General features: G+C 29.4%; 6 protein-coding genes, 2 long non-coding RNA genes and 1 other non-coding gene across 27 annotated transcripts in view; 4 read left to right on the top strand and 5 right to left on the bottom strand.

Annotated features, from left to right (window-relative positions):
• The first annotated feature begins 71,429 nt into the window (after positions 1-71,429).
• LOC107443665 (ectonucleoside triphosphate diphosphohydrolase 3) lies at positions 71,430-180,531 on the top strand. Of its 10 annotated transcripts, none has more exons than XM_016057620.4 (12): positions 71,430-71,589; positions 116,652-116,882; positions 138,613-138,740; positions 145,081-145,198; positions 154,101-154,239; positions 158,643-158,808; positions 162,455-162,670; positions 165,873-166,013; positions 171,058-171,207; positions 173,634-173,741; positions 176,322-176,450; positions 180,078-180,531. In XM_016057620.4, exons 2-12 carry the CDS (start codon positions 116,660-116,662, stop codon positions 180,273-180,275), a joined length of 1,716 nt encoding a protein of 571 aa, XP_015913106.3. In that variant the 5' UTR covers positions 71,430-71,589; positions 116,652-116,659; the 3' UTR covers positions 180,276-180,531. The 10 variants fall into 10 exon arrangements, with proteins under 10 accessions (XP_015913106.3, XP_071044343.2, XP_087012323.1 ...); XM_071188242.2 differs by lacking the exon at positions 71,430-71,589 and adding an exon at positions 71,778-71,802; XM_016057613.4 differs by lacking the exon at positions 71,430-71,589 and adding an exon at positions 71,823-71,991.
• A 1,186-nt stretch (positions 180,532-181,717) lies between these two features.
• Positions 181,718-205,883, bottom strand: LOC107443637 (uncharacterized). 5 transcript variants are annotated; one of them, XM_043045899.2, is made up of 7 exons: positions 205,698-205,822; positions 202,973-203,051; positions 199,904-200,054; positions 194,519-194,976; positions 192,657-192,758; positions 186,288-186,440; positions 181,718-181,850 (listed from the first exon to the last, which is right to left on the bottom strand). In XM_043045899.2, the coding sequence occupies exons 3-6, from the start codon at positions 200,044-200,046 to the stop codon at positions 186,292-186,294; spliced, it is 852 nt and encodes a 283-aa protein (XP_042901833.1). In that variant the 5' UTR covers positions 200,047-200,054; positions 202,973-203,051; positions 205,698-205,822; the 3' UTR covers positions 181,718-181,850; positions 186,288-186,291. The 5 variants fall into 5 exon arrangements, with proteins under 5 accessions (XP_042901833.1, XP_015913073.1, XP_015913065.1 ...); XM_016057587.4 differs by lacking the exon at positions 181,718-181,850 and having other exon boundaries at positions 186,031-186,440; positions 205,751-205,883; XM_016057579.4 differs by lacking the exon at positions 181,718-181,850 and having other exon boundaries at positions 186,031-186,440.
• Positions 205,884-205,951: 68 nt separating this feature from the next.
• LOC107443629 (uncharacterized) lies at positions 205,952-216,095 on the top strand. Its single transcript, XM_016057569.4, has 4 exons — positions 205,952-206,555; positions 208,127-208,261; positions 211,665-211,809; positions 213,650-216,095. The coding sequence occupies exons 1-4, from the start codon at positions 206,407-206,409 to the stop codon at positions 214,910-214,912; spliced, it is 1,692 nt and encodes a 563-aa protein (XP_015913055.1). The 5' UTR covers positions 205,952-206,406; the 3' UTR covers positions 214,913-216,095.
• Positions 216,096-227,405: 11,310 nt separating this feature from the next.
• Positions 227,406-230,006, top strand: LOC147800928 (uncharacterized). Its single transcript, XR_015430987.1, has 2 exons — positions 227,406-227,991; positions 229,866-230,006. It is a non-coding gene; the product is annotated as an uncharacterized LOC147800928 (long non-coding RNA).
• On the bottom strand, positions 228,927-229,974 carry LOC147800929 (uncharacterized). The gene is made up of 2 exons (XR_015430986.1): positions 229,836-229,974; positions 228,927-229,050 (listed from the first exon to the last, which is right to left on the bottom strand). It is a non-coding gene; the product is annotated as an uncharacterized LOC147800929 (long non-coding RNA).
• Positions 230,007-234,727: 4,721 nt separating the features above from the next.
• S2P (membrane-bound transcription factor site-2 protease) lies at positions 234,728-301,958 on the top strand. 4 transcript variants are annotated; one of them, XM_087156196.1, is made up of 11 exons: positions 254,009-254,590; positions 259,414-259,686; positions 265,921-266,024; positions 276,280-276,526; positions 276,651-276,813; positions 276,904-276,971; positions 281,718-281,910; positions 286,031-286,106; positions 286,548-286,609; positions 286,682-286,728; positions 298,848-301,958. In XM_087156196.1, exons 1-10 carry the CDS (start codon positions 254,501-254,503, stop codon positions 286,720-286,722), a joined length of 1,317 nt encoding a protein of 438 aa, XP_087012322.1. In that variant the 5' UTR covers positions 254,009-254,500; the 3' UTR covers positions 286,723-286,728; positions 298,848-301,958. The 4 variants fall into 4 exon arrangements, 3 of the variants coding, with proteins under 3 accessions (XP_087012321.1, XP_015910165.1, XP_087012322.1); XR_015430985.1 differs by lacking the exon at positions 286,031-286,106 and having other exon boundaries at positions 254,018-254,590; XM_087156195.1 differs by lacking the exons at positions 254,009-254,590; positions 286,548-286,609; positions 286,682-286,728; positions 298,848-301,958 and adding exons at positions 234,728-234,855; positions 286,976-287,318.
• On the bottom strand, positions 296,475-361,891 carry LOC107441411 (uncharacterized). Of its 2 annotated transcripts, none has more exons than XM_016054659.5 (5): positions 360,778-361,891; positions 310,672-310,919; positions 308,101-308,181; positions 303,854-304,419; positions 296,475-299,164 (listed from the first exon to the last, which is right to left on the bottom strand). In XM_016054659.5, the coding sequence occupies exons 1-5, from the start codon at positions 361,058-361,060 to the stop codon at positions 296,716-296,718; spliced, it is 3,627 nt and encodes a 1,208-aa protein (XP_015910145.1). In that variant the 5' UTR covers positions 361,061-361,891; the 3' UTR covers positions 296,475-296,715. The 2 variants fall into 2 exon arrangements, with proteins under 2 accessions (XP_015910145.1, XP_015910153.1); XM_016054667.5 differs by lacking the exon at positions 360,778-361,891 and adding an exon at positions 337,908-338,080.
• A 7,591-nt stretch (positions 361,892-369,482) lies between these two features.
• TRNAR-UCG (transfer RNA arginine (anticodon UCG)) lies at positions 369,483-369,555 on the bottom strand. Its single transcript has one exon. It is a non-coding gene; the product is annotated as a tRNA-Arg (tRNA).
• An 11,345-nt stretch (positions 369,556-380,900) lies between these two features.
• LOC107441389 (frizzled-4) overlaps positions 380,901-415,000 on the bottom strand; it is a 68,324-nt gene continuing 34,224 nt past the window's right edge. Inside the window, exons 1-3 of one of the 2 annotated variants that reach the window (XR_001583732.5) lie at positions 394,784-394,965; positions 385,308-385,358; positions 380,901-381,028 (exon numbers count right to left, since the gene is read on the bottom strand). The gene's annotated coding sequence lies outside the window, so the exon portion shown is untranslated. Of the gene's footprint in view, positions 381,029-385,307; positions 385,359-394,783; positions 394,966-415,000 lie in introns of those variants that run through there. The other variant, XM_071188457.2, reaches the window with a different exon arrangement.

The raw sequence follows: 415,000 nt of genomic DNA, 5'->3' as shown, positions 1-415,000 counted from the left end.
ATCACCTTTCAGGAGTCTAAACTGTCACAAAACTGAACATTTGAAAAATATAAAACTTATAAATAAATAGTTTAAAGAAACTGATTCAAAATCAAAAACACCTGATTTTATTGCTTTATAATTTTGAGGAAAAATCACAGAAGTTCTGAAAATCATCAAATGCTTTTTCGTTTCATCTGATTAAGTGACCCCTTTTTTTTCTACCTTTTTTCTGAAAGGTTTTGTGTTGTCGAACAAAAGGTTTTATTAAGTAAAGTTTGTAAAGTACGAGAAAATAAACTCAATGAATGAATCAAGAAAACGAAAATCAAAACTTTAACGGTAAATCCAAAATGGCAAGGGTAAATGCCTCTTAAGAGAGTAAAATAAAATTAATAAATGAAAACAAAATTTTGGTTCATGAGTCGAATTTTCAAGTACTAAGAGAAAATCATAATGGCTCGTGGGTTTGGTGTTAAATATGCTAATTAATCAGTACAGTACAGATTGTATTTTAAGTTAACAAATCGAACATAAAAACGTATTTTCTCTTCCAATGGATTCTTCTCCATCAAAATAAAGGCTAAAATCTAGAATGTATGGTCTAAACTATTTAGTTATATATTGGTCAGAAATCTCTACATTTTAAGGTCTTTTATGTTTATTTTACTTTGCGCGTAATTAGCTGCATCTCTGGAAGTTATTTCAAAAACTGTTTACAAACTCCTTTGCTTGTCCGTAAATAAAATAAACTGTTTTCGTTGTATTGTTTAGTAAGGAAACTGGTCAAAAATACCTACATTTTAAGGTCTATATGTATACTTAAAACACATATTTCCAGATTTTTAATAGCTTTTTTGTCACGTTTTTCTCTCTTTTTTTTCTTTCTAATGGCACCAAAATTAAGAAAATTAGCTTATAAATAAAACAGTTGTAGAGGTTAAAAAAATATGAGCCACTTTTTCTAGTTACGCCATTCTGTTAAATTGAGAAAATTTGAAAATAGCAATCTCATCGTGATTTGATCCTAAAAATTTGAAAAAAATTTATCGTTTATCATGTATTTTTTCACGAAAAGCTTCATAAAAATCTTAAGAGCAACAAGATTTGATTTATTTTGCCCATTTAAACTTGATTGAGTTCGTAAAACATTTCCTTTTGCCATTTAATTACCCATTTCTTTATACCCATTTTCTTTGGGTGTTTTGGAGCTTCTATTGTGTGACTTGAGGGGACTTCAAGAATTTGACCACTACGCCGTAAAAACTGTCGTGTATTACCGAATTTGGTGTAGAAAAACTCGAAAAATCTTTCAAGCACACTTTGAAAGCACCAAAAGGTGATAAAGTTTAGATGTTTTTTACTCCATTCATGGCAACAGGCCGAACGTTGAATGCTTCGTAAATTTTGAAATTAATGGTAAATCACGATTTTATTTGTGCTATAATCGATTACACCAGCTCCATATAATGAACTTAATTATCAAATTAATATTTGAACAATTCCTTTCAGTTTGTAAGCTTAGATATGGACCCAGTACCAACAAAATTACGAGACTCTAAGAGTCAACTTTTTGCTCAGTAATTTCAATCTACTGGTCAGATTAATTTAACAAACATCTAAACTGTTATAAAAGGCATGTATGTTTCTAGTTGTATAATAATTACTGAGGATATTTTACGTTAGTACTATGGTCGGTGTAAGCCTGATGCGGAATTCGAATCGATAAGCCATCGCTGGGATTCGAACCCGGTTCACGTCATTGGAGGGCGAACGCTCTATCCTCTGAGCCATCACGGCTCAAATCAATATCTTTGGAGGTACTGATCCAAGAGTTCCCTGGTCTTTTGGATCGGGTTCAAAATTACAAGGCTACGGAGGCTAAATTCAAATTTGGGTCGCTTGTTCAACGATGTTTATGAAATAAAATAAAAAAAGTACTGCAAGTTGGCGAGAGTTTGTCTAGAATGCTGCTATGCATTTACTGCAACAAAAATCTGCCGTTAAATCATTTATGTATGCTTTTGGATGTGCAATGAGGATGTTTAGATTTAAGTCAAAGTACACTGTATTAAAAATTTTAAAGCGTAGTCCGTCTTAATATTCTTTTTCATTACCAAACAGATTTTATTTTACAGTATCCTAAGTTAATGACTCTATCGTAAAAATAACTTATGTCTATCTTATAATTATAAACTGCAGTGTTACTGATTACCCAACTTTGTAGTGTAGAAGAATAACTTTGGTAGTGAAATCCCTAGGTGGCGTTTTACTACAGTACTTTCTTGTATATTAGTTGCTACCATTTTTGGTGTTGGGGTGCATTTTTCAGTGCAAAATCTAATAATTTTCAATTGATATCCGCCTTCAAGCTGAAACTTAATGTTTATAACTAAAAAAAGAGAAGAAATTGTTGTCTCTTAAAAAAATTTTGTTGAATACCTACAATTTATTTACAACACCAAATGTATAAAATTTTAGAATGATAAATTAGTATCTGTTATTACGAAAAAGCCAATGTCGTTGGGGCGACAAAAATTACAATTTTAAAATTATATACATATATAATGCTGTCAGCAAAAGGTTACTTTTAATCACAGGCCGATTAAAAAAAAATTTTTGTTTTCAATTTTACTTTCAAGCATTTCATTGAAATGGCAGAAGATATTAATATCAAAAATATTTCTACAAAAAGTTCGAAACATACTTTTGGTACCTTAACGTCACCAAATTGTGGACAGTAAATACGTATATATTTTAAAACAATGTATTTGAATAACAACTGTGACTTTGAAGGGGAAGAATAAGTCATCTTGTAATTTTAAAATTTTGTAGAAATACTGTTACAAGGAAATGGCTGCCGATTAACAAAATATGAGATTTCTTTTATAATTTTTATAATTTGTAGTTTTGTTTTGGCAAATGGGGGTGGCATTAAGAGATTGTGCATACTTTTGGTAGTTACCACCAAAAGATTTAAGGCCCACCCTGCTGTTACATTATTAGAGTAGAGGGGAATTTGACAGGAATACTGCATGACCCAGCGGTTATTTGAATATTTCCCCCACTTTTCAGATGCGTCCAGCACACTGCTATAGGCATTACAATAGAAGATATCTTGAAGCTTCTTTCCACCTGCTTACAAAACTGGTAATTCCCCATTCCTTTCAACCTGTAAGCTATACAAAAAAAAAAATTCGATCCCACGAAGCAACCTGCAAATCGGAGAATTGGCATTTTTCTATACAACAATAAAAAGTAGGACGAAAGTTGCCCAGATTGGTCAAACGATGAGCCATTGACCTATACTTTTACCACGTAGAAAAGGAAAAGATCCTGCTTTTATTTGAAGGCTACAGTCCAAAGATGCAGAAAAGATTTTGAAGCCCTTTCACATTTCGTTGTCTGTTTCGTTTCCGAAAGAACCACTTTGTATTTTAAAATTTTTATGTTTAATATTTAGTTACCACTTTATTCCATGATAATTAGCTATGACAGTAGACGTTACCATTTTATCCCATGATCATTAGTTAAAACAGTAGAAGTTACCACTTTATTCCATGATCATTAGTTAAGATGTAAAAGTTACCATTTTATTCCACAATCATTAGTTAAGACGTCGAAGTTACCAATTTATTCCATGATCATTAGTCAAGACGTCGAAGTTACCAATTTATTCCATGATCATTAGTTGAGACAGTAGAAGTTACCACTTTATTCCATGATAATTAGTTATGACAGTAGAAGTTACCACTTTATTCCATGATCATTAGTTGAGACAATAGAAGTCACCACTTTATTCCATGATCGTTAATTAAGACAGTAGGCGTTAACACCTTTATTCCATGATCATTAGTTAAGAGAGTAGAAGCTATCATTTTATTCCATGATCGATGGTTATTGCAGTAGAGCCTCATTAATCGGAACTCATTGAAACCGTTCCCTGTTTCGGATTACCGAAAATTCAGATTAACTAAAATTCCGATGATAATTCATGTAAGTTTTTATCGATACATAAGTTTTTATCGATACATAATTAAAAAGAAAGCTGTCTGTTACAATCGTGTTATATCGCGATACATCGGAATTTCGGCAATCTCTTATTTTTTTAATATAACAAAACTATAAATGCACTTAAACGTTTCTTGTGCTGTATATCGTTATAAAAATGACTGGAAATTGTGTTGATGGATCACTTTCCGGTGATCCGTAATTTTCACGATGTTTTATCGCGATTTGTATTCACATTAATTCTGAAATTAATGTTTGAATTATGCAACTTTCGATTTAATATCACACTACAAATCTTTCTTATTTCCCAATGAAGCTATGTCCTTCTTCCTGCAATTTTCAAAAGATTCATTTAAATATTTTTCGTTCTCGAAGATATTATTTCACATAGTCCTCACCTTAATTAAAATACAAATTTTGTCTTTCTCTTCCAGTATATTTCCTAGTTATGTAACAGATATTTTTTTATAACTATTGTGAAGTAATATTGATTCGAATTAGCCAAATTTGTTTAGTTCAATAGGAATTTATTGTATTTAGTAATTACTTCATACTGCGATCGTTAGTTACCATATGAAAAATATTCTGAAATACTTTGGTTTTTATTCAGAAGAGTACCATACCTCCTGATTAACCGAACTTTTCAATTAATCGGATTGCTCAAAGACCATGAGTTTTTCTCCACGTTGGCAAAAATCTTCTCTTAAAAGAATGAAAAAGTTGCTTATTTTGTTCCATTGTATTGTCCTTAGAAAGAAAATCTAAGGGGAAAAATTCATTTCACAATTTAAAAATTTGATCGGTGCTGAATTGTGTTTGATTCCTTCTATGTTAAATTATCTAATATCATTTTAAACCATTCAAAGTTCACACGTTTTTTTTTTTCTTCTATTTTTTGTTTTTTCAAAAAAAAAAAAAAATTTGGGTGACTCAGTAATTTAATTTTCTGCTCGCCATAAAATATATTACTAATATCTTATTAGTATATCTTCTACAAAATATTGCGCTACAAGAAATGCGTTGACCAGAATGATGCGTACAAGGATTTTTCTTCATTTTCTTTTTAATTTCAGTCATATTTTTCTATTCTTTTATTATAAAGGGTGTTTAAACAGACATTGAAACTTGATACTATACACATTACACGAATCATAAAAATCTGCAATGGGAAATAGCTCAAAAATGTTAAAATATTTCTCGGTATTTAAAAAATATGACATTTTCCTTCCGATTAAAGTCCTTTAAGCAAATATGTATACTTACGTGAATATTTTTTTTCTTCCTTTTTAACCTTTCATTCCCTTAAACTTTTTACCATATGTAAACTTATTACGAAATTCTGATTTTGCTAAAGGCTTTTTTCTAAAGGAGTTTAAATAATGTGGTTATTTACTGTATTGTATCTGACTAAAGAAGAGGGCATTGATCCTTCTCAACCCATACAGAAGACGGTTTATTGACAACAACCAGTCTAGTACACAATACAGGACACCACACCTTTAACAACAATGCATCAGGAGAAGAAGGTCAAGGACAAGCACCTTTTCGAAAGATCAGGTATTCAGAATTTAACTGTGTCATTTCATCTTTAAAAACTGTATTTTCTTCATAATTTCATTTAGTAATTTCAGATTTAAATTACGTTCATAATTTAATCATTTTTTTTAAAGAACGGTTCCAAAAGCAAATATGCTTCATCATTATTTAATAGAAACATTCTTTACCATATTATATTATTATTTACAAATATTCCTTTGGTGCTCTTTTTTAAAGATAATTCACTTGATATTAAAAATATTGGCTTGTCTCATCATTTTACATTAAAATGTTTTGAATTAATTTCAAAATTAAAGAGCTGTTAATTCTTTCGAGAAGTAAATGAATTATACATTTATGATTATCTCAATACATGGTTATCTCAAAAAGTGATGTTTTTAAAAATGTTCGAATCACTGGTAGATCTTCTAAGAAGCAGTTTGGTAAAACCTTCATCTTTTTGTTGATATGCTATGCTATTTAAGAAATTAAAAAATAAAATTATAATAAAAAAATAATTGAACAAAAGTTAGAAAAATTCGGAAGTGAAAAACGTTAATTTAACTGAGTAATAAGTGTGGCCGCAACTGGGAAAATTGCCAGTACACAAATTGTCTATCTACCAAATTATATTTATAAATTCCTAAAATGAAAGTTTTATTTACCTCAACACTTCATATTTGTTTTTTTGACCACCCAATATATATATATATATATATATATATATATATATATATATATATATATATATATATATATATATATATATATATATATTGATACAATATCAGAAAGCACTCTTTTTTGCGGATATAATCGTGTGGGCTGATGAAAAGATTTTTTTCTTATTTTGTGGTTTTTTTATAAAAAAAATATACAGTGGTGGCCAAAAGTGTGGACACTTTTTGAAGGTTTCATGTTTTTCAACTTTGTGTGCTTGTAGAATATATTAATTTTCACTTAAATGCAAACGTTTATATATCAAATTGAAGGTAATTTAATGTAAAATTTAATAATAAATACAGTATTACAATATCTGTATTACAAAAAAAGTTATGTAATTAATAGTAAGATCTATCTTAGATTTGCATTTTTTTAAAGTGATACTTACACAATCAATACTTAGTAGGATAACCCTTAATTTTTAAAACAGCTTCACAGCGTCTTTTCATCGAGTGAACGAGTGTTTGGAGTTCATCTTTCGTAATCACATGGTGCCAAGAATCAATTATAGTTTCACTTAGTTGTCTTTCATTGGATGGACGTTTTTTTCGTACAAGAATTTTCAAACGTCGCCACAAATTTTCAATTGGATTGAGATCAGGGCTGTTTCCCGGCCATGGTAATATATCTATGCCTTTATTTTGAAACCATGCTTTGCATACTTTTGCTGGGTGGCATGGAGCTGAATCCTGCTGAAAAATAAATGGTGTGTTGTTGGAGAAGAGATCCCTGATGAAAGATATCAATTTTGGTTTCAGGGCAGTTTCGATGTATTTTTTTGGCATTCAGGTTGCCATCAATCACTTGAATTCGGCCCACACCATCTGCTGATATACATGCCCAAATCATGACATTTGTTGGATTTTTAGTAGTTGCTTCAATGCAATCAGGATGAAGCGCTTCACCTACTCTACGTCTCACGTATTTTCTACCATCACTTCCAAAGAGCGATATTTTACTCTCATCACTCCAGATTACTTGCTTCCATTGATTTTCTGACCATTTAATGTGTTCTTTTGCCGACTTAACTCGTTTTTCGCGTTGCTTTTGATTTAAATATGGCTTTTTCCTTGGAATTCCAAATCCTGATAAGCTTCTTCTTATTGTTCTTGAACTTACTGCAATACCAGCTGCATTCATTTCACATCTAATGGCATCTGATGACATTTTTCTATCGGTAGTAGCACTTGTGCATTTTTTTCGGCCTGATTTGGCATCCTGAATGCCAAAAAATACATCGAAACTGTCCTGAAACCAAATTTGATACCTTCCATCAGGGATCTCTTCCCCAACAACGAGCCATTTATTTTTCAGCTGGATGTGTGCAAAGCATGCTTTCAAAATAAAGGTATAGATATATTACCATGGCCTGGAAACAGCCCTGATCTCAATCCAATTGAAAATTTGTGGCGACGTTTGAAAATTCTTGTACGTAAAAAACGTCCATCCAATAAAAGACAACTAAGTGAAGCTATAATTGATTCTTGGTACCATGTGATTACGAAAGAATGAACTCCAAACACTCGTTCACTCGATGAAAAGACGCTGTGAAGCTGTCTTAAAAATTAAGTGTTATCCTACTAAGCATTGATTGTGTAAGTATCACTTTAAAAAAATGCAAATCTAAGATAGATCTTACTATTAATTACATAACTTTTTTTGTAATACAGATATTGTAATACTGTATTTATTATTAAATTTTACATTAAATTACCTTCAATTTGATATATAAACGTTTGCATTTAAGTGAAAATTAATATATTCTGCAAGCACACAAAGTTGAAAAACATGAAACCTTCAAAAAGTGTCCACACTTTTGGCCACCACTGTATATTACATTTTTTAAATAATTTTAAACATAAATTAGCTATTGGCATGAAATATTTTTTTTGTTTTCTGTATAAGCTTTATAAAGCTAATTAATGAAAGTCAAGTCAAAGTCAAGCAAACGATATAAACACTTCGGAAAAATTTACATGACCTAGAAGCAAAACTAGCTGTGGCTACAGGCCTTGCAAAGAAAAAAATATAATAAAAAAATAAATATTAAAAAAATACAGACAAATGTTAGTTATAAAAAATCGAATCTTCTGAGTTAAGACCTTATCTTTCATCTTCATAAATTAAGTTTTCATCTTTTTCAATTAAGTTTCATTTAAGTACTTTCGTTTAGTAGTGCAACTAATTTATCATGCATTGTAGGCATTCTTGCCTTTTAAAACTTATGAAAACCACAAATTATAATCTGAAAATTATCTTAAAAAATTCCGGAAAAAAAGCTGAAGGTATTTGATCCACTCTTTAAACTTCATTATTTTTCAAATTATCTACAGATTTTATTTTTGACTGAAAATCTTCAGAATGGATTTAATAAGAATTCAGCAAAAATTGGACTTAGAAATTGTGTCAAATACCTTCAGATTTTCCTCAGATTTCCTTTTCTACGAAAAATCTTCAGAATTTTAAAGAGAATGTCAAATCTTAAAAATAATTATAAAATGCCTGCGAAGAATCTGTAGATTTTTTTTTAACAGAAAAAGTAAAATTTTTGAAACAGCTGAAGATTTTCCAAAGAAAATCTTAAGAAACGTAGTTTTACATAATATATTTTTTAGTGGGGAACCTATTAAATGCAACATTTGTATACATATATTTTGCACTGCAGATAAATTTTAGAATTTTTCTATTGTGTTGCAAATCAATTCAGAAATTCTGCAGAGGAAAATCGATGTTATAGAAGGGCAATAATAGGTGGAAAATGACACGATTTTCAAGTAGGCAAAAAGATAATTCTCTGTATCGTGTTGTAATCAAGTAACAAACTGTGAACAATTTTCTCTGAAAATGCTACTTTTGAAAAAGAATGACCTTTATTGCTCATCCATTCGAAAGATAAAATCTTAAAAGCACCTCGTAGTCCTTTAAAATGCTATATAGACACTGAATCATTTAAATACAATTTTTTTAAATAAAAACGAACAATCATTAATTAATACGCTTTATTAACTTCTTCAATGCAGGCGTTTTCCCAGGTCACTATGGCGATTTTTTATATTAAGCCTAATTTCATATAAATTCCGGATAAATATGCTTCTGAAATTCATAGTTTATTCTAATTAATAGCACCAGAATAAGCTGTAATAAAATGTTCACACTATTTAAAAAAAAAAATTTAAAAAAAGGCGTAAATCTAAACTAAAACCTACAAAGTACTATCTAGCAAACCTCAAACTGCAAATGACAGATCTACACCCTAAAGCCCATTTTTCCCACTCCGTCAAAATATTAACAAAAATCCAAAGTGCCGTAAATCACGTGCCTAATTCACTAATCCTCTAGAAAAAATCCGAAAACGGGCAGTTGTTTACTTGTGTCAATAAACCAAATCAAATAATTATAGTAAGAAAAATAATAAATGCTAGGAACCGTAAACGCATATTGAAGGCTAAACGCCCGTGAGAAATTATTCGAAATTAAAACGGATTTCAAACGCTATTTAATATCGCTTTAAACTTTGTGGAAATCTTTGTATCGCTAAAGTGGAAATCACGTGCGTGTCGTAATCGTCAACTGGAGTTGTAAATGCTTTTTTCATATATGATACTTTGAAAGAAGAATATAGGCAATTTCAAAATTTAGAATGGCGACTTGACATGTGCAGTCATTCGGGACTGCAAACGGTAAAGAATGTTGATCGGCATCGAAATATTTTAGATCAATTTTATTTTTATAGCATAGCTAGAGAAGAATCTTACGTAAGATTAGTCAATGATTAAGAAATATTTTTTAGATTTTGTGACAGTAAAATGGTCAATAAAGTGTTATCATATGGAATTTTCGACACGATTTTACGTCAACGAAAAACAGTAAAGGCACATTGATTTAGATGGAGGAAAAAGAAAAGAGATTGATAAGACATTTATGTCCTGTCGAAGTATATATATAAATTTCAAACTTGAAATGTAAAATTTTAAAACAAAATTAATAGCTAAAGTAATTTTTTTTAAAAAATTTTCATGATTATTCATGATAAAAATTGATCTAATGAAATCGAACTTGATATTGAGAATAATTTAATTGAAAGCTGAGGTTTTCAATCATTATTATTATTTTTTATATTTATTCCAAAAATCAGAGTAGAATTTCATCTACTAGGTAGGTGGATTTTTAGAAAAACGAGGGATTAACACTTCAGTTATTAATTTTAATAAAATTTTTAAACTTCTAAAAGATGTAGTCAAAAATTTGAAACTTTTGCGTCACTTATTTTGAGTTAGCTATTACTGAACATGAAAGTGTTTGTGTTGTTCCTCCCTAAATAATAAATTACAATAATAATTATTTATAACAGAAAATAAAGCCATAGAAGAAGTGAGGATAAATAAATAATGCAAAGAAAATATCAGTTGGAAAAAAAATAATTTTTCACTTATTTATTTATTTTATTTTTAATTTTATTTTTAAAGAACTTCATATACCCTGTATTACAGTTCCTTTTAACTTGATAGTCACATTAATTGTTTTACATTATTAAACTGTAAAATGTGGCCCCACCATGTATGGAAGTGTTACCTAAATTAGTGCCAGAACTATGTCCTCCAATGCACCTGCACAACATGTACAATACATTTGAATGAGGCCGCCAAAGGTTCTGAATTCCAAAAGCAGTGAATAGACTCTCTCAAGTAGACTCCCTTTTGTGTTCATGATTTGACTACCCGTTTTTGCTTTTTCGGCCACAACCCTTTCAAAAGAACCCCTCTTTTGTTCCCTTTTTAGCTACTTTTTACACATGTCACAAATATGTTAGCCAAGGCGTTCCGAATAAAAAAATCTCTCTCAGTGCTTTTGTTAATTAAATTTAAAATTTTCTTAAAAAATAATGTCATGGCCAGTGTTATCCAAAGAAAAATAGAGATTAATTTCTCTATTCTAAAAATGTTATTAAAATACCCCTAGTTTATGGAGGAATTATAATAACATTTTTACACAGAGTTTTAATACTGTCGGTAAAAGTTTTGAGATGCGCGAAGTATATAAATATAGTTTTATTTTAATAATTCTTAAGTGAGCCGCGATGGCTCAGGGGATAGAGCGTTCACCTTCCAATGAGGTGAACCGGGTTCGAATCCCAGCGATGCATCCGGCTTGCACCGACCACATTGCTGACGTGAAATATCTTTAGTGGTAGACGGATCATGGGTTAAAGTTCCTTTGTCGTCAGGCTAACCTTGGGAGGTTCTCGTGGTCTTCCTCGCCATGTAGCGCCAATGAAGGTTAGTTTCATCCAAAAGTCCTCCACGAGAGCAAATTTCTCCCAATACTTGATCCAGGAGTTCCCTTGTCTTATTGATCGGGCTCAGAATTGCAAAGCTACAGAGATGAACATTGTTAATAGTGACCCCAATTTCGGCCGGCTGTTCAACGACGGTTATAAAATAAAACAATTACTTACGTAGGTCTCATCAAATCATCTTTTCAAAAAAATCAGAAATTTTTGAGATTTTAAAAAAGATTTATGACGCCAGTCATTTCCCAGTTAAAATTTTTGTTCCCTTAGCCAATTTTTGATCATTCATACATTTAGAGTACTTCTGAACTGGTTTTTTTCCCCCTATGGATTTTACTAAGATGTGAAGCAATAAAATTATGCAGTTAGATAAATAAATACCGTGCGTTTTATTTAATATAAGGACATTTCTTGCAGTTTGAACTGATGAAATCTGATTTGGATGAACCTGAAAAATTGTTTGATTACACAAAGCAGAGATCCAAAATCTAATAGTGAAAAAAAAATGTATAACTGCTTTTCAAAAAGTGGTGATTGTTAAATGACTATATATATATACACCGACGAGCCATTACATTATGACCACCCTCCATCTATAACAATGGGCTCGCCCAGGTTTTCATGGTTTCTCGCCCAGGAACAATGTTTGCATGGGGCACATTAGGACCCATAATCCTCATAGAGCAATCCCTGACGTCTGTAAGCTACTTGAACATAGTTGCAAACCAGGTTCACCCATTCATGGCAACAGTTTTTCCTGCGGGGGATGGTGTTTACCAACAGGATAATGCACCATGTCATAAGGGTCGAATCGTCGAGGAACATTCCAGTGACTTTCAAGTCATGTCTTGGCCCCCAAATTCTCCTGACCTTAATCCAATAGAGCATTTGTGGTCCTACTTGGAAAACCAAATTCGTGCTGCCACGCTATCCCCTCGCAATGTGAGGGAATTGCGGGACCAGTTGGTGAGTGCTTGGTACCTGATACCTCAGACTACCTATCAGCACCTTGTGGAATCAATGCCATGGCGGGTGCTAGCAGTTTTGAGGGCTAAAGGTGGTCCTACATGTTATTAGCAGGGTGGTCATAATGTAATGGCTCTTCGGTGTATATATAATAAATACCTCGCATTTTTCAAAATTCTGACAGAAGAAGCATAATGCTGAATAAAGAAATATCTGGCGTCAGAGAAATGTTTAAAAGCACATATTTTCTTCGTCCGTCGATAGATAATATATATTTCGATTCTTAATATATATTTTTACAATCCTTATCAAAAATGAAGACATAATAGCAGACGCATAGGAGATAACAAAATTAAGATTTTAAAGAGGAAAAGTAAACAAGGACTGGGGCGAAGAAAGCAAAGTTTCTATTTTCAAAATACTATAATGCGGAAAAGATGCTGCATGTAAAAAATAAAAATTGATACAACATTTTTTAAAATAGGTTGAAATCTTCCACTCAAAATTTTTAAAAATTGGTAAAATTGTGCATTTTTCTTTCTCGAAAAAGTGAAATAAGTTATTATTTGAATAGTGTTTGAATTTCATATTTGCAAGATTATGAATATACGTATTTATTGAACCAGATTTTTCTTTGAAACCAAAAGGAGACATTACTGTTTTGTAGTTTATTCAGAGGTCTGGTTTTTGAAATTTGTGAGACAAAGTTTTTAATTATATGTAAATAATTAAAATTTTTACTATGCATTTGAAGTTTACAAAACCGTTTTTAAACGCTTTTTCATTTTTTCCCCAGAAAACGTGCTGTATAAAATCGCACTTCTTATAAAATTACCCAGAAGTTATCTGATGCCACTACGAAAAACCTTGAAAAAAACTAAGATGATATAAGTTTTGTAAACGTATTCAATGATATTATTCCACTTTTTAAAAACCATAGTATAGCGATTTTATGTACAATTTTAAATAGCTGTAAAAAATATTCCATCTTGTCATCAGAAACTATCAAATGATTTCAAAAAATTTTATATCAGTTTTTCGTCTTTCTTTTCTATATCAATTTACGTAAATATGGTATCTTTTCTGCACTATAGCATTTTGAAAATATAAATTTTATTTTTTCTGCTGACCCGATTGAATGTGTTTCTTATTAACTTTCCTTAATATGTTTATTTCTCTATAAAAGATAATAAATTAGTAACTCTTTCTACTTCACTATAATGTCTTAGAGATTTTCACTTTTTCAACTTGATTTACTCTCTATTTTCTTCGACGAAACAAGCTTTGTTGTTTTGTGCATCCACTAAACTCAATAGCGATCAGATTTTTGTTGCTGTTTTTTCTTGTTTAAATATTGCTTGACAATTCCTTTTGTGTATATCTTTTAATTTTGACAAGGATTATAAAAATACATAAAGTAAAGTACTTTTGCAACAGCCTGTTGTGACCCAAGGAGTCATTGAGGTTAAGGCTCGACATGACCTATGGCATGATTATGAAAATGTGGCCAGCATGTCGCACAGGCCGCATTTACATTCCAGGCAAGCTGATACCCGTCGATCAAGGGCTGAGTGGTCTTCAAGCCAGTGATCGAATCCCCATCCTTCACAATGAGAGTTTTGGAGCCGTGGTGGCTCAGCGAATAGCGGGTTCGAATCTCAGCGATGGCTGGTCGATACGAATTCCGCACCTGGATCGATCACACCAACTACAGTGTTGATGTAAAATATCCTCAGTGGTAGATGGATCATGGGTTAGAGTCCCCTTGCCGTTAGACTAACCATGGAGGTTTTCGTGGTTGTATTCTCTATGTAACGCAAATGCAGGTTAGTTCCGTCAAAAAGTCCTCCACGAAGGCGAATTTCTCCCATTAGGAGTTCCCTTGTCTTTTGGATTGGGTTCAAAGTTACAAGGCTACGGAGGTGAAAATGAGTTGTCTTAAACCCAAAAAATTGGGTCGGCTTTTCAATGACGGTTAAAAAATAATGTTTTAACCCCTGAGCCTTTGCGGCTCATAAAAATACATATTAAAGGGTGCTAATTGCTCTGTATTAACAAAAATAGATAGCAATAAAAAAATATATTGAAGCGCACCATTCAATACTTACAGAATGCAATTTCACTTTCTCATGAAAAGAAAAAAATAGATGGAAAAAAAACTAATAAAAATAAGTTAGAAAAGGAACTTAAAATGTAGAGCGGGAAGCAGAGCGCTTCCATTAGTAAATGTTAAAAACTTCTTAAGAAGGATTTTCTTATAAAGGCAACAGGTGGCATCAGGAGGCGACTATGTTCAATGAGTTTTAAACACGGTTTTAATTCAAATACCAATCGCTAAATTTTACTTGTTTAAGATACAATGACTGCAGGATTTCAATGTTGCGGAAGTAATGGAGACCTAATCTGGCTAATCTGGACAATTTTCTTGAGATCTAGCAAACGATAATAAATTATGCCAACTTTCTCATAATCCAAAAAGTAGGTAGCTGACTGAACAAATCTTGTTATACAAAACTCTAGCTTACGAAAAGGTTTATGAGAAAAACTGAAATGAATGGCTTCTTTTTGAAGCAATAATAAATAATTTTGATGTTTTTGACCAATTCAGAATTGCATACTGCACAACCCATGTTTTGAAATGAACTAATTACGACAGCTATATTTTCTTTAAATTAAAACAAATTTCCGAATTTTAGGTACCCTGAGGATATATATATATATATATATATATATATATATATATATATATATATATATATATATATATATATATATATATATATATATATATATATATATATATATATATATATATATATATATATATATATATATAATATATTCATATATATATAATATATTCATATATATATAATATATTCATATATATATATATATAATATATTCATATATATATATATATAATATATTCATACATATATATATTGGAATTACAACAATGAAATAAGCCTGAATAAATACAGGCACTGACATTTCCTTTTCTTTTTTTGAATTTTTATCTGATTTAATTGTAAAATCAATAATATGAGGAATATGTAATCAACTACTGGTAATTTCATTGCGAGTAGAATTAATATTTTTTTTCTTTAATTTTAAGACTTTTGATAAATTTGGGTTTAAAGTATGATCTTTATGTAATAATTAACATGTGTGACGACTTTTATTTGAAAAAAATTCTACGATATGATCTGCATCTTATACAAACTACAGTCATCTGCTTTACAGGTATACTTATTAGGTATACAGGTATACTTATTTACAGGTATACTTATAACTAATTACATTTTGAGTCAAAATACACACAAAAATACAAAAATGTCTATATATTCTGGGCACTGATGTTAAAAGTTCTGCCCAACTTCCTTTTTTTTTTCAGTTCATTTCAAAAGGATTTTTTTTACTTCTTTACTCTTGTCGGGCACGTGATCAGCTTTATGAAGTAATTTAACTCTACTATTAACGATGCTTTGCACACTTATACGTTTTTGTGTTACGTTTCACTTCTACTCAAAACTCTTGAAATAAATTAATTTACCACCTCGTATCGACTCGGTGTATGGGCCATTTTTTTTTTTTTTTTTTTTTTTTTTTTTGCAAATGTCTCAGTCTACCATAAAAAGTGATTAAGATTGGTGTTATCTCAACCTTGCTCCCTTATCAACCCATATCCAATTTACAGGTACTCTATTTGTAAAAGAACAATTTTTTGTTTCAGAAATTTCGAATACTTTCTATTCATACCCTGATTCACTTTCACTTATTTCGCACTATAATATTTTAAATAGTTAACCTTTTGACGCAGAATTTTTATTAAGTATAAATTTCATACCTTTCTCATTATTTTGTCTTAATTTGGGACAAAATAAGTGAAAAATATTATATTTAGCATTTTAATTATTTATGGTTATAAAATGCAATATGAAACTCCGGTATGTTTTTCTGCGTTAAGGATAAAATTTTTCCAACCACTTCTCACTTCCAAACAATTTTCAAATTTGCACTTATTTGCAATTATATTGAAGTAAACTGAAGAAACAATTATTCATCCTTGAAATTTCTTTAATTTACAAAATCAATTATTGATATATTTTTGAAACTACGTTTTAGATCTTGCGAACAGCCTGGTAATTTAAAGCAGTTTTGCTCTAGATTAAGTGAATAGAACGCTCTTACGCTGTTAAAGTTCATGTAAACGAGAAATACAGTGCTCCTGATTAAGAGCTTATTTATATTATTATTATTATTCAGAAAACGTTCTAATCTTTTTTTATCCGACAGTATATTAAGGTGCTTCGAAGTTAAAAAGCGGTAGCACAATCATTTCATTATTAACATTTATCTAATATAACCTATGTATATGTACCTGCCATAATAAAAAAAAATTGTCATCTAGAAAACTAACCTTTAGAAAACTAAATGAGTTCTAAAGAAATAAAATTGCCATTCTGTCCGCAACATATATTATATATATATATATATATATATATATATATATATATATATATATATATATATATATATATATATATATATATATATATATATATATATATATATATATATATATATTCATTGTAAGTTAATGAAGATTTGTCATTAAGTTTGATTTTTTTTTCCCCGCCTGTGTTGTCAGAAATAATGTGATTCAATCAAAATGCCCTAAATCCTTCTATATTTATTATGTCTGTTCAAGTCCATATAACAGGTCCCTTACTTCCGGTGATTCTCCCCACCTTCTTTTATAACAGGTTCGCGATAACTACAAAATAAAGAGTGAAACAGGGCTACCACCTGTCGCACAATCTTTCCCCAAAGCTGCCTACCCCTATTAAAAGAATAACCTCGTGACACTACCAGGTTGATCCCCTTTCAAAAGAGGGACAACAAAATATTTTACCTGTGAGGGGATCAAAACATTTTTATCTTCCGCATATTAGGGCTCCTATTTTGGAATATCATCATTTTCATTCTCAATTATTATCCAATTATTTGAAAGGGGGAAATTTTGTATTATTTAACGACCATGATTATTCAACGATACAGTGAAAGGCAAATTCTGTTCCAACTCCATTGGAAACATTGGAAAACCATCGAGTTTCAGATGTTTTTAAACAATATTTTCCAACATTTGAAGGAAAAAGGACCATCTGTAAGATCATTTACAATAGATATTTTTCATTCTTCATAAATAATTCATGAAATAATATATGGAATATTTTCGGTCAATTTGTTAACTCCATTAGTGTGATTTGTCGAAAGAAGTGTTTCCTGATATTTATGGAAGGTGTGATTTTAACACTCTCATTACAGCGATCCTTCCATTATAATAACCGATGCTCACAATTCCATAGACGTTATGTCCGTTTGAACGTCCGCACTGAGCCGTTTATTCCAATAGAACGACTGAAATTCTGTCATTTGATTTTGGAAAAAAAATTATTTTAATCATTATTGCCTTTGATGTTACCACACAATAAATGTAGAACACCGTGAATCTCATAAGAATGAAGGATTATTTTTTATCCTAATCATTCTTAATTTGTGTTTTTTTTTTCTTCCTTCAAAGGATATGATAGATGTATAGATTTTCTTGTTTGAAAATTGCATTCACTCCTTTTATGGAGTTTCCTTGTATAGTTGATGGTTGAGTTAAAATATAGGATCTTCAGAGTTATCTTAACGAAAGTCATTCATAGACCAGACCAGCACATCATTTTTAATACATTTTCACCTATGAAATTAAGAGTATTTTAATATGTATAAAAAAAACTTACGTTATTGCCAATTTTTCTGTTAATTACCGAATTCTAATTAATGGAAGCATTACCTCGTTAAATTTGGTCAAATAATCCTTTATACTAAGAGTTAGTATTTTATTTTATTTTAAAACAGTCGTTGAACAGCCGACCCAATTTTGGGTTATCTACCAATGTTCAACTCCGCAATGTTCAACTTGTAATTTTGAACCCAAGCCAGAAAACAATGGAACTCCTGGATCAAGTATTGGGAGAAATTTGCTTTCGTGGACTTTTTGATGGAACTAACCCGCATTTGCGTTACATGGAGATTAAAACCACGAAAACCTTCCAGGGTTAGCCTAACGGCAAGGGGATTCTAACCCATAATCTGTCTACCACTAAGGATATTTCACGTCAGCACAGTGGTCGGTGCAAGCCGGATGTGGAATTCATATTGACCAGCCTGGATGCGAACCTGGTCCACCTCATTGGAAGGCAAACGCTCTTTTCCCTGAGCCGTCGCGGCTCGCATAAGAATTATTTAAATTAAATAAATTTTTTTCATTTTTTACAAAAAATTTCATTCATTTTTGAAAAAAAAAAATTTTTTTTCTGCAAGGTTTTGGGGGTTTAAAATCCTCTCAAATTTTGCTAAAAATATTTGCTAAAATTTTTTTTTTAAATAGATGAACTACGGAATTGACCATTATTTGTATTTCCTCACTAACTATTAAGACTATTTTGAATCAGTGATCGGAAAGACTACATTATTTTTGTATAGTTTACTACAGCTACTTTGTTACAAATGTAGTTAACTGCAACTACTTTTTATGAATGTAGGGATTACAAACTACTTTGGAATTTAGTAACTACTTGACTCCTTTAAGGAGACTTAATTTACACCCATGTTCAAAATGGTTTTGAATAAGAAATTGACTAACATTAAATAAGGGTGTAATTAAGAAATATTTATTTACCTCGTTAATAAATATTTATACATACATGACCATATATATACATGACCATATATAACATATATATACATGAACCAGTTTGTTATTCCAAAACACTTGTTTCGAATTCGTTTATTGAGCCTTCAATATTTCCTGCCTTTTTCAACAGCGAATATTTAATTTAAGAAATGAGAAATTATCAAATACTTACAATTTTGTTAAGTGTTAAATGCTTTTTTATTTCCTCTAAGAAATTAGATATATCGAAAATACTCTCCTTTCCTTTGAAATACCATCAATGTTTCACGAGTGTGCCATCGCGTGTGACCAAAGGGGTTCATTAATTTTTCGTAATAGTTAGTTCAAATATTAGTTATACTGGATTTTAAATACACAATTTTTGTTAATGATCAGCTGCAGCCACAGGGTCATTTTCATTGCATCCATTGGCGAACCTGTGAAGATTTGCACCCATCAGATTCGAAAAATCAGTTCCGTTAAAATCGTGTTTCTTTTCTAAACTAACGTTATAAGTAGTTGTCAGAAATCGCTTTAAATTACTGTATTACTTTTTTATCTTCTTTTTTTGCACTACTCACTACAGTACTTTATTAAAAAAAAAAAAGAAGCACACAACTCAACTAACTTTAGAATTTGAAGTCATTCATAAATCTTCGCAATAAAGCTATTTTCTTATTCCGACAAAATCTACTTGTTCCAAACGTGAACAGCGAAGATATATATTTCTACCTGAATACATACCTACAAAATCAATATATGTATGGTGTACATTTGGCGTGGCCTTTAAATTGACCTTAAAGTTGCAAGAAACTTAAATTTTGCAGAACTTTCAGAGTCTTTAACTGCCTTTGCCAAAACCAGTTGAATAGACAAAATTTGCTGGAATGAAAAGCCTCAGGTAACAAAAACAAAATCAATTCACAAAGACAGCGGAAGTATCTCAAAAAAAAAAAAGGGGGACCCTCTCTCTTCCAGAATATACATATATATATATTATATATATATATATATATATATATATATATATATATATATATATATATATATATATATATATATATATATATATATATATATATATATATATATATATATATATATATATATATATATATATATATATATATATATATATATAACCTGGTTTGAATTGATTTAAAATTGAAATAAAATTATTAAAAAAAATACGTACCAGTAAATTTCTCACATCTCACGGTATTTTTTTTTATTTTGACCGTTTTTTAATTACATTAATCTGCGATATTTGAAACCAAATATTTTCCCATCGGTCAGCAATCGGGAGCTCTGCGAGTGTTCTTTTTTTATAAAATGGGAGGGGAATTAAGCCTCTCTCTCCCCCCCCCCCGGTTACGCGGTCCCTGTTAATTCACAGATCTAATATTGCGGGCTCAACTTTTACGTAATATGGCCCTAAGCTTTGAGTTTCGAACCTTTGTAATTGAATGTAGCTATGGGAATTGTTTTAAACCAAGTGATTTAGGCCCAAAATAAATGTCGAAGTCAAAATCCTCGTCTAAAGTGATTCTCTCTCTAGAATTTACAGAGGAGGCAAAACTTGCAATCTAGGCAAGTGATATGTTTTTGATTTATTTTTTTTTTGAAGTTGAAGCGAATGAAATCCAAAATCGATATATCTGTTAGAAGTTATTTAAGTTTTATTTAGAAAAAGAGCAAAAAATTCCGACTCATTCATATTTATATTTCTAACATTGCTATCCAGGCAAGTGAGGTATAAACCATCAATTTTTAAACCATCGATAGGTATATTTCAGTTCACTAACAGCTTAACAATTATCAAAGTTTTAAGTAGGTAAGTACAAAAAAGTACATAACTGTATTTTTTTTTTATTCTGTAAAATGTTTTGATCACTCTGTAAAACAAAATCACTTTAAAACTTTTTATACACCACTTTAACTTTGTAGGAATAAATTAAATACAGCGTCAAGAATGAAATTCATATTATATAGCTTCTATTTTTCCCTCGAAACGGCAATTCACGATTTTTTTTCTTAGTATGATCATTGCCGTGCAATATCTCTCCAAGTTATTATGTTTCCCGTTTCTTACAGCATTGTTTTTAAAATCGTGTTTGATCATTATTGTGCTTTATTGAAAATTATAACCCTCACCATTTTGGATTTTTTTTTTTAATCTTATTAATTACGTTTGTTTTCAGTCGATCACTGGTCTACTAGTGGTTACTTATTGGACTACGGGGTCAATGGTTGTGGGTTCGATTCCCACCGTAGGCATGGGTGTAACTTTCTCTCTCTCTGTTCAATGTCCTTTTTTTCTGTTTGATTTTATTTTTATTTTATAACCGTCGTTGAACAGCCGACCCAATTTCGGGTTTACGACTATTAATTTTCAACTCCGTAGCCTTGTAATTTTGAACCCATCCAGAAGACAAGGAAGCTCCCGGATCAGTGCCCCTAGAGGTATGATTTGTTATGGGAACATGATGAATTTTGTGACTCGACAGATTTAACGCGCATCAGTCACCATTTACTACACGAAGAGTCTTCGGCCAGCGGTGATCGAATCCACGACCTCTTGGACATGGGCCCAGTGCCTACCAACTAGGTTATCCTTGCCTTCTTCTGTGTGATTGTATGAATGTAACCCGCCTTATAAACAGATTTGTGGTTGTATGACGTGGCTTAGCCAAGGTCCCACACTGGGTAGCATAAGAGAGGAGAGTAGCAATTCTGGCATTTCTGGGAAAAATGGGAAATAGACCCAAGTGCCCGCCATTGAAAAGGAAAAGACTTTGTTTGCAGCAAACTTTTTCCTCTATTAGATAAGGCTAAAATTTAGTACTTTCTAAGGTAATTAAATCTATAAAATTATCTCTGTTTATTTCAATAGCTAATTTAATACTTATATTTAAAAAAATGCTTACATGACTGACTTCGGTGAAGCTCACGAATTTCTTACGCAAAAGCAAATATAGTTTCCTAAAAAACAGGCAATGACTTCCTTAAAAACATTGATAGTAAATTGTGTGAGAAAAAATACTATACACTTTATTTCTAATTTTGCACGACGACATTCGGATGACACGGTAGCGTATTTTTGATATTCTTTACTTAATTTCAATAAATAACTATTCAGTTTATTTGTTAAATAAAGATGATTTAAAGTGTATTCCGTCTACCCCCTTCACAACTAAACTGGTGGACTCTATTGGGTAGTATCTTTCGATACATACAAAATTCAAGACCGTCAGCCAATCAGAATTTGAGCTATAAAACTTGTGGTATTTTAGATTCGTTTCTAATTTTTCTGGAAAACTTTTATGAATATGGAGCTGCCATCAGCAGCTTTTGAAATATATCGTATACATTTATCTGTTTATAGATTTTTGATCTTTGTGCAATTCACATAATAAGAATTTTCCATCCAAATCAGTTTTCATAAGTTTTAATTGTAATAAAATGTGAAAACTAATAAATCTTAAAACTAATAAATGTGTAGTTTCAAATGTCTGACACGAATCGCATATTTTTATTGATTTATAGTTTTGAGTCCATATAAGTTCTAAAAATTATCCTCTCGTCTACTAAAACGATGTTTTGCTGTCGATTAATTCTATATATCATCGAAAGTGTGTGAAAAAAATATGAAGAAATCAAAAACATATCCTTATATCCGAGAAGCTTCGTCAAAGGACGTAAATATTGTACATTCAACGAGGTTTTTTTGTTTAATCATTTCAGATTAAAATACAGTTGTTTACTTAAGTGTGTATAAATAAAGTTGTTAATGATATTTCAATTGTGCACGAACAGTTCAGTTAACACTTTTGCAAAAAGTTTGTCAAAGAAAAAATTCTTTTACTGAGTAACTGTATCAACAAGACATTCTTTCTATCATTATATAATTACAGCACGTGACCAACCTTAGTAATGAAGACGAGCACCTGGCGGTAGCAGAGGGGCAGCTGCGATGATGAAATTAGGCTCGCACGCGAATCACAGTGGCACGCGACTCATTTTGATTGCGATTGTTGACCTTTCAAGGGTCTCTTCAAAATAGTAGATCCTTTTTCAAAAATTTGCAAAATTATAGTCGTATACAAATTTTACCTAATTTTTATGAAAAAAATACTTAAATTTAGAGCTTTTATGAACAACAATATTTGCTTCTCAATTATGTATTTAATGAAAAAAACAATAAAATGAGAAAAAGGGGTCAGAAATTCTTGTCAGGAAATTCGTGGCATATATATTTATTTATTTTAATTTCGGAAATTTAAATGATGATTCGAATCGCCTTACTCTTAACCTGACTAAATGCAAATTGACAAAATAAATTCTGTTTTCTCTCTGTAGAAAACTTATTGAAGGGTTCTATAGTAAGGGCACCAATCTATTATACTTACTGGCTAAAATTCTTTCAGTTATTTAAATGTAAAGAAGTTCCCTTTATCAATTATAATAATACAGATCGTCAGTGCATTATACCTCTTAAAAAATGTTTTTTTTAGAAAAAAGCTGTTACACTTACTAAATTTAAATTTTGATGAATTTTTCTAATTATCTTAAAAACTGATGGAAAAATAATAATATCGTCTTCAGGAAATTTGTCAAAATCTGTGAAATTACAACTCATAAGCTACTGAGTCAAATATCTAGATTCAAGATAGATTAGATAGACATACATATTAATTAAGATAGACATACATACAGTCCCTGGCCAAATTATTAGACACACTATAAGATTCTTTGTAAAATCTTAATAATCAGGTGATACTATACAGTTTTATTGTTTTTACGCGACTGAAACCGGTTTGCACTTGTTTACGTTTATCTATCAATTGGTAAAATTAAACGATATATAATATAAATTCAACGATTTTATAAATTAGATGATATATTACGTAAATATAGAATAAGTATTATATCAGATATTATATAAGTATATTATAATAATTTGACCAAATAATTAGACGCACTGTAGTGTTTTAATAATGGCATGTTTTTCACTCGCTTATACGCGATACATTTTTATTTAAACATACACGTAATGGGTTTTTATTGAAAAGATTTTTTATACACTTCCTATTTGTATTTATTTTTAACGTACTGCATTACAATGTTAACCAACTGATACACGAACGTAAGCAAGTGCAAACTGGTTTCAGCTGTGTAAAAACAATAAAGCTGTTTAGCATCACCTGATAATTAAGATTTTACGTAGAATCTTATAATTTGGAAAGAGACTGTAAATTTTGTTAGCACCATTGAGAAAACTAATCCTAATATAATTACTTGTTAGAGGTTAAGGTTGTAGTTAACTGTTATATATTATTGAAGACACTCCTTTGAAATACTTTTATAGCACTTTACAGATTGAAAATCCAAGTAATAGTTCAAACATTATAAGGGTGATCCGTTTTTTCTTGTCGATTGTACACGAAGCAAAGTTTGACAAATTTCAGTATTAAATGAAAATTTTAGTATGCTGAACCGTATCAGTAATCATAAAAATTTTCACAACCATAAAGGAAAATTCTCGAACTTCTTTTTTCCCGCTACCGCCGGTAACTCCCACAAACGTCAGTGGGACAATTTGAATCTAAAAGTTTCTTCCCACTGTATATTTTTAACTCTATTAGGGAATATGGTTAATTAATATAACGCTTTTAATATTTCTGAACTTTAAATATTTCTACGCTTTTTAATTAGATTTAAGTATAAATAAGTTTGCATAATGTAATTGTAGTTATTATAAAAGATTTTAAATTGACATGCATGATTACAAATGTTAGTCAAAATATTGAATTTTTTTAATGACTCTCTGTTGCCATATTTTTTGGGACAATAAAACTGGCTTTTGGTAAGTCATATGAGCTTAAAAAAAGTAGATATTTTCTATTATTAGCCGCCACATTTTATTTTAAAAAAACTTAGGTTCCAATGATTTCAGTTCGATATAAAGATATTTATTTATATGAATAATGTATTAGGCTTGACACAAGCGTTTAATTCAGGAAAGGAAATGTTAAGAATTACACAATAAGTTACCACTCGTTATTCTTTTTTTTTTAAAATAAAAAAGCTCCTATTGCTGAGCTATTTCTGGGTTAAATTATAAAATTGCTAGATATCATATATTAGATACCATTGTTAGATACCATAACATTTTTTCATAGACCAACTGAATATCAACTTACTAGGAGAATATAATAAAGAACTCTATGAGTAAAGTATGACACTCATATTTTAATATGGAACGTTTCAAATGGGACTCTGTTGTTGCTGACGTATATATATATATATATATATATATATATATATATATATATATATATATATATATATATATATATATATATATATATATATATATATATATATATATATATATATATATATATATATATATATATATATATATATATATATATATATATATATATAATCTTTAAACAAATATACGCTTACTTTGAAAATACTTTTAAAAAAGTGACTGTAATACTTTATATATATATATATAAAGTCTTTTAAACTATGGATGTAAGTAATTGAAAAAATTTTTCTCCTTTTTTATACAAGAAATAAATGAAATACTTTTTTGCTTTACATATGAAGTACTTTTTTAAATACTATTTGTTATTGAATAAGTGAATTGACAAGTGAAAAAAAATTACATTTTAAGGTAAAAATTTATTTTCTTTTGAATTCCATTTAAACTAAGTGGTTTATTTTCTTCAAGTACAATGGTTTTAAACAAAAATAAACAACAATGATTAGCTTTAGATGTAATTAAGCGCACAATTTACTATTTTAGCGACAAAACGTGTTACTGAAATTTTGGCTGCGGATTTGAAAAATTATAATTTTTACAACCATTTTTACTTTTTTACGCTAGAAGATACAATTGAATGCATTCATATGTTAGGTGTATACTTAGTAATTAAGCACACAATTTACTATTTTAAGCACAGAACGTGCTAGTGAAATTTTAGCTGTGGATTTGAAAAATTATAATTTTTATAACCACTTTTACTTTCTTGCACCGGAAGATACAACTGAATGAATACCGAAAATTCAATGAACCTCATTGAAAATGAATACCTGATCAGAAATATCGCAAAGATGTAACCTTTTCGAAACCTTTCGAACCTTTTCGATGTAAATCTTTTTTGAAAAGTACATAACTTCTTCCGTTATCAACCACTTTAGCTTTGAAAAGGCCCTCTGATCCAAGTATAAATATTTTTAATTTTGTAAATCTTATTTCTGCAAAATAAATGAAGCATATAATAACGAAACATATTTTTAGAACAAAGAAGGAACCATCTTTTTAAAGCGGAATGGCAAAAATAGGTTTTAAAAAAAACTCAAATCATGTAAAAAAATTTGTAAAAATCGAACTAATTGGTTTCCATTCCCTGTAAATATATGATTTATTCTGTAAAATTGATTATTACAACTAAATTTTTCTTTTCCTGAAAAAGTTTTAAATAAAATGATGCCAAATAATGATGTTGCGCATGTTCATTCTATGAAGCTCCTCCCCTTGAAGGTTCAATTGTCCGACCTACTGTACAAAAAGAGTATCTTTAAGGGCTTTTGTGTCCAGATGTCTCTCTTAAACGTGCGTAGAAACTTGATAAAAAGGGTAAGCATGGCAGGTGATTACTTCTAATAACGTTATTTTGTTGCGATTCATCATTTATTTAACCTTGTTTTCCAGTTTTTTGTAGGATGGGTTCTCTCAAAAATAAAATATTTAATTCTACAAGATAAAGGAATCCCTATACAGTAACCACTGCTAATAAAACCAGCCACATAAAAAAAAAAAATCAGGAATGGAATCATCATAATATCAGAACATACTGAAACTATCATTTTATAAACTCATAATCATCGTCTCGTATAATCAAATTTTACAGGAAATATATTAAAAATAATTAAACTTTTTCTTGTTTGAATAATTAGAATTTACATTTTCTTTTTCAAGTTTTAAAAGTACAGTAGAGTCCCGATTATCTGAGTTAATGTGGATCACGAGTAACTCGGATAACCGAATAACTCGGTTAAAGCGAAGAGTATAAAAAAATAAAGAAAAAGAGTAGGTATAAATGTAATATAGTTAACAAACACAAAATTTATACGAGTACACCACCTACAATTCATATTATAACTAAAAAGTTTACTTAAAAACACTTTACGAGCTTATTTTACTCAAAGTCTTAAATCGTTTTTCTTTTTCCATTACTTTTTTTTTTTTTTTTTTTTTTTTGCAGCAATGTTTCGCAGTTTTTTAGCGATAACAGGAAGGCTAGTAACGTCTCTTCTTGTTGTTCAATGTATTCACTAGCACTTTCGGTGGCTTTTAGTCCATCTGTATAAGAGATTTTTATATGCTTTGATTTTCATCGTCACTGTCTTCATCATCTTCGCTAGATTCATTTTCATTATTGACGATATTAACGATCATTTCGTCGGTAATCTCGTGTTGTCCATCAGCTTGTTTTCCCGAATGTTTGGAAGATAAAATTAAGAATTTTTTTCGGCGGTAGTTTTAAAAATAAAAAATAAACCAGAACAAAAAAGGAAATCCCTGAAATATTTGATAGCTCAGTTAAAGCGGACACTCGGATAATCGGGAATCTTCAAAACTTGAAAAAATGACGGACGCAAATTTCACTGTGCTCCCATCCGAATAAAAACAACAAAGTTACAGGATTACACTTTTTAGGAAGATTGAAGGGTGATTGTTAAAAAATTATGAAACAAGGAGTGTGAAAGAATCCTGATGAAAACTTTGTTTAAATGTTATGAACAGTTTTAGAGGATGCCTACCATCATTTATTGTCAATGATCATCACGCATTCAATAAGGTAAATCTATTTTCAATAGAAGCCAGTAAAACGCTTGATATTGAACTTTACTGCAAAGAAAAGGAACTATTGAAAGTTGCTAAAACTTATGTAAGCTTACAAGCATGTTGAATCTTTAATTTTAAATTTTACTAATTAAACAAATGTGCTAATAATTTAAAATCATTCTGTAAGTAAAAAAAAAAGCAGCTTATGTTTATTTAAATGACAAATGTAAAATTTATTAAAAATGAAATATAAATGTAGTCATGAATTTAGTAAATAGGTGCATTTGTGAAGTTAAAGTAGACGTTTTTTTTTCTTAGTATAGACATTCCTGTTTATAAAATCAGCCAATTTACAAAATCAAATGTTCTCAGGACAAACGTCGTGATTTTTTAATAGGCGGCAGGCACTGTGCATGTTTATAGTTATAAACATATAATTTGTTTTGTTATATAATCATTGATTTTAAAAACATTTTGCCAATGCAAAAACAAAAAGTGATCTCAGAAATAAAAAGAGTTGCAGGACAACGCAGACAAACGAATCATAAAACATCTCATCCGGACAAAAAAAATTCAATCACTATACTTCAGAATTTCATGCGGACAGAACATACTGGTGTGGAATCTCAAGAGAATAAATTATTGTTAGACGAAATCTCACCCGGACAAAAGAAGCTATGGATTCTTACAAGTCCGGAATATTATAGAACAGAATCTCACCCGGGCAAAAGAAGCTATGGAATCTTACGCGCGCACATTATTAGAGAATAGAATTTCACCCGGATAGAAGACTCTGGTATGGTATCTCATACGAACACATAGAACAGAATCTCACTCGCTCCGCTCTAGAATGGCTCGCGATCGTAGCGTGATACAAAATCTTATTCAGATAAAATGTCATGGCACAGAATCTCACACGGATCATGCGACAAAACCTCACGCAGATAAACCGATAAATGCACGTACAAAATCTTGTTTTTATTTATTTTAAAGGCTGCGAGTGAGCTGTATAGCGGGTAATTTGAATTCTGACAATTGGGAATTAGCTATGTATTTCATCTCTATATTCATGTGTAAAACTACAGAGATTTTCTAGTGGTTGAATGCAGTCGCTAGAGATTAGAAGGCCTTTCAAACAAAATAAACGGCACATTTAAGATTTGTAACCTTTGAAATGATTGTTTACGATTTTTATTCTCTGAGATCACACCCAAAATGAATACTTTGTCGCGAAAAGAGATTTTAAAAAATATTATTCTTGGCTACCTCCTTATCACTTGCCTACACCTTTTTTTTCAACACGTGGTGATATATCGAATAAGACTAAGTGCCAAACTTTTTGGCATCTTTATTGATCAACTCGTTCTCACAACCTTGGAAATATATGTTAGTTCATCTTTAAGGTGTTTTTTTCCCCTTTCTTAGAGTTATGTATTTCAAAAGAATGAGGAAAACAGCTAAAGTAATTTGCTGTTTACAGATAAAAAGACAGAAATACATTTTGGATAGTTTATTTTTACTTTGTATGTCGCTCATTTATGTAAATTTCATTTTTATACAACACACTGTGAGAAAGTTTTAAAATTAGGCAATAATTTTTATCAGAAATTAAATTTAAAATTTATTTTTTGGCACGAAAAATGCACTAATTTATTTTGTTTTTTGAGATTTTTTTCTTTTTTTAAAAACACACGCATATTCTAGTTTAATAAAAATTAGAAATAAATGATTTTTATCAGACTTTTTTCAGACGTAACATTTTCCATAACAATAGATGTACATAAAACAAACAACAAGTATACTAAAGACATAAAAATGTAAGTAGCAGTCAAAATTCTTAGGGAAAAAAAACCTTTTTAAACCAAGAAAAAAGAATTGAAATATATATTTTGCTACCACTGAAAAAATTTTGTGGTGAAAATTTTATAACTGTAGACTATGTATATAATAAATAATTTTTTAAACCACCAAAAAGTAACTATAGTTTATCATTTCACGCATTTGGTTTGATTTTCGTATTTGTGTTTTTAGTTTTGGTTACATTTGGTTTCAAAATAAGTTAATATTAATGAAAAATATAAGTTCCAGAGTTCTTCCTAGGAATAAAAAAGAGCTTCCTAACAGAAAAGGGTACTTTAAGTTTTAAAAGGGCACTCACTTATCAACGTTAAAACATATCAAAATGTGTAATATTACGTAATAACTCAATTTGATCCTCAACAATTTTAAATTACTATTTTATGTGTGTATTTCAAAAAGTAATTCTCAATCCTTCTCAAAATGAGAGAATAATTTGTAGTTTATAAAAAAATTATTAAAGGCATGCAAGAGGACAATCACGGTAGCCAAATTTTTTTTTTAGAAAAGTAATCTAAAAAAAATGATTAATTGATGAACAACTACGATTTTTTCTATTGTTTAAACTGATAATTCTGAAAAAACAAACTTTTAAAGGTGCATTTTTTTTTTAAAAAAAAAGGCTATTTATTTAAAAAATAATTTTAAAATCACTTGAAATTTACTAATACCTCCGAAAGGATATAAACTTAAAAAATTTAACGAGTTGAGAATAATCCTAACACAATAAATATTTGTAGTAATAAACAGAATTAAACCTATAAACATAGATAATTTTAATAGCGTGTAATTATTATTTAAACAGCTAATTATTCTTTTTAAATGGAATATGAACGAAAAGCAGTTTTTTTAAGGAATGGAAACTTATTTTTACGAAAAGGGGGCATCAAAAACCAGACAGGGTGGACTGCCCTTCTAAAAACGTTTAGGGAAAACAATGATAGTTCCAACTTTTCTATCTTCAGGGTTGCTACGATGTAAAAAAAAATGCCTTCTCGAAAATAATAAACAGAAGCAGAGCGTTTCCATTAAAATTAAAAAATAGTATATAAATTTTTGTGTTTCGAGTTTTTAAAAAGATCATACAAATATTGTTATGATGAAAATAGAGATTATTTATAGAGCTAATTTCTATAATGATAACAGCCCGGTAGATATTCCACTTGAGTATAATATTCTCTTCTAAATTTACTAGGTAGATACAAATAATTTAATTAATAAATTTATTAATTTAGCAAACAAGTCAAGATTTCTTCAAATTATTACTATTTTTTTAAAGTAGAAAAACAAATGTTTTTAAGCATTTTGTTTAAATTCAGAATCTCTTTAAAAGAACTGAGATAATAAGAATAATATGCTGAAAATTTTCATATCCAGTGATAAAAAAAAATCACTTAAATTCGATTTTACCAAACCGAACTCACTTCCACTTGAAAATATTCCTTCATCAAGAGAAGAAAGCTAGCAACTCTGCAGTTATCAAGACCATCACAACCACTAAACACTTACACTGGTTAACCCAGTATCTGCCGAACCTTACCTTTAAAACATTATCAATTAACACATTACATTTAACCCATTACACTAAACACTTTCACTGGTTAACCTAGTTTATATCGAGCCTTACCTTTAAAACATTATCAATTAACCCACTACATTTAACCCATTACACTAAACACTTTCACTGGTTAACCCAGTATATATCGAGCCTTACCTTTAAAACATTATCAATTGACCCATTACATTTAACCCATTACACTGAACACTTTCACTGGTTAACACAGTATATATCGTGCCTTACCTTTAAAACATTATCAATTAATCCGTTACATTTAATTAAAAAAAACACACACAAATTCACATTCAAATAAAGATATTTATATTACAGTCAGGCCCCTTTGTAGTGAACCGTCTGTGGACGCAGCAATGAGTCCACTATAAACGAAGTTGCACTATACACAAAATATTTGAAACATCTTTATTTAGTATATAGCAGAGGTATAGTTGGAAATAATGATTACAGTAGTACATAATTTGCTTTATAAATTACTACCTAAATATGTCTCTTTAAATCGAAGTTTCCTTACAGCGACTTTATTCCTATAACGAAATTTTCAATCGAATGCTAAAAAAAATATTCAAAATATTCTCCATATAATTAACTGTTTGTTGCCCAATAGCAAATTTTTTTAGAAGTTTATCTTTTCAATTTTCGCAATTTTTGGAATTTTTCAGGTCTTTTTTGTCATTTTTAAAAAAAGTTGCATTTTTAAGTTTCTGGGCTCCTTTATGTGCCAAATCAATCTCATTATTCATTCCAGCGAGATAACTCATTTCAAAAACTTCTTTGTAATGTGTATTACTTCATTTTTACGAACGTATGACAGAAACTAAAAATTTCTGCAAAAAATACATTTAACTATCAATTTTTAAATTAAACAACAGTTCGGACTGAACCACTAAAAAGATTCACTATAATCGAGTATTCACGGGTTTACTATAGCTAGGTTAAACTGTATTAATATATTACGATGAAAAATGCACTAATTTTTTAATAAAAATGCACTATTCTCATACAAATGAAAATAATTGAGTTCCTTAAATAAACTCAAAATAAATCGTGGTGAATGGATTTTGACTCGAAATGTTTTGCGGGGCAAATGATTCATTTATATTCTTTAACCCAGTAGATGCCAATATTCCCATTTAAGGTCATTTTTCCTACAATAGATTTCATTCAAACCTTTATTTTTCGAACTTAAACCATTTATGTCTTTCTATAGATAAGAAATAATTCGATTTTTTAAATGAATGCTGTTAGCTAATAAAGAAAATTCTTTATTCACAAATGTTTTTAATATAAAGTCTCTATACAATATCAAGAATTAAAAGAAAGATGAATATGTATAAACTTAGAGTTCAGTTCAACACGGATAATATTTTGTTTAAAAAAAAACATCAGGTGTTTTAAGCGGGATTCCCGGATGTGATTTACTCCCAACCACTGTTTAACGGTTAATTACTGTTATTACCATCGTGTTTCTCTGCGTACTGTATTGCGGTGTTAGTTCAGTGTTTTGTGAACATAAATAGGGCTATAATTTGCACCTTTACAACTATAATCCACACTTGTTTCAATAAAAAATTAACAACCATAATAACACTATTTTAGCTGCAGTACTTGGAAATCCACTTAAAACAACTGAACTATAAGAGTTACGATTTCAGTCAACAAAGTTTTTTTTCCTCCGTAAAAATAAATTTTCTTTCATCTATTGCTTAGCCTGAAAAAGTCAAATTTTTCAAGGTTAGTGAAAAATTATTAAATTCATTTGAGAATTCCTACGGTGTTTTATATATTCAAAAGCCATAAAAAGGGTTACTTTTCTTAATTTGAACTTTTTATCAGAATGAAATCGTTTTATTTCCAATTCAGATTACTAATAAAATTCCCAAATTCAGATAATGTCATCGCAAATCACAGCCAATTTAGAACTGCTGTTGCAAAAATATTTTGAGAAAAATACTTATATGCGAAAAATAAATATGTAGTTATGTAAAAAATACCTATACGAACATCTATGGATAGACTGGTTCAATATTTTCTAATGCTGGTTACCACTTAAAAATATCACAGTGATTTATTTTAAATGTATAGCATATATATAACTTCAAATATAGCATATATTTACATTATTAATACATTATGGTGAATGCCTATTTCTTATAACGTGGCATTTCAAGAAAAAAACTATTGAGTTCTTTATTTATATATTTTATAAAGGATTCTTTTCCCATCACTTTCAGCGATGTATTGGTAGATATTGTGCGGCAAATATACATAAGTTATTACTTGCAAGCTTACGTTAAGACACTTTTAGTTTCTGAATTATTTTTTTCTAAATTTCTCAATAAATACTAAGAGAGTTATTTTGAAACTTTAGAGGTGATTAGTTCGTGCGATTTTTCATGTTCAACAATAAAGTTTCAAACTTTCAGAGATTTCAGGGACCGACAATAAATTACTAATGAATTACAATAAATTACAAGTGTATTTGAACACCTTATGCCAGAAAATCACGCAATAAGCTTGTAACTTATAGTGATTACTTTGGTTGTTATTTGAATTGATTACAAAACATTTCATAAACCTAGCTTAAATATTTATGGAGATATAGACATTTTCAAAAAAAAAAAAAAAAAAAAAACTACTTTTTTTGTCTTATTTTTTTGCTATACCTAAAAAATATTCGATAAAATTAAACAAAATTTCTCGATCTATTGAAAGATAATTACAAAATTTTTATTTTTAAACTTGAAAAACAGAATTTTTTTTTTTATACTGCGCATGTGCGAAAAAATTCAAATAATCTTTTTTTTATAATTTTGTAATGAATCTTACTTTGAAGCTAATGAAAAAAAATCTGATTCGAATATTTTAAAATTTTAAGGAGTTTCAAGCAATTTTCTGAGTAGTTTTTGTACGTTTTAAAAGAAAGCTAAAAATGATAAGGGGTTTTCTACAAATTTCATTTTCTACTATTAAACAAGATTTATTAAAAATAACACCGTTTTATGGGATTTTCCCCCATAGAATAATGTTTTCTTTCACTTGTTTTCTTCCCTTATATGATCACAGTTTGGTGTCAGGACGATTATTGTAAGGTATTATCCTTTCTTATTAAATTTCGCATAATGAAATTTGTGGATGAAACAACAAAATGAACAAACAAAATGAAAACAAAAAACAAAATGAAATTCGTGGAAAACTTCTCATCATTTTAAAAAAGGGAAAATTGCATGAAACTCTCTAAATTTTTAAGATATTCAGAGCAGATTCACTTCAAAATTATGAAGGAAAAAAATTAACATTTTTCCGAGCATGCGCAGTATAAAACAACTTCTTTAAATAGTCATATCTTGCTCAACTGTTAACGATTTTTTTTTTCAAATTTTAAAATAGTAATTTTGCATTTAATTTTAAATTTCTACAAAAATGTCGTTTAGTTTTACTAAATATTTTCAACTAATATTAAAAATTAAATATTTTTAACTAATATTAAAAATTAAATATTTTTAACTAATATTAAAATTAAATATTTTTAACTAATTTAATTTCATTAAATTTTTAATATTTTTACCAAACAAGCATAAAACGAAAAAATTATTTTTTTTATAAAAATGTCCATATCTCCCTAATTAGTTAAATTAGATTTATGAAATTTTATGCAGTTATTGCAAATAACAACCAAAGTAATCGGTACAAGCTGCAATTTTATTTCTTTGCTTTCTGGCATAGGGTGTACAAAAGTACTTGTTTACTTTCGTTACTTATTGTCTGTCCCTGAAACCTATGAAAGTATTTAACTTTATTAAATATGAAAAATCGCATGAACTAATTAGTTACAAAATAACCTTCTAAGTACTTCTTGAGAAATTTAAAACAGCGTTAAAAACTAAAAGTTATTATAATAGAATACAGAGAGACAGTGTATATATTTATTTGATTCAAAAATATGTCATTAAATTTATTACATTAAGACATAAATTTTGCTACTATTGAAGTAAAAATACACCCACTCAGACATTATCTTTTAAACGATATATTTCAGGAAGGAAACAAACCAGTCTCTTATATAAGGAGTTCGTCTGCAAAAGCCGTTTTAAATAGAATAAAATGCTCGAAGAAATGTTTTAAAATGAATGTTTTAGTTTCATTAAGAGATATGCTTATTTTGAGCGCACTTTTTCCGAAAAAAATATACCCAACCTATTCGAATCTCTCATCCCCAAAATATTAGGAAAAGCTGGCTTTTATAGTGTAGCCGGTTCAAAGCTTTTGTTTTTCTAATATTAATTTACATTTTTCTTCGGAAAATTAAAATTAAAATTATTCCTTCGTTGAGACAAATTTATTATAAGATGAGGATTAAGTACCTTTTATTAATTTATGTATTAAGGATAGAAAAGTTTTGAATAGCAAGGTAAAAAAAATTTTATATTCGTTTTTTAAACAAAAATCAAAATTTTTCATGCCATTTGATTTCATGAGCATCGGTCAATAGCCACTCTTCAGAATTTTTCAAAAATTATGAATAATTTAATTTAACTTTTAAGCACTTTACGAATCAAACTGAAAAATAGATTTTAAAATATACTTACTATTCAAAAATTTTTTGATCATTGACAAATTAGCTAATAAAAATTATTCTATGTATTTGAATTCTTTATTTATTACAAATTTATCTTTTGATCAAGGATTTTCTGTGAAAGAATTATTTTAATTGAAGATAGATGATTGTTTCATTTAAAGAAAGGTCCGATTTAATTCTCATTGTTAGTATTTTTTTCCCAGTGAAATGAAAGGTTTTCCTGGTTTCTTACCTTTCAGTTACATTAAAAATTTTCTTGAAATAATTATAAATTAATATTTAAGAAAGATGGACTGGCGCGGCTCCACACTATATAATCTGAAATAGAACAAATATTAACAATAGGGCTGGGCGTGGTAAGAAATTTTACATCGTGATATATCGTCTGTTAGACATCGCGATAGAGCAATGTATCGCGATTTAACATATGCTCGAAAATTATCTATCAGAATTCTTTAAATGAATCAAAAACAAATAAAAGGAAGAATTCTATTCTATAACATCAATTGTATTGCTTAATTTTTTCAATTAAACTAATAAAGATGGATTGACTTAAGTCTGATGTCTTATCTGTAAAAACAAACGAAATCGATATTTAAATTTTTTTTAAAATTAAAAATGACTTAAGATTTATTGGTTCAATAATAATAATAAAACTGCAACAAAATACTTTACATAAGTACGTTAAAATTAAAAGGAAAAAGAAAAGAAACGAAAGTAAAAAGCAAACCAAAGAAATGTTCACTTAAGTAAAATATTTTTTAAACTATTTGTTGAAAAAGAACGTGCTTTTGAAACATCGTTAGGCCTTCTTTTATTTATTTATTTAAAATAATAACGTTGTATTGACTAATGGTCAAATTCTTTACTTAATCAATGTAAGTTTTTTACTTATTTATTTTTTTTCTTCTTGAAAATAAAATCGACTAAAGATTTATTGGTTTAGAAATGATACTGACTATCAAACAAATATGTATTGAGAGAATTTTAAGAAAAATAAAAATAATACTATAAGTAAAGTAAGTTAAATTATTAAAAAACGTCAAAACATTGCTTAACTTTTTATTTAATTAAAAAAATTTGTCGTTTAAACTAATAGCCAAATTTTCTTTTAAAAAATAACGCAAACTTTGTATTAATTTTTATCAAAAATGAGAACAAATTAAATAAATGCATGTATTGCTTTAATTTTTTATAATTAAAAACTACTGAAGATTTATTGGTTTAAAAATGATCAAATTCCATCAAATACTTATACTTACGTGCATTAAATAAACCTTTTAAAAAAACTAACATTTTATAACAAAGTATAAATTACTTAAATCCAAAATACCCCTTTTAAATTGTATCGCTTAAAAGGAGAAACAATAATTTAAAAAAATCAATGAAGAATCTTTTTCTTATTCATATTTTCTTTTTATTAATAGATAGAGTTCAGAACAAAAATTTAAGATAACAGTGATTGCACCGTGATCGCAAAGTAATAGTAGGTCTACTAAAAATAATTGACAAGAATCGTTAAATCCCGACAGACAAAAAAAAAAAAAAATTTAAAAAATAAAAAGAAGAAAGTGACGAAAAAATGCACAACGAAAACGATCGTTATGTAGCAAAAGTCCCGCTGAAAATAATCTTCAAGAAACGTAAAATCCCAAAACACAAAAATAGCGCATAAAGATACTTCGCCTTGCTTTCAAAGCTGATCCTCGCACGAAACCGGGAGTTCAGATTCAATTCTCTCTCTCGTCATTCAACATCACGTCTTCGTAACTAGATGCAATCAACATCTTCGCACCTAGATGAAATCAAAATCATCTTCGTCAGCGCGATGACAGCGTTAGCGTAGGCAAGAATCCTCCCTTGTTAAATTGTTTTATCCTTTTTTACAAATATAACATACATTATTCTACCTTTTAAAAAAGGAAGTGGGAAAATATTAGGAGTTGCTAGCCAATAAAAATGTGCTTAAAAAATCTAATTCTACTGAGTCATTATACAAAATAAAAAAACGCGCTATTTATTAGCCTAGTATAATAACAATATCTTCTCAATTTTTCAGTAAAATATTATTGATTATCAGTAAAAATAACAAACTATCATACTTCTTACATGTGAAAATTTTGGTAATTCCGGAACAGTTTCGTGTTCATGAATTTATTCAAGGTTCTTATTGTTAATAACGATTGGATGTTATTTAAACTTCTCTGTGCACGTAATATTTTGAAAACACAATCTATTCTTACTAATTTAACTTTAAGGAAATTTTTCTTATTATTAGAGTTTAGTGAAATGTAACAACAATAAGTAAGCTCTATGTAAATATTAAAAAGTAATACTAAGTAGTATAATAGAACATAGTGCTTTCATAATTGATTACTTAATACCGCACATTGCATTTAAATGCTGGGCTGCATAAGGCCTTAATATTACTGGGAATTTATAATAGAAGAATTCTAAGGAAATATCTTCTCGGCACAATAAGCATTTATATAAATTTAAAAAAAATCCTCAAATATTGTATATGAATATAGACAGACTGCAATGCGTTAAGGGTTAAAATTATTGTAATAGACAGTAGTCTAAATGTAAATGATGAGAAGTAAATAATAGTCGGTTACAAAGTTATCTGTACTCATTATGTTATTGTATTTCAGATAATGTGTTTTGTTACTGCAAGCGAGAATCCAGTTAAAATTAGATCCATTTAAAAACAGAACGCATTTTATTTTTAACCACTTACACTTTAATTGAACTGTTATAGGCCGAATGCACACTGTGACAGACTATTCTTTAATTAATTGATGCATGTAATTAATAAATAGTTATATTTAATTTTATTTCGTTTGCGCTTTATATTGTATATATTAAAAAAATTATACATTAATTTTCAACTCACCGCAGTCACGGCAGAATAACAATTGTCTAGTTCCAGCTTTATGATTATTAAAATAACAGACATTTTGTAATGGTGTCTCTTGAAATATATGTTTTCTTTTCATTATCTTCAGGATCCTATAAACTTCATAAGTAAAAATAATTTCATACAGTCTTACTTTGAGAATATTTCACAATTAGAACTTCAGAGACGGATTAAGATAGTCAGATGATGCATTATATAAGCTTATGTTTCTCCAGAGCAGAAATATCTTTTCTTTGTAGGAACCATTAACTAAACATTATCGCGTCATAAAATTTTCTATGAGAAAAAAAGATTTATATAGTTTTTAATACATAGTAACGGTAACAATAATACGAAAATAAATGAAAAAGATAAAATAAAAGTAAATATAGTGTTTCATTTCAAATTTTAGAAGTAATAAAGTTTTTAGTGAAAAAATAAATGTATGTTTCAAAAATAGTTGTGTGTTCGTTTAAAATATATTCGACGCATACATGTACAGATAAGTCAGTAGGCATACTATATCAATAATGCTAAAACTGACCTTTTTCGGTGTACGTTTCCCAGTAGAATACCGAAGTCAAGCATCACTGGCTGCGGCTAGTAATGGGTTGATCAGTCCGAGTAAGGACCAAGGGTGCGCGGTATCGGTCCTCGTTAAACTGTTCTAACGTAAAATGCTCGACTTCAAGCGTAGGTCATCGGGCTACCAAAGCAGGGGATCCACCTCCTTTGCAGATGATCAAAATTGCGATGGCATATCTTCGGATCATCCTCATGGATATTTCCAATACTGTCGCCAATAGCTCATTGCGCAGCTCTAGTGCGACGTAAAAACAATACCTACCTACTTTACGTTTAATGGAAAACACCACATTAAGGATTCAGTTCAAGACAAAGTTTAGAGGGAGGAGATGATGGTCGCGTCATCACTAACCCTGTCTCTTTCGTTGACTGCTTCCTCCAGCAGCTTCTTTTTTGCTGGGGGTGTTAAGAATATTCAAGACGATCTGCGTTGCGACTTTTGCAAAACTGCATGATTATGGTACTATTTCGAATACCCATGACATTCATCATGCTGGCAATCCCTATAAAACCGACGGTGAAGATTATAGTAGCCAAATATTTGCAATTTCGACTCTATCTTTAGAGTTAATAGATGTGTTTTCGAGAAAATGTCTGCAAATTCAGTGATTAGTTATTCTTCTGACTGTTCAGGCCAACATATCTTTCCAATAAATTGCCATTTGAGAGCCGTGATGGCTAAGGGAATAGAGCGTTCGCCTTCTAATGAGGTGAACTGGGTTCGAATCTCAGTGATGTCTGGCCGATACGAATTTCGCATCCGGCTTGCACCGACCACAGTGCTGACATAAAAATATCCTCAGTGGTAGACGGATCATGGTTTCCGGTCCCCTTGCCATCAGGGGGACTATGGGAGGTTTTCGTGGTCTTCCGCAAATGCGGGATAGTTCCATCAAAAAGTGCTCAATACTTGAACCAAGAGTTCCCTTGTCTTCTGAATCGGGTTCAAAATTACAAGGCTGTGGATTTGAACATTTGTAGTCGTAAACGAAATCAATTGGGTCGGCTGTTCAACGACGGTTATAAAAGAATTGTCATTTGACTGACCTTTATGCCTGATTGCCTCCTGTGAGCTCTCGACGATGGGCTGATCTGATAATCACTTTTTCAGCTATATCAAATAGTTTTCGGCAAAACAGTTTTGCTATCATAATATAGGGTATCAAATTGTGCAGTAAAAGAATCAATTTCCTGAAATTTCTAGACCATAAGACTCCCTTAAAAATTAATTTTAGATTTCATTGCGTTATAAATGAATGTGGGGAGAGTAGATATCGACAATATCAGCCTTCCTATGAAAAGGTTAACATGTCTTATATACTAGTGATATGGAATTATATTTTTGTAGTGGTAGATGCACTATAAATGTATGAAAACCGATTTGTGAAAGAAATGAAAGATTTACTTCATTAGAAACATAGATTTTTTAAACTTTCTAAGAATTAATTAATTCTAAAAAATTGAAATTGATATTATTCATAGATAATTTAACATTGTTCATTTGTCTGTGCTTATATGCTTAAAATTTTATTTTGTTTAATTTGACGAAAATTGATTTGGATAAAACTGAAGAATTCTCTTAACGTAAATGACGCAAAAACAAAGGTAATTTTTAAAAATCTAAAAAGAAATGATTGTATAATGCCAGATTTTCTTATTGAAAATGCTCAAAACTTCATTAGTATAATTTTATTACGTAAAACTCAGTTGAAAATACCGCGTACCATATTTCTCATATTCTGATAGGGAGATGTATTTGAATTGCGTTGCAAGATGAGTAGAAAATTAAATAGCAAAGATAAAAGACATATCACTTAGACAGTTGAGTGTTATGGGGAGATACCCTTTAGGGAGAATTCACCTACTTAAGTAATGCATAGAAAAAAGAGAGTATACCTAGCGTAAATCATGAAGTTTTAATGCTAATGTTTCAATTTTTTTTCCTTTCAAAATATCAAAATGCAAACAAATTATGGCAGGATTATTCAGGGCAAAGTAAGGCTGCAGTAATTTAATTGCCTTTTAAAAACATGTTTTCGGCATTTGAAACTTCATGGTTCACACTAGGCTTACCAGAACTCACTTTTTCTAAACTTTAAATTTTTATATACCAATGGTTCATTTTTGCAACTCCCTATAACTATTTGAAAACATATTTTCGGTATTTGTAACTTCATGGTTTACACTAGGCTTGCCTGAACTCACTTTTTCTAAACTTTAAATTTTTATATACCAATGGTTCATTTTTGCAACTCCCTATAACTATTTGAAAACATATTTTCGGTATTTGTAACTTCATGGTTTACACTAGGCTTGCCTGAACTCACTTTTTCTAAACTTTAAATTTTTATATACCAATGGTTCATTTTTGCAACTCCCTATAACTATTTGAAAACATATTTTCGGTATTTGTAACTTCATGGTTTACACTAGGCTTGCCTGAACTCACTTTTTCTAAACTTTAAATTTTTATATACCAATGGTTCATTTTTGCAACTCCCTATAACTATTTGAAAACATATTTTCGGTATTTGTAACTTCATGGTTTACACTAGGCTTGCCTGAACTCACTTTTTCTAAACTTTAAATTTTTAAATACCAATGGTTCATTTTTACGATTCCCTATAACTATTTGAAAACATGTTTGCGGTATTTGAAACTTCATGGTTTACACTAGGCTAACCAGAACTCACTTTTTCTAAACTATAAATTTTTAAATACCAATGGTTCATTTTTACGATTCCCTATAACTATTTGAAAACATGTTTTCGGTAATTGAAACTTCATGGTTTACACTAGGCTAACCAGAACTCACTTTTTCTAAACTATAAATTTTTAAATACCAATGGTTCATTTTTACGATTCCCTATAACCTTTTGGAAACATGTTTTCGGTATTTGAAACTTCATGGTTTACACTAGGCTTACACTAGGCCTCTAGGCTTACCTGAACTCACTTTTTTTTAAACTTTAAATTTTTAAATACCAAAGAAGGTGAAACACAATTGCCATGAAAGGTTTATCCCGAGGTCCTCTTAAGGAGCCGCAATGCTCTGGTACGTTTTGTATTGAAGGAGGCATAATAGATATTATCCAATGTGTGTCAAAGTGGGCTGTTATGAATGCAGAACCCTGAATTTTAAGTTGCGTCCTTCACCAAACATTTAACGGATAAAACTGCTTTCAAACTAAAGAATTCTTGAACTACCTTTTTTATGCTCTTTAAAATTATGCAACCACTTTTAGTGCATGGAATTCAAACACCTACTGACTGATATGATTCAATCTAAAGTAAAACAAATGCATTAGTTTCAACTTATGATTGTCATGAGCCCTGTTTACTTCTCACAGGACATAACTTTGGTAAAATGGAGGCGATAACGATTTCCTTTAAAAATCGATGCCATAAAATAAAAGCAAAAATATGTTCAAAATAGTTTATTTACGATTTTGAACTAATTTTTCGTTTTTAATAAAAAAAATTAAAAAAAACTGTCACGCTGCACTAAAATAAGTAAAGAACTAATCAAAAATGAAACATGTCGAAATTTAAAGTTTGAGAGGCAGTGTTGCAAAAAGTTGTTAATTGAATTATTTTGAATTTTCCCATTTTCTAATATTTTTCACCAAATCCAAATTATCTCCCTTAGTTAACAGGTCAAACTATGATGGGTTGAAAATCGCGACTAAGTTTTTAAAAAATTTAAATAAATGACAGGTCAATGACAAAGCAATTTTTTTTAAATGGATTATAATAAATATAAGAAATCAGAATATTTTGAATGTCTTTTTTTTTATAAATTCAGAGCATTTAAAATGTCATTTTTTTTAAACTTCAGAATATTTAGAATATCATTTTTTACCAAAAAAGGGGTTACCAAAAAAGATTTTTTATTTGTCTAAAATGTTGACGGTATACATATAATTGAAACAATTTTTTTTAATAAAATATTTCAAGCTTTTAGATGGTTCTATACAGTTTAACAGAATAATTTCACAATTAATACTTCCATTCAAGAGATACCTTAAAAATCAGTTACCGTCCTATTTTTAATTATCACATTTCGAACGCAATGATCGCAATGACGGATGTCCAAACCCAATCACTTCGGATAATTGAAGCCCTACTGCACATTTCTTGATTTTGCAATTTCTATTATCATGTATATTATAATGAAACTTAAATACAATAAATTATCATTGTATTAAGAAAAACTCGATTCCCAGAATTTTTTTTTCTTTGAAATAAAAAGAAGAAGAAAATAGATTAGAAACTGTCACTTCTACTATCCGATTATTGGTGCGGTGTTCGGTTCAAATTATTTTGGATAATTGCTTATCTCCTACTATAAATTTTTTTTTCAATTTTAAATAATCATTATGAAAGTAATTTTTCTTGTTTCTTTTATGTTAAATTTATTTAAAACGAAAACTCCTCACTCTTAGGGATATTTTAAAGCAACCTCTAATCTTTGACGCATCATGACTAAAACAAGGTTTCGCCCACTTAAGATAGTCATGTGAAAAAAACAAAACATTTTTTTTCTTCTTTTCTCTGACCTCGCGAAAAATAGATATTGTGCACATCTGCCTCGAAATGTTGGGGTGCACTATGGCAGGTCCCTGAGTTCACCCCTCCTTCACGTCACTTTAAAGAATCGTGATACTATGATGTAGCCACCTGCTCTGTTAAATGGTGTGGTTTTTGGTCATGCAAAGTGTAAAGCAGCTGCTTTTGTTCTCAAAAAATACCATAAGATACAGATCAATTACCGAAAAGCCTCCACATAAACTTAGTTTTAAAATTTACAGTCCCTGGCCAAATTATAAGACGCACTATAAGATTCTATGTAAAATCTTAATTATGAGGTGATACTATACAGCTTTATTGTTTTTAACCCACTGAAACCAGCTTGAACTTGTTTACGTTCGGGTAAAATGAGACGATATATAATATAAATTCGACGATTATATGTTATATAAATATAGAATATTTATTATATCAGGTATTATATTAGAATATTATTTTAATTAGACCAAATTTTTAGACGCACGGCAGTTTTTTAATAATTACATGTTTTGTACGAGTTTAAACGCAATATTTTTATGTTTAAACATACATGTAATGGTTTATTATTCTGGAGATTTTTAATATACTTCCTATTTGTAATTATTTTCAACGCATTAGATTACAATGTTAACCAACTGATACACGAACGTAAAGAAGTGTAAACCGGTTTCAGTAACGTAAAAAAAATAAAGCTGTTATTATCACCTGATAGCTAAGATTTTACATGGAATCTCATAGCACGTCTAATGATTTGGCCAGGGATTATATTTTTAAAACACATAAGGTTGAAGGAATAGTATGGAGGAACGAAACTTCAAACAATTTTACATCGATTTTTAGATACTTTTGATTATTTTTGTGCACCAAAAAGAATCCATTTCCTAAATGATGTCTTATAATCGGAGATAATTAATTTAAAGTAAAGAAAAAATGAGTTAATGCAAACCAATTTTTCCCCTTATTTGCATTTCGTTTAAAACTCTAGCCATTCTCTAAACTTTAAATTATAATATAGCATCCTCAATTCTTAAAACTTACAAGGCTAATTAATCTGAAAGATGCAAGATGAACTTTATTGAGAAACAATTTTGCATCTTGATTGTAAAAGGTCTGATGGAAAATAAAATTCTATATATGTCATCTTTATTTGATTTTCACGAATAAACTTACTTTATTTGGCAGATCCTTCGATGCATGTAAATTACAAGGTCTTTGCGCTTGCCTATAGCCTCAACTTACTTTTAGAAGTCTTGAACATTGATATCCCACACTCGCTATATACAGCGTATCAATATCCATACTGTAAAGAAATCAGCACATTTTTCTTTTCACGACTGTCCCCGTTTCTAGTGGTATTGATTGTTTAGAACTACGAAATGTCACTACTTTTATTGAAATTGAAGATATTATTTTCCTTGTCAATTCCTGTGTTCAACAAACTGCTTTTCAATTCAATGGCAATATCTATAAACAAATTGAGGGTTTAGCCATTGTCAACCCCCGTTCTTCCATTCTTTGTGACATATTCATGCATAATTTTGAGGAAAAAGTTTTTAAATTGTTCGAATTCTCATGGTGGAAAAAATATGTCAACGATACGTGTAGACAGTGATACTAATTTTCGCGATTTACTTTCTGTTGTCAACTCGGTTAATCTCAACATTCAATTTACTTTAGATGAGGAAATTAATTTTACTTTACCTTTTTTAGGTACTCTTGTAATTAAATACCCTGATCATTTTTCTGCCCCTGTCTATCGTAAGCATTTTGCTCATGTATTCTAATCACGCTAATTGTCAAAAAAAAAATTAAATTCTTTAAAAAATCAGCATTTTCTCTGACTCTTCTTCTTTAAACACCGAACATAACTTGCTCTGCTCGCTTGCTAATTGATCCGAATCCGTCAAATTAAAAGTTATACTTATTCAGAGAAGTACGTTTTGTGTCTGATTTCATAACTTAAAATATTGTCTTCAAAATTAGCACCCCCCCCCCCCCTCGAACCATTAAGATCGAGTCCCAGAACGTGTTGATCTACTTATTAGATCAAATATACTCCAAAAAAAGTCAAATTTTTTATTACTCTATATTTAGAAATACTTGCATTAATTTTTTTATAAACTACACTAATGAAACACGGTAAATAATTCAATAATTTTATGAAAGAAATTATTAAAGGTAGTACTTTTGTCAACGTGATAATTCATTACTTATTATCCATTTACTAGCTTTAGCTTATAGAAATAAAACATTAAGAATAGCTTATTGCTGTTTTTATTGCTGTTTTGGAAGCAATAATTTGAGCTTTCGGTTTTAAAATCGTTTGTTTTTTGCGATGAAATATCAATTAGATGTTTATTTTTTTTAATATTTTGCCCTATCGTATTGACAATCTCTCCATTCACTCCTTTACAAGTTATAAAATTAAAATAATTCGCAAATTATTATATGCATTCGAACTACAGATTACTTAACAAACCTAAAAGTGTCTGTTATATACTTAATATATACTTGAACGCAAAATGCGTCATATTCGATTGAAAATTTGTCAATATTTGTTTCTGAAAAAAGAACTTCGTTGTATAAATATAATATTATTCAAACTGTACGCAAATAGAATGAAGCATTTAATTTAAATTTAAAAAAAAAAATGCCAGTTTCTGAATTGTTCATTGTAAAATATTGCTTTGTAAAATATTGCTGTTTGATAATATTTTTGAATAAAATAAATCTTATCAAAATTGTTTGTGGCTATAATAGTTGTTCATAGTTCAAAATTTTTATCATGAATCTAAAAGAAAATGTAAGTACACACTTCTATTTTAAAAAGAGAAGGTAAAGACATTCAAATGAAGAACGGTTTATTTCCATAAAAGTTGATTCGGAGGAAAAAACGATTTTGCAGGCTGAAGGAAAAGGTTTTCCTCAGTGCAGAATATCTTTACAAAGTAATAACTCTCGGGGAGACCGGTTTTTCAAGTTAGTGATTCTTCAGAATTAGTCATCTTCAAAATGAAACGCATTGCGATTCAATAATCTTCAAATTTTTTCTTAAAATAGATAATATTAAAGTGAATTTAAAGTACTGTTGGGTAATTTAAACTATTGGTCTATTTACATTTAATAACTTTTTTTCTTGACACTGTGAGCGTTAGACGGTGTTAAAATGCTGCTTGGGAATTGTTTTTATTTATTATTATTTTTTTTTAATAAACAAATTTGTTTTTCAAAATCTTATTCCAGATTCCTCCGAAACTATTTAAACAGCTGTGAATCTAATGGTTGTGATCATTTGTGATTCTATCGAGATTCACATAGATAATTTTAAGTGATTATGGTCGCTAAAAGCAAGTCTTTCAAGTGACTGGTATACTTAGAGTAGTTTTAGTGAAACAAGTCACATAAAAGTATACATGTGACTTCAGTGAAACGCTGAAAAATAGACATACGAATAGAATGAGACAAGTAAAAAATACCCCAGTGAGACAAGTCGTGAAATGGCTCTTATGTGACTTTATAAGGGATCAAAGTTGCAACAACGTTTTTCAGTGAATTTATTCCCAGTCATGTATAGTAGTGACTATCAAGTCACAATAAGTGACTAAGAAGTCACAATACAGCGAGACTTTCATGTGATATCACACAAGTAACTTCAAAGTCACATTATGACTTTTTCAGGATAACTTAAAACGGTCACACCTGTGAGTGCGACAGTTTTTGACTTTATCGTGAGGTCACTGTGACAATCATGTGCTATCCGGGTTGTTACTTTACCGTTTTCGTCTCCCTTGTGTAATAAAATTGCTAATATCCTCATCCGTTTTGGTTTTAAAGTCATTTTTAAGTCTGTTAACAAAATTAAATTTAAGTCTCTTAAATATCTTATTAGTTTTGATAATCGCCTGGGAATTTACAACATTCCTTGTCAATTCGATCTTGGCTACATCGGACAAACTAGACACGCTTTGAAATTTAGAATTAAGGAACTCAATCGATGTGTCAGTTATCAAGAATTCGATAATGGATTAAAGGTTATCATCAATGGCAGCATATTGATTGTTAGAATTTTAGGCAAAAATTCAATTTCGATAACGCCAAAATTATTTCCACCTCAGTCACATCAGCTCATCTTGACACCCTGGAATCTTGTTTTATTCTTATGAATGCTGATTCCTTTGATAACGGCATTAGTTCCTCACCTCTCCATAGCGCGTGAAAATGCATTTTACCCTGATTTGCCCCTCTCAGCAACTGTGATTTTTCTTCATGTTCTTTCTCTCTCGGCTACTGTGGTTTTGTCAAGTTTTGAATCTCGGCTTTATTTTTGTATTTTTCGTTGGCAACTTTACGTTTTATATTTTAAGTCACTTTTGTCACTTTCAGCGCTTGAAACATGTCAAAGGTTATTTCCTATTTGTATATTTTTGAAGCGAATGAAGTTTTTAAACATGTATAGTCTTCACCCGTTTAAAATGAGAAAACAGGAATTCGAACAGTAATCTGATAAAACTATGGATTTGGGCAATCAGAATTTTCTCGAATGTAGTTCAGAATTATTCGCTTATATGCTTCTAGACTTTTGATAAATTTCTTCTTTTATGTAATTTAAGTTCAAACACTTTTTTTAGCATTCGTTCGCATGTTTCTTGACTTTTAAAAAATTTCTTTTATTTATGTAATTTACGTTAAGACTTTTCTTTTTAGCATCATACAAGTCCAATTTCATCAGTTCAAGCAAAGCGTACATTTTTTTTTTAAATTAGAAAACAGAAAAATATACAGCATTGAATCATCGATCTAAAATTACTGAGGGCATAAATTTCTCGCTTTAATTATTTAGAAAAAATTATATAGAAAATCTAAAATTATACTTCTCCTCTTCTAGCAAAACGAATCTTTCATTTATTTATTTTACATTTTTCAAAGGTCTCTTGAATGTTGAAGGATCATAAATTTTTTTTCTCAAGGAAACGAATAAAAAAATAAAAAATATAAGAATAAAAAGGTGGCTGTAAGCAAAACTGCATGTAGTTGATTAGTTACAACAAGTGAATTTTTGAGAAAGAAAGTAAAAATTGCTTTTGCAACAGAACTTCAGTTTTTAAATATCGTTACCACCCCCGCAAATAATTATCATACCTTTATATGTTTAAATGTATGTTTAGCTTAATTAAATAAAATTTTACTTAATATAATTTGGAAAAAAACTAAAAAATCGAGAATATAACAACAAAAATCTTCCGAGAAACCTGTGAGAATGAGCGAAATCAGAATTTTAGTCGTCAAATTATTTTGAATCTAAACATTAATCAATGAGTGTTATTAATGTTTGAGGTTAATGTAATTTTATGCCTTTATTTAATTTTTTTTAAATAAAAGTGGTTGAATAAATGATTGTATTCACCATTGAACAATGATTTTATCGTTTTTTTAAAAAATGAGTTTATGTGTAACAATATTTGCTTCTTTATTTTATCTCTCTTTATTGTCAATTAAATTAAATAGTACAAAAACATAAGGGATTTACTCTGCAAGAACTGGCAAAAACTAAAATGTTTAAATGGAACTAAACTGACCTTAATTGTGATAATTGCACTGGATAGATCTAATTCAATTTTAAATTTTATTGTGAATTCAATTTTATTGTGATTTACAAATTTGAGGCATTTTGGGTATCAAATTTAGTCCTACGGAGATCTCATCTTTAGATTCAAATATATATAAACAGATAATTTTGCACAAATGATGTTTTTACTACCACGTGTAAACTTTTTGGGACAACATGCCTCAAATATGACTTATGTGATCTTAACTTTAACAGACATCGTAACTTTTACATTTAACTTTAATATCTTAATTTAACACTTTTTGAAAATCTTCAAAAATAAGATTGGTTTTTCCCACATACTGAATCAAGAAAGCAACCTTAAAAAGTATCATCTACTCAGTAATCTTTGATGGAATAGATTTAGACAACAATAAGACAAAATAGATTTAGACAAAATAGATTAGCCAACAAAAATAGATTTTTGTAAATCTGTAAAAGTTACAGCAAAATATGTGGAGCGCGACACAGACATCTATAAACACACATGCTGTGACTTCAGTTGATTAATACATATAAAAACATTTTAGTGAAATACTATCATTTTAACTATTTTATTGGAATAATTTGTTTAAATTATGTCAGAAAAAGAATACTTTCAATATAAATAGCTGAACTTATTAAGTTGCAATAATTTTTAATGAAGGTTGTAAAAAGGGACAGTTTTGGAAGAAATAAATGTAGGTCCAAAGAAAAATGACGGCAGAATTTCTGCTGCTATTTTAAAAACATATGAGGTGTCACTTGTGGTTAGATGGACAAGAAGAGGGCTAGACTAGTATTTATAAGACTGTTGGAAAATGTTATGGACCTGGTATTATAGTTCGTTGCAAAATTTTTAAATGGATTATTGGTCACAAACGCCATTTACACTTCTTGTACCTGCTGTATCTCTAACTAGTACAAATTATCAACCGACTTACTTCAAATTTTGACTAAGAGCTTACAATAACTTCAGTTTCCGTTGCACGTAGGCAATTTTTATTTGGGTAGACTGGTTTTGAGTAATCTTCGATAATGTAGATTATTTTATGACATTTTTTGATTTTTTTTTCTTCGAAATACTATTATACTGAGGGGAAAAATTTTTTTTATGAATCCCACGCACAACGAAAATGGCATTAATATAATTTATCAAAATCAAAACAGAAACAAATTTTTATGATTTTTTTCAACCGATGAGTACAGCAAGTGATGGATAATTTGTAAAATAAGTTATAAACATTGTATATATAAGCGCTAATTTTTTTAAATTTTGTATTTATAACATGATAAAATAAAGATTAAAACCTGCGCAATAAGATAAAAAAAAATATTAAGTTTATCACAACGTTGCAAAATTCATTTAAAATTTCTTCTTTTTCGCAGGTTTCTTTCTACTGAGTTATTCCCCCTTAATCACGGAACTGCAGCTTTCTTAAGATTATATTTTGATCAGAGATAGCTAAAGTCTCATTCTTCAATTACCTAGATTTTATAATCATAAACTACTTATATACTTAATTTAAACAATAGAAGGTACCCTGTTTGTTGTCTAACCCCTAAATCACTTATTCTTTTCAGATTACTTCGCGAGAAAAATGGGCTTCATTTCCATGCATTCATTTCTTTTATACTCTATTTTAAATTAAAGAGTTTTATTAGTCCCTCGGAAATGTTTGAAATAATGAATCACTAGCGCAATAACTTCGTAATTTGGTTGTAAATTTGCTAGCATTTTGTAATATAAAACAGAATTTTTATTGGATGAGCATGAATTTTTTTATTAAAAAAGTTTATTAAACGAATTACATTTCTAATAAGTTAATACAAATAGAATTTATTTCGTAAACAATAAGCGACGATTAGAAATACAATAAAAAATGTGTTAAAATGGATTATTATAATTTAGGAAAACAATTAAGTAATGAATTGAGTAGCTTTCAAGAGAGGAAAATCCTGCCACCGATCTCCTAGACTCGACAGGTGGCTTTTTCGTCATAATACACATAGATCTACAGTTAAGGATTAGGAAGTCGACGGTCAATGACTAGGAATTCCCCCCCCCCTTTCAATATCGGCTTTCAGGCGTGTCTTGTAGAGCAGGTGATAAAAACTTTATTACAACCCTTTTACATGAAAAATTAAGATTTCCTTACATTTATAAAGATTAATGTAAAATCTACATCAAAATAAATTCTATCACTCCTTTTATTATTATGTTATGCAAAATATTTAGGTGCAATACGTCAGCTGAATTTAATTTGATTTATGATTTGATAATAATTTGATTTATGACTGGCTTAATTTTGTGCCAGGAAATTTTCGCAACAATACAGACATTTCATTGGGTTGTATAACAATGTTAGGTAGAATATCCCGGAAAATCATTAATAATAATATGACTCTTATATTTGACATTTTTTTTCTTAAAATTTTTTGCTGAAGTATTTGTAAGTTAATCCGCATTCAAGTAACACCTTTAGAAATCTTGTAAGTCTGATAAGCAACATGAATGTATAACTTTTAATAATAGTATTTGGCTCTGCATTAACAATCTATTTATTATTAACATAATATTGAATTTAAGTTTAAATAAATCATTTATCATGAATTTTTCAAATTGGAGTTTCTTTTTTTACTGGATTTAATTTTTTTTAGCGTAAAAAGTAATATAAGAAAAAGATTTTGAACCATGTGCTTTATGTTGTTCTTTTTTAAGAAACACAAAAGAAAAGTAAAATGATATATACATTTTAAGGGTAAATAAAATATAATAAAGTTCGAGAAATGCTTATTTCGAACTTAAATGCTTATATAAATAATGAATATTGGATCATTTGAAAATTAGTTCATGCAAATATAAATCAGAAGGTGACGAGGTCACCAGCTGAAAGGTGACCTCGCTGCAGACACTAAAACTTAAAATTTATAACATTTTACAAATTTATTATTTTTATTGTTGAGCACATTTTTTAAAAAATAAGTATTTGACCTGAATTAAATATTTTAGGAATTGTTAAAAAAGATTCATCCCTTTTTGACTATAGAGTTTCATGTGATGCAAAAGTGTTTAGATTCAATATGTCATGCTTAGTTCTAACTAAAAAGATTTGAAACAAATTTAATAATGAAGTTTTAAGACATCAAAAATTAAGTATTCGATACATTTAAGATAAATTTAAAAATTCTTTGTTGTGAATTACAAACTTTTTGCATTAAAGAATTTCTGTATATATTTACGTAATAGCGAGTTTAAAATATGGATATAAATTATATAAATGCCTATATATCTTTCACAAATCTCTCTCTCTGTATATATATATATATATATATATATATATATATATATACCCTAGCAGTAAAATATCTTAGATCCTCATTGGGCCAATATTCACGAATCTTGGCTCAATAAGGGCTCAAAGAGCCATTATTTTCCCATATTGGCCCTACATAGAATTGTCAGATTCATTCAATATTTTACAATCATTATTTAGTCAATATAGACCCTATATTTGCCCTATAATATTAGCCCAATAGACCCTATATTAACCACATATTTAAGATAATACTAAGCTAACTGAATAATTGAAAAGAGAGCTGTCTAGTGTTTCCCGTTTGTTGAGCAACCAATAAGATAAGATAATAATAAGAATTGAGTAAAAATTAAAGCTTCATTCATCTTTTCGTTTGGTCAAAGGAAACATAACTCGAAGTTTCTAGGCAAAAGACATTTTTGGGTTGATTTCTTCCCTATGAGCAAGAATTTAAGCCTCTTTTGAAAATAAAACTGGAAACGATACTATTTATGATTATCCAAGAATTTAGAATTTGAACGCGTGAGCATTATTTGTGCTTTTTTTTTCTTCTTTTATTTCTTTTTTTTCTCTCTTTTTTTTCGTTAACTTCAGATACATGTATACTGAAAACTAATTAAATTTACATAAATTGTAGGGTAATTCTTATTACGTCTCATATTGAGTGTTCAAGACACAGAAAAATGTGGAAGAGATTATAAAAAAATTTAAATCAGTACGAGATATGTAAAAATATTGTATAATGAATTTTCTCGCTTCATTCTACCAAATATTTAAGTTGCGTAGTTCTCTTTGGATCAAGGTAATTTGAAAATAGCATTCTGATGTTTCTTTATACAAATTCGCAAATTTACCATAAAAAATCGCTCAAAATGTTATTTTTCTAAGCATTATTTGCGACTATCATCACTTAAAACCGCTACTATAATTTCTTTGTTTATTTCTTTTACTTACAAACTTATTTTGCAATTCTTAGCATTACTACTTGCATATACCTGATACCTTCGTCTCATTTTAAATAGAGATTGTAAGGTTTTAAGGAAACTAAAAAGGTGGAAGCAAAACTTATATATATTGCATTACGTTTACATTTACCAAATCATTCAATAACTCCAGGTATCTGCTTTCGAAATTTTATTTTAAAATCAATTAAAAAATAAATTATTAAACAAAATTTAAAAGAAAATATGGATTTGAAATGTTTTTAATTAAACTAGAGCTTAGTTTTCAAATTCTAGAGGAGCACTAGAGTATTCAAGAGATTCAAGAATTTGCAGAAGAAGTTTTAGAAATTGAAATTAATATTTTTTATTTTCAATTTTCTATCAAAAAATCTTTCACAATTACTAACTCTACATTTATTACATTGTATTAAAGTAGTTATTAATACAACAATTTATTAAGTGAAAGAGCCATTAACCCATTTTACTATTAAAAAAAAAGCCTATTTTTTTCAAAAAAAACTTACAACTATTTTAATACTAAAAATATGAGGTGTTTCTTTTTTCTTTTTTAAGAGTACAAACTGCCTGTTTTTGATACATTATTAATTTGTTGTTGTCTTTCGAAGCTTTTAAATGTTGAGGTTAATCATTAATGAAAAACTTGTTTTGAAGTATCAGGGAAAAAACTTTCTGAACTAAACAAATAAGTTTCTTTAAAAAATCGAAGAAAGAAAAAAAATCTTAAATTTATTTTTTGAGGAACTCAAGTTATTTCAACTTCCCTTCTATATCAAAAACTAGTTTCTCTAAATTTTAGAACATAACATCTTCTAAAATTTAAATCACTTTGTCTTAGTACTGGATTTTGATGAGAGAAAGATTTCAGGTTACCTCATAACAGTCACAAATCACTAAATTTTTAATATATTCCACCTCATTTTTATAAACAACTACATAAAATATGCAATTTAATTTTTAAACCAATAATATTTAATTGATTAGTTAAATTTCATTTCAATATATTGAACTTGAACCGATACAAACAGATTCAGAAAATTATCTTAAAATAATTCTTAATATCAATACATTGGCAAATTGAAACCCTTAGTAAATTAACGCCATGATTCGAATATATCTTATCAAAAATGTTAAAAATAATAAATAAATGAAAGTAAAAAATATTTTTTCCTTTGGGTAGCGTAGAAAATTTTGTCTTACGAAATGGGTTATGAAACTAATAAGGGTATATATATATACTAATAAGGGTATATATATATATATATATATATATATATATATATATATATATATATATATATATATATATATAGTCGTTGTCAAGACACATCTATTGCTATAAATGCGATATTTCTGAATAAAGAATAATTATCCTAAGATAAAAATTATTCTTTATATGTGTCGATATCGCAAAAAACCTTATGTTGTAAAAAATCATGAAATAAAAGAAAAATGTAAAAGGAAATCAAACTTACCGGCGTGAATTAAAACGCGGTTTAGGTTTAAAAGTACAATAATAAAACAGTTAACAAAAATCGCGAAGATGTAAAATATTGCTTATAGCTTTATATATATATATATATATATATATATATATATATATATATATATATATATATATATATATATATATATATATATATATATATATATATATATATATATATATATATATATATATATATATATATATACATAAATCTTCATTCTCAGAGGCGCTGATTCCGGTAATTACAATATAAGAAAGTTGACCTAGTTTTATTATTTAGCCAAAAACAGAGGGTGTTATAAGGCAGTCTATCAGCTGTTAATATCGATTTGAGTTAGCAACATTGACCTTCGACCCCGACGTATTGGGATTTACTGACATTTTAACCTCAACGAGTCTGGCTTCTTGTTTATCATCAAAGCAAGATATAGGATTAATTCAAATTGGGGCGGATCGCTAATTTTTATCTTATTTAAATTAATCACCGACAGTTCCACACTTGAATCAATTATTGCACTAACTGGTTTCAGATTCATATAAAATTGAGCATACTTCAATTCGTGTTTAAAATTATTCCTTCAAATGGCTTATAGGAATTAATATTAATGTCTTTATTTTTGCCACTGTGAAGGGTATTTTTTGTTTCAGAATTTTCGTTTCTGCAATCATATGTTCTTTTCGACCGTTAATAGCGTGATTAATTTCATCTCAAACATAGCAATGTCTCTGCGCATTATTTAGTTTGTTTGAGAAAAAATGATCCAAGCTGTTTTTCCTGGAGTTTCTGTTTGCGTGTCGACAAAAAGTATTTTCCGAAAAGTATTATATTTGGAAAGGGGAAGCTTCTTTGTGTGACATATTTTATGACGTTATGTAAATGTCCAATTCTAACACAACAGGGTTAAACCAATTTTCTCCCTGACAGGTTGGAATATGACTGGCCATCTCTTTATTTAATGTCTCAATTATTTTATCAGATTTGATTAAGTTACACAAAGATTTAAATGAATTCGAACTTACAAATTTAGCTTCATGGTTTAAATTCTTTTTCGAATTGGATTTATGACTTTAAAATAAAATGAATTTGAAGATAATGACTGGACATCTCCTGGCTTGACCTTCTTCAATGACTGGACCTTCTCAATGGACAGATACATAACGGGGTAATAACTAAAGGGTTCATTCTCAAAAAGAAGAAATTTTTTCACAGACTTTTTCAGGTTTTCTAGGTAAATTTACGATTAATTCCAGAATTTTTATTTTATTTTTAAATTCAACAATATATTATGCAAATATCTCCATTTAACTGAAATTAAATCATGTCATCGTGTTCGTAAGTTGATTAAATAATAACTGACGCACGTTTTTAAGAATAAAAGGGGGAAAAACGAAAAAAAGAAGAAAATTGTGAAAAGGAATAAATAGATGGAAAATATAAATTACGATGATAAAACCGCGAGATATATGAAAAATATTTTTTGAAAAAACTTAGTTTAGCGATAAATACCAAACCAACACAAAAGGAAACTAGCTAACGTCGATGTTATTCATTTAATTGAAGTTAAGATAAATTATAATAAACTAAATAAAACCAAATCATAATAAACTAAATATTCATTAAAATCACAAAATTAACTGATATAAAACAATATTACTGATTACAAAACGCGATAAATTTCATACATAGTTATATAGAAATATTATAGTAATAAATATAGTAATAATATAAATATAGTAAAATAATTATGGTAATAATGAATTTAATACATAGTTATAAAGCTTTTTTATCAAATTAAATCAAAACAGGACTTAAAAATTACCAAACGGAAACGATAATTAAAAAAAAAAACGCTAACATAAGTATTAAAACCCCGGACAAGGCAGGATATAATATGATCAATTGAATTTTAAAAAAATCTTCATCTTAAAACTCTCGAATAAGAACTCATTTATTGAGTATGAACTGATTTATGAACAAATAATTGAATTAATTTATGAGTAAATCTATGTTGAACGGGAAAAAAAGAGAGGAAAAAAAACTCAAAACTTTTGGACTCAAAAGTGTATTACTTGTAAAAAGAGAAAGCTACATATGCTTCATAAAATAATCGTCTGCTTTTAGTAATAAATAATTGTATGTTTGTATAAACTATCTTCTGCTTTTATATATAAATGCTGGCGATTTTTAACGAAAGCAGATGTGATTCCACATCAGGCAAAATTTGCAAATGATACCATACCTCTCATAATCAGAACTCATTCAGTTAAAATATATTAATTTTCTTAATAGATATCAAATAAATAAATATATCAGACGATAAAAAACGTTTTATTATTAATAATGAATACATGATTCGAAATTATAAATCAAGAATAATGAAAATTAAGAAACAAAATTGACTTTAAAAAAAATATTAACCAGTCAATACTCTTAAAGCAAAAGTTTCAAGTTCCTAACTCGGACATGCAATCGACAGCGGAATGTTAACAGAATGTTCAGGATATGCCTAATAACGGTCGGTCCGGAAAAAAAAATCCCTTTTTTTCCTTCTTTTTTTATTATCCTTTATAGCACAAGCATAAATTACGATTGAAAACGGAGGAGTGAAATCCGGCAATTTGATTGGGTGTCAAATTCCCTGAGAATTCCCGCTTTTGGGGTAAAATTACGTTTTTCCCACACAATTTCCTGATTTTTCTTCCGATATTCGTTTTCCTTGAGAATTCCCGGTTTTTCCGATATTCCCGGTGCGTGCGAACTCTGTAACTAATACAATATCAAGTGAGAAGTCTAATTTGAGCTGTTCTTCGTCCAAAGTAATAAATGTTTCAAATAAAATTACGTAGTCGAGTGTTTGTGATTACACAGAATTTCTTCATGCACATTTACTTTCTGAAATGTTATTTCATATATCAGTACGTATCATAATTTCAAAAAATGAGTCTCCTACAATATACTTTCAAACATCAATGACTTCTATTTTTAACGAACGTATTAAATAAATAGCCTTCTTGAAAACAAACACAACATGACAAAATCTTGGAAAACCCTGAAATGATGCAATATTTGTACGATTTTAAAATTTGTCAGAAATACCAAAATGATGAGTTATTATTTTTGTAATCGCTTCAAACTGATATGCTTTATTTTTTACTTTACAAAGCTAAATAGATTTCAGTGAAAAACGTACTAATGCACACAAAAAGAAATGTTACATAGAAATGTGAAAACCGATGTTTTATTTTGTTAAAATACACAATGTTTAAAACCCACGTGTAATTAAAAAAAAGAAATATATATATATATATATATATATATATATATATATATATATATATATATATATATATATATATATATATATATATATATATATATATATATATATATATATATATATATATATATATATATATATATATATATATATATATATATATCGTCAAATTACATGATTTTATTTTTTTTAGAAAACACAACAATTTTTTACAAAATCAAAAATGTATTAGACGAATTAATTGTGTTTATTTCAAGCACTTCTGGATTGATGTTAAACACTCCTTGAATTTTATATTTATATAGTTGTGACATTAGTAAAAGTTTTGAATGTTATAACGGTTTAAATTTCACTAAAAGCTAAGAACACGATTTAGAAAATTTTTATTGACTATTAAAATGATGAATAATTTTGTTATTTGATGTAAATATACAAAACCAACATTTTTATAATTTTAACCTATTTTAAAACGAGATGGCAGCACCAGCAATTTGAATAAAACATTTTTGCATTAAGAAATCTTCTGATCGAACTCAGACGAGGGGTTGGAGATGGGAAGAGAAAATACTAAATTTATTTAATTTTCACTTATAAACTGATGGTGCATATTTTCTCGATTTAAGCTGTAATTCCTTCAAAACATATAAAATACAAGGTCATCATTCAATCACAATTTTAGATATCAGGTTTGCGGTCATTCAAATAATAGTTTCATTTTTTTTCACAAAGTAGCCTGGGTAGCGCAATTTCATAGGAATTTTTTAAAAACAAATTTAGACCAATACAGTACAATTATTCAGCTGCCAGTATTTTTCGTAAGGTAATTTGATTTTATATATATTTGTCTGTTCTGATTTTATATATATATATATATATATATATCTTTGTTTTTACGTAAAATAAAATGTTTAGTACTTTTCCAATTGGCTTTTATTTTAACTGTAACAAAATTAAATTTTAAAAATATAATAGAAGATAAATGTATAGCTTTAAATTATTTACTCAAATAACAAATTGCGTATTTTCTTTGCTCTTACTTGACATTTTAGATAAAAATTGAGTTTTGAAAATTTTCATGCACTATTCATCCAAAAAGCTGCCCTTCTATTTTTAATATTTTCTGAAAAGCTATCGAATGATACAAGATCAATAAAAAAAAGTATATACAAAAGAAAAAGAAGAAGAAAAAAAAGACGAAAATCAAGAAAATGCAAATTAAAAATTTAGCGTTAATTCCAAGATGGCGAGAGTAGAAGTCACTTAAATAAAGATAAGTATTAATACATTGCTGATAGAATGTCCACTTGTTATCTCTGCCTTTTATTTTCATATGAAGTCGTTAGGTGATGGAATAAACTAAGATTATTTAAATTAATATTGCGCTTTCAATATTGTGGGGTGCATAATTTAGAAATCATTTAATTTGCTTTAGGTAATTGCAGGTACTTCAAAACTTCAATAAAAATAAATTTTAGTTGCATGAATATCTAAATTCAATCAATTCCTCTGTTTAACAGAAAATAACTAAAAACAAATATTGGTGTGGTTAAATTACAACAACATGTATATTGCGGACGCCAATTTTCCTTAACTAAAGGAAGAAAATTAATATATATATATATATATATATATATATATATATATATATATATATATATATATATATATATATATATATATATATATATATATATATATATATATATATATATATATATATATATATATATATATATATATATATATATATATATATATATATATATATATATCGAATCTTTAAAAAAATATACGCTTACTTTGAAAATACTTCTAAAAAAGTGTACTATAAATTCAGCAAACATAATCAAAATAATAATCACCTAAATTGGAATATTAAAAATAGTATACAGGTCTTAAAAACACTAAAATCTTTAAATAATATTGATTTTTAATGATGGTTTGATTCCGAAAACTTCCCTTCCAACTAAAAGATTCTTGATTATCTATATTTAATCTTAGAGATATTATTGATGAAGAGACCAGGGAGTTTATAATATTAATCTCAACAACAATTATACTCCATTTAATGACTATCTTTTTCAACAAATTTTGATCCCATGGAGAAATTGGTAACCCCATGGGAAATAATTTTTGTACTAATGCTTACAATATTTTTCTTTTTCTACAGGATTCATTCGTTAAATCATTTGATAATCTTCGTACAAGTTCCTTCTTTCTCAGATTTATTGGTTATTCATTTTGATGATTTTGAAATTTAAACTAAGCAAATTTATCTAAGTAAATTAGTTCTTAACAAAATTAATGTTTGATATCTTTCAGAAAAGTTTATAAATTCATCTCTTTAAATTAATGAAGACAGGAAAATTACATTTAAACTTTTTGACAAAAGGAATGGTTTCAACTATCCAATTAAGAGGAGCATCGATTTTAATTTCAACTTAGCCAAAAAGGTTTTTTCCAATATTATTACCAATCAGATAGTTAGGTTTTACAGAAATTATTCAAATTATAAAAAGCTTTTAAAAGAGACTCTTTTTTTTAATTCTTTTATTTTTTAATAGGTATGAATAGGGCTCGAACTAATAAATGGATGCTCCCAAGAAATGCCGGCAAAACGTGTAGACTTCTGATCTGAAATCATATATGAATGAAGGATTAAGTCTATAAACGTTTTTCCGTCCATGGATGTAGGCCTTGATCTATTAACAGTTACTCTATGAAACAAGGAGAATCAACGGAACGGTTTATTTCTAGTTCACATTTGTATGTTAATTTCTATAAATATTACCTATTTGTTATTTCTATTTCCTTATGTTAATTTCTATAAATATTACCTATTTTTTTAATAATTTTGCACTTTAAATACTTTTTATTGTTTTCATTAATCCCTTTACCTATTATGGGTTTTATTGCTTGAATGTTTCAATTATATTTATTATTAAACTGTTATTTTTTCATAGATAACAGTACTGAAATGTTATTTACTTTATATATTTTTTACCAATTATTTCAATGATAAAGCTAAAAGCACATTCATTATATTCCTTAACAATTTTCGCTAACCGTTAGATTAGTATATCTTAATTTAGCATAGATTTTGTTTTTTTGCTTCATATTGGTAAATTAGTTTTCTTCTTTTATCTCAAACTCATTTCTAATTAAAACTTTTTTTTTTAATTTTTTAGAGGCACAGACGCATTATGAGGAGTAGTTTTTATCTTAGGATTAATATTCTTTACTTTGAAATGTCTCTTTCGCTGTAATAAAGGAATGCTTCCTTATGAGAAACTTTACATTTTTCCATGCGTTTTTTTCATTACTTTTCTAACTAAATAATATGTATATATATATATATATATATATATATATATATATATATATATATATATATATATATATATATATATATAGTGGTGGCCAAAAGTGTGGACATTTTTTGAAAGTTTCATGTTTTTCAACTTTGTGTGCTTGTAGAATATATTAAATTTCACTTAAATACAAACGTTTATATATCAAATTGAAGGCAATTTAATGTAGATTTTAATAATAAACACAGTATTACAATATCTAAATTACAAAAAAAAGTTATGCAAATAATAGTTACATTTTTTTAAACTGATACTTACACAATCAATACTTAGTAGGATAACCCTTATTTTTTAAGACAACTTCACAGCGTCTTTTCATCGAGTGAACGAGTGTTAGGAGTTCATCTTTCGTAATCACATGGTGCCAAGAATCAATTATAGCTTCAATAAGTTGTCTTTATTGGATGGACGTTTTTTTCGTACAAGAATTTTCAAACGTAGCCGCAAATTTTCAATTGGATTGAGATCAGGGCTGTTTCCTGGTCATTGCAATATGTCTATGCCCTTATTTTGAAACCATGCTTTGCATACTTTTGCTGTGTGACATGGAGCTGGATCCTGCTGAAAAATAAATGGTGCGTTGTTGGGGAAGAGATCCCTGATGGAAGGTATCAATTTTGGTTTCAGGACAGTTTCGATGTATTTTTTGGCATTCAGGATGCCATCAATCACTTGAATTCGGCCCACACCATCTGCCCAAATCATGACATTTGTTGGGTTTTTTGTAGTTGCTTCAATGCAATCAGGATGAAGTACTTCACCTACTCTACGTCTCACGTATTTTCTACCATCACTACCAAAGAGCGATATTTAACTCCAGGTTACTTGCTTCCATTGATTTTCTGACCATTTAATGTGTTATTTTGCCCACTTAACTCGTTTTTCGGGTTGCTTTTGATTTAATATGGTTTTTTCCTTGGAATTCTAGCTTGTAGTCCAAATCCTGATAACCTTCTTCTTATTGTTCTTGAACTTACTGCAATACCCGCTGCATTCATTTCAGATCTAATGGCATCTGATGAAATTTTTCTATCTTGAATGCATAGCCGTTCAATTTTTCTATCGGCAGTAGCACTTGTGCATTTTTTTCCGGCCTGATTTGGCTTTATTTTCCACTGATTTCATTTTCTCATAACGTAAACAGAACTTTCGTACACCAGAGCAAGTCACTGAACCACCAACTTGTCTTGCAATTTCATCATAAGAGAGGCCATTATCTCTCAATATGACAATTCGGCTTCTTTTTGTAGATGTCCAATTAGTTCCTGTTGATGAAATTGTTTAAAATTATTTTAATTTAAAAAAAAAGGACTTTAAATATTCTTGTGCAAAATTCTTGTACGAAAAAAAACCTCCATCCAATAAAAGACAACTTATTGAAGCTATAATTAATTCTTGGCATCATGTGATTACGAAAGATGAACTCCAAACACTAGTTCACTCGATGAAAAGACGCTGTGAAGCTGTCTTAAAAACTAAGGGTTATCCTGCTAAGTATTGATTGTGTAAGTATCACTTTAAAAAAATGCAAATCTAAGATAGATCTTACTATTAGCTGCATAACTTTTCTTGTAATACAGATATTGTAATACTGTATTTATTATTAAATTCTACATTAAATTGCCTTCAATTTTATATGTAAACGTTTGTATTTAAGTGAACATTAATATATTCTACAAGCAGACAAAGTTGAAAAACATGAAACTTTCGAAAAATGTCCACACTTTCGGCCACCACTGTATATATATATATATATATATATATATATATATATATATATATATATATATATATATTGAATTTAATGGTTGTCGAAAGGTGGGATAAAGCAGGCCTCAGGTCAGGTCATTCGAAAATTATATTAAGTAAAGTATTATCGTGAAGAGAGCAGTCATTCAAGTGACACAAAATCAAATTGTTTCCGTCTAAAAGTTAGGGAGAATCTTGTAAAAAAATCACAAATCTTAATTCACATGCAAAAAAGAAATTATTACGTCTTATAACTCGTTCAAAAAGTAGATCGAGGGATTTCTCCGGTTCACACACTTGGTTAAGGTTAAAAAATTAGCAAATTTCAGAAAATCTTAATTTTTTTTAGAAATAAGTCAGTATTCTTTTTTATGCAATTTTTATGCCGAATCGAATAAAGTCAATTGAAAATAGAAGTATTTATTGTTTGAAAGTTATATGCATTTTTTGGAATTTCACCCTATGAGATATGTTTTTATATTTAAACAAATTGTAGAAACTAACAATTAGTCTTATTCTGCTCATAATATAATAATACAAGTTACGTAGGAAATATTTTACTCAACCTTTTTTAAAGGCATTATTTCAAATCCTTCTGTCTTTGATATTTTCCTTTCATAAAATTGATCACAACTTTAAAACAAATGATCCTATTAGCTTGTGGTTAGATTTATTCGATTGAGTGTAAAGAATGCATTGAAATTGGTACCTATCTTTAAAATTTTATGTTATTAAACGATTGTTGATTCTTGGTTTCATTGATTAAAATTTTAACTATTTTTTCCAAAACTCTGATGCGATTGAAACTTCTATTGATATAGAAAAATATACTTCATGTTGATAAGTAATAACCTAAGATTGAAAACGAAACACCTTAAAGTGGTAAATATCTACTTCGCCTCTGATGTAAGATGAAATTTCTTAGGTTGATGCATATATACCTCTGGAGGTATATTTAAGTTATATTTAAGGTAAATTTTGAGGTATTCATTTGCAACCATTTCAACCTAACGAAGTATTTAAATAACAACCTTATTAATACCTTTGAAAAATACCTTATTAATACCTTTGAAAAATACCTCATTTATACCTCAATTTTTCCGTAAGGGGAGTCACGATTTGACGAAATTGAGACGTTTACGTCTCAAATGGGTAACCGCGTGACTAAGCTGTGACGTGAATATGTCACATTCTTGTCACACGATGACGTCATTGCGACAGTTGTATGTCTCATTGTGGTCTCGTGTTAAGGTCTGAATGACATCAAAATGTGACGTCCCCAAAGACGGACATAGTAACCTTCAAAAACCCACGCATCGACATCGCAGACATGTGACTTCATAAATGAGTCTCCGTGACTGTTGCATTTTTGTTGCAATCTGGTAATAGTGCTAGCTAGGTATCTTCGCGATAGGGGCGGGTGGGAGGAAATTCCCAGAATTAAGACTCCTTTTCTTTCACTAAAAACACTTTCTACTTCTAACCTCTCTTCTCACACAACGGAACACCACATCACACGTTTTTTCCTTTGATTTTTAACGGCTTCAATCCAAAATAGAGTAATTGCCAAAAAACTCTTGTCACTTTTCCAATGCATAGTCGGCTAACGATTCTACTTTCGTTTTCATGCCCCTCTTTGATTACCTCTTTGGTTTTCTTATCTAAGCAAATTGTTTACTTTATTTTTTTTTTTTCTTTATTTCTTACAAGTTGGGGTTCACACCACTGGTAAGAAGTTGTTGCAGTTAAGTTTAAGAATCCAGGGAAAATTGTTTAATTTCAATGCTGCGTGAATCAATGGCTCAAGTTTTTTCTCTGGTTCACTCTTTCTTTTCCTAATTTTTGTTGCATTTTTCTATCATGATGGTGAAATCTGAAGAGTTTTATAATTCAAGCCTGTCATCTGCTTTTTATCCTGTTGGCTTAAAATCGTTAACGCGAGATGGGATAAAATTGGTCTCATACCACTTAATTCGAAAATTATATTTATTAAAGTATTATCATTAAGAGAGTGATCATCCTAGTGACTTCCAAGTGAATAATCATCCAAGTGAGTGAAGAGAGCGATCAACGAAGTGCTTCCGTCTAAATATTAGGGAAAAATCTTTCAAACATTCTTCTTTCGAAATTTATAAATCACACGCAAAAAGAGAATTATTGTTTCTTACAACTTGTTCAAAAAATTGGTCGAGGGATTTTTCCGGTTCTCACATTAGGCTAAAGAAAAAACTAAAAATGTTTATTCTGACATTCTTTAATCTTAATTAGAACTAAAATGCTATTCAATAAAAATGCAATGCTATATGCAAATACTATAAGTAAATGTTAAAAATGAAGAGAAAACATGGAAAAATTACAGAGTAAGAAAAAAGGGAAAAAGAAAATGATATTAAGAAGAAAAAAAAATCCGGGAAAAAAAGGAAAAGAAATTGAACGGTTTTTATACATATATATATATATATATATATATATATATATATATATATATATATATATATATATATATATGTATATATTTAATAAATAAATAAATACAAGAAAGCACGAAGAAAGTTAAGAAAAACAATAAGTTTCATTTATTGCGCTTAGGCTGCAAGTAAACAGAACCCATTAGATAATTTCAAAAAATTTCCATTCTTGAAAAATTTCCGTACATGTAAGTTGATCTGATTTCGCTACTCGCTTTATAATCCAATTTTACTGTTTTTTCTTTTTATTTTATTTTATTTTCTGTTTTTACATGTTATTTTTACTTATTTTTACTTTTTGTGTTGTATTTTATTTGTTGTAATTCTTATAAAAAAATTTTTGAGTGCTCCTCACACTATTGTATTAATATATTTTGCTTTGGCTTTATTGATACAATATCAGAAAGCACTCTGTTTTATGGATATAATCGTGTGGGCTGAAGAAAAGATTATATCTTTCCGGTTTCCCGGTTTTTTAAATAAAATTTCATCCTTTTTTTTTTCTTTTTTTTTTAACACTGTTGCGTGTTATTTTTTTACTTATTATTTCCCCCTTTTTCATATGTCTTTAATTTTTCTTTGTTTTATTCTTCATTTTGAACATTTATATATATATATATATATATATATATATATATATATATATATATATATATATATATATATATATATATATATATATATATATATATATATATATATCCAGAGAGAGCGAGAGAGAGAGATAAACGAAATTATAATGTATTTGTACAAGTTATTTAAATTTTTAAATTTTGCTTAAGAAAAGTTACAATTGTTCTTAGGTACTTTCTATTGCAACTTATTAAGAATTAACTTTATTTTGAATGCGTATAGAAACGAGATATTTTTAATGAACAGCTTTTCCGACATCTCTTTGCTTTAATTGAACATAACTAAAGGCTTAGTTGCCCGGCAATTTTAATATATTTCTGAAATAAAATGTAATTCCATCGAATGAATAGTCGATATTTGAAAGACAATGTGTTTAACTGCATGTTTGATTAAATTAGAAGGGTTGATAGGAATATATCTACAAAAGAACTTTTAATCGTAAAATAGTAAATAAGATTGCGGAATTAAAAAAGTTATATTTTTTCTGTTATTTAAAAACAGAGATGCCAACTTGCCTCAGATTGCTGATAAATATTTTTTTGTGGTAGCAAAATTTATGTTTTAATGTATGATTCTTGGTTTAGTAAATGCGATTAAATGTGTGTTCATCCACCTCTAATTCTAAATAATTTAAAGGCGTTGATGAAATGTCACTTTGTTACAGTTATATCGTGTATAGCCTTTTAAAAAATTGGCAAAATTTACCAAAAATCTTCCCATTTTAGTCTATAGTTTTTTACCGTTTTTTAAAATATTTTATTAGAATCTAAAGCAGTTAGCAAATCTGTTTAAGGCATTTGGATTTCATTTAAATTTTTAATTTCCTGATGTTTTTCATTTTCTTATAATAGGCTGTCATTTGAAAGTACTATAAATTTCAAGAGGAAAAAAATTAATTCTTTTGATTATTAGAAAAAGAGTTTATTCTGCGTATTTTTGCTCTCAAACGCTTAAAACATTATGTGGTTACTATTTTTTGACGTGTAATTTAATAATGTATAGTGCGCAAAATGGGAAATACCTCGTAATAACTTTTGCTCTAATGGCCAGATATTCACGTACTCAATCTTAATGGTTCGATGTTTTAATCCTAATTCTTAATAAATGACAATATTGAGACACAAAAACATAATTTCTCTGAATAGCTCTCGATGTGTATTAGAATTTTTGACACTCAGAATATGGAAAATTCGTAAATCATCATCCCACGAGAAGAGGAATAGAAAGTTCAGGCCTCGTGTGTTAATTTTATTTATTCGGTACTATTTTGCCATTTCTTGAAAACTCTTTAAATCAATCAAAAACATTTTGCAAGAAATTATAAAACTCGTTTATCCAAAGATAATTCATTGCAAAAAATGTTTTTTAATAATTAATATTTTGTTACTTTATTTGCGCTTTTTTTATTTTATTTTCAAGGTGCACACATTTTTACATCATTTTAAAGAACGTAATTTCAAATGGTAAAGCATAAAAAGTGAACGAAATCGGTCAAATAATAATTTAAAATTCAAATTTTCATTATATGAATTTTCAAAAATTTATAAATCAGAAACTATTCACCCCATTTTCTTCAATAATAATAATAGTAATTAACTATTATCATTTATTTCGAAAAATAAAGAAATCGGAAATTTTTAAATGCGCATTTTAGTTTTGGATGAGCCAAATCTAAATTAATGTAGTTTTTCGATCGCTTTCTGGTGGTTATTGCAACAATTTTTTATAGCTTTAAAAATACCAATATTTTTAGTACGACAATATTGAGATGTTTGAGTTTCAAACTTTCGAAATCACTTTTAAGGCTCTTTATCTGTGTCCATTTTATACTCAATCCAAGTGACTTTTCGATCGTACTTTAGAGGGCTATAGTGTTGGATTTCAAAGTGTTCTTTTTTTTGTTAAAAAAAATCTAGATCTTTTTAATACGATATTATAACGACTCGCGAATTTCGAATTGGAAAATCGGAATAACTTCTGGCGTGCTTTTTTATTTGTTTCAATTTTATCGTAAATACAAGCTATTTTTTCTTCGTTTCTTCTGCAATACGCATTTTTAGATGCTTTTGAAAATCCTGATATTTTTAATTTGCTGCTATAACGACTTCCGAATTTCGAATCAGTAATATTAATCATCACCTTTGACGTGCTTTTTTTGTACCGATTTTCGTCGATAATCCATGTTGTTTTTCAATTGTTTCTTTTTATCTTGATATTTTTAATATAATGTATTAGAAAACGGGAAATTTGAATGTGACTTTCTAAACTGCTTGTTGTTTTTAAAGTTTATTCATAATTTTTTATTGCTTAAAAGACGATTTTGGCATTAATATCGAGAAAATATGGAAAAAGATGTAAAGATTTTTGTAAGAAAAAAATATTAAGAAATTTTTTAAGTTAAAAAAAATAAGAAAATTTTTGAATTTGAAAAGAAAATTTCTTAATTTTTCCTTCAGTTTCCCTTTTTTTTAACCTCTTTTATCCAATTTTCCTCTTCCTTTTTTCCTCTCTCTCTGTATGTGTGTGAGTATATTTATATGTATAAAATCCCATTAATGTATTCTCAGAAAAGTTTTTTTACAAAACAAAGAATAAATTGAAATGTATATTTGGATAACTTTCCCAAGTGAATGATGAATTTTGTAAAGTTGATAATAATTTATAAGAAAAAGTTGAATTTTGTTTTGCAGAGAATACAAGTTAATAGGCAATTTTGTACCATACATACTTTTATAAAGCTTTTCAGCATGAGAGTCACAAAAATATTTATTTTCTTTTTTTCAATAAACGGAGTTTTTATATTCTGAAAGTATTTTTTTTTTTACCAAAAATAGCCTTTAAAGTTTTTTGGAGTAATATAATGTTTTAAGATTAAAACTTTAATGCCATTTTAATATTTTACCCTTCTAAGTCACAATTTCATGCATTTAAAAAATAAATTTAGAAATCTGTAAAAGATAGTAAAAGTGCCTCCAAAAATTTTTTTATGCACATTTAATTTTTTTTACATGAAGAAATAAATTTTGCATTGAAACACATTTTATGAGAATCAAATTTGATTTATAGAATTTGTTTTGAGAAAAAAATATAATAAAGTGTGTTATGTATTACAATTCAGAAATTGTTGCTAAAAGAACAATAAATTTTGATTTCTTCATAAATATACATTAGGCATCACTTGCAACCACCTGGTTTGCCTTTTACAATGAGTAAAATTTAGTACATCAGATTCCAATATGAAAAAAAGCAAATATGCTAATTATATCAATGGCAAAGGGCCTTCTAAAAATGCAGGGTCCTGGGAAAATTCCCCTCACCATTGCGACAGATCTGATTGCGTCAACTAAAAAATTTAAAAAATAAAAGGAATATATTTGGAATCATTTAATCATTCAATAATTTGTTTTATGCAGCAAAAAATTATTATTGATCACTATTATTTTTCAAAAGCAAATCAAGGTAAACGAAAGATCACTATTATTTATTATTTGCTTTAATTTAAAAATAAAAAGAAACTAAAAATATTTTTGAACTCATATAACCATTCAATACTATTTTCTAAACGGAAAAAATATAATAAAATATTGGAGAGTTTATTCTTGCTTTAGCTAAAACACGAGAAAGAAAGATCTAGGACTACTTCCAGAATTATTATTTTCAAAGAAGACAAAAAAGTGTAAATAATTGTACTTAATTACATCAAACAAAAAAAGGTGTATTTTTGGAATCATTCATTAAGATTGAGAAGTTTATTTACATGATTTTTTTTACGTAACAAGCGAAAAAAGAAAAAAACATAATAAAATATTGAAAAATATTCTAATATGTTATTCTAATATAATAAAATATTCTGAAAAGAATAATAATAATAATAAAATATTGGAATAATTTATTCTTGATTTAGCTAAAACACACAAACTAAAAGAGATTTAGGACTATTTCCAGAATTATTATTTTCAAAAAAGACAAAAAAGTGAAGTAAGTGTACTTATAATTACATCAAATAAAAAGAGTATACTTTTGGAATCATTCATTTAAGATTGAAAAGTTTATTTATATGATTTTTTTTACATAACAATTGAAAAAAAAAACATAATAAAATATTGGAAAATATTTTAATATGACATTCTAATATAATAAAATATTCTAAAAAGAAAAAACATATTAAAATATTGGAATAGCTTATTCTTGCTTTAGCTAAAACACGAGAAAAAAAGATCTAGGACTCTTTCCAAAATTATTATTTTCTAAAAAGACAAAATAGTGTAAAAAATTGTATTTAATGACATCAAATTAAAAAAAGTTTATTTTTGGAGTCATTCATTAAGATTTCAAAGTTTATTTCCCATAACAAACGAAGAGTGAATCTTTTCGCCACCTGCGCTCATGCTTTTTTCGTATTCAAGCCAACAGTCAGAAAGTTTTATTATGTCACAATTTTACGAGGTTCTCGACATCCCGTCGTCGTCGTCGTGCAGTCGATTAGAACAGCTGTTAGAGAACATAGCTTTAGTGGAATCGAACTGACCAAATGATATTTTCCTTAGTGCTGAGTTTTAGAGAGTCATGAAATATGTAAGTTATTTACAAATACTTTATTGATTTATGTTCTTTTAAAAATAGATAGAGTTACTAAGGATACGATTTCTAAGTATACTGTTCAGTTACTATGATGTATTACGTGTTAAAAAAAAGTATTAAAAAATATTTTGTCATTAAATAAGAGGTATTATAAGCGAAATGTCACACTTGTGATAGATAAATTGGCTGCATTTGGAATGATTCCAAGTTTGTTTGTTTTTTTACCTATTTTATAAGCGAACTCTTAATGATGTATTCACTTAAATATGTTTACTAGTATCCAAGGTGTCAGCTGTTGGGATTGTAAATATTACTGTTAATTGAGTCATATAATCAGAAGCTGTTTCGAATCCTCTTGAATTCTCGAGATTTGAAAAAAATTTGGAACACTAATGGGTAATTTCACATTTTTTATAACAAAAATATATGTACCGCTATAACAATTTGAGGAACCACTAAAGGCTCTGCTTAATATTTCGGTAAGATTTAATTTATTTTATTGGATTTGGGTTATTCCGCATCAGAATAAAATTTTCACGTGAATTCTGGGAAACCTAATTGTTTCATTTCTTAGATCATTTTTTATTGACATTCTGAACTCTACATATTTGAACTTTAAAATTAAAAATTTTGTTATATGTATGCTTTAAAAAATTTAAAATGACCCCTTTTGACCCCCCAAAAGGACACTCATTCCTGGAGAGCACACTGTTTTTAATTTGACTCAATTAATTTTTTAAATAAATTTTTAACTGTACTGAAAAGTTTTTATCGACTTGAAGTTTTGGATTTTGTAATCAAAGTATTTTTATTCTATATCATTTAAAACAATAACATTGAAGGGAAACTGTAGGTTCATTCATAAATGAAAGAAATCATTTATATGAAATCATTTATATGACGTCAATATATTTTTTTTAAAAATAAAATATCAAACGTTTTCCGCAAACTAGTATGAAATATGAATACAATAATGAATTTAAAAAAATCTTTAAACAGGGAACTTTTTAAATAATCTTGAAACTGCTTTAATATTTTAAATTCTCATTTTTTTTAAACTTTGAAAACCTTTTCATGGTCTGACTTTATATATAGAGTTCATTAGCAACTGTGATTAGGCTAACAGAAGAATACTTATTATTTTCAAAATATTTAATAGAAAGTGTCTTAATTGTTTAATCAATTAAGGAATTAGATTTCATGTCAGGCAGTTATGTTCATAGGTGTGGACTAGTTCTCAATAGGTTTTTGTGAACTAAAAAGGAATAAAATAAGCTGGATTACGGTTTTCGAAGAATAAAACTGTTATAAACGTTGAGAATTTGAGAAACATTTTGATTCTTGAATTTGGCTATTTTATTTTGAATAGAAAAGTTCGATCAGAAATAATTGCGTAATTTTTTATAAATTTCTCATGATTTAGTCAAAGTATTGTTGGTTTTTTAATTTTTTTACTTATTTTGTGACATTTGCTTTAATAAAAAAAATTAATACAAAAGTCCTAAATCTTGGAACGAAGTCCTAGAATTTTAGTCCCTAGAGTTTTCACAAATTCAAGAACTTATGATATTAAAGTGAATCTATTACACTACCGGTCAAAAGTTTGCGAAAATTTTTAAATCTGCAAAGAAAAGGCCTAAATTCAAATGTTCATAGAACTGCGAAAAATCATTCAAATGGCATGAAAATTTGATATGTTCTGAAGTGAACCCTCTACTGTTAGTTACATATGATCAAATTGCAATACTTTGTTTTTTGCGAACTGAATCCAGCTTTTCATCACGGATTGTTTTTATGGTGAAAAAAGTTGTTAAGTTTGAACACTTGCCAAACTTGCAAAAAATATTTTTTGTACTTTCTGTTAATAGAAAATAGTTATTTAAACAGTTCTATGTAAGCCCTCAAAATTTCAAATCGATTCGATTTTTTTTGACGAAGTTATAGAATTTTGAAAAACATGTGTACTTCTCTCGATTTTTGAGCATTCCACATATGCAGTCTTCTGGTCTATACATCTTCTATCAAAGAACTTTTTAATTTTTATGTTTCTATATTTTCAAATAATTAATATTTATCATAAAACAAATACTCTTATTCATTATTGTAATTATTATTGTTTATATTTATTGTTTATATTTATTGCTTACCTGTATTAGTTTTGTTGTGATATTTTTACTTTATATTAAATTAAATTAAAAAGTTATAACAATAATTACATAAATAATTCTAAAAAAATAATAACAATAGTATAAAAAATTTGCATTTTTATTAAACTATTTTATTTACAACAGGTCAAATATTTAACATATTCGTATTTTGTAATTAAATAAATTAACATTTAAATCTTAGATTCCTCGAACCATCCACCTTTTGCTTTTATTATAGCCTTACATATGCATAGCATTCGTTCTAATAAACCATTAATCACTTCAAGTGATATAGAGTTCCATTCCTGTTGTAAAATGTCCCATAACTGACTTCGATTCAAATATCAGAGCATCGTTTGCAAGAACAAACAAATTTTAGATGAAATGTGACATCTATGAGATATTGTTTTAATTATATTCATAATAAGTTCCTTGTAGTAACAATAATTACAATAATAAATAAGAATATTTGTTTTATAATCAATATTAATTATTTGAAAATATAGAAAACATTAAAATTAAAAAGTTCTTTGGTCGAAGATGTATAGACCAAAGGACCGCAAATGTGGAATGCTTAAAAATCGAGAAAAGTACACATGTTTTTCAAAATTCTATAACTTCGTCAAAAAAAATCAAATCGATTTGAAATTTTGAGGACTTACACAGAACTGTTCAAATAACTATTTTCTATTAACAGAAAGTACAAAAAAAATTTTTTGCAAGTTTGGCAAGTGATCAAACTTAACAACTTTTTTCACCATAGAAACAACTCATGATGAAAAGGTGGATTCAGTTCGCAAAAAACAAAGTATTGCAATTTGATCATATGTAACTAACTGTAAAGAGTTCACATTAGAACATATCAAATTTTCATGCCATTTGAATGATTTTTCGCAGTTCTATGAACATTTGAATTTAGAACTTTTTTTTGTAGATTTCAAAATTTTCGCAAACTTTTGACCGGTAGTGTATATGAAAAATGTTGCAATCACATTTTTATTATTGTAGTGATGTAAAAAGTACCTGTGTGCTTAGACTAAAGTAATCACCCATCTAATTTAAATAATTATATTCTTAACCCTTTAATGCCGAACCACCAAAAGTGATGGATATATGAAAAAACTCCGATAAGTATAAATTTTCTTATACCCTTTCAAATAATACTACGGAAATTTCATAGTTTCAGAAAAAAATTTCCTTGAAGTATTTTTATAAATTAAAAATAAAAGAGTTTTGTCTATCACTAAACAAAAAAGTTTATTTGAATTTAAACAAAAAAGTTAGATAAGCTAATAGTCTTACAGTTTTTTAAAAATTCTATTTTAAAAATAATGTTTGTTTTAGGTCACTGGAAAAACGAATCTCAAATAGCATGCAACTTTCTGAAAAATTGTTTATAAAGTGGTTCAAAACAAAACTGAAACAAAAGTAAAAATTGAATTTGCAGTTGCTAGAAGGATTTATTTTAACTTCACCAACACACTTAAAAAATTGGTATGACATCTAAATTACATAGTACCAGTCAAAATCATTATAAACCGAGATGATCATATTAAAGTGAGCAATTTTTACCACTTTAAATATAAAATCTTTTGACGAAATTGGGATCAATGAAACTGGATCCTTCAACTGGGTAACATTAATATGAGGTATATCGAATTTTCTCCATTTTTTCCATTCCTGCATTTTTTATCTTACTGATCTTTGAAATGTATGCAGGTTTTTAATCAATTTTTACTATTTGAGATTTTGAGATTTTGTTGTTTATAACGCGATTCAATAAATATACTATATATATATATATATTAGCCGTTCATTATTTCAAGTTCTAAAAATTACTTTCATTGTCGAATCTGAGAAAGTAAAAAGAGTACACACAGAAAAGCTGAAGGAGCGCTGTCCTAATACATTTATAATTAGGGTTGCAAATTTGTCGCGGCATGAATTTTCATCATTTCACAAAAATTCGCAGTTTTTTTTTCTCTACTAAAAAGATTTAGAATTTGATTTTTTTTAATCTGTTACATTTTAAAGCTACTTTCCTAGAGCTTCGTAATTGAAAACATTTAAGAGAATAGATCAATAGTAAAATAACATTTTTAGAGTAGCCAGATGTTTGAGGAAAAACAAGTTGAATGCTCTCAAAGCAACGGAATCACACTGGCGAAAAAATTAATCCAATTTTGGGAATCCAAGGTAGATTATCCCGAATTTTCGACGTTTATCTATGCCTACAAACAGCGTAGACACTGAAAAATCGTTTTTCCAATATAAGAATGAGTTAAACAGATAAAATTTGATTATGTATAATATTTTGTTTTTATTACGTACAATATGTTTTAACTATGTAATATGTCTTAAATGTGTACAGCATTTTTCATTCTCAAAATACTGTTCATTCTGTAAAAATATTATTGCTTGAAATTAAAAAACTTATTTTTTCGTATTCCATGAAACTTTAAACAAATAAACAAAACAGAACATAAACAAACAAAAATTTTACGTGAATCTGGTTTCTCGTGACAAATTTGTTACCATAATTATAATTGTTGTAACCATAATTATAATTGTAAACAAACAGGGCTGCTTTTGTAATTATTGAGAAGGCAATTTAAAATTTCACCTCATGTATTAGGCTAAAAAAAGTTTGAAATCGTCACTTATCTCGCTGAGTATCAAAATAGTGCTATTTACAAGCAGTTCCCTGCCAACTCCCTTTGTTGATGTTTTATTCTTGTAAACATTCTATTTCATTGGATTACAACCAACAAAGGTTAACATTAGACATTTTTTTACTTCCAAATCTACAGAAAATAGAAGGTATATTACCAAATGTTATTACTTGAATATTCCATACGTGCACAAAATATACAAATGTCAAGTTTCATTTATTAACAAATGAATGATTTCAAATTGTCAGAAAACATTCATTTGACAAATTTCAAGTAAGCAATAATTTACAGAGCAATTATTATCAAATGAATATTCTTAATTCCAAGTGTGCAAAAAATACATAAATGAAAAAGTTTCAGGTTGACAATATTTTATAGGTATATTACTTAATAGTGTCCTTTGAATATTCTTAATTTCATATGAATAAAAATTACGCACATTACTATATTAATAAATATGAACAATATTTTAAAAATCAATTTTTAAAAACTATAGATAATAAATAAACAAGACAGTTACGGAAAAATTCAGGTATTTTTGAGGTGTAAATGAGGTGTTTTTCAAAGGTATAAATGAAGTTGCTATTTAAATATATTGTTAGGTTAATGAATACCTCAAAAATACTGGCAGAGGTATCAACCTGAGGTGTTTCATCTAACTTGTGTGAGGAGGTAGATTTTTACTACTTTAAGAGGTTTCCATTTCACCCTTAGGTCATTAGGAGATCTTAATTTATCATCCAGAAGTTTTTAATATTACACCTGCGGCAGTAATTTCTTGATTGGTTAAGCTATAAAAGAAAGTTTTAAATACATATTTCTTCTGTAATTTAAATAAATTCAATTAAATTATCTTGAAATGACACTTATCACAAATTCCACAGTTAAAAAAGATTATTTGTGGGAACTCACATATTTGTAACTAAGGTGATTGAATTGTTAAAGATATAAAACTGCAAATTGAAATAATTGGTCAGCTGACGCTTTAAATATTTATATTTAAAACAAAAATTTCGTTTTTTTTGTGCAAACCAAAAATTATTTCAAATATCGATTCTGTCTCCCACTTGAAACGTGGAAATATTGGAACCAAAAGTATAAAATATGAATTAGTAAGAAAGTCATATTAACAATAATAGCGGCAGGTTTTAAAAATATTAGAATCATATGATCTTTAACAGAATTAATTAAACAAAATAAATTGTTTTTTTTTCATGGTTTAAATTAACTGGATGCAAATTAATTTTTTTCAATTAAATGTCATTTCCCTTCGGTCATATATTTTCAATCTTCATAGCTAAAAACGTCTAAAAGTGTGACAGGTACCACAGTCACAAAATAAAATACAGTGAAGAAAGTACTACCACTAACAACCTTTTTAGAGAAATTCAAATATATAATTCCAATCTTATTAGGAAATTTTAACACTTTTTATTTTCCCATAATTGGATTTACCATTAATGTACTAATAACACAATGGTAGTATGGCATTTTTTTCTTACATATCTTTACGTAAACTCAATACGATTAGCATATATTTTTAAACGTTTTGATAGATTTCTTAAAATTATTAGTTTTTTTAATCAATTTTTGAAGCTGATTCTGAAAGAGAATTCAATCACATCAGAATTTCGAAAAAAGTAGTTATTTTAATATTTTAATCAATGCAATCAAGAATCAACAATCGCTTAATAACATAAAATTTTAAAGTTAGATATCAATTTTTATGCATTTTTTACACCCCATCGAATATAACTAACCACAAGCTTTTGTTTGAAAATTGTGAACAATCTTTAAGAGGAAACTTTAAAAGAGAACGATTTGAAATAATGCTTTTAAAAAAGGTTGAGTAAAATATTTCCTATGTAACTTATAATGCCGAGCAGAATGAAAAGTTATTAGTTGCTCATTTCAAATCATTTGTTTAAATATAAAAACGTATCTCATTAGGAGAAATTCCAAAAAAAAATTCATATAACTTTCAAGCAATAAATGCTTTTATTTGCAGATGATTTTATTCGATTCAGCATTAAAATTACACAAGAAACAATACTGACCTATTTCTGAAAAGTTTAAGGTTTGCGAAATTTGCTACTTTTTCAAGCAGGGAGCCATAACCAGGTGCATAAAAATGCTCATAACCTTAAAACAAATTATCATATCAGCTTGAAATCCGCTTTCATTTAACTCTTCTTAATTCTCTAATAAGTAATAATAATCTGCTTTCTTAAATAATTAACATGGGTAAATTGTGAGAAATTAAAATGTAGCGAAAAATAACAGTTCTGTATTCAAACACGAAAAAGTGAGCTAGTACAGTTATTAGTGTATATTTTAAATAATTTTTGCGTTTTTTTATAGTTGATACAGTAGGGTCCAGACAATAGCAACATAGGCTACTGCTTTTGCTGTTAGTCAACTAGCTGTTACGAGACCCAGCATGCTACTACCTCTCTCTCTCTCTCTTTATATATATATATATATATATATATATATATATATATATATATATATATATATATATATATATATATATATATATATATATATATATATATATATATTGGACACACTTATCCATTTTAGATCCTTTTCCCTTTTCTCTAAACACCTTTCTTTCGATGCAAGATATGCCGTAATTTATGATAGTTTCGGCAGTTTTTAAAATTCATTTAACTGACATCTTTCAACATATGTCTGGAACTATGTTAATGAATCAAAAGAGTTTTGCACATGATATAAAATTTATTATTCTAAAGATAATTTTTTACAAAACATAAGTTTTGAAAATTACTATACTCTGTAACGTTAATTTTTCTTTTTATTGTATAAGGTGTAAAGAATTTCACTTCGTCTTAAACTGTGTCATTTTAAGTGATAAAACACATAGTTATAACTAAGTTAGACAAATATTTTTCAAAGAACATTATCTTTAAATTTTTATTTTTATAGAACTATACAACGGATGGAGTTTAAAATTTGGATTTTGTTAGTTAAAACTACAGTTTAAAAAGAGGTAAATATTTGTTAAATTTGCAATTGAAAATGTTCGCATTCATTATTAAATGAAATATTGAAACATATAAAAATAACTATTTTTTTTTACATTCATTTACCGCTTTGGTGAATTTTTAGCTTAAGTTTTCAAATTCTGCTCGAGGCATAGAAAAATTAACATTATGGTTCATTTTCATTATGGAATTGCGAAAAATAAATGTTTAGTTAGAGTATTTATGGTTGTCATTATTTTGCGCTCACACTTTAAAAATGACATCCAACAAAATTTGCTGATTTTGCAAATTCCCTTTTCCATTCAGCTGTCATGAAATGAACTAGAATTGAAGTAATAAATTAGGAAAACAACAATCCTAAAAACATGCTTAATGTATTGCTTAGGGAAAACTAATTCTATAATAAATAACTAAATTTAAACAATGATAATAAATTTTTTACTGCGAAATAACAAGTTTTGTTATTTTTTCACTGCTTTTCATAGGTTTATCTATATCGAATAAATAGTTCTATAGTTTTTTAATTTTTGGAACTTTTGGTTGCTGTGCTGGGTCACTTTCTATTTGAGGGAAACTAATCCGCATTTTTGTTACAAGGAAAGGAAAACGATTAAAAACCTCAGGCCAACAACAAGATGATTCTCTTATTTTTCGTCAGCACTCAGGCGAGACAAATTTCCCAGCCATTTTCAGGATTCGAATTTAGATGTGAGCTCTACATTAGATTTTTGAAATGTTCATTGTGTTTCGATAAAAGAATATCAGAATTTTTATTAATTGTTCTTCTCAGGATACAAAACTAAATAAAATAGTTAATTGACGGTCTTATTTGAATTTTTTGTTCTTTACTCTTGAAGTGAATTTATTACAGTGCTTGACAGCAGAAAATCTGTTTTGAAATAAGATAAAAATGACTCTATGAATATGAAACTATGTACTTATTTCCTTATTGTGTTCCACGCTGATCAATTTATAATGTACAGTGCGCAAAAAAATGACCACCCTGAATAACTTTTGATCTAATGATCGGATTTTTACGTTCTTGGACTTAATCTCAATGGCTTGAGAAGGTGAACTCAAATATGCTATTGCCATATTATTAGCAAATTCTTTCTTTGTTATGAAAATGGGCACGTTCTGCTTTCTTTTTATTATGCTTTATAGATGTTAGCGAAAAACTCAGTTTTGGGTTCTTTCCTACCCTGGAAATCCTGTTTAACCAACTGCAATCCAGTAAGTTTTTCAAAGGATTTTAAAGTTCGTTATTAATGCAAGTGTCTTAATATTCAACTTAATATTCTGACTCTGTGACTTAATATTTTACTGAGATATTGATGTTGTTATCTGATATCATCATTGAAAGTTTCAAAATATGCGAAATCCGCAACTTTTTATATAGGTCTACCTCAAAAAAGCATCTTCCATCGTAAAGACTAGCTCTACCATCTTGTAGGAAAATAAATCAAAAGTATCATAACATTTTTGAGAAAACAATTACGAAAATTGCATATAAGTGCATTGTTAGAAATCCTTTTCAGACAGTACTGGTGAATCTCCAAAAAAGTTAGGATACTTTTGTAGGAACTCAATCTGTATTGATAATTTACAGTTATAAACAAAAAAAAATCACTGCAGGATTCTGTCATTAAAAAAGGTCTTCCTTAGTCATGAATTTGTATTAGTGTAAAAATAAAGCATGATCATCAAATACAAAGCTTCACGAAGTCAATATTTCTGCTTAAGCAAAAAAAAATTTGTTCAAGCTTTCAACAATTTTTTGTCTTCATATTAATAGATTATTTCCTAATATTTCAAGAGAAAACATTAAAAAATGATTTTTTTCGAGTAAATCTAATGAAACATCTAAAAATGTTAATGAATTTTTTAATTAAACATTTTCGGTCAGAAGCTTTGCAAGAGCGGAATGTCGCTGCCCCAGATATACAGCAGATACAACAGAAATAAATGTGAGATCAACAATCTCTGAACTTGCTTTTAAAGTATGACAAAATTAGATGAAGAAATGAAGTTAAAAGAATTTTACAAAATATCTTCCTTCTTGCTTTATTGATATTTTTTAATAAATTCATTACCAAGAAAAATAAGTTTTTTCAAATATCAAAATTATATTGTATTTTTTCTTTCAAAATTATAAATTTAGATACAGTTTTAAGAAAAGTATCTTCATTTCGGTTTATTCTCAAAGGATAGATCCGTCTGACAGAAAAGCGCCAAAAACTGCATTTTTCACTAAATCTGATAAAGTATAAAATTAAAATGCCTCACAGAAAGTATGTCCCTTTACTATAATTACAAAGCAAGCTAAATTTACATTGTACAAATAAAAAAAAAAGACCAGTACATCTAATAATAGGATCTGCACGTTCTAGGACTTAATCCCAATGGTTCAAGAGTGTGACCTCAAAGATGATAATTAATTAATTAGACTCAAAACCGTGCTCTCTCAGAATAAATATAATGTTTTTAATCCCCGAAATATAGCCACAATCTGCATCCCGATAGTTTGGAACCCTTAATGTTGCGTATTTTGTGATATCTCTTTTATTACTTTTTAAGTGAATTGTAATATTTGTGCACACAATCATCAAATTCATTTATCCAAAGATAATTCAATGCAAAAATATTTTTTAGTACATATGTATTATTTTTATTATTTTACTTAATAATTGTCAAGAATTGTTTTTGATTTGCATCGTATACAATTTTTTACCATCATTTTAAAGAATGTAATTTTAAAATGCAAAATACGAACTTGAAACGTAATCATTCGATTAGTAAATCAAATTTTAAGAAACTCGCATTATGTTTTGAATATTTTTTCTTTACCTTAATTGATATTAAAATTTAATAATTCGTCAAACATACGTACTTGATGATTTAAAAACTTCATTTGATTTCAAAAATATAAAGAAGACGAGCTCAAAAGTAGATCTCAAGTGACTATAGACGTGAATGAGGAAACGAAAGTGATAAGTAATGTGATTTGTGTACACTATCATAAGATTCATTTATCGAAAAATAATCCCATGCAAAAATAATTTTGAGTAAATATTTATTATTTCAATTATTTTATTTATTAATCATCAGAAATTTTTATTTTTATTTTTATGGTATATAATTTTTTTACATCATTTTGAAGAATATAATTTTATATGGCAAAATGCGGACTTAAAACGTAATCAATCGAATCTCAAAAATAGATCTCAAAACTCATTAGACGTGAATGAGGAAACAAAAATGATTTGAAAAACTAAAAAAATCGCGGTAGTCAGGAGTGAAACATAAAATAAGAAAAGTGAAAAAACTACAGTGGCCGTGAGATGTTTTCTTATTTGCGCCTAGTGAGAGTTTTATTTTATTTTCGAGTGGATGAAACATGCCGGCTTTTATTACCTTCCTCACATTTTGAAGTTTTCAAATCACCATCAAAACATGATAGTCGATACTATGTGGATAAATTTCATTATAATACTACCTAATAAAAAAATAAACCTTCATAAATTGTGTTGTTTACTCACACTTTCTGAAGAATCTATCTTTTAATAAGCTAAAAATAGATTAGCAAATAAATCTTGAACAAAATAAAAAAAACTGTTAGGAGAAGGATAAAAAAGTTACAATGATAAGTAGAGTGAAGTGCTCTGAACAATAAGTCATGATTTGCTCTTTTGATTCCATTTAGACAGGTACGTTTTTATTTTTTTCTTCTTAGATCAATGTCATCATGATATGAATAGTTAACAAAACACCTTTTTGTTTTTAATACGATTTAATTAGTTGAATTTCATCACGAACAAGCTATCTGATTTTTGTCTTTTTGTAGATAAATTTCATCATGATACGATACTGATTTATTTTATTCTGAATACGTTTTTTTTTTTTTTTTTTTTTTTTTTTTTTGCTGGGAGATATTCTAAAATATAATTTACTTATGTAATACTCTTGTTTAGCGTATCAGTTCAGAATAATCAGGTAGTGCTTTCATAAAGTGAAAACATAGCAGTTTTAAATGCTTATAGGATCTTTACATTTTAATTAGATTACTGAATAAAATTTCATATATCATCTTTGTGAAAAGGCTTTTTTCAAAAATAATCCTAGGTGCTGGCTAGACTCCAAAAACTTTTAATACACTATTTTTAGTGTCTGAATAATCATGTTCATAACTAATATTTGTCTGTAATATCTTTACGTTTGAGAGAATTCATTTCTAATTTAAATGCAAATTCTTAGTTTTTTTTGTCATTTATATTAGAGCAAAAGTATTAGCAATTATTTTAAGAAACAAACATACAGTATTAAAATACATTGCTTTTGCAAAAAAAAGAGATTCCTAATAAAAGATCACCAAAGAAAACACACACAAACAGAAAATTTAGAGAACCTCAATTTAATATTTTTATTCTAGTACTGAATTATTTACATTAATAGTTCGAAAACTAAGTGATTTTAACGATCACAGAAAGTCTTCATTCGTTCCCATAAGTTTTAACACATTTTGAAATGAAGTCTTATATGTTTTCCAAACTTTTAAAGTAAATTCAAAATAACTATTAAAGGTCTTTAAATGCAAAAAAAAATATGTGAAAAGATTGATTCATAAAGGCTCAATGAGTATGAATTCGCAAAGCAGATTAGAAATGTATGTCTGCATTGTATTTTAGAACAGTTTTGAGGGTTTTCTTATCAAATTAAAAAAAAGCACCTAAAATTCGAAATTTCATCTTTAATGTTTATGGATATATAATTATTGTCATTTCAAATCAAATTTTATAAATCACGCATCAAAATGTTAGTTTTGCTTGAAATATGAAAGAATTGACTGTTATGTAACTTCACTTATGTAAGGATTTTTCAATTAGATGAGTGCTCTAAACCTATTAATACAATAGCTTTTTTTAGAGTCGCGATGACTCAGGGGATAGAGTGTTCAACTTCCAATGTGGTGAACAGGGTTCGAATCCCAGCAATCGCTGGTCGATGCGAATTCCGCATCCGCCTCCCGCCGGCACAATGCTGATTTGAAATAATACAAGGCTAACGAGTTGAACATTAGCAGTCGTAAACCCAACAAATTGAGTCGACTGTTCAGCAACGGTTGCAAAATGAAATAAAATTATGACAAACGAGCCGTTGTGGTTTAGGGATTAGAGCAGTCACCTTCCAATGAGGTGAACCGGGTTCGAATTACGCTTCTGGCTCGCACCGACCACAGTGCTGACGTAAAATATCCTCAATGGTAGATGGATCATGGTTGAGTCCCCTTGCTGTCAGACTAACCGTTGGAGGTTCTCGTGGTCTTCCTCTCCACGTAACGCAAATGCGGATTAGTTCCTTCACGAAGGCAAATTTCACCCAATACTTGATCCATGTCTTCTGGATCTCTTGTCTTCTGGACTGGGTTCAAAATGACAAGGTTACGGTGTTGAACTTTAGTAGTCGTAAGCCCGAAATTGGGTCAGCTGTCCAATGACGGCTATAAAATAAAATTATAAAAAGTTGATGAAAAATGATTTGGGGATAATGAAAAATTGTTTAAACGGAGGCTGAAAAATGACTTTATTGAAATACACACAGTGGCGGGAAAAAGTTTGTAACCACTTATTAATTTTTAAAAGAATTTTTTTTTTCAAATCAATTGGAACTGTCATTGCTTTAAAAATAAAAGGCGCATTAGTATGATTTCTTTATATTATTCATTCAATTATGGTATGATACAAATGTTTGAAACCAGTAATGGTAAAAATACTTCTGAAATGCATTTAAATTCCAAAAGATGATTGATTTTGCAGGTATCTGAAACAACTTTTTGAATGCCAATCTTCTATTGATTTTCATTCATATATACCGTCTTTTGATATTCATATATAGTCTGTCCGGTCTTTTGATAACTTAATATTTTAATTTGATTATCATATAGTTGTGGGCAGAGAATTATGGCAGCATTATCTTGTAGATTTTGGTTCAACTTTTTAGGGAATGAAGTTGATGATTGTTGGTATCTTGGTTAGACGAGGATAATACAACCTCTACATTTTGCAAATCGAATAATTAAGACGTTGAATCTATGTAAAAATGTCTGTAAGCAAGAAAAAGTTAATGTGTTGTTTGCATTTAACTAATTCTTAGATTTCAGAGCTATTAAGAAGGTACTTAGATAATTTTAAAAAGGCTATTTAAAATTTCATTGAGAACAGATATTTCAGATGAGAATGTCATACAAGATATTCTCAAAATGTGTATTGAATGAAAAGTAAAAACGTTTCACAAAAAAAATCTGCTGAAAATTTCAGGAATAATTTTGAATTCTGTAGAACGAAAGATGCATCAATATGCACTTCACGAGGTATTCTGAGATTTTATAAAAAAAAGTTTTGCTTATAACCATTTCCATGTAAGTCTCTCTTAAATCGAGTTATTTTACAAGCATATGTTTCCATTGAATAAAAAGGCCAAATTATTTTGCTGTATTTCAGAAAGTCTTATTTAGTGATGAAAGGTAATAGTTGGTAAGTAATCAACCATAGAAATTCCCTATCGTTTGTAATCAAAAACCAGTTTGACAGTTTCATAATTTAAATTAATTGAAATCCAGTGGGTTAAAATAGTAATAATATAAAAATTATAGTAAAATTTTTTAGGTCGGGGCTATAGATTATACCAAGCATAATATCTGAAAGTTATGTACTCGATTGTTTCAAATCAATTTTCAAAATTTAACTATGTAAAAACATATGCTTGCAAAGATTATATTTCACCTTCAATATTAAAATAAATTCATCAACTAATGATTTTTTTTTACATTCGTCTATGAATTGCATACAAAAACACTTTCCTTTGAAATTTCATTCAAGCGTTTACATTTATCTATGAATGGCATATAAAAGCACTTTCCCTTTGAAATTTCATTCAAGATATAAGGACAAAAATTCAACGAAGAAAAAGACATTTCTTACGTCATTAAAAATACATTAAAGAAAGGAGTTTATTACATCCCAGTAAGATTAATTGTTCCCGTGAAAACAAATCAAGCTATTTGCCAATATGCGGAAATTCTATTCCTCTTTTTTCTATACTTTCTTTTAGAAAAATTTATAATTTTAATGGATTGAATTTCGCCGAAAAGCTTCTTTTAAATTGTAAGTATTATAAGTTAATCATTTTTTCCTCGTTAATAAAATAATTAAAACTAAGTGTATGTTATTTTAAATGACGCTTTTTTTTAAAATTTAGTTATAAATATGCTGAAACATTCAGAAATTTCATGCGTCAGGCAACTCTATTTTTTTTTTATAATTTATGTTTAAATTAACACTTATATTTCCTTATTCAGTATTAATTTGAATCGTTTATATTCTTACGTGCATTTGAATACGTTCAAAGTAAATAAAACTGGAACTTGATTACTTCAGACTATCTTAAATCAAATTATTTTTTATAACTTATAACTTATATTTATATAAACACATTTTACGTTTCCTTAGTCTGTATTTATTTGAAGCACATAAATTCTTACACGCATTTGTGTTAATTCGAAGTGAATAAATATTGAAACTTTATTACTTCAGCCTTTTTTAAAACAAATTACATTTAATTTATATTAAATGAACATATTTTACACTTTCTTATTTTGAATTAATTCGAAGCGCATTTAATCTCAGCCGTATTTGAATTTATTCGAAGTTAATAAAATTAAAACTTAACTATTTCAGACTATTTTAAATAAAATTATTTTTAACTTATATTTAAAGGAACACATTTTACGTTTCCTTACTTTTTTTTAATTCAAAGTATATATATTCTTACTTGCATTTGAGTTAATTCAAAGTGAATAAATTTAGAAATTTTATTACTTTAGACTTTTATAAATGAAATTATTTTCAATTTACATTAAATGAACGCATTTTACGTTTTCTCATTTTGCCATAATTTGAAGCGCATGTATCCTCAATCGCATTTGAATTTATACGAAGTGAATAAAATTAAAACTTGATTATTTTCAGTTTTTTTTTAAATTAAATTATTTTTAATTTATGTTTGAACAGACAGATTTTACTTTCCTTATTTTACAATATTTTGAAACGCCTATAACAGGCAATGAAAGCATTTATAACGACTCACTTTAAACTGAAACTATACAATTTTAATGTTACTTAAAAATAATTTCTGAATACATTCAATTCATGCAACTTTATAATATTCAGTGTCATTTTCTTGTTTAAAACAATTTTCACTTACTAAAGGAATATTTTATTACAATGCTGAGAAGATTCAATAAAATACTTTTTAACACTAACGAAAGTGTTTAAAAAATTTTAGACAATTTTAAAAAAGTTGGGAAATATTTTTCAAAAGCATCTTAAGAAAAAAAAAATGATTAGATATATGTTGGATGCTAAATGCTGGATATTGGGGTTATCTCGACGTTTGGCGCGAAGCGCTACTAACCGATTCATCGAATCTGTTTAGTCGTATTCTAGGAGATCCTAAATATCATTGAAGTTGTAACATGTTGCAACAACAAATCAAGTCCTTAAAGAAGTAAATCTTGAGTTTAGAGATTAGATATCTGTGCTTAGACATATTTTCTAATACCTGTCGGCAACAGTTTTTCCAGTGGTAGAAAAATTTATGTTTCAATAAACGATGTTTAATTTAGAAAATTTAAGTAAAAGTTACTTTGTCCACAACTACACATAAATAATTCTTATAAATGAAAAAAAATTGAAAGTTACTTTGTTCACAACTACACATAAATAATTCTTATAAATGAAAAAAATTTTTTGAAAAACGTTGAAAACGTTGTCAAAGTAACTGAATTTTCTTGCAAGTTTCTAAATTTTATTGATTGCAAAACTGTGCAAAACTTTTTATAGATAAAATAGCATCCCTGGGGATCAGTTTTTCTAGTGGTAGAAAAATTTATGTTTCAATAAACGATGTTTAATTTAGAAAATTTAAGTAAAAGTTACTTTGTCCACAACTACACATAAATAATTCTTATAAATGAAAAAAAATTGAAAGTTACTTTGTTCACAACTACACATAAATAATTCTTATAAATGAAAAAAAAATTTTGAAAAACGTTGAAAACGTTGTCAAAGTAACTGAATTTTCTTGCAAGTTTCTAAATTTTATTGATTGCAAAACTGTGCAAAACTTTTTATAGATAAAATAGCATCCCTGGGGATCAGTTTTTCTAGTGGTAGAAAAATTTATGTTTCAATAAACGATGTTTAATTTAGAAAATTTAAGTAAAAGTTACTTTGTCCACAACTACACATAAATAATTCTTATAAATGAAAAAAAATTGAAAGTTACTTTGTCCACAACTACACATAAATAATTCTTATAAATGAAAAAAATTTTTTGAAAAACGTTGAAAACGTTGTCAAAGTAACTGAATTTTCTTGCAAGTTTCTAAATTTTATTGATTGCAAAACTGTGCAAAACTTTTTATAGATAAAATAGCATCCCTGGGGATCAGTTTTTCTAGTGGTAGAAAAATTTATGTTTCAATAAACGATGTTTAATTTAGAAAATTTAAGTAAAAGTTACTTTGTCCACAACTACACATAAATAATTCTTATAAATGAAAAAAAATTGAAAGTTACTTTGTCCACAACTACACATAAATAATTCTTATAAATGAAAAAAAATTTTTGAAAAACGTTGAAAATGTTGTCAAAGTAACTGAATTTTCTTGCAAGTTTCTAAATTTTATTGATTGCAAAACTGTGCAAAACTTTTTATAGATAAAATAGCATCCCTGGGGATCAGTTTTTCTAGTGGTAGAAAAATTTATGTTTCAATAAACGATGTTTAATTTAGAAAATTTAAGTAAAAGTTACTTTGTCCACAACTACACATAAGTAGTTCTTAAAAATGAAATTTTATTTTGCTTTCACATGTTTGAAAACGTTGTTAGAAGTAACTAAATTTCCTTGCAAGTTTCTAAATTTTATTAATTTCAAAACTGTGCACAACTTCTTGAAGATTCAGTTTTTGATTCAGCATTATCAGTTTTTGATTGAGAAAAACTTGATAATTATTCTTTTAAACGTATCTAATAATTGAGTCTTCATTTCTTTTTGTAAGCACATAAAATGCGAACACTTAAGTTCGAAATATTTTTTAATAATATTTTTGCTTAAAAACATGTATTTTAGTTGTTGTGAACAAGTTACAAAATTAATTATACAATGCAAAATTGATGAAATTAATTTTAGTCTAAAAGTGTTGTCTAAGTAAATAATCTTTATTAGTTAATTTCAAAACTGAAATACGTAGCTTAAATGCATAATTTATATTTTAAATAATTTTAACCTCCACTTCAAATAAATAAAACATGTATAAAACAATGGTGTGTTTCAGTTTTGGCAATATCCTCGATAGCATAACGACTTAGCAAGTTTACAAGGCATAAGGATCAAGTTGTTTTTTAAAAAATCGGGCAAATTAGATAAGGTTGGATTTTTTTTCATTGTTGAAATTTTCGGGATATATTCTTTACATAAAATTTTTTGACGCGTTATTTTTGCTTCTTTTTCTTAAAGTTTTTGGAAATCCTCTGAAATTTTGAGAAAAATTATTTATCCATTATGATACATGTTTTGAAATGCACGTTTTGTATTCTACTACTTTCACACTAACTATTAAGCAATAAATATTTTGCATCAAAGGTCTTTCAAAAATCATCGTCAAATTCTGCCAGGTTTCTGCGAATACATACGGATGAAAACATGTATGACCTTAAAGTAGACTCAAATTTTACAGATTCAATGCCTCTTACAAACTAGACAGTGTCGGAAAAGAAACAAAATAGATTAAACTTTAACATATGGCCCTTAAAGCCCGTACATAATTAATTGAATACGGAAATGAGAAAGTTATTTTAAAAAATATGACTATCACCCTTCGTCTCCATCTAGAATTTACTGAGGGGGCGGGAAAACATAGTCTGAGCAAGATAATTCTGGTGTAATTTTTTACGTGGAATTGAATCAAGTCACACTAAAGTCATACACTGCTAAGGACGGTTAACAAATGGTTGCATAGCGTATAAAGAGTTGTAAATTGCAAGTGAAAATAAAGAATGTCCGAACATTAAAAAAAGATAATTTATTGTGCTCTGAAACACAAAAGGTATGAAATGTGTTCAAGGAACAAAATAGTCATTTTGTGTTAAAAACTGAGAAAAAATTAAATACCATTTGAAGGCATCGTGGAGTATGAAGTCAATAGGAGGTATGATCACCATGCAAGGCCGGATTTACCTATAAGCTAAATAAGCTGTAGCTTGGGGCCCCGAGATGACAAGGGCCCCCAGATCCTGCTTTCCCTGCTGCCTCTTTTTTTAAAGTTTTATTGGGAGCTGGGGCTCTCAGAAGCCCAAAATGCATTTTTTTTTCTTTTTTACATTGTCGGACAGATAAAATATAAATAAATGACTGAATAAAACAAAAAACTTCGGTGTCATTAGTAGGGAACATATTATCTTTCAAGCAATTTAGGTATTAATAAATCATTTATAAATAAATAATTTTTTAGTTTAAAAGGTAAAAAAGTTTTTTTTGTCCCATCATCCGATCATCAGACTATTTAATATCTGTTTCTAAGGATCAGAATTCCCTTTTATTTTACTTTAAAATTGTACAAATGATATATTTAATGCTTTCATGTGATATGCAGCGGTTTTAAATAGCACTTTAAAATATCTAAAAAGGGACAGAAATTGTCAGTTCAAAAAAAAAATTAACTAATACTTTTGAATAAGAATTTAAATAACTACACACGTTTGTTCTATCTCATTCTATATAGAATTATTTAGAGTAGACAGTTGCGTGTGGGTGTGATGATGACGTAATAAAAGAGGCATACAAAAAAGTTAAAATCCTCAATATTATATTTTTAAACTCCTCGAAAATGTAGTAAATGAGGCATACAAATTAACTGTCGCAAACAAATTAATATTAAGTAAGAACGAAACAAAAATGATATCGAAATATGCTGAATCACTAATGAGACCGGGATGAAAGACATCGAAACCTATTTGATTGAATAGTATAACTAGAAGGTGTTTCTAAAATTCTGAAATTTATCAGGCTCTATTTTTTTTTCTGTCACAAACTTTATCAGTAATTAAAAATAATAAATTCGTTAGATATTGGTTACTTTTTCGTTGATTAAATGTTAAAAATTAACAGATATTTGTCTTTTAAAACATTTCATTCTATAATAAGATAATTATTCTACAATTGTAATTATCTAAAACTAATTGCTAATTGATATAAAGCTTTAGTGTGTTCCATTGATACGTTGAATGCTCGTTTTGGCTGGATGCCCGGAACTGATGCTCCTTGACATCCTAGCCACTATACACCATCAAGAGCAGAGCTGATACTTTAAACTCGTATGACATTTATTCTCTCTGATATTTAATAGAGCCTTTAATAAATCCTTAAAAATATAAGCCCAAAATTTACATAAATAATAACATTTTTTTTCTTGCACGAAAATTTAACAAATGTACTTAAAATAATTAAAAAGAAAGCAAAAATAATGAAGAAAAATTTTCAATATAAACATCAATTAAATAATATCAGCTTACGAAATGGTCTTTTTATTTTTACAAACAGTATTAATACAATGGCCCTCACCTGCTCCCCTCCCGGGACTGTTGGATTGGATTCAAAATGACAAAGCTACGGAGTTGAATATTAGTAGTCGTAAACTCGAAATTGGGTCGACTGTTCAACGATGGTTATAAAATAAACGAATAAATTTGGCCGGGACAGCCTGGCTGATAGGGCGTTGGACTCGTGTTCGTGAGAATGGGGGTTTGAATCCAGCCGGCAGAAGAATACCCATGTATAAAATGGTTACTGGTGCATGCTAAATCTGTCGGGGTCACAAAGTCCTCCAAGTTCTCATAGCAAATAAATACCTCTGGGTACTAATCTAGCAGTTCCCATGTCTTCTGGATTGGGTTCAAAATCACAAGGCAACGGAGTTGAATATTAGTAGTCGTAAACTCGAAATTGGGTCGGCTGTGCAATGACTGTTATAAAACAAACTAATAAATTTGGCCGGGATAGCCTGGTTGATAGGGCGTTGGACTCGTGTTCGTGAGAATGGGAGTTTGAATCCATCCGGCAGAAGAATACCCACGCATAAAATGGTGACTGGTGCATGTTAAATCTGTCGGGGTCACAAATTCCTCCAAGTTCTCATAACAAAGAAATACCCCTGGGTACTAATCTGGCAGTTCCCTTGTCTTCTGGATTGGTTTCAAAATTACAAGGCCACGAAGTTGAATATTAGTAGTCGTAACTCGAAATTGGGTCGGTTGTTCAACGGCGGTTATAAAAAAAAAAAAAAACTAATAATCAAATTGTATTTTCTTGTTTTCTTTCTAACTCTTTGCATATTTTCCACGCACATTCAAAATTTCATGTTTCTAAGTCTTATACATTTTGTAACGTAAAAAAAAAAACAATTGAGAAAAAAATTCGCGAAAAAATCATTAAAAATTGCAAATAAAATATAATTAAAATGAATCTAAAAATAAGACTGTTAAATATATAGTGGCCCAGCACGCCAAATTTTTACTCCGTGCTTAAAATGTGTTTCTTTTGTAACTTTTTTCCCTCGTTCAAAAAATATGTGCAATAAAAGAAAAGTTCTACATAATAGTCTCGTCACAATTAATATATTTAACAATAAAGTAATATTATCAAATTTTTTAATAATATAATGTTAATACTCAACAATTAAAAAAATAATGACAGTTTACTTTAGGTGTATAGAAATGGAATTTAACTCATAAGGGCCCCATCATTTTCAGTAGCTTAGGGCCCCACCAAGCTTAAATCCGGCCCTGTCACCATGAAGGGAGATGAAGGTTTCTCGATGTCGTGACGCTTCGCAAAACAGTATTCAGGAGCTGTTGGGGCAAATTTCCAATTTCTCTGTCAATGTAAGAATGAGGATGTCCTTGTTTATTGCAGGGCATTCTCGACCAGAAACACTCCTCTTAAAAGCATCTCACACATTTTTATTGAGATTCAGATCTGAAGAATGTGCTGGCCGTACGAGGCGTTGAATAGCTTCACTCTGTACACACTCCTCGAGAGCGATTGCTCGATGATATACTGCGTTTTCATGTACAGAAATAAATTTATCAACGACGAAAACATCGATGGTTAACCTAAAGGGCAAGAGGACTTAAAACCATGATCCGTCTACCACTAAGGATATTATACGTCAGCACTGTGGTCGGTGTGAGCCGGATGCGGAATTCGTATCAACCACCCATCCCTGGGATTCGAACCCGGTTCACCTGATTGGAAGGCACACGCTCTATCCCTGTGCCATCATTTCTCAAAAGGACCAGGAGACAGGCACGCTATTTTTGGCCTGCTATCAGAATTTTTCCATTCAATACTACTTACTTATAAGTAGTACAGAGTGTTTTGCAACTCATTCGTAATTTTCACAAGAAATATATTTATTTAATTCGACATCATGAATCTAAAAAAAATTAACAGTTTTATTCTAGAGTAGAATAAAGTAGAAAAAAAAGCTATTCTATATTGAATCTTGCAAATGTGTAGATTTTGAGAAATGTAATTGTGAAAGGTCGAGAAAATTTCTTAACAAAGAGCGATCCTTTTTAATCGATCAAAGAAGTTTCATAAAAATATGCATTTGGAAAAGTTAAGATGACAGCAATGCAAAAAAAGTGAACAAAAATAATTAAGAGTGGAAAAGCGAAAATTATGGGAAATAAAACAAAAGAATTGACTGAGTCGGAAACATAAATGAACAAAGATATTTTATATATATAAATAATCAATCCCATTTGTTTTTTAAAATCTGAACCCACTTATGATCGACACAGAAAAAATGGAACAACAAGCAACCATTTCCTCAACTATAAGAAGCAAAATTCATCCATTTTCAGTAGCAGGTGTTAGTGACAAGTATCATATCTGCTGCTTCAGTAGCATCGGCAGTTCTGAAAGATATTTGTATTATTACTGAAACTGATAAATCCTTAGATTTTGATAATAAAAAAATAAAATTCGTAGAGTTCGCCAACGTAAGCAAAAAAGATTTTGAACTTGAAATATTTTTGATTCATTTTTAATCATTTTGTCATTTAATTGCAATGTTTTCTTGTTTTTATTCTATAATTTATTTTCCTTTAAGTATTACAATATGATAATGATAAATCAATTCAATTAATACAATTAATACAATTTTATTTTTAAATTTTTTCTTTTTTCTTCGAAAGTTAAAATCACCAAAATATTATTGAAAATACTGTCTTTCTCTACTTCAAACCCTATTTTCAGTATTTGGTATATATTTTGTAATCTGGCAATCTTGTTACCAAAGTATTTTAAATCACTCTTGAAAAATTTCCCGTTCATGTAAGTTCATTTGAATTCGCTACTCGCTTTATAGATTTCGCTTTATGTTTCATTCTGTTTTTTCTTTGTATTTTATTTTCTGTTTTTACGTGATATTTTTACTTAATGTGTTCTATTTTATATGTTGTAAATTTTTTTGAGTGCTTCTCACACTATTGTATCGATATATTTTGCTTTGGCTATGTTGATTCAATATTAGAAAAAATTCCTCTTTGCGGATATAATAGTGTGAGCTGATGGAAAGATTATATTTTTCATTTTCCGGATTTTTACTATTTTTTTTTCCTTTTTTCGGAATTATTTTTTTTTTGAATTTTTATTATTATTTTTCTTTTTCCTTTTGCTCATTGTTCTCTAATTTTTCCATGTTTTCTCTACATTTTAAACTATCTCTCTCTCTCTATATATATATAGAGAGAGAGAGAGAAAGAGAGAGGGAGAAGAACATATTTACCCTGATATGTGTTGCATGCCATGGTAGATATGTTCTTACTTCTATAAGAACTCCATTTTTCAATCGCTGCTACAGCCCTTAAGACTTCTTTAAATTGGAAAAAGCTTTATGCCATTTTGTTTGTGTCAAATAGGATCAACTTTTTAGAGCTATTGCTTTATTCTATCATGAATTTTTTTTTAATGTTGTATAACGGCCCAAACTAGTATGTATGCAAAACAAAACGGTTTTTTTATTGTTATACTTGCGTATGAAGACTTGTGTGCTCATTACAAAACACCCTTTACAAATCCTATTCAGGTTTAAGAAAAGATTAAATTAGAGAAAATTAGAGATATTAGAGAAAAACATCACTACTCAAATTAGAGAAAAACGTTACAAAGATGCGGCTATTAAAACGCGTAGGTAGCTGGTTCAAATTTCAGGCTGTATGTGCTTGCTGTCTTTCTTTATCTTGTGTTATCTATATATCGACTTGACAAGGGCAGATTAGCCGAGTTTTGTAATAAGTACGAAAGCGCACCTATGAATGCGTAACAATAGGTAAATAAATATAAATAAGAAGATGCCTTCAGGGTTTCGATTGAATTTGCACTCGCTATCTCTACACTTCCATATTAGGATATTGGGAGAGCCCTGATATAGTAATTTTATTGACTCTCATGTATTTATTTAGTAATAGTTAAGCTACTGATTTAGTTCAGCGTTATTGTACATATTGTATGTATTTGTACATTTACAAATGCACATTTTTTTATAATTTTAAATGTTGGTAGATGTTAACTTACAGCACAGAAAAAAAATCTACTAACGAAAAACAAAGTTAACAAGTGTTTACTGCACTGTTGAAATTACTGATTCTTGCTTAAAAATGCCTAATTTTGCCGCATTTACTACCAAACAGCATGGTAATAAAAACCATATTTTGTTAATAATTTTACTAAAATGTCATAACCAAAGCTCTTCAATAAAGATTACCTTGGTTTTTGGTGTTCCCATAAAAATCAGAAACACGGTGAATTTGACCATATTCTGGTTGTTCTGACCATAGTTTTTTTCCTCTGTGTAAGCGTTCTGTAATCGAATAATAATATCAGTTAGATTTCAAAAAACTTTCTGAAAGCAAGCCCGTGAAAAGTTAGTAGTTATTATCTTTTTGCGATATTTCAAGTTACGATAAAACGGTTTGTGTCAGATTTTTGTTTGGACGTGAACATTGTGACGTTTTTGTAATCTATAAGAAAGTTACTTGCAACGTTTAGTTACGTTTCTGCAACCGCGGAAATATTTCCATATTATGTTTTTAAAACGTAACAGTTACATTTGGTGCTGTAAGGAATGTTTGGGAAATATTGGTTTATATGCTCTCAAGCCTGTCTAATGAATTCCAATCACGACAACTCACTACCGCCAGCGAGTAGCCTTGTAGTGGAGAACATGCAATCTGGACATCGTCACAGTGGGCTTGTGTAATGCTTGCCGACAAGTCCAAGTTTGTCTGCAGTCTGATGCACATTGGACTTTCATATGGAGGATACCAAATACCCGTTACCACCAAGACAACATCATTGAACGACACCATTACGGTAGAACAGAATGGTTAGCGGAATTACACTGAGCTCTCGAACAGATCTGCATGTAAAATTGTACGTTTACATGCAGGGAGTTAAACTGTACGTTGTAAAATTGTAAGTTGTTTGTAATGTTCAAATTTATGGGGACATTATTCTCGAATCACGTGTACGTTTGTTTTTAAAGCGCAGAACTTGTGTTTAAGGATGACAACGCTCGTCCCCACATCGTAAACGTATACCTTCAATCTGAGGATATTCCCGTATGGAAATGTCTGCATTTTCTCCTGACTTGAATCCGCTAGATCATATGTGGGACATGCATAGCCATCCACCACCTCCCACATGTATATGTCGAAGAGTGTTGTTTGTAATCTTTTCCAAAATCAGTTCAATAATTTGATTCTCAGATTGCATTTCATCACATGGGACTATGTATTAACCATCATATCAGCCATGTAATATTCAGTTTTTTAAAAGGAGATAATTTTTCTCCAGGGAGCAAAAATTTTAATTTTCATGAAGGATATCATACATGCACCATCTTTTTTTGTTATTTATCATTTGTTTATTAAATGGGCTTTATGAATGCGTTTGTTTTCTTTCTGAACCTTTATTTGCCTTATCCTTAATTGTATATTGAAGCTGTAAGAAAAAAATCATTTGAGTGATTGTAGAAATTTCTTTTGAAAGGGTTTAAACACATTCCTTTAGTTCATTATGTTCAAAGATTGCGTATAAATAAACGATTTGATGTTCCTCATATGTCTTACTGTGAATTGCGTAATATCAATAAGTGTGCAAACCATTCTATATCTAAGGTTGTCCATGTCTCGAATAATGACGGCGATGAAACCTATCATTGTTCTGATATCAAAAAACATTATCATAAAATTTGTAAACTTGTTCGGAATCTAGCGATGTACTTTGTAGAATGTGAAAAGAAAACCTGATTAAGTTTTGATCTCAATGATCGGATTTTCACGTATTAAAACTTAATCTTAATGGTTTGAGGGAGTGACTTTAAATATGCTAATTAATTAGAGCAGACGCTATTTCAAGTAACGATATCAGACTAAAAAACGTATTTTCTCTGAATAAACATACCTTTTTTTTTACAAATTTACATTCTTGACCCTAAGAATATGGGGGAGGGGGTAACGTAATCTGGGAAATATGGTCTTAATAGTTTAGGTCCTTCATTGTTAATTTTACGTTTTGCGTATTTCGCATATCTCGAGAAATTTTTAAGAGAAGTCATAAATTCTTGCACTCAGCTCTAAAATTCCTTTAGCCCTCTATAACTGCATGCAAAAATGATTTTAATAATTATTTATTATTTTTTTTTATCTAATTTAATAATAGTCAAAAAATATTTGAACTGTAAAGTAAACAATTTTTCATATAATTTTAAAGAATGAATTTTTGCACAGCAAAAAAAAATTTTTGAACAAAATCGGAGAAATAGTTCCTGAGAAATCAATTTTAAGCATCTTTCAAAATTTGATTTTTCAGAAATTACCGACTAATTTTGTTCAAACTTTCTATTTTGCAATATAAAATTACATTTCGTAAAATAATATAAAAATTTGTATACCTTACACTTAAAAAATTTTTCAGCTGATATTAAATAAAATAATAAAAAACAATTAGTAAAAATTATTTTTAGCATGAATTATCTTTGGATAAACGAATTGTGTGCAAAACAATTCACTTAGGGATTCAAACTTCAAAACTGAAAAAACTATTGCTGTCATATTTTAACTGTTTCGACGCCAATCTCCCAAAAATGAAACATAAACTTACTTTAATAAACAAAAATAAGCAAAATATTTTTCATACATTTAAATTTTAGTATTTTTACATTTTGCTTCGTAAGTTTCCACAATTATTTGATTGTTCATAAATTTCAGAAATTTAGTCAAATTTGTCAATTTTTTTTTTCGTGCGTATATTAAATTTACTATGAACCCATTTTTATCCCGCTTGTATTAAAATTTACTAACCCAATTTTTATCCTGCTTGTGTTATAATTTACTAAGAGCCCAATTTTTATCCTGCTTGTATTAAAAGTTACTAAGAATCCAATTTTTCATCCTGCTTGTATTAAAATTTATTAAGAACCTAATTTTTATCCTGCTTGTATTACAATTTACTAAGAATTCAATTTTCCTAATGCGATTAAAATATTTGCAACTTTTAAAAGGATAATATAACCCTCAGTGAAACATCTAATTATAAAAATTTATTTTAAAATTTGAAAGGCAAAATATTAGTTTAAAACTTAATGTTCCTCTTTTGCGTTTCAAAGGTTATATTTTTACATTTCAAGCAAATTCTTCGAGTTGTGTGTTGTCATTCAATTGGTATTTATTCAAGATAAATTATGATGGATGTTTTGATATGGTGGTTGATAACCGATGGAAAATGACAGAAAGTAATGCTTCAGAGTTTTTCTCTTTTGTAGAACTATTGAAAAGAAATTCTTTTCAGGGGGTTTGTGCTATTTAACAACGATGGAGAACAATGTGCTCCCAACAGAAGTGGATTCGTGATAAATTCGTTCTTACCAAGTGACAGTCTCATTTGCTTGAATCATCTGAGAGACGTTGTTAGAAGATAAATCAGGAGTTTTGATTGAGCTTGTTATTCAAAGAATCTATAGAATATTTCTTTTAAAAGCAATATTGGCAATGGAATCTTGTTAGTGTGAACATTGATCATTGATTGATGAAATCTTGGTAGTGAGATCAATTGGCAGTGAAATCCTTATAAAATAAGAGAGTGAAACAGAATTAAGAATTTTGTAAAAATATCCTTTTGTAGTATTTTAAGATTATTCCTGGAGAATAAGTCTCGTGAATATATAATCATTTCATGCCTTAAAAATATATTTTCCAAAATGCTATTTTCATAGGATACCATTCTGTTTCGACTGGCGACCACAATCTGTAAAAAATGCCTCAGTCAAACACCAATGTTTCAAAAATGGAACATCGTTAAAAACACGCTTACATTTTATTTATTCCTTTAGATGGTCTTTAGTAGAGAATTTGTCAAATGTCAAGTTATTTGGTTTCCTTTTCTTAGTTCAGCATTCCTTTGGTTTTCCTTTCTTAATTCCCTTTCTTAAACGGTAAAGGAATCCGTCGAAAAAAAGGTATGTTTATTCAGATAAAGTGCGTTTTTGTGTCTGATTTCGTAACTCAAACTACCGTTTGCATTAATTAATGGGCTTTTTTGACTCACGCCCGTTAACCATCAAGCTTGAAACCTTAATATATGTCCGATCATTAAATTATAACCGTTTTTTGCTCCGTGAAGTAAGAGCAGAAATTCTATCGAAAACTTAATCGGCATTCCATTTTCCGAAGATGATTTTTCCAACCAAGGGATAAACAAATACAGGAATCTTGTATAGTCTCAAGATTTAACCACACCGCAATCATGGGTTTTTATAATTGTGTTTTTATTTAAATGTAGTCAAAATCATTAAGAACTGAATTTCCAAGTTTTAAATAGAAGTATACATATTTTATAGCCTCTTTATATACAACAATAAATCTTTTCGGGAAATCGAGAAGAATCGGTTGCTATAGCCATATAGGTTGCTATAGCTACCCATAAAACGTAATCTAGTAAAGTTTTGTACTTTATTACTGATTTTATTCTTCGTATTTTACTGGAGATTAATCGTGCAAATTATCCCGGTTTGATATTAATAAATTCAATTGTAGATCATTTACCTACCTTCCCGGAAATATGAATGAAAGAAAACTTTTCATGTAAAAGTAATATCTGTTTGAATGCAAGGTTTGGCACATTTACTTAAAGATGAAAGGAAAAAAAACACAAGTAGTTGGCAGCGTCTCTTCAAGGCATTTTATTTTCAACTCATCGTTTAAGAATGTTGAAGTCAGTTTGTCACTTTTTTATAGTATCTGCATATTTTGAACGCTAACAAGTTTTTCTTTTTGTTTGATAAATAAAAACTCCAGTCACTCAGTAATAATTTTAACTTAGGGAGAAAGAAGACATATAAAGCGGTATAAAGATTCTAATTTAACTTTTAATTAATTGCATATTTTTTAAAACTTAAGTGGTAGCTAATAGGAAATAATTTATGAAAATATATGTAACACCATAGTAATTCCAATATAAAAAGTTTGGCGGAAATCAAACAAATATCTGAAATGGAACGTAAAGGGTGGTGACTAAGAAAACAAAAACTATCAAAGCATCTTATTAATTAAAATAAATGCTCGAGAGGCTTTTGTTCATCAAAATAATTAAAGTGGTAGGAAAATTTATACTGCAAAATGTATAAAAAAGTTTTTTAACGCGTTGAATGCCAGGGGGGCCACCGGTGACCGGCACTGAGTTTGCTCGCAGCGCCACGGGGGTCACCGGTGACCAACGAAGCCAAGATTATTAGAAACACATAATTCGAGTAAATTTTTATTTTTTTTTTATTATTATCGTTACTAAAATGGTTTGAAGAAATGAATGCTGTATAGAAGACACAAAAATAGTTTTATTTATGTACACAGAGATGCCAACTTGCTCCGGACAACGAATAAATATTTTCAAGAGGTAGTCTATTTATTGAGATTCATGGTTTAATAAATTCAATTTAGTAGATTTGCATCCACCACCATTTCTAAACAATTCGTAGGCTTATATAATTCACCACTTTTTTCAGATATGTCACGCTAAACCTTTTAAAAAACTAGCCGAATCTGTCTAATATTTGAAACTTTAGTTTGTAGCTATTTACGGTTTGGCCAGACGGGCAATCCATGCAAAATTATCGTGGCATTCAACGTGTTAAAGGCTGCATTCATTTAGCATAAAAATTTAATTCCATAGAATATGTTTATTTGCGTGTTCATTGTTGAGAATTTAGACTGGGAGGTTAAGAACAAATGAGAAAATATAGGCTGAGAGGCAAGACTGTTGTGCTAGGAATATATAGTTATAAGGGTGTACTCTGAATTCGATGCTGAAATTGTGGAAATTAAACACCAAATAGAGCTTGTATAACCAATTTAAATTCTTAGAACGTTCTGGAAAAAAACTGGTATTAGTTTTGATATAAGAAAGCTGAATATTAGCTTCCAATATTGGATCCTCCACTTTTGGTTAAAACAGAAAATAAAATATTCTGGTAATTACAAACATAATGATATTAATATTACTACCACTTTTTACATTTTTTCGGTTTCGTATCAGTCTTATAATGGAAAACGTTTACACCAAGATCATTCACACCATAGGTTTTTCGTGCGTCTGAACACCAAAAATAGTTGCTTTACACTTATGCGGTGTTTCACTACATCAAAATCGAAAATAATTGCTAATGTAGTGAAATCTCTAGAATGTAATGCCACCATGCTTGTTATTTAGTAACACTGAAATTTATAGTAACAGTACGATAAGATAGACTAAAGTTACTTTTACAATAAAAAACTAAATAATACAACACTAAATTAAAGCAATACAATGCTAAGGCAATATTAAATAAATAGTTATACAATATATTTACAATATATACTATATATTGTAAATATATTGCAAATATATATAGACTAAATTTTACAATACTGAAGCAAGAGTCATAAATTTAGCAAACATATATATTATATTTCTTAAAAGGAAATCATATTGTTCATCAAACACAGGCAGAATATTAATGTGAATTTCAATGAAATCTAAGAGAATAAAAGTTAAATTTTATAAAATTATTTTATGCAATTGACAGATTTATGTAAATATCATGAGAACATAAATAGCTTTATTTTATGACTAAAAACATATCTGCATTTTATAAGTTGATAAGAATAGTTTGTTATTGTTAAATCAATCCGACAGGAAGATTAAAATTGCAAATAATCGACCTCAATCAATATTTTTTATCAATAAGTAAGAAGGATTGAAACTTAATTGGTATTAAATTTTCTACGGCCAGTTTGGTAATTATATCTGACGAAAAGAACTCATATTGTATTTTCATGTAAACGAACCACCATCTTGTCACTATCTTGCCCAGTTATTCATATAAAATGTTTAATAATGGTCTAAAAATATTTATTATTCGTTTCCCTACTATCATTTCACACAAGTCTTTAGTTAAATAGTTTAAATATGAACTAATTATTCGCCAAATTTTTGGATTTTCACCAAAGAGCTACAAATTGATGTTAAGATTTCACTACACCCCTTGAAGTAAACGCTCGATCAACTTGATCAACAGTAATTATTCAAGCAATTTTTAACACCAAATTAGGATAGGTATCACACAACAGTTTTTATAGTGCACTTTACACCACCAAGTTCTGTAAAAAATTTCAATATGCCGAGAACTTTCCTTTACAGTAAAACGTTTTAGAGTATATCAACGGCAAAAATGATGACAACTGTTTTATACCTAAGTAGTGTCGTGAAACGCCATAGTAGCCGGCACCATTTTTGTTATTCAGTTGCACTAAAATTTATAATTACAATAAGATAGATAGGTAGGCACTTGATTTACGTTGCATTAGAGCTGCATAATTGGCTATTGGCGACAGTCTGGGAAACATCCCTGAGGATGATCCGAAAACATGCCATGGCAATTTGATCCCCTGCAGAGGCGATGGCTCCCTTGCTTTAATAGCCGGATGACCTGAGCGCGAAGTCGAGCACTTTATTGTAGAACAGTTTAACGAGGATCGATACGGCGCACCCTCTGCCCTTACGCTGGCTGATCGAAGTGGTCACCCACCCGCTTACTGTGATGCTTGATAACTAGTGATGCTTGATTTCGGTGTTCTACTGTGAACCGCGTCTTTACGATCAGTCCACTACGGGACACAATAAGATAAGATATGCATAAGAGTCAGTAAAGTTATTTTTACAATTAAAAACAAGAATCATTAATTTAGAATGCATCTATACACTAATTCCAAAAAGGAAATTAGTTTGTAAATCAAACTTACACGTAGCACAGAGAAAACACTAAGACGTATTAGGAGTGATGGAACGGATAGAAATTGTGCATTATAAAATCATTTAATACAGTTCTCAGAGATTTAAAAGTTAAAATATAATATCCTTATTAAACAACTAAAAATGATATACATAAATATAGAGCGAAGAATTTTTATTTCTGTTGATGAATATCAGCAATTGAAAGTAGCCACTCGTTAACTTATTCCAGATAGTAAACAAACTACTTGGCTTTTCTTGAATTCCAAGAGCGCCAACATCGGTGTTTTCGGACTCGTAACAGTTTGGTTCATTAGCTTTAAGCATTTAAATCATACTCTATTAATCACTCGATTTGGTGTCAGCACGAAATAAAGTGTTCCTTTACCCAATTCGGCGATATATTACGCTACAACTTTTACAGTGTTAGTTCTAAATAAGTGAAGTAGTTGCCCCGCTTCCTTGGTGTTAAGATACGCTAAAAAGCTTTACAATATGCAATAACGTTCAATAACTTTATTGTGTGTATCTTATTTAACTGTAATTACCACCTATTTTGATGTTAAGATACCCTAACATTTTTACTTACAGTGTAGTTACAAATGAAGTGTTAATTTCAATATTAATGAAATGAAATTTTATGCATTTCTAAAGTAAAAATGCTTTAAAAAATCTATTTTTCTTGTGATAATTCCTACAGAATTTTACCAAATGGTTTTTTTTTTTTTTTTTTTTTTTGTTCTTAACAAAAGTAACTATCATTTGTCATCTTAAAAACTTTACAAAATGAAGAGCGTTTCATGCTTTAATCAAAAATGTAATTTCATACAGTCATTTTGAATCGGTATTCTGTACATTTTTTTTTATTCTTTCATTCTTTACAATTATAACAAACGGAGCCGCAATGGCTCAGGGGACAGAGCGTTTGCCTTCCAATGAGGTGAACCGGCTTCGACTCCCAACAAAGGCTGGTCGATACGAATCCGCACTCGGCTTACACCGACCACAGTGCTGACGTGAAATATCCTCAGTGATATGCGGATCATGAGTTAGAGTCCCCTTGTCGCCAGGCTAATCGGGGACGTTTTCGTGGTTTTTCTCTCCATGTAACGCAAATTCGGGTTAGTTCCATCAAAAAGTCCTCCATGAAAGCAAATTTCTCCCAATACTTGATCCAGGAGTTCCCTTGCCTTCTGGATTGGGCTTAAAATTACAAGGCTACGGAGTTGAACATTAGCAGTCGTAAACCCAACAAATTGAGTCGACTGTTTAGCAACGGTTATGAAATTATAACAAGCGAGCCGTTGTGGTTCAGGGTTAAGAGCGTTCGCCTTCCAATGAGGTGAACCGGGTTCGAATTCCACATCCTGCTCGCACCGCGCACAATACTGACGTAAAATATCCTCAGTGGTAGACGGATCAAAGGTTAGAATCCCCTTGCCCATCAGGTTAAACGTGAGAGATTTTCATGGTTTTCCTCCAAATGTAACACAAATGCGGGATAGTTCCATCGAAAAGTCCTTAAAAAAGGCAAAATTTTCTTTGCCTAGTGGTAGCAAAGGTAAGGTTTAAATGAGTTATAATTAAAAGAAGTTTGCCCATTACGTTGGCGAGGCTGCTCCACCGCCGTGGCCTAGGCACAGGTACCCACTGGGTAACGATAAGAGTGTGGCAACTCTGACTTTTTTGAGGCGCATAGGAAATAGACCCAAGTGCCAACGCTGTATCTAAAAGCCTCCACACGGTTTCTTACAAGTAGTCCGATCTGACCACTATGAAGATAAACCAATTTACAGCTATTTAATGCAAAATCTGGTAAAATTATGAAAGTGGTAGCAAATAAATCTCTTAAAATTTTCTGTATTTTTTAGTATGATTGGTTTGCCTTATTTACTTGTCAACCACCACAAATTCAATTCTCAAATGTATAAGATAAATTTCTCCCAATTACTTATAAAAAAGAATCTGACTTCACGCGCACAGCTGGATCACTTTTTAAATAGTCTGCGCAGACTTCTTATAAAAAACCGTGTGAAGGCCTTCTGATGTAGGAGGTGATGTAAATACTCGCCATTAAAAAAAAAAAAAAATTGCCCATCACTATAATATTAATAATTTAAACCGACAGATAAAAGGTCAGATATTCAAATGCTCTTGTTCTGAAGTTCTGATTTAAGTTTTATAAAATTATATTGATTTTAAAAATCTCTAAGAAATAAACTACTGCAAAAATAATTTCACCCGCAAACCATATGCTTAACACATCTTTTTTTTTAAAAGTAATATATGTTTGTTTTTCAATTAATTTAACTTGTTTACTATTTTCAATGGCCTTCAAATCCAAGGAGAAATATATCTTTAAATGCATGTTTATTTCATAATCCAGAATTCTTTAGTTTAAAATAATTTTTTTTCTCATTTACCAGTTTTAGAGAATTTTACAATAGATATTCAAAATGAGTGCTAGACCGGTTATTTTCATTAGTCTGTCAGTCTCGCATGAAGTCTTATAATTACATTTCGTAATCGAGTTCCATTTTTTTTAATTCATAATTTAGTTGATTATCAAGTTGTTGAGATGTTTATGCGTTGATTGAGTGACTCCTTTAATAGATGAAATCATCTCCTCCAATTGAAACCTTGGGGTCTAATTATCCTTTATTTAACTATGTTTGGATTTTAATTTTCAGGGATGCTTATCATCTTTAACTGGTAAGTTTTAAATTTATGTTTTCAAGGCATTTGTGTCCATTATAAGAAACTTTTCTCGAAAAAACGATAGCTTCATTCTAAGGTTTTGTGGAAACAAAATAATTTTGCCTATCATAATATTTGTAAATATTTATGTCTAGTCAAAGCTTTTTAAAAGATAAGAGAAAAAAAACTAACAAACTGAGTTTTTAAATCGAAAATGGACATATCATTTGATTCCGTTTTTCTTATTGCGCTTTTTCAATAAATAAACTAATGAATTGAAATAAATTCGGTCTGTTTGCATAGCATTAGTCTTTTTTAAGACTGTAAAAGTTAATTTTATAAGGTTGCTACTGGTAATATAAATCTATAATAATGGTAGAGGAATTGAAATTTGTCTAAGAATCTGTAATAGACCCAGCAACCACGAAAGTAATGATTATGCTTAGTGTTTAAATAAGTTGGGAAAAATAAGCAAGAAATTTTCTTTTAATTGCAAAATTTGGGTTGAAAATTGAAAAGATATAATCTTTGCTGTGTCCACGCTTTTTGAGATGTGTCCAGATTTTACAAAAAAGAAACTCCTATTTTTCTCATTGGTGTTCTCCATATATAAACCCAGGCAGGCATTAATGGGTTATTAAAAGGTTCCACTCCCTACTCGCTTCACTTACCAACCCCAACTATTACTACCGAATTACTTTTGCTCGTTAAAGATAAACAAATTATCAGCATAAAATTTTAAAAAATATTCAATTAAAATATTCTATAATTTCTACTACATTCAATTTTTAATATATTCTACAAAAAACTATAGCACAGATTTAGCTCTTGAGTTCATTGGGATACGATTTATACCAAATTATTTTGCTCGGTAATTATTGAAATTAAATCCGAAAACATATTTTAATTCTTTTGTAATTTCCCGTTGCTATTAAAGGACAGTAAATGTTTTTTCTTTATTTATCCTGATTATTTAGGAATAGCTTAATATCGCTTTAGACTTGGCATGTGTTGGCTGAGCGCAGTTTTGCATAAAAATTTATTCCAAAAGTTATGAGCTATTAAGGTATAAATACAACTTATATAATATAATTTTCTCTATAGAGAAATTAAGATAGCTTATTAAAATCGAAAAAAAATTATAAGATGGTATTTAAATTCACAGTATCCAACCTACTATGGTAGCGAAAAAGCAGAATAAAAAGAATTACACCGTAAAAAAAAATAATTTGCATTTGGCTGCATAGCTGCCACAACTGCCAGCAGCTGCTGAATAATCTGTAATTAAGTTGTTTTAAATATTACAACAGACAGATATGAATTTCATTAAGTGCTGTGCTTGGAATACAACGAACTGCTGTCAACATTACAATATTTTATTTTATTACCGACGTTGAACAGTCGACCCAATTTTGGGTATAAGACTACTAATGTTCAACTCCGTAGCCTTAAATTTATAAATTGTAATTGCCTAAATGTTATAGGTCCCGTGGACTCGGTTTTGATAAAGTTGTATCTCAATTTATAAATATACATAGGAAAAAAAGTTCTCAGATCATATGCATGTTTTATAGTAAAAACATAATACTTTGAAATTACACATGGATGTTCATTGCACATTTTATATTTGTTTTTAATTATTTCAATACTTCTTTTAAAAAAATTCATAATTTTCTAATTATTTCATAAATTTTGTAATAATCATTCCAAGTATTAGATTTTATGCACAGACGTGGTCCACAAAATTTCAAGAAGGAAATAAATTAAAAAAATAATAAAAATGGGAGAAGTATGTACTAATATTTTTAGTGAGGACCAGAAATTTTTGCTGGCTACCAAAATTTTTCAAAATCTTGACCTTGAATAACTTTTGTTCTAATAATTGGATTTCCGTGAATTAAGTACCAATCTAAATGGTTCAATAGGGTGACCTCTAATATTTTTATTAATTAGTGCTAACTATTAAGTTGAACTCACACAAAAACGTACTTTCATTAAATAACCAAACTTTTCATTCCATGGATTTGCATTTTCGACCCCAAAAGTTTAGTTTAGAAAGTTTGAGGCCTTTAATGTTAATTTTATTTTTTGCATAATTCATTATGTCTAGGGAGATTTTTAAATCAAGTTGAAAAATTTGTTGATCCAAATGTATTTCAAAGATAGATTACGCACTTTATAAATATGTAAAAATGCGTATAAAATTTTAAAAAGATTTCAACTATTTTTAAATAAAATAATGAAAAATAATAAATACTTTTTAAAACTTATTTCCTACATGGAATTACCTATGGATAAACAAATTTTATAATTGAGTGGAAAAAAATCGACTTATAAATTTGCCGAGATAGTATAATTTCACAAAAAGTGAAATTAAGATTAAAAAACTCCCATACTCTGATTACATATTTTTTCCAAGTATGCTTCAGACACTTTGAAAAATATTTAGGCCACGCCTGGAATATCCCTAAAGTTTCTTTTATTCTTTCTTCTTTTTATTTTGGATCAAAAACTTAATCTAAATTTTTTTAATGTAAAATATAAAACAAGTTCTTGTTTTCCAGTTCAAAAATATAAATTCTCGAAGTTAAAATAAGAGTAATTTTCAGTTTAGGTTATTTATGTGGATTCCGAAGGACTTAGATGTTACATTGTATACGTAATTTTCGTACAGTGATTTTAACTTGTAAAATTTATATTTTTGAACTTGAAATCTAAGGTTTTTTTATGCTTTTAAAATATTGAAAATTCTCGCTTTTTGTCCCAAAATATGTTATTGCAGTCTCATTTTGAAATAATTATAAAACATGTGAATACAGTTACAACTTTTTATCGAAATCAACGTAAAAGTTTTCGCTCTACAATGTAAAAAATTTTAGTATATTTTAGCGCCAAAAATGGTGGCAACTAATTTATACCAGTGTATTGTTGTGAAGCATTCTACAAAACTCTTGGATTTTGGTGTTCACCAAGAATGTTCTTTAATTGGGGGGACAGTATACTTCCCCTTATTTGTCAGTCAGTATCACTAAAATTTAAAATACCAGTAAAATATGATAGACATAACAGAGAGTAAAGTTATTTTTATGATACAATATTGAGTAAAAATCATTAACTTAGAATGTATATATACTGTAAAACATTTTGATGTATAGTTGACTCCACTTTTGTTGTTAAAGTAAACTACATATATATTTTTTAAGTACGGAATTGCAGTGACCGTGCTAAAAATTATATAAAATGGACAAAATAACAATTGGTTAAAAGAATTAAAGCGGATATATTGTTAAAAATGTCCTTGTTTGATAAACGAAATGTTTTTGAAATGAAGCTATTGAATTGATTTCAAAGCGCATGAAAATATCTGCAGTGAATAAAGAAACAAAAAATGAATAAATAAAACTATAACAGTAAAAATGCAAATAAAAAATATGCACTGTAAAATATTCTAGTTTACCTCAACTTCAAAAAGGGTAGTAACTATGCTCTCAAAATTTTTTTAGAGCGAATACAATATTTCTTAAAACAAGATTGGTTTGTTTAACAGCGAGAAAATATTTATATGAATTCTAACAAGGCTTAACAAAACCGAAGGGAGTAGAAATTAAATATTATAAAATTACTTAACACAACTGACGATTTAAGTAAAGATTTTTATGACAACATAAGCATCTTTATAACACAATTAAAAACATACATGCCCTCTTATAACCTCCATTTCTGTGGAATGTTAAGCAAATTTTCGCCTTTTTTGTTCGATCGTAAAAAAAAAATATCGATCGTTTGACGATTTCAATCCTACGCTAAAATAATTCATGAATGGAATTAATGCATCTGAGCTTGAAATCTGAGCTTTATCAATTACTAGTGTTAAGATTTATCTACACCTTTTAAAGTGAGTCTAAAAGCTCAATTCTTTATTAATTTAAAATATCGCACAATTTTTAGTGATTTTGGACACCAAATTCAGATAGGTCCCACAGTTTTTACAGTATATTATATACGTCTTTGTATTATTTAAAGGTGGTAAAATTTGCTTCCAATCATTTTAAATTCCTTTTCTTCTAATACCCAATGAAACACTTCCGACTAAATCAAGAAGAAAATGAAGAATGTTTTAATTTTATAATGAAAGTAAGATTTATAATTTTGCTTTATATTATTTTTGCTAAGGAAAACTCTGCAGCCAAAAGAAGAAGAAAAAAGGAAGAATGTTTTAACTTCATAATGTAAGCAAACAAAATAAATTCATAAGTTTGCTTTAAATATCTAAGGAAAACTTTGCTACCAAAAGAATTAAAAAAATGAAGAGTGTTTTAACTTCATAATGAAAGCAACCAAAATAAATTCATAATATTGCTTCATGTATCTAAGGAACACTCTTCTGTCAAAAGAAGAAAAAAATGAAGAATGATTTAACTCCATCATGAAACATTTCATGAAGGACCATCACATATATTTGGACCTTCGAGTTTTTGAATCAAATAGTTTGTGAAGAAAGAACAAAGTTTGTTTATTTCCCTTTGATTTTTTAAAGTTTATTTGAGAAAAGGAAATATTCATTTACAAGAGTTTATCTCTATTTTGTTGTTTCCTAATAGTGTTCTCAATAAGTTTAAGTCATCAAATGATGTCAGAGGATGAAATGTGCTTAAAATTGCAACAAGGATGGATTAAAAAAAGTTTCCTGTTTTGGTTAAAATAGAAACATTTCAACTCAGCAGATTTTATATGTTTTTTTACATCCTGTGTTTATTTTAAAAAATTAAATATGACAACGCTTTGTATTATAAATACTCATCTATATTAATATGGCGAATGAAATGAGAGGATTCAAACTTTTTTTCGATATCTCTAAAAGTATTCATCCTCAACAGTTCCAAAATACTTCAGTTTGCTCTTTTTAAATAGATTTTAATTTGTGAATGATTTTGGTCATATGTTACGGTCAATGTAATTAATCAGTTAGTATTGCTAATCACCCGTTATTTTTAATATTAACCAAGTAAAGCATTTCTAAAATAATGCGTTTCCGTCTCGATAAAAGTGCTTCCTGAACGATAACATGTATAGCCATATCAGTTACCATTTATAAATAAATGCTATCACGTAAGTTGACATTTTAAACTTCTTCACGTTCTCCAAAGGCAAGACAATATTTATTCCTTCTGTCATTTAGTATTAATGATATTTTGAGCATATATCTTCTCAAATTCTGAATATTATACTTTAATATTATTGTTATTTTCATATTTTCTCTTAACTTACCGATTTAATCTTTCCTACATTCTTATTTTGACCAAAATATTTGATCCACCTACTATATTATTTCTTTCTTCTTTCATTTCACATTATTATTCCTACACATTTCTTTAATATTATTGTTTGCATATGCATTACTGGATCATCTTCACTTTTTCGAATTCCTAATATTAATATTCCTTTGGCACCAGATTCGATATTTCTTTAATATAATTCCGTCTTTGCTTTTTTTTAATATTCAGAAAGTATTTTTTTATAAATTCGTTTATTACATACATTAGTATCCATTTTTGAGTTTTACATTACAATCCCTGTGTAAGATTTTTTTTCTCTAAATCTGGCAAATTCCCCATTTTTTTCATTTCCAATTTATGGATATAAACTAAATTTAATAATTACTAATTAACTAAATTAACTAAATTTTTACAGCTGAATTTGTTACACATAAAACTATAAATTTCCATCTAAATTGATAAGTTAAAAGATAAAAAAACTTGGATTGTACTCTTTTTTTTTTTTTTTTTTTTTTTTTTTTTTTTTTTTTTTTTTTGCTATGCAACTCCCACTCACATTCTATACTATTTTTATTCTAAGTTTATGATTTTGATTTTATCATCTTATACTTTACCTTAGTAAGCAAAGATTTTGAAGTTTCCAGTCATGCTGATTGTATTTATTTAGCTTTACATAATATTCTTAACGAACTTCTTAAGGGAAGTCACGTTTTTAAAACAAAATTACATATTTAAATTTTAAGTTCATTATAAAAATCAGATTCTGATGATTCTAAAACAATTTTATTTTCGAAGCTGCTTTCTCAAAAACTATGATTGCAAGGATGCCAACTGCTCCGGACACGCAAAAATAAATTAAAAAACTACAAACTAAATTTTGTAAATATTTAACTATTTTTGCTCGCTTTTCAAAAGGTATAGCATGACTTAACTATTTTAAAGTGGTGAATTATATAAGCCTACGAATTATTTAGAAATAGTGGTGGATAAAAATCTGCTAAATTGAATTTATTAAACCTAAAATCACAATTGATAAGCTACCACTTTAAAATATTTATTTGCTGTCCGGAGCAAGTTGGCATCTCTGTAAATGACACTCTTTAACATTGTTACTATTTAAATGTTTTTTCTCAATTTCAACACAAAAGGTACTCTAAAACGTTGCTTCAATGAACTTGAATTGTGGTGTAGATAATCTTTACACTATTTACGTTAACTGAAGGTGAATTTTCAATCAAATATTTATTTGAAAAACGTTCATTAACAAAATGGTGATGTTTTTCTGTTCCAATATCTTTGTGTCATAAGAAAGAAATATTCTCTTTTAAAAACAACATTTCATTTAACAAGGAGATTTCATCCCTTTTCAAATATCTTTTTATGTCATACGAAACAAATATTTTTCTAAATATATTCTAATCAATATTTTTGAAATCCCTTTTCTTTTTAAATGAATAAAAAGTACGTTACTAGAAATTATGACTTTCCAGTATTATATACTTTTCATCATTCTTATTAGTTATTAGCATATATTACTGGAAAAAATATCAAGTTGTGTGTATTTGCCATATTTAGAAAATGTGTCTTAAAAATGACATTTTTTTTCATTTTGGGTATAGAGATTTTGTTGCATTCTTAAAAATGTCCCTTTCTTTTTATAGAAATCGCGTCAAATATTAAAAATCCTTAAATTTTATTAGTTTTAGTACTATAAGATAGAAAGAATTAAATAATTATTTCTGAACTTTGTTCTTTTTACCAAAGATATAGTGAGTTAAATTTCAGAAATTTGTTAATTACTTCCCTTCTCTTTTCATTGATCACCGATAGAAATGGGGTCTGATTGTAAGCTTTTGAAATGATATCTAGAATTAAATCCAATTTTCTTTGAAAAAATGTTAAGAAGCAAGATTTAATCTAATCAATTAAAATTAATTAATATAACTAATTATTAACTTATCAATATTAGTTAATTAATATGATAAGTTCTTAACTTCACAATGCAAGGAGACAACATGATTCCAATTCAATTATTGGAAATGATTCAAAACCATTTTTGTTGACTAAAAAGTAAAGAGTATAACAGATATAATTCAAGCATTTTATCCTACCAAATAAATAATGTCTCTCAATAAATTATTAAAAATTGTACTTTCTTTACCGGCATCATACATAGTTTTAAGAGGCGGTTTTGACTTCTAGTTGTGACGTGCCATTTTCCGAAAGTTTTAAAGATATCTGGACAATAATTACAAACATTTTTGCATAACTAGAAGCACATTTAAAGATATCTGCTTTATCATTCTATATCTTTCGAATAACACTTTTCTGCGAGATTGTTAACGAGCATTGTTGAAGTAAAATGGTATTTTCTTCGGCATATCATTAATATCAAAATGGAATATAACTTCTTATACCAGATTCTCTTATGGTTATTTATGTGACGAAAATAATGAGTAAACAGAAATTTTATGATGAAAAGAATTTTAAAAAATTTTAAAAGAAAACTAGAAATGTCATGTGCATGCAAATATGATTTCAAAATACTACATTGGTAACTAAATCACCAATTTACAAAATTTGAAATTAGAAGGTAAATTGTGGGTAGTGGTATATGTTTCTAAGGCGCATTCATACTGAAACTGGAAACCGCTTTTTTTTTCGGCTGTTTCCTTGTATTTGCCCAAAAACTGAATTTGTGCAAGGTAATAATATATAATACTGGATAATTCAAAATTTATAATTAGTAGCAAGTGGAATTTTAAAAGCAGCATTTTAATTTTTTGATTTATATTGAAATTATTAACACTATAATTTGATTAATTATTGAAATTATAATTTGAATAATATTAAATATTTATTTGAATATTAAAGGAGGTTGTTGGTTAGTTATTAAATATTTTTAGCCAAAGATTGCTCGAATGGGATTTGCGCATTGCAAAAATAATAATCTAGATAACTTAGAAGCTTATACCTTATCAAACTGGAAAATTTTTTATGTAAATATTTGATTATTTTATTTTACTATTTTATTGTTATTGTGTATCATGAATTTTGTGTTTTATTTTGTATTTTTCTTACATTTTTGCGTTTTTTTTACTTTACAAAACTTTGTTTACGAACCGATGTGTTTTTTTTCTTTGTGATCTTCAAACCATTGCATTGATATATTTTGCTTTAACTATGCAACGTTAAAAAGCACTATTTCGCTGATATAAACGTGAAGATTTTGTAGATTAATTATTATTCTCTATTATTCTATAATTATTATTAATTATAATTTTATTATTATTCTCTTTATTTTTTTTCTTATTAATCTCTTTCCATTTTCTTATCATTTTCATGTTATATATATATATATATATATATATATATATATACACACACACACAATCTAGCCATTAATGACCGGACACCCCTTGAAAGGCAGGTGGACTCGTCCTGGTGGAATAAGTACGGAACCTGTGGTGGGGGAAAGACCATTTGCAGGCAGGCAACGGCCATACGAGCGTAAACAGTGAAAATGAGTGGACGGCGAGAGGTGAATGAGGCGGAAAGGGGCATGATCATAGGCGCCCACCGATTTGGTCATTCCATACGTGCCATCTCCGACAAGTTTCAGATACCACGGTCAACAGTTGGTAACGTCGTGTTGAAATGGGAACGAGAGGGAGTGATAAAACAGCAGTCCCGACCCGGCAAGCCCAAAATAATGTCCGACAGGGATCGACGATCTCTTCGAAGTGTAGTGAAGGCAAACCGACAAATGTCGTTGGACACTGTCGCTACCAACTTCCGGGCTGCATCTGGCAGTGTTGCCAGTACGCGTACCATTCGTCAGGAGCTGATTGCACAAGGATTCCATGGACGAGCAGCAGCACATAAGCCAAACATCTCTCCACCAAACGCCCGCCACCGATTTCAGTGGCGCAGAGCACGTCGCCAGTGGACAGTAGAGCAATGGAAAAGCGTTATGTGGAATGATGAGTTACGCTACATGTTGTGGCACTCTGATGGACGAGTGTGGACCTAGCGAATGCCCGGAGAACGGTACCTACCGGAGTGCATTGTCCCCATTGTGAAGTTAGGCGGTGGAGGAATTATGGTGTGTTCCTGTTTCTCATGGTTTGGCCTTGGACCCTTGGTGTTAGTGCGTGGAACCCTGAACGCAGAATGGTATAGAGACATCCTGAACAATTCCGCGCTTCCCACCTTGTGGCAACAGTTCGGTAATGGCCCGTTTGTGTTTCAACACGATAACGCTGCCATTCATAAAGAACATGCCATCACGGACTGGTATGATGAAATGGGGGTGCAAGAGCTTGACTGGCCATCCCAAAGTCCCGACGTCAATCCAATTGAGCATCTCTGGGATGAGTTGGAGCGCCGGTTGAGGGCCAGATCACAGCGACACAAAATCACCACTCAACTCTTCGCCATGTTACAGGAGAATTGGCGGGCAATACCTGCCGCCGTGTACCAACACCTAGTAGATAGCCTTCCTAGATGGGTTAGAAGCTGTGATTCGGGCGCGTGGTGGCCCTACGCCCTACTGACTTGATACTAGCAACTCATGTATCCGAAATGAGGGGTGTCCGGTCATTAATGGCCAGATAGTGTATATATATATACTAAAATATACTCCTATAGTAAAATTTGTTCTATAGTTACTCGAATGTTCATTTTCGAAACTTGAGGCTTATTCTGGTAGCATTCAATTAAAATTAGTGAGACTCTGATGATTACCTATGATATTCTCGACTTCGAAAATTGGATTCAATTAAAATGACATTTTTTATTATAGCCTCTTCAATGCAGGTAATTCTAGAGGCATCATCAGACTCTCCTATAGTCATTGAAACTTCACCAAAAGCTACTATTGCTACACTTATTTCCAGTTACTGCACAATAAAAGATGTGGCCTATAATTCTGGATGGATGATTATTGATGATAAGGAAAGGGCTTTGCCACAATTCAGTACTTTAGCATCCTTAGGAATAGTAGATGGGCAAATTCTGAAAATTTCTTATAAAGGTAAGTTTCTTATTTTACTCAGTTTATTAAAAAATGATTTTATTCATTTTAATAAAAAAAGTATTGGAAATGATTAAATAGAATCTTGAGAAATGAGGATCAGAAATCTAAAAACACAAGTGTTTTTAAGACAACCATTCAATGAGACCCTTTTATTTGAACAGCCAATTCAATTTTTGAGTTAACGACCATCAATGTTTGGAAATTTTTAGCCTGCCAGGTACCAGTTACACCTGCTTGTCGGCTCCTTTGATTGACACTCGTGATGCTGCCATTGCTTTGGTTAAGGTTCTTTGCCCCTTCCAAACATAAAAATCTGCTGGTAAATACTAGTGGGGAAGAAACAAGCTCACTTAGAACGTTCATATTGAGGAAGAAACATGCTCCTGTATAAATACGGAGACATGAACGCATGAAGGCATTCACACTATGACCTACTACATAAGTAGATGTATGCTCCGGATAGAGCTGAATCATGATACATAGTTGACAGAGAAGAAGCGTCTTTCCCTGACCAGTCATGTCATCTAGATTGCAATTGACTGAATGAAGTGCACTGCCTGCAGTCTTTTTTTTTCCTTCTTTTTTTTTTTTTTTTTTAAACTGAATAGCGTTCTTGAGGTGAAGCAGCTCCTCGCTATCTTGGAGTTTATAATCCATCCCCCTACAATGCCTGTGCTCGCCAATTCCCTCATCATTATTTTCTTCAACCTGAACCCGCGGCACTCAGCAGTATAATTAGTTATTGCCCATCAAATTAAAAGGGTTATAAGCTTTCCCGTATTCTTCATGTTTTGTTCTGCAGCAGTCTGTTTTCCCGATAATACACTGGTTATCATAAATTAAGGAAAATTCACAAAAATCGCGATAACTCAAGAAATTACACATGGAATTTTATGAAACTTACCCACAATATACAACACATAGTAAGGTATTAAACAACATAAAAAGAAATTATCAGACATTAATAGTAGTATAGAAATTAGCACATGTATAAAATAAACAAATTGGAAGTATCGGTTTGCAATAGAAAAAGTACCTTTAATATGGAATATGATTGCCTCTAGAAGCAATACAGCACAAACAGCGATGTGTGATGCTTTCAATTATGCGGTCTATCAGTTCAATAGGAAGTGAGAGCCATTGCTCTTGTAAAGCAGTTGCAAGCGTGGCAAGGGTCTGAGGGGGCGGATTGATGGCAGATACACGCCTCCCTAGAGCATCCCAAACGTGCTCGATAGGATTCAAGTCCGGGGATCGAGCTGGCCACTCCATGCGAGTAATTGTTTCCTGTTGAAGATAATCATCAACAATGCGAGCTCTGTGTGGTCTTGCATTATCGTCCTGTAACAGGAAGCAATCACCAATTGCCCCGGCATATGGGCGCACATAAGCATCAAGGATGTTGTCTCGATAAACCTGAGCATTCACGGTTCCCCTTGGAAAGACATGGAGGTATGTGCGCCCTCCTAAGGATATGCCTCCCCAAACACAGACACTGCCTCTTCCGTATGCATCTCTTTCACGGATGTTTGATGGATGATAACGGGTCCCAGGTTCTCTCCATATCAAATAACGTCTACTGTCACTTTCTAGACTAAACCTGGACTCATCCGTAAAGAGAACAGGCCTCCATTGATCTGACGTCCAGTGGACATGTTGTCGGGCCCACTGCAAACGGTCTCTCCTATGGCGTGATGTGAGCGGCACGCAAATGGCTGGTCGTCTCGCATACAGACCACCTTCGTGGAGCCTTCTGCGCACAGTTGACGTTGACACCAACCTTCCGGTGGCTGCAGCAAGAGAGGATCTAAGATGTGTCGGAGTAGCGGTTCTATTCCTGCGTGCACTTAATGTCAAATATCGGTCATCGGCACTGGTCGTAACAGTTGGCCGTCCCTGACTGAACCTCCTAGATGCCGAATCTGTGGTTTGAAATTGCCTCCAAAGTCTATGAACCACAGATGGACTCACATTTAGCCATCTGGCCACTTCTGATTGATTCTGCCCTGCCTCTAGTCTCCCGATGGCTCTCCATCGTAGTTCTTCAGGCAAATGATGCCTAGAGGTCATTATTACGAATTGGCTATCTCAGATTTTCAATGTCGCAATCACAGTAAAATTTGTGTGCTTTCTCTCAAACTTGGACTTTTATGCTCCAGGCAGATGACGTAAGCCGAGTGCAGCGCCACTAATTTGCATATTGCAATTTTACTCAGCTACTCTTAGTGGACAACATATGTAAATTTTGCACGGTTTGGCTTACTTTTGAAAGAGTTATCGCTATTTTTGTGATTTTTCCTTAATTTATGATAACCAGTGTATATATACTGCGGACTACCCGCCATTTTCAGATCTACTCCACCTCAAAGATGATAAGTAAACGCAATCAAAACAAGCATATGAACTGGACTTTTTTGTTATGATCATTTTCTGGACTCTATTCCATCAACGAACATCTAGTTTCATCCTCACCCAATAGGACTCAGGTCTTATTTTATTTCACATTCTTTTAGATCGTTCCTCAGAAGAAACAGCTTCATAAGAATCATCTAAAACATTGGTTCTCAACGGGGGCGATACCGCCCCCCTGGGGGCGCTGGGACTATGCTGAGGGGCGGTGAACTTGTTTTGGGCAGTAGGGGGGCGTTGAGCATGTTTTGTCATTCAAATTTAATTTTAAAACTTACAAATAAAATTATTAAATTAAGATTAATTTAATAAAAAAATTTATAATAAAGAAAAAAAGATTAAATTAATGTAATAAATAAAAACTATCCTATACACTATTTGAAACAGCAATGAAACGAACTTATACGACACCTATTCTTCGATCCAAACCAACACAGCTCAGCGCATGAGCCAGTAGTTTTTGCCTCTGACTCATTCAAGCCATTTGGTGGAAATTGCAGTACATGCGCTTTCAGCAAATTTCTTCAATTCTTTGCAAATACTTCAGCAAATTCTTTGCTTTCAGCATGAATGTTTAATTGGACCCGTGTTTCTTATAATGGTTTTCGTTAGCTTTCTTGCGGTTTTTTTCCCCAAATTCGATTAGATCTCATAGTTTATTTGGCCAGGTACGTACGCGAATTAGCTCTTTATAGTATCATAAATTATTTATTAATTTTAAGAAATAGTTGATTTTCTTTCATCGTTTGTATTTTGCTGACACCAACAATGTCGGTTGACAAAAAGAAGTGTCATCAATACACAGTGTCACGTACTTGAAGTTGGGATTTGTTCAATTACTGTTGAACTCTCAATTACCTATGTGTTTACTTTGTAATAAAGTTTTATCTAATGAGGTAAGGAAATCTTACCGTTTGCAAGAGCATTTTCAAACAACTAGATATAAATTTGTCATTTTTGACGAACGTCTTTTTTCACGTTTCTGAAGGCACCTTCGGTCTCAGGGTTACTAGTAACGTCATCACAAAAATGCGACGATGGTTTGATCGCTTCTTATAATATATCAAAATTTATTGCTAAATCTGGGAAAGCTCTAAGCCATCGGAGTAGAGTTGATACTGCCGGTTGTCAAGGAAGTTTTAGAAACAGTTTTACATCATCCAATGTAAAAAAAATCTATCCCATAAGCAACGATTCAGTGTGGCGACGAAATGATGAGATGGGTGAAGACGTTGAAATTTCTTTATGCAAACTTTTGATGTCCAACGAATTTTCCCTTCAAGTTGAAGAATCTACCTTGCCAGGTAATGCAGGCTTTACTGTAGGCATAGGTTCGATTTGTAAAGGAAGGGAAAATTATTCAAGATATGCTTTTTGCAGGAAGCTTGATTGTGAATATCAAAAGTAAATCTATTTTTAGTTCTGTCAAAGATTATTTTAAAGAGAAAAACATTCCTCTTGTGAATATTATGTCCATTGCCACTGATAGGCTCCTGCAATGATGGGCCCTTTTATCGCCATATTGGAAAGGGAGGAACCAGATATTTTAGCTGTTCACTGCGTGATTCACAGACCGTATTTAGTAAGAAAAGATCTCAGTGACCGTTTGCATCAATCATTGCAATATGCCGTATCTGCTGTGAACAAAATTCACAGTAATGCTCTCTAAGATCGATTATTTAGACAACTGTGTAAGAAAAACGATGAAGAATTCAATCGCTTGCAAGATACACCGATATTCACTGACTTTCCAAGAGCTTCTGTCTCAATAGGTATTGGAATCTTTTCGACTCTGTGCTTGAGTTCCTCGAAAACAGAAATGTAGCTCTAAGAGACAGATTGCTAGAATTTAAGGAAGACTTTGGCTGATTTATCTGTAAAATTTAATGGCATTAATTTACAATTTCAAGGCGACGAGCTCAATTCGATTCCTACAAAATAAGTTATTTTCGCCTTTCTAAAAAAACTGATTTTGTTTTTGCAGAATTTTGGTTTGAATGAGTTCAGCCATGCAGGCAAAATTCTCTCTGATGATGCACATGCACAAGAATATTGTCAACACCTTGACTCTTTGCACATGGACTTTTCTGACCATTTTAAAGATATTTTGTTCCCTCGAAGTCCCTCAATGGGTATATGAACCCTTTTGTAAATATTAAAACAGCAGAGGTTCAGATTTACGAGGAATTGGTCGAACTTTTAACTAATGAAACTTTGAAATGGAGATCGTCTCACAGAATTTTTACTTAGCACTAAAAAGACTGAAATACCTATATTGCTCAAAAGCAGTCAAAATGACTGCATAGAATAACTAATGAATAAAGAAAGCATAACTAATTTATAAAGAAATTTGTTTAAAGTAAAATTAAAAAATTTTGTTATTATTTTCAGTTATATAACAAGTTATTTGTAAATATTAACAATAAAAAAATTATATGCTGTACAAAAAGTTACAAAATTCTAAGAAATTTTGTTATCATTGTTTTTTTAATTGAAATTAAAAAGCAGTCAAAATGACTTCCATGGGCAATCTAGTGTTAAAGGTAACAGTCGTCTCTATCTTGGACTGTAGAATATCGTTAAAAAAATTTTAATTGCCTTCCCTGCCTCCTAACTTGTCGAATGTGGATTCAGTGCTGCTACGGATCTTGTCGCAAAAAGAAGAAATCGACTCGAAATTGTGCAAACGTGGGTATTTGCATCTTCATCTCACTAAAAGTATTGAACCGAGCGTTAAGGAATTGGTTCTGAACCATTAAGTACAATCATCTCACTAACATAGTTACTTGAATGTTTCGTTGATACTACATTTTAGAGTAACAAAATTATTTTGGGTGTTATTTTAATTATCTAATTTAGAATAAATTATTCTTTTTAAGCATAGGTTTCTTAGTTGTATTTTTTTTCATTAAACGTATTTATTTTGATCATAAGAAATAGACGGTGATTACCCGCCGTGAGAAAATTATCGAGTTAATTTATTCTTTTTTAAAAAACCAAACAAATTCAAAGCGTAAAAAAATTGCTTAAAAAATTTGCCTCTTATAATTCAGCACACATCCCTCCGTCCCAATGCTCAAAATAACAGGATTTTTATAAAGGGGGGCGTTGAAATATTTTTTGCTCCTTAAGGGGGCGGCAACGGTAAAAAGGTTGAGAACCTATGATCTAAAAGAATGAAAAATAAAATACGAGTCCTATTGGGTGAGGATGAAAAGTAATCGATCCCAATCAATATTTTTTATCATTCAGGAAAAAGTATTGAAACTTACTTGGTATTATATGTGCTCTAATCAATTTGTCAATTAAATCCGATAAGAAGTACACTTTATATAAACAAACTACAATAGTGTCAATTTCCTAAAATCGCACAATCATTCGCCTTTCTAATAATGGTTTAAAAGCAGTTGTTTGAAACGTGCCCTTTCACACAAGAATTTGCTTAAATATAGTTTAAATGTACATTAATTATTCACTAACTTTACAGATCTCCAAAAAATATAAATTACATGAATGCCCAATTTTTTTTATATTACAATGATGCGTGCAATTTCTAGCGATGTTTGTTAATGTTTCAAATAAATGGCTATTTCGCCACTTAAATTAAAAGAAAACTCTTATTTTAGTCAAAAATTAGAAGCAAGCTTTGTTACACTAGACAGTGCGATGTTTTACCAAAATAAGAATTAAGAATGAAATAATTGTTTTATTAGTGAAAAATAAAGTTTGCTTACTAAATGGCTTTAATGTGCTTTTGACGTAATATTACGCGTTATTTTATGCACCGTGTTTTTTGGACTAATATTACGTTCCAATTGCATTTCTTCTCTACGCTTTGCCTGCGAGAGGTAGCATTAAAACAGGTGAGGGGATAATATTCTAAATACGTTTTTTTTTTATTTATGCTAGATTAAATAACCGACAATAAAAATCCCTATCGTGGGTAGTGGAAGGGTGTTATAGTGAGATAAAAAAAAAAGATAACAAAACAGTAGTCAATTGTATCAAATAGCAGATACTCCCTTTAGTGATTGAAGTGCTAATTGATTGGTAAACTAAAATGAATTCAAGAAGAGAAGGTAAAAATGTTTTGCTTGCTTTTTATTTATTATACAATAACACTCGATTGTGGTGAACTTTTTTAGTGCTACTTAACTAATGTTACTTAATAGTATGCAGCTAAGAAGTGGAATTCAGTTTATTAAATGTGTCAAAATCTTCAGTCGATGTGATAACCTATATAATTATAACTTTTGATAAAAAAGATAGATAATATATACTCTATGAATTAAATTATAAAGGAATAGTTAGTCATTTTTTATCATTTATAGTTATATGACATCAGAAACTTCTAGTTGTAACTTTCCTCAAAAATAAAGGCAATAAAAAACATCTCTGAAAAACAGTGACAACCACTTCGTTATCGGGTGAATATAGTGTGAATGTTATTTAACGAGACACGTTAGCTCAGCGAAAGAATCATTTTCCCTCCAATGAGGTGACCCAGGTTTGAGTCCCAACGGTGGCTGGTTGATACGACTTCTGCTCCCGGCTCGCTTCAACCACAGTATTAACGTAAAATATCCTTAGTTCCAGAAGGATCATGAGTTAGAATCCACTTGCCGTCGGATTTACCATGAGACGTTTCTGTGGTTTTCCTTTCCATGTAACGCAAAAGTAGATCAGTTCCATTAAAAAATTCTCCACGAAGACTAGTTCGTCTTAATACTTGTTCCAGGAGTTCCCTTGTCCTCAGGGTTCAAAATTACAAGGAGTTGAACATTGATAGTCGTAAACTGAGAATTGGGTCGGTTGCACAACACCGTTCATAAAATAATAAAAAATGCTATTTAACATTTCAAATCAAATTTTGTTATCTGGTGAAATACGCTGTTGAAAGGTTTCGTTAAACTTTACTGTGTTAATAAGTCTTAAGCAAGTTCAAAAAATAAATATTTCTCAAAGAAAGTATTGTTTATAGTAATTTTAACCTCTTCAAGAAGAAAAATTCATTCTGTATTGTTATGGAAATAACATACATTTTTGTTCTAGAAAAGAAATTTTGTTTTAATGAATCGTTTTTGCTGTACTGTACTTAAGGAATCTCTCATGACATCGCAAACTGCAGAATATTTTCTTCTCAGATTTTGAAATAAATTATCATAGTATCTGAAGATACATCTCAAAAAACAAATCTGAAATAAAAAGAGAACTTAATATTTGTTTCAAATCCTCAACAAAATTTATTTGCTAATCTGCATATATATTAGAAAAAGTGATGATTATCGAAAATTCCAAATAAAGTTCTTTTAACTGGTATTTTGAAAAATAAAGAAGGCAGGAAAAATTTCCGAAGTAGTTTGCTTATAGGCTGACTTATTTAATTATTTCATTTGTTTTTACCATATATGTACTAATTTGGCTGTACACAAGAAGTCTAATTTTTACAATAATACCATGTTAGAGTCGATGTAAATTTATGAAGACTCTGTAAATTCTCGGTATTAAAATACAAAACATTTGAAAAATATAGATATTTTAGATTTTCTTTGGATTATTTCTGACACACAATATAATTCTGAAATCATTAATATTTGAAGCATTTCCCCGACTTTAAAATTTTGGATAAATATATTTGTTTTCGTGTCGATAAAAGAATTTTTTGGTATCATCCAAATTATTTTTAATCAATATGAATAAAGTATTTTTAGAAAATTATAATGACTGACAAATATACGGAATTAAACTATTTACCTAAAATTAATTACTAGATAAAGTTCGAGAAAAGAAATCGTTAAAGACTAAAAAATTATCAAGTTCCCCTTCAGATCTTTTTTGAAAGGTATCAAATGATAGTCTAGCATAAAAAGTTTTTAAGGACAAAAATAAATACATTTTTAAAAAAAAGAAAAAAAAAATTATATATATAATTTTTTTTTCTTTTTTTTAATTTGGTCTCAGTTCGGTTTTGTTTTCATTGTGCTTATATATATATATATATATATATATATATATATATATATATATATATATATATATATATATATATATATATATATACGATGATCTCCAGGAAGTTAAACGGCACAGAGCTTTAGCCATTATAGCCAACGTTGGACATTATGTTCTTGTCAGTGATATTTACTATATTTTTACTTGTAATAAAATCTTATTTTTTAATTTAAAAAAAACCATGCCTAACTTATTCTCTTTTTATAATTCATTTACAAGGAGTTAATCACAATGGAAAATGGTTTGTTTATGTACTTGACAGTTTTTCTTTTATATACTTAATTAACCATTTTCGAAAACGTTTTTTTAATTAATTGACTCGTTATATTTTAAATTGCTCATTATTTTGCTTCTTTTGTGGAATTTTGCCTTTTTGGTTTTAAGATATGTTTCGAATATTATATTGAAAATTTGATTTGCTTTGTCTTATTTTTTGGAAGAATAATGTGCCTATTTCAATAAACTAACTATAACGGCAAGTATTTTCCTCTTTGAAAAAATCTTATCAATATTATTACTCATCAATAAAATATAAAATTTCATGGGCATTGCCTTCTGTTTTATTTGAATTTATACTTATTAGAAAATCAAACTGAATACAGTGTAAATAGTTTTATAATAATTCAGTAAAATGTGTTTTTTTCCTTTTATATGCCCCGCAGTTTTGATTTACTTTATCAAATTTCTAAAACTAAAATGCATAATTGAAATCTTTCAATATTGATTTAATTCCGACTTAAATATAATGGATACAATCAATTTTTTTATTAAAATAAAATATTTACTATAGAATATCATAAATACCCAACAAATATATCTCAATCATAGTAAATCTATATTAAATATCTTTAACTCTTATTCATGTAATACCGATAAGATGAAGATAAGATAATACAATTATAAACAAGATTATAGTGTTTTGAAAGAAATTTAAAAAAATTCAAAAATATTAACACTGTTTAAGTTAATTTATTGGTTTAAAACTTATAACATATTTTATATTCTAATTGACAAACACATTTTTATTTAATTTCGTATTTTAGAAGTTAAACAGAAATTTTTTAATATTTTTTGTTATATGCACTTAAAATTTAATTAAGATTTTATTTTAAATTTAATTAATTGCACTTAAACTTTTATCATAAAAGACCAAATAACGGCATTAATTAAGAAAATTTGAACTATTGCAAAAAAACTTGTTCCTTGTTAATAATGTCCATAATGATTTAAATCATACCAATCTTCGAACCTCATAAAAAAACCAAGTGTAAAAAATTTCAAAGAGAAAGAGAATTTGAGAGAAAACCAAAGTCGCAGAAGGTCATAAAAGGCAAACTGAGAAAGTTTTCACTTATTGATTTTTTCACTGAATAGAATAAAAATGAAGCATAAAATTTCCGAGGGAAAAAAAAAGAATAAATAGTAAATAGTTAAGTTATATTCAAGAATGATTAAAAAGTGGCGTTTAAGAACCTCCGTATTGTAAACAGAGTTATAGTCAAAATAGCGTCACATAGCATTCCCCCTTCAATCTTCTTTTAATAGGCAACATAATAAAGCAAAACATTCAAGAAAGGAATGCTTTAATTAATTAATATTTTACAACTGAAACCCACGATTGGTCACCACTTCTATCAAAGGAGACGTGATGGCCCAGGGGATCGAACGTTTGTCTTCCAATTAGTGGAACCGGTTTCGAATCCCAGCGATAGCTGCACCGACCACAGTGCTTACGTAAACTATCCTCAGTAGAAGGCGGATCATTGGTCCCCTTGTCATCAGGCTAACTGTGGAAGTTTTTCGTGGTTTCCTCTCCATGTAAAGCAAATGCGGGTAAGTTCCATTAAAAAGTTCTCCACGGAGGCAGATTTCTTCTAACACTTGATCCCTTAGTTCCCTTGTCTTCTGGATTAGGTTCGAAATTACAAGGCTGCGGAGGTAAATATTAATAGTCGTAAATGCAAAACAATTGGGGCGACTGTACAACGACGGTTATAAATATAAATATCCAATATGAAGTGTCACTTTGTGAAAAAAGTTGAAATATACATATAGCTGAAAAAAACCTGCCTAACAATTCAATTATTTGTAGTGACTTTTACAAGTGTGTAAACGAAGCAGATATTTTCTGTTATTGGCAACCACTTTTAGTTTAAAAACTAACATTCAAATGATTTTAGATCAATTTAAAAAAATTAGTACTACATTGACATGAGTGCAAAATAAATTGCTCATTTTGAAATGATCTCTTCGTGAGATTATGCCAGTAAATAGTTTCATTAAATTTATGGAAGTGAGTTCTCTCAATTTAATCTAGATTTACGCTAAAGTGTAATGAATTCTTCATACAGTTTTTGTAAATTCCCTATATAGATTTTATCAACATATTTATGATCCTTCATTTTGATCAAAATTTTTATGACTCATTCGTGTCTTTTTTATAGGGTGGGTGTCGATAACCGAACTATATCGTTATCAACTTATTTTAGGCGGAACAATAATGCTTCAATTTATTTCACTTCAAAATAAAAATTGTACACTCAAATCTTATGATTATAAGATTACTAAGATTCAAAATCTTTTACTTAAGTTCGGAAGTTCAGCGGTATGTAAAAAAATTTATTTGTGGGTAGTAACTTTCATTCAAAACTAATAAAAAAAATATTTTTCTTTTTATGATATCAATTTAAAATATTTGAAAATTAAACTCAGAGGCTTACGCATATATTTTCTAAGAAAAATAATGTGTAGTGCTTTTTACACGTATCGATGTGTAGTGCTTTACATAGTACACATACACGAATCGCAAAATATCGATGTTTGATTCATCTATCACCACTTTTGAAAGTTTTAAAGCCCTGGGTGCTCTGTACCCATATGCACGCTACCACTTTTTATTTTTTCTTCACTGTCACTACTCAGCAATTTATAAATATTCATATTTAAATATGAAATTTTAAAACAGTTTTTTTTAACTAATTAAAGACTGACGACGAAACGTGGTCTATATATGAATCTATCAAAGGAAATATATTTGTGGATAGTTTTTCTATTACCTACCATTTCGCCCATGAAAATGCTTGAATATTATTTATATTATTATGTGGTAAACAGAACTATTTTGTTTCTGCAAAATAAATATTAGCCAATTTTTTTCTTTTTTTTCTGAAAAAGGTCTTTTTAAGATTGGGCACAAATGTCCTCTACAATGTCTAGTTAAATAATACTATTCGTCTAATTTTGTCATCACTTAAAAACTGCCCGTATTTATAATAATAGGTAGGTGAATTCTCTCCTTTGAATAGGAAATGCATGTAAATGGGGTAAAGTGGTAGATAACAGAAAGGAATATTCACTTTCTTTCATGCAATCGTTTTTCATACTCCAAACTGACAAATTTTATTTTTAAAGAGGAAATAAAATGCTTTTATTTTTGTATGAAAAAGTTGATTTATAATGTACACACAGATTTAAATTTATATTGCAACATTTAAAGTCCTAAATGTGTTTTTTTTTTAATATTAAGTTCAGCTTAAATAAACTGCTGTTTGTAGAAAATGCAACACCATGAAAGAATCATCAGAATCAAATGAAATTTAATGCAGAAACGACTTGTACTGATACAAATAAATGATGAAATTTTCAAAACAAAAGAAACAAATTAAGCGTCCGAAATCAGTATTTGGTGCAGCCACCACGCGCTGCAATAAGTGCTGCTATACGACGTGGCATGGAGTCAAACAGATGTTGAATATCTGCTTGAGGAAGAGAATTCCATATCGCTTGTATGCGCAACCAAAGTTCGTCTTTGGAAACTGCAGGATGCGGATCACGAGTGAGACGCCGACCAACCATATCCCACACGTGCTCAATAGGCGACATATCCGGCGAATAAGCAGGCCAAGGAAGAAGTTGCATGCGTTGTGCTGAACAGAAGTCTCTAACAGTCCGCGCAACATGTGGGTGTGCATTATCCTGCTGAAAGATAGCTCCAGGGATGCCTTGAAGGAAAGGAACGACTTCGGGCTGTAGCACTTCACGGACGTATCTGTTGCTATTGAGATTACCCTCAATTCGTATCAAATTGGATCGTCCATGATACGAAATCGCACCCCAGACCATAACTCCGGGTGTTCGACCACTATGCCGTTCAATAATACACTCAGGAAGGCAGCGTTGACCGGCATAACGTCTAACACGAACACGGCCATCATGGGTCCACAAATTGAAGCGTGATTCATCTGAAAAGACAACTTGGTGCCAATCAGCTCGCCAGTCTCTGTGCTCAAGAGCCCACTGCCGACGCAGCCGTCGATGATCCGCCGTGAGGGGAATCCTGTATAATGGCACCCTTGCACGCAATCCACGGCGCAGCAGACGACGACGAATTGACGAAGCCGACAATTGTACACCTGTAGCAGTAGACCAATGTGCTGCCAGCTGCCTGGAGGAAGCTGTGCGATCATTCACCGCCATGCGGAGCAGGTGTCGATCATCGCGCTCTGACGTCACCTTCTGTCGTCCAGTGCCTGTTTTTCGAGTTGTTCGGTGCTCGTCGGTCCACTGCTTCCAAACTCGCATCACTGTGGAACTGTTCCGCTGCATACGAGCTGCTATTGCGCGATAGGAAAATCCTCCTTCTCGAAGGCCGATTATCCTCCCTCGTTCAAACTCCGTAAGTTGCTTGAATTTCTTATTCTTCCGTCGTGGAGGCATACTCAGGTCTCACTAAACGTTTGCCACTAACAAATAATCATAGACTATTTTCAACGTCCCGCTACAGCACTTTATTTATACGCTTTCAGCATCAATTCAGAGGGCGCTGCGCGCGCCACGCACGCGCGATGGCTCTGAAACTTTATTAATTTGCATAATATCCTATAATTGACATTTGCTGCGAATTTCATTTGATTCTGATGATTCCTTCATGGTGTTGCATTTTCTACAAACAGCAGTTTAATTAAAAATTAACTGTTTTATCTACAAAAAATCTTATCGAGAAAGTGCAAAAAACGGCTGCTATGAGTTACAGGAAAAAATTTTCTGAAATATATTAACAAAAAAAAAAATATTAACACATAACCCTTAAAACTGCAGTTCTACAGAATCTCACTGTTTCTTTTTTAACTCATGTCCGCCTGGCACTATTTGAACCGTTAATAATTAATGATGGTACCTTTTAATTGAAATAGATAAGCAACTTGTCCGAAAAATAAGAATTACTGGTAAAAAAAAATAATAATAATTAATTTCTTCCTCTATCTATCCTCTTTTATCTATCCTCTTTTTTATATCCTCTTATCTATCTTCCTTTTTATATCCTCTTATCTATTAAATAAACTATCTGTATAACTTTTATCTATTAAATCATCAAAGCAGGGAAAATTACTTAAATACAATAAACTTACACCCCATTCATACATAACATGTTTATCGAATTATTGTGAAAATAAAGAATATTAACTTTTTAAATACATGCAATACATTTTCTCACAGATATTGATCAACCATTTTAATTACCACTGGTCACCCTGGTCAATCCCGAAATTTCTGAAATAAATACTGACGTTAAAATCAGAAAAAAAGCAGTGGTCAAAAATAGTTTATTTCTTCTATATAGAAGAAAGATCATTAGTAATTTCAGCAAGAACTTATCGACACAAAAGCTAAATATAATTATTTTATCGAACAATCTAGAAGTCGTCGGTTAAAGGTGAGTAATTAATTGAATATTTACCGATGAAACTGTTAGTGTCGGTGGCAGGCACCAAGATTTAGACAAAAAACTAATGAGGAGTTGCAAGAAACAATAATAAATTGCAAAAAACAAGTGACGACGTGCAAGAAACAATGACAAATTGCAAGAAACAAATGACGAATTTCAAGAAACAATTGACAAATTGCATGAAACTAGAAGAAATTACAAGAAACAAATTAACTGATGAGCGTGAAATGATGACTCAAACAACTAAAATGTCGATATAAGTGAGGAAAACAATTTGATCTAAAATATGTGAACACATCACATAAAATTGTCAATATTTGTTTTTCTTCTAACCCGTGAATCATAGAATGTATGAAAAATACATTTATAAATGGTGAGTGATATAAATATTGATATTCTAAGTGATGATTTTATTAATCATGATTAGATTAATTTATTATGTCAATTTGGATTTCAAAATTACATAGTCTAAATTCCTCGTCAACTTGCATTGATCATGTCTTCGTTAAAACAAATAATTTTTCAGTCAAATCCGGAATATTCATAAATGATGTAAGCGATCACTATCCAACTTTTTGCAGTATTTATAACGATGGGGTAAATAAAATTAAGGAAACTGAAAAATAAAATTTCAATCAACTATAATAAGTTCTATAGGGCCGGGATAGCCTGGTCGGTAGGGCGCTGGGCCCAAGTCCAAGAGGTCGTGGGTTCGATCCTTGCCGGCCGAAGACTCCCCGTGTAGTAAATGGTGACTGATGCACGTTAAAATCTGTCGAGTCTCAAAGTCCTCCATGTTCCCATAACAAATCAATACCTCTGGGGGTACTGATCCAGGTCTTCTGGATTGGTTCAAAATGACAAGGCTACGGAGTTGAACATTAGTAGACGTAAACCCATTAAATTGGGTCGGCTGTTCAACGACGGTTATAAAATAAAATAAAAATAAGTTCTATAATTATCTGTCAAATTACAAATTTAATTGCAATCCTCAGGATTCTCTTGATCAACAATATCAAAGTTTTGTTTTCAAACTTAGTAATTTAAAAATTAATTTTAACTGCACGTATAAATCAAACAAAAGAGCCAAAAATAACCGGATGACTAGTAACATCTTGACTTTAATTCGAAGAAAGGAAAAACTAGAAAATGTCCATGGGATATTATTTAAAGAACAGCATACAACAGTTTCTGAGCTTAAGAACTTAATTAAAACAGCAAAATCAGAATACTTCAAAAACAAATTTTTGAATTGTGATTCAAATAAACAGAAATGGGATCTTGTAAATAGTATTATTGGTAATCAGAGCAAATCACCTACTTTACCGGATATTTTAAAAAAACTATGAATCTTCTGATCAATTTAATAAATCATTTGCTAACAGTACCTCAAACCCAAATTCAAACAGTTTTCAAATCCATATTTCATCAAGTTTAACCTCGTTTGTTTTCCTAAAAGTGAATGATTGTGATGTACTTTACTTAATAAATTCTCTTTCTAATAAAAACTCATTTCACTATGACAGTATTAATGCAAAATTAATTAAACTATTTGCTCTCAAAAATATAAATTTTATAACTAATTTCATCAATACCTCAATCAAGTCATCAATTTTTCCAACTTCTTTAAAAAGAGCAACCATAACTCCTATTTTTAAAACCGGTGATAAAAATTGCTTATCAAACTATAGACCAATATCAATATTAACTGTTTTTTCCAAAATCATTGGAAAAGCTCTAGCAGATAAAATGTACAATTATTTGAAACATACAAATTTTTTCTCTGAAAATCAATAGGTCTGAAGGTAAAAGTACAGAAAAAGCTCTTTTGGAATTTTCAAAATTTATTCATAATAGCATTGCTGAAAATAAGATAACAGTAGCTATGTTTCTTGATATATCAAAAGCTTTCTATAATGTCAATCACAATCTTTTAATCAAAAAATTAGAATTTGCTGGCTTCAGAGGAATTATTTTAAATTGGTTTATTTCATATCTTTCAAACAGAGAACTTAGAGTTAAAATCCGAAGTAATTTTAGTAATTACATTTTTTCAAACCGTAGTGTTCCTCAAGGATCTATTCTAGGATCCTTATTGTTTATTATATTCATCAATGACTTTTGTCAACTCAAACTTTTTGGTAAGATAATAACATATGCTGATGATTCCGTAATTTTGTATTCTTGCACTCATTTAAATCAACTAATTTTTCAAATTGAATCTGATTTACGCGTAATTTAAAAATGGTTTACAGTAAATGACTTAAATTTAAATCTAAATATATTTATTTCAGTTAAAGAAAATCAGAATTTAACTTAAATTTAAAATTTCACTCTCTGTCTCCTCTAAAAGTACTAAAGAAAATTGTCAATGCTACATTCAACAATCTGTAAATAATATCAAATATATAAGACTATATATTGATTCTAATTTGAAATGGAGAACACATATTAACAATTTAGTTAAAAAATTGCGTTTTGTTTTAGTTAAATTTTATCACCTTAAGAATAAAATTCATTTTAATTTCGTGAAAGTACTCTATTACTCCTGGTTTTATTCCTTAATTAATTATGGTGCAATAATACATGGCGGTGAATATAAAACTAATTTACTTCCTTTAATCTCAGTTCAGAATAAATGCTTCAAGATTATTAATTCTCTAAATATAAATAATTCTACCAATATATATACAAGAATTAATCTATTACCATTTCGCCATAATTTATTTTTTCGTATTTTACTTTATTTTCACAACAATAAATTAATATGCAAATTAAAAACTAATGTGTCTGAAAGGAGACTAACTGAAATGTATGAGATTCCCCACTTTACAAAAGAAATTTCACGAAAACAGTTTTTTTACTTAGCACCTAAATTATATAATAAATTACCATTCCAGTTGCAAAATATCCAGATATATTCTTCTTTTAAGCGTGCTTTATTTCAATTTGTGATGAACATTGACGATTTAGATCTCTATTTTCACTTCAAAGGAAGCATTTGATTGTTTACACCAGTCTTGTGCCAATCCAAATGAATTTCTTTTGTCACCTTTGTTATTTTTTTTCCATATAGTTTCATGTATTTTTTTTCTTAATTTCTATTTTATATTTATTGTATTACCTTTCTTTGTCGCCTGGACAGGATTTTTCTCTTGGCGACGAATATATATTCTTTGTATTTATGTGTTTGTTTTTGTTGTCAATAAAGTTTTGTTTGTTTGATTTTAAAAAAAAAAATTGGTGCCAAATATATATTTTTTTCCTACCATTTTTATTAAAAGTCCTTGATCCAAATATAAATATTTTTAATCAGAACTATCTCGTTTGTCCATTGGAGTAATGAAGCACTTTCTTGAAAAATGTCACTTAAGTAAAAATCTTTAATTCAATTTTTGGCTTTTTTTTCTTCTTTTTTTTAAAAATTTTTCCAGAGCTGTTTGAGTCCCAGAAATAGGGCTGAAACTCTATATATTGCAAGAAGAAAAACTAAAAAAAAAAAAAAATCATTTTAATACAACTTATTTCGAAGAAAATAACCATGGTTATCAAGATTCCTTTAGAGTTATAACATATACATACATGTGGGCCTTTTTTTACCAGAGGGAAACTAAGTAGTGATAAATAAAAGAGTTTGTTTTACTCCCTTTAGTAAATAACAAAAGAAAAATTATTTTACTACTAGTTTTTTTTTCTTTTCCGTCTTACTTTCAACCCTACCCTGAATAGAAGAAAAACCATTTTACATATCTAACTGTTTTTTGGAAAAAAATTAAGAACATTGCAATTCCAATAAATTTAATTCAAAAAAAATTGCAATTCCAAAAAACCATGGCTCAAACAGACTCTCAATGTCCCTCAAAGGATGAGGATGAAATCTGTCGTCATGTTTCGTCTGATCCTAAATCTACTTCATTTTCTGAAGTTAAATATATTGAAATACTCTTGAATTTAACTTTTCTTACTCTTAATTTTGTTTCAGAATGTAATTTAAAGGATTATTTATTTAAAAAAAAGTATGATGTGAGAAAATGCAAAATTAATAATAGATTAAAAATAGTTTTTGAAAGAGTTAAACTGACACAGTGTTAGTCATATCTATTTCATTGTTTATTATTAATTAACTTTTCAAATCCATCATTTCAAACAGCCGTGTCTTACACTGCTGATTAAATCTCTGGATTTAATCAGTCATAATCAGAAGAATGTCTCTTTATCAATACGTGTAAGAAATAATAAAAGAATAATTGATAATACTTATCACTTTTGTAAGTTGACAATAAGCAATGTGATGTGATAAAAATAAATTGAGAGAAACACCTTAACCATTCACTATAATATTTACTTTTTCACAGTTTTACAAATTAAATTATTTTTCATTTTCTCAAAAATGAATGCGTTAAAAAGAGGTAAAATATTTAGTTTTATAAATGTCAATATGCAAATAGAGTAATATTTTTACATCTCTATTATTTTGTTTTGCTCCTGTTTGATAAACTTTTCTATTATTAATGAAAATAATAATGAAAAATGCTTTGATGGAAAATATTTGAATTTGTATGTTATTGTCATGTAGGTATCTATGCTATTTATCTGCGTCTTAAGAGGCCTCATCAACTAAAATTTTTTGAATTTCTCTATGTATTTTAGACAAAATTTTGATTACACTCACGAACTTTTTTTTTTTTTTTTTGCTACAGATTTTTGAACGAATCTTTGATATTTTCACGTCACTGATATTCACTAATAATGATGATAAAAGTATTAATAGTCAAACGAAATAAAATTCTTTCAAAATGTTTCTTCTTCAAATCAGAAAAATTACTTTTGACATGTTATCAGAGAAAGAGACAAAAAAAATTACAAAAGGTCTCTATTTTCTTGAAAAATATATAAATGAAAATGTTTAGACAAGTTTCTTTTCTCCAATGTTAATACATCCTTGTCTAGACAAAGTATCTTTCATCATAGTCTGAGTGTCGGATTACCTCTTTTATAAATGTTTTTCAAAAATAATTATATTTGGAATTGCTTTTGTCTAGAAAAGCAGTTCTTAAGGGTTTTAATAATAAATAAAAAAAATAAACTAAATGAAGTCATATAAAAAGGCATTTCAGTTTGAAATCATAATTTTACTTAAGAACTATTCCGTGATTTTTTAAATCTGGACACAGAAAAGAGAAAGCCTTAACGCGGGTTACCATAAACAAGGAATAAGATCCTCTATTTAACCGAACGTTGTGCCATCTTTCTTATTATGTCCTCACTGCGCAGTTTTGCAGTATGGACGATCTTTCTTATTTTTGCCCATTGCGCAGTTTATGTTCTTTAATTGATACGTGTGAAAGCCTTCTCTTTTCTAGGAGGTGTTGACACAGCTGGAAATGCTTGTTTAAGAAAATGACGTTTGATTCCGCTTCTTTTATTTGTATTATATTTATTTGTACAAAAAAATACATAAACTAATGAATCCAAAGAAACTAGTGATGCGATATCGTCGATTATCATAAATTATTTCGTACATTTCAGTAAATTAGTCTTTTTTTTAAAAAGATTTTAAAAGTGTCAATAGTTGTTTTTATGAGGCTCCCACGGGTGATATAAATTTATAATAGTGGTAGTAAATTAACGTTAAAAGGAACATCAACTTTTGAAACTAATTTTATCATATAGGGTTGAATTACAGCTTATCAATTAAAGTACGAATACATCACCTGAAAAGTTACATCTGCAATATAAATAGCCACATTGAGCCTGAAATTCAGGATAAATGTATAATTGTGGTAGTAAATTTACATAAGAGGAATTTGGAGTTTTAAAACTCATTATATCATTTTGAGATCTGAATACGAAGACATCGCCTTAAGAGTTACATCTGTAATATTAATATCCACACTGAATCCGAAATTCGGGTACCGAAATGATTTTGCTTATTGTTTAAATAAATGAGGAAAAGTAAGCACGCAATTCTCGTTGTTAAATTTGAGTAGAAAAGTGAAAAAGCGCGTTTTTCGCTGATTTAAAAATTCACCGACGAACTATTATTAAAGCTGTTTATTAAGGTGTATAACGAAACACTTTTTTTTCTTTTCGAAAGTCAGTTTCAAAAAAGTATATATATATATATATATATATATATATATATATATATATATATATATATATATATATATATATATATATATATATATATATATATATATATATATATATATATATATATATATATATATATATATATATATAATGTACCAGAATAATTTAAAGGTTTCGTCTTTTGAGTCAAAAGCTTAAATGTATTTTTTAAAGCATAGTTAGGAAATAGATTTTAGTTTTCACGTTCGAAAGTGTAAAGAAAGAATGCTAAGGGAAAAATATCATGATATATCTCCCAGCACGAAAGTTTGCATTAACAGAGATTTAATTCAGAATTTTTAATTTTCTACTGAATCTTTTGGTTAAATTATGTAACTTCCGGGCTAGATCAAGCTTTTTATGAGAATTCTGGGAAACCTGAATTTGTATTTCGTACCTATGTATATGTCGCAGGAAAATGATAAAAGCAAATCCCTAAGGGAGATTCATGGAAAAACTCTGTAGGGTGATTTCCCTGAAGAAAGTAAACCTCTAAATTGTTTTAATGATAAGAACGGTTCCTTAAGGGAGATTCATAGAAAAACTCTGTGGGGGGATTTCCCTGAAGAAAGTAAACCCCTAAATTGTTTTAATGATAAAAACGGTTCCTTAAAGGAGATTCATAGAAAAACTCTGTGGGGGGATTTCCCTGAAGAAAGTAAACCCCTAAATTGTTTTAATGATGAGAACGGTTCCTTAAGGGAGATTCATAGAAAAACTCTGTAGGGTGATTTCCCTGAAGAAAGTAAACCCCTAAATTGTTTTAATGATAAGAACGGTTCCTTAAGGGAGATTCATTGAAAAACTCTGTGGGGGGATTTCCCTGAAGAAAGTAAACCCCTAAATTGTTTTAATGATAAGAACGGTTCCTTAAGGAAGATTCATGGAAAAACTCTGTGGGGTGATTTCCCTGAAGAAAGTAAACCCCTAAATTGTTTTAATGATAAGAACGGTTCCTTAAGGGAGATTCATGGAAAAACTCTGTGGGGTGATTTCCCTGAAGAAAGTAAACCCCTAAATTGTTTTATTGATAAGAACGGTTCCTTAAGGGAGATTCATAGAAAAACTCTGTGGGGGGGATTTCCCTGAAGAAAGTAAACCCCTAAATTGTTTTAATGATAAGAACGGTTCCTTAAGGGAGATTCATGGAAAAACTCTGTGGGGTGATTTCCCTGAAGAAAGTAAACCCCTAAATTGTTTTAATGATAAAAACGGTTCCTTAAGGGCGATTCATAGAAAAACTCTGTGGGGTGATTTCCCTGAAGAAAGTAAACCCCTAAATTGTTTTAATGATAAAAACGGTTCCTTAAGGGAGATTCATAGAAAAACTCTGTAGGGGGATTTCCCTGAAGAAAGTAAATCCCTCAATGATTTTAGTGAAAAGATGTGAATGCAATTAATCGGTTCGGATAGTCTTTTTTTACAATAAATATGTTTTTCTTACAGGACAATCATTTCTATCAAGAGAAAAATGGCCTTTTATGATTGCATTAGCTGCCTTAATTATATGTGTTGCTGGAATTCTAGTCATTTCCATGATTTATGGATTAACAGGAGGAAAATATCCCGATGATGTAAGTTACATTATAACTCATTTGTTTATCAAAGCCTTAATTGAAATCTATGTAGAAGTTTTCCACCTCCATGTTTACTACCTCCATGTTATTATTTTTTATGAGCTAAAGTAAATTTAACTGCGTCAAAATTCTGTGACTTACTGATTAACTGATTTATCTGCAAAAGCATTGCTTCACTTTCAGTACGTTTTCGAAATAGTTTAGTACGTTTTTCATAGTTACTACTTTCTTAAACCTCAAGACCCACTATAGTAATTTTTAATTTTAAAGTTTAAAAGCCTTAAAAAAACACAAATTTTCGATAGTTTATATATAATTTAATGAAACAATTTTATGATTATCACTTTTATGCAAAGGCTATTTTAAAAACTAGCTAAAGACTTTTTTGAAGTCGCGACAATTTGAACTCAATGAAGCAAAATTTAAAAACAATTTCAAGAGAATCATTGAAGCAAAATGTAAGTATTATAATTTTCTTTATTATTAAAAGTAGCTAGGGGCTATTTTAGTTTAATTCATGCATAATTTAATTTTTCTAGCTATTATGAACACTTTACATTACTATCAAAAGCTTTTCAGTATCATTTTAACTTACTAAGAAGTCCCGTGGTATCTCTGTTTTTTCTATTTTAAAAAGTCAATATTTTTTTCCTTTTAAAATTTAAATTTAAAATTCAATTCATTTCAAAAGTCATTTGTTTATATAAAATATAATAATTATAGTTTTGTATAAAAATATTTTGTTATTATGTTAATCGCAACAAAATGAACAATTGCTGAGATGTGAAAACTATTCATAATATATTATTCATAAAAACTATTTATAATATACTTAAAAATACATAATACATAGCCACAATAAGAAGAAACAAGAGTAATTTTACTTGTCAACGATCTATATAACTATAATCAACAGATATTTTATTTTTATTTCATGTTATAACCGTCGTTGAACAGCCGACCCAAATTTTTGGTTTACGACTAACTACTTATGTTCAACTCCGCAGCCTTATAATTTTTAACTCAATCTAGAAGACAAGGGAACTCTTCAATCAAATATATGGAGAAATTTGCCCTCACGGAGAACTTATTGATGGAACTAACCACATTTGCGTTACATGGAGAGAAAGACCACGAGAACCTCCCACGGTTATCCTGACGGCAAAGGGGACTCTGACCAATAATTCATCCATCACTGAAAATATTTCACCTCAGCACTGTGGTCAGTGCAAACTGGATGTGGAATTCGTTTAGACCAGCCATCGTTGGGATTCACACCCGGTCTACCTCATTGGAAGGCGAAGGCAGTATCCCCTGAGCCATCGCGGCTCAACTAACAGAGATTGGACAAAAATATGGAAACAAATACTAACTCTACGTAAACAATCTTTCTTTTAGCAGTAAATGTTTTGGAAAATTTTCAGTCGCAAAATTGTTGGCACAATTTGAAAGATTGTGCTTGAAGCTTTTAGAAGTGGCGTCTTTTTTACCCTTTTTTGCTTCGAACAAAATTATACGTTAAAATCCTTTTTCCTTTTTTTAAGACCACTATAATTTTAAAATCATTCTAATATAAATATCGCAATCCTATAGAATGATTTCAAAATTGCTGGTATTTAAACTAGAAAAAAAGTTTTAACTTCATCTCCCGTTTTTGATCAATCCGAATTTGGCATGGGTAAACAAGATATCATTTCTAAAACCTTCAATGATGGTCTTTCAAATTGCTCCAACAGTTTTGCCATCCACAATCTTCCAAAACATTTGCTGCTAAAAGAAATACTGTTTACATAGATTTAGCATAAAAGTATTTCCATAACCCCTGCACATTATACAACTTTTCAAATTGAAAGCAGCTTTCATCTCTCCATATTTTTAAAAATTTCGATACAAATGCTAGGATTTATGTCTGTTAACATCAAGCGTCTCTCTCGATTCTATTTTTATTTTTTGTTGGTTAACTTTTTTGTTGTTTTTGATATCGAATCTAGCGTGAACTTAAAAAATGAAAATCTCGAGAATGATAAATAAGTCATTCTTCTATAATGGGTAAACAGTTATTATTTGAAACAAAAAGAATGTAAAAACTATCTTTAAAAAAAGCTCTTAAGATTGCAATAACTTTCAAACAAACTAAAATTTTTAAAAAAATTTTAAAAAATTAAAAAAAACATTGAAACTAAACCTTTCATCACGTTAAATTTTAACTCTGTACTTGTATTCTACAAATTCAAACTTAACAGTTAATAACTACTCTTTGAAGATTTTTTACAAGCCTAAGTAATTTCAATTTTCTAAGTCTTATAGTTTTTGCGCAGAAAAATTTATGAAACATAAAACAAGCAAAAATTCGCAGTAAAAGCACTTAAAACAAATTTAAATTCAAAAAAATGAAGCATGTCTAAAGTTCATAAAGAAAAATGACCCTTTTAGAACAACAAATAAATGTGAAATAAGCAAGTGAAGTGATTTTTTTCATACAAACTGTCACAGTTTTTTTTAATTAATTATTTGTTTATTTTTCATTTTCATTTATTTATTTATTTACTTATTTATTTGCTAGCAGTAGGTTGATAACACTAAAAACAGTATAATCTTTTGAAGTCTCACACTCTGAATATGCCTCTATTTAATTTCCAATTACTTTTGGAGTAATTAAATAGAAAAGTCACTCCAATGCATTCATTTCTTACCTCTTTTATCTACAATTCTTCCCACTACAAGTTAATCAAGTGAAATAATTGAGAGAAACGATCTGAAAAGAACTGGTGAGCGGAAACGAGCCTCTAACATAATTAAAGTATAAAATTATTAATAAGCTATGTTATTAAACAAGACTAAGGTGAGTGAAATGCTCTCAAATCACTGTCTGAAAGAAACTGTTTTCATATCCCAGTTTCCGTGACGTAGTTCGGAGTGTTGCCAAATGGTAGTGTGCAGGGAAAGGGAATTAATTAAATTAGAAGAATCATAGCTATTAATCCTAATAAACTGGGTGTTCCTTAGTGACCACCTTTAATATATATTTTAAATGCCTTTTAGATTGAAAATAAATCTACATTTGATAAGAATTAAAAAATAATTTATTTGCTTAATTGCCGGTTAAAGCGTAAAGCTTTTTATAATATTTACTCTTTTACTCCTCCAGATTTTTTTTCTTGCAATCAAACAGGTTTTGTATTGCCACCTTCCTCAATAATGATTTGGAAGATTTCTGTGACATTTTTGCTTCTTTCTCGCTTAAATATTGACATGCAACCCTTAATCTGAATATTTTTTGATCTTCATTATCGAAATAGTGTTTAATAAATATATATATAATAATAGTGGTATTTCCGACCCCCATCCCGTATGTTTATTAGTAACTTATATTTTTGAGGAGCATCTCCTTTACTTTAATCAGAGATTGCGAACCTACGGCGCGAGATTTCGATGGCGAAGAAGTGCATATAAAGCAGTTTTATTTACTAACATTCATGGAAAACAATATTTCAAGTACGATTTCCCATTTTCTCTTAACAATAGAAGTTAAAGTTATGGGGAATGTTTTATGAGATCTAAAGAGATAACTAAATTGTAAACTATCACCAAAAAAAATCTGTAATTACATGAAATTTTGCGCAATGGCAAGTGTTTTTTACATGATTGATGAAGTTGTTTTATATGATCAACTGTAAAAAAAAAATGAAAGGAAAAAAAAAATTTATATATATATATATATATATATATATATATATATATATATATATATATATATATATATATATATATATATATATATATATATATATATATATAACGCCCAGTTTTAGATTTAAGTGACTCAGATATAAATAGTATAGCTGTTAAGAGAAGAACTGATTTTATGAGGTTTTTTATTGTTATAATGTGTACAGTTTTAAATGAATATACACTTATGGACAAAAAAATTAGCGTACCAGGAAGGAGACGTCAAAATGAAACGAAATTTTACATACGTAATGACTAGTTTGATATAAGTAAATGATTAGAAAATCAAAGATTATCTTTTTTCTTTGATTTTCTTATCATTTACTTATATCAAAGTAGTCATTACGTATGTAAAATTTCGTTTCATTCTGTCGACTCCTTCTTGGTGCGCTAATTCTTTTGTCCATGAGTGTATTTTTGCAAAATCGCAAAAACGCAATAAATATCGCATTTTGAACTGTATTGATACACCTAATTGTTCATACTATTAAACATCAAAAATAGCTAACATTATTTTCCTCGATTTTGTTTTATTGCCTCTGGTTTTAGAATCTTAGCTTAAATTTAAGCTGAAATATTTTAAAAATACTGTTCCATTGAAGCAATTTAACAGAAAATATGGTGTTACTTCTATAGAAGATCAAAGTACAGCAGCTAGAAAAAAAAAATTTTAAAAAAGTGGCACGCCAGAAAAGGACAAACTGAAATTTTAAATTTTTCGCATAAGTTTTGATATACCTGCTTTATATAAATTATTGCAATTTTTTTAATTCCCGTCCATGAACAATGGTGGGTTAATTAACCAACATCAGTAAAAAAAAAGATTTATAATAATTCTAGAAACTATATAACACTACCAAAAATGATTTTATGTGTCCATATTTATAAAAACACTTTCTTTACAAGAGAGACAAACAAATAAATAAACAAGATCAAACTATATTTCATTTTTATCAAATTCAGATAATCAGTTGAATCCAAGGAAACTGATTACTTAATATTATTTGAAAAAGATAAGTATTAAGTAATCAGCTTGAAAACATTATCAGAAGCACCTTTTTATGAGTTATGCTCTGGATGGTAGTGTCTATTTCATTTTAAAGAATTTTGTTTTAAAAAATTAAAGATTAGACTATTGAATTCAAAGGAATCCGTTCTCAGAATGATTTTTTAAGAAATTAATCTGTTTTGATAAGACATTAAAAGTTCTTTCTACAAAGTTGTCCTATGAATTTATAATAGTGGTATTAAATTAACCTATCGAATTTAGATTTTCTAAAACCGCTTTATCTGTTCAGAATACGAAGAAACGTCTGAACAGTTACATCAGTAATATACTCAGCTTCCCCGACCTCGAAGTTCAGAATTGTGCCCGGAATAATTATGCTCAGTGTTAAAAAAAGTATGTACGAAATATTGTTGTTACATTCTGGATTGAAAAGACTCATTCTTTGCCGCGTTCTTACAAATCCTTTTTTTCCCTAACATTAAACAATTCAAATATTTAAATAGAAAAATCATCTTTCATTTATATTTTTTGCATAACTAATTAACAATAAAACTAACGTTTTATCAACAACAAAAAACTGTTAATTTAGCTATCATAGTTAGAAAGTTGTTTCACAACATATATAGCCTACTTTAAGTGAAACAACAAAACAAAAACGAATGATTTTAATAAATTTGATATTTTACATATGATATAACGAATGATATCAGAAAACGAGTATATATTAATATATTTATTCTACATATGATATAACGAATGACATAACAAAAACGAATATATATTATTATATTTGATATTCTACATATGATATATTGGATGATATAACAAAATCGAATATATATTAATATATTTATTCTTCATATGACATAACGAATGACATAACAAAACGAATATATATTATCATATTTGATATTCTATATGATGTAACGGATGATATAACAGAAACGAATATATATTAATATATTTAATATTTTACAGTTAAAATTTCTTTTCATTTTGGCTCTTTGACAATCACGGAGTAGTCGGATACATAAATCACTGTTATTAACTTTTTCTAAAGAAACTTTTTTGTAGTGGTACCAAAATGACAATTGAAATTAATTTCATTTCATCTAAATCATCCAAATTATTATCAAGACTCTTACGTATTAGTTTAAAATATTCTTATTTATTTGAAAAACAAATTTATTCATTATTATTTTGAAACTACTTCATTAAGCCAAGAAATAAATATTAAATTTTGATTGCTTTTTGAATTCTTTGACTTTCGATATCCAAGAATTTAATTTAGATCTCAATCTAAGATACAATGTTAGAAACTAATTTAGTAATTACTTCGAAATTTTTGTCATTATGAGAATTTATTACAATTGCAAAAGTAGTTAATAATCTACTTGATTGAGAATTGACCTAGATTTGTAATTTTTAGTACACTGCTCCGAAATTCTGAGTTCATGAAGTGTTCGTTAAAAAAAACTTTTTTTTTTCAAAATGAAATTATTTTGTGCATTTTTCAAAAAATTTATTAATATTATTTTTCCTTTTCTTATTATTTTTATCAAACCCATTATTGTATGAAAATATAATTTTTCTTTTCAGTACGGCGTCGTTATGGATGCTGGATCTACAAAAACAAATACACTATTATATTCATGGAAAAGCAATAAACATAAAGGAACTGGCTTAGTAACCCAAGCTACAAATTGCTTTGCCAAAGGTAAACACTTTTTAACAAAGATTGTGTGTTCGACATCACAAAGAAACATCCTGCATTGTACCACTTCCACAGGTGTCAATTATTCAAATCAGAGGAACCTCATCTGACTCTACATAACATAACTGTTATTGATTCTTTTTTTAAAAAACATGAAATACATTAATTTTAAGAGACAGAAGTCTTAGCTTAAAGTGAAAGTTGAACATAATTCGTTTAATTTTGTCAGTAGAAGGTGCTGTACCGGCGCAGCAAATCCCAAGTGGCGAGTTTTTTAGCAACACAAATCCTAAGCACAAGTTTTTTAAAAACTCAAAATGTTATCTTTAGAAAAGGGATTTTTAAAAAGCGCATCATTGTTTCACTTTTTAAAAGCATGAAATACATTAAAATCTATTACATTATATTTATTCACTTATTAAATTTTGAGAGACAGAGAAGAGAGTCTTAGCACCCCATGATACTTTAACTGAAAGTTAAATAATTCGTTTAATTTTGCCAGTAGAGGGTACTGTACCGGCAACACAAATCCTACGCGGCAAGTTTTTTCGCAACACAAAACCTATATGACAAGTTTTTTAGCAATATAAATCCCACGTGGCAAGTTTTTTAAAAACTCAAGATGCAAGTTTTTTAAAAACTCAAGATATTGCCTTTAGGAAAGGGATATTTAATAAGTGAATTATTGCTTCACTTTTTAAAAATAGGCGATACATTAAAATCTATTACATTAATTTTAAGAAACAGAAAAGGAAGTCTTAGCACCCCATGATTCTTAAACTGAAAGTTAAACATAATTCGTTTAATTTTGCCAGTAGAGGGTGCTGTACCAGCAACTCAAATCCCAAGTGGCAAGTTCTTTAGCAACACAAATCCTATGTGGTAATTTTTTTTAAAAATTCGAGTTGTTGCCTTTAGGAAAGGGATAATTGTAAGAAGTGATTTTTAGATAAAAGTTACTTCTTTAACTGATAGAGAGCCAACATCATCATGTAACATTTCATTTTGATCCAAGGGACCTAGTTTTGAAAAAGCGAACACTTTTCGAATTTCGCATATTTAAATCCTTTATTTAGTTTCTTAAGAAGATATCCAGCACAATTCCAAATATTGGTCTGAAAATATATTATATGTGAAATTTTTCAACAAAAGATGTTTACACAATAATAATGATCAACTTATATCATAGAATTTATTTGCACAAAAAATATATAAGTTTAGGAGTTAAATACGTAAGAAATGTAAGAAGTAATACAAAAAGTTAAGTACATAACAAATAAATTTACGTGTGTAAAACTATGTTTGAAAATTAAATTCAAACAAATAAAAAAACTGAACTTACTATAATGGGTGCTGATAAGTATATTTAACCTGAATAATTGATAAAATATTTATTGCAAAATTAAGAAACTTTCTGTAAAATATAGTTTTTAAAGTGTAGACAAATCATAAAGTAATATTGTAGAGTGATTCAAAACATGATTTTTTAGGTTAACTATCAAAATTATTACTTCCATTAACTTCAAGTTCAATTAAATCATTCCACTGTTTTTGAATACATGCAAGATTTATTAGTACAATTGAAGTAGACGATGCAAGGTTAATGTTTTTAAATTTTTAATATTTTCTGTCGCAAATATGCACTGCTGATTTTTTATACTTACCCTTCTTTACAAGAGCAATGCAATTTTATAGCTGACAAACATTTTTGAATTCAACGAATTATGATTTTTCAATCAGAAATTGAAATAATTTCTTATAAAAAGTCTATGCGAGCAACTAAAATGCCAGCTTTATGTATTCTACTTTCGTATTTACATTCGTTAAACACATCAGTTTTAACAAAATAAAGAAAATTTGTTGTCAAAAATGAATTTTGTAGTTGAAATTTTTTAAAAAGTTAATGTCTGTGTTTTTACCCTTAATTAAAAATAATTTAAAAATAAATTAAAGAGTATGAGGTTATTATATGACATAAACTGAACAGCAGGGAAAATTTTCCTTTCCATTAAATAGCATCTCTGTAGTTCAAGTATTTCAGTGAGACATTTAAGAAGAATGATATTCTTACAATATTCATTGCAATGTGATTAAAGTAGAAATAAGCAACTTTCTTTTGATTTTCCAATTATTTTGTAACGCAATATGTACCATGTTCATCTGTTTAATGCATTACATTTGTATACAGAGTGGGTTTCCGCAGTGAAAATACAAAAACAATTAAGTGCTATTATATAACAAGAACCGCATTTCAAGTACTGCAATAATAATTAGTTAATAAAATTCTAGTTTGGCAAAATTAATATGGTTTTGAATTTAAAATTATTATTAAAGTTATTTCTGTAATTTTTCACAATCAAATTAATTAATTAAAATTAAGATATAATTTTTAAAAAAATAAACTTCAGTAGCGATCTTGAAATATTTGAATAAACCTATTGGTGGTGAAGTAAATAAAAAAAAAAGCAATATCATAATGATTTACTTGTATATCTTTGTAAATTAAAGTACATAGTTTAGAAAAATTTAAAAATGGAGAATAAAAAGTATAAATTAAAATCAGTATTTTCAGATGTATATTACGCATGAAAATTTGAATACACTTTAATTAAGTAGTATGATATCAAGAAGAAATATTATAACCAATGTGGCTACACCAATAATTTTGAGTCATATTGATAAGGAATAACAGCCTAACTACAAAAAAGTATCCCGAATCAGAGGCTCGAATGCTCTTGTTTTCGAGTGGCGCCATCTATGACCAAGAACTCATCTTTTGCCTCACCCATACGTCACACCCGTTTCATAGGGCGGACCCATTGACAAAGTCATTCGTTCATTCATACATAGATCGTAATTTTGACCTGAACCAGAGTACGATCCATCTCCAATTCAGTACCCCCAGAGGTTTAATTTGTTATTGGAACATGGAGAGCTTTGTGAACACACAAATTTAACTTGCACCAATCACCATTTACTACACGGGGAGTCTTCGGCCAGCTGGATTCGAACTCCCATTCTCACGAACGTGAGTCCAGCTCCCTGCCAAACAGGCAATCCCGGCCCATTAGCATTTTAAAAATTCTTTTTATTTGTCTTAAACTATTCGAAACATTTTTTATTGACTTCAATATCATGTTTTTTAAACTGAATTTGCTATTATGAAACGACCTGTCTCTGCTTCAAATGACTTTTATACTTTCAAGAATATTACTCAAAAAAAAAAAAAAAATTTACTTCTCTCCCTAAGTAACTCAAACACGGCAATTTTTCTTTAATTTCTCCTTCGCATTTAAATTAAGTTTTTGTCACCAAAATATACTTGACTAACTGATAAATAACAGGAAAAGTTGTCTAGCATTAGAACCGTTTGTGCTAGGGGTATGGAATTTAGACAGAGGAACAATTTTAGCCCCCACGATTAAAAAAAGATTTTTAAAAATTTAAATATATGGGTGATTCTCACGAAACATGATATTCACTGTCCCTTGCTCCAAGATCTAATACTATAATACTAAAAGAACTTTTTTTTAAAAAAAATTAATAAATAGCATTGCTATTAGCATTTTAAAATGACTTTGCACTAGCATTGACGGTTTTGTATACTTAAAAAATTTAATTGAATATCAAAATGTCATTTTCCTGGCATGTCCCAAACAATATTTCCAATAATAACTAGCTTCAAAACTTCCCATACATTTTTCAAAATCTAATTTTTTTAATCTTATCCTATGTATGCATTTCTAGAATATACGCAGAGGGTATTGTCTACTGAAACTTCGTTTAAAATAATTTTTTCCGGCAATAATTTGTTTGTCCCATGAAAATCTGTCATTTTCCTGGCTACTTTTATTTAGTGATTTATAACCAAAATAGATAGCGCCAGGAATCAATATCTTATGTTAATAGATTGATTAAATACCCTCCTATCTGAACATGTCTTGTTGCATGAATAAAGAACCAATTTCCTGGCTTAAAATCTATTTCAAAAAATTTTTCAAGGTGAGTAGGTTTTTATGCTGTCTTTTTCCTGGCTTCTTGAAATCATTAATAGCAAAAACTACATAGATTTATCTGAGTTATTTTAAGAAATACTGTTGTTTTATGCAGAATATAAACGTCTTCGGCCGAAATACTAACTTAAAGTAAAGTTATATGCTATAAAATGGCGAATTTGTCATTATCCTGGCTGTCATTTTCGTGGCTTATGAATGCCAGGAGATTGAAGTGTTACCAGAAATTCTTTTTAACTGCTAATACTGTAAAGAGGGAAAGCAAATATTAACCTAATACCAAGTTTATGTATGATTGTAATATGCTTGGATGTAATCAAAGTTATTTATTTATTTAATGATTGATTATTATACACAATTTTATTCTGTACATATCAGCAACAAAAAAGTTTTTGTTTCTTTCTACAGTGGATAAAAAGAATTAATTTAAGCAATTTATGGTCCATCTAACATAAAGGCCTAAGTTGAGTTGATTACTATTAACTTAAAATGACTGCTTTTTAAACTTCTAAGGTAATATGTCATTTTCCTGGCATTCAAGATATGGGGAATTTCTATTTTATTTTTTTTCTCGAGCAAATGTCAATAAACTACACTGCTGTCTATAAGATATTAGTAAGTGTAGCTAAAGAAGTATACAAAAAAAATGTTAGATTATTTTGAAAACTTTAAATTTGAAGAAAATTTTTGGCCCGAATTGTCATGTTTCGTGAGAATCACCCATATACATTCGGAAGAGACGCGTGAAAAACGACTTTTTATCACATTGTTAAAAGACGATTCTGTTTTTTCTGATATTTCAAGAAAAATCAGAGTTGTTTGATAACTTACAGCTTAGTTACAAAAATGAGTTTAGTTAAAAAATGAGTTTCGAGTTACGTTCTTTAACGTTCATTTATTTTTAATTGCTTGTGTATGTACATAAGAAAAATAAACATGTGGTGATGTCACTTTAAAATTTCATGAGTTTATTTTAATTATAGCTACTGTTTTGAAACAAATTTGTGTGAATCTAAATTACATAAAGTTGTAATAGAAACAAGCAGTAATCGAAACACTAATGCAATTAAAATTTAAAGAAAAATAAATTATGTACAAATCATTAACTTGCATTAACTCGACTATCAAAGGTTAAACACGATTATTTTCTATACCGAATGATACTGAGTTTTTATAATCAAGTTGTACTTCTTTTCACATAATGTAAGTCCACAGACAAAAATTAACATCAAAAATTTTTTTAAATAACTTTAATTTTCTATTATTTTAAAATTTTCTTCATCAATTGTTGCTCTTTATTGGAATCTTGGGCATTAATTCACCTTCAACGATGCCAAAATTATTTTCACCTCAGTCATACCGATGCCCTGGAATCTTGTTTTATTCATATGATTCAATCTTGATTCCCTTGTTAACAACATTAGTTCCTCACCACATCTTCATAGCGCGTGGAAGTGCATTTTACCCTGATTTACCTCTCTCGGACTCTTCTTGTTCTGTTTTACATCTTCTTTCTCTCTCGGCTACTGTGTTTTTTCTAATTTTACTTCTCACCTTTATTTTTGCCATTTTCATTGGCAACTTTTCGTTTTATATTTCAAATCACTTTTTTTTGTTTTCATCCATGTCTAGCTAGAGTTGAAAATGGGCGCCTGGTTTTAGTGCTTGAAACATGTCGACTTTTATTACCTATTTATGAGTTTTTGAACAGAATGAATTTTTTAATCAGGTAGTATCTTACCGTTTCAGTTTCTTGGGAGTATTTATTTAATGACGTGATTACTTTACAAATTAATAAATAAATGACAAGTTTACTTTGAAGCTTTTCATTTATTAAATATAAGCAAAATCGAAAGCAATAATATATAATATAATGTATAAACAATATAATTTAAATGAATTTTTAGCTAATGACTGTCAAAGATTTTCCTTTCATGTAAATTTCTATCCAATGATTTTTCCGACCAAGATAATGCCCAGACGTCAATTACAAATCGTTTTTGACAGTTATGTTTTAATGTTATATAGATAAAATGTGGATAAATAATGATTTCGAAAAAAGAGAAACTTTTTCTTTATAAGCATACATGAAATCATTAATAACTTCGAAGAATAATGATTTCTGGAAAGTGCTGAATAAATTATAATAAATGTTTTGTCTAAAAACAAAATTTAATAAATTTTGGTAAAGGGGAATTTAATTAGTTTTCATCGATAAAACATGCAGGAGTCTGAATTGTACCGAATTAACGAATGTACGAGACCGTAGGGGTGGGTAAGGAATGAAAAAACCTCCCAGCAGAACCCGACCTGCTCTAAGAATTCAAGGAGTAAAAGCGGAAAAGAGAATAAAATAAATAAAACATTTCTCAACCACAAGACCAGGAAATGTTTCCAAAACCTAGTCAAACTAAGATCATACTTTTCCTTATCTCCCCGAACTCTTATACTCCTACTGGTGAAGGGCTTGGTTTACGCACATTCATCATTTTTTTTTCTAGTTTTATTTTTTTAGTTTACTCTTTTTATAACACATCTCATCTTAGAAGAAGCTAATTATTTCTTCTGGAAGCTTGAAACGTATATCATGCTCAACATAAACTTAAAAAAGAAGAAAATTCAGAATGAATTTTGATGAAAAACGAATTTGTAAAGGGTCCGATATTCCATTACTAATTTAAAATTTCTAGTCATAATAAAAGTGAGGTCACACAGAGAGTAAATGTTAAGCTGAAAGAATTTTTTCAGAATACAAAAAATTCACCTATGAAAAGCATTTGACACAACGTCCTCTTAAGAGGACGCCATACCACGGAAGAAAATTTTCGTTTCAAATTCTCTTTCATTACAAATTTGAAATTTTAAGTGTAGGAAAAGTGAGTTCTGACAAACCTAGAGTATGCCATGAAGTTTCAAATGCTGAAAAGAAAGTTTTAAAATATACAAATGAAAATGAATCATGAAATGATAACTTAAGATTACGCGACGGTGAAGTTCTCTTCTAATAATGTTTGCGCATTTTAATAATTTGCAGCATTTTTTTCATCAGTTGGAACTTCATAACAAACTCTAGGTTTGCCTAAACTTACTTTTTCTTTCCTTTAAATGAGTAATGATGGAAAAAGAGAATTTGAGATGAAAATTTTCTTCCGTGGTATGGCGTTCTCTTAATTCACTATGCAAATAACAGCTCTTACATATTGTTTAAACTGCTTAGAGACTAAATGATTATAAATCAAAAATAAATGGTGGTTAAAACTTCAAGAAAAATCACTCATCAAAAGACGATATTTGATGGTAAAGAGCAAAAACTGGTTAAAAATACATTTATTCTAGCTTGTTTTAAAGGAACTTTTCTTTAATAGTCATAACCGATAAAAAGTATTTATTTCTCCCGAAAATAAAATCTTCTTCGAATAAAACTTTTTTCAGTATTTTTAGCCAAACTCTTTTTTAAGATACAGTTTCTCAAACGATATTAAGAATTGGTAATGGACAGAAAACACCTTGTTATGAGTCATACGACCTTTCTCTCTCTCGTTCTCTCTCTCGTTAAGGCAGAGGGGTGCAATTGTTCTTGTTTTCCAGTGGCGCCATCTATGGTCAAGAGTTCGATTCTACCACACCCATACGCCACGCCCGTTTATAGGGCGGACCCATTCATTCATCCACAGATCGTAATTTTGACCTGAATCAGAGAACGATCCATCTCAAATTCAATACCCCAGAGGTATTGATTTGTTATGGGAACATGGAGGACTTTGCGATTCGACAGATTTAATGAGCATCAGTCACCATTTCACTACACTCGGAGTCTTCGGCCGGCGGGGTTCGAACCCACGAACTCTCGGGCATGGGCCCAGCGCCCTACCGACCAGGCTATCCCGGCCCCTTCCGGCCCTTAATATATTTGTTTAAACTATTTGCATTAAAACATTTTCCAGTAGAAAAATTATTTTCAGAAGCTAAGGGAACGCTGTGTTGGCCACAGCAAGAAAAAATTTAAAAAGTGGTAACAAAAGTTTCTTATCGGAAATATTGTCGGTTGTTTTCTTGATGTTGTCGGTTTTGACTTCAATTTTATGAATTAATTCTTCACTACGCTCTTATTAAAAGTGAAGAATAACACTGGGGGCCAAAATTTCCGTTGCATTTATACCATCTTACCTAATTCGGGTGTGTCAAATCTGATCAATTCAAATTAAATTAATTTTGTTTCAAAAGCAGCAACAAAAAAAAATTTATACGGTATTTTCGATTTTGTTTATTAGGTTAATTTTTTAGGTCAATGACCATGCCATGATGAAAATGCAGGTTCTCGTCCGATCACCGAAGTCAAGCATTATTAGTCGTGGTCAGTACTTGGGAGGGTGACTACCTGGAAACACAACGTGCTGTTAGCATAATACTCTTTAGTCCCTCAGTAGACTGATCGTAAAGACACGGTTCCCAGTAGAACACTAAAGTCAAGCATCACTGGCTGTGGTCAATAAGCGGGTGGATTACCACTTTGATCAACCTGCGTAAGGACCGAGGGTGAGCATTATCTATCCTCGTTAAACTGTCCTACCGTAAAGTGCTCGACTTCGCGCGCATTTCATCGGGCTACCAAAGCAGGGGAGCCATCCCCTCTGCAGAGGATCAAAATTGCTATGGCATGTCTTTGGATCATCCTCAGGGATGTTTCCCAGACAGTCGCCAATACCCCATTGTGCTACTCTAGTGCGACGTAAGTACTTACCTTTTTTTTTGAGAGACATTAAATTGAGTTTTTACAGAGATTGCGAACGAATTCAATATCTATTAAAGCGTTGGGAATATACAAGTAATGTTAATTCATTATAAATTATTTTCCAAAAAAAGGTTTTATAAAATGTATTTTTTTCTTGAAGGTGGAATAGCTGAAATGGATCCAATGCATCTTGAACCTGTAATAAATTGTGCCAAATCTGTTACAAAGCGTGTTGATCCAAGTGTAAGAAGCAAAACTCCTTTGTTTTTTGCTGCAACAGCTGGAATGAGGCTTCTCAAGTAAGTTTCTTAAACTGCAGCAGATCAAAAATGTTAGCAATTTTAAAAATTTCTTTAACTTATTATATGTAATACTTGGCGAGTTTTTGAATGATTCTAGATTAAAAATTGATTATTTATAAGAGCTAGGAATCACAGATGAATTTTTGAGACTGCCTTTTTTTCTGCGACTTATTTGTGACGTCTCTATAACCAATTTAAAATCAGTGTCTTTCAAATCTAAAGAATATTGCCCAGTCCAATGACTATTATATGCCCCGGGATGGCTCTAGGGTTAGAGTGTTCGCCTTCGTATGAGGCGAACTGGGCTCGAATCGCAGTTGAAACGAATTTCGCATCCGGCTTGCACCGACTACAGTGATGACATGAAATATCCTCAGTGGTAGACGGATCATGGGTTGGAGTCCCCTTGCCGTCAGGTTAACCGCGGGAGGTTCTCGTGGTCTTCCTCTCCACGTAACGCAAATGCGGGTTAGCTCCATCAAAAAGTCCTGCATGAAGGCAAATTTCTCCCAATACTCGATCCAGGAGTTCCCTTGTCTTCTGGATTGGATTCAAAATTACAAGGCTACGGAGTTGAACATTAGTAGTCGTAAACCCATAAGATTGGGTTTATAAAATAAAATAAAATCAGCCTTTCGGACGTGCAGTCAAGTTTGTTTTAACTGTTAGTCAAATTTCTCTTAGTAGTGTTCTTCTTTTTACTTAAAAATTCTTCTGAGAAATAAATTAATTAGGTTGAAAAACCTCAAAATAAAGGTAAGTAATGTTCCTTGAAATAAGGGAAGAAAATAAATTGTTTTCAGTGTTTCCAAAATTAACAGCAATAAAGTTTTCGAGGAACTGATTAATTTTTAATATGTGTTAAAAACAGTTATATCGCCGAGAAAGAACGTTTTTTTTTTTTTTCGATGGTCAAATGATGGCTTATAAATGCTACACAAAAAGTGCCTATATATCACCTTTATGAAGAAAAAAAAAAGAACATATTTGCTTATATTTAATGGATATTTCTTTCCTACTAATTAAGCTTTAAAAAAGTTTTGACTTCAGATCCAGATGTTTAGTTAGTTACGAAGTGGGGTAATTATGACCACACAAGGATAATTGTGACTAGCGATGTTTTAAAAAACTCGTAAGAATTTTGAAAAATGTGTTTTATCAAGTTCCAAGTGTATATTATGTTTCGAGAATCTTTAATTAGTTCTTAGATAAAAACTTCTTGTCAATATATAAATGATTCTAAAAAAAGTATCCAAATGGTTGAAAAACAGTTTCAGCGCATATTTATTCAAAGTGATTTCAACCGTTGAAGAAAGTTTTGAGGTTTTTGCTGCTGTTGTACCATTGCAGGCCATTAAGACAATGGGGGCTATTGTTCTTGTTTTCCAGTGGTGCTATCTATGGCCAAGAATTCAACTTCTGTCACACCCATACGTCACACCTATTTATAGGGTGGACCCATTCATTCAGCCATTCATCCACAGATCGTAATTTTGAGCTGAGCCAGAGAACGATCAATCTCCAATTCAGTACCCCTAGTGGTATAATTCGTCATGGACAGGACAGATTTAACGTGCACCAGTCACCATTTTCAATCACGATCCCTCTAGTACGCATGGAATAGTACTGATTAGAGTATTTGTACGGACAGACCTTGAGTCAACAATAGTTCTAGAATTTGGTCATTATTCCTCCCATGTGGTCAGAATTACCCCAAAATTTTGCTTTATGAGAAATTTAGTGGGCTAATTATGACCACCCATGAAAAGCCTGAACATGTTACTTAGATTGATTATTTTTTCTACTTTCTTAAAGAATAAAAAAAAATCACCCAGAACATTTAAAATATTAACTTTAATTTTTTTAAGGAGACACATAATAATTCGGAAAAAAAATTCTAAAGTGTTTATTACCCCTATTGACCCTATATCATTAATCTTCATATCAGGGTTGCTCATTACTATTCTTTTTTAAAAACATTTCTAGTGTGGTAGATAATCAAAAACTTAAGCTTTTAAAACTCAGGGTTAGTTTTCCAACACTTTAAAAGCCTCGCTACATAAACCATCAAATAAGTGCACATTAATTTACTACGAGACTTTTTATATGAAGTTTTAAATCTTTCGCATATAGTGATGAGGAAAGTAATTTTAAATTATGTTTACTAGACACAGACATTAAACCATAAACTTCCTTACTACTAGAATTTTTTTTTCTCCTGTAAAATCTCGGCATTCCTTTATTATAACAGACGCATTTTTTTTTTTTTTTTCGAAATAAGCTATGTAACAATTGTACGTTTTTCTTTCTTAGAAAAAGGAACCCTCCTTTTAAAAGGAGGCTTGGCACAAAATAGGTAAATATTTAATGTCATTGTAACAAAAATTGAATAGCCAATTTATGTTTTAAAGGTAACTAAACATTTTATATTTCAAGTTGAAACAAAATTGTCTATTTTAAAAACAAATTATAGTCACTTAAGTAGGCAGTCAAAATTACGTGTTTGATAAAATTTCATAACTATCAAATAACTTTTTTTTATTTACAATGAGATGCTGTGATTACTTTTGTTTCAATTATTTATTTACAGAAATTATGCGGTGCTTGAAGGAAAAAAAACTATACTGCATGCGAGCTGCAAATTTAATATTTATCTCTTTGGAGTGAGCAAAACGTAATATGTTGAACTCTAAGCACTTTTTTAAAAAAAACTTGACAGGATTAAAAGCTAAATTAAATCTAGACGGAAAAGCTTGTTTCCGGGAAGATAAAAATATCCATGACTACCAATTTACAGTAATAACATACATAAAGGACTGTATTTTTTCACTAAGTCAAATTAAATAGGGATGAATAGTTCGAGTTTATTTTGCCGATTAAAATCAGCTATAAATGGAATGATTTTGCTACCAATTTTTCTTCCTTTCAGTCTTACTTTCAGCTTGCACCATACGATGGTTTTCATTTGCAGCAAAATTTATTAACACGTTGGGCATCAAGTTTTTTTTTAAGAAAATCCCCGTCATGTCACGCGCGCTGCGTAGAAGTACTCGTATTGTATTATAGCAACTCGAAACGCGCAGCTAATAGAGTAGAAAAAAATTATTTTGTAATAAATAAAAATTAAACAAATTTTCAGTAATTGCTTAAAGCAGTGTAACTTTTTTTTTAGATTTTAATTATATTTTACACTATCAATCACCAATGACTGACGCGCGCTACAGTCACCGTTGACGTACGTGATATTCAACAAGTTAAATAAAAACATACATTTTACTACAATTAAAAAACATTCCAGGAAAAAGTACAAGCAGGGCTTAGCAAACATGTATTTCAACATTCCCTGGTAGACACTCCGAAAAAAAGCAATAATTTATGACTGACTGTGTATTAACAAATTATTACATAGTCATATTCAGACTTCCCACGATCTTGCTAATAGTAATATTTTTTCCTCTTTAATCAATGAACCTTAAAAGTTTTCAAAACATCAATACTTTCATGTATATGTAAAATCCATTTTTAAAAAAAATAATGCAAAAGAAAGAAAATTTTCCCTAGCATTCAGTTTTTTGAAGGCTTGTGAAAGATCTCTTCCCACCCATATATTTTCTTTAAAAATTGTGGTGGATACTCAATAATTGTCTCCTTTTCCATGAAATTTTTCGATATCAATTATCAATTTAAACATAGAGATATAGGGCTGGGATAGCCTAGTTGGCAGGACACTGTTCCTGATAACTGGAGTTCGAATCCAGCTAACCGAAAACTCCCCGTGTAGTGAATGATACTGGTGCACGCTAAATCTGTCGAGTCACAAAGCTCTCCATGTTCCCAGTAACAAATTATACCTTTAGGGGTACTGAATTGGAGATGGATGATTCTCTGGTCCAGGTCAAAATTACGAATGGATCTTTGAATGGGTCCGCCCTGTAAACCGGTATGGTGTATGGTTGTGGCAGAAAACAAATTCTTGGCCATAGATGGCACCACTGGAACAATTGCACCCCCTCTGCCTTAATGGCCGACGACAACAACAAGATGCAGATATCAATTTAAACATGCTTGTTACTCTAAACTAAATTCAGTGGTGTGACAGCCCATGGAAAGCAGAGGCCTACTGTACCCATCTTGACCTCAGACTCGAGAGTAGAAGTTCTGGTTAAGTGATCAGCCGAACGCAGAAACCCTGTGTTTAGTCCTCGGAAACTCACTGTTAGTCCTCGAGCATGCTTGGTTCTCATTTTATCGACCCACTGAAGAGATGAATTGCTACTCCAAGTTAAAAGCTAATAATAATCGGATTTTATTTATATGAACGCACTTTTCATGAAATTTTTACAACATATAAAAAAACTTTTCACGAGTAAAATCAAATACATGTAACATTTTTATTTCAGTTTAACTGATCCAGATGGAGTCGACGAAATATTGGAACAACTGAATTTGAATTTGACAAAAACTGGTTTATCTGTGGAAGCTATAGAAATCATTTCAGGGAAAGATGAAGGAATTTATGGTTGGATTGCTTCGAATTTTCTTCGAAAAACGTTAGAGACCCCCCAGGTATCCCATGATATTATTGTGCCTTACTCACTTTATGTTACTTAAAGATTCAAAGAAATCACTTTAAAAATTCCTCGAAATAAGTAAAGACACTACGAGATTTTCATATCAAGTGAAAAAAAATGATTCATTCCTTGAACTGTAAATAATATTCTAGTGAGCGTTTTATAGATACGCTTAAAGGTCTGAGAAACGAGAATTCTCTTTCGGACAGTTTCTTTTAAAAGATAATACACAGGGAGTGGACCAACTAATGGAATATATGAAATAGAAAAAGACATATGTAAAATCTTTACATTTAAAATAAAAATATATTATATAATATAATATTATATAATATATATTATATATATAATAAAAATATATTATATATTATATTCTATTTTATATAAAACAAATTTGGTTTCAGCTGCCTTGTGCGCTTTTCCAATTTGATTTAATGTTTCAATGTGTTTATTTACCTCTTATGTATCAAAATTGACTTCGTAAATTGACTGGATTTTATGATTAAATGGAATATATGCTAACACATTTATATACTAATATACATTTATATACTACATACATTTATATACTAATATAATAATACACTCTATTATAATATAATAATACACTCTATTATAATATAATAATACACTCTATTATAATATAATAATACACTCTATACTAATACATTTTTTTTTCATATTTCTCAAGAAATACTTAATCATTTTATAACTTCAGAAGATCATGCAATTTCTCATACTTACCAATGAATTTTAAAGCTTTTTAGAGGTTCGACGGAGCGACAATGAATTACAAACGGAAAATAGTGTTTTTGAACACCCTATGCCAAAAAAAGGGGCGATAATTTGTAACTATTGCCTTGGTTATTCAATAAAATAATTTAATTTTTTACTTACCTTGGATTGGCCCAAAGTGCAAGGTAATACTATTATACTGAATAATTTTAAGTATATAATTATTAAGGTTGATATTTAATTATACAACTTTAATGATTTTAGAAAATTAACATTTATTTTAAAAAAAGAGTTGCCAGTTTTCCACAGTTTTTTAGCCACGGATTTGCCCGAATTGGATTTGCACATGGTAAAAATATTGATAAAAAAGGAAGTTTTTAGTAAATTTATCAATAATAATGTTGTAAGCGATTCGTGTAAAAGCTATCATGAAGATCTGAATCAATATTGAATTTACCAAGATCTAAATCAAACAATGACGATAATCTACAATGAATTTATTTCTGCTCAAATTTATATTAATTAAATTTATGCTGCTTAAATTTACATGAATTTATATTATTAATTTGAATGTTCTCCTGTGACCTAAAATACTGCGGTACACTTCGCTTACTTTTCCTAGTAATTCTTAATGATGAAAATCCCACAGTTTCTAAAGACGGGAAAAACCCTGTAGTTTTAGGAGTTAAACCCGGAATTTTGGGAAATATTGAGAATTTTGGAGGCAAATAAAATGGCTAATTTTAATATAAATTGAGAGATTAATGAACGTAATATAACCACTGCAATAAAAAAATCTAGAATTTTTATTGATATACATCAATTTAATTGCAATGGTTTTAAATGTGTTTTTTTTTTCTAAACACGTCAATCCAGCATTATTTTATATAAAACTAAATTTAATAGTTTTTTCTTTATTAATTTTAAAAACTACTATATACTTAATAACTTAAAAATTTATTCGAAAAATGTCAGCTTTAAAGAAATGCATAATGATTACTAAAAAGAGAACTATGTATATTTATAAATTTCTTACTTTTTATATATTTATAAATTTCTTAAGCAACGTATTAAGAAAATAGCATAATGCTGAATGTTAATTTTTAAATTTTCTATCAAATAAGTAGCAAAAAGTTAAAATGTTTACAAGAAACTAATTAACTTATTAACCATGGTTCTTCTCGTGAAAAGAATACTTCCGCTTAAAAATGAAAACGTTTTGTTTTAAAGGCCCTATTAAAATTCTTAAGAACCAGCATTTTCAAAATTTCCTGCCAAAAAAAAAAAAAAAAAAAACATTTATTTCCGAGAATAAACCGGGCTTTTTTCTTCCACATCTCTTATAATTCTGAATTGTGTTATTATCGTTATTTTATTTCTGAGGCTGTAACACTTTTTTAGGGGTAACCCTTTTATAGTAATTACTTTTCAAAGAGAAGATAAAAACTGTAATTAATTCCTCATTTAACACTATTTTTATTTTATTTCTGTTCGTTAGAATAATCTTTTTAATTTAAGATTGACTCTGTTATTCTTTTTAACATTTGAAATATTTCTATTTTTTACGCAAAATGTTTCACGTGTTACTTGAGTTTTTGGTTCTTTTTTTTTTCAGTGATTCTTAAGATATAACTTTTAAAAAACATAATATATTAAAGTGTGTTAAAAATCAATTACTTATTATTTACTAGAAATATAGTTTTTTTTTCTAGGAGATGGTTAGACGTGTATGATAAAATGTTTTGCTTAGCTTTTTGACATAAACTCAAGGCACCAAAATACATTAAAACATATTAACTTTCGGTTTTTCATGTTGCCAATTTAGGAATTTTAATTCGTATATATTAAGAAATTAAGATGTATCACGAAAAAAAAAATTCCAAAATTCAAAATTTGAAGTTGATTTAAAAATTTACGTTTGCAATAATCACATATTAATCAAAAAAATTTTCCAAATTGAAAAATATTTAGATCGAAAAGGGACTTAAGATCGGAAAGGCACTTAAAGTTTAGTTCTTTCTGGACAAAAATGTTATCTTTAAATTGTTTTTAAAATCCTACACATTTTTTTTTTAATTCAAAAATTTTTGGTTTCGAATGTAAAACAAACAGTACACGAATATATTTGAAATGTAACATTTAGCTCTGTCGGAATATATGTGAAGACTTCTATAAACTCATATTTTCAATTTTGATATCCAAGTTTGGTTAAGTTAATTCCTGGTTAGAGTTAGGCTTTCCTTAAAATTCCGGGAAGTCTAAATGTTACGCTTCATAAATATTTTTTTTCTGTTCCCTTACAGTTCTAAATAATAAAACCAAAATTTAATAATGTACCGTTAATGTTAGGGTATTAAATAAAAAAATTAAAAAAAGAAAGAGTTTAACAACTAAAATTTTACAATATAAAAGGTGGCACGCGATTAAAAAGTTATAGTGGCTTGCAACCAGGCAATTGTAATAACCCAGTTAATTGCAGAAAAGCAGCAATCAAAAAGAAAAAGAAACAGGGATGGAAATCACAACATACCTTCAGCTTAGGGAAGATCACCTAAAAAAATCCTTGATCTCAAGAAGAAGGAACACACAAAACATTATGTTTTACTTAGAAAACCGCTCACAGTTTATTTTTCTTCTTCAAAAAATAAAAAACAGACATGTAGGGTCACCACAAAACATTTTAGTTGATGTGCGAGAAGTGGAACTGGTGGACGGCAATTTATTTGTATTTTTTTTTTAAATTTAAGTTTTTCTCATCCAAAAAATGAAATTTTCGTCCTTTTCTGGGACACGTAAGTATTTTTCAATTAGACAAAAATAGTTTTTAGGTGACAACCTCTTAACGGACATGAAATTTAGAAAAAAAAATTCGTGATTGTGCATTGTAAAATTTTATTTAATTTTAGAATCCTGATTCATGGGTGCCTACTACATATGGATCTTTGGATATGGGTGGAGCATCTATGCAAATTACTTATGCTTTACCAAAAGATGAAGCAGAAAACGGAACTGATGTAACAGAACTTGAACTGTATGAAACAACTCATTACTTATTTTCTTTCAGTAATTTGTGTTTTGGAAGACAAGAAGCTGAAAGAAGACACAGATCATTATTAGTAACGGTATCTATAGTTTTGATATCAATAATTATTACAATAAAACCTTTTTTTAACTTAAAATAACTTAAGAACGGAAAAAGTACTTAATAATAACTTTGCAATTTACTTAGGATTGTATAAGATTGATTAAATAAGAAGAAACATTTACTGACCGAAATATTGTTAAAACACTACAATAATTATAATTTTTTTTTGCTTCTTATGGAATTAATAATCCGGATTATAGGGATTGTAGTGAACTTTTGTAGTGGTCTCTACCGTTTAATTAAAGTCATTTTATACGCTGAGAGTTGAAAATTTGATATTTCATTTATCTCTAATTTCATTTCTTCAGTGTTGGTTGTCCAAATTTAAATTAGAAAGTGTTGGAAATGAAATAACGGCATTTTTTAAACATTATGCCAAATCTAAAGTTTGCATGGTCTTCCTATTTTAACTAGGGCGAACAAGTTGCCCTATATGGAAAAAAAAATTCGGCAACTTTTTCTCGGAATTAAAATCGGTATTAAAGGTTCAGAATTTCTTTACCCAGGAGAAAATGAGGATTTGGTTATGAGTTTTTTGATACGAAATTGGTGAACTCTATCGAAGAATAATCTATCGAAAATCACTAATTTCTTCCATAGAATGTAAAAATTAATTGTTTTTAATATTTATTATTTATTTAGCCAGTTAATAAAAAGTTGGATCACTCTTTTTATCATACGGTAATTAAAATTTTAATCACTAATTTTATCATACGGTAAAAATAATTTTTTAATGAATTTGTGAACAATCGTGGATGAGTCAGCTCACTCAAACGGGTTTTGACTGCAGTTAAGAAAGTGAAATCCTGTGAGTTTTTCTTCTTCTTTCCAATAGTCTTCCCGACACTCGTATCCAATTTCATTTATTCTTTTCAATGTTGTTTCTAAGTTATTTTTTAAGCAAATGAATAATTCTAAAATGATCGGCTTTTTTAACGAAGCTAAAATTTTTGTATGAATTTTCTAAATTTATTGACGCTCTTTCATCTAATTATTTATAATTTAAAAAAACTTCAAGAAGATTTTTTTTCATTTCTACTACATGAGATTTTTTTTTCTCAGATCTTAAACACTTTCGTGTCGTGGATTTCAAATTTGGTTTCTTTTTACAAGCTATAGTTTTTATGCAATTTAGTCAGGATTTTTTAAGATTACCTCGAATGTTCCCCTTTCTCTGGTGCAATACAGTCCATATTATTCGACGCATTCTAAGATTGCATCTAAAAGTAGAATTATCAGATGATACTATACAGCATTATTGTTTTTACGTGACTGAAACCGGTTTATACTTGTATATGATCGTGTATCAATTAGTCAATGCAATTCGTTAAAGAAAATAATATAATAATGCATGTAGGAAGCATATAAAAAATCTCCTGAATAAAAACCCATGACGTATGTGTTTAAATATAAAAATATTGCATATAAACCCGTGCAAAACATGTCATTATTAAAACACTAAAGTGCGTCGAATAATTTGGTTTAATTACTATAGCATACTAATATAATACCAGATATATCTATATTTATATAATATATCGTCTACTTTATCCAATCGTCTAATTTACATTATAGATCGTCTAATTTATCCAATCGTCTAATTTACATTATAGATCGTCTAATTTATCCAATCGTCTAATTTACATTATAGATCGTCTAATTTATCTAATCGTCTAATTTACATTATAGATCGTCTAATTTATCCAATCGTCTAATTTACATTATAGATCGTCTAATTTATCCAATCGTCTAATTTACATTATAGATCGTCTACTTTATCCAATCGTCTAATTTACATTATAGATTGTCTAATTTAAGCAATCGATACACGAACGTGAACAAGTGCAAACCGGTTTCATCAGAGTAAAAACTATAAAGCAGTATAGTATCCTGATAATTAAGATTTTACATAGAATCTTAGAGTGCGTTTAATAATTTCGCCAGGGATTGTAATACCCTAGCAATAATTTTCTCTTGACTCCAGTTTGACTCAAAATCAGCTCAATATAGGTCGTATATGAACATGCTCCAAGAGGCCAATATTGGGATGTCTAGAATAGAAGAAGAATATTTTGAGAATAATGTTTTTTTAAGAATATTTTGATTATTCAAATTAATAGATTTAAATTTATTTGTAATAATAAAACAGATTTTCTTTCCGCTATAGGGAATTTCAGGATTACATTAATGAATAATAATTTTCCTTTTAATTACTGTGATTATGATATTTTGATTGAATATATTTTAAAGACATTCAAATAATTCGGCGGATATTGAAGCCAGCATAAATAGGCCTATGCGGTGAAATTTAGGATTTTATGCTCCTAAAGCATACAGATGGCAGCATCTTTTTACAAATTTTTACTCATTGAATGTTTTTTCTGTTTTATTTTTTCAAGATTTTCAAAAAAGGGGTCAGCACTTGATTTATTTCTAAAGCTTTCTTAATGATTTGGAACTTTATATTTTGTTTTGATGTGGCTATTCCATCTGTAACTTTATATTTATTTATTTTTCTTATTTATTTATATGTCTTTCCTTGTGTACTTTTAAGTCATTATTAAGACTTACTTTGTGATTTTCAGTCATTTATTTATCTTTGCATTAACATTTCAATTTTTCTAATTGCTTTTTCTTATTTGATTTTCCATTATGGGGTCTCGGGGCACTATTAACTTTTGGTTTCACCACTGACAACGGAAAGGCTCCTGTGAGTTAGCAAGCAGTGTGTCCCCTGATGAAGTGTTGTCCCGCTAACACACGTATCCTAAAATTTTTATAATTTTTGTTTTCTACTAGAATTGTTTTTCTGACTTTATAGATGTCTAGATTTTTTTAATATTGGTCCTATATAAGGCCAATATGAAGCTTATATTGACTGAAAAATGAATCTAAAATATCTGATGATTCTATAGAGGGCCTATATGGGTTGTAAAGTGGCTGTAAAATATCGGGTGAATCGGACAATTCTATGTAGGACCCATATCGGAAAAATAACGGCCCTTTGAACCCCTACTGAGCCGAAATTCGGGAATATTGGTCCAATAAGGACCTAAATTATTTTGCTGTTAAGGTGCTATGTTTTAAAGAATTTTGCTGTTAAGGTGCTATGTTTCAAAGGAATTGTACATTCAGACAAATGCGAAAAACAGTGTAATTTAAAATTATTATTTTTCCAGGACATTACAAAGAGGAATTATACGGATCCTTGTTCCCCATTTGGTTATGAATACGCAGTTTTAGGAAGAGAATTGTTTGAACGTCCCTGTACAAAAAGCAAAATTTTTGATGCACAAATCAAGGAAGATCCAAGTATATTAGTAAGCATGTCTTCTTAATATTCCGATTCTTCATATTTTTTTAAAATCTGTAATGTATCTACCCAGGGCTAAAGAGAAGAAAGAAGGTCTAGTTCATTCCGCTCTTAGAGCTGAAGCTACGATTTCTCTCCTCATGACGTCACTGTAAACACAGATCACGGAGATCGCTAGCAAAGATATTAAGATACTTTTTCTGGTTATTAGATTTCAAACTTTACATAATTAACTCATTATTTCCGTTCATAAACATAGTTCAAAAAAACTTTCTTGGCCATTATATTAAAAAAATACCATTTTAAACATATAAAAAATTTTTACTGGTTGGCGAAAATGAGATTATAAATACTTTATTTTAAAAAGTTCAGTTTTAACTTTAATAATTAAGAAAAGCATATATCGACACTTTCTTATCTACATAATCTTTGATAACTATAAGTTAGGTTAAATTTAGAATCCTGATTTTAAAGTATGCCGTTAATAGCGATTTGTTCATACTTAATCATTAGGAAGCATCAACCTTAAACGCTAATTACTGAAACAAAATAATTATTTAGGTTCATAATGATATTTGAAATTTTGAAATTGTTTATAGATATTTAAATTTAAGTTAATATAATTTAGAGATATTTAATTTTAAGAGAATATAATTAAAAAAAATCATGAATATTTAGAATAACTACATTAAAAAATATGTTATGAAATTAGGAGAATTTTAACTATATACTACATATTTTATTTATACTTTTTATTTACGCTTTAATTTTCTTTGACTTTATCCATTTTTAATTTTTTCGCGTGCCTTTCTTTTTGAAGTAACGAGGCGGTTTCTATTTAGATGATGAATTTTTATAAAAGTTCTTAACTATGGAATAAACGTATTGTTGTTTTATATTAACTGTGTCATTTCGTTTGCAATTCGTTGAATCCATTCTTCACATAGTTGTTCATTTACTTTAGGGAACACGTGGAAAATTATATTTTTTCCTTTTGTGTTTCGATCAGAATTTTCGCAAGTTGCAGTCGCGCAAACTGGCATTTCATTAATAGTTTTAAATTTTGGAAATTCACTGCAATTAACTGAGGAAAATCATTCTATAAAACAACAAATGTCTTGAAATATGTCACAAAAAAGAATGCTCCAATATTAGTTTGAGCTACTTAGACCGAACGCTCCGTTCTTGAAGTCTAAGTGCAAGCTTGTGACGTCACTGGAGAAAATCGAAAGTTTGGCGCTGCGAGAGTTTCTTGAAAGGAGTGAACCAGCCATTCTATTCTCTTAGCCCTGGTATCTACCACTACAAAAATACAATCCTAATTCACTAGTATATAAGGCATGTTAACTCGATTCTATGTCGGGGTACCTTTAGACGAAGGTTGGTAACAACTCATCCCCCCACATTGGTGACCTTCGGACGAGATGTGAACACGCCTACCTTGGCAATAACGCACGCTTCGATCTGAACACGCCTACTTCGATGAATGGTCCACATTGAACAGTTGACCTGTGACTGCGACATTATCCTCACGCTGTTACTACTCAGTTTCGGTCACACGCAACGTACTCGTAATCACTCGACTGCTAATAGCAACACAGGAGCGACCACGATCGTGAACTTAATCACTCAAAAAGTACAGGGATCTTAATACAGCTCTCCTGGCTTCTCACAAAACAGCAGTGGTAGCCATTCATCGAATTCTATCACAGATATAATTCTGGTGGGAAAGTATTGTAGTGTATTTACCACTACAAAAATACAATCCCAATTCACTAGTATATAAGACATGTTAACTCGATTCTATGTCGGGGTACCCGTACATACACGAAGGTTGGCATTGTCAATAGCAATTCACCTCCACAAATCTATTTAGTGTTTCTCAAGTGATTTGCATGTTGGTAAGCAAATTTTCAATATATTTGGTAGGTACTTTCTTTGCATCGCACTAGAGCAGCACAATGGGCTATTGGCGACTATCTGGGAAACATCTCTAAAGATGATCCGAAGACATGCCATCGCAATTTTGATCCTCTGCAGAAGGGATGGCTCCTCTGCTTTAGTAGCACGACGCCCTGCGGGCGAAATCGAGCACTTTACGGTAGAACAGTTTCACAAGAACTGATACCGTGCACCTTCGGTCCCTACGCATTCTGATCAAAGTGGTCAACCACCCGCTTACTGACGGCAGCCAGTCATACTTGACTTCGGTGTGCTAGTGAGAGCTGTGTCTTTACGATTAGTCCACTGCGGGACCAGTATATTTGGAACAAATAAAAATGCAATAATTTAATTTAGTTTAAAACAAGATGAACCCTGTGTGTACGAGCGAAGTACAGGGTATCGCATGGATGCCGGCGTTAGTAACGAAAGAGTTTACCAAAAACACCAAATGAACAAAACACCGAATTGTCCATCAACAAGCAGATGGATTTTTAATGAGCTCTTTTGTATTCGATACAAAAATAATAAAATATTGAATGCATGCATTTAATTTTTCCAAGCATACGGTCTTCATTTTTAATATTATCTTAATACTCTGAAATAATAAAAATAGCTGTAAAATATTTTTTGAAAAATCAAACCACACATTTTATTATTATTTACTCATCGGATACAAAAAAAAATGGTGTACAGAGCGCAAAATAAAAAAAAATGGAAGAGCTTGATTAACTTTTGATCTAATGGGTAGAATTCTGTTAATAAGACAAAATCTTAGTGATTCGAGTGACTAACCTTAAATATACTAAAATATTTGTGAATACGATATTTCAAATTGCAAAATCACACACAAAAATGTACTTCTTCTAAATAAATATACGGTTTGTTAACCCTCAAACTATGGAGAGTAACATAGATAAGCCGTTGAAAGCCTCGTAATGTTTCCTACTGAATAGTATTAAAAAGTCATATTTTTAAATTTCTCTCAAACTGTTTGATGGATTTCGTACAAATTTTGGATCCTTAAGATTCAAAAATTTTTGCCCATTCTGGAAATAAACAGTAAAAAGTTTAAAAAAATTAAAACATTTTATTTTTTCCTTAAAATTATCAGTTGCATGAAAGACGCAACATGAACTTTCTTATCTTTCAACCACTTTCTTGCGGATCATATTTCCCACATTCCTTTTAAAAAAAAATTTCGTAATTCCATTGGTATTTTAAAATTTAATGTTAAGAGTAAACCATGGCAAAAAATTTCGTCTTCATGGTTTACTCTTAAACTTTTTATGCTCTTCCTAACGATACGGCGGTACGATATCAGATGTCATAATTTTTATTTTGCAAAACTTACCAGATATAAATTCTGTGAATTTTAGTTACCCTCATTGTAGGAATCTACAAAAAGCTTTTATATTGTTAAGATATTTGGCATCTTCCCTGATTATTGACACTTCAAATAAGTGCAATTGTTGTTCATTAAAAATAATATTAAACTTTTTACATTAAAAGTATAAAAATGGGATAAAAAAATATATATAACACAAGAAAAATATTTTTTTCTTATGATCGATTTATACGCCTCTTTGTCGCAGATGGAAATAAGGTCATCTTAATTAAATTTTCACAAATGGTAGATTCTATACCGCAGTATCTTTCTACAATTTGTGATATAAAACTTACCGTATTTCTATTCTTTTGTCAGACAAAATTATACCAATACAATCCCGGCAGTGTTTGAAATCTTGCATAAAGTTCTGATAACTGTTTTGGTAATTGAGTGAGCGTGAAAATCCGATAACTAGATCAAAAGTTATTCAGGGTGGTCAATTTATTTATTTATTTTTATTTTTTGTTATTATTATTATTATTATTATTTGCCCACTATACATCAATATCGGACCTACTAAGTTCCTAAGCAAGCAAATACTGATTAATTAGGATATTTAGTATGTTATAAAATATTTATGCATAATTAGCATATTTTTCCTCGAAAGATTAAAATCGATAAGTGAAAATCCGATCCGTTATTGTGTTCATTTTTCGCACTGAAAAGCCAACAGTAATAACTGGGCATCCAGCGATCCCTCAGCATTACTATGGTGTTTTATAAAGTTTTGTTATAAAATGCTTTTCATGCTTTTAGATGAAAAGTTCCTGATCACCCCAATAATTCGAAAGCACATATAAAGAGTTATATTAGAAAGAAAATTTATTTTATTTTATAACCGGTGTTGAACAGCTGACCCAACTCTGAGTTTACGATTATCAGTGTTCAACTGCGTAACCTTGTAATTTTGAACCCAACCCAGACGACAAGGGACCTCTTGGATTAAAAATCGGAGCAAACTTGTCTCCGTGGAAGATTTTTTTTAATGGAAGTAACCCGCATCTGTGTTGCATGGAGAGAAAAACCTCCCACGGTTACCCTAACAACAAGGGAGCCATAATCCATCTACTACTGAGGATATCTTACGTCAGCACTGTGCGAGCTGGTATCAACAAGCCACTGCTTGGACTTTATTTTATTTTATTTTATAACCGTCGTTGAACAGCAAACCCAATTTTTGGGTTTACTAATGTTCAACTCCGCAGCCTTGTACTTTTGAACCAAGGCAAGGAAATTCCTGGTTCTAGTATTGTGAGAACTCTGCGTTCAAGGAGGACTTTCTGATGGAACTAACCCGCATTTGCGTTACATGGAGAGAAAAACCATGAACACCTACCATAGTTATCCCGACGGCAAAGGGACCGTAACCCATGATCCGTCTACCACTGAGGATATTTAACGTCAACACTGTGGTCAGTGCGAGCCGGGTGTGGAATTCGTATCGACCAGCCATTCCTGGGATTCGAACCAGGTTCACCTCATTGTAAAGAGAACACTCCATCCCCTGAGCCATCCCGATTCACCGTCGCTAGGATTGGGTCACCTTTGCAAGGCTATGGGTGAAAATTAAAAAGTGTTTACTGAATCAATGATAAAGTAACTATAATTATAACGAGGGGAGGCCTTTAATACTATAAGAGGGATTGTTCTTTCCTATATTTGTACAGAAAAATATCTATTTTTTAAAACTTTTTGACTAATTTTATAATTTCTTTGTCAGGATAAAAATTTTACTTTCACTGGTACAAGCAAGCCAGATAGTTGCAAAAGTGCTGTTTCCAAACTTTTAGATAATGATCTTTGTAAAGAAAAAGGATTTAAAGAATGCTTCAGAAGAACACATAATATTTCTAACAAGAATAAATTTTTGGTAGGTATAATTTTTTCTGCAATATTTACATCGTGTATCCGTCGTTGTGTGAACAGCCGACCCAATTTTTGGGTTTACGACAACTAATGTTCAACTACGTAACCTTGTCATTTTGAACCCAATCCAGATGACAAGGGAACTCCTGGACAGGGTCCGACTGAGCCTAATTGGGGCCAGGGGCAAAAACTTATTTGGGGGCCCCCTCTTCTTCAGTAATGAAGAACTGAACTTTATGGAAGTATTTAAATTTTTCACATCATTATAAATAACAAGAAAATTGACTAGAACCTAAAATAGCTATAAAGTCCCTCCCTCTCCAATGGTCAGACGAAAAATCGATCTGTCCATTTTATTGCTTTGCTGGCAATTCTATGTCCATTATGCCGAATGTAGTTTTCTTATTATTAACTTTGTCATCTAGCTGCGAAAAATTCATATCCTTGATGACATTAGGGCGGAATTCAGCTAACTTTACGCAATTACGATGGCTGAATTAATTCAATCAAAAGCCTGTATTTTTGTAAACACATCGGATTTTGCGATACGTAAAAATACAGGCTTTTGATTGACCAAATTTGTCCATCGTAATTGCGAAAATTTAGCTGAATTCTGCCCTAGAAATCCATGGATTTGCGAAGTATAAATTGTGTTCATACGATAGATTAATGAAAAAGCTAACAAGAAACTGACGGATTTTACACTGTACTGATATTTCGTTTAAAAAAGTTCATTAAAGAATGAAACGTAAAATAAACTTTCTATTCGATTTAGGGCCCCCCTCTGCAGTGGAGGCCCGAGGCAACTGCCCCATATGCCCCTGTCTTAGTCAGACTCTGCTCCTGGATCAAGTATTGGGAGAAATTAGCCTTCGAGGAAGACTTTTTAATGGAACTAACCCGCATTTGAGTGACATGGAGAGGAAGACCACGAGAAACTCCCACGGTTAGCCTAACGGCAAGGGGACTCTAACCCATGATCTGTCTACAACTGAGGATATTTCTCGTCAACACTGTATTCGGTGCAAGCTGGATGCAGAATTCATATCGACCAGCCAATGCTGGGACTCGAACCCGTTCACCTAATTGGAAAGCGAACGTTCTATCCCCTGAACCATCGCTGCTCACCGTGTATTACTGATAACTGAACTACTTGTAGGTTTGGAACTACAAGTAATGAAACAACTGCAGCCTCAATTCCTTTCATGGTTTATAGTGTTATAAGCAACATTTTTTTTAAGTAGTGTTGTGAGTAAAGCTATAACAAAAACATGAGTAGCGATTCTTGGCAATTATTTTTAATGTTAGTTTAGTAAAGAAACAAATGAAATAAACTTTTGTCATCTTACGTGAATTCCATCAGCAAACGCAACGAGAATGTCCCCGAGTGATTATTTATCAATTCACTCATAATGTAGATTATGCCATATCAAAAAAATGCACGATTTCAATAAAATAGAACATATTTTGCACAGTAATTGTAAGTGAACTGAGAATAAAGTGAATCCTACAGCAAAATTCATGAAGAAGTGACTACATTTTGAATTGAAAACACTTCGTTAACTACATTTGTAGTTAACTACAAAAAAAAAAATTCTACCACTGGCTACTTGACTATAAATTGGTGACAGATACCTGGAAAACAAAATGTTAGTAAGGATATTTCATTTTTCTGGAAAAGTATTGCCCGTGTTTTCCAGATTAGTAACAAATTTGAAATAGCTGTTTTCGTGGAAGCAACATTGCGTCGATGTGACTTTTATTCTGAACAAAAAGCGTGTTTAAGAGGACGCCATAGCGCGGAGGAAAATTTTCGTCGCAAATTCTCTCTCTCTATGGGAACATGAGGGACTTTGCGACTCGACAGATTTAACGTGCATCAGTCACCATTTCACTACACGAGAAGTTTTCGTGAACCCACGAACTCTTGGACACGGGCCCAATGCCCTACCTACCAGGCTATCCCGGCCCTTCACTACACCATTTTGTAGGATCGGATCCTAAATAATAGTTCTCCAACAGTTTGTCTTTCACAAATGGAGAAAATAAAAATTGACATGTTTTATCTAACTGCCCCAGTAAGTGTTTATTGACGCATTTCTTGTATTGAAAAAAATTTTACTTTCATATGTTTTTCACGAGATATCTCTATTTTAAACAACTTGTACCTAATTTTCATTTTATGTTTACAACACCATTTGTGAATCAAAATGCAAAAACTTTTTTTTTTGAAGGATCGAAATTTGTAATTCGAAATATGTGTATTGCGAACCCCAGGGAGTGAGTTAGAAGCTCGAGTTAGGAATTTATCTTTTGAAAACATTGTATTTTAAGATTTTTGATTCGAGACATATGTATGCTAAATAAGTACTGTGAACAATTGTACAAAAAGGTAAATCAACCAAAATTAGTTCATTTCTCCTTTTATAGGCATTTGCAACTTACTATTTTACAACAAGTTTCTTGAATGTAACTAATACAACATTAGAAAATTTTATAAAAGTAGCTGAAGACTATTGCTTGAAAAATGAATCAGAGGTATATTATTTTCTTTGTTTATATAATCCCTCCCATAAATTTTAGAACTTTCATTTATGCCTTTAGAAGTCATGCCAAAATTGAAGTTAAGAAAAGTATAAACATTAGGAGTCGTTAATCTATCTAATTACAAAGTGGCAAAGAAAGGATTAAACATCAAAACCAGTTTGATTGCCTGATAAAACTTTCAATTTCTAATAAAAATTTATTTTTTATCTTCCAGAATAACTTTTGATCCCAGTGATCTGATCTTCATGTAATAAGACTCAATCTTTGAGCTTAGTTTGAAAGTATTGAAAGTGTATATAAGTGACTGCACGTCCGAAAGGCTGATTTTATTTTATTTTATAACAGCCGACCCAATTTTATGGGTTTACGACCCCGTAGCCTTGTAATTTTGAACCCAATCCAGAAGACAAGGGAACTCCTGAATCGAGCATTGGGAGAAATTTGCCTTCGTGGAAGACTTTTTGATGGAGCAAATACGTATTTGCGTTACATGAAGAGGAAGACCACGAGAACCTCCCACGGTTAGCCTGACGGCAAGGGGACTCTAGCCCATGATCCGTCTACCCCATACGCAGAATATTTTCAAATGTTCTGAAACAGGACTTATTAATTTATACAAATGTTCTGCAAGCATTTCACAGCGAAAAAAAGTCAACTTTAAGTTAAAATACTATATTTTCATTTATTAAAATACAGGATCATTCACAGATACACTATATTATTTTTTAAACCAAGGCAAACATTCTTGATTTATTACTTTTTCAATCACTTTTGCAGTACAAAATTTTGTTAATGACGATGATAATGATGAATTATTAATAAAATGCCTATGATTTGAAGGTCCGAACATTAAAATAAAGGCTGCCTTGAAAATCTGTAGAAGAATGTATGAGATTAGGGTTCGGAATTATTCTGCAAGCCTACCGGAGGCAGGTGGGCGGGGAAGGGGGGTTTCGCAGGAAAACGCTGTTACTTATTCAAGATACTAATTGATCTGCAGGACTTCGTTTGTTCTGCGACGTACGGCACAGTTTTAGGCACTTTCTGCTTTTGGGCTATCTCCTAACTATTATTAATAATAGTTAGTACTCCGAACTATTACTTAGTTAGGAACAATAGTAATTTTAATTATGCTCCTAACTATATTATTCCTAATAGTATTCCTACTGCTATTACTAACTATTATTAACTATTACTCCTATCTATTTTTAACTATTTTAACTATTATTAATAATAGTTAATAATAGTTAATAATAGTTTATTTTTAGTCAAAAATACTTTACTCCTAACTATTACTTAGTCAGGAGTAAGAATAAATACTATTACTCCTAATAGTATTACTACTAATAGTACTAATAGTATTACTACTATTAATACTATTACTACTAATAGTACTCCTATTACTAACTATTTTTAATAACACTATTTTAAACTATTATTAACCCTTAACTATTATTAACTATTTAACTAATTTTAACTATTATTAATAATAGTTAATATTATTAACTAATCAATAATAGTTAGGAGTAATAGTTTATTTATAGTTTAAAAAACTAGTTAAAAATACTATGGTTAAAAATACTCCTAATAGTATTACTACTAGTAGTACTCCTTTTAACTATTAGTAGCAATACTATTAGGAGTTATTAAGTATTATTCAATTAACTAACTATTTTTAATAATAACTATTACTCCTAACTTATTAACTATTTCAACTATTAATAACTATTTTTAACTATTATAAACTATGATTAGCTTACTAATTTTTCTGAGTAATAGCACAATAAATTATCTTTTAATAAATTATCAAGAGCACAAATTATCTTTCTTTTAATAACATTCTGCTATTCTTTTATTTCACCTGGAATTTAACAACGCTTAATTTTTTTTATGCGCTATGCAGCCTCCAGCAGTGTGTATATATATTTAACTTGTTTTTCTTAATTTTCTTCGGTTTTTTTTCGCTTTTTGTATCTATTTATTATGCTATATATATATATACGTCGAGCGAGTGACGTAGAAAATAAGAGAATAAAAAATTTTAACGCAACGAGCTATAAATTTTTCAATTAAAGGATTATTTTCAGAGTTAATATACAATCATTCTTTGAAGTAAATAATAATTAAGAAAATCTCACAAGTTCCCTATGAAACGCATTTCTACGTCACCTGGCTATAAAATACAGGGATTGATAGCAAGATTTTTATTTACGTTATTTGAACGTCATTCAAAGATAAAAATATCTTAATTTGTTTAAAAACATGAAGCCAAATAAACTATTAAATAAAATCAGCATACTTAGATTAAAACTCCTAAAACTAATAAAAAATGTAAAAAAAATTCGAAAAAAAATTTTATTATAATTCTGGGGAGTGAGTTATAGACAATGTCAACCTTCATCTATGAGAAGGTACCCCAACGTAGAATCTAGTTAACATGTCTTATATACTAGTGAATTGGAATTATATTTTTGCAGTGGTAGACGCATTATAATAATCAAGAAAAGAACAAAAACATGCGTAATTTTTTTTTATTTGTGTTGATCATTTTATGTTAAAAAAATTTTACAGGTTGAAAAGATTACGGAAGAAGATTACGGAAAACAATATTGTTTTAATTCACAATATATTCAGGAAGTCTTAACAACAGGATTTGGTTTCACTCCAACAACATGGAAAAATATTGAATTTGTAGGAAAGGTTAGTAAATCTTTGTAAATGAAATTTTTATTAAAACAAAATTGAATCATGAAAAACAAGAATCTTTATAGTATTAAAGCTCATAAGAAAATCCAGAGACAAAGAAAATGCTGAATCAATTTTCATTTTTCTTTTTCAGACAAAATGTAATAATTTAAATAACTTTTGTAAGAAATGCCTACTAATATTCTCATATATACTTTAGAAAAGAAAAGAAAATGCCACTCCTTGGATAATATTCATTTTAAATTCAATTTATGAAGTTTTTAAGTAGATTGCATCATCAGGGCTAGGATGATAATGTAAAATTTTTAAATTCCTTAAAAAATGCAAAACCTTTAAAAACCATAAAAAATGACCTAAACTTTAAAAATGTTCTTAAAAATTTTCGAAACTTATTTTATATTAGTTTTTTTAAAGTCATAAATTGAAGCTTGTATTTATAAATTCAGTTAATAAGATCACTTAGTTAATAAGAAAACTAAGTTAATAAGAAATAAGATAACTTATGAAATGTTTAATTTATAAATAAATAAAACGTAAATAGGAAATCAACTTTTATCTATCCTCTTCATAAAATATCAGAATATGTGTTCCTTTTAATATTCATCAAATTGAAAGATTGCCTCGTCTTCAAAAGTAAACTTTTTATGTATTAAAAAATTCTGTTTAACATCAAAACTTGCTTTAGGAAAATTTCTGAAATAACAAGATTCAATGAAAAAAATAATACTATGTACAGTGCGCAAAATAAAAAACGGACCACCCTTAACTGCTTCACTTACCAATTTTTTTGAGAAACAAAAATTTCAAAAAATTAACATATATTTTTATTTCATTAATAAATACAAGGAACTAAAACAAAACATAATACGCAAGTTCCAAGTTGAAATTTTAATTTTTTTACGTGTAAAAAATATTTAATTTACCATCAGTTTACTATCCCAAATTATCTCGGACAAATGAAAAAAAGTTAAATATTAGTCTTTGTATATGTTCACATCTTCATAATCTGAAAAATCATCTGCATCACTTTCACTTTCGCTCGCGAAAACCATTTTTTCGCCTTTTTTTTTTTTCCTATGTAAATTCATCTTCTTCTTCTTCGTCTTGGCCACTACAGCCTGCGACAGGCCAAGGCCGTCCCAATAAGTCTTTGCCATCTTGATCTATTTGTGATATGGCCTTCCAGTTAGTTATTCCTATTATCTTTAGGTCCTTCTCAACTGCGTTCAGCCACCTAGTCGGTGGACGGCCCCTTTTTCTTGTACCTTCTGATTTTAAAAAAATAAAAATAAAAAAAAATAAAAAAAAAAAAACTTTTTTTTTGCGGGGTTTTGGTCTTCAGACCTGTTAAGGTCTCCCAGCGATTGAATGCGATTGGCCTTAATAACATGAACTATGTCTGGTTGTTTATACTCTTTAAATAACTCATGATTGTAAACGGTGCGCCATCTGTTATTCTCATAGATTGCACCAAAAATTCTTCTAAGTATCCCTCTCTCAAAAATCATCAATTTATTCTCCTCTTTTTTATTAAGAGTCCAGCACTCACTACCATATAGGATCACAAGCCGTAGGAGTGCTTTGTATGTGTTAATTTTTGTCTTTTGTTTAAGAAATTTACTTTTTAGTTGGCTTTTTAAACCAAAGTAGCACTTGGTAAACCAGTTTCAGTATTTATGTCATTTCTGCTGGTTACAGTTGTCACAAGATATTTAAATTACTTAACAGCTTCAAATTCATAATCATTCACATGCAAAAAGCATTTGCCTCAGTGAGCCCTCTTGTTCTCTCCATATATTTAGTTTTGTCAGCATTAATGGTTAGTCATCAAGCATCGTCTGTACAATTGTACAAAACACGTCTGCAGTCCCACAAATAGCAAAACTCCCAAACATTGGCAAAATTCTAATCACAGCAGATTATTATTTTTTGTTATGCTTCCGGGGGAATAAAAACGTGATAAAACAAAACGTATTGACTGCTATGCCCGAGTTAAGACGGGAAGCGATTAATGATTTTTGATCTAATCATCGAATCTATACGCTCTAGGACTCAATGGTTCGAGAGGGTAACTTCAAATATGCAAACTTATTAGAGCAGAAGTTACGAAATCAGACACAAAAACGTACTTTCTCTGAATAAATATACCTTTGTTTGGATAGATTCGGATTTCTGACCCCAAAAATAGGAGGTGGCTGCAATCTGGGAAAAAGGGTCACAATTGTTTGGTCAGGAGAGTTAATGTTAATTTTTATTTTTTGCGTATTTCTCCTTGTCTCGAGAAATTTTTAAGCAAATTAAAAAAATTTGCACACAATTATAAAATTCGTTCATGCAAAAATAATTCCATGCAAAATAATAATTATGTATAAACTGAATAAATAGTTCACTTTTGTGCAAAATTAGAAATTTTATAATTTTTGAATGGTTTTAAAAACGATACAAATGTTAAAAAAACTTATTACAATTAGATTCAGTAGTTCACAAAAACATCTGAAGATATTTTGTTTAAAAAAATTTTTCTGTTGATTTGTCGATATTGAAGTACATAAAAAACTCATTTAAATTTTAATCTAACATATATTTTACAATAGTACAGCGTCTTATAAAATCATGCATATCTTTTTAGGTATTTGAAATTTTTGAAAACATTCATAAGAAATGATTCAGACACGTCAAAAAAATATAGGAATAAAAAAGCAATATCTTTAACAATCCATTTCACTCTTTTAAACTTTCCGATTTTATTTAAACTTTACTCCTGCGATAATAAGGTTAACCAGCTTCTATACTACTGCTAGTATTTTAAACATATACAACTGCAATTAAATAAAAACTAAGAATTTTATCAAAACACTAATAATCAAGTTTTAAGAAACTTAACCTTGTTCATAGAATAGTTTTCTAATTATCTTTCATAACCTCTCTTCTATCAAAGCAATAGATTTTTTGAACTAAATTAACTCAAAGTAAGCTTCAAAAATAAAAAAATACTGAAGAATTTATTCTTATAAAAGCATTATAGCGAGTAACGAAATACAACGTAAATAAACGAAGCAAGAAAGAAACAAAAATGTTGCCACGTTTTCGATTAAGATTCAAGACTATTTTTTTCATTTTAATAATAATAATGTACTAATAACAAATAATTCTATGTTTATATTCACTTAAAAGATAGTTTTAAAAGTATACATTTGGATTTTAAAATGAATAAAACGCAATAATTAGGATTAATATGTTTTCAGGAAAACAAATAGAATGTCTGCGGAAAAGTTCATTTATTAAGTATATAATGCAATTGTTATTCCAGAAATTGATAAAATAACTTTCCTGTGAAATGTCCTCTTTAACAAACTATTCTTTAAAACAAAATGCATTACAGTAAAACACCATATTTTTCGTTTAATTCGATAGAGATTTTTTTTTCCATTAAAATAACAGGGAGAGAAGGAAAGTAGAAAATTTCCACCTCGAATGACTCACCAGTCACATGATTTTTATCATTGGGACAAAAAGCAGTGCTTGATCTACCTACATTACAGCTCTATCATTATCCATAAAATGTTCTGATGAGTTTCAATCAAATAAATCAATTCATTAAATGTATGCTTTTTATTCCAGATTGATGGAAAAGACGTTGGTTGGTCCTTAGGGTACATGATTAATGCAACAAATATCATTCCAGTCAAAGATAAAACGCCAAAACTCATATCTGCAACTGCATTAGCAGTTTGTCTTGTTTTATTCATAATGATTGTAGTTGGTGCAATTATATTCATTCTAAGGAATCGGGATCGGGCAGATTACAACAGTGCCTGAACTCTCATTTGTTTCATCAAACTGTCACTTTATAAATGGAATGTATTCAAAAGAAGCATTAAAGAAGCCTAAAACCAATATAAGAAGAAAAAAAATTTCTTCAATATTTCTTTCAGAAACTGAACAGTGAAAAGATAGCAAATTAGGACGTTTAAAATATTTTGAAAACCTTCTTTCTTCAAATTCACCATTATTATGCCATGAGAGATTTTAAAGATTTACTTGTGAAGTTTACAAAATAAAACAGAAATATTTATTCTTGCCATTTTCTTTCTTTTATAAAACATAATATCGTAGAAGCATTGCACTGACTTCAATGCAATGCTATATTAAATGTCTAAGATTATGACCACTTTGGAAACTTCCTTTAATTTTTATGTTATAGAACAGCAATATAATCATCAAATTTTTCATAATAAGAACAAACTTAAGGATCCTTGAAAAAGTGGTAAGTGAAAATGCACATAAGTCTTTACCACAACATATTCATAATTCGTTTCAAATTCAACTTACAAGATGTTTTAAACCACACTTAAGAAAGTAACTAGTCTATCCTAAACAATTTTATCAAAGTTCCATGAAACTTCAATTTATAATAAATAGTATCTAATTTTATGCAATATATTAAATTAAACAAACATTGAGAATTAATTTGTGAAATAGGCACATTTTTGATAACTTTTTCCTAACATTTAGTTTCAGCCAACGATATTTTAAAATTTCCTATGAATTTACAATAAATTACTTCCTAAGATTTCAAAACATAGGAAAACATCTTTTATAAATTCATTCATTCATTCTACTGATTCAACCTCAGTTAAAATTTCAAAAAGACTTATCTGCAAATTAACGCAAAATCGCCTATATAATTTCTATGATATTTTTAAAAATATACCAAATGGCGAACATAAATTTTCTTTACGTTTCAGACAAACATATATTTTTTGACAGTTAGATGACTTTGAAGGTCTGAAAAAATCAGTAACCAATTTGTAAATATGGAATACCACTTCATTAAGAAAACTAGTTACTATAATTTTCTTAGACATATTCCACTCATAAATAAACTTTTTCAACAAAATAATGCATACAATTCATAATTGTAAATAATGCGAAATCAACATGTTATGTCATTTGTTTTAAAGTGCAAATTAAAATTATTTATGTCAAGTTTTTTTTTTTTTATTGACTTCGATTAACTTAACAAGAGAAAAAAAACAGGACTGCTGGTAGTCCGTTAAACGATTTTGTAGTATGAAGAGGAAGTTTGACTGAATGAGTATTGATGAAAAAATAATATAAAACAGCTAAAAAACAAGAAAAATGTTTATTAATGACTGTCTAATTTTACAATGCTTAGAATATATCTTTCAGAGGAATAACATGGAAAACATTGCAAAATAATCCATTCCTAACATTTAATGTTACAATTTGTCACCATAGTAAAACCTTAGAAAAATATATTTATTTACACCTATATACAAAAGGCAGTTTCTCCAATCGGCATGTATAAAAATAGGAATCCATTTTCAAAGTAACAATAATTTGCTCCAAATTTTGCAAGTTCAAAATTAACTAGAAAATCAAATAATCATGAAATTACAACAAAAATTATTCATTTAACATCATAAAAAAAAACTTAATTCAATTAAAATATTGCAAATAAACTTTAATGATAGACATCATAGATAATCTATCATCTACGCTTATAAGTTTAAGAACAAAACTTTAATGATATATACTACATTTTTAACAAAATTTCATAAATGTCTCAAGATTTACGATGAAAAGTCTTAGCAAAATAAATGGTAAACCCATTCCAAAATTTATAGCCAAAATGGAAGAACATTAAAAGCCTTGGTTGAAAAAAAATTAAAATTGCACAACAACCCGAAATATCCCAACACTTAAAACCAGGCACTTGTTTAGTCATTGAACAATTAATAAGTTTGATATATATATATATATATATATATATGCATTCGCTAAACTTCTCACTGTATACTGTGTAATAAGTTAATAGAGTCTGATACATTTTTAAATATAATATATATAAATATTAGTAAAATTTCTTATTCTAAACGTAACTAGTTTTTAAAAATTGAAGCCAGTAAAAATGTTATTTTAATAAAAATATTACTCACTAAAATATTTATGTATAATTATTTTTAAATAAATAAAGAAGTTACAAAAAACAACTATTTATTAAGGTGGGCTGAAAAAGTTGAAACATCTTAATTCTATAAGCTATAATGTCAATAGGTAGTTTAAAAAGTATGTATGATTCTGAATTAGTATATTTTGTCCTTCAATGGGCTAAAAGTTGTGACAATTTATATAAAAATAATAAAAAATCACAGCTTTTGTAGTCAGACTTACGGTAGTGCTTGAAGGTTACAATTTAACAAGAATAACTGTTCAAAATTTCAGAAATATAACTTAATATCGTCTCAAAGACACAGAAGTTTTGTTAGGTCCCTAAAAGCAGCAAAACTAAATCTCCTGAAATTATATCTTGCCTCATTGAACCAATCCAAACTTTCTGCCATTGAGAAGACTGGGGATATTTAGTTATAATTCTAAAGTTTTGAAGATATTTGTCAAGAAATGGTAACTTTTAAGTGATTTGCGACCTATTGAAACGACAGCTGATATCAATTCAGAATCATAAGATTTTACATAATGTAGCTGATAACATTTCTGCAAAACCGCTAAGAGATTTAAGACACTTTAACTTTTTTGATCCATCCCATTATTTATGCAAAAGCTTATTACTTTAAAAAAATAATAAAGAAGGATTTTCCAACTTTATTTTAAATGGTCTTTAATATTTAAATATTTGTTATTTAAAACCCAATAAATCAAATACTACAATTTAGTATTACAATAAATACACACTTAGGATTTATTTATAAAATAGCAATTTTTAATATGAGAAAAAGGATTGCCTTATCCATAATAAAAATGCTTACAAGAATAAGCTTATTTACAATTAATATAAGATATATATTTTTTATTTACATTAAAGTTTACTAACAAACAAACTATAAAGTTACTAAGCATTTGAGAAAGCAAATTAGCCCTCTAAGGGTTAGTTCCAGCCTTTTCCAAACTTCCATATGCAGACTCGCTATCCTGCATCAAAAAACCAGTTTCTCCATGCTAGTTAACAGGAAAATAGTGCACTGCAGCAGAATTTCTGTATAATTTTACCCACAGGGTTCAACCCTTAGAGGGTTAAAAGCAAAAGGAAAATTCGAGCAAATCTGAATATTATAAAAAAGTTTAAATAGAACAAATTCACGCTGCTTATCAGTACATTTATCATATCAATATTTGACCGAAAATCTACCTTTACTAACAAACACAAAACATGATATTTAATTTAAATTCATTATTTTTAATCTGTGCTATAAAACCAAAATAAATAATTTTCCTTTATCAATAAAATTAATAATACAAAAAATCGCCATCACTTCATTAACATACATATACGAGAATATGGAAACTACAATGGTAATTGAATTTAAAAAAAACTAGCTTTAAAATTCACAAGACACAAAATGGTTGGTAAAATTAATTTTAATCAAACCAAAATAATGATTTTAATTTCAAAGCTATTTTAAAAGGAAATGATTAACTAATTGCAAATATTACACTAGAAGAAAGTTAAGTGAGAGGAAATTGAACATTGAAATTATGAAATCCAAGAAATGATAAACAATTATTTTTCCTTTTTATTTCAAAAGAATATGAAAAACTTAAGCTACAGTATATAAATAATATATTTAATTCAGAAATTCTGTAATAAGTAAAAAATTCTATTGTTTTTTTTCTAGTCTACAATTCAATCTAGGCTCAAAAAAGCTTCATTCTTTTATTAGTATAAAGAAAAGTCATACTAAAAATTATTTTAAATAAAAAAATAATCGGACATTAATTAAATATGTACGCTTACTTATCACTATGACTGAAAGTAATGTTTTGTGTAAAGATAAAAATTTTACCAGCATCACTATTTACATTATTAAACAAGATAAAAAGACACAACTCATTTTTTTTAAATTGTTAAAATACAGCACTAAAAATAAAATTAAAAATAGCAACATATTTTCATTTGAAAAAATTAAAATCTTCTATGAATTTTATAAATGCATTTTAATTTAGTTTATATTCTCTCAAAAGAAAGAGCATACTTAAGGATCATTCTAAAATTTACACTTCAGAAAAAAATTATAAGTATTAAATTATTACTCACGTTTTATTATCTAAACTTGGTTGTTTTTTAAACTTTGTATTACTGACTTAGTGACTAAGTCTTTCAAGTTTTTAGAATATATAACACCAATTTTATTTTAGGATTTAATACTTTATTAAAAGTATTACTTAGCAATTTTTTTAAGAAGGAAAACTAAACATCAATCTCCATTAATCTAATATGACAAACACATTTTGACAACACAAAAAAATCTGATTATTAAATGCCTAAATATAACACAAAGAATATAGAAAATTTGAAAACCTTTTTTTATTCAAAAGTAAACACATTGTTTTATCAGTTCACAATCATCAGTTCACATTAAGAAGTTTTAAAAGCTATTAAATGCTATTTCTCTTAACTTAATATGGCAAAGTTTACATTTACAAACTTTTTGGGGAAAGAATAATGCTGAGGAATGATAGTCTATGATCAAAAGTTTGTTAAGCAAATAATAAATAAATAAATAAAAATTTAACTTTAATTCCAAGATGGTGAGGAAAATGACCTCTTAGTAATGGAGGATATTTACGGGAGGAATAAGATACAATTAAAAATTCAATTAATAACATTAAATATTTACAATAAACATTCAGAATGTGTAACGTTTTCTCAGAAGCTCATCTAAAACCTATTTACCAGTCAATTTTTAAAGATTGAAATTAATTAGTGAAAGCAAATATTCTCAAAAAAATGTTCTTCTTTTTTTTAGAACCCATACATAGTTAGAAAAACCAAATTCAAATTTAAGCATTTGCATTTTTGCTGCTCATTAGTATACAAACTAATTTACCAGTTAGAAAAATAGAAAACTATGAAGTGACATTTTATAAAAATCTAAAGCTCAGCTATAAAAAAAACTTTAAAAAAAAAAAAGATACATTGTAGTTTAACTGCTACCTAATTCCCCAAAGATCACAAACTTTATTAATACTTTTAAAGATTACATATGATATAGATTGAAAAATTAAAATAAAATATTCTATAGTAATAACAACTATCTATACTAAACTAATAATTTAATATATAACATATAGAAACAACAATAGTTTTTATGAACTAATACCAAATGTATCAATTCTAATAAAAAATATTCAAATGTAACTCATAAAATTACACAACACTATATTTTGAAATAAACACTGCAACATTACAATTTGAAAAAAGAACTACCATATTGTAGTAATTTTTAGAAAATTTAAAATAGAAAGCTTTCTACATACTTGAACTTAAAGAAATGCTTTTTAAAAAAATTAAGAGAGATAATGATAGCACAAGTGCCATTATTGATTATGAGATTTTGATCACACTCTATAGATTGTTTAGTTTCTAATTATTTCTTGCTTTGCAATATGGGGAGAGTGCTGAAGATTCCATCCATGGTTTAGTACTATCAATTTTAATTTTCATGATTCAATAATAATTTTCAGGATTTAACTTTTCAATATTAAAATTTTTTACTGAGTACTAAGATATATTTTTATCACAGTTAAATAACTATTTTAAATACATGAACAACATATCAGTTAAATACTCAGTATATGGCCAATGTCACTAATTGAAGCATCCTTTAACAAGAATCATTTAAATGTAACAAAAACATTAAAAATAAAAACAGTCAGAAACAGTAAAATATTTCATAAGCAAAGATTTCTCTCAAACATGTGGGACATACATTTTTTCTGTTTACCATAACCAGAAACTTCATTCAATCGAATGAAAACATATTGTATAAATAAATTATACTAAATTACATTTTCAGGATAAAATTTCATGTGGTTGAGGTATAATGTGAGGACTTGAGGAATTTGAAGAATGAGTTGTTGAAAAAGACTCAGCAGATGGCAATTTAGAGTGCTGAATTTGATGCCAAGTTTCTCCAAGAGCTTTAGCGAAATGCTCATCCACTAAAACATAAAAAATTTTTAACATTCACATAATTACAGACAACCTATTAAATGGAAAACTTAGTTCAATAAAACTTAAGGTTAACCGGATAATAATAGTCTTAAAAAGATGGTAGATATGTACCTAACTTTCGGCATGATGTTGTGTTTATGAGGCTACGTGTAAACAGGCTCCATAATATTAAGCAATATTGCCACTCATAAAAAATTTTCTGAATTTTAAATATATGAGTAAGTTACAAAGTATTGTAACTAAAAATATAAAAAATAATCAATTAAAATAATTCAACAAGTTGCACTTTTTTTAATGTTTCGGCTATTAACTTTTTTAAAGATGTAAGCATTAAATTATTTTCTCATGAGATTATTTTAGTTTTTTACAAGATATTATTCTTAATATTGAAGAAGTCAGAAAAACAGACTCCAAAGCAATCAGTTAAAAAAAATATAAAGAGAATAAATAAAATTGTAACGTCAAAAAAGTACTAAATTTAATTATAAACAAATAAAGAGAATGTGATAAACATAATATGACGATGAATGATCACATTTTTAAATCCTTTGATAATAATTCTTAAGATCAATAAATATACTAATGTCAAAAAAAATATTTATAATATTAATATATAGTAGGGGTGCACAACCTCGGCCCGCCGACTACTGAAGTGCGGCCCCTGAGAGCTTCTAAATACAATTTTTAAAAATTTAAATTTTTATTGTCACTTTTAAGTCACACGTTTCGACGCGTTCAATTTTCAACAGATTCTTTAGTAAATGTACGTTTAGCGCGCTTCCTTTCAGCCGATTTCATCTTAAATATAAATGATTTCTTTCAACAGTTATTTCAGCTTTTCAACGCGATTTTGAAAATCCTGAATTTTTATTACGATATTATTCCGACGCGAGTTTCAGATCGCCCATTTAAATAATCACTTCTTCTTGGTGCACTTTATTTGTGACGATTTCATCTTAAATCTAAGTGATTTTATACACGCACACACACACATATATAAATATATATATATATATATATATATATATATATATATATATATATATATATATATATATATATATTTGCAATTCTTTCTTTCTTTTTTTCAACAATTATTGCTATACTTTTTCACTCGATTTTGGCGATCCCGTTATTTAACTACGAAGTAATTACAAAAAGCTAATTTTTAATCTCGCATTTAAATAATCACTTTTTGATACGATATTTTAGTACAGCTTTATCGTAAATCCTAGTTCATTTTCCGTTTTTTTCAGCAAACGAATATGATTTGGTCGAATGTGGTAATGAATTGTGATTTGGTCAAAAACCGAACATTCGCAAAAAAAAAAAAAAAAAATTACTAATTCCTATATTTGGGGCCAAATAGCAAACTTTTTTAGCAGCATAGCAACACTGAAACCAAAATTTCAGTTCTCAGAATAATATTTTCTGGAAAAACGTATTAATAAATTAACGTTAAAAAATAAGGCCAATCAAGAACGTTTTTGAAAATGTCAAAAAGAGAAAATAAAAATCGATCTTAATTTTCGAAAGAAAATTTTAAAGCTGAAGATCTCAGTTTTTCAATTACCAGAAAAGTCAAGAAAAAAGAATTAAGTCAACAGAAATGCTGGCATTATAATAAAAACGTCTATAAAAAAAAAATTTTTTTTTATTCAAAGAAAAAAAAAGTTAAATAGTAACCAAAAACTTTCTTAATTTTTTAAATGAAAATCTTATGCTGAAAATCTCAATTTAAATTTTTCACATTGCCATCCATTTTTTTAGAAGAAAAAAAATTGCCATAAAATAAAGTTTATTAGCAACGTTATTCAAAAAAATGCTGAGTTATAATAAAAATGCCTGTAAAAAGAAAAGTTAATTGAAAAGAAAAACAGAAAAAACAAATTGTTCTTAGTTCCTAAAACAAAGCTTTAATACTAAAAATCACACTTTTCTATGTTACTGGTTATTTATATTACAGTACACAGAAAGAGTGATAATAAATTAATAGTTTGAGATGTTCTGTTATGCTACATTATAATAAAAACAGCAAAAATGGAAAAAGAAAATCCTTCTCAATTCTTAGAATTAAAAGCATCGAAAAAATTTTGAAATTGGCTTGTCTTATTATAAAAAATTTTTTAAAAAAAGAAGGGCAAAAACTTGTGGTTCAGTATAAAGTAATCTTGTTTCAAATCTTCTAATTTCGTTTTTCCTTTTGTCTTCAAGAAGATAATTTTGCAAGCCATGTGCAGAAACATGGATTTAAACTTAAGAAATTTGTGCAAAAACTATTTCTTATAATAAACAATTCCATAATACAGTTAAAATACGATTTTTTATTAATATTTATCATATCGATACAAATTCAAAAAAAAAAACTTACAAAAAATACATTTTTAAAAAATATTCTGCCGAACATTTGGCTGATCATTCAACCACCAAGGCTCGAAAAAACTCATACATTTTACCCATCCCCGAGGACGGCTTGTCCAACAATGTACCCGTCCTCCTTTGAAACTAATCCGTAGCTACTAAATAATTTTCTCTTATTTATTACTAACATTTATATAAATTGCACAATGAATTAGTAGTAACTAGGATTATGAATACTAGGATTACATTATACAGTAATAAAAGAAATACTAGGTTACTAACTAGGTTACTAACAGTAAAGTTCTTTTATGAAATAATTTATTTTTTTATGAAATAATTTATTTCTCTTATGAAATAACTTATTTCTTTTATGAAATAATTTAACAAAGTCTGAAATTAAATAACAAAGGTCAAGTTATCTGGAATCTCAATTTATCCGAGGGTACTGCGTTTTTTAAATGAATCAAATATGGCGTTTGCCAGTCCCACAATCAAGCCAATGATTTACAGAGGTTTCTGCACAGGAATCTGAAAGGGGTTATCCATTTAGGTAGATGTTCATAATTGCGTTTAACGCTTCTTGTTTAAGACCAGTACGTAATGTGTTTTTTTGTAAGTTCATTGCTGAAGAGCCTCTTTCAACAGCTGCAGTACTGTCAGAAAGAGAAAACATCAATTCCACCATGCGTAGTATGCTGGTGTATTTCCAGATTAGAAGGTCATTTTAGAAGTGAGGTGCTAGACTCTTGTAAGATAACAAAAATTGAAAATGTATCACAAATATTAACGGGAAAATGACCGTCTGTGCGGACGTTGGATTCGACAAATTTTTTGTCAGCGGGGAATTTTTGACAGTCGAGGACGGGCGGTTTTACGAGCCCTGCAACCAACTGAATTTTTCACAGAAGGGCCAAATACTCGTTACATCCCTAATTTAAATGCAACGTTATTGCAACTTGAGAAATTCATAAAGGGGCGGAAAACATGAATTTTCAGACTACTCATTGTTTGCCGTTTTGATTTCAATTTTTTGTTGCTTAAGTGATCTTTTTCGATTAAAAAAAAAGAAAATGCTTACGATATAAAAATGTAAAAATTAATAAAATGAAATAATAAAGTACATTACCAAATAAGTATTGAATTTTATTTTGAACTATCACAGTTTTGTTTTCATTTTAGGCTTTTGTTTAAAACCTATAAATTTTCTTCAATTGCAATATTTAATTTGAATTTAATTATGTACTAAATTTTTCCCCAATTTCATTCTATGGGCATTGTAGTTTTTTTAAATTAAAAATTAATTCGGAAATGAATTTTTGCATTGCGTGATATGATAAAAAAAAAAAAAAAAACATTTCTTTTCTTCAATGTTTATTTATTTATTTTGATAAATCTATTGTTCATATGATAAAAATAGCAATTTAAAGTATTAGCTTTTTATTTACTTTTGAATGAATTCTAATTGAACACCTTTAATTTTTTACAAATATATTACTAAGTTTATTGATAAAAAAAAATAGAACACTAATGTTTAAATAAACATATTTGTCGTTAACATGTCTAGATACATGTGCGGCCCTTCGTTAGTCAACCTGCTGTGCAAGTGGCCCTTCTCTCAAAAAGGTTGTGCACCCCTAATATATATAATAATATTGTATAATATAATAATATTAAATTTAATAATAAAAAATAATCATTTAAGAAAGTTATAACTAATGTGAAAAACAACTGATTTCAGACAGATGACAAATCATACATGAAGACAAATATTCTTTTATAACCACTAAATATTATTTCATGACCACTAACTTTATATTTATGACAAGTGCGTATTTATTCATAATGTCAATAATAATCTTACTCATTTAATATGCTTCATAGAAAATTTTAAGATCATAAAAATTTCATTAGGGGGTATTTTGAAGCTCTTTCGCAAAGGCAAATTACAATGCCACACTTGAAGGAAGCAAAGCACTACTTTTAAGCTGTAAATATTATCTTGCTGGACATTAAAAACACACAAATAGCTTAAATATTTAAAATAAAAATAATTAAACATTTAAAATAAATTAGCAGGTAGGACAAGATTTGTCTACTTTAATGAAATCATTAAAACCAAAAATTAGTTTTCCATTTTAAGAATTTTTTTAGCTCAAAGAGTAGCATTAGAGCTTTTCAAATGCAGAGCAACTACCAATAACAAACCTCATAGTGAAGTAAAGAAAAATTCAGGGCATCATTTTTTAGAAAAAAAAAAATCTGGACATTTTTTGGTTTGGAATATACACACAAGATCACTTTCAAAAGGCGAACTACAAACACAGGAGCGAACTACAAACTGAAAAAATAAAAGAAAATATCCTTGTCGTTGGAAAAACTTCTAAGTGGTAGAAAAATTTACGGTTAAAGGAATAATTTCTGTTTCTGTTAATTTGTTTTAAAGTTGTTTTGGCCATTAATAAATATGAAAAATTCAAAAGTTCAAATAAAACAACACTTAGTTCCAGTTATTAGATGGGCCCTTTAAAATAAAGATGAAATTAGCCAAATTTCGGTAAATTTTAATTTCTAATTTTCCAGTTTAGAAAATCTTTTGAGGAAAGCAGAGCAGTTGGCATCCTTGATAGAGCACTATACAACTCATAGTTTAAGATCAATAAAAAGAAAATTTATGTGTACTGTTGCATTAAAAAAATTACCAGTATCAGTTAATATTCTTTCTTAACAATAGTTTATAAAAACTTGTAATCGAGTTCAAGACTTCAATAATTCATAATCAAAGAATTTTAATGATCAAATAATTTTAAAGTAGAATTTAAATAATCTCTAAAACAAAAACAAAATTTATTATACAGCAAACATTTTTGTTAAAAAGTAATCAATGGATGATCTCTAAATTCCCGATTAAAAATTATATGATATTACTGTATTACTGATTTTAATTTATCATTTCAACAATCAGATGCAAGAAACAAATCAATTGTCAATGAATTGAATCAACAATTAAATCCAATGTATTGAATCCAACAATCTACTAAACAAGATTTGATGCTATTTGTGCAGGGAAAAAAATTTACATATGACCCCCTGAATACCCATTTGCTAATGTAAAACTGTTGATTGAGTTTCTTTTTCCTAAAATGACTGATCTCATAAAAAGTTTGAAGTAATAAATCCTGCGGGTAAAGCTATAAATATGAGCCATGTGTATAATTAGTGGACAAATCCTAAGTTTGACTTTTAAAATTTGTGATTCTTACCAGCATAATTTAAAATAAAAAGATATTTGATTGAAAATCTAAAATCATTCAAATATATTATTTGAAAATCTGCATTTGCATTAATAGGAAATGGGATATTTTGAACAAACACAAAAACCCGGTATATCAGTACAAAAAGCTAAAAATCAGGAGAAATAAAGATTTTCAATATATAACCCTGATAAAAATATTTTTTTATCAATTAAATCCTGACTATTTGAATAAATATAGAACAGGCATTGCATTGTTTTATATATTTTGATATGAATAAGAGTAATTTTGCCGAGAATATCAATATTTTAATTTCAAAATTATTTAATCTAAAATAATAGGTCACTTTTTTAATGAAGGACATTTATAGGGATTTTTTATGTCATCAAAATCCAGGCTCTATTTATAACACAAAATTCTATATAACACAGTCTGAAGCTGCAAGTTTCGCATCATTAAGATTTACATATATGACAGTTTGGGAGAAAAGACAAGGATAGTATTCAAAATGAGAGTATTGAGGGAGTAAAAATATTCGAAATACCAGTAATTTATTAAAAACTTGTACAATTATATCAAAAAATAACTCACCAGTAATGGAAACATTATTGCCTGTTGATTTGGAAAATATTTGCTGGTAGTCTTTGCCTAAAGATCGTCGAAAGTGTTCATCGATGACAGGATCACAAGAACCTTAAAAAAAGACAATTATTGACAAACAAATCAAAGAATTAATTTTCCCAAAATTTTAAACTTGTCAATTCATTAGGTAAATATTATTAACCTATACACTAAGGTGGAATGAAAAGGGAAAAGTATTTAAAAACTTTTAAGACATTTGTGTCAAAAAGTTATCTACAACCAAAGTCTTATAATTCTAAATTTAAATCTTTTCCCCAGTCAAATTAGGCTTTTGACTTGAACGAAGTTAAAAAGCATTGAATGATATCTTCAAACATTAAATGTTGCTGTCTTATGCCATTTGTTTACTAACAAGTCTTATAAGGCAGAGGGGTGTACTTCTTATTTTCTAATGGCGCCATCTATGGCCAAGAATTCGACTTCCGCCGCACACACAACACAGCCTGTTTTACAGGGAGGACACATTCACACACCACCCATCCACAGATCGTGATTTGGACCTAAACCAGAGCATAATCAATCTCCGATCCAGGACCCCTAAAGTTATTGATTTGTTATGAGAACTTGGAGAAATTGGTCACCCCAAGTTTTATGTGTTTTAAGGAAGTGGGTCACAATAGATTTTGTCGTTGAGCCCATAAATTCTGTGTCCAGCTTTAACAATGTGCCATTTCACAATAGGATACGAGATATGAATGAACTAGATATAATAAAACCAACTTAAAGACAAAATAGAGTGGCCTGAGCATCAGGGTTCAGTTTTTTGACATCAAACACTCGCTAAAAACTGTCGAAAACTAAGGGTAAGTTTCCTTTTGTCATTGGAGACAATTTATTATATACTAAATCATGCACAATACTTACATTATATACTACCGTAATTATGATTTATATTATACATCATGTATAATATATATGTATATTAGATATTATTTATGTATTATATATCAGGTACAATATAGAATAACGTAACTCTCCAATTTAATAAAAAAAATCACAGGACAAGAAAAGAAAACATACATTTATTTTAAAACAGCTTTTTTTATGCCATATAGAATAACTTCTTTTAAAAATTGCATATATTGATTTATATACATTTGTAGCATTAAAATTAAATGTTGTTTTGCAAATGATGTTTTAAAATTAGGAATTGGTAGAATTTTCATTACCATCATGTGCTTTACAAAAAGTTCCAAACTACTCTTTACAGAAGTCAAAACATTACATTGAAATTTCACTTAGCTCTTTATTTGCATTCTGAAAGCATTGAAAGAATTATAATATTTTCAAAATATAATTTCAAAAGAGCTGTAATTAATTATATCTGAAGTAGTAATTTAATTTTGTTAACTGAAGCATATTAATACTGCAATATATTTTAAAACTTTGAAAACCAATTAAAAAAAACCTAAATCATCACTTATTAAAATGTTTCTAAATTTTTAAGCACAATTTCTCTTTCAAAAATATCATTTGACTTAAATCAATGATTTTTCACAAAAAAAATCAGTCAATTTAAATCATGATTTAAATAAAACTGATTAATGATTTAAATCAAGCTTTCTAAAGAATGCGTACCCCATTTGCTCTTTGGAATTACATCATCTCTAAATCAAAATTCAAATTTATGGGGTACTTTTTTGGGAAATTTAAATTCGTAATGAAAATGGAAGTTCCAATTTAAAATCTATTTCCACACATTACCGACAATCTGTAATAGAGACTAGTACAATCTCTTATAGAAACACAAAAGAATTACCTTTCTATTGAAAATCACAGAAATTATAATATTTAACAAAACATTTTCTTACCTGAAACTATTTCACGTCTATGACCAAATCTCCTAACTTTATTTTTTTCCTCACTTGTTTCGATAAATTTCTCAGAAGGAGTTTGTTTCACCTCAATATGATTAGAGTCACTAACATTAGCAGAACACATTTGATGAGCCAAATCAGAAAGATTGCATTGAGTTCTCAATAAAGCGGAAGCACATGTTATCACAGAAGGTCTTAACTGCTGTTGAGAACATTGATAATCTTTGTTATCAGTACGCTTCCAACTCATATCTAGTGGTTGATCACTATCTTCTTCAAACTTAGAAGTAAACTGTAAAGGTTCACAAGGCTCACACATTAAAGGGGAGGAGGGTAAAGAATTAACAGTTTTGTACATATTTGTAAAAACTGGAGAAAGTTCTTGACTGAAACTGTCAGGTGAAGACGACACTGATCTATCAGATAAACACTTTTCCACATCTGTTTCACAACTGCAATAAAGAAAAACTTCCGTAAAAATACAATTAAATTAACAATAATTTAGATTTCATGAAAAACCAATACTTATTTTATCAGGGCAAACCTGTGGTAGTTTAAGGAAATATGTTAAGAATAGAAAGGCTAACATTACTTTTTTTCCTCTAAACTTACATTAAATTACTTTAAATCACAATGCCGCGCCCCATGCTAAGCATTCGCCACCTCGCCAAATGCGATAAAATCGGAAATTTGGCGAATAAATTTGTGTTCCTGCAAAAGTATTGCCGAATGATTTTTTTCACTAGAAAGAAAAATACATATTTAACTCTATCCTCGAAATTACATAAAATAAATTTTTCTAAAGAAATCACTATTTCTTATTCAATTACTGTAATTTTCAGTAAATGCATCGCCTAACCAATAAGAATTAGATCTAAATAATATAAGCCTGAAACAAACTACCGTAAACTAGGTTTCCATGTAAAAAAATTAACCATAAAAATTTTGTAAGATTTGCATCTGGCGAAGACTTTCGAAAATTAACGAATACTTTTGATATTTCGCCAATTTACTGGCTAATAATTTGAAATCCTTAGCGCCAGCCCTTAGTACTGCAAATCTTCGGCAGTACTCAAGTATAACAAAACCTTTAAGCTAACCGTGTAAGGACAGTCCTTTTCAATTTCAAAGGACAGTCCTTTTCAATTTCAAACTGATAAAAAGACGAATTTCAGAAACCCTCCAAAACAACTGGTTTTAAATATAATTATTCTTCCACTGCAAATTTTTTTTTATTAAATTAGGTTCAAAAATTTCATTTACTTTTTTTTACATATTTCAAATCTAGATCTAATCTTTTTTTTTCATATTTCAAATTTTAGAATTAAAATACACACAAAAATTTTTTAAAAAGTGTTGGTTTTTTTTTCAATATAGAATTAAAACATAAAAAAAGTATGCCAAAAAAATTGAAAAAAAAAAACTTGATGATCTTTGAAAACTGAAAATTGATCCAATTAAATTACGATTTGTTTCATGAAATGGAAAGGCAAAACATATATACTAATAAAAATATGTAATACAGTGAAACCCCGATTTTACGTTTCTCAGGGGACTGGGTAAAAAAAACTTAAAATCCGGGAAAACGTAAAATACGGGAAATACTTAGATAGCAAAAAATCATATAATAATAATGGGAAAACAAAACAAACTAAAGGTAGTAAAGATGACTCTTTCAAAAGGTACTATTAAAATCTATATTTTACGAAAAGAATATTAGTACAGTACGACCTCGAAAATCCGGACTTCTGAAATCCGGAAATCTCTAAAATCCGGACTCAAACATTTTCAAAAGAAAAAGTTTAAAAAAAATCGCTTAAAATAAAAATTTTAATGCAAGAGTGCAAAACCACAACTCTTCTCCAACAATGAAGCAGTAGATGAAGAGGTAGGGGTGGGGTGGGAATGAAAGCTCATAGCTAATAAGGAAATTTCAGTCATTCTTATAAGCTCTGTATAGATAACACAGAATATAAAGGGGAATCCCACAACTCTTCTCCAACAATGAAGAGGTATGGGTGGGGAGTGAATGAAGGCTCATAGCTGATAAGGAAATTCCAGTCATTCTTATCAGCTCTGTATAGATAACAAAGAATATAAAGAGGAATCCCCTCCTCCTGAAGGGGAATCCCCTCAGGAGGAGGAATTCTTCTACCACTTTGTTTTTCCTCCTTGTGAAGAAAGAAAACTGGTTTTTTCTTAACCTTGAAGCTTTGGAGGCGGGGACAAGTTCTTTCATCCCCCAATAAAAAAAGGATTAGTATCAGCTGGTACAGTCTAGTCTAGAAGCATCTGTTTCAGCGATAAGTTGAAATTCAGCTCGAGTTTTAAGCCTATATTTTTAGTTTTAATTGCTAATATTATGTTATCTAAACGATCGATTACGGAGGAAAATGACGAAAGTTTGATTTTTAATGTCTTTTATTTATTATTTAAAGAGTATATTTATGCTAAAATTGACGTCGAAGGTCTACACACGCGCGTTTAATCGCGAAATCGGCCTGGCAACTTCGAAAGTTCGATAATTCTATCAATTTAAGTAAGGTATCTAAAATCCGGAAATTTCGGAAATTCGGACCTTCCAAACCCCCCAGCAGTCCGGATTTTCGAGGTTGCACTGTATTTAAAGAAAAAAACATACCAATTCCAGATCACTTTTACAATTTTTGTTAAGAATCATGTAATTTAGGTGCAAAACAGTGCGTAATAGTAGATTGTTTTTTAGACATTGAGTTCAAAGTAAATGCCTCATCTTCCAGGACTGAAATCTTTTGCAAATTTTCTTCCTGGTCTTTGTATGATAGAAAATAGTCTTTCACTCTTAGCAAACTTCTCAATGCTGTGTTGAAAGAAGGAACGGGCTGTGCTTCTGTTTCTTCTTGTTTATCTTCATCAGCGGATGAAAGGTCCATAACGTCGTCCACGGGTGGAGCAGTGATTCTCTCAGCTTCGCATGTTGCTAAGTTTTCTCGGATGTACTCGTCGAAGTCATAGCTAACTGTTTCATTGTCATTCTCCGAGTCTAGTCTATCTAATCCTGCATCTGTTAACGGTTCATTAGAAGCTACGATTCCGCTTTCCTCAAAACAGTGGGAAATGCACTTTTGTGTAACGCTTCTCCAAGCAGCAGAAACAAAATGCATAGCCTCCAGAACACTTAACTTTAGCTTGCAGGCGTCATTAAGGTTTCCGTTCTCTAGTTCAGCTACAACTTTCCGGACAAGTTGCTTTCTGTAAAAAACCTTAAATGATCGAATATTGCCGAGATCACAAGGCTGTAATTTGCTTGTACAGTTTGCAGGAAAAAACTCAACACGCACATTAGATAGCTGCAAATCCGCTGTAAAGTCTTTTAAACCAAATCTATTGACAATTTCTAGAGCTTTTTCTCTTAATATGGTGCCATTTACAGGTACATTAGCGTCACGAGCCTCTTTAAACCATTTTACTAAAATCCCTTCCATCTCGTCGTACGGGGATTTTTTCATTGTTCTCCGTTTCTTGGCATTTTTTTAACCGACTTTTTCAAAGTTTTTATCAATGCATTCTTTTTTCAGTAGTATGGATTGCAGGGTTGTTACGGGAATTCCTTGCAATTGAGCGAATGTTACTTTTGTTCCATGAAATTCATTAAACTGCTTAACAATTTCGGCTTTCTCAGCAACAGAAAAGTTTTTGCGTTTTTTGCTCACCATTTTCGTACGAAAGGGTTTGAAATGCGACCACCTTGTGCTAAACAACAACAGAGTCTGAAAAGCTGTAGAAACGTAAAGATCCCTTTTGCTTTCCAAGGAAGAAAATAAGTCACTACATCTGATTGGTAACTGGAGTGTCTCTTCTCCTATCTGTCTCATTCCTGCACCAATGAAATGTGTTGTTTCTGTACTTTGTTTCTTCGCCCGCTGCCTTGTCCGAGACAGGTAGCAGGTGTTCAACAAAGGAAGGGGGAGAGAGGACTAAAGTTCTAGAAAACAGTAGTCTGTGGAATGCGTTTCTGCTTTCATAGATTTACTTTCAACAGCGTGGATGAGCTTTAAAAAAGCAAACATAGAAAAAATATTGCTTATTAAAAAAAAGTTTTATTTTTTTTCTTTCTACAAAAAACGTAAAATGCGGGAAATTCCGTAAATTAAAAACTTACAATCCGGGTAAAATTAACATTGGAGGTATACGGAAAAACTGAGTCCTGATGGAAAAAAACGTAAAATGCGGGAAAAACATAAATTCGGGGGACGTAAAATCGAGGTTTCACTGTACTTAAAAACATTTATTAAAAATGAAATTTAGTAAGGTAAACTTTAAAACAAGATTCAAGGCAAAGTCCTACCTTGCATTCTTTGCACCAAATTTGTGTTTCTTAACAATTTTTTTTAACATGCTTCAATTTTTTTAGCAACAAACAGAACACTTCGAAAAGAGCAAACAAAATGTTACAACACATGTTAGTATATTTGACAGAAATATTGGCAACTAACGATGTCTGTTAACCCAGATCCTAATAAACAATTAAACAGACGGGCTGAAATGAAACCGAAAAGACTGTCTTGCACATTTAAATGCAGAAAAAATTACTTTCACAGGTGGAGGAAATTTTGCTACTTTTATGTTGATCATGGAAACTGTGGAATACATAGCGAGAAGGTTAAACAAACTTTTCTCCCCAAGTTACACACTGATGCATCTATAAAAGGATTGGGAATAGTAAAGAAAACAACAGATAATGAAAGAAAATACATCAGTCTTTAACTAAAAAAAAAAACGTGTAATAGAATTGTTTAAAAAATTTGGTATGTATGTGCCGAATTTACGTGCCGTAATTGTATGTGAGATACAGAATTAAAGCTCCAAAAATATGAAATTTATTAGCAGCTAAAATTAATACTGCACAGTTAGGTAAAATAAAAAATATTTATCAGAAATTGTTTAGCTTTGAAGAATATAGATTAGTCAATAGATATGTTATATTCATCAAAGACAATATATAAATACTTGACAATGATATAAATAGGGAAGAGTACTTCACAATGAAAGAACTTCATATACTTCCGAGAGTGTAGTTGAGAGAGGTAAATCAGGACAGAATGCATTTTAAGGTCTGTGTAGTGTGGTATAAAATAGAAATTCATTTGAATAAAAAAAGATTCCTAAGCATCTAGATAAGCTGATGTGACAGGGATAGAAAGAACATTAGCATTATCAAAATTAAATTCATCCTCAAGGTTACTAGAATTTCCCTCAAACTTCGTTTATGCGATGTGACATATTCTACACCCCTAGTTCAAGATACAACACTCTCCCCTATATTCATGTTTTCGATCACTTATTGACTTTGTTACAGAAATCAATGATGTTTGACAAAACAATTTCAAAAAGTTTAACCTTAAAGGAGAACTACTGCTCTTTAATCTCAGCCGCACTGGAGGAATAGTAGGAGAATCTCTTCTATCTTTATGTCTCTTTAATTTTAATCCTTTGGTGGGTAACTCTTTAAGAATATAATCCTTATTCTCCAATGAACTCATAATGGAATCTGTAAGAAAAAATTTGCTTTTTACTAAAAACTTTGAAAGACATCAAAATTCAAAAATATTTTTTTACAAAACTTATTTATTTGCCTTCTAATAAATATATTGTATTTCATATCATATAATATATAATATCATTATATTTTTATTATATTGTTTGTTTTTTCATCAAATAATTGGAAAGTTTTCCACACATATAAACTAAAATAATCACGAAATATCAAAATCAAATAATACGAATAATCAAAATTTCATGCGACTTTCAAAATCTCAATATTTTAATATGACATTATCACGTGCCATTAAATCTGAATCAAGCATTTCAATAATGACTTTATGATGCACTCAATTAACAAAGATCCCACTAAAATATCCAGGTAGTTTTAGATCTATTGATTACATTTCAGAGATATTGCCACAGATTTTCATACGATATTTAAAATCCAAATTTTTTTTCTATATTGTTAAATAAATAAATACTAAAAGGGGTTTTTCTTCGTATGATCTTATTTTTCTCAATCATAATAAAGCTTAAATCTTTCGGTTTTTGTTGGCTTATGCATTCAACTTACGCCGGTGATGTCATGTACTATGAGTGTTAGGCCGATCTTTTTCTTCATTTGCTGTCGGTTAAACATGCATGGCTCATGTCATTCCAGATTTCTTACTACATTTGTTAAATATTACATAAGTGATAAACCCTTAAATTTATACTTTTTTAAAATGTTGCCTTTAATTACTGAGTTTCGTGTAATGAAAACTCAGGGGCCTGTCTAGGTTTTTCTGTGAGGTACCTATTTTGTGAAAATTTAGACATAATTTGTGAAAATTAAAAATTATATTAAAAAATCTAATGTGGTAAAAATATGGATTTATCGTTTTTTACGGGATACAAAAATAAAATTTTAGGAAAAAGTATTTTGTGAAGTTTTTCCTAAAGTTGAATTTGTGAAGGTACTGCTAAACAGTAGTAAATTTGGCTTGGACAGACCCCTGAAACTTTAATTACAAATCGAATAAAATAAGAAGAGTGAATTCATTAAAATAAGAAGATTGGCTAAAATGCTTTATGCAATTAGTGGATGGTGTCCTGGGTACAAAAATCAGCAATAATAAAATCATTCCTAGGAAAATTTTGGCACACTGAAGCTCTGTGATTGTTGACTGCTATGGATTCACATGAAAATTTTTACTTAGTAAATTATCCCCAAATCATGTTCAAAAATTATGATACTGTGTAAATAATGGTGCTTACCAGCAAAAAAAAAAAATTAATTATTGGAGAAGAAATTTGACAATGTTTAGTTCATACACAACGTAATTTTTATTTTATTCACACATAACTGACTAAACATCATAAATTTTTCATTAATAAGGAATTATATTAATATTAATAAATATATACGTATTAAACATTTGTTAATAATAAAAACTATTAATCTGTTATATTTTTTAAATCTCCACTATTGAGACATTAAACAAATTGGGATATTTATGCAAAAATCTCATAGTTCGCCTATAAATAACATTTTTTTCACATTAAATTGTTTTGTTTGATTGACAAAGGAGGAATAGGCAGATAGAATTTTATTTTCCTTCAGATAAAGACACTCTCTTCACAAAAAAGATGGCCAAGGAGTTAAGCAAGTAAGATATTAATAAGAGCTAAAAATATTTTTTATATAAATCTGTCAAAAAGTATGCTATTTTCCTTTACTGTTGCAATTTTTAAGTACTGGAAGAATAAAAAAAAATTATTATTAACCTTATCCTTTTCACTAACTACTTTTCTAAATATATAAAATATAATCGGATTGCTCAAAAATGTAGACCTGAAGGAAAGATTTTAAAATTATTTTTGATAAATTGATAATTTAATAGCATAAAACAATGAAAAGAAAAAATGACAGAATATCAAAATCACTACATGCTATGAAGAAAATATACACTAGCATGCAAAAGTTTTTGGTCAACGTGTGAAAGGCATTTTAACCTTTCTATGCAATTTTTTTTTTTCCTTGTAGAGATGATTTCCGTTTTATTTAGTCAAACCAACATATATACAGAAGAGAACCGATTATCCGGAACGATCGGGACCATCGCTATTCCGGATAACTGATTTTTCTGATTTTCTGAATCGCTACAAAAAGCCGTTTTTTTTATTGTTAAACCCAACTAAAAAAAAATGTTTGGAAATAATCTTAAAAAGAAGAAAAAACGATGAATTAATACACTAATGATTATTTCCAAAATGATGGTAAGGTTAACATATTTCAAAAAAGAACGAAAAATCCTGAAATCTTATGAGGAAAAAAAATTTTTTTTTTTTTTTTGAATTTCGTTCCGGTTCTTTGGTTTTCCGGTTTTCTGATTTCCGGATAACGGGTTCTGTACTGTATTACACTTGATTTCAAAATTTTTACTTTTCTTGCAATTTAATGGAAAATGTAATCTTCAATGGATTAAATTTAAATCCTTGCACTCAGTTCAGTTGAATATTTCTTTTTTTATATAATTCGAGTCTTGAAAGAACTAAATTTATTTCAAATCACGATTTACGTAAATAAATATGCAAAACTTATGCTTATTTTTATCTTTCAATTGTATTTCCATCCAATTCTTAGATGTAAGAAAATCTCTCCACAAAAAACAAATACCTGACTGATATGAAAATTGCATTTGATTTAAAGTGACTTTCAAAGCACTAGCTTTGCTTTCTGGTTGATAAGCATATTAAGAATGTTCAGAAATAAAATTATACATTATTTATTACATTTCCAATCAACCATCTATAATATTGAGTTTGACCAAAGACTTTTGCACGCTAGTGCACATTGAACAAAAAAAATAATAATATAATAATAATAATTTTATGTAAAAATAATTTTTTTTTAATTTATAATTAATAAAAAAAATAACTTACTGATTTTAAAATACAAAACTGATTTTATTTTTCACATTACCAGGTAAGTAAAGGGTCAAAAACAATATTCATTCAATACCTAAAGGAAAAAGAAGGAAAAAAATTAGAACCAAAAAATTTAATTGGATGAACATATGTTCGCAAAAAAAAAAACGACGAAAGATCCTGCAGATAAGAATAAATCAAAGTTAATAAAATTAAAGTAAATATATACAAAAGAATGACTAACGAGGAAAAATTAAAAGCAATTTGCTCATTTTCTATCTGTAATAAATAGGTTAGACTTCCACTCCTAAACAAGAAAATTGAAAGTAAAGGGTAAGATTAACGGTCACCACTCATCACACAGCAACTAAAAAAATAAAGTGGCCACAAAAAATTACTCTCATTCCCCCCTTTCCTCCCAATGATGTCACACAATCATATTCCTACTTTTGAGAGTCGTTCGTGAGAGCTTGATTTTGTAAACCGGCGGAGAGCGGTGCTTCTTGGTTTCACTAGTCACATTTTACCATAGTGTTATTGCTGGCTTCACATAACGGATGGTTTTGTATCCTGATGCTTGATTTCACGCAATATTTCTGCTTTCGCACATCATTCATGGGCGCATATTTTGTTTTCCGATAAGCAGCAGAATTTGTTGGATATTACGTAACTCACTTTGTCATTTGCTAGGACTTTTGAAATTTAGCTGATTTACAGACTAATAATTTGAAATCCTTAGCGTTAACTAAAGGATTTCAACCCAAATAAAGCCAAATGCCATTAACTTATGATGATCAGATACAACTAGCTCTAGACATCCAAATTTTAAGAATGGATACAAGAAAATTATTTTACCACCTAGAATGAACCCTGAAATTTTAATAAAAATTGTGTTAATAAACTAAATAAAAACACAATATTCTACTATTTCCAATTTATTTCCCTACTAACAGGACAACACACAGATCTTTAAAAAATGGCTTTACTGAGATATAGCAATTTAAAAATGGCCAATGTTTTAATATTTACAGAGTGTAATTTTTATTTCTTCCAAATTCTCAAAGGATTATTTTATAGAAAATTTTAAACTAGTTTTAAAACAAAATTTACAATTTAACTACTATAAAGGGACTTGAGATTGCCACCTTCACTCATAAAAAAAAAATTTAACATTAAAAAAAAAAATTTAGAATTCTTGGTAATAATTGGCTCAATCTTCTTTTATTAAGAATATTATATACAGTAGAGCGCCAATTATCCGAGCTGCTCAGGACCGAACGAATGAAAAGTTCATTAACCATAAGTGACAACTACCCATCCCCCAATTGTAGAATTCCAGCACTTATCTATTCATAAACACATTCCGCTCTCCAACCATTGTAGATTGTCAAAATGAAGCTCGCATTCTTTGATGATAATTTTCAGTTGAAGAGGGCTAAAGGGGTATGTAGGTTTAACTGTATAATAATACATGTGTGTATGGCTACTATAAGAGAACTGCTGAAAAAGGTTGTAAATTAAATATGGTGTAGTGGGTATTATCTATTCTTCTAAATTTAGAAAAATTATTGATAAGTTAAAAAAAATTCTGAACTTAAAAAAAAAACGAATCCGGACATAGTTTGGATAATTGGACGTTCGGATAATCGGCACTCTAATGTAATAATATCTATTCTAACTATGAAAATAAGTATAATATATATCCCATTCTTATTCTTCTATTTAAATATTTACTCCAACTATGCTACATCTAACTATGTTAAATAAAAATTTAAAAAAAAAAAATAGATTTAATAGTTTTGACTCTGTAACTCTCACGGTATAAATTTAAAATTGTCTTTAACATAAAGTATTAGATCTAAATTTATACAGTTGCATCAATAGGGGAAAAAAATTTCTTTAAATAGAAATAAAAATTTCTTTTTTCCACAAAATCTTTTTGGAATATCCTTTCATAACTTCGATACCTGAAATGCCCTGTCTAAATTAAATAGGTATTTTCCTAATCAGAAAGATGAGTGATTTGAAATTTACTGCAAGATACAAATATAAAAATTAAACAAATTAACAAAATTAGTTTCTATGAAAAAAACTCAAAAATGCCAAAATCTTACATTTCCATCTGCATACATGTAAAATTACATTAGAACTACTTATTTCCAGAATCAAATGAAAAAAAAATCAAATAATTAATTATAAAAATTTAAAACATAAACTTATACAATTTGTAAATGCTTTTTACAGGAGTACATTTAAACATTTATTTATTTAATTTGAAAGAAAAGTAAAAACAAATTAATAATAAAAATTTCGAAAGTAAACTTAAATAATTTATAAGTACTTTTTAGAGGAAAACTCAATAAAGATCATTAACGGAGTTAATTTGTAGGAAACGCAATGTAATCAAGATAAAAATTTCAAACATAAAAACTAAATAACATTTATGTTTACAAAATTCGTAATCAGAGATTAACAAACGTCAGTTTTCAAAGAAACTGTCTCGATTTTTGAGGATCATTTGGTGCAATATTATTTTTCTGACAAGCAAGTAATTCATCAGTGATGCTAGATCATAAATATAAAATTGAACGAAATTATGCACAATATATTTTAATAAAACAACACAGATAACTCATTTAAGGTAGAAGGCCGATCACAGAAAAATAATTTACTATTAATAATAAGAAGTAATTATGCATAAAAGAAAACAAAAAAAGACAAAACAAAAACACTCTCATACCTCAAAATTCTTTAGAGTGCAACAACATAAATAAAAAATATATTTTTACTAACATGTCAGGAATTCCTAAGAAAATTTTAACTTCTCTTCACTTCGTGTCCATTTCTTATCTTAACCATTACTGCATGTGTGACTTGGATGCCGACCCTTTTAATTAAATACACCTCTTTGATTGGCTGTAATTAGCATTGTTTTCATCGTTATTGCTTAATCGTATTTTCTGGTTTATATTATTTGGCAATTCGGCAATTCTATCCCCTATTGGCGAACAAGGAAAATCCCCAAATTTGTTGAATACAAAACAATTACGAATGTAGGGATAGGGAAATATATTTCCCCTTTGCTCTCTCCCTTTTCCCTAACAATTTGTGGTTCATATTTTTGTTTCATTACTTATTTTTGTTACATATTACATTATTAATTTGAATGCGCTCGCTTACTTTGATCACGTCAATCCGTCTTTTATAATTAGTCGCGGCTGCTAAGCAACGTCTGGTTTATACGCAACATGTGTGCCCTCGCGATGAGCAGCATGTTCCCTTGATTTCGTGTATTTATATCAACAGCGTTTAGAAGACGAAAGTGATAAGTCTGTTATGTTTTAACGATCGGAAAGTTTTAATTTGGATTGATTATGTAAAGCGTGTTTTACGTTCTTAACTTCTCCTTTGACTTGTTGGAAATTTATTATTCCTTTTAGTTATCAACAATGGCACAAGTATTGTTAGACCAAGAACAAAATCAGCACAGATTAAAACGAAGTATTTTTGAAATAGCCAATCGGTTAATAACCTCGGACATCCAAAATGATAAAACTGCTAATAGAAAGCAGAAAAAGTTTTCTAAAATTGAAAAAGAGTGAGTAAAAAAATTTTTTATAAACTGTGTAATTTTGTATTTGTTTTTTATTAACTCAGTGAAATCCGATATCATCCATAATCTGATACCTCTGTTAATCAAAGTTGTTTCCAAAATGTTTATTTTAATGTCTTTTTTTTTTTTAATTTTAGTTCCAAAAGCACATAGTTTTTTTCTATTCTCAATTTCATTAATATGTTGTCATAATAATTGTGTGAGGTTTTCAAAATAAAATGGGGAATTGTTAATACTATAAAACCCATATCTACAAGGTATTTTTTATTAATAATACAATAAAACCTATTTCATCTGAAAATTGATCATTCGAGTACAGGGATATTTCCCTACCGTGATCTGTCGCGCCAACTACAATGGCCAAAGTGACAAATAGATTTTAAACTTTCAATTTTTTTTCTAAGAAAAAACATGTCGATGTTTGCCCAGGGGCGGTTATGAGTTATATCTTTCAAGTTGGTCCCTTACTGTGATGTTATTTTTAGTTTCTCTCTGACAGCTGCCCTAAAGTTGCCAAGACTTGGCAATTATTCTGCCACAGATCACAATACAGAAATCTCCCCTACAGTTCCTCTGTTGATCAAAATTAGTTCTAAAGTGTTTTTAAATGTTTTTATACTTTAGTTCTCAAACCATATAACTTTTTTTCTCAGTTTCTTTAATATGCTGTCATTGTAATTCAGCTGTAGGTAAAGCATGATTTTATGTCAGATTGTTAGTTAAAATGAATTAAAACATAGAAGCTATTATCACTGCATTAAATTTTATTGAGAAATTGAATTTCAAACTAGACAGATGTTTAAAATTCGATTTCTCAGAAACTATTAGATCGATTTTCTGCAATTTTGTATTCCGCTAAATGAAATAACGTTCTTTAAAGTGGCGTAAATAATTTTATACCTTTCAATTGTAATTTTTATACTATTAAAATAATAAATATTTACTAAAAGTAATTTTTTGCAAGGAATTACTTTTCGATTAACGGATTTTATAATTGTGTGCAGAAAATTTTCAATTCACTTAAAGAGTTATCAGGATATAAGGAATACTCAAAAAGTTAAATCAACATTAAGGAGGTCAAACGATTGGGACTATATTTCCCAGATTCCCCAATATTTTGGGGTTAATAATCCGAATACCTTGAAAAAAGGTTATTCAGAGAAAGTTTGGATTTCTTAACTGAAAATATTATCTACACTAATTAATTAGCATATTTGAGATCACCCCCATTGAACCTTTAGGATTGAGTCCTGGAATGTGAAGATCTGATCATTAGATCAAAAGTTAATCAGGGTAGCCCCTTTTTTTTTTTTTTTTTTTGTGTACTATACAATGAAGCCTATAAATAGTATAGAATATATTAGTCTTGTCATAAAAAGGAGAAATATTATCTATTTATTCTTAAAATTGCTTTAATTTTGTTTGGATTTTTTTTTAATTGAAAGTTTTAGTTTTTTATCATAAAATTAAGCCTTGTAAGTTTTTTAACTAAATATTTGTTGAGACAGCTGTTTTAGGCGTTTCAAATGTTGGTTAATATTTTTTTTTCCTCACAGTTATTCAACTTCTGATGAAGAAAGTGTGGACTCTCCTGATTTGGAAGACAATGGATCTTTTGAAGAGCCAAATTCTGACAAAGACACCGAAGCATTACCTGATGCAATACAGCCCTCAAAAACTAAAAGTAGAGGGTATGAGATTATGAATAACTAATACAATTTATAATTTATTTACTCTTGTTTGTTCTTATTACAGTTTTTTTTTTTTTTTTTTTCATTTCTAAAATTGCAATTAAAGAATCCAAATGAGCTTTATTTTTAAAATATATTTGAAGATCAAGAGTGAAAAAAGTTTTGCATCCATTTCTCACAAAAATAAGGATTGGATTGCTGTTTGTTGCATTTTAAATTTTACTAAGTTTGACTAATAAATAACATTTAAAATTGGTTTTCCCTGACAGTTATAATATAGTGAAGATGGACTGTGTATGGAAAAAACGGTTATTGCTCATCTTGAAATATGTTTTTCTTAGAATTTCAGCTTTTGATGGACATAAACCATTCGTACTCCTTGAAGTGTTCATTCTAGATCTTAAAAAGGGCATTGTTCACAAATATTTCCATAGCTTTTAAGAACCAAAAATAAACCAAGTTTTTTATTTTAACATTAAAAATATTCTTAATTTTTTTAAAGAGAATTGGTTTGAATTAAAAATAATTCCTCAGTTAAATTCACACTTTTTGTAAATTGATTTCAAATTAAGGACAATTCTAGAATTTTTTTTATATATTGCGTGTCAAAATAGTAAGTAACTTATAAAAACGATGTTGAAATGTATGAAAAAACAATCAGTAATATAAAAAAACAATAAAGAATTAAAATGCGGATTTATGATAGAATCATCGCGAATCAAGCTTCTAAAGAAGTTATAGCTAAAATGTAAAATTTGCTAACCATAACATCGTATTAATTTCATCAGCATTGAAAAAACCACGAAGGAATAGTCAAGAAACGTCCAATAACTATTTTTAAAAAACGACCCATAAATGACATATTTATAATTGAACAGTAATGTTAAATATTATACTTTTCAATGTAAAAAAAAAAATCAAGAGTGCTTCTTGTCTTTAACAAAAATAAGAAGTGGGTTTTACCTAAAATAATTCAAAGATTTTTTTTCATAGCACAAACACATAGCTTCTTTGACCTCAATTTTTTTTCTATTAATGTTAAAATTTTTTTATGTTTTTTTTTTTTTTATATTTTTCATTCAAGTGGATCAACAAAAAAAAAATCAAGAGGCTGTTTTTTGTTTTTGGTCAGTAAAAGAATAAAAAGTGGTTTTTAACCAGAATAATTTAGAATTTTTTCATTGCGCAGAAACAAAGCTTCTTGACCTCAATTTTTTTAACCAAAATAGATACGATTTTTTAGAGTTTTTGTATGTGAATTTTTTTCTCATTATGTTAGTTGTCATATTCACCTCAAATTTTTAACGTCATTTTTTTTCTTTAGCAAAAAAATTTTTTTTTCTTCTAAACACGAAATTTTTCAATATAAAAGAAAATCAAGAGATTGGTTTCTATTTTTGGTCACTTAAAAGATAAAAGTGATTTTTAGTCAGAATATTTAAATTTTTTTTAGCCCGAAAACAAAGTTTCTTGACCTCAAATTTTTCAAATAATGTTAAATGTTATATATTTTTTAATGTAAAAAAATTTTAACACACTTTTTTTTTTTTTTTTTCTTTAATGGAAAGAAAATGGTTTTTAGCCAAAATAAATCAAAATTTTTCTCTTTCCATAAAAGGAATATTGCATAAGAATGCAACTACCGACTTGAAATTTTACATGCTAAAAGAGCCATATTTGTTTATGGAACTTTTTTTTAAATTCTAATTAGTTTATCCAGATCAAAAGTTATTACAATTTTAACTGCTTTTCACGCTTTTTTTGCTTTACGTTGCGTTTTGTTTTGTTGTACAAAAACAATAAGACTTCGAGACTTGAACTTACAAAGGTTTGTAGAAAAATGCTAATGAAAAATGATTTTGTAAATGATGATGAAATAAAAAATTTGACAAATTATGTCAATTTGATAGTTCTTGATATATTAACTGTTAAGTTTGAAGTTAAAAAAAAAAAAAATTTGTGAACCATTCTGCAGTCCATAGAAATGCAATTACTAAATTTAAATTTGGCATACTGGAAGGGCCATTTTCATTCATACAATAAACGCAAGTTGTTGTTGTTTTTGTTTGTTTGTTTTAAACTTCTTTTGTTTTAAATCACTTTTTATCCCTTTTTGTAGAAAAAATTTAACTCTCTTGCATTTGACTTTAAAGTCAAAAATAATAATAAAAAAAATGAATAAACATAATAAAAAAAAGAGAATGAAAGACAACATTTATTTGACAATATAAGATTTATATTGCCTAATATAAATCTTAACATTTGTATCAAAATTTTTAATAACATAAAAGGCTCAAGAAAGATAGAAAATGTTTCTAATTTGACCTGCTCTATGATATAAGGATCCACTAAGGTTAAAGATAATAAGTAAATTTTCTTCTCATTTACTACTTTTTTTGTATCCCACATTTCTCTAATCCTAAGTTCAAGTATTTTTTTTTAAGGACAATTGTTGGTTTAAAATCCAGGTATCCTTTTATGATGCTATGTTTAACATGTTAACAAAATGTGTTTAGATGAATTTATAATAGCAATGATTTTTTTTTAAATAAATTATTTTTACTAAATCAAATTTTAAGGGAAAAAAATTATGAATGAGGAGTAATCACAGAGATTGATAAACAGAACGAAAAAGCTAGAGCCTTTATTTTGGCTAAAATAAAAATTTTCCCGACTAAAAATACTTTTTTGATTTTATTTATTTTTTATATTGAAAAGTATGAGATTTTATTATGATGAAAAAAAATTTAGATCAATAAAGTTTGTTTTTGTCTTGTAAAAATGTCTTCAAGTATTTTGGTTAAAAACCACTTTTTATTTTTAATGACCTACAAAATACACCTTTTTGTTTACATCGAAAAATATGACATTTAATATAAAAATAAAAAGCCATTATCTGTAGTTACACCATTTTCTAAAATTGAGTCTTTTTTGTCATAACATTTATAAGGCATTCATAAAAAAAATTTGAATTACCCATTAAAAGAATTTTCAGGGGTCTGTTCAGACCGAATTTACTACCGTTTATCGGTACCTTCACAAATTCAACTTAAGGAAAACGGTAGTTTCACAAAATACTTTTTCTTAAAATTTTATTTTTGTATCCCTTAAGAAACGATAAATCCATATTTTTGTGTTGATTTTTATAATATAATTTTTAATTTTTCACAAATTATGTCTAAATTTTCACAAAATAGGTACCTCTCAGAAAAACCTAGACAGACCCCTGATTTTATTATGCGTGATTTTTAGCATTCTTTTAGTACAGAATTCTAGAGACCGAGCAAATATTTTACTTGTCCAGAATTATAAATTAAACATTTTCAAATTATTCATGTTTTACTGCATTTTAATATCTATTTAATGAATAATTTATGCATTAATGAAATTTGTTCATATAAAGGTTTTCCTGCACAATTTGTGGTCATGTAGCTTCAAGCACTGAGAGATTAAAAGAACATCTTAGTCGTCATACTGGCAAAAAGCATCTTGAATGTGAAGTTTGTGGAAAGAAATTTGCTTGGCGCTACTCTTTTAGAAGTCATGTGGTAATTATTCTAAACTAATGCTTTAAAACTTTACCTTTTTTAGTCGTCATGTGTTAAATACATTACTTTCCTTATGTACTGCCTATTTGCATTATGCAACATATCTTAAGCACTCTTTCAATTTTTCATTTATTCTCTATTAGTCAATAAGATAGCTATTTCAAAAATTATTTCTGACTATCCATGTGCTCAAAAAAGTGATTGAGCAATGACAAAGGAGACCCATGTGACACTAACATCTCAAATTTTTCCAAAAATTTTATGTACTCCAATATCTTTTTCAGTTAATTACTTAGTCAAAAGTTAGACATATTGAAATATCATATAAATATCGAAGTAAGATCGACAGATAATGCCAATAATGTTCTTTTAATAATGAAAAAAATTGCATGACAATATTCCCCCAGCATCTTTTTGCAATATTATATAGCGTAATAAATCAGGCATATTAAAATATACATATGTCATCATAAGATATAGGAGGATATCTTCCAGTGATATTCTATCAATTTTCAATATCATTTAATGTGCACAATATTATACAAATATTTATTTTATGTATATCAAATATTTTACAATTTATGTTAATTATTGTATAAATATTTTATAGATATTCATGTAATTTATGTTTAAATTTTTATCCCGTGTACCGATAATACAAATGACTGATAGCAAAACTATTACAGTATTAAGTATTTATAAAAGGATAGATCACTGTCTTTTGAAGTAATGTAGTGTTTGTCTAAAACTACTTTGAAGGAATAATGATATTTTTTTCTTGCTAAAGTGCAACACTCATCCCCAGATTCATCAAGAGCCCTGAGAAGCCTTTGCCTTCTTTTTTTGGACCCTCAATTTTTGTTTGTATTTTTCCTTATGAATTATTGATATTTGAATTATGATAAAATTTGAAAGAAATATTAACCCAAATTTATATTGTAATTTATAATATATATACATATCGCATAATTAGCTTATGTTATAAATAACTTAAAGCAATTTTCAACTGAACTACAAGTAAATTGGGTTTAAAGTTACAACCAGTAAGGGCCCCAACAGTTATGTTCCTACAGTCCCTGGAGCCCTGGTTACACTTGGCAGTTCTGTCACCAGTCGTTAATTTTCAGCTGCACTTTCCATATGTGATATATATGTGTGTGTGTGTATTAAGTATATCTGACAATATTCACAAATGTGGCAATTAAATTTTTGAGAAATTTTCTATTTAGTGTTTAAAACTGTGTTTTCTTTTTCTATGGGACATTACTTATAAGTAATGTCACATAGAAAAGTGCACAGCCTTTTGAGAAATAAATATCAGCTTACAAAACAATTTGATATATAAAAATTATCTTTGTATAAAATATTTTTTTTTTTAATTATACTATTTGAAATTGTTAATACAACATGCCTGATTTGTAGCTTCAATTATGATTATTATGTGATTTATTAATTTAATTCTATTTATGAAATTTGACTATTATACTTACAGTTTTTTGTATAATTTTAATATTTCGTTCTTTTTACTCTATTTATTGACAAAAAGTACTGAAAGAAACTACAAGTTAGTTTCTTAAGAAATTTATTAATCTCTTTTTCTTCTCAATTGTTGCTTTTTAGTTTTCATTTATTGAAAAATGGTGTGTTTTTTTTTTTTTGGAAATTAGTACTGTTAATTAAATTTTCTTTTTCAAAAATTATTTTTTTCCTCTTGAGGGATAGTTTTTTCCACTTTGGAAGAAATTTGAAATCCTTGTATAATTTGTCAGTTTAAATGTTTTAAAATCAACATAAGACTTTTTATTATGCACTATAAGCTTTATTTTATTTATTTTTTTAGGCTTCTCACAGAGAAGATAATCCAAATAAATGTTCTATTTGTGGAAAGAAATACTGTAATAAATCTTCAGTAAAAAATCATATGATAAGAGTACATGGCAACCCTATGAAAGAATTTAAATGTGATAAATGTAATAAAGCATTTGTAACTAAGCCAGAATTAGAGAGACATAGTTATAATCACACAAAAGAAAAACCCTTTATTTGTGAATATTGTGGAAATACATATCGATTTAAAGCTGCTTTAGTAGTTCATTACAGAGTTCACTCGGGGGAAAAACCATACAAATGTGCATTTTGCGATAAAGCTTTTATCCATTTATCATCTGCTATTGGACACAGGCGTAGACATACAGGGGAAATGCCTTACCAGTGCAAAGAATGTGGGAAATTGTTTCGTGTGAAACGAGCTTTAACAGCACATATGACTGTACACAGTGATAAGCGGACTTATAAGTGTGATAAATGTGAAAAATCATTTAAATCAAGAAGTGGTTACCGTGTTCATTTAGATTTTCATCTTGATATTAAAAGACATCGTTGTAAATATTGTGACAGAAGCTTTCGGGCTTGGTGCAATATGCATAAACACATGAAAAGGCATCTCAATGAGAAGCCTCATAGGTGTGAAACCTGTGATAGAACCTTCATAGAAAAACAAGAGCTCAGAAGTCATATGAAAAGTCATAATAATGATAAAAAATGTCCCAAAATTATTAGAAATCCAGAAATAGTTTCAAATACTTGTGGACAGATAATGCCTCCTCAAAATTTATGTTCTGCTCCTAATATGACTGAACAAACCATTTTTACTGAAAATCCTCACCCAGAGGAAATTATACCTCCACATATAGATATATCTGATAGTCAAGCAGTTCTATATGACTGTAACCTTTTGAATTCAATGGATAAATGCCAAACTGAAAAATGTCAACTTTTACAAGACAGTTATATATCACAGTTTTTATATCCTCAACATTCATCACTTCAATATGCTTCACCTTCTGTTCTTAATATGTATTCTAATGATGGTGGTCTGGTTTCTAATAGATCAACTTGCCTTTCTAATCTCAATACTCCAAATTATAATTATATGCCTGCAAATAATCAAAATTATAATGGATTTTCTTATACTTCTACTGAAACTCTATTATCAAGGTGTAAATTATGTCGCAGCCTATTCCATTCTTCAATCTTTTTACGAACTCACCTCTTAGATTATCATAGAATTGAAGAAGAAGCTATTGATGAGTTTATGTCTTGATTGAAAGTATTCTTTTATTTTTTCTTACTCTTAAAAGGACAATTAGAATATGGGATCAGTTTTAAGATGGTTTGTTTATACTCCAGTTTTTAAAGTTTCTTAAATACTTTTTTCTTCTCTCAAAATGTTATAAAACATCAACTTTTATTTTCTTTATAGTAAATTTAAAAATGTATATGTTTTTAAATCTCTGCAATAATCGAAGTGTACATTAACACCTGCTATGATTTAAATTCTCATTGATAAAAAAGGATTAAAAAATTAAACCGGTGACATTTTCAGAATCGATTTTAAAAAAATCTATTAAGATGTATATTACATGTATTTTACATAATATTTTATCATGAATTTAATTATGTTTTATAATTTTTTTATCAAATTATAGCCTTTTTAAAATGAGATGACCATAGAAGCCCATTTCAAACACCAATTTTTATTTTGTTGTTTTTGAACATTTGCTTTCATTCTAAATCAAAGTCAAAAATTTAATAGTGATCATTTGTATATCAGTTTAAAGAATTATGTGTTTTTTATCGGCCTTATCTAAAAAGTAATCTCAGTGCTCTCAAACTGGTTTGGTTCGGGGTTGGAGGAGTTGGTTTATGGATTCGTGGCTGCGCAATTGTCTCTGACCATTTGAAGAATAAGAAAAAGCATTTTTGTTATACTTGTTTAAACACTACCTGTGCAAGCTCAATCAAGTTTTCAGTGTTTGTAGTGGTAAATTTTCACATAATAAAAACATTTTCTGATCATTAAGTGTTTATTAGATGTAATTTTTAAAGGCCCTGGGGAGGTTTGAGAAAAATATGTATGCTGCATGTGACTCAAACTCAAGATTCTCACTTGAGTGTTCATTTAATATCACACATATTAAATATTATATATTGCCCGTGAAATTATATTTTTTCTACTCTAAATTATCTCTAAATATTTATTTACATCAATTATGTTTTACTTGTGCAATATATTAATTTAACTCTTTCCTCAGACATTGGTCAGTGTTAGAAATCAAACTAACATAAAATTCATATCTGTGTCATATTTAAGCTTTTTACACTCAAAACTAATTTATTTGTCATAATAGTTTGTTATATGTTCTCATTGAAGCATCCAGAGAGGTTTATAACCCCTCTTGAAAAAACAGCATTTTTTATTCCATTAAATAAAGACAGTTTTTTAATTTGTTTTCATAATTTTTTTTGTGTGTTTTGCATATGATTTATTTATTTTGCAATTTAAGGAAATTCTTTAATACTACATTTCACTGGTAAAATTGTTAGTTCCTTGTAGGAATTCTAATTTTATTCTTCTCTTCTTCCAAAGAATATTTCTTGTCAAAGTTTCGCATTCTGTTTTCTCCTCTTTACTTTTCAGAAAACACAGGCTCTGGCTGGAACTCTAAGGAGCTCCACAATAAATTTCCAGAAACTTTGTTTTGCTAGTCTTGTTATAGAAAGAGGGTTTCTCAGGTGTAGTGAAAGGTCATTTGGTAAATGAGTACTCTGGCGGATGTGACGTGTAACAATATTATTTTTTTCACAATAACACTTTTGTTACAATATTAAAAAAAGCGATGCAGTTAAAATTCCTTCTTCTGTGGAATTTAAGCAAACTTGTATTGTAGTAAGGTTTGAAGAATTGGAATCAGTTTTAAACTAATTCATCCTGAACACTCTTGTGATGTCCCCAACCGCCACAGAGACTTCTGAAATGCTTCTCTACCATTTCTTACAAGTTTCCTGTATATTTCTAAGGGGCAAAACAATAGTGTCAGGTTAAGAGAAGGAAGTTTGTTTTAGGAAGCAATAATTAAGGAGAAGTGATGTGTATTCAATGGATTTTGTACAATTTAACATTTCTCTTCCCAAAAGTGTTAGAAAAATATTATTTTATGTATAAAATATGTTTAACAAATGACAAGTAGTACTTGCCTACAATTCATGCAGATTGCAGCTTAGATTTCATACGCCATTCATTTGTCGATGATTTTTATATTTTCAGAAGTCTCGAGTTTGATTACCCTTAGCCCCATTTTTCATATATGCATTTTAACCAAACAATTGAGGCATTTTCACTGATGTATTTTTTGCGCTAAATTGAATGGTACTAATTCCGAGACGATAGATGGGTATAAAAGTTTAGAAACTATAAGAGTTTCCTGTACAAATTCGTAAGTGTGCGTAATTGTGCATCTGTTATTGCTAACTAAATAAGTGAGGCATTGTTTTCTTTGTTATTTTAAGCTGGGTCGAATGAGTCTATACACGAGTTAATAAGACGAATAGTTTAAAAGTTGTAAGCCGTTTTATGCGTAAAAAGAAGTATATTTGTCATGGTTGACACCTTTTACTTTGCTATTTAAGGACTATCTGAGCATTTAAGGTACATTTCCCGAGGAAATTGTTTTTACAGAATTGAATGAGATAAAATAGGAATTGATATAAATAGTTTTGAAGTTACAAGATTTTTTTTCATAATAAGTGCCACTCAATTTGTATATATCGAAAAATCATTTCAACTTTTGAAATATATGCCCTTTTAATTCGGTTTTGATCTTATTCGATTTAACAAAAAAATATATCGGAAACAATACCTCACTTGTCTTTATAGCAATATAAGATATGTAAATAAGTACAAGTATAAACTTATACTTTTTGTACGTAAAACGCTTAAAACTTTTAAACTATTAGTCCGATCGTCTTGGGATTGGTCACGTATAATTTAGCACGGTGTTACATGTTTAGCATTACGTGTTCAGATAGTTCCTGGATATCAATTTTCATTGTAGGTATAAGTCGTGTTAAGAGAAGTACTGTTTATTCATAAAAACTGTTGCACCTTTTGAACTACTTGTTCTATTAACTTATGTATAGTCTCTGTAGAGGCTGTTGGTTGCGACAGCTGAGATAGCATGAAAAGCCGAGGTAGAAGGATCGAGGATTGAATCGAAGACCGAAGGTAGGAGGACGAACCGGAATAGTTCCTGCGTGGATGAATACCGGCGGAGGAGCACAACCGGCGGCCAAGGCAGGGAGTAAAGAGGTTGATGTCCAGTACTTAAGGAGATGACAGTTTGGGTTGTTGTGCAGCGACCGAGACTTCGTACCCGATATTCTGTTTCTACCCGGTGACGCCCACCTGCAGTATGAGATATTTACAATCGAAAGTTTAAGTTTTATTTGTTCTTTTAATAATAACTTTTAAATGTTTTTTTAACGAATAACTTGTTAATTGGAGTTTGTCAGTTTCTTGATGGTTTGTTATCTTTTACTATTAAATAGGATGTTTCATTGCCATATTGTTTCATTTGACGTCTTACATTCCCATCACCGAAACTTATACAATTAGTGACCTGTGAACAAATGCGTATATTTCTGTTTCTGCAAACTGCATTTGAGAAATTCTACTAGTTGACGGATTACGGAGAAATGCTGGTACGTTTCAAGTTTTCACGGGCAAGCAACGACAACGGAAATGGTTTATGGAACTCCGATACGACTGCCTGGAGAATTTTTATGTCCGTCTACTGGTACAGCAGATCCCGTAAACTTTGTCGGAAAGCTAAAAGAGACCATGTAGGAGTTGCTGCCTGTAAAGTCCAGACATTAAACTGCGCTATTTTACACAAATATAGCCAAAATAGGGGATAGTCCGGCAGTGGACTGATCGTGAACGATTCCCAGCAGAACACCGAAGTCAAGCATCACTGGCTGCCGTCAGTGTGTGGTATTGTTCCTCGTTGAACTGTTCTACCGTAAAGTTCTCCCCTTCGCGTGCAGGTCGTTGAACTACCGAAGCGGGGGCAGTACCGTCTTTACACATGGGCACACCTGGGCAGTGCCCGGGGGCCCCAGGCACTCAAGGGGCCCTTGAGAATCTTACTTTTTATATATTGCGTTTAAAAAAGCTAAGAATAAACAACGTTGCCTTATATATTTTTTAAAATAAATATGTTCTATTATATAAAGTGCACATTTTTTCTACAAATAGTGATAGATTATCATGCGAACACCAATAATTTGAATAATTTGTCAACAAGAAAACTTAAAAAAGGCAACCCGAAATCTATTTTTCAACGTTCCAATGAAAACTTGAGGTACTTGGGCATTTAAAGATGTTTAAATAACTGTTTAGTTTGAAAAAATAATTCATACCATTTTAATTTGTTATACCCTTATGTTTATTTAATTTAATTATTTTAAGTAACTTTCATGATTTTGAAAATTACTTTATTATTTGAGGATTACAACTGGGTAGCATCTCAATTTTTTTTCAAATTATACATAGTTTAAAAATGCATTTTTTTAGTTTTGGGGTTATCAAAATATGTTTAAGTTTGTTAAAATTATTGCATCATATCTTAAAAATGATTTATTTTAGACATCTGAAGTTTTTTTAGGTCGTTTTTAAACATTATTATATGTTATAGGGGTCTAAAATATTTTTGTGCCCGGTGGCCTTGCATGCTATTAAGACGGCCCTGAGCGGGGGTGCCATCCCCTCTGCAGAGGATCAAAATTGTGATGGTATGTCTTCGGATCATCCTCAGGGATGTTTCCAAGATCGTCGCTAATAGCCCATTGTGCAGCTCTAGTACGTCGTATATGAACTACATCAGCAAGGGATAACACTCATAGCATGGCTAACCCTTTCACTTAATTTATTACGTGATATTAATTTCGTTAAATTTGTTTCAGGCTCACGACCTGTTAAAATTTATAACTTACAGGAAACTCTTAGGAATGGTAAAATTACGCGTACATTAAACACAAATCACTATAATTAAACTTCCTAGAATATTAAGCCTGTTCACACATCGCCTCCTAAGCATAACATAAGCGGAAGGATACACCGGAAGTTTTTAAATATCTTCCTGTTTTAGGCAGGGACCGATCAAGACTAATTCAGGCCCAAGGCCCACAAAATTTTCCGGATCCCCTAACAAAATATTTTGAAATTAAATTTCTGAAGAGAAGTCCTAACAATAAAAAGAATCTATTGAATCTATTCAAGAGAAACATTCTAAAAAAGTTAGAAAAACTGTTTCTTTCAGTAATTTTTTTTTTTTTTTTGAAAAGTAATAGTGTGAACTGTTTACTAGTTTTTGACGTCCCCCAGAAAGTGTGGGCCCTAAACCCGTGCCTATTGGGCCTAGGCGATAATCAGGCCCTGGTTTTAGGAAGCTTGTTATTGTTTATATTCAGTCAACCATCCATACACTTCAAATGGCCTAGTAGCAGGCCCGTCCCCAACGGGGGGTGAGAGGGGTGTCTCACCCCCCCCCCCCCCAGCGATATCATCTAGTCGGCAAATTCAGGTTGAGTCGGCATTTTTTTTTTTTTTTTTTCTTTTACAAGCCAAAATCCCGACTTTGCCGAAATTCTTTCATTGTCGGATATTTCATCGGTGATAGGATTTCAATGTTATCTAAATTTCGTTTCGGGATTCGCGATCGCAACACTCGAATACGCCATCTGGGGAGAGACCGGTTTCATGCCTTTAGCCCTTCTCCCTTCCCTCTCCTCCTCTTTTCAGTTATATAGGAATGTACTACGATATTTTCCCTTTTCTTAATATTTTTCCTTTTTACTTAATAAAAATATTTTTAAAAATTTCCGCGATACTTTTCTTTAGAACTATGTTTAATGTAGTTTTCAGTTCCATATAGTTTTTCAAGTTAAAAGATTTTAATCTATATGAAAATCAAGAGAGAAACTAACGTACTTCCTTCCTCTATGACTTTCCACACGCTAATGGGGAAAGCATGTGAAGTGTTGCCATAGGAAAAGAGTTCTGCTCTACGCCACCTGCAGCCCATTTCGATCGCCAATCCCACTCGGCAAATCTTGTTGTGAAATGTGTTTTTAAATTTAGTTTTTTTTCCCTCCTCCAAGAGTAACCATTTATGGTAATTCAAAGCAAGATGATCGATAATTCAGGCCAAAATCCCGACTTTGCAGAAAATCTTTCCTTATCGGATATTTCATCGGTGATGAGATTTAAACGGCTTTCAATGTTATTTGAATTTCGTTTCGGGATCCCTGACCCGACTCGGCAAATCTTGTTGCGAAATGTGTTTTTAAATTTAGTTTTTTTTTTTCTCCTCCAAGAGTAACCATTTAAGATAATTCAAAGCAAGATGATTGATAATTCAGGCCAAAATCCCGACTTTGCCGAAATTCTTTCATTGTCGGATATTTCGTCGCTGATGAGATTTAAACGGATTTCAATGTTATCTAAATTTCGCTTCGGGATCCCAGACCCGACTCGGCAAATCTTGTTGTGAAATGTGTTTTTAAATTTAGTTTTTTTTTTCTCCTCCAAGAGTAACCATTTATGATAATTCAAAGCAAGATGACCGACATTACATGCCAAAATCTCGAAAACCATTTCTCTTGTATTATTATTTCAACGACACATTCTTAAATTTAAAAAAATTTTGTAGTGACCTTAATTTTTAATGATTTTTTTTAAAGAATTATAAATTTTATATGAAATAATCGTGCCGGTGATGCAACCTATTTTTTTTCTTTCAAAATATAGGGAAAAAATTACAAATAAGAGTACCTATTAAATAGGATACTTTATTATTCAAAATATCTTATTTAAATTGTTAAATTCTGTTTAAATAACACAAATTATTAAATAATTTATTTTCAATTAGTAAACGCTATTTTTCTATTATGAAGAATTTTACTAACTCCAAAGGACTCCTAACTCCAAAAAAGAAAAGAAAAACATTTAATTTGTTAACTACCATTCAGTTCATAACTTTTAAAATTCTATGATGATTGGATTATTACTTGAGTTCAAAATTTTTTAACCTAAAATAAAGTGTTCAGGGACTAATTCATATCTTTAGAACAATTAATCATGACAACAAAATTTGATATTCTCTATGGAAAATAGTTAACATATATGTGATCCTCAATTCACCTTTATAAAAGTTTCTGTTTTGAAAATAAAATATTGTTTTTTGCTTTTAATATTTTTTTTCAAGAATCCTAAGAATTCTGAAACATTAAATTGAGTTACACTCAATCGAATCAACACTTCGATCATTTCACACAATTTGAGAATGGTTGCCGAGTTCAAAGTGTTAAAGGTTGTAATTTTGGATTCATTAATTATTTCAATAAAAATATGGTGAAAATCGATAATTGCGAATATTCACGGAGAAGTGGCAATTCTGTTTGATCAAGCCGCTACGGGCACTATGAAAAGACGCAAAAAAGGATGGTGCTGCGACTTGATCTTGTGAAGCAGCAGACAAAACCCCGGATATTTCTGCCAACTTGAAAAATCGAGGGTCTTTTAAAAGTGGTTAGTTAGAAATGCCCTAAGCTATATTTTCTCATGTTTTCTCTTTACTCTTTCTGAGAATAAAGACAATATCTTTGTCCATGTGGTTAAGAAGGGGAGGGAAGGGGCTCAAAGCACAGGCAGCTGTGGTACCAATTACTTCACTGACCTGTCTTTAACTGTCATGTAAGGATACTTAGTTACTCAAAGCGTATTTTATAAATTCATATTATTATTGAATAAAATAGAAAATCCGCTCACATGCCAACGATCATCCTATCTACCGCAGTCTAAGTTTTGAATGTAAGTATAATTTTTTTATGAATATATATTTATTATTTGCAGTTTTATTGTTTAAATATTAAGTTTAATTAAATTACATTAAATGTGTTATTACTTTCCAATTAAATTATTTCGGGTAAAAATTGATTTTCATGAAGCAGATAAAATTATTTTTTTAATCTTTTTTGTGCAGTAAAATAATTAAAAGAAAGAAAAAAGAGCAATTAAAAATGCTATGTTAATTATATTCATTAGTAGGAGCTAGGGATAGAAAAAGATAAATCACATTTGAATTCTGAAGATTGGAATTCTTTTTCCGTTTTTTACTTTTTACTAAGCTTTTATTTTGTGCTGGAAATAGTATTTTTTTTTTTTTTCTTTTTCGGATTTTTCAGCTGAAATTATTTTTCATAGATCTTATTTAATTGAAATTTCAAATTCTATATTTCTTCGCAGGCTTTGTTTTTATAAATCCAAACTGCAATCCTTTATGAAGAAAAATGTACTAATGCTAATTTTATTGAAAATGTAACGTGTTTAAAAATAGAAAATTCAGTTTTTTTTTTTCTGATAAATAATTTTTTTTAGTTATTTTGTACTGTCGTCCCCACTTAATCGCATAATCGAATTACCCGCTTATACGAATAAAATTTAATGGAACCAAATCATTTTAGAAGAAACTAATATTAAACTTCCCCGTTTAAACGGTTATTTGCTGTTTTTTGCCCCCGCCTAATTGCATAAAGAAGTGGTACTGAAATGAAAAAAATATTGTTTATTTTTGAAAAATGTTTCGCCAGCTAAAATGGAATTTCCCTTTTTCAGTTCAGATAAAGATACAATAGGTGGTCACTTCAATAGGGATTTCTTATTCATTAGTAGGTGTTTGGGGTAAAGTTGAAAAATTAATCAAATCTTGCTGCCAGTTTTATACATTGAAGTAAACGAAGGGGTTTTTATCCTTCTTTGACTTACTTCACACACATCATTTAGAATGTAAAAAAGGGATAGAGTGATTTGTCTTGTGATCCCCTGTTGATGCACTATTAACTTTGATAAGAAAAAGTTTCAAAAACCTAACACACTAGTGTACAGAGAGTCTTTCTCTTAAATAGAATAATTGCTAAACCCAGTTAATGACTTTGAGTTGGGTGCAAGTTGACAGCGAAAAGGAATGATTTAAATTAATCGGAAAAAAGCAAAACAATGAATCTTAGAAGTAATGAATTTCAGAAAACCCTTAACTAAAATAGCGCATTAATTTAAATAGAGCATTAATTAAAATTTCTCAAGTTTCGAAGATTAAAAAAAATAAATAAGTAAAAAAAATTCTGAATGTGTTTGAAAGGAATACACGCAAGTCAAGAAATTTTTAGTAGAAACTAAAAGGGAATATCTAATTTTGATAAATTCAACGGGTATAAAAAACAGTCTTCAATTATAGATTTTTTCGGAAGGGATCAATTAATTTTTTAATACCTACATTATAGTTTTTACTAATATTGATTTATTTTTATGTAATTTTAAAGGACATTTATATTTTATGATACTAACGCATACAGTTTTAATTATAATTGTTTATTGATCTTAAAACTGAGCTTATTTAATCAAAATGCTATACTATGCATTAAATACCATTAAAAAGTAAAATTTCGTAAAAATTCAGAATTTTGGATTGAATATTGCACTCCCCTTTTGATCGAATAACCCGCTTAATTGCATAGATTTGGCTGGAGCCGATGGTATTCCTTTGAGCAGATTTGACGTATTTCTTATGTATTTAATTATTTAATGTTTCTACATTATCTTTTTGACTAAAGTTAACAGTTTTTCCTTTAAGTTAATTATTAGTAAAAAAAAACTTAATAATTTTGTAATTATGTAAAAATTCAATTCACAGTTCGTATTAAAAATGCCGAATCATACATTTTAGCATAAATGCTTTCGTAAGTTTTTATTGTTAAATTTATTAGCGTTAACTGCACCAATGACAGTTGCGACAAATGAAAGAATTTTCAGCAAGATGAAATTGATTAAAAACTATCTTCGAACAACAATGGCCACTGAACGCCTAAATTCACTGCTTTTACTCAAAGCAGAAAAAGATATTGTTGGCAATATTAAGCGTGATAAGTTGGCAGAATATTTTTTGCTTTTAAAACAACGAAGTAAATTCAAATATAACGTAATTTTACTAATATCTTAATTTTTTATCATTTTTACGTGAATTTCTTCATTTATAATTTAAATGGCAAATATTTTTCTACATTTTTTTTCTTATTTTTTAAAAATGAAAGGTCAATTTACATTTGAATGAATTTTGTTTTGAATCAATATCTTATAAAAGTCTGCATTTGCTGATTAGGACTGACTTTCTCATCTTCAAACAGTTGCTGTAATTAGCTTATGGTAACAGCGTTTAAATGAAACGAAAGATATATTTTAATTACCAAGTGATTTTTCAAAAAATATTTAAATATAAAATAAAAAGTATTTCAAAGTTGCGTTTAAAAACATTTAAATTTACAACTTTATTTTTAAAATTATTTCCACAAATAATTATTGCTTAATATTACTGAAAACTTATTTTAATTGAATAAGTTTCAGTTTATTTAAAAATAGTTTTTTTTCTTTAATATTTTGTTACCATTTTAATAATTAAAATTTATAGAAAAGTAAAAAGAATATTTTCTTTGCATTATTTTGAATAGTTGCTGGTACTATTTAGTTATCAATAATACCACATTTTTCACCCATGGCGGTTGCATTTTTAAGTGCTGTAAAAATTATTTCGATGAATAGCATTATGTTTATAACTAGTCGAAATGATTTCAAAATAAACTTTGGAAGCTCAAGTTTTGTGGCGCATTTGAATTCTTTTATTTGATTTGTTTTACCTACTATGATTATCAAGCTTTAGCCATATACAAATTGTATATATATATATATATATATATATATATATATACACTGAGTGGCCAAATTATTATGACCACCTCAGAGATTTATGCAAATGAGTTATTGCGTCACAGCGCTGCCGCTAGAGGGTAAGATAACTCTAACACGGGAATGCTGGACAAGTGAGTCATCAGTTATACTGTGTTGCTTGGGCAGATATGGGAAAGAAAAGGGATTTAACTGAATTTCAACGTGGAAGGATTGTGGGTGTGAGACGTGTCGGAACGAGTATCATTAAAACAGGTGCACTTGTGAAGTGTTCTAGAGCAGCAGTTGTTAATGTGTACAAAGAATGGACAATCAATTAAAAAACCGGGTCTCAACGTCAGACTTGTGGTCGTCACAGGGTACTGAATGCTCGATCAGAGAGATGGTCGGCCAGGGTTGTGCCGCGCAACAGGAGAGCAACAGTGCGACAAATTGCAAGTGATCTTAATCAAGGAGCAACTGTGAACGTCTCTGAATGGACTGTTCGACGCACATTGCGCCGTATAGGGTATGGCAGCAGACGACCTGTTCGTAAGCCTCTACTGTCTGCTTTAAATAAGCGCAGACGTCTACAATTTGCAAAGGAGCACAAACATTGGACAGTAGATGACAGGAAGAGGGTCATGTGGTCCGATGAATCACAATTTCAAATGCATCGCGCAGATGGCAGGATGAGAATATGGAGAAAACAGCACGAAAGCATGGACCCCAACTGCATTGCCACGACACTTCAAGCTGGTGGTGGACAGTATGGTATGGGGAATGTTCTCCTGGTATTGTATGCGTTCTTTAATTCCTGTACCACAACGCCTTAATGCCCAAGGGTATTTAAGTATCATCGCAGATCAAGTGCATCCGTTTATGTCAATGGTGTACTCTGACGGGGATGGATACTTCCAGCAGGACAACGCTCCTTGTCATAAAGCTGGCATTGTCCTCAGATGGTTCGAAGAGCATGACGGAGAATTTAACTTGCTGCGTTGGCTAGCACAATCCCCAGATCTCAATCCAATTGAGAATTTGTGGGATGAAATTGAACGGGCGCTCAGACAGATGGATTCAGTACCATCAAATTTGCAGGAATTGGCAAGTGCAGTTCAGCGAACATGGTCTGGCATACCTTCTACCACCTACCAACATCTGATAGAATCCATGCCCAGACGAATTTAGGCAGTAATACGGGCAAAAGGTGGCCCAACAGTGTACTGAAGGGGTGGTCATAATAATTTGGCCACTCAGTGTATACATATATATATATATATATATATATATATATATATATATATATATATACGTATTAAAAATGACAGTCGGCAAAATAAACTTCTACACCCCCCCCCTCTCGAATCGGTTAGGGACTGGCCTGCCTAGTAGTACTAGTACAGTGCGAATAAAAGAAAGGGGAAAAAACACTATATAACTTTTGATCTAATGATAGGATTTGAAAACATAAAAGCGTACATTCTCTGAATAAGCATACTTTGTTTCGACGATCAGGAGAGCAGTCGAAAGTTTAGACTCCTTAATGTTAATTTTTTTTTTTTTTACGTATTTCGACATGTCTCAATAACTTTTTGAAAGGGATTTGAAAAATTTTTGCACCCAATTATAAAATTCGTTTATGAAAATTGTAGAAAAGTTTTGAAATTGTGGTGTACCGTGCTTCTCGCCAGATGGCGATACAAGAAACTTTCCTTGTGTATCATTCCTTTCGCCAGATGGCGATGGAAGAAACTTACTAGCTTTTTGCAACTGGCAACACAAGACTGAACTCTTCTCATAACTTGCTACCGCTGGCTAGTCAACCAATCGTATTTATTTCTCCCGTCCAGTGTGGATGTGCTCAGCAAGAAATGAATCTGTCCAGCCTATTGAAACAGGCAGTAGATGCCTCCAAAAACTTAAACAGCCTACCCTTATGAAAAAATCGAGGTATAAATGAGGTATAAACAAAGTATATTTTAAAGGTATAAAGGAGGTTGTTATTTAAAGACGTCGTTGAGGTTGAAAAGGGTGCAAATGAATACCTCAAAACCAACCTCAAATATACCTTAATATATACCTCCAGAGGTATATATGTTTCAACTTGAGGTGTTTAATTTTACATCTTGGGAGAGGTAGATATTTACTACTTTAAAGTGTTTCATTTTCAACCTTAGGTTATTACTTATCAGCTTGAAGTATATTTATTTACACTTGTGGAAGTATTTATTCAACAACCTAAAGTGTGTCATTTTACACTTCAGGTTATTATAAATCAACCTCAGGTGTATTTTGTTCCACTTCAGGTAATTATTTTTCAACCTCAGGTATCTAATTTTATGCTTGTAGAGATATATATTTTTCAACGTATGGTGTGTCATTTTACACTTCAGGTTATTTCAAATCAACCTCAGGTGTATTTTGTTCGACCTTAGGTTATTACTTATCAGCTTGAAATATATTTTTTTACACTTTTGGAAGTATTTATTCAACAACCTAAGGTGTGTCATTTTACACTTCAGGTTATTATAAATCAACCTCAGGTGTATGTTGTTCGACCTCAGGTAATTATTTTTCAACCTCAGGTATCTAATTTTATGCTTGTAGAGGTATATATTTTTCAACCTGAGGCATGTCATTTTACTCTTCAGGTTATTTCAAATCTACCTCAGGTGTAATTTTTGATAGTTGGAAAGGTGATTTTTTACTAACGTAAGGTGTATTATTTTTCACCTCAAATATAAGTTTTTATGCTTGTAAAGGAAATTTTTTTAATCAAACTAAAATATGCCATTTTTCCCTTCAGGTTATATTTTTTTATGCTAATGCTGGTAATTAAATATAATTAAAATGTTTCTCCTTAGACTGCTAATTTTTAACCTAAAATATATATCTTTTCACTTGTAGAGTTATTTATCACTCTGATGGAGTTTTTAATGTTACACATTAGGTGGTAATTACTTATTAACTTTTTACGGTCTGTCTTAATTTTCACTGCTAATCCTGATGCTAAGAAACTATTTTCTAAACACATAGGCGGAATACGGATGAATCTTTCTTTCGAAAGAATTTTCGACTGATTTCCATGTATTGTGTGAAGAAAAGTAAAATGCAATGCAAAGAATATATCTTCCTTTAATTTTGAAATACAACCCATTGGAATGTATTCTTCCTCACACAATTCAAAATAGGAATTTTCACTTAACGCCTTTAATTTATAGTTTGTGAACCTTGTGCTAATTTGCAATTAAATAGTTCATAAAATTTATTAATCTTGAATTAACATGTAGAGTTGAATAATGTTAAGTATGCTGACTCATAAACCTTAAAAGAACATTTCAAATGTTTCTGTAATTTTAATAATTTCAATTAAACTATCGTGAAAAGAGGATACATTTGTTTCAGAAAAATGTGGGAACTCATTTATATAGAACAGATGTTAAAGGCGCTAATTTTTTGTAAAAGCGAAATAACAGCAAATTTAAATAATTTAGCCAGCTTACAAATAAAAACTTTTATTAACAAAAAAAAATTAATTTTTCGTTCAAGAAATCAAAATTCTTGACAATTACTCTGCTTCTTCTGCAAGTTTGCTGTGCTTACGTTATTTGGAGCATTGGAACCTATAAATAAAAAATTTGAATTAGCGAGAGTCATATTTACATTGATAATGACAAATTTTAAAAGATTAGAATAATATTTTAAAGCTTATTTCGTTGCATAAATCACCTTTTATTATTATTTCTATTCAATTTTGAATAAATAAATGGTTTCTTTAGTAACAGCAGATGAATAATAATAATGACCTGCAAAACTCTCCTCCCAGTATATTTCAATTCTTTATTTTGACTGTTTAAACATATCACTTAAAAAAGCTAATTTTTCTATAAGATGCATATAAAAACTGCTGTAGAAATAACACGCTTATTGAAATTCTTAATTTTCCAATAATTCAACCGACCATTTTTAATTATGGATTGTTATGCTGATATTTAAATTTTTTTCTCAGCAAATTTTGAATAAATTCAATTACACTGGCCTGCTTGTTTAAATTTTTAGTCCAATTTCGCAAAAGAAATTGTACTAAAACCAATTCTCAATGCTGCTGATTCCGAAAATAATTGTCTATCACGTAAGGTTTTTAAAAACAAAAGGTCATTTTCAACCTTTTATTTAATGTGATCAAGAATCAATCATCTTTTAATAAAAGAATGTAGAACATCAATGTTTTGTGTTTTTCATGCCCCATCGAAATAAAAGCAACATTAAGTTTATATGTTTACTTGCCTGAGGGAATAATTTAAGATAATGCTATAAAATAATGTTTTCAAAAATCAAAGATCATGCAAACTTTATCAGTAAATTTTTAGTTGAAAAGATTTCATTGAATCAAAGGAGAATAATTTACTTGTATTTTTTCTTTTTGGTGTATATTTAGAGTTACTCCCAGGGGAAGGCTCTCCAGTTACTAGTCTCCACTTCCTCCTAGCTGCAGAGCACGTATTATTGACAGCCTTATTCAAACCTTGAAATTCTGGATGCCATTTACGGAGCAGCTCTGTAAAAGTTGCATGTTCAAGTTGAGTAAAATCAAGTTATATAAAAGTTGCATAGCAAGTTTCATTTGGAAATTTTCAGATGAGATTTTTTTTTAAGAAATTGAAGGAAATTGAAATATATATTTATATAACTTTGATAAGTTACTAATGTTGACAACAAAAATCCAGAGTCAATAATACTTTTAAACTTTTTTAACTACAATATAAGCAGATTAAGTATAGGTTCACCAAAATGATTTTAATATTTAATTGAAATAATAAAATTATTTTTTTGGAATAGCTGTCTCAGTAAATTTGTTTTATACAATATTCTTTGTGGATTAAAGATAAAAACTATTTTATTAGAGCACACTATTTATACGAAAAGTTTTCATGTTCTTTTAGTCTCTTTACGAGTCTTCACGAGTCTTATTAAAAATAAATTGAAAATCATTCCAAAATATTAAACTGCATCATGTTGATCTAGAATAATATTCAAGATTTTGCCTTAGCGGACTAAAAACTAAAATAAAACTAAACACAGTGGCGCGACAGCCCATAGAGGGCCAAGGTCTACTGTGCCCATTTCAGTTTTCTTGACCTTGGGCTCTGGGATGCAGGAGCAGATGTTCCGGTTAGGTGGTCAGCCGAACGCGGAACCCCCAGTGTTTAGTTCCCAAGCATGCTTGGTACTCATTTATCGACCCACTGAAGGGATGAAAGGCTGAGTCAACCTTGCCCGGCCCAAGGATCGAACCCAGGACCTGTGGCACGGAAGAGCGGGGCGTTGCCTTAGTGGACTAAACGGACAAAAAGTTTGAATTTTGCATGAGAATTTTTTAAGTGGATGCCAGTTTTCCTTTACCTATAGTTGCCTTTTTGCTAACTAACTTCAGATATTATTTAATAGGTGATACACATACAAATACTTTTAAGATACTCAACTAAACCAAGCTTATGTATAAAAGGGCAAGTAAACTTAAACTAGGCTGCATTAATTTCTTCGTAAAAATTTTAGTAACTTGTACTTGTCAGAATTCAATATGCTGTTGCTGGAATTATTATGGTGTTATTGAAGAAATGATTTCTGGTGAAAAGATGCGTTCTCTTAATCTTAATTTTAATGTTGAACTAAGCCATATTACACAAGTAACTAATTCTGGCAACTTTAACTTAATTCCTGTGACAAATATATCTTCTGTTTGTATTTCCATCCAGTGCGATGACACTGGAAAAATTTATTTTGCTAATGTGGTGAACAATCTAGAATTAGAATAACTTTTTTCTCTCTAGAGGCAATGTATATGTAAGTTCAGTAATCCCCGCTTATATATAATGTAATCGCTGCTAATATCAATCACTTATTATTACCGAAATTATTCGGTTCTGATTTTTTTTCATTGATATTATAGTTTTCTGTGATCCTTACATAATTTAATGTTATTAGAATTTAATTTTCAAAATTCTTTATTTATTAGCGTTATATTTTTATTTACTCTGCACATTTAAAAATAAAAAAAATTCTTTTCTTTCTCTGCGATAATGTTAGAATTTCCAATTTCTCATCATTTCTGGAGTTTAAAAACAAAATATTTTTCAGATTATGAAAATTTATGAAGTTTGCTTTATTAATTTGTGAGGGGGGTTAAAAAATTAGTTCACTAAAATTAGCTTGAATCTTATCTCATATTACATATATTTTTATTAAAAAAAAAAATTCAGATTTTATTAGGAATTCTCATATATTTTTTAATGAAATTTGTTGATTTGATATGGTAAACTTGTTTCCTACCTTAGAATCACCTGTTAATAGTAAACATTAATTTAAAAAAATGAATATTTACTTCGAAAAACAGGATTGTTTTTTTTCTTCATGTTTGTAAATATATATTTTTATGAAAATGCAACTTTTGAAGAAATATTAAAATTTTTGTGTGATGTATTTACCCTGATTGCAATTTTTATTGTATATGTTTATTTTATTAGTTAAATATGTATGTTAGATTTTTGTTGAAGGCAACAAATATGCATTTCGTTCCTTACAATAGTATTGTTTATTTGTTTTATTACCTGCAATATATAGAAACTGTTAACTTTCAATTTTCAGTGATTTATTTATAAGAGAAATTATGAACCTTATACTCAATCAGCTTGCATACTGCTACGTTAAAACATATACATTTAAGCAAAACAAAAAGAATAGTTATATTTGAATAAATTACAAACAATAAAATATACTGTGCGTAACCTGCTGTAACGATTCACCAGTAACGTTACCCTAAACAGCGACGAGAAATATTTAGATTGATCTGTCTTATTGCTAAGCCTACAACAATAGCCTCAAAGAATATCCTCCGACTTAAATAATGTAAGATCAGGACGCGTCTTTAAAACAAAAATAATGAAATTTAAGTTTGAAAGCTGAGGCATATTTGATTAAAAGTGACAAAGCTAAATTAATAAATGTCAAGCACACTTACCGAATTTTAAAGAAACTTTCGATTGTAAACACACACGCCATTTGCCGGCTAGCACGGAACTCTGGGAAGTGAGCTAGTTGATATGAAGTGTACTTTAAACAACCTTAAAACAACCTTAGGTATAAATAAAATGACTTCATACATCTCAATAAAGACCTCACTCTCTTTAGTTGAAGAAAATTATATTTTTTATACCTCGTAAATACCTCTTTTGTTACAAGTGTAAAAAAAACAACCTGGTGAACCTTAAAAACTGCCTCATGATTCTGGTTGATATGAAGTGAATTTTAAACAACCTCAAAATAAGCTTAGGTATAAATAAAAGGACTTCATATACCTCAATAAATATCTCACTCTCGTTAGTTGAAATAAGGTCAATTTTTTTATACCTCAAAAATACCTCTTTTATTACAAGTATCAGAAAATCAACTTGATATACCTTAAAAATCACCTTATCAGTCTGGTTGATTTGAAGTGAATTTAAAACAACCACAAAATAAGCTTAGGTATAAATAAAATGACTTCATATACCTCAATAAATATCTCACTCTTTTTAGTTGAAATAAGGTAAAAAATTTTACACCTCAAAAATACCTCTTTTGTTACAAATGTAAGAAAATAAACCTGGTATACCTTAAAAATCACCTTATCAGTCTGGATGATTTGAAGTGAATTTTAAACAACCTCAAAACAAGCTGAAGTATATATAAATCAACCTCGTACACCTTAATTACAACCTTTACGAGGTATAATTTTTATTTCTGTTTTCTCTGCAACCTTAAATATACCTCAAATATACCTCAAAACAACCTTAATACCTCAAAAATACCTCAAATCAACCTTAAATATACCTTAAATTTTCATAAGGGTAATAGCTAAAGTTATCAAATCCTAATGCCCTAATTTCAAAGGTAACCGGTCCCGCAGTGGACTGATCGTTAAGACACGGTTCCCAGCAGATCACCGAAGTCAAGCATCACTGGCTGCGGTCAGTGTGCGGGTGGGTGACCACTTGGTGTTGTGGTGGGTGACCACAACAACAACAATCTACTCTATTCGACAATCTTTAATGGATGGGTGGTCTAATTTAAACAATAACAAGCGTCCTTAAACCGGAAGAAATTTAGAAAATTTCCAGTGTATCCCTCCGCTTATGTTATGACTACGAGGCGATGTGTGAACAAGCCTAATATTCTATGCAGTTTTGTTATTGTAATTTGGGTTCAAATCTAAACATAATTGTACCATTGGCGATCGAAATGGGCTGCAGGTGGCGTCGAGCAGAACTCTCTACCTATGGCAACACTTCCCATGCTTTCCCCATTAGCGTGTGGAAAGTCATAGAGGAAGGAAGTACGTTAGTTTCTCTCTTGATTTTGATATAGATTAAAATCTTTTAAGTTGGAAAACTATATGGAACAGAAAACTGCATTAAACATAGTTCTAAAGAAAAGTATCACGGGAATTTTAAAGAATATTTTTATTGAATAAAAAGGAAAAATATTAAGAAAAGGGAAAATATCGTAGTACATTCCTATACAACTGAAAAGAGGAGGAGAGGGAAGGGAGAAGGGCTAAAGGCATGAAACCGGTCTCTCCCCAGAAGGCGTATTCGAGTGTTGCGATCACCAATTCATAAGAGCTTTCAGAAATACATTGATTCTCAGAGGTCGTAAGGCCAAAAAAAATTTTGGAAAGTTAATATCTCATTGTGAATAATTCTTAAGGTTTGCCATGTTTTGTATTTTTTTCCCTTATTTGGCTCCATTTGAATAAAATGTCGCCAAAAATATCTTTTTAAGACAGCCTAATTAGAAAATATTCTAATGATTATAATATTAATATGATAATGCTGAAGTTTAAAGGCTGAAAGAAAGAACTCGGTACATGTGAAATACTGCAAAAGATATGATGCGATAATATGACGGCGCGTTTTTTCAATCTGCGGCGTAAAAATATATCGGAAGCAGTAACCCGGAAGTCTTGAAAGAGCAATTTTACCACTAGCGCCAGCTCCCTTAGCTTTACACGATCACCTATCCATAACTTTATTTTTATCCTAGAATCATGTAACCTTTTTTTTAACTAACTTAATCTTTGCTTTATTTATTATTTTTTATAATAAACTGTGATGTTAAATTTAAATGTTAACTTTCTTTCTTGCTTAATAATTGAGTTAGCTTAACTCCACAGATTGGTTACCTACTAAATGAATTTTAAAAGCAACCTTCAATATCTTTCTTCATCGGAGATTCTTTTAAAATTTTTACTTTAAAATTATTACTATTCAAAATTTCTACTCAAGATTAATAAAATCATCTATTTCTTTTAACGAAATAACATTTTTTTAAAACAAAAATCGCGCATTATCAATGGATATACCACGTGCAACAGGTGCTGAGCTGATTGGGTATGTAGTTTATTTTATGTTTCCCATTTGTTCTATGGATGGTGTTTTCTACACTAGGGAACGCTGCAAGCTCGGGACTGCCTAAATTTCCGGGTTACTGTTTCAGTTGTATTTTAAAGCCATTTGGCATCATTGTGTTTTGAGATTCTTGCAAACAATGTATTTGATTACTTATTACTTATGTTTAAAATGCTAACAATACTTGTGTTTACAATACTAGAAGTGTTAACACTAACGTAAGATGGTGCACAGCTTGCAACACGAACAAACAGTAATAAACAAATGGAAAGAGGCCAAATCAAGACTGCCAAAAAAGCGAGTTATTCAAAATCTAGCAACCATGTCACCTTTTTTAATAATAAATAACAAAATAACTAAAACACATTTTCACTCCAAACTCCCCAGAATTACATAATAACATTAATATCTTATGAAAGACGGCAGATTTGAGCTCAGAAATTATCTAATTTATTTCTTTTATTGAAAACAAAATTATCCGTTTGAAAACATCGCCTATCAGAACAGTGGCGTAGCGAGCTTAACTCGCGCCCGGGGCACAATACCCTTTTAGCGCCCCCCATTCAAAAACCATATAATATTATATGCAAAATATACTCATAAATTAATAAATAAATAGAGTAAAATAAATAAAATCATAGACTCAAGCTAGGCAATAAATTTGAGACACAAAATGTAGTAGAGAGAAGAAGACTAGATTTTGAAATGTATATGATCATCTAGAATTAGTTCAAAAGATACCTATTATTTATTTTACATATTTATAAAGAAATGTTTTAAAAACACGCAGTTTTAAAACAATTAAAAAGTAAATATTTATTATCTCATTTCTTGTTGGAGACGATCAAGAGTGCTTTTCATAACGCGAGAAATTTCACTTTCTGCGGAAAGACCACCATAGCCAATTCTCCACCCTTATGAAAAAATCGAGGTATAAATGAGGTATAAACGAGGTATATTTTAAAGGTATAAAGGAGGTTGTTGTTTAAATACGTCGTAAAGGTTGAAAAGGGTGCAAATGAATACCTCAAAATCAACCTCAAATATACCTTAAATATACCTCCAGAGGTATATATGTTTCAGCCTGAAGTATATTTTTTTACACTTGTGGAAGTATTTATTCAACAACCTAAGGTGTGTCATTTTACACTTCAGGTTATTATAAATCAACCTCAGGTGTATTTTGTTCGACTTCAGGTAATTATTTTTTAACCTCAGGTATCTAATTTTATGCTTGTAGAGGTATATATTTTTCAACCTAAGGTGGGCCATTTTACACTTCTGGTTGTTATAAATCAACCTGAAGTGTATTTTCAACAATTGGAAAGGTTATTTTTAATTAGCGCCATGTGTTCCATATTCTACCTTAAGTTATTATTTCGTAACCTCAAGTATATATTTTTGTATTTTTAGAAGTATTAATTTATCAACCAAAGATGTTTTTTTTTAGCACTTACGAAGGTGAGGTGCTATACGGACCACCTAGTTTATTAATTTTTAGACTCACTATATAAAAAATATAATATATATATATAAAGATATTATATATATTATATGAAGAATAATGTACATTACATTTTTTTCACTAGAGATCATTTGTCAACCTGAAATTTTTAATATTAAACCTTCGGCAGTAATTGCTTCTTTTGTTAAGCTATAAAAGAAAGTTTCAAATGCATAATTCTTCTATAATTTTAATAGATTGATTTAAATCATCTTAAAATAACACTTGTCCAAATTCTACAGTTAGTAAAAATTATTTATGGGAATTCATACTCGTATTTTTAGAAGATAGTTGTCTAAGGTGCTTGAATTTTTAAAGCTATAAAACTACAAATTTAAATAATTAGTCAGCTGAAATTCAAAGTACTTTTATTTAAAACTAAAATTTCACTTTTTTTACAAACCAACAAAATTATTTTAAATACTGTTTCCGTCTACATGTTGAAACTTGTAATTATTGGAACCTAAAAGGAAAAAACAATATAAATTAGTAAGAAAGTCATATTTACAATAATAGCTGCAGGTCTTAAAATATTAGAAAGTATTTTTTTTATCATTTAAATTAACTGGATGAAATTAATTTTCCTTTTCAGATAAATATCTCCTGCCATTTCTATTCAATCCTCGTAGCTAAAAAGCATGTCATGAACACAGCCACAAAATAAATTACACTGAAGACAGTATTACCATTAACAACATTTACAGAAATTCAAATATACAGGGTGTTTATAAAGTCTCGGACCCATTTTGATGTTTAATAACTCATAAAATAATAAAGATAGATTAAAATTAATAACGTAAATAGTTAGATAGACTCAAAAACTTTCATGAACCTTGTCAATGAACTTCCACGTGTGCCCCCTTCGTCGCACGGAGAATATCAAGTCGATAGTCAATTTCACGCCAGGTAGCGGCAAGCATGTCGGCATCCACAGAGGCTATTGCTGTTATAGTTCTGGCTTTTAGGCCATCAATGTTCGACACGATCCTCCTGTAAACATTGTCCTTTATAAATCCCCAAAGAAAAAAGTCCAGCGGCGTTATATCAGGTGATCTGGGTGGCCAAGGAATTGGACCTCCTCGCCCAATCCATCTTCCTGTAAAATGGTCATTCAAAGATCTACGAACGATGATACCCCAATGAGGTGGTGCACCATTTTGTTGCAAAAAGACATGTGGCTGAAGCTCTTCTAATTGTGGAAATACGAAGTTTTCCAACATGTCTAAATATACGACTGATGAGATTGTCTTTTCTGTCAAAAAGAAAGCTACCTCTCGTGAAATTGACTATCGACTTGATATTCTCCGTGCGACGAAGGGGGCACACGTGGAAGTTCATTGACAAGGGTCATGAAACTTTTTGAGTCTATCTAACCATTAATGTTATTAATTTTAATCTATCTTTATTATTTTATGAGTTATTAAACATCAAAATGGGTCCGGGACTTTATAAACACCCTGTATAATTCCAATCTTATTATGCAATTTTAACACTTTTTATTTTTCTACACATCTGTAACATTATGGTACTTGTAAGTTTAATAATTAGATTTCCTTCCCTTTCTTTTTTAAAAATCTTTAAACTCAATAAACCTAGTCTATATTTTTCAACTTTTTGTCAGACTTCATGAAACTAGCAGCTTTTTTTTAAATTTTTGACGCTGATTCTGAAAAGGACTTATGTTATTGTCAATCACATCAGAGTTTCTTAAAAAATAGTTATTTTAATAATTTTTAATCAATGTAATCAAGAATCTACAATCGTTTAATAAATTAAAATTTTAAAGTTATGTACCATTTTTTATTCTTTTTTTTACACTCAATCGAATAGAACAAATTACAAGCTGATAAGGAGCATTTATTTTAAAGTTGTGAGTAATTTTATGGGAGGAAAATGTCTAAGAGAGAATGATTTGAAATAATATTTTTAAAATAAGTTGAGTATAATATCTCCTATATAACTTATAATACCGAGCAGAATAAAACTAATAGTTAGTTGTTACAAACACTTGTTTAAATATAAATACACATCCCATAGGATGAAACTCAAAATAATGCATATTACTTTCAACAATAAATGTTTTTATTTGCAATTGATTTTATTCAATTTAGGATTAAAATTGCATACTATACTGACTTATTTCTAAAATATTTAAGATTTCCGAAATTCGCACATTTTTGAAGTAGTGAACCATAAACAGCTGCATGAAAAAGCTCATAACCTTGAAACAAATTGTCATATAAACTTGAAATCGGATTTAATTTCATTCTGCCCAATATTCTAATAAGTAATAACAATCTGCTTAGTAAATAATTAACGTGGGTAAAATGCGAGAAAAAAACATGTAGTGAAAATAGCAGTTTTGTGATCAAACATGAAGAAGTGAGCTAGTACAGTTACTAGTTTTCAATTATCAAATATCTAGCAAACTATTGTTATCAACAATTACATAAATTCTGTAGTTTATTAGGAGAGATTATTTTTTCTTTTAGGTATAAATTCAGAACTATATCCTAGGGGAAGGCTGAGCAGTAGCTTGCTTGTCTCTTCTTCTGCGCCGCCGCGCATGTGCTATTTACAGCCTAGGCCATCTCAGTAATATCAGGGAACTGTGGATAAGCTCTGTAAATATATATATATATATATAAGCAATAATATAAACTTTGCAACAAATATCCAAACGATAAGCATACAGCTATAGTAGAATTTCAAAGCAAAATTGCTATTTTAAAAATCTTTCAATTTTCAATGATTTATTTATAAGAGAAATTGTGAACATTTTTCTCAATTAATCAGCGTGCATACTGTTGCGTTAAAACATATACATTTAAGCAAAATAAAAAGAATAGTTCTATTTGACTGAACTACAAACAATAAAATATACTGTGCATAACCTGCTGTAACGATTCACCAGTAATGTTACCCAAAACAGTGACGAGAAATATTTCGGTTATTCTTTCTTATTGCTAAGCCTACAACAATAGCCTCTAAGAAAATCCTCCAACATAAATTATTTAAGATCAGGACGCGTCGTTAAAACAAAAATAATAAAATTTAAGTTTCAAAATTGAAGCATATTTGATTAAAAGTGATAAAACTAAATTAATAAATGTCAAGCACACTTACCGAATTTCGAATAGACTTTCGATTGTCAACACACACGCCATTTGCCGGCTCGCATGGAACTCTGGGAAGCGAGTTAGTTAATATGAAGTGTACTTTAAGCAACCTTAAAACAAACTTAGGTATAAATAAAATGACTTCAACACCTCAATAAATACCTCACTCTCTTTAGTTGAAATAAGGTATATTTTTTTATACCTCATAAATACCTCAATATCGTTAGTTGAAAAAAGATATATTTTTTATACCTCGTAATTACCTCACTCTCGTTAGTTGAAATAAGGTTGATTTTTTTATACCTCATAAATACCTCTTTTGTTACAAGTGTAAGAGAAACAACCTCGTATACCTTAAAAATCATCTTATCAGTCTGGATGATTTGAAGTGAATTTAAAACAACCTCAAAATAAGCTTAGGTGTAAATAAAATGACTTCATATACCTCAATAAATACCTTTTTATCGTTAGTTGAAATAAGGTAAAAATTTTTATACCTCAAAAATACCTCTTTTGTTACAAGTGTAAGAAAATAAACCTGGTATACCTTAAAAATCTCCTTATCAGTCTGATTGATTTGAAGTGAATTTTAAACAACCTCAAAACAAGCTGAAGTATATATAAATCAACCTCGTACACCTTAATTACAACCTTTACGAAGTATAATTTTTATTGCTGTTTTCTCTGCAACCTTAAATATACCTCAAATATACCTCAAAACAACCTTAATACCTCAAAAATACCTTAAATATACCTTAAATTTTCATAAGGGCAGGCACGTATTGTATCCATATCCCATTTTTTACAAAGAGACTCTGCTTTTTCTATTGCCTCTTTACAGAGCTTGTCTCAAATTTCGGCTAGTTCAGTCGCTAATGATTCAAGATCATGGAACACTTCTCTAAAATTCATTCTAGGATCTTGTAATCTGAGCTGCACACGATCAATCCTTCTTAAGATTTCATACCAGAAATGAACTAAAGTTATAAAACTGAAGGTTAGTATATTTTGCAACAGAATTGTAGCTTCACTTCTGTTGTCACTTGTAGTGGTAGTGTGCGCTGCTAATTTTTCTATTAGTTCTTTTATATTCTCTAGCCCATAGATGATAACGATAACCGCTTGTATTCTGGCGCTCCATCGCGTTTCAGATGTGTCACCTACCATCACGGCAGCATTATCGTAACATTGTGATCTGCAGTTAGTTAATGAAATTTCATCGTAATTTAATTTCTCTAAAATTGTATTTTCGATCCAGGCTGCATCTTTAGCATGTATTTCAATAAAACTCAAAAAAGATTCTTTGATAGAAACTTTTTTATTGATAAAATGAGCATTTACATACCTAGCAACTTGGGACATTTGTTCTCGATGAGAGATATCAGGAGTTGAATCAAACAAAAGTCCATAATATTTATTTCTTTTGATATCGTTTATTAGTTGATTTCGAACAGTAGATGCCAGAAGATGAATGAATTCATTTTGAATCTGTGGTGACAATTATGAGAACAACAAATTTTTCTGTTGACAAATTTTTTCATACTCTATTCACTTAATAATAGAATCGTCGAGTAGATGTAGTAAGTAATCTTATTTGATTTATTACTTACCAAGAATGCCTTGAACTTGAAAGGAAGTAACATAGTGAAATATACAATATAATTTATGCTGACATTAAACTTATATATAACATTTAATATTTAATAACATTTCATTTTTATTCTAAGCAGAGCGCGATGACAAGGTCGTGAATTAAATATTGAAATATATTTAATATGAATATGAATTTAATTTAATATTTAATATGAATTAAATATTATGAATAATATTTATGAATTAACATTTATTATATTACACTGGCACTAATTTAAAATATATTTTCCAGAAGTCAATTATAATAAAAAAAATTATCCTGCAATTTTTTGTTTTGCGGACCATTTGGCGCCCCTTTGTGAGTAGCGCCCGGGGCATGATGCCCCCCGTTGCCCATCTCTCGCTACGCCACTGTATCAGAATAACATGTAGTAAGCAGCTGCAAACTTTTTAACCGGAACTAGAGTAGGTCCCGAGCTTGAGATTGTTATTGTTTACATTTCTATTGAAAACACCATCCATAGAAATGTAAACAATAACAATCTCGAGCTCGGGATAAAATGTTAGGTATACAAATTTTTAAATCATTTCAAAGAAAGTAATTTTACATAGCAAAATTTGCACGCAATCTGTCGAATAATTCCTGAGAAATTGAATTTTAAAAAATTTATCGATAAAATTATATTTCTCAGAAGCCTTTCGACCGATTTAGTTCAAATTTTATACTTTGTCATATAAAATTAAATTCTTTAAAATAATTTATGAAAAATAATAATACTAAATAATTACTAAAAATTGTTTTATTCGTGGAATTATTTTCGGATAAACTAATTTTACATTTTTGCGCAACAAGTTTTCGATTTGCTTAAAAAGATATGATTCACGAGATATGGCGAAATACACAAAAAGAAAAATTAGTATTAAGGGGTCCAAACTTTCGACATGTCTCCTGATCAAACTATCGGGACCATATTTTCCAGATTGCGGCTACTAAAATATCGCCTACACTAATTAATTAGCATGTTTGAGGTCATCCCCGCGAACCATTAAGTTTGAGTCCCAATGCGTGGAAAATCCGATCATTAGATCATAAGTTACTCAAGGCGTTCCACATTATTAAGAAACTATTTTTTCTCAATAATATGTTCTGAATCCACTTTGTCAAAAAAATGGACAAAAGTTAAAAACTAAAGAATGAAATTTTTTCTTTATTAATTCTCAATCCAAACTCAATGCAAATTAATAAACAATTTATTTGTTGCGTAATAAATTTAAATTATTGATGAAAAATAACTATCAGTTTAAGAGTTTTTTTTTAAATTTATTACAAAATTTTTTAGAGTTCAATATTCATGATAACTAAGATTATCAATTTTAAACCTTTTATCCCCCTAGAATGATTTTCTGGGTGAGTTACTGTTATTTAGCTAGAACAATACTCATCGTCCCTAGTCTGTTATGAAATATAGAAAGAATTTAAGAAACAAATTAAAAACGCAAAAGAATTGTATTTAACAATCAAATATTGATTAGGTTTGTGGATTTTGAAAATAATATACATGGGACGAAAATGTTTAAAGAAAGTTTTTACGAAAACAATAATATATATAAATATGAGCCTTTGCTCTTGTTGTTGTTGTTAATTTACGTCGCACTAGAACTGCACAATGGGCTATTGGCGACGGTCAGGCAAACATCCCGGAGGATGATCCGAAGACATGCCATCACAATTTTGATCCTCTGCGGAGGGGATGGCACCCCCGCTTCGGTAGCCCGACGACCTGCGCGCGAAGTCGAGCACTTTACGGTAGCACAGTTTAACGAGGACCAATACCGCACACCCTCGGTCCCTACGCAGACTGATCCAAGTGGTCACCCACCCGCACACTGACCGCAGCCAGTGATGCTTGACTTCGGTGATCTGCTGGGAACCGTGTCTTAACGATCAGTCCACTATGAGCCTTTGCATATGGAGCTGAAATTCTATTACTAATGCTGAAATTCTATTATTAATACAGAAAACTCTATCACAAATTTGAGAATAATGCTTTGGATAATTGTTTGATTTATCACAATTTTATTGCAACAAAACGATGAGTTTAATGAACTAAATAATAAGCCTAAATTTTTTCGGTGCGAATCTGTCAAGTAAAACTAATTTAAACATGAACCAAAATTTGGATGAAATCTTAGTCTTGAAAACAAACACAGGCTTAAACTAATATCTGAATAAAACATTAAAGTTTATTCATGATATACGTTGCAATAAACAGCATCAACACGAGAACACATTCATCTGCACATTAAATTTCCAAAACCAATTATTTGATTTGAATTTAATACAAGAAAATTTTTTTTCGATGCCAAAAAGTTTTTATTACAAATTTACAATAAACTCTATTCAAAAATACAGTGAAATGATGACGATATCAACAGCAGTAAAATGAAGCTTGGAAACTAATAAAGGTAATGATATCCCACGAACAGGCCAAACCGCCTGGAAACCTGATGTACTTCGTGCCAGTTTGAATAAAGGAACGACTAATGCGGTGTAATCACATATCTTTATAATTATGCTCACTCATTATACCTTTCCATTTCAAAGATATTTTTTTATAAACTTTCATTATTTTTAATCTTAAAACTGATTTGCTGCTTTAAATATTAACAGAATTATATATCTACTTTTAAATTTATTTTATATGGAAATTGTGGAGATTGAGCTGAAATTAAATTATTGTTATAGTTGTAGTTCATTTATGTCACACTAGAGCGGCACAATGGGCTATTAGCGACGGTCTGGGAAACAGCCCTGAGGATGATCCGAAGATATGCATCGCAATTTTGATCCTCTGCTGAGGGGATGGCACCCCTGCTTCGGTAGACCGACGACTTGCTCGCAAACTTCAATTAAATTGAATAATGTTGAAATAAAACAAAAGATGTTCAAATCTCACTTTTGAAAATTTATATTTAGGGAAAAGTTATAATTTCACACAAAAAAAGTGATTCTTATTTTTGAAAAAATCAGTTGAGTTTTTATTTTCTGTTAAATTATTTTTTATAAGAGTTAATTATATTTTTTAAATATTAGTGGTTTAAAAAAAGATATTACTCAGAGATAAGCACCAGAAATATGGTGAGAATTCAGATATTTTTCCAAAATTGCGAATTGTACTTGCTGTGAACTTAAAGATTTCAAGTATTTTGTTTAATAAAATTTATAGTATAAAATTTATAGTTAGCAAATAAAATTTATAGTTTCACATGCACAGTTTAATGCTTTTCTTCTTTATTTACTTTGCTATTAATTGATTATAAATAATATGCATTTGCAGTTAAATCACAATCAAAACTAATATGTCTGATTTTACTTTGAATACATATCAGTTATGACTAATTAGAAGCCACAAAAGGCAGTTATGACAGTGGGTTAAGTGTAAATCCCAATCGATGTAATTAATATACATTAATAATTAACTCACTGTCATAGTTAATTAATAACAATGTTTGTAAAACTGCTAAGGTGATATATTTTATTAAAAAAACCAGCTTTCTTTTTAGTAGTCTCATAAAAAAATTTATAATTATTAGAATTAATGATTGGCTACTGAAACCGGTGACAAATAAAGATCTCTCTACTAATGGCAACATGGTTCTTGATTTTTAAATAGATAAGTTAAGAAACTTCGTGAAACTGAAAACTAAATTGAACATAGATCTAAAAGAAAACGTCGTAGAAATTTTAAAAAATATTTTTGAGGGGGGGGGGTGATTAAGACATGGAACCGGTCTTCTCCCCAGATGGCGTACTTGAGCGTTGAGATCGCGAATAGAAAAAAAAAATATACCTCTAGTAGTATATACACATATGTTTTTATCTCTAAAATATTTTTCTGATATCACACATTTTTTATCTTAAATCTGTTTGCTTTATTTATTTTGCTATGGATGGTGTTTTCAGTAGAAATGTAACCAATAACAATCTAGTGCCGTAGATATAAGGAACCCGTAAGAGGAAGTGAAGGTCCTATCTTCTCGATGGCAACGAAAAACCGGTTTTCAGGGTTACCTTATTTTTGTGGTTTATCTTATTATTGGCGTTTTAAAAAAATTTACTACCTTTTTTTTTTTCGTTGAGTGTTTAGTTGTACTAGCTCTGATTTCGAATATAACAATATAATAAAATATAAAAAATGGACAATAAATTGTATTTTTACTTTTAGAGTTAATAAAACTTTTAACTCGATTTAGAAATATGTATTAACTTAGTTAATTACTTATTAATAATTAATTTGATAATTTAATTTTTCAATGCTAAACTACTAACAGAGCCTTTAGTAGAGTGTACTTTAATGCAGAGCTGCCATCTAGTGATGGAATTAGTAAATCCCTACAGCAATGAAATGAAAATAGAAAGGAGTGTACAAAAGAAAAATTTAATTTTGGGAGGGATGAATTTTTTTTTTTATTTCCTTGAAAAATAAGTCGTTTAAGAATTTTTTACATTTTAAAAGAAGAATTTACTGACATTGTCAAAAAGTGTAGAAACAATTGCTATTATATTCGGACCAGCAAATCATTCCAAAATAGAAAAGAGTATTGAAGAAAATGAAACTTTTACAATTTAAATAATGTTTTTTCTTCCTTTCATAAAACTTGAAACAAAAATAATTTTTTTAAAATAGTTTAATTTGTATAAAAAAATTCCTTGATGTTATGTTGACATTTTGCTTCACACTTACCTTTAAAAGTATTTAATTACGAATTGAATTGTAGTTTATGTTGATTTAGTTGATTTTACTGTGCTTGAACACTATTTCGAGAGCACAAAACTTGACATCAAAGATTTTCTTTTTCGTCCACGCTGAAAATGCCCTAAACCTTCTTCGAAGAAGCATTATTTACATGCATTAACACATTGGTCACATATACATGAGTTGGTTTTCAGATATTTAAATTTAAACAAAAGGGGGAGGAAAAAACATTTTTCTAATTCTTATACTATTGAACTATTATTTTAAAAATTATCTTGTGTGTGTTAATGTTAGCCTTTTCTGAAAAAAAATGGTTCTTCGAAAATTCGTTGTTTTGACGCTTCAGCTTTTTAACTTCTTCTGAAGAAGGAAAATAAATTTTATTTAAAATTGTACTTAAAAGAAACTATAGACAAAGGCTGCAAATAAATTTCATGCATATTAAAATTTAAGCGAGAACGAAACATTATCTGTGAAAACCAGCGAATCCCAGTTGGGGTAAATAACGAAGCATACTTGATTTTCGGGTGAAACAGAAAAAAATTGAAAGGAGATTGGTAGAACTATATCTAAGAATCATTAGGTAATCAAATTGGTTTTGCCGTTTTTTCATCTTTTCTTCTTTAGGGACTCGATAGTTTCCAACTATCTTTTTGTTACTTCCTCGTTTCCCCACATATTAGCCTGCGACCAATAATCAAAGAATATTATAGACAGTGTCCCCCATCCCCCCCCCAAGTTCTTGGGCGCATTCATCCCCCCCCTAAAATAATTTGCTAACTTCCCCCTTCCATGTTAGCTTGTTCGAAATAGTGCTACCTTGCTTCTTTTATTTATGTACTTAAAAAGAAAAAAATTCTCTCGTCTAAATCCCCCCCCCCCCCAAACTATTCATTTTATTTAGTGTAAAAATTCCCCCCCCAAGCTTTAAGTGGGCGCATCGTGCGCCCACCTTCCCCCTTGATTATAGAACCCCTCTATATTCTTTGTTATAGTTATCGGTCTCCGATAATTATAGGTTATCCTATAATTATTCTTAATAAAATAACCTATAATTATAGATTAACTAATAATTATAGGTTATTTTATTGAGAATTTAATCTAAATAGTACGCAATTAATTGCGTACTATTTAGATTAAATTCTTAATAAATATTTAAACAATTAATATTCAGAACGAGGAAACGGAACACTCTGTTCATATATTTTAAAAATGCTTGTGGCACATGAAGTCGCAATCTGATTAAAAACTTCATGTTCTGGTGTCGCAAATAAATGTCTCAGTCAGAATTTTATCAAAATCTTAGGAATCACTGTTGAGGATAATCACAGCTTAAATGGATTCATAATTAATTAGAAAAATAGTAATAATCCAATTAGTCAAACAAATAAATCTAGTAACCCAAATAATATCCTTACTTCCCCATTTAGTCTATGGCATACTAACTGGTCTTTTATGATTTTGATGACATACATGCTATCCGTGACTGAAATTAAACTATCAGATTTTAATAATGCTCTTTTTTTTATTGTTTTCTTTTTCTTTTTTTTCGTATATATATATATCAGCATAATTGTTACCGTGGATGACTCAAGGATGACTGAAATCAAGGGAATGTCGATTTTCACCGGTGAATGCCAACAATCGCATAGTCGCTTTGGTGAATGTCCGAAATATTTGTTTTATCCGATTAGATATTACTTTATTCGTTGATATTATTTTATTTATTCGCTATTTTAATATCGTGGGATAGATTGGGTGAAACATCAGTGTTCGGAGAACCGATTCAATGCATATTGGGCAGTGGCACTTGACCTTAAAAAAACATCGATGTAGGACATACCGGGCAATGGCACTGAACCTTTAAAATACATTGATATGGGGCATACCGGGCAAATGTATATCGGGTAGTTGCACATAACTAGAGCTAGTATATAATTCGGACATTTACCAAAGCGATTATGTTATTGTCAACATTCACCGGTGGAAGTTAACAACCACCAATTTCTTTCATTCACGGTAATATAAATAAATTCTGTCTCATAGTATTCAAATTATCTACGAAACTGGCAGGATGTTTTGGAATTCGAAATTTATTTTCTGATTTCTTTGGATCATTAATTCCCAGGAAAGGGACCTAAGGAAGCACGTGCCATAACCCAAAAATTTTTCAAAATTTTCCGATTTTTTTTAAAATTCTTTCTTTAAATCCATAAAATGATATTTTTATGAATTAAAAATTTATATAATTCATATGTAATTTAGCAAAATAAAAGATTAAATTTAATAATACTACAAAATTTATGCATCATTCTCAATTGTTGTATTTATTTAGTTTATAATTGGAGTTAGTTGCTATTTACGAAAGATAAATTTTCTTTTAATTACCTTTATTTTCCACTGATACAGAGAAATAATTTTTAAAGACACCTTTGTTGAAATTAAAAGTTCAATACTGATTTTTTTTTTTTTTTTTACAATTTTAAATAACTTACAGCATTATCGAATTCAAAATTTACATTCTGATTTGTTTCAAGGATTAATTTCTTGATAAAACTTGATAGACTATGATGAATGTTCTTAGAATTTTTAACTAATAATTTCCACTTCAGACGATGTATCCTTCTTTCACTACTAATTAATGTAAAATATGGCGTACGATTTTTTTTTTTTTTAATTTCAGAAAATGCTGGTGTTGAAAACTATTTTATTTCATTATCAAATAGCTTTTAAAAATTTCGTTTCGACTTTATAAGGCCGGATTGCGTCAAATGCATAACAATAGTAAGTGGCAGATTATGCAATTTTATTCTTTTAGCTTTTAAGGTCATTCCATATCTAATAATTACACGGTTAAATAATAAATGTATGTGATGAAATGTCTTTATTTTCTTAAAACTGTTCAGAAATAATTTATGAATGAAAAAAACAAACAAACTGTATTTAGCTTTTTTACATTTTGATTGTTCTCGGCAAAGAGATTATTTATCTAAAATTAGCTAGTTTCTAAAAAAAAATGTCTCTTTGAAAAATTGTTCCCGCTGCATTTAATATTATATTTTTTAACCATTGTTGAAATAAAGTTAATATGAAACAAAATATCTTTTTTATATTTACTTACTGGTTAATTTTATACGTCGCGTGAAATTTTTTGACATATTTGCATCGAATGTATTCCAAAATACTTTATTAGACCATAAAATAATTTGGAGAAGCAGCGGATTTCGAGAGGATCAAATTGCAAAATGCTTCAAAATACAAAGGATGATAGAAAAATGCGATCCATAATTATTTTCTTAGTTTTTATTGATATCTTAAATCTAATAATTACAAATATATATTATGATGCGAATCTTCTACACGCATCAGGTGAGAACGGAATAGTAACATTTTTAGAAAATTTTTTTGTTTCACAAATTTGGGGAAGAATATTTAACAAAATTTTCAAACTCTTTGTATTCGTACTTTTCAAACTCTTTGTATTCGTTTTTATATATATGCTATCATATATTTTGATAAGCTCAAATATAAGAAGCTCCGTTACCACAGTTTTTAATATACTTTTTGAGGATGCGCAAAATTAAATGAAAACACATACATGTGTTGCTAAGTAAAGTTCAACGAAACTAACGCAGAAAGGTTATGAAAATCTGAAAAAATCATTCATTCGTAATTTTAAAACAATAAAACTTGGTAGGTTGCTAAAGAAAACCGGGAGGATGTAAAAGGCAAATGTTTGAAATATATCAGGTTTAAATTTAATCCTGCTTTCCTCAATGATGATTCATCATTCAAGAAGCTTATTTCCTTCCTTGTTTGAAAATTAATCTGCGACCGCTAATGTTAATTCCGTCTTTATTTTTGAAAACAATTCTAAAATTATAAATTAAAAACAAGATTTAAAGACCCCCTTTTACACTCAAATGGTTATAAAAATCAGCTGTATATATATATGGTCTGAACTTGTAAAGGTTTCCTAAATTTATTTTAGAACGTCATAATTAATTAATTTTAATAAATTAAAGAAAAAATGCATACAAAGTACTTAAAATATTTCATTTATTTCTAGGCTATTTTAAAAAATTCCACATCCATTATCTCACAAGAGAAAAAATAATTTTATTGAAATGTACCTTAAAAAAAAGTAAAACCTTTATTTTCTGAGTATATTATGCTTATTTTTAATATGTATTTTGTATTCTTCTGAAAAGTGTTCAAGATGCTAATTTCTCAGAAGCAGAGAAATTGTTCCAAGTAGAGTTATTGCTGAGCAATTGTTCCATTTTAATGGATCTGATTGCATTTTGTATAGAATTTCCCAAACTATTTCATTACCTGAAGATCAAACGTTTAAAAAATGCACTAATATTAAGGAAGATAGGACAGAAAGTTTATCTGAAAAATTGCAATAAAATTTAAAAGTGTAGAATTTTAAGTTGGTACATATAGCAAATTGATATTTACACACTGTTTTCAAATTTCAAAAGTGATAACTCAAAACATATCTCAACAGATTTTTTTAATTAAATATTTTAAGCATTATTTACAACAAAAAAAACAACAACAAATATCTTTACTAATTTTATTTATTTGTTGTACAAAGATACTGTAATCAACATCTTGTAGGTGCATTGGGTATGAATTTTTACTTCAAGAAATTTTTTTTAAGTACGAAGCTATAATAAATGAAAGAAGTCAAAATTACTACTGGTTATGTGAACAATTTAAAACTTTACTTAATAAAATAGTTGCACAGCTTCTCATTTTTCTGAAATTTCAGCAGACAGACATCACAACTTAAATACACTTCACCTAAATGCATATTCTTAAATAAATGTATTAATAACCATACAAACAATAGTTTTAGATACAAATAACAAATATAAATAAGAATTTTGCACATAAGGATTCTTTCCTTGATAGAACGGTTTTAAAAATTATTACTTAGTGGTAGCTTCTTCAAACATTACATTCAAATAGTACCAGGATTGGTAAGCTCTTGTCAGGCTAGAAAAAACTGATTATGTAAATCTACCCAATCCAAGAAACTGTCATTTACAATAAACATCTAGTAATTTAAAAATGGAAGTTTAACATAATTCACCCAATAATTCTATACGAAAATCTATTTTATTAATTTTTAACGTTATATTAAACATGCTTAAAGAATATAATGTGCAATTGAAAATAAAACAAAAATTCAGAATAATATTTGCCATTCATTTAAAGCCTACAAATAATTTTAATTAGGTGTTCACAACTCCAAAATATTATTTATAGGATTAATAGTAACTTTTTCAAAGTTTATTAAAACAATATCTTAAAAACACATTTAAAACATGTGTCTTTGCATTTTATAGAATTTTGCGTCATACAGAACATTGGACACATGTTTAAACTTACCAACTAAGCATGACAGTAATATTAATCTGAGAAAGACAAGCCATAAAATGCATAATATAATTTTAAGATTCAAATAGTTAGACACATAAATATGTGCTTAAGCATTGCAGAAAAAAACTTTTTTTTAAACTTTCAAGAACATATAACAACTAATATAACACAATAAATTTATCAACTTTAGTTTGCTTAACCAAGTAGAGTAGACTTAAAAATAGAAAGATATTAAAAGTTAAAGTGGTTTATAGAATTTCATCGCATAGATTTTCTTCTTTAAATAAATTTCCAGCATACAAAAAAAAAAGTTTCGTATGCATAAGTATAAACCTTAATAACTATATTTCAAATTGTCGAAACTCTCCTCTGAAAAATTGCGTTGTAACGACAGGGATAGGAAAAAAATCCAGTAGATTTTACGAAACAATATACATTTTATGATAATTGTCACAGAATGTACTACATATTTTACACAAAAGGAATTTTAGAGATTTTTCTAGTTATCAAAATAGAAAAAGTGCAATATTTTCCAGTTAAAATTGACAATATACTTGAAATTCTATGTGATATGTTTACTCATTTTACAACAATACATGGAATGTGCATTAAAAGAGTTAAAGAACTTAAATTATCATCAATAACTTGATCATTTAATCATGTACAATTTTAAAAACAATACTTAAATTTTTATAAATTAGAAACAGTAACCTTAACATTACTCCCAAACAGCAGATTAAATTTTGTATAAATACGAGAATCAGAACTTTGGATTACATTTCATGATATGATTATATGCACACAACTAAATAGAGAATAATGAAAACTCCAAATGTTTATTTACATATCCATATAAAGGCCAAATTATAAATAATCGGCAATATAAATATTATAATATATATGATTATAATATATGAATTACAGAAAACTTTCATATCTTTAAAGATCAAAATTAAACTAAAAATATTTTGATAAAACTGCAATGTTTTACCCAAAAATGGGAGCTTACCAGTTTCGGGTGTCTGTAAAAATGTCATTTAACTTTTATTGATGTCATATCAATGCAATACTAATTGCAGTAAGAGGTACATAATATAGCTAATGTAGTAATAAGTTTTTTAGAACATTCTTAAACTTATAAGTACTTGAAAATGTTAATGAATGACTTACCCTAGAAAGTAATTAATATCTAGCCAAGTTTGCAGGTGAGCTTTAGCTGTTATACTGAACTTGGAAAAAACAATAAAAAGAAAACCATTTTAAAAACATCTATATAGAAAGGTTAATAAACTTTCTAAATAGGCAGTTCTCTAGCTATTGTTTCACCAAGTTTATCTTCTCCACAATCAGCCAACTGTATGTGGTACACAGACATGCTTCCAGTCATTCCTATATATGAATCATGAACCACTAGAGAAAAAAAAGTAACATCAACAATACTTGTATTAAAAAATTACAACGTCAAAAGAGATAAATTTCTCACAGTGACAAAAAATCACAATATGTTGTTACTCTTTCTTAGAGTTAACTTATTTATTTTAAATACATTAATCTCAGCTATCAATTTTGAATGCAAGGCATACAATTCCTATGATAGTTACTAGGAAATTTAGAAATATATAAAGATGAATTGTAGATCTAAAATACTCTTAACTTTAATCACCACTTTTTCTTAATATAGCTAAATACAACCTTCATATATTAATACTCCATATTATAAACTATTCGTAACGTAAAATTTAGTATCGTTCCTAAATTCTAATGACAAACAGCACAAAACACAAGCATTTATCTCTAAATAAGTTCATTTACTATTGTGCATAAATAACAGACTATATAATTTCCTAAAATTTATGCAAGCTCATTTTCGCTATATTATCTCAGATTTTACTAAAACATTTTTAATGATCAAAACATTCGGTAGAATAAATATTTCAACATGAAAACATTTTTAGGTTATCAGAAATTTCCCTCTGTAAAAATTATTTTACAAATTTTTTAAACAATAACCACTCAATCAATTAATGCTAAGCACATAAAAATAATTTTCTAAAAGAGTGGAGTTATAAATGCATTATAAAATTCATTCTCATTGGAAAATAACACGAGAATGGTGTTTACGCTTTATAGAACGTAATATATAAACATTTATGCAATGTTTTCACATTTAATTAGCTAAAAATAAATACAAAAAATTAATACATTAATAATTTTTACTTACAACAGATTAGATATCGATCACATGCAGTAAAATTTCAACACGTGAAATTAACAAGCCATCACAACAAAGCACACGAACACTGGCGATGTGGCGATTTAACAGATAGAAAAAGTCGCCACGATGATTGAAAAAAGTAACCCATTTTTCGTTGCCACCGGGAAGATAGGACCTTCACTTCCTCTTACGGGTTCCTTATATCTATGAAACTCATAACAATCTCGAGCTGTATGCCTGCTCTAGTTCCGGTTAGAAAGTTTGCAGCTGCTTACTACATGTTATTCTGCGAGGCAATATTTTCAAACGGATAATTTTGTTTTCAATAAAGGAAATAAATTAGATAATTTCTGAGCTCAAATCTGCCGTATTTCATAGGATATTAATGTTATTATGTAATTCTGGTGAGTTAGAAGTGAAAATTCGTTTTAGTTATTTTGAGATATATTGTTGAAAAAGGTGACACGGTTGCTAGATTTTGAATAACTAGCTTTTTTGGCAACCTGTTAGTTCTTGTTGCAAGCTGTGCACCATCTTACGTTAGTGTTAACACTTTTAGCATTGTAAACACAAGTAATGAGCAATTAAATACATTGTTTGCAAGAAACACAATGATGCCAAATGGCTTTAAAATACAACGGAAACAGTAACCCGGAAATTTAGGCGGTACCGAGCTTGCAGCGTTCCCTAGTGTAGAAAACACCATCCATAACCATGCTTCAGTGTTTTAAATTGCACGCATGCTTGAAAACATGCCTCATAGAGGAATCTTGTTTTCTAAGAGAACGCACACATCCTGTTCCTATACACTACTATTATCTAGGCTCTCATTAACTCGTTTGTCAAATATTATGATTAAGATTTGTATTGCTCCTAAAAATGAAATTTGAACGAATCAGAGTTTATCCATTTGAATTTATTTGTGTATGACATTTTTGTTTAAAAATTTTGCAGTTGACAGCAAAATAAAGACTTTAAAATAATAATTGAAATATGTCTGTAGTATTTACTTAAGACTGTTTTTCTTTATTTTTTATCAACTTTTATGATGGAAGCATTTTCGGATATATATAGCTTTATCGCTATCCTGGTCGTTGTTTATTGTATAATTCAGTTTTTTGATACAATATTTAAGGTAAGATTTTTTTTCTTCTTAATTTTGAGTTCATCACGAGGCTTGATTCATAAAAAGTGAAAGAAAAAAATTATTTCCAACAATAAAACTTCCATAGCAAAATGTTTGGTTATGTTATGTAACCAGCCTATAAAAAAAGTGAAAATGTTCTCCGGACGATAGGTAATTTTATCTTCAAGCATGCTTAACTGTGCTAAAAATGAGATGTGAATGAGTGTATGTCAATGACACTGTATGCAAGTAATTGACTGTTTCTATACCTTAGTATAGGGTTTTAAGAAGTAAACACTTTTATATATAACAAGCAAGATTTATTAATAACTTACTACGTTTAATTTAACTTAAAATACAGAAATTACGCCTGAACGAAACACTAGCCGGTAAGGAAACAAACTTCGTTCCGAGCGGGAAGAGAGAAGGTCCCAACTTGATTGCGCATGCGTGATACGATATTTTGTACACAGCCTCCAATGGCAAAGCACAGCGCGCAAAAAAAAAAAAAAAAAAAAAGATATCACCCTGTATAATTTTCGTTCTAATGATCGAATTTTCAATTACTAAATTTCAATATGTTAATTATTTAGTACTAACTATTAATTAAGTTACAAAAAGCAGACACAAAACGTTCTTTCACAGAATAAACTTGTATTTTTTTTTTACATATTTGGATTCTTAATCTTCAAAATATATGGGGTAGCCGCAATCTGGGAAATATGACCCCCCGTAGTTTGATTAGGAGAGCGAACCAAAGTTTGGACCCCTTAATGTTAGTCATTATTTTAAAACTAATTAAGCAATTCAAAAATAAAAAAAAATTGCACCCACTCAAAGTTTGCCCAAAGATAATTTCATGTAAAAAATAATTTTTAATAGTTATTTTTTATTATTTAATTCATTTCTAGATGAAAGAATTCTGAATTGGGAGGTATAAATTTTTTTATACCATATTAATCTACGTATTTTTCTATGGAAAAATCTGAAGTTTCAATTGTTTTTATTTTGTAGAAGTCGAAAAAAATGGAAATGAATTATTTTTAAAAAATAATTTAGCGACAATGAAGAAATATGGGGTGATTTATATTTTTATAGAAGGAACTTACTTACGCACCCATAGAGTAAAATTTCATTCATATTTTTTTTGTTGCTAATAACCGATTGCTAATCCTTTTTTTAATTATAAAATATGATAATTCTTTCTTAGTCGTCTAAAAATTTATACATAATTCAGTATAATGAATAAAACACTTTATTCAACAAATGTATAGCTTTATGAAAGCATGTTTCTGATAGAATGTGATTATAAATAAACTTTTTTTGGCTTTTATTTAGTTTGTTCTTTCAATAATTGATACAATTCCAATAACATACATACATCTACATAAATTTGGAATAATATATTTATCAATTTCTTCAATATATACTGTTTAAATATTAATACAAATATGCATCTTAAGATTTCAGCATCTTAAAATTTCTCTAGTGATGTAACGAATAGTGATGGGGCCGAATACCGAATATTCGGTGGCCGAATATTTACTTTTTAAAAATTTCTCTTTTGAGTGTAATTTTGTAATTAAAGTAATTTTCAAATTTTAAATTAAAAATGAAATAAGTATTAACAAAATTGCTTTTTTAATCTTTGTATATTTAAAAAAATTTTAACAACTTGATTTATTTTTTGTAATAATTTAAATATCTTGATGGCAATAACAAGGCAATATGGCTTTTAAAAATCTAAATAATTAATAATAGCATATTTTAGTTATAGTTATACTTGTAATTTATATGCTATTTTATTTAAAATAAGAACTCATTACTACTGTTAAATGTATTCTTAACTTTCTTTTTTGTCAGAAAAATTATTAAAACCCAGAAAATTAATAACTTTTTAAAAAGTTTCGCTTTTGAAATTTTAATTTTGTTAAATTTAATAAATAATTTTCAAATTTTAAATTAAAAATGAAATAAATATTAACAAATTTTCTTTTTTAAACTTTCTATATTTTAAAAGAAATTTAACAACTTGATAACAAATTTGCTACAAGAAAACGTTTTTATTTATGTAACATTATTAAATACACTTATGTATTATACAACTTAAATTGAGTAAATGTTAGATTTTCTAATAATTAATGCAGTGAAATGTAACTCTGCAATATTCATGATTAAATATATTTAAAAGCGCATTTAAAAAAATATCTTTCTTTATTATTATGAATTTATTCAGCCAAATATCTAATAGTATTCATATTCAGCCGAATAACTTCATTATTCGGCCGAATAACTTCAGTATTCAGCTAGGCAGAATACCGAATAGTGGCCGAATATTCGTTACATCCCTAATTTCTCACCATCTAATATATCGTCTTAATCATAAAATTAATTTTTTAAATACCTGTCCACGTTTGTTTCGAAGAACTATTTTACCAACTATTTAATTAAATTTTAACAGTACTCAAAATCTTATTCTTTACGCTACCACATACATTATTAATTCACTAATCAATTTTTTTAGTACTTTCTTTTAGGTTTTCCTTTAAAGTGAAACTCCTTTTCGAATTACTGTCACAATTTTATTGAAAGAAAACTTAGAAATATTGACAGCTAACTGAGAATTAAATTTTGTTACGAAATTAAGAACTACTGTTTAGAATTATTAGATACAAAACAACTGACTATTTACTAAGCGTACGTAGTGTGTTTACCGCTACAAAATTATGATTCCTATTCGCTAGTATATAAGACGTGTTAACTCGATTCTATGATGCAGTACCTTTTCATAGATGAAGGTTGACATTGCCAATATCTACTCTCCCCACATGTACTATTTTTTTCAAAAAATGATTGATAAATTATTGATTGTCTTTTTTTATTGTTTCTTATTTATTTGAGTAATAAAAAATAAATGTATAGATGTGCACAGCAGAAAAATGCAAAAATTTGCTTTGTTTTTTAAACGAACAAAAGATTACGACCATGTAATTTTATTTTGTTTTTCAAACTTATTCTCGCCCGTTGACTTTAGGAAAATTGACCTATTAAAAAGAATGTGAAAACGTTTGCTTAAAAAAGTTTATATTATTTCTCAACTTAACCTCAATTCAAAAAATTATTGTTATATCAGGAAAATGCTCGATATGGCTTATTTTTTCAGCAGCAAATGCTTAAAATACAAAATTGTAAAAAGATTCCAAAACCATGCTATTTTTAGAATCATAATCTCAAAAAATTTATCTTTTTCTAACTTTAGAATTTCCTTAATTCTAAAATAAGATATATTTCGAGATTTTTGGATAATAAATGATTTTAAAGTTGTAATTAATATGTTTAGCAACTAGTTTTAATATGCTTTTTTAAAAAATTCTAAATCGAAATTGTTTTTTTATTTCACTGTAAAAAGGCAAAAAATTTTAATGTTTCATTTATGCTCAATTGAAACAGCAAGGAGTTTTACTTACTTAGGATCAATTATTACTACTGATAACAGATTGTCTCCTGAAATAAAAAACCGACTATCTGGCAAATAGGGCTGTCTATGGGCTGAGAAGATTTATTAAATCTAGGTTTCTTTCTAGAAAAACGAAGTTCTTAATTTACAAAACTCTTGTCAGGCCAGTCTTGACATACGCTTCTGTAGCTTGGACAATGATAAAACTGGAAGAAAATTGTATCACAATATGCGAGAAAAAGATTTTGCGGAGTATACTTGGTGGTGTAAATGAAAATAATAACTGGAGAAGGAGAATTAAATTTGAACTGTACAAGATTTATAAACAACCTGATAATATTAAATGCATAAAAATAAATAGAATGAATTGGATGGCCCACGTGATTCGAATGAGTGATGACAATACAATAAAAAATATATTGCTTTTAGACCCACTGGAACAAGAAAGCGGGAAAGGCCGCAGTTGAGATGGGCTGACTCGGTGGAGTCTGATTTCTTTGCAGTTAATGTAAAGAATTGGAGATAAAAGATAAATCAGAAGTCGTTATGGAGAAATCTTCAGAAGAAGGCATTGGCCCACATTGGGCAGTCTGGCTAACTATGATGATGATGATGAAACGTGATGTGGCGCCAGGCATGGTGCATAGTCGCCAAAGGATTCAGATAGATGACATACACAGGATCAACAACCTTGTACCTTTCTTCAGTATTTAAGAAGCTTCGAACATTGCTCTGTGCACGCTCACACTAAACTTCTACTTTTCTGTTTCTATCTTGTTGTTATGTTTTAGTTGGTAATAAATGTTGCTTGATTTTGTAATAGTTGTCCTCAGCTTAATATGAGAGGGTTCTTCCCCCACATTGGTGACCTGGTGGTGATGTGAACACGCCTACGTTGGCAGTAACGCCCACCTCGATATGAACATGCCTATCTTGACAGTAACGTTCACTTCGATCTGAACATGCTTCGATGGATGGTTCACATTGAAAAAATTTACTTGCTACTTGTAACGGAGACTTTATCCACCTCCTTGTGCTTCTCAGTTTCGATTACATACAACACATACACTCGACTGCTAAAAGGCAACACAGCTCTCACGATCAGCACTCAAAAAGTACGGTGATCTTAATACAGCTCTCCCATTTTCTCACAAAAACGGCAATGAATAAACTAGTGGTATCCGTTCATCGAATTCCATCACAGATATAATTCTGGTATATTGATATTTGTTTATTTCTAGAATAAATTTCTATCCTATGTTTTATTTGTATATGTTTTGCATTTGCGTAAGTTATTATATATCCATGTTTTATTTGTATAAAATTTTACTATCAATATATTTGATAAATTTAAATATATTTCTTTATTTTCTAGACCTGCATGTTTTATCCTTACTTGATCATGATGAATAATTTTGGAATAGTCATTAAGCCATATATGATGGTTTGGCGTATTACTAGATTGAATAAAGCTTTTAAAAGTATGGGACAGTGTATGCCTTCTCTATTAAAAAAATGGTTTAACATAGGTTTCTATTTATCCTTTATTTCTATGTTTGTGGCTTTTGGACTTCTTGTAATGCCTGTCATTCGACATATTTCGGGACAATTTGTTTCTAATGATGGCAAGGAGGCTGTTATCTCTGTTGTAAGTATATGTATAAAGATTATGGATGCAAAACTCACTCTTTTGAAGTTTTAACTAATTATTTATGTTTGCTTTTAAAGTAACAAAGAATTTAATTTTGCATGTAATATACTTTCTATATTAATGATCAAGGTGGGCATAACTTTCTATCATGCCCCTAGATGAAATTTTTTTTTCTTCTTCTATATTTATGCAATTTATTTGTTTTTATTTAGTTTCGTATTGTATATTTGTTTGTTTTGTGTTAATTCAGTTTACCTGGAGAAAAAAAACATTTTTAAACGAAAACATTAATTAATAAATCTCGCAAAATGAATGAATTGCATTAAATTTTAAGATTTTAAGTGAGCAATTTTTATTTGCTGTTAATATCATATTGATACTAAGAGGTAATTATTGTATTTTCCATTTGTATGCAAATTTTATTTTTCACTGAAAAAAGTACAAATTTAAAATAAAATATTTAATGAAATGTAGAGCTGGTTGAAGAATAAAAAAATTATTTTATAAGTTTTAAAAAAATCAAAGTTAAATTTCAGCCCTTTTTCTCTGACACCCCTAAGCAATTGCGTAGGTTCACATAATGGTAGGTCTAGTTCAAATAATATTTTATGCTAAAAATAGGATAACACACATACCTTAATTTCTAACAGGTGAAGATTTATACCCGCCTGAAGCATTAAAAAGAAAGACCCTGATCTATCTCTCTTTTTTTTTTTTTTTAAAGTGCCATTTTTGTATATAGAAAGTGGCTAGTAACAAGAAAGAATAGAAGTACTTGGTGAAAGTTTTATTTTTTTAAAGCAATTTTTAAATTATTAAATCCTTAATACTTATAAGCATTTTTTTCTAATCTGGGACTAGGACTGCTTTAAATAATGATTTTTTTTTTTTTATAGAATAAGATACTTTTTATTTTCTTTTTTAATAATTTACCAATTGGAGATTTGATATAATATATGTATTAATAAATTTTAGTAGAAAATTACAAAAACCAATGTAAAAAATCACAAATGTATTAAAATACTTTAAATTACATAATACAAAAAAAAATTTTGTCCTTAAATCCCTTTGACATAGAATATTTTTGAAACATACTTTCCTGCCTTTTTTCATTACATTGTATTAATTTATAGGTCAACTTAAAGGAAAAATATCATATTTAGTATTTTAATAATTTATGCTTATGACATACAACATGAAACACCAGTGTATTTCATGACCATAAATTATTAAAAATTATGGTTATTGAAGAAATTGTAAAATCTTTCAAACTTGTCTCACTTCTGAACAATAATTTTTCAAATTTGCTCTTATTTGCAGTTATTTTGTTCTAAGAGAAACAGTTATTCATAGCAGTTATTCTTTAATTTACAAAATCAATAATTGATAAATTTTTGAATATGACTGAAAAATTTATTTTTCAAACTACTCTTTTTGAATTTTATATTTCAAAAAGATGTAATGTAATTCTGATTATCTAACATATTTTTTATAGCAGCTATTAAACTGTTTTTAATAGTTAAAAAATGCCAAAATTTAGTTTTGCTTGTAATTAGAGCATTAGAAAAATATATACATATGGGACACTGGTGGCCCATCTGCATCAAAGGGTTAAAATATCAATGCTTAATATTTAATTATTACAATACTATAACTTAAAATACTTCTAAAATGGTGCACATTATTCAGTTATTTCAGACCAGTTACTGATCCCACAATTTAGTGAATTATTTATTATAAATTTATTTTTAATCACTAGAGCAATAACTTTTAGAGTTTTATGTCAATTCGACAGATATCAAAAGAGGAGTAAATTAATTTGAATTATAAACATTAAAAAAAGTAATTCTAAATCATTTTTGGCAACAGAAAAAAAAATCTTTCTTCATTATCTAGTTTTACTCACTACTCACTTATTTGATAAAGTTTTAAAAGCACTTGTATATTAATAAACATAAAACTAAATGGGTATAGGTATACTATAGATTAAATGTAGTAAAACAACGAATATATTTATTGTAGTAAAGTAACAAAATTATTTTACATGTAAATAATGAAAAAATTATAAATTAAAAGTTATAAATCGGGAATACAGTAATCATTTCTTAGAATTTTTAAATGATGAATTGAGGGATGGTTCACTAAAATTACTTGTAAGAAAATGTTAGTGGCACATCGCTGTGTTTTCATTTTCAAGATTATTGAAACTTAAGAAATCATGACTAAACAAATCTTGATTTGGATAACAAATTTTAATTAAACATTGGTATGAGAAAATATTAAATAATAGATATAATTTTTTTTTTAAATTTTTTTTTCTTCCATGCATTGATTTTAATCTATTATGCATTATTCGGTGTTGATAAAATTTTACAGGAAACTGTTAGCTTTCTATTCTAAACAAAGTAATTTTCAAACTAAAAATAGTATTTTTTATTATTCTTCTGTGAGGAAATATACTTTTTTTTAGTTTACTGTCCATGTTCTTTTACAAGTATTCTAGTGTTTGTGTACTGTTCCAAAAATCCTGATTTTTTTGAAAAATGTCTTGATTATTTTCATCTACCCATTATGAAGCCCACTTTCTGTGAAATAATTATTTTAATTTATGAAATCATTCAAAAGATATGATGAGAAGTGTGACAGACAGATAAAAATAATATTACAGTAATTAAACAAAATAGTAGTAAAAATTATAAAAGCCAGCTTTTCATAACTTGTCTTTACTTTTATTTTGTAGGTGATGAATCTGAATTTGTTGAAAAAAGGTTTTTTTTTCTTCAAAAAAGTGCATATTTGCATTCAAATAAGCTTATTCTACCATCATTACAATACAGTAGGCTGTTATACAGATTTTAAGGCATTTATCTGAGATATTACCACAGTACTTAACAGAATGAAAAATCTTTCCAACCATTCAAAACTTACAAGGATAATCCTTTCCCCCCTTTTTTGCTGACTGTACATTACATACATTATCAGGGGTCTGTTCAGACATTTTGTGAAAGGTTCTGTTTTTGTAACATTGTGAAAAAACTATTCATAGTTTGTGAATATGAAATAAGTGATAAGTCACATTTTTTCAACCAGGTCCTGCTTTACTGAATTTGTGCAAATGGGGTCCTGTTATTGCAACAATTGCTAAAAACCTTTTCAAGAAGTTTATAAATTGTAAATAGATACAAGATTCTGCTCAACAATTGCTGCTACTAAATTAGAGATGCAACATAGAAATATTTGGCATTTAGCCGATGCTGTTAAGCACAGAATATTCATTTTGGACGAATAATGGAAACAAAATCACTCACATTTTTAATAATTTCAATTGAAATATTTTAAATAACACAACTTAGTAATGTATGTGTTAATGTGTTGTGCATTAAGTAAATTTTAACAATTTTTAAATTTATAATATTTTATTTAAAAAATTGCAAGAAATTAATTTTTATTTACATAATATTCTATTAATTAATTTTATGAATAAATATAAATTGATCAATTATTTATTTACAAAAAAAATTAGGATTTAATATTAATAAGAATGCACACACGATGTTTGTAAAAGTAGAAATATTTTCTTGGAATTCTACATTTGGAATTTAAACTTAGGAAACTTAGTTTGTCTCTAACCGTCTCCCCCCCCAGGAAGAGTTTATTTGATTAACAAAACAATAATGAAGATAAACAAATTTGTGAAGAGTCCGATTAAAAGATAAATTATTTTGTGAAGGGTCCGTTTTCATGAAAATATATTTTGTGAAGGGTCCGTTAGCGAACCCAAATTTCTTCTAAACAGACCCCTGATTATGAACTTCATTTACTAATTAATCAAAATAATTTTACTGAAAATTATATTTAAGCAGTAGTGTTGTTTTTAAATGAATAAATAAATAAGAACATCTTTTTTCATTACTGTTATTGGAAACTAAGCAAACTTTTTACTTTAATATTTATTATGCATGTTGAATTAATTCAACTATCTTCATTGTTGAAAGATTCCTTTTTTTTCCAGTGTAATAACAATTTTTACATATTCCTAAATTTATTCTAAAAGAAATAATGTTCCTATACATTTGAGACTATTTATTTACCTCAACTTTTTTAAAGGCAGTATTTTTTTTTCCCTTGCTACCTATTAGCTAAGCCTATCCATTGCCTATTTATTTTTTATTGTATAATTTTTTTTAATCAAAACTGAAAAAAAATCCTTCTTATCAGCATATGTTTTTATGTTACTTCATGTATAATGATGCTTAATTTATGAGCCTAAACCTCAATGAAAATAAAACAAAATTTATGGTTGTGACCAACTAACAACCCAATAGTGCACCATTAGTGTTGAATGATCACATGTTTGAGAAAGCCACTGACTTTAAATACCTAGAAACAACTGTCACTTACAAAAATGAAATTAACGTAGAAATTGATCACCGATTGATGTTGGCAAACAGAGGCTACTCCGGTTTAAGGAACTAATCAAGATCAAGACTCATTAGCGATAGAACAAAAATCAGTATGTGTAAAATACTAATCTGACCAGTTGTTCTCCATTGCAGCATAAGTTGAGAGAAAAAAGTATTACGCAAAAGTTTAGGTGCTATCCAAAAAGTAATGTCTGGCGAATTCTCTACAATTATGAAATATATAATCAAAATAGGCAACCTAGTGAAAACTATCAAATCAAACGGAATAAGGTTTCTTGGTTAATTATTTTGATCAGGAGGTAACAGTTATTTGCTCTTAGGTATATTATACTTTTGTTTTGATCAGAAAATGAGAAAAAGAAAATTATTTTGGTGCAACAACTGCTAATAATAATGATATAAGAAACATTAAAGAAGATACTAATTCATGAAAAATAAATTTTTTGGTTTTATTAATAAGCATTTATTTGATATAAATTAATGAGTTCTTTAGTATACAAATTTGAAACCAAGATGTTTCTGGGGTTATGGTGGCAATATCTAGAGATCAATTGACACCGTGGACTTGAAAATGAAGTGACATTATAGAGTACACACTAGAGTATTTTGAAAAATCTACTTTATAAATACCTGCATTTTTGCAATTTTCAAGAATAATATTTAGTTAAATTACAAAAATAATATTAATAATGAAACAAATCTGTGACATTACATAGTATTCTTAAAAAGAGATGAACTTGTTGAGGATTCTCCAATGCATAAAAGTTACATTGTGCTAAGAGTACCACCAAGTCTCATAAAATCGATGCTTGTATAGTGAGTCTGAAATAAGAATCACTTTGAATAACTTCTGTTCTAATGATCAGATTTTTACTTACTAAATGACATTCTTAATGGCTTGAAAAATTGACTTCAGATGTGATAATTCATCTCACTGATGAAAACATATTTGGATGACCCTTTAAAAAACTTATAATGTAATTGCATAAAAACAAAAATATTTCCCTAAATCTAAAAACAGTTAACTGTATACTGTTTAACTGTTAGCTTGTTAAAAAAGTTATGCAACACTTGTGAAAATTTCAACTTTTATGAATTTTTATTTTGCGTTATTGTTTTTTGGTGTTCTTAGTTTAAACTTTCATCTATTAGCTGTAGATGACTTTGGATGGAACTTCGGGTATTGATTCCTTATTGCTATAAATGTTATCTTTTAGCAAGGGATGTTGCATAACTTTTTTAACAACCTATTATCTATCAAAAACTGTTGATTGCAGAATTGTATTAGTATAATTTTGTCAGAAAAAAATTATTAGAGAATCTAAAGTACCCCACGTTTGTATCTTAAATTGTGATCGGGTGGCAGTCTTTTCCTACACGTATCAAAAGATACTGCCAAATAAAGTAAATATTCATCATCAATTTATTTGTGAACTGAATAACACAGAAGTTGAATCAAATTTGTCAAATAATTTGAGAGTTATAACATTTCAGAAAAGCTTAATTTTTAAATTTTTATTTCTCATGATTTGTTTCCTTCTATTTTGATGGTCATATCCAAATCTGTTTAAAAAAGGGCATTTATTTCTTACAGATGATAGTATATTTTTATATTTTTCCCTCAGTTATTATTAATAGAAAATACGATAGCTAGAACAAAAGTACATGTTAGTAAAATGTTATTAGTTATATTAAGCAAAAGTTATTCAGTTTATGTCATTTTTATTGGTGCACTGTATCCCTTTTGTATTTTTGATAGAAAAATTTATCTAATTATAATAAAAATGTTATTGTTTTTCCTATTTAGATTCCTGGAATAACTACTCCATTTCATCACATTATTTACATAGTTCCTGCATTAATAGTTAGTGTTATTTTTCATGAATTTGGACATGCTCTTGCTGCAAGTAGGTAAGATAATTGAAATTAAATTAACTGAATTGATTTTGTTTTTTGCCTGGATTTACAAGGGGAAATGTTTTGTGCATGCATATTAGTGAACAGTAGGAGGAAGGAAAATTATCAGAAAAATACATTGTTATGCTTTATTAAATATAAAGTTAAAAAAGTGAAATGAAGATAAAATTGTTTCATTAGAATACTAAAACGGCTAAATATGGCTGTTTTTTTAATTAACAAATAAGTAGAAATGTCGTTATGCTGTACTTAATCATTTAAAAAAAATCTGAAGAACTTATTAAATTATTGTAACTCAAAACTTAATTGACTGTGCAAGTGGTAAAAAATACTAAAACCATTAAGTATTGAATGAAATTAACTGACCAAAATAAAGCTAAATACACAATAATAAGAAATAACAAGCAGGCGAAAATCATAATTTCTTAATTGAAAAAGCTTAATTGGTAAAAACAAACAAGTGTGACACATTGAATTGCTTTAAGTATGAGATATTTTGCAAGAAGAATTACTTTTGGAGTATTTCGTGAGGCGTATTTTCTCAAGGTCAATTTTTGTTCCTTTCAATGTATTTGCAGGTGCATTGCAAATTAGAGAGAAAGATGGAAATAAAAGGAGACAGAGTTTTGGAGAAATATAGTTTAATTTTTGGTTGGGAACAAAGGAACTTTTTTTGTTAGTCAAGTTCATATTTCAGTAGAAGGGACTCTTGAAATCATCTTCAAATCAATAGTTAAGCAAAAACTTTCCCTTTTCTCCTACCCCATAAATATTTCATGGGGAAGAAAGAATGTTATTCAAGGACATGGGCCCTGGATCTTTTCAAACCTGTTCAGATTTTTCGGTTGGCTACCCCCTTTATTTTAACTGGTGTCGCATTTTCCCATACCTCTTTCGTTTTCCCAGTATTTCCTCTTTCTCTAGCAATCTAATAAAAAGGTTCGAAGAAATGCCCCTTTTCTACCCAGCTGCTGCACTTGTTTGGACATCACTACAGGATTCAGTTGCGCTCCTTTGAAAAATTTTTCTATCTTCCTGCATTTCAGAGAAGCCTTACGCACAGGATGGTCATGGTAGTTCTCCCCCCTCCTTTCTGGTGATTTATGAATGACTAAAAGTGGAGAATATGTGTCAAATGACACTCAATGACAATATCTGTCAATGGGAAAAAGGACGTCCATGTATGGTACTTAGACTTAAAGGTTGAGCAGCTCCGAAGAGCAGAGCAAATCGACCAGAGGTCTATTGTACCCAAACCCTAAATCATGATTAACAAGAAAGCTTTATACCTGAAATAAAGTTCAGCAAACACCTGATGGGAATGCCTTGCAATTTTCAGGCTTTAATGCAATGTTGGCCTAAATGCACACATCTTTGAGCAGAATAAACCTCATAATCACAAAGTATATGTCTCCTTCTCAATAAGACAACCTCGAGAAAGATAATCAGATTCAATACCCATTATTTATAGGTGTCTCCTGACGGTGCAGTGTCCAGTGAGAGGACCAATGATCTTCCTCAAACTGTTTCTGTTTAGCTTAAGAAGCTCTTTTTGACGCACACTAGGACAGTCACGATTTAGTTCTTTAGCTTGTCTGTGACCATCCGAGTTGCGTCACTGCTCATGGGCAATTTTGCCATATAGCTTGAATATAGATGCCCTGAATGATGTGGGAGAGATTCTCAAAGCTGGTTTAGTACCCCAGAAAATCGCACTGGCCAGTCCATGCTGCTTCATCAGCCAGCTCATTTCCAAGAATGCCCATATGTCCCAGGTAGGTATATCTTGTTATGACTAGAAAAGTCACAGAAGACCGAGAAGCACTCCCACTCTAATGAAGAGGTGAATTTACACCTTGATGGTGATAGGAGAGCAGCCTGACTGTCAGAACAGATATGAATGGGTATATTTGGATAACTCCGGTCAAAGCATATCCTGCAGCACATGATGATAGCAGAGACCTCTTCCTGAAGAACAGTGGCATAACTACCTAGAGGAAAGTGAAGTTTGGTACCATCATTGGGGCAGTAAATTCTTGCCCCTGATTTAAGACCAAGCCTTGAGCCATTGGTGTACCATACTAGACATTTGCCTTTAGGCCACCTTGGAGATTCAAGCCATTCATCTCTAGTAGAAAAATGGATCTTTAAGGGCTTATGAAAAGCATATCTTAGTGACATAATCACTAGGCATAAAAAAAGGAGGGAATATCCAACATTTACACAACAAGGTGACCCCATGACATGTGCTTGGAATATTCCTTCCATAAGCCAAGGTACATAAAATGTTTAATACCAGTCTGAGTTTCAGCTTCAATGCGTAGATTCATAGGGAGAAGGCCAAGTAAGCTCTCAAGAGCAGATGTGGGTGTGGTCCTGAGACTGTCTGACAAAGCTACTCAGACCATTCTTTGTAGTCTGACACAGCTCATCCTAGTCCTGGACCACCAGACAATAGCGCCATATGTGACAATAGGACTAATAATAATTGAGTACAGTCAGCAAAAAAAAAAAAGATATCACCCTGAATAACTTTCGTTCTAATGATCGTATTTTGACAAACTAAGTGTCAATCTTAATGGTTCCTAGGGGTGACCTCAAATATGCTAATTAATTAGTGCTAACTATTAATTAAGTTACGAAATCAGACACAAAAACGTACCTTCTCTGAATAAACATATATATTGTTTTACATATTTGGATCCTTAACCTTCAATATATAGGGAGTAGCCGCAATCTGGGAAATGTGGTCCCCATAGTTTGATCAGGAGAGCGATTCAAAGTTTGGACCCCTTAATGTTAATTTTGCTTTTTGCGTTTTCAGTTATTTTAAAAACTGATGAAGCAATTCAAAAAAAAATTACACCCACTCATAAAACTCATTTACCCAAAGATAATTTCATGAAAAAAATAATTTTTGATAATTATTTATTATTTTTTATTATTTAATTAAAGTGAAGATGAAAAAAAGTTGAATTATAAAGTATGAATTTTTTTATACCATTTTAATCGACATATTTTTCAATTGAAAAATCTAAAGTTTCAACTGTTTTTATTTATTAGAAGATGAGAAAAATTAAAATAATTTATTAAAAAAAATAATTTGGCGACAATGAAGAAATGATTAAATGGGGCGATTAATATTAAAATGTGATAAACTTACGAGGAACTTAACTTAGTGCGCGTAGTGAAAATTTCATTCATATTTTTTTCGCTAATAATCGTTTGCAAATCTTTTTATGTTTCTTTTTTAAAACTATAAAATACGATGTTTCTTTTATAATCGTCTAAAATTCTATTTGCAACTTAGTGAAGAAATTTGAATAAAACATCTTATTGAATAATAAAACATTTTATTCAACGAATGTCGAGTTTTATAAAAGCATGCTTCTGATAGAATATGATTATACACCAGATTGTGCTTATTTAATGTGATTATTTTTTAGTTTTTTCTTCTCAATAACTGATACAATTTCAATAATATACATATGTATGAATAGATTTGGAATAAAATATTTATAAATTTCTTGAATATATTTTTTATAAATATTAATAAAAATACGTAGTCAACATATTTAAGCATATCTCACATCATCGCAAATTTCTCAACATCTTATGTATCGTCTTAATGTGAGAAGTAATTTTTTAATCACTTGTTCGGAAGTGTTTCGCAGAACTATTTTACAACACTATTTAATTAAATATTAACATTTTTAAAAATCTTATTCTTTACCCTACTACGTTTATTATTTCTTCATTAATATACTAATCAATTTTTTAGTACTTTAATTTAGGTTTTCTTAAAAGTGAAGTTCCTTTTTAAATTATAGTCAAGTTTTTTTTTAAAAGAATTATTGTCTGCTAGCTAAGAATAATACCTTGTAAAGAAATTAAAAACATTCCGCTGTTTACAAATATTTAATGCAAAACAGCTGATTATTTACTAAGCATACTATTTTTTTTTCGAAAAAAGAATATAAATCATTGATAGTCTTTTTTTTGTTTTGTTTCTTGTGACATCAACATAGATTATCTGAAATAGTGTTGATGCTTTCAAAGTCACTACAAAGAGTATAAAGATACCGAACATAAAAAGCTGACGAATACGTAGCCAAAATTTTTAAACGTCTTAAAATATCTCAGTATCTTAAATGTCCTCCTAACATCTTAGTTGTGAAATTAAATTTTTAATTATCTGACCATGCGTGATTCACTAATTATTTCATTATATCTTTTACTCTTTCTTCTTGAATACAAGTAAATTTTTTTCCGGATAATATGCTAAACTATTTTGTTTAATTTTTTTTCTTTAACACTATTCCCAAGATATTATTGTACTATAATTTGTTATCAGGAGAATGCCTTATTTTGTTAAGCAGGAAATACATATTATAATAAGAATAATTCCGAAGCCGTGCCAATTTTAGAACCATCTGATTTTTAAAAAAAATGCAGTAAAAAATATGCAATTTCCAAACTTATTTTGATTTAAAAAAAAACGTGGTAAGAATTCTAACATACTTTTTACAGAAACTGAAAACCAAATTTTCATACATTTCGTCAAAAGACGATAAGAATGATATTGCTCCAAGGGACCTACTCAATAATTTCGCTATTTCCAGAATGAAATCTGCTTGATCAAAACATATTTCCTTGAAAATTAAAACGAGAAAACAATTAACTTTTATTATTTATCTAAGCTTATTCCATTTATTTAATGATTATCAGTATCAAGGTTAAGGATATGCGATGGAAGCCCTGTTTACTATTATACTATAAATGCATTAAATCAGGTAGCTTGAATATTCTATTTTAAGCAAATTATTTAATAATTTTAAACAAATAAGGGGGGTGTAAAAATAAACTCGATCAAAATACTCCGAAAATATACCCTAAAATATATGTAAAATAAACTTTGGAATCGATATATAAAAAATACCTTTTCAAACAACTTCGAGTAGGACGGAAACGCAAACTTTTTTGAAATAGATGTCCTTGTAACTATTTAATTTCGATTCCTGGTGCTAGGGGACATTCCATTTTCACATTCGACTTTTGAAATTTAAGGCTTGCAGCAAAAAAAATTGTACTGCATTGATTTTTTTACAAAGTAGTGAATTATTATTTTTTTCAATCTAAGAACCTGTGCCTATAACTTATGTAAAACTTATTTTAATATCGAGTGAAATAATTTAATATGTTGTGTAACTAAATAGATAATCCTAAGAAACTGAATCGAAAATATAAAAGCTTCGTTGATTTAAAAAATAATAGATGATAATAAAAATAGACATGTTTTGAGCGTCCAATAATAAAAGGCACAAGTTATTCAAACTTGACAAGTTTTGAGAATGGGCGATTATATTTGAACGCTCGAAACATGTCGACTTTTACTTCCCTCTTCATATTTTTTGAGGCCAGGTGAGTTTTTATCATCAATTATACTGTTTTACATTTGGGCCTTGATCATAATTTTGATAAGGATTTTACACTCGTTAAAGTAAACATAAGCATTTCTATATTTTAGCAGGATTTATGTGGTCTTTAAAAACGTAATAGCATCAATATTGTAAAAGTTATATTTAACTTAAAAATTAAAATTTTGAGACCAGATATTTTGAGTTAATGAAATTAAATATTTTATCTTTTAAGTTTTTGTGCCCCCATTTCAGTATTTTAAGGATCTTACGAGCTCTGTTTAAAAAGAGAGTATCAGATATATGTAAGAAAACAAAAATAATCACAGTAGCAGTATTTGATGGTAAATGTAGCTTATCGTAATTGAAGAATATGGCGTGCGACATTTTATGGTGAATTTGTGAACGTAAGTTTCAGAATGTATCGAAACATGAGGATGCTATTTGCTAATCATCTTTATCCAAAGAAAACCATGTAACCTAAATATCTAGCAGAATGAAGCGATTTTTTAAAGAATGAATCATACAATATGCAACTTATTATTTCAATATCTTATTCTTAAACATAACATGTTTCAATGTTTTTAAAATGCCACTAAACATTCAACAATTCCTTGAGTTATAGAAAAAAGAAATATCGTAAATTATAGAAAACCTTGTGAATGTGTATTAGAATTACTATACAATCTACATTCAGGGATGTGATTCTTTCGCGGATCTCCGCTTTCTTTCAGATTGTTCCATTTTCCCCGCTAATTTCCGCGGAAATGTTTTTTTTTTTGAACAAGTTAAAGTATTTTATGAGGAATTTAAATTTCCGCGGAGCGGAAGTATTGAAGGCCTCATTCCTCCCCCTGAAGTTTCTCTAAAAATCATTTCCTTGGGATAAAACTGGTTGACCTTTATACAGGGATGAGATTTTTTCACTTTTGCCTCTCGAATTTCAGCCTTTTTATCAAAAACTCCGATTCTCTAAAAGTTTAGTTTTTTTTTAAAAAATAAATATCTCGCTTTTTTTTTTTTTTTGAAAATTCAGCTGTTGAAGTAAAATAATTATATTTATTTGCAATTTTCAAAGATAAACAGAAAATTCAAACTACGTCCTAGCTGCCAACCTTTCCGTATTTTTACTTATTTTAGCTATTTTCTCCTCTTTTACGCTCAGAAAATAAGATTTTTCGTATTTTTATTCATCCGCCGGATATCTCGTATTTTCGCAATCCAGACGTCGTGACCCTGTCGTCTGGCGTGAAAGCAAATGTAAAAAAAAAATAGAGGTGGATTTGCTGTGAAAATATTTATTTGCTTATTCAATTAATCTTGTAAAATTTTATTTATTGTGTCTAAACAAAAACAATTCAAACAAGCCTTTTAGAAATCCCAAGTTCAGACTCTGCAAATATCTCGATTCTTATTCACGCGATTGTAATATCAATCATCGATTTTCGTATTTACCTGATTTAAAAGTTCCGCATTGCAATTCTTATTTACGCTATTTAAACATCGTACATTATGATTCTTATTTACGAGATTTAAAAATCCAATATCGCGTTTTTTATTTATGCATTTTTAAAATCGCGATTTTATTATCAAGCATCGATTTTCGTATTTACCTGATTTAAAAGTTGAACGTTGCGATTCTTATTCAGGCGATTTAAATATCGTACATTGCGATTCTTATTTACGAGATTTAAATATCCAATATTGCGATTTGTACTTACGCGCTTTTAAAACCCTGTGTAGCGATTCATATTCACGCGAGCTTAAAATCCAATGTCGTGGTTCGTTTTTACGGTTGTAATATCAAACATCGATTTTTGTACTTATACGTGCTTTAAAAGTTAGACAATGTGATTTGTATTCGCGCGATTTAAAAATGATGCATTGTGATTCGTATTTACGTGATCTAAAAATTACGCATCATGATTTGTATTTTCTCATTTTTTAAAATTCGATATAGTGTTTCATATTCACTTAATTTAAAAGCCTCATATCGGGATTCATATTCTCTCAATTTAAAATCATGCAATTGATTCATATTCATATATTCATGCAATTTTTAAATTAATCATCGGGATTTATAATCACATGGCTTACAAGTTTAAAAATCGCACTTTTTTTGTTAAATTTCTGTATTTATATATACTTGGATTTCCTCTTTTTTACTTTGACTACTCTCATCCCTGTACATTTTATTTTTCAAGCAGTTTTTGTTTCTTCAAACTTTAGAAGACCTAGAAGACTCAATTAAATCTGTAAAAATGATTATCCCTAAAATTTTGTATATAGCTATAATAAGTTACGTCAATTTGATTTTAGTATGAAATCCTCGAATAAATATAGCAAAAACAATATATCTAAATAATATCAGGTAAAAAGTTCATGTATTTAAATTCTAAAAACTTAGAAAATCATAAATAATTTATAAATTAATTCAAATTTTCTTTTCAAATGAGTTAAAAATTTTTTTTGTTGCTTTTTGGACAGAAATCAGCTTTAAAATTGTCTATTGCCTAGAAACTTCGAGATATTTTCTATTAACAATTAACTAATCCTCTCCCAGCAATCACAGAGCATTATTTCATTTTTTTTTTTTACATTCAGAGTTACACATACTCAACCTAGCAAAATTAAGCATTAAGCTTTTGAATTAGTCAATGGGTTATCTTAAAATATTAATTTGCCCTGGCAACTTTTTTTGGCGGTTTTCTGGACTATCGCCAAATATATAAACCTTTATTGCCACCCAATTTTTTTTAAAATTTTGTCTACCCCAAGTGTCTAGATTCCAAATATGTAAAAAAAAATATATGTTTATTCAGAGAAAGTACGTTTTTGTGTCTGATTTCGTAACTTAATTAATAGTTAGCACTAATTAATTAGCATATTTGAGGTCACCCCCAGGAACCATTAAGATCGACTTTCAGTTCGTGAAAATCCGATCATTAGAACGAAAGTTATTGAGGGTGATATCTTTTTTTTTTGCGGATTGTACATCCAGTAAACTATCTTGGGGGATAATTCCCAGGTTTTACCAATTGCCTTTCTGCAAGACCAGAATATCTTCTTGGCCCTGTGGATACATTATTCTAGATAACCCCAGTTAAGTTTGGAGTCATAAAAAACCCTGAGAAACTTAACTTTCTCAGTGAGTTCCAACCTATAATCTAGGTAATACACATCACTTAGATTTAAATGCTTTTTCCTGGTGAAGGCTACAAGACTTATCTTGGAAGGGTTAACAGATAAGCCAGAATCAGAGCACCATCTATCAACTTCTAGAAGTGCACCATTCATGATTTCAGAGACTATTTTGCCGCGCTTTCCTCTGACAATAATAGCACCATCATCAGCATACCCAACATAGGGAATGCCAAGATTGGCTAACCGAACTTATATAGGGTTCTTAATACTGTGTGTGTGCATATATATATATATATATATATATATATGTACATTTCCAGAAACAACACACTTGTGTTTGTGTATCACTGCACGTTACGAAATATATTTTTTTAAAAATATTTTTTAAAAATATTAAAAACTTTTTTTTTAGGACCATTATTTTATTTTTATAAAATTTTATTTACTGCACATAAGCTGTAAGTATATAGAACTCATAAAATAAGTTAAAAATATCGAGAAAACGTGGGAAATAATAAAGATTAATGAAAGGAGAGGAATAAAATTATTATATTAAAATATTTTTAGAAATATTTAAAAAAAAATGTATTTGAAAAAAATATCACATGACTATATTTGCAATATATATAATTGTGTGATATCATATCGTATTATAATCATGCGTGTGTGAGCTGATGAAGAGATTATTTCTTTTTATTATTTTGTTTTCTGGCTTTTTAAAAAATTTTTTTTGAATAAAATTTTTTAAAAATATATTATACTTATAGTTTTCTTCTTCTCTTTTCATTAGTCTTTATTATTTTCTATGCTTTCTCTATATTTTTAACAAATTATTAACTTATCTATATACTTGCAGTTTATGCGCTGTAAATAAAACTTATTCATTTTCTTCATTTTTCTTTCTTTTCTTTTTATCCTTTTTGTCTCCATTGCGCTATATATGTATAAAATATATACATACTAAGACTCTTTTGATTTCATAACATTGTGATGGAGGATGTGGGTCCTTGGTAGTGGGCTTTTGTATTTTGTGTCAAATATGCATGTTTCAGTATAGGATATTGTCCACTGAACTTATATATTTTAAAAAACTGTAAAAGAGCAAAAAAATTACTTTAATAAGCAAATTGTACTGTAAATAAAAAATCTTTCAATTAATTAAGAAAATACAAAATTTATGAAACAAATGGGATTTTATCTAAAAACTAGGAGGTATGCCATTTTCCTGTGTACCTTCTCTATTACATTCCTGTGTGTATTGAGTTTAATATTTGTATTTAGTACATGAAAATTCACCTAAGCTTTTGTTTTAAAATACCCAGTTTGAAAAACAAAATAAAAATCTGATTTAAGCTTTCAAAAAAAAAAAAAAAAAATGACTAACTTCACCCAATTTTTTTAAGGTCTTTTCACTGTGCTATTTTTGAAAAAAAAAGAGTGTTTCTGAGTTTCTTAAATTTTATTATTGTGTTTTGCATGCTGATTTCTTTATATTCTGATCATGTGTTTTTTCTGATCAGGTGATAATCAGTTTTCTCTTTTAAAGAAACTTGACCACTCAATCTGATATTTTTAATGTCTTCTCATTGTACTGCCATTAAAGAAGAATGCTACTAAGTTTCTTAAATGATATAATATTGTGTTTTGCTAGCTTATCTTTTTGATTATGATAATATTTCTATTTTTAGGGAGAAAGTGCCTGTGGAAAGTTGTGGTTTTGCTTTGGCTCTAATACTTCCTGTTGCATTTGTGAATTTGGATTATCGTAGAATGAGTATTTGCTCTTCCAAGCAGCAGTTACGTGTTTATTGTGCTGGAGTTTGGCATAATTTAGTTTTACTTCTCCTTAGTCTATTTTTTGTTAATTATGCACCATCTGTTTTGTATCCACACTATCAAACTGATGTAGGAGTAACAGTTTTAAATGTTGAAAAGGTAAAATTAAAATCTTAACTTTTTGTATTTGAATTTTTTTTTCTTCATCTAAAGGTTATTATTTTAGTTAAATAGTTTGAGCATAATGCTAGTTTATGTAAACATAATGTTGTATATTTTTTAGCAATCTAGTTTAGCTCATTTTGGAGGTTTAACTAAAGGTGATGTTGTGTCCTCTATTAATAACTGTGAAGTAAGAAATATAGGATCTTGGTTCAATTGTCTTGTAGAAACTTCTCTTTCACCTCCGATGGGATTCTGTTCTTCAAAGAAATTTATTAAAGATTGTAAGTTTTAAATATCTTAAAGAAAAATTCAACTCTATTGAAGTGAGATTGATTTTTTTTAAGAACTTATATATTTTTTTCTTTTTTTAGATGGTAACATTTCCCATTCTTGCATTAACTCTAGTGATCACTTGTTCTTTAAAATCTTTACTGATGAAGTAAGTTGAATTTTAATAATTTCATTTCTTTAATACAATACATATTGTTTTGCAATGTAGAAACAAAGTATTAATTTTAGGTAAAAAAAAAGTTATTTGCACTTTTTGAATTTTGATTGTTGTAGCTATACAATTATACTAAAGAGGCTTCTTTCTTTCTGACCAAACTTAATTGTCATAGAGGAGTAAATATGGAATGAAGAATTTTAAGCATGCTATAATTCATTTTTATCGCAATGAATCTCTGCTCGGCAGTATCTTTTGAAACATGAAAAATTCAAGTTTCAAAAGCTCATTGTATTGTGCATGTTTCTTTTAAAATGTGAAAAATACAATAAAATCACTCAATTAAAGTAGGAAAAATAAAGCTTGCATTATTCTAAAATGGGAAAACTTTCTTTGACAGAAATATAACAAGACAATTTTGCGATCAGCATTTTTTGAAAGGTAGTTAAGTATTATGCATTTGCCTATTTTTAGAGTTTTGTTAAATATTTATATTTTTTCATAATTTATGTCAATAGTTTTTCAATGGCATTAAAATTGTTTTTCATCATCAGCAGTAGAAGTAAATTTTTAAAAAATCTAGAATTTGATAATAGGCATTATTAAGGTATTCGTTTCCACAGAATTTTGTTTTAAAAAAAGGCATAATTAAAATTTTAATTTTATGTTTGGTTAACAGAAAGTCCTAAAATTGTAATTTTAAAGTTTAAAAATCTATAAAATATTTTTCAATATAAGGGCAAACTTGAGGTTAAAAACTACGAATTTTTCATGTCACGCTAACAACTTTTCAACTAATTGTAATGCATAAATTTCAAAATATACTTTTTCTAGATCAATAATTACTTGTATTTTGAATTAAAATCTTAAAAAAATAATTAATAGAAGTAATTACATTGTTTAATATTCTGAATATTTTTACTCAACGCCTCATAAAAATAACAAATTAAAACTTCAACCTTAGCTTTTAGTTCAAAACATTGCTAACATTATACAAAATCCACATTGAAAATTTCAAAGAATTCTGTAATAAACTTTTTTTTGATATGTGTGTTAGGGTAAAGAAATTTTCTGAAAATCAATGTGTTTCAGAAATGCATTTAAAATTCAAGAAAATGTGAAACGTAAGAAAATTCTGACATCAAAAAAATTAATTTCTGAAAACTAATTTTATTTGTCTTAAAGTATATCTTATTCAAATAAATTAAGGTAATAATACTCGAAGGAAGCCAAAAAAAATTTTAGTTTTGTTTTTTTGCGTTTACTTCTGGTTTACTTTCATGTCACGCTAACAACTTTTCAACTAATTGTAATGCATAAATTTCAAAATATACTTTTTCTAGATCAATAATTACTTGTATTTTGAATTAAAATCTTAAAAAAATAATTAATAGAAGTAATTACATTGTTTAATATTCTGAATATTTTTACTCAGCGCCTCATAAAAATAACAAATTAAAACTTCAACCTTAGCTTTTAGTTCAAAACATTGCTAACATTATACAAAATCCACATTGAAAATTTCAAAGAATTCTGTAATAAACTTTTTTTTGATATGTGTGTTAGGGTAAAGAAATTTTCTGAAAATCAATGTGTTTCAGAAATGCATTTAAAATTCAAGAAAATGTGAAACGTATGAAAATTCTGACATCAAAAAAATTAATTTCTGGAAACTAATTTTATTTGTCTTAAAGTATATCTTATTCAAATAAATTAAGGTAATAATACTCGAAGGAAGCCAAAAAAATTTTTAGTTTCGTTTTTTGCGTTTACTTCTGGTTTTGGTTTTGTCTGTCAACATACAAAAAAAAAAAAAAAAAACTATAACTTCATTCCTCAGAATTGTAATTAAGAATTTTAAAGTGGTTTGGAATGTTAATGAACTAAAGTTTAAATATGGGTAATAAAAAAAAATTGACATTTTCGTCAAAATTGTCAATTTTCACCTTAAAATACACATAAAAATTAGCCACAGAATTCACGTTTGAGAAAAAATCTTTATCAAGTGCTATTTCTCTTTATATAATAAAGTAACACCTTTATTTATTTATTGTTTTGAAAATTGTAATGCTGTCAAATCAAATTATCATAAATATTATTTTAGGAGCAAAAAGTCCCACTCAAACAAAAATGAAAACTTTTACTTACAATCCAAAATGGTGTGCAAAGGCTCCTTTTAACAATGTTTTTTTCTTTTTTTTTTTAGAAGCTCTGTCACCAAGCAAATTAAAAAAAGCCATAGTTTAAGTACCTTACACTTGAAGTAATGCAATGATTTTTAACAATGTATATAATCTTGCTTTGAAGAATTATGTGGACTTTAGAACAGACGAATTACTTAAATATTTTAAAAGTTATTAAACTTCTTTAAAAATTGCCAATTTGCAGCATTTTTCCAAATCAAAATTATCAAAATCACTACCTTATTCTCAGTTTTTAAAATTTTTATGAGCCCAAGTAATGCAGCATTGGAGTAAGTTTTTAAATATTAAAAAATTAAACAGCAAACTTTTCATTTTCACAAAATTGTGACTTTTAAAAAAAAGCGTAGACAGCCTGGTTTTCGATAGGCTAAACTTGAGCTAGCAGTCATGAGTAACAGTTGCAAACTTACAGCAGTCATAAAAATAGCATATTATTCACAAAAAAGCATAATTTCATATTAAAACGGAGCCTTCAAAAAACAGCCTTAACTCTTAACGTCTCGTTTATCTTAGTATATATAAGAATACAATCTTGGCATTAACATTAAAAAAATACATCTGTTACCTAACAATTTCTTTAAGGTTTCTTGTTCAAATAATTTTGTAGAAAGCAATATAAAAACTGTAATTTTTTTATTATTGCTCTTATTATTTTTTAAAATTAAACATAATGTTTAATAGAGAGTAAGTATGCCCAAATAAGTCTTTAAGCAGCATTACTTAACTGTCTTTTGTATAACAGATAGTCAAGATAAAATTGAATACCTTTTGTATTATCATGTCATCATAGCTTAGTAATCACTTTAAAATTTTTGATTTTTTTTCCTTGCTTTTCAAATATACCAGTAATTTCTTTTAATCCTTTTGCATAAAGTTAAAAGGGAATTCAAGTAAAAAAGTTTTTTAAAGTTAGATGAAAGATATTAAAAACATGTTTTCTATTTTAAAATGTATTTTTTTAATTTTTTTTTTGAACCTATACAGTTCTAGAGGTTGCATTGATAGTTCAAAATTAGATTTAATTGATCTTTCAGTCCTTGAGAAAATATCTTGTTTCAATGAATCCTAGAGGTTCCATGAAAGTAATGAGTTTTGTTATGAAATATCAGAGATATTTTGTTACAAAACTGGTATGAAATTATTTCTCCTCTCAAATTTGTTGCAGTTTACTTCTGAATCTTTACTAGTTCAAATTTGTGTTTTGCACTGCATACACTAAATTTTATTGATTATGTTACTTTTCTGCTGTTTTAAGAAATGGTAAAAATTTGTGTATTTTCTACTATTTTTAAATTTTTATTAGGATTTAATTTATTGAATACAAGCTTTTTTTTTCTGAAATTTTATTTTCACTCCAGAGATTATACAAGGTGTTTTAGCTATGGTTAAAATGAAAGGACAAAGCAGATATTTAAAAAGAATAAAAAATCTTATCAGAACATAGGATAGTTAACACTATTTAGAGCCCCTAGTCAGGTTGCAAATTATATGTAATATACAAGGACAATAAACAAAAATCCTTTTACATCATTTTATTTTTGCTGTATTTCTGCACATGCTACATATTTATGACCAAAATTACTATGAAAGAGGATTAAAGTTTTGGTCAGACACCTGAAAGTATTCATTGCATCATGCTGCATGAAATGGTGTACCTTGTCAAACATATCAGAAGTATCTCAAACGCATCCAATTGTTGTAACAGGCTGGCCAAAACTTTGAGCATCTCTCAGAATGGTTTTTGTTTATTGTAATTCTATATTATGTCTAATTGGAAACCCCTTCTGGAACCTCTACTAGCATTTGCCTCTCCATGTGCCTATGTGATTTATTATTCTGGTACAACTTTTTGATTCTTCTCAACTATGTTGCTTTGATGGCAATATATAAATAAAGGAAAATAAACGTTCACAAAATGTAGTTCATTGATTTATTTTAAAAAATATATTAATGTAAAAAATATACCGTATATCTTGATCTATAACTTCTACTTTTAAAAAAACCCATAAATTGTTTTGACTTATACACAGCAATAAAGTCAAGCATTCGTTGATTCTGAAATAGCAATGCATTATAAACAATGAAATAGATATGACTAAATCTGTATCAATTTAACCCTTTCAAAAACCATTTTTAATCTGTTATTAATTTTGCATTTTCTCTCATCATACTTTTTGTTTATAAACAATACTTTAAATTACATTCTGAAACAAAATTAAGTGTAAGAAAAGTTAAATTCAAGAGTATTTCAATGTAAATAACTTCAGATAATGTAGTAGATTTAATAATTTTTTATGTTTTTTAATTTTAGAAATTTTTATATTTGTTTTTTTCAGTTGTCGACTTACACACTCAATGTGCCAGAAATTTGATATCTTGTAATTAAAAATAGAGGCCGACTTATATACTGGCATATACGGCAGTTTAAAATTTTCTGACTCTTATTTTGAATCTGGATCTAATTTGCCAGTTTTACTCATGAATAGTTTTTAGTACAGTTAGCTATAAATGTTAATCCAGTTATATATTTTTATAGGTTAATAATTTTATATGCTTGCCTGCTCGCAAAGCTATTGATGAAGCGACATTTTGCCGAAATAATTCAGACTGCTTAGAGAAGCTTTGTTTAATGCCTGTTCTTTCAACAAATCAAGAAAAAGTTATCAAAGTGAAGAGAAATTTTCAGAAATCTGTATTATTCATTGGATCTGTTGATGAGTTTTTTTTAGGTATGCATATTGTGTTTGAAAACTTCTAAACAGAAAATTTTTTGAACTCAAAACATCAACTTGTCTCAAAATCATGCCAGTCTAAAAAACTGACTTGTTATAACCATATTTCTCACTTATACTATGGATTTCAATCAGAATTGGACTTCTTACTAATACAGATTTTAATTCTTAGGTAAATAGTTGGCAAAACTTAATTCATCAGGACAAGAAATAAACAGGATTACCTATTTTGGATAAAATTTTATCAAATATTGAAAATAAAAAAAATGGACTCAATAAATGAAAGTTTATTTCGAAGATATGTAAAATATTGTCAAAATCTAAATTATTTATTAAAAAAACACTCTTATTGTTTAATCATTTAGGATAGTCAAGATAGTAAAAGGAGCCTTCCTTCCAGCTTGCAAAGAATTCTGAATTCTGGCAACTAAAGGCTGTTCCAAAATTTATGCAAGATTATATATAATTTTTAATTTAAACAAATTACATAGAATAGGGTTATGTATGGTATAACACATCAGGCAAATAACCTCCATTCCTTTGCTAGCACAAGGCAAACTTTTTTGTTCAAATTTTCCATGCTCATTTTGCATAAATGTGGCAAAATATCATTTACGATGATTTGTTCACTTTAGTTTTCAAATAACCTATTAGGAAAAAATCTAATAGCATTAAATCACACTAGGTTGCAAGTTCAGATCACCAAAACACGAGAATACACAACCAGGAAAGGTGCAGTAGTTGGATTATTTCATGGGGCTTTCAGCAATGAAAAATCATTGTTCTTATTTGCAGTGCTGAATTGTTACAAACTTTAAGCTATCAGCTATCTAACTGTTTTCTTTTTTTGGTTGCCAACACTAAGTAATTGATTATATATTTAATTCAAATCTTGTGTCAATTTTGGAACACCCTTCATGGAGGTGTCTGTGCTTAGTACAATTAAAATGGTTATTTAGACCACTCATGTAGGTAAAAAAAAGCCTTGTTCCAAGCTTGTAAAGAGTTCAAGTAAACTGTTTTCTATAAAGGTGTTTGTGCATGATACACCATTAAAATAGTTGAGAAAGAAAAAACTTCACCAATAGAAAAATTAAAATTTTTATCTCATTGCATACCTGCCAAGTCTCCTGTTTTTTAACGAAGACTCCTGTGTTTTACGACTATCTCCTGTTAACCAGTTTATTCTCAAATTTCTCCGTATTTGTTGAAGAAACTAGAAAAAAAAGAAAAAAGATTTGGGATAAAATAGCTGTTGGTGGCAAAAATACTTCTCTTTTTCCTCAACAGATGGTGCTGCAGATGTTGAGTATTAATAGTTTATGTAATTAAGAATAATGGTTTAAAAAATCTTCTTTAGATTCATATGAAAATTCTTCTTAGATTCATATATAAATTTTTTACTTTGCTAAATGTAAGTGCTAATATTATTTCCAAATTTGAATTTCTCTTTTTGACTTACTTGATGTATCAAAACTTAACGCATAGCCTTAAAATATCGCTAGTTAAATCTCAGTTATTTTATTTCTCCAATGTTGGCAGGTATGTTATTGTTAATTTTTAGAATTTTACTGCCATTTATATGTTTGTGTTATCATTAAAATAATATTTTTAAGCTTTGATTACTATTGATTGAGAGATTTTGCACCAAATTAAAAAATTTATATTATAGATGTATCTATACATTTACATTTTAATTTAAATTTTAATGTTGATATTAAAATCTAGAATTTCTTTGTAGTTTTCACCTAGAACATATAGATTAGTTTTGGCTTAAATTTAGTATTAAATGAGGTATTTTGAATCAAATTAGAAAGCTATTATACAGACAATAGATTTATATATTTACATTTTAATTTTGCCATTAAAAATCAGAATTTCTGCAGGGATTTCTCTAGGAACATATGGATTAGCTTTAGCATATTATTTAGTCACAGACATTTTTTTAATAAATTCACTATTTGTTTTATTGCATATTCATGTAAAATGTTTTTGGCTAAGGAAATAATGACTTCCAGTACTATTGTTCGAATCAAGGTTGAAAAAAAAATCATATTTTTTTGTTGCTGGTTTATTTGAAACAAAAGGTTGAATAATAATTTATGATCTAAATTAAAAGTATTTAAGCTATTATAAGGTATTATAATTACTTTACCTTACAACTTAGATTGCAAATAAAAATTTAATATTTATATTAAAGACTGAATTTCCTTTCGTTAGTCAATATATTTATAAAATATCTCATATTTTAAAATTATTTAATGCCATTAATTAATTGTTTTCAATTCACAACATTTATATCAATTTAAATAATAAGATGATCATGTTTTTCCCCAACTGAAATAATACAAACTTTAAGGAGAGCTTGGAAAATTCAGGAATATCTGAAAATATTAGAATAATGAAAAATACTAAAAATATCATATTGGCTGCATACAAAGGCATATATATAAAAAAAATTAAAGGTATATTTTACTGTTAATGATAAGTAAGAAATAAAAAATTTCTTCTTATGATTTTAAGCATATCATTACGCTTATAATGCAATATTGAGTTAAATAATATGCATTGTTTAAATTTTAAATGAATTTTGAATATTTTTAATTATGCTTTTTTATACTATTATTATTTAATATTAGAATCAATAACATCATAATATGTGGTGCACACAATAATTTGTTTATGCTGTTAACAGAAAAAATAAACCGAAAAATAAAATATAAAATGCAGAAAAGTACCTCATTTTCATTTATACTTTTGACTGTAGTGAGAGTAATGTATTTATGCTTGCTATTAACAAGATTAAAAAAAATAGTAAAACTTTTGATCTTAACTTGCTCTATGATTGCTTTTTTTTTTTTTAATAATTTTAAAAACTATCTGAATGTAGAAATGATGATGGTCTATATTATTCGTAGAATTTTTAGAGTCATTATAAGACTTAACTTTAAATATACTACATTAATTATTTTATAATTATATTTTAGCAGAAAAGCATTATTAAAAGCATTACATTTATTCATTTAAAGTAACAAAGACTCACATTAGCAATTAAACTCAAGATAAAAAAATTTATGGGAGAATTTACTATTTTTCATTTGGTTATAATGAAACTATATTTATTTAAATAAAACTTCAGTTATTTAAAAGATTTTTCATTAAAAAAATTTTTCATTTAAAAAAGCCAAGCTTGTTTTTTTTTAAAGAAAAAAAACTATTCGGTTTATAAACCATGGTTTAAATCACATGAGTTTAAACTAGCCAACCCTGGTTCCAATAATATTATTGATATTTATAAAAATTTCTTGTTTAGGATATAGCTATTATAATTTATGAGGAACAATGTATTTAGTATGTATAAACTTCTTTTACTTTACGTGTATGCATTTATATGTTAATTAGCTATCGAACAATTGAAAATTTTTATGAATCCTTCAAAATTCATAAATTATATGATATTAAGCATTTACTTAGACCAACCAACCAACCAGCTACCAATTTTTCCAGCTTTCTGGAAAGATTTAATATTCATATTTAAAGTACTTTTATATTTTATTTTTGATTTATCAAATTTGATTTTTAATTATATTGACTTCAGCAAGAAATTAACAATTAGTTTTATATTTGTGTTGAAAGAATATTTATCTTTCATCACACATATAAAACTAAGTTAATTTCAACACATGTTTAAAACTAGCCATTTGTAGTATTAATCATCTGGTCTCGACAGATCCAACATTGATATAAGCTTTTCACCAAACCTTTGGTGATAGATGAACTGTTAAAAATGTTATTTGATAATGAGCAAATAAAAAATACTAGAAATTATCCATATAGATATGACTTTTTGTGTAAACATCCAGCATGAACCTTAATTAGAACCTAGTAGAACAATAGCATTTGATTTTTATTTTGTTTTTTTTGAACAGATTAATATTATGATGTTTAATTTATAAGCAACATAATAACTTTTTATCTTTTTATTTGTTTAATTACTTTTTTTAAATACATCTCCTGGTGACAGTCTTTTAAATAATAAGGATTTTTCTTTTGAAAAAGTAAGGACTCCTAAAAAAGTAATTTATTACAGAATTGTAATGATACTATTCTATTTCAGTTAAAACTAGTTCATGGGTTTCTGATGTCAAATTTCCCAGCATTGAACTGATTACTCATTTGGAAAACTTTTTCAAGTATCCTTTTAAAACTATATTTTCTATTATCATTTTTAACTCAAGATAAAGTATATTGCCACCTGATTTTAAAGTATATAAAAATTCTGTTTCAATTTTTTTTATTTATAAGTATGTAAATTATATTATTAGATGTAAATTGTAGCTCTGAAATTTTGTAAGACATAGAATTTCTTGCTGTAGATTAAACTCGAGTTAAAGTAATTTTTTGTAACTTTTTGAATCAACTAATTTTTTTAAATCAGTAAACCCGCTTTAATTGGATGAAAATTAAAATCTGTATTACATAATAATTGGATGAAACTCAAAAATTTTCTCGATATGCCTAAAAGTTTTTTTTCTTCCAAAAATACCTTTAACTAAGAAAACAAATGCACTATTTTGAGAAAATTATTTCACAAACAGCTGATTGTTACAATTTCTTTTCTAATTTTCTTTCAGAATTAGGCATATCAAGATCAATGTTAGGTATCTGATCGATGTTAGGTGTACTAAAATAAGAGGTAAATTGTTCAACATTTAGCATACTTCTGAAGGAAAATATAAATTCATTACTTACTTTATTTTAATATTAGGAAACTGCAGCCTTAGAACTTTAATTGAGGAGATAGTCTGATAACAAGTAAGTTCAAAATTTGTTTTCCTCCTTTTTTTTGTTGCATTTTTGACTATGAACTGGAAGCTGCTTTGATTAGTTGAATGTAGAATCAGTTCTTTCTTAAACAGTGTGGGAGGAAACTGTGTATACTTATTGACTTATTAAATTTCATTTGGCTCTCATCAGCAATTAGTAAATCTAGATTTACTTGGTTATTGTAGTATGCTCTTCAATTTAAATTAAAAAATTTTGTTCCTTAATATGAATATAGGTATCTTGCTGGTATTTGTGGTGGCCTTATAATTATGAATGTTATTCCTTGCTATTTTTTGGATGGTGGACACATTATTGAACACTTACTTGATTATACTTATAGATTTTTTAAACAAAATCTATGCTTAAAAAGAAAAACCTATCTGGCTACAAGATTCAAAATTGTAGGTTTGGTGTTGTTAGTTGTCAACATTCTTTTAGGTCTAAAGAATCTTAAAGTTATCAATTTGTAATTTTTTTAGTTTATAAAGTTGTTTATTATTTATACCATAATATTTTTGATACTATATTTATGTGATATACTGTTATTTTATTTTTAATAAATAATTCTTTCTTAAGTACATTCCATTTCCTGAATTTCATTTTTATCAGAAATTTTTAAAGCGATCAATATAAATCTTTTCTTGAAAGTAGTTAACTCCCTCAAAATACAACCACCTTTCAAAACCTCTGGTCAACAATAAAATCTTTTCTTAGGTGAAAGTAGCAATTACTGAATGAATTTAACATGCTGAAAAAGAGTATCACATTAAAAAGAGTCTATTGAATCCCAGTGCAGAGGTATTTACATTTGTGTTTTAAAGGTTCTTACATAAAAAGCAATTATCATTTTTATATAATATATCCCATCAAGTACCTGCAAGGGAAATTCCTTTGACTCATTGTAGCAAAAATTAAAAAAAGCTTTTTTTTGTGGTGCCTAAAATTAAACAGTTTTCAGAGACCCCAAGTTTGAAAAAATTCTTTTAAGTTAAGGGGGAACATGGAAGTATATAAAAAAGAAATTTTTTTTAATAAAATTTATTATAATTGTGATAAATTTAATAAATTTTTTTAGAACTTTTTACGCTTATTTTAATCTTTATTTAAATCATGTTATAAAATACAAAAATTTAAAAAAATAGCGCTTTTAAATTATAATGTTTATAACTTAATTTTTTAAATTATTCATAACTTGTTGCACTCATAATTTAAAAAAAAAAATTAATTGTCCAAATTTGATTCTATTTTGGTTTTTTAAAGGCTGTTTGAATGTAGTTTACGTTTCAGTGTAGCACATAGGATTTTGGAAGAAATTTTTTTTTCACAAAGTGATGTTTTGAAAAAAAAAACTAAAAAATGATATAAATCAAGTTACATTTTTGTGAATTATTTAAAACAACTTAACTCAATTAAAAAATCCATATGCACAAGGAAAACTATATTTATTGTGAACATTGTGTCAAAATTTGAAGTAAATTGATTGAAAATGTTAGAGTTATGACAAGTAAGAGAAACATAGTTTTGAATAAATTAAATTTAAAGTTTTATAATCAATAAATCATATAAATATATAAAATTTTGCAAATAACTGTAATCCATCAATACCAAGTCCATAAGATGCTTCTTCTCCATCGTTTTCTGCCGTCTCATGCTAGTCCAGCCCTGTTCCTTGTCAATCTACCCTCATGTTTTTAGAGTTTCAGTCAAAATTCTGAGGTAATCTTCATTTCAAGAATATTCTTTGGCTGCTGAGCTTACATTTGCAGTACACTCTCGATTATCTGTGCTCATTCCGGAGTCGCAAAAAAAATTTAAAAAGAAACATTTTCAAGATTAAAAAAATTTGATTTATGAAATTATAACACTACCAAATTTTTGGAAGCAATATTCGTTATTGGATTGCAGTATATGGAATATCAGCAGCATGGTCAAAGGTAAAATCATCTATGTTATCCCGATCTTGGAGAAAGATCATACCGCTTGATGAACAATCTTCTTCAGATGTTCAAGAAAAATATGATAACAGTATTCTCGAACAAGCAAAAGAAATCTAAGGTTTCGAATCTAAGGTCTTTGCGCTCCGTGCCACAGGTCCTGGGTTCGATCCTTGGGCTGGGCAAGGTTGACTTCCTTTCAGTTGATCACATTTTCATATTTCTGCGAGCTATTGGTATTTTATATTGTATATAACTGTTTTATCTGATTTTATTCACTTTTATTTCCTACCCATAAACCGTTTTACCTTTTCTGTGTATTTTATGGAATTACGCTTTTTATTGATTTTTATGAACTTTTAAAAATACATGTCTTGAGATAAACAATTTTATTAGTTTAATTTATTTTATGACAATGAAACTATTGTGTGCAATTTACCATTAGATCTAACTAAACAAATTGTTTGGCGCAGCATATCCTCCTTTGGATCTTGTGCCATTAAACTTCTACATTCAATCAATCAACCCTTCAATGAGTCGATAAATGAGTACCAAGCATGCTTGGGAACTAAATACTGGGGGTTCCGCATTCGGCTGACCACCTGACTGGAACATCTGCCCCAGAGCCCAAGGTCAAGAAAACTGAGATGGGCACAATAGGCCTTGGCCCTCTATTGGCTGTCGCGCCTCTGAGTTTAGTTTAGTAGGTTTCTATTGTATTTTGAACTATCCTTCGTGGTATCCAAGTAGGACACATAATAACTAAGGTATAAGTTTAATAAAACAACATAACATAACAATAACATGCTTGCAGCACGCATCAAGGTTAGCGATGAACATCTATTAGGAATGTGTTTATATACTCTCTGGAAAGGTAAGGCAGCGCCGTTATTCAGGAACTACAGACTGTCGTTGACTCGTAGTGATGACGGAAGGTGACGTCGATTGACATCACAACACCCCTTTGCCCTAGGATAGAACAAAGTCTTTGAACCTGCTTGGCCTGACGATGGTATGTCTGGACCTCATGGTTCTGGAAGTCTGTTCTGGAACAGGAACAGAAGACTCTTGATTTGGTATTGTAGGTTCAACTACTACACTTTGAGAATCAGCACTGGAAGGAATGGGAGATGGTACTTCAGTCTCGACACTCGTAGCTGGTGGAGATGCTATATTAGGATCAGACGGGACAGTCAACGGATCAGGAATACGCTTCCGCATTTGATCCACATGACGTTTAACTACCTCGCCTTCTGTAGTCACAGCTTGGTAGGAAACTGGACCTGTAGGTTTGATGACCGTTGCTGAAAACCACTTTGGACCCTGTCCATAGTTTCTCACAAAGACTGGATCGTCGGCAATGAACGATCTTGGAAGAGAACCACCATTTTTTCTATCCGCATCTTGCTCCTGTCTCAACTTCCTCTCAGCCGTTAGATCTGGATGGAGTCTATCTAAGACGGTCCTCAGCTTTCTCCCCATCAACAGTTCCGCAGGACTAGCACTTGCTGTTGTGGTGGGAGTACAATGTTGTTGAAGAAGGAACTTGGCAAGCCTCTTCCTCCAATTTCCCTTCACAATACGTCTTAGGGCATCTTTGACGGTCTGGACTGTTCTTTCAGCCTGACCATTTTCGGACGGACGTCAGGGTGCGATCATGACCCTTCGTACGGGATTCCTCTCTAAGAAAATCTGGTACTCCGATGCTCGAAACTGACCTCCGTTATCGGAAACGATGACTTCAGGTATCCCATGGGTAGCAAAGATTTCTCGCAGGACGTCAACTGTTGCAGAAGCAGACGTAGAAGTCATATGACGCATTTCTATCCACTGCATATGACGCACTTCTATCCACTGGCATCTACTATGATGAGAAATTCTTGTCCCTGGAACGGACCTGCAAAATCTATATGAAGATGGGACCAAGGTTTCTCTGGAATCTCCCATGGATGCACTGGAGCTTTAGGAGGAGCATGACGTGTCTGTTGACATTCCTGGCATCTTTGAACATGCACTTCTATGTCGTGGTCCATGCCTGGCCACCATACGTATGAACGAGCGAGAGCTTTCATTCTTTTGATCCCTGGGTGTCCCAGATGCAGAGCCTGGAAAACACGTGATTTTCCACACACTGGAATGACTACTCTATTACCCCATAACAAGCATTTTCGATGGGTAGAAAGTTCGTTACGTTTCGAGAAAAAAGTCTGAAATTTTTTATCTGGTCTTTCATTTGGCAATCCTCTCAAAGCCAAATTTAGTACTCTTGACAAAATTGGATTACGCAATGTTCATTTTGCAATCTCTGCTGCCTGAAGCGGAGGATCTTGTAAGTCCTCGGTAAACAATACCTCTAAAGGAGCGGGAACCTCAAATTTATCAGTCTCTTTTGGGAGTCTACTTAAAGAATGTGTTTTGAATCTTTTTCCCTGGTCTATGTATTAGAGTATACTCATATGCATCAAGTATTAAAGACCATCTCGGCATAAGCGGAGACAAAATTTCTTTAGTTGGCTTATTTTTTGAAAAAATTCCTAGCAGAGGTTGATGATCAGTTATAATAGTGAATTTATGTCCGTAAACAAAATGATGAAATTTTTTTATACCGAACACAATTGCCAACGCCTCTTTGTCGATTTGCACGTAATTTCTTTCTGTCGACGTGAGCGTACGCGATGCGAAAGCTATTGGTGCTTCGCAACCATTTTCAAGAACATGACTTAAGACAGCTCCTACGCCAAACGGAGATGCATCGCAAACTAAAGTTATCGGCAATTTTTCATCGAACAGAACCAAAACCGCTTCGGAACTTAACAATTCTTTTAAATATCGAAAAGCTTCATCGTGGACTTCAAACCATTTCCACACTGAATCCCTATCTAGAAGTCTATGTAATACTTCAGCTTTAGTAGCTTCGCCCTTTAGAAAACTATTATAAAAGTTTATCAAACCCAAAAACGCTTGTAACTGAACTTTATTTTTAGGTACTGGAAAAGCATGAATCGCTTCTACTTTACTTTTGGAGGGGTGGATGCCCTTCGCATCGATACGGTAGCCCAAAAAATCTACTTCCGTTACCCCAAATAAGCATTTGTTCCCATTTGCTTTAAGTAAAGTCCCGCTTTTCTCAAACGATCTAATACTTATTCCAAACGAGCGGCTAACTGTTCTTCCGAACTTCCTCTGACGAGTACATCATCAAAATATGGAACAACCTCTTCTAAATTTCAAAACAAATCTTCGATTAAATTTTGAAATATTCCTGGGGCTACGTTAATTCCGAATTGAAGTCTTTTTACCTTATGCGTGATGATAGTCTGAGCTTCAGCGGAAGCATCATCAACCGGTAATTGTAAATATGCTTGAGCCAAATCTATCTTAGCATAATAACCTCCACCTCTAAGATTAGAAAGAAGATGATTTACCGCGGGAATTGGATAAGGATGTGCGTTCATTGCTTTATTTAACGTGATTTTATAATCACCGCACAAACGTACTTCACCTGACAGTTTAATCACTGGAACAACCGGTGTTGACCATTTTGGATTTGAAATTTCCTCAATTACTCCTTCACTTTGAAGTTTTGCTAGGGCGGCTTCAATTTTGGGCCTCATTGCCAAAGGCATGCTTCTTACTTTACATCTAACAGGCACCATATCCGAATTTATAGGAAGCGATACTGGATTACCCGTATACGAACCCAATTTGTTATCAAAAATATCATCGTAATTTTTAAGAACTTTCTCTATAATTCCAGTTCTCATTTCGTTTACTCCTGTTATTGAAATTCCTAAGGGTTCAAACCAAGAATACCCCAAAATATTCGTACAGTGATTATTTGAAATTAACAATTCTAACTTAGATTTGAAAAGGTTATGCACAACTTCAACTTTACATAGGCCAGCTAGTGAAATCCCATTTTTAGAAAAGTTGCGCAGTTTAATTAAAGTTTTTTCGATCGCGGGTTTCCTAGAGCGTAAAACTTTATTCAACGTTTGCAAAGAAATAATCGAATAATATGAACCCGAATCAATTTCCATTTCTAATTTTTCCTTATCAACCTCAACAATAACGTTTTTCTTAAACGGAGATTGAGAACTTAAAACAGTCAAATATTCCGGTTGAACTTCAATTTCATTTGCACGCTGTTTTTCAAATTTATTTTTCTTCCGACAAACTTTTACAATGTGACCCTCAAGACCACAAGAATGGCATATTGCATTTTTGAATTTACACGTAGAACGTTCATGTTTACCACCGCAACCAAAACACGCTTTAGAATTTTGAATTCGCGATTTGCTACTACCTGAAGCATTAGAATTTTGTTTACTAAATTGCGCATTATTTCTTTTGTTCCTACCACGTACAAAATCAACTACATCCGAATTCTCAGAATAAGAAGAATTTTGGGTATGAATATGCTTTGATTGGGAAGCCGCAACCTCAGATGCTACGGCAACAGAAATTGCATTTTCAAGAGTTAATTTGGATTCAGCCAATAATCTTCTTTGAACCTCTTCATCACGAATACCGCAGACTAATTGATCTCGCAAACGTTCTGACAAAGTTTCTCCGAAATTACAATCTTCGGCAGTGCCGCTATTCAGGAACTACAGACTGTCGTCGTTGACTCGTAGTGATGACGGAAGGTGACGTCGATTGACATCACAACAGTTTCAACGTGATGCATGTGAGCCTGGCTTCTAGTATTTGACAGATTAAGACATCGTTATGTTGTTAAATCAAATAGTGATGATAGTAACTGATGCAGAAGATGTAGTAAATGAGGGAAATACAATTTCTCATTTTGCTGTTCTGTGGAAACTTTATTAGATTATATGGGTGACATTACTGCAGTTCGTAAAGCATGTGTATCGATATATAGCGAAGACGTATTATAAATTTTTTTAAAAGGAAAAATCCTAGTTTGATGTTATACAGCATGCAAATGTCAGTAATTTTTATACTTTTTGTACTGATACTGATTTTTTCTTTAGTAAAAGGAGTTTTCGGATTATCCGTGTGTTTCGATTGTCCGTGCAACCTGTCCTGGTGATTAACCCGGATAACCGGGAGTGCACTTACCCAAAGCTTTACATAGATTTTATGAGGAATGTGAAATGCACATTTGTAGTTTGAAGTCATTAAATGTTACTGCAGGGAGTTATGGTAATTTACTTTTGACAAAGTTTTTTGTTTTATTTATTATATTTCCAATGGCTCATTAAAAAAAAAATTGAAGATCAAATAAGGTAACAATAAACCTTTAACTGAGAGTGAGCAATCCAGTAGTGTTCCTAAACTGATGTTTGGGGAAGAGCAGGGCATCTAAACAGGTGAGACAAGTCCATCTTTTTGTGGAGATCACTCAAGGTACAGAAAAAGTCAGGAATCCCGTTGATGCGACATAGATGTTTATTCAGGCAATCCTGTCCAAATATCAGACGAAACATGGTGACAGATTTCATTCTCAGTCTTTGAGGGACATTAAGAGTCTGTTTGAGCCATGGTTTATAAGAATTGCTATTTTTTTAGTCATCCACCGAAAGAGTCCCTGAAGATGTTCTTTATTAGACACTTAACATTATTAAGAGGAAATTTGGAATTAGTTCTCTGGAAGAGAGGAAATTGCTCAGGATCTTCTGCCTGGAAATAGACCACCTCATTTTCCTGGATTCCACTGTTACTCAAGACAGAAATATAGATCATTTTGCTAAATAAACATTGCCTAAGGTACACCACAAGGAGGTAGATCTACAATACATCCCGCTCTTGCAAAAGGTATCAGAAAATTTGAATTAATTGTATAATAGAATGAGAAAGTCTAATATTGATTTTGGTATTGTAGAACTGATTTCTTTTATTAGAAGAGGGGTAGAATGTATAGAAACATCACTTGTGTTATCAAATAATTCTAAAAAAATTAAGTGGTTGTTTTGAAACACAATTCAAAAAGTGATTAGAAAATTGAAATAAAAGTAATAATTGAAAGTATTGATCAACCTCAGCATTAATTTTTGTGTCAAATGGTATATTTTGTAATTCTAAAACTCTAAATGCAAAGAATTGGTCTTTAACTGTTGATGAAAAGAAACAAGTGCTTAAGGATTAATTTTGATGTTTTAAAAAGTATTAAATATCAAAAGTTGTTTACAGCCTGAAAAACCATTATGAGACCTGAATTGCAATGGGGGTTCAAAGTCAAACTCCACATTTAACCTCCAAATGCTACTTTTGCTTCCATTCTACTACTTTTAAACTATTTCGCTCTAAAGCCCATTCACTTACCACCTATTGTATTCCTATCTTATTCTATTCTAACTGGTGAAACATTTCTTAAAAAATAATTTTTTTTCACTTTTCAGTAGCTCTTCTTTATGCAAATAAGCAGGGACTAGAAATAACAAGTATGGGTTTAAATGAGGAAATTTAACATTTGTTTCATATATGGGTCATTCTCACAAAAACAGTCATTTTCATGTCCCCAGTATATTTTATGTTTGTTTTACAGCTTACGAAAAAAAAAATTCAGTGAAAGTGTCCTTCAGAATGCAAGCTAACAAAAGAATAAAAATAAAATTATCAATTATTATTTTTTATTTATTTTAGGTAATTAAAATATACCAATATGTCATTCCCTCACTTGTCCCCACTGCTGATTTAAAAAAAGAAAAAAATTGTTTCTGAAATAAAAATTTTTTTTTACAAATTCGTGATTTTTATTTCAGAATACTGAAATATAGAATTTAGAAAATCAATTTTAAATTTAATTTCTGATAAAAATATTAACACAGCACTATTTTAAACTTTGTCCCCAGTGTTTCGCATCATTCCCTCACAACAATGTTCTTATCACCTGCCATCTTCTCAGAATAAAAATATTTTAATAAAAACTTCAGAAGTTAACAACTGGCATCATAGAACAAAATTGCAGTATGTTTCCATCTTCAACTTAAAGAAGCTTTACTGTGGAATAAATTTGAATGAATCAAACCAGGTAAAATTTTTTACATTTGTCATTCCCTCATGTCATTTTTTAGAGTAAAATAAAATACTACTTCATCGAGAAAGTGGATAATTATATGTTGCTTTCTTGTATGAATATAATTGTATGTGATTGACTTCAGAAATTAATTAGGCCTAACTGTTATTTTTAAATTTTATTGAATTCGTCATTCCCTCACTAGTGTATAAAGCGAGGGAATGACGCTGAATTGAGGGAATGATTCAAGATGAGTATATTATCAAATTTTTTTTTGCTCAATCGTGCCAGCCAATTTTATTTCCCAAATCTGTAAAAACTATTAAATATATAAGATTAAATTATAATAAATATTAGATATACTTAGTATGTTATCATTTTCAAACTTTAGGTAGATGTAACTTAGATTAAAACATGTATTAAAATAAAATATCATTCCCTCACTATTAGTGTCATTCCCCCACTTTTAAAATAGTGAAAATAATTAATTTACTTATTAATTAATTTGAAAAATAAATTAAAAAATTAATTTATTAAATTAATTAATTATTATAAATTAATTAATTATAAATTAATTAATTTAAATATTAAGTATAATTTATAGCATATATACTTTCTTTATAATGCCATTACATATTTATATTAATATAAAAAGTTTCAGAGCTTTTTATTCACTTTACTTTTTTGGGATTTTATAAACTGAAAAATGACAGTTTTCGTGAGAATGACCCATATAATGATTTGGTTCCGTTAAATTTTATTCTTATAAATGGGTTATTCCATTATTCACTATGCAATTAAATGAGGACAACTGTATATCACTTGTAAAAATTTTATTCATCTCATATCTAGATAAAACTATTTCTCACTAAGCAGAGTTTGATACATATCACCTATCATAGATGTTTTTTTTTTAATATAAAAAAAAAGAAATAATTTTCAAGGATTAACAAAAGTCAGATGAATTTTTATGTACAGCAGTAGCTCAACAAATATCACCTCTTTTTCAACAAATATCACCAAAACTTGAGGTTTCAACAAATATTTTTATACAGTTTTTTAATTAAGTGATTTTGTTGCATTTTCACTTTTGATTTCTGCTTCTTCAGAACAGTCTTCAAATATTGGTGGGTACAATGTGTAGCGTGATTGTAATGAGCTACATGCCCGATTATTGTGTCTTTTCAAAGGCACAGTTGAATGTCCATTATGAATATATGAGGGTGATGTTGGTGAACTTTGAACAGAAAATGACTGTGTATAATGAGGAGAACTGGATAAAGGTGAAACTTCACTATCTGGCGATTTTGGAAATGGAAAAACTTTCAGCATTTCAACTGCAGATTTTCGTGGGCCAGAAGTCTGTGTACTGCTTCTAGCTTCTAAAAGCAACATCTTAAAGTCATGCATGCTGGTTGGTTTTGTACGTCCAAGTCTATCACTTGCTAGAGATTTTCTTTCATTAGGGGAACTACTTGATGGTCTAAAGTCAGCCCAACTTCGCCGGTTCCTACAGTCATTGAAATTGGATGAGTTCCTCGGGGACAGATATCCAGTTTCTGCAAGAATACCTTTCGTTTGATTCGGTTTAAAGATGGATGGTGAGGTTGAACGAGAAGAAGAACCTAAAGAAATGTCAGAGTCTGTTTTTATGTTCATTCGTTTTTTACAATCGTGTATCACGGCAAATAAATCTTCAGTAGACATGGTACTTTTTTGAAGCTTGCTTAGGTTATTGTCCAAAGGATTGGATGAGTTTGTTTGAGGGGATATCAAAGATTTATATGAGTCTGCAATAGATTCTAAATGCATTTTATTTAATCTCTCTATATTTTCTAAATGCAAGTTTATGTTTTCTTCTGTTAGCATAGTTTTGATTTTCGGTAGCCCCGATATATTCGGATCAGCGATTACAATATGTGGACAATGTCTACCAACAGCTTCTTCATAAGATGGGGGTGTTGTTTTTGAGAGAGTGCTCGATTCAGAAGAATTGAAGCTTTTAATTTTTGACTCATTTGTAAAAATAGGACTTTCTGTTTCACTGTGGAAATAAATCTGCTGACCTGCACTTGAAATTTGTAATGGAATTCCAGGCAATCCTGAATTATCATTACTTAGATGAATATTAGAGAAAGTACTGATGTTGTTTACTTTACTAATATTTTTATCACAATAAGAAAGATTATCATTTGTCATTTTTTGGATGAAGGAGTTTTTTGGTGGATAACACGTGTGAGGTTTAAAGTTACATTTAGTATTTTTAGACATATTAATAGAGGATTGGGAAGGTATACATTTTTCATTCCTATTTCTTGTAGGATGTTCATTAGGATATTTGTAAGAAAAACGGCGATCAAGAGAATTTGTACTATAAATAACTTTTCCCTCTGGATCAAGAACAACTCGAGCTGCTGTTTTTTGCCCAGTTTGTAATGTTTTTGGTCGTTGAAGTTTTTGGGAACTGTGAGTAACATTTTCTATATTTCTACTCCTAGGTTGACTAAAATAGTGCGATTTTAATATAGTTTCATTTTCTTGCTCAGGTCCTTTATCATAATTTGCTAATAGAGATTTTTTACTGAGATTTTTATTATCTTCATCTTGCCTGGATATAGGAGTTACAACAACATGATGAGCATATTTCAGTGGTATTTCTGTATCATTTTTTTGAGAAAAATTGTCCAAATTGGTGTTGGAAATGTTAGCTGTAGAAATTTCAGTTATTTCTCTATGAACATTGTCTATTACCTTATTTTTATTACCTATGTGGGTGCCAGGTTTTGGATTATTGCTGGGTAAAAATGATTGAAGGTAAGATTTTGGCTCTGTCCCTGCCAATGGTTGTAAGTTTTCTTTCACAAACTTTGAAGACCAAGATATCTTTTGAGGAGAATTACTTCCATACATATCAAAACAAGGCGGAGTCATCGTCGATTTAGAATGTAAACTCATGCCTTTAGTTTGAGATTTCTTGTTAACCAAAGATGTAAAAATGCTTTTGTTGCTTTCTATTGAGCTTTTTCTTTGTTGAAGTTTATCAGATTTTGATGATTTTTTGGGGGAAATTACCTTCTTGCTTATTCTGGAAGACGTTTCATGGTTTGGTGATGGTTTTGAAGACAGATTCTTTGAATTTACATTAGTTGTTGAAAAAATTGGAGTTGTATTGCTAATTAATTCTTTCTTAGGAACTACAATAACAAAAGGAGGTGGAGGTGGTGTAGGAAACCTTTCCTGCCCAATACTAGTTAATGTCCCTGTGCTGGAATGCATTTCAGTGCCAGTCTGTGATAAAAGACTGTTTAAGCTGCCATCACTTAGAGTACTTAGTGATGTTGATGAGCCATATTTCTGAACCATCAGTTCTGAAGAATCTTCATCGCTGCTCATTAGAAAATCATCTGACTCCAAGGAAGTAGCATTGGAAGAGGCGGAGCTAAAACCTTCTGTATCTTTGTTTCCGATTGTAACCTTCGGATTTGAAACTTTGCAATTATTTTTTGACCTGAAATGAAGAAGTTATTTATATTATGGATAAATGACAAAAATATAAATGCATTATAACTTCAAAAGACCAAATTGTTTTATTGTCTCCAATAAATTTAATTTTATGCGTATTAAATGACTAAATTCATGATGCATGTGTCCTAACTGAATTCAGCTAAAAATATCTATACCATTGAGTAACTTGTAATCAGATTTTTATGTATAAAGATATAATCTTAAAGACATACTTTGAATATGCTAATCAGTGTTTTCATTACTTTTTAATAAAAGTAACACTATCTGAAGAAGATTTTTTTCTGACAAATATGATTTTTTGATTATCAGAATATGAGGGATAACAGCAAACTGAAAGATACAGTCCCAAATGCTAAAAGAGGTAATACCTTACTTAAAATTATACTCTTGTGATCTACATACTATTGAATCGAGTTATAATGAAAACTGTCACAGCAAAAATTTTAATGTTTTGAAGACTTTATTATTTAAACTTCTTTGCTTTGATGAAATTTACAAAAAATTATGGTATTCAGGGTTGGAACAGCTGTTGAAATTGTGCCAAGCTGCTCCAAAATCAAAATTTCTGCTCCAGCTGCTTTAAATACCATTTTTTCCAAAGATTGCCCCCAAGTTGAACTAAAACAATTATTGAGAAAAAAGCCTAACTTTGGCCAAAAATCAGTTTTGTTTCTAAAAAACAGTAAGTAATTTTTTACTAAATGTCGATTAACATGTTAAGTTAGGTGTGTTTTTTCCTCGATCGAATAGAGCATTTATTCCTAAAGTAACAATATTAATTCATCTATTCACATTGATTTCGTTTAAGCATTATAATACACCAAAGATCAAAGAGGGAACATAAGCAACTAGTTATGACATGTCTCTTGAGACGGTAAATCTCTAACATGGATAAAAATATTACCAAACCTTAAATAAAAAGTGAGCATCTTTTTCTATTGTATCAAATTACATCGTTGCTTTTACTTGATGCAGGAATTTTATTAGTTCTTATTAAAAGTCTTAATTTTCTGAAACTAATCTTGTTTTTAAATTTCTGTTTTTTCTACCAATAGAGAAAAATTATGAACGTGCATTTTAATCGATGGATAAAAAGGTAAAGAATTCATATTTTAAATAAGGCTCTGCTTTTTGTAAAAGCGATCCATAAATATGGGAATCCTGGTTCCTGAAACCCATAGTTTCCAAAGTATAGCAGAATCACTTGTCATAATATAACATTGCATTAAAAATATTAAAATTGAAAATGGTAAATAATGGAAATAGTAAAAAGAGGTTTACAAAAAATCTAGAAATAAGGAGTATTCTATAAAAATCTATAGCGTAGCCACATTTTTCAACGAAAAATAAGCACCTTTTAAACACTTTGAAAAAATATTATAAATTAAGATATGCACACTAATAATTTTTTTCCCTTCATATTGTTGAAAGTTCTTCATATATTAACAGAATGCAAAACAGTTTTCTAAGTTACATGAAATAGTATAGATAAAATAGTTTCATATGTTAACTAGTATATGTTAACTAGTATTCATATGTTAACAAAATGCAAAATAGTTTTTTAAGTTACATGATCATGATAAAATAGCTAGTTTCTGACAAAGAATTCTTTTCCTGATTATATAAGCCACCATAAAACCAATTTCACAATTTTAAATACATTCGATATTGAGTGAATCATTCAATTTTTAATTTATAATTACTTTACGCAATTATGCAAAAAAAAAATATTCAAAACTATAAATCATTTTTTTAACAATTATTTAAAAAGATTATTTATCTAGCAAAATGCAGCAGAGTTGCTCATAAGAATGCATGAATCCTTCCCACCTAAGTTTTCGAATCCGCAAATATTTCATAAAATGTTTGGCACTTTCATACGCTACAGACCGATAGTAAATATGTCGAAATAGATTGTGGTTGAATGAATTATGAAAAGGTTGAATAGAACAATATGAAAATCACGCTTTCTGAGTAATTCGACGCAAAATATGGTAAAGAAAAAAAATCCCATTTTGGAAAAGGGAAAATTAAGCGCTTTTTAAAAACACCCAATGAAAAAAGCACCTTTAGGGGCTTATAAAAAACGAAAGTCAAAAATAGCACTTTTTAAAAACACTATGCACTCCTGTATATAATCAGCATAAATAGATCAAGTCAAAGGTTATTTAAACCTTCAAATTGGACATGTTGTGTTTAAAATTTTGAAATTAGAAAAAAGTTCAAGTGGCTGAAAAAAATATGGTAAAACTTAAAATTACTATAAAACCACGGTGTCAAAAAAATTTTTTTTGAATGAATAGGCAACAGATATTTGTTACTGAAATGCAGAGCTCAATCTAATAATAATATTGTGTGTCATATGTAATTAAAAATATCAAAAAGTGAGAAACTACTTAAAAATCAATCAGAAAATTAAATGGCTTTATGATGGAATGGTAGTGAATCCAGCATGTATAAAAACTAATTATTGGCATTCAAAATTTATGCATTGTAATAAAGATATTGTAAACTACAAAACCATGCGGAAATGGAAAAAAAAAAAAAAAAACTAACAGGGCTGTGCACTCCTACAAATTCTCTTTTAGAATTGACTCTGCATTAAGGTTTTTATATATTGATGATTGTATGTTTATATTATTGGTCGCGGCAAATAAGTGTAATTTAAAATAGGAATTTTTGTTACTTCCAAATATTGGCATATTTATCTTATTCAGATATTTAAAATGCATATTTGTAGAAAAATAATGTAAGGCTATGGAAATAAATTTCAAAAAGTAATTATTTGTTTATTTAAGTAATTCTTTTTTTGCATTTCTATTCTATTTTTTTATTATTTAACAATGCATTTTTTCCAAGTTCTGTTAAGTATGATATAAAGTATTAATTTTTATGCTCAAAAATATTATTTTACAAGCACTATGCTTTTCTGAATCCAAAGAGTGTTGGTTCCAATCTGCTCCAAAAACTAAATTTATTTGCTCCAAAATACACAAAATGATTATGCTGCTATTCTATCCCTGGCTATTACAAAAACTTAATCTATCCTACACACACTTAGGCTTTTCAAACTGTTAGGCACATAAGGCATCCAGCCTACTTAACCATGCTCCGGGGGCGATTTTCCACATTGTCGATTTCCGGGTTCCTCTTTGGCACTGTACTTTGAAGCTCGCCAAGTCTGATCTCATATTTTCTTGCAAAAATCTTCAAACATTATTTTGCCCATGTTGCACTTGGAACATATGATTTAAAAAAACGTATGAGTGAATAAATTTAACTGCTTTATAAATTTTTGTGCATTTACCAGTCTTTTTGCATTCGAATTTTCTGAAGCATCTTTATATTTTATAGCTTTTTATTTCCTTTTTAGTTTAAAACTTGTTATATAACTCTTTTCAAGTTTCCAAAAAAAATTAGGTTTTATATCTGATTTTTTTTCCCTCTGTGAGTAGGATATAACTTTTTAATTATTTTTTATAAATTTATTTCAAATAATTTATGGTGTCTTTACCAAGTATGTGGCAACAATATTTAGTAATAAAGCAGGCTTTTGTACCTTATTGTTTAATTTTTAAATCCTTTAATTTAAGTAATTACACAATTTAAGTATTAAGTATTTTTTTTTATATTTAAGTTTTAAGTTTTTTTTTTTATATGACTGTAATGAAATGGAGATTGTTGCTGTTGGCTATAAAACCTGAATTTATTCTTTTTACTGTTTTTTACACTGATCAAATTTTGATGATTTTTTACGCAAATTTCATGTAATATTTCCTATTTGCAGTTCTTGGGCCAATTAACTGTTCGTCCATGCAATCATACTTATCATTAATACTTTTTACAATTCAAATGTGAATTTTTAAACCATTTACTGTTTTTTAACATTGCTTCTAATTTTTTGTAGCAATAGCTTAATAAATAGCTTTAACCTAAAATCTGCTACAATTCACTAAATATATATATCCTAAAGTTAAAAATGTACTGAACTGAACTGAATCAATCTAAATGTTGAATATTATTTTGAGGTATAATGCATTTGTTTTGTTTTAAATCACTTTAGATCCCATAAAAAAATTTTTATTAAAATATTTAATTTATATTGCTCAATAAAATATTTTCATTCATGAATATAACAGTTAATTTAAATTAAACTTATGTCATGTGATCGAATAAAAAAACCATTGCTTTTTCCCCATCTTTTTTCAATAAATTCACTGTTTGATAAGAAAAAAAACATATATTTTTTTTAAACTATCTGTTTAGTTTGGTATTTATTTTAGTTTTGAATGAGTTTTAACATTTAAAAGAGTTAATTTTATGCAATTATATTACTAAGTTGACTGATAAAAGGAATTGTTCCTAAAGCACTGATGTTTATATTAAAATTATCATAATTGTTGTCAACATGTCTAAATACTTGAGCGTACGGTCTTTCATTGCTCAACTTGTGTACAAGTGGCCCTTCATTCATAAAGTTTGTGCAACCCTATGTTATGAGTTTTTATTATTAAAAAGCGATTTATCTGGCCCATTGAAATCAGTTACAGGATTTTATACTGTTATGTAAATGCTTATTTTGGTTATTGAAGTTATTAAAATCAAAATTTTGTTTGAAGTGATTTGATTTTGATTGAAAATTTCATTAAATGTTAGACATTTAGTTGTATACCTGTTTTTAAAATTATCAGAAAATCCAGAATCTTCTCCAGTGATAGTAGAATGTTCCTTTTCCTTATCACAATCTGAAGAGTTTTGATCACTGCTATAACTCTGATTACTACTGGAATCCTCTATTCCACTCAGCTGCCTCATCTCAACCGCAACATTCATTGCGGCAGATATGGTTGAGATTGGTAGATTACTTTTTGGTTTTCTTTTATTAATCACACTATCAGAATGATGGTTATTTTTTATTTCATATTTCATACTGCCATTTTTTAAGACTTTGTCTTGTTCTGGACAACAGTTTCTTTTCTCAGTATTATCTTTACTAAATGTAATATCTTTAGGAAAATTATTATTTGTTTCTTGAATGGTAACTTTTTTGATGTCATTTCTCACTGCTGGTTTAAAAATGCTATTAGAAGTCAACTTTTTTGAAAAAGTATCATTTGGTACAATGTTATGTTCTTCATTGATGATATTTTGAAGTGCATTTTTCAGTTCTTTTGTGTCTCCTTCAGCAACGGTATTTCTTCGTTTGTCTTTTCTTTTCCGCCTTATAAAGAAATCCACCTAAAAATGAAGTTCAATTCAGTTAACTGCTTATTATTAGCAGACATTTACTATGACACATCAGTATTAAGAATGCATTTTTGAGTTCACATGGTTTTTGAGTTAATAAATGCTTTTGAAAAAAAAAATCTGATAGACTTTAATCAAATTTTTTTTTAAATGCATGTACTTTATTTACATGTTTAACAATAAACTTAATCTATATTTTTTAAAAAGTGCATAGTTAAAGAAAAAATTGGTAATACAAATAGAAACAAGATATATTTATATATATATAATAATTTTTTTTCTTCATAAAATAGTTTCATTTCCAATAACTACTCTACTCCTTATCTCCTTTGTAATTATCAATTAATTTTATTAAAAAGATATATATATGTAGCTATCAAGGGCCAAAATTTCCACTCCCCAGCTTCTCATTGGAGATCAGATGTTTATGGCTGGTGAGTAAATACACTTAGGTTATTGTGCTTTAAACCAGGCGCAGGTGATAGTGTTTTAAAATCAAGCAATGCCATTTTCTTCTATTTAGAACCAAAAGTACCACGTCACCTGCGTTTTGTCTGTGAAAACAATTTAAACCTTAATTTATTTAATATTATTATTGCAATTAAAAGTTTTATTTTTAAGTTTCTATATTCATTTATGTTTATTCTTTATTCATAACATCAAAAAGTTCTTAAAATTACATTTGTTAGTATTACCCTGATATATACACATATAGTCATACCCTGATATATACACAAATTACCTGACATAAATACCATCAACATCAAGAATGCAGGAACCATTTAATTAGTATTCAAAAACACTGCACAAAAAAATTTTTAAAAAAAGAAGAAAAGTGGAAAGCCTTGTACAACATGGCAGCGTCATCAGGAGGTATTACCATGCTGTCTGTTTAGGGGCAATTTCTGCAATCGGTGGCTAAATATCACAACTATACTCCCGACTGTCCTGAGTCAGTAATAGACACGAAACAAAAATTAGTCAACTGTAGATAATATACTAAGATCCAAAATATTGAAGTAGAAGTAAATATATTCAACTGAAGGGAAACTGGATTTTTCTGGTTAGAGTTAAATGTTTCAAGTTTGAATATTAAATTAGTTTATATGCAAAATTGAAAAGCCAAAAAAAAAAAAAAATACTTAGAATTTAACTATCTAAAGTTCAGGAAGAAAAAAATATTCAAAAAATGAATACACAAAACCAAACTAATCTATCGGAAATATAGACTTAATTATGTTTCAAGGTGAGACATCCAAACCTTCAGTGCTAGGGTGTTCTTGTCATTACATAAAGGTTAGCATTACTTCACATTAAAAAACAATCCTCTACTAAATCAAGTGTCTGTTACAAATCCAATCAAGATACAACTATTCTAGTGAAATTTAAGTAAAAATTAATTACTTTAAATAAGCTTTTTATTATTGCAAATAAACTTAATAGGAAATTAATTTGAGATAAATTTGCTTTCTGTATATACTTATATAAATATTAGAATTCCTGTTAATTAATTTGTTGATAGAATGATTTTTTTTTTAAACAAAAACATCAATTTGAGTTTTAGGAGAGTTTAAAGTAATGAATAAATCAAGGACTTCTTAAGATAATTGAGACTAATTTGTTTTTAACAGAATTAATTTCGCTAGATGTGTAGTGTTTACACTATCAATAAAATTAATACAATAAAATAATCAATAAATCCGAAGCCCTTCCTAATAAATATCTCAGCATTTTGTAGTGTAAAGAAAGGTTAGCTAGAGCATTTTAAAAATAGTAATTTTTTTTGTATTTTTATTTACTTTTATTTTAATCATTCATTCAATTTTCATTTTACTTATATGGTGAAGGTGTCTTTCTTCTTCAGATTGTTGACATACCACAAAGTTCTAATTTTTCATGTATTCTAGCTAACCTTTATTACACTACTTTGAAAAGAATGCTGCAATAGGAACGGCTTTAGATTTATTGAAGATTTCATTGTGTATTCATTTTGTTGATTCTGCAAACACTATATATCCAGGAGAAATAACTCTGGTAAAAACTAACCAGTCTAATTTTTCATCAGACTTCCTTGATATGTTTATTACATAAACTCGTCCAAAACTTTTGTGTTACTAATTTATGTTTTTGATTAAATAAAGAACTTTTTATTTCTTATCAACAAATTAATTTAATTTACTAGAATTCTAATTTCTTTAAGTATCTACAGAAATGCAATTTTATCTCGAATTAATCATATGAAATTCATCTGTAATAATGAAAACTTTATTTTAAACAATTGTAAACCTCTATGTAAACTTCTCTTGAATAATGGTGTCTTGATTGGATTTGTAGACAGAAACTTTATTTAGTAGAGATTTGCCTTCTGAGGCAAAGTAATGCTTAGCTTTATGGTATGGTAAGGCCACTCAAGCATCAAAGGTTCAATTTGCTCAACTTGAAACAATTACTGCCTCCCAGTAAATGCATATGATTTGGCCTAGAGTTGATTAGATGGCCAAGAATTGGTTGGCTCACACCAGCCAAGAGTCAAGGCAAGTGTGAGAAACTTATGTTCATTGGAAGCCTTTTTTGATTAAACTTTGCTCCCCTGTTGGGTTCACATATGGCATCAAATTGGGCATATATTATTGACCCAAATTTGTTTGACAATAATATTTTCAGTGACATACAAAAGGATTCTGGCTCATTCCTTTTTTTGCCGTGTACATGCCTCTGTGAAAATCACATAACTAATGTGCTTAATCATATGCTTTCATGATTCCTGCTCACTCATCTCTGATTACTAACTGTATTAATTGATTAACGATGTATTTTGTTATTTCAACAACACGTGTTGAAATAACATTTTAATGTTTATTGTAATTCATGGAACGTTGCGTCAAACTAACCTTTTGTAACAGGTAAATAAAGTAAAAATATATCTTCCTTACTTCAATCTGCATTTTCTTTCAAATGTTAAATTTAAATAATTATGTAAAAGATAAGTAAGTTAATCCAAGATGTAGATCTTGTAATATATGAAAGTAGGGTAAAATGCACTCTAATATATGAAAGTAGGGTAAAATGTACTATACTAATAGAAGAAAAATACAGGTTGTCCTAAATTAGACTGGCAGTTTTCAAAAATGTAAACTGGAAAACTGTTAAAAGGCCATTCTCACTGACTGCGATTTCTTAAAATTTTTTTAGCATGTGAAAAAAAGTCTCATGCGATTGAGAACCTTATCAGAGAATTATCTTTGTCTATAGAAAACTCAGTTAAGTTCTTTTTTGCATGCAAACTTGATACTCGGGTATATATTTTTCCTTACAGAATTCCGGATTTTAGTGAGAAAATTTTTTCTACAGATCGTGCTGAAGTTAGTAAACCTTTAAATCATAGAAAAGCAATTAAAAAATAACATGATTTTTTTAAATGTTCACCATCAGCTGCTATCACATGTTGCAATTGGAGGATGAAATTAACACACACAGTGATTTAATAGTAGAGGAGCAGTATAATCTTTCAGAAACTTGAGATGAAAAACACGATTTTTCTGTGTTTTAATCTTAAAAATATTTATAAACTGTCAGTCTAATTCAGGTTACTTTATATTTATCAGTGATGAGACAAATTGCTGAAGTTAGATTATTTACTAAGCATGCACATTTTTATATCAGTTAACTTACATGAATGAGGGATCTTCTGAAACTAGCCATTCTGCTGAAGGATTGTCCACTAACATCAATAGGTACTACACTTGATGGCATCTTCATCATTTTATTAAAATCCAAATTAGATGAAAAGATTCATACATGAAAAATAAAAAGATGAAAAGATCATTACATAATAAACTTTAAATAAAAAAGAAATTCTTGCTTTACAAAAGTCAGTCATTTACCTTAAACAATAAGTTACTAGGATCACAGTTCATATAGAAATGATTGATACTATAGCTATCACAATGAAACTATACGCATTGTGCTTATAAAATAAGCACAAGGGGTCGTGTAATATGTGGAATGCATAAATGATGCTGGCTCAGGCAAGAAGTATGCAGTATCCATTTTTTTTTTTTATTTTTTTTGCCCCATTGTGTGAACATGAATGATGAAAAGTGTCTATCATGGTCTTTGTTGGATATCACGGTTTCTATGGAACGAGATATAGAGTAATGAAATCAATCATCACATTATGTCAGTTGCCAGGAATCAAGGTTGGCTTTTTCCTTAAAGAAACCTATTTCTTCTAGGACACTGGAAAAAATCGGAGAAAACTGGGCAAAGCGGAAGAAACTATAGAGAACCAATACAATTTTTTAGCAATAATTATAATGAGAATTGATTAAATTTAATTACCCTTTCACCAGTGGGTCGATAAATGAGTACCAAGCATGCATGGGAACTAAACACTAGGGGTTCCGCTTTCGGCTGACCACCTAACCGGAACATTTGCTCCTGCATCCCAGAGCCCAAGGTCAAGAAAGTTAGATGGGCACAGTAGGCCTTGGCCCTCTATGGGCTGTACCACTGAGTTTAGTATAGTTTTAGATTAAATTTAAACAAATTGAATTTAATAAATCGTCAGAAAATCAATTTTCAATAATTTAGAATTTTCATATCAAGTCTTTAAAAAAAAAAAAAACTATTATCTTGTTCATTTTACTTTTATATGGAATTTTAAAATCTGAGTAAAATATAATTCAAGAGTCGGTTTGAATATTTATACTTAGTGTTTGATTATACAAATTGGTATTCTATTTGTAATTGTTAATTTAATGCATGATTTTTAATAGTGTATATCAGTGGTTTCCGACCCATGGGCTGTGGACACTTGCAGCTAAAATTGTTCAATTTCAATCCAGGTACTGGCTCTCTTGTGGAAGGCAAACAGTGTCAAAGATTCCACTAAGGGTCCTTTAACTTTGATCGAACTTTGTGTGTTTGAGTTTTTCGTGTCTATTTATCATAATATTTTTACTTTTATATTTAGTGGGTCATTTAGTAATATTTGATTTAAATTCATGTCTATTCAATTCTAAATATAAAATAAAGCTTTACTATACTTAATAAAGAACTACAGTTATTATGGAAAAAACTTGCCATCCTTGGCAAGAAAAAAAATCACCCTTGAAGCATACCACCTATCCCTGGTTGGTTAGGTTCACTTGTGAAGTGGAAATTGCTTATTTAAAATCATTATTTAGTATGGACATTGTGAATCTTGTGACAAAAGTAAAGTAACCCATAAGAGTCATCCAACAATTAATATTGCACAAAGTAATTCTATATTAGAGTTAATTCATGCGGGCCTAGCAGGTCCAATAAATTGTGATTCATTTGGCAATTCAAAGATATATTTTAGTTCTAGTGGATGATTTTTCTGGGATGTACTTTTTTTTTATTATTTGAAGCATAAAAATGATATTTTTGAAATGCTTTGTAAATTTAAAGAAATGTATGAAAATGCAATTAATAAGAAAATCAAACGATTTAGAACAGATAACGGGTTAGAATTTGTTAATAACGAGATTGATAGTTTTCTTGAAAAATACGAGATCACCCCCCCCATATATATATATATATATATATATATATATATATATATATATATATATATATATTTGTGAAAAGTGATTACTCAAATTCGCTTTGCGCATCGTAATATCGCATTAGGTGATCGAGAAACGAACTAGACTTACAATGGAATCTGTGCAAATTGAACGAGTTAAAAATTGATGACTCCGATTTTTAATTCAAAATTTTTTAGTTTTTAAGAAAGAAAAAAATCGGTATGTTCAGATGATCCCACGGGCAGCAGGATTTCAACCCAATCTATGATTTATAAAAAAAATTAAAAAAAAAACGCTAAGAGTACAGAAAAGTCTCCTAGTAGTCGCCTTTTCCTGAAAATAGTTGCTTTTTTTTAGCCTTTTCAGGCAAAAAAAAAGTTGACATAGTCGCCTCATACAGAAAATAGTTGCATTTTAGTCACCTGTGACAACCCTGTAACTACTCGGTGTCTTTAACCGTTGAGTCATCATGACTGAAAACACTTTGGTATTAAATTGATCCGTTAAGAAAAGTATCGTATCCATAAGAAACTACAGGAAAGGAAAAATAGTTTGTTACTTTTAGTATTATTAAAATGAACTGTTTTGAAAATTGATTTTAAAAAAAAATTAAGCCAAAAAGAAAAGTATTAAAAGAACAAAACTGACTGAAGAATGGGTATAAAAAATTAAGAAAAAACAATGTTACCTGTAAAGGCTTGTAATAGATGTGCGTAGTCTCTGAACTAGTGCAAGTAGGGTCACCATCTGTTTCAAGGACTACATTGCTACAAGGGATATGTGCTGAGGGCGAAGGTCCGTTCGCTAGATGACGAAGATGTTCAACTTCCGAGGGACGTGGTAAAGTGCGAAAAATAGGAGAACGACCAAAATCTTTTTCATCGCAACTTTTGTAAAGATTTCTTACTTCATGATTTTCACTTAAAGAGGAGGAAGCTGTAAAAATATATGTATATTAATAAAGTTTTTAATAGTTTAGTATACTATAAAACATAGTTATCTACAGTAAAATCCGTACTAAACGAGAACAGAAAAATGCTCTTTACACACGGAATACCCCTGAGTATTTTCTCAAAAGTGCCCATCTGTATGAATTGCTTTAATTTAAAAAAAAAAAAATTTTCTATATTTTGTTATGATTTTAGGATAAACACCGGTTTTATTTTCTGAATTCACCCCTTCTATTAAGAATCATTCCTTTCAGAATTTCATTCTCATATTTCACCATACAATTTACTTATTATTAGGGTTGATGATCGAAAAATTCTTAAAAAAGTGAAGAAAAAAAAGCATTAAAAACCATAAAACATGACCTTAAAATGAAACATAATGACTTTTAAAACTTTCTTAAACATGTTTTACATTAGATTTCCTTAAAAAAAATTATAAATCGTAACTAAGCAGTCAAAATGACTGGATTGTGAAAGAATAATTAATGTGTAAAGAAATTTGTTTAAAATTAATTTTTAATATTTTATATATTATTTACAGTTATATAACAAGTTATTAGTAAATATTAACAATGAAAAAATTATACGTTGTACAAAAGTCACAAAATTCTAAGAAATTGTGTATACTATAATTCTAAGAAATTGTTTTTCTAATTGAAATTAAAAGGCAGTCAAATTGACTTTGTTGGGCAATCTAGTGCTAAGATGAAGTTTTCATCTCAAAATAATGGAATTACAATTTTTATTACTTTCTGTGGTTGTCCGACATCGTCTAGATAGTTTTAGGATGGAATCGATTGTATGGTGAAGTTCCCTGGAAAATTATTAGAATTACGATTTTATTTATTTTTGGTGATTCGACGTAACTCAGCTGAAGGGATGAAGATCGGGAGGGAAAATTCTAAATATGCTTTTAATCCTTTTTATTTTATTTTCACAAATAAACTAATGATGGATGCTTACTCTAATTGGCGGTATCTTTTGAAATTGTGAAATAAAAGAGTGCGGCATTTTAGATAATCCATCAATTTTTTCTGACAAAATTTTACCAATACAATTTTGAAATTAACAGTTTACGATAGGTAGTTAAATAGTATACAGTTGTCTGTTTTTACATTTTTGATAAACACCTTTTTAATGCTCCTTTTTCATACACCTTTCTTTTAGATCAATTAAAACTGTTATAAAATTAAATTGAAAAAACTAAAAATTGAGAAACGTGTTATTCTAAAATACTTATTCAAAACCACAAAACGCGTCATTATATTGTTTTAAAGTTTTGAGGAAAAAAATTCATAGAAGTTCTAAAAATTATCACGAGTTATTTCTCCTAATTTAATAAAACAACCCCATTATTTTCCACCTTTTTTTGAAAGGTGTTGTGCTGTCTAATAATACTGAAACATAAAAAGTTTGTTAAGTACAAAAAAAAAAAAAAAAAAAAAAAAAAATCAGGGAAACATAAATTAAAAATTTAACCTAAAATCCAAGATGGCGAGGTTAGAGGGCTCTTAAGGTGAAGTTTTCATCTCAAAATATTAGAATGGCAATTTTATTTACTTTCAGTGATAGTAGACATTAGCCTCGATAATTGAAAGTGGTGTTCGAGTTTATGAAGTTTTCAGGGTAAAAGCATATTATATACACTTAGAATAGCAATTATTTGAAACCTTTTTTTTAAGCTTTCGTTTTTTTTTTAAAGGGATAATGGTTATTTGATATTTTTGTTTCATTAGGTAAGAGACTTTTTTAATGCCTAAAGAGAGTTTAGAAAAAAGTTTCTTACGACGCACTATCTATAGCTTGAGGCATAAAGAATTACCCATGCGATATATTATACGAACGGGTTATTTTCCTCAAGGATTTATTTCATTTCACTATCTTTCTCGAAGGTCTAATCCATATCGAAAGTCTAATTAGTAATCTATAAATTCCATCTTTTTGAGACCTCATAAGTAACCCTTTTTTTCTTTCTTTGAAATTTCAAGTTTACATAAAGGTGAAGAGCTGATTAGAAGAACCAGGTAAGTGACATCTTCAGTGTGATAATAATCAAGATAAGAAAGAAAGAAAGTGGTATCCGAACTATTTTATTATAGATTTGTTAGAAGGCAGGACCTAATAATTATTTACCTCATTTTATTTACCACTTGCTAACTTGAAATAAAGATCATGCAAGCATATTCAAAAGCAATGTGCATTAGTTACGTTAAAGTAAAAGCAAAAAAAATTCCATTACATTTAACCTAACCATATTGACGCACCCACTTTATGTTATTTTCCCTGATTAATGTCAAATTCTTCATTCACCAAACTCTTCAGTTGTCACTGCACTCGCATATTTACCGGGAATTTTTTCTTAATAGTTAAATTGAAAAATATTAGTTCTCTCAGAATGGGCCTAATATTTTTTGGGGGGGATAGCAGGGACAGAAACGTGAAGATCAATCGGAAAAAAATTTAATTGTAAAGAAACAGTAAAATATATATATATGAAGCCCCTAACCAAATTATTAGACGCACTATAAGATTCTATGTAACATCTTAATTATCAGATAATGCTATACAGCTTTGTTTTTACTCGGCTGAAATCAGTTTGCACTTCTTTACGTTCGTGTATCAATTTGTTAACATTCGAATGCAATACGCAAAAAATAAATACAAATAGGAATTATATAAAAAATCTCCGGTATGAAAACCCATTACATGTATGTTTAAATATAAAAGTAATGCATCTAAAACTCGTGCAAAACATGTCATTATTAAAAAACTACAGTGCGTCTAATAATTTGGTATAATTATTGTAATATATACTTATATAGTACCTGATATAATAAGTTTTCTATATTTATATAATATATCGCATAATTTATTCAATCGTTGAATTTATAATATATATTGTCTACTTATACCGATTGATACACGAACGAAAACAAGTGCAAACCGGTTTCAGTCGCGTAAAAGCAATAAAGCTGTATAGTATCACCTAATAATTAAGATTTTACGTAGAATCTCATAGTGCGTCTCCTAATTTGGCAGGGACTGTATGTATATATATATATATATAATGTAACTTTTAGGTCTTCCAGAACCTGCATTGAAACCTTAATTTCCATTAACAATTGAGAATATTTTCAACTCTTAACTCAAAGTTTAGATTAGGTTATGAAGTTGCTTCCGGATTAAATGAAGATCTTCATGTAGATTCCAAGAAACCCTAAATGTTACAATTCATACATGATTATTTTATCGTAACTTTGCATTCTTAACTTAGATTTTTTTCTCAACTTGAAAAATAAAATTAGTATTGTATGTTTTTTTTTCTTTTGGAAAAAAAAATTTTAAATTTACGTTTTGAATCTCCTCTAAAAAAGACATTTTAAGCTCATTTTAGAAGAGTTAAATAGTTTTTAATTTGATTGTTTATTTATTTTTTATTTAAAAATATGTAAACATAGTGACAACTTTTTATTACCGATAACTAATGGTTTTGTTTCAATTTAAATGTAGTAAAATAAAAAGCATCAGCCATTTTCTTTATTAACCCAGTTAGGCGTGTATATATGTAAAATGAATATTCTAAAAGATTCAAGTGTTTTTGATAATCCACTCAGTAAAATCAATTTTTTAGAATGTTGAAAAAATGTGTACATTTTTCGTAAAATGGTTCAAGTAAAATAGATACTAGCTACTATATCGGTTAAAAATATTGACAAAAAGAGGCTAAATTGATTTTTCACTCTATTATCCATTTAGTAAATGAAACTTTTAGAAACCTTAGCACAAGTTAAATGTGATTGATATAAATGAAATAAATTATTGCAATTTATTTATAATCCCCTTTTTTTCTCAAAACATAATGTTATTCGCTTGTTTTCATACAAAGACAATGTAAATGCAGTAATAATAATTTCTGTTCATATAACTTTGGAGAAAAGATTACATTAATGTTGGTGTCTTGCCTGATTAGCGAATATCTTCTTCCTGTATAACATCTTGAAGAATAATGTTAAAAAAAGTAAATTTTTGAATTTATCATGAAATGATCAGCTAAAAGCGTGAAAATGGAATTTAAAAGTTTTATCTGGATTGTTTAACGATATTACATTCATCTAGTTTTAACTAATGATAGAAGTATTTAAACATCTGTAGACTAATACCATAGGAATAACTGAAAGAGTATAAATAGGCTCTAAAGTCTATACTTCATAATTTTATTCTACATAATTTTATTCTACTATACACAATGACAGCAATCTTCATACGATGCGATTTTTGCATAAAAAAAATGCCAACTTTTTCAAGACTGATAAATTCTTTGCTTTACACAAACAATATTGCTTTTTAAATTAAATAAAAAAGAAACATATTTTATGAGAATTTTGTTTTAATCAAAAGTTTAGATTGCTTAAGCTTAAAGTGTATTTAAAAGACCAAGATAATATTTGCCTGATTGTATATCTGACCCATCAAATTACTGCAAACTATTTACCATCTAACGGACAAGTGTTGCATAGTTTATTCTACATAAAGCACTAAGTAAAATTAGAAATAAAAGAATGCAAAAAAGCTAACAGTTCTAGAAAATTTTGATGTTTTTTGTGGAGAAAACAAAGATACCTACAAAGTGTAAATTAAAAAAAAATTGTATTGACCTTTAAAATATTTATTTAGTGGTAGAAAATTAGGTGTTTCGAGTCACATTTTCAAGTTATTTGATGATCAAATAAAATAGTTTAGAACATATTCTATTGAAATATGTTGAAAAATCGTATCCCAGATTTAAAATGAATTAGTAATTAAAAATAGTTGTCGTGAAATGGAGTTTATTGGTTGAAATTTACTAGAATATTTAACGCTATCATTATAAACAAATGATTATACCCTTCTAATGATGCTCTGGACAACAGAGTGTGATGATATTAGGAAATAAAACACGTGAAAGAAAAGATACATTTATGGGGGACGATCCCCAAAAATTGCCGGTGTCATATTTAATAAATTTGGTTTAATAGAACAAAATGAAATATTTGGAAAAACGCCTATCATTTTTAGCTTTCTCTTAAAAAGTAAGAAAACTACTTAAAAATTTGCTTGAAACTCTTTACATTTTTAAGATATTCAAATAAGACATTTTTTTTTAGTTGCCATATACGATTCACTTCAAAATCAAGATAATTTTCTTTTAAATTTTTTCCTTGCATGCTCAGTACAAAAGAATTAGTTAAATTACTCATACCTTGTGAAGTTTTTAACCAATTTTTCTCAAATTTTAAAGCAGTAATTTTAGAATAAATTTTAATACGATCCAAAAGTTTTGTTTAATTTTATTGAATATTTTTAAAGTTACAGCAAAAAAATGTAAGACAAAACATATGTTTTTATAAAAATTTCCATACCTAGGTTAACGGAATTTCGTTCAATTATTGCGTGTAATAACCAAAATAATAGTTATTTGCAAAATAATTAGTAACTAAATAATATAATAAGTAACAAAATAATAATAAGTTACAAAATAGTAATATTATTACAATTTTGTTAGTATATTTGGCATAGGGTGTTCAAAACCATTTTTTTTTTTCGTTTGTAATTTACTGTCTGTGCCTCAAACCTGAAAATAAATATATATATATATATATATATATATATATATATATATATATATATATATATATATATATATATATATATATATATATATATATATATATATATATATATAAAGAGAGAGACTAAAAGTAACAGCTTAGACAATTATAAAATAACAATAATACTCGAATTTTGTTTCATTGAAATTGTCGCGTTCAAATTCTAACAGACTGAAAAAAAAAATAATTAAATGTATTTTAATATACCACTTACATAAAAGCAATCACGCTAGAATTATTTAGCTAAATTATATACAAACTATCTAGAACTATTTGTTTGCTTTCCAATAAATAAAAATATTTTTTTGGTTAAAGAAAAAGAGTGGTTAAAAAAAAATGATGGTTTGGAAAGTTATTGAGATGAGAGGCACTTGCCCCTATGCTCTAGTGGATTATCATTAAATGCCTTTTTGATAATCCACTTTTTTTTAATTACTACTTACATAAAAGCAATCATCATAGAATTATTTCGCTAAATTATGTATAAAGTATCTAGAACTATTTGTTTTCCATTAAACAAAAATATTTTTTTGGTTTAAGAAAAAGAGTGGTTTAAAAAAAAAATTGATGATTTGAAAAATTATTGGAGGTTGCTTGCCCCTCGGCTGTAGTGGACAGGTTTTCACTCATTTTAGAGTAAGAAGAGGTGATTCAGTTGTTAGTGGTGATAAATAAACTAAAAGGGAATTCAAGCGAAGAAAAGATAACGGATACGAGGTAATGATTCATGACATTCGTACGCTCATTTTATTCAATAAATTGTTTTCATTTCAATAGTTGAACATTATTTTATTTAACCTTATTTTTTTTCCAATTCACTAAAGCTTGAAAAATTTCCAGTCGCCAGCTCGCTAACAAATATTTCGGGAGTAAGAGGCAAAATATTGCTTAGTCAAACTCATATTGCTTAGTCAGTCATATTTTCCGTTGAGTTTGCTGTGAACAAATATTAATTTCAAATTTTAAGAGTAATATTATTTAAACACGAGCTAAGACCACAAGAAGACTGAAATCTCTCTGTAGGTTTTTGACACGGTCTCCAAAAGAAAAAGTTCTTGAATTTGGGATATAGAAACTTTTACTGTAATTAAACCCTCTTTAATAAACAAGGGATATTTTGTTGGCAGAGCGAGGGAATTCATCCCTAAATTAGACTATAATATTTTGTGCTGTTAAACAGTTTTAATTTTCTACATTCATTTATGGCTTAAGTTCTTTAAATACATTTTTTAAAAAGAATTTGTGGCGTAACTACCACTATAAGTTTTAAATACTAATTCTCTAGTATATGAGATAGATGAAGGTTGACAGGGTCGATAATGATATCCTCTTACTAGTGACCCGGACGGGATATGAACTCGCCAACATCGATGGATGGTCCACATTAAACAGTTGATTTGGTGACACGTCCGGGTCAATCTTCATCTATCAAAAGGTACCTCGAGATAGAATCAAGTTAACATGTCTTATATACTAGTAAATTAGTATTTAATATATATAGTGGTAGTTACGCCACAAATTCGTGGTGAGCAAACATTTTCGTTTGGAATTTGGATGGAAGAGAAATTTCTTGCCCTACAATAACAGGAACAATATTTAAAAACTAAATCTTTTAGAAAATGTCCTAAATACAGAAAGATGGCTGAGCACTTTTACAAACTTTAGCTACCGAGAGAAATGTTGGATACAAATATTCGGTATTGTTTTTTCAACATTTTAACAATTTTTTCACAATTTATAGCTGTATAAAAATTATTTTCTATGCTATAGATTGCCATATAAATCTAGCTAACCAACTATATTGCTGTCTATTTTTTTCCCTCTTATGTATGTATGATATTATTCACAGAAATCACAGTCTATGACATCACATTATTCACTCACTGCCCTTCGAACATAATTTTATAGTTTAACAGCATGTCCATGATTGGTAGATTAATTTACGTTAATACTAGTAAAAATGTATATCTTTTTTTTTTTTTTTGGAAAAAAGAAAGAATTTTAACGCATAGAGCTGATTACTGAAAATTCTTATACAAATATGCTTCCTAAAAAAACTAATGAGCAGCGGTGGTCACAAGTATAAGCCGCCGCTGATAAAAACATTAAAATTTGTTTATTTTTGTCATGGTTTTTTAAAATTTTTTAGCCCCGTAAAAACAGTGTTTTAACTAGATAAAATTTTGAATAATTTAAATTAATATTAATTATTAATAAAGATTCTGTCTTTAATATAAAATTATTATGTCTACATTGTTTAAGGAACTGAAATGAACAGAAACAGAATGAATAAATAATTCTTTAAAAAAAAAGGTCAAACCATTTAAATTCTGTTTCAAAGCTTCTCTGTTTGCCAGAAAAACAGTCATAGAATAATTACTCCAATTAATTTTGTTCTGGAAGATCGCACATAGACTGTCCGAGAGCTGCAGCAACCTCTATCTATTCAGCAATTTGATAACAACATTTGATTTTATAAGGTTTCAAACCGAAATAAGGAAAAATAGTTTGAAAGTTTAAACCAATATTCTAAAAGCTAAAATGATAACTACACTTACATTTTATTTCTATTGAATTTACATTTGATATTTCAATTAAGCATGACATACACTTCTTAATGTACAGAAAAGTTTTAAAATATTAGTTTCTTTTAAATTTTTTTTTTTCATTTATTTATTTTCTTACTTGATTAGCAACATTTAAAGAAGCAAAATTCAATAAGATTTAAAAGTTATGGTAACTTTAAATTATTTCTTTGATGTTCATTTTAAAATATCTATTGAAGATAGATTTAATTTACAGAATGATTGAGTGAATGGAGATTGACTGATTTCTAAATTTATAAACAATTTTCTTCTGAATCTTAATTTGCATGAGAAGTGTAATCCACATCTTTTTATTCAGAATAAAATTTGTTATTTATATGATTTCAAGAGTTGAGAAAATTCTAATTATTCAGACAGTTTTTCATTTTTAAAACGAATAAAAATTTGAAAGATTTTATTAATGTATGGTGTAAGAAAGTTTTCTAATGATTTTATTCTTGCAGATTTCATTTCAAGAAACGAATAATTTTATAATCCAGTGATTTCAACAGTGATGGTCACTATAGTAAAAAAAGTGTATTTTCTCAGGACTCTTTCCAGACTTTTTGTGAAATGATTCACAATTGTTGACTCATAATTTTGCGAATCTAAAATTTCAGTTCATCAGGTTCCTTCAGCTAGTTGTTTCGTAAATTTGTAAAAATAGGAACGCATTTTTGTGATTTTTCAAAGGGATAAAAAGTAATTAATTTATCAAGGAATTGCAGTTTCCGAATTTTAAATAAAAAGAAGATATCTAACATTGCAAAAGTATAATACAAAAAGAAAAAAATCGTTTCATGTTTACAAAAATATTACTACAAACATAATACTAAAAATAATACTGCAAATCTATATCACTTAAAAACAACAGCTATAAATGTGTATTTAAAAATACCTTTCTTCAATAACATAAATCAAGATCAATAAAAATCGCAACTTATTTTTTCAAGAAAAAAAGCGTTAATTTTTTAAAATTAAAAATCTTGTGAGGAAACCTTGATTTAACAAGATAAATTTCTGAATTTTTCTAAAAAAAGATATCTAACACTGCACAAGTATAATACAAAAAAAAAAAAAAAAGAATCATTAATGTTTACAAAAATAATACTATATTTAATAATACTGCAAATCTATATTACTTAAAAACAACAGTTAGAAATGTGTATTTAAAAATACCTTCCTTAAATTACATAATTCAAGATCATTTCAAATCGCAACATATTTTTTCAAGAGAAAAAGCGTTCATTTTTTGAAGTTAGAAATATTGTGAGGAAACTTGGATTTTACAAGGTAATGAACTTACGTATCAAGTACGTTACGTTACGTACGTTATGTTACAAGGTAATGAATTTACTAAAGATGAACTTACTTCTAAAATTGCGTAGAACATACCCGGATCGAGACACTCGAATACAAACAGAAAAAGTGAGATCAGAAATGCCACCGCCAAAAGAGACAAAAAGGGTTGGAATGTTGATTTCAAAGTGGACAGGTATTTCGTGACCACAAATCTACCAAGGTCGGAGATTACTTCAAGCAATTACTATTCTCTGCACAGATTGTTCACTTTCTACCCAATCCAATAAATGGTAATTATTTAATATTTTTTTTTTTTAAAGGACCCTAAAAAATTATCCTATTTTCGAAAACACAATCTAACTGAAATTTCTTCAAAAGATAAACAATTAAAAAAATGACGAAAATATAAGAAAAATTCGTTATGGGTAGGCAATACTTCGTTACATAAAGAATATTTTGAATGGTATTTAACGTTTCAATTAAAAATTTCGAAAAGAATTCGCTATGTTACAGAGAAACTCAACATATTTAGTTGGTTAATAAAGCAAATTATGTGCAATCATTATTTTCAACAATACTACTACAACACACTAAAAAAATACATTTACTCGTCCTAAAAAGAGTTCACTGGAAACTATTTTATAATAAGCTTATGAAAAAGCATTAAAAAAGCACTTTTCAGAAAAGATTAAAAATAAAGGGTCATTTTACCAGATAAAGAGAAATAGTGCTTTTTTTTCTTCTCAAAAATGTCAAGCAATAAAATTATGAGATTTGTGGTTTGGTGCAAGTAATTTAAAACAACACATTTCGCTGCTTTTAGAATTCTTTAAATTTAATTTTGTTACAATTTAACTTAATGAAAACTGAATTGGATAATATTAAAAAGATTTTGTAACGTTAACACTAAACATATCATAACAGGTCGAATCACCGTTTAAGAACTTTTGCATCGAAAATGCGCTTATCTTATCGTTTTTGCACATTTGAGTCATGACTTTTTCTAACAATTATATACAGTTAATATTTTATTATTTTGTTGTATTGGGTTTGTTTGGAATAATACTTGTCATATACCTATTTCTACCACAATCGGTCTTTTGACCAGAAGAACAATTTATTGCTTAAAAAGGTTATCGGATCAGAAATTACGATGTAATGCGTGTTCAACGTATTGCATTCGATTAGTTGCACTCTTGCGTAGTTAGTTCAATCAGAATAACTGTGAATTCAAATTTCAAGAAAGTACCTAAAATTTTAGATTGGCATTTTTGTGTAAGAAAAAGTGACAAAAACTAAACGTTGTGGTAAGTACCTTATATATTTTATTTTGATATCTGCACTACATTTCTAACTGTTAGTTTTTACCCAGAAAAATGTCGAAACGATCAAGACAGCACAAGTTCTTAAGAGAAATAATATTAATTATAAGAAGAATTATAAGAATTATAGAAATAATAATAATTAGAAGAAATATGTTTTCGGAAAATGTTAAATGGAAACAACGTGTATATGTAAAAAAAAGAATGCGTTGAGCATCGAATTAAAAATTCTTATTCTTTGTGTTTGCAATACATAAAAATTGGCAATATACACTTTAGTTTAATTATAATAAAGTTTTTCAAGTTTATTTCCTTCCTAACATCCATATTTCATACATTCAATCAAGAAACAAAAAATCCGGCAAATTGACCGGCTAAGGTTGAAATAGGTATGCATTAAGTGTTGGTATGTTTAGAGTTAATTACGTAAAAACAAAGATATCTTTCAAAAATATAAAAACAGACAAATATTGAACTGCCGTTCAAAACATGAGGAATTGTAATAGAAAAATTTGATCTCAAAAAATTAATCTGAAATACCACGAACTCTAATTTTGTTCTAATTAACATCTAATACTTAATTAACACTAACATTTAATTAGCACTAATTAACATCTATGTTCCAAAATGTGATGTTGATCATCAGTGTATTTATGAAAATGTAATAAAAAGGAATAAAAACTTATTCACCAGTTGAATTAATTTAAAAATTGACTAAATGCCAGAAATAACAATCTACGTACCCTTTTTTGAAACTGTAAATCTAAACAGTGCCTAGTAAAAGAAGAAAAAAGAACACTCAGTAACTTTTTAATCACGTTATAGGACTCGAGGGGGTGACGTCAAATATGCTGATTAATTAGTGCGTTCCGAAATCAGAACGCACTTTCTCTGAACTGACATACTTTTTTTGACCCTCCAAATAGAAGAGAGGAATAATACGGTCTTAATAACTCGGACAGGTGTGCTGTTCCTTAATTTTACTTTCGGTGTTTTTAAGGTGGTTTGAAATATTTTCCTCTTCATTTTCCATTAAGATTCAGTATGCGAAAACCAATTACTCGTAGAACAAAAGTTTTTTTTTTTCGTATTGTACATCGAAATTTGTATTTTCATGTGATTTGCGAGCTAGCATAATTAGCTATACAATAGCCATACTTGATAAATTTTTAGATAGCATTAAATAAAAAATAACAATTATCTTTATGTAAAAGTTAGTTTTTGTGCAAGACCGTGTTTTGAACATCTACAATTACAATTTTGACCAAATGTAATAAATATCATATGAAATTTTAAAATGAGAGTATTTGCTTTAGAAGGTCTAATGTCCCCCCCCCCCCAAATGCTCCCCCTTGTTAACATTTCGTCAATTTAGGCATTTCACAAGGCAGATTTGTTGGCCACTCTTTCAGGGGCACCAAATTAGGTGGGTCATCGTTGCTCACACAGTAAGGACAGCTAGCACAGAGAATAAAAGAACTTCCCCGGGATTCGAACCCTAAAATTTTCCGATGCCTGACGATCCGATTGAAATTGGGCTCTCACTTACGAATCGTTTACCACTGCAGATATTTTACTGCAGCACTATATTTAGTGCATGACGGGCATTATGAGAGAACTATTTATATTATCTTTTTATACACTAAAATTCGAACATAAGATCAAAAGTTATTCAAAATGCTCCGATAATAAATCTATGAATAAAAAAGATAGAGAAAACTTTTGTTCTAATGATGGAACTTTCATAAACTAAGTACCAATCTTAATGATTCAAAGAGGTGACTTCAAATATGCTAATTAATTAGGGCAATTATTAACTAAGTTAAAGAAACAGACACAAAAACATATTTTTTCGAAATAGACATACCTTTTTTCCAACAGATTGTTGACCGACAAAATATGGCGGGTGGCCACAATCAGGACAGTAGTGTCTCAATAGTTTCGTCAAGAAAACTGTTTGAACCTTTTTAATGTTAATTTCAAGTATTTAGCCATATCTGGGTAGACTTTAAAGTGAATTGAAAAATTTTTGCATCAATTATAAATTTAGTTTTCCCAAAGATAATTCAATGTTAAAAAAAATTTCAACGTTTTTTTTTTTAATTAATAAGGGTCGAAAAATTTTGATTTGTTACATCATTTTAAACTACGTAATTTTAAATGACGAAAGATAAAATTTGAACGAAATGGGTCGAATAGTTCCTCGAGAAAGGAATTTTAAAAATATCGCTTTTTGTTAAATTTCATAACTCAGAAGCTATTCAACCGATTTCGCTAAAATTCCGTATTTCATCATTTAAAATTTACATATTTTAAAATGGTGTAAAAATTTATCTACCTCACAATTCAAAACTTTTTCGGCCTTTGTTAAAGAATTAAAAATATTAATAATGTATAAAAAATATTTTTTTTTACATTTTTGAAACTATCTTTGGTAGAACAAATTTTATAATTGTGTGCAAATTTTTTTTAATCACTTTAAAAATTCTCGAGATGTTGACTGAAAAATATGAAATAAACCACTCTGCTGACTAAATTATTGAGACTATATTTTCCAGATTGCGTCCATATTCTGATAGTCAAAAATCCGAAAGAAAGTATTTAGAGAAAGTATGTTTTTGTGTCTGTCAATTAATAGTCAGCACTAATAAACTAGCGTATTTAAGGTTTGGACTAAATTATAATCGGCAATAAATCCCATCATTGAACAAAAGTTATTAAATATTTTTATATTTTGGGCACACAATGTATCATAATAAACTGGCTACTAAAACAGTTCTTACTCAAATTGAAAAATATTTAGCTTTTCTGAGCTCTAAAAGCCAAAACATCATACTTCAGTTCAACAATTAAAGCAACATTATTCACAATCGACTCTAGGTTTAGTTTTTATGCAAATTCTGGGTTATATTAAGGTTCTTATATAGATTCCAAGATACCTAACTGATATAATTCATGTTAAATGTTATTTTGCATTATTAGCTTTTCCTTTTTGAACCTAAAAATGTAAGAAAAAAAAGTAAAAAACCTTTAGGCCCACCATTTCGGAAAAACTAAATATATTTCAATTTGGCTGGAAAAAAAATAGAAACTATATGACCATAGTCACAACTTTTTATCGAAATAAAAAAAAAAAAATTTTCGTGACCAACTTCCGAGTGGAAAAGAGTTGAAATGGTTTTCAAAGATCTCATTATATTGTTTTTTATTTTATTTATTTATTTCTTTTAATTGAATACAAATTTTTCAATGAAAGCACCGAAACAAGAGAGGTTTTCAACGAAAGAAAATTGTGTTTCTCTGAGTTTTTGCAGAGATCGAATACGACATTTATTGAACTGACTCTCAAGGAAACCAGAAACTGATTGATAGGTTTTTGAAAGAAATAATGAGGAACTTACTTTTCCTTGTTTAGTTGATCATCCGCAAAAAACTATCGTTTCTACTCAACACAGCGTAAGTTATGTGGAAAATGAATTAAATTTCTATGACCGTTTTGTCATTATTATTATAAGATCTCTTTATAATGTTAGTAGGAACAAAAGCCTTTTTTTAAAAAAAAAATACAACACACATTCGGCCTATGGTATTCACTATCAGGTCAAAAGTATCCGGACACCCAGTGGTGAGAGTCCTGAGGCACATATTAATAGGATGTTGGTCCCCTTTTGCATCGATGACAGCTTGCACACGTCTGGGAAGACTTTCCATCAGTTTTTGATCAGTGACCATAGGAATTGACTTCCAGGCTTCCATCACAGCTGAAGGTGCTTGCTTGTAATGAGGAGGGTCGATTTGGCTGGTTACGTAATCTGCTCTCGAATTCGTCCCAAAGGTGTTCTATGGGATTTAGAGCGGGGCTCAGAGAAGGCAAGTCCAGTTTTTGAAAACCCATTTCGTTAAACCACGTTTGTGCAAGCCTTGATGTGTGAAATGGAGCAGTTATCCAGCTGGAAGGGTAATGAGCATTCCCCGAAATATTTCCATAGAGTTGGGAGTGCAGCATTGTCAAGAATATCCACATACATCTCAGAGTTCATGTTTCCAACCACAGGAACTAACGGACATAGGCCAAACCACGAAAAACACCCCCACCAAAAAACAACCGGGTGCCCGGATACTTTTGGCCAGATAGTCTGCCTATGATGCTCTGCCTCACGAGGGCAAAAACCCGAAGCTATTGAGTTAGTCCCAAAACAGTTTTAAATCTTAATAAAAAATACATAAAGTCTTTTTTACAAAAATTAAGAGAAAAAATGTTTTTTTTTTCATCCTTGAAAATTTTTTCGCCGCATTAAAATTTTTTAATGGTCATTTGCTTTTTTTATTTACTAACTGTTTAGTGCTAAATTGATTACAACCATTTCGTTTCTCAAGTTTTATTTATGACCATGAAATCGGTGCTTGCAGAGAAATGTAATTTTTTAAAAATTTTAATTATTATTATTATGAATACCGATTTCATTGCTGATAAAAATTTCTTATAACGTAAATTGTACAAAAGTAAAGATATCTAATAAAAAATCTAAAAACAGATAAATGTTTAACTACCATTCAAAAATTTTGTAGGAAGAAAATATTTTAGTTTATTTGTGAAAATTAACTAAGCGTATTTAGAATTTCTTCGATAATTCAGTTCGGTTGGAAACAAAAACGCTTTTATTGAACAGGGGTTTGATACACAATGTTTCAGATCGATTGCTTGTAACGAAATTGCGTGGGCCTCCCCGTGGACTACGAATGCTTCCAAATTAATCCATCATTTTAATCTATTTTTAATAATTTATTATGATAATAAATATTTATTAATCAATGAACCTAGTTTTTTAAGAATGAGCCAATAAATTCTTATTATCTTTCGTTGCTTTCGTTGTACAGTAGAGTCCCGATTATCCACGTTTCCGCTTTAACCGAGCTATTAAATATTTCAAGGATTTTTCTTTCTAGTTAATTTTTTATTTTTAAAACTACCACCAAAAAAAATTCTCCAATCCTCCAATCACCCAGGAAAACAAGCTGACGAACAACACGAGATTACCGTAAATATCGTCAATAATGAAAATGAATCTAGCTAAGATGATGAAGACAGCGACGATGAAAATCAACATATAAAAATCTCTCATAAAGATGGATTAAAAGCTATCGAAAATGCTGCTGAATATATAGAACAACAAGAAGAGGCGACACCAGCGCTCCTGTTAAACCTAAAAAATGGCAAAGCATTGCCGCAAAGATTTTTTTTTAAGTAAAAACTCTAATTCTCCTTAAGTATGTTCTTTAAGTGTCTTAAATATAATATAATTATATGAATCGTAACTTTTATAATTGCAATTATATAAATATATAATACAATTATAATAATTCTTTTTAATTATAATATTAATTGCATGTGGTGTACCCGTATAAATTTTGTATTTGTTAAATATATTACATTTATATTCACTCCTTTTCTTTCCTTTCTTATACTCTTCGCTATAACCGAGTTTTTCGGTTATCATAGTTAGTCGTGGTCCACATTAACTCGGATAATCAGGACTCAACTGTATTTCATTCTTCAAATTTTCGAATAGAATATTTTTAAATGAATCTAATTCGATAAGCAAGTTTCTAGTGCAAAAGTTATTTGACCTTGAGAGAATGATTAACCACTTCCGGAACTAATTGTTCGGTATGAAACAATAAGTCGACATCTATTAAGCAAAAAATAGCTTTGTTCTTCAACACTTATTTTCAAGGTTTATGTTTAGCTACACTTAAATCTGAAATAGATTGAGTTTGAAAAAAATAATAAATACTGTCGAACCCCGTTATATTGAGTTATCTGCGGATGTAACAATAAGTCCACTATGACGACTATATTCAATTTCTTTAAAAAATTATTTTATAACATATGACAATAATATTGTTAGAAATAGTGATTACGACATAATATATAACATAATTTGTTACTAAATTCGATTTCTTAAAATTATCATACTTTGTTTCATCTGGACTAATAAAGCTTTATTAATCTTTTTTGCAAGGCTTCATGGAGATGTATGATATTCTATCATCAAAAAATTTAAAAACATCGAGAAAATTAAAATTAAAAATTTGACTTGAAATTCAAGATGGAGGTGGAATTATTTTATTATTTTTCATCAGTCTTCATGATATTTATTTTACTTGCCGATTGATTAAAATTAGATTTTTAGTAGAGATTACCAATTTATTTCAAATGGAATTATCTTTGGATAAACGAATTTTATAATTGTGTGCAAACATTATTCAATTTGCTAAAAAAGTTCTCGAAATATGATACACAAAAAGTAAATTTAGCATTAAGGGATCCAAAATTTGGACTGTTCTCCTGACCAAGCTATAGGGGTCATATTTCCCAGATTGCAGTTACCTCCTTTATTTTATGAGTAAAAAATCAAATCTGTTTAAAAAAAAATAATAAAAAAAAAGGTAAGTTTATGCAGAGAAAATAGGTTTTTGGGTCTGATTTCGTAACTTAAAATATCGACGACCCTTTGAAGCAAATTTTCCATTAGATTTATATTTTAGACTTTTTTCAGTATTTTGTATTTATTTTGATCTAAATAAGTAAAAAATATTATATTTAGCATTTTAATAATTTATGGTTATGAGATACAGCTTGAAATAAATTAAAAATTAATAAAACAAATTTAATAAAACAAATTAAAGAAGATAACAAAAAAAAAAGATATTTTTCATTTTTTTAAAAAGTAAATTTAAGATTATTTTGTTAAAGAAGATGAGTTGTAGATTGAGTAATATTTTATCGCAAGAGCTAAACAAACAAAAAATTTTAAAACTTGTATCTTAAATTCAAGATGATATTAATTTTCAATAAATTTATTTTAATAATATTATTTATTGAATATTTCGGTTATTTTTATGAAATTGCTTAAATAAAATGCCAATGAAAAAGGGAAACGCAAAATTTAAAAAAATGTTTATAGATTTTCCAATAGCAATACATTAAATAAATTATAAAATGGATAAACATGTACAAACAATCGCATCAATAATTTTCATAAAACTTGAAAATTCAATATAAAATAACCAAATTCAAAAATTATTTTTCTCTGATAGTCACCCCATTCTCAAAGTTTAGAACAATTATTCTTCAAAAACCATAATTAAGATTATTTTATGCAATTTCAACTTATGCATACGCCAAAAACTATGCAAAAAATAGAAGTCGCTGTAGACCAGAGATCTTAACTGCCTGATATAAAAGCTAATTTTAATATTGTTACTGATAAAACAATTAAAAAATTTCATTGTTCATATAAAATGTTTTTTTTTTTTTTGTAACCATCAAAGCTTTAAATAAACTTTTTATTGTAACGGCAAAAAAAAAAAAACACGGTTGTTTAGGGTTTCATTCCAAAAAAAAGATAGAGCAATATAAAATAGGTTCAGTTAATAATAAAACTATATTTCTCTAATGAAAGTTTTTTACTACTTATTTTATTTACTTATTATTATTGTACTTTTGTTTCTATTTTGGAGGGATTTTCCAAAGAAAACAGGGCCTTATTTTTTCCCACTTACAAAAACATCTCTGCGGCCGAATGAGCGAAATTGAATACTTATTTTAAGTTCGTAAAATCAAGAACAGAACACGACGTTAAAATTCTCAAAATCAGGACACATTCACAAAAAACAAACCCTTATATGTATGAGATTGGCAAAAATATCTTTTTATTAAGTCAAATAAAAGAAAGTCATTGCAAATAAGGAAATCCAATTATTAAGAAGAGAAAATATTCGTTATAATTTACTCGAATAAAGTATGCGAGAGACAGAAAAGAACTAGTTATAATAAAACAATGCACATCTAAAAATAGACATCCTTTTGTCGGATTCTGAAAATTGAATTTTAAATAGGATGATTATTTGATAGCATTGAAATTGGTGTCATATACAACTTTCAAAATAGATATGCAACGTGACGAAAGATTAACGTAACCTGCTGGGCCAATAACCTGTTCCTTTCTTCAAGGCTGTTGTTGTATTGGAGACATATCTAGGAACGAACGTTAAGAAGAACGGAGGCGATAATAAATCTTAATATTGCATGCGATATAATAATATAATTATAATATTGAGAAATAAAAATTAAATTAAAATTAATTTTGATTATTTATATGTTTTTGAAAAATTAAAGCCTTGCTAAACTTCTCTTGGCTCACGGCGGCTTGTAGCGGAAATGGCTTTACAGTTCATAAAAATAAATATTAAATAGAATTTTCTTTTATTATTGGTGCGGTCGTTAGCTTTGAAGTTATTTTATGACAAAGACATAATTTTTTTTTCTTTTGCGGTTATTTATTCTTACAACTTAGAATGAGCACGAGATCTCAATTTGTTCACAATACGAATTATTTTTAATAATTTAAATTATATTAATTATAATTGAGTTAAATAATTTATAGTGTCGATATTACGGATTTTTCGATGTAAAGGAAAAACTAATTCGGGGTGCATAGCCAGATTTTTCAACAAAAAATAAGCACTTTTTAAATACTTTTTAAGCATTCAAAAATATTTTTAACCACTTTCCAAAAAAACAAAGAAAAAAAATCATAATTAGGATCTGTGTAGTAATAAAAATTATTATTTTTATAGTTTAAAGTTCCTAATTTATAAACATAAAATCAATAAAATTCAAAAACTATACATAATCATGATAAAATAACTAGTTTCTGATAAATATAGCAGAGAAAAATCATGATTTTCTTTCTTGGTTGAAATTTAGAACGACAATCAAATTTAGAACGAAATAAAAAAGTCTCATTTTAAAAGATAGAAAATTAAGCACTTTTTACAAACCCCGAATGAAAAAGCACCTTTAGGGGCTTTAAAAAAACGTAAATAAAAAATAAGCACATTCAAGAACTTTTTAAAAACGCGACACACCCTGTAATAGTACGCTGTAAAAACTGATGTTCTACCTTTCCGAATTTGATGTTGAGCAATCCTAGAAATGGTGTGAAGGAACTCTTTTAAGTTAACACCAAATCGAGCTTTCATAGACAATATAAAGGGTGTATGAAAGCTCTAAATAACGAAAATGAAAAAAGTTTACACCAAGTCACCCGCCTTTACACCACACATTAAATATTTTTGCTTTCGAAAACTCCAATGTTCGCGCGTTTCGATATCGTCTGTAATTTTTTACAATTAATAAAGATTTTTACGAGTTCAATGTTGCTTTTCATCTACACAAACTAAAGTTCGCCTTTAAAAATATGTTTTTAATTGTGTAATGTTAAGTCTTAAATTAAAAAATATAAATTGAGCTACGAAACTTATTTAATTCAATATTTATTTTATTTCTGTTTGATTGCCTTCTTTTTAAACATAAAGTAGAGATTTAAAATTAAGTATATTTCTTGTTCTACCTAGCTTACAATTTGTGGGGACGATATTTATGCTTCCAGTCAAACTGTGAGAAAAACCTCATTAAGGAGTTTGACATTAAACTTTTAACATTAACCACATTTAACCTTTGACCAGTGGGGTTAAATGTGGGTCGATCATTGTGCTCCCTTTTATAATTTAGGACTGGTTTAAGATATTTTAGTTTTGATTGGATCTTTACTCTTAACCTAAGATGAGCCGTGGTGGCTCAGGGGATAGTGGGTTCGCCTTCCAATAGGTGAGCCAGGTTCGAATCCCAGCAATGGCTGGTTGATATGAATTCCGCACCCGGTTCGCATCAACCATAGTGCTGACGTAAAATATCCACAGTGGTAGAAGAATCATGGGTTAGAGCCCCTTGCCGTCAGGCAAACCGTGGTAGGTTTTCGTGGTTTTCCTCTCCATGCTACGCACATGTGGGTTAGTTCCGTCAAAAAGTCCTCCACGAAGGCAAATTTCTCCCAATACTTGATCCAAGAGCTCCCTTGTATTCTGGATTGGGTTCAAAATTATAAGGCTACAAAATTGAACATTAGTAGTCAATTGAACAACTCAAAATCAGGTCCAGCTGTTCAACGACGGTTATAACTATAACAATCTTAACCTAAGATAATTGGGTTTGGAGGGTTGCTCTTATGATTGAATATACGAACACTTTTAACCAATTTTGTATTTGTTTCGGAATTATTAAATTGTAAAAGTTTGGGTATTTGTTTTATCCGAAATATTAACAAAAAATACGTATTTCTTTTCACAATTGATAAAAAATATTTAATAAGTAGTCTGCGCATTTAATATTTATCGGTATTTAATAAGTAGTCTGCGCAGACTATTTTAAAAGTGAATTCACTTATCATACAGTTGTGCGCATGAACCCAAATTCTATTTTAAAAGTAATTTGAGAGAAATTTATCATACACATCTGAGAATTGAATCTGGAATGGTTGACAAGTAAATAAGACAATAATATTCATAAATCAAAAAAATTTTTAGACATATATTTGCTACCACTTGCTTATTTTAACTAGATCCTGTATTAAATGGCTCTTTCGTAAACCGGCTTACCTTCATAGTGGTCTGATCGGACTACCTATAAGAAAAACCGCGTGGAGGCTTTCAGTTATAGAAGGCGTTGGCAACACCGAGCAGGGGGCGGAGACCTCTAGTACTTAAAAAAAATGGGAAATATTTTGAATTCTTTAATTATTCAATTCATTAAAATTTATTAAACAGAGAATTAATTCAAATATTTCGAAGTTATTCAACTTTTTTCTCTATTTGTGTAACGTTATTCCCAGATGGAGACCTTTCATCGTACTGACATTCAATTTTATTTAGTACCCCTATTAATCTTTCTATTTTTACCGTAGTTTTGCTTTCTCTTTATTGCTTGTCACATAAATTACCTTAAAAATTTGCAATTTCTTTAATGGATATTTAGGCATATTTTCACCACAAGTTTACTTACTCTCAAAATGAAGCTCTTCTTAAAATAACTTTTTTAGAAAATGCTTCTTTTAACGTTGTTTATCTTCTTACTTATTTGCTTTTTTATCTATTTTAAGATGTGACAGGGATGAACTCATCAGAGCTCTGGAAATTTTTTTGAGAGACCATCTTATATATGTTGCATTACTTGAAAATTTTCAGATTAACAATTGAAAAATAGCGAACATTTTTTCCTTCTAGCTTTATTTTCAAGATCTCACATCTAAATATCTATTTCAAATATATTAATATTTACTGCAGAGTTTCGAAGTCTTTATCTTCTTTCAAAGAGGACACGCGGGACTTTTTGTCAAAAACTGTCTAAAATAGTTCAAAATCTATGATTCTAAAAATAGTTAAAACACTTATAACTTCAAATGTTATTATCGCGTTTGAAAATGCATTTATTGTACATTAAAAATGAATAACCATGTTATTGAGTTTTGAATATTTATTCAATATCCATTGAACTTCTACAATTTATTGTATTTTTAAAATTATGTTAATTAGTTTTAAAATATATAGCTATATCAATGAAAAATATATTGCATAAACTGAAATAATACCTATAAAGCATATTACAGTTCATAATAGTTTTGAATAAATAAAAGAAATAAATTTTTTTTAAAAAATATATTTAAGGACAGTATTTTGAGTTTCTTTTAAAAAGTACGAAAACTACTTAGAAAATTACTTGCCCTTTTTAAACTTTTAAGATATTAAAATCAGTTTTTCTCTTAATTTATTGCCAAATACACTAAAAAATTATGAAAAAATGTTTACATTTTTTCCGCTCATGCGCAGTATAAAAGAACTACTTTAATTACTTGTATATTACACAGTTTTCAACGAATTTTTTTAAAATTTTAAATCAATAATTTTACAATTAATTTTAAACAGCACTAAAAATTTGGTTTACTTTTATTAAGTATTGTTAAAGTTGCAGCAAAAAAAAAAAAAAAAACTTAAGCTATAAAAAATTCCTTTTTTATAAAAATGTCCATATCCCCATAAATATTTAAGCTATTTTCACGAAATTTTGCGCAATTATTACATATGATGACCAAAATAATAGTTACAAGTTACAACTTATTGCTATATTTTTTAGCATAGGGTAATTAAAAACATTATTTTCCGTTTGTAATTTATTACAGGTCCGTCACACCCCTAAAAGTTTTAAACTTATTGATACATATGAGAAATGGCATATACTAAAGACCTTGGCGAACAAAGAGCACGGTATCCTCTCACAGTATCGTTTGGCCAAGCTAAAGACTAAGGTGAGGCGAAAAAAAAATTTTTTTTTCGATAATCAAAAAGCACTACCTTCAAAAAGTTGTATATGTATTAGTATAATCACAAGTGAATTTTTCCGAATTTTTATGCACCATCTTCATTTCACGCAAAAGCCTTAAAAATTTGAATTTTTTCAAAAAACTGTAAATATTTGAAATGTTTTTTATATAAAAACAAATTACCGCTCAAAAATTGTACATTAAACTGAATATTACTTGTGAATTTTTTCCAGAATCTTTCAGCTATATTTTCACTCCTTGCGACAGCTGTAAAAATTATAAAATTGTTGAAAAAAAAATGTAAAAAAAAAATGAATAAAAAAAAAACTTTTTTTAAAAAAAATAGTGTTCAGAGGAGAATAAAGCACATTACAAACGTTGGGTTTCTACTGAAACATGATTCATGAATTGTTATGAAATGTTTCTGTTTCATTTTTCTCTTTCCTCATTAACGGACACTGAAGGTTTATTTTAAAAACTTTTTTCATATTAATAACACTATTGTTAGGCTGGTAAAACTACAACTTAAAGCAAACAAGAATGAGAAAACTAAAGAATATACCATAACTTGACACAAGTAGCATTGATGACTGCTTTACATTTTGTATAAAATCAGATTGCAGCATATACTTGCATATCAAAAGAAGCTTATTCCATGAAAATGGTCGGTGGATCTAAGTTTCTTATGCAAACTCCAAGTTTCGTTTAGCGCAGTCAACTTTCGAATCAACTAGCGTAGTCAACTAGTGTAGAAACTTTCGAATGCTATCTGGCATTCGAAAGTTTCCCAGATCCTAATGACCCCCAATTTGGTGATAATTTGAAAGGCAAAACTGCTTGGCTTATATTTATTAAATATTTTTGATCTGAATTGAGATTAGAAATGACATCCGACGAATCTTTTTTGAATTCATTGAAACTTATTATCGAATGGTGTTCGCAGCAGAATAAACTCTTGTTCAATGATCGGAATCATCTTTTGTGGGGAATGAATACGGTGCATTAAAATTTTGAAAAAATTCAAGAGTTATTTTCTAATCCATATGCAACTTTTGGGAGGTAGTGCTTTCCGAATTTTGAAATAATTTTTTGTTGTTGCTCCACCCTACTAAAGACTACTAAATTTGTAAATGATTCTGTAAGTGTTTCTTGAGAAATATAAAAAAGTGTATTTGTATAGAAATGATTCCATTATTTTGTTATTTGTGTGGTTTGTTCATTATATATATATATATATATATATATATATATATATATATATATATATATATATATATATATATATATATATATATATATATATATATATATATATATATATATATATATATATATATATATATATATATATATATATATATATATATATATATATATATATATAATAATAATAATAATAATATAATAATATCAGGGATGGCATTTCGTTCGAAAGAAAAATTAAATTAAAATTGACCAATACAATGGTTTAACGCTAACTAATGAATGGTATAAATTTAAAACAAATAAAATTTAATATAATACAAAGAAGTAAACATTTCTTACTTGTAATTATTATTTAAGAATAACAATTTTCACCTTATTTATCTTAATTTCATACAAAATTTTAAAATTTATATAACTTAAAATAATTCATAAGCAATTTTGATTTATGTTATCAGTATTTCCTTAACACTAGATGTCCAAGGAAGTCATTTTGACTGCTTTTTAATTTAAATTAGAAAAACAATGATGTATATAATGACACAATTTCTTAGAATTTTGCGACTTTTTGTAGAACATATAATTTTTTTTTACTGTTAATATTTACTAATAACTTTTATATAACTGTAAATGATGTAAAAAATATTGAAAATTAATTTTAAACAAATTTCTTTACACAATAGTTATTCTTTCACAATCCAGTCATTTTGACTGCTTTATGGCAATATAGGTATATACGAAGTTTCAGTCTTTCTAGTGTTAAATAAACGTGAATACTTCTATTTGGATAAATTTTACTTTATTTAAATTCATTATGAGTACTAATATTTTTGTACGTTTATTGAATATTCTTTCTATTGATAAAATTATCTAAAAAATATAAAGAATATTACTTGGTAAAGTATTATTAAAAAATTATTTCCTTATTTAAATTTTTTCCAAAAGGTATAATTTTACTTTCAATTCCTTTTTAGGTCAATGTATTTTTAGTAATTTTAGACATTAATTTTATTTTTAATTGTTGTTGTTGTCTTGTCTATTTCAGTGCTAAATATTTCCAAAATTGTTTATAATTATTATTCGTTTTTAAAAAAGATTAACTTAACCATGAATTTACTAGCCTTTCTCCCTAAATTTTTAACATTTGAGCAATCAAATCTATCTGTAAAGCTATTAAAATGAGAGGGAAAAAACCTTAAATATAACATTTTTAACACTTAATAGTTTACTTTTTTAAAAATAAAACTTAAGTTTTGAGAGTTCAAATATTAAAAAACGTTAAAATTGTTTACCATTTAATTAAATATTTTAAAAATTACTAATATGAAATTGAAAATTTAGTAATTAGGGCATAAAAATTTTCTTAAGTTGGTTTTGTAAGTAACTGATAATTAGGTATATAATTATTTATTTCAAATATTTGTTGATAAATATGTATATACCATACTATGTGGGAATTGTTGACAGTATTCATCCTTAACATCTTGTAAATAAGTATGTTATAGTGGCATTTGAAATATAATAAAATTTGTTTACGATATTTTCTTTATATAATTATAAATAAAGTTTTCAATTTTTGTTTGTTTTGTCAATTTGTTTTAATTTCTTAGAAATTTTTTTTTTCCAATTTTCGTTTTTTTTAATTTTCACTTATATAAAAGTGATTTATTAAATACAATTAAAAACTGTTCAAAATTTTAATTTAACAATCTCGATGTACTAAACTGTTAGTTCGTAAAAATTTTATTACAAAAATTTTTTTAATTTGAAATATTGATATTTAGCAAACTAACCTGCCCCAGATAGCTGCAAATAGTTCGTGATAAATATTAAAAACAACATATTAATATGACACTGACTTATAACACTGAAATATTTTTATGATAATATTATGATAATATTATGACACTTAATTTATGTAAAATGTATTTACATGAATTAAGTGTTAATTTACATAAATTAACAGCAAGTGAAATCTTTCAAAGAAATTAAATTTTTGAAATAAATTCATTTATCATGAATTAATAGATACTTAAACTTCAGTTTGTAGAATCAGTAGTCCATATATAAAAAGACTAATGTATAAAATGTGTCTCTTTAAAATCATTTTTAAAGATATTCAATAAATGCATCATTATTTAAAGACAAATAATAATCAAACCGATTTCTTTCGAAAAACTTTTCATTCATTATATCTATACTGAAAAAATATATAACTACCTTAATAACTCTATCAGTTTAAGTTATCTTAACAACTCCTTTCTTAATCTTTTCTGCAAGAACTCTATATAATCATTTAAATAATGAGATTGCTATATTATTTCAATTAAAAAAAATTTTATGAGATTTTTTTAATGTGAAAATCAGTTGCGTTAAATCTAAAAAAGAAAAGATAGCTACATAGAATCTTTTTATAATGACACACCCTTTTATGATGTTAAGACTCCTAATGTATGAGCCATATGAAGAGAAAATAATTTTATAAAACAATTTATAAGTTACAAAAGTATTCCATTTAAGTTCAACTTTCAATAGCTTTCACTTTAGAATTTTTTTTCTCTTCAGTTTTTGCTCTATATGCGATAACAATAAAATAATTATTGAATAAAAACACTAATTAACAATTGTAAACTGACTAAATAGTAATTAAAAAATAAAAATCAACGCTTAAAATTAACATAATATTAACTTACTTTTTGTGGAGGTTTTTAAATCCAGATTTGCAGTTTACACACGTGATCAAATCAAACAAATAATAAATTGTTTCTATAAAACAATTTTCTATTTATTATTTTTAGAAATATGAACAAAAACAGTAACTGAGACTTGCGTGTTGAAACTAGACCATTCGCGAAACACATTTTGGCGCTTTCAGGTTTGCATGCAAGCATGAAAAGGAGTTGCTACAGTTCTGCGCATGCTCCATTTCCCCCCTCTTCCTATTCTTATTATCCTTAAAGTTAGTAGTTTTATTAGGACACTTCTAATTCCGCGTGTTTTGGGGAGCATTTTGCGTTGCTGTAGTTACCAACACTGTAAAGGGATCTTTTACAAATTGTAGGTGAATTTTTTAAATATAGAAATGTATAAAAAACACTACCCCCCCCCCCACTTTGAGCTATTTCAATGTACTTCCCTGCCAATCATTAAAGACGGATCATCTTTCGAAACATGCAAAATAATCGTCTCATTTGTTAAAAGGTATTTCCATCATTTTTTAAAAGACCCTATTTAGAAAATATATTTTTGAGAGAATTTTTATTTTTTCCCAGATCAGTTTTTTTCAAATTTTACGAAACTAAAAACTCGAAAGTATACGGTATTAAATTAACAATTTAAAATTAATCGCTGCGTAAATTTGCTGCTTTCTAGTTTTGAAAAAATACCCGTTGAAGCTTTGAAAGTTGTTAAGTGCTACTTATTCTAATTCAATTACAGCCCTGCCTTCATTTTCTACTTATTTTTGAAGTATTTAGTGTCATCGAATAATACTTTTTCATCAAAAATTTGTTAAAAATAAATGAATAAAAATAGAAGAAGATATAAATCAAAAATCCAATTTTAAATACAATATGGCGAGAGAAGAGAAGGAATAATTTTAAACTAATATATTTGTTACATAAAAAGCTTTAACAAATCTTTTTATGTTATTTCTTTATCGAAATTCTCTTCTTAATTTATTATTCAAAATTAAACACATTTTATTATTCTCATCTTGCTTTTTCATTCTATATTTAGATTCAAGTATGTAACATTTTAAGTTTTTCCCTTTATTAAGTATGAGAACCATATTATTCCCACGAACTATGTTATAGACCAATTATATTTCCTTTTTGCATGTGAGTAACACTAGATTGTCCAAGAAAGTCAGTTTGACTGCTTTTTAATTTCAATTAGAAAAACAATGATGGATATAATGACACAATTTCTTAGAATTTTGTGACTTTTCGTAGAACATATCATTTTTTTTTACTGCTAATATTTACTAATAACTTGTTATATAACTGTAAATAATATTAAAAATATTGAGAATTAATTTTAAACAAATTTCTTTACACATTAGTTATTCTTTCACAATCCAGTCATTTTGACTGCTTTTGGGCAATATAGGTATTTACTAAGTTTCAGTCTTTCTAGTGTTAAAGAGTTCATCGGGACTTGCTTGCAAGATTTTCATAGTTTCTGAGACACTTCGATTTTGGATTCTTTGCTCAATTATTACTTTTTATTTTTTCTGCTCTGCCTCTCAGCTGTTGAGCAGGATTTTAATTGCAGAATAAAAATTTGGATAATTATAGATTAATAGATTAATAAATTAACCTTTAATCTGAACAAACACGAGACTGATTCAAATGCTCTGCTGGTTGTTGAAAGACAGTTTGAGGGACCATATATATATATATATATATATATATATATATATATGTATATATATATATATATATATATATATATATATACATATACATATATATACATATATATATATACATATACATATATATACATATACATATACATATACATATATATACATATACATATATATATATATATATATATATATATATATATATATATATATATATATATATATACATATATATATATATATATATATACATATATATATATATATACATATATATATATATATACATATATATATATATATACATATATATATATATATACATATATATATATATATACATATATATATATATATACATATATATATATATATACATATATATATATATATACATATATATATACATATACATATATATATACATATATATATATATATACATATATATATATATATACATATATATATACATATATATATATATATACATATATATATACATATATATATATATATACATATATATATATATATACATATATATATATATATACATATATATATATATATATATATATATATACATATATATATATATACATATATATATATACATATATATACATATATATATATATATACATATATATATATATATATACATATATATACATATATATATATATATATATATACATATATATATATATATATATACATACATATATATATATATACATACATATATATATATATACATACATATATATATATATATATATATATATATATATATATATATATATATATATATATATATATATATATATATATCTATATATATATATATATATATATATCTATATATATATATATCTATATATATCTATATATATATATCTATATATATATATATCTATATATATATATATCTATATATATATATATCTATATATATATATATCTATATATATATATATATATATATATCTATATATATATATATATCTATATATATATATATATCTATATATATATATATATCTATATATATATATATATCTATATATATATATATATCTATATATATATATATATCTATATATATATATATATCTATATATATATATATATCTATATATATATATATATCTATATATATCTATATATATATATATATCTATATATATCTATATATATATAATATATATATATATATATATATATATATATATATATATATATATATATATATATATATATATATATATATATATATATATATATATATATATATATATATATATATAAAACTAAAATAACAAAACAAACGCACTTCTGTACTTCAGAAGGAAAGTGCCATAAAAATGATCTTATCATCCTTTATTTACGCTTCTATATTCAAATTTTGTAATTTGGTAAACTTGTTACGAAATTATTTATTATCACGAAAATATTTTGAAAAATTTTTTAAAGTTGCCGGTAAGTGGAACTACATATGAATTTGTTGCTCACTTCATATATTACATTTCTTGTTTTATTCCGCATCTTCTTGAATTTTTATTTTCTGTTTCTTTTTTTTTATTACTAAATTTGTTTTAATTTTGCATTTTTTACTTATTTTGTTCCATTTTCTTAGCATTTTTTTGGCAATCATCTCTCTATTGTATTGATATATTCTGCTTTAGCTATATTAATACAATATTAGAAGGCTCTTTTTTTGTGTTTATAATCGTGTGAGTTGAGGACGTTAATTTGCAAAAAGACGGATTTTAAATTTAGGTTAGAGCATATAGCATTGTGCATTTGGGTGCTGCATCACTTATAAATACGGATATAAAATACATGCGATTTAATCCCAATTTTTTTAAAATACTCTGGCAAATAGGCTCACCGTTAAAAAAATTTGAAATTAGGACGCAGTTTTTTTATCTCCCTTATTTTCTATATACAATACATCATACATTTTATACCGGTATTAAAGTTAAGAATAAATTTGATAATCTAACAAAATAAGTTAAAATGTATTCTATTCATTCGAATAAAATTATAAGTGAATAATTTTCGTTGAATTTTTTTCTGTTCAAATATATCAACGCTACGTAAAAACAATAATATCAAAATATTGTTTGCTTCACTAAAAATTTATTACAACTATTGGTCAAAAGTTCAAAGAATGCTATTTAATTATGCTTCTTAAATATTCTATTAAATTTTCAACAGAAATTTCAAATAAATCAGAAAATTAATTTTGAATTCAAAACATACTGTAAGCTTCAGGCATAATTTGAACACAATGAAAGAAAAATAAATTAATACCATATATATATATATATATATATATATATATATATATATATATATATATATATATATATATATATATATATATATATATATATATATATATATATATATAAAACTTTTAGTGAGAAGAAAAAATTTGACGACTATAGTAAAAACAAAAAAGTCTATATTGTTTTATCAATATACACTACACTGAACAGCTACTGACTACCATCATAATGAAGTTTTTTTTTAATTCTATATCATTTATATGGTTGCATGAAAAAAGATATTTAATGATTTTTTTAAGATACATGATACTACATGACATTATTTTTCATTACATGATATTATTTTTCCGAAATATAAATAAATCTCTCTCGTTTCTTTACTAATAATTTTTATTTTTATTTTGTTGAATTATATATAAATAAGCTTAATTTTTTAAACAAGTAAAAAAAAAAGAAATGACATTAAAAATATCAGAAAAAATCTGAAAGGATGTTGACTTGTGTAACATACCCTCTTAAGCCCCTCCCCCTCCTTGACCTTACATCCATAATCTGAATTTTTAATGAAAAAATAATAATTATCTTAATTCAGATTTTGATTACGAACGTACATTGGTCATTTAGACAAGTTAAGTATCCATTAAGAAAACTGGTTAAGGAAGGGATATTTGCAGTACATATGTATAGCAATTATTCATTTTCTCGAAAATGTATTTTAAGCCAGAAGCTCCGTGCTTCTGAAATCATTCCGATCACGGCATCTGATGTGCTTTTAAAATCACGCGATTTGATAATACTACAACTTTAGTCTTAGCATAATAGAAAAAAAAATTATTTTCTTAATATATCTAAATTTTAATTGTTATACGAATTTATAATGTCATTTAAAATAAAAAATATCGAGATTGTGTTTTTGCAATACATGCGAAAGTGATAAGTGGTGAATAGTAAAAAAAAAAGAAGAGCAATGGGCAAGGGCGCCGGCAGAACAATATAAAAGGGGGTGCAACCCTCTAACAAACTAGCCCCCCCCCCCCAAAAAAAAAAAAAATTTAAAATATTCTGTTATTGCATTTTGTTTCGTTATTACATATACTTCCATCTGTTAATTTTTTTTTTAACATACATTTTTTCATTGTTAACAAGATATTTAAAAAAAAGTACGAATTTCTTGTACTTGCAAATTTTGCCACGATAAACTGTATTGATGGCGCTGGCATAGCTACTGACTTTAAACACGAATAACTACAAACAGTAGTTTCGTATATTAACGTGTTTGTGCACGCTTAATATTGATATCTATTGTGTTGATGAAATTTTATAGTTGTGAGAAGTCAGTTTGTGTTATACACCGTTGTTAAACTAAATAACTAATGGAAAATATAATATTATTTATATTTTATTAAATGAAATTTAAAAATATGGCTTAGATATCTGCCAAGTTTGTGCATGCTCAGTGTGCATAAGAAAAGAATTAAAGATGACTCAGAATTCATTGAAAAAGTTGTAAACAAATTTAGACAGCAAACAAGACGATCACAATTCTTGTTTGATTAAACAATTTTTTAATTGTTGTGTATCAATAATTACTTAATTGTTTGTTTTTGAATATATTTATAATAAAAAAATTTTATAACAAAATTGCTTTTCTGCGTCTCTTTAATTGTTTTTTTTCTTTTTAAAAAAGTCAGGGGGCGAGGCAATTGCATCCTCTTGCCCCCCGCTGCCGGCACCCTTGGCAATGGGTGAGGTGAGAAAAGCGGGGGTTAGAATGTGATAAAGAGCAGTCACACCCCTAGTAGGCCCTCACTTTCATACCCTTATGTAACTTTAACCAATGAATTCCAACAATCACATAGTGGCTTTAATAAATTTCCGAAATTGCAAGATATGATTTGATATTAATTTTTAATTACACTTGCCCGATATTCCCTACACAGTTTTTTTTTAAGGTCAAGTGCCAATGCTCGGTATTCCGAACATTGACGTTTTTCTTAATCTGTTCTAGTCAGGTACTAAAATATCTACGGCCAATTAAATATCGAATACATATTAAAATATATACCTATGTATTAATATTAAATAGGACATAACAAATACTTTGGACATTCACCAAAGCGACAGTTGACATTCTTCAGATTTCGGTCATTCACAGTTACAGATATAAACAACCTATGTAAAGATTTATAAAGAAAAGCAGCTAATCGCTGCAAATGAAAAAATAGCACAAGCAAACGCTTAATACAAATTTTTTCGTTTATTTCAGAAAGAAATTTCTGCTAACTTATAAATATATAAACAATAAATTTGTTTCGTTAATGATTTTTCTTTTTATTACAGATTAAAATTTCTTCTTTAACTGATATTATTTAATGAATTTTTGTATTAGAATTTTTTCTTCGTCATTTTATCTTCATCTTAAATGTTTAAAGTACAAGATACAAGTTTATGCGAATTTTTCATGTTAGATAATATTTCTAGTATAAAAATTCTTTATTTATCTAAATTGTTGTTAGCATATATTTATTAAAAAGAAATCTTTCTACATGAAAGAGAATAAATGCATTTTCAGCCCTGTTGTAAACTCATATGAAATAAAATAAAGAGAGAAGCAAATACTTGATTATTCTATTCATTTTTAAAAGTACGCTTAATAGTTTTTTGCAATTTCATTCAGTGTTTTGATATTTTAAAATGGTGTGATGAGTTTTTTTAATTGTATCAATTCAGAGCGATCATTTCGGCAGGCAGCGAAAGTTTATCATAAATAAATTCGTTGTAAATATAACAGTAATCAAAAAGAAGTCTCTCAGGACGCCTTAAACATTTTTATTAATAAGTCTGACAAGGGCCGGGATAGCCTGGTCGGTAGGGCGCTGGGCCCATATCCAAGAGGTCGTGGGTTCGATCCTCGCCGGCCGAAGATTCCCCGTGTAGTAAATGGCGACTGATGCACGTTAAATCTGTCGAGTCTCAAAGTCCTCCATGTTCCCACAACAAATCAATACCTCTGGGGGTACTGATCCAGAGTTTCCTTGTCTTCTGGATTGGTTCAAAATTACAAGGCTACGGAGTTGAACGTAAGTAGTCGTAAACCCATGAAATTGGGTCGGCTGTTCAACGACGGTTATAAAATAAAATAAGTCTGTCAAATAATAGTTTGATTTTAAGCTACTTATATATGCTACAATAGATAACACATTCTTAGTTATTTATTAATGAAATTTAGTTTATGCTTTATTATTTGATTAAATGTGATATTTTTGCATTGTAACAAAATTGATTAAATTATTTGATGAACACTTTTAAAAATTTAAATTCTAACTTTGTATTTATATAATCTAAAAGCAAAAATCAGAAAAATTAAATCTTTTTTACCAATAAATTTTATAAATAGAAATATTACAGATATATCAATGCATAGATTGATTTAATACAAATATTTTCTTACCTCTAAAGAAATGAATTTATTTTGAAGTATTCTTAATATTCGATTAAGAGTAAGATTTAATGAAGGATAAAATGTTAATAAAAGCTATTGCAAAAAAATTAAGACGAGTTTTTTTTAGCAAAAACTCTTAATAATCATATAAAAGAAATATTTTTAAGAGCTTTTACACTATTGAAATTCTGAATTACAAATATAAATTGTTATATTAACTAAAAAAAAATAAATTAATAAAAATAAAATAAAAGTAATGAGAAGTGTTTTTATGATGACTAACATAGTAAGAAAATTCTAAACAGAATGACCAGACCGAAAAAAAGAAAAAAAAACATGTCAGCGCAGTCTACGTCCCCTATAAGGTTAATATATTTGCAGTCCTAGAAATTGGAGGTAGTTCTTTGTTTGAGGCAATTTATGACTGTGACGGATAGAGGAACAAAAAATCCCGAGGCAATTGAAAGAAGCAAGCTAAGAACATTTTTTCATGAGTAAAGTGAAGCGAGTAATTTCCGTGGGTGGTAAAAGCGTAAAAATTTAGGTAGGGAAAAAAAAAATAGCCTTTTTTTTTTTTTTTTTAACGATGAGTAACAGTACCGTGATGGCTCAAGAGATAGGGCATTCGCCTTCCAATGAGGTGAACCGGGTTCGAATCCCAGCAATGGCTGGTCAATGCGAATTCCGCATCCGGCTTGCACAGACCACAGGGCTGGCGTAAAATATCCTCAGTGATTGACGGATCATGGGTTAGATACTCTTGCTGTCAGGCTAACCGTGGATGGTTGCGTGGTTTTCCTTTCCATGACGCAAATGCGGGTGAGTTCCATCAAAGAGTACTCCACGATTTCAAATTTGTCCCAATACGTGATCCAGGAGTTCCATTGTCTCCATTCTGGATTGGGTTCAAAATTGCAAGGCTATGGAGTTGAACATTAGTAGTCCTAAACCCAAAAAATTGGGTCGGCGGTTCAACGACGGTTATAAAATAAAATAATGAAGAGTAACAGAAAAGCAGTGGCAATCATTTTTATTTTTGTTAAAAAGATAACGAGAGGTTCGCTCGTATAGAAATGTATAGTTTGTCTTTGTGAAAAACTCCCCTAGCCATTTGTCTGGAGTAGTGGCGGTGACTATGGTTACGAAGTTTAACTATTTCAAGTTAGACCGGTTTTGACTAGTGTCGGCGAGAGAAAGGGTATCAGAGGAAAAAAAAAGCTCCCTTCTTTGAAATGCGCTATTTCTTGTTTCCATAGCAGCAGACGGCTTTAGACTTCGTGACGAGGGCAGTTTTTTCGATGGACAAACTATAAAAGGAATTCTTAGTATTTTATTATTTTGCAATTTTAAAATATTTAAAAAAAAAACGTTGAATTGAGAAAAGGAATTGTTGCTGAGAAAAATCATCAATAATAAACAAAAAATGACGAAATTCCCATGTGTTTTAACTCCCTTACCTCCGTTCCTATGGGAGTCGAAATCTGGAAAATATGGTCTCATAAAGGGACTTTCTCACATCATTTCATAATTTATATTCTTAACAACGCTTTGCAAAAATTACATTACAAATCAATAACTATTCAAGATACTTTTCCAATAAGCTCTTAATATTTAAAAATTTTTAGGGACATTTTAATTTTTTGAAATGAAGTCAGCTAGAACTCTTTTATAAAAATAAATAAGTAGTTTAAAAAAAATTGCTGCGAACTTCCACTACACACGCACAAAATAATTATAATATATTTTTAAATATGTTTTCCAATGGTTGAAAATGAGAACTCTTTAATTCTTGGGGGGAGCTGGGCCCCCTGAGTCCCCTCACCCACCTTCCGAACTCGAGCCACCGCATTGGGAAGCGATCACCTGAGCAAAGGTGGAATAAGATTGTGAAAATTCGATCATCAGAACAAGTGATGTTTTTTACGTATTTATTTATTTTGCACACTACACTACTTCTTTGTTCATGCAGGTATTTTTCATATACAGACTCATTTTTGTGGCAGGGTCAAAAAATACCTGGAATGGAAATTCTTTTTAAAAATCTATTTTAGACACGCATTGGGTGTTAGAAAATATTTTCCGGAAATGCTCTCACCTCAAAAAAAAAACAACGTTTTTCACAATAACATAGATAGTTTTACTAATACGTGCACAGATATTTTTTAGGAATTCTGGAAAGAAGAAAATTCAAATGAACTGATTTAATTTTCTTTCTCAGAATAATTTGATCTAATCAATTCAAAGAAATATTTCTGCCTGACTGAATTATAAACTATGGATGAATGGATTTTTTTCTTTATAACTAGAAGAGAGGCATTATATTAACTGACCCCACCTAGATGTCTTAATTTTAGATCACGCGATTGTAGTAAAACTGGCGTGAATCCGCAAAAATAACTATAGGGTCACTATTACCTTACCTTCATCAAATTTTCAACAACGGCTGATAAGAGCACGCTATTTCTAATAGAGGAACAGAAAAAAATATGATCAATTGGTTCTTTTTACTATATTAATGCCAAAACTATAGCAATATCTACTTTTCACTAAATTATTCTTTTCGACAACTCTCGCGCCTTACCTAAATCGTATAGTCGAAGAAAGGCGTGATGAAAGACAGTTTGGAAAGTGTCCAAAAAAGAGGAAAAAAGGAAAAAAAAAGACTGGATATAAACGGACTCTTTCTAGAAATTTTTTTTTTTTTATCTCCAATCATTTATGAATTTTTTCCTATCTGGCATAGGCAATTCTAACTACTTCAGAAAATTAAAAAAAAATTTCATACTTAATACCTTTTTTTTTTTATCAACTGAATGAATTCGCGAAGGGTCCGATGAAAATTCAATTAAAAAGGTGAATTATCCTTAAATATGAAGAAATTTTAAAACTAGGTAAATGGAGTACGTATTTAATAATCATCAGGGCATTTTAAAATCGGGTGAATGGAAAACGATTTAATAATCTGCGACACTTTTAAATGGGGTTAATGGAAATAATCGGTTTAAACATCTGGACATATTAAAATGAGGATGAACGGAGAACTTATTTAATAGTCAGTATGAATAATTTCATTTAAGATAAGGGCAAAAAAACTTTTTCAACGTCTTGCGATTCATCTTCAACAAGTCCATGACCACATCACGTGATTGTCTTTTCACGGTATCTCACGATGTTTGGCCAAAAATATCCGGACAGCAGGTTGTTATGGTGGGGGAAGCATAATAATCTGGGGAGGTGTTTGACCCTTTAGTTCCTGTGGTTAGAAATATCAACTCTGAGATGTATGTGGACATTCTTGACAATGCTGCACTCTCAACTTTATGGTAATATTTCAGCCCATTTCTCTTCCATCAGAATAACTGCTCCATTCACACATCGATGTTTGCGCAGACGTGGTTTGACGAAGTGGGTGTTCAGAAACTAAACTGGCCTTCTCAGAGCCCGATCTAAATCCCATAGAAAACCTTTGGGACGAATGAGAACGCAGATTACGTCACTTCAAGCAATCACTTCAGCTGTGATGGAAGGCTAGAAGTAAATTCCTATCGAAGACTGGTGATAAGTCTTCCCAGACAAGTGCAGGCTGTCATCGATGCAAAAGAGGGACCAACTTCATTATTAATATGTGCCTCAGAACACTAAGTCCGTACCACTGGGTGTCTGGATACTTTGGCTAGATAATGTATAAAAAACGAGCTTTTCGGACTCAAGCAGGGACTCAAAACGATACGTACTAACTCTTTAGTAAACTCTTTACTTAACTTTCAGAAAAAAAAGAAGAAAAAAAAGAAAAAAGAAAAAAGAAGAAAAAAAAAACGATGGAAAAAATGACTCGTTGTTTACTAAATTTAAGTCGCCACTTTTTACTTATTTATTTTTTATAGATTTGCTATGTGTAGAGTGGTTATTTTCCGGTTTAACCAACCCACTCACTGACGTTAGCCAGTGATGCTTAACTTGGTGATCTACTGGGAACTATGTCTTATGATCAGTCCACAGTGAGACTCAAAGTAATCGGAAAATAAATAAATGTCATTTAAAAAACATAAAGTCTAAACTGAAACCATCAATGCAGACTTTACCTATAAATTTTAATACGCAATCTGTGACAACAGAATAACTCATAAATCGATAGAGCAACGAACAATCAAGTCAATAATTTCCTTTTCAAAACATAAGGAAGTAAATCAGTTTTCGAGCACAGCCAATGATGAAATAATTTGAATTACTTCAATATCAAACCTATTTCCAGATTTAAAAACTCGAATTGTTGATCGAAAGCATCTTTGCTATTTGCACCGATCGTAGTTCGATTTTGCACCGATCGCACCGTGAGTCCATATGGAATTCAATTCACAGTTATTGCTATAGATATTTTTTAATTTCTTTTTAGGACTTTGGAATACCTATTTTTACAACATTATTACAAAACACAAAATCGGAAATTTGAGGAATACGCGAAAGTACAAAGATAATGAAAAATATATTTCTTTTCTCCGATGAATGTTAAAAATACGGACAAGAACGGGAAAAAAAATATCGTTCAAACTAATTCTCCGGCTGATTTTTTTTCAAAATATAAATAATAAAATAAAAGTAGATGTCAGATAGTGATTGAAAAACTAAAAATATAGTTGCCACCGTAAATTTATGAATCGCCAATGGCGACCGTATTTCACGAGCCCCTGATGGCCATAAAGGTAAAAATTGTTGCCAATTGTTTGTTCGCCAAGGTAAAAAGTATGGAAAAGTGATAAATATGGGGGGAAGTTTAACCAGAAAATGGTGAGTAATGGGTATAAAATGGGCCTCCTATTCAGGTGCAGGGGGTAGTTTCACATAAAAATCGTGGTTTTTCATGCAGAACAGTATTGTTGGTTGAAATTTTTTTTTTTTTTGCATAGGTTGATCGAACTACTTAGAACACTCATACTATTAAAATTGGTTTCTAAAAAAAAAGTAACAATGAAAGCGACAAATCCTACAATAAGCATGCTGCTAAAATTCTAGTAAATAATTGCTAATTCTAATACTTTTTAACTGTTAACGTTGTTCTAAAGTCGTTAGAGCCTGTTTTATGTCACATCTTTTAAGAAAATTACAATAAGAAGAGCTAAAAAAGATGGTATAATTCTAAAACTATTAATATAGTTCTAGAATAAATGTAATAAATCTTATTTTTTAAAAAGAAGAAGTTTCAAAAGAAATAATTTGAAAAAATGATTCTTTATAAATGTTATTTACTTGAGACTCTTTGATTAAGATTACATTCGTTGAACGCCTCACTAATTTTACATGGCTTGCCCATCTGGCCACGGTAAATAACTACAAACTAAATTTGAAAATATTAGACGAATTTTCCTATTTTTTGGAAGGTTTATCATGACATATCTGACAAAAGTGGTGAATTGCTTACGAATTATGTAGAAATAGTGGTGGATAAAAATCTACTAAATTGAATTTATTAAACCAAGAATCACAATTGATAAACTTTAAAATATATATTTGCTGTCCGGAACAAGTTGGCATCTCTGTATATGTATGGCACCTCCACTCTATAACAGAACTCTTAATCGATAAAATAACTACTTTAACCAAATTTAGAATTAAATTTTCAGCAATTCCATAAAAGAGTGTAAATTTTATAGTTTTATATCATGTTATACGCTGTCAGCCAACTGCTTTTCGCGGCCTATGTTAAAGGTCTTTGTCAGCAAGCGGTGGCAGACGCAGCCTAAATGTAATTTCAGTGTCAGCCACCGTTGGCTGTCGTGGTGCTCAACGTGTTAACGGCAATTAATAAACTCTTGTTCTTTGCCTTGGAAGATAGCGGAAGTGTTGTTCGATAACGTTACTCGGTTATCACCTGTGAACCTGAGTCACGGAGGAGCGAGCAACATTACCCACACCACACTGTTACGGATGCCCGTTCATAGGATGGGCCACACTCACAAATCACTCAACGGAGAGAAATATCCATGCCCTGAGCGGGATTCGAACCAGTAACCATTAGCTTCGCAAACAGGCACTCTAACCACTCGGTCACCTGTCCATCCCGTGAAAGAAGGAAAAAACAAATAATTTAAAATGAGCCGTGATATCTCAAGGGATTAAGGGTTCGCCTTCCAATGAGGTGAACCGGGTTCGAATCGGTCGATATGAACGGATGGTCGATACGAAATCCGCATCTATACTGCACCGACCATAGTGCTGACGTAAAATATCCTCAGCAATCGACGGATCACGGGTTAGAGTCCCCTTGCCGTGAGGCTAACTATGGGAGGTTTTCCTCTCCATGTAACGCAAATGCGAGTTGGTTCCATCCATAAATCCTCCCCAAAGGCAAATTTCTCCTAATACTTGATACAAGAGTTTCCTTGTCTTCTGGATTAGGTTCAAAATTACAAGGCTACGGAGTTGAACATTAGTAGTCGTAAACTCAAAAAAATTGGGTCAGCTGTTCAACTGCGGATATAAAAGTCATTTAAAATGTAAAAAAGTTGAGGTAAACCTGAAGCCATGAAGTTTCAAATGCTGATTTTTTCTTCTTCTTCAAAATATCAAAATGCAAACAAATTATGGCACTTTATCAATGGGAGTAATCCTATCCTACAACAACTTGTTGTTTGTATTTAAATTTTTTGTAAACATTTTTTCAGCAATTTCATGGTTTAATCTAGAGTTACTGACTTTTCCTTAAATTTTACGCCATCAATGGATGTGAAATATTTTTGTCATTAAATTTTTTTCCTGCCTTATAGCTCCTCTGTAGAATATTTTTTTAATTATTATTTTTAATATTATTTAAATGATAATTTTAATAAATTGTATTAGAAAATGATTGATATTCCTCAAACTGTGACAGAGTTTTGCGTGTTATAAACTCCTCAAAAATCGATATTATTTTTAAGAAGCTTTCCCATTTTCAATTTATTCTCTATAAGGTATCCAACTGGGTGAAAATCTACAATTTCGACGAAAATTTCGATTTTTTGTCTCTTAATTGTCCATGTTTGAATTTTTCCATTACACAGTGGGCCAGCATTCAAGGTTTCGTGGCCAAAATTAGTATTTCGATCAAATTTGTTTCAAAATTTGGGGGGTTTTATGTGCAGGTAAATTGAATTCAAAGTTGAAATTTTGAAATACACTAAAAATACCCCCCTCCCCCAAAGAAATGGCGAGCAAAAATAAAAAAAATAATATAGTACGCTTAAATAATTAAACATAGCAATGAAAATATAATAATTTTCGTAATTTTATATTAAAAATGAAAAGCAAATTATATTTCCGAAGTAATATTACAAAATAACGCGAATTAATTACAAAATAACGCAAAAACATGAAAAAAAAACATAATTTTTGTTTTTCGGTATATTTAGTCCACCTTTGCAATACGAGCAAAATGGGGCAGGTTTCTTCGAAAGAAGAAACATCAAGGAAGACAACAAAAAAAAGTTTAGCTAATTACCTCGTGGAGCTTTTTGGAACTAAGTTTCGAAATTCATTCAAACATTGTAAAATGTCAAATGGTAAGATATAAACTGTAAGTTTGTCAAGAGTATTAACTAATCCAACAAATTGAAAAATTGTACTATAATTTCAGTCTAATTACTCTGATAAAAATGTAACAGTAAGGTGAAATTCCTAATATATTAAAAATTCAAAAAAATTAGTTTTAACATATTTTTCATTACATTGCACTCTCGTCGGTCATTATAATGTTTGGAATGATTATGAATGCTTAATTTGGGCTATATTAAAACTGCCTACACATATTTTAGTTGAAAATTTAATTTTTGACTTTTGGCCAAAAATCATGGTCTTCTGGCTCACAATGCATTAGCCTTCTAAATATTTGTTTTCTGATCATTAGAAATGAAGTTATAGTTATTTTTTTCGCATGCTGACAGTCGCTTTTCAGCAATTACATACTTACAATATATTTTCAGGAAAACGGTGATTTTGGGAATATTCTTACGCTAACGCACATTACAAAATAAAGTTTAATATAGAATTCTTTGAATCTTTGCAAGTAGATTTAGCATAATGTTAGCTATGTTTTGAATTAAAAGCTAAGGTCTAAGAGGGAATTTTTTTTTCATGTTTTAAGAAAGAATATTTCGAATTTTTCTTTAAAAAATCCATAGTGAGCAACATATTTAGTTCTACTTCATTGTATATTCGAAATTTTTAAGGATTACAAAACACAAATAACCATATTATTGGTCTAGTATAAAAATTATTTTGATAATTATGCATTACAATTTGTTGTAGAGCAGTTAGCGTGACAGAAAAAAAAATTGCTTTCATGCTCGAATACGCTTTTATTTTGAAATAATATTCAATAAATTTTTAACGTTTAATTTGAATTTATAATTTTAGACCTCTTCTTGCCAAAATTTTAATTAAGTTTTTTTTCTTTTCAAATCAAAATTGCATCTAACCAATCAGATATTTTTATACTGTTAGTTGAATTATTTTATTTGCTTGTTTTGACTCATTTTAAACATTCCATATTAATGCATATTTTTCATTGTGATGTGCATTTTTAATTAAAAGTCATAAACTTTTAAACCTATCGCATACACTAAAAATTATTTACTTTAATAACTACAAAAAAAAAAGAAATTTGAGTCCACTGTAAATGTACTGCCAATTGCTCAACTGTTTACTATAAGCGTATGAAACAACATTAGTTAAATAGCAGTTCGGACCACTTAAAATGTTCTCAACAGCCGAATGTTCCCGGGTTCATTACATCAGAGTGGACTATTATTTTGCAATCACATTAGAGAAAACAGGATTATTTTTTTTTCTAGCTATGTTGTGTTTTAAAGCACATCATTGCATGGACTAAAAAAATTGAATACTATAGGAACAGCATATCAATAATATTGCTCAGAATTTATTAAACTGACAATGCCGACAATTCTGGAAAATATTTGCAGTAAGCCCCTTCAGAAACGGTGGAATAAACTTTATGTTTTTCAACAATATAAACCATTAAAATTCTATTAGTTTTTGACTCTTAAACTATGCTGTCAACCCTTTTAAATATAACATAGACCGCTTCATATTGCCGCAATTCTTATGATTAATTTTGATTAAAATGTTTAATAATTTTTCTGTTCCACATATACACAGAATCACGATTTGATGAATTTTATTCATTCAGTGAAACATATGTTAGATCTATTACACTAAAAGCTGTTACACTAAACAAAGTTTCGATCCCTGAACGCTTACCATCTGTTGTATCCCCCCCCCCGGGTCAGAACAGAATCTTTGACCCTGCAACAATGATTTTTTTTCCATAAAATTGTCACGCAACACTAAGATTGAGTATTTAAATATCATCGTTTGATATTTTCGTCCCTCAGTTGTCAATGCATATTTAATCCTATCTTTCAATCTCTAAGTAAAATCTACACATGCTGGTGGATAGATAGAGAAGAGCACATTTGACCTTGGAAAGAGGGTTTTTATATCTTTCTGGACAATATATTTAAATATTAATAGAAGTTAGTAACATGGGACTGATCAATTTCCCAAGATACTAAAGACACATCATCACATTTTCTAAGATAATTAGATCAATATTATTACTTTCTTTTTGGGAAAGGTTTTAAAGGATTGTGAGTTAGATACAAGCTCTATTTATGGATTATATTCAATATATAATTATTTTAACACATACATATATATATTATTATTCACATTGCCTTTCTTATTCTATTTTTGGATTCAAATATGTATGAATTAACATTTAAGTTTTCCCTTAAACAGAGCCATGAGAACAGAAGAATCCCCTAGACTTATTTAGTGAACCAATTGTAATTACCTACGTTTCTCTTTTTGCATGTGATGTATGAGTCTATCGGGATTTGTCTGCGAGATTTTTCCAAGCTTTTGAGAGCAAAGCACTGACAAAATGAATTTTAAACCTCGAGAAAAGTTCAAAACAATAAAGACTAAAAATTAATTCAAAATTTTTTAGAACACATCAAAAGTGGCTAAGATTTTTTTTATTCATTTGAAAAGTTCCCAAGAATTAATAAATTTAGTTTATATATATATATATATATATATATATATATATATATATATATATATATATATATATATATATATATATATATATATATATATATATATATATATATATATATATATATATATATTAAAAATATGGAGAAAACATGGAGAATAATAAAGATTAACGAAAAAAGAGGAAGAAAAATTATTAGAATAAAATATTTTTAAAAAATATTAAAAGCTATCTTTTTTCTTAAAATTCAGTCTTCGCAGCTGTGAAACTTGATCTAGTTTATCCAAAAGAAGATAAACAATTATTATTCAGCCACCAACTTGTCACATGCATAATGGCGGAAACCAATATCATTCGATATCCTGACTATCCTCCTATTAGATGTAATTGTAATGTCATCTTAACGTTTCGCAACTGAGTTTTTAAATTTGGACACAGTTCGAAATATGCGTTTTCAGAAATACACACAGCTTAAAATGCGTATTTAAGAAAATGAACATAGCATTTGATTCTGCTTTCAAGCTTCTTTTACGAGTATTGTTCTTTTATTTAAAGAAAAAACTAATGAATCGGAATAAATTAGTATTGCAACAAGTTTTGCTTCCTTACTTTTATATACGCTACGCGGTTCCTGAACTACATTGTCCTTCATCCGCATGAATTTAACGCTTCGTGGCTTAAGAAGCCTCTACAACCGCCATCTTGGATTATAAAATTTTTTATTTATGCTTTATCGATATATTTTTGTACTTAAACTTTTGATGATATAGTATTATTAGACAGCACAATACCGTTAAAAAAAAAAGGTTGAAAGTAATGGGGTCACTTTTTTAGATTAGGAGAAATAGCTCTTGGTAATTTTTAGAACCGCTATGAATTTTTTCCTCAAAACTTTAAAACAATATAATGACGCGATTTGTGGTTTTGAGTAAGTAATTTAACACTAGATTGCCGAAGGAAGTCATTTTGACTGCTTTTTAATTTCAATTACAAAAACAATGATGTATATAATGACGCAATTTCTTAGAATTTTGTGACTTTATTGGTACAACATATAATTTTTTTTATTGTTAATGTTTACTAATAACTTGTTATATAACTGTAAATAATATTAAAAAAATTTTAAAAATTAATTTCAAACAAATTTCTTTACACATTAGTTATTCTTTCACAATCCAGTCATTTTAACTGCTTTTCGGCAATATAGTTTCAGTCATATTAAGTTTCAGTCTTTCTAGTGTTAAAACTACGCGTATCTCAATTTTTAGATTTTTTCTAAAATTTAATTTTATTATAGTTTTTATTGATGAAAACTGATTTGGATTATCCTAAGCCAGTGTTTCCCAAACTTATGACTTCTGTTTAACCTTTCTGAATTTTTCGTACAGCTGTGTACCAATAATAAAAAAATGAATGTATTTTTTAAATCACAACTGGCTGTTGACACCGCTTACTATTAACTGTTAATTCTGAAAAAAAAAATAGCCAATAGAAAAATACGTAATCGTAAATTTTCACGGCTAGCTTTGTTTTTAAATAAAATTTTTAGAGATTTTCGTTTGTCGCGAGATATTTTGCATACGAACGCGTACCCCCGCTAAACTGTTCCCGTACCCTTGGGGGTACGCGTACCACACTAAGGGAAACACTGCCCTAAGCGATACTTTTGACTCTAAGTGCATAAAAACAAAGATGTTTATCAAAATCTTAAAAACAGGCAACTGTGTACTATTGAACTACCAATCAAAAACTGTTGATTGCAGAATTGTATTGGTCAAATTTTATCAGACAAAATAAATAATCTAAAATATTTTTGTGAAAATTAAATTAAAAGAATTAGAAGAACATATAGAATTTTTTTCCGACCACCCCTTCAACAGTTGAGTTCTATCGGGAGAGGAAGGGGCAGCATTGCGGTATTAGTATTTTGGTGCATTAGAGCAAATCGGTGGCCATTTAGTTCGCCTACACAAACTTACCGCTTCACGGTTCTACATAGTCGTCCCCATGCACGAACTCAGATCTTCGCGGTTCAATAGCATAATAGTTAGAATTGGCTATGCTGCTTCAAACACCTGGTAGTAATTGGAGATAACGGGGTATTTAGTATTGCTACCTATTGGGTGAAGAACTGACATCTACAGAAATAAAACTTTTTCTTTTTAAATTTATCCTTGCAATTTGATAAGGAACATACGGTACAATTTTGAGGCTTCTAATTTGGCTGGAAAGTGTTATTTTATTTCGCATTACTGTAAATTCGGATGATTATCCCTAATTACCCCAATAATTACAAAATATCAGGATGTAACCTTTTTAGTTTCTCCCCTTTTCTGTTAAGAAACACGTGATCGAAATTTAAGACTTCTATCTTTGTGGCAGACACTTATTTTGCAATTGTTGCAATTTCCCCGATAAATACAAAATATTGAAATGAAACTTTTCAGTTTTTCTATTTATGGTATACATGTGTTCTAAGTTTGAGATTTCTATCTTAGTAAAAATTCTATTCAGCATTATTGTAAATTAAGTCAATTGTCCCCATAATTACAAAATATCGAAAGGAAACTGTTTTAGTTTTTCTTTACATGTGAACACGTAGTAGAAATTTGAGGTTTTAATCTCAGTGGCAAATTTTAATTAACATAACTTTCAATTGCAAAAATACCCCCATTAATTATAAAATATAGAAATGAATCTTTTCAGCTTTTATATTTATCGCATGAAGAATACAAATTTGAGACTTCTATCTTCGAGTTATTTAGCATTAAGGCCAATTAGGCTAATTACCCCAATATTTAGAAAATATCGAGAGGAAAAATTTCTAGTGTCTCCTTTTATCAGATAATGAAGAGATGGTCGAAATTTGAGATTCCTATCTTTGTGGCAAGCTTTTATTTAACAAAACTTTCAATTGAGGTAATTATTCCGATGACTACAAAATATTGAAATGAATTTTTCTATTTATCTTATATTGAACAAATGTTCTACATTTGAGCGTTCTAACTTCATGGGAAATTGGAGAATTCGTGACGTGTGAGAGAGGACTAATTGCCCCTTAATTACCCCGATAATTACAAATTATCGAAATGAAATTTTCTTTGTTTCTCTCTTTATCTGTAGTCTTCTTGAGACTTCTTAGTAAAAACATGTTTTTTAACACTAATCCTATAATTACGAAATATTGAATTGAAACTTTTTTAGTTTTTATATTTAAATCATAAAGAACGCATGATTCAAATTTTAGCTTTCTATGTAAAGTGGGAGAATGAGTGGTCAGTGGAGATTTTGCCTTTTATATATACAGATCACATATTTAATAAGTTTTATAAGCAATTGTAATTAAATAGAACCTCATGGATATAACTGATATTAGATGAAATAGATATTTGTTAAACAGCAAATTACTTTTATACAGCTGAAAAAATTATATAATTTATAAGTTTCATGTTCATGTAATGTATATTTAGTTCCCCCCCCCCTCTTTTGAAAATCAATAACAGTCTTATATCCCCCTTCCTTTTTACTAGATAAAACTTATATTGATGCATGTTTTGTTAAAAGAGAATTATATATCAAATCTAATCTGTAAATAGGGCCAGGATAGCCTGGTTAGTAGAGCGCTGGTGTTCAACTCCAGCCGGTCGAAGACTTCCCGTGTAGCAAATGGTAACTGGTGCAAGTTAAATCTGTCGGGTCACAAAGTCCTCCATATTCCCATAACAAATTATACTTTCGGGGGTACTGGATTGGAAATTGATATTTCTATGGTTTAAGTCAAAATTACGATTTGTGGAGGAATGAATGTATAAATGGGTCCGCCCTATCACGGGGTGTGACGTATGGGTGTGGCAGAAGTCAAATTCTTGGCATAGATGGTGCTACTGGATAACAAGAACAATCGCGCCTGAAAGGTCAACGCATCCATTCATAAATAGAGCTAATGTTTAATGCTCAATCAATTGAGAAGTTTCCCACAAAGAAAGTCAAAGTATTGATTTAGTTGCTCGAAAAAAATAAGATGATGAGTCTTAATAAAAATGGATGAGTTCCACGTTATTAAGATCGATTAATAGTTAAATACATTTCCCAGAAAGAAATAAAAATCCTCTTTCCAATATTAAATCTTTCTTCTCTCTGTGTACACCACTAACTTGGTAGAGATATCAAAGTTTAACATTTACTTAAGCAATGTACGTTGTTGTATAAAATTTATTCTGAGTACCTTATATAAATAAGAGTATTTGTACAGCTTAAAAATATATTCAACGTGTATCAATAATTAAAAAGAAAATAATTTAAGTTGAAAATAATTTTATCATGCCAACCCTGATTATATTATCAGCAATTGCTTCAGTGCTCAAAATAATTTGAAAACAATTACAAATATATTAATAATTTTAAAGATTAATGTCTAGAACATGTACAACGCCACTTTTGAAATATAAAAATTTTGAAATATTGAAATATATAAATTAAACAAATCTCGTCACTTCAAATAAGGTCTTAAATAAAAATTAGAATTTAAATTTTCAGTTATAAAGAATACAAAATCTGCAACATTAAAAATATTCAGAATCTAGCTCATTTTTCTAAGATGAAATTTTTATAATTAATTAAATGGTGGTATAACTTTGCGTTCTGAATAAATATGATATAAAGCATTTTTATATATGTAAATATTCATAATATGAGGTCAATCAAATAACTGAAGTTAGCAATTAATAGTTAGAGCATTTATTTCAATCATTAAACCATTTAATACCTATAATGACAATTATATTATTATTATTATTATAATATATATATATATATATATATATATATATATATATATATAATTTATTAGTTAATTTAATCAGGCATGATAAAAAATACCATAAGAATTCTAATAGTTTTGGTGTCCAATTTGTCATCCGTATTTTAATGACATAGCATTTTAGCTGTTAAATCAATTGTTCTCTTCACCAAATGTTTGCATTTCACATGTTAATTCCGCCGAAAATATCGTCTGCAACTCAAGCAAATTATGTGATAAATGAGGAATAATTATCATTATTTGCAAGAAATAGATAACTAAATTTTTGTGTCAGCTCAGAACTTCAACTTCATGCTTAAAGCCATCGTTATTTATTTTACATTTATCAAACGGCATTGTTGCAAAAAATCTAGCTACTTATTGTAGTTAAATTCACGAGTTGAGTTAGCAATTATTAGTTGGTGCATTTTTCAAATCGACAATAGTTTCAACTTCTATCAACAATTTAAAAAAAAATAAATAAATAAGCGATTTAAGTTAAAATCTTTTAATCTAAATAGCAAAAAATATTTTTCAAATAATGTAAAATACTTAACACAATCAGTTCGGTCGAGCAAAATAGAAAAAATATTTACTTACGAATTTTAACTGTTTTGGCATCCAGTTTGTCAATAATGTTTTGGCAGTTTTGTATTTTAGTTGTCAAATGAGTAGTCCTCTTGATCAAATGTCTGCATTCTACATTGATTCCACTAAAAATATTGTCCGCTACTCTAGCAAGTTGTAATATATGGCGAATGGCATTAACCATTCGCTTATTAGCAGACAAATAAACGTCTAGATTTTCTGTTTTTGAGCGTAATTCAGATTTCTCATCTTCTTGTTTAGAGCCATTATTTATTATACATTTATAAAAAGGCATTGTTGAGAAACAAACATCGCTAAAGCTTTAATTTCAAAATCTTAAAGTCCAAACAGTTCAGAAGACAAAACCAAAAGTTATTTTAAGAGCAAAATAATTTCAAGTAATTAAATTAAAAAAACGCAGAAACTTTTTTTTTCAGGTTTTCACTAGTTAAATTTAAATTATACTTATCATATTTAAAACAATCTTCATCGTAAAATCTCAGAATGCATTCTTAATCTTTCCAGCCCAAATGAATTCGATGTTATTAGTCAAGCTTGTTCAGTCAACGAGATCTAAACTTTCAATAACACGTGTTTCTGGGTTTGTTTTTCAATGATTTCTTCAAAATTATGAAATCGTTATCCTAGTGATTACGCAAATAAATCCTTGAGGAAAACTAGAGTAATGCACAATCCATTTTTTTGCAAATTAGCACTTTTAAAGAGACGTTTTCCAATCAATTCAAAGTTCCCACTTTTCGCGTGTTTACATTCTAAACATCTGCTACGCGCACCACCTGCCTTTCATCTACCAGACACGTTGAAAAAGTCCCAAAAAGTGATCTGAGCAAGTTCCACTTCCTGCTACCTCTCAGGTAATAACAATGAAAGCAGATTTCCATGTTGGAAGGGCAAAGTTCACTTTGACTGGAATGTCCTTTCTCTTCGAAGCTGTTTTTTTCTCTGTCTTCGTGTTTGATTCGAATTTTAGAAACGCTTACTCATCAAGTTTATTGTTAATGTTCTCCGTTTAATGCTATTTTAACTAGAATATTCTTACGGTTTTGCTTACTAGAATCTATAATGTTCTCACATTTCTGCTCAAAGGATTATGTACTGTTAGAATATATTGTTCTACTTTATTATATACTGTTATCAGTACCGACTTTACGGATGGGCAGTGTCCGGGGTCCCTCAAGCATTCAGGGGTAGTTGAAAATCTTATTCTTATAAATTGTATCAAAAAATAAAAATAAACAGCATTGCATTATATAATTTCTAAAATAAATGTATTTTTATGTAAAAAGTGTGCATTTTTATTCCCCCCCCCCACCTACAAATAGTGGTTGATTATCATGCAATTATTTGAACAGTTTATCACCAAGAAAACCTTAAAAGTCAAAACTCTGTTTAGTATTTAGAATGAGTTAAATAAATTAATAATTGAAAGAGTTTAGAATTACAAGGCACTAAGGGACAACAACTTTTAAACTGGTTATGTCTGATAAGCATTGAAAGATGTTTTAATAACTGACTTTCATAGTTTGACGAAATAATTAATACCTTTGGAATTTTTTTTTTTATTTCTTATACCCTTATGTTTTTTTTTAAAATTTAATTATCTTAATTAGATTCTTGGTTTTGAAAATTATTTTCGGAATCGATCGTCAAGCACTTATTTCAATTGCACTGCAGAGTAGGTAAATATTTAAGACTGATTTTGGCTTAGGTCAGCGAGAAAAAGGGAATCAGTAGAGAGAAGCTCCCCCCCCCCCCGTTTGAAATGTGCTATTTCTAGCAACAGGCATAGACTTTATGTGGCGAGGGGAGTTCTTCCTATAGGCTAAGTATACCATATTTACATGTTGTTGCTTAATTCACGGTGCCTGTGTAGTTATAGACTGTCTATGGAAAGAACTCCCTTCGCCATTCGTCTGGAGCAGTGGCGGTCACTATGGATGCAAAGTTTAACTATTTCAAGTAGGGGTCAATATTTAAGGCTAGGATCAGAGAGAGAAAAAGAATCATAGGAGAGTAGAGTTCCTGATTTCTAACTTTCAGTTAGAGAGCTGCGACAATGGCTTCAAAAATTGTTCGAAACAGTAGGGTTACAAAAGAGAAAGAGATAGTGGAATGATTACCATACTTGACGACTCTTTCTCTCACTTTTTTCCTCCGTTCTTAGCTTGCTCAGTAACTTTTATTATTAATTTCATTTTTTGAAATTTTTATTTAAAGTATTATGTGATGTTTGAATTAAAGATTTGACTCGGTCTTATAAAAAAGAATTTAAAAAAAAAGATCTTAATAGATGAATAGCATTTTAATTAAAAGAGTGAGTTATTGATAAATTAGATTGATAACAGTTTTTTTTCTATATTTTTTTAATTTTAACTACTTAAATAAGTATTTTAATTTTAATATAAATAACCTTTCATTTTATTAAAATGTTTGTTAACTCAATGGAGTCTTGATGTCCTTGAGGTGAAATCCCAATAAATGAATGTTCGCATCGAGGGTAACTTGCAGTCAAAATTTAAATTACTTTCCGACTAGCTAGAGCACTCAAAGCTTCGTGTCTGATATCAATGCAAGGTTCAATAAATTTCCCCCCATTACCAGCAGAACCCTCAAAGATAATTTTTCGTCAATCTAACTTTCCGATTCCTTGAAGATTGGCTAGAGCTTTAAAATTTTAACTGAAGCTCTATTCTGGATTACAATACTATTTATAATCAGTTCCCAGCCACTACAAGCAGAATTTAGGATGTGATTATTGCGAAAGGTAACTTATCATATTACACATTTTTGACCACTTTCTGATTAACTAGAGTGCTATCATTATAAGAGTCCCTCTTCGTTTAACAATACAAGTTTCAATCCCTTCCAAAACAATCAGAATTTTTCATCATGCATTGCTGGTAAAAAGTTTCGCCCACTTTCTGAAAAAGTAGAGTATTTAAACTTCATCTAGAGATCCGAGCCTGATAACAAAGTAAACAATGATTATTTCCCGTTAATTATGCCACAAGCAAAACTTATCAGCATATTATTACTACAAGAAATTTATAGTCAATAAAAAATTTAACAACTCTTCGATTAGCTAAAGTGCTTACATTTTTAATGAAACTGGATGATATCAAGTTTTAATCGTTTTTGATTACTGTATGCAGACTTTAGAACAATTTTGATTCCTATATGCAGACTTTAGAAAAATTTGTCTTCTAACCGAATTTCGGCCTCTTTCCATCCAGTTAATGTGTTCTTAAATGAACTGAAACACTGTTACATGGAAATGCTTTTTTAAATTATTTCTTGACCTACTCACGCATAATTTAGATCGTCAAATAAAATTTATCATCAATTTAAATTTTGATCTCTTTTTGGTTAGTTATAGTGCTCAAACTTCAACATGAGCTCCGTGTCAGCTGACAAAAATCATTTTCTAAATAGGTCAAGGTAAATTTATAGCCAAACGAAATTCATTCCATCTTTATCTAACAGGCATAAAACAAAAAAGTAGAAAAAATAAATTAAAAAACATTGAACTACGTTTTTCAAGTGGATGGAAAAATTAGAAAGTAATTCGATTTTGTCATACGAAAAATGCTATGAGCAACATTTCGGTAATTACCTTCCATCACCACCGAAAATTTTCTCTATATCTTTCGAAAGTGATGAGCCTTACTTTTTTAGTTTCCAGTTTGTTAAAAGAAATTATTTTTTCATTTTTCCCCCCAAGTTTTTTTTTAATTATAATAATTTTTTCTCAATTTCAATTTTAAACTGAGTGAAATTATAGTCATTGAATTCTTTAATGAAATAATTGTGTCATTAAATTCTGAAAATAAATTTTAAATATAGAGAAAATGAATAGTAACAAAACTTTTGGCAATGCTGAGAAAATTCTTTCACTCAACTTTATCAATGAATGTTGAAAGCTTAATTTTACATCTAAATATCTCAATAATTGCTTATAATATATTTAGTAATTTATAATATATTTAGAGTAATACATATGTAATGTATTTAACGGGGCAACACAAATAAGTTAATTCTGCAGAAGATGGAATTAGTCGAATTACGCTATATAAATTTTCAATACTGTCTTGATTTTACATGGGTGTTAAAATGAATGATTTTTCCAGAAGTAAATAATTCTGTAAATGCAAAATCTAATTAGTTGTATTCGATTAGTAATATAATTAGTATAGTAATCAATAGAACACCAGCCTATATTGATTTCGATGCATGAAAATATTCGTAGGATTTCTTTAATATGACCAATATATCACTATACTTTTCCCCATGGGGTAAAATGATCACAAAACTTTAATTACTTATATATTGCACAGTTTTCAGCGAATTTATTTCAAATTTTAAATCGAAAATTTATTTTAAATTGCTCTTAAAATTTTGTTTAATTTTATTGAATATATTAAAAGCTATAGCAAAAAAAAAAAAAAAAAAAAAAAAAAAAAAATTAAGACGAAAAAAATATTCTTTTATAAAAATTTTTATATCTTCATAAATATTTAAGCTAAGTTTACGAAATTTTGTGTAATTATTGCAGAAAAAAACCAAAACAATTGTTACAAGTTTATAGCTACATTTTTTGGCACAGGGTGTATAAAAACACTAATTTCTGTTTGTAATATAATGTAGATCCCTCAAATCTCTAAAAGTTTTAAATTTCATTGATATGTTTTAGAAATCAAAACATTTCTGAAGTTATAAAATGATTCTTTACGTATTTCTTGAGAAATATAAAAAAACGTATTAATACAGTAGTGTTTCCATTATTTTGTCACCCCCTGTATAAAAGGAAAAAAGAAAAGAAAGAATAACTCGGAAAATTAAGAAAAATAATAAGTTTTATTTACTGAGCATAAGCTGCAAGTCTATAGAACTCATAAAATCAGTTGAAAATAAAGAGAAAAAATGGGGAAATATAATGAAGATCAATAAAGAGAGAAAAAGAAAAATTATAAAAACAAAATATTTTAAAAAATATTCAAGAATTTTATTTAAAAAAAATTTAAAAAGTCAAAAAGCAAAATAATGAAAAGACATAATCTTGTCATCAGCTCACACGATTATAGCCGCAAAAAAGAGTACTTTCTTATATTGTATTAATATAGCCAAAGCAAAATATATCAATACAATAGTGGGAGGAGCTCCCTAAAAATTGAAACGAACGTGGAACAAATTGCTTAAAAAATACAAAATAAAACATCTCAAGCAAAACATTGAAAGTAAAAAGCAAAAGAAAAAAAAATGCTGAATAAAATACAAAGTGTAATACATAAAGCGAGTAGTGAATTCAAATGAGCTGAGACATACCGGAATCTTTCAAAAATGATTTAAAATATTTTCGTAACAAGTTTGCCAGATTACAAAACATGAAAATAGAAGTGTAAATAGAGGATGGAGGGCCTTCTTATGGCGCGTTCTTACTGAAATACTGAAGCGTGTTTTATTAATTAGTTACCTTTGATTGGCCGGAACAGGATACTGTGATCAAGGAAATTATATTATACTGCATAGTTCAAGGTTGATTATTAATGAGGTTGATTTTTAATTATACAATTTTGATGATTTTAAAGAAATTAACATTCATAAAAGAAAACTATTTAAATTTTTTTTGAACACTTTCAGTTATGGATTTGCCCGAATTGGATTTGCAGATTTATCATCTGCAAATTTAGTAAACAAAGAAATTTTTAATAAATTTATTAATATTAATAACTTACAATTAATTCAATGATTTTATATCGAACATAATTACATTAGATGGGTGTCCATAGCTTTTTTTTTTCTTCAAATTTTGCAAGAGTTAGTCTATTTGTAATTTTGGATGAATAAAGAAAGTACGTTAGTTTCTGTCTTGATTCTCAAATGGATTAAAAACTTTTAAGTTGGTAAACTATATGGAAATGAGAACTACATGAAACATAATTCGAAAAGAAAGCATCGGACAAATGTTTTTGACAAATAAATACGAAAGATATCAAGGAAATTATCGTAGTACATTTCTATACAACTGAGAGGAGAGGAAGGGGTAGAGTCAAGACATGGAACCAGTCTTCTCCCCAGATGGCGTGTTGCGATCTCAAATTATACATTTGTTTATTAATTTGATATATGTGCCTTCCATTAGTTTCTAAAATTATTTAATTTTAAAGAATAACTGTATTCTAATAATCATGTTAAGGATTGATGTTAATTACTAATTAATGGCAGTGTATCTGACACGTCCACCATTACGTTTCATTAACGTCATCAAGAATTAGTGTAGTGCTGCCATCTTTAGATCGATTTTATAATGACTAATAATTTCTTTTAATTTCAGAACCACAACTAGCTTAGCGTTATTTCACAGCCATTACTTTTTGTTTACTTCTGTTTGAAACTCTTCTTCGCTATTTAGTTTATTTTCCTTCAGATATAAAAAACAGTTCTTTTCAAAATTAAACCTCTTTTCTCTGATACAAATTTTTAAAGTGTTTTCTTTTTTTTTCATAAGATAAAAATAAATTTAAGGTTTTTTTAAAAATTTCAACACAAAGCTAAATACATATATAGGTATTTCAGGATAGATAACTGTTAAAACATTCGCTTAAAATGTTGACTTCCGTAATATGTTCCAAAACGCATATATATTTAAATAATATTTCTAGTTTAATTATTCTTGTATTTATAACATAGAGAAAAAACAATTATCTTACTTCTTGAAAATATATAGTATGTTGGAAAGTTTTTTTAAAATAAAAATCTAAACAAAGAATTTATTTCATATATTCAAACTTAATTTAAAAAAGTGACATACTTTAAAGTTGTTGACTTTTTAAAATATTCAGAGTAAAAAATTATACAATTATATTGATTACTTCTAACAACTTACCAATAGATAATTATGAAAATACATATATTTTTAATGAAATTTCTAATTTAAATATTCTTAAAAAAATGACTCTGATTTTTTTTATTTTTATTGAAATTAAAAGTAGAAAGAAAACAGGTTGTCACTAATAAAAGTAGTAGGCTAGACTAAAATTAAAAGAAATTTTCTTAAAATTTGTCAATATCATAAAATATTCGCTGTGTAAAACTAAGAGCATTCTCTATTTTTTAAAAAAGATTAAGCTACGAAAAAAGCTTTCATTTTAACTCTAAATAAATTTTAAAATCGTACGAAACATGACAGATTTCATGAATAAATAAATTACATCTATTTTTTAAATATATACTGTTATCAAAATATATTTAGTATAATCAAACTCCTGAAGATGACAGCACTACACTAATTTTTGATGATCTCAATGAAATGTAGTGGAGAGTTATTATTTTTTCAAAAATTTAAGTATCGCCATCTATACGTGAAATAACTACACAGTTAAGTATGATTGTTCACGTGATTGTTCACGTAATGAGACGATACCGAACAATCATCTACATTATCATTTTTATTTCTTTCATTTCATGAGGTTAACAGAAAGGGCGAAACCTACAATATTTCATGCAAAATTAAAAGAATTTATAAATACTATAATTTTACAATTATTATGATTATGAAAACTTTCAATTTAAAAGGATTTCATAATTTTTTCTTAAAAATGTTTAATGTCTATTCAAAAATTTGAATAAATTTGAATTATATAAATAAATAAATAATGTAACATAAATATTTAATCTATGAATTATAAGTTTAAAATATGTTTTCGAAGAAGTGTAAAGTGTAAAATAAAATGACACGGTTGGGATGGAACTGCCGACCTTTTGGTCAGGAATTTAGATAATCGTCAGCCTCTTTTGATTTGTGAAAAAAAATAGAACCTTATTTTCAGTAGTTTCAGAAAAGGTCACCTATTACTAAAATATATAGAACTGTATTCACCAGCAAAGTAATTTACTTATTTGCAAATACAAAATCCGAGAGTTCAATCGTCTCTGAAGAAAAAATACTTTTAATCCTTAATTTTCCTAAATAAATTGATGATGTATATTTACTGAACTCTATTTTTCGAAGATCGTTGCCTAAATACAGCGAAATAAAGATGGCTTGCATTATTCTTGAATTTTAAGTGATTTTTCTTTTGTAGAAAATTACAAAAAATACAATTCTGCAAGCAACATCTCTTGAAAGATAGTTGTGTTGAACATTATGCATTTGTCTGTTTTTAGATTTCTGAAAAATGTTTCAGAATTTTTGTGTTTTGCGATAAAGAAAAAAACGACATTCCGATCGACAAATTGTCAAACGAATTCAGACAAATCGTTAATCATCAGTTTAAAAAACAAAAACAAATTATAAGAATGTAGACAAATTTATAGTTTTAAATCATGCACAGAGCATCACTAACAGCATAATTTTATTGCTTAACATTTTTGAGAAAAAATTTATTGTATTTGCTAAGATGCTAAGTCATTTCCCACTTTTCTTGAAAAATATTGAACCATTGAAAGATATTTTGTAATCAAATATTTATTAAAAACGAAAATAAGTAAAAAATTTAATCTAAAATTCAAGAAGGGAAGGTGAGGGACATACATTTACTAGCTATCAAAAATTTTGGCATAAACGATGCTGGATATTGGTGTGAGCTCGGTATTTGGCGAGTGTACTAACAAGTCATGAAGATTCACTGACTTGCTGGGTAAAAGTTTTTATAAAGCATGTTAATTTTTAAACATTGGTGAAAAAATGAATTATGCTGCGTCCGTGACAGGACTCGAACCTGCAATCTTCTGATTCGAAGTCAGACGCCTTATCCATTAGGCCACACGGACTTCATCCGAGATGGAAATTGATCTTAAATACTATGTACAAATAGTGGCGTCACCTGTGTATACGTCACTGTCATTGCAAGTAACTATCGTTTGGAAATGAAATGGTAGAATTATTGTATGATGATGCTATCAATGAGTAACAGCCATACATACAAAATTAATATTTTAGTATAATTTATAGTTGTTAATAATTATAGTCCGTTATAAATTATTTTGATAACAAAAGGCGCATGATTTTTTTTATATTAAAATATTTCAGTAAAACAAATTTAATTCTCGCCAATTGAGTTTAGAAATAGTTATACTAAATATTGATAGTGGCGCCATCTAACAATTTAATTCATGTGTAGAATTTTTTGATTTTTCTGAATAATTTTTTGACTCCAAAACAAAAGTTTTCGACAAGAAGTTAAATGTTTTAAAAAAAAACTTTAAAATACGCCGTTTTCGTATATAATATATTTAATATATAAAAAAAGTAATAAATAATCCACTTTAAACAGTTAATCTAAGCATTTTTATTGCATGGTTTTGCAGTTTTAATAATTTCATGAATAAATTCCATAAACTTGAGCTTATATGTTTCAAGTGAACTTATATATTTTTACATTAAAAAAGGAAAATCAGAAAGGAATATTACATTTTTTTAGAAAAAAGGTGTATAAAAAAGTACAATCATATTATGAATGTGTTGTGTTTAAGCAAAGATAATTTCAAAATCTAGAATTATTAATGCTGTTTAGTTTAAACTGATTGTCACACAAGAGTTAGATTAATGAGTTGTAATAAAAGATAAGCTATAAAGTAACCTAATATACAAATCAAAATCATTATATACTTAATTTGAACGCATTTGCTTCGTTCGATGGATTGAACGAAGTATCGTTCTTTCTATTGGAATTTTGCTCAATATTTTAAACAAATTGATGTGTAGAATTTCAGTAATATATAAGGATAAATTATAAATTAGTAATAAGTCTAATTAGTCTATATAATAATAAGTCTTTTCTCATAGTTTTTTCTTTTTTAGATTTTTCAAAATATACCATAGTGACTTACTTCAATAATTAGCAATTTCAAAAATTCATAAAAACGTGTTTTATTTTATTGTTATATGAGGTAAAAAGTGCAAATCTTTCGCAAATTTTGATATTACATAAAAGTATAATAAAAAATAATTATATGTTATAAATATAATATAAATATGATAAAAATTCTGCACAGAAAAATCGGTATTTTTACACAATTAATAAATTGGGGAATAATTTAAGAAATGGTTCTAATAAAGATATAATAATCTTTCTACGTATAATAACTTTTAGACGGTAACTATTTTTCTATTACGAAATAATGTATAAAAGTTTTTATACATAGTTTTTAATACTTATTAGACATTAATTATACAATTAGTTATAGTGCTTTGACATTTCTTTGTCTCTTGAGTAACTGATCTGCATATAAAATTAAAATGTACTTTATATTTAAGGGCTCTAAGAGATTTGTGTAATCTATTTTAACCTTTTTCAATCAAATCAGTACTTTTGTGAGTTAAGAAAAGCAATTCAAAAAAGTATTTATTTGAAACAATCACTGTCTTTATTTATACTAAGAGTTTCAACTTAAAATAATTGTTAAAACATAAAAAGAGAATGTTGCATCAAAAGAATTGCCGAACTATTTAGTTGTAATTCTAAAGTTAAAAAAAGCTCGTCCTATTAAAATGTAGTTACTTTGGGGATAAACATTATTTCCGACATAAATACCAAGAATTATTAGTAACCTTGTAATTCTGAACCCAACCCAGATGGCAAGGAAACTTCTGGATCAAGCATCGTGACAAACTAGCCTTCGTGGAGGACTTTTCTGATGAGACTAGCCCGCATTTATGTTACATGGAGAGGTAAACCACGAAAACCTCCAACGGCTAGACCAACAGCAAGGGGATTGTAACCCATGATCCGTCTACCACTGAGAATATTTTACGATAGCATTGTGGTATATGCGTACCAGGAGCAGAATTCGAATCATCCAGTCACAGCTGAGATTCGAATATGGGTCTCCTCACGGGGAAGCGAATGCTCTTTCCCTTGATTAGACGTTATTATCTTTTGTTTTATAACCGTCGTTGTACAGTCGACACAATTTTTAGTTTACCACTACCAATGTTCAACTCCGTAGTCTTGTCATTTTGAACCCAATCCCGAAAACAAGAGAACCCCTTCAATCAAGTATCGGGAGAAATTTGCCTTCGTGGAGGACTTTTTAATGAAATTAATTCGTATCTGCGTTACATGGAGAGGAAAACCATTAAAGCTTCTACCACGGTTAACCTGACGTCAAAGGGACTCTTCCTCCTGACGGGAGCGCGTACCTGGAAATGATCCGTCCAGCCCACGTCTGGCCACCAGTAAGATTTGCCACATCCCTTAAAAGCGGGAACGCACTCGGGGTCAGTAAGTATTTATTTAAAATCAGGGAAGTTATTCAAGAGATTTGTGACAAGCGGATGATAAATACATTACCAATCTTACAAATCTTTACAGTGATAAGATTTAATGTTGCTTCTTGTGTCTCTCTTTAAGTTAGATGTAGTCTTTCTTTCATTTTTTAAACAAGAAATTTAAGAGAAGTTGAGAATTGTAAATTTGTTATTTGGATAAAAATACTTTTAAAATTATCGTAAACATAAAATCACATTATAACACATTTTTAGGACTACACTAGTTAAAAATTGTGTGACTTAGTTATTTCCCATATGAAGATATCATTGTATTATCTCATTATAGAATCTCACAGTATTATCTTATTTCAACTACTATCTTAATGGTTCACCTAAAGTTCTAAATAATCACTTATTTTTGTAGGTCTTCAACAACCATTTCATTTCTTAGGAAAATATTATTTAAAAAAAAACTAAAGCTGATTCTATCCTACTTTCCTAAAAGCACTTTTGAGCGACAACCAAATGTAAAAGAAGAAGCTCTAAATAATCACTTATTTTTGTAGGTCTTCAACAACCATTTCATTTCTTAGGAAAATATTATTTAAAAAAAAAAACTAAAGCTGATTCTATCCTACTTTCCTAAAAGCACTTTTGAGCGACAACCAAATGTAAAAGAAGAAGCTCTAAATAATCACTTATTTTTGTAGGTCTTCAACAATCATTTCATTTCTTGAACACACGAAAAATATTATTTAAAAAAACTCAAGCTGATTCTATCCTACTTTATGCTGAGTCTCTCAACCTTCTTTACAGCGAATTCCCTCAGATAACCAAATTTCCGACCAGAATGTTAAATAATATACACGTGCCTGTTTTCCAAATCTCTTGCATTCAGGCGACTCATTTTTAGCAGTCCTTTATAATGTCATTTTTAATTGAAAGTTATAATTATATACTTTTGAATTTTCCATATAGATCAATTTTTTCATTTAAATACCGGCAAAAAGTTAATCTGGGTTCACTGCAAATGCTGTTCAAAATAAGCGCATGAAATAACAATACTTAAATAACAGTTCATTAACAAAAATGTTCACTACAAGTGTTATGTCCTGGGTTCATTGTAGCAAGATTAGACAGTATTTTTTATAACATTTTTTTTTCTTTCCTATCTTAATTAACTATTAAGAAACTTCTTCTGAAATTTCTTTATATCGCCGATTTTTAAGTTTCACTATTTAAGTATATATAGAGCTAAATATTAGACCCTTTTATTTAAGGTGTTTCATTAAATACATGAGTTATCTATGTATCGCTGACTGTATATTATTTCATAAAAGGTCTCTTTTAATACAAAACCGGCTCTAATTCCCACCTTTTTTCCCACAGCAATCGTGAACATTTTCCACGAATTATGAATATAGTTGTTAGTGCAACAACAAATAAAGAATTTATACAACATGGAGAGAAAAAACACGAAAAAAAAATTAACAAGAAAAAATATTGCGTATAATAAAACACTCAACAAGTTCATGATAGTCCATCATCAAAGAAAAATCATCAGGGTTCTGCCCACAAAATTACTATCCTAATTGATTCCTCTCAAAGGCAAATAAAACATTTTTTATTTCTTTTTTGTTTTAGCTCCTTTTGGCCTCTGGGTCAAGCGACCTTGAAAAAGGGCAAAAAGCCCGCACGGTCGAGATTTTGCTCAGAGCTATTTACTCAAACAATTATCGCCCAGTGAGTTTATACCCGTCTTACCCACACCCCCTGTCAAGCACAGCAAGAAAAAGGGGGCGTTGACAAAATCTTGCCTTGTATTATGCAATAAAATATAGGTTTCGTTTCGAATTCGGCCCCCTATTCAAAAAAAAACTTTTTCTTTCTGTTTATCACATAGAGTTGACATACTATCTCAACTGTATGGTTTATCATCATTTTTTGATTGACGCTACGCTTGTTAAAAAGAGATTTATCTAACAATCCTACATAATAGCCCTGTTCTGCCAAATCGTTTGCAGTTGTCAGCTTTTTTATTCTTTTTTATAAGGACAATTTTCTTATCCAAAGAGATTTATGACTTAGGTTATTTTGAACTTATTCTTTTTAGCTACTTCAAGAACTATACAATTTTTTTTAAATGAAAAAAAATTGCTGTTACTTGTAAAGTAGTAATATATATCGGTTCTACCTTCAGGACAGTTTTCTTAAAGTATTAAGATATATATTGGGATATTTTGAAGTCATTAATTTTTAGCTAGTTTGCACATAAAACTTTATAAAAATGTTCCTTTTTTTATTGTAAGGAAAAAATACTTTTCACTTATCTTGCGTTAAATTGTTTTCAATCCAACTTCTTTTCATTATTTTATGAAGACTGTTTTCTCATGGTCCCAAATGACTTACGATTGCGTTTTTTTTTTTAAATTATTTTTTTAACTACCTTACACACAAAATGTTATTAAAATATTATTGATTTTTTTTCTTTTCCAAGTTTTTCAGTCTTTTATACAGTTTACTTCTAACCTAATTAGATTTATAATTAGGTTATTTTAAAACTAATTTTAATAGCTATTTTACTAAATTTTAGGAGAGAGAACTGAGAACTTTATTCTCCGAAAAAATCGTTTTCACTTGAAAAGAAACAATTACTCTTTACTTATTCTTCCAATAAAATTTATAAATGCGTACTACGACAGGTGGTGTGCATCAAATAAAACAATTACATTTCGTAATTAACTTTTTTTGCCTGAATGAAAAATTTAGGAAAAAATTCATTTGTATTAGTTTCAATTAACATGTAATAAATTCTTGATTATCATTAGCAAATTATCTGTGGTTTGACTCGAGAACAAAATTTTATGACAAAATTCTCATAGAAGTAAGAATTTTGTAGCGAAAATTAGCTTACAAAATACAATTCAACAATATTTGTAAAAGTAATACGTATACTTAATAACTGATGACGAAGAGTACCTCTCAAAAAAGGAGGAGAAAATAGTCCTTACAAACTTGTGAGGATTTTTTTCCTTCTCAAAAATTTAAAGCAATGAAATTATGTTTTTAGCAGCTTTCGATAAGTAATTTAATACTCTCTGGGTTTACATTTTTAAAAAATTTTCTCTTATTTTTGTTCAACCCGATAAAAAATAATTTGGATGAAGGTGAAAAAAATGTTTAAATGATCAAAAAAAGATATTTTTTAAAACTGAAAACAGTGTAAAGTCTAAAATATTTGATGACCAAAAGGTAGGAAAAAAAGTTTCTGCTATGTTTTTGTTATGACGTGGACATTTCGACGTTTCTGTTATCAACCCGCACAGCACACAAAATCGCAGAAATGTAAAAAGTACATAACAGTTTAGAAGAAACGTAACAAAATTCGGAAATTGATAATAAACATGATTCTGCAACATCGCGATTGAAATTTCATAAGAACGTGTTTACAGAAACATTTCTGCGACTACTATTTGTAAGTTTCCTCTGTGTATGCACAACATTTGACTTAGGCCTAATGAGTTAATATATGTATATGAAAGTATGTATGTACATTATAGATATTTACTTAAATTTTAGTAATTTTTTTAAAAAATCTGTTTGTTTTTGAAATTTCTGCTTTAGCTCACTTACTGAGAAAAAATCTATAACAACCTTAAATATTTGGAGTCTCTGGATCAAAATCTCATCTCTTCATCAAAAATTAATAAAGAACTAAAAAGTATTGAGAAAATGAAAATCAAAAAATTAACTTAAAATCAAGATGACGAGGAAAAGGAATCTTCATTTCCTCATCATCATAATTTCCTAAAAATAAAGATAAAAATCCATTCATAAAAATCTAAAATTTGAACTGCCGAAAATTGATCAAGTCTCAAAGGTTACAAGTCTCAATTGATCAAGTCTCAAAGGTTACTTCAAACATTTAATAAGACTCTCAATTAAATAAGACTATCAACTAAAGCGAATCAGATTGACAGCGGAAGTAACAATTTATCTACAACTGGTTGTCATCCAGCTGTCACCACGGTTAATTCCTGTTAATGTATTGAGTCAAATTGAATAGTCCAAACGGTGTTATATTTAGATGAATGTTATGTTTGAAGCTGCATCAAAAATTCTTTTTGAAATGTTGACAAAATGTAACTACTTTTTTATTCGAGATATGAAGAGTGCTTGCATTCTGTTACTAAGTATTTGATACTGGCTACTGTGGAGATTTTGTCCGTATTTAATACTGGCTGCAGCGGAAATTCTGTCCGTATTTGATACTGACTGCTGTGAAGATTTTGTCCGTATTTGATACTGGCTGCTGTGGAGTCATCATTTAATGTTAAATTTTTGATTTGCGTGGAAAATAAAGGGGTCTCTTTATTAGATTAGGAAATCTCTTTTAGAATTTCTATGGATTTCTCCGTAATAAAGTTATGCTTTTGAGTAAATAATTTTAATATACACAGTTGTCAGTTTTTAAATATTTTCAAAGTTTATTGCAGTTAAATAATAAAAACCGAATTGGATGATGCTGAAAATTTTTTTTAATGTTACTTGCACAAAAATAAAGACAATTATCAAAAATTTAAAAGTAGCAACTGTATACTTATAAACTAGCTTTCAAATAGTGTTAATTGCTGAATGGGTATAATTTTGTTAGATAATATTAATAAAGAATCTAAAATACCGTTTATATATCAAATTCGGATAAAATTCACCCTAAGTATATTTGTGAAAATCAAATAAAGATATTGAGTTGCGTTGAGAGGCCTCTTAAGCGTCTTTCCAAAGATGATTGTTGGCAGAAATGTTTTATTTATTCGATAAAATCTTTGATTTATATCTGTGTTTAATTTATTTATCTGTAGCGGAAATCATTCTATTCAAGATAAACATGATAAGAAATGCTACTAAAATTTATTACTCTTGGTTATGGATGTCAATTTACAGACGATATAAAAATGGTGTTTTCGGAAATAATTCAAGCCTGGTGATTGACTTTAAGAGCTTAGATTGTACATAAAGGCTCTATGTAGTGTTAACTTGGAATAATATTTGACTTGTTCGACATCATATTCGAAGAGAGATTACGCCGCAAAATAGTTACTATAAATTTTGTTCTTCTCTGTATTGAACTAAAACACTTGATCATTGTAAATATTTTTTACAAAATAAACAACTATTGATTCCAGATAAGTTAGCTGTCCATTATATTCTGTGTTTCACAAGTATTTGATCAGTATATATGAGTACGAGTATAGAATTTATTCAATAATTTGCCTTCTTAACATAGATACTATAAACTTCATCAGTAATTCAAGGCAAAACATGTTTCGATTCGATCGATTTATTTCGATTAAGTTTGTTTCTCCGTCAAAGGCAAACAAGGGAAACACTGGGCTGTCCAGACAGATCCTAGCATCTTCAAGAAAATTATGAGAAAGACAAAACTTAAAATTGGTTGGTCCGTCCATCGGGCCAAAGAATACTTAAGATCCTTAAGGTGTTACAAGTGTAACGCATACGGGCACATGGCTAAAGATTGTCTGAATAATGAAAACTGCGCAAACTGCGGTGAAGAGGGGCATAAGATGAACGAGTGCAAAAAGAAAAGTAAATGTGAATTGAGACTTCGCAAACAAAAAATACGGCTCAAAACTAAATGTTAATCACCCAGCAAGACAAAGATCGTGCCCATCCAACCAAAGGGCGATTGCAGTATTAAGAACAAAGATTTCATACTGATTATTCCCCAAATTTTGTGAGTTGACTATGGCGGTCCCGCAGTGGACTGATCATTAAAACACGGTTCCCAGCAGATCACCGAAGTCAAGCATCACTGGCTACGGTCAGTGTGCGGGTGGGTGACCACTTGGATCAGTCTGCGTAGGGACCGAGGGTGTGCGGTATTGGTCCTCGTTAAATTGTGCTACCGTAAAGTGCTCGACTTCGCGCAGGTCGTCGGGCTACCGAAGCGGGGGTGCCATCCCCTCCACAGAGGATCAAAATTGTGATGGCATGTCTTCGGATCATCCTCCGGGATGTTTCCCAGACCGTCGCCAATAGCCCATTGTGCAGCTCTAGTGCGACGTAAATTAACAACAACAACAACAACATTGACTATGGCGTGCACCACCCTTTCCGGGTGCTTTCAAATTTTATTTCAAATTGTAATTTTCATTTTATTTCATTTTATTTGTAAGACCGACAGGTTGTCGGTCATTATTTCGATTGTAATTTTTAACAAATGTTCAAAATGGTTTCAGAATCTTCCAGTCAGAGGATGCCTCGATGGGTCGTGGAGTGGCGGCTGTCTCTCAGTGCCACACTCCTGGTGAGTCGTCTGCAGCTGAGTATGGCACCGCCGCACCCGACTCGGGATTGTCCCTTTCGGTCTCCTCTGTCCACCGAGCGACTGTGTTGCTTTTTGTCGGGCGTGACTCGGGCCATGGAACTTCGTGTCCATGCACCGCTGGGTCCACCGACTGATTCGAGGATTGCTCCAACGATGGTCTACAGTATTTCCTGGATGCCCCCAAAGGGGGCGGGTCAGGGTTAAGACGTTCTTATTGACATAAATTTTTGTTTTGAAAGTTTTTTCTTCTTCAAAAACATGATTTCAAAAATGAATTCCTTCGTTAAATCCGAGTTATATTCGTCAAACAGGCGTTTTAACGTTATACTGTAGAAAAAATTAAAAAGAAAATACAGTAAACTTTATGCTTTTAACTTATTTGTGCCCAGCAGCCTTTCATTGAGACGGTTCCTTTTTCCAAAAAAGTGGTAGTACCACTCTTGTTTTATTAGTAGTATTTATTTTGCAAAAACAAAGTAGTTCGATCTACCGCAATATATTAATGACATAAATATTTATACTTAGATGGCAATTCAAGGCTTATTTCTTTTTTAAAGCTAAAGTGGTAAAAAACAGAACAAATTATCCACTTAGTGAAGTACCACTTTATTCGTATTGGTGCTTTTCATTTGTAGACCACTTTTTGGGGTCAGGTATTCATGGGTTCAGCTGGGTTGGTTGAGCAAAACCGTAAAATGAATGCATTCGTAATCAGTGATTTTTTACCATCCAAAACAATTTTTTTCTGTATAAGTCACAACGGATTTGAAAAATGTAGAAACAAATTTTCTTCGTGAAAATTTCGTAATATTACGAAAGTATATCTGCACTCTCACCACATATTGATAGTCCCCACAGCGGTTCTAGTGTATATTGCGAAGAAACGTCAGAAACTGTCTTTACTTTAAGTCTTACATATTGAAATCACATTTAAGTGTATAAACCTTTAAAACTATTGTGGTCTAATTTGTTGCCATTTGAAAAAATTAAAAAATTATCTGAAGAAAATAATCAGGTAGAGTATCAATTTAACAATAAAGTCGAATCTCACTTTTATTCATACAATGTTCAAAACCTTGAAATAATGTAGAGTAAGTACAGAATATAATCGTTAAATGATTTGAGAATAGTTATAGTACAGTGCGCAAAATTGTATGGCAAAAACTAGAATATGAATTGACATTTTAAATTCATTAAGGATTAAAGTGAGAAAGTGAAAAATCGCTTTGCCAACAAAAATCTTTAAACAGTCATGCATACAAAGAGAGTCCGGAAAAAAGGGCATTTTTTTTATAGTGATAAACCAATTATTTACATAATTGTCTCGTTAAACCTGATATGTCGTTAAACCAGGGCTCTTTATAAAGGAGATATGCGTTATATAAAAAAGGCAGTCAGCCAAACACTCATTTTGTTTTCTTCAAATAAAATTGCTACTTGGAATCATTTTTATTGCCCATTGGTATTCACAAGCTCAGTTACATGTTTTCATAATAATATGTCTTTCTTTAAGCAGATGCGAAAAAAAAAGATATGATAGTAGTCTATGTAAATAAAATTCAGTTAAGTATTGCGTGTGTAAGAGATTACCCCCAGGAATGAGCGGCATAATTATGTGTCTGTAAATCTTGATTGGTAATTTGAGATGAATCAATTGCTATAGGTTAGAAAAATTACTTAGTTTAAATTAATATTATTTCAATTCAATGCAAATGATGCTTGAAAATAAAATACTCATAGGTGATGTAAGTTTAAGTACACTCTAAAAACTCTGATTTCAGAAATAAACATTTTTACCTCTGATTTTTAAAAGGTACCTCTAAAATTTAAAGGTACAGTGTGAATTTCACTGAATGTCCTTGTGTTGGATTATTTTTAACATTAATTTCTGCTCTAAATTTGTATTAATCAAACTATTTAATCCTCACTGCATCAAGAACTAACAGTAATTGTTTTGATGAAGATGATCAAAATAAAATTGTTTGCCAGATGAAACTGTGGACTTTCATGGAACATCATGGACTTTCAATCCACAATTAAAAAGCTTCTTATATTTTCAATTTCATATACATAGGTAGTGTTTCCATAGATTTAGAATGGCGTTTTTCTAAAAAACACATTTGTCTGGATTTTTCAAAATTTCATAGTTTAAACTGATTAATTTACGTGATGTTCAAAATTTTTTTATGTAATCCAAACCTCTCAATGCCATGGATTCAGTTACAAATGTTGAAAATAAAATATTTTTTAAAAGAAAATTTATTAAAACCTTTATAAGAGTTTACATAAATCCATCCTCAGGATTACATCCTTAAATAAGGAAATGTTTTTTTAAAAAATTTATTACGTTGAATAAAACTAGGTCTGCTTTTCCAGCAACTTTTGAAACTCAGAGACTGAAAATTTGTCAGCTTTGATTCCACTTTCTCTTATCTTTGGAAATTTTTTAGATTCTCGTATTGTATTTGCTTTCAATGTTATAGACTTTTTCATTTGAGCTCTGGAATTTGAATTCATGTAATTTGTCTTTTTAACTCTTTCTTTTGGCAGGACAAAGGATCCGGATGATCCAAGAGCACCTTTAGAAGTCCAACTTCTTTGCAAATCTCCTTTTTCTAGTAACTTGATTACTGATTTTTTCACTTGTATTTTGAGTTGGTTTGGATCCATAATTGAGTAGTTACCTGAAAAATATTCAATGGACTCAACTGAAAAGCATGTATTCTAATAGTTATGTGGAACTATAGAAATTTATTTCTTAACCTTTTACATACGAAGACGTCTGGGAGACGTCATTTGTTTCTTATGTCAAAACAATAATTGACGTGTCTCACACGTCTTCAACACAGAGATGCCAACTTTCTTCGGGCAGCAAATAAATATTTCAAAATGGTAGTTTATCAATTGTGATTCTTGGTTTAATAAATTCAATTTAGTAGATTTTTATCCACCACTATTTTTAAATAATTCGTGGGTCTATATAATTCACCACTTTATAGAAGCAAAAATAGTCAAATATTTGCAAAATTTAGTTTGTAGTTATTTACCGTTTTTTCAATTATATTGGCGTGTCCGGAGAAGTTGGCATCTGTCAAAATTTCGTTTGCGAGTTGTTGTTTACAGTGCAATCAAAGATCATTTCTATATCAAGAAATATCAAGGGGTTCTAACCTTGCCATCTTGGAGTACAGGTTAAATTTTTGATTTACATTTCCTTGGTTTTTTGTTGTTGCATTTATCAAAATATTGATGATTTAGTATTTGACAGTAAAATACCTTTTTAAATAACGTAGAGAACAAAAGAGTCGCTTATTTAGATAAAGAGAAGAGATAATTTTTAGAAATTGTAGGGATTTTTCTCAAACCTCTAAAGCAAGAAAATTATGCGATCTAGTTTTGAGTAAGTCATTAAAAATAAAATATCTGAGTTTTGAGATTTATGAAAATTTAACTATTTTTTTACCTTTTAAATTGATAACTAGATCTGGAAGATTCTAAAGAATTTCACTGAGTGCACATATTTATCAAAAAAAAGTAGACAACTGTATAATTAATTGCTCTTCAAAAACTGATTTCAGAATTTGTTGGTATAATTTTGTCAGAAAAAATTAATTAAAAATAACGCACCGTTTTGAATCTCAAATTGATATTGTGTGGCTGCTTTGTATTTTACATGTATCAAAAGATACTGTCCAGTACAGTAAATATCCAGCAGTTTTTTGTGAAAAGGATTAAACGCATCATTTCCCCCCCTCCATTTCTGTCTATTCGATATTTTAGTTTGGTTGAGGTCTCTTATATAGAGGTGTTTTAAAATGATCAGATTTAGCAACTTTCATCAAAACCTCTATCGAATAAAATGAAATTTGGCTTGAAAGTAGGTTGATGGGCCAGTTATTCATTCAATGATAGGATGTTTTTAAGACCAGGATGCGAATCTATATTGTAGTTTTCATTGAGTGAATTTATAGCTGTCTATTGAATATATTTAAAGCAAGTTTAACGTTTCGTCTTTAAATGTTGGAAGGAAGAAGATTTAGTATTTAATGTGGATGCATATTTAAATTATTTACGGTATATTTTTGGCATTATCATTGACATAATTATCTTTAGTATTATTAACATCTAACAAACTCTGGATAAAACATACAAGAATCATAATTTTTTTTGATTCAGTCAAATGTTCCTAACACATTATCAATTATAAAGGATGGTTTTCTACTGCTGCTGTAAATTGGGTGTAAGTATTCAACCTAAATTCAATTAGATGTTGAAAATTTAGACATTAAGACTGATTTTAGAAATTTAGACAGAAGGTAATGCGGGAGCAGAATTCCCTCTGATGAAACACAGTTCTATTTTTTTAGGCTTGGTGAGGAAACCTCGGAATTTTCGGTACGATTCTAAGCTATTCTCTTCTAACTCCGTAAATATTAGTCCTATCGCTTCGAAACTAATTTTCCAGAACTGTCATTTTGTTGCCAAAATGACAGCCAAGTATCGCCAAGATTATGACTAAATCAGCAAAAATATTACCAAACTATCTTTTATAAGAAATATAGTATTTTATAAGCGCTCTCCCTTAGGCGTTATTTTCTCCAAATTACGTGACTTTCCTGCAAAAAGTTTCAAATTGAACTGTTTCTTTAGAGTCCGTCTAAGATATTTAATCTATTAATGGAATATTCACAAAATTATGCACACATTTACTAATTCGTAACTATATTTTTCTTATTTTTTTTTCCGAGGAAAATAAGTGTAAGATAATTTAAGAGAAATATTGCCTTTCGAAAGCAATCTCACTTATGATCAGTGGTGTTCAGCAAAAAGGAAGTACGAGAGTTATTGAAGAACATGCAGCGTTTATAGAAGCTGTGAGGTCAAAAGCAGGCTGAAAACATCTAAATCTAAACAAAGCATCTATTCAGTTTCCAAAAGCAAGACTAATCAAAATGAATCTGTCATTTTTCTGTTTTAAAATATTCTAAATTGGATGCACATGAACGTGAAAAATGCTGTCTACAATGCAATGTCATGACGGAAATCACAAGGAAGAAAATTGCTCAGCCTTTTGAGACGACACCCATTCATAACACGGAGAAAATTTAAATTACCAAAAGCTGATAGTCCAGAGGCAAAAATCTTTATCTTAACACTAAACATACCAACACTTAAATACCTATTTCTGCCATAGTTGGACCGGAATTTATGTTTCTTGATTGAATGTATGAAATATGGATGTTAGAAAGGAAATATACTAAAAAAAATTATTATAAAACAAAATTGTATATTGCAAATTTTTATGTATTACAAACACAAAGACTTTTTAATTCATTGCTCAACGCATTTTTTACATATACAGAGTGTTTCCATTGTACATTTTCCGCAAACATATTTCTTCTAATTATTATTATTTCTCTGATCCTTATAATTATTCTTATAATTATAAGAATATATAAGAATTATAATTCTTATAATTATTCTTATAATTAATATTATTTCTTCTAAGAACTTGCGCTGTCTTGATTGTTTGGACATTTTTCTGGGTAAAAACTAACAATTTGTTAGAAATGAAGTGCAGCTATCAAAATAAAATCTAAGCTTCTTATCAAAACATTTAGTTTTTATCACTTTTTCTTACACAAAAATGCCAATCTAAAATATTAGGTACTTTCTTAAAATTCGAATTTACAGTTATCCTGATTGAACTAACTACGCAACTGTCTTTGCAGAAATGTGCAGCCAATCGAATGCAATACGTTGAACACGTATTACATCGTAATTTCTGATCCGATAACCTTATAAAGCAATAAAGTGGTAGAAATGGGTATACGACAAGTATTATTCAAAACAAACAAAATACAAAAAAAAAATTAATAGAAATTAACTGTTAGAAATAGTGAGAAATAGTTAGTCATAAATAGTGAGAAATAGTTAGTTAGAAAAAGTCATGAAGTCAAATGTGCAAAAACGATAGCGCATTTTCGATGCTCTTAAACGGTCATTTGAGTGGTTATGGTATGTTTAGTGTTAAAGATTGAAAGTAAGGAAATGTAAGACCTATTCTACACAAATTCAAGATTTGGTAATTTCAGGACTTTTTTTAAAAACAAATAGAACTGATGCCTCTCAATTTCTTTTCAGGCTATCTTGTTATTTAAATAGTATCCGAAATAACAAAAAATTTAAATTTTTTCCCTATTTAATAGACGTATTTTTCGATACCCATATACATTATATGACCTAGTGTAAAGTTTTTCAAAATAATTAGTATTTTATATTTTCAGACATTTGTATGATTTATATAAGTCGTACAAGTGCCTGAAAACATAAAATACTCAGAATACCAAGTGTTCAGTCACAGAAATAGTGTTTATTCACTGGTAGGGGCTGTTCACTCACTTGGTTACCTTATTTATTATATAAATGTCCAAAACCTTGAAATACTTCATAAATTCCCTCAATTTTTAAATAATTTGTATTTTACAACAAATATGTTGACTGTCATTTACCAGAAACTACAGATTTTAAAAATATTATGAAATTTTTGAAGACAAGCTGTTTAAAGTCAAGCTAATTGTTCAATCACTGGTTGGTTTACCCTAATAATAATAAAATGTTATTGTGTAAAAAAAAAGATATTTAGCTGATTTACTTTTCAAAAACAGTGGGAAAAAAGGAGCCTTTTTATTAGACATGGGGATAATTTTTAAAAATTCCATAGAATTTTTCTATTAAGCAATAAATATGGTTAAAAGTTTTAAACAGTTAATTTGAGATTGTAAATTTGTGTTTAAATTTTAAAATTTTTTATAGCTATTGAAAGGGAGAAAAACAGATTTGGGTGATCCTGAAAAATTTCTGCAACGTTAATTATGCACAAGTACTGCTAATTATCAAAGTTCTAAATCTACAATAATAAATATTGATAGTGAAGTGTTCATCATTTAAAAAAAAACTTACTCAGAATCCATGTTACAATTGCAGACACAGATGCTCCTTTATTTTCATTACCTGAAATTAAATTTAATTTAATAACTGAGGAATTAAAGGGATAAACTAATGCTAAGTCATATTTCAAATTATAAATGAGATAGTTTTTGATGAAGAACACAATTTACATATAGGCAATGAGATGTTTCTGTGCATCGTATTGTTCAAAATTCCCGAAACTTCTAAAAAACAAGAGAAAAATGCAATCATCCTGACTAACTTGGTTCAAATAAATGGAGTTTTACGTCATGAGTGCCAATGATATTGGTTGGAAGGGTTCAATACAAATACGCTAATTAGTGCTAACTATGTATTAAATTAGGAAGTTTCACATATTTGAATAAAACTATCTCATAGATTTGGATTTTTGATCATTATAATATAAGGGTAGAGACCAGAGGAGGTAAATCCGAGGCCTCCATGAATTTCTTAAGTGGTCTCTTGCTGTTGTATTAATATTTAATTACATATATTACGACAATTAGAAATTTAATATAATTAAATAACGCACTGCCATCCATCGAGCATTGCCATCCCCAGACACCGTGACGGTGGCTGTTCTGAGAGACTGACAGTACCTACTTTTCTCCTTTTGCCCATCATCTCTCATCATTCCCTTGTAAGTTGCTCACTTGTAACTTACCTGAGAGTCTCTTTTGTATTGCTATCGGTCATTGTGAAAATTTAGTTATTGTTTTACTAATTCTGATATTTTTTTAATACACGGTTTTATTACTTTTAGTAAGAGCACGGTTACTTAAAGATACTATTTGATATTCGTTTTATCTCCGTGTCAAATAGTAACAGAAGAAAGTTATATGAAGAAAACGGAACATTTAATGTAAAGTGGTGATTTTTTTTTTAATTCTGTGAAAAGTAAAATGGTGTGTTTATCGTGCTATACAGTTTTAATTTGAGAAAAGTGAATGTTGCAAAGAAACACTATTTGACTCAAAGAATATAAATATTTAAAAGATTGAAGTTTTTTTTAAAAATGCTTCTACTTTATTTTTATTTGAAATAGTATTTAAGCACATTTTGTTTATTAAAAAATTATTAAATATTAAAATATGTCATTAGTCTTATGTAAATATGAAATTTTATATTGCAAACTTTATTTTTAATAAATGACTTAATGCATTATTTCTATATAACACAAAAAGTGATAAAACTAAGCAAAAATTATAATTACACAAAAGTCACATTTATAGGTATCATGCGGCCTCCTTTATTTAAATGTAGCCTCTCATAGTTTACCCACCTCTGGTATAGACTTAATCCCCATTTCACTAATCCTGCCATATCTCTGGAATTTAGAATGGTAATTAAAATTTGCACTTTTTAAAAACTATCATCCAAAGATAATTTCATTTAAAACGATAATTTTAATTGATTTTTTATTGATAGATGATTAAAAGGAATAGGAAAAACTTAGTAGAAGGAGACTCAACCAAGAACAATCAAAACAGGTAAAGTGAGAAGCCTTCTATTGGCTGTAGTGAGAGTATGAATGGTTTTTGAAAAGAAAAAAAATTAAATTTTAAGTAAGTCATTTAAGGGCATTTTAAGTCAAATGTTAGAAAATATTTTGTTAAGTTTTATAGAGTTTTCTTTTTGTCATAAAATTGCCCAGAAATAACCATAGCCGAAGCTTATATATATATATATATATGATATTTAATGTATTTTGGTACTATCCTTCTATTATCCTACAGTAGGACACCTTTCTAGTAAACGGTGACTGGTGCACGCTATACATATCAGGTCAAAAAGTCCTCCATGATCCCATAACAAATCAGTACCTCAGTGGGTACAGAATTGGAAATTGATCGTTCTCTGGTTCAGGTCAAAATTACTGTCTGGGGACGAAGGAATGGGTTCACTTTTAAACAGGTGTGACGTATGGGCTTTTCAGAAGTCCAATTCTTGGCCAAAGATGACGTCACTGGAAAACAAGAACAATCGCACCCCCAATGCCTTAATGGCTGACGACAACAACAGGACACCTTTTCTAAATTAGTTTTTTTTATTAGTATTTTCATTTTTTTTGTTTTTCTTTTTGCGATAACACTGCTATGCTTTTGAATTTTGCAGATTCCTTATGATTTACACATGTTGGGGAAAAATCAGGACGGTTTCTGCTTAAATTTTCATTGGAATGATAAAATTCTAACAATAAATAATTCTAATGGAAAAAATACTATTATTTTAAGGAAAACTAATATTTTTGGTAAAATTTCACGTAAAATGAAAAAGTACTATTCCTACTGAAATTCAGATTTATACCCACAAATTAATATTAAGATCCATCTACATTGAGAATACAGAGGATTAAAAGTAAATACGGACTATAATTAGAATTTATTGTAAATTAAGTAATCACTTCACAAATAAGACTTGTGTTCGTTTGCAATGCTACATGTGCTCCTTCCAAGAATGTTGACAATTGTAAAATATTGCTGTCTTGTAAGATCACAGTGAAAAATTTCCAGTTTGACGAGACATTTAACAGAAAGTCTTAGCATATTAAACACTTAATAATTGAAAACAATGGTAAAAAAGAAGCGTCCCACAGAATTCTGGAGGTCAAGATCCAAAACATTTATGTACTAATCAATACTGTTTTTCAGTAGAAAGAAAAGTAAGAAAATTAAAACTAATTATTATCAATATATTCCAATTATTATGGATACAAAGTGGTTTTCTGCATGTGAATTTTGATACTCAGAAATAATTGTGCTTTCATTATTGTTTTTAAAAACTACCTTTACAATTAGTAAAATACAGTAGTTTAAAAACTCTATGTAAAATTGAATAGAGTATTTTAATGGCTTGCTCTTGGGTCTATTTCCCATTGACCTCAGAAATGCTAGAATTGCCCAGTGGGCACCTGTGGCTAAGACGCGGCGATGGATTAGCGTCGTCAACGTCATGCAACCACAAATCTCTTTATAGGATTGGTTACATTCACACAAAAGAAAGGACACAGAACACACAGACATCTATGCTTACTGTGGGATTCGAACCCACAACCATAGTCCGGTAGAGTAACTGCTAGATCAGTGATTGGCTAAATTGAATAGAATCTTCATTGCGATTTATGAAATGGTGATCCCCTCCTTCATTCTAAGGATCTATGCAGAACCAAGGTCTCTCCGAAATAAGGGTCTTATTGAAGAAAATTTAATTTTTTCTTCTACTTTTTAATAAAACTAAACATGATTTTTGACTATTTTCATTAAAAATAAAGATATTTGGTAAATAGAATTTCTACCTTTCTTTAGAATTTTTGAATACTAATAAAAACACTCGAAACAATTTTCCTTGCTTTAACAACCAATTACGAATGAAATTATAAAACATATTTATTTAAATAATTTTCTAAGAGAAAATCAGTTTCGGTATTTGAAATTGCTTAAGAAATTATTATGCAACATAGGGTTTTTTGAAGAGACTCGTTATCCGTTCAACAGCGTAATACTTAGGAAAAAGAACCCATCCCATAAATTCTAATAATAATTTAATAAATTCTGAAAAATAGAATTATTTATTTATAATTAGTCCATGAAAAAGCAGATTTTCTTGTTACTATCGCCATGCTATATATTTAGAATCATGTATGTATAATAGTCCTGAATAATAATAAAATATAACTTAATATAGACTTATTCAATTTTCAGCATATGTGGATATTGAAAGAAGAAAATCTCAATCAGTGACCTCGGAAACTCATGCGTTGATCATTTTTGGAAAATAATTGAAATATCAGTTTTTCGGCCATTCTACTTCATCAGAGGAATTAACCGGAAAATAAATATTTTACAAAAATATATAGTAATTAGAAATATAGAATTAGAAATATATAGCAATTAGAAAAAAATATATATAGCAATTAGAAACTAATAATTAAATTGCGGGAGAAAAAATCGGATCAATAAAACAATAGTCTACTCAGTTTCTCACTTTCCTACAAAATCGCACTGTCTGCACTTAGTATTTTCACATAACCAGTTATTTTGCCTACTTTCTATTGTTATTATTAGATGCGGTAATAACAATATTAGATGCAGTAATAAACAATATTATTAGATGCAGTATTAAACAATAAAATTGTTATCATTTCAAAAAGAGTCTTTCTTTGATTGCGAATTTTGACATTATTTTAACCCTCAAAGAACCAATAAGTGGCATAGCACTTTTACTGGGTCAAGTACCACACATGATGGCTAAAACAATGAAATTATTTTAATCACATCTGCTGTTATATTTACAATTGTAATTAATCATACTTATTATAATTATATCAAGTGAGAAGTTAACTGAAGATAATTCCGGGCCGTTAAGGGTTAAATTAGAAGAGCCCAGATTACCCGCAGAATGGAGGGGAAATGGGCACTACGGATAACCGCGGATATCAAAAGGCTAAATGAAAGGTTCAAACAAAAAAGTTATTCACATATGTGTACATATTTCAAATATGCAACAGAAGTCTTTGTTCAGAGTATAAATCACTGAAACAACGAAGGAAAAAAAAAAAAAAAACACAGAATGATCAGGAGGTATATAATGTTTGAAATCTTCAAAGAAATCTCATATAATCTGAAGTGGGGATAATTTGAGTTCTCTGTATATCTTTTTAAACTATGAAATTTGAGTGAAGATTTGCTTTTTAAAACGTGAAAATATTGCATGGAAATATAATACAATGTAAAAAATTTGTGGGGCAGTTTTTTTGTTTTGTTGGTAGAATTAAAAAAATTCGTAGTTTTGAAAATATTATACATCAAAAAGTTATTCGGGGTGATTTTATGTATCTGCGCGCATCTAGGAATAATACTAAAATTCATGTAAAAATATTTCCTAATTAAAAAATGTGGCTTATCACTATATTACCCTGTGTAATAAGAATGCTTGCTTTTTAACTGTTCGTAAAAAGAGGTATACCCAGAAGAATAAATTCTTTTTGGCATAAAATTTCTTAATAATGCTGGCATATCCCAACTTTGTATTTTATTTAAAAATTGTCATTTCTAAAATTTAGGTAAATACTTATATTTAACATTTAATGTAAACATTTTGTAAAATTTAAAATGGCAATCACTTCAGGGGAATCCATAGAGGTGGTATATAGAGGTGGTAGAGAGGCCCTTTATATCACCTCTATGGGGGAATCCTTTAGATATCCGTAAGGGGCACATGAACAATTTACATTTTTCGTAATTACGCAGCAGATTTCAAACCATTATACTTAAATATTGATTATTATAACATAATAATCAATTTTTAATAACAAACGATATAGTTATTAATTAGAATAACTTAACACAAGAATAGGTGGCTGTTTATCTTACTCTATTGACTGTTGTTTAATGAATTCGGTTGAAACAAAAATAGGGTAGTTACCTATTTAAAACAAATCACACGCTTTTAAACATGAGAAATTCAGTCAATTCAAAATTTTGCTTAACATGTTTTTCACTAAGATTTAAATAACTCGTGTAAAGAAAAAACGAATGAAACGTGATTATGTTAATGATCATATTAACTAGGACTGAAAATTTCTAATATTTATGAATAACTATTAGATTAATTTCATATAAGAATATGCAGCTACATCTAACACATTTTATTTTAATGAATATCACTGTATTGATGGATTTGTTAGAACAAATTTGATATTCAATACTTTTAGACCATGACACGTTCTTACACATGGAAAATGTATTATCAAAATTATGCTTTTTCAGTAAAATTTCAATTTTTCATATAAAAGGAAAGTACATATTGTATTATTTTAAAATGTCTAAGTTGTACAATTAAAACATCTAAGTGTAGCCATTGCTTTTTATTACCAGCGTTGAAAAGGGCTGATTCTTGTAATTCAACTCTGTAGCCTGCAATTTTGAATCCAACCTAGAAGACAAGGGAACTTCTGAATCAAGCGATGTAATACTAATATGCGTGGAAAGAAAACACTTCCACGATTCAACGAACTGATTATTCATCTATCACTTGGACATATATTAAGCCTGTTGTAGTAGAGAGCAGCATTTTAAGAGATCAGCCATGGCCTGTATTCGAACAAGGGTAGCTCTACTGGGAGATGAAGCTCTAAAATTTTATTAGAATAATGTAGGGGCTAAAGGAAATTTTATTATTAGCCAAGACGGGTGATATTGCGCGATAATTATACAAATTCATACCAAAACTTTCAATGCTGCTTTCATACTCATTTTTCAATTCATTCTCATTGTTTTGTAATCATTTTAGCGTAATATCTTAAATATATAAACAGTTATTTTATTTCAATTGGTTTTGAGTTTATCGTCATATCTGCGCAAATGCAAAAATTATGCTAAATGCAAAATAAACAAAATTGATTCTCAACATTTATAGCACCAGAGCTATTGCCAAATCCAAATGCTATTTCAAAAGTGCAGAGCCTCGTTTTAATGAACTGTCAGCAGATCCAGCAATAATAATCAGTATAAACGGTGGCTCACTATATCCAAATTCTTAGAAAATTTTTCTGACATTGATAATGGCATTGTTGGAAATAATGATTACCATATGGAACATAAATTATATATAAATTAAATGAAGTATTTGAAAGGAAAATGATTAGTTAATTTTTAAATTCTATAGAAGATAATGATTTCAGACTGACTACAATTCGATGAAGTAGAGTTCAGCAATTTTAGTATTAACAACTAGTAAAGAATGATGTATTTTCTCATTTCTTGCCGTACAAAGTATTCAAAATATTTAATGCAGATTTCACTCTAAAGATAAAATTTTTTGTTCGCCATAGGGGTTCATCTTCAACATAGAGGGGTGGGCAGGAGAGGAAATGCTGCTTAACATTTTCACCCTAGTTTAAAAGCGTTAAGCATGGGGCCGGGATAGCCTTGTTGACTGGGTCCTGGATTTACGTTCGTGAGAATGGGTGTTCTAAATCCAGCCGACCGACTCCTCCCGCGTAGTAAATGGTCACTGGTGCACATTGAATTTGTCGTGTCATGAAGTCCTCCATGTTCCTATAACAAATCAATACCTCTGGAGGTACTGAATTGGAGATGTTTAGTTCTCTGGTTCTGGTCAAAATTACGATCTGTGGATGAATGAATGGCTGTATGACTGGGTCGGCGATATAAGCGGATGTGATGTATGAGTGAGGCAGAAGTCGAATTCTCGGTCATAGATGGCGCCACTGGAAAACAAGAGTAATCGCACCAATTGCCTTAATGGCTTGCGACAACATGGGAGATTAAAATTTAACACAATATAAAGAATTTTCTTCATTTGCAATCAACTCCACCAAATTCAAAATTAGAAAAGAAAAAAAAACTTTAGGAAATGAAATTCGAATCCACTATAAACGAATTACCCATTTGTCCCACTATAAGCGTTGATAATAGAATGCAAAAATTAACCACTAAAAAGTTCATTACAGCCGAGTGTTCATTATATCCGAGTTTCAAAGTGGGATTAGACTGTATAGTTAGATAAAGGCAGTGCCACTTAGATAGGCCCTAGAATAATTTAAAAGTTTATTTTATTTTTATTACCATTGAATAATTCAACATTCGGGATAGAACTTTATTTTACGAGGATCCATACTGTTTCATGACGCATTAATTACGCTAAGAAACTAGTTTAACGCAATTTTTCATGTACTCTCAAATACTAATTAGAAGTATTAATTTCTATCAATAAATAAGGTTGAATATGGTATTTTCAAAACAGTAGCTAAATAAGTAATAAACACAACTTCTAAATAGATAAACTCAATTTTAGACTCAAAATCTATTCGGAAACATAAGAGCAGAGCGCGTATCAATCGACATATCAGTAACAAATTATAAATCTCCCATACGCAAAAATTTTTATACTAATTATTTTAAATAATATTTTTAAATAAAAAGATCGAAAAACAGAATAAGGTAGTTTAAAATGTAAAAATTTTCCAATATGAAATTTCTGTGCCATCTCACTGAACCAGTTTGAGTTAAAGCAAATTTACTTTTAAATTTTGATTTTTCAAAAGCTGTGACAGTTTTCGTTTAATCAATATTTTGCCATTTAAAATTATGTAATTTAAAATTTGTAAGATTTAAATATTAATTTGTATACCTTTCAATCAAGTTGTATTTTGTATCTCTAATTTTTGCACCATTTAATTATCAAAAGAAAAAAAATTTAAATACTTTTTTTTTATAAATTGTCATTGGATAAACTATTTTTAGATTTGTGTGACAAAAAATTTTCGATTCTCTTAAGAACTCTCTCGATAGGGTGGAGACCAAGAAGAAAAAATCGAAACATTATTTGAAATATCTTTAATTTTTGCAAATGAATTGATGGACATTTACTCTGTTCAACAGTATCTTTCGATTTATGCAAAATAAAGGGCAATAACGCAAACAGAATTTGAGATATAAAGTTCGAGGTATTTTTAAGATTCTCTTTTAATCTGATCTAAAAAGAAAAATTCAAATAAAGTTATTCAAGGGAAATTTTTTTTGTCTTACCGCACATTTTACTTTGGAACGTAATCTAAAAAAGAACATTAATTCTTTGTTCGAAAAATGTTTCATTATAATATATAACTCTGTTTCTTAGTTTAATAATTATATTATAATTATTAAACTAAGAAACAGAGTTCTATTAAGTTTATGTGCAGAAATATCAAGCTTTAGTAAAATAATGTGCAGAAATATCAAGCTTTAGTAAAATAATGTGCAGAAATATCAAGCTTTAGTAAATTAATGTGCAGAAATATCAAGCTTTAGTAAATTAATGTGCAGAAATATCAAGCTTTAGTAAATTAATGTGCAGAAATATCAAGCTTTAGTAAATTAATGTGCAGAAATATCAAGCTTTAGTAAATTAATGTGCAGAAATATCAAGCTTTAGTAAATTAATGTGCAGAAATATCAAGCTTTAGTAAATTAATGTGCAGAAATATCCACAGCTTTGATAAAATATGAAGAACTATCCAGCTTTGATAAAATATGAAGAACTATCCAGCTTTGATAAAATATGAAGAACTATCCAGCTTTGATAAAATATGAAGAACTATCCAGCTTTGATAAAATATGAAGAACTATCCAGCTTTGATAAAATATGAAGAACTATCCAGCTTTGATAAAATATGAAGAACTATCCAGCTTTGATAAAATATGAAGAACTATCCAGCTTTGATAAAATATGAAGAACTATCCAGCTTTGATAAAATATGAAGAACTATCCAGCTTTGATAAAGCAATAAACAGAAATATCAAGCTTTGATGAATTAATAAACAGAAATATCATGCTTTTATAAATACAGAAATATCAAGCTTCACTAGGTTAATGTAGAAAAATTTCAAGAGTCATTAAGTTATTATACAGAAATGTGAAGCATTTATATGTTAATAATATGCAAAAACATAAAACTTTTATACGTTCAATTCAGAGTTGAAAGGGATGACTTGAAACCCTCTTTAATGAAAAAACAAGAATTACCATCACCAACAGCTGAAATTGCCTCTTTAATCTTTTGAGCAACTGTAGTATTCTTTGCCTTTGCAAAAGAAAATACTCTTGTTCTAGCATCCAATGTTGAAGTAGGCATTTTTCTTTCAAATAGCTGTACCGTTCAACTAAACTACTCACTCATACAGAAAACAGACACATTCTGATGGCTGTTGACTGTTGATGATGATGTGGGGGTGATCTCTGCTACTCGCTTTTATCCCCCTTGCTGTAAGGTGTATTTTTGTGAGTTGAGTTGTTGATGCTGAAGATGATGACGATGAGGTGATGAGAGTGTACGCTGTTCTTGAAGAAGCGAAACAAGTTTACAGTAGAGATCAAAATTAAATATTTTCCAAAACACTTTTGGAGAGGAAGATTAGAAAAAATTAAAAACTAGCATTTGGTGGTTCCAATACTTTTGGAGAAACACGTTCATCAAAACAAAAAAAATAAGAAAAACATATTCTTTTTCCCAGGCGCTCAGAGAGGCTTAAACTAAAACTTAAAAATTAGTGACTGCATTTAATTATGGATTTGAAAACTGGAGGCTAGAAACGCTTAGTTGAAATTAAAAAATCCACTAAATTTTTGAGAAGATTATCGTATTGGTTATAACTAAGAAGACGGTGAAGGGAGAGTGGAAAAACTCCGATTGAGGCGCGCAGTGTTTGTCTCTGATGCTCGAACTTTTTGCATTCAAAGAGGAGGTGGATAGCAGATTCTGGAAGTTGACAATGGTCGCACAAAGGGGAGTCTACGAGCCCTATTTTTGCATAAATTTCGTTAAGTTGGATTGTGTTGCTTCGGAGACGCGAGATTAAGATATCGTATTTTCGGTTTGGGAGTTGATTGAGGGAAGTTTTATTAACAGGGTGATCAAAGGGGAAACGCTTGTGGTATTTTGAATTAGTCCGGAGGTTACTGAGTTCGCGGTTTGAGTCTAAAACTGCTGAATATGACAAGTCTTCAGGTGAGATAAAAGAGATGGCTCGAGGGGCATTGGTGGCGTGTTTGGCCAGCTTATCAGCGGTTTCATTGGGGGGGATGCCAACGTGTGCTGGTGTCCAGGCGATCGTGATTGATTTCACTTTTTCACTTGCTGAAACTATCTTGTTTTGTAAGAGGAGGATGCTGTGAGGGGATTTATGGGTGGCTGAGATGAGGGCAGTGATTGCGGACTTACTGTCCGATAAAATAACGTAATCTAGATACTCGGTAGTGAATTTTGTGACTGCTAACCAAATCGCTAAAACTTCTCCGGTGAAAACTGAGTTAATAGGATGGATTTGAGAGATATAAGACATGTTGTTCCTTGAGTTAATAGCCGCAATACCTGTGTTCGTACTGGATTTTGAGGCATCGGTAGCCAGGATGACAAAGTCTTTCCAAAGGGTGTGGAGGGTTTCCTGATAGAGAGGGAGGATTTCGTTGGGATTTTTCGTAGTTTGAAAAGGAAGATCGTGTACAAAAAGACAGAGGTTCGGGAGATCTGTGAGGAAAACTGGAATGTGGAAGGGGATGATATTGAATTTACTTATGCCTTTTTGGCTGAAGATGTCCTGAAATTTGAGGAAAAGGTGGGGTTTCTTTTTAAGTCTAGTAAAATGGAATTTATGCAAAAGGCGATTTATTGGGGAGTGAGAGCCAAGGGAACAGTGACGGAGGTAGAATTTTTTAGCTGCTAAAACAAGCCTGTGTGAGATTGAGGTAGTGCCGGCTTCTCTGTGGAGGATATGAATTGGAGTCCATCGTGGGAGGCCCGTTGCTGCGCGGAGGCTAGAGTTGTAGATTGTTTCAATTACTCGAAGATGTGATTTTGGCGCAGAGAAGAGGATTGGGCTGCCATACTCTAAGATACTTCTGATTGTGGCATTTACAATCTGAATGAGGTGGTAGGTTCGAGACCCCCACTGAGTGCTAGAGATGCAGCGGAGTGCATTAATTTTTTTTAAACATTTCTTTTTTAGGTATTGAAAATGACCGAGGAAAGAAATGTTTGCAGTGTAATGGATGCCGAGAATTTTGATTGAATTAACTTGGGGAATTCGTTCGTTAAAAATTGTTAACTGAATCGTAGGTGACAGACGTTTGTTAGAGAAATTAATAGTTGCACTTTTTGAGGGTGAAATAGCCATTTTCCACTCTGTGCACCAAGTTTGAATGGTGATGAGGGCATCTTGAAGTTTAGCAATAACCCTGTCAAAAGATTTTGCAGCATAGTAAATGTAGATGTCATCAGCGAACACAAGAATTTGAACTCCAGTGGGAAGGTGTTTGTGAATGTCTTTAAGGTAAAACATAAAAAGAAGGGGGGAGAGGACACTGCCCTGCGGAAGGCCCTGGGGTTGCTGGAAATCTTCAGACCGGGTGTTGCGCCAAGAGATGTAGAAGGTTCTATCGGAGAGAAAGTTTTGTAAGAAAAGTGCTGTTTTTCCAGATATGCCGACCGAGAGGAGTTTGGTGAGGAGACCATCAATCCATACGTTGTCGTATGCCGAGACTAGATCGAGTGCAACACAAACGATAAATTTTCTCCGTTCACGTGCTTCTCGTATGTCATGGTAGAGTATTGAGTGAGTTGTATTACAGTCACGAAAGGGGAGGAAGCCAGTGTGGGAGGGGGGGAAGATATTTTGCTGAAGGCAAAAATTAAGGAGCCTTTGTAAAAGCATACGTTCGTAGACCTTGGCGAAAGTCGAAGTGAGAGCAATAGGTCTGTAGCTGAGAATTTCTGATGGGTTTTTTCCTGGTTTTAAGATCGGAACGATTTTTGCTTGGGTCCATGAACATGGAGGTTGGGCTGTATCTTGAACGACATTAAAAAAGTTAAGGAGCTTAGTTGGGTAACGGGAGTGAATAAATTTAATGAGAGTAGCCGGAATGCGGTCTGGCCCGGGTGCCGTGTTCTTTGTTCGACGAATAGCTGCTTCCAGTTCGGTAGACGAGAAAGGGGTATCCAAGTGGCTGTAGCCTGTACCCCAGAATGAGAAAGGGATTGGACAGGGCCTTTGAGCATGAAAAAGGTGCTCCCCAAAAAGGTTCGCTTGGGCGAGTGGGCAGGTGATAGCTGTCGCTTGGTGGGTTAAAATCAGGTTTTCGGAGGGAGCAGAGGAATTTTGAGTTGAGATACTTTTTAAGATTTTAAAAATGTTTTTTGAGGAACCTAAATTGGAACAAATTTTGTCCCAATAGATTCTTTTTCTGATTTTAATGTATTGGCGGAGTTGAGCGGAGTAGTGTTTGTATTTAAGCCAAAATGAGGATGAGACTTGTTTTTTAGCCTTACGCAAAAATTTGCGCTTTTGACCTAGCAGAAACGCGCATTTTTTATCCCACCACGGAGTCGTGGGATGCGGGGAAAATTTTGTAAATCGGGTATTATCTTTGACTACGGAATTGCAAGTATCTTCTATGTTCTTTGCGTTGAAGTTGTTATTTGACAGAGCTTGAGTGATTTCATTTTGTGCGTTTTGCAAATGGAGGTACGGGCGTGGGATGTTAGGGTTGTTTAAGGAGAATTTAACTTTGGTAATAATTGGAAAATGGTCACTATCAAAAGGGTCTGGGAAGACAGAGTAAGAAGATTTCTGGTAAAGTTCAGGGGAAACTAGGGTAAGATCTAATAATGACTGTTGATGATGTGGGCCGCCAAAGTGGGTGGGAGTATTTGTATTCAAAATAGTAATATTATTTGTTAGGATCCAGTCGAGAAAGATGTCAGCAGTTTGGGAGCAAGAGGCAGAGCCGAGGGCTCGGTGTCTTACGTTAAAATCTCCGACGATGATGAAGGGTTTTTCAATATTGGGAAGGAAATTTTCCAACCATTGTGAGGAGTAATTACCGTCTGGTGAATAGATATTAACTACCGTGATTTGTCTATTATTAACTTGAATTTTTACACCGAGGGTCTCAATTCGGGAAGGGGGGAGATTATGGAAATAAATTCTTTGAAATGGGATATGTTTTGAAATAGCTAAGAGGGTGCCACCACCTCTATGGTTAGGGGGGTCACGATCTTGTCGGAGAGTAATTTTATTTTTAAAGTTAATTTGATCATCGCTTTGAAGGAAGGTTTCCTGAATTGCGATAATATCGGCTTCTGAAAAGATGTTTTGACTCAGCCAGTAGCGTTTATTTCTAAGACTGCGAGCATTCCATTGCACTATATTAAATATCGGAATTGACATAGTTTATAAGAAATAAAAATAAAAGTTGTTTTTTTTTTTTTTTTTTAAAGTTTTTCTAAACGCCTGGGACAGAGTATGTATGTAGTAAGGTAAGAGGTTTTTTTTTTTTTTTTTTTTTTTTTTTTTTTTTAAATTAAAGCCTTTTCTTAAGACACAAGAGATAATTCATCCTCATCGTTGTTCAACGGTATTAGAGGCATTGATAAGGAGTTGTCCATAGGCATAGGCAGATCTTGGACTATAGGGTGATCAGCTGTTAGGAGAGGATTTGTAGTGAATTGCACATAAGTTGGGGGTGAGTTCGATTTCTTCTTCTTTTTTGCCCGTTCTGGAGAGAAGTCGGACGAGTAGGATGAGATTTTTGTTTCTGTGATTGCACCCTGGGCAGTGGTGCTTCGTTGGATGTTAGTTATCGCGGGGATAAGAATATTATTTATGGAAGCAGTCAAATTTTCAATTTGGGCTGCCAGTATAGAAACTTGTTTTGCGCAGGTATTCTCGACTAGCTGTTGCATGGAACCCGCGAACTTGTTAAGTTCCGATTTTAGCTCTGCTCGGGTAATGTATTCTCCTGGCACAGACTGAGTTATTTCTGCGTATGAGGGCTTTTTCAAATAAGCTATTCTTCTAGCTTCACTCATCGGAACATGATGGGTAGACTTAATTCTCATTAGTTTCTCAAAATTTAAAAATGCAGGACAATCACGCTGAATTGGATTATGGTTGCCGTTACAATTTCTGCAGCACTGGACCCTAGTACACGGGCCCTGATGTTCGGAAGAAAGGCCTCCACAGTTGTGGCATCTGGTTGGGGATTTACAGTATTTATCGGGGTGGCCGAAACTCCAGCAGTTTTTGCTTAGGGTAACGCTATCTTGGAAGAGTTTAGTCTCATAGTATTGATACCAGAGACGTATTTTCTCAGGGACAACAGTACCTAAGACATTGAAAAGGATTGTGGTTGTCGGTTTCCCTTGTTTTAAGAACCGACGAATTTCTAGAGCTTGTGTCTTGTTTTCAAAATTGAACTCCCGACTAATGTCCGAAACCGAAGTTTCAACAGGAAAGTTCCTGAGAATGAATTTGGAGGAAATGCATTCTAGAAGGCATTTAACTGCTACAGGAATCTCTAGGATTGTTTTTATCTTTAAGATGTATTTTGCAGTTTCTAAGTCGTCACATTGAATAAGGAGCGACCCGCTTTTTTGGAATCTAATACTTTTAATTTTTTTTGTCGGTACAGAAGCATTTAGGTCTGCTTTAAGGCGTACTGGTGAGGTCTGAGGTATAGCACTAGATTTTTCTTTTGCTTCAATATTAAACCAAAAGTCTGTTGAGCCGTTGCTTTTAGAATGAGCCAAAATATCTTCTATGGGCTCCTTGGAGCACCACTGGTAGTCTAGGAGATTGGTCATTTTGACCAGATGGCCCCCAAAAGGTAAAGAGTAAAAGTGGCTTACCTGTTTTTTGGTAATCCTGAAATAAGGAGGGAGATTTTTAACATCTAACTATAAATGCATGGATGTTCGCTTATTATCCAACAAAAAAAAAAAAAAAAAAAAAATTTTATTCAGAAAATAATAAAAATTCGAAATAGAAACTTAAACGTGGCTTTTCTTTAGTCACATTACTCTCGCTAAAACCTAGTTATTAACCAACTGACTTCATGAAAAAGCTTCGGAAAACATCAATCTCCAATTGAAAACTCCAACTCCAACACTACTACGATCAACACAGTAAGTTTCACAGCCAAAACCCGAGCGGACCTTCGATCATCTTCTGATGGCTATTGAGTTGGATGAAGAAGAGTTGGGTTGGGTTGAATGAAGATCTTCGCTTAAGCTTCGAATACCGATTGAGGCACGCAGCGCTTGTTAATGAAGATCGAACCTCTTGCACTTCAGGAGCAGGTGATTTACAGATTCTGGGGACTGACAATGACCACACAAAGGGGAGTTTACGAGTCCAAATTCTGAGTCTTGTTCCAAATATAATATAATTGAATCGTGTTACTTCGGTAGTTGCTGTTATAGTTGTTGTTGTTGCAATTCATTTACGTCGCACTAGAGCTGCACAATGGGCAATTGGCGACTGTCTGGGAAACATCCCTGAGGATGACCCGAAGACATGCCATCACAATTTTGATCCTCTGCAGAGGGGATGGCATCCCCACTTTGGTAGCCCAACGACCTGCACGCGAAGTCGAGCACTTAATTGTAGAGCAGTTTAACGAGGATCAATGCCGCACTCCCTCGGTTCCAACGCAGACTTATCGAAGTGGTCAGCACCCACACACTGACCGCAGCCAGTGATGCTTGACTTCAGTGATCTTCTGGGAACCGTGTCATAGCGATCAATCCACTGTGGGACTTGTGTTACTTCAGAGACGCGAGATTAAAATGTCTTATCATATAATAGATACTACAGTATAATAGAGACCGAGAATTTTGAGGGAATTTACTTGGGGAATTTGTTCATTAAAGATTGTTAATTGAATTGGAGGTGATAGATGTTTGTTGGAGAAGTTAATAGCTGCACTTTTTGAGGATGAAATAGCCATTTCCCAGTTTGTGCACCAAGTGCGGATAGTGGTGAGAGCATCTAGGAGTTTAGCAATTACCCTGTCAAGAGATTTTACAGCGCAATAACTGTAGATTTCATCGGTGAACACAAGAATTTGAACTCCAGTAGAAAGGTTTTTGTGAATGTCTTTAAGATAAAACATAAAAAGAAGGGGGAGAGGACACTGCCTTGCGGGAGGCCCTGGGGTTGCTGGAAATCTTTAGACCGGGTGTGGCGCTAAGAGATATAGAAGGTTCTATTAGAGAGAAAGTTGAGTAAGAAGAGGGCAGTTTTTCCAGAGATGCCGTTCGAAAGCAGTTTGGTATAAGAAGACCATCAATCCATACGTTATCGCATGCAGAAAAACGAGATCGAGTGCTATGCAGACAATGTATTTCCTTCGTTCGCTTGCTTGCAGTATCTCATGGTAAAGTATTGGGTGAGTTATCTTGCAGTCTCGAAAAGGGAGGAAGCCATTGTGGGAGGGACGGAAGCAATTTTGTTGGAGACTAAAATTGAGGAGCCTTTGCAGCAGCATACGTTCGTAGACTTTCGTGATAGTAGAAGTGAGAGCAATCGGTCGATAACTGCGAATTTCTGAGGTTTTTCTTTCCTAGTTTTAGGATGGGAACTATTTTTACTTGAGTCCATAAACTAGGGGGGCGAGCTGCATCTTGAATATCATTAAAGAAGTTAAGGAGCTGTTTTGGGTAGCGAGAGTGAATGAATATAATGAGATTAGCCGAAATGCGGTCTGGTCCGGGAACCGTATTCTTTGTTCGATGTAAAGCTGCTCCCAGTTCGGATTGCGAGAAAGGGATATCCAAATCTTTGTTACAGGTGCCCCAAAGCGAGAAAGGGATTGGACACGAAAAAGATCTTCACCGAAAAGATTGGCTTGGTCTAATGGGTTTTTAATTGCTGTCACTTGGTGGGTTAGAATCAGATTTCTGAAGGGATATCAGGAGTTTCTCGTCGAGATGTTTTTTAGGATTTCAAATCTGTTCTTTGAGGTCCCTAAATTGGGACAAATGTAGTCCCAATAACTTTTTCTGCTTTTAATGTACTTGGGGCCTCCCTGGCCAAGCGGTATCGCCCGCAAAACGCTCTGTTAAGCGTTGAGGTGGCGGGTTCGAATCCCGCCGTAATTCTGGATGTATTCTTTGTGATGTCCTTCTCTGTATTGTGCTATCTGTCCTTCTACTTGACAAAGATTTATAAACCTTAATTGAGCACACAAGCCTGCAAATGTATATGGTATCAATTAATGTACTTGCGGAATTGTTCGGAGCATTGTTTATATTTGAGCCAAAATGCTGATGAGACTTGTTTTTTAGCCTTCCGCAAATATTTACGCTTTTGACCAAACAGATACGCGCATTTTTGATCCTCCCACGGAGTCGTGGGATGAGGTGAGGTATTTTTGATGCTGGTATTAGCTTTGACTATAAGATTGCATATTTTTCTATGTCTTTTGCAATAAAATTATCATCAGACAGAACTTGAGCTATTGCGTTTTGTGCATTTTGTATATGAAAATACGGATGGGGTGAGCAAGGATTGCTTAATGAAAAATTTACCTCAGTTAATACGGGTAAATGATCACTATCAAAGGGGTCTGGGAAGACTGAGAAAGAAGATTTCTGGAAAAGTTCGGGGTAAACTAGAGTAAGATTGAGTAATGATGGTAAGTGATGTAGGCCCCTTCAATGGGTAGGAGTTTCTGTGTTCAGGATTGTGATATTATTTGACAAGATCCAGTCAAGTAAAATGTCAGCTGTTTGGAAGGACGAGACTGAGCCGAAGGTACGATGTCGCACATTAAAATCTCTGACGATGATGAAAGGTTTTTCGATGGTAGAATAAAAATTTTCCATCCATTATGGGGAACAAATTCCTTCTGATGAAGAGATATTTTTGCTTCTTATTAACATGGGTTTTGACACCGAGTATCACAATTCGGGAAGAGTGAGATAATGAAAGTCAATTCTTTGAAACGGGATAGGTTTTGAAATAGCTAAGAGGGTATCGCCTCTATGGTTGGGGGTCAAGATCCTGTCGGAGAGTAAGTTTATTTCTAAAATTTAGCTGATCATCGGTTTGAAGGAAAGATTCTTGAATAGCGATGATATCGGCCTCTGCGAAAATGTTTTGAATCAGCCAGTGGCCTTTATTTCTATATATGAGGAAGTTTATAGAAAAGGTAAGAAATATTTTTTTTTGTGAAAAATTTCCCTAAGCGACTGGGACAGAGTATAGAGTAGAAGATTTTGTTATATATTCTTTATATATTCATGTATATAGATTAAAAGTAATTTTCTAAAGTGTCAAGAGATATTTGGTCCACATCGTCATTCAACGGTATGTGAGGCATTGATAATGTGTTGTCCATAGGCAAAGGCAGATCTTGGACTACAGGTTGGCCTGTTGGTGGGAGAGGTTTTGTAATAAATTCCATATAGGAGGAGGAATTGTTTGTTTTCTGCTTGTTTTTGCCCGCTCTGAAGAGAAGTGGGGCAAGTAGGTTAAAATTTGGTTCCTGTTGACGGACCCTGGGAAATGGTGCTACGTTGGATGTTTGTTATCTCTGGAATAAGGATGGTTTATAGAGGCTGTCAAACTCTAAATTTGAGCCGCCAGTATAGAAACTTGTTTTGCTCAGATACTCTCAACTAGTTGTTGCATGGATCCCGCGAACTTGTTAAGTTCCGATTTTAACTCAACACGAGTAATATATTCTCCTGCGACAGAGCTATTTCTGCGTAGGAGTTTATTTTTTATTTTTTAAAGGCTATTCTTCTAGCTTCGCACATCGGAACATGATGAGTAGACTTAATTCTAATTAGTTTTTGAAGATTTAAATATGCAGGACAATCCCGCTGATTTAGATTATGACTTCCGTTACAATTCCTGCAACACGGGTCCCTATTGTGTGGGTCCTGATGTTCGGAGAAAAGGTCTCCGCAGTTGTGACATCTGGATGGAAATTTACAGTATTTGTCACGTTTTCCAAAACCTCAACAGTTCTTACATAAAATTACACTGTCTTGAAAATTTTTTGTTTCGTAGTATTGATACCAAAGAAGGATTTTCTCCGGGATAACTGTACCTAAGATATTAAATAAGATTGTGGTTGATAGTTTCCTTTTTTTTTAAGAGCCACATACTGATGCTATAAGGGTGTATGATTGTAGATTCTAGAAAAGTGTTACGAGTTCTTTGCGTTAGCTTATAGCTCTGTATTTTCAATAATGAAGCTTATGGTTAAGGCTAGATAAAAAACAGAAAGTTGCAGTGAAGAGTCAGAAACAGTTTGCAGCTTGGAAGAATTTGTAAAGGAATTGGTGCTTGGTCTGAGGTCCATTTAAACGTTCTATTGACAATGTCTCATTTGATTCAGCATTTAAAAAAATGGAGCTTTGCCAATTGTTGATCACTTAATCGAATGTGTCAGAACTTCTTCGGAAAGATAGCTAAGAGTTGCTATGAAAACCATTGAATAAATTCTATAGCTGCATTTATTCCTCACAAAACGTAGAAATTCTACAATTGTGTTCTTGCTGGTTTATTTACTAAAATATACAACGTCACTCTAATAGGAAAAAGGTATAAAAGTGGCAATTACTGAATAATAATAAAATAAAAGTTTATACATCTTTTGTCCTCATTTTCTAGTTAATTTTATTTCACAAATATATCATTGGCAGCACCCCAAAAATCTTCCACTTAAGAAATTGGTGCAAATTTAGAATTTAATACTCAAACATGGTGTAATATCTCTCGAAATTTTATGTTGAACAGTTCCGACAATTAAGTGAAGGAAAGCTTTATTTTAACAAATTGATTTTTCAATTTAAAGGGTGTAAATAAATCTTATCATGGTAAAACCCCAAACTTACGCGCATTCACACCTTACCAGAATTATTTTCACTTCATGTTGGTGCACCTTGAATTTCTTCTGTAAATTGTTTACAATTCGAGAACGAGTTAGAGCGAAGTTATAGTTCACTTACCCGCTACGATACATTTTTGCGTTAAAATATTTTATTTTATTTCATGACCAGCGTGGAACAATTGACTCAATTCTGAGACTATCATTGCTCAATTCCGTAGCCTTGTAATTTTAAATACAGAAGACAAGAGAACTCCTAGATCAAGAATTGAGACAAACTGGTATTCGTGTAGGACTTTTTGGTGAAACTAACCCATATTTGCTTTTAATGGAGAGGGAAACCACGAAATCTCTCGAATAGTTTGACGACCAGGGGATTCTAACCCATAGTCCACTATTTTACGTCAACCTGTGGATGGCGCGAGTGATATGTAGAATTCGTATCGACCAGCCAACACTGGGATTCGAATTTGCGTCACCTTATTGAGAGGCGAGCTCTATATCCCCTGAGCAACCAAGGCTTTGATGTTAAAATACGCTGTTTTTTTTTGTTGAGTAATAATTAACCTGGCACTAAACATCTTCTCAGGCCACCCAGGATTTCTCCTTTAATGCTACTTTGATTACAGTCAATATGAAAGTGTTTCGAATACATGCTCAAATATAAAACTGTTGCAAATAAATTTTTAAGTACCGAATTATCACGTAAAAATTACATAAAATTTACAAAATAATGATTATTGTAAAGAAATAGTACGTATATATTAAATATGCTTCTTAAACAAACTGTTTTAGTATTAAATTGCTTCTAATGCGCAGGAAAATATGTGTAGCCTATAAACAAACACACAAAAAAATTTAAATTAAAAAAAAAGGTGAAAAAGTAACTCATGCTCTGTAAAAAATTGATCTCAGCACCGAAAATGGCTGTGAAACCATTTCAAATCTTAAAATACATTAAAATTTTTTACAGTGTTCCCAAAACAGGCTTAAAAAAATATTTTTGTGTCCCGAATAACAATTCTTGCATGAATTTTCTTGATAAATTGCTGATGTAAAAATATCAAATTTGAATTATGGAAAACCCTTCAAAAAATATATCATTTTGGAATATCGCTTCGATTCCAGTCTGATTTTAATGTAATTAAATATTTGTCAAATGTAATTAGATTTTTTTTAAAAATATTGATTAATATGACCGGATGAATTTGAAATTTTCCGAATTTTCGCATTTTAAAATTTTTTAATTGTAATTGCATATTATTACAATAATATAATTGTATTACATGATTCAATTATGTATTATGCGCAATATAATTAAAAATTAATAATATGATTGCATGCATTGTACTAATTAAAAATAACCTCCATTTTTGTCATTAGCTATTTTTATTAACGAAAATAATAATGTTTCTCATTTGAACACGAAATCACCAGTTAAAAAAGCATTATTTTTGTACGATTTAGTGCAATAAGTGAAATTAATGGAATTTAGAAAATTTATAGAGCTTTTTCAAAAGGCATTATTTGGCTCTCCATTGAACAAATGCTAGTAATTTATGATAATTATTTACTGTAATGCACAAATGTCAGATTTTTGTCATGGATATGTATAAAGAGTTTTAATGATTTAGTTAAAAAGTATGAACCATGAGAAACTCCTGTCCTACAACTTAAAATCAATTATTGTTTATTAATTAATTTTAAAAAAATTACAGTCGAATAACGGCCGATTGGTTGCTAAATTCATTAAAATGATGTTTTTTCTCAAATTGAATTCCATTTACAATGTCGGGAGAAAGATCAGTTTTTTCTAAAAGCCGCATAATTAATTTTTTTACTGACATACTATTATTACAAAATCGGGGGAATTTAATTCTCTCCACAAGTTTCTACGAAACAATCATTGAAAAGGAGGAATAATTCTGATAAAAGGTCAAGTGTTGTTTCAACGTTTTCAAAGTAAACCGACTAAGCGGCAAATCTCAGTCAGTTGAAGAAGTTCAGCAAATATAAAGAATAATATCCTGATAAGAAAGCTTTTTGCCAATATCAACAGAAATGTCAGTTAAATTATCTTTGGTGAGCTTCATCTCACCTTTTTGTAAGACCGCATTCAAAAATAGATTTCAATCGGTACTTATTATCTTATGGTTCGTTCAAGAAAGCGGTTATTTCTCTCTACATAACGTCTCCAGCTTTTTATATACTTTTTCTTTTTTATTGACGAGCTCATTTTTAATCAGGTAAAGGGTGGTTTGTTGAAATTCGATTCTAATTTTCAACAAGATCCATAGAATGATACAATAGTGAGAGGAGCACTCAGGAAAAAAAAAAAATAGTGAGAGGAGTAAAAAATAGTGAAAAAGAATAATGAGAAGAGCACTTTTTTTAAAACAAAATAGAATAGAACACACTAAGTAATAAAATCACGTAAAAAAGCAGAAAAAAATGTAAATGAAAATCAGAACAAAACATAAAATGAAATCTATAAAGCGATTGGCGAATTCAAATGAACTTTTCAATGAAAATGTTCAAGAATGATTTAAAATATTTTCGTAATAAGATTGCCAGATTGCAAAATATGAAAACAGTATTGATATATTGTGTTGTTATTGCTTTGATATATTTTGTTTGACTAGATTGATACAATATTAAAAAGCTCCCCTTTTTGCGGATATAATCGTGTGAGCTGATGAAGAGATTATATCTTTTTTTTTCTTCGGATTTTTATTAAATTTCTTTTAAAAAATTTTTTAAAATTTTTTTAAAATTTTTTTAAAAATAATTTTCTTTTTTTTCCTTATTCTGTAATTTTTTCCCCCTGTTTTCGCCACTTTTTGAAGTTGAAGGAAATATACCGATTCTTTCCTGTTTTTTGGACGAAAACAAAATCAAATATTCTCCTTTCATTTTATTTAAAGCCATCAGTTTCCTCGATTTGAAGTTTCTCAATTTTCTTTCCTCTCTTCAAAGGGACGCTTGAGCATGTGATGGCAGACTATCCTATTCTAGAGATAGGTACTTTATTTACATAGCACTATGAGGACGTTGTGGGAAATATCTCATCACAATTTGTGAGGCCTCTTCCTCAATTTAGACATAGATCTGAAGGAAATTTTCTCCAGCACCCATGGTACCACAAGACTTTCAATATTACTGATTTTACGAGCACATATATCGTATGTACTCGATCATCGAACCCCGACCCCTTCGGACCGGAGTTCGATTCTCTAACCACTGGATTGCCACAGCCCCCTATTCTTTGAATCTAGGAAAAATAGGACCCCGGAAGAAGAGGTTCCGGTAGAAAGGTACTTGTGTAGGAAAAAATGTTTGAAATGAGGTGATGAGATTGAAGGGCCTTTTCACTATTTTATTCCAAGTTGAGTTTTTGTTGTTGCACTGATTCAAAATGCAATTTTTTTTCCAATTTCGTTTCTCATTTATGAAATTTATTCATTAAAAATTGATTAAATTGAGATGCAAAAATATTTATAAAAAGTACATATTCGAAAATCTTGATTCTAGAAGGATAGTGTTAGTCTAAAGTGTTGCATAAGAGTTAAAATTAGGTTACTTGACACTTGAGTCTAGTGTGTTGGGAGAGGAGGGAGTGCAAATCAAATTTTTGCGTATAACGTGACACCTAATAGGAATTTTTTCATTAATTTAATTTATTTTTGTTTGTTATTATCCTCATTTGTTATTATTATTTTTTTTTTTAAATAGCAATTGGTAGGCCGGGATAGCCTGGTCAGTGGGGTGCCGGGCCCATGTCCAAGAGTTCGTGGGTTCGGTCCCCGCCGGTCGAAGACTCCCCGTGTAGTAAATGGCGACTGATGCACGTTAAATATGTCGAGTCTCAAAGTCCTCCATGTTCCCATAACAAATCAATACCTCTGGGGGTACCGATCCAGGAGTTTCCTCGTCTTCTGGATTGGTTTAAAATTACAAGGCTACGGCGTTGAACATTAGTAGTCGTAAACCCAAAAATTGGGTCGACTGTTCAACGGCTGTCATAAAATAAAATAAAATAGCAATTGGTAACATCCACGATTTTTTTTTCGAAATGGCAGTGTTTCAGATAAACAATGTCAGGTTTGGCCAACGGTTGCTGAGTAGACTATTAGGATCGCATTAGATTCATTTTTCTGTATTTTTCTCTATTTGTTACCTTTTATTTATGATATTGGAAAAAAAAAGAGTTATAGAATCAAAATATAATATGTCCAAATATTGCATTAATGATTAATGTAAGAAAGTATTGTTTTATTATAATATCTCCTGAAATATTGAATAAAAGGGGGCAGAGTATTTTATATTTACTATCAAGTTTTTGTTTGGCCCCCGATTCCTCATGGACTATGCCAAAATTATGGATTCAAAATTATGCCTCATGGACTATGCCATGGATGGTATGCCAAAATTGGCTGCAAAGGAAGCGAAGGAGAGCAGCAATCTTTGGTAATAACAAAAGAGAATGTTAAAATAAATAATCATTATACTTATTATGCAATATTTGATATTCATGAAAAGGTTAAATTAAATTTAAAAACTATATGACAATATCATTAAAAAAAACTTCATTTTCAAAATATATTGATAAAAATATATCAAGAAACTATATAACTTTTATAATCTGAAGACTGCTATTATTTCCAATAGGTCCACTCCCAATGACTTCGGAGACTCGAGCTATTATGGTATTTATAACCTGGTTCGAATCCCATCGATGGCTGATCGATACGAATTCCGCATCCGGCTTGCACCGACCACAGTGCTGACGTAAAATATCCTCAGTGGCAGACGGATCACGGGTTAGAGTCCCTTTGTCGTCAGACTAACCGTGGGAGGTCTTCATGCTTTTCCTCTCCACCTAACGCAAATGCTGGTTAGTTCTATCAAAAAGTCCTCCCCGAAGGTAAATTTCTTCCAATACTTGATCCAGGAGTACCCTTGTCTTCTGGATTGAGTTCAAAATAACAGGCAGTTGAATATATAAGGAGTTGAACATTAGTAGTCGTGAATCCCAAAAAATTGGGTCGGCTGTGCAGCAACGAATATAAAATATGATATAAAAATTGTAAAAAGAAATACAGTCGAACCCGTTAGAGTGAACTGTCTACCAACTCATCTGTAAGTCCATTATAAACGATGGTTCATTATTTCCAATTTCCTTCAAAAAAAATTTTTTTTTAGTTTATTGTTGGATGAAATGATTGCACTAGTACACAATTTAAATTATCAACTCAATAAATGAATAACATATTTCTTGCGCATCACAGAATTGCTGCTCATAGTCTTCTAAATCGAATGATAAAATAAATGAAGTTGAATATGAGTGTCGAGAACAATTTATCAAAGTGGTGATGCTACACATCGTACTCTCTCAACAGAAGATTTCTTCATCTATTTAAACTATCTCTCTTAATTACCCCTTAATAGTGAACTGTTTGGGAAACCCCGCATTAAGTCCACTTATAGACGGTTGTTCAATATAGCCATATTCTTTGAAAAATTATTTTTTACCGCACGATATTAGTACTATTGGAAATAGTGATTAAGATAGTACATAATTCTTTGGAAATTATTAACTGATTAATTAAAATTAAATCAAATATTAAAGTTATATTTTATGAAAGAAACTAGTAATTTTCGATTGACTACAATTCGATTTTAAGTAGAGTTCACCAATTTACATATCAACAATTAGTAAAGAATACACTAGTCCTCATTTTCTGGGGAAAAGAAAATTCAATAGCAATTTCATTTTCGAGATAAAATTTCTTATTCTTCTTTAACATGGGGTAAGAATATGTAGCGTAAAAACTTGTTCGCTCTTGTTTAAAAGCTAGGAGATTGAACCTTAGAGAAATTTAAGCTTGAAATTTAACCTTAGAGAAATGAAAAAAGGAAGTGAAGAAATGAAATTGGTTATAAACGAACTGTACCAATTTTTCAGTTGTCAACCATATTGTTATTTAAATGAAGGTACTTTATTTATGTCGCACAAGAGCTGTACAATGGGCAATTGGCGACAGTCTGGGAGACATCTCTGAGGATGATCCGAAGACATGCCAACGCAATTTTGATCCTCTGCAGAGGGGATGGCTCCCCTGCTTTGGTAGACCGGTGACCTGCGCGCAAATTCGAGCACTTTACTGTAGAACAGTTTCACGTGGACTGATACCTACGCAGGGTGATCAAAGTGGTCACCCACCCGTTTACTGACCATAGATGCTTGACATCAGTGTTCTACTGGGAACCGTTTCTTTGCGACCAGTCCCCTGCGGAACCATAAAAGTTGAGAAAGGGGAATAACAAGGCATTGGACTAAATTCCTAAGTATGTTAATTAGAAAAATTAAGAAAAGGGCTAGAAAAAGGAACATCTAAAAAAGTTCACTATATCCCATGCCATAGTTCGACTACATTTCGATCATATTTAATCCCATTCCAATTTTTATATCCTCCCTATTACGACGTCTTTTAAATGAGGAACTTATTATCTTATAATGATGAAAAGGGAATATCCCAATGTAAATCCCCCCTTACTGTATCTTTTCATCACAATGTAGGGGAGCAGGTTTTGAGCATTCTTATTAACTACTGAGAGGAATGAGGGGAATAATTAATGGAACCTAGCATAGCAATTTAAAACCAATTTAGGCTTGAAAAGCAAATAGATAGCAAGCCCGTTGCATGATTCTCGTCGACAAATGGTCTACATTTTGAAGTAATTCTACCCCGCGGGTTTAATCATCTATCTTCTTAGTTTTTTTTTTTTTTTTTTTTGCAGTCTTATGGCAGGATTTTCTTTCAGATTGTTGACGAATTAGGGTACTCCAAAAAAGCTTTTTCGAGTATGTACCTTGAGTTGGTAAATCAAAAGTTTGTTCTTCAAATTGATAAAATGCGAATTTTAACAGTAAATCTACTTTTTTATTTCTTTAATTTATATTAAAAGCAACTTTTATGCGTCATAAAATTGAAAGTGAAATTGTCTTTAAAGAAAAAGTACTCTGCACAAAATAAAGACAGAGAGAGAGGGGGGGGGAGAACTCATAACTTTTTGAATCGATTGATTGCATTTTGTAATATAGTCGAATTTGCTTATAACTAGCACCAGCATTAGCTGAAGTGACAGCAACATTTGCTCGCTGTAATCAAGAGCTCATACAAAACGGATTCGTGAAAAAAGTCGCAAAAGTTCATACATACTTATAAATGAAATACTAAATTTATTTGCTTTTTATTTCTGTACAGTACAAAAGATATTAGGTGAGTCACTTTGATCAGTCTCTTGATACGTTTCATAACCAGTCATTCTTTGCTTTCGAAAAAATTTCTTAAAAAAAAAATTATGAAACATTTTATAAAAAACAACTTTACCAATCATTATTCATAAAAGTTTTATGAATCACAAAAGTCGCTAAAACAGGGTTTCACTTGTTAAAATAATTCAAAAGACATAATGCAAACCAAACATTTTCGATTTGTTCGTTAAATCCGGGTTTTCGATAAATCAGGATACGCTATAAGTGACTTTGGCTGCAACTTTGGTTGTGAAATCATTGGCTCATTGTTTAAATTGATAAGATACGAATTTCGTCAGCAAATCTGCCTTCTTAATTTTTTTAATTTTTATATATGAGTCATAAAAAATTGAAATTATCGAAGAGAAAAAAAGTTCACTGCGCAAAATTACGAAAGATCTGATAACTTTTGTTCTAATGATTGGATTTTCACATACTAAGGGACATTCTTAATGATTCGAGCCTTTAACACAATTTAACTCCGCTATAATGAACACTTGGTTGTAGTCTTTCGTTGGCCTGTCTGAATTGTTATTTCATATGCCTATAGTGAACAGCTTATAGTCCTCATTGAATGTATTTAAATAAATGATTACTCAATGTTTAGTCTATGTGATAAGTTCACAAGTATATAAATGATGACTTTTAATATTTAATAAGAAATTAAAACTTATAAAGGGGTGTTTAAAATGAGCCATTTCACTGGATTGAAATAATACAAGTGGTTCTGAAAACAGGCATGCGAGAGAATGAATTGGTTGCAATGAAATTCCAGCTTTAAAGTGAAGCAGTTTTCAAAAATGATGGGAAGTTAAAAAGATAAATATCTAAAAAATTTCCAAAAATGGCAAAAGTTTAAAAGATAAACGTATAAAAAGTTTCATTATAGGGAGACAACTACTTCGTTATATTCAGAATACTTTGAATTTATTTACCTTTCTAATAAAAAATTTCGTTATAAAAAGAAATTCGATGTAAAAAAAACTTTGTTTCAGAAGGACTGCAAACAATATATAAAGCAAATTAGCACAATTCTTATTTCCAACAATACCATTGAAATATGCTAAAAAATATTTTTTAAAGGTTTTGGATGTAGTGAATCATCGTTAATAGTCAACTTATTGCTGGGTCAACAGATGGTTCACTACAGCAGAAGATACATTAAGCAGAAGCCTTACATTACGAAGACATACATACATACACAACATACATAAAAAAGATATATTAAGTAGGCTCCTTACATTAAGAAGACATACATAACATACATTAAAAAGATACATTAAGCAGACGCCTTACATTAAGAAGACATGCATACATACAGAACATACACAAAAAAGATATATTAAGTAGGCTCCTTACATTAAGAAGACATACATAACATACATTAAAAAGATACATTAAGCAGACTAAAATATAAATTATTAAAAAGAGTACTCTCGTTTTCTAAATAAATATACAGATAGATTTGCAAAAATATGGAAGATAAAACAGCCGCTTAAGTTGCTATTTTTTCAAACTAAATAACATCAAAAAAGTCTTATTTTTATAAATTTTCATTTTTCATGAGTTATTTGACAGATTCCGTACAAATTTTGGATATTGTCATTTATAGCTAAAAAGTATTTCTTTTTTTTTTCAGTTCAAATTCTTTTTAACCATTGTTAAAATAAATAATAATAATAATAAAAAAAAACAATAATTTATTAAAACTGTATTTTACGTATCTTCGGATAAAGGAATAAGTGAGTTTTATAACTGTGCGAAAAAATGAATTAATTAAAATTAAGTACACAAAAAATTAATAAATAATAATGATAAATAAATAACATTCAGTGACCCAAAATTTTGACCAGTCTCTTGACTAAACTATTGGAATCCCCCCATTATGGCTACATTTTTTGAAATATCGTTAAAATGTCCAATTTCATAATTTTAAATATCGTCTCTAGAAATATTTCAGCTTTATTAAGATTGTATGTCAGGAGAAGAAGTTATTGATCAATCAAATAGCTGTAAAACCTCTTCAAGTAAAGCATAATTAAGAATTAATCCCTCGAAGATTGTAAGTCTATATAAAAAATATTATTGATCAATCAAATAGCTGTAAAACGTCTTATAATAACGAAAAAAATCCCAAAGCAAGATTGCGTGTTTTCGAATCTCAATTAGACATTTTACGACATCA

This window comes from Parasteatoda tepidariorum, chromosome 12 (assembly GCF_982258835.1).
Source record: "Parasteatoda tepidariorum strain Cologne lab strain chromosome 12, Ptep-v5.0, whole genome shotgun sequence".
Lineage (NCBI taxonomy): Eukaryota > Metazoa > Arthropoda > Arachnida > Araneae > Theridiidae > Parasteatoda > Parasteatoda tepidariorum.
Note: the sequence above shows the minus strand (reverse complement) of the source record. Positions and strands in the feature narration are given on the sequence as shown.

What these genes read in the sequence shown, in the direction of transcription:
- LOC107443665 (XM_071188242.2), top strand. An exon ending in ACAGATCATTATTAGTAACG is followed by an intron (nt 162,671 to 165,872) that starts GTATCTATAGTT and finishes TTATTTTTCCAG; the next exon opens with GACATTACAAAGAGGAATTA. An exon ending in CTAACAAGAATAAATTTTTG is followed by an intron (nt 171,208 to 173,633) that starts GTAGGTATAATT and finishes CTCCTTTTATAG; the next exon opens with GCATTTGCAACTTACTATTT.
- S2P (XM_016054679.4), top strand. Translation starts at nt 254,501, where the DNA reads ATGATGGAAGCATTTTCGGATATATATAGCTTTATCGCTATCCTGGTC. An exon ending in CATGCTCTTGCTGCAAGTAG is followed by an intron (nt 266,025 to 276,279) that starts GTAAGATAATTG and finishes TTCTATTTTTAG; the next exon opens with GGAGAAAGTGCCTGTGGAAA. An exon ending in AAAGAAATTTATTAAAGATT is followed by an intron (nt 276,814 to 276,903) that starts GTAAGTTTTAAA and finishes TTCTTTTTTTAG; the next exon opens with ATGGTAACATTTCCCATTCT.
- LOC107443629 (XM_016057569.4), top strand. Translation starts at nt 206,407, where the DNA reads ATGGCACAAGTATTGTTAGACCAAGAACAAAATCAGCACAGATTAAAA. An exon ending in TTTTCTAAAATTGAAAAAGA is followed by an intron (nt 206,556 to 208,126) that starts GTGAGTAAAAAA and finishes TTTTCCTCACAG; the next exon opens with TTATTCAACTTCTGATGAAG. An exon ending in ACTCTTTTAGAAGTCATGTG is followed by an intron (nt 211,810 to 213,649) that starts GTAATTATTCTA and finishes TTATTTTTTTAG; the next exon opens with GCTTCTCACAGAGAAGATAA.
- LOC107441411 (XM_016054659.5), bottom strand. Translation starts at nt 361,060, where the DNA reads ATGCCTTTTTATAAATGTATAATAAATAATGGCTCTAAACAAGAAGAT. An exon ending in TCAGAAGATCCCTCATTCAT is followed by an intron (nt 304,420 to 308,100) that starts GTAAGTTAACTG and finishes CTTCATTTTTAG; the next exon opens with GTGGATTTCTTTATAAGGCG. An exon ending in TCTGATAATTTTAAAAACAG is followed by an intron (nt 299,165 to 303,853) that starts GTATACAACTAA and finishes TCTTCATTTCAG; the next exon opens with GTCAAAAAATAATTGCAAAG.
- LOC107443637 (XM_016057587.4), bottom strand. Translation starts at nt 200,046, where the DNA reads ATGAGTTCATTGGAGAATAAGGATTATATTCTTAAAGAGTTACCCACC. An exon ending in AGCAGTAGTTCTCCTTTAAG is followed by an intron (nt 194,977 to 199,903) that starts GTTAAACTTTTT and finishes TCTTTATTGCAG; the next exon opens with TTGTGAAACAGATGTGGAAA. An exon ending in CAATAATGTTTCCATTACTG is followed by an intron (nt 186,441 to 192,656) that starts GTGAGTTATTTT and finishes TTTATGTTTTAG; the next exon opens with TGGATGAGCATTTCGCTAAA.